The following is a 465,486-nucleotide window of genomic DNA, read 5'->3' on the forward strand; positions in this document are numbered from 1 at the left end:
GAGAAAGTATACGCAACCAAACAACTTTATTTTTTGTTTAGTAGCGTATATTTTCTCTTATATTAAATAATAGAAAAAAAAAACAAAATAACAACCGATTAGAGAACCTTCTTTTTTCTTTCCATTTGAAGTCGTTTAAATAATCACGTATGTATGCAGCCTTAACGTAAATTAGTCTAATAACTCGCTCTCTATAAATTTATAAACTCGAGTAATATCATGAAACGATTCATATGGATATCATTTTAATTTTAGCAATTTGGTTTCATATCATAATAAAATACAAAGGTAAATTGCTCGTCTATTACATATTTAAAGTTGTATTAATATGTTGATCGAAATTGTTAAATTTTAGGGTTCCGTAACCAAAGGTCACCTTTGGTACCATAATCAAAATCAAAATATTGTTTATTCAAGTTGTCTTATAAAAACACTTTCGTATCATGTTACACTGTTGAATGAAATGCAAAGTTATCACCGGTTCGGAAATTATATTCTACCGAGAAGGCCTGTCACGAGACATGAACTTTTTTATTGAATAAGGGGGGGGAATGGGCAAAAGGCTGATGGAAAGCGATGGAAACCAAGTTTTTTCCCGCCTCAACATAAAGACAAAATATAATTTCAAACTGTATAATAATATAAAATCTTTAGAACGTCTATCAATTTGATGTATATCTACGATTTGAGGAGGCGGATCGTGACCCCTATGACGCCCCCTCGGACACCTCCTATTTATAAAAACAAAATATTAATCAAATTTTATTGATTGAGGCAAAGATATTCGTATCTTATTTATTTGTAGCGTAAGCCGATTTTTGTCCCAGTCATTATAGGACTATAGCTGCCAATAAAAAATCAGTTATGGTCTCATTTCGAAGAGCTCCAGCCGTAGATGTGCAGAAAATTAAGGAGGATTATTGATTGAAATTTACTAAATTGTTACGATTTAACAAAGATTTAATTTTAGAGAGCGGATAAAAGGTACTGGCCGGTTAGAGACCAGTGCTACGGCTGTATAAGGAAAAAAATAAAACCTATCATAAGTTTCGAAATTCCTAAAAAATCTTTTGAGTAAACGCGAAGGTTTCCGTCTAAATTAATAGATAACTAACTAGTGGGTAGTTATCTATTAATACGGGAATTTCTGTAAAATCACAAGAAACAGAATATTATCCATCGAAACTTTTTACAACATTTCAACGAATTTAAAATTAATATCCCGATGACGAGCGAAGACGTCGCTGGTATTGAATTAATAATAGGATTCATAAGGTCAGTTGTGTGCTATCAGTTTGTTCGTCACTTTTAACATTATTAAAACTTATTTCACTGAACTAGCCCAGTGGTTAGAACGCGTGCATCTTAACCGATGATGTCGGGTCAAACCCAGGCAGGCACCACTGAATTTTCATGTGCTTAATTTGTGTTTATAATTCATCTCGTGCTCGGTGGTGAAGGAAAACATCGTGAGGAAACCTGCATGTGTCTAATTTCAACGAAATTCTGCCACATGTGTATTCCACCAACCCGCATTGGAGCAGCGTGGTGGAATATGCTCCATACCTTCTCCTCAACGGGAGAGGAGGCGTTAGCCCAGAAGTGGGAAATTTACAGGCTGATTATGACTTTAGAATCCACAGTCATATTAGTCATATCATTATTAATATCATAGCCGTCTCAAGCAATGCTGGGGCCCTTGGGCACCCATGAATTTGGGGCCCGTTTGGAAGATATTTACTACCATGTACAAATAATTTGCTTATAGCCAGGCCTTAAGTATAGATTCAAATAAACGGTGCGGTACTTTTCGTAAATTCGTAGGAATCTGGTTGGTTGTACAATCTTATGGCTATAGTATATCTCTTTCTATCAGGAAGAGCACGTCTATAGCTTTCAACTTTTAATATCGACTAGCCTTTTGATAAATATGTTAGTTATTTCTTACAAATATGACAATTTCGAAAATATAATGTATAGCAGTCAACGTGAAACAAACGTGTGAAACAAATTGTTGGTTCTTCGGGGCCCTCTAAGGATGGGGGCCCTGGGCACGTGCCCCGTGTGCCCTATGGTAAAGACGGTAATGATTAATATAATATGGTATTATAAACATAATACCAGCTATCCTCCCAGGTTCGCTCGAAAACAATAAGGGTCTACATAAATATTTTATATTGAAGATCAAAAAGAGTAATTTTGATATTATTTTGGTCCAGGACCTTCGTTGCAGAGACTCTCCATTTAACTGATTGAAATCAAAATAAAAACACACTTTATTCAAGTAGACTATTACAAGCACTTTTGAATCGTCATTTAACAAACTGTATTAAGTAAAGCTACCACCGGTTCGGAACGTTTATTCTACCGAGAAGAACCGGGAAGAACCGGTTTGTTGAAATTGGTCAATATTTCTCTTGCAATAGATTTAAGTACATAGTAGAAACTATTAATGTGTTCCTATTACATAATACCGTGACAATAGCAGGGCCGGATCTACCATATAGCTTTTTGGGCTTCTGCCCAGGGCCTCGTGGATTCAAGGGGGCCCCAACTAGGTCAAGTCAAAGTCAAAAATAGATGATAATGGGAAAGGATTCCTAACTTTATTAAATGAAACAGATCGTATTGTTGCAGCCCTGTGAGTCCTGCAATTGATCAAACCCATTCAATTAATTTAATACAAGTCTACGTTCAGATATGTCTTAGGTGGACCCCTAAGTAATGTTAGCCCAGGGCCCCCTAAAGTAACAGTCTAGCCCTGGACAATAGTAAATAACATTAATGACATTTAAGTTTTACAAAGCGTGTTAAAATTATATATAGTTTTTATCAACATTTAACAATCCTTACATCACCAATGCGCCATCCTTGGGAAGTACGATGTTATATCCCTCGTGCCTGTAGTTACACTGACTCACCCTTCAAACCGGAACACAACAATACTGAGTACTGCTGTTTCACGGAGATATGTATGGGTTGTACCACATGGTCTTTCACAAAGCCCCACGTCCCCCCCCCCACCTCCAATTGACTATTATTTGTACTGGAATGTTATATGTAATTAATTTTTTTTAAAATATATATTGTCACTGGCTTTTATTGAGGGAAATACAGTGTGTTATGGTTGTAACGTGTTACTAAATTACACGCTTGTCGGCGAAGAAAATCGCTAATTCCATTTTATCGATATCGATAAAATAATTTTATTCATATATTATGTTTATTAAGTAAACTTAAATATATTAAAATATATACGTATTAAGCAAATCGTTTTATTAGATATGTTAATATTATTATATTTTTTATTAATATCATTTGAATCTATACTATAATATACTCGTAAGTGATGTACACCTTAAATAAGGTTAGGCTGAATTGCTCTAAGCTTTGGTGGCCGTCAGTGAATACATTATAATCTGTGTTATTATTAATTTAAATAAATTTTCCTTAAATATATAGATGTATATCTTATCAGTAATCACTAGAAAACTGTAAGTACCACCTTTTTCTGATTACTTTGACGTAACAAGATATAAAAAATGGTACCAACATTCGTAACAAACTACAAATTAAGTCCTTATTTAATTTGCAATTGAAACACTTGGACTAATAATGCAAAATGACGAATGAATTTCTAAAAATATGTAATACTGGTTCAACAAGAAACCTTATCGCTCCATTGATAATTGATTGGTTAATTTTTCGGCCAGAAATCTAAATTTCGATTCAGTGGCTCAACGCTGCTCAAATCCTTGTTACCACGCAGTCGTACTTAGCACGGTAGCTATTTTTAATTATTATCCGTTTATACTTATTTAAATCTCCAATGTAAATATACGTTCAATATTTTAAATTTTACTTAACATATTTCAACACTTACACAAATACTGAACATATAAACACATATTTCATCGCGTAAGTAAGGATAATGCTTTTTCAATTTTAAAAAATAAATGATTTCGTTGTTGCGAATAAAATGTAAAAGTCAATTCTATGACATCAATGCATCAACAGTAAACTATACGGATATCTGGGAGGGGATACGTAATAGAATTCAAACATTAAAGTATAAACTGTTGAACTAGAACTAGAAGCTTTACACCTCGATATTTGGAAATCCCCAACAGCACGATTTTAAGGCATATTTTGCTTCGAGCAACCATTCTCTGGAACCAGCTCCCGACGGCGATTTTTGTATACCTACTCATTATTAAAGACCAGCACCTGCAAGCCTACGGAATTGCAGATGTCCATGGGCGGTGGTAGCCACGTTACATCAGGTGAGCCTCCTGCTAGTTTGCCCCCTGTGCCTAAAAGAAAAAAGAAATGAAGTGGCGCAATTAAAAAGTGACTTGTTTGTAATAAATAAGGTAAACACTTTAAGTTATTACTTATTAGGAACTTATTAGGAAGAAGTTGTCGCTCGCGGCTTCGTTTTAGGGGTTTGATTAATATTAGTATATTATGGAAGTATAGATTATGTACTATGACTTCAGTACATATGGACAGTTATTCATGTTATCTGGAGAGAATTAGAGTATACCGACTCTATCAATATATTTATTTATTATCCTTTGAGAATTCGATATGATTTCGCGTATCGTTCTAATCTTGACGATCGTGTTCTGTGGTGAGTTTCGAGTCTGTTCGTATTATTTAATATAGTCCTAATTCGGGAAGTTCACTACGACGTGTCTTTCTGTTTTTTATAAATTGTTAATTAATACACATACTACCTTTTGTTTAATAATCTGTGTTTAAGATCAAATTACTTGTAAATTTACCGAGAAGCACTCACAATAAACAAAACATATTTGAATCAATTGTTTTAGTATGAAAAACGTGATTCAATAAAATACTTTTTTATCATCTATGTTTGACTAAAGTTACCAAACATTTTTAATCTTTCATACGAGCGTCAAGTAACTCATCTATTTGGAATTTTGGCAGCCATCAATTATTTCCCCTCGTTTTCTTTCAGCTGCCAATACTACGACATTTTAATAATAATCAGCTACAACGTAAAGGAGCACTTTTTTTTATTAAACAGCTATCGACTTAACAAAGCAAAGTGTAGAATACCATAATGCCTAATACAATATAAAAAAAAAAACATAAAATTAAAAATTATTATAACCACATATGAAACATATTTAAAGTAGTACAAGTAGTTTTCAAGTAGTGTGTTTAATAAATAAAATCTATATATCACGAATAATGTTTACATTACAGAATAAAAATAAATTATAAAACAAAATGATCGCAAGTCGATATTTTCAGGCAGCATTACATCACTTCGTTGTCATTCAGCGGCCATCTTGGATAGTTATTTGAAAATCGAAAGCCGGCGGAAACGCGCGCGATTACAGCGCGGGAAATATTCAATAAAAATAAATACATTCCATACGTGAACGTTTGAACAATGACACGATGATGTTCTATTAAAGAGTTTAATGTGATTGTGATTTTTTTTTTTTATATTAATGGCTGTATAATTAATTCGGGTGAGTTTTCCGATTTCACGGTACGATTTCAACGTGATTTTAAATCTAAATTCGTGACGACACGTATGTATGTAGTTTATTTTTAAAACGTACACTATCGAACAGATGTTTTATTGAACACCAATATTATTGATGTGTGCTTATGTAAATAATATGTACTTATTCTTAATGAACAATAGAGGGGGAGTGTAAACATTGCATGAATTTTGATTTGCTTGTCAGTTTCACTATTGTAATGTATTTTAATGTGGTATTTAATTTATGTTGAGTGACAGCGTCCTTTGTTAATATTGGTATCGTGATTTATTTATTTATTTATTGGAAAAGTTACACCATTAACTTATCACTAAGCACTTAAAATTAATATCTGACTTGGGTAACATACAAAGTGATACGTATTTAAAGGTGTAAACAAAATTAAAAAAGGTACGCTTTTTTTATTACACTAGAAGCGTCCCGGCTTTGCACGGGTAGAATATCTACGTAAAATAAAATTAAATGAAAATTGATTAAGGTAATCTTAATTATTAAAAATTAACGTGTCTATGTATGTCCTCAGTGCGTTGTTAAACCTTAAATCGATTATGACAAAACTTTAGTTGAAGTTCTGTGCCCGTTCGTTAGGTTAGTTGTTTATATTGATAAACGTTTTATGTATTGTGTGAAACTGGGACGTATTAACTATATTTGAAATATTAAACAATTCGAATAAAAGTATGTTTATTATTAATGTTAACAATGCAATTTGTTTTGAATTATTGTTTTCTCGGTCACAATAAATATGTAAAGCGTGTAAACAATTAACATTCCAAGCGCCATTCATTCCGCAATGAAAAACTATGAATTATATGTATAACCTAGAACTTTTATAAGTACTAGTTCGCTCTGTGATCAAACCATCGAAATGTAGTCTTTGATAATTTAAGAGGATAGGTAATAACTCTTTTGTGTGATAATGTATACTCTTAACATCTTGATTTCAAGCCTCAGGTCGGGCCGACAAAAAGCCCCGGAGCTCAGGGGGGGCCTCTAACCTAAACTTTGAAAAGAGCTGGTCAGCCAAGTCACCAGCTCCTGAAGCTAGAAAACTTCGACCCAGTTCACAAGATTTTTTTTCCTATCCATAATTTTGAAGGACAATATAAGTTAAAGAAGGGTTGAGGGCCCGATTCTTTTCCTATGCACCGGGGCCTTTGCTCACGTAGCTACGCCATTGAGTAACAGTCCAAAGTCTGGAAAATGGAATTGTGTACAACGCCGTGTCTTGGTAACGTAAAGCCGTCGGTCATGTGCTTGAACTTTTGCCGGCTGTATCGGATTTGCCGTCCCACCGGATTAGGAGCGTGGGAACAGAGTGCTGTGTTTGCGCACACACTTTTTTATGGTATGGTTGGGGGGCGAGCATATGGGCCCATATTACAGGTAAGTGTTCACCACCGCCCATAGACAACGGTGCTGTAAGATGTAATAAGAACCATTCCTTACTTCACAAATGTGCCTCCAACCTTGGGAATTAAGATGTTATATCCCTGTAGTTACACTGGCCCACTCACCCTTCATACCGGAACACAACAATTCTGAGTACTGTTGTTTGGCGGTAGTATATCTGATGAGTGTGTGGTACCTACCCAGACGGGCTTGCACAAAGCCCTACCACCACTGTTTTTCGTAGTTAGTTCCTCCGTTGAGATTCGACTCCGTGACTGAAATCGGTCAGGAGCACATTGCGCTTTTCCAACAGGATCCCAAAACACGTTCAAAAATATTCAATTGGAAAATTTTAACGAATCGTTATAGAGCGTTTGTGTGCTGAGAGATATGAAATAATTCTTATAGTTTCGGAAAAAGTGGCTGAAACATACGGACGGACAGACAGACATGACGAATCTATAAGGGTTCCGTTTTTGCCTTTTGGCTACGGAACCCTAAAAACTAATGATTTTTTAAGTGATTGCACCACCTAACTTAGAAACCTACCTTAGAAATGTAACCATCGCATTCAGGTTATTTCAAATAAATAAAAAAGGAATATTGTTATTGTAATATATAATTGTTCAATTTAAAAAAAAAAAAAAAAAAATTAAAAAAAAGTTGTTATAGGAATTTTGGATTGGATCCTAAATTATCTAAACTTAAATATCAATTTGAGGAAATGAATATTCATTTCGATGCTGTTTTTTAAACTTAATACGTCAAACTCGTATACTCCGAATCGGTTGTAAGACTAAAAAAATGTACTGAACTGCTATGTTATTGCCTACTTTTATATACATGTTAAAACAATAGATAATTCATTTTGATTCACACGCAAGCATTTTATTACGTTTCTTTAAAGATTTTTTTTTAATCTCCACAGACTAATGTCTTGTCCTTGTTTTTTTTTATTGCCCACTATCATTTAAAAACATGATTCTAATATTATATCCGACCATAATAAAATTTTGAATACACGTTTTCAGGGGAATGAGCCGAGATGGCCCAGTCGTTAGAACGCGTGCATCTTAACCGATGATTTCGGGTTCAAACGCAGGCAGGCACCACTGAATTTTCATGTGCTTAATTTGTGTTTATAATTCATCTCGTGCTCGGCGGTGAAGGAAAACATCGTGAGGAAACTTGCATGTGTGTAATTTCAACGAAATTCTGCCACATGTGTATTCCACCAACCCGCATTGGAGCAGCGTGGTGGAATATGCTCCATACCTTCTCCTCAACGGGAGAGGAGGCCTTAGCCCAGCAGTGGGAAATTTACAGGCTATGTATTATGTTATGTATGTGCATATTCGCTCATATGCCGTGGGCTACCAGTACACGAAGATGGCAATATAGTCAACCGCCCGATGTCATTTACATCAGCATCATTCGCTATCGCATCTTGCAAATTAACATATTCTTCGGATCTTAATTTTGCTCGGTTGAAACGAATAAAATTAAGACGTTCTGTTTCTATTTTGGCATACATATCAACGATGTACTGATGACATAGTTTTCCACTCAAGATATAATTTTGTGCTTGTGGACGAACCATCAATCGATACGAACAAAAATTCATGGCACTAACGTTTTTTCTGTATATGTAGACCTGAAAATAAATGCAAAATGTGACTTTGGAAAATTATACAAATGAAAATGTCAACATACAGAAAATAGGTTAATTATTTACCGGTTTGTGGATCAGTCATTGGTATATTGATATGGTAGCCATCGTCACCTTTCCAATGCAATATTGGGTATTGGAATGCATCATGACTACGATGAAGTTCCGAAACACGTTGCAACTCCTCATTTCTGCGATGAAGTACAATATCACGGGATTGAAATTGATCACCAACAATTACAATTGCAACCTCATCAATTGTCGGTGCATTGAATCGCCTGGCATGCTCTCCAAAAGGTGTTCTATCAGCCCTTATTACGATTTTGTGATTATCAGATAGCATACGATCGAGAGCAATTTTAAACAATTGAACTATTGCGTTATGCTGATGGAAAAACCATTGTAGCTCTCGAATAATTTCTCGTCTTGTATTAGAAACAATTGTACAGCGTTGATCTAATTCATGATTTTCATCACCAATAAAATAAATTTGCAAAAATTGATGATCAGCGTCGGGGTACGGCAATAACGGACCAACTTGATGATAAATCTGGCCCTGAATCTGTAACATGTATACAATTTTAGGTTGTTGGATAAGAATTTTTAAAACTATCGAATACTTTATGATTAAGATTGATATAAATATGGGACAATCCAGTTGAAGTATTTACCTTACACGTCAGCGTGAAATTATCTCTATTAATTTTAGTAGCACCAAAAGAAGTCATTTGAAATGCCGAACTGTATTGTTGAATATGACTCAAAAAATGCTTCGATGTTTGAGATGTCCCAAATATTAATGAATATAATGGTTCGGGTGGAATTTCTAATGCTGGCAATCTAACTTTGCCATTAGCACAACACATGCCGGGCGTTTCACCTGAAAATTTTGCCGCATCACAATGTGGACATATTACGTCCATCATTCCAATGTATCCGTACATACTATAATCAATCTGACTTGTAATTAAAAGCAGCACACATCGTTTCAGTCAAAGTAGCACGACGTATTCGTGATCGCCGTGGAAGATTCAGTACAGGCACAGGGTCAGCAGATCTATTTCGTGCACTACGGTCACGCTGCGATGCATTAGCTCGTGTGCGTTCATCTGCAGTCTGTGATCGTCTTTGTGATGTCACAAAATTTGTATTACGCATTCACCGATCTATATATTTTGCTCGTCTGGCTCGTGGCATTGATCCTTCATCCTTCATATACAAAAGAAAAAATGAAATTGAAAACAAATTGCTCCATTAATAGTGGTGTATCAGTATTTATACACGTGTGTCTGGAAATATACGGGACGAAATATTGGTGGTTATTTTCCTGCAAGATATCGATTCAGTTTCGCGTAAAAATAAAAATACAAGAGGAGTAGGTATTGTCTACTAAATCAACAACAACCAACAAAATTTCACCCTGTACCTATATAACTGCATTCGTTGTCAATGTATAAAAAAATGTCAATAATCCATTACAAAATAATAAAATACACAGCAATATGTTTTTTTTTTCAAATTAAGAAACATACATACATGTTGTAATCACTTCAACAGTTCAAAACTTACCGTTTGTGTAAATGCGTTTGACAATTTAATTCAAATAAAACCTGCTGACTACATGAAACAACGACAGCGCACTAAATAACTGAGTAAAATTTAAAAATTGAAAGTACACGCTACTTTTAAATCGACAAACGTAAATAAATATTTATATGATTTTAGTTTTTAAATAGCTAGCAATTAAGTAGTATATTTTTTTAAGAAATGAATTGATGTCCTAACTGATTTTTGTATTATTTCTAATGACAGCTCAATCATTTTTAAAATAAGAAATTGTGTTACATGCCAGTATTTAATGCTATGCCATGGGTTATTTGGAAATAATAAATTGAATTAAGACGTATTACATATTGAAACTGGTGGATGAGTGTACTCATTTTTAATTGATACTTAACCAAAGGGAAAGTATATCTTCAATCACAAAACAATAATTTTCCAAATCAGTTCATAAATGATAGAGCTATAACAGACACAAACGCCGAAATTGTCCACTGCTTAGGGCGCTCCCAAACTTTCTCCTAAAAGGAGAAGACTTTAGCACAGCAGACCATAATAAAAAAAAAACAAAATCCAATCGAATTCCGAACGTCGTTTTTTTTAAATCGTTTTAAAAAAAGAAAGCCGTTTTTATTTCGACTTTTTAACCTGACATGAAGGGATGAGGTTTAATCGTCAAAGTCTATTGACTGTCGGTCTTGATTGACATATAACATGCATTACAGAACTCTACACACAAAGGCATGACATGAAATCTATCGAATAGTTCAAGAAACATAATTATCCTATCAAATACTATTAAATATAAACGTAATTTTTGATTTGCACCAGAGATTTACAACACGTCAAAGACTGGTAAATATTTTAGGAGTATATATATATATATACCCGTTTCATATGCCCTCAATCGCTGTTTCAATGGGGTCGGTTGAACCAAAATGTATATATCTTAAATTTCATTTATTTCTAAAAATAATAATCCGTCAACTATAACGATACAACCATATTGTATCTAAAAGTATACCTTTGAATTTCACGTTTCGTAATCGTCACTTGGTTAATAAATAACAGAATTATAAGCGATACAAGCTAAATTGTTTCAACCGTACCCGGTCTACCTACAGGAAAGTTTTATCATATAACCAATTTCAATCGAAGACGGAGTACAGATAAACAAACCATAGATTTAAATATTCCATGCGATTCGCTAATAGCTCCTCAATATAATTTACTACACAATGAGCCGACATAGCCCAGACAAGCACCACTGAATTATCATGTGCTTAATTTGTGTTTATAATTCATCTCGTGCTCGGCGGTAAGGAAAACGTCGTGAGGAAACCTGCATGTGTCTAATTTCAACGAAATTCTTCCACACGTGTATTCCACCAACCTGCACTGGAGCAGCGTGAATATGCTCCAAATCTTCTCCTCAGAGGGAGAGGAGGTTTTAGCCCAGCAGTGGGAAATTTACAGGTTGTTAATGTAATGTAATATTATTCACTACAAACAGTTCTTGATTAATATGTCTATCTGTATTTAGAATACAATACTATATTACGAAACCAATTAAATCCAGTTTAATTTTACTTCCAAAGTATCGATAACGACATCGCTGACATTCTAGGCGCCATTTTTTCGCGTCTCATAACTAATATCACAGACAATACGAGACCTCGACCAATGATATCGCGTCATTTCAAGGTCAAGTTGTTTATTTGTCTTTACTCTTGCGGTTGGATTCCTGAACCGATTTAGATGAAATTCGGTATAGAGATAGTTTGAGTTCCGTGGAAGGACAGAGACTACATTTTTAATACGCCCCTTAGCCGATTTAAGCGTGAATAGTTAAAAGGGTTACTTTCGCATTTATAATGTCAGCATAGAGTCTATTGACCAACAGTAACGCTTAATTCCATTTGATTTGTATCATTTTATGAAAACTGTCCGCCAATATCCGAACGTTTGGTAATTCTTCTTTTGAACTGTAAAGTACAAATTATAAAAATAGCTTGCTGCTAAATACCGACTGGAGACGGTGAGGTAAACAGTCCAACAATGATTTTCATATATCGTCAGCGTCTGTTTATTTCTTTAAAATGTCCCCCCGCGTGGTGGGGGTTAGGTGTTAGATACTAATATATTTTTCGTCCGTGGAAAATTTCATGAAGGCCTGTTGAGTTAAGACGGAAAAGCGTAGAATAAAATAAGTTCTTATAATAAATATAAATAAATAATAAATATTGGACAACATCACATACATTACTCAGACCCCAATGTAAGTAGCTAAAGCACTTGTGTTATGGAAAATCAGAAGTAACGACGGTACCACATACACCCAGACCCAAGACAACATAGAAAACTAATTAACTTTTTCTACATCGACTCGGCCGGGAATCGAACTCGAGACCTCGGAGTGGCGTACCCATGAAAACCGGTGTACACACTACTCGACCACGGAGGTCGTCGGTCGTCTTATATAAGTGTTTAACCTATCTGGCCAATAACTAATAAGCGTAGAAAGCTGTAATTTGTAATATAAGTTTAGTTTAAGGCAAGCATCCTCTAAGAAAGGATTTTTTAATATTATTATTATTTTTTATTTAAGGTTGGGTCTCTCTAGTGAGTATGATACATAGTCGTGACAGAGGGACTCGTCCATAACACCATATGTTATATAAGCAACTAAAGAATAAACAAACTTTTAATTAATATAAATATATAATAAAAATAGTGCATGCGTGTTTGTGTGAGGCGAGTGTGTGCGTGTGTGTGTGTATAAATCATTGATGTGCAGTGTGTTTTGGTTTATAAAATTTTAACTTTAAGGCCCTCCTTCCCTATGTATCCCTATGCATCCCTATGTACAATAGGCAAGGGAGGGATAATGGGGTTAAGCTTTGTATGAGTTTACATCGAATATTAGTTTATTCCAATCGAATAAGGAATAAAGATAAACCAATCTTACATTTACGTATGCCACGCGATTTGTTGTGATTGTGTTGATTTGATTCTTGATTAATATATCTTTATTTATAATACAACACTATTACACTTAACTACTTGTATACACTATAATTTAACAATTCCATATCCCAGACAAGCACCACTGAATTTTCATGCGCTTAATTTGTTTATAATTGCAGCAGTGGGAAATTTACAGGCTTTTATATAAATAAAATAAATTTGCCTACTGCCATAACACTTGTGATAGGGTTTTACTGCGAGCCCGTCTGGATAGATACTCCTTACTCATCACATATTCTACCGAGGAACAGCAATACTTATTTGTTGGGTTCGAAGTTCGAGCAAGCCAGTGTAACAAGATGTACATTGCGCGGCGAGCATAGCATTCTAATATCCGAGGTTGATATGGGATTTACAATGTAAGAGACCATTAATATTCCGTACAGTGGCAGTTCTATGGGAGATGGTGACCATTTGATGATCACCATAAAATTGGCAACTTGCCAGTTATCAACTTTAAGCCTACTTAAAAAAAAAAACTTATTGCTATATGTTTACTTAAACTGGCTCACGACTGGCAGACGCAAGAAACCAATTCGTTAATGCCAATGGAATAATATACATAAAAAAACAACACCACGTGATTATACACCTGTCCTGACATAAATATAAATTTATGGTAACCCTACACGTAACAGTTTAAGTAGAACCTTGCGTGACCAATCGGCTGTTAGATTAGGCTTCTGATTGGTTTTGTGTATAATCCGTTAGTTCACTTGCTCAGGTTACCATTAATATATTATGGTGTCCGTCTGTTTGTAGCAAAACTTATATCACTTAAAGAAATTACGAATTACTAAAATGTCTTAAGAGATGAATATGACGATGCTGATGAACTAAACAGATCACCAGGTAATTGAGTTACCTGATGGTAAGTGGTCGTCAATGTTCATTTACATCGGCACTAAAGGAAATTACCAGATCCCGGGGCAACAAAAGATTAGGGGCCCCGAATTATTTCCAAAAAAAATTAAAATAGTAGTATTTCTAGTCCATCGAATCAAATCAAATCAATTTTATTCAAGTAAACTTCACAATGAAGCGTTTTTGAATCGTCGATTTTAAAATACTACCACCGTTTCGGAAAGCAGCCTCCAGCGAGAAGAAACGGCAAGAAACTCGCATAGTTGCTCTCTTCAAATAAACAGATTTACAATGCTGTTTTTTACAATAATTAGTGTCCTGTGATGGAACCCGAGCCTAAATCCAGGCGTTTTTTTCTAAAAATTACTCTTTTAATGAATATTAAGATTTATTCATTAATTTAGTCTTAATAAACTTTTTAAATATAAATGTCCTATATAAAGCCTTATTCTCCACGTGCGAAGCCGGGACGCTTAATTAATATGAAATAAAAAAACACATAATCCGTTGGAAAGGCACCGTGACATGAAAGAGTTAAGGGCCTAACTGACGAGGCAATCACTATAAACATATACCAGCTACCCCCCCCGACTTCCCTTGAGTAAAATTAAAATTATATATTTCAAACAATGACATATAAACATACGCCTACCGCCTTTTTTTCACGCAGTTACCTTCGGAAAATGCTGGGAGGGAGGCACTGGGGGGAACCAGGGTATTTGGGATTTTTAACCACTGCGATGGCCGTCTTTGACACGGATCAGAGAGGCTGCGAAATTGTGTTGATATAACGCATCCTCCCTCGTGTTGTGCTGCACACGTGGCTCGGTGGAGCTCTCCTCAGGGGATACACTTAATATCATTCAGCCAGACACGTGAGATCCTCACCTCACACGTTCACGGCCCCAGGATCGCGCCCTATCTTTTAACACAACCTTTCTATTCCAACAATACCAATGTATCAAGACTGCTTGCGTCTTATATTCAAGGGTTTGTTTAAATATTTCGTTCTATACTTAAAGCGATTTTAATTTCGAATTACGAAGTGTAAAACGCATTATTAATTTGCAGAAAACATTTCTAACTACACGTTTTAATAAGAATTAATGCTTTGTGACAATTGAGTTAAGTTATAGCCGCCATTTGTTTTACCATTTATTTAAAAATAATAATAGTTGTTCTGAATCTATTTAAAAGATAAATCTGTATCACTATTCCGTAGCCATTATGGAGATCTACAAAACTCTACTATAAAGTATCTATGTATCGACCGTATTTGTTTTGGCAACGTTCGCTTAGAAAGCTCGACTCTCTCATCGATTACGTCGTTAGGAAAACATCAAATCAGTTTAACGAAAAAAATATGAAGAATTTAACAAAAAAAAAAACAGAGGTGTCGTTGGATACCCAGTTGGAACGAAGTTGCTTTCGTTTAATATTATGTATCGACACTAAATAAATTAGTAACATTCGAGACTAATTCAAGAATAAAAATGTTATTAAAAATTCCGTGTGAATTAAAACAATAACATGAAATAACTCCATAGTATATATGTATTACTCTGTTCCAACCAGAAGAGGATAAAAGCCAAATTTACAACATTTGACAGCAAATTGACGCGACATCATTGGTCGAGAGCTCGATTAATCTATGACATTCACTTTGGATTAGCGAAAAAATGGCGTGTTGACGAAATTGTTACGGAAATTTCGGAGGTAAAATTAAAGTGGAAATAAATAGTTAAGTGTAATAAATAAATACATATTAATCATAAACTCTTAGTAGTGCACAATATAGCTGAGTTATTAGCAAATCGCATGAAATACGTAAATCTAAGGTTTGTTTATCTTTATTCCTACTTCGATCGGAATAGGCTATACATAACGACGATCGACGTGGTCGAGTAGTGTGTGCACCGGTTTTCATGGGTACGATTCCCGGCCGAGTCGATGTAGAAAAAGTTAATTAGTTTTCCATGTTGTCTTGGGTCTGGCTGTTTGTGGTACCGTCGTTACTTCTGATTTTCCAAAGTGCTTTAGATACTTACGTTGGGATCAGAGTAATGTACGTGATGTTGTCCGATATTTATTTATTATTATTATTATAAATGAAACAAAAAGATTGGGAGACATTGTCTGGATCATTACACTTCTTATTGACGTGACGATTTCTGCCAGTTCACTCTACTGTAAGCCGCGATAGAACTCAAAAACGGGCAGCTAATGCATGACATACTATGCAACTTAAGGGCTTTATGCAAGCCCGTCTGAGTAGGCACCACCAGCTCATCATATTCTACCACCAAGCAGCACCATTATTGTGTTTCGGTTTGACATGTGATTGATCCAGCGTAAAGGCACAGGGGTCATATCATCTCAGTTCCCAAGGTTGGTGGCGCATTGGTTATCTAAGAAATTGTTAAACATTCATAAGGATATGATATAATGTCTTCAGGTAGTGGTGACCACTTACCACCAGATGGCTCATTTGCAAAACCGCCTACCAATGTATTAAGTACACGTGAAGTATGAAAGTTTGATTTCCGAAGAAACCGTGGACTAATTGTGTATTTATATGAATTGTTAATATTTCTTCGAGGTTCATTTAACAATAATTGTCTACAATCAAGCTCTACGTGGAATTCAACGATTATATTACTTTAGAGAAGGCTAGCATATCTACCCGTTACGTTCGTTCAAAGAAACTTGCAATACAACATAATTTTATAACAAATAACTGTTAATACTAGGTAGATAGGTTTTTGTGCAAACCCTTCTGGGTAGGCACCACTCACTTTTAATTCTGCCGACAGAGAACAAAGTTTTTATTTATGTGTTCCGGTTTAAATTGTCAGCCAATGTAACTACAGGCACAAGGGACATAACACCTTAGCTACTACACTTAGAGTCGCATTTTCGGTGTAAAAAAATAATATTACAGCTCCAATGTCCGTAATGACCATTTAGATTAGGTAGCCCATGTCCCCGTCAGTCAAAATCGAAATCATCAAAATCAAAATATACTTTATTCAAGTAGGATTTTACAAGCACTTATGAATCGTCATTTGTCAAACTATACTAAGCGTAGCGACCACCGGTTCGGAATGCGGATTCTACCCTGAAGAACCGGCAAGAAACTCAGTAGTTACTCTTTTCCACCATTTATTTTATTATAGACTTCTTCTTCTTCTTTATTGACTTTTATTACAGATTGTATCAATAAAGTACATTTAAATGTATTTATATCTATCCAGTCTAGAAATCAAAAAATAAGTCCACACTTTTGATCTTAACATCTTGTATTGAGTAATACGCATTTTTTATCGATGTTTTTATGACATGAACTTTAAATGTTTTCCTAGGTTTTTAAAAATAACTGCGGACATTTATAATAGATACAAATACTTTGACAAACTTCAAAAAATAATAACAGTATAGTTGTTATTTGTTTAACCTTACCTCCTCGAGTCTGTACAGTGATAGTCACGGTTTCTTTCAAAAACATCTATGTTATTGTATTTTATTTCTAGTGAATCACTACCAATTCTCACAGGTAGCCTCACCAGGTGATAGTACCTGGTGAGACTCCCTGTAAATAGTAGAATATTTGCCTAGATAATTTTGAAATGTATTTTTTTTTTTTTACTTTGACGTGATATTGTATCACTGTTGGTTGTGCTGTTGAAAGTAAAATGAAATAAAATAAAACTTACAGACACCAAGGTCCAACAGAAAATCTCGCGAGAAAACCGAATAGCTGTTAATGCATTAAACTTTATTATAGGACAGGGCTTCGGGACCACAATAACAGTGGTATGTCAGGATATATGACCTTATATAAAAGATTTTAAACTGTAAAACACAATGTAATTTTATATAAATGCTAAGAACGTCTATCAAAGAAAGAGCCACAGGACTATGATCGATACGACATCATTAATTCAGGCGCCCCGCGTGTATCCACGTTGCTATTTTCACACGGACACAATTTTATAAATATTTAAGTCAAGTTCCTTGGCGGTTCTTCTCGGTAGGACCTACTTTCCGAACCAGTGTTACCTTTACATCTAATACAATAGCGTAACATTACGATTCAAAAGTGCTTTTATGACCAAAATCAAAGTTAATTTTACAAGCACTTGTGAATCGTCATTTAACAAACTATAAGTAAAGCTACCGCCCCTTCGGAATGTAGATTCTACCGAGAAGTACCGGCAAGAGACTCAGTAGTTACTCTTTTTCAACATCTAAAAATACAGTCATGTTAGTTAAATACAATTATGTATATATTTATGTTATAAATCCTGCATGGAAGTCAACAAGCATTAACTCTTGCTTTAAAGCTTTTTTATCATCTATATAATCTTGTATCGAATAATATGCCTTCTTTACCGATGTATTTTTTAAAAATGATTCGAATTTATGAAACGGCAAAGTTAAAAATGTGACCCTACTTGAATAACAAATACTTCGATTATGATTTATTTTGATTTTATCAAAATCCTTGGTCCTGCTCTTAAAAAAATCCCAGTCAATGTCATTTTCCGTCCCATCGGATTATAAAACTGAGAGATTAGAGTTCCTAAATTTGCGCACACCCTTGTACGTTATAATATGCTGCGCACAGTTGGCTGGTATTTTTATGGTTCTACATCTCTAAATGAAAATGGAACCCTTCTGGTATCACTTCTTTGTCCGCCTGTCTCTCTTCTCTGTGTAAGATGACCGTTTATCTCAAACACGTACATTTATAAATTTGAAATTAAAATTAAATGTACAAAGTTTAAATTAAAGCTGCTGTCCGTTTAGTTTCTTACTTCTCTCCCATACATTCGCAAAATGAGTCAAAAACGTCAATCTATCGGTATTGCGTGATCAAATGGAACCCTCAGTGCGCGAGTCCGACTCCCACATGCCCTGATTTTTCGTGATCACCGTGGCCGAACCAGTCAGGAGGAGGACATCAATGTATTTGATACAAAGTAGGAATCATGATCATAATTAAGATTGTATGTATGGGCTTATAAATATCCAAAAAATAGTTCCATTTTATAGAAGATTTCTGATGATAAATACGAGAATGTATATATTATAATCAAGTAACAACCTGTAGCAGCCCCACTGCTGGACGAGGGACCGTTTGTGGATATACATGTGATAGATTATCATCCAAGACATGAAGGTGTCATCCTGATCAATGAGTTTTATAGTCCATAAAGCACGTGAAAATTCAGTGCACTTTGAACCATAATCATTGGTCATGATGGAAGTTGTTCTCACAACTGAGCCAGCTCATTATCACCGCTGATAACAAAGTTATATAATATATTTCACATCGATACAGAATTGGTCATAAATATTATGTAAACTTTTCACGCCATTCAGTAGCAAATTGTGGCATGTACCTACTACAGAAATTCAATCATTTTTATTAATAACTAAAGCGTTGCATTCGTTTATTGATTGTCAACATTTTATCACCAGTTCGGAAACACCTCAGACCTGTGGAGAACCGACGAAATAAGCTAAGAGAGATTGAAGAAGATGAGATCTCTTCTTTCCATGATCTGTAAACAAGTATTTGGTTTTGTAAAAGGCTTTCGAAAAATTGTAACATCATAATACAGTTCTGTAAAATGACGATTGAAAAGTTGTAAAAGCCTACTCGAGTAAAGTATATTTGGATTTGATTTGATTTGAACACAACATAACAAAACTACCCATAAAATACTACGTAGAGATTCGGTTTTAAGCACGCGCTGTAGTAAGTTCGTTTATAATAATAAATAAGGTATAATGTATGTATGTATGTATACATGACGACCTCCGTGGTCGAGTAATGTGTACACCGGTTTTCATGGGTACGCCACTCCGAGGTCCCGGCTTCGATTCCCGGCCGAGTCCATGTAGAAAAAGTTCATTAGTTTTCTATGTTGTCTTGGGTCTGGGTGTTTGTGGTACCGTCGTTACTTCTGATTTCCATAATACGAGTGCTTTAGCTACTTACATTGGAATCAGAGTAATGTATGTGATGTTGTTCAATATTTATATTTATTTATATTATAAATATTTATATTTATAATATTTATACGCTCAATGAATGTATGTATATTAAAAGCGAGAATCTTAGGCGACCTAGGCGAAAGTACGAGCTACTACGAGTAGATACTAGTGAAAACATATGATTCTGCAAAATAGATTCAAAACCGACTTTCAAATCATGAAATTTTGCATACATGGAAACAGAACAAAGCCTACCTAACACCTGATCCCCGTCACATCGAGCGGCGGAAACTGGTCAAATTTATTTTGATATCATTATGCAAGTCTGAGTTCTTATAAATGTGTCTTACGTGGTTATATTGAATTGGAGCCTTTGAGAATGAATCGCCTTAAGACTCGAATGAAAAAGACTCCTGCCGAGTTCTTATCGGCCGTCTTCGCCAGTCTGACGTGTTACATTACGATCTGATGGTAGATGTTTTATAAACAATATGCTAGTACAATTCTTATTGTATAAATATTTAAACTTTTTATTTAATATATTTAGAGACGGGCGAACCGAGCCGCAAACCTGATTCTATGTGGTCAACGACGTCCATAGAAATTACCAGTGTAGGAAATATTAACTTTTCCTTACATCGCTAATGCGCCACCAGCCTTAGGTGCTAAGATGTTATATGCCTGTGCCTGTAGTTACACTGGCTCACTCACCCTTCAAACCGGAACACAAATATACTGAGTATTGTAGTTCGGCAGTACAATATTTGATGAGGAGCCTATCTACCAACACGGTTGTAATATCATACAGTGATAATGTCATGTTATTTATTATTATTTGTTATACATAATGTATTTTATTAAACTTTTTTAAAAAACTGGACCAATTTTGATTAATTTTGTGTGTATAGAGTTAGGTTCGGATCGGACTCAGTAGGTGGTACTGTGATCGATCTCCAGGATAATTTTTAACAAATTTCATAATAGTAAAAATTATAACGTCTAAAAGACACCATAAGTCGTCAACATACCAAAAGTGAGATACGAAGTGAGTAATATCACTAGGTTTTCGATATAAGCGAGAACATGCTTATTCGTAGATTTAATGACATAGATATTGCTAGCTGTTCTAGCGTCGTACGGTATTGATTGGGCCATCGCGACATCGGTCAATATGCCCCAACCTGTCATTTCAAATGCCCTATTAATATTATACAATCCAATCCGCCCTACTACGCTTGAGATTATCACAATATTACAAATGCGTAAGTAACTGTCTGTTTGTCTTGGTCAAACTTTTATGTATTTCGGTATGAAGTTTGAACTCCAATGAAGGGCACATACTTTCTTTATGCCCAATACCTCGAACGCGAGTAAAGCCGCAGGTGACAACTAGGCTTTATATATACATTGAAGTGGCTTCCGGTTACGAGGCTCATGATGGGAAGTGACGACGTCCATGGACATCCCCAACATCAGAGGACTTGATGAATAGCTGTTTTATTATTATATAAAATATATATTTTAACTTCTAAAATAAGAGTGATAAAATTAAAAAATATATATGATGTACATTACCATGCAAACCTCCACCGAAAATTGGTTTGAACGAGATCTAGGAAGTAGATTTAAAAAAAAATACACTGTTATTAAAACATCGATCAAAGTTACAACGAACTACGAGAACTTTTATATTATTTCACTTGCTGCTACGTTAAAATCGTTTCGTAAGTAAGGCATTGTTTCTCGTAAAATGTAAAGGATAAAAATTGGTTATTGTGGGTTATCCCTAAGAGATATACTGTCGTGGACTCTTTTGAAGATCTCTTTAAGGTGTACTGTAGTACATTATTTTGATTTATCTCGTAGGATTGAGCCAGCATTTGGAATGTAAGCGCAAAAAATGTGTTTATTTGCGACATAACTTCAGAAATCTCTAAAATGATCAATGTTTCTCTACTATAATATGCAAGTATTACACATATGAAGCTTCCTCTTGAATCACTCTGTTTATTGATGATAAACCGCATTAAAATCCGTTGCGTAGTTTATAACCTTTTTAACTTTGCCGTTTCATAAATTCAAATCATTTGTAAAAAATACATTGGTAAAGAAGGCATATTATTCGATACAAGATTATACAGATGATACAAAAGCGTGGAGTTAATGCTTGTTGACTTCCAGGCAGGATGTATTACAACCATATATAATTGTATTTAACTAACATGACTTTGTATTTTTAAATATTGAAAAAGAGTAACTTTTGAGTTTTTTGCCGGTTCTACTCGGCAGAATCTTCACTTAATATACTTTGTTAAATGATGTTCTTATAAAAGCCTATATTTTGATTTGATTTGATTTGATAAGTAAAGGATCTAAACACACAGACGGCGGAAAGAGATACTAATAATGTTTCAAATCTGTCGTTCTGTTATGGTAATTTTTTTATAAACATATTTTTAAGTGTTGTGTTTTTTTAAAAATTCAGAATAACTTTAAAGTCATTTATGTACCGTAGAAAAAAGTAAAAATTCAACTATTCGTTGCAGAAAAGACGATGGACGATGGCCGAGAAATAAACGAAGAAATAACAGTCAAGAAAATTATATCAAAACTCAATCAGCGAGCACCAAAACAGTTCGATCTCTTAACCAGAAACCGTCATAAAATCGGACAAACAGCTGGCTCCGTGCCAACACGAAATCTTTTGGATCGAATTACGTTCGAAAGTGAAAATTTAAAAGGGAGTCACAGTGAAAACTCTTCTAGAAGGAACAGCGATGATGGTGGACGAGCTAAGAAGGAAAAGTGCATATATGACGGACTCCCAGGTATCATATTGTTTTAAAATTGCATTGCCGTTTGGTGGAATACATACATTCTACAAACTTTCTCCTGAAAGGGAGAAGAGGCCTTAGCCCAGCAGTAGGAAATTTACAGGCCGTTAATGTATGTGTGTACTGCCGTACTACATATATAATTCATCTCGTTTTGGGCGGTGAAGGAAAATTTCATGTATGGAAAAAATATCACATCTGCAAAAACTGAAAATTATCAAATCCAAACTCCACACGTAGAGCACGTTAAAGCCTTCACCCAACAGTGGGTTTGACAAATACTATATAATTTATCTCGTTTTGGGCGGTGAAGGAAAATTTCATGTATAGAAAAAAATATCACATCTGCAAAAACTGAAAATTATCAAGTCCAAACTCCACACGTAGAGCACGTTAAAGCCTTCACCCAACAGTGGGTTTGACAAATACTGCCAATTTATTATAATAATATATGATGACTTTAAAGGATATACATATTAAAAAAGAATATCACCGTGAGACAGTTGTTAAATGGTTTATATTGGCAAGTAATTAAATCAGTAGTTTAACTTAAGACATTTAAAACGCGTAAAATTCGCTTCAAATATTTCAATGAAATTTTATTTCATGAAAGTTAATCAATTAGTCAGTATTTAGTACATATTTAAAGATGTAAGATTTGATCAAGAAGATATATTTTGTTATTTTATATCGAAATAATAAAATCAAAAAATGCCTAGCTGAATACTAATTAGACCGGCCTAGGAAACGAGCATCTAATTAAGGATAATAACAATAACCTTGAAGGAGTCAAGGATGAACTGGCACTTAGCTATTAAATAATAACTTTAATACAGCATGGGAAAAAGTACATGCAGGCATTAAACTACTAAACTCAAACAAAATAATACCACACGCGTCACGTCTAGAGCCGAGATGGAGCCCAGCTAGAACGCGTGCATCTTAAATGATAATTTAAGTTCAAACACGGACGAATACCGCTGAATGTTCATGTGCTTAATTTGTTTTTATATTAAACAGATCTTGTGTTCAAGTTATATCTGGTGAAGGTAAACATCACGAGGAAACATCCACGTGTCTAAATTTAATGAAAATCTGCCACTTCAACCAATCTGCATTGGAACAGCTAGGTGGAATGAGCTCCGAAATCTCCTCAAAGGTAGAGAAGGCCTTAGGCCAGTAGTGGGACATTTAAAGGCTGTTACGTTACAATACGTCTATGGAGATTTGAAAGCTAAATTTAAATAAAAAATCCCTGCTAGTATTATTTTCTTCTTGTAATTTCAGATGGTACCAGCTCAGAGCCACCAACAGCTGGCATAGCTAACTACAACGCATGGAACGACGTAGCCAGTTCATCTTCAACTACTAGAACGGAGCTCAGTACGTCTGATGAAGCTGTTAACGATCACGTAAGCTTTGTCCTTGGAATTATTGCTTTAGAAAAATACAAAAGGTTATATCATGTAGATGTACGACCGACCAAAAAAGAAAATTTATTCAAATTTGTGATTCCAAAAAGGTAGGTGACAACTCATCATACTTTACCTATAGCAATGCTTAGTATTCCGGTTTGAAGGGTGAGGGTCAGTGTAAGGCAGAAGGGATACAGCATCATCAGTTCCCATGGTTAATAGCGCATTAGCGATGAAATTGTTGGTGCAAATCTTACGGTGTCAATGTTTATGGATAGTACCCACTGACTATGAGGTGGTCAATTTGTCCGTCTTTTTTTTATATTGTCTGGTATGACACATGACTCCACTCCACCTGATGGTAAGTGGAAGTGGAGTCCAAGCGCGAATACGACTAGTACAGTAAGCAAGAAAAAGCTGCACTAGTCACCCTCGCCGGCCGGCCCGCAAGATCACCTCTTCACGCCTCGTTTGAAGGCACCCAGGTCATATGAGGGGAACACGTGTGCTGAAAAAAAAGTAAAAAAAAAAAGTAGAAGACATCACATGGTTCATATAAGATGTACTTTATATTCCATACACCGTAAACACACTAATCATTCCAAATCACAAGACTCCTAAATATTTCAGAAAAGCAAAGTTACACTACAAGAACCATGTTAGGTATGAAGGTTAAAAATAAGCCAAGACTGTTAAGTACTGGAAGGAATTACGAACTACTAGGACAATACTGTTGAGTAATAACATGTTCTAGAAGAGTGAACACTTCTTACAGCATTAATGTGCTGATAATTCCACACCAACATCGAACTATCTGAGAATTTCTTGAACAAACGAATACTTAACAATTTTTACGAGCCTGACCTAGACATTTGAAACCAGGATATAATTACATAGCCACTAAACTTACGACGCAGTTCTATAATAATTATTCTCTTATAGTTTCTTGCATCATTCAGATTCTGCTGCTGGTCTGAGCTGACCATTAGGTGAATAGGAAGTCTTTACAGCCCAACCTACAATTCTCCTTTTCGTTTCGGGTGTAGATACGAACGCGTCGCCAAAGCCACGACTCCGCTCTACCCAGCACCCCAACCGACCGATCAGCTTGGAGATCTACAGATAGTCTCGCTCCAGATTCAGCTTTTGGAACATCTCTGGCAGATATAATGGAGAGTCCCGCTAACAAGGTATCAAATGTTTTACATTAGAAAGAAATATTTTGAGGTTAAATTAAGATTTCGATAAATTGTCATATTTTTTTGATAGCTGTTTTTACATTCATTCATCGAACGAGCTAATCAACATATCAACCCAATGTGAAAAATGTATTTGCTATGGGTTAGGTAGCTATTTTATTACAAAAAGTTTTAAGTCTCATATAGACTCAGATCAGATCTCGTTACGATATACGGGGGCGGAGTTACATTTCTCGCGGGTACCGTAAGGAAAAGAGAACTTATACTGTTCCTGAAACTTTTGCTAACGATATTTCAGTTATACATTTAGTTTATATATTATAAACCTTGGCATTTTGTAATCCGAAAAAAATTATGACCCGTCTATGACCTTTGATTTCAAAATTTCATATTTTACCACCTGGATGCCAATAAGTACTTTATCAGAGCGGCAAAGTTAAAATATTCCTATTGCGAAATGTTAATTCACAAGAACATTGTTAGGTTTTAGTTGATGGCTAAAAAAACATGTGCAAGCCATACCAGAGGATATGAACTGCCACTAAATAGATAAAAATGAATCAAAGGGAAAACACTCACTACGTAACTAGGTATCTTATTGGGATAAATCCGCTTTCGTACACTTCATATAGTTAATTTTATGGCTTGAGTCCGGCTCCAGTTGCCGTTTCCACAGAAGATTAGACGTTTGCACACGTCATAGTACAGGCGTTTGTGCGCAAACTAAACTTTACTCTGTACCTCACTCTCATAATCCAATGGGACGGGAAAGAGTTCCAATGATCTCTGTACTTTTCGAGGCATGGAACCGTAAAAGTATTTCAAACTCCGGGCTACTACTGAGAAATTCTCGACGGAAAAACGAAATAACTTTTTAATTTGGTCTGACTTCAATTTTTCAACCTAGGACTATATATAAAGAGGTTTATAACAACAAATAAATAATAATAATAATAATACGTATCGAAAACTCAATCGGACCAAAACATTTAACCTATTTATGGAATACTGATGGAGATGTTTTTTATACCTTTTATTACTATGTTCAGAATGTCCATTTAAAGAAGACCAATAATCAGGTTTTATATTTTAAAATCCTATTGCTGTTTTGTGATCGTTCTATAACCGAGATAGCCCAGTGGTTATAACGCGACAACAAGCGCCACTGAATTTTCATGTGCTTAATTTGTGCATTAACGACATTAACGACCATTAAAGTCGTATTCAGAAGATTCTACGTCACATACTCGTACATGCGACTTCGAACGTTTTTTCAGAGACATATCCGATGGTGCTCTCTAAACAAATTCCTCATCGTCCTTTAATTCACGTATAAACTGTTCTTCTTATTTGTTCCAATAGATACTTACCTTAAGTACTATTCGACTAAAGACCTTATTTTCCAATGATAAATATTAAATTTTTTTAATATTGTATTATGTTCTCATCATAGCACAAAACCACATTAAAATGTCAATTAACAACAAAAACTGAGTCAATATCATCAATTTTATTTGATCCTAATTAGGATTCGTCCGTTCGTAATCGGATTGATGATCTACAGATACATCTACGAGAAGACTTAAGATCTAGAGACAGTTCAGAAGAACGGAGAGCTAGAATGAGTTGGAGGTTAGTGAGAAACGTCACGTCTGCGGCTGGGGCTTTCAATAAACGAGAAACGCTCGCCTTACCTGGTACGCCGTTACCCAATTTTCAGGTAAGTAACGATTTAATTTAAGGTAAGCACCTTTTAAACACATTATGATAGTACTACCAGAGTTCAGGCTTGTAAATATTTCAAAAATAAATACAAAGTAGATTTTATACGTAAAAGTAATAAAAAAGCAAATTGCGCACTCATAGTTGCATGGGACGGCAATCCAACTCAATCGGAGATTGAACGCCAGCAAGATCAGCTCCCTAACTTGACCAGTACCTTCAGAGTACAGATTCTGTTGACCCGACCTCGAATTTAAATCTGTGTGGTCATAGAAACAGTGTCATAGGATCTGGTCACATTAATTTGACTAAAAAGATTTAGTAGCTCAATTTGGGAGCCGAGATGGCCCAGTGGTTAGAACGCGTGCATCTTATCCGATGATTTCGGGTTCAAACCCAGTCACGCACCACTGAATTTTCATGTGCTTAATTTGTATTTATAATTCATCTCGTGCTCAGCGGTGAAGGAAAACATCGTGAGGAAACCTGCATGTGTCTAATTTCAACGAAATTCTGCCACATATGTATTCTACCAAGCCGCATTGGAGCAGCGTGGTGGAATATACTCCAAAAATCTTCTCCTCAAAGGGAGAGGAGGCCTTAGCCCAGTGGTGGCAAATGTACAGGCTGTTAATGTATGCTCAATTTCGCATCACGTCAAATCCATCGTAAGAAAAAAGTAAGTTCTATTGCATGTAAATAATCTTTAAGCTACTTTTTCTTATTTACAGTCAACATCGAACAGTCAAAACTCAAATTACCCAGAAGAAAGAAAACCTTCTGTTCCAAACTCCGTACCGAATACTTCTGCGCACAACTCAACTGCGCACAGCTCTGCGCGTGATTCGTTTACCCAAAACCCTTCTGAACCAAATAATAATAATGAAAAGGATAATATCGGTGAAACGAGTGCAGAGGTAAATATTAACCGTATTTTCCATATTTATAATTTAAGCAAAAACTGATGCAATTTTGTTTTTGTTTTTTTTCAAAATAATGTAGGCAGGATGCCTGCATCCTGCCTACGTGTATATACAAATTGTCATATCGATTAGTATCGAAGTCTAATCATTTTCTATGTATGTAAGAATATTTACTAACAGTCAAAAATACACAGACGAACCTTTTGGCATAAGAATTCGTTATCAAAGCTGTTGACTTGGTGGACGGCTTAAGTGGAACTGTCACGGTAGCATGCGAAAGCGATCCCGTGGCGCCCGGCAAATTTCGGTGTACTAGTCATCTTGGGCACAGGCGAATCCCACACACTTCACGTGGAAGGAACGCGTAATGTGTTCTTCCAACGCAAAAAAGGGGCTTATTCTAGTTTGAATGGACACAATCAAGGGACATAACATCTTAGCTCCCAACATTGGTGGCGCTTTGACGATTTAAGGAATGGTTAATATTTCTTAAATCACCAATGTCTATTTGTAGTGGTGACCATTTACCATGATGTCCACCAATCATATTAAAAAAAGGTTAAGTACTTAATAATTTATTAGTTTCTTACTTAATTAATCGTCATCCTAATATTTGCTTCTATAATATAGGCCTCCCCATTATTCCCCCATCTATTTCTTTCCACTTCTCTCAGTCTGGTCTTCTCAGTCATCAGGCATTAGCTAGCTATCAATCAATATATTTTTTACATTCAAGGGCTTAGATCCCGATTCACTCATGTTCCGAGATGGTAGGCGTCGCATAGATATGGTTCTGGCGTACGAGGAAGAGGACTTCGGGGTGATGACCGAAGCAGAAGCCAAGAAGAGAGATCACAGGAGAACTTTTCAAGTACGTTAACGGAATAAAAAAACATTTTTAATAACTAAAATTTACTCAATTTAAGTAGGCTCTTACAAGATTTTGAATCTACATTTTACAAGATTATAGTATTATAATATTCTAGTGACCAGAAATGGCAAGAAGATCAGTCAGAATATTTTCCGTCATAATATATTTACGACTCCAAATTCAAAAGTGTAAAAAGGAGTTCTTTTGATCACAATATTTTTCCAGGAAAATTTAGTAAAGGAAGGGCTGGAATTAGAATTAGAAAACAAATGCCTATCCTTCGACGGGAAGACTTGGTTCCTTAAGATCCACATACCCTGGAAGACTGAAATGAGGCTGGCCGAAGTGATTGGAATGAAATTACCGACGAAGAGATTCATCACCATTTCGGTTAGAGCGTGGGTGAGTTTTGAAACATGAGATTTTAATTATGATGATAATATATGAATATGATTTATCTCTTATATTGAATGATAAGTTTGGTATCAATAAAATACATCTTTATCAAAGATTGACGTGTTCTATTCCATTCCTAGACCATTCCTGCTCATACATCTAGACAAAAAGTATTTTAAATATTAGTATTAATAAAAGCAGAAATCAAAATCAAAATTTACTTTATTCAAGTAGGCTTTTACAAGCACTTTTGAATCGTCGTTTAACAAACTATATTAAGTGAAGCTACCACCGGTTCGGAATGCAAATTCTACCGAGAAGAACCAGCAACAAACTCAGTAGTTACTCTTTTTCAACATTTCACAAAAATACAAAGTCATGTTAGCTAAATACAATTATATATTATAACAATAACAAGTTGCTACACAAGAAACAATTTGGATTTACAAGGGGTCGCTTGACAACTGACGCTGGTGTTGAGCTCGTTAAAAATATTTGGGCCTGATAAATATCAAGGCCTGGGAGGAGTCACAGGATGCCTTAGGAATATTTTGTGATTTATCTAAGGCCTTTGATTGTGTGCAACATGAAACTTTGGTCAGGAAGCTTTATGGAATTAGGGACACTGCACTCAGTCTTCTAATTTCGTATCTGAGCAATCGGATTCGGAAAAAGATCTCCCGGGTCTCCAGTTACTGTGGGGGTCCCTCAAGGATCAATTCTTGGACCATTTCTCTTCCTTGTTTATATAAATAACCTGCCACATCTCCTAGGTGATAAACTCGAGATAGTATTGTTTGCTGATGATACTTCTTTAATTTTTAAAATAAAAAGACGTCTTTCAATATATGACTATGTGAACAATGCTCTCTCTGAAATAGTAAATTGGTTTAGTGTTAATAATTTAATGTTAAATAGTAAAAAGACAAAATATATTAAATTCACTCCCAATGTAAGATGTGTCAAAACGAGTGTACTTTTAAACGGGGAAGCATTAGATGTTTTAGAATCAACAGAGTTCCTTGGTATGACAATAGACTCTAAGCAAATAAATTGACGAATAGACTCAGCTCTGCAGCCTATGCGGTAAAAAAAATAGACTTTTGACTGATGTGGATACGGCTCGCCTTGTGTACTTCAGTTATTTCCACAGTATAATGTCGTATGGCATCCTACTCTAGGGTAATGCAGCTGACATTAATACCATTTTTGTACTGCAGAAGAGGGCTATTCGTGCAATTTATAACCTGGGCCCAAAAGATTCGTTAAGAGGTAAATTTAAAGAAATTAAAATAATGACTGTCGCTTATCAATTTGTTTTTGATTATGTTATGTATGTACGCAAAAATATAGATGATTTTCCCAGAAATTGTGACGTACATTCTATTAACACTAGGAACAAGAATAAACTTGTTACTCCAAGTACCCGATTACACAGAGTTAGTAACTCTTTTTTGGGACAATGTATACGTTTTTACAACAGGATCCCAGAAAACGTTCAAAATTATTCAATTATAAAATTCAAAAGAATCGTTAAAGAGTGTTTGTGTGCTAAAGGATATTACAACACTAATGACTTTTTAGTTGACTGCACACTTTGGGAATGAAATGATCGCCTCCAGGCTGCTTCAAATAGCTAAAATATAATTATTATTGTACATGCAAAATGAAAAAATAATAATATATATCCCGCTGAGTTTCTTTCGCCGGTTCTTCTCAGGTCCGAGGTGTTAAATTCCGAACCGGTGGTAGATTTTTGACTATCAATAAGCAAGAGTAAACACTTCTATATTGAATAAAGATTTTTGACTTTGACTTTGATATGTATTTGGATAAATGTTGGTATTCTACTCCTCAGAGCGACGAAGCACAAGCCGAAAGAGACAAAACATGGTACACAAAATGGCGAAGAAAATGGAAGGACCTCTACGAATATGAGCACACGAGAATCGAACCGGAACCCTCGTTTTACACGTCCACTGAAAAGCAAGGTGTGAAGAGGGAAGAACAGTAAGTATACTTAAATGACCTTAGAAGTATCCATGCTTCCCCCATCCGGTAAATTTGATGGAATAAATTAGTTGATTTGAAATTTCTATTAACTTCGATGGTATTTTTCTTTGATATATTTTAGTAAATACAAGATACAGCGGATAATACAATATTATTAACATTTTAAAATAATTGTATGTAATTAATTATAAATACGTTAATTGTCTCACGTTATGTTATAAAAATTGTACTAAAAAAAAATCTTTCAGATTTTTAGTAAAAGACAGATACACGCAGTTCTCGCCCGCGCAACGCAGTTACCTCGTTATGCAAATACTCCTCAGAGTTCGTTACGACAACAATGAGATTAAGGTAGGTTAATTTTCAGGAAACAAACAATAAAAAAAAGGGCCTGGACCTTTCTTAAAGGCCGGCAACGCATCTGCAAGGTTGCAGATGTCCATGGGCGGTGGTAGTCACTTTCCATCAGGTGACCGTCCTGCCCGTTAGCGTAATAAAATAACACATAAACTAATCAAGTTCCCACCAATATTATGAAAATTTACCACTCTGTTACACTATTTTGTCATCTGGTAAGGTTTAAACTCGCTATGTATTATCAAATAACTTTTGTATTTATTTAATATAAATGATTAAATCTTTGTATATCTATTTTATGAGTTCATGAGTCCTATTAGTGCCTTCCAACCCGCATTGGAACAGCGTGGTGGAATATGCTCCATACCTTCTCCTCAAAGGGAGAGGAGGCCTTAGCCCAGCAGTGGGAAATTTACAGGCTGTTTATGTTATGTTATGTATTAGTGCCTTTAAACCGTTTTGATACTACCCACAATATCTTAATTTTCTTTTTCTTTAATATTTATCTATATTATATTTTTGTTATAATCATCGTTGATACTTTTGCTTGCTCAGTTTAAATCGTATAATTTTGTCTTTTTAGTAAAATACTGTAATTTGTTCGACAATAAACATTATTTGGCAAAAAGAAAGTTTTTGACGTTCATAATATTATTTTGATACAATCTTACAGATGGGTATCCGTAGGTTACTAAATGACGGAACCTACTTGGCTTGTTTTCCTCTACACGAAGGCAGATATGACTTGGATATGGAAGACAAGATGCAGACGGATCGAAGGGTGAGTTGATTTCTGACTACAATGACAAAACTTGACAAAGAAACGTTGTTTCACGGGAGCATCTGCTTCTATAGTATCAACACTCTAAATATTTTACTACTGGACAAATATATCATCTTAATTTGAGAATGGAGATACTCTATCCAACACGACCTTGTTCAGGCGCAGAATTCAATGTCAATTAGACATTAAAATGTTTTCCTTCACTAGCAAACACGATATGAACTCCGTTTGTATATATATTTATGCAGTTTGTAAATGTCTTCATCGCGTGCTCACTTCGTAGGGAAACCTGCGTGTGGCAATGTTCACAAAGAAAAAAATAATTGGGGAATAAGGTCCAAAGGAAAAACCAAAAAAAGGAGATTAGGCTTTAATCCATAAGTTGCAAAATCATGGGCTGTTAATTTTTAGGTGTCTGTTTAAGAGGTGCCCTGTTAAAAAACAGGATTATATGTACAAATTATACATAAAATATGTTAACGACAAACTGATAATACTAAAGTGTAGTGTGCACTTTTTAGATCGTTTTTAGAACTGTGTTTTATTATTTTCTCAGTTACTATACTTAGAGTGGGCACGTCCTTGCAAATGGTATAAAAAGCAACCGCTTTGGCTTATCAGACGATACTTCGGCGAGAAAATCGCGTTATATTTCTGTTGGCTCGGCTTTTATACGAAGATGTTGTACGCGCCGGCGATCGTCGGTACCTTGTGCTTTTTATACGGCCTGGCCAGCATGAACTCCAGCGATAACATTCCCAGGTAAGTTTCATTTGCGTACAATATAATTGACTCGCCTGTCTCCCTTTATTCAATTTCATATTAACAGTAAATGAAAGAATTAACCGTTAATTTAGATATTGACTTTCGTAACAGATCCGAAAACTTATTAGAAATATTATATTAAAATATCTGATATATATATTGGCAATTGAATTAGAATCATGAAGTATCACGTAAATCACGTAACTGGTAAATTATAAATATAAATATCGTAATGTGAAAAACACTCAGTAAAATAAAAAAAAAATAATTAAATAACATTTGACAAAAAATAATCAATGTTTAAAAGGTCACGCATCATTAGCAGAGAAAATCAATCTAGACTTGTTATCTATTAAACATGTTTGTTCAAAATTTTAAGCCCTCACAATCGCTAATCTCACGTCACGTCACTGAAACTTACCAAAGGTAAGGTAAAAGACAATTACGATTTAACTTTTAGCAAAGAAATATGTGATATAACCGGTCCAGGGAACACGACACTGTGCCCGCTCTGCGACAAGGCCTGCCAGTACCAAAGCCTCTCCGACTCTTGTCTCTTTGCCAAGCTGACGTACTTATTCGACAATCCAGCGACCGTGTTCTTTGCAATATTTATGTCGTTTTGGGGTAAGTATACATTAAATTGTTTTTAACGTAATTATTTTGTGGCGTACGTTACATATCAATAAAGTAGATTATGTCAAACTAAATATAGTATGTTTTTTTTGTCTTTAGTTTAATGTGCAGGACCGGATTTGGAACTCTGAAGGCCCTGGGCAACTGAAGAGTGGAGGCCCCTAATTATTATTTTACTATTCAATTAATGTGAACAATAATTTATTTAATCTTTGTATCAGCGTCTTTTAAAACAATAATATAGTATTTCATTTTAAGAAGTCTTTTTTTCATCTTGCCTTTTCTCCATCGTTATCTGTATTATATATTTAATCTATTTGTCCACATTTTGCAGCAACAACGTTTCTTGAACTTTGGAAAAGGAAACAATCGATTTTGCGATGGGAGTGGGATTTAGGGGGCGTTGATCAAGTGAGTATCATTCAGCATCGCTGAACTCCGACCGCTGAGATAACATATTTCTGTCATCTGTCAGTTGGTAATGGTTGTTAGACTACAGCAATAAACAGTTGACAATAAATAACACATTAAGAGCGCTGTGTGCATTTAAATTGATTTGCCTGTTTTTCCGAAAGTCATAGATCAATTCAAATACGCAGTTTTTAAAAAAAATCAATATGAAAAACAGTCGTGGTAAATATTTGTTTTCGAGTTTAGCTTTCATTTTTTGATTATGGTCTGGACTCTGATATCCCTGTACGCAAAGTCGTGGCGTAGTTTCAAAAAAGTCCCGCAGATTTTTTTTTCGCCGGTTTATATCAGGTGCGTGGTGTTTCTTTCCAAGAAAGTGGTAGATTTTTTTGGCCGTTAATAAGTAAGTGTAATGCTTCTATATTGAAGCACTTACCGATTTTCAACCACTAATCAAACAGCATAGTTACAACAGGGTAGTTTACAACCCCCGTAATCGTCGCCGAGACAAGGTAACCTCTCTGTGGCCTTTTTCCAACGAGATTAAAAAAGGGTAGTTTGAAGTTTGCATAAAACCATACCCAATTCCAATTACAAGGTCATTAAACAGAACTTACCTGTCAATTAAATAATAATAATAGAAGGTCATTGGTAATATAATTACAGGATGAAGATCCACGTCCAGAATTCGAGACTTCAGTGAAGACATTCCGAACTAACCCAGTCACCAGGGAAAAGGAACCCTACCTCCCCGCCTGGCAGAAGACCATGAGATATGTCGCGACAAGTTCAGCTGTTCTGTTTATGGTATTCTTCATTTATTAATCGATTAATTAATTATCTATACTCTGTTCAAATCATAAGAGGAGAAAAGCTAAATAAATAACATTTGACAGCAAATTGACGCGATATCATTGGTCGAGAGCTCGATTAGTCTATGATATTCGTTCGTTCGTTTCCTTTTGAACGTCGTCGAAACTGTTATCGGAATTTTGGAAGTAAAATTAAAGTGGAAATAAGGAGTTAAGCGTCATGGTGTTGCATTATAAATAAATACATATTAATCATAAACTCTTAATAGTGCACAATATAGCTGTGCAATTAGCAAATCGCATGAAATACGTAAATTTAAGGTTTGTTTATCTTTATTCCTACTTTCATTGGAATAAGCTATACAATATCTATGCAAAATATGTCTGTTTGTATGTTTGTTATTCAGTCAAGCAAAAATGGCTAGAGTAATAATGACTTAACACATACGCTGTACACCTGACCCTCCCATAACACGTGATCGAAGAATAGCAGTAGACGAGAGGGTACGCTGCAAAGAAAAAGCGAATACTTGAGGGCACAAAGTCCAAAATGCTAGAGCACTAAGATTTAAGACTATAGAAGGAATCTTCTAGTATTGAAAAAGAAACTAACATAATATGTTCTTAATAAACAAGTAAGGAGTAACGTCATGGTATATGCTCCTAATCCTTTCAGGAGAAAAGGAGGATTAAAAGGAGATCACGTAACGTAACAGCTTGTAAATGCTCTGATCTTTTCCTCTTGATAATAATGGATTCTTATCACCACGCTGATCCAATGGGGTGTCCAATCCGACACAGATTTCCTCACGATGTTTTCCTTTACCGCAAATAAGAAATAAAAAATAAGGTCCATGTTTCCTAACCACTAAGTCATCTCGGCTGTAACGCACTCGTATAACATAATAGTTTTCGCTAGCGGCTTTGTTTACCTTTTAGGGGTTGGTCTTTAAATGTAACCTATGTTCTTTCTAAGTGTTAAAGCTTGCTTAATAATAAAATTTCATCAAATTCGTTTCAATGGTTTTGCCCTGAAAGTGCAACAGACAGACAGAGTTACTTTCGCATTTATAATATTCAAATGCTTTTATAGATAACCATAGTGATGGGAGCGGTGCTGGGTACGATCATATATAGAATATCCATGGTATCAGTAATCTACGGTGGCAGCGGTTTCTTTTTAAAGAGGCACGCGAAAATATTCACCGCCATGACAGCGGCGCTGATCAACTTGATCATCATTATGATTCTCACTCGGGTAAGTTCAAATTTTATTCACATACGACAATATTTATTTCCTTGGTGGTAGGGCTTCGTGCAAGCCCGTCTGGGTAGGTACCATCCACTCATCAGATATTCTACCGCCAAACAGCAGTACTAAGTATTTTTGTGTTCCGGTTTGAAGGGTGAGTAAGCTAGTTTAACTACAGGCACTAGGGCCGTAACATCTTAATTCCTAAGGTTGATGGCTCATTGATGATCTAAGGTACAGTTAATATTTCTTACAGCACCAATGTCTATGAGCGGTGGTGTCTGCTTACCAAGGTAGATGGCCCATTTGCCAAATTAAACATGTCATTCTCGCTTGTCACTCCAAAAGGCTAATTTTAAAGTAAACGAAACTGAGAAACCGCTGCTCTTTATATAGTCATATTATATACTAAAACCGTCTCCGAAACGCCTTGTATCTCCTGCTTTAAGTTTTGTGTAAATTGGCTTAGTAGTTTTTTTTCAATTAGACGTGTATTTTATTATTACTTGCTAGTAGGGTTTTGAGTAAGCTCATCCGTTCAAAATCAAAATATACTTTATTCAAGTAGGTTTTTATAAGCACTTCGTCGTCGTCATTTTGCAAAACTATATTAAGTAAAGCTACCACCGGTTCGGAATGTAGATTCTACCGAAAAGAACCGCCAAGAAACTCAGTAGTTAATCATTTCCAACATTTAAAATACAACGTTATCTTGGGTAAATAGTTTTTTTTTTTTTTTTATAATATATCCTAGCTGAAGTCAACAAGTATTTCCTCCACGCTAGTATTCCACTAGTGAATTATTTTACTAACTAACCAATCAACTGCAAAACTTTGCAATACTCTGTTTGTGAGTTACTAAGTTACTGGAACAAGACATATACAATTATAGTCCTCATGCAAATTTACGTAACGTAGCCTGTTCTACGGGCCACTTAGTCTCAATAACATCGACCAGTCTGCCTTCCTGTTAGAAATTAATAACATTTATATTCAACTGACTGGTAAGTTTAATTTAATTAACAAATTATTGATATAAGTAAATTCATTTCAAAAATCAAAATATACTTTATTCAAGTAGGCTTTTACAAGCATTTTTGAATCGTCATTTAACAAACTATATTAGGTAAAGCTACCACCAAAGCCCATTGAGGGATTATCATATAGAGATTGTTTTTTTTTTCCAGATCTACTCTAAAGTAGCAGTTTATTTAACAAATGTGGAGAATCCGAGAACACAGACGGAGTACGAGGACTCGTACACGTTTAAAATATTCTTCTTCGAATTTATTAACTTCTATTCTTCCTTGATTTACATCGCCTTTTTTAAGGTAAGTAATAAACTGTTGATATCCCACTGCTGGACTGAAATCTTGTATTTTAAGCTTATTTTATAATACTGCACTAATGCGGGTTATGAAATATGACGCATACATTCATTCAAACATTCCTCACGGTGTTTCCAACGCCAAGCTCACATCACATCACAATCTAACTACAGGCACAAGGGACATAACATTTGACACCCAAGATTGGTGGTGCAATGGTGGTGTAGGGGATGGTTAATGTTTCTTAAAATGCCAATGTCGATGGGCGATGACCATCAGGTGGGCCAAGTACTTTAAAAATAACGAAAACTCACCTCCATTTTTGGTTCCGCAATCATCGTTTAAGTTTCTGGCTTAGTAATCTCATGACTCCTGTCTTCTTTAAATATTATCCATTATGGTAAATGAGCTGTAATGTTAAAATAATAAAAAAGACATGACAGACCTGTATATCGTTTGTTGAGGAGCTTCGCGAGTTATTTCACCACGCGGGTCCAATGCAATCGGAGATATCATCCATTTTCCACCACTGAGTACTAGACGAATAAACAGGAAGTAAGCACACGAAAATTCAAAGGTGCTTTGGTGTCGAACCTCCAATCCTCCGTTATACCAGCCATTTTTTAGCCAGCTTTTCAAGTATATGGAGTAAAAAATTAGGGAATGTGGATATAAATATGATTCCAGGGTCGCTTCTTCGACTATCCAGGTGATGATCAAGCGAGGAAGTCTGAGTTTTTCAAACTCAAGGGCGACATATGCGATCCAGCCGGATGTCTCTCTGAGCTCTGCATCCAACTCGCGATCATCATGATTGGGAAACAGTGTTTCAATAACTTCGTCGAACTGGGTTACCCGTACGTATAATGATATCAAAAAATCTTTGATTTACCAAATATGTATTGAAATTTATTGAACGAAGTTGTATTAAATAAAAGACACATTGAAAAAAGTTAACAACGACAATATTATGAAAATCCTTTGTGAATTAAAACGGTATCCATAAATAATCTTATATAAAGCCATATTAAATAGAAAGGGACAAGAGATAGACAGAGAAAAGTCGCGGGGAGGAGGCGTGACGCTTATTCCTCTCATGACGACATTTGGCAGTTCACACCACTGTGCCGCGTAAAAGTACCAAAATTCTTCGTTCCAAAAATGACAATTACAGTAGCGGACTAGTACAGTGTGACACACCATTAAATGCATATTGCAACAAAACAATTTATTATTGAATGACAAATTAATGAAGGTAGAAGAATAATAAGAGTTCAAATTCTATAATATCACATCTACGAATGTTGCTATTAAATTATGCGTCTCCAGGACATATTCTAGAATAAGCTAATAAGTTCTCGTGGTGTCCTCCGATCAGTCAGACCGGACAACACAGTTCTATGGTTCAGGCGTGTGTGACCGAATATAGTTGAACTCTCTCTTCACTCGTATAATCCGATGGGACGGCAATCCACCACAACCGGAAATGGTTTACGTGCAGGTCCTCCGGCCTTACGCGGTGAGACCGCCAACTACCAAGTTTTGGACTTTTTCGCAACTCGACATGCACAGTTTTAGTGGTTAGCCAATTGACGAGGCAATCAAATGATAGAAATACGAGTGTCGTAACGCGGACGGTAGTGTCTGCGGAGTAGCGTGGGTAGTGGGTACTGAGCGGTGTCGTGGCGTGCGCAGCAAGTTCCACAACTGGTGGCGGCGGCGCTCGCACCGCGCCGTGACGCGCGACCGCAGCAAGCCGCACATGGCGTGGGAGCAGGACTACCACCTGCAGGACCCCGGCCGCCTCGCGCTCTTCGACGAGTACCTCGAGATGAGTGAGTGCCTCCGACCTCCTCACTCCTCACTCCTCACCCTTACCCACCGACGTCGTCATTTGCAAGTCTTTGGGGCCCTATGGAAACTTTTTAATTGTAATATTACTGATATCTTGAATTATTTGAAGCTCCTCCCGCTTCAGAATGTAGATCTTACATTTAAAATTTGCCATTAAATAAAATTGAACTCGCGATAAAATAGTATTAATGAACGTTAAATAAAGCCTATATTATACAGAATATTTATATAGAAGAGCATATAAGTTAGTACTCATTAATGTTTATAGAAGATATATAAAATTAATTGTATAATATATTTATTATATGTAGTATATAGCTACTATACTATACGTAGTATGAAACTAAGTCTTTTCCCGCCATGTTCACTTAAATCTCTTGAACGGCTCAACGCATTTTAATGCAGTTTTCATCAATAAAGAGAGTGATCCAAGAGGAAGGTTTATTTGTATAATACATGTATTATTATTACTTATATATATATATATATATTATAGCTTCAAGTAAATAGGAACGTCAAATAATTAACAATATTTAATATAGTTTACAATATTTATTTTTCCAGTTTTTGTTACAATCATCCAGTATCTTCCGCTCTTCAACTCAGATTAACAATTCCCATGTCAAATTCAAAAATATTCTTCCTCTACTTTTATTACAAAAATGTCAACCAAAAAGTATTCATCGCATCTATATAATTCTGTGATTGAATATAACTCAATAGCTATAAGCTATACAACCTTAAATGATTATTTATAAATATTTTATATAAAATAATTTATAGGCTTACATTATTATATATATACATTTGGAAATGCAAATGAACCGAGAAGGCTGATTTTTGGATATGTTGTAGGAAGGGCTTAGAAAAGCTTAACTTGAATTTCTCGATCTCGATTTCCTGTGTGCGTTCGCCACCATCTTGAAAAAAAGATTTGATTTTTATTTTTTTGCGCTAACTTTGCAGTGCGTTGTGATACAAGAATTATGATAAGGTACATTTTGCTTCATTTACGTTCTACAATTTAGATCCTAAACATTTTTCATCCACCGTTCTCAATAACCATCAACGGTTCTTCTCGACAGAATCGATATTCCGAACCGGTGGTAGCTTCACTTAATATACTTTGGTATAAAAGCCTACTTAAATAAAGTATATATTGATTTTGAGAAGCCTTTGTCTAAAAATAAGTTAACCTCTTTTTTTCACAAAAGGAAACTGTATTGAATAAAATTTCAACTGCTTTTTATAATAGTCCAAAAAAGGATGACAATTTCCAAGTATTTCTTTTCTAATCTTCTAGTCCTGCAATACGGTTTCGTAACGCTATTCGTAGCTGCCTTCCCCCTCGCCCCACTCTTCGCGCTGTTAAACAACATCGCGGAGATCAGACTCGATGCCTACAAGATGGTCACTCAGGCGAGACGGCCTCTCGCGGAACGGGTCGAGGACATTGGCGCTTGGTAAGTGCCAATTTTTAATTTTATAGATTCGCTGACTGGCAAAGTGGCCGCTGCTCATATATGTTAAGCACTGTAAGAAATATTAACCATTCTTTACATCATCAAAAAGGTCACTGACATTGCCAACTAAAATGTTATGCCTCTTGTGTCCAGGGCCGGATTTAGGGGAGGGCAACTGTGGCATCCACAATAGAGATTCTGAGGAGTTTACAATTTAATGTAATATATTTATATCTAGATATAATCAAATTATAATTATGTTACTACTTACTATTTTAAAAGTAAATAAAATATAGATTACTAATTAAAATTAAAATATTCAAATTAATTCATAATATAATTATTAGAATCTCCACTCCTCTGTTGCTCTAGGGCCTCCAATCCTTTGTGGCCCCGGGGACTCCAGACCGTTAAATCCGACTCTGCTTGTGCCTGTAGTTACACTTGCTCACTCACACTTGAAACGGTACAATACTAAGTATCTCTGTGTGTAGGTAGAATATGTGGGTAGTACTTATTCAGAGCCTCCAATCCATCAAGCCTTCTCAGTACTATATCTATGCGATATTACGTCGAAAACATACTTCACCAGATATGTTATATTAAAAACGTTTTTATTGCTTTAATTTAATTGAAATCCCATTATATTCGAATCAATTTAGTGTTTGATCGATTAAAATTGACTCGTGTGGTGTTGATTCAGTTTTTTTTTTTTTTTTTCAGGTACGGAATCTTACGCGGTATAACGTACGCGGCTGTTGTTTCAAACGTGAGTTTTATTTCGTCTAAATTATTTTCAATGATGACTAACAAGGCGATCACTCCAATTATCAGAGATTTTTATTGTACAAGAAAGATTTATCCAATTCAAAAATGAACTATAAACAAACCTTAGATTAACATATTCCATATGATTTGCTAATGGCTCTGATATATTATGCACTACAAACAGTTCTTGATTAATATATCATTATTTATAATACAACACACAACTTTAATTTTACTTTCAAAGTACCGATAACAACATCGTAAACTTACTGAAATTAATTCACGAACATCACAAATAATTCAAGACGTCGACCAATGATGTCGCGTTATGAATATTATAGATTCTTCTCGACCAATGATATCGCGTCAATTCAAGGTCAAATTTGTTTATCTGTCTTTACAGCGATTTTTATTAATTTATTTGTATTTTTCAGGCTTTTGTGATAGCGTACACTAGCGATTTCATACCACGTATGGTATACAAGTACGTTTATTCCCCTGACAACACGTTGGCTGGTTACATTGACCATTCTTTGTCATGTAAGTAAAGACAATAACACTATTTTCAAGCACTTATCCCATTTCCCAAGCTGTCATTCAAACTATACGTGTCCGATGTATCGAAACCAATCTAAAATCGAATATCAGATGTCATCGATTTGATGTTGACGTGTAACTAAAAAAAAAAACTAAAAACTATGAACATCTTTTTGGTACGTCAAAGCATTCAAAGTACGATAACATTAAAAACATAAAATATTCGCCCTGTCTCTCTTTAACTTTACAGTAACCCATCTGTGAGAAAGAGATGAAGCGAATGTTAAACCGATTTCGATATCACATCCGTTTCATCTCTTTCTCATATAGCGTACAATGTTAAGTCGGCTGTCGAAAAGTTAAATTTTCTGACGGCGCGAATGTCCAAGGCAAATCCGAAAATAAAAACAATTTCCACAATTTTGGTATTATAGATATATTTTGTAAGCACAAACCCGATACTAGTCGCAGGACACATTCGTGAAACGTCAAGAATTGATATGCGATACTGACTATAATAATTATTATATTTAAAGGATCTAAAATCAAAATAGCTTATCACTGTAATTCGGTTTACAACATTTTTCGATTGACATGCGAAGCGACAATGACAGTTAATTATTGTTATTTTAACATAAATATGATGTGATTACAGTATTCAACACATCCGATTATCGTGAAGAGTGGGGCGCTGATGAGAACGAAGTTGACCCCCCCGTGTGCGCATACCGGGGCTACCGCAACCCCCCACACCACGCCGACCCCTACGGCCTCTCACCACACTACTGGCACGTATTCGCCGCGAGATTAGCTTTTGTAGTCGTCTTTGAGGTAAGTTTTCGATTCATTACGGGATGTGACCAATCACGAAACAGTTATTTCTATAATAAATTTAAATTCTCCAATCAGCACGTGGTATTCGGTCTGACGGGCTTGATGCAGCTGTTCATTCCTGACGTACCCACGGAACTGAAGATACAAATGCAAAGGGAGACCCTATTGGCCAAGGAAGCTAAATACGAGCACGGCAGGCGACGCCTATCCACCGAGTACAGACAGCTCATCAGCCAAAATAACGAAAATAACGGTAAGATAACGTTCAAATTATTATTCCATTCTAATGGCATCTCTCTCAAGCCCTGATGATCTTTTGAGTCTGTAGAATACCCAACATGTTCTTCCAAGAAGTTTCTAGAAAATAAAGTCACGGCACTATCCGAAACAGTGATACAACGATGTTAACCAATATGGCAAAGTGTCCTCTACACTTTGTGGTCATCATGTCCAAAATCACCTTGGGATTTCTTTAATCTCCCTGAATAACAGCTTGGTTTATCATCCAATTGAATGATTAGAAATAAACAAAATATGCTGTATTATGAACCTCAAATAGTTCCTGATTAACATATCTTTATTTATAATACAAAACTATTCCACTTTTTAAATTATATATTTATAAAGTTATTATATTTACAATTTTGCCGATTTTTCAAATGTTATTTTTCGTAAACGCATAACGAATACCATATTATGTTGCGTCAGTTAAATGTCATTTTTTTTTCTTGACTTATACTCTAGTTGAAATAGGCACGAATTTTTTTAAAAATCATAGAAAACAAACTCAATTTATTTATTATCTATGACATATAGTCATATTAAAAGGCATCTCTATTAGGATATGCCATTTGTTTATTCTTTTCTTAAGAAATTAGAAGTAACACATTATAAAAATTATGAGGAACAAAGGCGATTCGTCGCAGACGTGGTAGCGCTTGCAGTTGACTACCTTACAATAATGGCGGCGTTCAACATTCCCGCCAACCATCGATACGACGCTTCACCAGACCGACTAACTGTCAAATCTTGTTTCCTCGTAATTTAAAAGATGGCGCTAGCGATGCGCCGTCGCGATAATCGTCATATTTTTAAACTGATAATATATTGGCTCCACTAATAAACATACAATAAACATTCACATACGAAAGTAGAATATATACAATGTTTACTAGTAAGGGAAATTGGTTTTTAGGATGCTTACATATAATAATAAAACAACACTCACATACGTGTTCGCCCGCACACACAGTCACGCACGCATACATGCACATACACTATAAATATCAGAAAAATTTAAATTGGAATTTTCTTTAAGTAAATCGTACTTGGTGTAAAACTATATTGATGACGTCATAAATCTACAGCCAAGCATCAAAACTTATCGTTAATAATGTAGGGTTCTGGTTTGAAGGGTTGAATGAGCCAGTGTAACAGGCACAAGGGTCATAACATCTTAGCTCCCAAGCTCGGAGTCGATTTGGTGATATAAGAAATGGTTTAATTTTCTTAAGTCTATGAGCAGTGGTGACCACTTACCATCAGACGACAAATTTTCCGTCCGCCTACCAAGAAACATTTTAATTAAATTATATGTATAATAGCTTTTATTAACATAGACAATTTCAAATAAAGGAAACTATATTCACAATAGAATTTCACGATTGTTTAACCATATAGCAGCAGTGAGTATTTTTGGCACGTTTGGCAATTCCTTGGCATTTTTCTGGCATTTCAAGGTTAACAGTTGCTCCTCTTCCCAGCGGACTCGAGAGCTGGCAGCCTGCCACCTCGCTGGCATCGCCGCACTTCTCGCGCCTCTGACGCCCTTGATGCGCACGTACCTCTCACACCAACTACTTAAACATTTATAAATTATTTTGATTGATGTTAAATATAAGGAGACCGGGCTTAGAGATCTAAGAGCCCCTGGGGCAACAAAGGACTGTAGGCTCTTTTGATTTTGATTTTTATATATTTATTTAAAGATGGCCTTTTTTAATATATAATAATTGATAAACGTAAAAAATATTAAATTCTTTGCCAATAAAAACGCTGAAAATCTACACAAAAATAATATCATGAAAAAACTAACAGAATTATTTAGTTAAATTTTTCGATTTAATATAAAATAGGGTCCAATTTTTACTCTTAAGCTTGTATTCTCTACGTCCGTCTTATCAATAAAAACTTGTCACTCAAAACATAGTTTGAGAGAATAGGAAAGAAGATATCACTCAGACATATCTCAGATTATTGTATTTAAACAAAAATAAGTCTTAAGTGTTTATTAATATGGCGGTATTTTCTAGTCAATGTGAAATAGTTAATAAATTTTATAATATAAGTTGTAAATAAGATATAATAGAAATACTAATGTTAGATTCGACTATTTCATCAAACAGTCCGGCCGCTGAGAGAACGTGTTTATGTCATCGTCGACTGTCAGTTTATGACGGCTAAGGTATTGACCACAGATCTAGAATACGCTAGATACCGCAGGTTGTTTAGATAGAATGACAGCCGAGTGTATCATATTTTTAATGCCTCCGATGACGTCACCCCAGCCTTGAACATCATAAAATTATTAGTGCTATTTTAGCAACAAATTTACTAATCAATCGTAGCTAATACACTCATTGAATTTAGTACCCTAAAATATTATTCCAGTTTATAACAGCAAAAATAACACAAACTTAGTGCAGGCTTGCTCGGCTTGTGGTATCTAACCTACTTGAAATCTGTGGTAGCGTCACATAACAATAAATATTGCAACAGCGCGGCGTAAGTTTTAAAATATTATTTATTTTTAATAGTGTAATATCTTCTCGTTTTCCTGCAATATAGGAGTGATTTCGTTAAAAGGGACGGAAGTGTGTAACAGAAAGCGCGCTATTTATATTGGCATAAAACGCCCGTGGTTTTGGCCGTCAGATGGTACCAACCCATATTCCGAGAGTATATAAGGTTAATGTTCCTTATTACTAAGGTAAGATGTTAGATATTATACCTACTGTATGGCTCGCTCGTTTTATTTTTAATTAAAATTGTAATACATATTATAAGTTGACATAATAATAAAGTTTTTAATTATATAATTCTTTAGAGAGGCATTCTCTGTGTTAAATGACACTGTCGATTTCAAGAACGCATTCACTCAGCTTGCAGACTTCAATTAATTATTGTTAAATTAACTCTTATCGCTGCATGAACTCTCGTTAATCACCTTAAATCACAAAATATTATGTATGATTTTTTGAAGAACAAATATTAAATAATTTCATATTCATTAAAATAAATTTTAATATTATCATTAACTTAAAGAAAACATTCCATTCCGTTTCTGTTTTTTTAGTTCTGTATTTAGTTTTTTTTTTTTTTTAATATTATACCGCTCTGGATGCAAGTTCTTCTCAGCCTTTCAGTGGTACCAGTGTAGATATAATTTTAATAAGGAGCTAAATATGTATTTATATATCATAAATACAATTTCTAAACGTGAATTTAATTACTGTATTAACATTAATGATTAACCAAATTCACTCTGTTTCTGAAACTACCGGCGAGGTTTCCGGCGCAGGACTTTACGTGGCACGTGTTATAAATCTAGGACCTTAGGATCTTCAATATTATATCTTCGCCACTAAGCCAAGGAGACTGTTAAGAGAGATTAAATATTATGAATTGACGACATATATTGTTTTAATTGCAACATAAAATACATTTCCAAAAATTTGATCTCTCGTCACATGATTCGGAATTGAAATATTTAAGAGACCTGACTGGTGACACTTAGTGGTACAATCCCACCTTCACCACTAAATACCATTCACAAACAGTAATACTTTACATAGCAGTATACGTGAAGGACGAGTGAGCCACATCATTTAGTCAAGCTTTTAATATATGTTCCTTATATGATTTTATTTATTCCACTTACCAACTATAACTAATAGACCCACTTACTAAATGCCTGTTAGATAAAATTATGAAATATAGTAGAGTAAATATAACATAGAGCAATTCTGTGTATTTTTGAGAAATATTACAATGAATTTATGTCACTTAGTCATAGAAAATAATCCTAGTATAAATAATTGTAGTAAAAACTCCACCATGTCCGAACGGTTTACATATACACAAAAACTTTGAACGCGCATCACTCTGAAAACGCTGAATTTTAACATGATTTTGGTAACGATTTTGGTACAGCGTGTTTTAGAAAAGGTTTTACACAAATATAACAACACAATATAATTTAACTTATTGTCTTGTATTTGGGCGATAGAAAGGTGCAACTAAAAAAATTGATCGAATTTATTAATATCTAAATAAATTGTAATGTGTGCAATTTGCCTTAAACCGTATGCAGATGTTTATTGTGACAACGCTACACGAATATTCGCACAATAGTATAATTATGTTAGATAATACTATTTCGACATTCAAATCTCTACTCGATCGTAAATATTAAAAACCTTATGATACGCTATTCTGATACATGTATTCATTGAATATTATTATTATTGTAGTCATTATCCCATAATATTACATTCTGAATTTTCACGGCCGAATTCTACGTCGTCTGATAATTGTATAAGTATTAATGTCATCGCTAAATTAAAATAATCCTTAGTATAGTTTATTCAAGTGTATTTGTGTACAAGTATGATCTTGTTTTTCTTATTGTGATACTCGGATGTTATAATAAAATGTGTCGATTATAAAGGTGTTTAATTTGAAATTTACAAATATAAAGTTCCACTAACCTATAACGGCCACAGCGGCTGTTCTCAACGGACAGACTGCGAAGAAGACGTCCTGCTAAGCGATTTTGGATACAGCGACGATTCTCAAGAGTGGTTATTATTGACTATTGTATTGTTTGTTACCTAAATTATAAATAAATAAATGAATAATGCATAGTTGCGTTTCGTTGCACATGTGTGTGCGCAAATACAGGTACAGTATTTCCTCGCTCCAATAATATTATGAGACGGAAAATCCAATACTACATAAGAGTTCATTTCCAGGAACAATGACTTTGCGTGCTCTCCGAGTCAAGAGCGTGTAGACTCTGCAACCGTATAAAACTGTCTCAGTCAACCATGTTACCGTAATATCTATTTAAACATATCTAGAAAAACAGGGGATATACTTAATTTTTTTTTTGTTAATAAATTAAAAGGTACAAAAAGAAACATTAATACATTTTTTACAAATTTTTAAATAAGTACCAATAATTTAAAAGTAAAGTATTTCAGTTAGTGGCGTAGCTATCGTCATATCGCCAGGGCCTCGGAGCTCATAGGGCCCTCTAACCTATGCTTTGAAAGAGCGGGTCAGCCAACTCGTCAGGTCCTTAAGCTAGAAAACCTTAACCCTGCTCACAAGATTTTTTTTCATATCTAAAATTTTGAAGAGCAATATAAGTTAAAAAGGAAAAAGGGAGTGAAGGCCCGATTCTTTTCCTATGCACCAGGGCCCTTGCCCACCTAGCTACGCCACTGATATCAGTAAGAATATTTAAATGAGATGATAACAGGTACACGTCTGTTACTATATGCGTATCCTTATAGATGAAGGTTTTGTTTGTTTTAAGATGGTTTGAATGGTATCAGACTGGTATCATTCATACCATGAATCTAAAAAATATATTTGGTTAGGTACATAGAGACCAATTATTGAGCAAGGCAGAAATTATATTTATTTAAATTCACGCTACGACCCCAAGCACTTAATGAGTATAAAATCAGGCTAAGCAGCTTATATATTAATAAATTAGCTATTGAATAATACTAACATCACTTATTATATTAATTATTGAATAAGATTCATTCGTATTAATTATTTTACAACGATTTCATGTTTACCACGAAGGTTTTGTAACTTAACTATTTAATAAATTGTCTCATTAATATTATATGTGATATTCATATTATTCAATTATTTATTTATTAGCTGCATATATTGATAATAATTAAATGATTAAATAATATTTTGTCTATCGATAATTTTTAATAGACAAATAGCCGGAATCAAAGCCTAAAACATCTGTCAAAGTTCGAATCCGATTAAAAAATCAAAATGTCAAACCTAAATTATCTCGAACTCACAAACTTCATTAATTATTTTCATTTGATTATGTTTTACATATAACGAGAATAAGATATATTTGAGATACTATTAGAGCTGCTGAATTTAAGAAAACAGCAATAGAGTGAGTAATTACTTTTACGATAGTGTGAATTTTATAAATGGCGTAGTTTTATTGATGCGAGATGATTTCGCTGAGTAATTTCGATCTGGTCACTGTGTAGCTTTGTTCGTTGTTGTCACGCTGCCAAGTTTGTTTCGAGACGCAAGCCGGACTGCGTGACCCTCGAGCTAACTCTGAAATCTTCATACAACTAAGTATATTGCTATTAAACTACCTTACGTATGCCCACACATCTTCCATGCAATCCAGTTAGAATGCTCCAATTTATAGCAATGCATCACTTGTATATAACCTATTTCGTGTTTGTTATTGTTTTTAAGTAGGTATTTATTGTCAGTATCATTTGGCTGCTTATTAAAATATATGTAAATGTGTTCTGTCCCCTTTTCAGCAGAACAATCATCATGAGCTTCTTGTAGTCTATATATATTTGAAAACATATTAATTATCGACTATTTTTTGTTGTCTGGTAATATTTTAACTTATGTGAAATTATTCTTCTGTAAAATAATCTATTTACATATAAAATATTGTCAATTATGTTATGATAAAAATGAAAGCCTGTAACTTTTGTCTACTTAATGGTATTTCTTATATTAAATCAATGCTAACTCTAATATTATTTCATTTGTTTTTTTTCAATGAATTACAATTAAATATGTTAATAGATATCACATATTTAATTATTATACTATATAACCATTATAAAAAACCTTTTTATAAGCTGATCTTTAGGTATGCCAAGATTTTCATTCTTCATGCATATTTTAATTTTTATAATTTCAGGTACATGAAGTGTTCCCCAAATGATGTCTCTTAAGCCTAGGAATGTGGACTTTCAGGAGACTTGGGCCAACCTTAAGGAAACTGTTAGTAAAATAGCCTGAGAATACTATTTTGAGACAGTATTTATCCATATTTATGGGTTGGGGAGCGCAAGAGTTACTCCTATATCACTAGATCCTTTTTCTTTAACCCTGACAATGAGTATGCAAAATCATAATCGGGGAAATGCATGAGTTACAAACTTTTTTTTCAAATTTATAATATTAATTAGGATTTAATTACTCTTGTGAATCATTATTTTATAGGATTAACTTGATTTGATTAACATCGATTCTAGATAGTATATGTAGTCTATATTACTAGTACTATAGTGTTTTCTGCTTGATAGTCTTTTATACACAACCAATTCTTAAATCTTAAAAGAAATGACAACTAGGTTAAGAAAAAATACTGTAAACATTTCTGTGTGAGAGAACAATGATAAGGTTATTGTTGTTGTATAATATAATATAATATTATATATCTGTGTCAATTATTATATGTGAAAAAGTATAAATCACAAATTCATGTTTCTTATGGCATAAATATTAGAAATGTCACATTGGAACACCAATTATTTAGCGGACTGTTCGAGATTATTGTGTATTGTAGCCCATTATCAACTATCACACTATTAAAACAAATTGTTTAGTTCTCATCTCGTATTCTAATCTTGTGTAGTGCGTGATTACCAAATTAATGTTGTTAAATTAACTCACAAAGTTACTCAAAGAGATTTTCGCGAAATAATAAAATCTGACTTTCTATTTGTTCCAAACATTAACAATGTTCAATATCAATGAAGTTGGGACCACCTTTGAGCTATACCGGAGCCAAAAACATATCAAAATGTAAAGTTCTATCCATAAACAATTATCAATACTAGAACATACTTAGAGAAATATTTCTTTTTATATATCAGTATAAGATGTTAGTTAAAAAGAAATGAAAAATTCACTGGTTATTGTTAGAAATATTTTGTAAAGTTTAAGATGAGCTTTTACTTAGTTTCCTTTGAATTTTATAATTAATTTGTTCTTCCCTTAAGTGAGGGGTACTCAAGTATTAGGTACCCCATGTTTTCCGGTACTCTAGCAGACTAGCAATGTTTACTTCATGACAATCAGTTAATAAGTTCAGTCTCAAAACCAAAACAAACAAAATAACTATTGCATTTATAATATTAATAGCTGAACCTGCGGCTTTAGTCACACAAACTATCTCCCCCATTTTACCCCTAGAGCTGATATAAAAAAACTAGCCTATGTTCCCTAATCACTCACTCTCATTAATTAAAAAAATATCCAAATCGGTTCAGCAGTTTAAGCGTGAATTAACAGACAAAGTTAACTTTGTATTTATAACATTAGTATAGATTAGTATAGTTGTTGAAAGTCAAATCAACGATATGATTCCAGGTGGCGGGAGTAGTAGCTCTCCGTGCGGTCGAACGAGCAGTGTGGAACACTCGTTTTTCTGACGTCTATGCACTCTGCGTCGCTCACCCGGAGCCCCTTGCAGACCGACTGTACGATGAAACAAAGTAAAGTATTAAGCATTTCGTATATTTATAAAAAAAGTTTTCAGAACTATATTATTTATCTCAGTAGAGCAGATATAGCTCGGTGAATGTAAAACAGCTGATTCTAATTGCAAGAGTAAAGAATAACTTTGATCCTGAATTAAGAGGACATAACTTAGAGATCTTAATTATTAATCTGTGTTTGTCATGTAAAATTAAAGTGGATATCAATAGTTAAACGCTATAGTATTGTATTATGAAAGATATATTAATCAAGTGACTGTTCATAGTGTAATATCGCTGAGCGATTAGAAAATCGCATAGTATATGTTAATCTTAGATTTGTTTATCTCTGCCCCTTCAATTCGAGTAAGATGACCACGCCTTGCACTGCTTGGGATAGTGCCTTGACGTTATCCTTTTATTCTAGAAATTTCTTGGAGGAACATGTCGGTGGCCTTCTACAAAGAGTCAAAGGATCATCTGTGCTTGAGAGCAGTGATTACAATGATGGGCTTCTTACAAGGTGAGTTATTAACTTTCAATCAATGAAATATATTCATGTCTATCTGTCACGCAGCGATCATATGGAGTTAGTAGTTTCTCGTTAACAGAGATGGGTTTTTGTCCAGAAGTGAGACACCACTGGCACTGATAACTAGTTATAACTGGAATAATGTTCGGGTTTATAAGGAAGAATAACATGAAATATTAATTTGATGACTTGAAATTGGTTATGTAAATAATAGTTTAAATACTTCCATTACTCATAAATATGGTTGAGATATCATTACTTGTCGCTTTATAGTAAAATTGGTAATCCTGCTCGAAGGACCAATTTTTTTTGTAATAATTCTTTTATATTAAGGTATATTATAACATAACTTTCTAGATGGTTAAATAGTCTTTATATGTGACAAATTTGATTACTAGCGAAATGAGGAAGATTTCAACCCGTTTGTACACACGTAGTGCTAAAACAGTATACACCAATTACCTTTACCACTGATTCGTTAGCGTTGAGTTACATTAAAATAGATTGTGTCTATGGTATGATATATGTACTCAACTTTCAAGGTAAACAAAGTGATCCATTTCACGGTCTCAAAATGTATTAATCTTAAGATCCTACATATACGACGGCGATTATGATAGATCAGCGGCACGCCCGTCATCGGTAGGAGCTTCTGCTACAGGGTTCATGGCGTAGGTCTCAGGCGATTAACCACAACGATACAATATGACAATTCTTGTACTTTATGTAGGTAATCAGCAATCACAAATTATAAAGTAGGTATATTATAACTATCCGAGTTGTGTGAACCGACGGTCCCGTTTGGAAGGCCCGAACTGTATCGCTCTCTCTAATAATAATTAGCTTCCGACTCATCGCTCTCCAAAGAATTCCAAATGTGACAGTCCATTCAAACGATTCCGATCACGTGACTCGTTATGTCACGGCGTTCAAACCCCACAGATACAACGAAATCATCTAAGTTAATAATTATTCATAATCGACGACATATATATATATATGTATAATGTGTTTGTTGTCGCTCGCCTTTTAGGCTTTGGTCATAAAAGTTCCATGGCTAAAAAGGCCATGGGGTTCAAGTTTGCTTCTTAACAAATTCCAACAAAGGTGTGTCTTTGAAAGATTAACATACAGATAGACAGAGTTACTTTCGCATTTATTGTATTCTTGAAACCGTTCAATGTTTGCACAGATACGTGACGGCTTGGCACGAGTTCAGTCAGGGCGTGGCGTACCTCAACTCCCTCTACTCGTACCTCAACCTGCAGCATGTCAAGAGACAAAAGGTAATCTGTATTATATACACAGCCATACATAATATTTTTTTTTATGTTATAGGGGGCAAACGAGCAGGAGAATAATAACATATATAATTGTTATTTTTTATGATATAGGTAGGTGGACAAGCAAATAGGCCTGCCACCTGATGGTAAGTGGTCCCTACTGCCCGTAGACAGTGGTGCTGTAGGAAATATTAACCATTCCTTACATCGCCAATCCGTCACCAACCTTGGGAACTAAGACGTTATGTTCTTTGTGCCTGTTATTACACTAACTCACTCAACTTTCAAACACATAATCATATTCAGTATTCCTGGTTGGCGTTAGAATATCTGATAAATATCTAGTATCTACCTACCTAGGGCTTGTACCAAGCCTTACCACCAAAGAATGTATGTTATATATATTCTGAATTTATATTCTAAAAGAAACTCAGTAGTTACTCATTATCATCAATTAAAGGGGGTGTCCCCATAAAAATTGTCACAAATAAAATTTAATAAATGGTTGTTATGGGGTTTTGTTAGTTGAAAATGACCATATTAATAATAATACTAATAAATAAATATTGGACAACATCACATACATTACTCTGATCCCAATGTGAGTAGCTAAAGCACTTGTGTTATGGAAAATCAGAAGTAACGACGGTACCACAAACACCCAGACCCGAGACAACATAGAAAACTAATGAACTTTTTCTACATCGACTCGGCCGGGAATCGAACCCGAGACCTCGGAGTGGCGTACCCATGAAAACCGGTGTACACACTACTCGACCACGGAGGTCGTCATTTTAAAAATAATTCCCAGATTAAATTTAAATATGGGAATTATTTTTAAATCACAGATAAACATGTTGATTTTATTTATTTATATAGTCTATGAGCAGAAGTTACAATCATACAAACTCAATATATTTATAGGACTTAACTCATTGCACTGTTACCTTAAGACAGCCAATGCATGTTTGACTATTTAAAAGTATTAATTGATATATATTATATACAGCGCTATGTAAAAAGTCGCAGGATCGATCCTGACCCCTTGGGCTATTGTCATCCCCACTCCTGACACAAGTGATAAGCTTAAAGGGAGGGGTAAATAGGAATATTAGTAATTCCTTAATTCATTTAGGGTATAGCTACTATTATTTAAAAAAAATATATATAATTTTATTTATTCAGGTATCAGACGCAGAGATAATATATGGATCAGCCGCCACCGTCAGCTGTCCAGAACACGACACAAGACAGCTGGAGGTACGTTTTTAATGAGTGTCACTAGATGGCGTTGATTTATTTTATGGTGTTCCTTAAATGTCATGTCTAGACTTTTTAGTTTCAAGCATTTTTATATTTAGATTGTTGTAGAATATTATTAAAATCATAACATAGATCCATATGCAATGAACTAATGTAATGTCCGGTCTAGGTCGGCGAGCTGGGCCTGCTGACGTGGGAGCGCGTGCTGGTCCGGCCGCTGTCGGGTGCGCTCAGCTCGAGGCTGGTGGCGGCCCTCAGCGCGGCGCGGGACTCCGCACCCGACCCCGCCGCCGCCGACGCGCTACGCAGCGCCGTGCACAGCGCCGTGCACGTGCAGGTACTGGTACTCACATACGAGTAGGTAGTGACTCACACGTGCCAGTATTGACACACAGTGGGGCATTTAGCACACACACGTCACTATATATAATGACCATTGCTGTTTAAAATATGTTGATGTCATTGACTTCTGTGTTCTGTTTGCAGGCGTTTCGCGTGCGAGCTCCACTATCATTGTACCAGCAGCTGGTTCTGGAGCCGTTTCTGGCAGCGGCGACCACCTACCACTCGCGTCGAGCCGCGCGCCTGCTGGCCGAGGGGGACGTGTCGCACTTCATGAAGCACGTGCTCGATGGTACACATGATTGTGACGCTCGTGACAGCTTTTCTTCAGATATTAGACGGTTCACTGTCCCAACATCACTATTTTCAGAAATTAGCTATTGAAGCTTAATATTCGATAACGGCCCCACCGGCTCCCCCAGGGCTGGAGCGCGAGGTGTCGCTGGCGCAGCGCTTCCTGCACTCGTCGTCGCTGGAGAGCGTGCGCGCGTGCTACGAGCGCGCCTGCGTAGCGGCGCACCTGCCGGCGCTGCACGCCGACGTGGAGCGCCTGCTGCGCGAGGCCAGCGCGGGGGGGGGCGCGGCGCGGCGCGACGACCTGCGCCGCATGTACGCGCTGCTGCGCCCGCTGGGGGGGCCCGCGCTGCGCCCGCTCGTCGACGCCGCGCACCAGCAGGCCGTGCGCGACGGGCTGGCGCTGCTGGACGCCGAGCACCCGCGCGACGAGGTGCGGCCACCCCCGACCCGAGCGCGCACACCCGGAGCGCATTACCATTACATTCCCGCCCTGAGACGAGCCCTCCCGCCGGCAGGCGCACGCGCACTTCGTGCAAGCGATGCTGTCGCTGCACAGCAAGTACAGCGCGCTGTACGGCGACGTGTTCGGCGGCGCGCAGGCGTTCGTGGGCGCGCTGGACAAGGCGTGCAGCGCGGTGGTGAACCGGCGGCGCGCGGGGGAGGCGTGCGCGCGCGCGCCCGAGCTGGTGGCGCGCTACTGCGACGCGCTGCTGCGCCGCCGCGCCGCCGACGCCGACGCCGACGACAAGCTGGCCGCCGCCATCGTCGTCTTCAAGTACGTCGACGACAAGGACGTCTTCCAGAAGCACTACGCGCGCGCGCTGGCCCGCCGCCTCATCCACCAGCTCTCCGCCTCCATGGAACAGGTCCGCCACGTAATCCGCCGCGAGTTTGAACGTTGCATAAATTATATACTAACTACACGTGTCAAAGTAAATTAGCAAGTTGTCATTAAGTAAATGTCTGACATAACATTAGATGCCCAAACGCTCTGAGCGTATTCACGATGTGTGAAATGTTGATATTTCTCGAGCGTCTTCTACGATATACGGTGACCGATTACCATCAGGTGGTACCGTCAGGTGTTTTACTTGGTGGTAGGGCTTTGTGCAAGTCCGTCTGGGTAGGTACCACTTGCTCATCGGATATTCTACCGCTAAATAACAGTACTCTGTATTGTTGTGTTCCGGTTAGAAGGGTGAGTGAGCCAGTGTAACTGCAGGCACAAGGGACGTAACATCTTAGTTCCCAAGGTTGGTGGCGCATAGGTGATGTAAGGAATGGTTAATATTTCTTACAGCGCCTTTGTCTATGGGCGGTGGTGACCACTTACCATCAGGTGGCCCATAATCCCGTCCCCCTAGCTATTTTATAAAAAAGTAACCGATATTGAAATAAAGCTAATTACAGGAGGAGGCGATGATAAACCGCCTGAAAGCGGCCTGCGGGTACGAGTTCACGAACAAACTTCACCGGATGTTCACCGACGTGGCGGTCTCGGCTGACCTCAACGCAAAGTTTCAGCAGTACTTGCGAGATAATAATTTAAGTACAAACACAGGATTTTTCATCCAGGTAACACTTTAATGGCGTGTACCAATCACAGGACGAGTAAAGGCAAACAAACAACTTTGACCTTGAGATCTCGATTAATATAAGAAAATCATTATGGACGAATAAAGTAGATTTTTATCGAAAGTTGTAGTTAAAGTCGATATTGGTAGATTTACTTATATAGCTTTGTGCGAGTCCGTCTGGGTGGGTACCACCCACTCATCAGATATTCTACCGTCAAACAGCAATGCTTGTTGTGTTGCGGTTTAAAAGGTTAGTGAACCAGAACTACAGGCACAAGGGATATAACATTTTATCTCGAAAAGTTGGTGGCGTATGGCTAATGTCTGGCTCATGGCCCATTTGCTGGTCCATGTACCTATATTATATAAAAAGCACCCGAGTAGAATATTGTTATTATAAATGATGATATTATATTAATCAAGAACTGTTTGTAGTGAACAATACAATATGTAAATACAAACTTTGTTTATCTTTACTGGTTCTTTGATATGAATAGAGATTACAAATATTATATGATAGCAAAATGAGTGTGCTGATGAGATTGACGGAGATTAGCTAACTGTGCTGGATACAGTTTGAGAAATTTCTTGATTAAAAAACGTTGCTAGCACGACTTTAAACCGAGGCCAACGTGGTTTGATTTATTTATTAATAAATAAGTAATAATCAAATGAATATATATTATAACTTGGACAAAGTAGCGAGAGGTATGTTCGTTGAAGCGCTAGCGACCCGTCGGATCAGCGTGTCCCCTACGCGGTTGGACCGCCGTGTCGGTGGACGCGCACAGCCGACGCAGGTAGTCACCCCCGCCCCGCCGCAGGTGCTGCAGGCCGGCGCGTGGCCGCTGGGCGGCGCCATGGCCCCGCTGGCGCCGCCCGCGCAGCTGGAGCGGCCGGCGCGGCTGTTCGAGGCGTTCTACCGCGCGTCGTTCAGCGGGCGGCGGCTGGCGTGGCTGCACCACCTGTGCACGGGCGAGCTGCGCACGCGCTACACGGCGCGCGTGTACCACGTGAGCGCCAGCACGCCGCAGTGCGCGCTGCTGCTGCTGTTCGAGGAGGCGGACGAGCTCAGCGCGCGGGAGGCGCGCGACGCGCTGCAGCTGGCGGGCGAGGCCTGGGCGCGCCACGTGCGCCCGCTGCTGGACGCCGGCCTGCTCACCGGCGACGCCGACGGCACGCTGCGCCTCAACCTCGCCTTCTCCTGCAAGCGCACGCGCCTGCGCCTCACGTGCGCCGCCGCGCCGCCCGGGCAGGGTGCGTCTCGCTCCGCTGTCCGCTGTCGATGGCGAATCTGGGCCGATGTATAAATACTGTGCACTCGCTTGCAGGGGGCGGAAGCGGGTCGGGGTCGGCGTCGGGGGGCTCGGAGTCGACGCACTGTGACGACGACCGCAAAATGTACCTACAGGCGGCGCTCGTGCGCATCATGAAGCAGAGGAAGGTGAGCGAGCATAAACACAAACGTATAGTCGATTCCAATGGCAGGAGGAGTAACCATAAACAAACATTTTTCACTCTGAATTAACCGAAGTCTTAACAGTATGAAATAGTCACTATTTGATTTGCGAAATGAATTGTTATTGAACTTTGGAGATAAAATTGTTTCGCATAATATATCAGAGCTATTAGCAAATCGCACTTAATATGTTAATCTAAGGTTTGTTTATCTTTACTTGTCCCGCCATTGAAATGTACAATACGCTTACGTCACACGCAAAATGAAAACACGCGAACGAATGAGCACGCACCTACATACACATATATTGCGTTCGTACAAATCCATATAAATTACAATAGCACAAGAATCTATACTAATATTACAAATGAGAAAGTTGAATCTGTCTGTCTGTCTGCTACGCCTTAAGAGTTAAACGACAGATCCGAAATTAACCAAGCTTAATTCGATTCAAGCTTGAACCCCAAGCATTTTGATTCCTAACACCTACGACAGCATAGGTAAACCGAGGCAAGCGAAGCCGCGTGATACTAATTACTCACCTACAAGTAAAGCGTGTATAAAGTAAACCCTGTAAATGTGTATGTTGTTTTGTGAAACAGGTGCTACGTCACACGGAACTTATACAGGAGGTAGTATCTCAAGCGAGGGGTTCGTTCGCGCCCTCTGTAGCTATGATAAAAAAATGTATCGAAGCACTAATAGACAAGCAATACCTGGAGCGAGCTCCGGGCACCCTCGACACGTACTCGTACCTCGCGTAGGGCGCACGACCCGGCCCGTCTCGGCACGTCCCGGCACGACCCGGCACGTCTCGACACGTCCCGGCTCGTCTCGTCGCGTCTCGACGTCGCGTCACGATACTGGAAATATTTTTTTAAAAACATATTGTAAATAAATATTAAAAACAAATAATATAAAAACAATGTGCTTTATTATGATTTCGCTTCCATTTTAATATTGTCGAAGTATAAATGTCACGCTGTCGAAAATCGTTATACGATGTTAAGGATTACGAAATTTGAAATAAAACGAAAGATTAATAAAACGGTGTAGGTAATGATGGTGTTTTAAATAAATATCAGGAATCTTAAAGAGAATGGCTTCATCATAATATTTTAAAGTAGACTTAAGTTAGAGAGTTCTTATTTTCAATTTGAATACACACAAAGTATTGCCAGTTAAAATAATATTACGCGTGAAAATGAAATTTTTCGAATGTCTTTTTATAATAAAAAGGTGATGACTAATTTAATCGACTTCAAATAAATAAAGATATCAATGCGGTTATATTTTTTATGTTTGTTAAGAACTCCAGTCATTTATGGAACATTTGAAGAAATCTTGTTTTGATTTTTTTTTTTACAAATTCGACCGCGGTTAATCGATCTAAAACTAAAACAAATTTCTGAGCTTTAATATATTAGTATAGATTATGCAAAATGTTACCAATATGAAGAATTCAACGTTTATTTGTCGCAAAAATTAATTAGTACAACTACCGACCAACAGGAACGTAAAAAATGTAAACACCGTTTTTGTTAACAACTTTGAGTAGCTTAACTTTGTTGAGAGTGAAGATGAAACAACGAAAAATTACATATTCACGGCAGGTTCTGTTATATAAATACAAATCGAGCTCGTAAATCTTAATATTTCTACTTTTATTATAAAAAAAAAATGCCTTAACCATTTTTATTTTAAAAATTTATACCATCTGTGGTCTAAACTCTGTGACGTCACTTGTTTAAATAATTATTTCTAAGAATAACTAATTTGTAAAATCAATGAAAATTTGAGTAACGTATATCATATAAAGATTGTCACTATTCAAAATAGATTGAAAAGTGTTTCATTCAACATATATTTGAACACCTAGTTGGCAATATTGTAAAAAAACAAAATGTTGCCATAATATACCTCGATGTATTATCGTCACGGTAGATCAAGTCAGAGAGAAAGTATGAACACACATTTTCACTTTTCTTAAGAAATATTACATTGAGAAAAAATTATAAACATCAATATCTCTTTTTCTGGATAATATTGTTACTCACTAATATATGCTACACGAATTCCAAAAAACACCTGCCCCCCCCTTTTTTTTCTTAACGTGACGTCAACGTGTTAATACGAGGTATATAACGAGGTCTAGTCAATAAAAATGCTAACAATACTGAGCGTCCAAGCGAAGTTGCATTAGAGTCCTGTCAAATATGGCCCATTCCACTAGTAAAACTACTAGGGAAGTAAATACTCGCACCTCATTGGTAGATGCGTTTTGCTAGAGGTAAGCGAGACCAATCCGTAGACATGAAATGATTTAACAATTAAAAGTTAACCAATGAACTCACAAAGCCAATTTCCTTTAGCAGTTCGTAAACTTTATATAAATTCTGTACAGTAACGTCAGTAATACAAATTTTGAATTAAAAAAAAAAACTGAAATGGTTGTCGTTATTATTTATATATTTTCATCGTTGTCTAATTATTTTATAATTTATACTTCTTACTTTAGAAATGATCTACATATTCATCTCGTTTGATGCAACGAAAGCCCGCGCCATAACTTCGCTTGGTCGTATTGCCATTTTTATAAACACGTATAACGGTTTGGAATCGATTAAATAGTGAACTAAATAGAGTTTTGACTAAAATATATAAAGTAACACAAACTACAAGCAATAATTATACATAATTGATATTTATATCAATATTATAAGAAATTCCGCAGCACGCAGAATATTTTTATATGTTTTGTAACGATATCGTCACGCTCTCGAAAATAATTCAATTTTATAATATTTGTTCTGGTTTCTCTTTTCTTTTTAACTGTCATATTTAATTTCTTAATTGTTAAAGATTATACTCAATCATAATAAATTATATATATATATATATATATTGTATTTTATTTATTTCATTAAAAAAATATTAAATTTATGTAATTAAAAATAAAAACTTTGGTGTTCGTTCATTTGTGGTATTTACTTGATAAAATTAAAAAAACGATACGAGTGAAGTGCAATTGTTACACAGTTATTTTTTTTTATTTATCAATTTTCTTCAAATTCAGCACAAAAGCGAAGATCATATTATTTAAAAAATCTAACTGTCAAAATGACAGTACAATATGTTTCTTAAGTATTAATTTAATATATTAATATTCATTGTTCATTTTCGACATGACTTTATTTCGATTCTTAGTCATATTATATTTTTTTTAAATAAAAGGAAAATGCAGTGTTCTCAATTAAAGCTTTTCCAAGTTTAAATTGAAAAAAAAATGTTGTATATTTTAGGTTATAAGTAAAGTTAGTTGTAATTATTGTTACGTCATTGTCGATACACAATATTTTTAATAGTTGAATCTTAAATTAAAATATTTGTTTTGAATTGTGTTATTAAAAAAAAATAATTCATTAATGAAAGGTTTTGTTTTAGTTTACCTAATTTTTTTATCTGTGAATTGTTAATCGTGTGTCGTTAAGTGCGGTGAACGCTACGGTAACTTAAATGAATTATTATCAATAAACATTGTACGGATGCCGTTAATCGTTGTTTTATTTGAAATATTTATCCAAATCTCTAAAAATCATACAAATGTTGGTATCATTTTTGACGTGTGAAATATATCATTTGGTCTGTGAGAAATATTTAAGTATATATTATTTAATTATCATTTCTAAGCTCAATTAGCATTGGCTTCCTTCAAGTCTGAGTTTAAAATTTTACAGTAATGCATAATTTCTTTAACTTCACCTAAATAATAGTTAGTCACTGGTTCGCTCACTGAACGACGATTCATTCCAGCAATCATATCCAGCGCTGAAATGTCACTACCACCAATGGAATTATGTAAGTCGGCGCCAAACAGGTACAGTAACAGGTCAATAGTCAGCTTTCACGTGGCTATTATAGTGAAATGTATGACCTTTCCGACTTAACGATAATAACACTTGTCATTTACAAACTACAAATGTTACATCAATAGAAGATATAAGCTAAATATATAAAAATATGTATAATTTTTTTTTAAATATAATGAGTATTTTTGGTATTTTTCCATAAAAACATTTTAATTGATACTTAGGTAAATTTTAACATTTATATATACTAGTTTCAAATTCCATTCTAACACTACCATAATGCTTACACTTATTTCATTCCTCCCTTATTAAAAAAAAAAACAGATAACTAATCGTCATTCAGCTTTTGTCTGATATTTTAAATTAGACAATTTATGTGTTACAATATAAATTTAAAATATATGCGTTCACAAACATCGAATTACAAATATGAACTATATACAACTTAAAAGACTCATGCTATATAAAAAGAAAATAATAATGATACGCACGGAAGTAACCGGAAACACGGAAATAATATTTTTTAACAAATATAGTAGCTATTAGATGCAAAAAAGCTGCGTTGAATTTTTTTTTCAATTGGAATTACATGTCTTTATAGAATTACTTATAAGATTTGTTGAGCGCGTGTTTAGTCTAACACTGATTTCTCTTTCTGACATCATTGTTTTGACATTCGAGAGAAGGAGACAGATTTGTTTAACAAAACCTTTACATATATACATTAATATAACATTTCACATTAGAAACGGGTTTAGGCCAAAAACAAAATTTAAAATACATCAAATGTCACGTTGACTACAAAACGGGCATTAAAAAACAAAATTTCGTCGTCTTACATTCGTTCGTAAGGTAACCGTAGTAGCGCTTATTATTGTAACAGCTGGGTATCAAAATACCTAAAACTTATATGTACATAAAATATGAATCGAATACTAAGGATACTTTTTATAAGGCAAATGCAAACTTAGCAAACTTTAATTTAATATTTTTCATCTGTTATATAAATTATGTTTTTATTTGCTATAATAATTTGTATTGCTTACAGTTTAATCTTGTATACACATAATTAATTCAATTCAATTCAATTCTTAGTTTAATGGCTACACATAATTAAGTTTCCGAACAGAATTAATTTGACATCTGACAACTAAACTGATGTGACGTGTACGATGTAAATTTAAGTCGAAAGCTGTATTCATCGGCTCCTCATAATTTCCTAATATCATCAAAAAAGAAGCTCAAAATGAGCTCTTTTAAGCGCGATAAGAAAGAAGAAGAAGATACTGGCGGCAATCCATATTTGAATTTGGATAAGACAATCGTCTTGCAAGAGGCGCGGTACTTTAACGAAACACCAGTGAATCCGAGAAAATGTTCTCATATTTTATCGAAAATCCTCTTCTTGCTGAACCAGGGCGAGAAGTTATCAACACAGGAGGCTACGGACGCGTTTTTTGCTACTACCAAGCTATTTCAATCGAAGGATGTTATGTTACGTCGAATGGTTTATTTATGTATAAAAGAGTTGAGTAGTCTTGCTCAGGATGTAATTATCGTGACATCGTCGTTGACAAAAGATATGACCGGTAAGGAGGATATGTATCGGGCTGCAGCAATACGGGCTCTATGCAGCATCACGGACAGTACCATGATACAGGCTATAGAAAGATACATGAAACAGGCTATAGTGGATAAAAACCCAGCAGTCAGTTCAGCGGCATTGGTTTCCGCTCTGCACTTGTCATCAACAGCACCGGATTTGGTGAAGCGTTGGGCTAATGAAGCTCAGGTATGTAATATTGCTTATTACTGGTTATTTATTTAAAAATATTTTTCCTGTTGCATCAATGCATAGGTGGTATGTTCCTTTCTGTCCTTTTCTGTACCAATTACAATCTGTAAAATTCTATGATGATTGATTGGGTAGTAAAGATGTGAAGTGAATAAACAAACTCGGTTTCCTATTTATAATATTAGGATAGGTAGGCTAACAAGCTAAATAGCCTATCAAGCTATTTACTCATGAAGGTCCACCCTACCTTTAATTTTTTATTGGCTTGCATTTGTGCGTACTTACTGGATGTCTCAATGTGCTCGACCATTGCTAAGAGTAAAGGCTATAGAAAATATGTTAAATTATATTTATTGATTGATTTAGAAAGATGCTTGTTAGTGCTTGAAATTTGATGTAGAATGGTGTGAATCAATAAGACCTGATTATGCCATGGACAGACAGAACACATAAATACCATAAAATGATCTGTCAAATAAAACATGTCTGCCTGTCAAAAGTATTATAGGAATTCAGACATTTTTTTTTTTGTTTTTTATTACAATTTAAATTTCACCGACACTGAAAAAAGCTTCTTATTAATTATTTCAGCAGTCTGACTTAAACTTAGTGAATTTTTTAATTAACATAAATTAAAATATGTTGAAAAGTAGGCTTCAAGTAAAATAGATAATAATGAAAATCTTATCAATATATCAATTGATCGTATCTATAATAAAAGTGTTAATGTTTTTTACATATTTACAAATATAGATAGCAATTGATGTAATAGACAGACTTAATGCCAAGTAGGCAGTCTTTATACATCTATGTTTAGTGATTGTAAAAGAATTGTGAATCCACAGATAATTATTAAAAAAAATATTTGTACCCATAATTATTACATGTTGTAAAAGGTCTTGATAAAAGATTTGATGACATTGACCATAATAATTATTCAATTTATCGAATATGCATATCATATTGGCATATCACTGTAAGTAAGTTGTCCACGAATGAGATACTCAAGTGTATTTTTACAGAATCGTACTACTGGTACTCTGGTGCTGGCAACGCCTTTGTTTGGAAGACCTATCAAATGGTCCTATTTTTTTGCAATTTGACTTATGTTGTTATAGCTCAGAATTTATTATGTCTTAAAAATGATAATCAAATTACTCTCAAAATGAATTTTGTGACAAAATACATGTCTAAACAAAAAACTGATCGATCGGATACTAGGATTGGCCCTTAGATATACAACTAATTCAAATATAATTTTGATTTTTTATAACAGATATATTTTGTTTCCTTACAGGAAGCAATCAACTCTGATAATGCCATGGTTTCCTATCACGCCCTGGGCATCTTGGCGAGTACGCGTAAAAACGACAAACTTTCTACCGTAAAATTGGTGACTCGTTTGGCTAAGTCGCCTCTAAAATCGCCTTACGCGCTATGCCTCTTGATCCGTTTAGCCGCTCAGCTAGTCGAGAATGATGACTCAGATGCGTCTCAACCCTACATCGACTTCATAGAATGTTGCTTGCGTCATAAATCCGAAATGGTCATCTATGAAGCAGCCCATGCGATCGTCAATTTAAGAAAAACTGCAAGAGATTTGGCACCAGCTGTGTCAGTCTTACAGCTATTCTGCGGATCATCTAAAGCTGCTCTCAGATTGGCTGGAGCAAGGACGTTAGCTAGATTGACTACCAAGCACCCAACGGCCGTAGCAGCGTGTGCTGTTGATCTGGAAAACCTAATTTCCGATCCAAATAGGTCCGTAGCTACTTTAGCAGTAACCACGCTATTGGCTACTGGTGCCGAAAGTTCGATTGATAGATTAATGAAGCAGATATCGAGTTTCGTGTCTGAAATATCGGATGAGTTTAAGATTGTTGTTGTCAAAGCAATTCGACGCCTTTGCCAGAAATTCCCGAGAAAACATCAGTCATTGGCCGCTTTCTTAGCTGGGATGCTCCGAGATGAAGGTGGCCTTGAATACAAAGCAGCGATAGCTGATGCTATCATTACACTGGTCGAAGAAAACCCAGAAGCGAAAGAGACAGGGCTGGCACATTTATGCGAATTTATCGAAGATTGTGAACACACGACTCTGGCTGTCCGTATCTTACACTTGTTGGGTCGCGAAGGGCCCAAATCACGTCAACCATCGCGATACATACGCTTTATTTACAACAGGGTTATATTAGAATCTGGTCCGGTTAGAGCCGCTGCGGTTTCCGCCGTGGCACAATTTGGAGCTCAAAGACCAGAGTTACTCCCAAATATACGAGTTCTCCTTGCCAGATGCGAACTGGATGATGAAGATGAAGTTAGGGACCGTGCTATTTATTACAATGCTATTCTGGACTCAGGAGATCAACAATTGATCAACGATTTCATTATAGATGTGCCTAAACCAAATCCAGTATTATTGGAAAAAGCCCTGCGAGACCATATCGCTACAAATCCAGATGAGCCATTCGATATTATGACAGTTCCAATGGAAGAAGAAAAGAAGGAGGAGAAAGAAGACATTGCAGCGATAGAAGTGCGTAAACCGAAGCAGATGACTATCGAGGAAATTTATTCAGAGCAACTAGCACAAGTACCAGGCATCGAGAAACTGGGATCGATCTTCAAAACTAATATGCCGTTAGAACTAACGGAGGCTGAAACGGAATACAGGGTGCGTCTGCTGAAACATGTGTACGTCCGTCACATTGTATTACAATTCGAATGTATCAATACCTTAAATGATCAGATTTTGGAGGAAGTTCACGTGAGATTGGAATGTCCTCCCGAATACGAGATAAAGTCAATCGTACCGTGCCAAAAACTTCTATACAATCAGCCAGGCAGCGTTTTCGTAGTTCTCGAATACCCCTCTTCCTATTTAGACAGCTTAGGCACATTCGGGGCAACACTAGAGTTCGTAGTTCGTGATTGTGATCCTAATACAGGAAATCCTGACCCGGGAGAAGGTTATGCTGATACTTATCCCCTGGAAGAATTTTACATGGGTTGCTCAGATCAAATAAGGGCTAGAGGTATGGGTGAAGATTGGGAAACAACTTGGGATAGAGCTGCCAATGTACCAGAAATATCAGATACATACGCGCTTCCAGAACAAGATCCCGCTGCAGCTGCGAAGTCCGTATGCGAATATTTGGGTTTACCAAAAGCTACTATAGTTGGTGAGGCTGTGAAAGAAATCAGAGGGGGCGGTGTTTTCAGAGGTGGAGCTCCATTTTTGGTAAGAGCTAGAATAGCTTCAAGTAATGTAGGTGTGACTATGTTGATAGCTGCTCGGTCGCCACGCGAGGACGTCGCACAGCTCTTATTGGCTGCAGTTGGGTAAATCCCTTATTTGTTGCAATTTTCGTCGTAGTACCACTTTTTAAAATTATATTACGTAAAATCGATGTTTGATCTTTTTCAAATAGTAATATATTATAAAATTACGATATATAATTATATATAAATGACATTTAATGATTATCAAAATCAAAATATATATCAACGTAAATTTTAATATGTTTAGTGTCAACACGTCAAAGACTACACGAAGGTACACCGATTTTTGAAAAATGTTTATTGTCTTCAAAATAAATGTGACATTAAAACACCGATCAAAATCTTTTCGAAATAAAACTTCATTTGGAAACTTGAATAAATAAATTTAAACTCGTATTTAAGTGTAGCATTTCTTGTAATACTTCAAAATTAACGTTTCTATTCATATTGTTTCGTTGATTTTTTAATCAATCAATCAACGAAACAATATGAATTAAAAAACGAATGATTTTACTATTTTGTAGCATTTATTACAGTATAATCGATATTGTATGCCAAAACGTAAGAATCAATGTCTATAAAATAATAGTAATTCTCTATCTTATGAAAAACTGTAATTGAAGAAAATAAAGAACATTTAAAACAATACTTTTGTTTTGTTATTAATTTATCTGAATGAATGAGCTAAAAAATTAATTAATTAATCGCTAAACATTGATGTTTGTATGACGTTTGTTGATTAAAAAATTCGAACATTTTTAATCTATCTAACAAATAGTAGTTCATTGAAACTTGAAACTTCGTTGTATAGTTTTCGCGGGTGTATGCAAAACTTTGGAGTTTGAATAAACAAAAGCTTACATCGCTTATAACTACAACCAGAACGTCTTAAACAATTGGTAATCTAAATGACTTTTCTATAAACAAAACAAGCCTTGGCTCATGATACTCGTACTAACGAAATTTGGTTTTAAATGATGGAGCCAAATGCAAAAATTAATATTAATAAGAAAGCCAATAGCGATTGGATATTATGTCCGTCCAAAAATATACCAGGGAAATATTATTATTTTAATGTGCGGACCGGGGAAGCTCTTTGGAGTGTGACCGAAACTGAGGTATGTTAATATTATTTGAAGTACGATATCTTACTTAGAACCGTCATTAATAAGAGGAATACTTGTTCATATTTATATGAATTCTGATATATTTGAAATATAATGTTAAGGGTTAGGTACTAGCAAATTGCGCAGGACGTATAGTGCACTCGTCTGCACGCAAATACTCGGCACTCTAAACTCCAATAGGGCTCGAAAGAGTTTAAGCACTAGACTAATATTTACGAGACGTCTAGAGGAGTATAAACACGAGCCACTCAATTTTCCGGAGAGCTATTGAAAGTTTCTACATAGTATCAAGCTTATTTTTACAATGACATTCCATTGACTTGACTTAGGGATGAATCCAGGTCCATACTAAGTGCAACCTGATAAGTAGACTAACGAGATAGTTAAATTATTGATTGTGATTAAAGTTATATTAAGTAACATGTAAATAAATAATAATTAAATTAACTCATTTGTAATGTATAAAAATTTGAAAAAATGCATATTGATATGATATTAAAAAATGTTTGTAAAAAATATTTAAATTTGATTGTATGTTTAGTGTTTACATAAATCCTATAGATTTTGAAAATATTTATAAAATTTGATTGATACAACTTCAAAATTCAAACGAAGCTATTTAATAATATTAATGAAATTCTATTCAATAATATAATATTAACCTACTGTATTATGTATTATGCTAGTAATACATAATACAGAAGGTTAATATTGCTCGTGAGGAAACCTGCATGTGTCTAATTTCAACGAAATTCTGCCATATGTGTATTCCACCAACCCGCATTGGAGCAGTGTGGTGGAATATGCTCCATACCTTCTCCTCAACGGGAGAGGAGGCCTTAGCCCAGCAGTGGGAAATTTACAGGCTGATTATGTTGTTTTTTTATGTTTTATGTTTATTTTATATTATATTGATTTATTTACGGTTGCAACTGTTATTCATATATTATCCTCTAAGGCAGTCACTGAAAATCAGCGTTGAACTTTGAAGGTTTCAACATAAGTTGACCTTCGTTTTTGGGTATTCGGGTTGGTACACTGCTGTGCAGATATCTTATTACAATATAGTGTTACTTTTATATTTTTTAAAATATTTTTCTGTAGTGATGATGTCACATATAAAGTAATGCTATTATAAAATTTTATATACTGTTTTTAGACTAAAAATGCAAACAATTCTAAAGATATAAATAAGAATTATGACCCTCTAAAACCAGTTAGTCCACCTGAAGAAAAACAAACAATATCAAATATCTGTTTTCCTATAAATTGTCTTGTAAACGAATCACAGCAAATGCATTCATTCGGTCAAGCGATGTTCCCTAAATACATATCAAATGTACCAAATATCATTTGGACACCAATACAGCTGCCAATGTGTGTGGCCAATTTAACAGATATTAAGAAACAAACATTGGACCAAATTACCCAAACATCTGAACCGGATCGAGATATGTTTGTACAAACATGTGCAATGCCTTTGACCCAACGTTTCGCTCTATTTGATAACATTAAAACTAATTTGACCCTTAATTCTAATACAAATAAATACTACAATTGTGCGAACGATATGAGGTCTCGATGTTCGACGCCAAAGAAAAATTGGTGGAACATAGAAAAGATTAATTCAAATACTAGCATATGCAAATCACAAATTAAAAGAAAACACGATGACTTTAAATTCTTGTTAAAAGAACCACAATTGAAACGAATAAGAACATTATCGGGAAGTCATTTTAAACATCGATTTTCAAATAATCTTAATTCATCATTCGACTCCATTGAAAATGCGAACTTCGATACACAACATAAGGTTCAAAATTCAACGACGAATCCAGAAATTGACGGTGCTGTCAAAGAATTGGACCGAGGCGATTTGCGAATTTTGTTGCAAATGAAAAGACGAAGATCAATTGATGTCGGTACGATGTATAATTTAAATAAAAGGCAAGGTAAGTTTAATTTTTATATTTATTAAGTAACACCCTTTCACTGGTGGGTTAAGAACTCGTCTCACTTTGACAGCTCCATCTTCTATCACAGCTCCAATACGTGTGGCAGTTTTTCCTTGCAAATGCCAGACACAGGCAGGTTTCCTCACGATGTTTTCCACGTCCGAGCACCAGAACAATTTCTAACAAAAAAGCCCTTGAAAATTCAGTGATGCTTGTTTGGTTTCGATCGCAATCGTCGGTTAAGATGTACGCGTTCTACCCACTGGGCCATCTCAGCTCAGCAGGCTATTATATATGAACCATTAGTTGGTGTATTATTGTGTTATGGCTTAGTCCAAGACAATTTTTTTTATCTGGAATTTGTTTGTGACTGTACTTAGCTATGCTTAAAGAAATATTGTGTATCTAGTTTTGACGTTATAAGTTCTGTTCTGTTGTGGAGAATCTGGAGGGAGCCTTGCTTAAACTTGCATGTGTCTAATTTCAATTTCAAAACCTTCTCCTCAAAGGGAGAGGAGGCCTTAGTCCAGCAGAGGGAAATTTACAAGCTGTTAATGTTGTAATGTCTATTGATCACCATCAGGTGGCCCATTTGCGCGTCCGCCTATCTATATCATAAAATATATATATATATGTGCCCCAAATGCATGACGTGCCCAGGGTGCCTAGATGATTAAGGCCCACTCTTACATTTAAGTAGGAATGACTACACTTTATATGAGACGGAAAATTGGTCTCCTGATTATAACTGATGAAAGACATAGCCTTATACACTTGTAATAAATATCTCAATCTTTGTGCCATCAAAGCCTCCTCACGCTCCTACCACAGTATCTAAAATGTTATGTCCGCTGCGCCTGGCTGACTGGTTCGCAGTTTAAGCCAGAACGCAGCCAATCTTAGTATTACGATTAGGCAGAAGAGTAATTTTGTCAGAGAATAATATTTTTACAGAGTCGCCGAAGAAAAAAGTGACATTTAATCTTGACAATAATAACGACGACGATTCTTTAACTGATACTAATAAGGTAAGTTGAAAGTTTCTCTATAAATATTCTTATCATTATTTGTTTATAAATCAACATTCGTTTTCATTCTTCCATTCAATATGTGAGGGGGGAGGGTATTGGTGATTATGAACTCATTATCTAGCGTAGAAATGTTTTCAAAGTCAAATTTTATTAATTACCTTTATTTATTCTGTAAAATATACCACCGGTTAGGATATAAACGCCTCGGATCTGAGAAGAACCGGCGAATTAAACTCAGCGGTTTTTTTATAAGTAATTTTTAAAATGGGCAAATTCGTATTTTTTCGAAAGCAAAGTCTAAACTTTCAGTAACATAATCATTGGATTAGAAAGATTCTCGTAGCTAAATACTAGATAGCGAATTGACACGACGTTCCGCTAGAGAACCAATAACAGGGTACTCTTTAAATAGACGCGCTGATATATATATCCTTCACAATTTTTAATCAAAGAATTTAATATACTGTTTAAAATTGACAATTTGATATTATTTTCTTTATTTGATTTGTCCTGTCCGGCTCCAAGGACCAATTTTGAAGATAAGTGAAATATGCTCCAAACCTCCTCAAAAGGAGAGGAAGCCTTAGCCCAGCAGTGGGAAATTTTCAGGCTGCTAATGTTAATAAAAAAAAAAATGTATAAACTGTAAGACATATTTTAGGAGCAAAGCAGAACAGCAGTACCGATTGAATCATTAAAAGATTTGATCAAAGACAATGTTGAAGTATCGTATGTTGCCGTGGACGAAGATGTTTTGATAGATGACTTCAACTTTATAATGGATTATATAAATGGAGGTGAGTTCATTTAATGCCTTATTTATTTAACGCTAAGGAAATTACGATAGTTGTAATTAGAGCCATCTTATGCTATGCCGGGGCCCTCGGGCACACATGAATTTGGGGTTCCTTTGCTAGATATTTACTAAAATCAAATATCTAGCAAAATATTTAACGAAATAATAATTTATTTTTAATTTTAAAAATTCGTCTACCATGTAGAAATAATTTGCCTATAGCCAGGCATTAAGTTTAATTAATTCTTAGGAAGATGATTGGTGCTCCAAAAAATATTCATATCAGTCAAAGTGTGAGAAATTGTTGGTTCTTCAAGCCCCCTCAAGATGGGGGCCCTGAGCCCTATGTGTCCTTATGGTAAAGACGGTAATGGTTGCAACACGAAACACACGAAATAAAAAAATACACTTACAGCTTTTTTCAAGTGAATATTTAATTGAAAAACTGAGTTAAAATGGCTAATGATCTCGAAATGTTTTTTTTTTTCTAAAAAATAATCTGGATCTTTTTAGCCACGGTGTTCAAATTCAAAAGCCGATTGCGCTGTTAATTTTAAGATAATATTTAAACGAGCGAATATAGATTCAAATTAAAGGAGTCTAGCCAGGAGGAGTGACCGTGCAAAATATGTTAAAAATGGCGTCTTGAAAATACAAAGTCGTTTTATTTGTTTTGCAGAACGTTTATAACCTAACCTATCCAATATAATAATCTTTTTTTTAATGGTATCGGTAGGCGGACCGCCAAATGGGCCACTTAATGATAAGTGGTCATCACCGCCCATATACATTAACGATTTAAGAAATATAAAACATCTCTTATCTCTCCAACGCGCTGCCAACCTTGGGAGTTACGATATGACGCTTATAGAACACGAGCGAAACCGCGGCTGACTATTAATTTTCCCATAAATTCTATTTCAGATGACCACTGCAAGTTATTGATACCAGATTCTATGGTGAAATACATAGAGTCGTTAGGTAGAGGCGAGCATGGTGGTCGTGATCGTGTGATCGTTGCGCGGCAGGTCTATCGGCAACTTGTGACTTCGAGACAGGGTAAGAGTCGTTAACTTTAAATAAAATCGAGAGCAAACCGGAATAAATAATTCTTCTGGCATTTTTGACTTGATTGAGTATTTATTTGGTGACTGGTACTGGAGATTCTAATCGAGACGACCTCGTGGTTGGAACGCATACATCTAAACCGATGATTGTGAATTCAATCCCAGGCAAGCCACTATTTCCATGAGCTTAAATTTTGCCAAATATGTATCCACTAAATCTAATTGGAACAACGTGGAACAACGTGGAATTTTCTCTAACAGCGAAGAGGCTTTTGCCCAGCAGTGGGATATCTACAGGCTGTTATTACTATTGTAGTTTCTATCGACAAGAAATAAGAATGGCTCTTAAGAAAATAAAGATATTGGACTCGCTCGCACAAAGCCATACCACCAAGTTAACAAAACTCTTTGAAACAAAAACAATTTTATGTCAGAGACGAATATTTTCGCTTGTGTCTGCTTTTCTGATCTTAATACAGTTTACTTTAAATCTATTTTCGTCGTACAGTACAAATAGTTGAAGCAGAGGGCACGTCGCTTATGGATGACATAGTCAAATGCTGTTTGCAAGTTTTGGATGAAGATAAACATATTGTAAGTAATGGGGGGCGAAATCAAAACGCATATACTATTGCTAGCTGAACCTACGGCTTTACCTGCGCAAAAAATAATAAAACACAAACGTCCAACGCCCCCCCCCCTCCTTCCTTAATGGCACCCCACAAGGAACCTACCTGCCAAATTTCAGTTTGTATGTGGTACAGTTTCTGAGATCTCGAGATTAATCAGTGTGTGATATTTTTATGTATACAGATTATGTTCACAAGCATCAATGTTTAAGTTAACTCATTCGCAAGTAGGGTTACCAGGTCCGCAAGTTTAGTCGGACATATGTGTAGAAAGGTCGGACGTTCTCTATTTTTAAGGTTTTTTTTTGTCATAGTAGTCATATGTCAAACTTAAAAGTTATTTTAGCAAATGCTCAAATTAAATTCGACAATGAACATTTGAGATTTAATGTCTGATGAAATTTAGAAAGTCTATATGAATTCAGTAAATCATGTGGAAGCTGCTAAACGTATCAAATCAGATAAATTTTATTCAGGTAAACTTCACAATGAAGCGTTTTTGAATCGTCGATATTTAAATACTGTACTCTCGACAAACGATATGAGACTAACCAATCGATGCGGAATTGTCCGTAGATGGTTATTAATTTTTTGAGTTTCGTCAGCCCTTGCCCTCCCCCCTTTTAATACTCAGCGAAGAGGGCGCGTTGCAGCTAATGTTACTGTATAATATAAGTTATATTAATTTTACAGGTACTTATAACGGAAAATTTAGAATTGGAAAATGTAGCGAAAGTGTATGGAATCGATGTTTATTCGTTGGATTTTATCAAAAATTATATAAGTAATTCTAATACAAGAGATCCCACCGGAAATAATACCATAGATAATCTTTTTCTACAAAATATAAACGATTTTGATCCTTTTGTTTTGAGCAAGAGCGTTAATAATAAGAATACACCCAAAATTAAACAATTTAGCTATAATAAGTATATAAGTATTCATTTTGGCGACGAGACAGGGAGACGAGAAATAAATAACAATGCTAAGGATACTCGTAGACGTAGACACATATTTGATACAATAAATGATATAAATACAGAAAATAATTCGTCAGATGTTTGCAATCGTATTGAAAAATTAAAAATAAACGATGAAAATTTGAAAGACATTAGGAGAGTTATTAACAATTCTATATTTATAGATAATTCCGATAGAAAAGTGAGTTCCATAACAACGAAGAAACAGACGGACAGACAGAAAGTATGTGATGATATTAACAATGACCGAATCGGTCTGATAAATAATATGAACAGAGATAATGAACAGAAATTCAAAACTCAAATAGAAAGTGATCAAAGGAAACAAAATTACTTGACAAAATTCATCGTAAATCTTAAACAAGATGAGACACATACAGATCTACATCAGAATTCGGTTACCATAGACAATGGAACGAATTTAAACAAACACAACGGGTCAGCTGTATCAATAGACAATCATTTAGATGATGAACAAAGGTTGATTGTTGATGATGAAGATATCAAATATAATATCGTCGTCAGATTGGATGAATGGGTCTGTTGTTACGTTCAGATAATGGAGGAATTTATTCAGAATGTTTTGCAGGTTAGTACTTTGTATTCCGAGTCAGTTTTGGGGAAGAAGGGTTTTGGGTAAGTACCACCTACTCATCAGAGACCGCCAAACAGTTTATCGCTCTGATGACGAGTTGGACATGAGTGGCATGACGGGTGGCAGCCTCTCCGATCCCTAAAAGCATTGTCACCGCTATCCAAACACTCAAATAAAATAAAGACTTGGATATTTTTGTTACACAGTTCTTAGTACTGGTCCGAAACTTTGTAAGTACGTAAATCCTTTCGCCCTGCATCAGAACTCTTTTCGATCGAGTCGGATCGGATCGGACATCATCACCACGATGGGCAATCTCAAGAGAGACCAGCCAACTTGGGGCACATAGTGCATGTGTGCGGGCCTGGAATCTGACTCGACCGGAAAGAGATCAAGCGCAGGACCAACGATGAGAGCTTAAAACAATTAGTTTTTTTTTTACAGGGACATTTTAGCGAAGACAGTGATATGCCGTATTTTCTAAACGAAGGTTTGGAATTCTTGAAGGAAATATATGTTAGCAACAAAGCGATTACAGGAATCATTGATACGTTGTTAGCGCTTAGTCGACGTTTTACAACGAAAGGTAACGCCCCTTTTTGTGTTCTAGTGGAATAGTGTTGTATGATTGATAAAGATATATTAATCAAGAACTGTTTGTAGTGCGTAATATAGCTGAGCTATTAGCGAATCGCATGGAATATGTTAATCTAAGGTCTGTTTATTTTTACTCTTTGTTACATTGGTTACTGGTTGGATATACTGGTTTTTTATTTATTTGTTAACTTTTTATTGCACCCAAACTTAAACGTTTTTTAAACTACGTTTTTTAATGGGTATTCCGGTGTACTAAGACGCGCTAACCAACCCCCCCGCTCCACTTCTCGTGAAGGAAACTTGTGACGAGTTTTTCCAGCGAGATACTGGAATTATTAATATTTTGGGAGTGGAGATTATAATAATAATAATAATAAGCCCTTTCTATTTTCTTAACATACATAGAAAAGTAAAAACATAAGAGTATGTTTATTTAGTTTAATTTCACACAAACACCCACACGCACACACACAATCACATTTGAAGAATAACTATGGAATATAATATTGTATAATTTTTGTAAATCTTAATAATGTGTTCACGTGTTGTACACAATGATTAAGAAACACTCGAAGAAGGGAACGGGACTGTTACTCCTTATTGCAGACTATTTTATAACCTAGCGAGGTGTACAGTACTACAATTGATTGAAATGAGATTAATTTGTACAAACCAATTATAAAACTAAACTGCTCTGTTCGATCTCTTTTTTAATAAATCAAGATTTATTATTATAGTTATTCTGTTAAGGCCCCAGATGGTCATAGGTCCTCCTGGTATATCCCCCGACGGTATTCAGGTTTCCCTTATCTGCGTTCTGTTTGTTTTCTTCTCCAGCTATTTTTTTTTTAATTTCATCTACCGTTCCTTAGGTCCTCTGCTTCTCTTGTTACTTAAACCTGTCCAATTAGTGATTAATTCTACATACATCATACATTTATCACTTTGGTTTATCACATGTGAGGATGATATGACTATAATTATTCTACCGCCAAATAACAGTACTCTGTATTGTTGTGTTCCGGTTAGAAGGGTGAGTGAGCCAGTGTAACCACAGGCACAAGGGACATAACATCTTAGTTCCCAAGGTTGGTGGCGCATAGGTGATGTAAGGAATGGTTAATATTTCTTACAGCGCCTTTGTCTACGGGCCGTGGTGACCACTTACCATCAGGTGGCCCATATGCTCGTCCGCCAATCAATGCCATAAAAAAAATACATTTTCAAAAATAACAAAAAAGTCCAATGGAGTTCCTCAGGGTGCAACACTAAGACCGAAGTTACTTATATGATCTATGTATCGCGGTAGTGATATTCTAATGATTTCTAGTATTCGTTTTCAGATATAAATAAAATTTATATCGAACCGAATGATTACATGAAGATGTTAGAATGTGGATTCTTGTTGGTTGAAGCTTTCAAGGTGAGCGATGACTAAATATATTACTAAGTCCAAATTTAGACTTAAAGATATCTGCAATTAGAAAGAAATTTTCGATTTGTTAGTTAAATATGTATTTTGTTGCGAGTGAAACGTGAGGATGGGAAATAATAATGTTTTGTTTGTAAATACATTACGATATTTTGTATACAAGAATGAAGGCATTGAAATAATAATAAAAACAATCAAAAATCATACATTAATTCATACAGTCGTTCATAAATCTTAAATATAAGTAATGAGTTGTCGCCCGCAGCTTTGCCCAACATATCGTTAGGTAAACCATTCGTTACAATTGTCAATAAAAATTTTCTAGAGCGTGCTCACAGAAGATTTCTCAGAAACAGAAGATTCGTTAGTGAAATTGCTAGAAAGTATAGAAAATTCAATGCTTATCGAAGAATTTGAACAAATCGAAACGCCTCTACGAAGAAGCGATGAGGATATATGTCTGTTCAGGCGTAATTGTGAGTATCTTTTAATTGATTTAAAGGATAATAAACCTAATCATTTACGCTATAAGGTTCAATTACAATATTGGTTAAGAAATATTGGAATCATTTATCGATTAGGAATATTGTATTGATATCAACAGCCCACTACTGGGCTATGCCTCTTCTGTTCAAGGATGGTCTGTTACGTTTGGAGTTTATTCCACCACACTCCTAGGTACAGATGTAAGATCACTTATAATTTATTAGTCGTCAACACAGTATGATGGATCTTCGTTTAGGGGCAATATTTTAATGCTTGTTTGATTGATGACAATTTACCGTAGGTCCGTACTTAATTGAGCATGTTATCCTAAGTGTTTTTCTGAACCATATATCTTTGAATCAACATCATATATACGCATGGCCGCATTGGAGCAGCTTGGTGGAATAAGCTCTTAACGTTTCCTTCAAAATCGGTGAACGCCTTTGACCAGAATTTAAGAGCAGTAAAAATCACGCCATTTTAATTCCAGACGTCAAGAAACGAAGTGACATTATACGTTATCTGAAAAATCATTTCGTTGAATGGAAAAATTATAATGAAGTCGACGAAGACACTATACAGGTAAGTTTCTTTTAAATTGTCTATAAAGTTGTAGGTTGTGGAGGTTAGGAAGACCTCGGGTTGCTGTACGCGCTACTGAGGAGTAAGGAGACGGTTGTCAGAAAATCTCGCCTTACTGAAATATCTATTTATCAAAATCAGAATATTCTTTATTCAAGTAGGCTCATAAAAGCAATTTCGAATCGTTATGTTACAGTGTTAAATTAAATGTAAATATACTACCGGTTCGGAATGTAGATTCTACTGTAAAGGACCGGCAACAAACACAGTAGTTAATTTTGATTACAGAGTTGTTTATAGATAATTAAAAATACTTATCAGAAAAAGATGTAATTATAATTTAATGGCTGTTTATAGTTTCATTGTCTTATCACGGCATACATTTATAACATTTTTCAGGATGAAAACTTAAAACCAAATATGAAAATATTCCGGACATCCGGTAGAAATCTGAATACGTTCAAAATTGACAACCAGAAACGAATATCATTCGAAGACCCATTAAAAGATAAGAATTTGAAATCACACGATAACACTTTCGATAGAGTTAAAAATCGAAGCGATGGAGAACCAGAATTAAACATACCATTACTCCACGGGAACACGTTTACAGATGGTAATGAAAAAGATGGTCCGAAAGTGATAAGAAATATAAAAATAATAGATAAATTTGAAAGGAAAGTCAATAAAGCAACACAATTGAATCTAGACGCTCTGGATTATTCAGAAATAGTTGATTCTTTATCGTCGATCAGTGAAACTAAACATAACGAAACAAATGTTGAGACTGTTCCACTTTATGATTTTAACGACGATGTTTTTATTAAAGATTTTAATGATAGCCTTTCATTAATTAATGATGTAAACTGTAACGATGCAAGGAATGACTCAACTGTCGACAGTGGGTTCGAGAATGAAGTACACGCTTGTACATTGATAAGGAGCTTCTTGTCGGAGCTGAGTACTTCGTTTAAGTTGATTTATAGTTTTGTGTGAGTATCTTACATCTTGGTCTAGTAGCTAATAGGTGACGTAAGAAAACTGACTTTATTGGCTGCCTCGTTGGTCTAATGACTATGATATAAGGGCCTAGATCTGAACGTTATGGGTTCTCCCAAATTGGGGCATTAAAAGTTATTGAGTTTTCTGTCGAAAAATTCTCAGTAACAACCTGAAGTCTGGAAGTTAGAAGTGTATCTCGTACCCCGGAAAACACGTTAAGCTGTTGGTTCTACGCCTGAACTGTTTCCGGTTGGGTCAGTTTTGGTGTCTCACGCACTGTGAGAATTGGGGTATAGACAGTACATCTGTGTTTGCGCACAGCACAGTCTTGTGCATATATTTGTAAACATTTGTCCTGCGTAGTTGGCTGGTCTCCCTTGAGATTTTGAAAGCCGTGACCGAAATCAGACGAAATCATCATCATTCAGGATTTCAGAATTCTAGGATTTACCCAATGAGGTTGGGATCTTGGGTCGATAAAATATGCAGCGTGAGGAACTTGTTGCTTACACGTAAAGCCGTTGCTTCCCCTTTTTCTATCTGATTTCCTGTCATAGGAAATAGAGGATGTGCTTTTGTTTGAGCATTTTCCAGTATTATTATAAATTTGCAAAAATCTAAATTTTACGTCAGCTAGAGAAATACTGAATAAAACGCCCCCCTCCCCCAATATTATTATACTGTCCCAACATACTATGACAGTTAATTTTTATTCGTGCATACATTTTTACACTATTATGTTTCCTGGGCTGGCTGGTCTCTCTAGAGAACGGTCGCCGTTGTCGAAATCGGTCAGGACGACAGCCCTATTACAACATTCAATAATGTAACTATATTTACAGAGACAAATGCATTAAGGAGTTCCAAGAAGACGAATTGTCGGATGAGACGAAAAATCAACTTCTAAACAAAGCGAATCAGACGCACACACACATTGCTGACGTCATCGAGAAGTTGAAGAGGTTAGTTTATTTTATTATCATATGTTAAATGTATAGGTATCATTGACATGACCATTCTTGGTATTTGCGTTGTGGGGGGGGGGGGTCAAATACAACCTTCGCCCCGTGAAGCCACGGATGTGTTATATCGACACGATCCCACTTTCCGATCTGCGTCAAAGACTGCCATCGCAGTGGTTTTATTGGGTAGGAATCCCAAATAGCACGGGTATCACCATCAGGGGGATAAAAGGTTATAATAATCAGTATATATCGTAGATAGAAATTAAACAATACTAAGAACCCAACAGCGATGATTGTTCAAAATCAAAATATACTTTATTCAAGTATGCTTTTACAAGCACTTTTGAATCGTCATTTAACAAACTATTTAAAGTAAAGCTACCACCGTTTCGGAATGTAGATTCTACCGAGAAGAACCGGCATGAAACTCAGTAGTTACTCTTTTTCAACATCTAAAAATACAGTCATGTTAGTTGAATACAATTATATATGTATGTCATGTCTCCTGCCTGGTAGTCAAGCATTAACTCCACGCTTTTTTATCATCTATGTAATTTTTTTTGATGAATAATTTCTTTGTGTTCCAAAGAAGTTAAATTATTTATTACTAACACTTGGTATATTTCAGTCACAAAACACATTGTCAATACACGTAGAAGTATTTAATGGTTATTCGTGTCGGTTCATTAACTCTGTGCGTTAGTTTAAATGACTTAAACAAGGTGACCGACCGAACACTCGACGAAGTTTCTTTTAATAAGTCGACGTTAAGTCACCACATACAATTACATATTTATCAATTTTATATATATATTTAAGACTATCCTCCATAGTGGTCTCAAATAATTAAAAATCTCCCGATGGGGTACACGCATACTATAATGTGCTGTGGAAATTAAACGCAGGATAGTTCAACAGTACGTTCGATAGAGAGAGCCACTATATCTTTTCGAGATTTACAAACTATATCATTCCGTACTAATATAAATGAGCCGCCACGAATGTCATTCTCTCTTACGAATGTACTTGACAGTTTATAGTTTGGAATATTAAATATGTCAAAACTTTTTATCCAATGCTCTGTGAAACGAAATACATGAGTTTTATAACACTATGAAAATAATTCTATTTCATGATCCTTGCCACCTATGCCCTGTATGTTTTGATGTATAATATTTAAGAGGGCATAGATTTTGTCATTTTATTTAGTTTAAACTATGAACTTTAATATATTTACTTTTATCAGTGATAATATAAATTAAATTATTATTTTTATTATACATATGATCCTTGCTAACATTGGACATATAATAATTATTAATATTGTAAGCAATTAGGTTACCAAATTGTCTTCTGGATTTTATTGGTAGGTACATAGTACCCTCTGTCAACTTAAATCTATATATGAATTTGTTAATGTCAAATAACATAAAATCATTGCTACAGTGTCGGGTCGAATTGTATAAACATACATTTAAGTCATAAATATGTAAATTCTGTGCATCTGTCAAGGTAAGTGAATATGGAAATGTAATGTCGATGAATGTTTTCAGTATTATCGAGAGGGAGTCGGCGGATAGTACATTGAAAACTATGTTCATAAAGGCCGGAAATGACGTTACAGAGGACAAGAGAATGACTAGATACAGGTAAATTTTCTTTAGTGAAATAGAGGAGAGATCAAGTGGTGTTACAGCTCTGTGCGAGCTTGTCTGGGAGGGTGTCATCAACTCATGATATTCTACCGCCAAATAAATATTTAGTATTGTTGTGTTCCGGTCTGAAGGATGAGTGAGCCAGTGTAACTACAGGCACGCGACATTGACAAAGTAAGGAGGACTACTTACCGTAAGGTATTAGGCACACGGCAAACTAAGTCTGGGTAGGTATCACCCACTCATCATATAGTGCCCATGACTATAAGTGATCGTAACCCCTCATGATAAGGTGATTCATTTGGTACTAAGCCTACATATTTACAATTTAAAAAAATGTATGATTTCTTCATCATGTGTGACGCACTCGTTATAAACTTTTCAGACAAACGGTTACCAAATGTCTGGAACAGGCGCAAGTTCTAGAAAGTTCTCTCAAGATAATGCTGAATATTACAAGCAATGACTGCGATATCTCTTTAAGCAGTAGAAACGGTATAACTCATTTTAATATATTTGAATAAATATATATAAAATTGTAACAATAACATATTATATTATATTGTAGTAGAGCTACAAGTATTATTTATGTGATTTAAGTGTAATTGCTTGAAAATAATATATTTTAGATTAAAATTGGTCGATCTAAAATTTGATATTTAACAAGAGTTTTGATCTTACTTTCTAAATTCAATTGCATGTCCACCTATATGTCGTTTAAAAATGCCAGTGGAAGCAATGACGCAACAACATCCCCCCCTCCCCCCTTTTCCTTATATTTGAGACTGAAATAAGGTCGAAATGCATAATCATCTGCCTTATTAATTAAACAAATTAGATTTAGATTAAGTGATCGTTATTTGTTAAATGTTTTATTTTTTTGTTATTAGAAGAGTATATTTCTTTTTTTTTTTCTTAAATTGTTATTACTGTTAATGAAGTAATTGTTATCTTCAATTTGTTTAATTTTAATAAATATATTTGACGGACATCATTGTTTTATTTACTTAAAATAAAGGTACCTATGAAATATACTACTGCTAAACAGCAATAGTTAGTATTTATATGTTAGGATGTGAAGGGTGAGTGAGCCAGTGTAACAGGCACAAGGAACATCTTATAACAGTGTAACAGGCAGATGGAATATCTCTTAGATACCTGCTGCGTTTCTTTCGCTGTTTTTTCTCGGGTCAGTGTAATCCTTCTATATTGAATAAAAGCATTTAATTTGATTTGATTGACAAAGGTTGGCGCAATGATGATGGAATAATAAATGAAAGTTAAACAAATTTCTTAATGACTTTATTCCATTTAAAATAGAGTAGCTTAATAATAATATAAATGATAGGAACAATTCTTATTAATAATAAAAGTAAATAATGCACGTGCTATTGACAGGAAGGAAGCCATATTGTGTTATAACGTCAACATCAACTTCAAGAAAGTCTTTGAAATAGGAACTTTAAGGTTCACTTATATATTTTTTTTAATCGGTCTCAAACATTGAAGCTAGAAATATTCGTAGTAAACTTTATAAAATGTATAGGTATATCAATTATTTTACATAAATCTTGAAAACATCAGGATATTTATTTTTATTGTTGTACAGCGTGTAACACAATTTAAAAAACGGATTGACACTTAACACGGGTACAAGGTAAAGCTAGTGCCTGCAGTAATCAGCGAAAAATACATGCAAAAGTACGCAAATTAAATAATTACCAATTTGATTCAACATCAGCCTTTTATGTTGACGTTAAATTCATTATACTCGACATATTATGTGTAAATAAAATTTTTGAAGTTGCATTTTTGACTTATTTTGAAAAAATCTAAAAAACGTTATAATTCAAAAATGGTTTACTTTTGCATTATGCATATGGGGGTTAAAATTATCGCAAATAATCACGCATCTATATTAAGTTCCCGCCATTAAAAAACGGATACAAATGTCATAATTTAAATCTATACTAATTGAGACGTAACCTTCGTAATGTTTAAATGAAAAAACTATTAAAATAACCTACGTAAAAGTTGTATCAGAAGATGCAACGCGTTTCAAATAAGATTTTAGTGTATAATATTAACATGTACGTAGCTATTATTTCGAATATTGTGTAATTAAAAAGAATACCAGTTACAAATTTGTACGATAGATTTGGCACTAATGTCACGTAGGAAAAACAGATTACATCAAAATGACATCTGTTACTTAAATGTCAAACTTATATATAACATAATTATACAAGAAAATAATTTGTTCTAATTACATCTAATTAACGTCAAACATAAACCCTGCTCGATATTGAATTTATAAAATCCCCTAAAATACTTTTAAATTACTTCAACCCTTTTTTACTTAACCTATATATTTCTTTGATGTGATTTAAAATCAGTCTTAACTTAAAAATACCTTAATTATTACTTATTTATGTATATTTTATATGTTACATACTTTGATTATTTTTATATCTAGATAGACTGTTCAAGCTCAATAAAAATGGTGGCCCCTAAGTATACGCACATTTGGAATCGAGTGTAGCACCAAGATAATAAAGTTTTTTTTTTAAATTCGACACTAGTTTGATAAATAATTTAAGACTAAATACATCACTGATATATCGAATATTTTCGAAAATTTTACAACATATTTTCATTTACTACACATAATAATAATTTCACAATTTTGACGTTTAAATTTTTTGTAGCTCAGCCACGTAAATACATGCCAACTTATAAAAACGAAATTAACAACGTTAGTCTTGATTTAAAAAAAAAAAAAATTGTCCAGATAATTAACTACTGAAGTTTTAATTTCGGTTTCCTTGTAAAAAAAATATTTATTATAGACAAACATCGATAGACAATACGAATATTTGTTAACATTTAAGGCTCATATTGTTTAACACATTTTAAATATAATACAACAAAAATAAACCTTCAAAATATACTTCTTTTTTTTAAATGTATAAATCCTAATAAAATATATTGTTACAAAATATGTTGACGAAGTATGAATGATTACTATTATATTACTAGCCGTCAATGAAGAATTCACGTCATATATTTATTATACCCTGCTAATAACGGCAGACAAATAACCTGTGTGGCGGAACCTTAACTTTTAGTAACTCTACTTAAAAACGTTTCTTTTTCATAAGTCAACATTTTATTATTTTCCAAATTATCTATAATTGATTTATTATATTGAAAAATTGATGATAATGATTCTCTTTTGACCCTACGTCGATAAATTTGTTTTGCTATCAGGTACGTCCCTAAAATGAATGTCATTATGAATATGACAGTTGACAGCGGAGGTAGGATGACCAACATAAAGTACACCATGTACAGGACGTATGTAGGAAGGCCTTCCTGATTCTGAAAATAAGTTAAATATTTAAAAAGTTTAAATATGTATTAGGATCTGTAACAAATGTTTGATGACTCATGATTATAAATATATGCATACTTTGTTACTTAAGTTCTCGCCGTCTGTACGTTTAATCTCTTAAGTTACGCAAAAGAAGGGAAGGTTTATATGTACAATATTAGCATATTATAGTTGAGAAAAACCGAGATTTTCAATTGTCCTAGACGAAAAAATACAATATTTTTTCTTTAAATGTTTGATCTTCAATCTAAATTTGTATATAGATACATACTTATTGTATTCGTGTAAAGCCAGGACTGTAGCATATAATATATATAAATAATGTATTTGATATTTACGAACGATATTGGCCTAAATAAACACTATTTTAAATTTTATATAGAAATATGGCGATATAATATTCAGAGCAATTAATCTTGCTAAAATACAATAAAGTTCAAACAAAATTCTTAAAGCATTTAAAATTTAGGTATTCTGCTACTGATCAATGTGTTCCTAATTTGGTCCCATTAGAAAAACGTCGTAAGATAAAGGATCAAACATTTCTGCTGAAATTACTACATAATATTATTGACTCTCCATTTCTTCTTAATTGTCTTAACTTCAGATGTCCAAGACAATCTTCGCGAAATAAATCTTTATTTAACTTACATACTACACGTACTAATTATGCACAAAATGCCTTCATTTACCGTTCTTGTTTATTATACAACAAAGAATACTGTTCAATTGATTACTTTACAGGCTCCTTACAAAAGTTAATTGAACAAATTAAGAAAAATTCTTAGTAATTATTGTTATTCATATTAAGTTACATTTGCATTTTATTATTAATAAGATTATATTTTTGTAAATTCTACTATAATTATTAATTATTTTCTGTTTATATGATATTACTTTTTATTTAATGTATTAGATTTTTTTTTTTTTTTAATTGTAATTAACTTGCTCGCATTATTCTATGTATTATTTAATTGTGGAAACTTTATTGGTCAATGATTTATATTTTTTGTTTTTTTTTTTAATTATGTTAATTTGTACTGTTTGTTTCCCGAATAAAATAAAATAAAATAAAATAAATAAATAAAATAAACAATGCTTAAGAACTCGTACAGTTGAAATAAAATCATATAATAACTTACATACTCAATCCATCCAATCGGTAAAACGATATTGGAGAATTTATCGAGCTCTGGCGAATAGAAACTGGACAAATTGTTTATTCTTAAATTACACTGCATTCTGGCAACGGCCCTAAAGGGGATGCCAGTTACCTAAAAAAAAAAAAACAATTATTTACAGAAAATTGCTTAACAGTTATAACATAAATTTTAATGTTTGTTTGTAATTGCTTTTTTTTTTATTTTAATGTCAATTATTCAGATTAAATTTAGATATATGTTACACAAGACGTAACAGCGAACGTATACCTAACTTATTTGAATTAATATACATATATATATTTATATAATATGTAAAAGTTTACCGGTTCAACATAAACATAGGAATTGTGTTTTGCCGGATCCGGTTTCAATCCGGTGACATAAAGGTCCTTAGGGGGTGATCCGGTATAGAAGTGGGGGTAAGACGCCACCATTGGAAAATCTGAAAGATGAATCGCATTATGTTTTCGTTTAGTTGATCGTTTAATGATTAGGAATCGTGATATTGTTTTATTAATAATAGCTAGGAATATATTATATTAGTAATAGGCAGTGAAATTGTCTATGCCTAAATCTTATTGTCTTTGATTAGACATTTGACAGTACGCCAGAGAATGTTCGAGTGGACTTTGTATACATTGTAAATATTAAATAAACAAGATCAAGAACTCAATTGTGATAATTGTACAATAATATTAAATTCCCAAACATTGAGAAGAAACGTGTTATGTCCCTTTGTGTAGTCACACTGGCGTGATGATGACATCGTCCTGAACGATTTCGGTTAGGGGGAGATCGGACACAGCCGGAAAGATATTTAGGTTTGACGTGCTTTCTGAGGCACGGGAGTGCACACACTTCTAACTACAAGAATTCGAATTGTTTTAATAGAAAAACTCAATAAATTTTTATCGGATCGACCTAAAGTTTGAATCCAGGAACTCAGGATCTGCGGCCACATACCTAGTCACTAGACCAACGTACACGTCCTTCAAACCACAATTAAAGTAGAATATTTGATAAGTGGGTGTTACAAAGCCTTGCAAACGTGCAAATATATAATAGAAAAACGAGAATATTACCTGAAAAACACTTAGACGCATCACTGACCCCATCAGGTAGTGGAACATCGGAAGCGTAACAGTCCGTCCCATTCACTCGATCAAACACGTTCTCCGGTAGATTGTACCTGTAGACTTTAACCCCGTCCATTATTGCTTCCTCTGTAATGGAAGAAAAATATAATTATTCTTCAAAGCCAAATGCCATTGCCCTACTTTTAGTACTATTGATTAATTGATCATTATTTTAGTTTATGCGACTAGTTGGCGCTCGCGTCTGTAAGAGCCGAGATGGCCCAGTGGTTAGAACGCGTGGTTCGTTCAAACCAAGGCAGGCACCACTGAATTTTCATGTGCCTTATTTGTGTTTATAATTCATCTCGCACTCGGCGGTGAAGGAAAACATCGCGAGGAAACCTGCATGTGTCTAATTTCAATGAAATTCTGCCACATGTGTATTCCACCAACCCGCATTGGAGCAGCGTGGTGGAAATATAAAATATAAAATGACTAGTTGGCGCTCGCGGCTGCAAAAATCGTTCATTGGCTTGACCGTAAAAGAGAAACAGACAGACAAACTAAGTTACTTTCGTATTTATAATAATAGTAAAGATAAGTTATTGGTGGCAGGGTTTTGTGTAAGCCCGTCTGAGTAGGTACCACCCACTCATCAGACATTCCACAACCAATCAGAAATACTTAGTACTGTTGTGTTCCGGTTTGAAGGATGAGTGAGCCAGTGTAACAGGCGCAAGTGACATACCATATCTCAAGGTTGGTGATTGTGATCGCTTACCATCAGGTGACCCATTTATCCCTCCGCCTACATAAACATCTGTGGCTACTGCCTAGGATCTTGCGAATCCATGTTTGATATTAAGATGTCGATTTATTTTAAATTAGCGATCCGCCCCGGCTTCGCTCGGGTGCAATGCTGCTACTAAATATACTACAGAACGTCTTACAACGTTCACAGTTTTTCAGTCATTAGACAATACAAAACGGTTTTAAATCTGTAATATCTTCGAATATATTCATTTAAATTACATGCCGTAAAGCGCCATATTGATCTATATTAAATACGCAATGTATTTAAGGTACTTAATTGGGTAAATATTAATGCTGTATTGCTTAAAATCGCTTCGAAAATAAGCCATTATTTCTCGTAAAAAGTAAAGGATAAGAAATAGTTATTATGGGCAATCCCTAAGAGATAGATATATACCATTGCGGACTTTTTTGAAGACCTTTATAAGGTGTACAATACTGTAGTACATTATTTTGATCTATCTCGTAAGGTTCAGCCAGCGTTTGCAATGTAAACGCAAAAAATGTGTTTATTCACGACATCACTTTAGAAACCTCTAAAATTATCAGTGTTCCTCTACTATATTGTGCATGTTTTATACATATAAACCTTCCTCATGAATCAATCTATCTATTAAAAAAAACCGCATCAAAATCCGTTGTGTAATTTTAAAGATCTAAGCATACATAGCGACAGACAGCGGTAAGCGACTTTGTTTTATACTATGTAATGATCTAACAGTCGTTACAACTATTATAAAATACAATTTACTTTCAAAATATAAAGGCATGACTTTGCAGACAGTTTTCCTGAGGCAAATGAGAGCTTCATCTTTCGAGAGATGCTGGTGGTACAGCACGCCTTCCGTTGAACCTGATAGTGTGTCTGGACATTTCTGAAATGAAGCTTGACTTATTTTTTTTTAAAAGGCATTTGATTATGACACTTGCACACATTATTCAACCAAAAAAAAAATACTATGTACAAGATGTCGCCGACGGCATCGCTCGTATTTTAAGGGTTGTCAGTTTAGGTAGAAAAAGTATCCTTGTCCTTCCAAAATCAAATTCGGTTCAATAGTTTGAAAGAGCAACAGACAGACGTACATTTATATATTTCTTATATGACTTTTTCTTATACCGATAGTCCATAGCTTCAACGGTGCAGTCGACATTACAAGCTTAGTTTAAATTTAAAGGCATAGTTACGCATGTCAATTAAAGCACTACGTCAAAGTTTCCCGCGTTAAGTCAAAACAAAACGACTGTTGTAAAAATGTATTAGGAAGGTCCTACACGTAATTCTAAAACGCCATAACTTACATTAGGATCGTATCCAGTAATGTGCGGGAGTCCCCTAAGTTTATCGATTTGGAAGAAGTTCTCGTGTCCCCACTGTGGGCCAATTTTAACTGTCACCTCATCCGTAAAGTCTGCGTATATCTGTAACAATTAACAAAAATAAAGTGGCTTTCTATAGATTTTTTTAAGTCCTTATAATTGACTATTTAAGTTAATCTTCAATTTTTTAGTAACTTTTGTTTTGTCTGTATAATTTTTACAAAAATGTTTTAAGGTATTTATTGGGACCCTTTTTTCCAGGACGTTTTCGAAACTCAAATTTCAAAATCAAATGATAGAAAGCGATAATAAAAAAAAAAAAAATGAGCGCGAAATTTTACTTCTTCAGCGTAATTAAAATAAATTAATTTTAATTACATGCAAATAATTAATTACAATAAGATAATAATAATTATTATTATGATAGATGTCATTTCTTATTTTTAACCAACACTTATAACACAAATTTAATTTGTAATAAATAAAATATTGTGAAAAAAATTAAGGCGTGAAGTTGTCATTTCGACCGATTTGACATTTAATTGGCGGTATAGGGAGCAACTTCATTATTTCGTTTTAAAGTCAAATCACTGTCATATTTTTTTCATAACACACCAAAAGAAGTAAAACTTCAAAAATAAAACAATTTCTAATAGGTGTTAGGCCTTGTAAGACTTTTATTATGTTGTATGACTTTTGTATGTATTTTTGGTATGTGTTACATGTACCTGGTGTGGTACCTATAAATGTTCAACTGCTCCAAAGCTCTATTCTTCTTAAGATGAGCAGATTTCGAAAAGAAATTTGAGAATTTGGTAACGCTGCTAAATCGAGGTTGTTAGATAAATTTGTAGCAGAATTTTCATTAGGTTTAAACCCGATGTTTTCTTTCCACTGCCGCAAGACATTCACATAAATAAAATACACGAAAACTCGCTGGTAAGTAAGATACTTTTCCGGATTTCAACGCGATCCACTAAGATTTACGTGTCCTGTCCTTAGAGCTCTTAAAGCAAGTTGCGAAACGCCATCGTTGCAGAGGTGACTCGGTTATGAAATCATTAATTTTGACGTTCGTCAATTATTTTTTAGTCCGTATATTTTTACGCCAAGAGTATTTGTTAAAATTCTTAAAATAAACATTAACATTCGTCATAAATCAAGTATTCATTGAAAATACACATTATGTCTCGTCCCCTTCTGACGCACGGTTACCAGATCATAAGTCAGGGTTGCACTAATGTAATGTTTAACAAATCAAAGTAATATTATAAACATTTATTTTTGACGCAGGTAACACTATGAATGGTATGGTATATGGGATTTCGGGATGACTTACTTTACTCAGCATGCCCATGTTCGTCGAAGGCACGATGGCTGGGGCCAAATTTCTCGACGTTTCCAGGAGAGCGTCCCTGTAGTCCCAGAGATACTCATAAATAGTTCTCTTGAGAAATAATTCGCTGCCATGCGTGTTTACTAATAATTTGAAACCGGTGCGGACGAAATAGTTTGCGTCGTGAAGATAAGACGAAATACCCTGGAACAAAAATGTATTAATTTTAAATGTTTTTTTTAACAGATCCTGTTTGGAAATAATTGTTTTTGCTACTAGTACTGCCTGTGATAGTAAACTGTGCGTGTGTGACACAGGCAGTTGTTGTGTGTGTTGTTTTGTGTTGTGTGTAGCACGATGTTGTCAGTCTCCGCTGAGCACGAGATGGTAATTAAAAATTAAGTATACGAATTCAGGTGCTTGAAGGAGCCTGCAACCTTCGATTAGGATTCACGCCTAACCAGAGGAGAGATAAATCGTTTTATTGCAAGTAGTGTTGCATATCGATAGTCCACTAGATAGTCAAACTATCGATAGTTATGCAACACAGATTGGAAGACCTAAACTTCTACAGTGCTTTTATGTCAAAATAAAGTTATTCTTCATTAAAGTAAGCTCAGACTTAACTTTTCTTTGCATTATTTTTTTTCTAATTATACATTATTTTTCACTTGATATGTTAATCAGAGCCGAGATGGCCCAGTGGTTAGAATGCGTGGATCATAACCGATGACTTCTGGTTCAAACCCAGGCAAGCACCACTGAATTTTCATGTACTTAATTTGTGTTTATAATTCATCTCGTGCTCGGCGGTGAAGGAAAACATCGTGAGGAAACCTGCATGTGTCTAATTTCAACGAAATTCTGCCAAATGTGTATTCCACCAACCCACATTGTAGCAGGGTAGTGGAATATGCTCCAAAACCTTCTCCTCAAAGGGAGAGGAGGCCTTAGCCCAGCAGTGGGGGGTAATTTACAGGCTGTTAATGTAATGTTTATCTACAAAATGCATCCCTAGCATATCAATATGACCATCAATTTAAGGAGAAACCTTTTAGTTGGCCTTACTCTTGTTATATTATATAATCAACATTAATAAGATCATAACAATGTAAATTAAAAGCAAAAAAAGCTTTTATTTAAATGCTCTAAAAAGTAGAAAATAAAATATTCCTTTAAAATTTTAACTATCAACTTAAACACAATCTATATGATCATAAAAGCTATCATAGATCATAGAAACATAAAAAAAATTATCTGCGCCATCTAGCGACATCAATTAGAAACACATTTGAATTTTAACACTAATACGTACTTGGTAGTCGCTCATTTGATTATTACCTTAAACATCGTGATTACCTTGAATTCGCTTCTTTTGTGAACTATTTATCGTAACTACAACTTAAACATAAGTACTCTTAATGACACTATAGCCTTGACACTGTTTTTTTTTTTTTTTAATAGAATATCCGCAAAATGAAACGGATTTTGAAAATGTTATTAACCTTGGAGCGCCGTCCGACCAGCGATTACGGCGAACGAAAGGAAATTTTATAAAAGGAAACCGCATCATTTAGGAGGTTCTAATGTATTAATTATGTCATCGTAAAATTGTAAGGAACGTTCGAAAAATTGTGTTCGGAGCATTCAGGGGCGAATCTACTAATTTATAACGATTACGATATCTTAACGATTCTATTCCGATCCGATCTAAATTCGATCGAACGCAACTATATCTAGTTGTATTAGTAGAATTAAAATACTAAAACGGCAACGATCATCTTTCCATTTGATCACGATACAGTGATTTGTTAATAGAATTAACCTTCCGAATGATTTTATTTGTAATAAATAGTTAGAAATTACTAATATTGATCTTTATTTTTGTGTGATTAGGTGTGTGATTGGAGGCCCTCATATGCGGGCCAACCGCCAGGTCGTCACGCTAGCGCAAGGTTTACCGCTGGTTTTTTTGTGGATATTTCGGTGCATTCGGCGCCGGTGCGTCTCACATACCCCGTAAACTCATTTCTCCAGCGAATTAAAATGTAAGCTTAGTGTATTTATAATATACACTAAGCTTTCAACTCGGCGCCCGGGGTTTACTTATTAGAACAAAGATAAATGTGGTATCATTAAAATCCCAACGTCGATTTTTTTAATTGTCGTCGGGACAGCCCTATTTTTTATATTTTTATAATTTTTATCCTTACTTACCAGCAACGCCAAATTCGGAACGATCACTGTGTCGTTTAAATCGATCGTATTCTCATCTGGAAGGTAAATCAGATATCTCTCTGCCGTGTACGTCAATGTGCTGTTTTCGTTGAATTTCATATTGGAATGTTTAAGTTTTTCTCTGAAACAATGTAAATAATTATTTAATGAAGTTGACAGATTTTTTTTTAATGAAGTTAATTGTTTAATTATGAAATTTGATAAGACGTATACTACATAGAGTCAATTTCAACGGCAGGAGGACTAAAGATATGTAAACAACTTTGACCTTGAATTGACATGACATTGGTTGTGGTCTACATTATATATAATCTGTGATATTGAGGATACATCATTTTTTTCAAGGATGCCATTAGAAAAAAATATTTTAATTTTACACGTAAAGATGTCGCTAGTCATACTAATTATAAATGCGAAAGAAACTCTGTTTGTATGTTACGCTTTCACGGCTCAAACTCAAACTCAAACTCAAATTCCTTTATTCAACATAGAAGCATTACACTTTCTTATTGATGGTCAAATTAAACACTACCACCGGTTCGGAAAAAGGAACACCCTGACCTGAGAAGAACCGGCGAAAGAAACTCAGCGGGTCTTTTTTTTTTTTTGTCAAATTAATTACATACGTAATTGTATATGAATAGAAACAGCCAGGGAGCGATCGTTTCATTCCCAAGGTGTGCTATCAAACATAAACTCACTAATTGTATAGTAACCTTTAGCACACAAGCGTTCCTTAACAATTTTATTAAATTTGGCAACAGAAGCTTTTAAACGCTTTCTGGGACCCTGTTGTAGAAGCATATACGTTGTCCCACAAAAGAGTTACTGACTCTATGCAGTCGAGTAACAGGAGTAACAAGATTGTGTATGTTCCTTGTACCAATGGTATGAGAATCACATTTTCTCATAAAAACATTAATATTTTTCCGTACATACAAAACAATACAGAATATATATTGAGAAGCAACAGTTAATATCTTAATTTCTTTAAATTGATACCTTAATGATTCCTTGGCTCCTAGGTTATAGATTGCGCGAATAGCCCTCTTCTGCAGCACAAATATAGCATGTATAGCGGCTGCGTTACCCCAAAGCATAATAACGTAGGACATTATACTGTGAACTAAGCTACTGTGGCTAAGCTACTGAACCGATATTGATAAAATTTGGTACGGAATAAACATAGAAAGGATAGGCTACTTTGTTTTAATCCAACTCTCGAAGGGTTAAATTGGGGATAAAGTTATGTGTGCTATAAAGTTTTATAAATATCGCGTGGATAAAACCGCGGTTTATTGGTTTCAAAATGGCGCTCTCACAATCTTTAGCAATTTCTTGAGGTATCAATAATTACTAAATATTAATACAAACACTAATGGTGCTTTGAATTTGTCAAAAAGAGAGGATAATATACTCTTTTTTAAAATAAGAAAGTGATTTTATGTGTATATTTGATTGTTACGCTTTAACTTCTTAACTACGCAATCGATCATCATGACATTTTGCACACACGTTGTTAGGGGAACAGAAAAGGCTATACTGAAAACCTCTTAAGCCCAAGCACAAAAATATGCGGCCGAAACTGCAGACACAGATAAACTATAACAATAATGACTTGCTCTGTCTGAGCTAGCTAGCTAGGTTATTATTTTTTTGGATTAGACACCCGCATGAACGTAAATGGGCTCCAGTATGTATTACTATCATATTGTTTACCCATGTATGGGATTAATGGGGGGATTTGGGGATGAGGGGTTCTGCAATTTAAATGCATTAAGCCAACGAGTCGGATATATATATATTAAACAGATATCCTATATATTATTATGAAGGATTATTAAACAACTTTGTCATACTCACAAGTATACTATTGGACCGATTTCCTGAACATTCATCTTGGCATCCAACCCATTCATAAACCTCTCGTGATTTGTGATATTGAAAATGTGGGCCCTCATTTTCACCTCATCTGGGGGATCTGCCCACCATTCGAAAGGGGGGAAACCTGGAAAGAGAATTTATTTGAATAAAAAATACGATTGTTTTTTTTTTTTCGAACGAGTAGAATATTTTGGCTTTCAGCTGTTACCGAGTCGTAGAAGATTCTGCTGCATGGTAATTTAATTAAATGTTTAAGGACAGATATGGAAGAGCGCTATAGAAATTTCAAGACAAAAGGTTCAAAGCAGCTCTTAATTACGTGTGTATAAATCATGACGTGTTCAGTATATTAATCAAGGAGCGTTTGTGTTTATTTATTTATAAAGGATCTCCAAAAAACAATACCCACAATAACATTCTAAAATGTATGAGCTGTTCAATTACAGGAGACCACAGCGAACACATTATATATTGAATAAAGCGAATTAAAGTTTGTAGTGCATAATATCATAGAGATATTAGCACATCGCATGGAATATTCAAATCTACGGTTTCTTTATCTTAACTCTACCTGCCATTTGATTGCACTATTTATACGTCTGCTTAAATCTAACTAAAACAATTTATTCGAGTACTCTTGCAGCTTGATATGTCAGTATTATACATGGTGTCTTAATATTTATTGTATCAAATCTCCTAACCTCAACCCCTGTATCTAGGTTGGCCGGAAAATATTGCTGTTTCAGCAACTAAAAAGACGATTGTTTTGTATAATTTTTGACGTTAAACGTCTATTGGGGCACATTTGGGGGTAAAACCCATGATATGGCAATGGTATACGCATATATAATAAGATACCGGGAAATGTAATCAATTTACCATTTACGAAATTTAAAAAGTTTATTAAGACTAAATTAACAAATAAATCTTATTATTCATTAAAAGAGTACTTTTTAGAAAAAAAAACGCCTGGATTTAGGCTCGGGCTCCATCACGGGACACTAATTATTGTAAAAAAAACAGCATTGTGAATCAGTTTATTTGAAAACAGCAACTATGCGAGTTTCTTGCCGTTTCTTCTCGCTAGAGGCTGCTTTTTGCATATATATATTATATTTATGGTATTGATAGGCGGCCCTGATGGTGAGTGGTCACCACTTTAGACACAGATATTGGCGCTGTAAGAATAATTAACCATTAATTACATCGCTAATACACCACCGTGGGAACTAAGATGTTGTGTTCCTTGTGCCTGTAGTTACACTGGCTCACTCACCCTTCAAACCGGAACACAAAAATACTAAGTATAGTAAGACAGGTAGAATATCTGATGAGTGGCTAACGTAAGTGGCCTGACACGAAGCCCTACCACCAAACTGTTGTTTTAGTCTATTTACGTAGATATTTTACCTGGTCTCATGTTCAACTTTTCCCAGAGCATGACGTCCAGCGGTGGGAATATAAAACCACTTATAGAAATTATTATTAATATTATCGCCCACACCATTCGTCCTATTGTATCTGAAAGATAAATATACTGTTAGACAAGGACAGAAAACAAACAATAAATAAAGATACAGGCAGTCCTCGACTTAAGTCGTTTCGTTTTACGTCGAACATTGTTTTGACAGTATTCCTCGGGCATACGTCAATTGTTTTGATTTCCGGCATCGGAGCATCCACTTGTCGCGAGGTCAGTGTCACAGCAAGAAGAAAAAAAACGAAGCCATCTAATATGTCTCGACTTACGAGGACTGTATAAAATTTATCTTTATTTCTATACTAATATTATAAAGAGATGATATTTGTTTGTAGGTAATCTCGATAACTAATTATCCAATTAAAAAAACACTGAATTTATTATTATTATTTTATATATAATTCCAAAAAAGCCTAAGTTACTCCTTATTGCATCATCTGTCTGGCAGTGAAAGTCCCGTCAAAATCGGTCCAGCCGTTCCAGAGATTAGCCGTAACAAACAGACAGACAGACAAAAATTGTAATAAATGTTGTTTTGGTATATGCACCGTGTATACATACATATGCATTTAGTATAAAGCGGTTATTTCAATATTACAAACAGACACTCCAATTTTATTATATACGTAGATATACGTAGATTTCGAGTAGAGATCGAAAAAAAAAAAATGTATATTTACATTTTTTTACTTTAGTTGATTTATTGTACTCGAGCGAAATCGAGTTATCGTATAGTTTTATTAATAATATAATAAACTACGTATAATAATAATTTCTATTAAGTATATTTAATTTCGATTAGATACCTTCAATATCTATACGATTATTCAATTAAAAACTTAGTTTAACACCGTTTAGTTGTGCCAATAGGACACAGATTATTTGATCAACGTCACGTAGGGATTTACGGTAGCTAGTTTAAAACAAGACCCGAAATGACGCGTGCATCTTAACCGATGATTGCGGGTTCAAACCCAAGTAAAGCCGAATTTTCATGTGCTCAATTTGTGTTTATAATTCATCTCGTGCTCGGCGGTGAAGGAAAACATCGTGAGGAAACCTGCATGTGTCTAATTTCAACGAAATTGTGCCACGTGTATTCCACCAACCCGCATTGGAGAGCGAGGTGGACTTTGCTCCAAACCTTCTCCTCAAAGGGAGAGGAGGCCTTAGCCCAGCAGTGGGAAATTTACAGGCTGTTAATGTATGTTAATGTATTGTAATACAAAAAAAGGTTCTTGACCGTTGCATTTAAACACGTGCTTACGACAAACAAACGTGACTCACGGCGAGTGACGCCGCAATTCTTAAGCCATGTCTACAATGGGCCGGTACCATCGACAGACAGACAGCGCACTGCATCACAGCAATACTGTTTGCACGTTGGCGTATTGTCAATTCATTTGCCAATCGTTCGTCCAGTATGTTGATTTCCAGGCAGGATATATTATATACATATATAATTGTATGTAATGTATATAATTAACTAACATAGCTTTGTATTTTAAATGTTGTAAAAGAGTAACTACTGAGTTTCTTGCCAGTTCTTCTCGGTAGAATATACATTACTTTTAGCGTAGCTTCACTTAATATAGATTGTAAAATGACGATTCAAAAGTGCTTGTAAAAGCCTACTAGAATAATTAATACATTGGCCCAAATCTATGGATCTATTCACTTACAAAGACATCCCCCCCACGTTTAATAAAATAAACTTAACACGTATAATTTAATTTGTGTTTTGGTTGTCATTTCTCTTAAAAATATCACGCACACTAAGACACAGACTCTCACGCACTCTTGTTAACACGAGTGTCACTCAGTCACACTAATGCATGTGGACAAAAAGGTAACGTAGAGGGGGGCGCGTCTTCGTGGTTGAATAGATCTATACCCCAATTTAAAGGCTTGACATATGTCTAGAGTATATTATTACTCGCGTAATATTCTGTTATTATGTATAAGCCGCTGTAGATTTCACACGGTGAAGCAGATACCTTTCCTAATTATTAAATACATTTTAAAGACATCGATTGCTTCATTGGTCAAGAAATTAACATATAAAACCACAGACTTCGAGGTCCTTGACCAATCTACGGGCCAACGAAATGTTAATCTGTCATCGTAGTTCTAAGGGCCTTCGCCTTTCCTGGTGTCGATGTCAAGGTCAAGGACAACAGCAAACACTTCTTCAATCGACCACGTCCTGAGCCAAAGTACAACATCCTAAGAGACCTCCCTTGGAGTGCCTAACATTTGGCCTTTAGTTGATAGCTAAGTAACTGGCCGGTACAAGTCGTAAGGGTAGTAGAGGGGGCAAGTTCACGCATGCTCACTTTCAGCCAAATGACAAGCGAGTGTCGAATAGACGACAAACATAGACTGATGGGCCAATCGCGTCCAGCGCTTTGGTTCCTTCATTATCAAGGATGTACTACTGCGCAGGTCAAATTTGCACTCATGACTCGTGGTGCTACCTGGCTGGGCCGGTGGTAACAAATGCCCCAAGTTCGTGGAACTTCTATATCAATATATTTCAGGATTAATGCTGACGAATACGAATAAATTATGACTTAAAGTTTTATGATGTCACATCCGTACATTCGAGTAGATCGTTTTTAAGCTTTCGACCTTGTGCGATGTATTTTAGCTATACAGATATCTTAAATCGTTCATTTAAAGAACTACGATTATATCATACTACATTCGAATCAGGATAATTTTAAAGCTCGGCCTCATTTATAAACAATCAAATAATTATAGGTTATTTCAATGGAAGTAGTAAACCTTAGATTTACGTATTTCATGCGATTTGCTAATAATTCAGCTGTATTGTGCACTACTAAGAGTTTATGATTAATACATCTTTATTTATAATACAACACTGTTACACTTAATTAATTATTTCCACTTTAATTTTACTTCCAAAATTCCAATTACAGTTTCGTCGACATTCAAAACGCCATTTTTTTGCAAATCCTTATTGAATATCATAGATTAATCAAGCTCTCGACCAATGATATCGCGTGAATTTGCTGTCAAATGTTGTTTATTTGATTTCTTTTTCTTATGGTTGGAGTAGAGTATAGGCAGACTAGAAATTAGACCACTTGACTGGTCACCGCCTCCCATAGAGATTACAAATAGCTATCTTTAACTAGTAGTTTTAAATTTTTATTCTCAATAAGCAAATGTAATGCAGTTGAAACACTTGGATCTTGGAGAAGTACATCCCATTATTGCCTCCACTGGTCAAGGCAGGGCTGGCTAATTTTTTAGAGAGAAAGAGGATCAGAATTTCAAAATAAGAAAAAAGAAAAAAAAAAAGAAAATGATTCAACAGGGAAATGCCATCTAGAATGTCTTAATTTTTTCGTTAATTTGTATATAGTTAAGATCGTAAAGTGTAATATGCTTCTAAGCTGAATTAATCTTAATTATATAAAATTTTGTAGCAAATTACATTACCTAAAGTAAAATAAAATGCTGTTTGCTTTTTTAGTGTTTAATTTGCTAAAACCTATCCTCAGCGGGGTCAAGACCCTCCTAAACCCTCCTTAATAACACGCAAGCATAATCTTCTAATTGTGAGAACTAATTACAAACCAAACAGCCTTGTTTTATTACTTTCTACAATATGTAATTACTTATTTAACTAATTATCTATTAAATTACGCTATTATGATATACGCAACTTAGAAAATATAAATAAAAATTTGAAACGTCATATTTTTAACACACAGTATTCGTAACCATAACGAATAGGAAATACGTAGAGACGCCAGTAATATATTTACAGCCAAAGCACGCCCCATTGTAATCATGGTTTAAATATAAACTCGTTACAAATATTGCATGTAACAATAGTAATGGCTTCTATAAATGGTATGTAGTCTACTGTATTGTGTATGACTTACGTCTTTAATGCAGGTCAGTGTGTCAAACTCCTAAGTCAGATATGGAATTTATAAAGTAAATATCGGATGTGGCTTCAACCGATAAAAGGTCTTCCTGTCTGGCGTAAGTCAACGCGCCTCAAGGTTAACCTCACGCGTGTGTCATCTCAGGTATCATGGGCTAAGGTCAAGTTTTAGACTCCGCAAAGTCAATAAATCCTTCTTAGGACAAGATTCATCTTTATAATTAAATTCCGCAGATAATTTGAACTTTGCCGATTCATTCATAAATTCAAATCGTTTGTTAGAAAACATAAATAAATAGGGCGTGTTGCAATTGTTAATAAGCGCCAAAATATTTACTATAGTTTATAATATTTACTGAAAAAATACAAAGTATTAGAAGCTTGTACCAAAACATGCATCGTACTACGGAAGAATGTTGTATATTTTTTAAACATATATTTAGTTTCTATTATATATCAATAGATGTCGTGGTTTATTTTATTCGTGTTTCTGAATCACGCTATCCTTTGTCAAAGGAAATTATATGTCTATGTCTTGGAAGCGAGTAGTGTTTTATTCAATGTTTTAATACATTATCTTTATATAAGTATGTAAAAGTCATAGTTTCGTCCGCTTTAGTATGTAGTCTATACCAGCGTTGCAGAACTATCGATAGTTTGACTGTCGATAGTTGGCCTCGAAAACTATTCAGGATATCGATAGTATCGTATTGATCAATACTATCGATAGTGGCAATACTATCGATAGTATCGCTTACACCTTAACTATCGATAGTCTATCGATAGTCTATCGATAGATATGCAACACTAGTCTATACCAATCGAAGGAACAAAGACAAACAAACCTTAGATTTACGTATTTCATGCGATTCGCCAACAGCTCCTATATTGTACACTACTAAGAGGTTTTTTTTTAAATATATCTTTATTTATAATACAACAATATTACACAAAACTATATAAAATATCCAGTTTAATTTTACTGCCAAAGTTCCGACTTAATATATAACAGTTTCGCAGGAGTTCAAAATATATAGAATATTATGGATTGATCAAATTCTCGACCGATGATACCGCGTCAATTTTCTGTCAAAATATTGTTTATTTGGTTTCCGTACCCTCGTGGTAGGAATAGAGGTACTATTGACTGTTATTAAAAACTAGTTATATATTCTTTGTCTAAATCCCATTGTCTTTGAATAGTATTTAATATATTTGACATTTTTTTTTAATGATATTGGTAGGCGGACGAGCAAATTGGCCACCAAATGGTAAGTAGCACCGCCCATAGAAAAAGGCGCTTTAAAAAATATTAATAATTCCTTACATCACTAAGCGTAGCCAACCTTGGAAAATAAGATGTTATGTCCCTTGTACCTGTAGTTACACTGGCTCACTCACCTTTCAAATCGGAACATAACAATACTGAGTACTGTTGTTTGGCGATAGAATATCCGATGAATGCGTGATACCTACCCAGACGGGCTCGCAAAAAGCCCTATCAAGCAAAAAGTCCTGTCATGTTATAGAGTATCTATACAGAGGGTCAATGCCCCCCCCCCCCATTGACCCTCTGTATAGATACTCTCTGTAGTAATAATCAGTAAATATTATACATAGTAACTAAACAAGACCAACGGACGTGACAATCGGATTCCGTTTCGTAGCTTATCTGTGGTCGGTCCTTTTATGATGACTAACGAATTAGGCAGAGTTAATTAGTCACCTCAAAGCGTATTCGGTTCGTCCGTGGATTAGGGAGGTCAGATAGCAATCGTGAACTATTTGAATAATTAATTCATCATTCATGTCGTCAAATTTCTTTAAGATATGCTATTAGCTCAGTTATAGAGCAAAAATCTGTGCAAATACGAGTCAATATTTTGATGGTGTATAGAACATCCAAACTAAAATGACCGATGGTTGGAAAACGTGATTCTTAACCTAAGATTGTTGATTTTGATTTTAAACAAACCACCGATTTTCATGTTTCATTTTTATTTTCAGCTCTGTGTTGAAATATATCATAAGGAATGAATGTGTATTCAACTTCAAATCTTCCTTAATTGTAAATTAGGCCTCATTTCCATATAGTGGAAAGTTAGCAATACTTATTGCCATGGAACGTCTAATCATATTTAGAAGCATCAGGTGTTATATTGAGCCATCTTATCGTTTAAGTTTATAGTATTTGATGGCATAAAATGGTATCACCATGGCGGAACTAACTTGTGTATTTTCTAAATAGATACATTATGTTAAATAGTTTTACAATAATATATATTTAATACAATTATATAAAAAAAAATTACCTATAATATACATTTTCTAATCTCTAGTTTAGTTGCTTTATCTTGCAATTGTCATGGGAATAGTTTTAGTCTAATTTATTGAATGATGAGCCGAAATTTTGAGCTTTTCTAGATTATAAAATGCATGTTAATCTTCCCCTTGATTTATTGATGAAAAACGCCTCAAAATCCGTTGTGTAGTTTAAAAGATCTAAGCGCACAGCGATCTAAGCTAATAAATACACCAGTACACAGAATACTTATTTATTCTTTGTTTTATTTTATTTTATAGTCCTGAAGTTAAAAATCCAATTAAAAAAAATCTCCTATTCTCATTCCATGCGAGACTCTTTTATTGTTTTAATCATTTTGCGCGGGAAAACATCTTGTATTTTTTTTAAAGCCATACGAATGACGTTATGAAATCGATTACACTTTTATGAAATCGGACACAATAAAAAAATATGAGTTTATTAAATATATAATTACAATATAAATGTAACTACATAAATAAGTATTTCTAACATACTTAAGACGACAAAAGCATTTTAATAACATAAGAACATTGACATCGAATTGATGCCATATCAATGATATCGCTCTACAATGGGAGAGCTTGAATATAATATATGATATTCATAATAGTTTCGCGAAAAAATGGCGTTTCGAACGTCGGTCGTCATCGGAACTTTGGAAATAAAATATATTATAATCTATACATATAATAAAATTGGAGTGTCTGTTTGTAATATTAAAATAACCGCTTTATACTTAATATCTATGTACACACGGTTCATATACCTAACCTACCTACCTGTCTGTCTGTTCGTTCCGGCTAATCTCTGGAACGGCTGGACCGATTTTGATGGGTCTTTCACTGGCAGATAGCTGATGTAATAAGGAGTAACTTAGGCTACTTTTATTTTAGAATTATATATAGAATAAAAATAAAGTCACACTTTTTTATTAAATTCAAACGCGCACGAAGTCGCGGGCACAGCTAGTTATAAATAAAGATATATTAATCAAGAACTGTTATTAGACCACAAAATAGCCGAGCTATTAGAAAATCGCATCATTAATATTTCTTCAATTGGAATAGGCTATAGACACACTGTACAAAATAATTCCGTTCTGTTCTAAGTTAATGTTAAGCTATTTGAAATTGTTTGATATTAGTAAGATAAACATGCTTAATAAAATAAAAATGATGAAACGAACCCACGATTACGAGGTTAATTTATTTCGCGTTCGATCAATCACTAGTGAGGATAATCTGTCACAATTTGAATATAGAATGGACTTGATTTATGTGGAAAGGAAAATGATAACAATTTCGTAACACAATCAGTTTTGGTATAGACGTTGTATTTGAATATCAATTGCAATTGAATAATATTCATTGGAACGAAGATTTTTTACGTTAACAACTTCGAACTGGCTGCAATCGTCACTAGCGTTGCATATCGATAGTCCAATATCGATAGTTAAGGTGTTAGCTATAGTATCGATTGCTCCCCATTAGCAATACTATCGATAGTATTTCAATAACTATTAACCTAATCTATCGATACTATCGATAATAGTATTGATACTATTATCGATATCCTGAATAGTTTTCGAGTTCAACTATCGACAGTCAAACTGTCGATAGTTCTGCAACGCTGATCGTCACGTTAGGTAAAAGCGTTATCTCCAGGCGAACTTTCCCTCTCTTTTCCTTTCTCCCTGTCTCTTTCTAATGTATACGGTAACTCTATAGTTCATTATTTAAATTTATTTTTCGTTATAATTTTGTGATTGTCATTCGATTATTTTCAAAAGCAAATACGTCATCAGCTTCAAATGATATGTTAAAATTATTCATAATACTTTATGCAAGATTAAATATGTTATAAAAAACTTGGAGTTAATTTTAGTTAATTTATTTCTTGATGATTAATATACATTTGATTTTTGATATTTGACATTTTTGACATTGAACGTTTAGTTGACTTCTTGTGAGTTCAAAGTGACCTCTTCTAACTTTCTTTCGAACAAAAAATCTTTTATATATATATAATTCGAAGTATTCCCGTTAGGAGGTCATAGGGATGACTATTTGCGATAATTTTAATCCCCATATGCATGATACAAAAGTGAACCATTTTTGAGTGATCGCGTTTTTTTTTATCTTCTGATTATTAAAACGATTAAACATTGGTTATATTATATATTTTGGAGAGCTCAGAAAACGGTTATAATTTAAAATAATCTGCAGGACATGTTTCATAACGGTATTTTTTTGTTTTTAAGGCATTTTTGTGGAAAAAAAAAACAATAAAATATTGAAATGATATCGTTTTCTGTCTTGCATTTTTAAATTCGAACTGATAATTATTGTTTTACTATTGACAAATAGCCAGTGTTTAATCGTACTCAATAATGAGTTCCTTAACCCAGGCCTCAAAGGTTATCTTTGTCATTATTAGCATCAGGATCTCATATATTTTTAAAATATTTCATCAAGTACAGGGTAGCACTTGCTTTAGCTAGATTCCAAAACATTCCGTAATGGAATGGAAAAAGACAAAGGAACGTCAAATTTATTTATTTATTTATTTATTTATTTATTTATTTATTTATTTATTTATTTATTTATTTATTTATTTATTTATTTATTTATTTATTTATTTATTTATTTATTTATTTATTTATTTATTTATTTATTGGAAAAGTTACACCATCAACATATCACTAAGCACTTAAAATTAATATCTGTTGGGTAACATACAAAATGATACGTCATTAAAAGTGTAAACAATCAAGAGATGACCTAGTTTAAGATTGGAGAAGCTCGTGAAAGAGTTGAATAGAAGAAACTAGGGGTGGCCTTTGTCGAAAGATAACCTGATCAACAAACCGTTTGCTTTAGAATTTTACATATTTAACTAATCATCACCATCCTCCTGCCCTTATCCCAATTTTATTTGGGATCGGCGCAGCAAGTCTTCTTCCATACTTAACTATTTAAACGAAAAAAAAAAAAAAAAAACTTACTGAAATAAATCGATTTTCGTTTTTTCTGTCCATTCGTTTTATTATCTGTGCAAGACATAGAACACTCATTCCCAGTACAGTCGGTGACGGATATTTTCTGAGACCCGTCATCTATGAGACTGTGCAAAGAATCTGTTGGGCATTCTGTGTCGTGGACACAGGTCGTAGAATTGGTGCACGATGAAGTTTCGCTTGTCAATGTTGAACTCGGTGTACTAGTCGACATCATCTTTGGTATCTGAAAAAATTATATTCGTTAAATATTCTGTATTGACAAGCTAAATATTTTCATTTGATTTTATAATTATAGACTAAATAATTTAATTATTTATTCCAATTTGCTGTCGGAACACTTGGCCCTTGGAGTAGTGGTGCAAAAAGCTTCGTCAAAAGTATAACACCTCGCCTATTGCCTCCACTGGTGACAGGAGGGCTGGTTCGTTTTTAGCCCAGAGGATCGGAATTGCGATTCAACGGGGAAATGCTGCTAGCATTCTTGCCACCATTCCACGCGGTCAAGATTTATACAGTAACTATTTTTAATTCATATTTATATATATTTAAGCACTTAATTTTATTTAAAGTAATAACGTATGTAATCTACCACCGGTTCGTGAAGAAACACTTCATATACGAAAAGAGTCGGCGAAAAATCGAACCAAAATCATTTTTTTTTTGTATTTAAAACGGCCAGCAGTGTTATTCTGTTAGAGTTAACTTCGTAACTCACTCGTGAAATGCTGGCAACCGACTTACAGTGACATGCCATTATGATACGTGTATCCTATAAATTGTATAATTATTAGGTTTAGTCAATGTCTCATCAGTACCTATTATCTTCCTCTGACATTTCACGCTCTGCGTTCTGCGGTGTTTTTGCGCGGTGCGGTGAGTTTCGAGTTTCTCACAGAATATAATTACTGGAAATATTCTACCACCGAACAGCGAAACTTAGTATTGTTATGTTCCGGTTTTGAAGGGCAGCCATCTTAGTTCCCAACATAAGTGGCGCATTAACGATGTAGCAGATTATTAACATTTCTTTCGGTGCAATTTTGGTACACCCAGGTACCCACCATCAAGTGCCCCATTTGCCTACGAATTTGAACTTAAAAAAAAATGATTTCCCGATTTATTACTACACATTAACACGTAAAAACTTTGTGCTGCTTTTTGCCCCAACCAACAATAAATCTCCAATAATCTATTTCATCATAAGCGTATGAAAATAAATTTACTTATACTAATATAGTTTGTTTGTACGTAATCACCAGAAGAAATGATACGTTTCTAAAAAACAAAACACGGTACAAATCTTCATTATTCTTGAGTGAGTATAACTAATATTAATATCAAATCATTTACTTATTCATAAATTATACTCGTGCAAAGCCGGGCGGGTGGCTAGTGTAAAATAAACATCAGAGTTTACGCAAGATAATATGAAATAATATAACATCTAAAGTAGGTAACCATAATTACCGTAGTTCGTGCACATTTAAAGGTTATAAACATTAATGTTAATACACAAAATGGCCGCCAATAAATAATAAACGCCTCACGTTCTTTTAGGAAGATAAAAAACTTCTACTCGTACTTCAATCGCGCTCTGAAAAATATGAAACAAGGAAATATTTACATTTTTCAAATATACTATATAAAAATAATAAAACGGTTAATTTAATACCTTTATTTGTAAATTTATTCTATATTTAAAGTCATTGGAACCCTAAAATTGCACTAATATAATGAAACACTGTCGGAACAAAAGCGACCAAAGCGCAATAGTTTTAAAAAACAAAAAACGGCTTTCTTAGTTTAGTATTCTATCGAATTTTTACCAACAAATTCATTGAATTTTTACATGCAACTACACGCTAAAGTATTTATACATTGATAGTTAATATAACCAAAATTATTAATGAAAAAAATCGATTGATTCTACGCAGTATATTTTGGTTGGTACCATTTTAAACATTGATGAGCATGAGTTAGTATTCGGCTTAAATCAAAATAAAATTAACGCGTCTGTTGGGAATATGCAAAATAACTTTTCAAACCACCTAAATAAATACCACTCACTGATTAATCACGAAATCTCAGAAACTATAACAAACAAACTTGAAATGGGGTAAAACAGGGGTTGGAAGTTTGTGTCATATAAATTTCGCGCGGGTAAAACCGCGAGTTTATTTAGTATACATAAATAAATTAGATGGTTAATATAAAAGATGTAACATTGTCTATGCGTAAATCTTAATGTCTTTGATTCCTAAAAAATGTAACTACAGGCACAAAGGACATAACATCTTAGCTCCCAAGGTTGGTGGCGCACTGGCGATGTAAGACATTGGTAATATTTCTTACCGCGCTATTGTCTATGGGTGGAGGTGATCATTGACAGTCAGCTGACACATAGCTGACACGCTTACCAAAATCATAAAAAAAAATAATCTTTGACAGTATGCCAAAAGGTCATGCTGGAGAGATTTGTAACGATAGTCAGTATTGTTATTATTATAAAAACAAAACAATCAATAAAGTAACTATACAATTACCTAATAAATAATTTTAAAATTTATGATTTCAAATACGGACTATAATAATAACTTTAAAAAAAAAAAACATTTTTGTAAGCAACCCAAGGTGCGAAGTCAAAGAGAATGGGTTACAATCATAAACATCACTCGTGTTGGAAACATCTATAAAAAATAAATAAAATTGGTGTGTCTGTCTGTGTTCAGTATATTGATAGATAAGTTACCGAAATCAACGCAGTCATTACTTTTGCTTTTTTGTCTGTCAATATACGATTTTACCATAGTTTAAAGATATCCATTAAAACTAAAATTAAATTAAATTTAATTTGTAGAAAAAAATACCACCCTCAAGATTTTTTTATGAGTTCGAAGTTTATTTATAACTAGCTGAGCCCGCGACTTCGTGCGCATTTCAATTTAACAAAAAAAGTTATTTTTGTAGCCTAAGTTGCTCCTTATTACATCTATCTGCCAGTGAAAGTCCCGTCAAAATCGGTCCAGCCGTTCCAGAGATTAGCCGGAACAAACAGACAGGCAGACACATAAAAATTGTAAAAAAATGTTATTTTCGTATATGTACCGTATGCATTTAGTAAAAAGCGGTTATTTTAAAATTACAAACAGACACTCCAATTTTATTATATGTATAGTAGATTTAGTTTCTCAGATTATTATTTGAAGTCGATTTTTGTTTTGTTAAAATTTTATATTACTAATTTCCGCGCCGGCTCTCGCGTTATAGGCGTTGATTGTCGGCTCTTGAAAATAATAAAAAATAGCCTTGTCCATCTTGTTTCATACAAATATTCATTTAATTTCAGCTGTTTAGTCGTGTAAGCGTAGACAGACAGATCTACTTTCGCCATTGTGTATATAAGGTGGATTCGGGTAATTACGAAAGGAAATTTGAAGAGTTGGTGGGATATTTATATTTTAATTTATCATTCAACATTGCAGGCGTCAATGCTACTAATTTACGTTACCTTATTTACTTGAATATCTTGCCTTTAATTCTATTTTAACGACTTTTATAAATATCCTCGATATTTATAGATACATGTGTTTAAAAACCTGATTAGTTTTACTTTGTACGAGTCCAATTCCGAAGTATGTTCGGGTAATTCTGAATTACAGTTAAAAGTGGGTTTTCTTTAGTTTCAGCATAAGAAATATATTCATTTTTCGTTTAGATTTACCCTCAATTATTTTTTTCCGTGATTATGACCTCTCAGTTGGCTGAACATATATATGCGATATTTTTATTTCGGAATTACCCTACAATTTGTCTACGGTAGTCAAACTTATAGTAAGTAGGTACACAATTTAGTAGTATGAAATTAAAAATAAAATTCAAAATATTAAAGTGTAATCAAAAATGAGGTAAGTAGTAATAAATGGAATTATGAAGATTCAACATAAAAAAAATACAAAAATAACATACAATTCACGTAAGCGATAACATTAATTAGATTAAAAAATGCTCTCATTATAATTAAAAATTAAAATTAATATTTTTACCGTAGTTTGGTATTTAACATAAAATGTTCTCTAATAAAACAATCATTAATAATAATTAACAATAAATTTTATATCTAATCAGTACCATACGTATCCTTTTACCTATAAATTATGTAAAAATCTACCCATCAATCGAGCCGAGCATTAGTATTAGATAATATTGTACTTCACCTAAATTTTTATGGTTAGGTTTTTACTGCTGTACCTAAACTCTTTGATTTCAATCAAAATACACTTTGTTATTTTCATCTAACAAGTGAAATTCTCTGTCATTCCTGTTACTTTTTTTTAAATCTACTTTCTTTATTATTAGTAGTTCCGTTATTTCGTCACGATCTTTTCTTTTTGATTGGACAAATTTAAGAGTTGGCTTTTTAATTGTTTTTAAGAAATCAACTGTGTAATAGGTCTCATTGTTTTTTTGGAATATATTCTCAATAAATCCAATATAGTAGGTCCATTTCTTTTTGCTAAAGTACCTCACAAATACTGCATCTTTTAACAGGTATTCTTCTTTCTTTTCATCATTTTCTTTGATTACAACCTCATCCAAATTTGGCATACGTTTTAGGTTTTTGGTTGATTCTTCTTTTTTAGTCTTATCACTATTTTCAGTCTCATTATTATTTTCAGTTTCGTCATTATTTCTACAAACTTTGTCAGTCTTTACATATTCGTGAATGTCATTTTCTTTCCCTATCTTGGTCTTTTTGCCTGTACCTTTACCATTTTTTTTATTTTGTTTATTCAAATCCATAGTCAATATTTTTCGTTCTTCTGATATATTACAAATTATATCCTGATTTTTAGGGTTTTTGCATTCTACTTCATGTGGTTTGACTTCTATTTCTTCTATTTGTGTATCATCCCAGAATTCATCAATAAAACATTCATTGTCACTATAATCAAATCCTATTTCACTATATACACTCATTATATCCGATATACTAGTTGTAGAGCTGTTGGAATCTAGCTGTTCAAATTTAGTCTTTCTTCGTTTTTTATTTTTGGTCTTTTTAAATCTTGATGTCAAATTTGCAATAGGAGATTTATTTTTTTCTTTATCCTTTGACACACGTTTCTTTGTTTTTGGTATTTCGTTTTCTTCTGTATTTTTTTTAATTATGGATGCAGTGATGACTTCTGCACCTTTTGATATTCGTTTCTTTTTTATATATATATTGTCTTTTTTATCTTGGCGAATTTTATCAAGCAAAATTTCTTCAAAATTTACTTTTATGTCTGATATTATAGTTATTTTATGTTTAACTTTTTCCTTTGTTTGAGAATGAGTATTTTGCAGGCATTTTGGCAACATCGATGTTGATTTTGCAAGAAAAGGCTTAGTTTGTTCATTTGTTTTTGATAATGTACTTAGAAAACTCACACTATTTGTATTAAGACCTTGTTTATGAATTTGTATTTTTTTAGCAGTTTGAGGTATTTCGTTAAAGAAGTCAACGCACAATTCATTCAACGACCTCGGAGATTTAAGACTTGAATGCGCCTGTGTACGATAATGTTCAGATTCTTTGTATCTTTTGTAAGCAGCGGGATCGTATTTATCTTGTGGTATCACATGTGAATCAAATGGGTAAATGCCAGCTTTTTTAAAACCATTTCTGATTACATCCGGGCTGGTATCTTGCCAAGTTTCTGCTAAGGTTTGAGCAAAAACTTTTTTTGGCATCTTAATACCAACATTGTGACGCTGCCATTCAACTAATTTACGATCCCATTTGCTTTTGAACGATTTAAAAACCGCGACATCTAGGGGCTGTAATAAATGAGAAGTGTGAGGAGGCAATTTGAGAATGGTAACATCATTCTTTATGGCCAATTCTATTACTTTTGCATCCACATGTGTGGAATGTCCGTCGTAAATGATAAGCACAGGTCGTTCATCACCTAAAGCTGGAATCAAAACTTTTTCCATATAGTTGTAAAAAATGGCTGTCTCCATCCATCCTTTTGAACTAGCTGCATACGACAGTTCAAAATCAAAATTTTCGGTAGTGCCCATCCACTGGTCCCAGATATTCTTCCCTTTAAATACTATTAACGGTGATAACTTTTTGCCACTTGCACTTACAGTTGTCAAAATAGTTGTATTTTCTTTTCCAGTTCCACAAGTTGTTCTAGAACATGGTTTATTGATAGCACCAACAACTTTCGTCTTTGTTGGGTCAAGAGACAAAGATGTTTCATCCATATTCCAAATTAAATGAGGACTTTGAAAAAGGTTTAAAGCAGACAATGTATCCTCTAATAGTTTGAAATATTCAAAGATTACAAACGGGTCCGTCATTTTCTTTCGTACGTATTCAACGGGTTGTGGCTTTTTAATGGAAAGTCTGTGCCTTTTTCGAAAATTTATAAACCAGTCTTTGCCCGGTTTGTTGTTTGTAAATGGCGTGTGTAAGTTATTGCTTTTAACGAACTCTGCAACTAAATTTAGGACCTCCTCCCTTGAAAGGCCAAACCCCCACTTTTCCATAGTTTTGATTGCGTCGACCAATCGATTTTCTACTTCCAACGGAATAGCTAAAGGTCTACCTACAACATTTGTACTATAAGTTGCTTTAATCTTATCGTAAAGAGTAGTTGTGGGTATTCCGTACTTATGCGCTGCAGCATACATTGATAATTTACCATCATTTACTTCTTGAATTGCATTGGTTATATCATCTTGTGTGTACCTGGGTGTTTTCTTTTTTTTATATTTATTAGGCATGATTCTGAAACAATCAAAATATAGTACATTGAAAAGCTTAACTGAATAGAGACCAATTAAAAACAAATTAAAAGATTATAAACAACAAGAACTGAAAGATTGGGAACCACTGACCATTCCTTTGTAAAATCAGTATCGGACAATTCCGAAAGATTTATAGTTCAGAATTTCCCGAGTCGGCTAATTTCGAAAAAAACTAAAACCTTGAGTTAGGGCTTCCGAAGCTAATTCAATAGTACTTTAAAACGAAAATCTATCGAATTTAAAAAAAAACAATAAAAATTACTTACTAGATAATTAGTTATAGATCTTCGAGTAAATCCGATAACTCAAAAAACGCGAGAAATATCACTCGCTCATAAAAATGTCGTCACACCGTCACTTGCTGATAGCGCCTTGAGCCAACTGAGGCGCGGGTCGAATTAAATTAACGACTAGGCGAATATTGCTAGCGCAAAAAATATTGTCGCGATTTCCAGAAATTTGTAATTATTGGAATAACCCGATTTTCGGAGTTAGCCGAATGCACCTTATATATTGTTGGAATAAACATCTTAGCCGAGCGACATCTGCGCCATGGCAAACAAATACACTTTAAAAAAAAAAAAAAAGAGGCGGGAGTTGTTTTTTGGCGGCAGACAGATGGGATCGAAATTATCATATTGATGGTTATTTATCTTGTAGATTAAATGTTTTTTTTTTTCTTTTGTGGTATATTGATTGTTATTGTAAATTAAAGGTCATTGTTGTAAAGGTTAGCCTATTTGTTTATTTTTTTCTTTTAGTAATTCCTATTTCTGGTTCTAAAAATACATAAATATACAGATTTATGAACTAGTCGTTTTCTTGAAAGACGTGACTTTAAAAAAATATACATAATTTTTTTTTAGTTTTTGTTATATATTGTATATGATATAAATTACGACAAGTTTTTTTATTTAGGTACATACTCCATTCCAACCATAACAGGAAAAAAGTCAAATAAACAACATTTGACAGCAAATTGACGTTATAACATTGGTTGAGAGCTCGATTGATCTATGGAAATTCACTATGGATTTGCGAAAAAATGACGTTTTGAACGCCGACGAAACTGTTATCAGAATTTTGGAAGAAAAATTAACATGAAAATAAGTAGTTAAGTGCAATATTGTTGTATTATACATAAAGATATATTAATCATAAATTATTAGTGTTGCACAATATAGCTGAGTTATTAGCAATACGTAAATCTAAGGTTTGTTTATATTTTTTCCTACTACCATTGGAATAGGCTATCTATGCATTTGGACCGACATTTCAAAACCTTAACTACAATCCAGCGGGCCCTGCTCCGCGCTCGATCAGAGAGAGTACAGCTCGGCGACTCTGAGGTGGCGTTTGTGTATAGATGCAATTTTAATATTAGCATAGATTACATTAATTTATATTATTCCAAGGTACCATTTGTCTGTCTATATGCAGTCCATAAAACCACGGGGCACGGCTAGTCGATGCACGTTAAAATAATTTGATATGCACCGTTGTTTATTTCGCAATATTAATGCGCAATAATGCTAATTATGTTAATGAGAGTAACATGATCTTTATTACGAAAAGTTTTGCAACAGAATTAATTTATTCACTAAAAATTCACACTGGTCCTTTAAAAATAAAAGGCCAGTACGACCAGGATTTGACATCGATAAAATTATAAGTACTAAACGTCTCTATGTCATCTTCATCGACCAGAAAGCCAATTCGAGTAAGTAATGATAATTTCGATAATTCCAATTTCAACTATTCCTCTTAAAAAAAATACTGGACCACGGTTATGATACATTCCCGATCCAACTTCTACTGAACCGGATCATTGTTTACTTGGTGGTAGGGCTTTGTGCAAGCCCGTCTGGGTAGGTACCACCACTCAACATATACTCTACCGTCAAACAGCAGTACTCAGTATTGTTGTGTCCCGGTTTGAAGGGTGAGTGAGCCAGTGTAGCTACAGGCATAAGGGACATAACATCTTATTTCCCAAGGTTGGCGGCGCATTAGCGATGTAAGGAATTATTGATATTTCTTACAGCGCCATTGTCTATGGGCGTGGCACAGGTGGCCGTATAAAAAAGTCTTAGTACAATAATAAAAACGGCTAGAGGGCAACGATTACTATACGATTCGATTACGATATAGTCACAGTGTGTTCGTAGAATTGGTCCCCATAGCTGGAGATCTAGTGAACCCTTCGAGTAACGGTATTCCTGTCATCATCCTCCTGCCCTTTTCCCAATTTACTTGGGGTCGACGCAGCATGTCTTCGTCTTCCATACTTCCCTGTCTGACGTCATCTCACAAGTAACATTCTTTGCAGCCATATCATCTTTCACACAATCATTCCTAGCATTTGGACTACCAGTGCTCTAATTGCTAAAACGTCTTCGTAGGTTTTTCCGTCGCAGTTGCGGTATAAGCCAGAACATTAATTAAGTCCCATGCGTTCTTTCGAAAGCAATTTTGTTTTAGCAAGAATTTGTGTTCAGCAAGAAATCGCTCATAGAGAAAAATTAAGACCAAATTTGTGGTAAATTTAATTCTCAATATCTGGTAATGACAAGGCTTCGTGTAAAATTTGATATTAAAAATGGCGGGCGACGAAACCCGAAAACAAAAATGTGATTTGCAAACATATCTTTGTTTTCTGCTGGATAACACTACAATAGATATTTATTTATTATTCAATCCTAATTGCTTATTTCAATCGAAGGAATAAAGATAAACAAACGTTTGATTTACATAATCCGTTCAATTTATTATTGCTAAGTTCCTGATTAATATTTCCTTAATTATAACAAAACACTATTATATTTAGTGGTAAGTTACTTTTAAACTTTAATTTAATTTCCAAAGTTCCTAAAATCGTCGATATTTTTTCGCGAATCCATAATAATACATCCATAAAAATACCACAGATTATTAATGATCTCGAATAATGGTACCGTCAATTTAATGTCAAAATTCTTTATTAATCTGTACTGTATGTTTGCAATTGGCTCTATATTGACGACTGCATTTTTATATTCAATTCTTCATTTAGTTGTAATATTAAATGATTTTATGGGATCATTTATGTTCAATATAAAATCTCCATTGATAATGGCCGCCGATATTTATGTTTATCAATGAAATCAACTGTTTGATACCAGTTGTTCAATTTGTGTTCTTACGTTAATTTTCTGTTTTTAACTACAATTTGTATCCAACGAGCGTTGAAATTATAGATTTAAAAATTTAAAACGTTCTCTTTTGCCCTTCTAAAGCGCGCTCATTTTAGCCGCGCGTTTAGAAGGACCTGCCAATATTATATAATAGCTGTTCTCGCTTATTCTAGTAAAATTAGCATCCCGTGACATTTATAACCTATAAGTTTTCGCCCGTGGTGTTATAATTATGTGTATTTGTGTGTGTGGAGAATTTTGGCAGGACCAACGGCTTCACGTGCAAGGTTTTGTAAAATCAACATATAACCCGATAAATTATGAATGCCTGGAACCTCGAATCGATGGGGCGAAGATGTTCCACTCCAAGCTCTATCTTCAAGGTATCTTCAGAGCCGTCTGAAATAGGACACGTGAGGCCTCCCCCTCGCGCATCCACGACCTAAGCGCCCGGACCGAAATCTATGATAGTTTTTCCATTCAGGTCCTCAGATGGTTTATATTGGACCCAATAGATGGCTCTGCGATTGGGTTCCAGGATAATTATTTGACCAAAAAATATACGGGATGGACGTTAGTACTATAAAAATATATAAATGCCTTCCCTATATATAAATATATGCTTCCCTTCTCCGTAAGTCTAATCTCACTACGCCCAAGGTCGTCTGTTAAAGATCACTGTTATCGATAAGGCGTTCATCTCATGCAATTTTAGTCTGTATTATCCGTAAAACTTGATAGTTTAGTGCACTAGCGTTTTTATCTGTCTATCTATTTTGACCACTGACCTTAAACACTTATTACAGGCACATTATGCATTATAAGCAAAAGTAGAGGAATATTCATTTGTATTGGACATTGGTGCTGTAAGAAATATTAACCATTCCTTACATCGCCAATGTACTTGGGAGCTAAGATGTTAACATCGTGTCTGTAGTTATACTGGCTTAAGTATTGCATTAAGCGGTAGATTAGCTGATGAATGGGTACCTACCCAAATGCACCCATAACTACATACTAATAAAATCACTTGAATCGTCATATTACAGTATTGAGCTAAAAGTAAAGCTACTACGTCATTTTGTTTGTTATTTTTAAATGTAGAAGAAAAGTGGACAGTGATTTTCTTGTCAGTTCTTATTGATATGATCTTAATTTTAATAAAAAAATCACGAGTAATATACGAATTCCTACAGAATCGCACTGCTGATGCGGTGACATGTGATTTTGTTTCTCAACTGTGGTCTTTGTTCTAAAGCAGTCTTCGTCCATATTACATAAATAAAATTAAAAAAAAAAGGCAAATGTGAATCGGACTCGCGCACTGAGTTACTACACCAACACAAAAAATTAAAAGATTTACGGTTTTTTCTATGCTTGTGCTGCGAGATATATCTTCATGAAAAATTCCATGATTCTAGATCAATGGGAAGTACCCTGTAGGTTTTGATACCCTTCGCGCATGTATGTGAAATATGACATAAACCGCCATAGAGGTTCGGTTTCTTCACAGCCCCAAGGAACCGCAGACTTCAGTATTTGGTATTTAATTTCAACGTTACAACTCAGGGGTTCCCGAGAAAAATGTTTTCCACGGACAGACAGACAAATGGAAAACGAAGTGATCTTATACGGGTTCCTTTTTTCCTTAGAGATACATAACCCTAAAAAATGGCGTAAAGTCGAAGCAGGTCGGTAGTTATGTAAAACAAAAGAATACCTGTCTGTTTAATTACATACATAATAAAGACGACCTCAAAATATTTAATTATTCTTAATTATTGCTTATCTGTGCACATAAAGAGATGATTAATTCAGCTATGTCTATGAAAACATAGAATAATTGATTTATTTGTTAAAAAGAACATAAAATTTACGGTTGTCACTTCAATATTTAGTTTAAATTTAAAGCGGGTAAAACTAAGAGAACATCTATGTATACAATAATATAATATACTAGCTGTGCCCGCGACTTCGTGCGCGTTCTTTGAATTTAAGTTATTTGGATATTGTAGCGTGATTTTATTTTTATTCTGTATATAATTCTAAAATAAAAGTAGCCTAAGTTACTCCTTATTACATCTGGTTTCTGCCAGTGAAAGTCCCGTCGAAATCGGTTCAGCCGTTCCAGAGATTAGTCGGAACAAACAGACAGACAGACAGACAAAAAATTGTAAAAAATGTTATTTTGTTATATGTACCGTGTATACATACGTATGCATTTAGTAAAACGCGGTTATTTTAATATTACAAACAGACACTCCAATTTTATTATATGTATAGTTAAGCCTTCTTCTCAATGCGATGCCTCTAAGTTGTATATAGGTGGAGTAGATTTTTAGTTAGGCATTATTAAGTCGGCTCTTGGGCAGAGGAGTGATTAAAAAAAATGCGGGTATGCTTAAATATTTTTAAATAAATATTTAACTTAATTCTGAATTTCGGCAACTCACAATCTGTTATTCAATAATCCAAAATGTATTTTACGTATTGATTGTCAAATAATAGTCTACGACCGATTCGGAAATAAACACCTCAAACCTGAGAAGAACCGGCGAAAGAACCTCTGCGGGTCGTTTCTTTTCTAGCTACAATTGTATTTACAATGGAGGTCTGAACTTGATCGATTTATTCCAAAAGTGGTCTAAGAAGTCATAAGTTTAATAATATCCTGTAAAAACACAAACGTACCCGATTTTTTTTGAATTTCAATATTTTGGAACATTTTTTTTGGATTCTAAAATCGTATTAATTGCTCAACAAAATAAGTAACTTTCAATTTTGATATTATTTAGCATGGGGCCGACATATAGGCTGCCTATAAAGGCCCCTTAAAAATACTAGAATAAAAATAATAATAATAATAATTAATTTCGTTTAGTAGACTGGAAGAACACTCGTTAACAGTTATTCTTAAGAAAAACTACCATGCGGGTCGTTATTTTTTTTTTAATTTATGTATATGCTTAAGTCATATATTAAATATTCATACAAAAAAACATTCTCGCTAAACTTTTACGCTTAACGGTGAGACGCGTTTTGCAATTAAATTATATTAATTATATACTAAGTAATTAGTTTTACGTTTGTTTAAATGAGCCGAGATGGCCCAGTGGTTAGAACGCGTGCATCTTAACCGATGATTTCGGGTTCAAACCCAGACAGGCACCACTGAATTTTCATGTGCTTAATTTGTGTTTATAATTCATCTCGTGCTCGGCGGTGAAGGAAAACATCGTGAGGAAACCTGCATGTGTCTAATTTCAACGCAATTCTGCCACATGTGTATTCCGCTAACCCGCATTGGAGCAGCGTGGTGGAATATGCTCCATACCTTCTCCTCAAAAGGGAGAGGAGGCCTTAGCCCAGCAGTGGGAAAATTTACAGGCTGTTTATGTATATATGTTTATGTTAAATAAACATAAATAAATTATATATTATACAACACAAGATTATATAGATGATAAAAAACCTGGAGCTAATACTTGTTGACATTATATATTATCGTATTCAACTGACATAACTTTATATTTCAAATGTTGGAAAAGAATAACTACTGATTTTCTAGGCAGTTTTTCTCGGTAGAAAATTTCGTCTTTTCTGTAGAACATTCCGTACCGGTGTTAGTTTTACGTTTAATACAGTTGTAAAATGACGATTCAAAATTGCTCGTCAAAGCCTACTTGAATAAATTATATTTTGATTTTGACTTTTAACAACATAACTGTGCTCTATGAACATGTTTTCTGAGGACATGATTTCAATGTCGAGATACGTAGCCCTTAGCTTCTTTTTACAATTTTTTTTAAATTTTATTTCGGTTTAGGTTCAATACACCTATTTTATGAAATACTTTCAGTACCAGATATCTCATACTTCTTTTTTTCTCGGTTTTATTGTCATGAAAAAACGCCATTCGACACTTAAAATCAGTTTAGTATCAGCTTAATTCATGTTCCCATCAGATCCTTGCCAGGCAGTGAGAATAAAATATTTTACTACTAACTAGCGTTCATTTTAAACCACGTCTAGTAGAACTAGTGATTTCGCAAGATCGAGTTTGAACGTACGGCCTAAATACACAACATTTGGAGCGAAAAATTTTAGACCTACGTCCTTTCTAAGCAACGAGTTTAATTATATAAGCAATGAGGCTTGCTTCGATATAAAAACCGTTTGCAGTGCAGTGTTCTGGCGATCTCTCTCCCTCTGAAAAAATACCTGACCTTTTTATCATTAGGAAATCTTTATGTTTCGTAAAAACATTTGTTTTTAGCTAATTCAAATAGTCGTTCTACTGGTTTCACGGTTGGAAAAATTTGAAAGCAGAGAAACAAACTTAAGACAACTTCGTGAGGCTTCTGAGGTGCCTCCCCGATGATCCAACAATTACCCTTTGCACCCTGGATTAAGACCTGACGGCGTGTTTATTACTTACTAAAGGTCCGTGCTGTGGAAATGATTTTTCTAAAACCTAAAAACTAAAACTATGCACTAACTATATAATGAAGATGAATTTAGGAAAGTTTCCTCGCTGTTCACTGAGTAACTCATGGGGCTTCAGATCCCCAAAAGTTAAACGTCATCACTTTTTATCGGCCTTTGGGTCTGAAGACCCAGATACTCGGGATTTGGTACATCCTATGTAGCCACTAGACCAATAATTATTACCTAAATACAGAGAAGACCAATACAGTCTACCGAATGGTACCGATGGTAAAACTTATGGTTGGATGATTTATAAAAGTTTTCATCGAATAAGCGTCAATAGCGCAATGGTTTACGGGCCGCCTAGCGATGTAAAATGTCGCCGGATTGATCCTGACCCCTTGGGCTATTGTCGTCCCCACTCCTGAAACAAGTGATAAGCTTAAAAGGAGGGGTAAATAGGAATATTAGCAAGTCCTTATTTAATTTGGGGCATTGCTAGTATTCTTTAAAAAAAAAATAGAAAAATCTTCTGACATGATTTGATTGGGCACTATGCCTTCTTGGGTACGTAGAGTATCAAATTAAACTAGTAATTAATTCCGTCCGTTTAACGGCTTACATACAGATCGTCTGCTCACTTTATTACATTATATAATTTACTTATTTGTCCCTAATTTGAATTTGTGTGAATTACACAATGGAATGTACATATGGCATAATGCAATTGTATAAAAACCAATTCCTCTGCCCAAAGGTTGCCTGGAAGAGATCGCTGTTTTAGCGATAAGGTCGCCAATTGCATTCAGTCATAAAGTATAAATAAATAAATACTCACTATTTAGTACGTTTCGGCACAAATCACTTTTACCATTGAAGGTTGTTTTTTATATTTATAAAACTATTAAAAAAAAATGTCTCGACGACGAGCTAAAACTATTAAAGTTAAGGCCATGAAATTTGGTCAGTAGGATCGTTTTATTGAGAAGACACCCTAAGAAAGGAATTTTGGAATTTCTCCTCCTAAGTTGGAATTTCGTATACATAGGAAAGTCTGGAAGTCCGCTTCGCCAAGTCAGTTAATAAAGCACAACCTTTAAAATGACTGAAGAAGACCTAAGAGAAGACTGTTTTTCGTATGGACAGTTCCAAGTAGCCTGTTCGAGAAAGTCGAACCACAAATGTGGTATACAAAGAGGTCTTAAATCAAAGTAATATTTTAAAATCATCTGTAAATACTCAACTTCCACGCGAACAGAGCCGCGGGTAACAGCTAGTTTTAATTATACATTAAATATTCAAGTATTTTTTTGAGATTAATTTATTTCCACAGGTCCTTTAATAAGTAATAAACACACCGTCAGGTCTTAATCCAGGGTGCAAAGGGTAATTGTTGGATCATCGGGGAGGCACCTCAGAAGCCTCACGAAGTTGTCTTAAGTTTGTTTCTCTGATTTAAAATTTTTCCAACCGTGGAACCAGTAGAACGACTGTTTGAATTAGCTAAAAACGAAAAATGTTTTTACGAAACATAAAGATTTCCTAATGATGAAAAGGTCAGGTATTTTTATATACAATATATCGTTCTCAAAATCGAAATGTCCTAAGTCTACCAATATCTAGGTCTCAGGAGTACTTTAATATTCTATTGATCGGCAAATAATTATGACCTGAATTCTATATTGGCCTTAATACACCTAGCTCATGACCTAGTTTTTTAAACTATGGTCCAGTTAGCGTTTATGTGTTCTGATTTAGAACCTATATCTATAGCAATATGATTTTTTTTTGTTACACTTATTATTTGATAACTGCTGTGAGTTCAGTGACGAGCTTCAAAGGCTACCTAAGATCCTGGGTTAAAATCCAAGATCTCATTTTTTTGGAAGAAGCATGAGTTAGCGAGTAGCCCTAGCCTCCAATACGATGTTACGTCATAGGATGCCATAATTAATTTAATCACATTATTTCATATAATGTTTAAAATCGAAACTATTTATTTTACGTTATTATGTACTTATAAAATTATTGTTATAATTAGTTGTTTAATAATTTGATAAACTTTAATTGTTACTTTTTTATTTGGCACACTATTTAAGACTGGCACAAATGCATATACATACTTTTTTTTTTAAAAAGATTGATCTGTCACGAGAATTAATGAGACGATTGGAAGTGATTGAATATATTTGTTGGAGAATTATTATAAAACGTGATTTTATTTAGTCATCTTAAACTAATGAAATTACACATAGTTACATTTCCATGTCTCGGTTGACACGCAAGAGTCTGCGCTATTTCTGGTCGTGGTCGAATGTGAAATCGGACTTTAAAATTGAGGAACACAGTGAATGAAATCTTCTGTTTTCAAAAGAAATCAAATAAATTAAGCCCGTACAATGTAATACCAAATTTATAATGGTCATTACTAATTAAACTATGATTTGATCACGTTGAAGCTCTTAATACTGAACCAAAAGAAAAAATTATCAAATCATTAGAAATATTAAAAATTTCGCACGTCGCACGCGAATTTTCACGTTTATTCAACAGATTTTAACAAGCTTCGAAACCTATGACAGGTTTTGTTTTGATTTCGTTGTAAACTGACGACGTCTGTTCGCACGTTTAACATTTGTTTTTTTTTATACAGCCATAGCGCCGCTCTCTAAGCGTCCAGGAACTTTATTCCGCTCTCTAAAATTAATTCTTAGTTAAATCATAACAATTTAATAAATTGCAGTCAAGAATCCTTTTTAATTTCCTGCACATCTACGGCTGGAGCTCTTCAAAGTGAGACCATAACCGATTTTTTATGTGCAGCCATCGTCCCATAACCACTGGGACAAAAATCGGCTTACGCTATTAATATATAAGTTAATATTTTAGTCGACAACATATATCCGCAAAAATCGTATAATCGAGATATTTCGATATTAAATCCATTTTTAGATATTCAACGACATTAAGTCGAATGGGCGGCCATGTTTGTCGTTTACGGCTGTATAACATATGTTAATGTGGGTAATGAAGAGTTACGAGTTTATCGTGTTAATAAAACAATCAATTACAATTACTGACCACGCACATTATACGTATATTCTTACAGACTGTGAAAATAACTTTAAATAACAAATACAAATCAACAATAACATTAATTACCTACAATGAATAATAATTAAAAAACAAAAAGGTCAATTTTTTATGACTCGGAAGTAGTCCGAAGCATCCAAATTTCGCGCCAAAAATTCTTGTGTACATATGTCACTGAACACCTCTTTTGTCAATTTTGATGTTCTTTTGTGTGTATGTGTATTTAATTGGTATGGTTAGATTGAATGGCCCATCGATCGGCTCCAGGTATTGTTTTTACCAAAATTAATTAATTTAATTTAATTTTTATGTCACTCCAACGAAGTCGGGACCCTAATTATAAATATTTACGCAACAAAGTTACGTATAAGTTTATCACTTCAAGTAGTGCCAAGACCGATAGATAGATCTACTATGTTTGAAAAGTACTTCAAAATGTTGATTTTCCTAATAAAAAGGCTCCAAAAATATATTACAGCAAAATAACCATAAAATTAAATTAAATTTTAAACCTTTATTATTCCCGCAGAAACGCTGTCAGTCATTATGGTGACGTCAATTTGATAAAAGCAACAGTTGTGTATTTACGACCGGCACTCATTCAACGTTAACAGCTATAAATATTTGGTGTTTTTTGGGAAAATAATGAATTACAGTCGCTATCGCTGGAGTGTAATGTACAAATACTAGTGTGCCGTATATGCGCGTAGGTATTGGAGTAAACAATTGATAAAGCTCACATGTTCTATGACTAAAATGTTTCACATCTGTGTATCTCTTACTCTTTGATATCATGTATAAAAGTCATTAAAACATTGCATATATAAAACAGTGCGTCACAGTCCGTATAATTGTACCGTCTCGTTAATAAATCGTGAACCAGTTAGTGACTTTCATTATCCTCAACATCAGCCCAGCAATAATTGGTGACCCCGACGTTATTAATAATTAATATATAATAAAGCATTAAAACTCCAGAAAAGTTGTTTATCAAAGTGCCAGATGATATGAAATGACAGTTTTTGCCTATCTGACGTCACACCATGGCGGATGGAGTTTTAGATCACGTTATATACAGACTATAAATAACGACTTTTAATTTTAATATAATAAAATAATAATGAGTTTTTATGACTCAAAATCAAAATATTTCAGTATATTTCTACATTTATTTTAATTTTTATCAAATTTCATAATTTATTTTTAAGTGCCAAAAGTACTCTATTGCGATTCAACGGGGAAATGCTGTTCTTGTTACCATTCCACGCGGTCGTGATATGTTCAGTACTATATAACTATTTTTAATGTGTATAATACATATATATATATTCATATAGAAAATCGGTAAAAGCAAAACAGTTATTTTTTTTATGGGGGCAATAGACTATCTTTAGGATTAGTAAAAAAAAAAAAAAATTATAGAGTTTGAAAAATTATTGATATATGATAAAAATATTTTTTTTTTAAATTTCGACCCATTTCGAATTTCGAATACTATTATAACAATAATATTATAATACACATATTTTTTGAAACTATTGACGAGTTGTACTCTTATCAAAAAAAAAAAAAACCTAAAAGGAGTACAAAAAATAATTTAATTATTTAAATATACTACTTCATTGTTTACCTTCATGATTTGATGATTTTCGAATTCTATAAAAAAAAATAAACCCTATTTTGTATTAATTGCCACAACAAAACATTATCATGACCGAAATTGTCGGTCTGCGCGCTTGGCAGCACTCGAAAATAATGTCTATACTTCCCCAAACATTTTTTAGTAGACAATGATAAATCTCCACAGTAAACATTTTTGTAATCTTATATTAATTAATTTAATTAATTTAACAGCATTAATCGTTATCATAATTAAAAGCACGCAGGCCGTTTACCCTGACACATGTCAGGGTCCCAGTGTGCCTTAAGGCGTCATTTTATCCCCTTAATTATATTATCTTTTTATTAATAACAATACATTCAATAAACTTTCCATGTCAAGTTCACAGTGATGAAGTAAAGATTTATGTAGATATTAAAGTCTTTATGCTGCTGCCACACTGCAGTGACTTGATACTCAAAACATATCATGTATTGCACTTTATATCATTTAGTACCAGTTTTATCAATAGTTATGTCAGTAAGAAATATATAAGTGAATGAGGGCACAAACGCCCAAATAGTCTGCATCGAAATTGTACACCCCCCCCCCCTATTTACTGAGGAAGTGGTAATGAGATGTCGTGTTCGGCTAACCTAAGGGTATTTTATATTCAACCTACAGAAGCAACTTACGCAATAGCACTGCCTTAAATTAAATATATTTAGATAGTGTCGCCCTCCAAAGAACTAAAACAAACTAGTCGACATTCATTTAGTGTGCAAAGCTACGCTTGACTTTGAAACTCAATACTACCCTTGGCTACTATTTTTTTCGACGCGTTCTCTCTTTGACAGTCCATCTAGACGTATAAATAATCAAAGAGCACTGCTGATGTTTTTTATATCGGAAATCATTTAGACTCTTAGACTACTCACTAAAAACCAATGGTAACCATTTTTCAGGACACGTCACAGGATTGCTTCAGCATACTATAGTAGTGACGTGTAGTCCCGATAGTCGGCCTACCTGTGCAGGCATTCATTCCTTTAGAGGTTACCGCCATCTAGCGGTGAGTTGCAACAGAATAATATGAAAATCAGTCCCATAACAAATACATAAATACTAATAAAGACAATCTGGTGTTATCGTACGGGTGAAAGTACATTATTTACCCAACAGCAATTATTTATATATAGTGACAGGATTATAAATAAAACCAATAATTCTTATACATGACAACTGTTGAAAACATTGTAATTAACACAAGTATATATTAAATAAAACAATAAACAATAAACAATAAACAATATTATTATTATCTTTAAGTTCCCCTTTAAATAATATCAAAGCGTCGTTGACTGTGCAATGTCATAAGCTATCGTACTTATCTTAAATAGACTGGTTGTCGCCTGCGGCTTCAGTTTAATGAACATATTGTTGTTAATGAAAAGATAATAAAAATAAGGATATAAAATGACTCCTTGAGTGACACTTGGATATGTCAGTGTAATGGCTCATTTTTAGGTTTAAGTTGTCAGGTGTTAGGTATCAAAAAGTAGCCTGTGTCCTTCCTTGGACTTCAAGCTTACAACAACAACAGCCTGTAAATATCCCACTGCTAGGCTAAGGCCTCCTCTCCTTTTGAGGAGACGGTTTGGAGCACATTACACCACGCTGCGCCAATACGGGTTGGTGGATACACATGTGGCACAATTTCGTTGAAATTAGACACATTCAGGTTTCCTCACGATGTTTTCCTTCACCGCCGAGCACGAGATCAATTATAAATACAAATTAAGAACATGAAAATTCAATGGTGCTGGCCTGGGTTTGAACCCGTAATCATCGGTTAAGAGGCACGCGTTCTAACCAATATCATGTTTCAGTTCGAGGGATGAGTGGTTGTAACTACAGGCATAAGGGATATAAGGTCGGTAGCGCGTGACCTTCAGCTGGTTGCAACTCCGTTAACCAATAATAAATAGAAACCAAACATACTCCACTAAACCTAAAGGCCTCCACAGAGCTGCGATGCGACTCTTTGCGACATACTTTAAGTTGACTTTAAGCGACCTTGAACCTTGCTGGAGCTACCGTGAAAAATAAATTTGTTTTAAAGAATATATTATAATCATTAAGATGTTAGAAATAATTAATTTTATTTCTTTTTTGCAATAATGATTAATATAATATAATATTTATTTTATATAGTTTTTATATTAATAAATAGTTCTTTATTTTTTTGTTGTTTTTGTATAACATACTATGTTATAGAAGAGTTGGTCCCTCTGACATGAGTATGTATAATACTCGCTAGAGTGCCTAAAATTTTATTTTAATTAAATTAATATTCATTAATTTGCATAAAATTTGAATTCGTTTTAATATGAAATCATCTTAACCGATGATTTCGGGTTCAAGCCCAGGCAGGCACCACTGAATTTTCATGTGCTTAATTTGTGTTTATAATTCATCTCGAGCTCGGCGGTGAAGGAAAACATCGTAAGGAAATTCTGCCACATGTGTATTCCACCAACCCGCATTGGAGCAGCGTGGTGGAATATGCTACAAACCTTCTCCTCAAAGGGAGAGGAGGTCTTAGCCCAGCAGTGGGATATTTACAGGCTGCTAATGAATTCGTTTTATAGATTTAATTGTTGTATCTAATACATTTTCTGATTAAAAATAACTGGTGATGACCGGGCGATGGCCCGCGTCTTTGCTCGCGGTTAGGGGTTTGATCGTCATCCATAGAGGAATTGGGAATGAAGAGTTGAAAGTATTTTCCTCAATTTTAAAGATGAAAAGTATATAGTCTTATATATTTCCAGAAACACTGACCACTCCTGAGTATTGGAAAATTAAATAATAAATAAATAAAAATATTTATTATTCATAATCTTTTGACACGTTATACTCTGACATTACATAGTTCAATTCCTTTAATAATAATAATATAATATAATATGTAGGTGGTACAATGCTATACATTATTGAGTCAGAGTGAACGTCTGTGTCCGTGCTAGTATAAACTGTGTTACAGACACAAATTGAGGCCATAGTCCATCACGCTAGTCCAATGCTGGTTGAACGGAAGACATGACTGCGGAAAGTCAGAATGGCGAGCCATGGGACCAATATTTTGCGTTGTATTCCATCATTGTAATTAGTAAAAAGTATTTTTTTTTATATATATATATACATAGCAAACTAGCAGGAGTGAGCCTCCTGATAGAAAGTAACTACCACCAATAATATTTGCAACACTGAGCGGCTAGCAGGTGCGTTACCGGCCTTTAAGAAATGTGTACGCTCTTTTCTTGAAGATTCCCAAATCGTATCGGTTCTGAAAAACTTTTTCCACAGAGACTAACGAGAGCTTGAATCTATGGTGTTTGTTATGGTGGAATTGTCATTTAAATTATCGATAAAGTTATAGAAATTGAAAGTGAAATGTAACTGTATATAACTAATTATAAATGATCGCCTCCCTGCTGCTTCAAACAACTAAAATATAATTATCATTGTACATAATAATGGTTAAAAAAATATATGTATATATCCCGCTGAGTTTCTTTCGCCGATTCTTCTCAGGTCCGAGGTGCTAAATTCCGAACCGGTGGTAGATTTTTGACAATCAATAAGCAAGTGTAAACACTTCTATATTGAATAAAGATTTTTGACTTTGACTTTGACTTTGAGTTAATTCGAATATTGTGTTATAATATAGAGAGATATATTAATCAAGAACTGTTTATAGAACTCGGCTGCTTATTTTTATTTCCTCTTCAATTCTCCAAAAACAGTCGCGTTTTAAAAAAGAATGTCTACTTAATATCCATATTCCGTGTTTCTCGCTAATATTAAAATATACCTTATTCAATTTGACTCTTACTTGGTGGTAGGGCTTTTTGCAAGCCCGTCTGGGTAGGTACCACCCACTCATTATATATTTTGCCGCCAAACAGCAGTACTCACTATTGTTGTGTTGTCGTTTGAAAGGTGAGTCGGTGTAACTACAGGCACAAGGGACATAACATCTCAGTTCCTAGATCATTATATCATTTTGATGTGCAGAAAAATAAAGATAATTCTTGATTGTCTTTTACTAAATTGTTATCTAACAAATAATTGTTTAAAAACTTTTGAAAAAAAGTTACTGACCGCTCTAAAAAAAACAAATGAAAAAACGTACTATACTACGACATATATAAAATTAAAGTAAATTGTTATCAATAACCTGAAGTAATGTGTACTATTTGATATTAAAAAAAAAATAAACATTTAACCTTTCATCATTTTGGCGCCTAATGTAGATGAGTGACTTGCAGTTTACAATGAAATGAAATCAAAACAAAACCTGTCATAGGTCTGGAAATTCCTAAAAATTATTTTGATCTATCTCGTAGGGTTCAGCCAGCGTTTGCAATGTAAGCGAAAACAGATAATTTTAGAAACCTCTAAAATTATCAGCGTTCCTCTACTATATTGTGCATGTATTATATATATAAACCTTCCTCATGAATCAATCTATCTATTAAAAAAAACCGCATCAAAATCCGTTGTGTAATTTTAAATGACAATTTTATTTCTCGTCATTTATCTAGAATAAAATTCCGCAGATAATTTTAACTTTGCCGATTCATAATTTCAAGTTATTTGTAAAAAGTACAGTAATAACAAAAGCATATAATTCAATACAATATTATATAGATGATAAAAATGTGTCTCGGTAATACTAGTTGACTTCCAGGATATATTATATATGTATGTACATATATAATTGTATTTAACTAACACAACTTTGTATTTTAAATGTTGAAAAAGAGTAACTACTGAGTTTATTGATCGGTTCTTCTCGGTTGAATCTACATTCCGAACCAGTGGCAGCACTAATATACTTTGTAAAATGATGATTTAAAATTGCTTGTAAAAGCCTACTTGAATAAAGTATGTATATTTTGATTAATCCTGAAACGTAATCAACGTTTTTTTATTTCATGGTCTGTTATTTAATACGTGTTATATAGTGAAAGGAACTTCCTACCAACGACGCCTCTCTCTTAATAAAGTATTTCAATATAAGTTATGAGCGTGAGAACTACTATAAGCTATGGTTCCACGCATCAGGGCCGGATCTACCATACGGCTTTTTGGGCTTCAGTCCAGAGCCCTGTGGATTCAAGGGGCCCCAACGAAGTCAAGTCAAAGTCAAAAATAGACCAAAATGCGAAAGAATCCATCATTTTATTAAATTAAATATATCGTATGGTTTTCGAATCCTGCAATTAATCAAAACCATTCAATTAATTTCATTCAAGACTACGTTCAGGTGTGTCTTCAGTGGGGCCCCTGAGTATTATTAGCCCAGGGCTTTTTAACTCACGGTCCGGCCCTGCCACGCATTGGAAGAGCCTGGTTTAAAAAGCTCCAAAACATTGTCCAAAAGAAGAGAGATCTTTGTAGTGGAAAATTTACAGTCGGTTACTTATGTTAAAGTTCTTATATAGGTTATATTATTTACTAGCTACTAGACCCGGCATCACACGGGTAGAATAAGGATCTACATAAAACAATTCTATCATAATATAATAATATATATACCTCTCTATTGATCGGATTTTTTTTCCGACAACTTCCAAATGAATAACTCCGTCCAATAGTAAAAAACGCATTAAAATCCGTTTGGTAGTTTATGAGTTTGTCGAGTACACACGCGGAGGGACTTTAATATATAACTTGTAGTCATATTATACTTTTAATAATTGTAGCTCATCTTTACTAACAATTTAGTTGATATTGCTTAACCGTACAAAGAGAATAATCCGGTCACATTCGGTCAATCTTAAAGCTAAATTTATTAACCAACACGACCGTCCTTGGACATTCACTGAGATTAATATATATATATTTCGGTTAAAACGTCGTGAGTTCATTGAAATTTAATTTAACATAATAAGATTAGGGTTAGATTAGGGTTTAAGGGGTTAAGATTAGGTTTGCCAAATCATATTCTTGGCTATGCGGACAAATTAACAAGCGGGACCTACTTACAAAAAAAATTACAGAAAAACGATTGATAGACGATTTTTTTTTATCATTCGGTTTATTTGGGTATCTCTCGTCGCCATTATCAATTAACCAAATCCATTTAAGGTATACGTCACTCAACGTTAAATCTTACTAAATTTGAATAGGATCTCTAACTAGTTTGACCATAAAGCGGGACATTTCGCTGTACCGAAACATATATCGCGGTACATATAGTCATATTTAAATCACGGAGATGGGACGTCCCGCTTCATAGACGTTGTTTTATGCCTCTGCATTGCCGTTCTCTACTCCAGGGTGTTTGTTTGGTCATATATACTGGTCATATATACTACGTAGCGGTATATATATTATATATACTTAATATTATAAATATGAAAGTAACTCCGTCTGTCTGTCTGTCTGTTGTTCTTTTACTGCCAAACTAATGAACCGAATTTGGCGAAATTTGGTATGAAGCAAACTTGAACTCCAAGGAAGGACACAGGCTACTTTCTATTCCTACCACAGACAACCAACCCCCTAAAACGCGAGTGAAGCCGAGGGCGACAACTAATTAATAAAAAAATTAGGCGGTCGACCAATTGATCCACCTGATTCCGTGGTCAATACTGCCCAAAGCCATTAGTATTGTAAGAAAACAACCCCAATGAAAAAAATCCGCACATCTCCAATGCGCCACCAACTATGAGAACTAAGAAGATATGTCTCTAGTGCCTGAAGTTAAACTGGCCCACACAACCTTCAAACCGGAACAAAAACACTGAGTATTACCGCTGGGTGGTAAAATCTATGATACCTACCCAAAAGATCGCTACGCAAAGCCCAGTAAAATACTATATTAATAAGAAAATATTATTTTACGAACGCAACTTATATTTTATTTTATCTCATATTTGTTTATTGATTTTCATTTATTATAATTTATTTTATAACTATCAGTTTCGAAGTTTAATTGCTGGGCGTCCTGTGACAGCTCTTTTTTTTAATTCTAATCCGAGACGTTTCAAGCAAAGCCTGGTTTTTAAATTTTCAATTTGTTTATAATTCATCTCGTAAAGAAAAACCTGTATCAATAAAACTCTGCATCATGTATCCTTCCTTATCCCGCACTCGGTATTGGAATAGCGTGATAGAATAAACTCCATTTAAAAAGGAGAGGAGAGCGGGACGTTTATTGGTCGTATTTCTTTTTTCTTTGTAAATTACATTTGATTGAGTTGGATCAAACTCTGCCACGCGAGTACTCACCAACTCGCATTGGAGCAGATCTTTGCCAAACAATGGGTGATTTATTGGTTAATTTATTACTTTAGGTTTACACTGAGTATTCCTTTTTTGAAATTCGGAATACTTTTTTTCATAAACGATTATTTTTAAAAGCTATGAATTCGATATTATATAATTCATTATATTTGTTATGCCATGTTAAATAAGATGTGTATTATTTAAACTTGACATTATTCAAATTCTTAAATACCTATTGTGTTAAAAATGGTAAGCGAAAAAATAATAATATACGTTTGTCATTGTATAATTAATAAAAAAAAAACCGGAAGCAATTACTTTTTTGAATTATTCATTTAAACTGCTAACAATTTTCTAATTGATAGTTATTTAATTTAAATTAGTTTTACTTTTTTTACTGAAATGAATCTCAAAACACTCGAATTTGAAACAGTTATTTCAATTTTTTTTTAATTTTTATTTTGGTACAATTTTAATTAACACTCGATATTAAGGCAAACCACCGTATGAAGTGTCTACGTATTTCTCTTGAACTGGGGTCAAACATCTACGTTCACTATAAACCACTGGTCTCTTGCCAGTAATAGTTAAAATATTTTATAAATGTTACTATAAATCTAGTCTTTTGGCATTTAGCAGAAATCTAGGTTGTTTCTACCCTGACCTCAAAACAATTATTAAAAAATAAATAACGCTAAACCCAAACCATTAGTGATCAAATAATTATGTTAAATATTAAAAATAACAAATAATATTGGTCGATTTTTATCAATAAAAAAGTAAAAAGAAATAATAACTTAAAAATAATAATTAAACTTTTTTTTATCTTACCTTAAAATTATGTATGTCCAAATAAAAATAAAAACAAAACTGATTCTAAATTCAGATAAAATTAAAAATAATTATAAATCAATTTTAGCTATTTCATTTGCAATAAAACATAAATATTAAAAAATTGAACTGTCAAAACGCGCGCTTTACCGCGGTGTCTTCGTGCGGTGTTGCGAAACGATGTGATGTGACTACAGCCATTCATCTTGGCCTCGACTAATAACGATAATGCGTTATTACTATTACAATCATTAATAAGCATTTAACAATTAAAAACTATTTTGATGTCACACGAAAGTGAGATTATACTAATATTAGAAAGAGATGGATTGTTTTTTTTTTTTATTTATTTATTTGACACTAAAAAGGTCACTATTTTAGTGCTTAATAATTTTTTTTGTTTATTCATTAGGGTTTTTTTAAGATACATGAAAAAATACTAATCCTATTAATATACAACTTTCAGATTATAATAATTTTCAGGACGTACATAAGTTATGTATGTTATATAATATGTTAATGTGAAAAAAAATCCAGAATGATTGCAAGCAAAGGAAAATAGCAACTTTGAAGGATTATTGTATATTTAAATTATAATTTTTTTGTGATATAATTTATTATATCAACATATTAAAGATAATTTCGGTCAGTTAAGTGCATAGCCAGAGACTTCTGCTAACTACATATACAAACATTTATAATATATAACTATAAGATGCTTACAAAGAAATAATAATCCGTAATAATATAATTATATCTAATAAGATAAATCACAAACTATTTTAATATTAAAATAATTGGTAAAAATATTTAATTTGATTTATTTATAAGTCAATAATATTTTTTACAAATAATTAAAAATATATTTAATTTTAATTATTTTCTGTAAATATAAATTTGGGCTTTACACGTTGATATCTCGATCTAATTTATTGTCACAAAATGCACGGGTAGACACGATGTCAAATGTCAATTAACACTTCATGTTGTCCTTCTAACAGACCTTGGCAACTCTTTAGCCAACTTTGCAGAAGATATGCACCAGTGTGTGTACAACTAAACAATCCGATTTATTTAACACATACAAAACAAACACAAGCGAACGTGTTTGATAAAAGTTATGATGATTTTGATTTAATTAATCACTTTTATGAGACTATTTACACGCACTTAAAAAAAAAAATTGACGAGATCAAAATGAATTTAAAAGAATTGTTTAGTTAGGTATGTAGATTCTATCGAGAAGAACCGTCAAGTAGTTACACTTTTACACCAATTAAATTATATACAACCTATTTCAATCGAAGGAGTAATGATAAACAAACATTAATTAGATTTATATCCCAAGCAATTTACTTATAACTGCTATATCATGCACTACATTTTTTTATTATTAGATATTTAGATATAATACAATAATAACTTCACTTATATTCGCTTTAATTTAACTTCCAAAATTCCGATTACAACTTCGACGCCATTTTATTGCAAATCCATAAAATTCAAGATTTCGTTCAATGATCCCGCGTTTCAATGTCAAAGTTGTTTATTTTGATTACTCCTGTTAAAATAAATAAAAGTGGTTGTAATAATATAAACTTTAATATATCTGAACAAACTCATTTAATACAACTTTAACAACAACTAAATTAGGTAAATGGCGCAAGAGGGGACGCCATACTTGAGTGCGCGCGCGTCCCGAACTCGCCTCCTTAACACTCCCGATCACAGTAACGAACCGGCTATTGGCGCGCGCGACGCGGGCGACATCTTGAGTCGTTCAGAAATCCGTTCTCTATAAAAGTATATTAATTAAATGTGATTAAATTATTAAACTTTAGCTATGTATCATCTATGATTTCAATTGTTATATAGAAAAGTGTACATTATATAAAATATCCTTTTATTTTTAAATGTATTATTTTTATTATGCTGATAAGTATTGCACGCGCTCTAAAAAACTACTGTCTGAATTCGTTGCGTTAATGAGGAAGGTTATAGGCTGCATAATTTCACGCTATGATGCCATAAATGTTAACCGATATGGCAAACTGCTTTTAACGTGCGTGCGTAATATATTTTTAATGTGAAATATTTACGCCTCGAGGGTATGATCGACTCGTTACGAAGACGGCAAACGGCATAAAGCTCTCTGATGCTGTGATGTATCATATTTTTTTTTATGATGTAATTAGACGGTCTAGCATATGGGCTACCCTATGGTAAGTGGTCATCAACGCCCATAGACAATGACGCTGTAATATTAACCATTCTTTATATCATCAATGCGCCACTTAACTTCAGAACTAAGATGTTATGTTCCTTGTGCCTGTAGTTACACTGGCTCACTGACCCTTCAAACCGGAATACAACAATACTGTTTATTCCTGTTTAGCGGTAGAATATCTGATATGGAATATGAATATGGAAAGGTGGTACATACCCAGACGGACTAGCACAAAGTCCTACCACCAGGTAAAATCTCCTTCGCCGCGAGTCTCCACTGTCTTAATTTTTATGTGTAACTAAGGCGCGTAAACTAAATACTTCGTTGATATATATTATCATAATAATTAAATATACACATATATTCATTTAAATTATTAACTTTATATAAATTAAGTTTTTTTTTAAATTCATATTTCAGTAGATTTTACCAAGCCAGTCGAGCCTGTAAATTAAATATAAAGCCGCCAATTTTGATTACTTAGACCATCATTTCCGAATGCCGTATGCCTTGTCAATTAAAAAAAACGAAATGTCAAAAATGGCGGCAACATTACCAATCGCTTACTCAATAACATAATATATAATTGTGTTTGAATTTTTACGCATATTTATGTAAGAGTTATTTTATATGCGTAATTTTGACGTAATTAATCGTGAACATCGAGAATTTATTTACATACTTTTGTATTTAATTATTTCGTTTTTAAAGGCAGGCAGTTACCTGTAAATGTACCAAGAAATCAAAAATCAAAATCAATATATATATACTTTATTCAAGAAGGTTTTTACAACACTTTTGAATCGTCATTTTACAAACTATATTAAGTATATGTACCACTCAGTTACTCTTTTTCAACATTTCATTCACAGCCGATCAAAGCCTGAAACTGCTTCCTCAGTCAAAGGCCTTCCTTAAGGGAGGTTAGGGGTCGGTACGAGTACGTACACTTGTGACCAGGGGCGTATCTATGGACAGACTTGATGGTAGGTCTTTGTTCAAGCACCACCAATTCATCCATTATTAATCACATATTCTACTACCAAACAATAATACTTAAGATGTGTTCCGGTTTGACGACCGAGTGAGCCAGTGTAACTACACGCACATGGGACATAACATCTTAGTTCCCATATTGGTGACGCATAGCAATTTAGAAAACAGTGATTCTAACAGCGCAAATGTATTTGAAGTTACTTACCATCAGGTGGTCCATTTTCCCGTCCGCCTCCAATCCGAAGAGAAAAAAATTCGAGTAATAATTCTCCAGATTTTTTTTGTTTACCTTTCCTCTTCTCCCAATTAACATTATTAAAGTAGAAGTAGATCAATAAGTTCAATGCGGCTTACTATTCATTGCTTGCATTCTAAAGAAGAGCATACCATACCCAGCAATGGAACATTATTATTATTTGTGATGTATGTAGGTGGACGAGTAGATGGGCCACCTGGTTACCACCACCCATAGACAATGACGCTGAAAAAAATGATATACCTTTCCAACATCGTCAATGTGCCATCAAGCTTGGAAACTAAGGTGTTATGTCCCTCGTGCATATCTGTAATACTGAGTAATACTTCTGTACGGCGGTAGAATATCTGATGAGTAAGTGGTACATACCCAGGCCTACCACCAAGTGATTATTGAAGACATTATAGGATTCGCAAGCTTATTTACCAAGTTGAAAATATACTCGTATCAAATCATTACATATTAGAAAAAAGTTATATAAAAAAATATATTATTATGTATGTATTTATGTATATGTTTGTATGTTTAAATTATATTTTTGAGTTACACCTTGAAAATGTCAAGGTACGACAATTGTCGTGATTTGATAACGCGCCGCTAAGTGTAGGAAATAAACCGTTAATTATAATGACCCCTGTAACGAAAAGCGAATTTAAAAATATAACGCTTTATATGTATTTGCTCCTGTCATTTTGTAAGTTATTAATAGTTAGAAGGTTCAACCTGTAAAGTAACAATGTTGGGCTAAGGAGTTCTCTTTCTTTGAGGAGGAGTTTTGGAGATTTTTCTAACACACTGATCCAATGCTGCTTAGTAGATATAGGGTACAATATCATTGAAATTAGACACATGCAGGTTTTCTCACGATGTTAGCCTTCACCACCGATCACGAGGAATTGTGATACAAAAATAGCTTGACTGGACTTGTCCCGGAATCACAGATTAAGATGCATGCGTTCTAACCAATCTATATATCTATCTATCTATCATAATCCGATGGGAACTTCCAGGCTCCGGGCTGTTACTAAGAATTTTTCGACTTTTATTTACCTGAGTTGCGGTTAAACCCGACGGTTAAGTACGACGACCTCCGTGGCCGAGTAGTGTGTACACCGGTTTTCACTACGCCACTCCGAGGTCCCGGGTTCGATTCCCGGCCGAGTCGATGTAGAAAAAGTTCTTTATTTTTCTATGTTGTCTTGGGTCTGGACGTTTGAGGTACTGTGGGTCGTTACTTCTGATTTTCCATAACACAAGTGCTTTAGCTACTTACATTGGGATCAGAGTAATATACATATTATGTGATGTTGTCCAATATTTTTTTTTTTTAAATAAGTACATTTTATTTATATGTAGACCTTTTATCTAGCCACTAAACAAATGAGGCAATCAAAAATTATATACGTTTAATCATATAATGTCATCTGTTCATGAGCAATTCAGGCGCCAGTCTGTCTGGTTTCCCTTTCTGTTACGCACACGGCAGCGGCAGGCAATAATGTACATACACCTAATTCTAATGTACATAGGTACATATTTAACAATTGTAACTAAGAATAAAATATATTTTATAATCAATATTTTTTTTATTAATAAATAACTTTTCCTTACATTATCATATTAATTTACATAAAATCTACGTAATAATAGTTTATTACTTTCTCAAGTTAAACAATTTAAATGTTAAATAGTTCAACTTATATAAGTTATCACTTCTGTCGGGCGTCCCGAGAGGTCCCGTTTTTATTGCTAAAAACAATAATTGTAAAATGTGACTTTAAAAAAAATCCTGCCGAGTTTCTGGCGCCGATTCTTCTCAGGTCCAAGAGGTCGGAAATAAACACTATTTCCGAACCAGTGGTAGATTTTTGACAATAAATAAAGATTTTTGACTTAGACTTTGGCCGGTAAATAGCAATTGCAGAAGAAAAAGATAAACACCGCTGAGTTTCTTTCGCCGTTTCGTCTCAGATCTAAGTTGTTCCCAAGCCGGTGGTGTTGGTTTTTGACAATCCAGAAACAGACAATGCTTTTTTTTTATTCTGGCTTTTATTTGTGCCAAGAGGGCACAGATTATTTCGCCAATGTCACGTGCGATGGAGAAGACATCAAGACAAGATGGAGATTGAACAATACGGTCGAGATTACAGGCTTAATTCAATTTTGAAGGCATAATAGTAGGAGACTCTCTGTTAACCATAACCTAAAACAACACAATAAAGACAATGCTTCTGTATTGAATAAAGATTTTGACATTGACTTTAATTGTCAATACAGTACATTCTAATAGCTGGATTAAATTCGCTTTGCTAATAGTTCCGCTATAAAAACAGTTCTTGATGAATATATAAGTAGTTATTTATAAATAGTGGGTCGCCCGCGAAATATCGCGTTTATTCTAAGTGATTTTTAGGAAGATCGAAACCTATGACAGGTTTTGTTTTGATTTAATTTCATTGTAATCTTCAAGTTTACATTTGGCGCCAAAATGATGAAACTTCTTTTAAATTTAATTTTTAATAACAAATTAATTCGTTCAGTCAGAATTTTTACGTTTTTTTTTTCTTATACAGCATTAGTACGGCTCTCTAACCGAGCAGTAACTTTTTTTTAAATAGCAATAATTTGATAAATTGTAATCAAGAATCCTATTTAATTTCTGCACATCTACGACCCTTCAAAATGATACTATAACCGATTTTTTATATGCAGCCATCGTCCCATAATCACTGGGACGAAAATCGGCTTAGGCTATAAATATATATGATATACGTTAAACCATTTATACACACTTTAATTTTACTTCCAAAGTTCCGATAACAACTGCTAAATTAAAAACTAAAAACATTTTATCTCGATACGTGATGTCGATTCAATTTAAGGTGAAAGTTGCGCTATTTCGACAATCATACTCAATTGATCCTCATCTTTTTAAAATCATGACTTTATCAAGGCCTCGTCTCTCATATATGGTTTCCATCAAATTTATTTTCCTTTCATTGCCAAGTGATTTGTTAACATTGAGATGGCCCAGTGGTTAGAACGCGTACGTTCAAACCCAAGCGCCACTGAATTTTCATGTGTTTAATTAGTGTTTATAATTCATCTCGTGCTCGGCAGTGAAGGAAAACATCGTGAGGAAATCTGCATGTGTATAAATTCAACGAAATTCTGTCACATGAATCGACCAAGGCGCATTGGAACAGCGTGGTGGAATATATTATAGAAAAGTTGTTTATCAAAGTGCCGGATGATATTGAAATGACAGTTTTTGCCTATCTGTCTATCTGACGCCACACCATGGCGGCTAGTGTTTTAGGTCACGTGATCTATAGACTAAATATTACGACATTTAATTTCAATATAATAAATTAATAATGCGCTCAAAATATTTAAGTATATTTTAATTTCTATCAAATTAAATCATTTATTTTTCTCTACTGAAAATACCCTATTCTGCTAATATAACATTTTTTTAAAGTTACTTTCAAGTGTATTCAATAATAACTAATGTTTCTATTTCAACTGCCACTGTCATTTTTGAATGTCAAATTGATAAAGTTACTTCTTGATCTTGATAGATGGGATATGACTGTCAGAACTCAGAATTGTCACTTGTCAGTCAGAGATGATATCATAACCCGCAAAATGTTAACAGAAAATTAGAACATCAATATTACAACGAAAACGATAATTCTATTATGAAAACATGGCTGACAAGTTTCGCCATTTCGCACAAAGAGTGAAGGATAAAATTCATTTTCCACAGTTACAAGCCAGTAGTCGTGAAAAAGTCGATCAGCTTATCATCAAGTATGACCCGGCTTCGAAAGTTTCAGAAATAGCCGAGAAGTTCAAACATGGTAATATTACTAGTAAAGTCAAAGAACTAGTCTCGAGATATGAAAAATTCACGGGTATCGAAGAGATTATGGCGATACAGAACACCGTCATCGAAGCACAGGTTTGTTTCGAACATTGTTGTAGTTCAATGTCACCCTCGGCAGTCCAATAATAAATTGACAAAAGAATAGCTTAGAGCACAAATTTAATTTTAGAATATGAATATTCCTTTCCCGACTTCGCCTGTTTGAGGCACTCTGTATTCTTTCACCTACCCCTGACAATGTATATGATAATTTTCATAATTATCTATAGAGTAGTCGTCCACAACAGCGCAATTCTTAAGACATTTTCTGCCTCACACAACCACTCTGTGGAACCAACTTTCGCCGGCGGTTTTTCTGAACTGATACAACTTGGGTACCTTCAAGTAAAAAGCATACTCCTTCCTTAAAGGCCGGCAACATATGCAAGTCCCCCGGCTTTGCAGATGTTCATGGGCGGTGGTAATCACTTTTCATCAGATGAGCCTCCTGCACGTTTGCTATCTATCATATAAAAAAAAAAGTTCAGATGTATAAATGTAAAAAACAAACTCACATTTGCATTTAGAATATAAGTTAAGATTCATCGTCAAGGCATAAGCCTTGTTGATCATTTAATATAATAAATATTACAATCCGGTGTCCATCTGTACGCCCAGGAACTAAAGTTCATTTATAAACTACTTCTTACACAGAGAACATTTATTATATAATCAATTATTTATTAAATATCTTTATAACTACAATTTTCTCTAATTCCTGGTCCCTCTGAGCAGACCCCTATTTGCATAAACAATTTCTACTTCACCTATGATATAAATATACATGTCTTTATAAAGATAATAATTTATTAACATTAAGGCTTAAATATATAAAACTAAAAATTTTAAATAGCTACTGTACATATGATCTTGTGGAATGGGAACAAGATAGACTTTTCTAGCTTTCTGGCTGGGCTCAAATTTACCTCCTAAAACTATTACATTTTTGTCTTGTTGACTTTACTCTCCTAATATAGATTAAAAATACAAAAAGGTTCTTTATATTGAATAACTAATTATAATATAAAAAATATAAACCATTTATTACCAAGAATATATTTATTTTTATATCAAATTTTGATTGCTATAAAAATAAAATATGTCCGCTGATAGAAAAGCATTTCTTTTATAAATTGTTATTGTTAGAGAGATTATTTAAATTTATATAACTCTCATATTGTGCTAATTTAAAATTATAAATATTTTTAGTTAAATGATTGTTATAACTAAATTCTTGTGTGCGGCTTACAGTAGAGTGAACTGGGTAAAAATGGTCATAAAAGGAAAAAGGATTATGCAGGTTATCCAGGGGCATTTTCCCTCTCGTTCTCTCTATCTCTTTCCATTGCATAAGGTTCTATACTCTATTCCAACCATAACAGGAAAAAAGCCAAATAAACAACATTTGACAGCAAATTGACGCGATATCATTGGTCGAGAGCTTGATTAAACTATGATATTCACTATGGATTTGCAAAAAGATGGCGTTTTGAACGTCGACGAAACTGTTATCGGAATTTTGGAAGTAAAATTAAAGTGGAAATAAGTTGTTAAGCGCAATAGTGTTGTATTATAAATATATTAATCAATATAAATAATAATAAAAAAAAATCGTAAATCTATGGTTTGTTTATTTATTTTTCTTATTTCCATTGGAATAGGCTATACTATCCAAACTTATTTTTTTATTGTTGTAATTTACACAGATATGATAATAACAATTTTGTAATTATCTTTTAATTATTCTCAACATTGTCGATTTATTTCGTTGTTTTTTAATACATAATATATAGCAAAAGCAACATGCCGAGATGGCCCAGTGGTTAGAACGTGTGCATCTTAACCGAAGATTTTGCGTTCAAACCTACGCAAGCACCACTGAATTTCTATGTGCTTAATTTGTGTTTATGATTCATCTCGTGCTCGGCGGTGAAGGAAAACATCGTGAGGCATGCATGTGTCAAATTTCGACGAAATTCTGCCACATTTGTATTCCAACAACCCGCATTGGAACAGCGTGGTGGAATATGCTCCAAATCTTCTCCTCAAAGGGACCCTTAGGCCAGCAGTGGGAAATTTACAAGCTGCTAATGGAATGTTAATAGTAACTTCGTTCCAACCCGGTATCCCTCAACACCTCCCATTTTTTTTAATATAAACTAAGTCGTTATATTCTCTTTTTAAGGAACGTTTCGTAACTGCCCAAAACCACAGACGCGATCTGGGAAGAGAATTGGCAGCAATCGAGGCGAGATTGAAGGAACTTCACGCGGAAATGCAGAATACAATGAAGGGCGATGAAAAGTACCTCCAGCTCTGTACTGAAGAACACAAGGTAAGATATTAAGCATACCGACGACTAAATTGTTAAAACTTTACCTATAGTGTACAAACCGTCACCCTTACCCCCTCGAGCGGTAAATTATTAAAAGTAGCCTATGTCCCGGGACTCAAACTATCTCCTCATCGAACTTCATCTAAATCGGTTTAGCATTTTAAGCGTGAAGAGGTAAAGCAGTCCTCGAATTACGTCGTTACGTTTTACGTCGAACAATGTTTTGACAGTATTCCTCGACCATACGTCAATAGGCTATTTGACAATGCGAAAAATAAAGTGTCAATTATTGTAATCAGTATATACTTATTATTAGTTTATGAATGGTTATTTATTAGCGAAATTTGAAAATAATAATGAATTTATTCAAAAATCCATAAATAAAAATGTTTTTTTTTAAACGTTTGTCACGTGACACAAAACGATTGGTCGGGTTTATGTTGACGTCACGTGCTTGTTAACCTTGTTTGGCTACTGTATGTGGGTTATATGTGCCACAGATTACAATACAGGCAAGTGACCCGGAAAAACTTGCACAAAATGACTACGAAGTTATAAAAAACCGTGTTAAATTAATTTAAAAAAAAATCTATTCATTAATTCATATTAAATTTCTGACAGTTTATATTTAAAAGACTGGTTGTGTCCCGGGCCTTAGCTCGTGTTTTAGGGGGCGGTCGTAAGGTGTAATGTATCATTACCTTTATTAAGCCAACGAATTAATTTATTCGAAATATGTATTCTGCTTACAATAGATAAAAAATACTCTGATATTGATACAAGTGTTGCCATATCAAAAAATATATATATTTCTGACAGTTAATCATACAAGAGCGCGCGCTGAGGACGCTTTTCTCTGACGCGGAAAGAGAGGAGAGGGAGCTGTTCGCGACGATGTCGTCCGCCGTGAAGCTCGGCCACGAGAGGGAGCGCGCGCACGCGGAACGCAACAAGTATTGGTATATTGTCGCCTCTATATTTGGTAAGTTTCATTATTAACTTATTATTAAAATATATATATATGATTAATTCGTGTTTATAATTAATCACGACGGTGGAGGAAAATATCGTGTATAACCCAATCCATTGTTATATTTTCCAACATTTGAATATACAAAGTTATGTTAGTTAAATGCAATTATATATCCAGAAACGCTTAAATACGTATCTACTCATTTTTAATCAGTATCCCAAAAATTAATTTTAATGTTTTTAACTTATAAATGACTGACACCCATAAAAACTTTCAACCCTTATTTCACTCCCTTAGTGGTAGATTATCTAGAAACGCTTAAATACGTATCTAATTATTTTTTATCAGTATCCCAAAAATAAAGTTTCATGTTTCTATCTTAAAAAATGACGGACTTCTATACAATTTTTTTAACCCTTATTTCACCCTCGTAGGGGTAGAATATGCAGAAACACATTAAATAAGTATCTCCTCCTTTTTAATCAGTATTCTAAAAATAAAATTCATGTTTCTAACTTAAAAAATACGGATTTCCATACAAACGTTCAAACCCTATTTCACCCCTTTAGGGGTAGAATTTCCAAAATTCGCTCCTTAGTGGGTGTCATGATATGTTAGTTTATAAGTATACAGACTAAAATATAAGTTTTATGCTTCTAGTCCTAAAAATGATAATACTTTCAACAACTTACAACCTTTCATCCCCCTTTTCAACCCCTTACAGCACGTTTTCCAAATAAAAAGTAGCCTATGTCCTTTCTCAGGCTCTAGACTATTTGTGTACCTATGTAAATTTCATTTAAATCGGTCCAGTAGTTTTGACGTGAAAGCGAGACAGACAAACAGACAGACGTTACTTTCGCATTTATAATATTAGTATGGAAGTATGGATTAATAATGGTAATTTATACAAATAGATATAATAACATAATTATTAACAAAATAATAATATTTTATAATAAGCCCCCCTCCCTAATAAACTTATATATTATATGTATGTAAATACGTTTATCGACTACAGTTAAGCTTTGTACTTCAATTTGGGATGTCAAATTACGGATTAGAAAGAGACAACACGATGTATGTTTATTCACCGTTATTATTAGTAATATTTTATCATTAAATTCGACTGCCTCGATCCTGAATTTCTGGATTCAAACCTAACACTGCCAGTAAAAAAGTGTTAACTACGAGAGAGCACCTGTGTTTGTGCACACACACACCCGTGCATTATAATGTGGCCGAAATCGAACGTCATTGTTTGTTTTTTTTTTTTAAAAGAATATTGGCAACGCCCCAAATCGATAAAGGCGTTACTAATATTGTTTTATTTTTGTATTACCATTTGCTTAGAACATTATATAAATTTTTACTCATACTGTATATACAAGAATAGTAACAATGCTTCATTGTAAGGAATTACTAATATTCCTATTTACCCCTCCCTTTAAGCTTATCACTTGTGTCAGGAGTGGGGACGACAATAGCCCAAGGGGTCAGGATCGATCCTGCGACTTTTTACATCGCTAGGCGGCCCGTAAACCATTGCGCTATTAATGCTTATTAATTTTTATTAAATTTAATGTTGTATTACAGGCACAGTTCTCGGAATAGCTGGGTCAACTGTAAACAATCGTCTCAAAATGGCCGAGTTCAGAGACATGATGGAACAGCAGATGGCTCGGAGCGCCAGCGTCCTGTACACTGTAGCTGGGGGTGGTTCAGCTAGTCGAGCTGACATCGCTGATGCTATGAAGACTGAATTCGCTTATCAGGTATATATGAAATAAATTATTATTTATTAACACACATTAACATGCTAAGGCCTCCTCTCCCTTTGAGGAGAAGCCTTGGAGCATATCCCACCAAGCTGCTCCAATGCGGGTTGGTGGATTCGCGTGTGGCAGAATTTCGTTGAAATTAAACACACGCAGGTTTCCTCACGATGTTTTCCTTCACTATCGAGCACGAGATGAATTATAAACACAAATTAAGCACATGAAAATTCAGTGGGGCTTGTCTGGGTCTGAACCCGCAATCATCGGTTAAGATGTACGCGTTCTAATCACTGGGCCGTCTCGGCTCTTATTAATTAATTAATTAATATTAATGTGTTAGTGTTTGCTCAACGGTCCAAATTCGATATTAATCATTATAGAACATTTGTTTTGAAAATACCTCATGGTAAGTGATAATCACTGCTCATAGACATTATCTATGGTAGTCACTTTCCATCAGGTGAGCCTCCTGCTCGTTTGCCACATCTAACAAAAAAAAAAACTTTACATTGCAAAGGCACCACCAACCTCAGAAACTAAATTGTTATGTCCCTTGTGAAAAAATACAAATTAAATAATATTTGTCAAATTTCCTATATGACATAGATATATGTCCCACAATTTTGTATAACATATTGACACATTGCCATACTGTTATTGATAGAAGGTAGAAATTAATATATGTATGTTATTTGTATCAAACCAATGTAAATTTCTGTTGTAAATAGAACAGCAGTCGTGGCCGAGTGGTTAAGGCGTCTGACTCGAAATCAGATTCCCTCTGGGAGCGTAGGTTCGAATCCTACCGGCTGCGTATTATTTTTCTTATTATATTGTTAATAAATATAATAGAGTATAAGCTTTTATCACTTTTTCATAAAACCTTCATTGTTAGAAGAATAATTCTTTTTCTACACAATTTTTTTTGGGTATCACGTTAGACATTTTATATAATTATTTAAAATTAGTTTTATAAATATTTAGTTTGATACATTTTTTTTTTTAATATCTGTTGTACATGCTAAATTGTATTTAAATCTATGCAATACTTTGCTTACTAGTATGTAGTCAAATATACTTCTTTTTTTAAATGCACAAGTTGAGCTGTAGAACGAAGTTAAATATTAATTAATTATATTTACTAATTAGTAAGTAAAATTGTGGTGTCATCTACAGCGGTCTATCATAGAAATGCACACATTGCTCTGAGAATTATTATAATAATAATAATTGTATTATTGTTAATAAATTATAAATAAATATTGGACAACATCGCATACATTACTCTGATCCCTATGTGAGTAGCTAAAGCACTTGTGTTATGGAAAATCAGAAGTAACGACGGTACCACAAACACCCCGACCCAAGGCAACATAGAAAACTAATGAACTTTTTTCTACACCCGAGACCTCCGAGTGGCGTACCCATGAAAACCGATGTGCACACTACTCGACCACGGAGGTCGTCAATATGTTGACTCACATAGAAATGGTTATAGATTTTTTTTATTCTTAAGTGTGTTTTTATTTTAGGGTTTCTTAAAGGGATGATTGATTAGTAAAAAATTTACTAGAAATATGACCACTGCGAAGGCTCCAAAGTGGTTTCATTGTTACTTGTTCTAGATAAACACTAAAATAGTTGCATTACTCATATTAATTTAATTATTTATCTGTCCCTTAAAGGAGCAACTTGCAGCTAATTTGACCTCGATGCAGGAGAACATAAATAATCTAGTCACAAAACAGGCCTCTTTGATTGGTAAGATTTTTGAAGCTTCTTTTTTAATTCGGCACTTTATGTGCCGTGTAAGTGGAGTAAAGTTCTTATACCACCTAACCATAGACACTGGGACTATAAAAAGTATAAACCAATCTTTGTATTGTCAATGGAAAACCCTCATGAGATGTAATGTTATTTCCCTTGTGCCTGTTCTTAACCTTAATTAACTTCAAACCGATACAGTCTTGATGTATGGTGGTGGAAATATTGGTTTTTTTTTATGTTAGAGGTGGCAAACGAGCAGGAGGCTCATCTGATGGAAAGTGACTACCACCGCCCATGGACATCTGTAACACCGGGGGCTTGTAGGTGCGTTGCCGGCCTTTCAGGAAGGAATACACTCTTTTCTTGAAGGTTCCCAAGTCGTATCGGTTCGGAAAAACCGCCGGCGAAAGAGTGGTTGTGCGAGGCAGAAAATGTCTTAAAAATCGCACTGTTGTGGATTTTCGGACATCTAGGTAGTGCGGGGGATATTATGAATTTTGACGAGATGTCCGAAGGTGAAATTCAGCAGCCGTGATTAATCCGAACAATTCCTCGGAACATTCCCCGTGAAAATTTCTGTAGAAGATGTAGAGCGATCCAACATCTCTACGCAAAGCCAAAGGATCAAGCAGATCGGAAAGGGCTTGATCGTCGATAATTCGAGCCGCTGTACGTTGGATACAGTAAAATAGAAGGAGCTGTTACTGGGGAGCACCCGCCTAGAGGTGAGAGCAGTATTCCACGTGAGGCCGAATTTGCGCCTTGTATAGTCTTAGTCGATGGGCCTACGTGAAATACTGTCTTGCCTTGCTGAGCACACCGAGCTTTTTTGATGCCAATTTGGCTTTGCCTTCCAAATAACCGCGGAACTAAACCAGGCTCGAAATATCAACGCCAAGTATTCCGATACTAGCTGTGGCGGCTAATGGAATGTTCTCGAATCGTAGAGATACGACAAATGGTGTTTTTTAGCAGTTAACGCGCAAACTTGCGTCTTTTTGGGGTTGAAATGGACTAGGTTTAGCCGACCCCAGTTCGAGACTTTGTTTAACGAAGACTCGATTTCAGACACAAGTTTGTTCCGGTTTTCTTCGACGTTTTCCCGAGAAATATTAGCACGGCCGGTGTATGAGGTGTCTACGGTGCTGTCGTCTGCATAGCAGTGAATGTTACTGATTTGCAACAAGTCATTGATATGCAGAAGAAACAAAGTGGGTGATAGAACGCAGCCTTGTGGAACACCAGCATTGACGAATTTTAAGTCGGAGCATGCACCGTCGACAACGACTTTGATGCTCCGATCTGCCAAAAAACTGGTAATCCAATTGCATAATTTCCCGGGAAGCCCATAGGAAGGAAGCTTAGAAAGAAGCGCTTTGTGCCACACGCGATCGAATGCCTTCGCTATGTCCAGACTGGCTGCTAATGCCTCCCCCTTGCTCTCAACTGCTTCCGCCCATTTATGAGTCAGGTAAACTAGAAGATCACCGGCTGAGAGACCCCGACGGAAACTGTACTGGCGGTCGCTAATCAGCTGGTACTCCTCTAGGTACCGCAGGAGCTGGCAGTTTATAATGGACTCCATTACCTTGGAGAACAAGGAGGTGATGGCTATAGGCCTATAATTGGACGGGTCTGAGCGGTTACCCTTTTTAGGGATTGGATGCACCAAAGCAGTCTTCCAGGAGTTCGGAACGACGCCGAATGCATAGGATTGCTGGAAAAGACGCGTTAAGACCGTTAATTCTGCCAATGTACTCTGTCTTCGCCTTAGCAATCACGTTTTTGAAGGATCTAGAGGCAGAGTTATGTTCCTTTCTGAATGCGCTGGTATTTACATCACGAGACGCCGATACGTTAGCCCAGTCTTGGTAGCGTTCCCATTTTCGTCGTAAAGCCGTTTTGCAGAAACGACCAAACCAGGGCTGGGACTTGCCACCGATGGGGACCGCAGAATACGGAATGAACAGTTCCATACCCTGAAGTACCACATCGGCGACAGAGTCAGCAACAACACTCGAATCATCCGGCGAGAAACAAACCTGCCCCCATAGTCACAACGAGGTCGTGAGTACCGCGCAACCGGCACTGTACTCCGGACGAGACAGTGGTCCGACGAGCCCAGAGGGGGATCGACGATAACCAGGTAGCCATCCGGATGGGAAGTCAGCAGAAGGTCCAACAGGGAAGGTATATGATCCTCCACGTCTGTTATTCGCGTTGGCGAGGTAACCAGTTGTGTCAAATCATATGCTAAAGCGAAGTCGAGAACAGATCTACCCGCATGATCAGTAGTGCGTGATCCAAGCCATTCGGCATGGTGGGCATTAAAATCGCCAAGAATTACGATCTCTGCAGATGGGATCTGCTGCAGCACGGAATCTGTAGCCATTTGGACGTGCTCAACCAGTCGGTCGGTTTCGGCATTACCTATGCTATGGGACCTATAAAGGCACGCGTAGATTCGCGAATGGTCGTCGCAGTCTACACGCAGCCAGATAATCGATAGGTCCTGCCCTTCGTGGTACAAAGGAATGCTCCAATTTGTGCCCGGGGTAAGAAAGAAATGTCGTATCAGCAGGAGAGGATATCTGGGTCTCGGTAAGAAAGAGCAAGGCCGGCTTCGCCGTCTCAAAGTGAAAGTGAACGGCGTTTAAGTTGGAGTTGAGTCCCCTTATGTTGCAGAAATCCACAGTGTGGGTGGTAGGGGTTGCCTTATGATGCCTGCTCCACTTACCCCGAACAGTGGCGTGCGCAAAATTGTCACCCCTAGAATTCGGGGGGCAGCCTGGGCATCCCTGCTCAGGTGGTGGACGTCCTGAGCATGGATGCCCAGAGAGGGATTCTCCACCACAGTCGCTGATGGTACCCTCCTGGGGTAATGAAACCAAATTCTGCACAACCATTATGTTTTGGGGGGGAGGGGGATCGGGCCTCCGGGACTCTCACATACCGGACGAAACGGGATAACATAGCTACCACTTTACGCCGATTTTAAGTGAGAGAGTGGTACTCCCCCGGGCGTGCCGGCTCATTCGGATGCAATCCGAAGGTATGCAGTGTGGATGGGGGTGGCCCAGACGTGTCCTCACCAAGCCCTATGGATGTCGAATGAAATACTATTCATTGTATTTATAAATATAACTGTATTCTGTGGTGAAAGGAAATGGATGTTGTCCTTCAAATCCCATGAGCTTTTTATGAGTAATTTATATTTCTTCAGATTATTATTATCAAAATCAATATATTCTTTATTCAAATAGGAGATTCATAGAAGCACTTTTAGATTATCATGTCACAGTTTTGAATTAGATGTAAAGTTACCGGTTCGGAAAGTAGATTCTACCCAGAAGAACTGGCAATACAATGGATCAGGATTAACCCCCCCCCCCTGTCCCCTAACGTAAATGCAACCACAGGTGAAATGGAGTACGTCATAGTTAAGTTTATTATTTCCCAGACCACCTGAACCACCAAGACCACGTCATAGAGACCCAAATCCGGGAACTGAAGCGTTTGATAATAGTCGCCTCGAAAAATAGTGCCAAGTCAGAAGCGGAACTTGCAAAAGTACTATCGGCTGTCCATCAGGAAATTGAAGAGGAGAAGAGGGATGAACCAATCACACCAATGGTGGACGGTAATCAGATTCTGACAGGTCTTGGTATAGTGATGTGCGCTGTGGTAATATTGAGTAATATTTTCGGTAGGATCAGTTGATTTAAACGGCCATTAAACGTCACTATAAGTTTAATATTTTTAAATGTTACTACATATGCGTAGATTTTCGATTTTGTTTTATTCTTTATTTAAAGTGTTGCTCCACTAAAAAAATGTTTCGTTGTCAAGTGTGATATTGTATTTTAAAGTTTTATGTGACATTTTATTTGGTTTAACGTGTTCGTGTAGGGAAATCGTTTTACCGAATATTTTAACCAGTACAAAATTTGTCATGTGAAAACTTGGACGCAAATTTGCCAAATGGTTGGAACATTAGTGCAAAGTTATGATCAACCAAAGTTGGCGCAAATATTATTCGACTTAATTTTGGGTTCAATTAAAAACTGAAAAGTTGATAGACAGCCCTGTCTTAAGCACAATAAGCGTTCAAGTAGTATTTTGGCGATCTTAACAATCCTGCCCAAAAAAGGTTTTCAAATGACTTTCTAGGGCAGTTCACCCATAGTACAAGATTTGACACAACACCCGTTGCTTTGGATTCAAAAAACTTGCCATATGTGAAAAACAAAACGAAATAATAATAATATATTTTACCCTTAGTATGTAGGTAACACGCTTTTCCAAATGAAGTGTTGGCATAGCATAAAATATGTAATAAAAACTGTTGTACGACATATTTTGTATTCTATACTTTTACATACATTAAAAATATATATAAAAACGTTATTTTTTTTAATTTGTATTATTAGCACAAGATGAGGCCCAGGAAAATGCAAACGAGTTATTTTTCAATTTTTAATTTTTTTTTTTTATAAATTCTTGTCGCGGAGCAAGAAGAATTTCGGACATTGACCGTATTACCTACGCCAGGGACTTAATTTTTGTTTATCTTGATTAATATAAATGCTAAAGTGATATCGATTGTTACCCTTCACGCCTTAACTACACAACGGATCGTAATTAATTCGCATACACGTCAAGGATACAGAAATTGACATAGTGTACCGAACTTAACAACTCCCCCCACCCCTCCACACGTGGTCGAAACTATTTTACAGTAAAAAAGAAAGAGAGACCGTAGACTATATTTTCCAATAGACAACTAACGATTCCAATTTAATAACAATTAATTATAATATAGAAATAACAAAACGATCTTCAAAAACAATTTAGCAACGATTCCGAGCTTACCAATGGAATGGAATAGAGCCCGACTAGGAAAGGGTTAAAATCACATAACGGCGGTTACGCTTTTGTGAATGCAATGACAATATAGCCTATTCAAATGGATTTAGGAGAAAAGATAAACAAACCTTAGATTTACGTATTCCATTCGATTTGCTAATAACTCAGGTATTTCCAATTTATTCTTCTTATCCTTTAATTTGACTTCCAAAATAACGATAACAGTTTCGTCGAAATTTAAGACGCCACTTTTTCGCAAATCCATAGTGAATGTCATAGATTAGACAAGCTCTCAACCAATGATAAATTTACTGTCAGATGTGGTTTATTTAGCTTTTCTCCTGTTATGGTTGGAATAGAGTATATATATCTACGCGAGTGTCAGGGACAAATTATAACGAGTCAATCTACGATATTATTATTTCGTTATCGATACAAAAAACTTAGAAAATAAGACTATCGAGTTTGGCTTGTAAAGGAGTGATTCTCATTATAATAGAGTATCTAGGGAGGCGAACGGTAACGTCAATTTTCAAAGTAGTCACACGTCACATCCGTTTAATTACTCGATGGTATAGACGATGAACTGATTAAATCCTAATCAAGATCTAAAAGCCCTCCAAATACTAGAAGTGTTGTTAAAGCGGTCACTTGATAAACATTTCGCTCATTGGTGTTGCCAGGAGATAAAGGTGGATTGTAACCAAATAAAATGTACCTATAACCTACCCCTATCCCCGTCCAACTGACTACAAATACTGGATGGCGCTTGTCTGGAACAGCCACTTCTTGCAGATTGATATCTTGGTAGTTCCTTTTTTTAAAATCGATTTTGTCAAAAGCGTTTTTTTAATTAATTTGTTTTTTTTATTATTAAAAATGGCGACAGTGTGATGTTTTTTATGCCTGTATGCTGCTGGTCGGTTTTTTATGTACTATTATACAATTATTGTTGTCTTGTAATAAATTGTTTATCATTCAATTGTTGTTTTATTTTCTATTTACTGTAAATAAAATTGATCTTGTAGGAAACAGTAATAACTGAGAAACATATTTACATTTTATTTAGTTAAAATTATATAACAGATTAATAGAAATTATATTCATTAAAAATCATAATATAGTCTATTCTTCAGATAAATACATATATAATATATATATCTAATTTATTTCTAGTACTTGCTTCCTGCTGTTTTTCTTCTTTTAAAACAAATTAATTTTATTTAAGTAAACTTTACCATAAAGAATTTAAATCGTCAATTTTTCAACTATCACCGTTTCTCTCAAATAAACCAGATTTACAATGATTTTAGTGTGTTTTTGTTCTTAATCGGGGCGCCAATTATACTAACAAGTCTCTCCCCAACTTTTACGATTAAGCTGAGGCTGAGCTTAATTTTTTCGTATAGTAATAGTCAAAGTTGGATCGGAATCGAATCGGAAACGTATCATATGACTGTTAGTAGAATGTTTGTGGAATTTGTGCGTGTTAACCGCCATGCCTAATTAGCAAGAGGTGCTCAAAGGAGATGGTCTCTTTTTGCGAATGGGTAATGTCGCAGAAGGATTAATCAAAATAAATGTATTATATAATATTTGATAGTAACCCTCATGTCAGAGTAAGAATGCCGAAGGACTCTGTAGTATTAATCTATAAATAATTACCAAACAAGGCTAAAATCTCCATAGTGATAATTATACAACAATAATACTAAGTATTGCTATTTAGAGAGAATATTTGATAGGATTTAGACAAGAAAATAATTAACCTTTTATTCTATTACGGACAAAGAACAAAGGGCTACATATCACTACAATATGTTTGGCTTCCGAAAGCGGAGGAAAAAACAATTTATATACCTACTTATTAAAGGGGGGATAAGTTAATTCGTGGGAGTAAGTTGAAGAGAACTGATATATTTGCTTAAAAAATATAATCGTTGATCAATTCCTTTTGACTTAGGCGTTATAAATAATAAGGGCGAGCAGTCAACTAGGAAAAACAAATAATATAAAATGTCGGCCCGACCTGGGGCTTACACCCAGGAACTAAGGATCTCATATTTGTAACATATATGTGTAATGTACCACGATAACGATCCAATGCATATCAATAAAGTATAAGTTTTATCAAATTTCAAAGTTTTAAAAATGTTGCATTATGCAGTTTTCATGAATCGTTTATTTTTCTCCGAGAATGTATAAAATTATGGCAGAAAAACAAATGAACAAAATATAAAATCAAATAATGTGAGAGTAATACTTATATTGTCTTTAAAAAATAATAAGTTAAATAAATATCATAATACCTAGGAAATAATACGAAACAATATAATATGTGACAATATCTAATTAGGAAGTATCTTCATTAGGAAGATAGCAATAGTCAATATTAAGAATCGATTAATTTTATCAATCGATTTTATTAAAAGAATGCGTATTATACTCTGTGGCGTGTATTATCTACATAGAATAGGATCACTTCGTTTCTTTGACATTGACTAGACATAATATTAGACATTTACAAACAAAAAGTAAAATTATCAAAATATCAATCCTACATTTCTGATTAAAACCAAAAATTGAAGGAAAAATGCAAGAAGGTACGTTTGAAAATATTTTATAACAATTTGTGTTTTATTGGCATTTCATATTTGTTTATATTGTTAGATTTAGAGGTGACAGGGGTATCGCGTAGTGGCAGAGTCAGAAAGAAAAGTTCAAAATTAATGGATTTTGAGTCGCCTGACGACATTGAGACGAGATTCCGTCGTCAAACTCCATTGAAGACGTATTCAAATGTGAGACACGAAGAGCAGGTGGAATATCAGGAGCCAACTCCGCAGAGGCCCGTCGAAGAAGCTGGGACTGCGTCTGGAAGTGAATCTGATTATTATGAAAACAATGCAGACAATGGTGAAAGGTACGAATTAAATTTTAACCTTATTGAGTATTAAATATATAGTTGAACATTGAAGCTGTCGATTATAGCCCCGATGGTCTCAGAAATCATTAAATGTACTGGAAGCTTTATAATGTTCAAGTGTATATGGTAAAACAATACTAGCTGTCGCCTTCGGCTTTGCTCGCGTTATAGGCGTTGTTTGTCAGGAGTTAGGTATAAAAAAGACTATATCCTTTCTTGGGGTTCAAGTTTGCTTTATACCAAATATAATTTCAATTTTATACCAAAATTCAGTTCAATGGTTTGGTTGTAAAAGCAGACAGACAGACAGAGTTACTATATAATATTAGTACAGATATTATTTTTGAATTTTTTGAATATGTATACATTAGTATAAACTTGTACAGTCTATTTGCTCACTCTCCAGCCTAGAGATTTCAAGTACAGGAGCAAAGTCTTTATATAACATGGGTATGGAAGTGTGTAAACTCATTCTACTGAAAAGAACCGACAAGAAACTCTTTATTTACTGGTTTTCATCATAATTAGGTTTTCTATATGCCTCATATATTTTGACTACCACGTTGGTCTAGTGATGACAGAATATGAATGGATGGAGTGGCAGATCCTGGGTACAAACCCGAGGCTAAGCCTTCTTAACATCTGTATATCCTTGTATGGTACATAGCTTTTTAAATATGAGATTAAAACATACTTATTTACCAATGGTAGTTTAACTTAATATAGTTTGCTAAATGACATTTCAAAAGTGCATGTACAAGCCTTCTTGAATAAAGTATATTTTGATTTCGATTTTAAAATTAGGGTGTCTCATATCCTATCAGAACTTATATATATCTGATAGATCTTCTGCAAACACAACTATGATTCATTTAATCCTCAAATTGTGTGAAAGGTTAACACGGTTAACAGGTTAGTAGAATTTGTAAACATATATCCAAATTTTCTTTTTTAGCATGGAATCCGACAGCTCAGTCTCGGACGAGGGCTCCGCACGTACACCTGCGAATTCCTTGTACATGATGGAGAAGAGTAAGAAAAAGGTGATCGTCAAGGACGGTAGAGTCGTTGGGAGAGCTAAGGCTCAACGGAAAGATAAAGGCAAGTTTATCAGCTCTTATTTGTACGGTATAAAATACCTGTATCTTAACATATTATAGAATAGGAATATAGTTTAAATCATTTATCTCTTGCAACCCAAGATGAGTAAATTATGTGGTTAAGAAATGAAAATCAAAATATCATGATAGAGTGTTGAATTTAATGTATAGCATCCACCAGTTCGGAAAGTAGATTCTACAAAGAAGAACGGGCAAGAAATTCTCTGCTATTACCTAATTTTTATCTCATTGTATATAATATAAGTAGTTCTATATTTTATGTATCCATTTCAATTAGTGCGATTAAATTTTTTATTTAGATTTTTCAATTATAATTAATGTGATTATATGATTCTCTATTATTAGTAATGTCTATACTAGCTGTAGCCGCAGCTTCACCCGCGTTTTAGGTGTTTGTCGTCAGATATTAGGCTTAAAAAAGTAGCCCATGTCCTTGGAGTTCAGGCTTGCTTCACACAAAATTTCATCAAATTCGATTCAGTGGCTTGACCGTGAAAAAGCAACGGACAGACGGAGTTAATTTCGCATTTATAATATTAGTACAGGTTGTACATTACTATACATTGATAGGGGGGGGGGGATGTCACACTTCCATGTAACATTCCATGAGAAATATTTTTAATTTTCCTTATTATTAACTCTTAATGTTTGTGTTGTTCTATTTTAAGGTTCAAAATTATAAGTCTTCAAAATTTAATTGACTTTGTTATCTCAACCGTACCGATCAATATCTTTCGTGTCTACTCCATCCTACGTGACCTTGGCGAAATAATCTGTGCCCAGTCGGCGCAAATAAAAGCCATTAAACTAAGAATTGAATTGAGATTCAAGTACGAAAGAGCACATGATATGCTGTGTCCTGCTCTTTTATTTCATTACAGGCAGTACTAACTATACCTTTACCAATAATTGAAATGTTTCAGGCAAAACACGCATAACGGCGTACATGATGTGGGCTAAAGAAGCTCGCAATGATCTTCTAAGGAAGCACCCGGATTTGGACTTTTCAGCGATATCAAAACGTCTTGGAGAAATGTGGGCTAATGTAAGTGATTGTCTTCTTGATATAGTTTCCAGATTTTTCTCTATCTCATCGTAGTTCTTGATTAATATATATTTATTTATAATACAACACTGTTCCACTTCACTTATGTTAACTTTAATTTCACTTCCAAAGTTCTCTACGATTCCATAATGAATATCATAGATGATTCAAGATCTCGACCAATGATATCGCTTCGATTCAAGGTCAAAGTTGTTTATTGGTCTTTGCTTTTCTACTGTTTGGTATAATCATCTACAGACATCTATAGACACGCACTACGAAAGAATTAAACGAACTAACTTTATTATCTGTAACCAATTGCAATGGAAGAAGGTAAAAAGATTCACGTATTTCATGCGATTCGCTAATAACTCAGCTATATTGTGCACTACTAAGAGTTTATGATTAATATATCTTTGTTTATAATACAACACTGTTACACTTAAATACTTATAAATAATCAAAGATTGTTACTTATTCAGGTAAATTACAATGAAAGATATTTGTGGAAGAGAAAAGCAAAGCGGTTCGCTATGCAGAAGGAACAGAATCAACCGGTCGTTAACAAGATCATTTCTAATCCAAGTAAGTTTAAAGTATTTAAATATTCAAGCTTTGAATAGTCAGTGAGCGAGCTTAAACATCAAATGTTCATAAGTTTGGCAGGGGAACGATGGTGTATTTTTTACTGTCAATCCAAATAACTTAAAGCAAGTAATTACACTGTTTGGAGTAGTAATATAAGTGTACGTTACATTTAGAGAATATCTGAACTTCTGTGGAGAACGAATTAATAATATAACTTCCAATGAAATCATGACAAATTCTTAAAAGTACTGTAACAAGCAAAACTATTTTCCAGGTATTCGGCCTGCCCTCGGTCAGGGCCCCGGCAGGCCCCCCGCGGGCCGCGCGCCCCCTCGGCCGGCTCCCCCTACGCCTCCGCACCAGGCACTCGTGGTCCGTACCCCATATCTCTCCTCACCCCACGCTAGGCTCTTTGAGTTCCCTTCATCACTATATTGGGCGGTTAAAGTAACCCAGCAGTCTCCAGCTGATCTAATAAGCATCAAAATCTAATCAATATATATATGTGCAGGTATCCCTTCTCCGAAACCTGCAGAAACCATGGATTACATATAAATAAATACGAAGTGTCGTTCTCGTGGGCGCAGGCGGCGGGCGGCGCGGCGGGCGTGGGCGTGGGCGTGGGCGCGGCCGCCTACCGCGTGTCGGGCTGCGGCGCCGCCGAGGTCGCCGCGCACCTGCGCCTGCTCGGGGAGAGCCTCGCCATCATCGGGGAGAGGCTCAAGGAACACGAGGTGGGAGGCGGGCTCGCAGTTCATGTGTCGGTGTCCTCCTGGACATTCTCAACGGAGACTTGTCACTGCGCTGATGATGAGGGCGATGTACTATACAGTATGGAGGCGAGGGAATAGGGAGTGCACGCTACACTCTCTATTCCCTCGCCCTCACGATCCGACTGGATCAGGAGTTCAAACGCAGAACCGGTGTTGTGGCTTACACGATGCAGGGGACATTGGCGGCTTCTACACTCTGGACGGATACAAATAATTCCTAGACAATAAAACGCCTGGTCCAGAAACTTAAGATCTTATAGCACTAAACCTTTCTACTAGACTTCACTTGACAGCATGGCTTAGTGCAAGTCCCTCTGGGTGGGCCACTCATCAGATGTACCACCGCCAACGGCAATAGCCTCCGAGCACGTTGGAATATTGACGACGTAAGGCTTGGTTAATCCATCCGTCTAATAATAGAACCACTTACGATCTATACTACTATATAAATCTAGAGTCTGTCTGTACGCTTAATTTTTTTGTCGAATATTCGTTCTATGATATTATATTTTCAATAAATATATTCAAAATAAAAGAAGTATTGTTTTAACTAATTTTAAATAAATTTTAATACGTCTAGCGAAGCAGGCGGGTAACCGCTTTAGTAGACACGATAAGCTCAAGATCAAATTAACAAATTATGATTAAATATAAGCTATGTTTCTATGCAGGGTCAGATCGCGGTGTCGGGCTCGGTGTCGGTGCTGCTGGACACGCTGCTGTGCTCGCTGGCGCCGCTGCTGGCCGTCGCGCGGGCCATCCCCGCCATCGCGCCCCCCCCGGCGCTCATGCGGGACACCCTCCACAACATCGCCTACATCATGCCCGGCCTGTAAGTCGCACTGCAGAGAATTGTGTATCTAATAAACGATTAATATAATTCGAGTTTCATTTTTGCTTTTATAAATAATACAATTTCAATCTGACTGATGAAAAAATTACCTCACTGTCTGCGCACCCGTGTCGTCTGCGATGCGAACTCGCCTGCAAATCGCCAGTGTGATATCAGACATATTCAATCGAAGTAGGAATAAAGATAAACAAACTTTAGATTTTCGTATTTCATGTGATTTGCTAATAACTCGGATATATTGTGCACTACTAAGAGCTAATGACTATCCAACTAAGCAAGACATATTTAGTACATGTGTGTGCACAAATATTGGTGTGACTTGTGACTCATAATCCGATGTGACTGTAAATCCGACACGACCGGATACAGTTCACGCACAGGACCAACGCCTTTACGTGCTGTCAGAGGCACGGAAGTGTAAACAGTTCCAACCTCTAAACTCCGGGTTGATACTGAAATTTTTTCGATAGGAACACCCCATGATTTTTATCCCAGAACCTCGGGATCTGACCTCGGCCTTATATCTAGCTCCTAGACCCAAGAGGTCACTATAAGTATTCTTTATAAGGAAATGAATAAGCGGTTGGCAGTGCATTTAAGATGCATAGATTTATATTTCCCAATGAAGGTGGTGATCACTTACCACGATAGCTAATCTATACTAATATTATAAAGGTAACTCCTGTCTGTTACTCTTTCACGGCCAAACCAATGAACCAAATTCAATGTTATTTGGTATGAAGCAAGCTAGAACCCCGAGGAATATAGAAACTTAAAACGTGAAAAATTTATTTAAAAACAAAAAAAGATATGCTACCCAAAATTATAGTTAGATATCTTATTTAACTTAACATATATTGTATTGTGTAAAATGGGTTAAAATAATTAAAAAAAAACTATATTATTTAAATACATTTTATTATTTTACAATATTTACAGAACTTTGTATATTGGGACTTGACAGTCTACATAATTCCCAAACAACGCCTCGTATTAATTACAAACAAAAAAATAATAAAGATTGCCAAGTAAATGATTTCAATTCAAAACGTCGACTTTAAATTAAAAACTTTCTGTTAACGTTTTTTCATAACCATTTTTATTACTGATTATGATCAGAGCTGCAAGATGACTTAGTCTTTGGAATAATACAAGTATATAAATATATAATCATAATAATTAAGTTTACTTAAAACAAACATTTGTCAATTCGAATTGACGCTCGATAGTCTCATAAATTAAAATGGAGTTTTGAACGTCAACAGAACTGCTACCAGTACTTTGTAAGTAAATTAAAGTGGATTTAATTAGTTAAGTGGAAATAGTATCACAAATAAAGATATATTAAACGAAAACTGTTAGTGCACAATATAGCTGAGCTGTTAGCAAATCGCATGGAACGTACATCTAAGGTATGTTTATCTTTATTTCTCCTTCGATTGGAATTGACTATAGATCTATTGACATTGCACGTTAAATAATTATTTTTATAATATATATATAAATAATAAAATAAACTTGATAAATATATACTATTTTGTATTTTTTTTGCTGTCTCTACTCTTAGTCGACTTACGCACACCAAGACATCTTGTCAGTACGAGCGTCATGAACGCCGAAAATAATTTAACATGCGGCTAATTGAAAATATCTATAATATAAAGTTTTAATTATTATTTTTGACATCTCTCAGATCCCAATACATAAACATACTTAACAATAACATTCGATTGAAACTTTAATTACAAATATATTAAAATGGCAACACAGTACAGATAATTAAATTTAAATATCTAGTTTGAGAAAATCTTTATACAATGATAAATTCTTAATTTAATTACTGAACTGAATATAGGTATAATTTATCAGACAAGGTTTATAATGATCACTGACAAAATTAATACAATATAATTAAAATTGTGGAAAAGTAACTACTGATCTTTTCACCACTGAATTTTCAAGTTCTTAATTTGTGTTTGCTCATTTCGAGCTCAGTGATAAAGGAAAATATCTCGAGGAAACCTGAATGTGTCTAATTTCAAAGATATTCTGTCACATGTGTGTACACCGACATCCGTTTGAGCAGTATTGTGGAATACCTTCCAATTCAAAGGCAGATGAGGCTTTAGCATTGCAGTGGAATTAGTACAGGCTGTTACTTCTATATGAATATGCGTAAAATCTCTTATTAATAACGAATTCAAAAATAAACATAAAACATAGAAAATATTTGATCAAATTTATTACATTATAAATGATTTATAACATCATTTTTAAGTTAGCCAAACGACCGTATGAATTTGTCGTAAGTGGTCACTACAGGCCATAGACAATGGCGCTGTAAGAATCAATAATACTTTATAGCGTTAAATTTTCAAACACGGAATGTTATTTTACCTTTTTCCCGTTGATATCAACGGAATTCAAATAAATTCTATAATCATAAACATACGATTCCACTTCGATTGGCCATAGTTTAATAGCTACGTTCAGTAGTTTGCACGTGATTGACATACCACGAGTAGGTCACAGGCCCCAAAATACTACCATTTAAAAATGGCTGCTTATTATTGACACTATTTATGATTGATAAAAACCGGTAACTACTGAGTTCGTTCCGGTTCTCGGCAAACATCACACTCCACACCGATATATTTCACACGTTTTTTATAACTTAGAATGAATTTAGAATTATATAGACATACATCAGATCCTAATATTAATATTATTGCGTTACAATAAAAATTCTACAGTTTTATAACTATGTTTAAAAATATTATAATTATTGAAACCATTGAATACAATCTGAAACAATAAATTTAAATCAATTAAACATATATAAATTGATATTAACATATTTTTAGATTTAAAGAGGTAGTACCAAACTCAGTATTCCTGTGTTCTAGTTTGAAAGGTGAGCGAGCCAGTGTAACTACAGGCACAAGGGACATAAAATCTTAATACCCAAAGTTGGTGGTATCTCAAAGCGTAAATGTCTATGGCTAGTGGTGACCACTTACCATCAGGTAGGCCATTGCCCGTCCCCCACTTATATAATACAAACGGCGTAGTACTGGAGCGAGTTTATGCTTTAAGATTGGATATATAGTTTGAATCATCTTGGGCTCGATAAAGATTATTGTGAAGAATTATTTGAAAATAGATGTAAACATTAACAGTATCTCATCATGATCAGCCTGTGTCATTCCACTGCTGGACGTAGGCCTCCCCCGAGGCGCGCCACCGAGCCCGACCTTCGGCCCTTCTCACCCATGTTCTACTGGCCACCTTCCGTATATCGTCGCTCCGCAGGGCGTCCTACACTACGCTTGCCGATTCGCGGTCTCCACTCTAGAACCTTCTTGCCCCAACAGCTATCAGTTCTTCTACAGATGTGACCGGCCCACTGCCACTTCAGCTGGCTAATCCTCTGAGCTATGTCGACCACTTTCGCTTTCTGTCGGATCACCTCATTCCGGATTTTATCCTTCAGAGATACGCCAAGCATAGCTCTCTCCATAGCCCGCTGGGCGACTTGAAATTGGTGGACCAGCCGCACGGTGAGTGTCCACGTCTCGGCTGCGTTAGTCATCACGGGTAGGACGCACTGGTTGAAGACCTACGTCTTCAGGCAGGCAGGCAGGGAGTGCCAACAATAACTCAAGGGGTTTAAAATAAAGCCCACGACTTACATCGCATGACATTGAGGTATTTATTTTCATACGAACAAAACCCGTACTACTTTAAACTACTTATGTCGTATTGTAAGCTGTATTCGAACCAGCAACCTTTTACTCCAAGTTCCTGGTGGCGAATCTTTTGTACACAAAGTCTGTGCTCAATGAATTTGAAAACAATTGAAATGAACAATTACTGTCTGGGAATATTTAACAGCCAGATAGGTACCTTAAGTTACAGCAGTCTCCCCCTACAGTTGCTGGCTCCGCAGTGGCAGTAGAGTACCTTGCCGGGCACGGAGCCCACGTCGTAGTTGTAGTTCCAGGTGAGCTCCGTGCCGGCCCGGATGTGGCTCAGCGCGAAGAACGCCACCCACGGGAAGCGCGGGTCGTGGGTGTCCACGAACACGTTCTGCACGAATACGTTCGGCGAGCACGAGTGCTGAAAGTCATCATATTTTAAATTATATTAAGCTTTTATCAAAAACTTTTTACTAAAATAAAAAAAAAACTTACGTACACCAATATAACTAATAATATAAAACATGAACCTAAATAATAGATAGATAAACAAAAGCACGGGCAGAATATCTATAGAAAACAGTTTAACGAAAAAAAAAAAAAAATCAGATTTTTTTTGTCGCCAGTACCAAAAATGAAAGGATAATTTCGATGCAATCGCTCGTGTGGCGAAGACTGAATGACACTTTAAATTATCATTCATTGTCATCTTTGAGTTGTACCATTTTTACCGCTGTCAAGGGGCCAAACAAAGGGGGGAAACTTTATTATTATTGCGTGCATGTAAACTGCATGGAAAATATTTGATACGACCTATGTGTTCACCATTATCATTCCCATAACTGATAACGTTTACATTGGTAGGATGTTTAGCCGACCACTAAACAAGTATAAACAGGAATTCTAGCTACATTAACAGATATTCGTAGCGAAACTTTAATCGCTTGTAGGGCAAAATACACGCCCGTGAGGTTGCGTACCGCCCACTCATATTATACGGAAAAACAACAACACTTAGGATTATTGTAATCCGGTTTGAAGGGGGAGTGAGCCAGTGTAACTACAGGCACAAGAAATGTAAAACCTCAGTTCCGAAGTTTTAAAGGATGGTTAGATGGTTAACATTTTTTACAGTGCCACCACCAGTGGTGAACACTTACCATCAGGTGGCCCGTTGGTCAGTCTACCTTGTAATATTACATAAAACTACAACTCACATTAAGATATCTCCCGATGTTGCCCTGGACCTTCGCGTCCATGATGTAACACGCCTCGTCTTCTCCGAACAGCGTACGGACTGATCTGAAAACCAGTTGTTAGAAATTTAAAGATCACTCCTTCGTAGATGAGCCGAGTCACGTGGTTATATTAACCACCACGCTGCCCTAATACAGATTATATATGAAACGTGCAAGTTTCCTCACGATATCACCCTTGACCGATGAGCAAGAGATGGATAAAGAGAAGATTCAATTAATTTCTTGTAACGTCTTTGGACCAAACTCTTACTGGCCTGACCTGGAATTTTAGCCCATAACCTAGTCTATAAGCTAGCCAATAAATCAAAGAAGCAGTCATTCATTTAATAAAGCAGTCACCCTAAACACTTCCTGACACACATCCGTCGTATTAGTCATTTGTTAACACCCCCCCCCCCCCCCCATTAAAAGCTTCCAATCAGAGCTAAAAAGTAACACAAAAACCCGTACCTGTATTTAGATACAAATTCATTCGCACCCATACCAGCGGCCGCCGTGAAGCAAGACGGCTCTCTCACTGAAACAGAGTCAAAGTCTTTATTCAATACACATGACACTTATAGATTCAATTAAAAAAATCTACTATAAGTTCGAAAAGAAAAAACCTGCGACCTGCGAAGAACCGCTGGAAGAAACTTAGCGGAAATATATATATGTATTTAACAATGTTATTTTCCACATTTCTCTTTGAAACGACCTGGTGGTGAAAATTTCATTCCCAAGACGTGTTTTCGTCTAGGAAGTCATCAGTTAAACACCTAATATTCTTTAACTCACAACGGCTCCTTGATTTTTTTGAAATATCAGGGATTCTGTTGTAAAAGCCTAAACATGAATCACAAAAGAATTACTAAACCTGTGTGATTATAAATATATTCATAACAAAGTTCGTTCCACGAAATGAGCTCCCTAAGGAAATCGCGGTTAATACGCGTGACCTTCATAAGCGAAATTATGTCCTAGGATCGTTTATCTAGCTGCTCGCATCAACCAATGAGGTGAGAGTATTTTGTTTCATAGGAGTTCCACAGGTGGAATGGAATATAGTGTAAAATTTTATGACATCGCACCTTCTTCATCATCACTGATGGTAATGCACTCCTCATCTGGATTCGCTTCCTTTTCCTCCTTTATATCCTTTTTATCACCTTCCTTTTGATTCGCCTCCTCTTTTTCCTTCTCCTTCTCTTTCTTGGATTCCCTTTTTCGTAAACGTTTACTGAAATATATAAAATTAAATTTACTGCCTTAAAAGAATTGGAAAATCAATTATCAGTATGTTCTATTTATAATAGATAGGCGGACTGGCAGATGGGACATCTGATCAGTGTTCACCACCACACATTTATATTGGTGCTGGAAGAGAAATAAACATCCCTTCCATCACCAATGCGCCACCAACCTTGGGAACTGAGATGTTATGTCTCTTGTGCCTGTTACACTGACTCACTCATCCTTCAAACCGGAACACAACATTACTGAGTATTGCTGCTTGGAGGCAGAACATCTGTTGAGTGGGTGGTACCTACCAAGACTGTCTTTATGACTTATCCGATAACTATAATATTGGACATAAAGACACTGCTATAAAGGGCATAAAGTATATGAATATCATATCATATTCTTTATTAGTAAGCTGCACCCGAGTGAAGTCGGGCCTGATCGCTAGTAATCTATAAACTCACTTGAACTCAGCGAGGCCGAGACCAATATGTCCCGGCTCGAAGTCGTCGTCTTCTAGATCTGTCTTGTTGTTACTCATCTCTTCGTCTGAAGACTGTTCATCTTCCTCAGTTTCTTCCGAGGCCTTTGATTCTAGTTCCTTCTGTTTTACAATTAAAGTAAATACGTTCGTAACTTATCCAGGTGCGCCAACACATTGCCACCATTCACCACCATCACCGTCGTGTTGACTTTTAAGTCTTTTGTTGGAAATCTAATTTTCGGCGATGAAAGTTCCAAAAAATTGAACCGATGAGAACCGATTCCGGTTAAATTGTAACTTTAATTTACTACTGTGCTGATAGAGACTGACTAAGATAGTCATTGTCAGATCGTGATCGGTGGTGATCGGTGGTGATCGGTGGTGTTAGTACAGACAGCAACAGTGAGCCAGCAAGTGGTGAATGCTATTTGTTATTTGAATGTGGAGTAATTTTATGTGACAAGTAATAATAATATTTTTTATAACAAGTAATTATTCTAGCGGCAAGATACGATGGCCGTTTTGACACATTAAAAAAGTGATGTGAAATGTAAATTTATTATCGATATAATATATTCAAATCTTTGTTTTTTTGCAAGTAATTTAATTCAAGTTTTTGTTGCAAGTAGCATCTGATTAAAAAGGTTTAATAAAAAAAATAAAAAATTTAAGTAATATATTCGAACGAAATCAATTTAAATCAAAAATTGGAATTAGAATGAATAACTTTATAAACACATTACATAAAAAAAAACACAAATATAACACCGACTACGAGGTCGAGTGTGAGAGTGTGACGTACACGTTTACGCAAAAAAATAAATAAAAAAGTTATCTTCGCGGTACCCTAATATTTGTAGTTTAGAAATCACATTCGATAAATTTTATGACTAACTGCACGTCACTATTGACAATAAAGAACAACAATTTGCTCCTTTGATGTAATTATTTATTAAATACGAAACTTCATGAGCGGGCAAACGTCAAAACGGCCATCATAGCGTGCCGCTACTATAATTAAACCCATAGTTATACACAGACGAAATTAAAACATTTTATAGAAAATAAATTACATTAAAATTTTGATTACATTAAAGATTGCTTGGTCCGTGGTTTGCCTGAAGTGTTCATACTAACCTTATCGAGCTTCTTGATGCTCTCCGGTATATCTTCTTCGTAGCCCTCTTTCATCTGCTCCACGACCTCGATGTAGTCCAACTCGGCCAGATACTCGTCCCCCTCGTTCAGACCGTCCTACACAAATGGATGTATGTATTTTTCAAATTCATTTAAAGGCAATTAGACCTCATTGTACTGAGAAAATAAAACAATGGATTCGGTAAAGCATACATAAAACGCAAATTATTCAAACCGTGTATATAATAATAACAATAAATACTAGAACAAAGCTATGATGGCCCAGCAGTAAGAACGCCTGCATCTTAACCGATGATTGCGTGCTCTAATACTAGGCAAGCACCACTACAATTGATAAGTGTGCTTAAATCTATTTATAATTCATCTCGTGTTCGGTGGTAAATGAAACCATCGTGGGGACCTGCACGTGTCATTGTAAGAGCGTGGTGGAATAAGCTCCAAATCTTCTCCTCAAGGGGAGAGGTCTTTGCCCAACTGTGGGGACATTTATTGGCCGCTACTTTACTACCTTTGTTAAAACGTTTTTTTACTTTAAAAATAAAAAAAATTAAAACACTCAGGGTATAAGGATTCTGATGTACATCAAAATCTGTTCAGACGTTTAAAAGTTATGGTTGAACAAATAACAACAACAATATTAAAAAAAAAACAAGAAACAACAAGGGTTTTCATGAACCCTGAAAACATTACACTCCTTTTTGCACGGTTGTGTAAAAAGGCATTATATTTTTGCGATCTCGTCATAAAGACAATCATTTCCATATAAACTGTCACCTGTCAGTGTATCTTTTCACACAAAAAGACGAGTTTTAATGAAATAAACTTAACAAATATAATTTAATTTGTATTTTGTTGCTGTCTCTACCATCAGTAGTCTCACCCACACAAAAACATCTTGTACGTCCGAGCGTCACTCATTCGAGCGCCAATAATAATTTAACGTGGATATACTTTTTTTACGTTTAATTAAAAAAATAAAGTTTACCAAGTTCGCCGTCGCATCTGTGAGCAGATTTCCCGCGTACACACAAAGGAATGACCCCTTGGGCACGTCGTTAAGGGCCCTTATACCCCAGCCTCGGTTCAGAGTTTTGAATACCTAAAATAAGAATATTTGTTTAATAGATCCGATATACCCCACTCTCAAGTAAATATGTACATTTTTGAGTAATTACTTTAAGTAAACATTGTTTCTCATTTAAAATTATTTTTGAAGCCGAGACACCAGTCAAAATTCAGGCAAGAAAAGTTTACACGTGAGTTATTTGTGTTTATAATTAATTCCGTGCTCAACACATCTTGCAAGAACTTCTGGGTATCTCCAACTTTTCATTTATTCTATGTCCTTCATTAGGTTTGAGGGGTGAGTGAGCCAGTTCACAAGATTAGTGGCGTATTGGTTATCTAGGAATTGGTTAAAATTTCATACGGCCCCAATGTCTATGAGTAGTTGTGACCACATGCCATCAGTTGATTCATTTGGCCGGCCGCCTACCGACACAATAAAAATATACTCAAATTTTAAGTTTACTTACTTGTAACTTAAGCTGTAGCGGGTGCTGCGCGACGCGATTTAAACACGTGTGTTTACATTTACATCTGAAAAGTTATAATATATAACTTAGCAGCATACGGGCCACCTTGATATGTACAAGTTGCAGGTTCAACTTTGACCATATGAACATGGACCGTGGTAAATTGTTAAGATTTTAAAGATTTTATGAATATTTTTTTTGTGTAGATTTTTACTCCTTACATTAGAGTGAACTGGCAGATATCGCCACGAAAGAAAAACACGTAACGACCCCTCCCCCCCTCCAGGCGATCAATCCCTCTCTTTCTCTTTCTATTTTAAATAATAATAATAAATAATTTAGTTCAGACTATACGCCCATATTTGTTAATAACAATTTCCCTAGTCTAGTGTTAGTACTGCTGACGCCATTCCGTTTGAATTGCACAATAGTGACTGATGTTAATATTATTTGTCGTAATGTTTTAATTCACACGGATATTCAATAAAAAAAATATATTTCTTGTCATTTAAACATTCTCATATATATAAAAACGAAAACGTTCATTCCACCGAGTGTCCACCGACAACTCTTGTTTATGAAATTATTTTAAAATGATATTTATTAACAGTGTTACTGTTAATCAAGGTATGGTTTGCACTTTTAAACTTTAACAGCTTTTTCATTATTGTTTCTGTGGGTTGGAACTTTACTGCACTGACACAGTCTATTTGTCAGCCCCACCCCCAACACGAGATCTACCTTTTAATATCTACCCTAGAAAAGTATTATATTAGGAACGGTATTAGAAAAAGACACAAGAAAACACTAGACAACGTAAAGGAAGGAGAAAATTACTTTTAAAATTAAGAGCTAGCCCCTGAACAAAGGCAGTTGACCTTGAAATAATCATGACTAGTATTCTTACCTGGAGTTGCATTCATAAATGCCCGATGGCAAGGGCTCCGGCAGCCTCTTGTACACGTAGCCAACATTATCGCCTTCCAGACCGATCGTTCTAGCACCTTCTAGAGTCATCTTCCAGCAAGCGCACTTCGTTTTATCCTGAAATTAAGTCCATAGTTATTAGGTCCATAGCGATAATTGATAATTTTCTTCTGTTAAAGGAAAAACAATCCATTTCTCCTTTTTTTTATTTAAAATAAATATCGTCAATCATGAAGCCCGTTTGGGTAGGTACCAACCATTCACCAGATTACTGAACTGTACTGTTATGATCCATCTACAGACACCATCAAGGGGCACATTGGCAATGTAAGGAATGGTTAATATTTCTTACAGCGCCAATGTCTATGGCCGGTGGTGACCACTTATCATCAGGGGGCGTTTCCCGCGTTCCGGGTCAAATATCGCATGACAATATTTTGTTTTATTTAACTTTATTTTCTGTTTTATATGTATGGAAGTAACTTTTGTGTGTTACTAGCTCTGCGTCCCGGCTTCATATGGGTAGAATAAGGGTAAGGGTAACATACCGTCGATATAGAGCGACAATATTATTATTAAAAAAATAATTGAAGTGACAAAAATCAGGTGTAGGGCCGAAGGTTTCTCACCTCGCAGTCGTCGTCGCAGTCGCAGCCGCACAGGAAGTCGGGGTCGAGGTTGAGCGGCACGCCCGCCGTGGGGGTCCGCTCCGTGTTGTACGAGCAGAACTCCGGCAGGGACTCGTCGTAGTAGTTCACGCACGGGACCGGCACGTTCTCCTTGCCGTGCGACAGGTCCTACGTCACGGTTCGTAATTAACTTACATTCAACTCTAATCAGACGCAATAAGAGCTTAATTGATAAATTTCATCAAGGTGTGGTAATCTCCAAAATGTTCGGCACGCGCACGTCACGGAGCGGTACGCCATACGCCAGTACCATGACCGTGTCGCTGCACGATTAACTTTAATACACAAGTCAACGATCTAAGTTTGTTTTTACTTTTTTTAGTCTGTGCTCAAATAAACAAATCTTCACACAAAGGCTTCGCTTCGAGAAGCAATGTCAAATTTGCAACACTAAGATTTCTTCTTCGCAGAGTCGATACAAAGCAAATTAGACATCAATTTAATTGGTAGGGCACTCGTTTCTGAAGCTCCTGCCGGTTCTCTCCGGTAGAATCAACCAGAGTCAACTTTGAATTTATTTTATTCTTGTAAAACGTCAAATGAATATACAATAGCACTTGAAATATTCCAAAAAAAGCCTTGAATCAAATACTATAAACTAACATTTAGTTCTATCTCCACAAATATATTGGCAATTTTTATTTTAAACAATTAAACCAATATTAATATTAGAAACGATCAAAGTAGTTTTAGCCCGTCTGGGCAGGTACCACCCACTCATCAGATATTCTACCGCCAAACAGCAGTACTCAGTATTGTTGCGTTTGGACTTGAAGGGTGATTGAGCCAGTGTAACTGCAGGCACAAGGGACATAACATCTTAGTTCCCGAGGTTGGTGGCGCATTGGCGATGCGAGGAATGGTTAATATTTCTTACTGCGCCATTGTCTATGGGCGGTGGCGACCACTTACCACCAGGTGGCCCATATGCTCAATCAAATTACAGTAATTGCCATCAAGTTAAGTGGAAGTTAGAGACAATATGAATAATTTCTTTAAAAAAAAATACCTCGTATATCTGAAAGACATGAGGGAAGAGAAACGTATCAATAGTTCACGGATCCAACGGCTGAACACATGTCACGTGACGTGCACAGTGCACACGCACGTGGGCCGATACACCAGGCGATATTCAGTACACTATAATCTGTTCAACTTTTCGTACCTCTGGGGGGCTCGACAAGTACATTTTAAAATTGTCGAAGCGATTTTCAATAAAAAGCACGCGATAAACCTTCTGACCGAGAATTGACAATGGTTATCTGTAAGCCCACTGTTCCTGCCGTTTGGTGTTTGGTGGCCACAACGCTTTAAAGCCAGTCAAAATCACCAACAAAGAATAATAGAGACATCAGAGATCACACGACGGTCTCGAGTGCCGCCCACGGGGAGAGGCTCAGTGAGCGGCGGTACCGCGGGTCGGTGGTCACGTGCCGCTTGGTGTTTGGACGAGTTCCAAGTGTGAATATCGCCCGGCGCGCGGCCTCTGCGTGGGGGGGGGAGGCCGCACCTTCTTGCCGACGAAGCACTTGTTGAGCACGAACTCGGCCAGGCAGTGCGTGGCGGGCGAGAAGTCGAACAGGTCGACGGGCATGTCGGAGCGCACGGCGCGCAGGTAGGCGTGCAGCTCGCGCACGTCGCGCGTGCGCCGCCCGCACGGCGACACGTACAGCACGCAGCGCTGGCCCTTCCAGCGCACCACCTGCCTGCGGCCACACCGTACTCGTGGAGACATACAGGCATACGTACGTGGCAGCCTCATTCTAATGGCCACTTGAATAGAGTATACTATGATTTTGATGTATCAACTCATTAATCTTTAGTCCGTAGTTACTTTAATGTTCTAGTGATTTACCTTTCCCAGCCGCTCAGTAACGGTTTCGCCAAAGGGTTGTAGGTTCGGAGATCTTTGAGTGCCAGGACGTCTGTCCTCTTGCATTTCGGCGAGCATGTATGCGGTACCATTTTGTAAGGTTTCACCGCGTTCTTTGGCGTGTAATACTGTAAAAAAGGGGTTCGAACTCAACACTCAACAATTTTAAAAATATCACTTCCAAAGTATTAACGCATACTATATAAAAAAAATCAAAACAGATTTAAAATAACTCTTAGTATGACGAGCCGAGATGGCCCAGTGGTTAGAACGCGTGCATCTTAACCGATGATTTCGGGGTCAAACCCAGACAAGCACCACTGAATTTTCATGTGCTTAATTTGTGTTTATAATTCATCTCGTGCTCGGCGGTGAAGGAAAACATCGTGAGGAAACCTGCATGTGTCTAATTTCAACGAAATTCTGCCACATGTGTATTCCACCAACGCGTATTGGAGCAGCGTGGTGAAATATGCTCCAAACCTTCTCCTCAAAGGGAAAGGATGTCTTTAGCTCAGCAGTGGGAAATTTACAGGCTGCTAATGCTAAAAAAATAAAAATGACGTCACAGCAAATTGCGGTAGGCGCCTTGCGTCACGGTGTTAGACAAAACTTCGCAAGCCTACTATAATACGGCATCGTATCGTATGTACGTGTTTTAAACACATTTTCATTTAATTTCTCACTTCAATGAGAACTTCACTTCTCTCCAGAGAAGCTCGTTTTAAGCTTCGTTTCTTATAGTTTACTCGACGTCATACAAATGATCCAAGCCTTAAGATCTTACCACCACTCTGCTGGTGACGTTGTCGAGGTTGTCTGCGCTGGGCGGCAGCGGCGTCTGGACGGTGGTGGTCGACTTCTTCGCGACCGCACGCTGGCGACGCATCTCCTGCGAACGACATTGCATCTTATTGCTAAGGAGTTAAAGTACGGTTTAAAGTGTTAAAACCCAGACGAGACAGACCCGCATCATTGCGTGCTTAATTGCGTTTATAATTCAATTCGTGCTCGGCGGTAAATGAAAACATCCTGAGGAAACTTTTTTTTTGTCCGTAGAAATAATGTTACATGCGCCATGTCCCAAAATGTCAAAGCTTAGCCCGGCGATGGAAAATGTTACTGTTAGTATATAATAGTTAACTAAATCTGACGCGGACAGAATCGTGAGCGACTCCTAGAAACAACAGTATCATACAGTCCAAGCATCCCTACGGAGATGCATCTCACTGTTTGGGATGTCCTGAGCTAGAATCTGTTTGAGTAGGTCTTTACAACCCATTCTGCGCACGTGCGCACAGCCTCTCACACGTCACTTACGTGTCTGAGTTAAAAACAAGGGAGAGTGAATTCGGTTTTATTATAGTACACAAACGAACCTCATTCTGTTGCTGCGGCCGCTGCTGCTGCTGCTGCGGAGACTGCGGCTCGGCCTTGCTGGTTTGCTCATCCGATCGCGTGTACTCCACGTACGGCATGTTCGTCTGCAACAGACGGACAGGTATAGCGACGGCGGCGACGCGCGGGGGCCTCGGGGGCCTCGGGGGCCGCGGGGGCCCTGGCACTGACCCGGGGCTGCGGCTGCGCGCGCGGCACGGCGCGGGGGCGGTGGCGCTCGGCCGCCTGCAGCTCGAGGTAGAGCGGCGCCAGGCGGGTGGAGCCGCGGTAGATCCACTCGCGGCGGTCGCGGCGCAGGAACTGCACCTCCACCAGCGACGCGTCCACGCGCACCACGCGCGACGACCACCACTTGCCTGGCGACGCGACCGTTCGGTGACCACTCGGTGGGAGGGCATATTACGTCTACGGTGATGTACGGTGGCTCACCCCTCCACTCGGTCTTGAGGTTCTGCCCGGCGTGCAGGCGCACCATGGGTCGCTCGGGGTAGGCGAACAGGTACTGGCGCACGAACTCGCGCGAGTAGGGGTGCACCTCCTCCCACACGAAGCACGAGCACTCGCACACGAGGCGCGTCTGTGCGTGCTGTGCGTACTGCGCGTAGCCGTCGTCGAAGAAGATCAGGTAGCTGTGCGGGGTGGCGAGCGTGTTCAAGTGGACATAAGTAGTTAAGTAAAATACTGTTGCATTATAAATAAAGATATATTCAAGAATAATATTCAAGAACTGTTTGTCGTGCATACAATAGCAGTGCACGGCTGTTAGCGAATTGCATACGAGATGTAATTCTAAGATTAGTTTACCTTAACACATTCTTGAATTGGAATATGCTTTATATATTGGTAAACTATTTTTTTTTAAATAGTCGAAGCTGTGCACACGTCATTACAGGACATAGTTTTCCCAATTCGATAATAGGGTACGTTTAATAACAAATTTCAAATAAGTTAACTCGAATCGACCCTCTCGGCTACCACTTTTTACTTGGTGGTAGGGCTTTGTGCAAGCCCGTCTGGGAAGGTACCACCCACTCATCATATATTCTACCGCCAAATAACAGTACAGTGTTGTGTTCCGGTTAGAAGGGTGAGTGAGCCAGTGTAATCACAGGCACAAGGGACATAACATCTTAGTTCCCGAGGTTGGTGGCGCATAGGTGATGTAAGGAATGGTTAATATTTCTTACAGCGCCACTGTCTATGGGCAGTGGGGACCACTTACCATCAGGTGGCCCATATGGTAGTCCGCCAACCAATGCCATAAAAAAAATATCACGTTAAAGTTATGTAACGTGCGCGTCAATGTCGCTTTGAGCTACTTGGTCTCCACCACACATGTCTATCTGAAGCGCACAGATTCAACTGGCTTAGTACATCAGCATTGTGGACTACACGTCCAACTCAAAAACACAGATTACGAGCACGAGGTCTCTTCTTCCCCTTAGCTAACAGTACCCTACCACGCCTAGGAATAACAATGTTGGTTACATCAATGACACACGTATAACACCCATCTAGCAAACTTATTCTAGACATTACATACATTACATTAGCAGCCTGTAAATCTCCCACTGCTGGGCTAAAGGCCTCTTCTCCCTTTGAGGAGAAGGTTTGGAGCATATTCCATCACGCTGCTCCAATGCGGGTTGGTGGAATACACATGTGGCAGAATTTCGTTGAAATTAGACACATGCAGGTTTCCTCACGATGTTTTCCTTCACCGCCGAGCACGAGATGAATTATAAACACAAATTAAGCACGTGAAAATTCAGTGGTGCCTGCCTGGGTTTGAACCCGAAATAATCGGTTAAGATGCACGCGTTCTAACCGCTGGGCCATCTCGGCTCTTATTCTGGACGCGCTCCAACATTACAGCATTGTCGTACTGTGATCGTTGAACAACCTCAGTCCGGCGACTTAAAAATACTCACCGATAAGAATTAACCGGATTTGGTATTTCGGCTACGATTCCCGAGTAGTACGTCTCACGCTTATTCGTGTCCTTGAAAAGTGCTATAACACGACGACCTGAAACAAATATTACTAATATATATTTGATCTCATCAGCGGACGAGCTGATCAACACTTTAGAATTAGGGATGTATTTGGTACAACTACGGGACTATATATATAATTTTTGATATCGAGAAATCCAGCAGCAGCCAGGAGTCTGGAAGCTGGTGGATACACTCTTGGACCTTGGCTTACAGATAAGGTCGTTGGTCCCAAACTCCAGCCGTGTTTAAATAGCGATCACACTTGCAGGCACTATGTGTCACCCAGTGGTCAAAATGGATCAGGAAGATATGGTCACCCGTCTAGATAAAAATCATTATAATTTATTTATTTATTTATACTTTATTGCACCCAAACTTAAAACTAAAAATTACAATATTGAAACAAAAAGTTGCACGAGGTGCAACAGGCGGCCTTATCGCTCAGCAGCGATCTCTTCCAGGCAACCTTTGGGCAGAGGATCATAATATTTACATATATGGGAAGGGTACAGTAATTTAAGTCATAATAAAATACATACATAATATAAAAATCTTAACACAATACACAGATAACAATAAATATATATAATATAAATATATACTATAATATATATTTACATAAATAAATACATAAAATATATATAATAAAAATAAAGGAGATATAACTGAACAAAAAATTAACAACAATGACTGCTTAATGCAACAAGTAAAAGTCCTCAACCATACTTTTAAAAACGGCTAACGACTGTGCGCGTGAGTTTATAATAATTATGTATGATTTTTTTTTTTTTTATATTAGAGGTGGCAAACGAGCAGGAGGCTCACCTGATGGAAAGCGACTACCACCGCCCATGGACATCTGCAACACGGGGGGGCTTGCAGGTGCGTTGCCGGCCTTTCAGGAAAGAGTACGATCTTTTCTTGAAGGTTCCCAAGTCGTATCGGTTCGGAAAAAGCGTCGGCGAAAGCTGGTTCCACAGAGTGGTTGTGCGAGGCAGAAAGTGTCTTAAAAATCGCGTTGTTGTGGATTTTCGGACATCTAGGTGATAACTATGTACCTTATGATATATTTATATCGAAACGTGAACGATACAATCTGGGTTTTGTTCAAGTCGAATTGGAGACCAAAACATTTTCCCTTGATGATATCTTTCAGGAGAAGTCAAACTTTTTTTTACTAACCAATTGTCATTCGAACGTCAGGGGGCTCGTAGTACGCCAGGCATCTCGCCGGCAAGATCTTGTACAGGTTCTTCGTCACTTTGTGTTCAAATTTAACACGACACAGGGTGAACGTTGAATTCTGGAATAAGATTCAAATATATTATCTTACAATTATACAAAATTATATAGAAGTTAACCGAAGAATGAGCCGAGATGGCCCAGTGGTTAGAACGCGTGCATCTTAACCGATGATTTCGGGTTCAAACCCAGGCAGGCACCACTGAATTTTCGTGTGCTTAATTTGTGTTTATCATTCATCTCGTGCTCGGCGGTGAAGTAAAACATCGTGAGGAAACCAGCATGTGTCTAATTTCAACGAAATTCTGCCACATGTGTATTCCACCAACCCGCATTGGAGCAGCGTGGTGGAATATGCTCCATACCTTCTCCTCAAAGGGAGAGGAGGCCTTAGCCCAGCAGTGGGAAATTTACAGGCTGTTTATGTTATGTTATGTTATATATTTTGTGTAATTTAACCCCTAATGGTATTACTTTGTGAGCCTTTGTACGAGCCCGTTTGGGTAGGTTATGAGTGCATACTCATCTCCTGTTCAACAGTTTAGCATCAATAGTATCACTGTGTTTCGGTTTGAAAAATGAGTTAACTTTAAGTTTAACTAGAGCACAAGACCTAACATCTTAGTTCCCAAGGTTGATGGGGCATCGGTGATGTAAGGGTCATCAGGTGACATTGTCTAGTCTGTATTTTAAATAAATAATTTAATCAAAGGTAGGAACAACAATTGTAATCCTCAAATTATTGATGCTGCCTGATAACAAAAACGATATGACACATTCGAGATAAAAAAAATAATCAAATTAATACAGACATGTATCAAAGTCACGGACAACACTTCCGAAAAGAATCGTTTGACTAATTTTGAGTTTTATTAAAAAAAAAAAAACAATTGTAACTCCATTGCAGCGCCACCTACCGGAACAAATTTAAACCATTCACTCAAACACACACACAAACAAAATTTCATCGAAATCGGTCCAGCCGTTTAGTTCAGTGACATATGACACGTACTCAAGAATTATACGGCTCGCATTTAAGGGGTCGGCCGTCCAGATCTAAGCATAAAAAGTAGCCAATGACTTTTCTCGAAGTTCCAACTTGCTTCACAAAAAATCTCATCAAATTCGATTCGACCGTGAAAGAGCAACAGACAGACAGACGAACGTTTTCAAATTTACAATATTAGTATACATTGTATTAAACTCACAGCTGGCTTCGGTAATATGTCAACGATCTTCGCCTTGAGCCAGGAACCGAAGGCGTTCTTCATTGCGTACACCGTCGTGCCGGCCTTGAGGGGCGTCATCGTGACTTCCCCCGGCGGGGGCAGGTCCTTCGGCGCCGATTCCGCGGACAGCTTTACGACGGACACGTCCGTATTCTGAAAACAATTTATTTATCGAAGAGACGTTCTTTGTGATGCCTCAATGAACGAACGGACTAAATGTGTGTTACATTAAAACTTATCCCAGAAGGCACAGCGGCTTTCGGATAAGTTTTTAGTATATAATATTGTTACATAAGTTTCATCCGCTTTAAATATATACTATTGACAGTACAAGCGTTAATTTTTATTAATGTAATTATAACTTATACGAGGTATATAAAAACAGTTCTCATTCGAGATCGTTGTCGATGGTACCGTTCCAATCAGCAAATTAACTACCACCATTTGAATGGTGAGTGAACCAGAGTAACTACATACAAAGGGACATATATTTCTCACAGTGAATGTAGGCTGTGGTGACCGCTTACCATCAGGTGGTCTAACCACTTCAAACACCTTAAATTTAAGTATTAAGTTAGTTATACGTGGGAATGTTAGGTGTGTGAAGGGGAGGTACGATGTCAGAGCGAGAGTATACTGACAGGAGAGACAGAGACAGCATGACGGAGAACTATGTAGGTGTGAGCGAGAGGGAGATAAAGGAGACACGGTTGCGACACGACGTATATAAGTAAAGTACTCTTATTGTAAATTCAGTAATAAATTGCGGATATTTCGTGGTTTCTTTCAACCCACACGTGTCAGTCGCCCCGAGTCGATGACGTGCGCATCCTGCGCGGTCGCAGTGCGCAGGCTTCTCTAGACTCTAGAAGGACTGCTATATAGTCCGTACTCACATCGTCCTCTGCCTTTTCGCTCGCCACTGTTATATTCTTCGATTCCTAAAACAGAAGATAAACGTATATTCAATCTGTATTAAATAATTTTATAAAAAAGCATTCTCGGGTTGCAATACCGACTCGAGTAATGAAATTATTCGGACGTACTTTTTACTAATTTTTATCTATATATGTTGTTAAATTAAGAGCCGAGATGACCCAGTGGTTAGAACACGTGCATCTTAACCGATGATTTCGGGTTCGAACTCACGCAAGCACCGCTGAATTTTCACGTGCTTAATTTGTGTTTATAATTCATCTCGCGCTCGGCGGTGAAGGAAAACATCGTGACCAAACCGCGAATCCACCAACCCGCATTGGATCAGCGTGGTGAAATGCTCCTAACCTTCTCCTCAACGTGAGAGGAGACTTTAGCCCAGCAGTGGGATATTTACAGGCAGTACATGTTGTGTATGCTGTTGTTAAATGAATGTATACCTCGCTACTTTTTCCATCTAACGGCGCATACCCCAGCGGTATAGCGGGGCGCTTGGCCGGGACCTCTTTGGACGGGGAACGAGTTCGTTTCAGTGGGGTCGGCTGTAAATAAGAAAGAAAGAAAAAACATTTATTGACATACTCACATATAAAGAAAAAAAATAATTAAATATAATGAATATGACACTTGTGTGCAGTCAAAAGGAGACAGCTCAGGCTATGAGGGATTTTTATCCCTCTGCTGATTTTCAGCTGTCTCCCTTGTAGCCACGCAATGACAGTATCAACTTGAAAATAAACATTTGAGGGGCACGGGACGCAAGGCGCATAAGTCAAAGTCAAAGTCAAAAATCTTTATTCAATATAGAAGTGTTTACACTCGGAATTTAACACCTCGGACCTGAGAAGAACCGGCGAAAGAAACTCAGCGGGATATAAAAATAAATACACATTCACACAGCCGTAAACGTTGATCCGTCATAATCTATCTCTGTCACTCGCGTTTAAATATATTGCCATCGCATTCGCACACGTGCATTGGACGTCATCAGAGATCTTTAAACCTTTTGCCTTAAACAATAAGGTTTACATTGATGTGCACGTGATATCGGGTTAGTTTTCAAATTATTGTGTATACATCTTCTGATATTTAGTATTTAGTTAGAGCGTATGCACCTTAACCGATGATTGCGGGTTATAACTCAGACAAGCACCACTGAATTAATGAAAAATCATGATTGGAAGGATTGTAGGAAAACCTGCATGTGTCTAATTTTAATTAAAATTCTGCTACGTTTGTTTTGCATTGGAACAGCATAGAAGGGGGAGGAGAGGGGAGACCAAAGTCCAGCAGTGGGACATTTACAAATAATATATATATAAATATTGGACAACATCACATACATTACTCTGATCCCAATGTAAGTAGCTAAAGCACTCGTGTTATGGAAAATCAGACAACATAGAAAACTAATGAACTTTTTCTACATCGACTCGGCCGGGAATCGAACCCGGGACGTCGGAGTGGCGTACCCATGGAAACCGGTGGACACACTACTCGACCACGGAGGTCGTCATACTGTGAAGTAAAGATTTTTTAGTTTAAATTTAGTTAAAATAAATTGATTCCTTCATAATAGTTATAACAGGCGAGGATTTTGACAGTTTTTTAGGCACCAAAACAAAACGATTCGTACGTTCACGACGCGCGGCATTGGCGAAATAATCTATACCATCACGGCACAAAAAAGCCCAAAACCACTTATTATAAGATAACTTAAGAGGTTAATCCTCGACATTGTTCTACTGAGGTTTTGTTATGGAGACCTTCAAACCATCAAAGCATCAACACGAGATCAATTTATTTAAACAATAATATCACGTGAACACTTAGTGCATTTCTGGACTCACGATATTTTTATTTGTACGAAATTTCCCTACTATTGAGGCATCTGATGGTAAGTGACCACCACCACTATAGACATTGGCGCCGTAAGAAATATCACCTATTCCTAACATCGCAGCGCCACCAAATTTTGGAACCAAGTTACGTCCCTTGTGCCTGAACACTACCTGACTGACGCTTCAAACAAACCCGATAGAGCATACGAGTGGTACCTACTTAGCTGGGTTACCACAAAGTCCACTAACCAAATACTTATCTGGTAACTGAATCATCTTCATAAACACAATACGTACCTCTGTCGTTGGGGAGGGTTCCACGCATGAATACTGAAACAATATTAAATACATAATTTAATTTCCTGAACTTATATATAAATACATTGATATGACGACCTCCGTGGTCGAGTAGGGTGTACACCGGTATTCATGGGTACGCCACTCCGAGGTCCCGGGTTCGATTCCCGGTCGAGTCGATGTAGAAAAAGTTCAATAATTTTCTATATTGTCTTGCGTCTGGGTGTTTGTGGCACCGTCGTTACGTCTGATTCTCCACAACACAAGTGCTTTAGCTACTTACATTGGGATCAGAGTAGTGTATGCGATGTTGTCCAATATAAAAATTTAATACTAAATATATTCAAAAGTATTATTTTTTGGTAAAAGGTACTCGTGAGATACAGTAAGGAGAACATTCTAGAATGTTGATCGAATGCGATTTGGTGGATTTAGAAGAGAATTTGTTCAATGAAAGATCTTTGATATACAGATATTCTGTATGAAAAAAACTCGATACTCACCGCAGAGAACGAGCGTCAAATGTCAGAATATCATACGTCATTATCATCATATAAGTCAGTCGTCGACATTTCACCAGTGAGATACAGAGTTAATTTTAAGAGAATTACAATACTAAATCTCGAGCTTTAAAAGTTCCGTAAAATCTCACCGAAGCTATCAGCGAATAATATTTAAAAATAAAAGTTCCCAGAGTTATTTTCAATACAATAGGCTATTTGACTGGTTTTTAAAATCCATTTTATATTATTTAGTAAAGGTTGTTTTTTTAATTCTAGTACATATTTGCTGAAAAATATCAAAATAAAAATTCCATATTTAAATAGCGCGCGAAAACGCTACTTTGACAATATGGCGCTTCAATGGGGTCGGTGACGTCACTTGCCTGTATTGTAATCTGTGGCACATATAATCAACAAACAGTAGACAAACGAGGTTAACAAGCAAGTGACGTCACCATAAGCCCGACCAATCGGGAGCGTTTTGTGTCACGTGACAAACGTTTAAAAAAGATGCATTTTTATTTATGGATTTTTGAATAAATTAATTAATATTTTCAACTTTCGTTAATAAATAACCATTTTTAAACTCATAATATATACTGATTACAATAATTGACAGTTTATTTTTCGCATTGTCAAAGAGCCTATTGCTTAGATATATATTCTCTATACTCACCGAGCAGTTCGGCATATCGTATATGACAAAAGGCGGCAGTTCCCGGATATCCGGCTCGAAGGTCGCGTACAGCTCGTTCCGGAGCTGGTCCGTCGCTACCTGACATTCATTGAGGAGTTCGTCGATTTCCTCGCTCTCCTCTGTAAATAATTACATATTCCTAAGAAACCTTAAGCCCTAAAGTCCGTCTCGGTAGGTAACACCCACTCATCAGATTCTACCGCAAAACAACAAGGCTCGTTAATCTGCTGGGTTGCTTCAAGATCGCTGACCAGATGACCAAGAGCCAACCCTCGGATCTGGCCATAAAAAAAATTGTTTGAACCCGAAATCATCGGTTAAGATGCACACGTTCTAACCACTGGGCCGTCTCGGCTCTATGCGAGTCGGAGTCCGGAAATTGATAGTGATAACGTTATCAAAATTTACGTGCTTTCCAAGGTTACCGTACCATCGGATTATGAGTGAGGAAATACAGGGTCTCTTGAGAATAGCCGAGATAGATCAGGAAGATACCACACTCAAACGTTAAAAACTAATCAAATTAAACTCACGACCTCCGTGGTCGAGTAGTCCCGGGTTCGATTCCCGGTAGAGTCGATGTAGAAAAAGTTTATTAGTTTTCTATGTTGTCTTGGATCTGATTCTCCATAACACAAGTGCTTTAGCTACTTACACTGGGATCAGAGTAATGTATGTGATGTTGTCCAATATTTATTTATATTTATTTATTATATATTCGACATTGTTAAACAGACGTAGTCGTTCAAGTAACATCAAAGCACAGGTGATAAATGTTAAATAAATCATTGACAGAACTCACTTTGCAGTTTTTCCATTTCTTTCTGCAACGTGTTCTGCGTGTCCGTCAAACGTTCGTCCATTTTGAATTTCTCCCACGTCTCGTTTATCATTAAAGCGAGATTCTCCTCCGCTATCCTGTTGATAGAATCAATAAATTAGTAATATGTTATAATGAGATTACGTACAAACTTTTGCTTTGTTATTTCCTGTGTTTTCTTTCAATTACCAACAACATGCAACCTGTACAGCCCGTAAATGTCCCACTGCTGGGCTAAGGTCTCCTCTCTCTTCGAGGAGGAGGTTGGAAGCATATTCCACCACGCTACTCCAATGCGGGTTGGTGGAATACACATGTGGCAGAATTTCGTTGAAATAAGACACATGCAGGTTTCCTCACGATGTTTTCCTTCACCGCCGAGCGCGAGATGAATTATAAACACAAATAAGGCACATGAAAATTCAGTGGTGCCTGCCTGGGTTTTTGCCCGCAATCATCGGTTAAGATGTACTTGTTCTAACCACTGGGCCATCTCGGCAATCAGAGAATTACCGAATTACTAAAATATGTCTGAAATTAACCATAGATATACATACTACAAGATACGGCGATCCGAACACTCTGTTCGACTACGTTGGACTGCAGACCTGACACTAGCGTGGCTTTGCCGTTCATTCAAATTGATTTGAATTTTTTTACGATATAGGTACCTAGACGAGTAAATGGACCACCCGATGGTAAGTGGTCGGCCATAGACGATGGCGCTGTAAGAAATATTAACCATGTCCATCGCCAATGCGCCACCAACCTCGAGAAATAAGATGTCACGTCCCCTGTGCCTGCAGTTACTGCCTCACACCCTCCAAACCGGAACACAACGATACCAGTACTGCTGTTTGGCGGTAGAATATCTGATGTGTGTGTACAGACTATCGGAGCCGAGATGGCCCAGTGGTTAGAACGCGTGCATCTTAACCGATGATTTCGGGTTCAAACCCAGGCAGGCACCACTGAATTTTCACGTGCTTAATTTGTGTTTATAATTCATCTCGTGCTCGGCGGTGAAGGAAAACATCGTGAGGAAACCTGCATGTGTCTAATTTCAACGAAATTCTGCCACATGTGTATTCCACCGACCCGCATTGGAGCAGCGTGGTGGAATATGCTCCAAACCTTCTCCTCAACGGGAGAGGAGGCCTTAGCCCAGCAGTGGGAAATTCACAGGCTGTTTATGTTTATGTGTACAGACTTGCACAAAGTTAAATCCGGATCGAAGTAAGTGAAATAAATTGTTGCTCAAGTATTTTTACTAAAACACGACGCCGTACTAACATATCCGTCAAATCTATAGACTACTATACTGTTGCACAACGTTGAACGAAAAACGTAAGCGCCGTGAAATTCGCAGCGTTTATGACGTTTCGGTCGCAAACTATTCCCTATAAGTGATCTGTTAACTTTTAATGGTTCGATGACGTAGAGATCCATCGCTGCAGCAAACTTCAGTTCTATGTCCATATCGACGTTTCAATCAATCGCATAATATTTCAATGAAGGCGACCTACTTGGCGCCTTCTGCCCCGATGATCTGCACGTGATCCTGGTCGAGTTCGGGTTCATCCTCAGACTCCGAGTCTGATATCTCGACCAACTCCTCCCCGCTCCTGTTGATACCCAGTTCCAGGAGCGGAGTGAAATTCTTGATACCGTCTATGAGTTCCTGTGAGAATTAAAAATAAAATATTAGTAATTGGGTAGGTTCGTCACTGTTGCGTTTTAGTTTTTTTTTTTTTGAATGGTCAGTTGCTTTCTGCCAGAGTCACCGGGCGGGTGGCGGAGAGCCCACTGAAGGGCTCCTCCAGTGAGGCCGGACCTCGGCTTAGGACGCCGTCGACGTCTGGAGGGAGAACGTTGTGCGCTCAGAGACCCGTCACACGCCTCGGCGCGGAGGGTTAACAACAAACGAGGGCCCTCGACCCCGCCGGTGGGGTCGGTGTGTGTTCAGAGTGTATCCTATAGAGTCAGCGTAATTTGAAAAGTGAGTTAGCCAGTGTAAATAAAGGCACATGGAACGTAACGTCTTCATCATTTGGCAGCGCATTGGCAAATCAAATCAGCTTCTTTTATTCAATATAGAAGCATTACGCTTACTTATTCGTTGTCAAATTAAACACTACGACCGGCTCGGGAAAGAAAATACCCCGCCCCATAAGAACCGGCGTATTATTGTCAATATGTAATTATTTATATATATTTAATATCTTTGGAATTTTCGAAGTAAAATTAAAGTGGATATAAGTAGTTAAGCGTAACAGTGTTGTATTATAAACAAAGATATGTTAATTATAAACTCTTGGTAGATCACGATATCGCTGAGTTACAAGCAAATCGCATAAAATACTTAATCGAAGTTTGTTTAACATTATTCCTACTTCGATTGGAATACTATGTATAAGACTTCAAATGTCTCTCATCACCTGGTTGCGTTTCTCCACAGCATCAGAGCAGTTCCGGCACACGTAGCCGCGCTTCTTCTTGTCCGCGTCGAAGAAGTTAATCGCTTCGTTGTCAGCTATGTAGAATTCAACGCCAGCGTCGCCCGGGCATGACCTGTTGATGCATTTCAGTGTTTCGCCCTTCGTCTCTTCTGTGACATCCTGACTTTGTTCTGCTTGCGAACCCTCAGCAACTGTTGGATACAAAAATGAGATTAACTATTATGTTCCTTATACAGAAAAGGGCCTAAAATCTTCTGGGTTACCTTCTCGAGGTACAGTTTGTTCGTCTTCATCGGAATCGAGGCTGAAAACTTCTAAACCCATTGGAGCCTTCGGCTGGAAAAAAAATAATGTTACAAATTTCGTTGGTTTGTATGTAAGGGGAAAACTCAGGATGTTTACACTGGTAGAAAGCTATTTTATTCCAGAGTGCTTCGATAACATTTTGTTTATTAATAAATTGCACGCGTACGAAGCCGGGACGGGTCACTAGTGTCAAATAATTTGATTGGTTGATCGGTGTAGGGCTTAGCCCATATGACTGCACATCAAGAGCCTCGATTTGGTACTCGGCTCATCATTTACTGAGTTCCAATAATACCAGATTCAAGCTCATATATCATTGAGTCGACAGACTTACACACGTAAAAAAGTAACTATCCAAAAATATCCCACAGGTAGACTAAGCTCCTCCATTTTTCAGGAGACGGTTCAGAGTTCATTCCACAATTATTCTCTAATAAGAATATATGGATTATTTTTTATCCGAAACGTGCGTATATCCCACTCAAATAACATTCGTGACCGAATGAATGAACGAATTAACAATATTAACTATTAAAGTATTAAAACAATATTTAAAAAAAAAAAAATATATGTATTTATTACTATTAGTTACCTTGCTTTCTTGACTAACTACGGTTGGATCTCCATGGGGGGGTGTTTTCGATTCGTCTACTTTATCTGGTGTTACCTGATAACGGAAAAGTATATAAAAAAATTTTAGCGGAAAAAATGGTAGGTGAGTACTTAGCAGATATAAATACATTACAATAAAATAATAATATATTTAAAATAAACTAATATATAGTTGTATACACGTTTATTGTAGGTACTGTCCTTGTGAGTGTTAGACATAAGAATACTTACAGTTTTTGATGGTGACTTTTTCACTCCACCGTCAATAGTTTCGTCTTTAACTCCAACATTTGCGTCAACAGTTGTAATGCCGGACTCATCAGATTTAGTCGCGTCTACTTCTTCTTGTATAGCTGCAGTTTCTACCTTCATTTCTTTAACATCTTGAAAGAGACATCAAAATATGTAATTAATAAATCATATATAATATAATCAAACAATCACACGAGCCAAAACAAAAAAATACATATAAAATGACATACTCAAAAATAACTCTCGACTTGACTTTACTTATGATATGTATGTTGATAGATGGACGGACAAATGGGCAACCAGAAGGTAAGTGCTCAGAGCCATCAATAGCCATTGGTGCCGCAAGAATTATTAACCATTCTTTACATCGCCAATGCACAGCCAACCTTGGAAACTAAGACGTTATGTCCCTTGTGCCTGTAAGTACACTAATCCTTCAAACCGAAGCACAACACGAATCATAGCTGTTTGGTTGTACAATATCTGATGAGTAGGTTTAGTGGTGTGGGTTTAAGTGAGGGTCTGCAAAGATTAACAGAAAGCTACACCCCCTACTTGACTTCCCCCCACCAGGCCCTTAACTACGGCACTGATGTAACGCAAAAATCGACCACAGCTATATATATAAGGTAATATATTTGTTTAAGATGAAACTGTCACTTCGAGACAATTTCAATGAACGCCATACAAGTCGGCACATATCATTTGTTTTTAAATGGTTTTTTTTCTATTTTATTGAATTTGTTGCAACTCGCCGCAAGATGGCGCTGAAACTGAATCAGGACAAATTTTAACATTGCTCTACTGTGGATCTTTTTGAAAGAAACATTGTCAATCATTGTAAACTAACATCACCTAGTTTCCGACTTCACAAAGTCAATATATCCTTCTTGGGCACAGTATTTATATAATAGTATTCTACAGTTATTTTTAACTATCAGGAAATTTCAATCTCATGTCAAAAAATATTAATAAATCAGACAGACTCGATACAAGAGTATATTAATAATAAAAAGGGTAGAGTATTTGTTGATTTCCAGGCAGGATATATAAAAATTTCATTATACTTTACTGATATACTTTATAATTAAAATTTATGGATAATAAATAAATAAATATTGGACAACATCACATACATTACTCTGATCCCAATGTAAGTAGCTAAAGCACTTGTGTTATGGAGAATCAGAAGTAACGACGGTACCACAAACACCCAGACCCGAGACAACATAGAAAATTAATGAACTTTTTCTACATCGACTCGGCCGGGAATCGAACCCGGGACCTCGGGGTGACGTAACCGATGAAATGAAAACCGATGTACACACTACTCGACCACATTCTGTTAAAATCTTTATATTCAACTCAACACTGTTACATGAAGATTCAAAAGTGCTTCTATGACCCTACTTGGATAAATAATATTTTGATTTTATTACAAGCGTCAGTGAGCTGTTTCTATCAGAAGACCTTACCGTCCTCCGAGGAGCTCTCCTCAAGGTCAACAATACTCATAAACGTCTCCTGCTTTACTATTTCCAAATTTTTAGATTTGCTCGGAGATCTTTTCTCTTCTACAACATCTTCCGATAAAAGTGTATCTAAAATAATACACAAACTTTAAACTGGATATATGCTACATGATCCTAAAACCTTGTCCAATCGTAGTAAACATAAACAAACCTTAGATTTAGATATACCTTGGGATTTGCTAATAAACTCAATTGTACCACACTACAAACAGTTCTTGATTAACTAAATCTTAACTAATTATATCTACTTTAATGCTCCTATGAGAAATATCTCAAGATTCAAAAAACAATTTTTCCACAAATCCAAAACCCATTTTTTTACAAATCAATGGTACATGTTTGATTGATCCATGGTTATCTGATGGCACCCATACTGGTTAGTCTTGTATCGTGCCTATTTCGATTTACTCGAACATTGGACAATCATGAATACCACAGATTATTAATTGTTTGTTCGTCTTTATAAAAAGGTCACTGACCTCTTACGTCCATTTTTATTTTTATTTAAAATATACTAAAAGACTGGCAAATGGGCCCCCTATAATGGACAGTAGTGGTCACCACTGTTCATAGATTAACACTGTCAGAAATATGAACCATCCTTTAACTTTGAAACTAAGATGTTATATCCTTAGTATTTATTGACTTCTAGGCGGGTTAGATAAAAAAAATATTGCTGTTTATAGACATGGTCTGTACTTAAAATATTGGAAAAGAGCAACTACTGAGTTTCATCTCGGTTATTTTCAGTAGAATATACTTTCCTAACAAGCTTTAAATTTAATTCAACACTGTAACACGATGATCCAAAAGTGCTTTTATGAGCCTAATTGAATAAAGAATATTTTGATTTTGTTATTACATAACGTTCGTTTCGTTTTCGTTCGGCATCGGCATTCGTTTGGCAGTAGACTATATATGGCACCCAGACGGACTTGTACGAAGCCCTACCACCAATTATTGTTCATTATATCATAATAACCACATACCTGTTGTTTTTAACAATAATTTTTTTAGTATAGTAGTCTCTCCGTTCTCCGAATCGATTTCCACATCTGAAGTGTCTGACAGTTTCACCGTTTCGATGTCCATCTCTTGGTTTTGTTTTTTATCCTGTAATTAAAATACTATTAATATAAAATTTAATTATACATAAGCGTCAATGGCGCCACCTAGCGATATAAATGTCGATCGATCCTGACCCCTTGCACTATTGTCTTCCCCACTCCTGGCTCAAACTTAACGCCTGATTTGAGTTTTGAGTCGTAAACAGGTGTATTAGCAATTCCTTAAAATTTTAGGTGATTGATATTATGATTTTTTAATCAAATATATATTGTCATCTGGCAACATTTCTATATAAAATAAACTCTTTAAGAGACGTTTTACTGGAACTTTTATATAGGCATTTAATTGGTAAAGAAGCAGTGCTACAGCCGTTTCAAAATGTATCTAAACTGTAATCTACTATGCTTTTGTACAGAGTATAACAATTTACTTTTACTAATATCTTGGTGGTAGGGCTTTGCGCAGCCCTTCTGAGTATGTACCACTCACTCATTATAAGCTTATCATTTATATATCTCAATATTATCATTTATATTCCATTGGGAAGCAGCAATACTGAGTATTAATGTTTCAATTTAAAAAATGAGTGAGCCAGTTTTATTATAGGCATACAATACACCTTAGTTTCCCCGGCTGGTGGCACATTGGTCTGATGTAAGGAAAAGTTAATAATTCTTACAGTGTCAAAGTTTTTTGTGGAGGTGACCACTTACCCCCCCCCCCCTCCATCAATTATTATATACAATAACTTATGTTTGCCGTTGCCTTCTTCGGAAATGACCGTTGTCCTAAATTGGTCAGAACATGATTAGCACAGCTAAAGGAACTTGCGCAAAGTTCGCCAGTAAATTTCATATATAAAGCTTCTATCTTTTTTAAAAAGTTACGACTATTTCTATGTGTAGTGTAAATAATTAATTTTAATCTACCGGTTCGGAATGTAGAATTAAAATAAATAACATCTCAACAATTCTTGTAAGAGTACTTTCAAATTATATTTTGATTTTGACACATAGGTTACCCAACATCAGAAACCAACCCCGGGCCCCTTAAAGCCGTGAAAGAAACTTTTGACGGATTATTTGGATACTTACATCATTTTCTAACTGCAATTCAACATCATTTCCATTAGTTTCCTGCAAATCCGTAGTTTTAGTCTGGAAATTGAAAACAAATAATATTTTGAGACATTTTTAACATTGCCGTTTCATAAATTCAAATAATTTGTAAAAAATACATTAGTGAAGAAGGCATATTATTCGATACAAGATTATATAGACGATAAAAGGGCGTGGAGTTAATGCTCGTTGACTTCCAGGCAGGAGACGTAACATACATATATAATTGTATTTAACTAACATGACTATATCTTCAGATGTTGAAAAAGAGTAACTACTGAGTTTCTTGCCGGTTCTTCTCGGTAGAATTTACACTCCGAACCGGTGGTAGCTTCACTTAATATAGTTTGTTAAATGACGATTCAAAAGTGCTCGTAAAGGCGTACTTGAAGAAAGTATATTTTGATTTTGATTTTGATTTTTTCTTAACAATAAGTAACTGTATTCATATAGCTAATAATGTCCAGGACAAATTATAAAAGGAATGTCAGATTTATTAAAATATTCAGATCTCGATCTATCTGCTATAATTTTCGTGCATGTCTTAAAACAGTCAGGATTGATGATCACACGTGGCAGAATTTTATCCAACTCTCGCAAAGAAGTTATCGACTAAGTTTTATATTAATTGCCCTGTAAATTTAGGTACATTTGGGTGTTAGGCACCCTATTATGCTAGCGGACCCAGCCAGGCGTTGCTATGTCTACGTTATAATTTAAATTATATTGTATAATGTTTGTCTAAAAACCACCTTTGAAATACGCTGAGATTAATCGTACAAGTGGCGAGTTTGAAGAGTTAAGTTTGGAGTTCATAGAACACTCGAGGAAAGAAATTATTGTCTCCTTTATTTTAGGTACTTTCTTTACCGAAATCGTGGTAGATTTTATTTTGTATAAGATTTAAGTTTTCTCGGTACTGAAATACCTGGGCTCATATTAATGTATTTTAAAATTAATTCTACGGTCAAATTTGTCATTACTAAAACTATTATGAAGTTTAAAAAAAAAAACTACCATCCACCCTTCTCTAAACATATCCAGTAGTTTTTGCTTGATACTATAACAATATACAAATTTCGACTTTGTTTCATCTTGTGCTGAGATGATTGTCAAAACAAAGTATCTTTATTGTACACCAATAAAATAGACATAAATTACATCAAAGGAAGACGTTCAAGAGGCCCTATCGCTAAAACAGCGATCTCTTCGAGACCATATTTAGGTAAAACAATCTTACATCATCAATTGCCATATTATCAGTTTTCTCAACTTCCGAAATCATGTCAGCCGTTGTGAACTCAGTTTGCAAGTCTTTTTGCACTTCAGACTCCGAATGCTGAGCGTTTGAATCTTCTGAATGCTCTGCGGTCATTTGATTGCTGCTTTCTGAAATTAGAAGTTATCATTTTAAAATGGGGTTCGATATGTGAAATAATAACACTTTTAAGACGATTGCTTCTAAGACAATAAAAAAGTATTACTTAAAATTAATAGACCTTGAATTAGGTGTTATTTAAGTGGTAACTATAAGACTTTTTGATATTTAAGAAATGGTGATGTGTTCAGTGCTGATGCCCATCACAAATATCTTTCTCTATATTTGGTTTTCCCTCACTCACATACTTAGAAAGAATGGCAAGCCAAAACAACTTTAGGCAAAAAACCCAATAAATATTAATTGGCCCAACCTGGAGTTTAAACCCAGGACTTCGAGATCTGTATCATTTTGATCTAGCCACAACGTCAATGAGGTAGTCAAATTAAAAAAATATGAAAAGCATAACTTACCATCATCTTGGTCAAAATCATCTTCATCTTCCCCATCACCATCATCATCATATTCCTGCTCTTCATCTTCCTCCATCATTCTACATGACTCAGCCAAAAGTCCGAGACTGTCCGTCATTTCTGGTACATCTTTGGATGTATCTTGTACCATTGATGAGCCAAACATTGATGATTGTTCGGTTGTACCTTTTGATGTTTCAGAGCAAGCGAAAGATGTTGATGGTTGCGGTTCATTAACATCCATTGTGTGTGCTGGGATTACTTCAATTTGTGCATCTTCAATGATTTTCTCAGAAGTTTTTGACTTAAGTAGTTCAGGTTTATCTCCTTGTAAATCTAGATTAGGTTCCGATGTAAATGGACCTTCATTTGTTGATATTGTTGATTGTAAAAGATTGGGTACTTCATCTTTAGTAATTTGTTTTATATCTTCTGTGTGTGTTACTACCTCAGTATTTTCGTCCTCAATTTTATTTTTTTCCTCCAAATCAGTTTTCTCATCTAATATGCTTTTTTCTTCCTCTTTTGAATCTTCAATTGATGGGACAGTATCAGTCAAGCCTGTGTCTGGTTTTTTATTTCCATTAGTTGAATTAGACAGTGATGTTATTTGATCAGTTTCAGGTTCTACAGTTTCAGACACAATATCTGTTTCTGTTATAGATTTTTTTTCATTTGTGCTTGTTGTTTTATCTTTAATTACATTTGTGTCTAAATCTGTTTCTAGAATATTGGTGTCTTTTGTATTAATAGTTGAATCAATAGCTTCAGATTTAAAAGATGTTTTAATTTCTGAATCAGGAACACAATCCATAGCATCTAAAGAATCATCACTAGGTGCTAGCAATATATCCTCACACAAATCAGTTATATCTTCTTCCGTGCTTTGTGTATCTTCGTTTTGTAGTTCTGTTTCATTGGCTGTATTCTTAGCATCTGAATTACCTTGGATCTCAAGTGGTGCTTTTGTTTGGTCTTTATCTTTATTTAGATCTGATTCACTGTTTACACTGTTACCATCATCAATGATTTCTTCTTGGACTGTAGATTCTTCTAAAAGACAATCTTCTTGTATTATGTCATCTTTTAAAAGACAATCGTCTTCCATTGTGTCTTCTTTTAAGAGAAAATCTTCAGTCATATCTGTATTAGTGTCTGTGATAATATTTGATTCTGAATCCATAGCATTAAGCTCTTTAGTGAGAATGTCTGCTGCAAATTTAGCTTCATTTTCCAATGCCTTATAATCCATTGTTTCTTTTAATTCTTTATCAATTAATGGATTTTCTTCTGCTTCTTTTTGTACCTCACCACCCGCATGGATATCAACTTGTGTTGACTGCACTGGTACCTCAGTTGAATTAGACATTTCTTCATCACTTTCTAAGTCAGGAGACATTTCAAGATTATTAGTCAAATCCTCATCATCGTCACTAAATTCAATCAATTCATGACTCGGAATTTCTAACATCATATCAGGTTTGTTTAAATTGTGATCTATTTTGGGTGCAAATAAGCTCTCTGTTATAGAATCTGGGGGTGATTCTTTTGATTCATTATCGTTTTCTAAATTCAGAAGCTTCTCTTCTGCTTCAATGGTTTTAATGACTTCCTCTTGCAAAGATAAAGTATAAGGTTTAGGGCAATCTAACGAATTTTCTTCAAGCAAAGTCTCCTCATTCTTTATTTCATCTACATCGTCCAGGTCATCGTCATCCCACCTTAGCTCCATTTCATCATCGACATTGTCACTGTCTGGATTCTGGTTAGCATCAGCAAGCAACATTTCTTCGACGTTTTTATCAATCGAAGAACTGTTTTCATCGTCCTCTACAGATCCTCTGGAAAGCCCTTCGTCGTTTACAACATTCGTGTTTGCATTTTCTTCTAAATCAATCGACTTAATTGTATCTTTTACTATTAATTGTATAGAAGCCATTGCTTCCCCATCATCTTTATCACTAACAATTTCCGTATTTTTTGGTGAAGACATCTCTTGAATAGTTTCAAGCCTCAGTCTTCAAATTTATTTCAATTCAAACCTAAGTAATTTATGAAACATATATGATTACTGAGGTATATTCATATCTTATAAAATTGTGTACATATTTATTACAATAAAATAAAGAATACCATCAGTTTTGGTTATTACTTATAGTATTGTTTAGAAAAATACGAACAGACACCGACACTGACTTTGATATGATTTTTGTTTGACGTTTGATATTTGACATTTCCATACACATACAGATAAACTAATTTAATTACAGATCTCAAATAAACAAAAAAATATATTATGTGTAGATTCGTTGTTATCGACCGATATTTATAAAAAAGAAAAATTAAAAATATATCATAGCGTAATCGTCCTTCAAAGTCTACATTTGGTGTTACATACATGTTTCATTTTGAAACAGAATAAATCGTGTTAAAAATGAAAAAAAGCAAACTAATAAAATTTTACACTAAATTAATTGCTTATTTATCTTATCAATTTTAATAATTTTAATCAAAATATTTGACAATACTAGGATAATATTAGTTATTCCATTCTCTTTGAATACTACTTTGATTAACACTGACTTTGACAAATATCATTTATTATTTTGACATATTCATTGTGCATAATTTGTTCGTGCACATTTTGCAAAATATACATATTCCGCTGCATTTATTTTGCATTTTAATAGTCATTTCTTCACGCTTGCTACAAAAAAATCCTAACATTTCCGTACCGGTATAAAAATCGCGTATATTTTCAGAGAAAAACAATAACATACATGCACTCTGTGTGGAGAATAAGGAAATAAATATTTTGTTTTATCAAATATAATCGAATCCAATTTTATCTAATTGTTTTTAAAAACGGCATTGACACAAATTTGCGTTGAAAAGGAATTCTCGGAAATATAAATAAAATAAACATTAAAACGTAAAAATTGTATAATTAATTTTTGACGAGAAAATCGAAATTACAAAATGAATGTTAACAGTTATTTGTCGCCTCGTATGATGGTGGGAGCAGCTATCGTAGGCCTCGTTGGTGCTGCTGGAGTCTTTATATATGAACAAGTATATGCCGAAAAGCGACGAGCGATGCTTGGTGAGAAATTACATTTATTTATTACATAACTTTAATAACTGCCGACTATCGATTCAAATATAAATCCTGCAGAACATTATTATATGTTTATGAGCAAATTTAAACGTATGTTTATAAATTAGTCATAAATAAAGCTTTTTATCCCAACCAAGATTATATAGTTGATAAAATATCTCAAAAGTTAGTATATGTTGATTTTGAAACACATCATAAACATAATTGTATAAAATTATTATATTTATATGTTTGATGATAAACAGTAACTATTGAGTTTCTTGCTGGTACTCAGTAGAACTTAAATTGGTGGTAGCTTCAATTTTAAGTGTATCTTTGATGTTGAATAATTAAAACAGTAATTTATGTTGCCAGTGGGAACTCAACTCCAATCATAGTACCCCTGCTACTGATTAGCTCAATCGCTTATATGTGGTAAATCCTACTGAATCTGATTTTAGTACTTAAATCTCTTTTAGTTTTATCTTATATCATGTTAGCTTAAACCAGATCATACTATGTATGGTCTATAATGTGTGAGCTTCATTCATGATTACTCATGAAATATATTCCTAATATTATATGACTTTATTATATAAACAATAAGGGTATAGTTTTGTCCAATGCACAGCTACACCCTCTGCGTTACTTTCTGACGCATTAACTAACTGCAAAATGCTCAACGTTTCTGTTTAATAGAAGTGTGAATCAACAAATTTTAACACTCATAATGTCAGTAATAATGTTTAACTTTTGTTATTTAAGTAATAATCAACAGTGTTACTATTCGATAATGATGAGAAAATATTGAAGCAAAAGACAATAGGTATTATGATGCTTAAGTGAATTTGTTTTTTTTATTTAGTGTGATGTAATTAAATACAAAATTAAACAATGGCGAACTTAACAAGAAATATATAAATCCTCATTTTAAGCATATAGAATTGTGTTAAGAGATTTATCTCAATGTACATACATATTAAAGTACAGAATAAAAACAAAGAAAATACTTGAATAGGTTTTGTAAAGAAAAATTAAAGTTATTTTAAAAAGGGTTAAAATTGGGTGACACAATCTAGAGGTTACCCCTTACATACATACAGACAAATTTTACCCTTTTATAATATTAGAATATACTCTATTCCAACCAGACGAGACAGAAGCCAATAAACAAGTATAATACATGCATAATATAGTAGAGAAAAACTGGTAATTTTAAAGGTTTCATTGGAGCAGCGTGGTGGAATATGCTCTAAACCTTCTCCTCAAAGGGAGAGGAGGCCTTAGCCCAGCAGTGGGAAATTTACAGGCCACTAATGTAATGTGATGTCGTAAATAAACACATTTTTAACGCTTACATTGCAAACGCTCGCTGAACCCTACTAGATAGACCAAGTAATGTACTACAGCATATGTATATAAAAAGGTCAATAAAAAAGTCCGCGATAGTATATGTTTATCTCTTATGGACTCATATTAGACACTTTTTTATCGTTTAGTTTTTACGAGAAATAATTGCTTATTTATGAAATGATTTTACACAATACAGCATTAATCCTTATCCAATTAATTACCTTAAATACGGTCCTTTACAGTATGTAATTTAGATGAATATTTTCGAACATATTACGGATTTAAAATGCAGAGACATAGCGCTTTGTATTGTATATTCTGTAGTATATTAAGTGTCAGCATTGCACCCATGCGAAGCCGGGACGGGTCGCTATTTACATAAAAAAAAATACAGCATAGCCTTGTAATGTAACACTGGACCAACCTCGGTAACAAAGCTGTTGTCTCTGTGAGCCAGTAATAACACTGGTTCACTCAGCCTTCACGTATCGTTTAGTGGTGGAATAAGTAATGACCGGGTGTACGTACCCAGACAGACAACCGGTATCAAGCTATCTTCGTTACCTGCTAGTTACTTATTTGACGACCTCCTGTGGTCGAGTAGTGTGTACACCGGTTGTCAAGGGTACGCCACTCCGAGGTCCCGGGTTCGATTCCCGGCCGAGTCGATAAAGGTTTATTTGCATAATACATACACAATATAGTAGACAAACCCTGATTCTTTTAAAGGTTAAGCAATACAACATTAACCCATATCCAATTAAATACTTTAAATACATTGTGCATTTAATATAGATCAATATGGCTGTTTACAGCATGTAATTTAAATGAATATTTTCAAAGATATTATAGATTTAAAACGCAGGGACATAGCGGTTTGTATTGTCTAATGACTGAAAAACGTTGTAAGACATTCTGTAGTATATTTAGTATCAGCATTGCACCCATCCGAAGCCGGTTCGGGTCTCTAGTATGTATAATTATTTTTTTCTTTGTGCCTTAATCACTTGAAATCTCCTGGACGTATCGTAACAGAATCGTTCGGAGATGTATAGAGGCTGTTCTTTTTTGAATTTCGTTGATCTTTCCTCCCTTTTGTTCTTTAATGCTCAGCGAAGCGGTCGGTTAACAGCTACTGTATACTTAAATATGACGCACCGTACACGTCACAGTGCCGGGTAAATGTTGGAGGTTAAAGGTCAACCTAGTAACCAATGTGAGTTGGTGAATACATTGGTGTATTGGTTATCTCGTTGCAAAACCGAGTATGAGATGCGATTATAAATACAAATTACACGTAATGTAATATTGTATTAGTCATGTTTGCTTGATTTAACATTTCACTACATTATAAATGATATTGACATTATATTTAAAGTTAACGTAAGTTACTAGTCATCGACCGCGGCTTTTATCGCGTTTTACGGGGTGGTCGTTGTGGGAGGTTAGGGTGAAATAAAAGAGAGACTGCTTTCATTTGAATTTATTTCACCGAATCAATATATTTTAAGAGACTGTCGCAGACCTTTATTAAATTGACAAATCCACTGGAGTAAGTATTATTGGCTATTAGTAGGCAAGTATTTTTTAGTGAAATATGTATAGCCTATTCCAATGGGAGTAGGAAAAAAGATAAACAAACTTTATATATACGTATTTCATGCGATTTGCTAATAACTCAGCTATATTGTACACTACGAAGAGTTTATAACACTATTACACTTAACTACTTATTTCCACTTTAATTTAACTTCCAAAATTTCGATAACAGTTTCGTCGACGTTCAAAACGCAATTTTTTCGCAAATCCACAGTGAATATCATATATTAATCAAGCTCTCGAACAATTATATCAAATCAAATATTCTTCTGTATAAACATTATATTATCATAAATATATTGTGAAGCAGCCGTTAATACACCTATTTTTTTTAATTTTCGCGTAATGATGTCCTAGAGCTAATATTATAAATAGTTCGGATAGCTCTTTTCTGCAGAATAAATACGATTTCTATATCTGCTGCATTCAACTTTCCATATGACATAAGACTGTGAAAATTACTAAAATAAACTAGTCTAGCAGTACTTATGTCCGTGCGTTTTCTTATTGTCTTTATTGCATAAATGGCACGACTTAGTTTCCCTGCTAGGGCCCAAATGGGTACAAATGGGTGCCCCACTGAAGTTTGGAGTCAAGGGTTATCCCAAGAAAGGCCGTCGTCTCAACAAACTCAAGCCTTTCATTATTCAAAATGACGGCAGAAGAATTTGATTTGACATTTACACACAAAAACAAAATACATTTAGTCTTTTTGGCATTTTGTACCAAATTATTTATGTCAAACCAACCAAGAACCCGCGACAGAGCACTGCTAACAACGTCATAGTTGTTTATTTTTCTGTCGAGTTTAAAAATAAGGGATGTATCATCTGCAAACAGTACAATGTCGCAAGTCTTATTTACAAAATAAGGTAAATCACTTATATATGTTAAGAACAGGAGAGGTCCTAAAATTGAACCCTGTGGTACACCCATTTGCGCCAGAGCACCATTTGATTTTGCACCGTTAACAACCTTCAAAACTCTTTCATTAAGGTAGGAGGAAATAAATTTCAATGCAGGGCCCTTGATTCCATAATATTTAAGTTTTTCTAGAAGAATATCATGCCTAACGCAATCGAAAGCTTTTGATAAGTCACAAAAAACTCCAATAGTATGTTGTGACTTCTCCCACGCATCACAAATGTGCTCAACAAATGCTATACCCGCATCAGTAGTCGAGCGACCTTTAGTAAAACCGAACTGTTGAGAATGCAATAGCTTATTCGAGTTAAAGTATAACAACAATTGATTAAGCATGATTTTTTCAAAAATTTTACTTAATACTGGCAAAATAGAGATCGGTATATAATTGTTTGGGTCATTTTTATCACCGGACTTAAATAATGGGATTACTTTACTTAATTTTAATAGATCTGGAAAAATACCAGATTGTATACATTTATTAAAGATGATAGCTAAACAAGGAGCCAAGTCGACAATTTCGTTGTTAATAATTGTAACTGATAGATCCCATAGATCGCTGGTTTTTTTAAGATTTAATGTTTTAAATTTTTTTAATACATCGTACCGAGTTATACTCTTAAAAGAAAATTCTAACTCATTCTGGGGAACGTAACACTTAAGTAAGTCTAAGGCGTCATTGGGTGACGCATTAAGTCCTTTAGTAGTATTCAAAGGAATATTAGGGAAATATTCTTCGAATTGGTTGGCCACATCTGAATCATCAATTACAATATTCCCTTTTATATTAAGGTTTAATTGCCCTGCATCAAACTTCATTCTGCCTGTCTCCGAACTTATAATATCCCAAGTAGTTTTCATTTTATTTTTAGATTTTAAGATTCTACTTTTAATATGCAACGAACGAGCTGTTTGGCAAACTTGTTTAAATAACTTGGAATATTTTTTAACAAAATTGAGAAATTTAAAATTACGATTATATTTCTTAAGTTCATATAATTTATTTCGACTTATATAGATACCGGTAGTGGCCCAGTCTGAGAACTGTATTTGATCGTTTAGATAAAAAGATTTTAACTGAAATATTTTATTAAATTCGTTTTCAATTAATGTTAAAAGTAAATTATATAAAAAGTTGGGATCGTTTGAGATAAAATTTCGAAGGTTACATTGTTTAGCGTTATTGAAGGTAATTAAGCCTTTGAAAGTAATTGGCCTACAAGTGATTTTCCGTTTCTTTTGTTTTTCTTTTATACCTATTGACACCATTTGGCCACAGTGATCCGATGTTAGGTTTGACAAGATTTTCTTATTAACGGCCTCACAATTACAAAACACGTTGTCTATACAGGTTGCGGAAGTTGCCAATATTCTTGTAGGTTCAGAAAACATATTATTTAGATTGAACCTTGTACTTATGGAAAATTGCACTCAAATATCTATTTATTTTATTATAGATACGGATACCTCGCCCCGAGAAGGATTTATTGACATGTTAATAGAATTTAATTGAAATTACATACATGCTGGTTTCTTCATGATGGTTTCTCTTTACCACCGAGCACGAATTGAATTATAAACAAATTAAGCACATGGTAATTCTGTACACGTGTTCTGACCTCTAGGATATCCCGGTTGTGTGTGTATCACATACACATCCACAGCCTGTTAATTTCCCACTGCTGGGCTAAGGCCTCCTCTCCCTTTGAGGAGAAGGTTTCGAGCATATTCCACCACGCTTCTCAAAAGTTGGTGGATTCTCATGTGGCACAATTTAGTTGAAATTAGATACATGCAGGTTTCCTCACGATGTTTTCGTTCACAGCCGAGCACGAGATGAATTATAAACACAAATTAAGCACATGGAAATTCCACTGGGGCATCTCGGTTTCTCTCTGTGCGTGTATACCTGTCTTAAATGATTTAGCGCAATAGGGACCGAATGTCTTCGTATGTTTCAATCGTAACATTGTCTTGCAGTCAGCGAAGTTGCAAGGTTGGATCGGCAAGTGGCTTCAATGAGGACAGAGCTTGAAGCTCTTCGAGAGCTGCAGAAAGAGACGTGAGTATATCTATTTGTAAGCTTTGTGCAAACCCGTCTAAGTAGGTACCATCCACGCATACTTCTATTTTATTGTACTGCCAAACGGCAATTCTTGTATTGTTGTGTTTAAATTTGAAGGGTGATTGAGCCATTGTTACCACAGGCACACGGGACATAACATCTTTTGTTCGGTGATGTATGGAATGGTTAATGTTTCTTGTAAAATGTCTAAGGCAGTGACCATTCGCCGTAAGGTGGTACCTATTTTGACACGACCGAAAGGTGCAAGGTCAATGGATTTACGTAATTTGCCACGGGAGTGTCCATATCTATCTTGAGGCTGCAATTAAAATCGAAAAACCAACTAAATATAAACTAAGTCAAATAGTCCTCTATTCTGTTCACTCATCGACCACATAAGTTTTCTGTTTAATGTTTCTGTTTGGTGTGTTGTAGACATATGCGCCGCGCGCGTCCCAAGCCGCGAGTCAAGCGTGAAGTGGCTCCGGCGGGCGACGCCACAGACTCGGAATACTTCACGGATTGCCAATCCTTAATAGGTATACTGAAATACTTTTCAGCGATAATTAGTAATTAATTTAGAAAAAAATTGAAAGTACCTTTAAATGTTTCTCCGCGACACACATGAAAACTTTGGTTATGCTGGATTTTGTGATGGTTACTAATCTGTCTGGTGATGTAAACTCCTTTATTATTTGAGGACTAAGGTTTTTGCCAGTGTTGTTTTGAATAGGAGTCGGAATTCTGATCAGTTTTCCTCATTGACTCCACTCCTCGATTCTTTCTACCTGAGGCTGCTGTAACATCTACGATATTGGTGTATAATTTGCCTCGCCCATAGGTCTTAAAAGTCGATTTTTTTTTGTATTTAGTAGCAGAGAAGTACTAATTGCTGTCTGAAGAAATAAGCGAAGTTCGACACCCATCCGTTGTACTAGTTAAATAAAATCTGTATAAATGTTACCAGGTACAGATATCGACATGGACAGCGAAGAGTTCTACGACGTCCCGTCAGACGAAGAGGACACGCTCCGCGAGTCGCTGCGGAACGGACACGTCGCGAAAGTTGACAATGAGGTGCTGTACACGGTTTTTAAAGTATACTCTATTCAAAAATCTTGCAAATTATTTCAGAGCTGGCTGTGATTGAATTGCTATAGAACGTGAGTTTTGTTCACACGTTATGCTCGCACGTTCACTAGTTGCTCACGTTAGAGTGCAGCAACCGTTATACTTCTAGGCTTTAACAACCACTCATAATTAAAAAAAAAAAACTTTAAAGAATCTCTTTGTGTAATAATAATAATTAAATTGTTTTAAACATGTTTTTTTCACTTTCTATAATAATATGACAATTAATTGACTTTCTGGATCATTGAATGTTTTTATTCCATGATCCAGAATGTATTTATGAGCCGTACTATAATTTTATTGAATTAAAATTTCTAAAATTATATATATATTTGTAAATTGATTTCAGAATACAACAATAACTGACGACTCAAAATCTTCCAAGGACAGCACGTAGCTGAGAGAATAAAAATTATAGGTAGGTTATTATTTTATCGACGAGACAAATATTTTGATTTTGAGTTTTAAAAATACAATACAAAAATATAATATTTTCATTTTAATTTTAATATTTAATTCATTCAAACAATTCTTACAATTGTCTATAGTATAAGTTTAAATATTTCTGTAGCCTATTTCAAACCCATGAGGACTAAATACGAATAAATAAACTTTGCCATTTAATTGACGCGATGTCATTGGTCGGGAGAGGTCTTATAGAGAAGTAGCTGAACCTGTCGGATTTACCCGCGCGACATTTATAAAACAGAAACATACAACCCGTTTTACCCCTTTAGGGGTGGAGTTTCGTAAATCTCTTAGCGGGTGTCTATACTCTATAAAGTATCAGGCAAATTTCAAGTTTTTAAGTGTTATAGTATCTGATATTTCGTGATTAATCAGTGAGTTCCGTTTTTAAATATGTATGTATAGATAATTGTCTATGTTATTCTTTATGGAATTGCAAAAAATGACTTTTAAATCTTTACGTCAACTTCGATTGGACGCTATAAGAACATCACTTCTGGCGACCTAAAATGTGTCTTATGTAATAGTATTAGCGTCTTGGACACAAAAACAATTTGATGATAGTTTTTATATATTTTTTGTTTTTAAAGCTGCATATACTGATTATAATTTTAATTATTTCAATGTCCATGGTGGGACCAAAGCTCACATAGAGAGGGACTTTGAAAGGATTAATGAGTGTCTAGCCACTGAATATGTTTCTGAGATCGAATGGATTTAAATTTATAATGTCGAAGCGCTTACAATAAAAAAAAATCACAGCAATTAACTTAAATTAATCGTCGCCTCGGAATGAAAGATCGGAAACCTTCGTTATGACATTCTAAAATTAGTCTCAACTGTCATAAATTGACATTTGCCTAATGTCTACAGAATGTCAAAACAAAGGTACACTACTTTTACAAATGTTTAGTTTATTAGTTTTTCCGTAAACCACTAATACGATTGGGCTGACAAATGTTTTAACTTTGAGCTTAATCTAATTTTAAATTGAATAAAAAAAATATATATGTCGCGTATGACTAGTCGTGACCACCAGATGACTTGATGACACCTGATGAAAAGACAGCGACTCTTATTATTATGAATATTTTTTTATTTGGATTGGCAGGCGGACAGTCTTACGCCTGTAATCTCTATATATGTGAACTAAAATGTTACGTTTCTTGTGCCTGTAGTTACACTGGCTCACTCACCCAAACACATTAATATTAAGTATTGCTGTTTGGCGGTAAAATATCTGATGAGTGGGTGGTACCTACACAGACGGGTTTGCATGAAGCTCTACCACCAAACTTTTAACGGCAGTTCCTTTAAATATGTTTTCTTAGACATTTAAAGTATTGACATATTTTTTTCTGTTTACAGGTTTAATAGACAAGCATTAATATGGTGTTAGCCGGGAAGGGAATAGACGTAGAACTTTGGATCAAAACGATTACATTATTCGTGTTATGGATTTTATATCAAAGCATAATCTTCTCTCCATAATTTCAAGTTCAAATACCTTGTAGCTAATAGTGAATTCAGACGGTATGCAATAAATGAGCCCGAATAAACATGAATCTATGAAATATGAGCCAGAAGTTATGTCACTTCGATTGTGAGAAGTTGTTATTGTGAATTCGTTTATTTTTGTATGTTAATATGAAATCTCATTTGACTGAGTTTTTGGGCTATTGTTTACTGTGACGAAAGCGAAATGTATGTATGTATATGTATTTTAAGGGGGTAGGTATTGTGTCTCATGGTGCAAGTTTTAGGATTATATAATTGCATTTTTTTACATGACTTCGATCGGAATTATCGTCATGTTAGGTTAATTATACTAGCTAACTTCCATTTATGTGTGTGTGTATATGAGTTTCAAATCATACAAATATAGTATATTATATGTAATTGGCTAATGTAAGCGTCACAATGGCTCTTAAAAATTGATTGTGAGTTTCCATTAGGTACGCGAAGGTCCTTTTATTATGGATCGATGGTACTCGTACTTAACGTAACGTTTACTGTAGAAAATTTGAGCTCAATTAATGGACAGACAATGAAACATTGATTTATATATATATAAATATCTATATGAATATAATGAAGAGGTAAAATTTGTTTGTATGTAGGGGGTAATCTCCGGAATTAGATAGTTACATTATACCTGCGTGCTATACGGTAAAAATTATATTTATATGACATAATTTTATCTATTAACAAATTGCACGCGCGAGAAGCTGCCTTGGTTAGCTAGTGTGTAAACTGTGCGTGCTCAAAACTAGCTTCCCGCCGCGTCTTCACACGTGTACAACTTTCAGATGGAACAAGTATATAAAGAAAAAAAAATCTTGATATTTCCGGTCGTGAAAGTTGAGATACTCGGCTTTTTTCTAATATAATATGCATTTATTATACAAATAAACCTTCCTTGAATCACTCTGTTTATTGATGAAAACCGTTCAACATTAAAATCCGCCGCATAGCTTAAAAGATCTGAACGTACAGACGGGAAGCAACTTTGTTATATACTATGCTGGGATGTATATCTCTTTCTGTCTCCATAGATTTGACATTTAAAAGAAAAAGACAGCATTATTTAACGAATCACACCTCTAAACATTTGTAGGTAAATGTATGTTCAATAAAGATTTTTCAATCATTTTGTAATATATAAATTAGCTCCTATAAGCTAGCTCATATAAACGCGACGTAATGCAATTGATTAACTTCTTTATTCCAGTTTGATTATATTTATTACAATGATTAAATCTAAACTCATTGACATGTTGACTTAATAAAATGTCTTAAATAATATTGTAAATGCAAAATTGAGTTAAGCTTTCATGATTTCACTGCTCGACTGATCATCGTTAATTTGCACGATAGGCAGACGTAGAATGATACCTAGACCCCCCCCCCCCCCTCCCACACGAGCGACGACGCGGTGCCCGGTATGAATATATAACTGAAATTTAATATGCTTCTGAATTACCCACCAATATATAAGTCATTAGTTTTGTAGTTACAATGATATTAACATAAAATATGTAATATTATATTTTTTATATAAATTTTTTTCGTAGTCTTCAATTGTGTCGAAGCCATTTGATATTAAAGTCATTTATTTTTTGTTTAATTTTGTAATAGTAAATCATTGTTGTAAAGTGAAGACATAATGTTATGTGGAGTATAGGCTATGTTGATTTTTGACCTTGAATTGAAAATAAGACAGTAATTTGACTAATTCATAATTTGAATATTATCATTTATAATCTTGGTATATTTTCTTGACTCGAACGTATGTTTTTTGTATAAAAGTAATGTATAATATAGATTCAACTAATATTTTGTTCTTTTTATTTCTGTTTGTTTGTATATTTATGTATATATGTTATAATTGTTATTTATATGAATGATAATTGCGTCGTTAGTGTCATGGCTTCAGTAAATGTCCTTAATTTTAATCAGAAGCGACATTCGCGCAGTGGTTTAATGGCCGCTTAGGTTAGCTTACTTTAAAAAGTCGCTGGATCGATCTCGACCCCTTGGGCTTTTGTCGTGAACGCTCCTAACCCAAGCTTTAAGCTTAAACGGAAATGACTAAAACGGTATGACTAAAAATAAATTGTTCTAAACAATAAACAAATAAAAGGTAATAAGATTAAAAAAAATATCTCTCTGTTACATATTATGTTATGAAATGCCTTAATAATATCCACAACATTGTGTATAGCAGGCATGAGTCGTCATACATAGGTACTAGTGGGGGCAATTTTGCACATGCACACTTTCGGTCTACAGTCAAGTATCGAATGTCGGGCCAATCGCGTCAGCCTCGGCATTCAATCATCAAAAGAGACCTAGAAATGTACTTCTGCGTTGTCAAGGCTGTGCTCATGACTCATGCCACTTACTGTAGCTGGGCTACAGTTATTGTAAAAATGATTTATCTTTTAAAGGTTGGTACACAAACAGGTTCACAAATACCCCAATTATCAATAACAATGTGCCAAACTACAAACATATAACGGCTATGATACGTTCCTAATTCTGATCCAACTTCGACTATTCCTCACGAAAATTAACTTCAGCTTAATCGTTACTGAAGTCGAATTCATCTTATTCATATTGGTTATACTGTCCCGATTGTATTCTGATCAGCTGGATTGTTCAGTCGTTGAATAGGTAACCGACTGAACGACAATGATGATGTTTCGAGTCGATTGTGATAAACTGACGATTTGTTATTAAAATTGGCGCCCAAGCTGGGGTTGAAAGATTTGGTAATATTTACTCCACTTTCGTGTCTCAGTGCGCACACGCAAAATTTAATCCGCTGATATCACAACTTTGAAACATCACATGTGACCTCAAGCAGTGTTTCATAAGTTACAAGATCACTAACAGACGCACTGACAGAATTTTATGTATATATCAATATTGTAACGTTTTTTGTATCGTAGTTTTTTTTTCAATTCATATTTTTACGTAACAAGGTCGTATCTTCAACGAATACGGGGACATTTGCTCATTTATATATACATATATGTATATATAATTAAGTATATATATATATTTTTATTGCTAATACGCTGGCAATCAGTAATTACACATCGTGAAGTGTTTTCGTTTGGAGGTGCAAGTTTCAATCAAAGAATAAATAAAGATAAAAAAACCTTAGATTTACGTATGCCACGCGATTTTCTAATAGTTCAGCTACATTGTGCATACTAACAATTCTTGATTAATATATCGTTATTTATAAAATAACACTATTGAACTAAACTACTTATATCCATTTTAATTTTACTTCCAAAGTTTCATCGACGTTCAAAACGAAATTTATTCGTAAAATCCATGATGAATATCATGGATTAATCAAGCTCTCCAATAATATTACGACAATTCGATGTCAAATGTTGTTTATTTAGCTTTTGTCCTCTTGTGGCTGGAATAGACTACATTTATTATCAGGGGTTACCTTTTAAAAGGCACCTGGCACCTTCGGGGACATTGGCTTATGCATATTACGACTTCTGTATCGTATTAATCGTGCTCAGGGAGCTCCTTACGCTGACCAGCACCACCTACCTGGACTAATTACAGTAATATTTAAGCATAATTTAAGTTTCAACCCTCACCCCTTGTATGGTTTAATTAGTAAAGTCACAATTGTCATTTAAAAAAAGTATATATTCCAAAATGGGCTATAGTACATTATCCAAGTATTTTAAAATTCCATTGTAAAATTAATAAATGCCTTAATCGATCGAGTAGAATTTTGTATGGAATTTAGACGAGATAGTTGTAGAATAGAATTTGTATGTCCGAATAAATATTGAAGTAAAAAAATATTTAGTAATAAATAAAATGGGCATATACATATGCATTTATTATATTTTTTTAAGTTAATTAATTATGTTTTTGTTATTGTCATATATATTTGTCTCGCTCGAATTGTTATTTAAATATTGTATTAAATATGAATAAAGTTTCTGATAAATACTTCCAAACTAGTATTTTATTTATAATATATATCTGAATATCTTATGTAAAGTTAATTTACGAAAAATGATGCAAAAGTACTTTTAAAAGTCTACTTGAATTAAGTATATTTTGTAACTGAATTGATTTGGTAACGAATTGTCCTTGTGCTCATTGGTTAACGCACGTGACCTTCAAACGCCAAATCATTTGTTAGTATTGTCATGCACACCGGATTCGTGTTTGCTTATCTGTAACCGCGCGTCGACCAATGAGGTGAGACTTTCTCGTTCCCTCGGAGTTCGACTCGTGAAATAGACTTTAGTATTTTTACTACATTTTTTATGGTATGTGTGGAAAACGAACAGGAGCGAGCTCACCTGGTGAAAAGCGGCTATCACCGCCCATGAACATATACAAAATCGGGGGGCTTGCAGGTGCGATCCCGGCCTTTAAGTATAATGCTTCTATATTGAATAAAGGAATTTGAGTTTGAGTTTAAGGAATGTGTAAGTTCTTCTCTTGAAGGTTCCCAAGTCGTCGCGGTTCGAAGAAACCGCTAGCGAAAGCTGCTTCCAGAGAGTGGTTTTGTAAAGCAGAAATTGCCTAGAGGCGAGTATAACTTGTCTAACTTTCTATAAATATTTACTTGGTGGTAGGGCAAACCCGCCTGGGTAAGTCCACTCATTCATCGGATATTCTGCCGCCAAGCAGCAATACTTGGTATTGTTCTGTTCCGGCTTAAAGAGTGGGTGAGCCAGTGTAACTGCAGGCACAAGGGATATAACATCTAAGTTCCCAAGACAGACCTTATTAAATGCAAACAGAAATCATATAGCGTTATATTTCGATATAAAAATCTTAAATTATAAGTACTACAGATTTGACCTTACATACATCCTTAGGTCATCACAAAAATGTAACTTATTAGTGATTAGAACCATTTTTTTTCTGAAATGGCGATATTCTGTATGATAATGGAAAATCTTAGGCGAAAAGTATGTCTATTTTTGTAGATAATTTCATCATTTTAGTCTGCAACCTGAAGCTATATTTATCATAAAACTGTTTCGCTAAAAAACGCAAGCTTTGTATAGCATATTTGTAAACATAAGTATCATTATAATGGTATCCCTAATATAACCTTCAAGTAAATTTTGCTTCTTGGGATTTGTCAAGGGTGAATGTCTATTTTGAGCAGACTATAAATACAAGTCATATAACATCACTGAAAAGGGGTAATGATAAGGTCAGGTAAGGGGGTTGAAGGGGTTAAAATGAAAAACGAACATATATTATTTACATTTTTATTACGAACCCAATATTAAGAGATCTGTGATATAGAACGGCGTATAAAAAGTATAATATTTCATTTAAATAGCAAATATTTTTTCTATTTCAAAAACATTAAATATTTATATATAATTGATTCAAATATTTCCGTTTAACAATTTAAAATAGAATTTCTTCACAAAAAGTAATTGCTTTGTAAAAAAATATAATACTTATAGGTCGTAATTTTAGACCAATCATTTAAAATTACAATGTTTCTAACACTGTATCGTGTATAACGTATGACAAAAGATAAAAGTTATATAATATGTCATTTAATCTCGTGCTATTTCACTCGCACGCCATCTAGTACGGTCAGAAAAAAAAATGTTTCAGAAATACTCACGAAGATGTATTGACATAATTTTGTATTAACATTTCATTATTTAAAGCTTATAATTATATATTTATTTTAATTGTGTGGATTCTAGTACACTTCCTCACTGCAATTTCAACTACAAGTCCTCCACTTTCCTGTACAAGCGTTAAGACTGCCTTTTGTAAACATGGGTCTTGTTTGTCATTTTGTATTTTTGTGTGCTATAAAGCATATTTTTATTGTAAAATATGAAATAGGGAATCATTTTTAAAGTGATTTCTTCATGTTCATCTTAATACGAATACACTTAAAATCGAACGATAAGTTTTTTTTCTTTACTTGTAGTGTAATAAAGACGTTTCAATCTCTTAATTTTTTATTAAAACCTAATAAAATATATTACATTTTTTTTTTGCTGACCATACTGACAACAGTCCATTTCCTAATTCAAATCGTTTCTCTGTTGCCACGCGTTGTGCACTTCCAACAGCTTTATGTCAAATGCACTAAATAAAGTCACAAAACGAATAAATACAATGTTTATCTATATTACTAAACGACTACGACAATTATTTAAGGTACATTTTAATAGTTATTTGATGAATGTATATAATCATTATATATTTGAGGTACGGTGGGAAAAATCGCGTTATTATAATATTAAATAAAATTAGCTTTCAGCTAAGATTCGATTTATATATAATTCTTATATATCTACTTCAGGCCATTTAAAATAACAATCACATAACCACTAAAAAAATTTACAAGTATACACAGATATTTTTTCCAAAATAGTTGATATTAAATTATCAAAGTGTCGAGGGCGAGATTTTCTTATTCAATAGCGTCGACGGTTACTGTGATCTGCATGGAATCAAAACAGCGCCATCTAGTGACAGAAATCGGCACCACAAGTTTAACTACGCGAGGACGACACACCACTGGGTCAATTAGATCCTGATTCACTGAATGAAATTTACTTTGGTTTTTCATTTGACGCCCGGGCAAGGACCTCGAGAACCGGATAAACCAATAGACCATGCAGGAAGACCCCACTCTCTCTATCTACTGTCCTTAACGAGCATCGAACGTCGACTAGCATTCGAAATGAGAGTTCGTGATTAGTTAGTCGATGGTGAAGTTTTACGAGTAATTTTATAAAACTCTCACTAGACATACAGATTTTTATTAAAGCATCGCTTATTCTAATGTTATATAATACAAAAATATAATTATCAATGATTCCGATTAAAGCAATGGTCATGGACATGGATTCTTCGACGGAAACATATTCCGAAACTTATCTTATTATCGTTTCTCGATAAATAACAATACTTGATGTTCATTCAGTATTAGGATATAAAAAATACGTTACGTCTGGTCGCTGAGACAATGCGTCGTGTCTGTCAGTACGTCACGATTATTGATACACCAAACAGTTTACATAAGATTGGAACTGGAAATTTGTGTTTAAAAAATATTTTTTTTTATATAAAAATGTAGGCAGACGATATGAGCCGTGATGGTAAGTGGTCACCACCGCCCAAAGGTATTGGCGTCGAAATATTTTTTTATTGTTTACATTGGCTCACCCACCTTTCAAACCAAAACACAACAATACTAAGTTATTGCAATATTTTTCTTTGCAAAACATAACGATATAATAAAAACATATGTATTGACTCAATACACACACACACAACTTGCTGACACGGTCTGATCTAATTTTAATTTATATAATTACGCACTAAGCATCTTTAATCCATTATCTTTTAGTTTAAAAATAGTTTGTTTTTCGTACCAACTGATTTCATATTTGGGGTGTCGTTGAAGAACTCCTAGCACAAGTAAAATTTATAACTTGATATCCCCACCTGAATATATTGTAACTTAGGTCAAAGCCAACAATATATTTAAATTTAGAAGGTCCACAATGCCATTAATAAGTAATACTTAATTATCCATATTAGTTTTCATTATTAGTTTTATTTTAGTTTATTAATTTTTTATTCATGGTTTTGTTTTTTTTTGTTTTGTAACTTGAAATTTTGATTAGTCTTTTATTTGTTTTTTTTTTGTGCTTTAATGTATATGTTGCCTTACTGTTCATGCAGTTATCACCTGTAATTGAGGTACCACTTCTTTTATTTTTTTATTTTATGAACTGTGTGCTGTCATGTATCAGTGTGTACTTTGTTGGTGATCAAATAAATAAATAAATAAATAAATAAATAAATAAAGAAATATATATATATTTTTTAATCTGTTGTAATTTATATAAAACGCCATAATTAGTAATTACAAATAACTTTGGACAAGTGAATGACACTAATATCTTTATCATAAATTCTCGTCATCAAAGACCAGCCGGGCTCGCATTTGGTCAGCGACCAGACATTAATATATAAAAATCACTTAAACCACATTAAAGACATGCCTTTCCAATTCATCGTAACTAAAAAATATTTCCTTAAAAAATGACTTGTGTTTTTATACCGTTCACAAGTTCTATATAGCAACATTAAATCAATCATGAGAAAAATTGCCCTTTTATATACACTAGCATCCATCCGATCCGAAATTAGACAATAATAACTATTGAATATTTAAGAAAAACATATATGAACTAGCAACATTATTTTAATACTCTTATTTAAATTATTCATATTGGCAACACTAAATTTTGTCTGTATTCAAAATCATTCACTATTATTTTTTTATATAATTAAGTAATTTCATTAAAACGAAATCTATGAAATCAGTCAAAATAATAAAAAAAAAACTCTCCCAATATCTGTCCCTTTGTTTCCTACCTTATTTCTTCTCAAGAAGAAAGAGACAAACGATTCCATCGCACGCAAATGCATTTACTATCTTTGGTTTAGAGAGATTCATCAGTCACTGACCAGATCTAAAACTCCATAGATATTACCAACGGTATCTTTTTTATAGTATAGGTAGGCAGAAATGCAAATTGCCTGATCGTATGCGGTCACCACCGACATTAACCATAGACAATAAGAAATATTAAGCGCTCCTCACATTGCCAATGCGTCAACCTTGGGAGCTCAGATGTTACGTCCAGTGCCTGTAGTTACACTGGCTCATTCTCCTTCAAACTGTAACCTATCAATTCTAAGTATTACTGTTTAGCGGTAGAGTATCAGATGAGCTGGCAGTACCTACATAGACGAGCTTGCACACAGCCCTAACACCGAGTAATCAATTTGCAAAGGCAAATTTTACCTTTAAACATAAACGTCAAAACGTGATCTATCTATATATATTTGTACGAGCTGATCTCAGAAACTACATTTCGAAGGTCTCATAACTTTGCGCTAAAATTGTTTAAAAACATTCACTAAATACATATACTTAACACTATGTAGTCCAAAATAGAGGTTATTTAATAAAATACAGCTCGTGTTAGACTTTTCAGAGATGACGTCACTATATATAATATCAAAGACAATGTTATTCGTGCTTTTAAAATTTAACGACACATACCATCCATTTCAATAGAATGTGTATGTTTTCTAAAATATATACATAAGCGGTCGTATGAGGAGAAAACTTAACATATTAACAATATTAGCGGCTGAATCTAGTAATTATAATATTTTTATAGAGGGGTGGGAGGTATGGGGGGGGGGGTGTTGGGTAGACAAAGCGCACCGTTAAAGTAGCGCGAAGAATTTAATATGTCCCTACAGCCTTCAGCACTTCAAGCAATCCTTTCGTGCATTGTACACATTCTATTAATATGGTCCAATAACTAACTTTGGTCAACTTTAGTCGCGGAACAAGAAGAATTTCTGACATTGAACCTTTTGACTTAAAGACCGGTGTTAAATTTCTTTCTAATATGAATTAACTCTATCTGTCCACACTTAAACCGCTGAACCGGTTTAGATGGAATTCGGTATTGAGATAGATTGAGTCCCGGGGAAGGATATAGATGTAGATATTTTTCGTAATTCATCCCTCCATGGGGTAAAATGGGTTACAGTTTGCGTGCCATAGGTAAAGTTTTCAGCTAGTACAAAAATAAAGCTAGACTGTTATATTTTGAAACATTGCGATCAGTTTAGACTATAGTAAGCGAAGATATATTCCTATAACAGACAAAATCTCATGGACACGTTGGAACGAGGTTACTTCCGTTATATATTAATTAACAAAACACAATGAAACTAATTAATAAAATTGTTATGAAATCCACAGGAACAGGAACTAAGAGAGTTTTGTTTAAAAAATATTATATAAAAATTTACAAAATAGAAAAAGATAGAGGAAGAGATCTAAAGAGACGATTTCACGTTCAACGAGTGTGCGAATGCGATGGCATTACATTCGTACGCGTCTGAGAGAGACAGGCGATGACGGAACGAAATTCCTCTCATTCCGAGATCGAAGTACATCCTCTTACATTTAATATTGAAAAAATTGTGCGCTAGTCTGTTACATAAAATCTAAATACAATAAATATAAATTGACTTAGACTAACTAGATACTAATATAATAAGTAGAAATATATAAACACGTTTGTTTTTATTTATTGTAGCGTTTTTTTTTTTTTATTGCTGGCAACATTAAAATATCTGTTCTAGTTGCTTCAACTGTTTGTTCATAAATTTAGTACTTTTATCGACGTAATATAATAAATTAATTTAACTAGAATAGAATGGATTGTTGCAGGACTCGTTTGTTTCGCATACGAAGACGTTTGGCCGATTTCACGTTGTTTAATAGGTTATAAGTTCTGTGACCTTATGCTAACAAATTCAAAGTAACTTTTTGATTGAAAAGTCAATTGCAATTAATTTAAAGCTTATCAGTATTAATATCTACAATATAGCGCTAAACTTATATTATAAATGCGAAAGTAACTCTGTCTGTCTGTTGCTCTTTCACGGTCAAATCACTGAAGCGAATTTTATGGAATTTGGTATGGCAAGCTTAAACTGCCAGAGCGGAGATGGCCCAGTGGTCTAACCACGCGTGCATCTTAACCGATGATTACGGGTTCAAACCCAGGCACCACTGAATTTTCACGTGCTTAATTTGTGTTTATAATTCATCTCGCGCTCGGCGGTGAAGGAAAACATCGTGAGGAAACCTGCATGTGTCTAATTTCAACGAAATTCTGCCACATGTGTATTCTACCGACCGGCATTGGAGCAGCGTGGTAGGATATGCTCCAAACCTTCTCCTCAAAGGGAGAGGAGGCCTTAGCCCAGCAGTGGGAAGTTTACAGGCTGTTAATGTAATGTAAGCTTGAACTCTAATGACATAGGGTACTTTCTATGCCTCACACCTGACGACCGACCCATAAAAAGAACAATCCCGCGTTTGACAACTAGTTTTATATAAATGATCAAAAGTCAACTAGGCCACAGAATTATAAAAGTATAATTGTTTTTTTTCTACAGTCGAGTACAGTGATCTTCAATTTCTAGGTAGACTGATGATCTACCAGACTTGGCAACACATCCTGTAAATTAAAGATGATTTGAAATAAATTATACGTATGAGAATCGACAAGATTAATCTGTACTAATATTATAAATAGTAACTCTGTCTGTCGATCTGTCACGGTCGAACCACTGAACCGAATTTGATGAGATTTGTTATGAAGCAAGCTCGAACCCAAGGAAGGACACGGGCTACTTTTTTATGACTAAAACCTGACACAGGTGAACGGGTTTGAACCCAGGCAAGCATCACTGAATTTACATGTGCTTAATTTGAGTTTATAATTGATTTCGAGCTCGGCGGTGAATGTAAACATCGTGAGGAATCCTGTATGTGTCTAATTTCAATAAAATTCTGCCACACGTATATGGTGCAATTAGCTCAAAATCTTCTCCTTAAAAGGGAATTGATCTCGTGATTCACGCTGAGAAGAGTCATCGTGAGGGATCCTGCACGCGTTATATACACATGTGCCAGAAGGCTTAGAAGACGTAGGCTTTTAAATAGTCGTATACATGTTTTCTGTATCCTTTCATAAAATAAAAATTAGATAATAACTATTAATAAAATAAATATTAAACATTAGACTTTCGCGCAATACATTACATATATATTAAGAATATTAAATAATAATTAATACAATATATTAAATACTTACATTATTTTGCTAGGAGTCCTGACCTGAACAAAATACGGTCGGCTGGCGGGATCCTGGAAAAGTTTCGATATCAAATTAAACATTTTATTTAGAAGATTACCGGAAGTGAAAGTAACTTTTTTTTTAAATAATAGACTCATAACTAATTTATGTAATAACAAATAACAGTAAAAAATAACATTAATTACTTTAAATAAATAAAAATTAATAACAAAAACCAACTAAATCTTTCTATGACTCAGAAATACTATGGCCGAAGTACCCAAATTTCGCGCTAAAAATTAAAACCTCTAACAGGTTTGACAGGACGCGCTTTTTTTTTAAATGTATTACACTACAAGCTGTTATCATAAATAATAATTCTTATCAAGACCTCAATAGTTTTTTTGGATTAATTGAAATATTATTGAATATTTAACTTCTTATGGGAGGGTAAACCGCTTCGTTACGTAACGCGTTACGGCGCCAGTCTCTCTGACAACCCTTTCTCTTTCAATAATGTAATCCAGACATTAAATACAAAAAACAGGCCGAAAAACACAAAAGAACCGAGAAGGCTGATTTTTGAATATGTTGTAGGGGGGACTTAGAAAGATATGAATTTGAAAGGAAGAGGTAGACAGACCAAAGGTTGAATGGATTGTGCGTGTGTGTGTATTCACGTATATACGTGCGTAGGCTATGTAGTGGTGTACGCACCCGGAAAGCGCTGATCGAGGTCGTGCAGGTCGGGTCGGTCGGGGTCGGGGGGCGGCTGGCGCACACAGTCGTCTCCCGGCAGACAGGTCTCCACCATCGCCTCCAGGCAGTTCACGAACAGCTCGCTGCTCACAGCCGTGCACTGGTTCTAGGAGGTTAGGGGGTACTCAATCAATGCTTCTATATTGAAGAAGACTTTTCTACTTAAGGAGTGAAAACATTAATATTGTGTCTTTTAGTTCAGATATTTCTGCGTTATGTTTGGGGAGTTTAATAAGATTTTTTTTCAAGTACGATGAGTATTTTTTTTAAAGATTTTCAAGTAAGATATCTGTTTATTTTCAGAGTTAAATAATAATGATTTATCCCTTTTTCAGACATGACATTCATATTTTGTTAGTCTACCTTACTATCTATCATAAATATGTAACTGATAATTACCGAAAAACTTAAATAAGAGATCACATTTATTGTTTAAGTTTAAATATCAGGTACATACCTTAGTGAAGGGACCCGCAAACCTCCAAAGGCCCCCGAAGCCGCAACTCTGCATATAGTGCAGCTGCTGTTGACTCGCATCCTCTGACGCTATCATATTCTGAAAGTTGCATTAAAATTAAAATAAACTTGACTCAAGTAGACTCCTACACTTCTTCTTTTTTATGATAACGGACGAGCCATCTGGTGGTAGGTGGTCACCACGGTCCATAGATATTGGCGCTGTAAGAAATATAAAATATTCCTTACATCGTCAATGAGCCATAAGCACATCCGAGCTCGTCTGATGGTCCTGGGAACTGAGACGTTACTTCCCCTGTGCCTGTAGTTACACGGACTCATTCAGCTTTAAAATTGGAACAGAGGATACACATGTACTTAGTATATTGTTGCTTGTCAGTAGAATATCTGATTACCTGATTGATAAAAAGTTACCTGTATGATGCTCTGTACTGCGCTCAGTATGACTTGATCGTGGCAGTGCATCAGAACGTGGTTGATCTTCATGTCCAGTAGACTGTGGCTGTGGGAACAAAAAAAATATGACGTGTCACTCAATGTCATCTCATCAGCTATCCGTTTGAAAAGTACAAATTCTAAATTCAAATTTCTTTTTTGAAGAATCGCAGCTTGATCAAGTGGATTTTAGTCGAACAAATTCCAATCACAGTTTGTAGTTTACACTGATGGTAGGTACAAAAACTTCGACTGTCTCGTTTGTCTAAGTCTAGGCATTAATATACATAAGAATAATAAAATATATTTAGGTCCTGTTATTATATGCTAGTTTTTTAAGAAATATTGGGTAACAATCTTAAAAAAAATATATATCTAGACAGACTGTCACACGTCAAAGTATCTAAAAGAAACGAGCCAACTTTATGATCTTGGTGTGCGTGACAGATATGATTGATACGCAAAACGCCATACTACTTTACGAGTGTGCGTGCACTTAGTGGCCAAAGTTGATTACAATTTTTCAACGCGTTCTCAACTTTGTCAATCTAAGATAGAGTGTCATACTCCAAAAGGACTAAAACAAACGAGCCAACTTTTTTATCTTGGTGTGCGTGCCAGCTACCCTCGACCCTCCCCAAACGTACACACTACTTCACTAGTGTACGTGTACTTAGTACCAACTGTCGATAACTATTTTATTCGCGGTCTCGGCTTTGACAGTGTATCTAGACATACATAAATAATCAAAACATAATATTGTTTTTAAATAAGAGTAGTTTAAACTTAATTTTGAGGTTGCAACACTTTCAAATAGAAAACATATGTATTTTTTTCTATATAAGAATGTTAAATAAATACTTACATGACGGGAAATACTTTCGGGAACACCACGGAACCCTCCGCCAGGTACTGGTACAGTATCCTTATTTCATCTTCATCTATACACAAGATAATATAAATGGACACATTATATATAATAAAACGAATATATACGTTGTATAGCCGACGAATATATTCTTATCGATTCGTCTCTTTCTGTCATTACTAATTTGACATTCGAAAGAGAAGGACGCAATGTACCAAAAAATACTTTTCTTATAAATTATGAAAATCAGTAGTTAGTCTCTTATCCTCCAAACGAATCACATACAGCCTATTCCGATCGAAGTAGGAATAAAGATAAACAAACCTTAGATTTACGTATTTCATTCGATTTGCTAATAACTCGGCTATATTGTGCACTACTAAGAGCTTATGATTAATATATCTTTATTTATAATACAACACACGTAACTACTTATATCGACATTAATTTTACTTCCAAAATTCCTAAAACAGTTTCATCGACATTCAAAACGACATTTTTTCGCAAATCCATAGCGAATATCATAGATCAATCAAGCTCTCGGCCAATAATATCGCGTCAAATTGCCGTCAATGTCGTGTTGAGTAATATGCCTTATTTATTAATGACAAGAACATCGATGTCTCGCTTTTTATGTCAATAGTCTAAATTGAAAGCGTCTGACACTACGAGAATATACCAAAGCCTTCTCCGAAAAGCGCTACAATTCTGGTACAAGTTTTATGTATATTGGTTTACATAAAATAACATAAACATAATCAGCCTGTAAATTTCCCACTGCTGGGCTAAGGCCTCCTCTCCCGTTGAGGAGAAGGTATGGAGCATATTCCACCACGCTGCTCCAATGCGGGTTGGTGGATACACATGTGGCAGAATTTCGTTGAAATTGGACACATGCAGTTTTCCTCACGATGTTTTCCCTCACCGCCGAGCATGAGATGATTATAAAAACAAATTAAACATATGAAAATTCAGTGGTGCCTGCCTGGGTTTGAACCCGAAATCATCGGTTAAGATGCACGCGTTCTAACCACTGGGCCGTCTCGGCTCTCATATTGGTTTAGTAGTTTTATAATTGGGAATTGCAAAAGAATCTCATTGAATAGATAGATTTTGATTGGATGATTGGTTTACTAAACAGATTACATATCTTACCCGTGGTATATTTAACCAGCGTGGCGAGAACCGTCAAGACGAGCGCTTGCGTCGTGAAGTCGCAGAGCACGGACGGGTCCAGGAGCGAGTTGCATTCCGGACTGCTCGTTTCTTTGTCCTGAGATGATTGCTAGATAACACAAACGAAACAGCAATAAAATCGTCAGTCGTTTTGAAGTTAATCTTTTATCTGTCACCGAATTTGTTAAGGACACCCTGTATTTGGAAAATTACCAGCCTCGTTAGTCTAATGGGTATCTTATAAAGAAGGCCCCAGGTTAGGTCAGTCCTAAGTTACTGGTTATTTTCTGTAAAAAATCTTTGGTAGCTGCTTCAAGTTTGGAATTTGGTACAGTTCTAGGCCACCAGTTGATCCTGTACTAGAACTCCACCAGTGTCAAAAACCCGTCAGATCATGACTATAATCTAAATCAATCGTCACCTTCGTAGCGGGATCGGGGCAGTCGCTATCGCCAGACTTGGTGGAGGAAGGTCGCTCAGTCTCGTCCATGCTGCCGGGTGAACCGCGACCGTCATCATCCACCGGCTAGAAAAGATCGGTAAAAATATTTAATTTTAGTCGTTGCCTGTTGCTCCTCGCGTTTTAGGGTTTAGTCTTCAGGTCTTCGGTATAAACAATCAAACTAAATATACTAGATATAATCAAACACATAATTGTATAACGAGTTACAAGAATTGGGGATACCGGAAACGGCTTCTTTGGTCTAGTCTAGCTTATAGGCAAGGGCGATATCCGACTTTTGTAACATTGGTCGTATAACGGATTTCAGATGTCGCCGTCTCTGTTTAACTTAACATTGTACGATATGTGAGAAAGAGATGAAGCGAATGTGATATCGAAATGGCTTATCATTCGCTTCATCTCATTCTCACAGATGAGTTACTGTAAAGTTAAAGAGAGACAGGGCGAATGTTTCGTGATTTTAATATTATCGTATCGTACTCGAACGCTTTGATGTAACAGAACGATATTATTTTTTTGGATGCTGTAAAAACGGTTACCCGTCAACATCGAATCGATGACAGCTGATATTCCGACGACATCCGATTTCAGATGTGTTTCGATATATCGTACTCATCCCTACTAGCTTATAAGGATAAGTACTTTATAACAATTTACCTAAACAAGTAAAAACTCTAACAATTTTTTCTATGTTTAAATCTCGACTTTATAACCATATTCTGTGTAACGATTCTCTGTTAAAATAATTAATTGAAACTGTTATCTCATCTGCTTTGCTGATCCGAACGAATTGTTATATTTATAAGTTAGATATAAGTTCTCATGTAAATGACGTTGTCGTAATGAGAATAAAGTTCTTAAACTGAAGTACGTAAGCTATTTACAATGACAGAAGGAAAGAGTCGTGTCATGTGTGTAGAAGACTGGAGTTTATAAATTTGCTGTTCAAACTTCTCTTAAGAATAAGATTTCGCATTAGTTCAACGATAATGATCCAGTACGGGTTGAACACGTATGATATGATTTCATCCGACATAGTAATCATTCCGTCGAATGTCCAGTATATTTTGAATTGAACTGGCAAATTTCGGTTAAAAACCCAGTATTCTAACCACTTAGCCATTTCGGCAAAGTCACAATGTACACAATTCAAGTACTTTTGTAAGACTTTTGATGCGTCTTCACAGGAGTATATTAATGTCAAGCTAACACCGGTTCGGAATTTAGATACAACCGAGGAGAATGGGCAAGAACTAGAACCTAGTATTTTTTTAGCGAAAAGCGAAATGACAACGGGCCACCGGATGGTTAGTGGTCACCACTGCCCATAGACATTCACGCCATAACATTCCTTACATCGCCAATGAACCTTGGGATTTACACTGGCTAATTAATTCTTCAAACCGCAACACAACAACCCTAAGTACTGCTGTGTGGCAGTAGATTACATATGAGTAGTTGGTGCCATGCACGAAGCCCTACCATCAAGAAACAGAATAGATGTAGATTAAGTTACATGTATAAACTTAGTGCTCACGTCGAGTCCGCTGTCAATCTCCAGGTCCCTGGCGGCGTCCCCGGTGGCGCCGTGCTGCACGCTGTGAGCGCGACCTTCACTGTCCTGCGTTTTGTAAAGGTTATTGATCATCTGAACAAAACTGTCACTCGATACGAGTTAAAGTCAAAATGTCGTTACAACTTGGTTTAATATATAAGTTTGTAAATAGACTAATAATTGTTTTTGAAGGTATCGTCCATCCGATAGATCGGTCTCGTATGACATCATAAATAAATCATGTCGGAACAACAAAATAAACCCCCAAAGGTATAAATAATATACCCCAAAAAGTACGATTAAGGAAATACCATCAGCTGATAAATATCGTATTAAAATTAAGCAAGAATTAATATATTATTAAATCTTCTAGTAGTTAATCTATTATGGGTATATTTTTTTAAGATTAAGCAACTTCGATACCGTGTCACTGATTGCCTTCAAATTTGACACATGTATTTCTTTGTAACAGATTACTAGATAACGCTGCAGTTTAATAACTTCGACCAGGCATGTCTTAAACCAGGGTGCTAACCGACCTCAGGTTTGCCGATAATGGTTAAGTCACGGATCATTCATCAGCGAGGCTATTAGTGAGGCACCCCAAAGTCTCTCAAGAATCTTTTTTTGGGGGGAGGTGAGATCGTCAGACCATTTCTTGCACCCAGGCGCTTGTTTTGCTTAAGACGCGGCTGAATTCGACACCGTTCAACCAATCACCATGACCGTTTCGAAAATATAAACCAAATCGTTGACGAAATTTTGACTTAAACTGTGAGATATTTAAACGTGGATCCAAAATATTTACACTTAGTATTATTTACAGTGCTAAGAACGGGGTGTCTTGGAATTATTTTTAGCGTGTTGGTTTAAGCTCGGGATTTTCTTCACACAAGATTAAATGAATTAAGAACGTGCTTATTAATCTAGTCCACTTTAAGTTTTACTGACTTTCAGACAGGATATTGTATAAATTTCAAGTGACATAACTTCGTAACTTTGAAAAGAGTAACTACTTCGTTTCTTGACGGTTCTTCTCGATAGAATCTACATTTCGAACCGGTGGTAGATTTACGTTTAGTAAATTTCTGTAAAAGCCTACTGGAATAAAGTATATCTTGATTTCGATTTTAACAAAATATACTTATGTCAACAACACTAAGCCTTTAGACGATATATAATCTAACATAGAAATTAAAAAACTTTAACTGTTCAAGACTCTTCAAATGTTCAATATAACAATTCTGGTTCCACGCTTTGTAAATAAAACTAAAATATTCGCTAGGGGGTTAATATTGATAGGGTTATTTAAAACTATGGATTTTCTTGTTAGATATAAGCGAAATTCGTTAAGAGGAGCGAATGTCTTGTACTACAATTTTGTATTCAAAACAGCACCAACGTTATTTGTGAGGTAAACGAATGAAAATAATATTAAAACGCATCGAATAACGGTACAAATAACGACAACGATTATCGCTGATACCTTCTGATCTGTTATTAGACTTCGTGTGTATGACGACATCACAGAACGGGCCAGTAAAAGATTGAATTATTCCGACGACATTTTTTTGTCTACAGTACCGTGTCATACAAGACTTGCGGTGTCGGTATGTTGCCTGATTGAACTGTTATCGTATTGTTTTGTTTTTTATGTTGTAATTGTTTACAATTTTGCGTTTGGCGCAAGTCTGACTGCAACGTTATATACACGAAACCGTTAGTACTAAGGACACTAGGTTTGACGTTTGGCAAGGGACATAGCTTGCTTAGTAAAATTATTATTAATAATATGATTATCATTATATTTATCCTAAATAATAACGAAAATTATCAATTAAATATAATTCTTTGATTTAATTTCAATCTGCGTTTAGATATCACGTATAAATCTATGGTAAATATTTTAAAAACCATTAAAATTGACTCACGCATTTTTAAAAATCACTACAACGAAAAGATTACATTATAAAATTAGTTTTATATTTTCAATATAGAGGACGTTTTTAAATACAACTGTCAGTTACACCAAATACATATACTTATAAAATGTTGAATTAATATACACCCTGTTTAAAACGACAAAGATATACATATATGACTGAAAACATTTGATATCATATACTTTTCGGTCAATTATTTTTAAATTCTTACAATAATCAGTATATTCATAACGTTACCCTCGGTGGTCCAATTGTGTCTTTCGAAGTGGGCACGGAAAAAGAACGTTGAGTTTTAAAACGCATCCTAGCTGACGCCTACGTATAAAGCGATGCAAAGCGAAAACAATCATGCAGGCGTTATGAAGAAATAACGATCACGAAATAATCGTTATTAAATATAATATGTCATTTGTAACATTTCAAATAACGTTATGAAAATAACGTATTCGTAACGTTATAACGTGTCAAGGTATATGCGTTGTGTATTAGTGAGAGATACAAACATACGAACGCAACGACACAATCCATACAAGTTGCATGAAACGTGATAGAATGATTAGTTTCTGTACTGGAAATAGAAGATATATTTAGTTATATAATGACTTTTGGAAGACTTTATCAGCTTTAAGACTTGAGCAGTTCCTAAGTTAGTAGTGTTGGCTTACATAACCTAAATTAACCACATCTCACCCAGATTCGCCACCCTTGGCGGCACGTGGAGCTATGTGGAGTGCTTGGCACCAATTCACCAACCGAATTTTTGATTAATTTAATAAAAAATCCTTTAAATGTTTCATATCTCGGATGAGACCCTCCAATGCAATTAAACGTAATCTCCCAAAAAGGTATATTTATATTTATTTTAATTTATATTTCATTGCCGTCAAAATTATGATTTTTATTTTTATTTTATAATCTGCTAGTTAACACAAACTATTTAAGACACGCTATACAGGTGAATAACATTAAATATTGCCATATAAAAATACTTCTACGCCTTCTCTCACAAGTTTGATTAAATAGCTTTGATTCATCCTACAATATATTTATTTAAGTTTCTTACAAATATAACGTTAAATTTTTACGTCGTTAATTTTATAAAATACATTAAAGTATCTAGAAAAAACGATCGATATTTTTGAATAGTACTGCTCTTTAGTAATATTAATAAACATTGAGAATCTTCCAGAAACCATTCATATAGGAACTAAAGACACACAAGTAAGATACAATGTTAATTCTAGACGAACCGACGTACAACCAAATACAATTAAATACGCTCTTTGTTTAAAGATATTATGTGAGAACAAATTCGAGACTCAATACACGATCGTGAAATGTCCGAAGGCCATATGCGAGATCGAATATTATTATTAAAAAATTTCACGAAGGAAATACGAAATGTTTTAAACGCCTATGAGGTTGTGACTACTAATCATTAGGGAGTTCATTTGTCAGTCTGCCTACCAATTTTTTTATTAAAGAATAAAACGTTACGTCACACGATACTATCCATACGTCAAAATCACATTGTAAAAAAAAAAACAGTTTATGTTTTTCATAAAATAATTATGATATAAATTTCTCTGATAATTTGGCTGTACGCAGGCGCGATACAAGATGATAAAGATTTAATTAATGAATTAATCGAATGACAAAATCAATCACTGACAATATTTCAAACCAACTCGTACAATATGTCAACAAACATCAATGAATACTTTAAATTATAATGTTAAAATATAAGGGGTTAATTTAATCGTTAATTCACGATGATGTATTTTTTCTGCTGTCTTTACATACACGCACACATGGTGCATGGATGGGGGGGGGGGTCTGAACCTTGGATCCGCTGTCACGGCGCTTAATCGATTTAGAGTATCGAGCGGCCCAGAGCGCCACTTAGTGCTGCTCATACTATTTTTGAATACAAAAACTACGCGTGTTTTAACGGACGCCCTTTCTTGTAAATACGAGAGTCGGCGGCGAGAGCGGCGCGCCTTCGTGTATGAATAGATAGATAAGAAATATTGTAGGTTTTGTAACACAATATTCAGCTAATCTTAGTGTGTACAAAATTGTAATCAATAATTTTTAACTTAACTATCATTAAATGATGACATTCATCGTGTACCGTTGACATCAAAATGAAAAAAAAAACAAAAATGTTTAAGCAATCTGTTTACAAATTGTACAATTTCGTTTGAAAAATATTACCCAAGCTATAATTACTGTATATACGTATATATATCGCCAATCAAATAGCCTCTCTCGATATATAATTCCAAACTAAACATCAATAACAATTTAAATATATAATATATCGAATTATACCTGATGCGCTATATTCAGTAAGTGCGGGCTGTGACCGCCGCTCGACGGTTGGGGAGTCGGGGATTTCCCTGAAAAAAAAAAATGTTTGATCAAATACAAGTACCTAACAACATGTAAATATCAATAGGCGTTTGACTGGTTTTTAAAATCCATTTTATATTATTTAGTAGAGCTCTAGGAACCCAGTAAAATTTGTGTTTTTTAATTCTAGTACATATTTGCTGAAAATTATCAAATTAAAAATTCAATATTTAAATAGCGCGCGAAAACGCTACTTTGACAATATGGCGCTGCAATGGGGTCGGTGACGTCACTAGCCTGTATTGTAATCTGTGGCACATATAATCAACATACAGTAGGCAAACGAGGTTAACAAGCAAGTGACGTCATCATAAACCCGACCAATCAGGAGCGTTTTGTGTCGCGTGACAAACGTTTAAAAAAATGCATTTTTATTTATGGATTTTTGAATAAATTAATTAATATTTTCAACTTTCGTTAATAAATAACCATTTTTAAACTCATAATATATACTGATTACAATAATTGACAGTTTATTTTTCGCATTGTCAAACAGCCTATTGCCATTTCATTGCTGGGATAAGTCATTCTCTAATTTTAGGAGATAGCTTATGGTTAATATGCTACTTCAATGCAATTTGTATCCGATACGTGCAGACTACCTAACGGTTTCTTTCACCGCTAATCTATTAATAAGTATATATAATTAACAGTCCGTCCGGATAACATCCAGACCGACAAAGGAATTCGGAATCCAAACAAGACAAATAACACCTATTCAAGGACTCATCCCGTAATATGTGGAAATACAAATTTAAGATATTTTTATATATATAAATATATATAATTTAATTGAAATCACGTGTCACATGTCAGTCATACAGTTTTAATGTCGGTCTATTTTTCATAATTTAATTTGAAGCCTACAAGCTTATTCCGATCGAAAAACGATAAACGAAACTTAGAATTATATATTTTGGAAACAAGACAAAAATGTTTTAACCATTTATAATACATAAAGTTATATGTCATGAACCCTACCCCCGTGTATTGAAGATGTAGTCTGATCCAGCACGTCCCAAGACTTCTGCCTTCGACCGTGACACGACGAATGCGAAGACTGAGGCTGGATAAGCATTGACGACTGGAAATCATTTCATAAGTATAGATTATATAGATCTACGAGCTGAATTTAAGTTATTTGAATATTGTAGCGTGATTTTATTTTTATTCTATATATAATTAAAAGTAGCCTAAGTTACTCCTTATTACTTCCGCTATGTGACAGTGAAGTGAGTTTCGAAATCCCATCGAAATCGGTTCAGCCGTTCCAGAGATTAGCCGGAACAAACAGACAGACAGACAGACAGACAGACAAAAATTGTAAAAAATGTTATTTTGGTATATGTACCGTGTATACATACATACGTATTTAGTAAAAATGGGTTATTTTAATATTACAGACAGACACTCCAATTTTTTTATATGTATAGATAAGTATAGATATATAGGACATTGATTGAGGCCAAGGACAGAGAGCGGGTCCAGCACTGGACTGTGATTGGCTGAATAATGATAATGATGACAGAATACGATACAATACTCATACGACTAATATAACAATGCAAGCCACTCGTACCTGATGGTGTTCAACTGCGGGACAGTAGTGGTCGCAATTGTCTGGCAACCACTTCGGCAAGGAGTGTTTGACGTGACAGCGCGATCTGACCTCCTCGCTCACGCAAACCAACGCTGTAAAATATTAACAACGATGTAAGTTTGTATAAAATAATTTGACACAAATAACAGGCACGGAGTTGGTAAAGATTGAAATGTTCCTAGAAAGCGCAGGGCGGTACCCGTGAGGTAGGCGACGGTGCGCGTGGTGAGCTGGAACTTGTCGCGCGCCGGCCGCGCGGCGAGCGCCAGCAGCGCGCTCAGCACGCGGCACGCGCGGGACACGGTGCCGCCCGCCGGGTGCCGGAAGCCCTTGATGAGGTGCCCCACCAGCGCGAAGTGGAAGTTGGACCGGAAGCTGCCATGGTATTGAGCACATTTAAAAACGGTTAACGGTTAAATGTCTGCAATCATTATTAAATTACTTTCACAGAGGATGGAAAAGCGGATCCTACAGGGAGTCAGCCTCTGTATTAAAAACAACAGTCATGGGAATTCGTTGATCGGTACAAGAGGAGTTTTGCTACAGCGCCATCTAGTGGCGAGTTACAACTAAGTGGATCACAAGAGAACATTCTACACCACCAGGCCTACAATGCCTTATGCCAGCAGCAGCCGTTAACGGTGTGAAGATGCTTCTTCCTCGAGACCCATACTCTCAACTGACTTCAACAGTCAGGAAGTATCTTAGAGTCTTATTTAAGATATATATATTGACTGGTCAAACGGTGTCGAATTCATTTCACCCACGAAGTCGTACATCTGCATGCTAAACTAATCTAATTCGTTATTTTTTTGCTGTCTGTACTCCTAGTCGTTTCAAGTAACTTACACATTAACATTTATTTATTCATAGGTTCACAGACGGAATACAGTCAGAAGATACATTAAAAAATTAATGAGGTTTACATGTTATACCTAAGGTGAAAAATATATTTACCAAAGCAATAAACTTACCTCAGTCCGACAGCGTGGTCGAGAGGCTTGAAGTGCCATTCGAGAGGCTCCCGTGTTTCCATCAGTACGTGCTCCAGTGTCTATTGAAGAAATATGATTATATACGATGACGTCATGAACAAATTTCTCGAACGCAAAGAGTAGGTTCCACCCACTCAACAGATATTCTACCGTCAGTAATACTCAGTATTGTTGAGTTCCGGTTTGAAGGGTAAGTAAGCCAGTGTAACTACAGGCACAAGGGATATAACATCTCAGCTCCTACGCTATGCGCACTGGCGATGTAAGGAATGCTTAGAATTTCTCACAGTGCCACTTTTCATGGGTAATGGTGGCCACTTAACATCAGGTGGCTCACCGTTCCCCTACCTTTGTCATAAAAAAGAGATACGAATGATTTTCTAAATGGTTTTTATTAAATAATATTTTTAATGGAAACAAAAGTAATTTTGCAACTGCTGTTCTATTTAAATCAAAATGTGACGTCACACGAGATATTTATCCGTGGATTGGATTGTGATCATCATCATGGAAGGTATGAAAAAAAAACACACACACAAAACGACGTGTGACGTCACTAACGGATGACACCTCATAAATAAATAAATAAATATTGGACAACATCACATCCATTACTCTGATCCCAATGTAAGTAGCTAAAGCACTTGTGTTATGGAAATCAGAAGTAACGACGGTACCACAAATACCCAGACACAAGGCAACATAGAAAACTAATGAACTTTTTTCTACATCGACTCGGCCGGGTATCGAACCCGGGACCTCGGAGTGGCGTACCCATGAAAACCGGTGTACACGCTACTCGACCACGGAGGTCGTCTCATAGCAGTAATGATGGTGACTCAAACACATAAACGAGCATATCGGAGTAGACGTCAACGCAAATCAAGCCCGTCTATTGGACAAAAAAATATATACGTACTTTATTGTCAAACGCTCCTTGCGAGTCCAACGTGTGTAAATTTTGCTCCATCAGAGCGAGACCGGCGGCGTAAAGAGTCGGGTCGTCCAACTGTAGGACGGACAGCGCGACCCAGAACAACGCCTTGTGGATTGGGGATTCCTGGCGGGTAAAGATATTTATATATTTTTTTATTTATTTATTTTAAGTGATAATACATTTTATTTATATTGTACTGTATTAAAAACGATGTAACAAAAACCCTATCGGATTTATCCGTACATCGGTATTCGTTGTCAACTCTTATAGACTTAAAACTATACAATAATAACAAATTAAAATATAAAAGAAACAAAAAGCAGGTACATAGGAAATAAAAAATATATGACTACTTTAAAGTATAGAGCGGAGATTTCTCATGAACTTGCTGGAACTCGTTTTCACGTAAGATTACGGATTTACGCTTCGATCGGATGATATTCTGACACCCCACATTGGTAGAATAAGCTCCTCACTTGCCCTCAAGCTCTCCTAGCTTTCGCCCTGCATTGGGAAGTTTACTGACTGTTACCTATATATTAAGTACTAGTTGTCAACTGCGGCTTCGCTCGGGTTGGTCCTTCGGGTGTTAGGTACAAAAAGTTTCTTCGAGTTCAAGCTTGCTTTATACTAAATTTGTGTTAGGAGTGGGGATGACAATAGCCCAAGGGGTCAGGAACGATCCTGCGACTTTTCACATCGCTAGGCGGCCCGTAACCCAATGCGCTACTTATTAGAGCTGTCTTTATAAACACAATGTCATAAGGGAAATAATTATGAATTGGGTCTCACATAATGTTTGCTCTATAAATGCTTAAATATTGGGTCTTAAAGAATGTTCCTTAGCTGTATAGTTTTAAAAAAAAAGATTGACATCTCTCACTTGCTTCTGGAACGTTCTCGAATGTATTAACATACGGACTAAAAAATCTTTTCTCATCTTTTTGGTGTTTGCATTTCCGACATTAATCTATCACTACTGACGCTTAAATTCCATTGTAAATAAATACTCCTTTCAGTATCTATGAGCCAGTTGACCACTCACCAGCGCGACCTTGGCAGTTCTTCGCTCTACTTTTATAAGCAGCACGAAACACTTTTGTGGCTATACTATTAAGTTAATATTTTAATTTTCAATTTCATTAGTAAAATAATCCCTATACAGCTTACTGGGTGTAACAGCGGCTGGAGTCTGGTCAAACACATGATGATGGCTTCCAGCAGCGCTAGATCGTTGAAGGACTCCAAAGCCTTCACGAGTATGCGTAGTAGTTGCTTCATGTCGTCATCTGTTACATTTTTACCTGAAATATCGGACAGTATTGAAATCAGAAAACTCGCAAACACATTTAACATAACAGACTCTAAGTGTCCCATTTGGCCTCCTGTCAATTTGAGAAGGCTTGGTACTAATTCCAACGCGATGCTCCAATGGACACATGTGACAGGATATAATTTAAATTAGACACACGCAGGGTTTCCTCACCGTCTAGTAGAAGGTGAATTTTAAACACAAATGAAGCACATCGAAATACATAGGTGCGCCTGGGATTGAAACCGCGATCACTGTTTAAGATGCACGCGTTCCAACCACTGGCCCATATCGGAGTTTAAACACTTTTCATCACTTATTTTTGACTCTGATTTCGTATATGCCGATTCGTCTCATTTTTACTTGGTAGGTTGAGTAAGACAGTTTAACTACCACGGGATATCACATCTTAGCTCCCAAGGTAGGTGACGCTTTGATGGTGTAAAATATAGTTAATATTTCTTACAATACCAATGTCTATGGGCAGTGGTGGTGGTACTTACACACTACAGTCAACTCAATAACCACCTTGACAGCATTTACAAAAAAAAAAAAACAGTATTTGTTTATGTTTCTTATTATAACAATTTGTTAAATACTACAAAAGTCTTAAATAATTAAAAATCAATAGATTTCGGATCGATATTTTAAAAGATTAATTCGAATGTAAAGCTACCGAAGGTTCTCCTAATATTTAACTTACTGATACATCCGAACACGATCAGCGCACGCGGCTGCAGCGCCGGGTTGAAGCAAAACGCGAAACTCTTCACTAAAGATGTCCTGTGAACGAAAATGTTAATTAATATCATTGTTATTTAAAGAGTATTTGTTTCAGATAAAAAATACGTGGTCATCACGGGACGTCCGTGAAATCGATGGCCATTGAAAGGATTACAAACAAAAGAAATCCAATAAATAAATTAAGAAAAATAAATAAGAACACAGTATTATTAACGAAATATTTTTAATTTTCTTATAGTAATAACATATAACATAAGCAGCCTGTAAATTTCCCACTGCTGGGCTAAGGCCTCCTCTCCCTTTGAGGAGAAGGTATGGAGCATATTCCACCACGCTGCTCCAATGCGGGTTGGTGGAATACACATGTGGCAGAATTTCGTTGAAATTAGACACATGCAGGTTTCCTCACGATGTTTTCCTTCACCGCCGAGCACGAGATGAATTATAAACATAAATTAAGCACATGAAAATTCAGTGGTGCCTGCCTGGGTTCGAACCCGAAATCATCGGTTAAGATGCACGCGTTCTAACCACTGGGCCATCTCGGCTATAGTAATAATAATAATATATGGAAACGAAGCAAACGTGCCGCGCGCACACGAGGACGAAGAGAACGACGGAGTGGGAATGACGTCACAAGTTACGTCAAAAACGTCGGCACGGCTTGCGGTCAGGCATACGCACTAGGCGCGTCGATGTGTTAAATAGATATTTCACGTCAAAAAGAAATGAGGTTAAAACTCAAATACTTTATCAAATTGAGTAATGTCAACAATAATTTATTTTAAAGTGAATCCTAATGTAGTTGAAGAGTTACTGCTTACAAAAATATATAGATATTTTTCTCACCATGTGTTCAGCCAATCACAGTTCGGTATATCCTTCATGCACGTCTCCATGATCTCGAGCAGCGCATCCGCGATGATCTCCAATGATTGGAGAGGAAGACGTTCGCGGTCAGACTGCGAGCCCCCCGGCTGGGCTCCTGTGAGCGCCCCCACTAGACCCCCTGATGCTGAAGGCGCTCCACAACTCAACTCTGAGCACGTATACGAATGTTCTGAGTACCTGAGTTAGTATAAAAATATCGTCATCAATAACAGTTTATTTACGTCAATTACTATACACAAAAAACGATACGTTTTACTTACGGATGGTAGAATTGAGGCGTAAATCAGCAGCTTACGTGTTATTTACGCATCAGAAGATAGTAGGAGAACAAAATGAACGATCAACAAAATAGTGTAAACGAAAAGACAATTTCACTACCGTTGGCAAAACAAATCGTTTTTTGTTATAAACAAACTGGGTTCAAATGATTAAATACAAATTATCCTACTAAATAATAATTTATGTTCTTCTATATGTTAATTATTCTATGTAAAACTTTTGTCTAGAACCTTGTTCTGCTTATAAAAAAAACTGGCGCTAGTTAGTATAAAATAAAAGCTAGTAGCAACAAAGTATATAATATATCCGTCACAAGCACACGAGGTGTTCTTGCTCCTTGCCAGCCGTCGCTGCTAACAGAAGAGCAGCAGTTTATGGGGCATGACGTCACAGGCGCGCCTTATAACGTTTGTTGTCACGGCATCAGAAATAGTTTATAGATATTAGTTGATTGTTCACCAATCTCCTGTGTGCCTGTTGTATGGACTCCTGAATGCAGTCACAGCGGCCGACTTCACCTTAGATATACCGAACATCTGGTAGAATTTCGGTAAAGCGAACTCGTCCAGCGATAGCATCAGGACTCGCTGAGATTCCTCTGTAAAATAAGATCTCTTTTACGATCATGGCGTCCTACAAATTCGAAATCGTCGTTCAATAGTTGTTAGAGAAACGTTTGGGAGAGTTCGATGACCTTGGGATCTGTTTTGGCTTTTGGCAGCGATCTACGGCCAAATCTACAAGTTTGGCTTTTGTCATTATAGTATAATGTGTAAGGCGGCACCGACCCGAGAAGCTGGGCGAGTTGCAGGTGCAGAGCGAGTGTATGATGTTGATGACGAGCCCGTGCGTGGCGGCGCGCATGGACACCGTGCCCGAGCACACCAGGAACGTCACCGTGTGGAACAGGTACGGCAGGTGCCGCGCCACGTCCAGGCAGTTGTTGAACGACAGCATCAGCTGCGGACGGACGACGGATGCTTTATTGCATTTCGCGAGAACAGGTATTTTTAAGAAGTTTACGGTACATAGTGAACATTTTTCTTTATTTGGCAGCCATCGACGAGCATCGATACTATCGATAAAGAACAATGTCAACAGTAGTAAAAGGTTTTCAATCATTTCGAGATAGTGCTTTGTGCAAGCCCCCCTGGGTATGTACCACCCACTCATCATATATTCTAGTAACTTCTTAGTACCCAAAGCTGAGGGCGTGTTGACCTATTCAACATAATATATGCTACCGCCAAGCAGCAATACTTACGATTCCGTTTAGGTTTTAAGGATGAATGAGCAGCTATAAGGCACAAGGGAGATAACATCTTAGTCCCCAAAGTTAATAGAGCATTGGTATGATAAATGATTAATATTTCCAGACGAGATGGCCCAGTGGTTAGAACGCGTACATCTTAACCGATGATTTCGGGTTCAAACCCAGGCGAGCACCACTGAATTTTCATCTGCTTAATATGAGTTTATAATTCATCTCGTGCTCGACACTGAAGGAAACATCATGAGGAAACCTGCATGTGTCTAATTTCAACGAAATTCTGCCACATGTTTATTCCAACAAACCGCATCGAAGCAGCGTGGTTGAATATGCTCCAAACCTTCTCCTCAAATGGAGAGGAGATCATTTGCCAGTCCGACTAACTATAAACATAAATAATAATAACATAATCAGCCTGTAAATTTCCCACTGCTGGGCTAAGGCCTCCTCTCCCGTTGAGACTCCCGACTAACTATATGATATAAAAAATTAAAGCAGGTCTAGGACTTTATACGAAGGAAACTTACCAAGTATCTAGCAAGGATGGCGATATCATCCCACATCATGTGCTGTTCCAACATCGCCGTCGGCGAGTGGCATGTTTTGTCGACCACCTATTCAAACAAATGACTAAAATCTTTACATCTACAAAATAGATTCTTAAAATTATTGCGTCATAAATTTATAAAATATTAATATAATACAACAATTTTTAGTGCGATACACAAAACCTATCTGATTTATATGGATACTGAGTTGGATGTTACTGTTCGTTATAAGAGACAGAAATAATAAAATTGTAAGATAATAAAGAAAAAAAAATTATAAGAAAAAAAAAAACATAACTCACAGTGGCTGCGGTCACAGGACCAAGAATATTGTTAGGTAGTTTGGACAGAGCCTGCAGGATGATAGGTGTTCGTACATGTCATGTCCCCGAGACAGTCAAGTGTATAATCCGCGCGCCATCAGAATGGGATGCCTTATGGAACCTTACGGAACTGAGACACGTCCACCCGCCGACGTTGACGTCGGTAAAGAATATTATAATTATATAAGTAATTAGATTAATAGAGTGGGACGAATGCCCAACTTTGAAATTAATTCACGTAAAATTAGTTTGGTAGTTAAACAAACATACATACAAACATTCAAACGCATATAGACATACATAAATGTAATCCTCTAAAACCATACCCCCCATATTTGCCTTTGGCAGATTCAGATAATTTTTGTTCAAAATTTCTTTGCTAACGCTCCTTCGCTCGAGTACCGTCACCAACAATGTACTTCGATAAAGTTCCATTCCATTCTGACAGCGCGCGATTTGTAATCGTCAATGTTTACGTAATCGATGATTCAGATTCTTTTATTCAATAAAGAAAGTGACGTGATGTCAGAAAATACAATTCTCAATATACGAAAGCGGCACAGTTGTTTTGAAAGCTTTCGGGGTTGCTCTAGCTTAACCATCGCGCAGCAGAGTTACTGACTGAGTGCAGTCGAGCAACAGTTTATCACGTAATATATCTATAGACTATATATAAATGTCAGTCAGTGTCAGTGCCATCTAATGGATTTATCGCGAATTAGATCGTAAGAGTTCGATTATTGGACGAGGGCGAGTCAAGCTTGCTCTGGTGGAACGTTCGACGGGCGACGCCGCGAGATGCTTCAATCAATGTCAAATATTGTTATATATATATTTTTGTATAAACGATTTTTTTTACAACAAAACTCGCACGTCGGCCTTTTGAAGTTAGCCGATAGAAAATATTTTTTTACAACTAAACCATTGTTATATACAATAAAGTATAAAATAAATTTGGTAGCTTACTTTAACTCTGTAACGTGGCGATTCAAAAATGCCGTTATAAGTAGACTCATTGAATAGAGACTTTGATCTTCAAATGTTATAGTTACATTGATAAATGCTTCAATTAACTAGTAAACGAACACCGTTTACCAAAACCACATTAATATTAACAATTACAATATACCGTCTCGGGGAAACCGCGTGTTTAATTCCCTTATTAAAAAAAAAAACAACAAAAGAAAATTCCTACAACAATATAATCGCCAATAATGTTAACCAAAAAACTAAAACCTCAAATAATTAACTCAAAACAGTTACATAAAAAGAAAAATAATTGTAAAGATGAAAAAAAAAATGAGTATGTTCCGTTTTCAAATGAAATAACAACTCACCCGACACATCCTGCCGATAACTTTCTTGGAGACGAGCTGAACGTTCGCAGAGGCCAGGGCCACTGCCGTATCCGCCATTATCTCGACCATTGGGGATCCGAGGCCTTGAAACACATGTTTTCACTTTTATTTTACGAACAAGACAAACGATTCTAATACTCGAAGACAGAAGACACTCATCAGTGGTGACCACCTGCAAGCCCATTGAATATTCCAATAATTGAGAGGCGTCGGCAAGCGTCACCAGGACTAGGGTGGGTCTGTGTACTCAGAGGAGTCTCCTAGGTGTGGAGGCGTAGACGGGCTAATCGTCCAGGCTTCACGGTCGCATTCGAAAACGATCCCTGACAATTCCGAAAAGACGGAGTACCGCTGGTTGTTTTGTAAGTATTTCATTATTCGAAGCTAGTGATTCAAACACCCAAAAATTTGGGGAACTTTGCTTTACACCATTTGACTCAGCTTCATCCCACTCACCGGAGTTAACGCTTCGTTGTATGAAGCTGTCCAGCACCATATCAATCAGCTCGGGCACCTGGCCGATGGAGCCCCAGATCTTGGCCTGTACCGAGGGGTACATTTCTGTCTCCTCGATTGTGAGTGTGATCAATTTTTCTAATATCTGTCCAACTTGCTTCTGACGGCGTGACTCATCGGACGGCTTGCAGAATCTAAAAAACGAGAGATCCTTACAGTCGTCGCGCATCACGTATGACAAACGTCGTCTCGCCTTGGTAATAAAGAAAACTATACATTGGAAATTGGGTCGGGTTTTGACAGCTAACTCGAACACCGCACGCTCATTGGTCGAAAGAAATGGCGCCCGACCCGAAAGCTTCCTGTTACATACTTCCGGCCCATCCGTCACGGAATCAATCACACGTATTGCAGGAAACCGAGATGGAAGATGTTACAAATCAAATATAGTTATTTATTGAACTTGTTGTAATTTTTTTTATATTTTGCTTGCTCAAAAACTTTGTGTAATAACTGAGATGAAATATAAAATGAAATCTAATTTTCCTTTTCAATATATTCTCACTAAACTTTAATACACCTTCATACAGATACAGAATATCGCTGTCGTTGGTTGGAAAGTCGAAAGCTAGGTCAAGAGTGATCTATATTTCCACTCACCTCACCAAATTCGCCAACCACGGCGTCATATACTCTAAGCACAGATGTTTCAGCTCTATGGTAGATCCTCGGAAACCCTGAAAAAATATATTGTGGTGAAAAAAAATAGTTATTGTCTAAGTTATGTATTAGCTTACTTTAAAGACCCTATATTTTTATTAGTTGCTTCGATGAGTGCACTGTAGGTAAAGGACCTTGTGCAGACGTGTGGCCACAAACACAAGTCCACTCTAATAATCCGATGAGACGTCAAATTTGGCACGACTGCGGATACTGAAGCACAGTACTGCCAACCTTACGAGCGCACCGGACTACGGAATTTTATATCTGCCAGACTTCCACACACTTAAAACTTTCAACTGGCCTGATTTAGTGATTCTAACCGGAACAGAACCACAAGCTGCAGCTCTATAAGCTATCCACTAAACCAACGAGGCAATTAATAGAGATATCACATATACTGCCATGATGTTTACCTGTATACATTCCTCCAGGAATTCGAGGGTCAAGTGCGGTTCGTTATGAGCGAGTTTTTCACTCACTGACTTTATGAAGATCGTGTTATTTGAAGGAATGCAGAGTCCTGTTGAAATAATAATAAATATAATATAAATTATACATTATATATACCGTGGGTAGTGCAAGCTCGTCTGAGAAGGTTTCACATATTCTACGACAAAGCAGCAGAACTTAGGAAGATTGTGTTCCAGTCCCGGACATAAATTCTAAATTCCTGATGATTTTTGGTGCATGGACGACATAAGAGACGAGTAATATTCTTTACAGAGTCAGTCTATCGGCGATGGTGACCACTTTCTATTTACCAGTTGCAACAATGACTTACATTTTTAAAACGATCACCAGATTTGATGTACAATCCAATATGACGCATATAACCAGTGGTAAGGCCGTCAGTTGGTAATTTTACCATCAAAAATTAAACATTGAACTTTGCATTGCTTTCCGGTTCAAACGGTAAGCCAGTGAATTGCAGGCAAAACGGTGACGGTGGTAGAAGTGGTTGACATATACAGTGCCAGTGTATAAGTGCGGAAGGGAACACTTACCATCAGGTCCGTTTAAAATAAAGAAAACAATATAAAAATTTGTTATTAAGACAAAATTTTGCTAGTCACCTAATGTCAGCCCATTTCGGTATGTACGTACTCGTATTGCTGTATTTATGGGTAGACTTGGAAGTGAAGGATGTCTAAGATCGCGAGCTCACCCGAAGTCTCCAGCAGCTGCCCCTCGATCTTGAGGTGGAAGGTGGCGGTGAGCGCGCACAGCTGGTTGTAGGCGGCCGTGCGCAGCGTGGGGTCGCTGGAGCCAAGGTTCAGCAGCGCCATGTTCAGCAGCGTGCCCGGGACGTCCTTGGGACGGATCTTCTGGTGCACCGTCACCGAGTCCTGCCACACGAAGACGTAACTAGTCATTTACTATATTTTATTTTATGTATCACAACATAATATGTGAGAAAATTTAAATCACTTTTAAAATGGAACCTATTATGATATTGATCTGTCACATCTGATCTGTAAAACGTCTACTCAAAAATATACTTTTATTTCTTTTATTCGCAATAAATTTTCGATTTTCTGTATTTGATACGATCTGCTAACAGCTCTGCCGTATTATACACTAGACAGTTCTCGATGAATATATATTTCTTTATGATACAACACTATTTAACTTAACCAAAACGCCTTTTCAAAATAGGAATGCCATAAACTATTCAAAATGTCGACCAATGACAGCGCTTCAATTCAATGTCAAAGTTCTGTATCGGTAAAAATACGTCTGGATTAGACTACAGAAAATACTACTTGACAACTATAAAACCCTCACAGGCTGACTGAGCTCCCATCGGTTCCGGATGTGTATGATGGACTGCACGATGTTGTCACAGTCGTTGTGGATGAAGCTGAGAGGAGTCGACTCGTTGATGATGGACAGCGAGAACTGGTTGTCGTCGACCAGACACACCTGCAACGAATGGTGCATTATATAGTCTAGTTTCTAACGGTGGAGGAGTTCAATGCGAACATGTCTAGGACCAGCCTTGAAATAAAACAAAATGCAGGTGGCGCGGAACATTAAACTGCCAGTTGGAATGGAAATACTCACCTCGTCAATCTCTGAAGCGTAGTAAACATCATTCAAGAGAACTGGTAAACCCAATACTTTTGTCTTCTCCACTGATGTTATCTGAAGAGCCGTTGGTCCCACCTGTTGAAAAATTTTCATCCATCAACCAAATCCATCAAAAGTATACTTATGTATGTGTTGTGTGTCTTAGTATGTTATGTGTTACAAACACTAGTTAGATAATTAATTAGATATTTAGTCACTATTTTACTAATTTTAATATCATATATTTTTTGTAGTTTTAGTCGCTGTAAACAACACCCTTTTACATGAGAAGGCATTCTCCAAATAATTCAACCTTTTCACGTTTTGGTGATACAAATTATTAAATTTAGACTAAGTGTTTTAGACACATCAATATAAGAAAAAAATACTTGAGATGTCATGGGACACCCGGTTGGAACAAAGTTTGGCTATATATAATGTATTAAATGACAGACACAATAAAATAAATCAACATCAAACAACGTTTGAGAATAATTATATGAATTGTTTATCTCTAACTAATGTTAGAGAGAGAAAGAGAAGGAATGATCGCATGGAAGAGTATAACGCTTGCGTGACGACTTCTGCCTGTTCACTCTACTGTAAGCCGCGTAGAAATACCAATTCCAATAAACATTTTATGTCAACAGTTCTCATGAACATACCTTTATAGCAACTTTGGTGTCTTTGTGCGACAATTTCAAAGCATTGTTGAAAACTTTTAAATCTTCCTCCAAAGCCAACGTCGCTCCTGGGAGCTTCTGTTGTTCCGGATCAACGAAATCGCTGAGACGACTGTGGTTGTCTATGAATATGAGTTTTCTATTGCCCTGAAAGGAAAATACTTATTTAATTACAAATTGTTACTATGTCCAAGGTTTTGATAGATGGTCAGAACATACCCTGAGCGGAGCGAGGATGGACTCGTGGAACTTGGTGTACTCTCGCACCCAGCTGTTGCAGTTGTAGATGTAGCACGCGTGCGCGCTGGAGTACGCCACCTCGGGGAGCACACTGAACCACTTCTGCAGGAAGTCCGTCCTGTACACGGCAATGGACATTACTTCAAGAAACATATAAACACATACGAAGCACATGTATCGACCTTTTCTAACCTCTAATCTATGAAAATCTTCTAATTTTTTTTAAATTTAGCAACCGCCCCCCAAACCCCCCCTTTCGAACTACAGACTCTATAATCTACCAATAATCATGAGTCAAACGTGACCCACAAGACCTAAATGCTTAACAATATACAAACTCACCGGAACCTGTTATCAGAGTTCGTGTGTGTGAAGTCGACGATCAACTCGAACGGTTGCTGGCAGAAGGGCTTCAGAGTTATTATCACGTGGTATATAAGCAAGTCCGCGTTTATCTCACCAATTCTGTAAAAATGGTTATTTTTTTTAATATATACATCTTTATTTTTATAAAATAGCTATTCGAACTGACAAATGAGCCACCTGATGGCAAGTGGTCATCATTGCCCATAGACGTTAGGACTATACGGAATTTAAACCATTCCTTAGTAAGTAGTTACGTTCCTTGTACCTGTAGTTACACTGGCTTACTCACCCGGCTTGGCGGTAGAACATACGATTAAGATGAATTATTTATATATACGTACAAAGTTTATTTAGTGGTATATGACCTCTATGAAGATGGCATTTTCTTAAAATCAAAAGACGTAACAGAGGTCTTACTTGTATCTTCGAGATATGAAATAGAAAACCGGGTTCCCAATCTTGCTGGTACCGGCCTGGTAGAAGATATTTAAGCTCTTGATGCTTTTATATTCTTCTTTTTGGTGCATGTTATGCTTGACTATGAACTCCTCGAAGTTAGTTGAGGACATGTCAATGGAAGACCATCGGGCATACGACGAGAACAGGAGACTTGACGTGCTGCGAATAATATGATTATTAGAAAATGTTCCTTACAAGTGGTCAACTTAAGTTGTCACCATCGCCTAAGATTATTATGTCCCTTGTTCATGTAGTTACACTGGCTCACCCATTAATCCAGTAAACACCAGTAATAAGAATTTCTTTTTGGAGGTAGAATATTAGTAACTAGACGAGCTTCCACAAGCCCGAGTAAACCTATTTCCTGTTTCATTGTTCAGTTGAGTTGTGACTTATTAATAGTCGTTAATTTATTTACAATTAACTTACGATTCCACAGGCTTATGTTCAGGTGGTCCCAGATAGGCAAGTAGTGTGGCCATCTGAAAAAGAAATATACTCTTAAGTATTTCTTACATTTCGGAGATTTATTCTGAGAACTGGAGAAAGTTTAAATTGATGAATGATGGGTAGTTTTAATCGTCTAATTAGTAATAATTATACGTAATGCAGGCACACCAATGAAGATTGCACGTATGCGTTATATTATTACAGTTATAAGTCAGTCAGGAGTCATTAAAAATGACGGACGTCACCTAAGCAGCAGTCAGAACTACTATTATAGAAGATTACATTATTAAATCCTCTATTTACCACATTACACGTCCTCAAAGTTTACCTTGTCGAAGGGTCGCCTGCCGACAGCCTTGTGGTCTCTGCTGCAGGACAGGTAGTCCCCGATCTTCTCCTGATGGTTCCACAGCAGACGATGCAGCGCCACCACGTTAGCGTCGCTGATGAAGGACAGGTTGTGCGAAGTTTGGTCCACAGTCTCGCAGTCCGATGCTATTTCTATGAAGAACCTTAAAAAAAAATGGTTTTTTTTATTAGGTATTTAATTAGGTTTTATTAGGTAGGAAAGTAATTAGTATGTAAATTAATAAATTGTATCATCAAAATGTAACAACTGCTAGCAAACCTGATTAAATAAATTTTTGAATCATCATTATTTAAACTCTACCATTTCGGTAAGTAGCGTGACGAAACGACAAGAAACTCGCATAGTTGCTCTTTTCAAATAAACAGATCTACAATGCTGTTATTCACAATTTTATCATTTTATCTTTCAATGAAGACGTAATATCTTACTTGCGTCCAGCTTCGAAATGTTCTCTCAAGAAGTCGTTAAAGGGCAACATATGCTGCTCCTTGGAGAACTCCACGTGGTTCGCGATGTTCTGCAGAATCTTCGACATGAGCATGAGTCCTCTTTTGATGTGTGGTGGAATGGGTCGGTTCACTATTCCCATCTCCTGCGGGGACACTGGGGAGGCAAAGACTATTTTACATACCTTTGCTTATTTTTTTACATAAAATAGGCACCACTGACCTTGGGAACTTAGACATTAAATCCCTTATGCCTACAGTTAGACTGGTCCATTCATCCCTTAATAATATGTTAAAGTTAGTATACTTTATTGTATACCACAAACAAAAATACAGAAATCTTAGGATTAAGACAGATTAAAAAAAAATACCATAAGCCCTACAACCGAGTTGCTCATACACAGTAGAGTCAACATGACCACCGGTAAAACTAAAGGTATTATATTAAACTCACCTATCGCCGGATTTATGTACCGTAAGAATAAAACGGTACCAACTGCGCCCACACTTGTCTGCGGGAACTGGACGAACCTCTTGCTGAGCACCTAGAAATATATAGTTAATAAACATTAAAGAACCTTCCCCAAATATAATAAAACCATTAATTGACAAATTCTCTTCGTCTCCGACAAAATATCTACTCTACCGAGTTTCACCAACGCGTAACAGCATAAACTGCTTGTATATTTTTAGTATAAGGACACGCACGCAGTTGCGTAGCGAACACATGGCAAGGCGGACCGGTGCATCAGTTTAAGGGGTTATAGTGCTTTAATGACACCTCACTAGAATACGAGTATTTTGTTATTTTATCACAAAATCAAACACAAAACATAACTCTTTATTTTCAATTATCATTTGAAACTTTTTTAGTATCATTTGAAGTTATAACTAATATGTTTTTGTTTAAGGATCACCTAAAGTAGCGAATGAGGTATGAGTGAGGGATGAGTAGGATCTTTTTCTTTTATTTTTATTTTTTAAGTTTTGTTTTAGAGTTCAATACTTTATAAGTGCATGTTGTGTTCTCCTGTAATTGGAGGTACATTTAATATTTTATTGTCTAAACTTGTATTTTATGTATTACATATGTACCTGTGTTGGAGTTCCATATTAAATAAATAAATATATGAGTATATTATGATGTCAGATTATCGACGTGCGTCACTATTCCACCAGTATCCGCTGCGACGTATCGTGTACTCCACCTGTACTTAAGCAGCGATCATTGTTGTTTGGTAATAAATAGTTGAAGATAAACATCCAATAAACCATGTCCCATGTCGAGATCAAAGAAAAAGCTAGGTTAACCCTATAGCGACACGGCAGCATAGTCAAGTGATCCCCTCCTCTCCTCCCCACCTCCGATGGTTATTAGAGAAAGTTCTAGATTGCTGGGTCGCACCGGGCGAGCTCTGCACTGGCGAAGCCCAGACTCATACACGATGTAGGGAAACGCGTAAGGGTTTTTCCCGGGACAATAAATAGAAGTCACCCATACCTGGTACAAGCAATGGCACATACTCCGAAGCTGCGAAGGGAATTTATCAGCGGAACTGATGATCCTTTCGAACACCTCGCGTGTCAGGTCTCGGAGATTATTCCTGTTGATCTCTATGTCGTGAGTTGGGTCCAGCCTGCAATAGTTAAATCAAAATATTCTTTATTCGAGTAGAATCACAAAAGAACTTTTGAATCGTCACGTTAGCGTTGAATTAAACGTGAAAGCTACCACCGGTTCGGAAAGTAGATTCTACCGAGAAGAACCGGCAAGAAACTTGGTATATACTAATTTAAATAACATAGTACGTCAGTCAAGTACAAATATTTTTATATATATATCATGGCTAGAAAGTAATATGCTTTATGTATAAATGTTGTTTGTTAACAATAACAGTGGAATCTTATCGTAGAAACGAAATGAGTCTTTAATACATACATCATGTTGGATGTCATCGAAGAGGTCACATCAATGCCATTGGAATGGGCTATATGGTGCAATCACCCTGCATTATGGGTGTAGATAGAATGAAGCAGTTTTTTTTTTTTTAATATTTGTAATTAGTAGCGGACTGACGAATGGGTTCCTTGGTAGCAAGTGATCACCACTGCCCTTCGACTTTGACGGTGTAAAAAAAATATTAACCATCCCTGATGTCATTAATATACCATTGTTGTTTGGTGTAGACTAAATGATAGGTACCTTCCTAGGTTACCTGAGCCGAGATGACCCAGTGGTTAGAACACGCAGGCACCACTGAATTTCATGTGCTTAATTTGTGTTTATAATTCATCTCGTGCTCGGCGGTGAAGGAAAACATCGTGAGGAAACCTGCCTGTGTATAATTTCAACGAAATTCTGCCACATGTGTATTCCACCAACTTGCATTGGAGCAGCGTGGTGGAATATGCTCCAAACCTTCTCCTCAAAGGGAGAGGAGGCCTTAGCTCAGCAGTGGGAAATTTACAGGCTGCTAATGTAAACCTTCCTAGGTTGACTAGCACAAAGCTCTACAACCAAGTTTATATTTCTAACGGTTCCAATGTCTATAGGGCTAAGTGAAAATCTAATATCCGACTAACTCGTCGGCAATGAATTAAAGGAACAAAACACAAAATATTTTTCTTTCTATCTTTTATCGTGAATATCATTACCTGGCTGGATCGACTTCGAAGCTCAAACTAGCGTTGCAATCCGCCTGGTCGAGCAGGGCCGTTATCAGCGGCTCAAGCAAGCTCTGCAGGTAGCCGTAGCCGTATATTTTGAAACAGAAAGCCATAATCTTGCTGCCCAGCGAGTTCCCTCTGAATAGAGTTTGCATGCAGTCTGAGACCTGAAAATTTATATTTTCGATAAAAAAATTGTTGTTTGTTCAAATCATCATTTAACATTACCACGGGGTAATAGTTTAATATTATTGGCGTCAACCAGCGTACACGCTACGTCAATACACCACCAGATGATCCAAATAGATCCCAAGGAGGCCAGTTTATATGAGAAAGCATTACAAGAATTTATGGCCGACGGTGAATTGTCTATGAAGTGGTTAGGAGGACGGGCAAACGGGCCACTTTGTAGTATGTGGTAAAAGGCCACCATGAGAAATTCTAATCATTACTTACATCTCCAATACGCCTCCAACCTGTAGTTACACTGACTCACACACCCTGAAGGGTGAACCCAAAAACAACAACACGAAGTATAACTGCTCGGCAGCAGATTACTAAGATTCGCCAAAAGTTATCTACGAGCGACCTCCACAGCGCCGGGCAACTCACCGCACAGACCTCGACCTCCCGGTAGAAGATGTTCCAGAGCAGCGGCGCCAGCAGGTGCTTGGCGTCGAACAGCGACACCAGCACGCGCGCCAGCTCGTCCATCTGCGCCGACCCCACCACGCTCGCCAGCGCCATCGCGATCGGCAGCTCGCCCTGGGGAGACGCCGCGTTGTTCTTCGGACATTTTATGTTATTCATTTCTAAGTACAGGTTGTTTTTACAACATGTGTTTACTAATTTAAAAAAAAAAACTCAATTTCATTCTGATTAATTACCAGAATATTAGTGATCGTCTTAATTTGGACCAGATCGTTTATTAGCTGAGATAAGCCAGCTTCAGGGGTGGTATTAGCTCCAATCCTTCTCCTCAAAGGGAGAGAACTAATTTGGGATACACATATATCAGAATTTAATTGAAATTAGTCACATAAAGTTTTCCTTAGGATGTTCTCCTTCGCCGCCGAGCACGAGATGAATTATACACACATTTTACATTATTTTACATTAAGTTCTTTGGAATTGCCCCACCCACCTTATCCGATATCATGGTGACGAGCTGCACGAGCTGCTCGAAGCGGTCCGCCAGCACGGTCTCCGCGAGCGTGTCGAACTCCGTGCCCTGCTGCAGGATCTTCGTCAGAACCTCCATGAAGGCAGCTCGCGTTTGCAAATCGCGATGGTAGCCCAAATCTAATTAACACGAACAACTTTAACTATTACAACGTCTATTAACGAATCACATGTCCCCTTGGATTACTTGGAAGGGGAATTTATTTATTTATTCTTTATTGCACCCAAACTTAAAACTAAAAATTACAACATTGCTACACAAAGTTGCACGAGGTGCAACAGGCGGCCTCATCGCTCAGCAGCTATCTCTTTCAGGCAACCTTTGGGCAGAGGACCATAATATTTACATATATGGGAAGGGTACAGTAATTTAAGTCATAATAAAATACCTATTATTTTTTGGAAATTGTTAGTTTTATTTTAATTTCATTGTTTTAAGATATCGTTAAAACGCTATCACTGGCCGCGATATTTCTCTTTATCTTTAAACTAAAAAATCTCAACAGACTTGCTGTTCATCCCTTTATTTGTTACTAGTTTTCACCAGCAGCTTCATCGATGTATTTGGGGGCAGGACTTAAGTATTAAAAAATTAAAGGATTAAATGTAATGTAGACTATCGTCGCGGACTCCAGAGGAGGCCTTCACCTTCGAGACGAGGGGTTCTTCGTAGTTATACGTACAAGATTAAAAATTTAATTTTTGAAAAATAAACAAGATACTTAGACAATAAGAATATATTTAAGAATATATTGTTTTCGTTATAAATTTGTATAATTAAGCAAGAAATATAAGGATTATTACTTATTATTAATACCGTCGCGGAACGTAGATTCTACCGAGAAGAACCAGCAAGATACCAAACACCGAATTTGATGATTTTTTTTTTTTTTATGGTAGAGGTGGCAAACGAGCAGGAGGCTCACCTGATGGAAAGTGACTACCACCGCCCATGGACATCGGCAACACCGGGGGGCTTGCAGGTGCGTTGCCGGCCTTTCAGGAAAGAGTACGCTCTTTTCTTGAAGGAAAAGGTTCTGGGGTACATTCTCATTTATAATATCAGTATACTAGTGGCGGTGAAGGTGTCTGTGGCCTACACTAGATCTTCCCTAGTGTTGGGTGTTCTACTTGTCTTTCCTGTTTAAACTTACCAATGCTATGCATGAGACCCGAGTCGATGTTCGCCGATAGTAAGTTTGACATCGCCTGGATGGTTGCGTTCCTCAAGGTCTCCAGCCGTCCCGGACCTTCGGTCAGCTCGACCTCGTTGCAATCGTTCAGTAAGTTCATGAACAGGGTGAAATACCTGAAATTATATAATTTGGTCTGCAACTAAACTCAAAAGCCATATATACGTTCCATAAAGAATATTATTGGAAAGTAATAACGCAAGAACATTTACGGGAAGCCATTTAAAATATCTCACTTTAAGAACAGCTGACTCTTAGCCTCCATAAGGTCTCCACGGTCCGACTCCTCGGGCTGCAGCGGCAGACCCTTGAGCAGCGCCGCCACGGCCTCCATGCAGGCCTGATCCAGCTCCCTGGATATATAATACCTGATCACACTATTGGGGTAGACTTCTAAAGCGCCGGTGGTATACTGCCTTCAGATCGAATCATTGAAAAAATTAAAATAATAATGTATCTTTTGTGAATCAATGTAAACGTCATTATTATAACCACCCCCCCCCTCCCCCGATTCCATATATTACGTGAAACATAGAAGTTTTCTTATTTATAACATTTTATTACTACCTGGTAATGGAGGAAGCGTCTGCCCTCAGGGGCGGAGCGATCTGATGAGACGTCCCGAGAACCCAGTCCGTCACGTACTCAACCATTTTGTTGCGGAACTTCATCTCCTGGTTAAACGATTGACGATTTAATTAACAACAGCCATATTTAACGGTCACTGGTGACACGAGGGTACAGTCAGCTTCAAACATCCACTCATCATATTCGATCACTACACAGTTACACTTAGGATTGTCGAGTTCCTGTTTTAAGGTTACATTTTTTATATGAAACCAACCCTCAAGGTTGGTAAAGAGATTTTTAAGTGTCAGTCGGTGCTAGCGACCACTTACCATCATGTGGTCCGTTTGTCAGACTACCTTAGTATATATCAATCACAAACGACGACATTTGACATCAAATATTTTGACGACCTCCGTGGTCGAGTGTGTACACCGGTTTTCATGGGTACGCTACTCTGAGGTCCCGGGTTCGATTCCCGGCCGAGTCGATGTAGAAAAAGTTCATTAATTTTCTATGTTGTCTCGGGTCTGGGTGTTTGCGGTACCGTCGTTACTTCTGACTCTCCATAACGCAAGTGCTTTAGCTACTTACATTGGGATCAGAGTAATGTATGTGACGTTGTCCAATATTTATTTTAAAAAAATATTATTTATTTAAATTGACGCGATATCATTGACGAAGCTGTTTTGAGAACTTTGGAAGTAAAACGAAAACGTATATAAGTATTTAAGTGAAATAATATTGTAATATTAATAGAGACACATCGATCAAGAACTGTTTGTAGAGCAAAATATAGAAGAACTGAAAGAAGTTTAACCGTACCTGTCTGAAAGCTAAGTCATCTCTCCGTCTCATCATAGCGTCGACAACTTGACAGAGTTTCGTCTTGATATGTACAGACAGCACCGTCATGTCTAGGTGCCGGACGTATCTACAAAACGAATGTTTTTATTATTATACGGGAGATATAAATACATTATAGAAGGAATAATAAGTTATCATAAGATTAATGTAATCACTGCGCCCATTTTCACATAAAGTGGAGATGTTCCAAGTACACTGGAATACCCACTAAAAAACCAGCGGTACCCGCTCAGTCTTTTCGGGAGGCATCAAGGTATCGCTCGAGCATACTACCGCGCCGGCCCGACGGTTGGAATTCTGTGCGGGCCTCCATTCCTAGACAAGTTCTTGGACGCGGTGAACTCTCCAGTTCCGGTCACGCTTACGGCGGCGGGAGTATGAACGCATAACGCATAAAATGAAACTCAAGTTCCTTTATTTTACATAATCAGCCTGTAAATTTCCCACTGCTGGGCTAAGGCCTCCTCTCCCGTTGAAGAGAAGGTATGGAGCATATTCCACCACGCTGCTCCAATGCGGGTTGGCGGAATACACATGTGGCAGAATTTCGTTGAAATTAGACACATGCAGGTTTCCTCACGATGTTTTCCTTCACCGCCGAGCACGAGATGAATTATAAACAAATTAAGCACATGTAAATTCAGTGGTGCCTGCCTGGGTTTGAACCCGAAATCATCGGTTAAGATGCACGCGTTCTAACCACTGGGCCATCTTGGCTCTAATCAGATTCCTTTATTTTATATAGAAGAATTCCACTTACTTATTGATATTAAAATGAAACACTACCACTCACCGCTGAGAAGAACCGGCGAGAGAAACTCAGCGGGTCTTTTTTTGTCAATTGAATATGAATAGAAATAGCATCAACCACAATCTTGGTTTTAGACCTTAACCGTTAATAAGGTCTCGCGTCGTCGTTTAAAATGACTGGTCCACATTCGTTTCAAACGATACTACAAGAATTTGCAATTGTAGATTATGGACTAATGAAGATCACGACGATGCCATGCCAAGTACATTATAAATATATTCACCTAACGATGGCCAGCATCAGTCCTTCGATGGACGTCGTGCTGAGATGTTCGCAGGGCTGGTCGCTTTTCTTATTATCCAATATACTCTTCATTATAAATATAGTATGTTCAACGAATTGTGTATTTATATCTGTCAGCATAACCTGTAAACATCACTATGTTAACATTTTATATAACGTGTTAAGTATTAAAGATTAATAAACGGAATGGTATAAATTAAAAAAGTTTGACGATAATTAAATGGCGAGAAATACGATTGATATTAAAAAACTGCGTGTGAATTAAAACGATAACAAGAATAAAATTACACAATTTATATATGATTTTAGTAGAAAGAGAAAGTTGGAGGGGGGGGGGGGTAACTCTTTGTCTAGACGTGACGACGTCTGGCAGTTCACTCTACTGTAAGCATGCAAAGTAACTTCGTTCGAATACGTGTATCTTTTAACTGACGACTGTGTATTGTCGTGGATAACGCGGGGTCTTTATCACTATTTCGTAAAATAGGTAGGCGGACGAGCAAACGGGCCACCTGATGGTGAGTGATCACCAACCAAACATAGACAATGGCTCTGTCAGAAATATTAACCATTCCTAACCTTAGGAACTAAGATGTTATGTCCCTCGTGCCTGTAGTTACACTGGCTCACACAAAAATACTGCGTACGGATGTTTGGCGGTTGAACAAAATAAAATTATTTCTTACAAGACCGGCTCGTGCTCTGTTATGTCCCTTGTGTATATAGCTACACGGCTACACGGGGCCACGCACTTTTCAACGCCCAGCTATACATATTACGGGAGACCATCTTTTAAGCTGTACCAACTGAGATTTGGAATGAGACCTGGGTGGTCTTCCATTCACTTTTAATATGGCCGAAGAATTTCTTTATGGCATTAATTGTACACACCTGTTGTTGCTGATCGAAGAACTTGTCGACGATTGCTTTAATCTGATCGAATAGTATCGGGTACAGCGCTGGAGACATTTCATTGCCGACCAATTCCTTGACGTGACTCTGTATTTGAGCACCGAAGCGTTCGTTACTGCAGAGCAATAATCTTAATAGCTGACCGATGAATCTATAAAAAATGACATATTAAGAGAACAAAACAATATTATTAGGAAATATATACTACCACCACCCCTCACCGTAAGGAGGATCTCCTACCATCAACTACCAGCCCTCATTGCAGGGACGACCTCCTACCGTCAACTGCCATCCCTCATTGTAAGGAGGACCTCCTATCATCGACTACCCATTGCAAGAGGACATCATCAGCTAACACACTTCATTATAAAGAGGATCTCCTAACAGCAAGTACCAAACCTGGTTGAGGACCTAGTGTCATCGACTACCACACAAAACAAGGAATCCCGACTAGAACTTTCGTTCGTACTCAGTGTTGACCATAGAAGTACACAGTAGTTGAATTTAATGAGTTCATGTTTGATGTCAATAATTTGCTACTGATTAAATTAGTGATAAATAGATGGATTCTATGTTTAAATTTGTTTTTTTTTTCAACAAACTTCCAATTCTTTCGCTAAAAATACATTAATGATCTCAAACTTACTGAGTTACAGGGCAGTATTGGACTTCTTGAGATGTGTTCGCCAACACATTATACTTTCTTGTATCTGAAACAAAAATTTGACTCATACACTTGGATTTTATGTTCATTCCGAGTCCATCAATCGCGTTAGGCTATGATTTGACCAATACAGACTTTAGATTACTTTGATTTTTAACTTTGCCGTTTCATAGATTCAAGTCATTTGTAAAAAATACATTGGTAAAGAAGGCATATTATTCGATACAAGATTATATAGATGAGAAAAAGCGTGGAGTTAATGCTTGTTGACTTCCAGGCAGGAGACATAACATATATAATTGTATTTAACTAACATGACTGTATATTTAGATGTTGAAAAAGATTAACTACTGAGTTTCTTGCCGGTTCTTCTCGGTAGAATCTATATTCCGAACCGGTGGTAGCTTTACTTTAAATAGTTTGTTGAGTGACGATTCAAAAGTGCTTGTAAAAACGTACTTGAATAAAGTATATTTTGATTTGATTTGATTTTGACCTTGAATTGGTGCGATTTCATTGGTCGAAATCTTGTATAATCTATTACATAATGGATTAGAATTAAATTTGCAAATAGTGTCTGAAATATTTACTTTAATTTATGACAGTTAGTTTTATTATCGTAAAATTGTCTAGATTGAATTACTAGTCTTTTAAATGGCGCTGACTTATTGTATAAATCATACATAGAAATATAATTTCATGTCAATAAAGGTGTTCATGACCATGGAAGTTTAATCAATCCAGTGAGTGGTGTGATCCGTACAATAGTGCAGAGTCCACAATAGCGTTCAGCGAATGCTGTTGGAACTTTGAAAGTAAAATTGTGGATATAAAAAGAAAGATTTGTGTCGTATTAAGAATTAAATATAAATGACTCAATTAAGAACTGTGTGTAGAGTATAATATATAACTCTAAGGTTTGTTTAATTTTACGCCTTCTTTAATAAAAGTTAATGGCACAAAAGGCGGACTTAATGCCTGAAGGCATTCTCTGCCAGTCAACCTTTAGGTCAAACAGAAGAACCATGAAGGCGGTAATTAAAAATTAATTAACAATATATAACAATATATGCACATACTTATATAAAACTACACAAAAAAAACATATACATACATATCCATATAGTATCTACAAAATAAATATTGATATATACTGTCTATCGTAAAAACTTCTTGTATTGGAATAGGGTTTATATAGAGATAATTTGCTAAAATCATTGATCTTGTCAGAGAATAATGACTGTGCTAACGTAACCTTACCTGCTAAAGTTCCTTCGAGAAACAATTCTCGAGCGACTGCGTTTATCGATTTACCTCGTGAAGGTTCCTTTCCTTTAACTCGAGGATTATTATACATGAGACTAATAATAATTATAATACAACAAAGCGATAGAGAAATAAATAAAGTCACCGTGGGTATGTAGCTGAGACCACGCGGGGGCGGGCTTCCGTTGGAGACAGACACCCCCGAGAGCGCACAGGAACGAAGTGATGTTGGCCCACTCCTGGATTTGCATCTAAATAGTAAGACAAGGTTGTAATCTTTCATCCGATGGCGCGGTGCCCCCCCCCCCCCCCGCGGGCCGCACCTCGCAGTCGTGGTCGGCGCTGTGCGGCGCCACGCGGCGCTTGGCGGCGGCGCGGTGCGGCGGCTCGGGCGGCTCGTCGGCCGACACGCCCTTCGGGTACTTCTGCAGCAGCTTGCACACCGAGTCCCTGCCGCACGTGGCGCGTTAGTGAGACATGGGCCTTCTCGCGAAAAACTATCTGATAAAAGTACTGTACGGGGTAATACTCGCCGGCAGTAAAAATATAATGCATAATATATCTAAGCGATTAGCATATGCGTAGAATAAGTCAATCAAATGTTTGATTAACATGATCTGTTTCGTAACTCACAGCATACATTTCTTTTTACTTCAAGCAAAGTACCCATATCGATAAGGAACAAGAAGGAATAATTACGATAGTGTTGCCAACGGTACTCACAGTTGACATCACTCAAGGCTCGATTGCTAAAATTCTCATCTTGACATTTTAATAGACATAAAACTTGTTTCATGACACATCATTGAGGGGAACCGGTCTAATATTTAATTGAAAGGTTTTGGCTCATAATTTAATATAACGGCAGAACCGACAGCTTTATGTGCTATACGAAGCGTGGAAGTGTCAACATTGTCAATTTATCAGCCGGCTAGAGATTCAAGCCCAGGATTTCGGGATCTGCAGCCTTACAGACTAGTCCCTAAACCAAAGAGTACTCACCAACATCTAAAGGTCTCCTCCCAGACAGGCTGCACGCCGTTCACACAATGTTCTATCTTCCTCAGTAATGCCATTATACGTTTTTGAAGAGCTGCTGAACCTTAATTAATGTTACATTAGTATTTCGTATAGAACATTCCAGAATTAACTGTTAACTCTGTCATACAGCCGAGACATGGTGTAACAACAGATAAATAATAACATAACAATACTTACTATGAATATTTTTGTAAAAACATCCTCTGGCCATATCCTGACTAGCTGCTTGTAAAATGTTTTTTATTTATGACGCTGACCGTACCTAATGACATTCTACGTTTCGATATATAAGCAACGCCCAACAATTATTCAAAATTATTATTTGATTTATTTAAACAAACGACAATCAACAAGTGATCAGAATCGAATTTGTTGTCGTTTGATATTAAGTTTAGTCAATGGCGCGATCGAACTTAGTGAGGCGCGGAGGGGGGGGGGGGGGGAGCGCTCACCCGTGGTGAGCACGGTGGACGTGTGCGCGATCTCCTGGAACACGGCGTAGTTGGGCAGCAGCGTGTGCGCCGACACGTCGTCGGAGCCGCAGCGCGTGTCGGCCTCCTGGCACAGCAGCGCGAAGCACGACATGGCCACCAGCACGGCCTCCGTGTCGATGGACCACAGGCACATGAAGAACACCACCTGCGCCGAGCGGGGCCGAATCAATACCCCATCCGATACATGAGTTTTCTTCACTAATTATAGAACGTCGAAGCTGAATAGAGCTTATAAAGATTTGAAATCATCTACTTTCCGTCTACACCGTTATACATATGACGACCTCCGTGGTCGAGCAGTGTGTACACCCCGGGTTCGATTCCCGGTCGAGTCGATGTAAAAAAAGTTCATTAATTTTCTATGTTGTCTCGGGTCTGGGTGTTTGTGGTACCGTCGTTACGTCCCACAACGCAAGTGCTTTAGCTACTTACATTGGGATCAGAGTAATGTATGTGATGTTGTCCGATATTATACATTCTTTGAAATTGGATATTTATTCATTTATACATTCTTTGAAATTGGATATTTATTCATTTATACATTCTTTGAAATTGCGGTGACTTTTAATTTAAGAACCATGATCCAGTGGTTTGAACGCTTAATCGATAATTGCACGTTCATAATCAGGCAAGCACTACTGAATTTTCATGTGGTAATTTGAGTTTATAATTCATCTCGTGCAGTGAAACCTGCATGTGTCTAATTTCAATGAAATTCTGATACATGTGAATCCACCGACCCAACCAATCCAGCACTGGAGCAACATAGTGAAACAAGCTCCAAAGCCTTCTCCTCGAAGGGCGGGGAGGCCTTAGCCAAGCAGTGGAAAGATTAAATTTGTCGGATTTTAATATATCTCGACCTACCTCCAGCTTGATATGCGCTTGCTTGCATATCGGTATCTGCGAGCCGACGTTCGCGTACTCCTTGTGCTTGGCGAGGAACTCGTTCCTGCAGGTCAGCACGTCGCGCAGCCAGCGCAGCACCTCGCGGTAGTTGCCGATCTGTCGCTGGATCAGCTTCTGGCTTATGTTGTACAGGACTTGCGAGCTGGAGTGGAGGCATTACATTGGTTTAGTAGATCCAGTATGGGCCCGGACACGTCCCAACTTTGGGCAAAGGATTTTTTTTTTTAATGGTTTAGAGATCATGCTAAATTGGATTAACCTTGCAAAATTTTATTTCATTTATTCCAACCTTCGTCACGTTTTTGTGTTAAAAAAGGATCGGAGAAATCGGGCGAATATTCGATAAACGTATCTAGGTTGAAGGGTGAGTGAGCCAGTGTAACTACGGGCACAAGAGACGTAACATCTTAGTTCCCAAGGTTGGTGGTGCATTGGCGATGTAAGGAATGGTTAATATTTCTTACAGCGCCATTGTCTGTTGGCGATGGTGACCTCATACCATCAGGTGGCCCATTTGCTCGCCCGCCAACCGATAACATAAAAAAAAATTACACTGGCTCACTCCAAAATGCTATTGCTGCTGCTGGTGTATCGTCTTTCTAATTATCAAATATAGAAATACTAGGTATCCTTACCTGATATCCCAGAAAGTGTTGAGCGGCGCTTCAGGGTTCCACATGTGCACCCTGTCCGGTCTGTGCAGAGCAAGCAGCGCGTCCATCGCCTCCTGCGATATCTCCCCCATCCCGGTGTGATGAACAAGGGATACGAGACCGTTGATCAGCTCCGTGGTGGACGATTGGATCTCTACCCCAGTACGACCGGGATTCTATACGAATTAATGTGCTATGTGAAAGTTATGTACTTTAATGGTAAGTACAGAATATCATATGTATAAATAAATAAATAAATATAAATATCGGACAACAACACATACATTACTCTGATCCCAATGTAAGTAGCTAAAGCACTCGTGTTATGGAGAGTCAGAAGTAACGACGGTACCACAAACGCCCAGACCCGAGACAACATAGAAAACTAATGAACTTTTTCTACATCGACTCGGCCGGGAATCGAACCCGGAACCTCGGAGTGGCGTACCCATGAAAACCGGTGTACACACTACTCGACCACGGAGGTCGCCAAAGGTGTATGTCGTTATTAATAATAGATTATTTAATTATTGAACTGGCAGTACTGATATCATTGTTTTACTGACATCTGTCCAATAATTGCTTACCATAAAAGTCAAAACTAAGGCTGTATTGAAAGCTGAGCGTTTAAAAAATACATTGATTATTATCATTTGAAAGATCCCACATAGACGTATGACTCAATCTTCAAATACCAAGCTGTGCTCCCGTTGAACCTAATTGCACACAATCGTATACAGTGCGAACTCCTCTTATACAGGATGCTGTGTTTCGAATCATCATAAATACCATTAGCGAGTAACTTACACTCAACATGAGCATGGGATCAGCATGTATAAGTTTGACGAGCAGCAGGAGAAGGTTCCTGTACGCTGGCATTTCCTCTGATTTATTGAATTTCGACTGGACTTCTTTCGACTTCAGTGATAGGGATATCATCCGCAGCGGCGTGTGGACTATATAACCCTGGAAATAGAAAACAAAACTTTTATTGTGAGTTTAATGATCGTGGTGAGTTTTTTTTTATGATATCGGTAGGCGGACAAGCAAATAGGTCACTTGATGGTAAGTGGTGACTACCGCCCATAGACAATGTGCGCTGTAAGAAATATTAACCATTCCTTACATCACCAATGCGCCACCAACCTTGGTAACTAAGATGTTATGTCCCTTGTGCCTGCAGTTACACTGGCTCACTCACCCTTCAAACCGGAACACAAAAATACTAAGTACTGCTGTTTGGTGGCAGAATATCTGGGTACCTACCCAGACGGGCTTGCACAAAGCCCTACCACCAAGAAAGAAGAAAGAAAGAGTATGTGAGACCATATTAAAAAAGCTAACTTTATCTTTTTGAGGGTTAAACAGTCTACCTCGTACGTACAAAAATACAATATTCTACCGTCAAACAATAATATTAAATATTGCTACTTTCCGGTTTGTAGTGTGAGTGAGCCCAAGAGAAATCACATTTCAGTCCCCGAAATTTAGTATGAGAAATTAATATTTCATAAAGCGCCAATGTCCATGGACGGTGGTGATTTACCATCAGGTGGCTAAATTGTCTCTTTCCGTTTACCTACACCGAGAAAGATAAAATATACATATATATCTATTATTTTGACTTATCTCGTCTCATGTAGTATAAGTTCAAATCAATTGGATCAAATTGGTCTTCGAGAATTGGAATTCTCCTCAAAGGAAGTCTAGAAGAGAGACATTGACATTGAGTCTCTTCTTTTTCTTTCTTCTATGTATTTCTAAATACCTGCGTAGCTTTATTCAGTGTATCTGTAAACATTGCTCTCAGTTCTGCAGCTCTCGGGTAGAGCAGCTCTATCTGCGGCCACCAAGGCAGTCGAGGTTGTTTAATTATTCTGAAAAGATCATAAAAAACTCTTATTCCAAATACTTATACCGCAAATGGGCTAAAGACATGCCTTTACCACATTTGCGGTTTGACCTTGGAGTAGTAGTGCAAAAAAACACTATTTCACAGTTGAAAAAGAGTAAATATAGAGTTTATTTCCGGTTCTTCTCAGTAATCTACATATCGAACCGGTGGTAGATTCACTTAATATAGTTTGTAAAATGACGATTCAAAAGTGCTCGTAAAAGCCTACTTGAATAGAGTATATTTTGATTTGATGACAAGAAGGCTGGTTCATTTCTGCCCAGTGGATCGTAATTGCTATTCATTTAACTCCGTGTTATTCGTACCGGAAGTTGACGAAATCGAACTATAATTATAAAAAAAGTATATGTTTCGTAGTCAATGCACGGCCAAAAAAGGATTATCAGAAACTTCAGACATTTTATCATTTTTTCACGAAAAAAAAAAACCACTGTTGCCGACGTCGTTATGGAAATATTCGTGATTAACTTTTGACGTTTTAGTAGCGTTCTGTGAACTGCTGTTCAACTCAGTACTTCCACCATATTGGACACGTAAATGCAGCAACGCAGCACTTAACAATATCGTTAAATTAAAATATCAAATTGCGTATTAATTTGAAAAAAAGTCGAGATGGCCCAGTGGTTAGAACACGTGCATCTTAACCGATGATTTCGGGTTCAAACCCAGGCAGGCACCACTGAATTTTCATGTGCTTAATTTGTGTTTATAACTCATCTCGTGCTCGGCGGTGAAGGAAAACATCGTGAGGAAACCTGCATGTGTCTAATTTCAACGAAATTCTGCCACATGTGTATTCCACCAACCCGCATTGGAGCAGCGTGGTGGAATATGCTCCATACCTTCTCCTCAACGGGAGAGGAGGCCTTAGCCCAGCAGTGGGAAATTTACAGGCTGCTTATGTATTAATTTGATTAAAAATCTCAAATGATTAATCAAAGTGACATAATTTTTTCATCACAGATTATAAAATGCGAACAGAAACGACGTTCGCCACTGACATTTCTACATGAAAATTAACTTTAAAAAATAAATAGATGTACTCTGGATTTGACCTTACATACATCCTTAGTATTTCTTACAGTACCGTGTGACTACTTACTATCAAGTGGCTCGTTTTCCAGTCCAGCTACCTAAATGACTTAAAAACATATAAAAAAATCCAGAAACCGACTCCTCGACTGTATTTTAGACTACATTTAATGTGTGCACGGTTCTTGACCATACCACCGGTTCTTAACGTAGGTACTAAAAGAAAAGCAGGCAAGAAGTGGGCGCGTGAGTAGAACCAACCTGAGCAGCGAGTCCACGATGACGTAGTGATAGGAGATGTGCGTGGTGAGGTTGAGGCAGACCTTGAGCGTGTCGTTGGAGTGCGGCATGATGCGGAACAGCGACACGAAGCAGTCCGTCAGCAGGTCCAGCTCCGAGTACCCGGGGCACGGCGCGCCGCGCGCGTACGGCTTGTTCGGGTTGAACAGCAGCGACTGCGCACGCGCACTTCATATTGGCAATTCATATCGAAGACACTATACGACTAGCGGGATCAGACGAAATTATATGATAATGAACTACCGCCATTTCTAGTACCGAGATGGCCCAGTGGTTAGAACGCGTGCATCTTAACCGATGATTTCGGGTTCAAACCCAGGCAGGCACCACTGAATTTACATGTGCTTAATTTGTTTATAATTCATCTCGTGCTCGGCGGTGAAGGAAAACATCGTGAGGAAACCTGCATGTGTCTAATTTCAACGAAATTCTGCCACATGTGTATTCCACCAACCCGCATTGGAGCAGCGTGGTGGAATATGCTCCATACCTTCTCCTCAACGGGAGAGGAGGCCTTAGCCCAGCAGTGGGAAATTTACAGGCTGATTATGTATGTTATGTATTTCTAGTACACCTTACCTTGAGATCATTTATGACGGATTTCACGAGCACGAAGGTAACGTTGCCGGAGTCAGCGATGTTCAGGTATGTCGAGGCCTTGCAGAGTTTAACGCACGTCACTATCGCTGCTTCAGTCATCTGCTTCGAATTGTTTTGGGGGCCTGAATGTAAACATACCTTTGAGACGTCCCAGTTACAAATTCAAAACGTGCAACGTGCGAGTTATCAACGTATATGTCTTTCTCTTTCTGAACGCAAACACACTTCTCTGATTAAAGTTTTAATTATTATCATTGATTAGTACAACAAATGTTAGGAATATTTGAAATAAAATTAAATAAATTGTTAATGACATAAGTACTATATAGAAAAACATACAGCAAACAAATACAAAACAATTGATATTTTTTATGTAAAACATCCTCTCGCTGGGCGCGTTTATTTTTGAAAGCTAGTCTGCCAACCAATGCCAAAAAAAAAAAGAAAACGAATAGACTTTGGTATGATTTTTGTCGCTGATCCATCATTCTTGTATCACTAAGGTCGTTGAGTCCATCCCTTCCATAAAACTCTTACTATAGACATTTAGCCAAGAGATTACACCCTACATACAACCTATTTAGCGCGTAGTCGCTTGCGAGCCGAGTTACATTCAGATATTAAAAATACATATTAATAATGATATATATGTAAAAAAAACATGATTACGTCTATTCCAAAGTCTAGAAAATCGATAGATTTGAATAAACTTACTCAGACCACGCTTAACGGTATCTATGAAGTGCTTCTTCTTCGTGTGTCGCGGACTGCACGGCGCGCCGCTGTCAGCGTTCACTATTTCTTCGAGAACTTTCTAAAAATATTTAATAATAATAAGTAAACTTGAAACGCTAAAGTCTCCCCACAGTATTTTAGTAACTATAACAGCCGAAGAAGATCTCAAGGTCACCAAGGTCACCTTAAGCAATAGCAAAGCGTAGATACAACAATTACTACGACATTATATTGTGTAAACACAGACCACTACAACCGTCTCCCTCTACTTAACACGAGCGAACATAATCGTGTTGCAATGCTCTACTAAGTAATAATAATAAAATGTATTTAATACAAAAACAAATCGTAATCATGCTTTTATTTGATTCCTCGGTTACGGCGAAATTCCATCACAATCGGCTGTGTGGAATTGCTTTAAGATTTTACAAGATTTGTCCCAAATATACAAAAAAAAAAAGTTATTGAAAAATCAACCTTATTGCCGTACTTACAGGATTCAAAACCAATAACATAATCTGCAGCGGCCACATCGCCACTCTCGATTTCTTGTTGTCTGAGAAGCTGTCTTGTAAAATGTCGAACAGCGTGTCGCAACATTTGCTTAATTCGTCATTAGGCCGACATTGTACTTCTGCGAACTCCTGTAACATACAATAAGTTATATATCGCAGGCGTAGTGTTCAATTATAAGTTATCTATAGCCAACTATGTATAGTCTGTGGTAAATTTCGCGCCTTTTTCTTTTCTTCTTAGCATCTCTCTGCTCTGTGTGACACCATAAAGACTGTTATAATTAAAACTTTTATCATAATAGGCAAATCCACTAAGTACTTTAACACGTAGCTTAAGTAGCCATTCAAATAATAGCCTAGCCTTTTAACTAACCGAATGACATTCAGACCCTGCTAAACATGAGCTGCAAGTTTAATTAATAACATGTTATTTAATCAAATAATTATGTTCTACCATAGACAATGTAAATATTTTAATTTTCAGGAGTCATATAATAGGAGGATTGTTGAATGTCACCCAGGCCGCTGGTTGAAGGGTGCTGTGTTGTGAAATGGCTATTAATTAAAAGGCTATTATTTAAACTCGATGGATGCGACATATATACGACAAATCTGTCGTAAGAAAAAGGTCGTAACTATTAGAGCTGTCTTTATAAACACAATGTCATAAGGAAAATAATTATGAATTGGGTCTCACATAATGTTTACTCTATAAATGCTTAATTATCGGGTCTTAAAGAATGTTCCTTAGCTGTATAGTTTTAAAAATTGACATCTCTCACTCGCTTCTGGAACGTTCTCGAATGTGTTAACATACGGATTAAAAATCTTTTCTCATCTCTTTGGTGTTTGCATTTCCGACATTAATCTATCAGTAACGACTTGTAATTTCTTTAAATAGCCATTAAATGTTATGTTATGTAACAAAATAATAACCTGAGGGTAAGTGTCCATCCAATTCCAGACAGCTTTCTCCAGCGACACAACAAGTACTATATGCGCTGATTTTCTTAACAATTTAAACTTTTGAATTGATTCTGAAATAAAATTCTACATATGTAATATACATAACACAAGTCACCCGCGTCTGAAACGCTTTTAGGGGAACGGTTGTCAGGTGTTAGACATAAAAAGCTTATGTCCTTCTTGAAGTTCAATCTTGCTTCATAACAAATTTCGTCGTAATTCGATTCTTCAGTTTGCACGTGAAAGAGAAACATACAGACAGACAGAGTCAACTTCGTTGTAATAATATTAGTATGGATGTACTTTTCTGAAAATCGAGAAATGTGCCAATATTTTGTGTATCTTGTGATTATTTTGTCATATTTTTTTTTATAAGATGAGGGGAAAGTTTTCCATGTGATGGTAAGTGGTCACAGCCGCCCGTAGACATTGCGTAAAATGCGTTACCAGCCTTGGAAACTAAGATTGTTATGTCCCTTGTGCCTGTTTTTCAAACCGAAACACATAAGTGCTGTTTGGAGACAATATATCTCACGGGGATACCTACCCACCGAGTAGAAATTTGAGCATAAATTTGACAACTCACCTGTCAAAAGCCGTATAAGCCTTAGTATGTCAACATTGACATGTTGTATCAACTCTATATCAGTATAATCGGGGTTTTCTTCTGAGCTAGATGCTAGTTCCTAAAAAAAAAAGAAAAAAATCTATAATCTTTTACACCAATAACGTTTCAGCATAAAATCAAAATATACTTTATTCAAGTTATCAAAATATACTTTATCAAAGTTCAAGGCTCATAAAAGCACTTTTGAATCGACATGTTACAGTTTCGAATTAAATGTAATGCTACCATCGTTTCGGTGGTAGGTATGTCAATAAAATATAATTAAAATTATACATATCCTGCCTAGAAGTCAACAAATATCATCAAAGCTTTTTTTTATGCTATAGACGTACCAAAACATTTTTATCGTGACAGTACCATGTCACAAAGACATGTTATATAATTACGTAACATGTACGGTCACCAAAAAAAAAAAACACTTTAAATCTTGATATCTTTTATTAGTGTTTCTGTAGGATAAAACATTACTGCACAGCACGGCTCAACTAGTTCTAAGAAAAATAATAATCAATACGAACCTGTAATCGTGCGCTTATCCTATTAAAAACTGCATTGAAAAAATTGAGACTAAGGGCGAAGAGTACTTTACTTGCTAGTTGTCTCAGAAGCGTGTTATTGACATTGCTCTCATTTCGAAGATCTGAAAAGAATGTTAAAGTAATCATGTTTGATCGATTTGACTGATTCGATCACAATGTTGTATAGAACATGTCAGCAGGAAGATGATGATGTTATCCTTCTAACTATATATACATATATTGTAGTGCTCAGGTGCTCAGTGTGTACACAGACGTGAGCACTCTACGGATTGATGGCAATCTTTCACAGCCAGAGAGTTCATGCGCAGGGCCACCGGAACGCAGTTAGTTCTTCATGATAACGCCTCATTAAGTATTAAGGGAGTATTAATACTGTCAACGTCCTACTTCAGTCTGCTATCGATATTTTCGTGACAGATAACTCTATTAACTTTCGTATTGTCCTGTCCCAGAGTTCGAAGGTCGGGACTAGCAAATGGGAAGAGGACACCACGTAACTCTCGAAAAACAAGACTCGATTAATACACCAGGTTTGAAAGTCATAATTTTCGTTTAAGATTAACATGGCCTATCCAATTCGTGGGCATTGTATAATATTGGTCATATTTCTGAATGTAACTTACCAATAAACTGACAAACTTCTCTCAATAATATCTTAACATTCATCGCTTCTTCGTACTTAGCGGTGTCCTTGGGCTGAGAGCTGAGGCATATTTCCAGCGTATCTAAGACTATTACTAAACTATCGTGGTAGCCCTTCTCGAGTTCAGTTTGAGGCCGATTGACGCACGTGGTGATCGTTGGCTGGTACTGAAAAATGCAAAGTTCGAATAGTTTTTTCTGTGATATAGATGTTAATTCAAGTACGATTTTTATGTGAATCGTAATCGTCGCAACTGTAGCCGAAGTGGTAAAAAAAATTAAAGTTTATACACAATATTTAAAGTCCATATTCGCATACTAAATAATTTTCGTTCGTTAGTATGTGCGTTCCATACAAATATCGCCCCGAGTTAATTTCAGTTTCACAAAAATCCACATAAACTTGCATACAGCCCCTCATCTAAAGCTTTATCCCCTTGAAGGGTGAAAAAAGTAGCCTTTGTCCGTCTATCGAATACAATCTCACTTCGTAACAATTACATCAATATTGGTTCAGTGGTTAAACCATGACAGCGTAACAGCAGACAAATAGAATTACATTTTTATATGATAGTGGTATATAAGACTCTCTTTAAGACCAATTACTAGGAAAGTATGACAAGTAAACAAGTATGTATTTTTTCATAGCAATGGTTATTATTATATTATTCATTCAAGGGGGTTCGCATAAGAACATGTCACCCTTCGTGGGTGCTCTCAGTCAATTACTTAGTTTTATATAGATCGCGTAACTAGATCTAGTTTTAATAAGAAAAAGCTCCAACTTTTACGAAGTTTGGGTTTGGGCCATGACAATTGACAGCGAAGACCTGCTCATATAGGGACTATCATGTATTTGTATATACTACATGTGTTGTTCTATACCAGACAGGTTTAGTTAAAGAGCGCTCATTATAACAATCTCTCCAAAATTTGTAAAAATCTTTGTTTAGTAATATAATAATTCCGAATTAAATAGTAGTGAAAATTAATGCAATTTCTCGATGAAAGCTCTCAAAGAAAATTGTCCTTATGCGCTCATTGGGTAATAAGCGTGACCTTAATGGGCCAAATCATTTCTTAGGATTATCTTACGAGAGTTCGACTCGTAGAACATACTATAGCACGGTCTCCGAGTTAAGTTACAAGGGGAATATTTATTAAATTTTGCTTTAGATACTATTATCTAGTATACGAAAAAGTCGAATATTTTTTCATTAAAATAAAATCCTGTAAATGTTCCACTGTTGGACTAACACCTCCATTGAAGGTAACTAGACCACAGTGCTCAGATGCGGATTGGCTCCAACAAAAGCAGGTTTCCTCACGATGTTTACCTGCAGCGCCGAGCCCGAAATGAATTATAAATACAATCTAAGGACATGAAAATTCAATGTTCTAACAACTTATCCATCTCGGCTCGCTATCAAGGAAAATTGGGCTTGAAATGTTTTTTGAAATTCCCATCCTTTATTAAAAAAATCATCATGACATTATCGAACTAATTTAATAAATGTTTAGAGTAAAGATAAGTAAATAACTTTAACATTCAATTGAAGTCATATCCTTGGTAGGGATCTTGAATAAATAAGGTATGGTATAAATTACGCATTAGTGAAAATGGCGTTTTTTATGGCGGAAGTGACATTTAGTTTGTTATTTATTGATTCTCTGTAATTATAAAATGACTAAAAATATTGTTAATTCATATCTGCTGGACTTCTAAATAATTTTGTTCAGTAACCTCATAATCAAATATATTAAAACTTAATAAAGTCCTCGATTCGTTATTAAACATACAAAATAAAAAACTATTGTTCAATAGATTGGTCGCTTCATAAGCAACACCGGCCAACTTCTCAGTGTTTAACTATTGAATATTCTAAACAAGAAACAATGTATATTTGGACCATACTATACAATTAAATGTATTTTTCGTTTAACATAAAAAGGCACGTGGCGGTGCGGTCCTCCAGTGTGCGGCTGCACTCCATCGCAGTCAGTTATATGCCTATACAGTCACGACACAATCAATACAGCAAACGCCCACACGCTAGAGTAGACGGCTCCTAATATATATACCATATCGACTTCGATACCATTCAAGCGATTTTATATATACCACGACAGTTTCACGTACTTTTTTTTTGTTTCGTTTATTTTGCGCGATGGCCGAAAAGACGTGGTCGGTGTTCGTACAACATCAGCTAGATTGTAATGTTCTAACTGAGACGATACATTTTTGATCCTTCGAGCCGGATACGAACCAGCTATGGATATTGGCATATATACACAGAGGCAGAACGAGATCTATGTCTATGGATGAAATATAACCATTTATATTCATCAGGTAGAGAACGGAGAGATAGAAACGGCGTGGGTATACCGTTTTGCGAATGGATATCTTACTTATTGTCGTTATATATAATCATTAATAAAAAACGAAAAGACTTGTACTATGTATTTTTTTTTAATTATTATTATTATTATTTTATATATAAATGCACACATACACAAGCACTTTTGGATTATAAAAATCTATTTTTTTTTTTATAATATCGGTAGGCAAGAAATGTGTTGGTAATACGTCACCCTAGACCATGGACTTTGCCACTAAGAAATACCCTGATTAATTAATAAGCTTGGAAAACAACAATACTAAATAATGCTGTATGGCATTAGAGTTTACCGTGAGTGTTCCTACCCAAACAGGCTTGCACAAAGCCTTACCACAAAGTAAAATTTACTTAAAGCTTGGCTTGATTAATCTTTATTCACCAGAATATGCCATAAAGAAATATTCATCAAATTAAGCAGTGCCGTGAAGTATTCATTAAAACACAAAATTAATTAGTGGTAAATTATTATTCTAGTTCATCTTCAATATAGGAAAGAGAATTGATTTGAATGATTGAGATTCCATTCTTTTTATAATAAAATAAAATTTCTTATTTTATAAGTCTACAATTTTGTATTATTTTTGTCATATTTCTTTCATGCTGTCAATCAAGTAAAAAAATTACAACATAATAACTGTAGATACTAGTAGTATACCGGCTTCAGGGTTTTAGAGGCTGGTCATAGTTATAAAAAAGTAACCCATGCTTGGTGTTCAAGCTTGCTTCATACCAAATTTCAGCAAATTAGGTTTAGTTTAGCCGTGTCATGTCATGTGTCATGTGAATATAATGAGTTATGGAGGGACAAACAGAGTTACCTTCAGATTTATATTTTTCTTACGTCGCCAATACTCCACCAACCCTGGGAACTAGGATGTTATGTCCCATGTGCTTGTAGTTACATCGGCTCACTCAGCCTTCAAGGAGGAATACATAAATACTGAGTACTGCTGTTTAGAGGTAGAGTATATCATGACCGGTGGTACCTACCCAGACGGGCTTGCATAGAGCCCTACCACCAAGAAATTATTAGTATATATTACTTACTATCTCGTAATGAACCTGTATGACTGAACTCATTCCAATTCATATGTATTAAATTTAAAAATACATACATGAGCTGTTAGTCTATTAATGGTACACAGGTGTACTAACATACATTTTTAATTTAAGATTTAAGTTTATTTAGTTTCCACTTATAGAGAAAAAACTTTACACACTTCATTGTTTAAAAGGTTTATTGTTATAGATTCACTAACGTAGGTGACAGCTGGGTGTAACTTCATGTAGAATGAATTGATGTTTAATAAATCAAACTTAGCAAATATAATCCATTTGTATTGTTTTTTAGTTTTAAAAATTTATTTTCCATAAAATTTGTTTATACTTGTGGCAAATGCTGTTTATTACTTCAACAGCAAAGTGTCAAGATGTTTTTTTATTTTTAATGGCATAGGTGGCCTGGCAAATCTACCTGATAATAAGTGGTCCAAACTGGACATAGACTTTAGTGCTGGAAGAAATATTAATCATATCATCAATGTGCCACCCAGTATAATATAACCAAGTGTAAGCATTACCGTCTTTACCATAGGGCACATGGGGCACGTGCCCAGGGCCCCCATCCTGAGAGGGCCCCGAAGAACCAACAATTTCTTTCACACGTTTGTTCTCACATTGACTGCTATGTATATTTTCGAATGTGATATATTTGTCAGAAATAACTAACATATTTATCAAAAAAGGCTATAAAATAGCCATAAGATTGTACAACCAATCAGATAATAGAATATACGAAAATTACATCACCGTTTATTTGAAACTATACTTAAGGCCTGGCCCCAAGCCAATTATTTGTACATGGTAGTAAATATCTACCAAAAGGGCCACAAATTCATGGGTGCCCAAGGGCCCCAGCATAGCTTGAGACGGCTCTAAGTGTAAGATAAGTATAATATATAATTTAATTAATACATACCAGTTCATTGACTCTCTGCAATATTTTTGTTAAACCAGCGATCACCAGAGAGAAGCGATGCCGGCTTATCTGAACTAAACATGCTTTGCACTGTTCTTCGTTTATACGAGAATGGAGATTCTGAGCTCCAGTTTTGTATGGTAGCTGCAATTTTTTTTTCTTATTAATACAATTTAAAAAAAAAGTTTTCTTTTATAAAAATTGATACTGCCTCTCATTTTTTTTATATTATTTGCGAACTTTATTTTGCAAGAACGTAGTAATTGTTTTGATAAATTGAAGAATATTATTTGAACATAAAAGCAACATTTTAAATCATAGATAATTAGTTCTTAGAATTTTGGTAATGTTCAGAAATTTTGCGTAGGCGTAGAAGAATCGTATATAAATTAACGAAATTAAAATTATAAAAGCAATTGTACATTTAAAATACGTTCGTAGTGCAGATCAATAAAATACGCTAAAACATATTAGTAAAATTAAATTTGTACCGAAAATTGGGTGGGTCAAGATAAATAAATAAAAAAATGTAATATTTTTGTAGTTACTTGTTCTTCGAATCGCGCAATGAGCGAGTTAGCCCATTCTCCAGGTTTCTGCGTTCCCATTTTGTAAGTATTTAACGTATTTTCAATGTAAATAATTAATAAACAAGTATTTTGTGCGATCCATTTTTTGCTTCGATCGATCAATAAAAGTTTGGTGTGACCATACTCCAGTTCTAAAAATATCGTGTTTCCGTGGAGACCTTTTCGTCAATTGATCATTGATATTTGATGCAACAAAAAACTCCACTAAAATTTTCATTATTGATATTCGTTTTTAAAATATAATAATGATTCGTTGAACGTTAATTATAAAAAGTAAATAAAAACACATTTTCTTTTAGACTTAGAATATTTATTTTTTATTATAGTTAGATTCTGATATTTGACTATGAATATAACTACTAATAAAATATAAGCTAGCATATTTTGCTAATTAATAGAAGCAACATCATATAAATCCACGGGATTTAAATAATAATTAACTTATACTCAAGTGTCATTTTCTGTAATAGGGTTCTCTGTTTCACCAATTTGTAATAAATTTTCCTTCTTTTTTTTTAAGAACAACACTGACTTCGCTGTCAAATGCCATTAAAATTTAGACAATTTGATATGAGCATGACAAATGACAATTGAAAATTTGACGATTTGTTTTGTGATTTTCGTTAAGTGTCGCCGAATTATTTAAACAAATTAATAAATCATTCAATTGTGTTAATATCAACTCTAGAATAAATTTACCAATTCCTTCCTAATCCAATATGATGGTAAGCTGTGAAAGAATGTTTTATATATTATTTTTATTTATACCGGGGGGCGTATCCTACTAGAATCTAATAACATTCCTGTTCCATAAATCTCTCAGTGAGAATATTTTTTGAATAACTTTTTACATTGTGAACAGCAACGTTGTATATAATAATATAACAATATATTTGATGGCAAAAGAACTTAATATCGGCGATAGAAATTGTGACGTGGAATTTCTGTTTTTTTTTTTGTTTTGTCCTAACGAGAAAGTTACCGCTATCAGTTATTAACTCAAGGTGATAGACGATAATTAGGCGGTTCGTATTAGTCATGAATATTTATATTTAAACAACAACTAAAATAATTTTATAGGTACCAAATATTAAATGTAAAAAAAAAAAAAAACTTTTTGAATTGATAATTGTAACTCAATGGAATGTGTTAATTAAGAAGTAACAGTACATTCAATCATACATATACATTCACAATATGATATTTGTATTCATGAATTATGAATTTAAATCTTAATGTACAAATCAAATAAGAAATAACAGTTAAAGTAGTTGAGTTCAGTGAAATCGTGTCAGCAGCCTATTTCAATTTTATGTAATTTATAAAACCTTAATATTTGACAATGTAATATCTATATAAACTGCCTCAGATTATAAAATAGTTGTTAATCAGGCATAAAACAGGCAGTTAGAGCATGCCAAACATTATAGTTCAGCAAGAAAAGGGAAACCACCACTCGAGCTGAAGCACCTCTGAATTTTCATGTGCTTAATTTGTGTTTATAATTCATCTCGTGCTCGGCGGTGAAGAAAAACATGGTGAGGAAACCTGCATGTGTCTAATTTCAACGAAATTCTGCTACACGTGTATCCACCAACCCACATTGGAGCTGCGTGGTGGAATATGCACCAAACCTTCTCCTCCAAGGGAGAGGATGCCTTGGCTCAGCAGTGGGAAATTTACAGGCTGCTAATGTAAAAATGTAATGTAAAAGAAAAGGGAATAAAAAATCAAAAGCGTAAATTCTTTAACACTGATAATTCTGTAATATTTAATTATGTCATACTGTAACAGAAGTGTATGCAATAATTATCAATTTAAGTTAATAATTTGTTACTGAAGTAACAGCCCCTTTGAAGGTAATTACTGTTTTGCACATATTTGATTACACTAGTGTGTTAATTGTATACAATTACACATGATCTAAAGTTTTACTTTGAAATAAAATTGAAGTTGATGTTTGTCATTTTAAAACAACTGTCTATTCAATAGACTTGTTGTATTTGTATTACTATTACTATGCTTAAACTAAATTAAACTAAAATTTAATTGAGTCTGTTACCTCAACCGTACCGATCAATCTCTTTCGTGTCTTCTGCATCCTACGTGACATTGGCGAAATAATCTGTGCCCTGTCGGCACAACTAAAAGCCATAAAACTAAGAATTGAATTTAATTGAATTTGTATTACTGATGGGCTAAGCTCTCCTGTCCTTTTGAGACAGTGTGCTAATCAACTCTACTCCTAATCTGGTTCTTGGATATACATGAGGCAGAATTTCATTGAAATTATACATATTCAGGTTTTCTTTTAATGTTTTTTTTCATTACTAAACACATGATGAATTACAAACACAATAAAGCACATGCAAATTCAGTGTTGCATGCCGGGTTTGATCACAATAATCAATTAAGATGGACGCTTTGTAACCACTGAGCCACCACAGCTCATTTGATAAGTGAAAAATTCATTTACTAGTTGGTTTTAGTATTTCCATTATGTATTATTTCAAGGACTGTGTAGAAGAAAGCAACCACGATCCTCTGTCAGTGCCTGCTGTGTCGACGCCCTCCAGCGGTGACATCAAACCAGAGAAGAAGAAACCGAATGAGAATGTTTCGTTGGCTGATAACAGTTTACTGGTTAGTATGACACACTTACGTCTTCCAGACTTTGGGCTGTTACTTGGAATTTTTCGATAGGAAGTCACAATAACTTTTATTCGGCCCGACTCAGAACCTCGAGATTGTAACCATCATGGCCTTTTATCCAGTTATTAGACCGACGAGGAGTCATATACGTATACGTCTTGGTGCAACATAGTGGAAATTAACTCTGAACTCCAAACCCAAGAGAGAAAGTACATTCATGGTTACTTTTTATATACATATAACTGTATAATAGGAAATAAATGTCTGCCGCGTCTGTGCGTTAAAGTCAAAGTCAAAGTCAAAAATCTTTATTCAATATAGAAGTGTTTACACTTGCTTATTGATAGTCAAAAATATACCACCGGTTCGAAATTTAACATCGGACCTGAGAAGAACCGGCGAAAGAAACTCAGCGGGATTTTTTTTTTTTTTCTTTTCATTTTGCATGTACAATAATAATTATATTTTAGCTATTTGAAACAGCCTGGAGGCTGTACGATACGACTCATGATAAGGTTTAGGTGTATTATTCGTGAAGGTTTTGTCTTGATTGGCTTCAATTGATGATTGTCGTTGATGTTCTCGAAAACAATATGCCGACCAATAGATATTCCTAGCTGTTGCCCGCCGGTTTGCTCGCGTGGAAATTGAATATATTTAATTTAATTAATTTAAAACATCTTTGTGTACCACATTGATGTGTATTTCACCTTAGGTTATAATATCCAGAAACGCTTAAATCCGTATCTAGTTAATTTTAATCAGTATCCCAATAATAAAGTTTCATGTATCTAACTTAAAAGATGGCGGACTTCCGTACAAACTTTCAATTCCTATTTCACCCTCTTAGGCGTAGAATTTCCAAAAATCCTTCCTTAGTGGGTGTCTACTCAATGAAACGATCCTATTTACCAAATTTCATGGCCCTAACTTTAACATTTTACACTCGTCGATGATGAATCATTCAGTCAGGACATGTTATTTTATAAGTATAGATAGATAGATAAAATATAGATAAAAAATAATAAAATTCCGCAGACATTTTTAACTTTGCTGTTTCATAAATTCAAATCATCTGTAAAAAAGCGTGGAGTTAATGCTTGTAAACTTCCAGGCAGGATATATAACATACATATATAACATACATGTATTTATATATGTATGTTATATATCCTGAGTTTCTTGCCAGTTCTCGGTAGAATCTACATTCCGAACCGGTGGTAGCTTTACTTTAAATAGTTTGTTAAATGACGATTCAAAAGTGCTTGTAAAAGCCTACTTGAATAAAGTATATTTTGATTTTCATAGATAGATAGATGATGTGAGCTCTGTGTGAACTCTATGGTTGCTAGATAGAGAAGGAAAGACAATAAAGAGAGAGGTTCGATTTGAATTTATTTCTCCGAATAAAAATATTTTAAGAGACTGTCGCAGAAAATATTAAATGGTTTGCCCCGGCTTTTGCACGGGTGGAACGCTGATACTAAATATACTACAGAATGTTTTATGTATAAATTCATAGGTTTTTGTCATTAGACTGCATCTTGTCTTGACTTGTCCCTGCATTTTTAAATCTGTAATATCTTCAAAAAATAATCATTTAAATTGCATGCTGTTCAGGGCCATATCTATCAGATCTATATTAAATACTCAATCTATTTAGGGTACTTAATTGGATAAGGATTAATACTGTATTGCTCAAACCGCTTCGTAAATAAGCCATTATTTTTTGTATAAAGTAAAGGATAAAAAATAGTTACTGTGGGTTATGGATTATAATAATAGATAGAAATATACCATTCAGTACTTTTTTGTAGTACTTTTTAACGTAAACAATACTCTAGTACATTATTTTGATCTATCTCGTACGGTTCAGCCAGCGTTTGCAATGTAAGCGCAAAAAAATGTATTAATTACGACATCACTTTAGAAACCTTTATAATTATCGGTGTTTTTCTATTATATTAAGTATTTATTACACATGTAAACCTTTCTCTTGAATCACTCTGTCTATTAAAAAAAATCGCATCAAAATCCGTTGCGTGGTTTTAAAGATGTAAGCGTACAAAGGGACGGACAGACAGCGGGAAGCGACTTTGTTTTATACTATGTAGTGAAGATAAATAATAGATTAGGTTTTGTATTTAGAAATAATTTGATAATATAACAATATATATTTTTGTTTCCTCCAGGTTGACATTTCGGACGCTCTGAGCGAAAAGGAAAAGGTCAAGTTCACTGTTCACACGAAGACGACGCTGCCGGAGTTTCAGAAGGCGGAGTTCTTCGTGGTGAGACAGCACGAGGAGTTTGTCTGGCTCCACGATAGATACGAAGAGAATGAGGAGTATGCTGGTTATATTGTAAGTTATATTTATCAGTTGTTTTTACCCATCCAGTTTTTATCCATTGTGCTTGGTGGTAGAGCTTCGTGTAAGCCTCTCTGGGTAGCCCCAATACCCTAAGGCGTACGAGCTCAAAGTCCTAACATCCGGTTTTTATGATATTATTATTTATACAGATTGAACACTCTGATGTTAATAACAGATACCGCCGGCGCCGCCGAGACCAGATTTCGATGCGTCTCGTGAAAAGTTACAGCGTCTCGGTGAGGGCGAGGGAGCTCTGACCCGTGAGGAGTTCCTCAAGATGAAGGAGGAGCTTGAGGAGTGAGTGAAACCAAATAATAATCGTGTCTCCTTTCAATATTGTGTAAAATTGTCGTGAGGATCGAAAAACGTACTGCGACCCACCTAACTACTGGGTCGTCTCAGCTTTTGGTACCTTTTTTCAAATCAAAAGCAAAATATTCTTAATTCAAGTAGGCTCATATAAGCATTTTTGAATCGTCATGTTACACTGTTGAATTAAATTGTAAAGCTCACACCGGTTCGTTAAGTAGATTCTACCGAGAAGAACCGGCTAGAAATACATTAGTTACAGTTCCTATTTTCCACCGGTTTAATTCCAGAGCTAACGTCAGTAAAGTACATACTCAATATAATTGTTATTAATTTTATAATAATAATTATATTGAGACAAAAATGAAATATTAAATATAAAAATGTTTGACTCCACTCTGAACGTGGTAACAGAACTTCATCGGGACTGTAATCATTCTGACGCTCGAATTGCTGATCGACGTTTTTGTGTAACGCGGGTGAAACCGTTAAGTAACATGATGCTTTGTGGTATTTGTCCAGGGAGTATCTCGCGACGTTCAAGAAGACGGTGGCGATGCACGAGGTGTTCCTGCAGCGTTTAGCGGCTCACCCTGTGTTCAGGAGTGACGCACACTTGAGGGTTTTCCTCGAATACGAGCAGGACTTGTGTGCAAAGCCGCGAGGGAAAATGGACCTTATCGGTGGCCTCGTGAGTTCATTATTGTTTGACATAGTAACTGTCATAAAGCACCAGCATGTAAGTGTCTCACTGCTGAGCTAAGGCCTCCTCTCCCTTTGAGAAGGTCTGGTGCTTATTCCATCACTACGCCACTACGGGTTGGTTGGTTGGTTGGATACACATGTGTCAGAATTTCATTTAAATTAGACACATGCAGTTTCCTCGCAGTTTACCTTCACCGCCAAGTTCGAGAAGAATTTTAAACACAAATTACGCAATATCGCATCAATAGTGCCTAACGATGAAAAATGTCGCAGGATCGATTCTGACCCCTTGGGCTATTGTCGTCCCCAGTCATAACACAAGTTATAAGCTTAAAACGATGGGTAAATATGAATATTAGTAATTACTTAATTAATTTGGGCCATTGTTAACATTCTTTAATAAAATAAAAAAAAAGCAAAAGTTTTGTGCTTGTCTGGGTTTGTATCGCAGCTATATATTACATATATAAAACTTACTATACTTTATTCAAGGAAGTCTTTGAATGGTATCTTAAAAGAAATTTATTAAATATTAAGTTACTACCGGTTCGGAATGTAATGATTTTGCCGAGAGGAACCGGTTAGAATCTCACTAGTATTACTCATTACCAAAATTTCAAATACGAAGCTGTGTCAATCAGGTACAATAAAAATACTGCATGAAAATCAATTAGTATTAATTTCACGCCCTTTTAAAACACGATGACTCTGCCAAGGTCATCAGGGGCGAGAGCGCACATAACACTAAATAAAACTCATGAAAGTGAAACTGCTTTAATATATTGTACTCTTTCTCTTTCCCCCAACGCCGTATCTTCTCTCTCGTGTAACGTGACGTGCGTTTAAATTTTAATTCTCAACTCTTATCCACTTGCTATCGAAATGTCGCAATTCATCAACAGGTGCGGTCGATGACGACGACGACGGATGAGATTTATCTCGGTGCGACGGTGAGGGACGTGAACGACTTCTTCGAGCAGGAGACGGCGTTCCTGCAGGAATACTACTCGCACTTGAAGGAGGCCGTCGCTAAAGTCGACAGGATGACGTCCAAACATAAAGGTGAGCGTCAAAGTAACAACAATATTGTATAGAGACGAGAATTAAAATTAGACTTTGTACTTGGTAGGGCTCTGTGCAATCCCGTCTGGGTAGGTACCACCCACTCATCATATATTCAAACCCCAAGCAGTAATGCTTTGTGTTGTTGTGTTCCGGTTTGAAGGGTGATTAAGCCAGTGTAACTACAGGCACAAGGGATAAACATCTCAGTTGCCAAGGTCGCTGGTGCATTGGTTATAGAAATGGCTAAATTTCTTAAGATGCCAATTTCTATGGGGAGTGTCGTGGTAGCGTAACAAACAAACTCCCTTGCTCATTTATTATATTAGTATAAAAGTATTGTATTGTATGATAAACCTTATAATAGAGGTTTGGAGTGATAACTTCTTATGTGAGTGTAAACCGTTTCGTTACGTAACGCGTTACGGCGCCAGTCTGTCTGGCTTCCCTTTCTCTTACGCACACGGACAACGCAATTATACTAATAATGTACATACACGAAATTCTAATATACATATTCAAGAATTGTAACTAAGAATAAAATAATTTATTAATAAAGGCTTTCCTTACATTACCATTTTGATATACATAAGTTTAAGTAATAACTTAAGCTTTTCACGCGTTAAACAATTTCAATATTAAATAGTTCAATTTAGATTAGTTTAAGTTATCATTTCTGTCGGACTTCCCGAGACGCAATAAAGAAGATTTATATTGATTGATAGAAAAAGTTAAAAATCTATACGCCGATGTTGACAATTATCATAATGGTGTTTCAGACGTAGCGGACGCTCACATCAAGCTGTCATCCTGCATAACTCAGCTGGCGACGAGGGAGCAGCCCTCCACGGAGAGATTCCTCACGCGAGCGGCCGAGACATTTGACAAGTGCAGGGTACGTACATGGTGTCCTGTTGGGTTGGACTGGTGATAGGGTCACCTGGTGCTCTACGTGGAAACTTTAACCACTGAGTCAAGGAGTGACCCTAGACTCTTAGGCCAAACTTATGGACGCGAATTGTCGAATAGAAAATGCTCGGGTAATGAGTGAAACTCCCCGTAATGGCTACAAGAAAAGTCAAGAAGGACCCATTTTCATTTCCGTTATAGTATTGTACACGACCTCTGCGAACACAAAAATCAAATCGAAATATACTTCATTCAAGCAAGCTCTTGCAAGCACTAAGAATGTTAATTTTTCATGAATAAACTAAGTTAATGTTACCACCGGTTCAGAACTTTCTGAAGATTCTACCGAGAATAATCGGCAAGAAACTCAGCAGTTTCTCTTTTCCGACAATCAGTTACATGTATTATAACAATAAAATAATTGTCTTAATACTTGTCTGCTTTTTTTCATAATCAATCAAAAATTTACATAATCCGTTATCGAGTAAGACTTATTGATGGAAGTTAAATTGGAAAAATGGTTTAAATTGTACTGTGCACTACGAACAGTTATCGATTAATACATATTTATTTATAATACAACACTATAGTGCAACAATAATACTAATAAACTTTAATATATAAGTCGTTGAGGTGATTGATATCGAGCTTCCCGGTTTTCAGAAAATCGAGGGTCGAATGGCTTCGGACCAGGACCTGAAGCTGGCGGACACGCTGCGGTACTACATGCGGGACGCGCACGCCGCCAAGGCCGTGCTCGTGCGCCGCCTGCGGTAACCACACCACTCACCACTCGACCCCACGTTTTACTGAGAAAACGGACGGAATGTGTTTTAGTTAACATAACATAAACATAATCAGCCTGTGAATTTCCCACTGCTGGGCTAAGGCCTCCTCTCCCGTTGAGGAGAAGGTATGGAGCATATTCCACCATGCTGCTCCAATGCTGGTTGGTGGAATACACATGTGGCAGAATTTCGTTGAAATTAGACACATGCAGGTTTCCTCACGATGTTTTCCTTCACCGCCGAGCACGAGATGAATTATAAACACGAATTAAGCACATGAAAATTCAGTGGTGCCGGCCTGGGTTTGAACCCGAAGTCATCGGTTAAGATGCACGCGTTCTAACCACTGGGCCATCTCGGCTCATTTTAGTTAACTCTTTATTCAAATTCAAAACATTGTCAATTACGTTCGGTTTAATTTATATTATGTCCAGTATGAAAATTAACGTATTTACTTGATGGTACGGTTTCGTTAGTTCTGTCTGGGTCGGTACCCCACAATCATCAGATATTCTAATACCAAGCGGCGTTGCTTGGTATCGGTGAGTTTGGAATGTTTGGACGGTTTTAAGATTGAGTGAGCCGGTGTAAGTACAGAGACGAGGGACATAATAACTTAGCTTCCAAGGTTAGTGGCGATGTAAATAATAATTAATGTTTCTCACAGCGCCAAGGTCTATTGGCGATAGAGACCACCTACCATCAGGTGGTCAATCTGCACATCCGCTTACTCAACAATAAAAAAAAATTGAAACTCTTTTTTTATCATCTCTATATTGTTGTACTAGCTGTACCTGCTGCTTTTCCCGCACGTAATTTATATAACACAAACTTCCAACCACCGTTCTATCCTCTTAAGGATGGAGTTTCGTAAAATACGTTCCTAGCGGATGTCTACACCCACCTATAAGGAACCTGATAGATTAATGTCGGAAATGCAAACACCAAAGAGATGAGAAAAGATTTTTAATCCGTATGTTAACACATTCGAGAACGTTCCAGAAGCAAGTGAGAGATGTCAATTTTTAAAACTATACAGCTAAGGAACATTCTTTAAGACCCGATAATTAAGCATTTATAAAGCAAACATTATGTGAGACCCAATTCATAATTATTTTCCTTATGACATTGTGTTTATAAAGATAGCTCTAATAGAACCTACCTGGCTAATTTCAAGTATAGGTATATATATAGGTAGGTAGGTAGGTATGTATAAAGGTAGGTATAGTTTCTGAGATTTCGTAATTAATCATCGAGTGGTATTTTGCCTTTATATATATATAGATTGTGTCATAAGCTTTATTTATTAATACATTTGTAACATAATCTTTTCTTTTAGATGTCTAGCCGCCTACGAAGCAGCCAATAGGAATCTGGAAAGAGCAAGAGCCAAGAACAAAGACGTGCACGCCGTGAGTATAATGCAGATAAAAAATAACCACACTTCCCCCGTACACTTAAATACACAATACATAACAATAATATATCTGCACTATCACATGCGTAGAATACTTTTTATTTAACACAGGGATCAGGGTGCACGGATGTGCTATGACCTCGTTTGATGTTGATGTCTCAGTGGTGACATTTAGCTTATAAAAAAATATTAAAAGAAATATTTTTATTCTGTTGACCGTTGACGAGTTGGTTAGTCTGCAAACAAACCAAAACCAAGTTGGTTCAGTTTCGAGATGAGTTATACACCCATAACTCATTTCGAAACTGAACCAACTTGTAAATCAGATTTCTTTATTTAAAATAGAAGGATTAAAGTTACTTATTGATTGTCAAATTAAACATTACCACCGGTCCGAAAAGAATCTTCCTTTGATAAGAACCGGCGAAAGAAACTCCGCTAGTTTTTATTGTCAGGTTGTAATTGTTCGTGTATTAAAATATAACAGAAAAATAGCCAGGAGGCGATCGTTTCACTCCCAAGGCGTCCCATCAGTCAACTTTAGCACACAAAAGTTCCTTTAAATTATTGTAAAATCGGCAACAGAGGCATTTTAACGCTTCCTGGGATCCTGTTGTAAGACCGTATATATTGCTCCGTAAAATAATAACTGACTCAAAATTTCAACTCCGTAGTACAAGAGTTAGTGATTCCAACTCTACTTGCTAGATTTGACCGTAACTAATGATCGTTAAATTAAAGATGTAAGATTTGAATAAAATAATAGACGCTGATCGAAAACCACGACAATTAACATTTATAGTATTTCGTTCAGAAACTTTTTACGACCGTTTGACCATATATATGTTACTGTAGTATTGCAAAGACTGTTAGTTTATAGTTCTTGGAGTTCAAGCTTGATTCGTACTAAACTTTATCAAATGTGGTTTGGCCGTGAAAGAGCAACAGGCACACAGTTATTTTCACCTTAATAATATTAGTATCGATCTAGAAACAATTACTTACTTGGTGGTAGGGCTTTGTGCAAGCCCGGCTGGGTAGGTACCACCTACTCATCAAATATTCTACCGCTAAATAACAGTACTCTGTATTGTTGTGTTCCGGTTGGAAGGGTGAGTGAGCCAGTGTAATCACAGGCACAAGGGACATAACATCTTAGTTCCCAAGGTTGGTGGTGCATAGGTGATGTAAGGAATGGTAAAATTTTCTTACAGCGCCTTTGTCTATGGGCGGTGGTGACCACTTACCATCCGTTGGATGTGTATCATATGCTCGTCCGCCAACGATGCCAAAAATAAAAGTCTTTATAATTTAACTAAAATTGGCCCGTTGTAATAAAAAATATTCGACAGTATCCAATCTGTCTAGACATATAAACTAACGGTCCTTACAATTACACGGTGACGTCACTTCTGTGTAGGTATGACGTATGTCGGTTTTCGCTGGTAAAAATATATAATTGTAATTCGAAAACTATTCAATTAATTAATATCACATTCTTGTCCCACGCACACACAGCCGATGGAGGTCCAGGAGGTAACGCACGCTTTTAAACATCCGCATGAGGCTTGTATATGTAACTACGTTACTGTTAGTGCGAAAAGGTCGTATGTAACAATTGTTTCAATTTTTAAAATTGTCCAAGGTCGTATGTCAATGAATGTGTGTTGTGATTCACGATTCTATTGGTTTATAAGGTTTGTTATTTGGTGTTACCATGGAAACGACAAATTACTGAGCTTTAAAGTCAATATAGCTATACTATCTAAACCATAAGATATATATATATATATATATATATATATATATGTATATTGGCTATATTATATAGCTTACAACTTGAAACGTCTACAGTTGAGCCACAATATAAGCAATAACTTAGATGTAATGTTTGCACAAACTGACAGATCATATATTGAAATAATTAAACTATATCTATTGAAGCAAATAAAAAAAATAACAGTGCAAATGTATTGTTTCTAATTGAATGTTGATTCGAGATGGCACAATCGTATCTTATCCGATGAAGCGGTTCAAATCCACAGAATTATCGCATGAAAACATCCTGAGGAAACATGCATGTCTAATTTACACTGAATTACAATGGTGCGATTAGCTTCAAACCTCCTCAAAGAAGGCCTTAGACTAGCTGTGCGACATTTACAGCCTCTTATGTAGTCGACTGACTTTGAACTAATCTGTATGCTACATCCCCCCCCCCCTCTAGTAATAAATAAATAAGGTATTATGTTCAGTACAATTGTAAATTTTTACATACGTCCTTTTGCAATAACAGTGACGATTTTCGTGATTCTTCATCACGACCACTTTAAGTTTTGTTATAATTTTTAAGCTCATACGTGTGAAAGAGATGGCTATATTTTATCATATCATATTAGTGTAGAATGTATAACTGTACCGGTATCAATGTGTTTTGGTTCTATAGATTGACCGTTAAAGCGTCAAGAGCGCAATGGTTTTAAAGTCGCAGGTTCGATCCTGATGTCTTGTGTCCCCCCCCTCCGAGCACATGCTTTAGACTCAATTGGAGCAGTAAATAGGATTATTAGTAATTCCTTACAACGAGACATTGCTATGATTATTTAAAAAAAAAAACAATAGAAATTGTTTTGTCAACCATCTCGGTGGTGTAGTTATTAATTGTAGCAGTTTTAAATACTGAGCTGTTGGGGTGAAATTTTAAAGCGGGTTGATAAAAAGTTATTTTATGTTAAGAAAATGTAAGTGAACCTGGAGCCTTTCACTTTGTGGGAAGGCTTTGTGCAAGTCCGGCTGGCAAGGACGACAATATTCTGCAGTCTAATAGCAACAGTACTGAGTGTATCGTTGTATATTAAGGGCTAGCGAGTCGATGTAATCACCGGCACAAGGGATATAACATCTCAGTTTCCGAGGTCGGCGGCGCGTTGGCGACGTGAGGTACGTCTAATACTTCTCGCAGGCGGAGCGGGCGCAGTCGGACGCGTGCGCGCGCTTCGAGCAGCTGTCGGCGCGCGCGCGGGAGGAGCTGCTCGACTTCCGCGTGCGCCGCGTGGCCGCCTTCCGCAAGAGGTGCGCCGCCCCGCCGCCCGCCGCCCGCCGCTGTGCCTGCTGAGCGCCTTGGGGACGGACGGAAACCTTCGCTTTCTGATTTTAGACTAATATCCTCTGTTTACACTTTTATAATTGACTTTTTTGATTATTCTATGTGTTGTAAACAGCCCGTACGTGTTGGTCAAATTCCTCTTGTTGTCTTGAAGGTTTGGAGTTTTAAACCGTGGTGTTTCGATACGCATCGGAGGCGGAATATGATCCAACACGAAGGTTTCCTCGCGATGTTTAATCACACCACTTTTCATGAGCTTAATAATTAAAATAAATTAAGCGCTTCTATATTAAGCGCTTGCATAATTGGAGCAGTCTCAAAAACAGGAAAGGAAACTTTTGTCCAGTGGAATTAAAAGGCTGGTTCCAGATGATCGAGTTTTGTATATTTTTAAACAGCTTCTTAGTACAACGAAATAATAATTGACGTTAACTCCACAGTTTGATAGATTTGGCGGAACTCGAGATCAAACACGCGCGCGCGCAGCAGGAGCTGTTCAGGAAATCTCTGCAGGTGTTAAGGGAATGCCAGTGACGTGAGAGATGGCGTGCTCGATGAAATTATGTTGTTTATCTATTCGATTTATTGATATAATCTTATTTACTTTAAGTAAAATATGGAGGAGGCTCTCGGGAGTGACTTGATATTATTGAATTCAAAATGTTATTTATTCGAGTCGGCTCATAAAAGTACTTTTGAATCGTTGTTGTTAGTGTTGAATTAAAAGTAATTTTTAACATTCCAATTACAGAATATATCCTGCTTGGAAACTGAGTCCACGTTTTTTATCATTAAAATATTCTTTTATTGAGTAATATTTTTCAATGTTTTTTTGACACGAGCTTTAAATTATTTAGTAGGCCAAGTAAATATAACTTCAATTGTCGGATGTCGAGTATCTCCATTTCCAAATAGAAGTTCGGAACCGGTACTCGATCACCAAACCGTTTCGCTAAACGCGTCGCGTTTCCGAGAGCCTACGCTCATTGTTAGGTTCATATTATCCAGATGCCTTTTAATGTGAAAATGTCATCGAATCGAATAATTGCAAAACTGCATACAATATTTGTGTCGATTATTGTATAAGCATTCGATATCTCGATTGTGTTCTAGTACTGAATCGATGTTCGTATTGTATTCTGGGGTTAAAAATAAACGATTATCTCACGTTAGTTAGTTGCAGTTGATATGAAAAAATATTGAAATTTCCGAAAGCTACCACCGGTTCGGAATGTAGATCGTACAGAGAAGAACCGATAAGGAACTCATTAGTTACTCTTCTGTAAGTCGTCGTTTTATGATCGAGTCGCGTAAATAGTGTCAGTGGTCGGCCGTATCATCAAAATTAGTTTACTTTTGAAAACGAATCAAAGAAGTTTAAAGTTGTCATCACTGCGTATTTAATCGTATTTGATGTCATTATCACGTTACAAGAAATTTGTAAAGTTACGTTTGTAAGATATGTTTGAAAAATAATTAGTTTATTTTTAGAAATTTTAAGTATTTTTTTTTCCTATGTTTAATGCCAGTGAATGGCATCAGAACGGTGCCGCTTTGGCGAATTCCAATTGTGTATTTTAAACATATGTACTGATTAGTATGTGATGTATTTGAAATTGTTTTATGTACTTTTTATGGTTTAATATAAAAATCTTTATTCATTAAATTTGTACTCTTGACATTATTGAAACAGTGATTGCAACAATGTCGGCTACGAGCTCCCCGTCTCGAATTCTCGCAAATAGAATTAATATAATGATACGCCTCCCATTCCCCCCCTTATGTTCCCTACACTTCTTCGAGTATGCTTGCTTTATCAAAATCAATCTATTCTGTGTGACAAACGATTTTTATAATATACAGGATGAATAGTAATACCGCGATGACGTGTGTGCTCGTGATTGGTCGAAACTAATTTGATTGTGGGTGTCAAGTCACGCCCCCTATCCGTTAATTCTTTTAGAGGCAGTATCATTGAATTTAGTTTATTATTTTTTGAATAGTTCAAAATCGTTGTGGATTAGGTAGATGGGCCACTTTATGGTTACCACCACCAACAGACAAAGGCGCCGTAAGAAATTTTAACCATTTCTTACATCCCCAATGCGCCACCAACCTTGGGAGCTAAGTTGTGCCGTTACAATTGTAAAGAGCCTTAAATAAAGATTCGACTTAACAACACACACAATTGGATCTTATCACGAGGCGCACACGCGTTTAAAAACTCAGAAAAATACATATGTATAAAGATTTGTATAATTAAAACAATTAATAATCAATTTTAGTATGAATTCAAGTGTTTGATTTTTAAATTTAATTCACTTGATTGTAATTTTTGCAGTGAATGTAATTATTATATTTGACGTAAATAAATTAATAAAAAAAATTGTTTTGATAAAATTCAATTCGAAATTAATCAATTTTAAATTAATGATATTTAAAAACTGTATAGTAGATTGTTGATGCAGACCGCCATCTTGTTCCATCGACGTCATGATAGAGTACTAGACGAAATGGCATAAGTTGAAATTTGTTGATTTTTGAATATGATCGTTTTCATATATAATGAAATGAAATTTCCAGCGATATTGAAGTGTGATACTTATTTCGAACATATTGAACGTACAGACACGCTTGTAAAACAGTTTTACTGTAGTATAATTAACATTTCACGTAATCCATGTGTGACTCAAGTTAATTGTTTAATTTTTGTCTGTACTACATCTCGTGGTTAACAAAGGAAATGTGAGGTAACCGGTATGTGTCGGATAAACTTTCATATATTCAAAGAATGGCAGCAGTGTTATCTGAAATGGTTTACTCGACTTTACACAAAAACATAAAGGCCATACCTTCATAAAATCCAGTCCTATCTATAGAATAGGAAAAATCGGTTTAGAGATTTTTTATAATTTATGAGTTGTGGCATTTTGTTTTATACCCTATCATCATAACATCTATTTTTAATATAGACTTATACGGCCTTACTTATAAACGTTGTATGGTTATTTTTATCCGTTTTCTGTTTCGTTCTTTCATAATTGAATTGTCATTTGGTAAAATAAGACAGCATTGTTTATTTAGTCACGTCCTAAGCAGTGTTTATATGTAAAGCCGGTAGTTTTTAAGATATTTAAGGCGAAGTGTATATTATTACAAAACTGCGTATAGAGTGGAAAAGTCTATAAGATGTTTAAAGTAACTGTTATAATCACTTGTTTCGGCTCTGCAGGAGGATGACCAACGTTATGATGGTTTTGTAAATGATAAATGTATGTATTAAAGAATTTTTATTATTTTGAGTGTTTTTTTTTAATTCCAGCTCTTATGGGATATGCTTAGTATAATTCTATTCAAAAGCTAGCCGTCTCGAGATCGCACGAGTAAAATAACGGTTTACATAAAACCGTTATATTGGAGGTTTGTTTGTGATTTAAATTCGGCCTCAAATGGAGTACTTCTCTGAGCAGGAGCTGATATGGAGGTGACCGTATTCTACGTGATGGCCCAGTGGTTAGAACGCGTGCATCTTAACCGATGATTTCGGGTTCAAACCCAGGCAGGCACCACTGAATTTTCATGTGCTTAATTTGTGTTTATAATTCATCTCGTGCTCGGCGGTGAAGGAAAACATCGTGAGGAAACCTGCATGTGTCTAATTTCAACGAAATTCTGCCACATGTGTATTCCACCAACCCGCATTGGAGCAGCGTGGTGGAATATGCTCCATACCTTCTCCTCAACGGGAGAGGAGGCCTTAGCCCAGCAGTGGGAAATTTACAGGCTGATTATGTATTCTACGTAGAGCGGCTCGAATCATCGAAGATAAAGCCTCTTCCGACCTGATTGATCGTTAGGTTTTGCATCTCTCATTCTGCATCTTCTAATGCATTTTCACGGGGAATGGACTTTGGAACATTCAAGAAAAGAGCCTAAACATTTCTTAAAGACCGACACCTGCAAGCTCCACGGTGTTACGTAGGTATATCAATGGGCAGTGGTAGTCACTCTATCAGATGAGACGCACGTTTGCCACCTATATCATAACAGTACAGTACAGTACAGTACAGTACATCAGAATAAAAACGTATTAAATTTGACATCAGGAGAGAGAGAAAAAGCCGCTAGTCCTGTGTGTATCATGTATTAATTATCTTTAAACGTTTTTTTTTACGTTAAGTGGTCACCACCGCCCATAGACAATAACGCTGTAAGAAACACCTTCAAATCAAAAGTCGACAATACTGGGTACTCCTGTTTGGCGGTAGAATATCTGATGAGTGGTGGCACCTACCAAGATGGGCTTGCACAAAGCCCTACCACCAAATAAGTTAATATTATTATGGCAACTGGCAAAGCAATGCTATTCTGTAATAATTAAATTCGTATCTCACTCTTGAAATGTTGTCAACCGAGTTATGGTGATACGCCACTTTGATCCGTGTACTCTATAACTGCTAAAGTCAGTGTCGCATATTCTGATATGTCACGCTCATGTTCTGCGGTGAGTTTCGAGTTTTTTTTTACAGAATACAGTCCGTGATTCTAAGAGTGTTTTCACATTATCCGATCCGATGTCGGTGTCGGACGACGATAGCTAACAGCCGATAGCCGAAACCGTGTGATATTTTCATATATTTCTGACAAAATCGTTTCGATTCGGCCATTTGCTCCATAACTTCAACCCCATAACTTGCCCGCACGAAAAGGTCATCATAGTAGACTATAATATAAAACTTTATTTACTGTGTCTATTATATTTGAGACGCAAAAAAAAACAAGAAAGTAGTGCGCACTGTGCACACAGAGACAATTTAAATGCACGTATAGCGCACTAACAAACAATATACGGCTCACGGAAAGCCAATGGTGCCGCCAACACATCGGTGTCGGCTCCGATATCCGACATCGGATCGGACAATATGAAAGACAGATACCTACATATTTCATACATATTACTTCCCCCGATATCGGATCGGATAATGTGAAAACGCTCTAAGCATAGACCCTACTCCAGCGTTCTTTTATAGTCAAAGAGAATGGATGTCAAAAATCTTGATAAATCTTGTCATAGATAATAAAATGATTTCATAGACAATTGGTAACTAATTAGTCATATAACAAATTATGAACGCTTCAAAGAGGACGCGTTGTCATGGAAACCAAATTCACAACAAATAGGCCTTCAAAACAAGCTTACCTTTTAACATTTCACTCAAATATTAATAAAAATATTTCAAACAAAGACATTGATAAGAAATGATCAAAAATCGGTAAGTAATATACGTATATATACCTATTTATAAAATGTAGTTTTAATTATATAGTATATTATTGGAGCTATCTTAATATTATATTTTATTCAAGTATACTCTTACAAGCATTTTTAAATCATAATTTAATTCGTGTTTTAAATTTAAAGCACCACCATTTCGGAATGTATATTTTACCAAGAAGAACCGACAAGAAACTCTCTAATTAATGTTTTCCAATAATTAAAATAGATAAGTATATTTAGGTCATTTTACATGCAATTGCATCGCATTGAGTCATTTTACAAGAATATATTCAATATAGAATCGAAAACTATTTATTTGGCTGAATTTCATTAATCTTTGTCATCCTGATTTTGACACAATTTTAGAGCATACTTTCAGTTATAGTGCAACTAATTTTGATACTCGATACGATCCTGATAGTACTTTTTACTTTCGTATTGGCGCCATATATTTTTAATAAATAAAAAGGATCGTTTCTTCCCTTTCATTGTTCTGTATAAGTCAACGAAGGTACTGGTCTAAAAGCTTTTCTTTGTATCGTATATTTGCCCTTAATTATTATTTAAACTTCTAGAAAATGAATTATACTCACCATTTTTTTTTTTCAACAGAATCAAGATTCCCTAACAACATATTGTTAAATCAATATGGTCCCAACAACTTTAGGATTTCTGTTTATATCGGGCATGGCGCTCGGAGTTCAGGGAAAGTGGGTGGAGGGGAGGGTGAACACTAAAGAGGTTCGTACTATCCGACTTGACAGTTGACACAGATATAAGTAAAACAAGATATGTCATGGTAGAATTTGTTGGAACAAATTATATTAATAATCTCGTGTGAATTATTACAATAATAAAAAATAAGTTTGAATAAAACCGTAAAAATATAAGATATAGAGGGAATGGTTATATGGCGTTTTTTCCTTACGTGACGATTTCTGCCGGTTCAATCTACTGTAAGCCGCGTAAAAGAACTTCGTTCAAAAAAGAGAGGATATTTTAATAGGAATTCCATTAACAAATCCTTACTTTGTCGCAATCGAAACGTAAAAGTTTTCTTAAAATCCATCTAAGGAGATGGTGAACTGTCGAAAGATACCGAAACTATACCATACTTACAAGCTTATTATATAATGCATTATTAGGTAGATTATAACGTACCGAAGCTAATTAAAGTTAAATTATAAGAACTCTAATCTAACCTAACCGAAATGTCATAAATTATCGAAATTTTTGACGTTTTACTTTGAGTTAAATCACCGTTTAAATTACCGGCAGTTTACAATCTCGCGAGATAGATTACAATCTAACGATATTTACAATTCTACGGTGATATATATATATTAATATATATAATAAGAAAACACAACTGGATCAAACAACGATCTAGTTGTGTTCGGTTAGAGAGTTAGGTTCGGAATACAAATAAAAGTTTTAGTAACCGTCTTAAATTAGTAGAATTTGCACCCAATTACAATTTAACTGAGGTTAATTTGTCTGAGGAACGTATCGTTACCATTATAAGTAGTATGGGCCCGCTGATGATAAATTATTGATATAACTTGTGGAGGAAATTTTTATATTAATTAAATTTTGATATCATTCTAGAACTGGGCGTTTCTTGCGCGTTTTTGTTTCCTGTCTCTAGAGGGACAGTTCGAATACTTGATAGAGTTCGAACGGGACATTGGGACGTTGAACTTGTTGCTTTACTACGACGATGACAGCCAGTGGCCGTCTGTGTATCACAGTAGCAAGGTGAGTGGATTGTTAATTTCCATGTAGTAGTACATTTGATAGACGTCGTTCGAAACACACGTCGCAACATTGTATGTTTGAGAAAAATTGATATATATTTGTAAGTATGTGGTGATGCAGATCTACATTTTGTTATGACATAAATGGAAGGACTTCACCTGATTGTAAGTGGTCAAATCACCACCATCCATAGACATCGGCATTGGCCCATTTAACCTTACTAAATATGCCACAGAGTAATCTTCTAAATGTCCATAGGCACGTTTAAAGATTTCTCTATTAAAATATAACTCACAAAAAAAGTAACGGCTTTATGAATGATAATGTTTCTGTCGTTATTGAATGGGATGGCAACGACTGACACTACCAAAAAGACTGCAGCCAATGGCCAATGGCTTTATATGAGTTCCAGACGAGAGTGTAAACTTCCAACTGCCAGATTGTGAGCTTTTTAAGATTTACTAATTCATATTTTTAGACTTGCAAGGAACGTGAGGCTGTACTAAATAAAGGCGGACAAAATCAAATAATAAAACTATCGCACTGGTACCCAGACACAGAGTACTCGGGCTGTATACTTACTCAAGCGAATAGGGAGGTACCCCCCGGCAAAAGGTGTGTAGATGTAATATTAATTTGCAATAATGTATTTTTTTATTTAAACTTAATCATGACCTTAGACATTAAATTTAAATTAAATTGATAAGTAATTAAAAAAAAGTAATACTGAAAAATGGCTGTCAATAAAAAAATATATATGTTTAACACCAATAATATTGAGATGCGACTATCTTGGAGGTATACCGCTCCCAACGCTAATAAAAAATATATAAATCGTTTCATAAGTTTAATAATAAATATGTATATTTAAAAAAATGTAACACCAATTAAAATTTTGACAGTTGTCAATGTATACCAAAAATTTGTGTCTGGCACCCCCGTGTTACAAATCGATTTTTATATTTAAAATAATAAAAAATCTTTTTGCAGTTCAACGGCAGCTCCAATAACAACGACGCCAAAATTAAAGGATAAGAACTCAACTAAACACGATTTACCGGCCGATCCTTCGTATTACGACAAATTTTTAAAAACGACTACCGCAAAACCTAAATCTACTATAGTCGATACAAATTTCACAACATGGTACGAACTGTTACCAACCGATGAATTTAATTCTACCACAACTGGGTTGCCCCCCGACGATGAATTGTGGGAGAATATAGGGCCTGCGAATAATACGAGTCGATTGGAAAATTTGAAGGACGTCGAAATTATGTTTGAACATACTAGCAACACCGGAGTAAGTATACATAGTTAGATAGACCAATAGAAATCCTTTTATATAATAAAACAAATTTCATCATTAACAAAATAAAGACAAGTATTCTAAAATACTTTAAACTTGGTGAGGCTAGGTAGGCTAGGGTGAGATCTACCACCACGTTAGGGCTTATCAGACCAGTGCTTTGTGCTTTCGGTAGGCACCTCCCACTCATCAGATATTCTTGCGCCAAACAGCAATAGTTAGTATTGTGTTTAGGCACAAGGGACATAATATCTTAGTTCCCAAAACTATTGTTGATGTAAGGATTAGTTAATATTTCTTACAATGCCCATGTCTATGGGCGACGGTGATCACTTACCAGGCTGCCCATTTTGACGTCCGACGGCCGACCGATATCATAAAAAATTACATATATTTGGTTCTTTGGATATGTTGCATGTTCAAACTCAGGCAACCTGTGTATTTCCATGTGCCCAATTTGTCTATATGTTTCATCTCATGCGCGGTGTTGAAGAAAGAAAACATAAATCTGCCACATCTTTATTCACCAACCAGTAACGTAGCAGCGTGGTGGAATAATCTCCGAATCTCAAAAGGACTGCAGGCCTTAACCCAGCAGTGGGATATTAATAGGACTTTAATTTTTAATTATTTTTCAGCAAAAAATTAAACGTTCAACATTTGAACTATACGAACGATATCGTCGGCGTAGATTGTATTCGGAGTCCAATCAAAACGAGCTCAGCAGCTCGAACGGGAAGACGGTAAAATTTATCGTTAGCTGCCATAATTCTAGAAGATTCCGCTCGGCGAGGGAACGATGGTGGTTCATCGGTATCAGCAACTGTGACAATCCAAAGGTAGCGTTGATTTTTGTTCTAAAATGTAGATACGGTATCCGTAGGTTGTTTGGCAGAGAATGCCTGGATGGCGTTAAGTCCACCTTTTCAACCATACTTTTTTAATTTCTAATATCTAGTCTGACTAGCAAATTAGCTACTTGTTGATAAGTGGTGTTCGCCACTGATAGAAATTGGGGCTGTAGGAAATATTAACCATTTCTGACATGCCCAATTCGCCATCATTCTTGGAAATAAGGAGTTATGTAATACTTTAGCCAGTGTTGTGTATTTTTGAAATCAGTTTAATTTCCTTTTTTGAACTGTTATGTATGTAATTAACACATAGGTCACATTAATTTAGCTGTAGAGCTGTAATATTTAGACGAATTCGAATCAAATCAAACAATTCAGACGAAATAAAAAATGGTGAAATGTCAGAAGTTATTAAGTGATATTGACTATATACTAATGATTGAATAAAAAATACACGCCTAGCTAAAATAACTTATCACCGTAAGTTCGTTCGCAGCATTTTTTTTTTACAGAATATATATGTATATGCTTTGTTAGGAATATACTAACTTACTTTCGGTCACGACGGCCATCTCCAGCGACCAGCTAACTACGTAGGACATATTATCGTGCACAAGTTTGTGCATAAGCACAGGTGTACTCTCCATTTCCTCACTCTCATAATCCGATGGGATGGCGAATCTGACACGGCCGGAGAAAGTTCTGGCGCAGGCTTTACCTGCTTTCCGAGGCGCGTGAGTGTGCACATATAGCATTACCAGTAGCAGCAGAATATAAAATATCGGTAAGTGTTAGAACTCTTTTTAAGTAAGTGTTTTGTTCTCGTACCCTTATAACGTTTAAGGAAAATGTCATGATGATCAGTCGGGTAGTTATGTGAAAACGTAACAAACAAAGGAACTGTCGTATTTATAATATTTGTTTGAATAAATGAATGCATTGTTTATTTTATGTTTTAGGGATTGGATGTGCGTTACAAATTTTTGATGACGAATGGACCTAGCGGGGATTTTTGGCATGAACATTTTTCGGCGGATGAATTTTGTAAGCGTTTACAAATAAAGAGCATTATTTCAAATCAAATTAATTTTTTTTAAATTTAGAAGTATCTTACAGCACTTAGTGGTTATCAAATTAAAAATTACCATCGGTTCGGAAAAGAAAATACCCTGACCCGCGACGGACTGGCGAAAAAACTAAGTAGATGCCTTAGAGATTTTCTGTGACTCATCTAAAGCCTTTGATTGTGTTAAAAGTGATACCGTGGTCAGATTTTTTTTTCGCTATGGTTTCAGAGAATGTGACGTTAAAGGAAGAAGGTCTCCTGGGATCTCAGTTGGTATAGGGGATCCCTCAAGGATCAATTCTTGGACCTTTTCTATTTCACATATACATAAATAACTTGCCCTTTCTTGTCAAGAAATATATTATATAGTATTGTTTGCTCAGGTCAGGGAATTTTCTTTTCTTATCCGGTTGTGTTTAATTTGACAATCAATCAGTAATAGTAATGCTTCTTTATATATAGGAATTGTATTAGGTTAATCTGGGAATTCCTAGTTTTTAATTTCCTGTAATGAAGCTAGCGTTAAAGAGTTTTATAAAGATTGATGTATAGACTTGGGGGGATAAAATATTTACTACGAAGTCCTTGAACTATACGACTTTGTGTATTTTTCAGATGTGCTCCCCATCCTGTTATCTTATACATTCGCGTACGTCATAGTCATGGTGGCTGTGGTGATGTGCAGCGTTGAACTCAAGTGCCGTCACTTGCTGCACACCACCTACAAGCTGTTCCTGGTGTCCCTCGTCGCCCAGCACTGTGGAATCGCTCTGCAGACCTTGGCGAATATCCGATACGCCTACAATGGAATTGGCAGCGCTAGTGCTAAAATTACAGGTCAAAAACTTTTTATATCTTATTATATTTCTTTTTTCTACTCTATCTTGTCATGAGCGAGGGAATAGAGAGTGCGTTTGTGTTTTCGTACGTGTGGACTATAATGTTTTCTGCGCAGTTGACTTTGGCGAGTCCGTTCAAATGATTCAAAATTCGTATCAGAATTTACACAAACTTCCCATAAAATGCACATCCAATTAAATACAACCAATACTATAAAAGCGTAGCGTGTTAGCATATTATATAAACGTGGATCGTCATAATTTTTCAATCACAATACACTGTAAGCCTCTCCAGAGTGCGCCAACACTCACAGCTCCGCGTCCCATCACGTCCCGCCACTTTCATATTTCACCGTTTTTTCTCAATTCATTTGAGTAGGTAACGTATGATTTTTTAATGTTTGCTCAAATAAATCAATCCAGTTCAAATTGACGTGAGAATTATTTTTCTTTTCGAAGTTTGTGTCTTTTTTAATTCTGCAACTTTTGAGAACGGATCCAAAATGTCTTTTATTCGGAGAATGGTATTTTTAAACAAAATAGGGTATGCAAACTTCTTAATCATCCGTATTGTGTTGGAGAACTAATATATCGTAAATCATTGAAAAAATGCATAATGTCTGATAGATGGTAGCCCTTAAAGTCGGTTAAATCTTGACCAGTTTGCACACTGCACCGTCCACTTCACACAATTCTGTTATTCAAAATGAGTGTTCAATCAGTCCTGTGATGAATCACGAGCCTAAATCCAGGCTTTTTTTTCTAAAAAATATTTTATAATTTTAATGAATAATAAGATTATTTTAATTTAGTCTTAATAAACTTTTAAAATTTGATTGAAGATGATTGTTCAATTGACAGGTATTTTAAATTGTAGGTCAATTTCTCGGTGGAGTATCGGAGACGATGTTTCTACTGCTCCTGATATTGATGGCGAAAGGATATACCATTACGCGTGGTAGACTCAAGGTTGCTTTCACAATAAGACTGACGATATTCATGTGCTGCTATATACTGACGTATGTGGTGCTGTTTATTTATCAAGCAAAGGTCAGTATTTATGGCATGAAGTGAACGATCTTCTGTTCGTAAGTTAACCTAATCAGCGTATGCTTCATATGCAATTGATTGATGAATGAAATTCATACAAATTATACGTATTATATGCATTTCTGAATCGCGCTATAGTTTGGTTCGTCGCAATATGTATAGGGTCTGTATCGGCTTTGAAAATATAGTTTCGTTTTATTTCGCCACGTAGTAAAAAGTGTCATGTGTGTAGTTAAAGTTGGACTCCAAGCACGTCCTACATGACACCGTCGACAGACTCACTGCCGACAACTCTCTTTCGATAGGCAACACATATAACACACACCGATTCCGCCGGCGGGGTCGAGGTCCCTCTTACTTACCGACTCGTCGACGCCTGGTCGTACGATGATGAATGGACACGTCATTCCTCCCTCCCGTCGACGACGGCGTCCTAAGCCGATATCCGGCCTCATAGGAGGCAACCTTAGGACGCGCGTATTCCGAGCCCTTAATTAGGTTCCCAAAATCAAGGCTTGAGTAGTTTAGCTCGCCTACCGCGCCCGGTGACGTTGTAGAGGCCAATAGGGCCAACAGCAATACACAGTTCGAAAAAAGAAGCGCGTCTCTGGACGTCGACGGTCGTATGATATTATGATGTAAATCCTACATACATATATAAATATACCTCAAGATATTTACCTCGTTCAAATATTGCTAAAATAAGAAAGATATAAATACATTTTACAATTTTAGGCCTTCGATCCAGGAGAAGTACTCTATCTATACGAAAGTCCAGCGGGCTATGGGCTGATTGTCCTACGCGTGGCCGCTTGGTGCGCATTCGCCTATGCTACGTTCTTTACAGTCAAAAAGTGCCCTGAAAAGGTATGTTTTTTTATGATATCGGTAGGCGGACGAGCAAATGGGCCACCTGATGGTTAAATGGTCACCACCACCCATAGACAATGGCGCTGTAAGAAATATTAACCTTTCTTTACATCACCAATGCGCCACCTACCTCGAGAACTAAGATATTAAGGTCCTTGTGCCTGTAGTTACACTGGCTCGCTCACCCTTCAAACCGGAACACAACAATACTGAGTACTGCTGTTTGGCGGTAGGATATCTGATGAGTGGGTGGTATATATCCAGACGGGCTTGCACAAAGCCATTTCACCAAGTAAAGTGTTAGTGTAATGTAGTGTTATATCTCTGTAATCATAAGTAAGTATAATAAAACAGTCATGATGATTAGTATAGTTAGGAATGCCATATGAAGGTAAATATTAATTACTTTTCAATAACGATTTGTTGATAACTGATCCCCTGGAACAGTTCAAATGATTCTTAATCGAAGTGTGCGGTGTTGGGCCGGACAAGAAATATTTTCATGTGTTTTTTTTTTGTGTTAATAATTCGGGAAGGCGGTGAACGAAAACATCGCGAAGAAACTGTAAAGTAGGAGGTATAAAGCAAAATAAGCAACTTTGATATTGAACTGACGCAATATCATTGGATCGAATCTTGAATAATCAATGGATTCGTCAAATTGAATGTCGGGGATGTTGTTATCGGAACGTTGACAGTAAAATTAAATTGGATATAACTAGTGAATGGAACAGCAGCAGGAGCAGGAGGCTCATCTGATGGAAAGTGACTACCACCGCCCATGGACATCTGTAACAGCGGGGGCTTGCAGGTGCGTTGCCGGCCTTTCAGGAAAGAGTACGCTCTTTTCTTGGAGGTTCCCAAGTCGTATCGGTTCGGAAAAACCGCCGGCGAAAGCTGGTTCCACAGAGTGGTTGTGCGAGGCAGAAAATGTCTTAAAAATCGCGCTGTTGTGGATTTTCGGACATCTAGGTGGTGCGGGTGATATTTAGAATTTTGACGAGATGTCCGCATTATGTCTAAATGTATATAATTAATATCTTGATATTTGATTGGATATTATCTGATGACAATGGTCACGTAAATTAAGTTAATTGTACCAAATCTTGGAAACTTTTTCTTTCTTCTCTTTCAGAATATGTTCTATTGTCCGTTTTTCATATGTGGCACTCTATGGTTCTTCGCTGGACCGCTTTTTATATTAACGGCGAATTCTTATATTGGTAAGTGTATAATGTATAGATGTTTCTACACTAAACAGTTTTAATATTAAAATAAATTTAAGATTTGATATATCGGGTACGTATCGCCCCGCTGTAAGCGTCGCTGGAGGTATGGGGCTCTTGTACTCAGGGAACTCCTCTAGCTTATTGACCTGCAAAGGTGGGCCAACCGTCGGGGCATCACGGTTGCTTGCGCAAGGGGCATCCCCTGAAGAGTCGGATTGGATACCACTGGTTTTTTAGTGGGTATTCTGGTAAGCTGGGCTGCATCGGCGAGATACACATACCCCTCATTTCACGTGAGGATGCCAAAACCAATTCAAGTAAAAGGAGGCGTAAAGACGAATAAACAACTTTAGCATTGAGTTGACGTGATGTCATTGGTCGAGATCTTGAAAAATCTGTGGAATTGTTTTATAAAATATAAAAACTGTTTCTACTTAAATAAGGTATATTTTAATTTTGATTATAGATAAATGGGTACGTGAAAGCGTCGTCACGGCCGTCCTTCTGTTCATCACGTTCAGTGGTCACGTCATGTTCTTGGTCAGTCTGCAAAATTAAATCACTTCTAATATTAAATAATATTTAGCTAAAGTTATGTAAAAGATATGTAGTAATATATACCCTGATTACTTATCTTATTTAAACTAAAATATATATATATTGTACTAATTCCGTACGAAAATATTTCCAACTCAGTATAATTTAGGATATTTAAACACCGTACTTTAGAACAAGACAAATTTAATTAAAACTAAATTAACTATCTACTTTTCCGTGAACAAAACATCATCGCGATTTAACTCGATCCCAACGCCATCTAGTGGAGCCAATGTGCAACATGTTAAATATTTTGTGAAGGCATTGGAATCGAACAAATCCTGAACATATATATATATATATATATATAAAGGTACATTATTGTCTAAAAATTGTATTTTTCAGGAAATAATAATATAATGTTAGATATTATTTATTCGAATGTTATGTTTAAATAAGATCAAATATTTTTTCAGCTGTTAACTCTGCCTGTGTTCGCGAACAAGAATTTCCCGTATCACGTTCGAACCACGCAAATTGGAGTTATGGAGGTGAAATCATTTGAATTTGAATTTAAATTATTAAGATGTTTTTAATAATACCAACCATATGATTGCTTAAAATGAAAAATACAATGTTAAAAAATATATTTGCAGATATGAGAACATATTTTATAATATTGTTATTTTTATTAAGAGATTAAACCTTCTTTTGCAGTATCATTATTTATACGTCATATTTATCAACTGTCCTCTCAATAGTAAACAAATAATGACTTAATATATGAATGATCTTTCAGGTTACCCACAACTCCAATTTAGACAGGTTTGGCCCCACGGCTTATCATCCCAGCAGTGGCCCAGCCCAGACTGTTATTATACCGCTAACGAGGTAAAACGATTTGACGTTTTAACAAATCTTTAGAAGATCTCTTTTATTAATATGTTTTTAAAAATTAGTAGGGCCTTGTATGACCCGACCTACAGGGTACCACCTACTCATTACATATTCTAGCAGCCTACAGCAGTATTTCGTTATTTTGTGTTCCGATTTGAAGGTTAAGCAAGTTTAACTACAAGCACAAGGGACGTAACATCTCTGTTCCCAGGGTTAGTGTCGTATTGGCGATGTAAGGGATGACCAATGATTCTAACAATTTATGAGGTGATTATTTACTATCAGGTCGGTATAACAAAATATAATAGAATGTTTTTCCAGACGAACAGAAGAATTAATAGATAACATGTACAGTCAATATATGGCGACGGCGCCGCCATTATCATTGGAAAATTGTACGCCAAAAGTTAACGGAGTAAAGAAGATAGAAAATAATACGTCTAAAAACGGACTCACGCCTCTTGCGAGCACGGAGACAAACTCTTCAGACGACATAAATCCTTCTATAAATGATAGTGAGGTTTTCACTGTTGACAGTCAGATGTCCAAAATTGAGCAAAATGCGCGGGAAAACGAAATGTCAAATCAGTCAGTGTTGCCAAATAATGAGAATTTGACAAGCTTAGGGAACGGAGAGAACGATAAGGTAGATTTACCGTTGATTTTAAGGTCTAAAAGAAATATTTTAGCGCCCATACAAAGAGATGTTCCAATTTGGTCGTTGGCCAAAGGCCCTTGTGTTGTCGCCATGCAGTTGAAAACATCGACAAGTTTAACCGAAGAAGGTAATATTTTTTTTATTATTGGCTACTTTTAACTGTGGTTTCGTTTTTGTGATATTACCCGCAATGTCCAATGCTTGGAATGCTTGCTAGATGTTATATTCCTAACACTCATTAGAAATCCTACCGCCAAACAGCAGTACTCAGTATTGTTGTGTCTCTGTTTGAAGGGCGAGTGATCCAATGTAAATACAGGCAAAAAGGACATAACGGGGACATTCTGTCAGAACCGAATAGGTGCAAATTGTCGATTTTTTTTCTGGCAAAACTATATACCTAATTGTCAAAGCTTTAACCACGGTTTTTTCTTCTGGGAAAAGAAAATATCTAACATTTTATTGGAATAAATTTAAAAGCAAAAAGTAATGTGGGCTCTTAAAAAAGTAGATACAGTGATAACGGAATAAAACAATTTACTTTCTTTACCAACAAAACACTTAAAGAAAATTGTATTTTAAATAAACGGGTTGAACAAAATGTCATAACATCAACTTAATATATTACGTTGTACAGCGTCAGTGTCAATGGGCGGCGACCACTTACCATGCGATTGCTTATTTGCTTGATCATCCTGTATTATAAAATAATAATAATATTGTTTACAGATAATCAGCAAAATACATCAAACGGTAAAAGACCTTCGATTCGTAGTACACAATCGAATTCTGGAGATATGAGCACAATACACGAAGGCCGAGAAAAAAATTATGTTAAGACGCCGACGGATATTTTCACTGTACCCACTAGAGGATAGAATTAAGTGAATTTAGTTTTTAAGCATAGCAACATTATATGAGTTTATTTGTTAATACGCAATTTTTAGTGTCGTTTATTTTATTTTTTAATTCATTTATGTGATTGACAATTTAAATGTGAAATAATAGTTTTAACTTAATGAATGAATTTAGATTTTGTTATACATATATATACATTTTTAACCATTAATTAGATAATTGAAACTGGTCTGATTTTGGTGGTAAATTACTCGGTGGTAGGGCTTTGTGGAAGCCTGTCTGGGTAGGTACAACCCACTCATCAGATATTCTGCCGCCAAGCAGCAATACTTGGTATTGTTGTGTTCCGGTTTGAAGGGCGAGTGAGCCAGTGTAACTACAGGCACAAGGAATGTAATATCTTAGTTCCCAGAAACAATGTAAACAAAAGTTAACGAGTACTCAAGTCGCCCTCATATTGTTGCCAGTTTTAATATTCACTTACATTTTTTTTTTAAATTCATTTCAACTTATAAGTAAGGTATTTTAGATATGATAAAAATAGTTTGAAATATTGTTAGAATATTTTTTAAATTTTTGCAATCTTTAGCAATAATAGTATTGAGTGATATTTTCTAGTCAAATAAATGAATTTTCGATAAATGTTTTGTTTTATTATTGTAAACGAACTGAACTAATCCCAAGTCACGACTAAACTCGTATCGGCCAGGGTTAGTAGGAAACAGGGCATTGAGGTCAATCTATTTTATTTAAACATAAAATATTTTTGATATTAATGTGGTCACTATAAGATGTAGCTAGATTTATTTAGATTAGATAGTGAAACGAAAGACAATAGGGTATTTCTATCGTTTCGTGAAAAAAAATACTCATTACCATCAACTAAACTTGAAGTAAAAAAATATAAATATAAAAATATAACACATACATACATACATACATACATAGATACATAGATACATACATACATACATACATACATACATACATACATACATACATACATACATACATACATACATCATACATACATACATACATACATACATACAGACATACATACATACATACATACATACATACATAGATACATAGATACATAGATACTTAGATACATAGATACATAGATACATAGATACATAGATACATAGATACATAGATACATACATACATACATACATACATACATACATACATACATACATACATACATACATACATACATACATAGATACATAGATACATACATACATAGATACATACATACATACATACATACATACGTACATACATACATAGATACATAGATACATAGATACATACATACATCATACATACATACATACATACATACATACATACATACATACATACATACATACATACATACATACATACATACATACATACATAGATACATAGATACATAGATACATACATACATACATACATCATACATACATACATACATACATACATACATACATAGATACATAGATACATAGATACATAGATACATACATACATCATACATACTACATACATAGATACATACATACATACATACATACATACATACATACATAGATACATACATGCACACGCACACGCACACGCACACGCACACGCACACGCACACGCACACGCACACGCACACGCACACAGTTATGATGATGGTATTCATACGAAAACCATATAAGTCTTAAATTTGCATTAAGTATGTGCGCGACAAATGGGCGAATAACTCAATATCACGTCGACCAATTTTAATGATTCTTTTTTTTTATTGGAAAGCATGGATATGTTACAAATGTTATGGATGTTATTCGATGTAGTTAGTAAAAGAAATAAGGTGCTTTAATATGATTTCTTAAGTGTATTGATAGTTTATATTACACCGATGTTTAGTTCAAAAAATGGTCGTTTTTCTTAAATTCTTAAATTGCATTTGTTTATTGCAATTTGACATATTTTGTACATCATATATTTAATACATAAAAAGGTAATAAATAAGTATTTAAAAGATAAATTTAAGATTTGGAATTTGTTTAATTGACAAATCAGGTTTATTAAAAAAAAAAATATTTAAAAAAAACTGTGTTCACATGTTACATTCTTAAAACAATTATAATAATGAATACACTTTATTAACAGAACCAATCTCTTTAAAAGATTTTTTTTCTTGCTAATCTTCACGTACAGGATAATAATTCCTCCTCATAATATAGAAGTTCCACGAGGAATAAAAAACTCTTCGATGTCTAAATGCGGGCAAAGTCAAAAGTGTTCACTTATTATGTTTACTCAATTAGCAAGAAATGTATTTTATACAATTGATCCTTCCTGGACACAACTGCAAAAAAAACGATTTTTATTTTCATGTAACTTTATATTGTTAAAATCACATGTTATTTAAATACTTAAAGTAAATATTTTTCAAAAGGTGACTACGTTTTTCGATGTTTTCACTGTTCAAAACTTTTTTCATGTAAAGTCGCATTTTTGAAAGCCTATTTTTGCGCTCTTCGCGAGTCTCTTTTGAAATTATCCTCGACGTAGATTTTCTGTTGAAATAGGCGTTTCTCCCTGATTTCGATCGTTTCATTTAATCGGCGCTGTCTCATATGAGCAGCACGCTTAGTAGGTCTACCCATATTAAATATCAGAAAAAATAGTAAGTGTACTTCAGATTCACTAAAAATCAAATAATAAACAAACATTTTGACAAAAAAAAACCGACTTCAAAAGAAACAAATTAATATGCTCTAAAAAGTAAAAAAATAATTGCATATTATTCTACAACTTAATAATCAAGTTACTTATCAATATGTAGGTACGATCTTTGTGTTTCTACGCAAGAAGATAAGTATGTACCTACCCACTTTAAATCTAACTTAACACATACCTATGAATAACAACCAATGATCACAATATTTTTTAGATTTATCCTATGTAAAATGTAATTAAAAATATTTAACATATAACATAACATAATCAGCCTGTAAATTTCCCACTGCTGGGCTAAGGCCTCCTCTCCCGTTGAGGAGAAGGTATGGAGCATATCCCACCACGCTGCTCCAATGCGGGTTGGTGGAATACACATGTGGCAGAATTTCGTTGAAATTAGACACATGCAGGTTTCCTCACGATGTTTTCCTTCACCGCCGAGCACGAGATGAATTATATAAAAATATTTAGACTACTTAAAAGTCAACAAAGTTATTACGATAATATAATATAGTTACAATTATTGTTATTTTTGGAGTCGTAATGACTGAATGAATGAAATCGTTTATTTTATACGGTTATTACAGGAACTAAGTATATAAACATAGTGTTCCTAATAGACCCAATAAAATGAAAAATTATAATAAAATGATAAAAATTTACCAGTTTCAGATTTTTTCCTTTGTATTGGCCTAATTATCTACCTGCATGCCAAATTTGAACTTTCTAGGTCACCTGGAAGTAGGTTATAGTTTTGATCTATAGGTCAGTCAGTGATAAAAATGACGATTTTTAGACGTTAATATCGAAATAACCGTTTGAGATGCGTTTATGAAATTTGGAACACATATGTATCTCGCGAGTCTGAATATATGAGCCAAATTTGACACGTTTATATCAAATAGTTTTTGAGTTATGAGAAGGTCAAAAGTGGCTCCAAATGGTTCGTGTAATATTACACAGGGTGCTGCTCGCCAGTTCTGTTACTTGAACTTGGCTGACAAGCTACCGCGTGTCTAGATAGTTAATAAAACTAAAAACTATTTTTTACAAGCAATTTATTTATGTCTTAATATGTAACAACGAATAGACCCATTCTTAAAATACTTAGACATTACTATAAAAACATTTACCAATATTTTGGAAGGATGTTCATCAATATTTAAACTTACAAATTAAATCTCACGTAAAAATCACATATTTTAGACAAAATCTTCTTTGAAAATGATAATATTTTTTTTTTATTAAATTGGTATATTCCTTTCAAATCAAATCGAATATTTTACTGATCGTTGCCATAACTAAGAATTTAGAAAAAATATCTAAATAATTATGTACGAAACAACATAAAAAAAAAACATTATCATTTTCAAAATTAAAAAAGCAAAGCAATTAAAACATACGTAATAGAATTACTACTTCATTTTAATAAAGAGTGCTTATAATTTTACCTTTTAAAAAACCATTATCACAATATAATTATTATAAAAAAAAAAATATCCGTCAAAACTTTGATAGCAACCATTTAAAAAAAAAAAAAAAAACATACATTTCCTAATTTTTATAACAAATTATTGCTATAATTCCATTATATACAAAATAAAACCATATACATACGTTGTAACATGTATTATACAATATATAATACTCTATTATTATGCAATGTATAAAAAAGGGGAAGTAACTCGGTGTAGAAAAGGTGTCCCTCAAAATGTATAAAATTTAAATGGCGCTGCTCGAACTAGGGAAACCCAAGACTGAACTTAAACGGAATCAAAAAGGGAACTACTTTCAAGAGGTATTATCCCCTATTGTCCGGTTAATCTAGGATTATATAGATGTCCCGGTAGGATACGAAAGTGATCACGTGGCGTCCGCCAAAGAAACGGAAAGGGTACCGGTAGTTTTTTAGTGGGTATTCCGATGTACGAGTCCCACATACGGGGGGTATGTACCCCCCCAATTCACGTAGGGGAAACGGGTTATGCGATTTGAAGTCTAAATTCGTAATGTAACTGATTGTCGTAAAATAGTTACTGATCTTCTTGCTGGTTCTTCACGGTTGAATCTACATTTCGAACCGGTGGTAGTTTTAAATTTAATTTTATCATGTAAAAATCACTATTCAAATTTATCGTACATTTTGATTAGAATCATTCGTGTATATATATTATGTTCAGCTAAAGTATAGCCTCTAGCTAAAGTAACGCCATTTTAGGAATTAATTTAATATTTTTTCCATACATTTTGTTTAACACTTTTTCGGGTTCTTCAAAACTACAGTTCACACATATCAAGTGTGCCTTCAAATAACATTCACTTGACATTAAGTGATAACATCTGTTTGACATTGACATTGACGTTTCATTCAGTCGTATTTGACAGTAATGTCGGATACAAAAAAAAACGAAGTGCCCTGACATTGACGTTTCTTTCAGTCGTATTTGACAGTAATGTCGGATACAAAAAAAACCAAGTGCCCTGGAACACAAGGTCGGAACGAAGATGCTTTCGCTATTATAACAGTCACAATAAAATAAATCAACAATATTTAAAAATAATTAAAAATTACGTGTGACTTAAACCAATTGGAAAAAATAAATTCAAATAGTATTAAAAACAAAAAAACCGAAAGAGCAGTACTTCGTTGTTAGTTGCTCAATAATTAGTTAAATAACCTGTTTTAGAACGTTTGTGGACAAAGTTTGAGCTAAGAGATATTGTCAAAACATTTGCCAGTCTTCTCCTTTAGAGAGAAGGAATTAAAAGCGATTCTGGCCAATATTGCTTGTAACTGTGATTTTCACAACTGTTGGCAAATATTAATTTTCTTTAAATGTTTTAATTCTTTCGGTAAGACTTTATGCAAGCCCGCCTGGACAGGAACTCACCATATATTCTAACGCCAAGCAGAAATTCTTTGTTGTTATCTTCTAGTTTGAATGATAAGAAGTGAGCCAGTGTAACTACAGGCGCAAGCGACGTGACATCTTAGTTCTCTTAGTAGACTAAATATTTCTTACAATGCCAGATGGCCCATTAGACAGTAGTTATTTTAAATTAAAAAAAATAAAACGAATTAATCAATATAATTTGTTCATAAAAAAATCACCCCGAGTATCTAATTTGGAAATAATATATCGATATCTAAAATATATCACCATACATGGAACATTGGCAACATTATTTATTATCTATAGCGTGTTCCAATTGTACGAAAATTACAGATAAATAAACAACTTTAACATGGAATTAATGCGATGTCATTGGTCGAAATTTTAAATAATATAATCTATGATATTCACTATGGATTTGCGAAAATATTGCCGTTTTGATTATCAGCGCAGTTGTTGTCGAACTTTTTGTAGTGCATACTATAGCAGAGGTATTAGTATGCCATGGATTCTTAGAATGGAATAGGCTATATGCACGTTGCCAACAAAAATAGATTCTATTAACTATGAACAAAAAATGATGGAAGCATTTTGTAGTCGCCTCTTGGTGACTTTTTCGACAATTCCTTCAATTTAATGATAATCATCAATGAAACATACACAAACCTTTCATACAACGTCCGGCTTCCTTTTTAATTTGAAATTAATCTTATTTACTATAAAATAAAATACTGCAATAAAAAAAAAATTAAAACTAATTCCTATATATATAAAACAAATATGCTATTATTGACTATTAAGATATAAATTTAATTAAAAACAGTTTATTTAAATATTAAAAATTGTGACGTAAAATTTGATCCTACATTAAGAGCTATGATCAATTTCTGTAGCCTAATTCTAAAAGGGCCAATATGAATAACCTTTACTTTTGATATACAGATGTCGTATGTTGTAGATAACATACGCCTTTTTGTGTAATATTGATGTCATTAACAATTATAAGCTTTCTTAAATGATTTGGTTGGTGTGCATTTGACTCAAAAATTCACCTTGGCTGTACTAGCACCAGGTTACAAAATCCATTGAGTTCGTCATTGATGGCCGCGATTTACAGCATTAGTAAGGCCAAGAAAAACAATACCGAAAGTACGTAGTCTATAAATCGTATCCCTTAAATGGGCTCAAATAATCTTCAGCAATGATTTCATATCAATAACGTTAGGCTACAGCAGCCTCAAGGAAGAGAATGATTGCTCGGAACGTATTGCAAGTGTGTGCCACACAGGGGTGTACTGCCCATTCCCTTGCTTTCATATCCTCAATCCGATAGGACCGGTAAGAGTTCAGGCGCAGGACCAATAGCCAAGTTGTTTATCGAAGAAGGAAATTGTAAACTCTGCCCACTTCAAGACCCCGGATTCCTATTGTTAATTTCACAGAAAGACCATACTTTGGGGTCGGATTTCTTTTATGCCTCTATTTCAATAAGAGCCGCCGACCTTGAATTAGGGGCAAGAGGTGCTAGTGTAATGTCTCTAGAAATGTCAAATGACACTGAATGTTTAATATTTGACCAACGACGACAGCGATAGAAGCTTACTTGCTAGTGTTGCCAACTGGTGTCAACAGAATCGACAGCTAAACATTGACATCGGCTAGGTGGTTGGCAACAGCAGGTTTAGGATACCATGGATGCAGGCACGGATAACGACCATTAGGGGAACGATAGAACGACACAAACCACAGGAAATGAGAACAACAATAGAGCTCAGAGGTACCTCCTCACTACCTCTAGACCTATGAGGCCTTGACCTTCTAGGTCAAAACAAATTGACCAGATTGCTGATGCTACCTGTGAAGATATGCCCGAGTTAACCTTTTGGCCGTAGTCTGACCGGGTCAGCCAGGAAGATACGTTAACGTCATCCTAAAGATCAAAATATCACGTCACAAATTTTAATAAGATTGCAAAAATAATTAATAAATCTTACTGCAAAATTGTAATTAAAAAAGCAAATAAATTCCATTTAAAAAATAATGTAATACGTAATAAATTCTTAAAATAGGAATATTGTTTTGGTATAACGAATACCAATGATCAATTAAACACGTCGACTGACGAATCGTAGACGGAGAATTACGACCAATCAGAAAGCGTTATTATTTAAACACGTCGACTGATAAATCTAAATGAGATATTACGACCAATCAAAATCCGTTGTTATTTAGATGCAAACTTTGAGTCAAACGTGTCGCGTTTTCGAGTGTCATGCCTTTTATTAAACATACAAACATACTTAGTTCCGAGGTATTACTTAAATATATATCCCCATCAATAGACTTTTTTTGGAGTAAGGATGGACAACAGCCCAAGACCAATCAGGTTAAAATAGAACCTCCGACATTCACGTTATTAAAACAAAAATATTCTTTATTCAAATAGGCTCATAAGAGCACTTTTGTATCGTCATGCTACAGGGCTGAATTAAACGTAACGCTACCACCGGATGGAAAGTAGATTCTACCCAGAAGAACCGACAAGAATCTCTTTAATACACTCTTGTACTGTCTTATTTATCAAAATTTTTTTTGACAAGAGCTTTAAATTTATTAATAAGCAAAGGTCAAAATTAATGGGGAAGATTATTATAGAAACGAATATCTTGCCCCAGGAAGGATATATTAACTTTGCGAAGTTAGGAGCTAGGTGTTTTAGTTTACCTCTCCTCCTCGTGTCTATGCAATGATTGTCACCGTTATCAGAACGATGGTAGTCTACTACTAGTAGTTTTCGAGATTTTAAGCCCATCGTTGCAAGTATGCCCTTTCAAGGAACATTAGACTTAGAGACCGCCATATTTAAAAATTCTGCCATATTAAGTGTGTTTTCAGATTTGAAACAGGCCTTTTGAAGGTATTGGAAGGCTTTAAATTAAAATATTTTCCACGTAGCACTTACTTTAATATACAAGAGGTCCTTTTATTTATAACATCTCTTTCATGGCTGTGATTAATCATCGTTTGAGAATAATTAAATGTAAAAAAAAGTTATTATCAAAAAATAAGTTTAAATATTTGTATATTAAACCGTTTATAATAGAAAGATACGAAGATAAAATAGATAGAGAGGGAAAGGTCGGCTGGATCAAAACGCTTTGTCCTTACGTGACATTTGACATCACGAGTTTCTTGCCGTTTCTTCTCGCTGGAGGATGTTTTCCGAAACGGTGGTAGAATTTAAATATTGACGTTTCAAAAACGCTTCATTGTGAAGTTTACTTGAATAAAATTGATTTGATTTCTGCCAGTTCACTCCACTGTAAGCTGCGTTAAAGAACTTCGTTCCAAAAACAAAGCAAAAAAAGCCGGTAAATATCCCACTGCTGGGCTAATACCCTTTGAGAAGAAAGTTTGGAACTAATTCCACATGTTCATATATTTAGATTTTTCAACAGAAAAGTTATTTAAACAACAAAATGAGATGAAAACAAAAATTTTTCAACGAAGTACGGATGACCTGTTTACGTTTCCGAACGTATGTGACGTCACAATGTTTAAGGCTCTACGTGCATGACCGCTGATTCCGCTGTAAGATTTCACTCGAAAACCAACTCATGATATTATTTTGATGTCATATCTGTTCTATCATTTAAATATAACATGATTTTTGTCTATATTGCATATATTTTATCTGACATAAAACGTGCTATGTACAGGTATTACAAAGGAACTCAAATCTCACCCCAGAATATAAAATTTAAAAGATACACATATCAAAATGGCGTTGCACCGTAAATCGCTTGTCAACATTTCACGAGTGAGATACGAAGTGAGTTCTCACAGAATCATACTGCTAATGAGTTTCGATATTGTGCTTACAGAACATCTGTACAGATTTGGATTGCACCGTCTAAAGTCTTTTTAATCATCGACATATCATTTAAAAAATACCGAATTATTGTTTTTTTAAATTTGTTCAAATAGACTTTTTCGTATCTCGACCAGATACGTCAGTTTGTGCAAAAGTCACAAGCTTAATTACTTTTAATTCGGCTCACTTTGAAGAATGATAACATTATTACAGGACTTTATAAACATTGCATCCATAGACAAGAGAAGTTACGGACACAATTAACAATAAATTCTCATTTGTTCCGAATACGAAATTCGAATTAAATTTTTTTTCTATAAGAAATCTTTCAAAGTTTATACTTTAACATTTAGTGTTCGTGTCCCATAGTCAAAAGTACTGGCAACATTGCACCAATCGCCAATATTATAACTTCGCAGAGTTGCAACCCACCGAAACCTTTCTTAGTGGGGACGCCATCTTGGAGGGGTAACAGTGTATGGGTGTGTGAATGAGGATGCGTGAGTTCAGGCAACACGTGCACCGTTGCTACGTACAAAAACGTTCCCGCCGAAAACAGCATCGCTATACCTGAAATAAAAAGTTATTTATTAATATAGTCAGTGGGGCTTTGCTTTTAGGCATAAAAAATTAGCCCTTGTCCTTTCTTTGGGGGGAGGGGGTAATATTGCATATTTCATTAAAATCGGTTCATTGTTTCAGACAGACAGACGATATGAATACCCCTGAGTATTCAATGGGCCAAGATTCATTCACCTTATTATTATTCTAATCAACAGCGATGTTCTGAACTACTGTTTAGTTGGTTGGTTTTGTTATAATCTGTGGTAAATTAATAATTATAGTCTGTGAACGTCTAGCGCCACCTATAGTTAAAAGGTGAAAATCTCTCTCTGTCGTGGCCTTGGTACCGATGTAGTCGATATTTTGTAAGTCTGTATTAATTAAAGTATAAAACAATAATTTCGCATTATTTATTAACATCACCTATCGCTCCAATAAATCTAACAGGTTTAAATGGTGATTTTCACCATTCGCAATGGAAAACGGTCATCAATTGTGTGTGCTCAAACACCGGAGAGTTCAGGCGCAGAACCAACAGCTTTACGAGTTTTCAGAGGCAGGTTGTCAAGCACTAGCCTCTTAACCTACCCAATGGACTAAATAAGAGACATAGGTACAGCAAATCAGAACAGCCTCCCCCTTTTTTATTTCACGCATAGAACTAGCAAACGAGCCACCTGATGGTAAGTGATCACCACCGCCAATATAATTTATATATAAATTAATACTGAGAAATATTAATCACTTCATATAACACCAAAACACCAATAACCTCGGGAACTAAGATGTCTTCAAACCGGAATACAACAATTATAAGTATCGCTGTTTGGCTTTAGAATATATTTTGAGTGGGTTACTCAGACGGGCGTAAAGCCCCAACCCGTTGACCTCATAGGAAAAAGTTTGATTGTTTATGGTAATCACAATTCGTCATATTCGCTGGTTTTCAAACTTACCAGTCGCGTTGAAGTCACTCAGCGTCTGCTTGCTCTCGTTACCGATGCCGAAGTAAGTTAAGACTGCGAGCAATGGCGCGGCACACGAGAAGATCAGAAGGTGTTTTCTTATGCGGTTCCTGAACCAAACGGGAAATATACTCGAATTAAAAACAAATTTGTCTGGAAATTTGACTTGTGTTTGACAATCTATCTGTACTAATAATAGAGAATTTTTGAAATTATATCTTCTTATGGAAGGGTAAACCGCTTCGTTACGTAACGCGTTACGGCGCTAGTCAGTCTGGCTTCCCTTTCTCTTACGCATACGGCAGCGGTAGGCAAACTCCTCTCTCACTCTAACCCACAGCGCTAGCCGTATTTCTGTCGGACATCCCGAGACGCACACGTATTTAATTTTTTCTGCAACACCTGCCAGAAAATGTAACCACAACCCATACATCGGAGAAGGTTTAGGACAAAAAACTACGTAATAATATTATTAAATAGAAAAATTGTGTATGTTCGGAGCTAATGACCCAATTCGAAGACTGTTTTCACCGGTAGAAAGCTAATTTATTCCAGAGTGCACAGCGGTGAAACTGCACATTTTTCATCCGCTTTTAAACTAGACTATCGACGTGATAAGAGGAGACCCAACTGTGGGCCATTTACAGACTGTCTCTTCTAAAGTAGAAGATTTTATTTATATAAGGCGCAACCTATAGTTTCCTATAATGAAGGGAGCACATAGACGAATAACTTATTAAGATTTTATTGTAAGATTGTGACATGCGATCAATTTTTTTGTATAGTATAGGTGGACATGCAAATAGGCTACCTGATGGTATGTGGTCATCACCACCTAGACATTATCGCTGTAAGAAACATTAACCAGTCCTTACATTGATAATTCGCCTCTAACCTTGCGATGTAAAATGATCCTTATGCCTGCGGTTATAACGGCTCATTTACCACTTAACCGGAACACAACAGTACTGCGTATCACTGGGGGTAGAAAGTCTGATAGTGGGTGGTACCCATGCAGACAAGCTAGCAAGGCTTTGAAATCAAATCTACCCATCTAACTTACCTTTCCAAACCGGCGTGCAACAAAAACGTGACGAGACCGAAGGCGGCGGGCGCTTTGTGCAACATTATCGCTAGGAACACAATTAACTCGACGTCCGCGTGGGATGTCGTAGCGGCTGCGCCGAGGGCTACACCATCGGCTAAAAATAATAGACTTCTATTAGAAAAAGACATGCTTTTAATCTAGCTGATGATAAACAGAAAAATAGCATCTTGAATTTCAATGAAGTATTGGTCGGAAGTTCATAAGTAAAATTAATGTACTATATATATTTAAGTGGAACAGCGTTTTATTATAATATAGCAAAACTATAAGGAAATAGCACAGAAAGTACAAATTTAAGGTTTGTATATCGGTGCTCATCCTTCCATTGAAATGGATTTAAGTCCGTTTCAACGGTTTGAAGTGAAACTTTTGACGCGAAAGCAACATTTCAAAGCATGCCAAACATAGCTAATTAATAAATAAATCGTACAAAAAAACACTCACCAGCGGCGTGTACCACCAGACCAACGGTAGCGGTGATATTCTTCTCAGTGGGATTACTTGTCTCATTGTACTTCGAAGACATTTGATCGACTATTAACATGAAGACAAAACCTGAAATTAAAAGAAAAAAATGGCTTAAATCGAACCGATGCAATGAATTGTAAAGTTACATTTTAATACATTTCCTTTTCTTTGTACAAGGATTGCGTAACCTAATCTTTTGTCTGTTGCTTGCTTTTTCTTGAATATTGATAACCCCTATTCTTAAGATGCTATTCAGTTCTTTATATTCCTCTGTTCTGTTTTGGTCTGGATATGTGTCAGTATTACATTATATTAGTGAGTATTTTGTTGTAAATAACAAATAAATTATATATGTTTGTTTGTTCTGAATTATCATAAAAACATTCAAATAAGAATAGACACTTAGAACTTAATATGGAGCTTGGGTAGTAACCAAAATCAAAACAAATTTATCAACTGTCATGTTACAGAATTCATTGTATTTAAAGCTAGCACCGGTTCGGAATGTAGATCTGTTCTATACTTAACTTGGTGGAAGGCTCTGAGCAAGTCCGTCTGGGTAGGTACCACCCACTAATCAGATATTCGACCGCCAAACAACAGTACTCAGTATTGTTGTGTTCCGGTTTGAAGGGTGAGCTTGTAACCACAGGAACAATTGACATAATATCTTAGTTCCCAAGGTTGGTGGCGCATTGGCGATGTAGGATTGGTAAATATTTCTTATAGCGCCATTGTCTATGGCTAGGTGGTCCATATGTTTGTCCGCCAAAATATGCCATAAAAAAACCGACAGGAAACCGAAGTTGGTAGTGATTTGTGAAAGCCTTATTCATCATCACCAACCACTCATCGTATCGTCTACCGCCAATCAGCAATGCTTATATACATTGTTGAGTAATGTGTGTCGATTTATAATGGGAGTCAGCCAGTGTAACTACAGGCACAAGGTGTAACTTAGCATCATTGTTCCCATGAATTGATACGTCGCCTGTAAGGGGTTACCACTTGGTGGCACTTACCATCAAGAGGCCAATCAGTCAGTCTGTCTATCTATTTTAAACAAAAAATAAATAAAGAACAAACAAAAAAAAACAGTAGTTATTCTTTCTAGAAAATTGAATACTTGGCCGCTTTTGTCAGAACTCAAGACTTCAGAGTCTGCAGTTGTATAAATTAGCCATTGGGCTAACGGAGAAGTCATGATTATTACTTTTTTAGATAATAACATATATTATTACATTGGTAATGAAAACACAACACGTTTAGCGAAAACCAGATTGATAAGGAAAATTATACAATAAATGTATCGATTTTCCTGTTAATTTACATATTATACAACAGGGTCCAAAGTACGAACCGTGGACCGCATCTGGTCCACGCTCATGTTACGAATATTACCTCGAGATTATAACTTTAGGTTTAATACAATTCTGTAAAAGGTCTACTTGAATAAAGTATATTTTATTCAAGTAGGCGTTTACAAAGCAACCAATGAAGGACACTGATGAAGTAATTGTTGAATTTTTTAGCAGATTTTAAGGGATGATGTGTAACCTATTTCATCTCGTTTTCCTACAATCTGTAAGAGTTATATAGATGATAAATAAGCGTGGAGCTAATACTTGTTGACTTCCAGGCGGGATATTTATATACATACAGGGTGACTTAAAGATGGGTGCAAAGCTTCAAGGAGAAGCTAGTATAGGCAATTCAAAACTATTTAGGCCAAGGTTGTCATAGACAAAGTCTGCCTATTTTTTTTCTAGCAAGATTTGAAGTTTTTTTTTAAAAAGACCCAAAAATCTGCACTTTTTTTAAAATAGCTAGCTTAATATAAAAAAGTAGTCAAAGTTTGATTTTATTTTACTAAATTAATGTTCAACCAATCTTCGGAAAGCAATTATCAAGCATGTACGTCATAAGAAAAAAAAATACAGTCATTTTAAGTGCGTGAAATCTATCAAACAAAATTCTATTGAGTTGATTTCACATTAATTAATAAAAAAAGGAGATAATATTTTGTGGTTCAATACTTTCTAAAAATATGCTTGATTATCCCTCTTTCTTTTGAGGTATTGTACATAATTTTATTTAACTAACATAACTTTGTATTTTAAATGTTTTAAAATAGTAACTACTGAATTACTTTTTACTCCGAACCGGTGGTAGCTCACTTAATATAGTTTGTAAAATGACGATTCAAAAGTTCTTGTAAAAGCCTCCTTGAATGGATACTCTCTTAATTAATTTTGATATTCATTTCGATTTTGATTTTGTCTTAGAAAGGGACGGAAGTGTGTAACAGATCGTCGGCGAAGTGCGCGCTATTCGATTTGACCAATGAGCGCACGCTGCTTAAGTTAATTATGACATGGTCCCAAATCATTTTCCGAGACTATATAATTTTAATGTTGCTTATTAACAATGTAAAAAGTTAGATATTACTCGACGAACGGGACTTCTGTATAACTCGTTATTTAAAATTAACGCATCTTTATGTTTGTAGTATTTTTTATTGACCAGCGAAAGTCTCGACTTGTTTAGAACTTGTTTAGAGCTAGCTCAGAAGCACTATTTAAATTTTGATCCTTTCTAATTTGATGGAATGCAAACAGACACAACCGAATAATCAGAGGCAGGAACATCATCACGAAACTTCTCGACATGCTTTTTAGTACACCTTTTCACCTTTTTACCTGGACCTCGAGATCTGCAGCTGTATAAGCTAGCCTAACTTGACCACCTAGGCAGTTATATGAAGACCATTTTATGGCGTTTATAAAGCAAATTCAAAATTGAGTTGACTCAAGAGAATTTTACAAGTATTTTTATTTGTTTAAAATACGTAGGAAGGCTTGCAAATGGGATACCTAGTCGTAATTGGTCCCAGCTGTTTATAAACATTGGCGCTGTAAGAAATATGAACCAATATTTACATCGCCAATGCGCCACCAACCTTGGAAGCAAATGTTTTGTCTCTTGTACCTGCAGTTACAATGACTCGATCACTCTTGATATCGGAACACAACAATACTAAATATTGCTGTTTGGTGATAGAACTTACTTAGTGATTGGTACCTATCTTAAGGCTTGCGTAAAGACTATTCACATCAGCATACATACCCAACACTAGTGATATCCCAATAACAGAATGGAGGTCATCCTGCCGACTTGGTTCCGGTGTGTAATCTTTTGTAACGAGTACAGTACGCTCCGCGAACAGGGCTCGTACCCCCTCTGGAATTATCACGGCCAGCGCTGTACCGACGAGCAGACCAGCTCCGAATACTGTCACTTTGAGCAATTTATCCTGTAAAAAGAAGACATTAGTATGTATTTTTAGGAACCGACCCAGCAGTGACAGTTCTTAAGAGGAAAGGCATTCATTGCCCAGTATTGGAAAATTTACAGGATGTGTAGGTAGTTATTTGGTATTTATGTTCGTCTCTGTAACATGTTCCAAAAAGTTGTTTTACTCACTACCTAACTAGTTTTGTTCTATAATTAAAATAAAAGAAAATGGCGGAGGCCTTGAAAAAAATTGGCGGGAATTGTGTATGAATGATTATTATGACAATCGTTTCGTTTGGAAATAATTCAAAATTGTATGAATAGATGTATCAATCTGAACAACGTCATATGGGTAAATAAATTGTTTATTTATTCAACCTTGGAGTAAAATCTACTAACAAAATGTTATATCATCTTAATAGTATAGAAAGGTATTTGTTGCTCTTCAGCCCTTTAATTATACTACAAACGCAACGATCCAGCTGCAATATGGCCGATACAATACTAATAAGTAGAATTGCCCAGTCACAATGCAGCTGAGGTTTATTTCTCAGATCGTTATATTTAGTAGAATTGACCCCCCGGTGTTTTTATTGGTTTTCTTATGTCATATAGGTATGTGGACTGGCAAATGAGACACCGATAGTAACTGTGCACAACCATCAATAGATATAACAACCCTAGCTCGCATCGCCATGTGCCACCAACAAAATACAGTTGTGTTCTGGTTTGAAAGGTAAGTGACCCAGTGTAAGTACAGGCTCAAACGTCTTGACATTTTAGTTCCCAAGGTTAAATATGTTAAATTGACTCTAAATTTAATTTTTTCTTGACAGTTATAGTGCTGTTAGTATGTAAATTACTATCAGATAGCCAATATGAAAGTATGCAGATCTATTTAAAAAAAAAAAAATGGCAGCAATATAGTCAGGTTTCAAAGGCGATATCTATAAATTTTAGATTAAAATAAATTACAAATATCATATGAAGCAATAGGCTTTACAAATATATTGCATTGCTATGCAACAATTTCACAATAATTTATCATAGTAATTATTGTGTAAACTGTGCACAGACTAAAAATATTACAAAAGGTTTACCAGAGACAATCAGTTTTTTTCCTACACAATTAGAAAGCTTTTAAGCTGTCTATTTAAAGTCATTAGTGTTTACACTGCTATAAGTCTTAAACCCATTATCAATTGAAAAGTCTCAATACATCTATTAATCTATTTAAAAAAACGTCATCATCCTACGGGATTCAAATTAATTCTATAAGTAACTGACTTTGTCCATGCAAAATACATACAAAGTTGGCTCACCCATTTTCTCCACTTAAAGTTAAAATTATAAAAATCTCTCGAGGGGTTGCTTATGTTATAGAACATACAATGTTTCTAATTTCAGTGTTCTAGACTTGGTAAGTTTTGCTTTGTCAGGACCAACAATTTTATAGTTATAATTAATCTGTTAAAATTAACAGCCAATAAATGTCCCCCCCCCTACTAGGCCTTTGCCTAGTAGTAGGCCTTTACCTTTTGTCTTAAGGATGTACACTCTAGTAAGCTGCCTTACAGCTTTTTGGTGGCAGACTTTCACCTAACCAATATAGGTTGTATTCCTTCGCTGTTAAGTATGTGAAAAATTATATATGCATAAAATATATATACGCATTTGACATATGTTAACAACTCCCCATTTTTCAACAACAAATTAATGTCTTACTAGTTGTTGCATTTGGTTTTGCTTGAGTTTTAGGGTTGGTCATCAGATATTACACATAAAAGAGTAGCCTAAGTCCTTCCTTTGCAACAGACGGACAGATTTACTTTCCCAATTATAATATTAGTATAGATAATCAGTGTAGATTATAATGCCACAACAGGATGGAACTTAACAGGCCACATCCACAAGGTTGACTTCTCTTTAAACATTATACAATGTTAACTAACTACTAACAACTACGTAAATAATTATTTAAATATGTAATTATGTTATTCATAAAATAGTACAAACCATATGAACAAAAAATTTATATATGTGATGTTATAATAAATATGCATTTGCTTACAAAAATGTAAACATAGAAAACTATTAAACGTTTGGATTTGAATTAAAAGTAAAAAAACATTGAGATAATGATGTATTATTACGACCATCTGTTGATATTTTTATTATTGTTGTTATTCATTATAACGTACTTTTTTGTGCTTATTTTAATATGTAAAAGCTCACCTCTGACATGCTCACGTTGAGGGGTATACTCCCGGCAACATAAGACCCAACTAGCATCACTAAAGCTAGTAAGATCAGAACCCAAGTTCCATCCATGATTGAGTATTTTGTATTTTTTTAAATAAATGAAACAACACTAAAATATCTTCGTATGCGTAGAGCAATTAATAAACGCACGCTTTATGTACAGTTCATGATTTTTCAAAGGAATACTTGTTATTTTACATATATTTTAAGTTAAAAATATTGTATAGAAAGTCTACAACAAATTTGTTACAATTTTGACAACACGACACATCAAATGATTATGACAACTTGACAGTATACTTTTTAATTTCTTTCTATTTATGTAGGCAATGAGATCGACCGTGTCTACAGACAGATAATGGCAAAACGATTGCTACATAATATATAGATTATACAGAAAAAATATTTTGTTAATAATTTAACATTACTTACATAAATTACACATTAAAATCAATTTTAATAATATATTTCAGTCATATTTTATTAATTTGTGAAATATCGCAACTCATTGATTTATATTATCGCAGAAGTTTTTGACTGTTTAAGCTCTACAACTATTTTATCCAAAGCTCTCATATACATATCATACCGTCAAGGCAGCGTTTGTATGAAATGCATTCGCTGGACCGTTTTTTTATCGACTTATTTTGCAAAATTGGTTCTCTGAAAAACCTTTATATTGACTAAATTATTCGGATTTGATTTACGCCGTCAATGCTCTTCCTCGGAAAATAACTTGTTATGAATCTCGTGTCTTAGGTAATACTACCTCACTCTTCCCTCACAACGGAACGTAACATTATAAAGTATTGCTGTTTGGCGGAATTTGAATATATAAGTAGTGGGTAGTACCTACCAATCAAGATTACAAAAAGCCTCACCGCCAAATAAATATGTAAAAATCAAAAGACGCAACACAAGTGGATATATTACTATAAATGTGAAGGTGTGTTCATTAGTTGGTTTATATTGCTTGATAAGGTTTTATTAACTAAGTTCCAATTTTGAATGAAAAATATATGTAAAATTACACGATTCATGATGATAAGTGGTTAAGGGATAAAAACTTAACATAAAGATAAAGAAACTCCGTTCCGAATTAGTTCATTTAGGATTTGGTAAGCTACACCAGTATATAAACTGAAAAGCTTCCAAATGAAGGATGATCCAATTAATTCTAATTTCAGGTTTAATTTGTGTTTATTATGCACGTTCTCAGTGTATGTGCACGTCTCTAAGTGGTAGGGTTATGTACCACCCGTTCATTGCATATTCTACCGCCACACAGCAATACTTAGTATTGTTGTGTTTCGGTTTGAACTTCACTGACTTACTTACCAGTGAGACTACAGGTACAACATAACATTTTAGTTTTCAGTGTTGTTGGCGCAGTGGCGATGTAAGGAATGGTTAATATTTTTACAGCGCCAATGTCTGATGGTAAGTGGTGACCACTTCTTATCTGGTGCCCAACGATAAAGAAAAATAACGTGACAAAAGCGCCAAAATGCTATACTTGAATTGGAGCAGCATGGTGGAATTATGAAATCCCCTCAAGAAGAACTGCCTTAGCCAAGCATCGCAACATTTACTTATATTTTGGTGACAGGTTGGAAAGTGAGGTTACTTTACGTTGCTAACTATTTTTCCATTGAATTATATGGTTACTACTAGACGGCAGACGCGCTGTCCGGTACTAAGTTTTTGCGAACAACGTTACGGTCAATTGACCACAACTCATTTAGTTAAGTTAAAAAATTAATTTATTTTCACGAAATTCTTTTAAATAGTACTAATTTTATAAAAATGCCAAATTGCTTTTGTTACTGTAAAAAATATTCTCAGATAAATATCTCTTCTGACAGCATAAATTTTCTCATGTAAGTATTTGATAGACTTTTGTTTTTCTTCTTGGTTCTAACCAAAATTATTATAGCTTGTTATAATGATTATCTAATATTCTTAATACCATTACAAAAATGACCATTATCGAATCAAATAATTTCACTTCAAACTCTCAGAGACAAACCGAAAAAGTTGAAAAATTGTGATACATTGCGCGGTCGTCTCGCCTAACCTAACTTTCCCGCCGCTTTCTTTCCCTTTTCCGCCTCTGTGACACAATTTTAATTTTAAGCAGCTTGTCTAGTATGCAGTATACACTTCATTTTTTCCCGGAAAAACTGTAAGTTATCCCGTTGGTAATACAACCTTTGAAGACGTTGTGGTCTAGATAACACTATATTTATATTAATAAACATTTTCCTCGTGCCATATTCAATTTGTGAATAACTTAAGTAATATTCTATAGATTGCGTGTTTCACTCGTGAAATTGACAACCGACTTACAGTGATACGCCATTTTGATAAGTGTATTCGTTAAATGTTATATTTAGTAATATCAATAATCACATTCCGTAGTTTCGCAATTGTTTTTCATTGTGACTATGAGTTTGTCTTTAAATAGCTTTACTTCTAAGCGTAGTGCCATCAATTAATATATTTTAAAACGAACACCTCAGTTCTATTATTAAAAAAAATGCAATTTATCAGTGATTTTTGGATTATTTGTTTGGTATACTCTGTAATTCTATTCTATAATGGTAAGTTCATATATACTTTTAAAAAACACAAAAAAATATATACTTTTAATATATACATACGGGTTAATTTAAAAACATTTTTGAGAGTGACTGAAAATGCTCATCATTTCGAATGACAGAAAAATATTTAAACCTTAAAGTTTGTTTACCGAATGTTTAACCAAACAAAGTTTTGTAACGTTGTTTGTCACGAAAGATATTTTATATTTCGTGGACTTAATGTAAAAACTTAATGATTTCAAAAATCAAGCAATAACTGGTTTAGTACTGCGAATATATAATTAAGGTTTATTTTTCTTTATACCTTCAATTGGAATAGTCTATGTATGAACGGATTTTAAGTCTTGAGGCACTAAAAGGAGTGGAGGCACTTAATTCTTATTTTAAAAATGAATTCGATCACTTCCATTTCTGTCAGTAAGGTTTTAAAACAGTTGGTAATATCTTAATAACTAAACATATTATATTAAAATTGTTAACTAGCCGGATTTATGTGAATCTCTTGTGGACTCATGGAAGCCCCAGGGCAGTTGCCCCGGTTGCCCTCCTCTAAATCCGGCCCTGAAGCTATATTAATTTGTTTTAAGCGATTCATAGACTAGACTTTTCTTATTTTTAGGTCGTGTAAGAAGTAAATATCGTAAGGTATTTGGAAACCAGACAATTGAATACAATGGAAGTGACACCATGACTGTATTAATCACTCTGAGAAATACAACCAGTTACAAAAATGCGACCCTATTTTACTCAAGTAAGTATTTTTATTTAACTTGCAACATTTTACCGCTAAACAGCAACACTTAGTACTGTTATGTTCCGGTTTGAAAGGCGAGTGAGCCAGTGTGACTACAGGCACAATAGATGTAACATCTTAGTTCCAAAGTTTGGTGACTGTAAGAAATGTCTATGGGCATTGATGACCATTTACCAAAAGCTGGCTCAAATACCCATCCGCCGTCATACACAAAAAAAAGATCAGTTTATTCTGGTCAAATCTTGCCGCTGTAATATAATTACTTCCTATTACCTTCCTCTTCTTCCCGGCTATAGACAGGGTTTGCCTTCCAATTAAGCTCTGTACGGTCTTTAACGTCATCTTGTGTAAGTCCATTGGCTCTCGTGTCCTGTTTCACGACATCCGGCCATCACTTCTTTCAGTGCCATTAAGGCACTTTCTGCTGACATCGTTTTTAAATCGACGCTTGACTTGGACATACCATCTCAGACTGGACTTGGAGCTTATTCGCTACGTTACGGATCCCAATCCTACCTCGGATGAGCGAGTTGCGTGCATCCATCTTAACATTTTCATCTCCGTGACGTGAAGCTCCTAAATGTACCGAGATAGTGCTGGTCAGCACTCGCCTCCGTGTAGAAGGACCGGTCGGATAACGCTCTATCTTTTACCCTATCAAAATTAAATGTTGGTAAAATTCCGATGACAATGCTTTTTCAAAGTTAGCATGATAAGATCTACAATTTTAAATATCGGCATAATACAATACAATATAATACTCTTTTATTAATCACCATTGCCGACAATCATTTACATTCCTCTATTACTACCCGCTTAACGCCTTTGTATCAGTTAGACGCCATCTTGAGATTTGGTGTTTCGTACCGTTAGTCGTTTAGAGACTATAAATATTTAATCTGACAACCCAAAAATATACAAATAACTTTATTAATATTGTGTAATAAATAATTAAATATATATTCTTATCTTAGATGAAAATTATTTAACAAATTTCGACTTCACTCTTAATCTGCTGGCCGATTATGATGGAGTTGTTCTTTACGTAATAATATTCTTTGAAGATAACAGAAATGTAACAAAACCTGTTTTCGGATTGAAGCTTGCGCGTGGTCCCATAAATAGTAAGTATTTATTTAATTTACTTATTTAAATTTCTATAGATGGCGCTGTTGGAGCTAGAGGGTGAAAGTTTGGAGGAACGCGTTAATATATGGTTAATCGGTTTAGTAAAATGTTTTTGGTTGGTTTACACAAACTGATATGATGTACTTTTAGTTACCTCTACACTCCAGGGTAAACACTTTCATAATAAAAAATTAAATACCCTCCATTTTAAGCAAACATAGTAAAGTAACAGGCAGTTAATGTCCTACTTTTGGGCTAAAGCCTCCTCTCCCATTGAGGAGAAGGTTGGAGCTAAATCCACCACGGTGCTCCAATGTGGGCTACAATACCATTGAATTATACACATGCAGGTTTCCTAACGATGTTGTCGTAAACCGCTGAGCACGAGATACATAAGCACATGCAAATTCTAAAATACTTGCCTGGGCTTGAACCCTCAGTCATTTTTATTATAACAAGCAAAAGCATCGGCGAAAAATGTTTAACGTGTATTTCTATAATATACTAAAACTGTCTCCGAATCGTGCTTCATATTTTCGTAGTAGTTTTTACACAAAAACATCGTTTATTAATAGAGATTATCTACGATTATATTTCTCTTAAAAGATAAGTTTCCGATAAAACAGTATTTATGTAAATATTGACGAATATTTTAATAATTTGACCCAGAAATAATTTAAATTAACCAAATCGTGATATGTAAAGTCTATATTTTGTTAGTATATATCTTTGGTTCTAATTCAGATAGACATGTCTGCCTGCAGTCTTGCGAAATAATTATTGCGGTCCATAGGATTCAAGATGAAGAAGATGGAGGTATGTTTAAATTATTTAAATAAATAACATACGTACATAATTCTGAATTAAGTACTCAGATATTTAATGAATATTTCATATCGTTGTATAATAAGAAATTCTTGGTGGTAGGGTTTTGTCCGTCTGGATAGGTTACCCACCCTTACCCTAATTCATCATATATCGTATCATTTAACAGCAATATTGTGGTCCGGTTTTAGGGTGAGAGCACAACTACAGGCCCTAGGGACATAACATCTTAGTACCTAAGGTTCGTTGTACATTTAAGGTATAGTTTATTTTTCTGGTATTTAGATTATCAGGATTGGCTCAAGATAAACTCCTCAAAAGTCAACAGCCTGAACTAGAAATGCCGCCTTGTTTTTTTACCATTAATACATTTTTCAGATAAACGTAAGATGAATATGAGGAAACCATGTATAAACTCCTCATGTGGTCCAAATGCAGAGTGTAAAAGTATTGGCAGTGATGTCTCATGTTCCTGTCATTCGAACTTTACTGGAAAGCCTCCAAATTGTTACCGATTATCTGATCAATCAGAATGCAGTCCAAATAAAACGTGTGCTAGTGATCGTTGTATAAGTACTAAATGTCAAGATCCTGATAATATTACCGGTAAGGTTGAGAAGTGTTTATAGACAGAGGTTTATAACCTAGGTTAACCATATTGGGTCTCGGGTCCATCTTAATCCAGGCAGTGCCTCGCCGATGATCAAATCAATTTTGGAAAGAGGTCATCAGAACACTGCTTGCAATTAGACCCCTTACGCAATGCATCTCTTGGTCCTGACCCTTTTGTAACTTCCAAAAATACATTTATGCTACCCACAACGCAATTTTATTGTAATGGTTACTCGGCCCAGTTTATAACCACTGATAAACTAAGAATATTACTGATACTAATAATATTTATTATTTAGTTGCCTACGTTTTCCCTTAAAATAGTGTCAATTCTATTGAAAAAACTGAAGTTATTTGACCAGACTAAATATAGTACTCTCTTTCAGATCCAAAATATTTATTACTTATAAAAGTATCACTTTTATTATTTGTCAAAAATCTACTTCGTAATACGGACGTAAATTACGGCTAAGATTTGATAACTGTCAAAAGAAATACAAAGATTTTTTTTTCTTAAACATATAGTTATGAAGGGTAGCAAATTTTAAGTCCTGTCAAAACATTTTTGTTGTTATTATTTAAATATCAATAAGTAAATGTTAAAATTCCCACGTATAGCTAGTTAAAAAGTTGTTCTCTATGGTATCATCATAATGTCTTTGATTAGATAATAATACAGTGTATTAATAATTTTAATTTTCAGATAGTAAATCACATAAAATTGCTATATATTTGTCTGCAGGACTTATTGCAATAATTGTTTGTGGTTTTTTAATACATTTGGGTATCAAACGTTGGAAAAGCTCACAAAATATCTCAAAAGAAGAATACGTATACACTTATGTAAGTATTTGTAAATTGGACCAAAAGTTCGATCTTTGTGTACTGTAACTTAACGGAACGAAGAATGGGTTGCTGTCTATGGTCCACATAAAAAAAGCTTCAATCTAAGAGCAATAGAGATGTCTGTACTCGGAGTTTCCCGAGAATAAATCTTTAAATATTTATTTTTACGCTTATTTCGATTCGAGATGATGCAGCTGCTAGAATATGTGAATCGTAACCGAAGATTTCGGGTTCAAACCCGGTCAAGTACCAAGAATTTTCATGTGATAATTTGTGCTTATAAATCATCTCGTGCTCGGCGGCGATCGAAACCATCGTGAGCATAACATGTATGTGTGAGATGAAAATATTCCAGATGTGTATCCATCATTGGAATAGTGTGTTGGAGTAAGCCTACCCCTCAAAAATAAGAGTTATATTATTACGTTTTTTTTGACGCCTTTGTGTACTGGCTAGATATAAGGCTAAAAATACTGAGGTGCTGGTTTCAAACTCCGGGTAGTACCGATAATATGTCTGAAAATTGGAACTGTGTGCCTTGGAAAGCATTTAAAACCGTCCGTCCTGCGCCTGAACTCTTTCCAGTCAGGTCGTATTTGCCGTCACACCGATTATAATAGTGCGGGAATAGACAGTGCACCTGTGTTGACATAATTATTATAGTGCACAAAAGTGAGCAAAGGTTGGTCTTCCTCGAGTGTGACCGGTGTTTGCGCACAATAGGATATTCTACCATGTGTAAACATACAGATTTAGTAGGAAAATCAACATTTTGAAGTACTTTTTCAAACATAGTTGAATATCCTATTGTGAAGTATAAAATATGTCCTGCGTTATTTTGTCATTCGTAAGATTGGTCGCCGAGTCGGTCAGGATACATCATTATGTTTTTATTGTTACTTTTTTAAATGTTTATTCCTATTATTTACAACAAATTTTCTTTCTAGCCAATACAAAATCAAATGCTGTACGCAGACTTAGATGTGGGAACTTCAATATCAAATGACCTACCGACATTAAATCAAACAGGCTATACACGTATCATAGGTGTTCTAAAGCAAAAATAAATGGAAACACTTAAGAGATATATAATAAACTTTGTTTTATTGACATAATATGTACAACTTAAGCATATAAAAGCAGAGGGAGCGCTCGGAATTAAGTTCCGACCAGTGAAGCAAAGCGAATTGAATAACCTAGGTGTGCCCGCGGATTTATCCGCAGTTATTTCAGTTTTTAACTGTAAGAATCTTTTTGGAACTGAAATAAAATTTAATGTTATTAATGGATTATCTATTACAAACAAACAAATAAATCTTTATTGATAATATTATTATGTATGACTCGGTCCGCACGGTCCACGCTAAAATACTTTTATTGTTATAATAAAACATCCCTCGTAATGATACTAATTAGTTGTTTTCAATTATCGTTGTGCTTAGAAATTACCACCCCTGTTTTAGCCCCAAAAGGGCTTGGTTTCTAAAGATACATTATTAGTAAACCATCTATAAAGATAAATTTTAAATTTCAAGTCTCTTACTTCAAAAACATAACTTTCATACAAAATTCCAACCTCGTTTTACCCCCTTCTAAGCGGATGTCCACATCCTATAAGGAACTTATCTGCCAAATTTCAAGTTTGTAGATGGTGTAATTTATGAGATTTCGTGATTAATCAGTGTATTTCGTTTCTATATATATAGATTACATAATAAAACATAATCAGCCTGTAAATTTCCCACTGCTGGGCTAAGGCCTCCTTTCCCGTTGAGGAGAAGGTATGGAGCATATTCCACCACGCTGCTCCAATGCGGGTTGGTGGAATACACATGTGGCAGAATTTCTTTGAAATTAGACACATGCAGGTTTCCTCACGATGTTTTCCTTCACCGCCGAGCACGAGATGAATTATAAACAAATTAAGCACATGTAAATTCAGTGGTGCCTGCCTGGGTTTGAACCCGAAATCATCGGTTAAGATGCACGCGTTCTAACCACTGGGCCATCTCGGCTCTTTATATATATAGATTAAAGTAAAGTAATACCGGGACTATTAACTACCGGGAATATGTATTGGCTTCGTTGTTCACGGTATCAGTTTTTTGGTTTTAAGATTTAAACTTGTAAGGTACATATTTCGAAAAAAAAAGTTTAATAACAATATCTATAAAAGGTGCAAAACTATTTTTAAAAACTCAATATAATTTTACATTTGTTTATTAAATTTAAAACATTCGCTTAATGATTATGACGATTTTATTATCTTTATAGGTAAGTAAGCTCAAAAATCAAAATTAAAATTTAATTCTAACCAAGTAGGCATTAACAAGCGATTTTGAATCTTCGTTAAAATTAATGAGATGAATCAGTAAAATGTGTTTATTACATAAAATATATTTATAACAAATCATGCATGTATGCAACATATGTGTTAACTGTATGCGACAATTTTGCTTACCCTATTGTATCATTTATAAAAAAAAAAACTGTTTTCGAAAGCAGCAACACTAAATAAAGGAAATGTCAATGTCAATTGTCTATGATATCTCGTTTTGGCGCACGCGGAAGTGGCTCTAATCAATTTCCTTTTCCTAAAAATTTTCAAATAATATTTATGTTAACTTTATAAACAAGTTATCTGGCTGCATAATTGTTTTTTTTATCTTGTTATCATAGTTCATAACGATTGTAACGCTATTAGTATATGTATTAACAGCGAATCAGTAGGCGAAGCTAATTTTGTTTGTTGTCTAAAATGGAAGTTACAGATATTAATGATTTGTTAAATGTGCGAGCTATTAAGATGGAAAATAGTGAAAATGGCTTCACAGAGGATACGGAATGTGTTGAGACGTCTGATCCTCTATCAGTGATACCGCAATACGTCACAGAATCCGATCTAGGTGAGTGCTATAAACCTGATATTCGTAATGCAACAATAAAATTATATATTCTTGAATATTGTATCGATATTTAGTATTAATATTATACAAACTTAACTTAGAAATATAAATATTACTATCTTTATCTATAAAATTAAGTCTAATGTAAAATTAAATACGAAAACTTAGGAAATATGTACATTAAATTTATCACAATATGTCAAATTCAACAAGTATGGATTTTTAAGTTTTCTTTTAATATATATATTGTCTTATAAATAATTATCTTCCTTTTTAATTACTTAGATGAAAAGTGTAACAAACTTGTGCATTGAAAATATTTTTTTTTAATCTTAAATGTCGAATACATTCAAGAACATAATAGACTATTGTTGAACACATTGTTATATACACTGGTGTATTATATCAGTAGGATAAGTAGGAACATAGACAAATTTAGGGAACAATGTTTTTTTAATTTTGTTTGTCGCAGCAGAGTGTACGAACATAAAAAAAATATCTGAAATGGATTTCTAATATCTTGTAGAATTATTTCTTTTGTTTTCACTGTATATGTGAGGTGTTCAATAATTAAAAATACTAGAGATTCTGCCTTCAATCATTATTGGATTTGTTAAGATAGTCTTAAACTTGGGAAATTTGTGAAGTACAAAAAAAATATATACCAAGGAAATAAATTATAAAAACCATGCTAATCCCTCAAAAAATATTCCTTCCAGCACCTCAACAATCAGAATAAAATATTCGTTAAAAATTAGATTTATCCTCGGACTTTAAACAATGTTATGTTTATTTATAAAAACTTAAAGCTGTTTATTTTCCAAAGGTCATTATACTATTATTGAGTTCATGGATAATATATTGGTAATAAAACAAAAACCTCATGCCTGTTTCTTCAATATGACTAACTATATAATATCTCATTCGTTTAGAGGCTATATAAAAAGCCAAATATTGTGAGGTACTGGGTTCAAACCAGGTTAGACCGATGAAACTGATTGCTTTGTTTATAAAAAACTTATCAGAGGTAGTCTAAGTCTGGAAGTTGAAAATTTGTGTATTCCCACACGTCGGAAAGCAATTAAAGCCTTTTGATGATGATAGTGCACTTCAGTATGTCCTGGTTAGTTGGCTGGAATCCCTTGAGTGAGGTCAGGACTACATAATGAATAATTATATTATAATCTGTGAATTTAATACACTGACATCATAGAATTATAAAATTGAAATTAGGTTCATGGAACATCAGTAATGCTAGTTTCTAAGTTACAACTTCTCAATCAAATATACATACATGATTAATATATAAGTTTAACTAGCTATTGGTACTTTTTGTTTTTATTTTAAGTTGTCATAGTGAGTGTAAGTTAAGTGGAAACTTAATTGATTTTGGTTTTTTCATATATTTTTTTACCTTTAAAGTGTTGCCGAAATTGTTTGTTTCCCAAATAAATAAAATAATATTTACATATTGAACAGGCCTCATGCAAACCGGCACGGAAATTCTTGAAGGTCCATTGACTGTTTTCATGGACACACATGATGATGAAGACACGATGCAGAGCACAGATTCGAGTGGTATGCTGTTTTAATTATATTCAAACGGAATTATTTAAAGCAGGTGAAACAAACAGTTGTTTTTTTTATAATATTATATACTAAAACTTTTTCTGGGACGTGCTGCTCCTTCTAGTATAAGTTTTGTGAATATTGATTTAGTTTTTTTTAATGATTACGTTAGGCGGATGGGCAAATGAGCCATAATGTTAAGCCACCACAGCCCATAGACATAGGTGCTTTAAGAAATATTAACCATTCTTAACATCACCAATGTGTCACCAACCTTGGGAACTGAGATGAAATGTCCCTTGTGCCTGTAATTACACTGGCTCACTCACCCTTCAAACCAGAACATGATAATTTTAACTTTGAATATCAACAACTAAAGCTACATTTAATAAAGATTTTAAAATTGACGTTGTAAAATATTTCAGAGGAGCTGATAGAAGTAGTTCAACTAATGGACATAAGGACGAGGCTGTCCCGCTTGAAATCGATGCTGGAGAGACGCCTCAACACCGATCTATCCGACTACACATTCTGGCTGCAAGATGCTAAAATGGTATGAAAAAATTGCCTAAATATTGACTCATTATTACTAGACCAGCCTATAGTCCGAAATCCGGAATTTTAGCTCCAAAATTTGCCAGTGTACACAGTCCCAAGCCTCGGATACCACGTCGGGTGGTTGGTTCTTTGCCTGAATTCTTTTGAATCGTATCAGATAATCCACCTATTGATAGTCTTTTTTCCCATACCCATCTGCATCTCATTTCATGCTTAATTCCATAAATATTCCACTTTTTAACACATTAGTTATACTTCGCTGAAATTTTAAATCCCAATTTTTCATGAATATCATAGATTATTCCAGATCTCGACTAAATATAATGACGAATTTTCTTCAGTCTAGTGATCGCATAATATCTTCGCACCGAGTAAGTCTTTTACTTTAAATTAACGTCCTCAGCCTTGCCGACTTCGTGCGGTTATAGTTCATAAAACAAATATAATTCTTAGCGGATACTTATTTTTTAAAATAAACTTATCTGCCAAATTTCAGCTTTTTAGACTCGATAGTCAGACAGGACAAACGTATTTTTTTTTTTCAGTTAGAAAACCATAAGACTCTAGTCGAGCAATGTATACGTGGTTCTGGTGTCGTCCAAGTTAATATACAAATACGATCCTTCCAGAAGAAAATCAATATAATGGATGTGCTTAAACCTGATGAGGAGCTTTTGCAGCTCCCGCAAGACGAAGAGTGTAAGTTGACTTATGGTATCTGCCTGTAAATGTCACACTGATGAGCCAAGACTTCCTGTCCCTTTGAAGAAGGGTCGGAGCTTCCACCACGCTGCTCCAATGGGAATTGCTGGATACATATGTGGCAGGATTTCGTTGAAATTAGACACATGCAGGTTGCCTCACGATATTTTCCTTCAACGAGTACGAGATGAATTATAAATACGAATTAAGGATATGAAAATTCAGTGATGCTTGCCTGCCTTACCGCAATCATCGGTTAAGATGCACGTGTTCTAACCACTGGGTCATTTCGGCTAAGTAGACTTACCAAATACATAAAGAAAATATAAATCAAGAAAGAGTTGAGTAAACCAGAGCATATTAATATTACCATCTTCTCTGCCATTTACTACCCTCAATGATCCGTATGGTGGTCGAACATATCTACCAGCTATGCTAGCTATAAATGAGGATGATGAAGTGAAGACTCGTTACAGATATGGAAGAGCTGGTCCCTCAAGCTCCGGAGCCTCAGGCGGAAGTGGAACAGCCCCACGCAGCTGCTGTTAAATGGGTGGTAGACGCTAACTTCCGCACCGATCACAGCCGAGCCAGAATACCGGATGATCCGGCTGAGTGGTGAGCCAGAATAAATGTTTTCGATTTTGACTACTGTGTTATTGCTATTTTCAATAATTTTGACATTCGGTACTGCAAGACGACACAATAAGGCCCTCTTGACCGATTTCGGACACGACGGTTATTCTCAAAGAAGGTTAACTATTTGCGCAAGCCAGTATAAAGTTATCGGTATTACCAGTCGAAAAAATCCCAGTAATGACCTTTACGTTGGGTTTTTTTTTATGGTGTAGGTTTGCGGACGAGCATATAGGCCACCTGATGGTAAGTGGTCACCACTACCCATAGACAATGACGCTGTAATAAATATTAACCATTCCTTCCATCGCCAATACGCCACCAACATTAGGTACTAAGATGTTATGTCCGTTGTGCCTGTAGTTACACTGGCTCACTCATCCGTCAAACCGGAACACAACAATACTGAGTACTGTTGCGTGGCGGTAGAATATCTATATATGTGAAATTCTATTTAACTAACATAACATTGTAATCTAATTGTTTGAAAAGAGCAACTACTGTGTTTCTTGCCGGTTCTATTCAGTCGAGTCTACATTTCAAAGGTGTTTTTTTTATATTGAATACAATTTTGTAAAATGGCTCAGAAGTTCTTGTAAAAAGCCTACTTGAATAGTACTTACCTACATCCAGGTCTGTGCAACATGTGAAGCTTTGGATCCAGTGGGCGGTTCGTCAGTTCAATCTCCGAGGAGTACGCTTGTCTGATTGGGCGATTCCCGGCCCTGAACTTTGCAGTCTTTCGAACTTGCATTTCAAGTAAGTGTCTTTAAACACGACTGCCTTTGCATGATTGTAATTTTTTCAGGGTTCAAGTATGTATAGCCTATTCCAATTGATTGGGAAAAAAGATAAACAAACCTTAGATTTCATAGTATTGCATGTGATTTGCTCAGCCATATTGCTCAGCTCAGCTATATTGTGCACTAATACTAATAATATACCTTTATTTATAATATAACACTTAACTACTTATTTCCACTTTAATTTTACTTTCAAAATTAACCGATAACAGTTTCGTCGACGTTCATAACGCACTTTTTCGCAAATCCATAGTGAATATCATAGATTAATCAAGCTCTCGACCAATGATATCGCGTCAACCTGCTGACAAATGTTGTTTATTAGGCTTTTTTCATGTTTTGGTTGGAATAGAGTATATGTTGTTTATATAATATACAATAATTTAGAACTAGCTAACTGACTCAGCTTCGAACATTTGCAATTAATTAATAAAGATTTTTTTATGATATAAATATAATTTGTACCGTATAGCACTCAGGAATAATATAGTTTTCTACCAGTGAAATATTTTTGGAATTGGATCATTAGTACCTGAGATTACACCCTACAAACAAACAAACAAACAAACACATGTTACCTCTTTATAATATTAATATACATTTAATTACCAAATATTTTGATGTATAAAATATATTTAAAGATTATTTATCTTACAACAACATTATGTAAATATATCCAAAATAATTTAAATTTAATTCTTAAATATATACATCTCGGCTCATACGTTGAATTGAGTGTATTCAAATAAATGTTATTTTGGCTCACAGATTGAATAAAGATATTATTTAAAAAATACATTGTGGCTCATACTTTTTATACAGATGATTAATTTTCTTTTTAATTTATTTTGGCTCATACCATTTATACGTAATTTTGTTTGCAGAGAAAAAGTACCTTCTGACCCAGGGGACTTATTCTGGACACACTTCGAGTTGCTAAGGAAATGTAAATTTATAGGTAAGTTCGTTTTATTGGAATGTGATGGAATATACTATGTATTTAATATTAAAATGAAACTACAATTCCGTGTGACAGAAACATCATCTTAATTTTTAACCGACTTCAAAGTAGAAGAAGGTACTCAATTCGTTTAAAACATATGACGTCGTGACATTATATGAAACGACGGTTAATAATCGTTCATATAAAACAAATAGACGAATACTAAAAATAGTTCCATGCGGAAATTAAAACACCATTTGAAAATTGAGTTCAACAACCTGTAAAGACGGCCACGCCGCGCGACGCGACGTCCCGCACAAGGTTGACCCCTTTGACTCCAGCCGTTACTTTGGGTTCATAATTTTGGGAATTAATATTTCGATTTCGGAACGGTAACGTTTGATCTATCTTGGTCGTAAGTTAAAAAGGCCTGTGATTCATTTATGTATTTGATTGTTTTTTTTTTTTTTGTGTTTGGTCTTAAAAGGCTTATATTATTTAGGGTATCATTTAATACGTTGACGTCACAGGCACATTGTATATCTAAGTAGCGGATTTTTTTCGTCTGCTGTATGCGAAAAATTAAATGTATCAAATTCTACTTCTCTATACTGTTTTTGTAATGTATGTATTGTATTTTAATTAAATCACTACATATTCCATTCCAAGAGACTTCTTTCAAGCACTTTTGAATCGCCATTTTAACGCGATACAAATATTTTTATACAATATGCTGAATATATATTCTAATGAGAAGAACCGGCGAGAAACTCAGTAGTTAATCCTTCCCGACAGTTTAATTACATCTATATTAATATATTTAATAATGTATTTACAGCGGTTGTTCAGAACGACGAACAGACGTCGGTTAAGGATGTCCTAGAAATGCCACAGTCTGCTATCAAGAAAAAACCGAAACAGGTAATCTCATATATCTATATATAATTAATTCATGGTCATAGACAAAACAGTACTTCTTCACTTGGATTTTAGATCCAAAATTAAAATGCAATTTAAAAAAAAAATCATTCGTGAATATTTTATAATTTTGATTATTATTTTTGTTGTGTTTTTTTGCTATTTTTTTTGTCATTTGGAATCTTTGAAATATTTTGTGTTGTGCATATATGTTAGTGATGATATATTATCTGTGGTGACGTGTATTTATGACCTGTAGTGTGTTTGAGGATTAAGGAGGTTTGTTGGTGTGTCAAATCAAATAAATTAATATACTACGGAAGATGTCGGCCGATATGGCGCCAATTCGAGGTCGAATTTGTTTTTTTGTAATAAAAGGTGGTCACCACCGTCCATAGACATTAGAGCTGTAAGGAATATTAAGCATTCCTTCCATCGCCGATTCGCTACCAACCTTGGGAACTAAAATATTACGTCCTATGAGCCTTGTAGTTACACTTACTCACTCACCTTTCAAGCCGGAACCTAGTACTAAGTACTGGTGTTTGGCGCTAGAATACCCGATGCGTGGATGGTACCTACCCAGAAGGGCTTGCTCGAAGCACTACCAACAATTAAAAATTGTTTGTTTGTCTCCTGTGATTTGTATTATTTATGCTGTTAGGAAAAAACGATTAATTTATTTAATATATTATTGAGGCACAATGTTATTCTTTTATAAGTACAGACAACAAAACATATACTAAAATTATATTTGTTTTTACAACAGTACCAAATTGTTCATATAAAGTTTTCTGTTTATCAACAGTTAATAATTCGACCGTCAGACGAAGACGTATGCCCGTACGTCACGTCCAGGAACGGAAACAATGGTCAGATACAACTGTGGCAGTTCCTGCTGGAGTTGCTGACCAGCGCTGAATATTTCGACGTCATAAGATGGCACGGTGAGCCCTAATGTTAAGAAAAAGGATCAGCCTGTATATGTCTCTCTGTTTGTCTAAAGACCCCTTTTCTGGGGAGATGTTTAGAAGGATACCACGACAACACGCTGCTCCTATGTGGGTTGCTTTATATACATAAGCTGGATTAAAAGCTTGAACCATGTTACAGTGTTGACTTGAAACAGAGTTGAACCGGCAAGAAACTTAGTAGTCACTCTTCCACCATTTTAATTATAGAGCAAATAAATAATAAATAAATATTGGACAACATCACATACATGTACACAAACACATACACAACCCTGTACCTCAGGTTCAATAGCCTTATATCTAGCAAAGACCAACGAGACATTTTATATTGTATCAATCATTTAGAGTCACCATTGTATAAAATGCTCTGACCGAATTTAACAGATATTTAGGTTCAATACTTGAAGAGACAGATTGATCCTTATAGAATTATAAATATATAAATATTGGACAACATCGCATACATTACTCTGATCCCAATGTGAGTAGCTAAAGCACTTGTGTTATGGAGAATCAGACGTAACGACGGCACCAAAAATACCCAGACCCAAGACAACATAGAAAATTATGGAACATTTTCTACATCGACTCGGGACCTCGGAGTGGTGTACCCATGAAAACCGGTGGAGACACTACTCGACCACGGAGGTCGTCAAATATATATTATTCTGTTATTATTACGCGGTATTGTAATTCTGTTCGGTCGTATTGTATCAACTCTCTCCTACGTCAACTGTCGTACTGTGCTAACTGGATTACAAATAAATCTCAGTATACCAATTTTATTATTTAGTTATATTCGCCGGATCCCATCAATTTGTATAAATATACAGCTACGTCCTCCAAAAATTTTCACTTGGCCCGTTTAAAAAAATAATTCTCATATCAAATATTTTTTTTTAATAAATAAGACATATTACTCAATACAAGATTAAAAAGCGTGGACTTGGTATTCATTGATTTCTAGGCAGGATTAATCAAAAAAAAAAATTACTTCACGAATATACTCTTTTGACGACCTCCGAGGTCCCGGGTTCGATTCCCGGCCGAGTCGATGTAGAAAAAGTTCATTAGTTTTTTATGTTGTCTTGGGTCTGGGTGTTTTTGGTACCGTCGTTACGTCTGATTTTTTTTTTTGGGTTTATACTAGTTCTAACACAAATTATAATAAATATCAGGTACGGAAGGTGAATTCAAGTTGCTGGAACCGGAGCGGGTGGCGCGTCTCTGGGGCAAGAGGAAGCACAAGCCGGCGATGAACTATGAGAAGCTGTCGAGGGCGCTCCGGTATTACTACGACGGGGACATGATCGCCAAGGTCGCTGGGAAGAGGTATACTGTTTATAAATATGACTTCCCACAACCAGCAGCCCCTCCAAACCACATTCATAACCTGCATCCTGAACGCAGCGCCACCTAGTCCTATTTAAAATATCCAGGGATTAAAACACGCACAAAAAAAAAATACATCAAAATCGGTCCAGCCGTTCAATGAACGTACAGAAGATTTATATATATAGAGACTATCAATCCACCCCGGTTTCACATGTATAGCTGCAATTTAGTTGCGGAGTTTACCGCCTACATACAAACAAACAAATGTTACCTCCTAAGTGGACAGTATTAAGATGAGGAAAAATGGGAATTAAAGTTACTTCGAAATCCGGACGAGCTCATGAAGACACTTTCTTCTCGGGAGAGCTCCCTTGGTCTTCATACACTTGAAGTACACAAGCCAAGGGACGGGTGATGTTATTTGTATGAAAGGAGAAGGATACGTTCGTTACACTGGCTAACTTTTAAGCGCGGCGCACTCACGATACACACGTTGCCGCGGCAACACGAGAACGGAAGTTCGTCACACGTCAAATCATACCATGGACAATTATTAACGCGTTTCAATTTATGGATTATTCCTAAATACGCTACAATAGGCTATTTGACTGGTTTTTAAAATGCATTTTATATTATTTAGTAGAGGTTAAGGAACCCAGTAAAAGTTGTTTTTTTTTTTTTAATTCTAGTACATATTTGCTAAAATATCAAAATAAAAATTCCATATTTAAAAAGCGCGCGAAAACGCTACTTTGACAATATGGCGCTGCAACGGGGTCGGTGACGTCACTTGCCTGTATTTTAATTTGTGGCACATATAATCCACATACAGTAGGCAAACGAGGTTAATAAGCAAATGACGTCATCATAAGCCCGACCAATCGGGAGCATTTTGTGTCACGTGACAAACGTTTAAAAAAATGCATTTTTATTTATGGGTTTTTGAATAAATTAATTATGTATTATTTTCAACTTTCGTTAGTAAATAAACATTTTTAAACTCATAATATATGCTGATTACAATAATTGACAGTTTATTTTCCGCATTGTCAAATAACCTATTAGTCAATTTGATATTCCAGGTTCGTCTATAAGTTCGTGTGCGATCTACGGCAGCTGCTCGGCTACGGAGCGGGAGAGCTGGCTGAGCTGGTCAAAGAGGTGTACGACGCGAAGCTGACCGAAGATAATGTTGCCATGACATAATTAGTTGCATATAATGTACAAACTAGCTGAGAGCCAGTTGCGGGTTCAAATCCAGACGAGCAGTTAAATATAATGGTATTTAATTTATGTTTTGTCATCTTAAGCTTGAAGGAAAACATCGTGAGACGAGTTTGTCCAGAGCATCAGCTAATGGATTATGCTCAAAATGTTCTCGAATTGTGTGGACGTCTTTGCCCAGCTGTGGGAAATTTACTTTAAAATACTTTTACTTTTTCTGATATATATAATACGCGTATATCATTAGTAAAATTTAATCGACGTAGACGTGATGAGTTGGTTCGCATTTAAAACGATATTTAAAACGATATATTCGGGTCGAGGTGACGCTTTTGTAATGTCCTAACTGAGTATACTAAACCATTATGCATAAAACTTATACCATAAGAGTCGAAATGGCCCGGTGGTTAGAACGCGTGCATCTTAACCGATGATATCGGGTTCAAATCCAGTGTTTAAAATTCATCTCGTGCTCGGCGGTGAAGGAAAACATCGTGAGGAAACCTGCATGTGCCTAATTTCAACGATATACTGCCACATGTGTATTCCTTCAACCCGCATTGGAGCAGCGTGGTGGAATATGCTCCAAACCTTATTTTATCAATCATTTCGGCAAAATTGATTTTACCAATAAAATGATAGTGATTCTGATAACGATAGCAAATAACTTATAGGATTGTAAAAATTTTTTACGTATCTGCCCATTTTAATTAACAAAATTTGTTACAATATCCTCAGATAAGTTATAAATCAATATTGTATTTGGTCAAACAACTTCGCTTGCTTGATTGCTGTTTATTTAAATAGTATATTCCAAAGAAGGTATGTTATTATAAATACGTATTCCAGTTCTTGATTAATATATATTTATATTTATAATAAAACACTGTTCCACTAACTATAATTTTACACCCAAAGTTCCGATAACATCTTCATTCAAAACGTCATCTTTGTTTCAAATACCATAGATTATATAGATCTCGACCAATGATGTCGCTTCAATTCAAGGTCAAATTATTTACCTTGACTCATCATCATGCCATTGACGTCAGCTATAATTACACTGGCTTACTTATCCTGGAAATTGGAACAGCCACACAAACTATTGTCAGCGCTGATATAAGACTCAACTGATGGTACAGTTAGCAACAAACGCAATGAATTACAAGTTTTAAAAATAGATCTTAATTTTAGATGTAAGGTTAGAATAAAAATATATTATATTATGTTTATTTCAAAGACGATTTAATAGTTTTTTTTTTTTAATCTTTGTTCAGACATTAAATGTTGAAAGGCCGTATTATTTTTATTATAAGAAATTATGTACAAATAAAGTTTATTGATGTTTTTAACTGTTTTTTATTTGAATCAACCAATAAATCAAATTCAAGAAATATTTACAAGAGGCCTTAAACAACGACATTTTCTAAGCCATTAAGGTAGAGGAAATAAACAGAGGTTAAAAAGATAAGAGGGGGGGGGGGCGTATGTACATAACATACATAAACAATATATAAATACATTTATATTAAAATGTAATAGCATTACTATTTTTTTAAATTGGTTTGTGGACGAGCAACAGGATCATTTTTTGGTAATAGGAGTGCCCATAGACATCGGTGTTAGAAAATGATAACCAGTCCTTACCTTGCAAGAACACATACGACTTGGGAGCTAGGATGTTATGTCCCTTGTGTTACACTGACATTGAATTAAGATTGTTATTGTTCCCGTTTCACTTCATATAATATAATCTTATATAATATACGTGCAATTATACGTTTATAAATTGATTCCCTTTTTTAAGTTTATTCGCATTTTTATTTTTACGATAAATAACTAATTAGATACGTGATTCGTAATTAGAGCCGTACTATATAAATGCTGTTAGGAATATGTCTTATTACTTCTATCATATTTACGGAATTATCTTTGCCTACTCAGCCAAAAAAAAAAAACTGAACGCCAGAAGTTCGGGCCTATAGTCATATATTTTATTTTCGACCCAGAAAGCTAACGGCCGTTTTCAATAACCTGTCTAAGTTTACGGATAGATCGCTATCTCCGATTATCAGTAAGAACTCATCTACCTTTAATATGCTTTCCACAATCCTAATAATTAGATAAGTGTTATCCTTAACCAATGACAGATTATTTTTTTCCCTCTAACCTATCTGAATTCTGAACTTCGAACGTTTCGTTTTACTATAACTACAAAACCAATTTTATGCTCAAAACAAGTTTTACTTTTTTCTTTTTTTATTATATTATATTAATTAAGCAATAAATTATTTTAAATACAAATAAAGTATCAATGCATCAATTGGTTTGTTTCGTTTGATTTACTTTGATTTTTAAGAAAGTCAATGATGAATGACAAAACGTTTAGACAGTTTGAACTTTGTTTTTCGGCAGTTTCTTTTGCTATAGTATCTGATGAAGACCATGACTTCTGAAAAAAGTTGAAATATTGAATTTTGATATAAGTTACCTACATAAGTGTAAGGAAATTAGTATGACAAAACTTTTTAATTTGCTACACACAAATAGGATCGTATTACATTTTTAAATTAATTTTGAACGAAAGTCGTTCAGTCTAGCTCGATATGCGAATTCGGAATGATTTATTTTAGTCATAAAATTCGCAAGAGGCTTATACACTTTCTGTGACCGTGCGATATATCACTATCAATGTCTGTATCATAATCTAATATTCGCAATAATTCCACATCACTGTTTTTAATATTTCTGTATTTAATTATTTTGATGGATTTATTTCGTGTATATGAATGTTAATACAAAAAATATATCATGTCCAGGTAAATGAACCGTGGGCCCAGTACGACATTGATTATGCAAAATTTCGACATGAATAAAAAAAAATATGAGTATATTACATAGTAGAATATTTAATATATTTTTTTTAAATTATTTATATTTTTAAGAGATTTTTTTTCTTTCTCATCGTCCTAATATTGTCGCCCCTGTAACACGAACCCCGAGTGCCTCTAGTGTAAATTCAGCGCTGCGTGGGCCGTTAAAATGTAATTTGAGTCAGACATATTTTTTTTTTCGCAAAGAATCTGACATTTATCAACAAACATTATAAATATTTGTCACTCTTTTCAAAGCAACCTTACATGGACTTGTAAAAATTAACAAATCAAACGCTAATGAGTCGAATAAATTATTTAATTTTTAACAAACGATATTGGTCATGATGAATATTTGTGACCTTGGTGTGTTAAGAAATATAATTCATTGGGAAATAAAAAAAAAACGTATTGTTATTAAAATCTGTGTGTCAGCATATTTCAAGCAAATAAATTAAATGAATTTTGAAGCAAAATAATTATATACTGCACAACTGTCATTTTTTTTTTAATTTTAAAATTTGGCAACAGACTTGTCTCGTAAATCAATATTTTATAAACCGCATATGAAATAGACGTATTTCACGACATGTTTTTTTAAAAAGAAAAAACATACCACATACTTAAGCCAGCTGTAAACAAACTTCATTAATAGGAGCATTTTTTTTCTTTTTCCCTATATTAAGTATATTATTATAAAATTTGTTTATTTGATTAAATTTGTGATGTTGTGTACATTTTTAATTCATATACATATCGCTGAATGTTGCGAAGTCTTAAGTTTTTTTTTATGGAGTGTGAAATACGTATATTGTTAATGTATCTTTTAAATAAATAAACATATTTAAAACTAAAATAGAAAAGGACACTGGTTCGAATTTTTATTTTTTATTTATGTTATGTTTTTAAAATGTTGTCTTGTTTTATGGTGAAGGTAATGATCAATGATCAATCAGAAAATGCATATCTAAAATGTCAGATTAAATTCTGCCACAGTCATATGTATCAACCTGCAATAAAGGTGAAACAAATTCTATAAATCTTAACTTAAGAATTTACGTAAGTTAAATACACAATGCACTTACGCTTTCCAAATTTCTAATCAATTGATACATTTAATATGATACGTATTAAGAAATCGTTATATTAATTTAAATATTCAAAGTTCGACATAAAACTTTCAACACAATAAATTAAAAATAATTTAGTGTTGCCATACTTGTATTATTGAATGATTAATTTATTCATTAAATGTTACAAAATTATAAATATGTAATTAAAATTAACAGAAAATTGTCTGTATTTTTTTTTAATTTTTTTTTTTCAATTGTATTTATATTTAAATATTATAAATGGCTCGATCTATAATCTTTAATAATGCAGGAACATTTACTTAATATACTAACTTAATTTAATCTCATCAAGTCAGGGAAGAAAAATATTTAACAATGCTTAAATTTTTACGTTGTAATAATATTAATTTCGGCACTTACATGAAAAAGAAAATAGTTTTTTTTTTTAATTTATTGTTAGGCGGACGTGGAAATTCGCTCTGTAAGATATTGACTCGCCCTATAATAATAAATGCTGTTTAAATTTTAATTATTATTATAATTATTTGGTGGTAATATCCATATGTCAGTCCTCAGCATATAAAATAATAGGATCTAAGCAGATTTGTTCGAGAACTGGACAAATTTTGTAACTAAAATAATTATTTCCAAAAAAAATATTTCTACAACTAAAGACCACAAGCAAAGTCACAGACAAAACGATTAAAATCCAGATATACCTAAATTATACTATAAATATTTATGAATTAGTCCTATTAGCATTTTATAATTTTTTATATTTAAATATTGCTACACTTTGCGGTAGATCGTTCATGATTTGACAAAGAAAATCGATATATTTATTCAACTATTTATAAGGACTTCCACGACCACGACAATACTAAATACAGATTTACGTATTACATACGAATCGGTCAAGTTTTTGATTAATATATATTTATTTATAATACAACACTACTATGAGCCGAGATGGCCCAGTGGTTAGAACGCGTGCATCTTAACCGATGATTTCGGGTTTCAAACCCAGGCAGGCACCACTGAATTTACATGTGCTTAATTTGTTTATAATTCATCTCGTGCTCGGTGGTGAAGGAAAACATCGTGAGGAAACCTACATGTGTCTAATTTCAACGAAATTCTGCCACATGTGTATTCCACCAACCCGCATTGGAGCAGCGTGGTGGAATATGCTCCATACCTTCTCCTCAACGGGAGAGGAGGCCTTAGCCCAGCAGTGGGAAATTTACAGGCTGATTATGTTATGATTATGTACTACCATACCTAACTACTTACATCCAATTTAATTTTACTTTTAAAGTTCCAACAACAGTGTCGTCGACGTTCAAATCAATAATTCTGCTCTCGACCAATTCTATCGCGACAATTCGCTGTCAAATGTTGTTTATTTGGCTTTTGTCCTCCTGTGGTTTGAATAGTATATAAGCTTAAATATATGTATAGCTGTTAAGTCTAATATTTTAGTAACGTTCAAAGCATTCATCATGTAAAAAATCTTTATCACAGTGATGACATCAAATGGACGCCTGAATAAAAAGATCGTTATGGGCAAGTTGTTTTTCAAGCAGAGTCGGCCCAGTGTCAGGCCAACTCCTAAATGAAACGATACCCTTCCGATGTTGACTAGTTTGGCGCGAGACACATTATACGTGCTATATTGTAATAATTATGTATTTGATCCATTAAATACAATGATTACTGATGACAATGGATTCAGTTAAATAGAGCTATTCCATAACAAACTCGGATTTAATCGCGGGACACGATCGTGAAATAGCAGAAAATGATATGCGAGATATTTACAATTATAAATATTTACACATATTTATACACACGTACAGAAAATATATTTATCTACGCTGGATACGGGCATTATTGCCATCCTTACCCGAGGAGATCCTCAAAATTAGCCTCGTCTGCCGTATCAATTACTTTGACCTGTGGGGTCAGGGTCTAACTGGCCCAGTGGTGTCGTCGTATTCGGGTGATTGTCTAGTCCAGGTGGTTGTTGTCGTCTACTGCCTACAAAGGGACAGATGTCAGGCAACAGTAGGAGTACTTCATAAAGAGGACGCCTCTCAGGCGGTAGAGTATACAACGGTGCTGTGTCGTGGAGATGCCTGCACACATCATGCGTGCGAGGTGGTGGACGAACTCCTCCAAGGTCACGGTTAGAGTGAGTGACTGGGTGGGTTTCGATTGGTCTCAACAGGTGTTGCTGCGAAAGGTTTCAAGGATTTTTTTAACAATAATAATAATATTCTTATTTCACCTGTACGAAGGTGAGCCCATAGATCTATGTACAGTGGAACTAAAAGGACATAACATCCCAAAATTTCCGGCGTATTGGTGATATGAGTGAATAATTAGTATTTCCTACATTACTAATATATATGGGCAGTCGTGACTACTCACCATAAGGTGCCCATTTGTCAGTCCAATTAAATAGATGACAAAAAAACAATCACGCATCAAAACAGCGTATTGAACTATTAATTCAAGACGACGCGCCCCCCCGCGTTAAATATTCTACGTGCGATAAAGTGACGCCCGTGTCTACGAGATGTAGACATTTTTAACTTTGCCGTTTCATAAATTCAAATCATCTGTAAAAAATACATTGGTAAAGAAGGCATTTTATTCAAATACAAGATTATATAGATGGTAAAAAAGCGTGGAGTCAATACTTGTTGACTTCCAGGTAGGATATATTACATACATATATAATTGTATTTAACTAACATGACTGTATTTTTAAATGTTGTAAAAGAGTAACTACTGAGTTTCTTTCCGGTTCTTCTCGGTAGAATCTACATTCCGAAACGGTGGTAGCTTCACTTAATATAGTTTAAATGACGTTTCAAAAGTGCTTGTAAAAGCCTACTTGGATAAAGTATGTTTTGATTTTGAACGCGTGAGTTCGTTAATGTAGGAATAAGCACTTATTAAATTATTTAATCTATATTAATAATTCCGTGCAGGTCTACGAAAGACTAGATATACATCTGTAAAATTCGTATAATCGAGATATTTCGATATTAAATCGATGAAATTCAATGACGTTGACAGTTCAACGGGCGGCCATGTTTGACGTTTACGGGTGCGTTCAGAAAGTGTGTTCCACATAGTAATTTCATGCGGGGTACGGTAGTTAGTATATTTATATTTGTTTACTTTTATTTATTATACACCAGCAAAGCCGGATTTTCATCAGTGAACAGATATCTATCATAAAACAGTCGTCAATATTCACGAGTGACATACGATGTAATTTTTTACAGAATAGCTGATCTGAATATCTGAGATCATCTTTAAATTATAAACGTTTGCCCGTCACGTAATGTATTTCGTAAACTACTTAGCGTGAGGCTGGATTATTAACGCAATAACTGTTATAGTTTAGGAAGTCATCCTACCAATATTATGAATGAGAAAATCATTTAGTAGTTAGTTAGAGTTGAGTATATTTATACTCAACCTTATTACTTGGTAGGTCTTGTGCAACCCGTCTGGATAGGTACCCGCTCATTAGATATTCTACTACCAAACAGCAGTACTCAGTAGGTATTATTGTGTTCCGGTTTGAAGAGTGAGTCAGCGTAACTAGAGGCACAAGGGACATAACATCTTAGTTACCAAGGTTGGTGGCGCATTGGCGATGTAAGGAATGTGATGACCACTTACCATAAGGTGGCTCATCTACTAGTCCATAAATATACTATAAAAAATCTGTTTATTATGGAAGTTTCCATATATGCTATCAGGGGTTCAAAAAAGTATATAGGGTACTTAACACCTCTCTTGATTGGTAAATAATTTGAAGCCCTGCAGCACCCTCTAGTAACGAGTTGCAACCATGATTACGGAAACTATAAAAATAATCTCCATGAATAAAACAATTGAAAAGTACACAGCGTTTCGATATAATCACTGAATGTTGCAAATAGTCACGTCAATTTAGCAAAATTAAATTGAGTTAAGTTATTTTTTTAAAAGTTAAACGTGACAAAGCGTGAAGCATACATCCCAAAATGGAAAAAAAGCTTTTGTTCTAAATCGGTGTAAATGACAAAGTTCTGATATAACGAAAATAAAAAAAGAACAACCGATTTTATTCTCCTCACCTCCTTCTTTTATTTTATTCAACGGGGAAATGCTACTAATTCCTGCCACCATTCCCCGCGGTCAAGATTTATACAGTAACTATTTTTAATTCATATTTGTATATATTAAGTACTTAATGTTATCAATTCTCATGTTAATAACATTTTTTGACCTTTGATTGTTTATATGTTTAAATAGACTGTCAAAGTTGAGAAGGCGTCGAAAATAATAATGTCCAATAGTTGGTTACACGCACACTAGTAAAGTAATATGAGTGTCAAGTGTAGCTGTGACGCACACAGAGATAATAAAATTGGCTCGTTTGTTAGTTTTTTTTATAGTTTAATACTATCTAGATAATATAGTTAATTTTAGTTGCCATATTTAATTGTGATCGGTCGAACAAAAGTCACTGAGCTTTTATGACGACCTCCGTGGTCGAGTTGTGTGTACAGTTTTTATGAGTACGCTACTCCGAGGTCCCGGGTTCGATTCCCGGCCGAGAGGACGTAGAAAAAGTTCATTAGTTTTCTATGTTGTCTTTTGTCTGGATGTTTGTGGTACCGTCGTTATTTCTGATTCTCCATAACACAAGTGCTTTAGCTACTTACATTGGGATCAGAGTAATGTATGTGATGTTGTCCAATATTTATAGCCTTTATTATAAGATTTTCTTAACAGTAAAACTCAGTTACTTTTTGTTCTGCCTCCAATCGGGGCTTAAAACTGTAACGTATTGATTGTACCTTTGTTTAAAACCAGGACTGAACCAGCGAAGTACTAATTGAACCTAAATTTAAAGTAAAATATTCACATCCGGTGAAAACTACCTCCGAATTCTTACGCGAGTCGAGGCTCTTGATTATCTTTCATAAATAATCCTTCTAAAATTATAAATGCGAAAGTCTGTTACCTCTTCGCGCTTAAACTGCTGGACCGATTTAGATTAAATGTTGGACGTTGATAGTTTGAGTCCCAGGGAAGGACATAGGCTCCATTTTCCAGCTTCGAGCACGTGTGAATTAAATATGCTATGTCCTTTCCTGTAAACTTCACAACGTGAGTGAAAAATGTCAGGAAAATAGCTTCAGTAATTAGGATGTGAAATACACTTTTACATCTTAAATCCACCGCCATTCACTTTTTAGCATTAGCATTAGCAGCCTGTAAATTTCCCACTGCTGCGCTAAAGGCCTCCTCTCCCTTTGAGGAGAAGGTTTGGAGCATATTCCACCACGCTGCTCCAATGCGGGTTGGCGGAATACACATGTGGCTGAATTTCGTTGAAATTAGACACATGCAGGTTTCCTCACGATGTTTTCCTTCACCGCCGAGCACGAGATGAATTATAAACACAAATTAAGCACATGAAAATTCAGTGGTGCCTGCCTGGGTTTGAACCCGAAATCATCGGTTAAGATGCACGCGTTCTAACCACTGGGCCATATCGGCTCATGCCATTCACTTCCGCAATAATAATATTACTGGCTACGAGTTCATACGTTTACAATAAGCATTTATATAAAACTTAAAGATTGAAGAACGAACGTAAGAAGAAAAGTTCTTAATAATTTTTCCCGCTAGGAAAGTTGAAATTATCCGATTTTCTCTACTTTAATTAGACTGATTATTGACGTAAAACCTCATTAGAATCCGCGTTGTAGTTTAGAAGATCTAAGCGTACAGACGGCGGGAAGCGACTTTGTTCTAAACTACGTATATAGACAATTTAGGATTGCACCATTTGACCCGAAAATATTATATTCAAAAACAAAATAGACAAAAAATGACGTAAAAATATTAGGCAAATTAAACATTTAACCAAATAAGGAAATTTTCTAGTAACTATATTTGATAAATCATAAAAAAACGATAAATTATAGATCATATGAAACAGATCGTCTGTTTATAATAAATAATATATTGACACATTTTAAACTGAATTAAATAAAGATTTGTATTTATTTCGAAACACGCGGTTTTTTTTTTTTTTAAATAAATTATTTGCAAAGGTTGATCGATACAGTTTCTTTAATTGCTTAATATATTTGATGTTAAATGTCCTTTATAATTAATTATTAATTAAATTAAAAAGTCAATTAACTAGGCCTTAAAACAACTGAAAATAGAACATAAAATTTCATATCCATATACATAAAAATACGGCTGTTTTTTTAGGACGCGTATTATAGCCGCTGAATATTTTGACTCGTAGTTTGTACCATTATGTTCCAAGGCCAATTCAAATGTCACCAATGCGCAACCAACCTTGGCAATGAAAATATTATACCTCTTGTGCCTTAGTAGTGTAGTGTACCTAGTTTTTACTGCCTCAATCACCCTTCAAATCAGTTACGTATGGATATTAAACAACGATGCCAAATATTGCTGTTTGCCAGTAGAATAAGTATATTATATACAAGAATGGGGTTATCATAAGAAGAACCAGAGTTACTGACGTACCTTGAAAAATTAGCAGACTGAAGTATCAGTGGGCTGGTCACAGTTGATGGAGTAGACGGAATTTAGAGTGGATTCCAAAACAGAGTTCAGCCTATGTTGAGTCGTGGACTAGGATTGGCCGAATGAGGATAAATATTTTTTTAATTTTCTCATAGTAAATAAATAAAAATGTAGCTGTGACGCCTGGCAGACGTGAAACGGCTTGACCGAATTTATAATTAAATAAAACCCATAAATAAACATGGGGTTAAATAAATACATCTCTCCCTAGCGACCGATCTCAAAAGAGACGAGCCAACTACGCAGAACATATAATATGTGCGTGAACTCAGATGCACTCTCTATTTCTCCCTCAAATAATTCGAAGGAACGGCAGATCAACAGGACAGGAAAGAGTTCAGGAGCAGGATCAATGGCTTTACGTAACTTCCAGCCTCCGAGCTAATACTGAGAATTTTTTGACATAGCCCGATAACTTTTGATTGGTCCAACCTAGTGTATGTATCCAGGATAGTAGGATATATGGCCTTATATATATACACTGGACCAAGGGGCAGGCAACGAAATATTTATTATAACGAGCAAAAAGCGGTCGAAAATGGTCATAGTCATAACGCCTATCGCAGTCACTGCATACGAGTTTGCTTACCTCCAAAGCGCGTCAAGATAAAAATATAATAATTTGTTATGGACAGAAAAATGGCTTAATATTTGAGTTATTGCTGCCTAAATATTTATGCAAAATTGATGCAATTTCGTTTAATTTATTGCCATGATTATAAACGTGAATGACCTATTTATGTACGAAGTATTTATAAATATTGATGATCGGTGAGAGCCGATGCTTCGCGTTTTATAATATTACAAATATCTGAATTAATGGGTCCATTCTTTGAAATTAGATTTTTATAGGTTTCTTGGAATATAGAGATTGCCAATCAAGACATCCTAACTAATGTTATAAACGCGAATGTCAGTTTGTTTGTTTGTAATGCTTTCACGCCCTAACTACTCTATCGATCGACGTGTTTTTTTGCATATCCCTGTAATTAACACTGTCTGGTGGGTAGTGAACCAGTATTATTACACTCAGGGACATAACATCTTAGCTCCCAAGGTTGGTTGATATTTCATACTAATTTTTTAAAAGCAAAAGTAACTCTGTGTGTTACCTCTTCGTTTAAAGCGTTAATTGCTGAACTGATTTAGATGAAATTTGGTATGGATGCAGTTTGAGTCGCGGATATAACGAGGGGAAAATAAGTGATTACGGTTTGTCTGCTATAGGTAAAGTTTCATAAATTTCGCGCGGGTAAAACCGCAGGTTCAGCTAGTATTACAATAACGAATCAGGTTTATTGCATTGTATACACTAGCGACTCGCTTCGGCTTCGCACGAGTGCAGTTTATTTATGAAGAAAGATTAAATATCGTTGTTAAAGACTATATCACAGTGAACAATTGTGCGAACACAACTTGGAATCGGAGATATCTTCTAGAGATGTTCCGTTATAAGAGTTATTCCTTACCGATTTGTAAGACAAAAACTACGATATCTCGGCTACTGTGCATGACATAATTTATAATGTATAGCACTCAGAAATAATGTAGCTTTCAACCAGTGAAAATAGTTTTAAAATTGACGCATTCATTTCGGATATTATGCCCAATATACAAAAAAAAAACAAGCTATACCTCTTTATAATATTAATATAGATTACTAGCATCCTCGTTTTAACCCCAAAAGGGGGTGGATTTCTAAATATACTTTAGTAGACAACCACACCATCCATTGAGCATACATTTTAAATTTCAAGTCTCTTACTTCAAAAACATGGGACTTTTGTACAAACTTCCTAGTCCCGTTTCACCCCTTTAAGTTTCGTAAAATCCGGATATCTACACCATATAAGGAACCTACCTGCTAAATTTCAAGCTTGTTGATATTAAATTTTCTGATATTTTTCTTCGTGATTTATCAGTGAGTGGTTTTTCGCTTATATACATATATTTATATATATATATATGTGTGTGTTAAGCCTAATTGAACTACTAATTAATTAAAATAGCTAAGAAACTATCTGAAGCCTTTGTTTTACAATACGATGTTACATGGCGTCATTTGTGAATCAACACCAGATGATTGATATTTAAATGGCGAACGTTGAATTATTTGCCATTTAACTCTTGTCTATTGTTAAATACTTTTCAAATGAGTTTAGGAAACATTATTCCTTCCAACATACAATGTATGTTTGACATATGAAGACAATCATTAATTCCTGATCGATTCCAGCCGTGGGGAACATTTTCAAGATAGACTTATTGCGCGTCAAATATTATTTTTTTATTTTATTTTTACTTTATTAGGGAAACAAACAGTACAAGTCATTCTTAAAGCTAAAGCATAAAAATTAGCACATATACCAGTAAAGTTTCCACTTATAACTAAAAACATAATAAGAGCAGAACAAAATTAATTATAATATCTAATATAATAATAATAAGAAAAAACAAACCCATGAAAAAAGTGCAAATTTGAAAAAAAACAAACAAAGGATCTAGGCTTTATGGTTCTAGCACAAATTTCCTGAAGTTAGCAACTGATTCTGTAAATATATCAATACTGGAAAATTTAGTGTTATATTCATTACAGACTCTATATATAAAAGAATTTCGTGCATAATTTGACTTTAATAAGGGCAAACTAAACAAAGCCTTATTTCGAGTTCGTATATTAGGACACCTGAATCTTAAGCAATTTAGAAGGTAGGGTGAATTTATGTAATTCCTTATTAATTTAAACAAAAATTATTGATCTCTAAGTGTTCGACGATCAGCAAGTGGAGTAATTGTAAAAGTTTCATTTGTTGTACGACATTTAACATTTAACATTATATAGACAAAATATAAGGAATATAGGTATGGATGTAAACTCAAGTGCTTTCTCATTCTTTAACGCAGAATCAGGGCTGGAGTAAACCGATACAAGTTAATAAAATTATAGCTCACTGATTGAAATTAAGATATTCTAATTAATTCATAATATAATTTACTTGGTGGTAGGGCTTTGTGCAAGCCCGTCTGGGTAGGTACCACTCACTCGTCAGATATTCTACCGCCAAATAACAGTACTCTGTATTGTTGTGTTCCGGTTAGAAGGGTGAGTGAGCTAGTGTAATCACAGGCACAAGGGACATAACATCTTAGTTCCCAAGGTTGGTGGCGCATAGGTGATGTAAGGAATGGTCAATATTTCTTACAGCGCCTTTGTCTATGGGCGGAGGTGACCACTTACCATCAGGTGGCCCATATGCTCGACCGAAAACCAATGCCATAAAAAAAAAATTAAAAATAAAAGGGTCGCCACGCCTCTGTCGGTCTAGGGCCTCAATTCCTTTGTGCTCTGCTCAGAATGAAAACGAAATTGTAACGAGGAATATAACCGCAAAACAAATGGACCACCTACCATCATAAGGAGCATTTACCTATCATTTCATAACTAAAAAACGGCTAATTTCAACTACGATTAATTCGCGATTCTACCGAAAACTTTGTCGTATAATTTACATTCAATGTTTGGCGGAATGGAAATAAAAAAAAATTTTTTTTTTATAAAATAGGTGGCAAACGAGCAGGAGGCTCACCTGATGGAAAGTGACTACCACCGCCCATGGACATCTGCAACACCGGGGGGCTTGCAGGTGCGTTGCCGGCCTTTCAGGACTACTAAATATATCCATCTTTTATGGGATTAAATATTTCTCGTGCGTCCGTAACGAATGCGAAGGCTTCATCGAGATACGAAAATGTAACGTCATTGTTATAAATTATGATATTTGTTCTAATAACACGATTGCCTATGTTATTATTGTTACATAATAAAGGCGTACCTACACATTTAATGTCGTACACTGATGTCATGACATGAATAATCTCCTCAAGCGACTTCAGATATTGTAATTACTGAATTAATTTACTACTAGTCGTGTACCAGATGTTCTGATGAAAACACTGCTATGTTGACCTTTTGCTTGTAAACAGAAGCCTAATATAATATCAATTCCTATATTTCGAACGTTAAAAAACATGAAATTTGATACGAACTTTCATCCAAAATTTCATCCAAATTTTTTAATCGCTATATTTTAATCCTAAACTTAAATATCGATTTCCATATTTTTATCTTTCAAAACTTTCAGCCAAGTTTCATACCCTTCGGTGATGAATTTTCAAAAAATCTTCATCATCTGCTTTAACTCATCAATGTAAACCTAAATACTGTTTACCAAAAACATCAGTAATGACGAGTTTCCATACAAATTTTCATCCTCCATTTAAGAAGATGAGTTTTGAAAAATCCTCTGTTAATGCTCATATACATTCCATAAAGAGTTTATGTGCAACATTTCATCCTGTTAGACTTACGGGTTCAAGCTAATTGTATCTCAGTTTTGACATTTTAAAATTTCATTAAATAAATTGTACTGGAAAAAAATTTAGTATTACTGAGAACCTTATATAATCGTGATCAAATAAAAACAGCTACGCATAAAATACATTCAATACAGTTATTATAACAGAGGTTAAATAAATTTGAAGCCGGAAATTACTTACAAATTTTTAGATCCTGCAATGATTAGGCATATCTTAAATACGAGCGAAACCGTTATTTTACAACTGGCAACATGACTTGGCTGTTCGTAGTTTTCAGAAATAAAGTTCTTTTTCAAACGTATTATGATTTTGGCGACGCCGTGGTCGAGTAGTGTGTGCACCGGTTTTCATGGGTACGCCACTCCGAGGTCCCGAGTCGATGTAGAAAAAGTTCATTAGTTTTCTATGTTGTCTTGGGTCTGGGTATTTTTGGTACCGTCGTTACGTCTGATTTTCCATAGCACAAGTGCTTTAGCTACTTACATTGAGATTAGTAATGTATGTGATGTAGTTCAATATTTATTTATTTATGATGATGTTCTCCAGACTATGTAGTGTTCGAACCTTTGTTTTTAATTTAAGATAACTTGGCAGATTAGCAGGACCGGCGTTAACCATAGGCGGTCCGGGCTGTACGTACAATTGTCGCCCTTTTAATATTCGACCATGGTAACCACCAGGGACGTCTTTGACAGTAGAAATCGTCGACGTACTTTTTTTTTCGTGCACTGCAATCGAGTATCGACTTTAACGATATAAGTAAAAGATATATGACCACGGCGCCCGCCAAATATGTCGCGAAGGACGGTGGCTCCATTACTCGTACCCGGCACATGAGATTAGGAAATGGGTCACCTGATGGTAAGTGGTCACCACCGCCCATATATATTGGCATTGTAAAATTTTATAACTAGCCTTTGCGTTGTGAATACTTAAGTACTCTATTAATAATTGTTTTATAATATGATGTTTTTAACAATGAAATTACCCATTTTGGATACTGGTTGTTCTGAAGATGAACCTAACATTAACTTATAATAAATTTTTAGTACATATTTATTTTAAAAAAAATATTATTTTAATCTCAAAAATATTTTTTCTTTTATCTCCCCGCCGTAGGATTATCATTGGTATCTCAGGTGGATCTTATGCTCGTATAACTTTAACAATAAAAATAGCAAGCTATCTATCTATCTATCTATCCTACTTGACCTTGACAAGTAACCTGTGTCGTGTTGTAATTTAATTTAAATGAAAAAATGCCAAGAACACGAATTAAAACTCTATACAGGACAGTAGGAAAATATATATATATATATATATTTTTTATGATATCGGTAGGCGGACGCGCTAATGGGCCACCTGATGGTAAGTGTTCACCGCCCATAGACAATGGCGTTGTAAGAAATATTAACCATTCCTTACATCACCAATGCGCCACCAACCTTGGGAACTAAGATACGTTACGTCCCTTATGCCTGTAGTTACACTGGCTCACGAACCGGAACAGAACAATACTGTTTGGCGGTAGAATATCTGATGAGTGGATGGTACCTACCCAGACGGGCTTGCACAAAGCCCTACAACCAAGTGTCATATTTGTTAGGATTTTTGGAAATTTCAACATTGAATTAAATAGGGGGTATAACTTCAAGTAAAAGTCTTTGTAAGTTAGAAATACGAACATTTGAATCCTTATTTTGCTCGTACGACGTCGAAATGAGCAGCTACAATATTAAATAGAATATTATTAATCCGAAAGTGGCTGTTTGTTAGCGTGTTACGCTTACGTTCACAAGTCTTAACAAATTTTATAACCAACCAATTTTACAACGTTAACAAATCTTATGTAAACAGTCTTAACTACTCAACTGATCGTTATCAAATTTTACAGAAAAGTACACCGGCTAACTAATTTTACCTCCCCCCCCACACGCGGGCTTTTCTTACTTTTATAAATAATCTATTGATATTTTTGAGTCAATCAATTACGATGGGTGACCTCATCGCTGTCAGTCCGAACTGTCGATTTTACGACCAAAGATTAAAGACAAATTAATTATTGCGGAAATTAACTAACAAACGGATAACGCGAAAAGGCAAAAAAAACTTTTGGAAATGAATAATCTTTGTAAATATTTAGTTAGAATTTAATAAGTATTATGAATGGCGATTTTTTTTACCAGGAAGGTATATAATAAAACTGTCTGTTCTTGAGTCTTATATATTTTTGAAACCGTATTTTCCAAGTCGCTTAAACAATGGTATACAATATTTCGTTACGATCAGTGGTTTTTGTTTACGTTAACAGCCTGTAAATTTCCCACTGCTCGACTAAGGCATCCTCTCCCTTTGAGGAGAAGGTCTTGGAGCATATTCCACCACGCTGCTCTAATGCAGGTTGGTGGAATACACATGTGGCAGAATTTCGTTGAAATTAGACATATGCAGGTTTCCTCACGATGTTTTCCTTCACCGCTGAGCACGAGATGAATTATAAAAACAAATGAGTGGTTTAGTCGTGACATTTTACATTTACCAATAAATACATTTGAAGAAGAAGTATCACGTTTGAGAAACCTTTAAAATTTGGCTCCTTTGAGTAAAGTTTACATGTTTTATTACCCTGTAGGTACCTCTTGAAGGACTCGACGTGATCGTTTTGACATAAAGTTTTCTCCTTAGGGGAAGAGAGACATGCTAGCATGGGATGTAATATCTCTGGTAAGTCAGTCAGGTCCAAGTCAAAAATCTTTATTCAATATAGAAGTGTATATTGATAGTCAAAAATCTACCACCGTTTTGAAAATTAATAACTTCGACCTTAAAAGAACAGGCGAATGAAACAGCGAGATTTTTTTCAAATTTCCTATTAACAACTATTAATTTGATATACAATAACAATAAATATATTTTCGTTATAAACAGCCTGGAGGCGACCATCTCATTATTAAGTTACCCATTGTCAAACATCCATCCTTCTAAAAAAGTTTGAAGAAGAATCTCTTACATCAAAGCCACGTGCCACGTAATATCCCTTGGCTTTAAAACTAGCCCTATCACCCTTGAAGATACTCCATTAATACAAATTATAATTCTAATTGCTGTTTGACGGTAGCCAGACGGACTTACCACAACCAAGTAAAGCTCACATACTTTATTACTTAGACACAAGTGTGTGTTGTGTTTTTAAACATCAAAGCGAACGATATCTCCCAGTAGCTCGTAATATCAAAATCTGCGTCACGTTTTGACCGAAGCGAACGATATACGAAATGTTTTTGTATAAAAAATTGAAAGGGACGTCAGAGCAAATCCTTACCTTTCTTTAAAAGTTCAAGGTACCACACGCATCCTATATAATATAAGGATTGAGATCAGAGAATTTAAGGACGTTTTTACATTGGGATACGATTGCTGTCGACAATCTTTTTGATTTTATGTAATACTAGCCGAACCTGCGGCTTGACGGTACTGGACGTATATTGTCATCCCACTCTCACGCATTGGAGTAGAGCACCGGCGTCGGAGAGGGATAATGACGGCATTGAGTGTCATGCAATTTGACGTCACGACATTTAAACCGGTTTTGTCCCCGGTTAATTTATCACATCAATTTAGTTGGAGCACACGAGTCCTAGAGATCGTGGAATCACAAACGCAGTTTATAGTGGCACAGTTGATCTGAAGATGGTGGGAACCGACGCAATGTGGAAGGCGAAGAAACTTTGATCCACATTGAAGAGGCCTATCAAAATCAAAATATACTTAATTCAAGTAGGCTTTTACAAGCACTTTTGAATCGTCATTTAACAAACTATTTTAAATTAAGTTGGTAGAATCTCTTGAGATTTATTCGGAATGGAGAAGAACCGGCAAGAAACTAAGTAGTTACACCTTTTTCAACATCTAAAAATAAAGTCATGTTAGTTACATGCAATTATATCCTGTCTGGAAATCAACAAGCATTAACTCCACGCTTTTTTATCATCTATATAATCTTGTATCGAATAATATGTCTATAAATTTATTACAAATAATGATTGTCATATTCCATTTTATCCTGTTCTATCTTTTTTTTGGCGCTGTAAAACGCATTACGCGTTTCCTCTATTTAGAGTGGAGGGGTAATTAGGACTGGCCGGTGCCCAGGACGACTAGTACGCCGGAATACCCATTTAAAAACCAGCGGTACTCTCTCCGTCGTATCTTTTGCATGCTACCTTGCGACCTTTTCTATACTGGTCTATCATAATCTATCTTGTAGGATCCTATTCTCTAAGCAGGTTATGATGATTGCTTAATGATCATAAAGATAATTTAAATATATCGTATCGTAATGTAAAAATGATTTTATCGTGACCTCCAAAAGTCATTGAAGCGTTTTATAACACTTGGAAATATTAAGGTTAAAAATTTATAACAATTGTATTTTTTTTTATCTACTACAGTACAAATAGGTTTGTGTGTATTTCGTATCCGCGTTGGTTTAATAGCTAGCTTGTACGGCTGTAGATTATATGGTCCTGAATTCGAATTTCCGGTTTGACTTTTATTGGGTTAGGTTAGGTCAGCGAGTAGATATTCTTAGAGCGTCCAGTGACTGGTTTCTACAGTATATTCCGCAAGGTAGGTATTCTGCAGTTATGGACAAGGGCGAAGACAATAAATACTTCCTACGTTAAGGTATTCTTTTATATATATTAGTACAATTCCTTAGATATTCTTAACTATTGCGATAAGTCCATCTACCGATGATTCCGCGTTCATTGCTCATAACGATGCGTTTAGTAGTTACGTGATTGACGAAAAAAGATGAAGGCATTTTTATTATACTATAGTATTAAGGGGGTAAGGGGGGTATTATTGAAACAGTATGTGTGACTATCGGGAATTCGTGTCGTAGCAATAAACGTAATCCGTGATTTTGTTTCTGAACACTATATATATATAAATCAAAATATACTTTATTCAAGTAGGCTTTTACAAGCACTTTTGGATCGTCATTTAACAAACTATATTAAGCGAAGCTACCACCGGTTCGGAATGCAGATTCTACCGAGAAGAACCGGCAAGAATCTCAGTAGTTACTCTTTTTCAACATCTAAATATACAGTCATGTTAGTTGAATACAATTATATATGTATGTCATGTCTCCTGCCTGGAAGTCAACAAGCATTAACTCCACGCTTTTTTATCATCTATATAATCTTGTATCGAATAATACATTGAGTGTCTTCTTTCCCAATGTATTTTTTACAAATTATTTGAATTTATAAAACGGAAAAGTTAAAAATGTTTGCGGAATTTTATAATAAAAATAATATATATTTATTATATAGGTTGGGCAAACTCTCAAACTCCACTCTCTCACTCAAAATCGGCGTAAAGTGGTAGCGCGCTTCGTCCGGTAATGGGCTACCGCGTTTCGTCCGGTATGTGAGTGTCCCGGAGGCCCACTCCCCCTCCCCCCAAAAACATAATGGTTGGCGGTGGTAGTCACTTTCCATCAGGTGAGCCTCCTGCTCGTTTGCCACCGCTAACATAAAAAAAAACCCGATGGTAAGAGGACACCATTAGCGTTGTAAAAAAATATTAACCATTCCTTACATCACCAGCCAACAACCTTAAGAGCTAAGATGTTATGTCCCTTGTGCCTGTAGTAACACTGGCTCACTCACCCTTCAAACCGGAACACAACATTACTAGTACTCCTGTTTGGCGGAATAATATCTGATAAGCGGGAACCTATCCAGACGGGCTTGCACAAAGCACTACACCAAAAAATTGGCCATATATATGACGTATGATAAATTTCTTCAGAATATCAAGAAAATTTCACAATATAAAAATCATTAATAAAAACTTTGAATGAGAGTTGTTTGTTTTTTACTAAAATATTGTATTATTATTGAATATAAGTTCCACGAGCCGAGATGGCCCAGTGGTTAGGATTCAAACCCAGGCAAGCACCACTGAATTTTCATGTGCTTAATTTGTGTTTATAATTCATCAGTTTAAAATGAAATTAAATCAAAACTAAACCTGGTTTCGAAAAAAATCTGTTGAATAAACGAGAAGTTTCGCGGGCGACCCGCTAGTACGAGGTTACAGAATCTAAATTATAGGTGTGGAAACTCCGATGAACTCTGATTCACACAGGGATATCAATATTTGTCATTGTGTGTGCGTACGAAGTCTTCATATTGTGGAACTTATTTTTTTTTACATTACATTAACAGCCTGTAAATTTCCCACTGCTGGGCTAAGGCCTCCTCTCCCTTTGAGGAGAAGCATATTCCACCGCGCTGCTTCAATGCGGGTCGGTGGAATACACATGTGGCATAATTTCGTTGATATGATATGATAGACACAGGTTTCCTCACGATGTTTTCCTTCACCGCCGAGCACGAGATCATTACTTATACAAATATAAAACAAATAGTCTTGCAATTAGTTTAAATTCAAAGCGAGTAGAATTGCGAAACTCGGCTATTAATATTATAATATTAGTTTTCGTTCGCGTGTTACTGTCCTTCCTAAGGTTTCAAGCTTGCTTCATATTCCATCAAATTCTGTATTTAACTTTACCCACGAAAGCGTTACAGACAGGCTGACAAACAGTTACTTTCGAATTTATACTAAACCCTTCTTTAAAACTTGCTATATCTTCTGATATAAGTTTTATGATTTTTTTATTTCGTTATTAAGATTAGTTGCATCCTGACAGCCAAGGTTACCTGCCTAGCCTTTAATTACGGCTCTATTAAATATGTTATTTAAAAGTGTGTCCTGTTGTTTTTTTTGTTAAGACCATATATAACGTTAATTAATTGTTCCTCAAATGCCATCCCATTTGCTAATTTTTTAACCTAAATGGCCCATTTTCCAGTATCTACAAACTTTAAATTATGAAAGGATAAAAAACAGTACCAGCTTGTAAATGGCCCACTGTTGGGCTTAAGCCTCTTTTTACTTTGAGGAGAAGACTTTGGAGCTTATTCCCCAGATTGATCCAACGCTAGTTGCAGGATACACATGTGGCAAGATTTCAGTGAAATTAGACATATGCAGGCATGCAGGTTTTTTCACGATATTTTCCTTCACCGCCCAGTTCGAGAAGTATTATAAAAGCAAATGAATTTTTTCATTAACCAATTATCGTTCATGGCTTTAAACGCGTTATAATAACTGGGTCATTTCGTCCACAAAAAAACTCACATTTTATATAAACCTTCATTAGAAGTATAACACCTCGATTTATTGTCTCCACTGGTGACAGGACAGCTGGTTCATTTGCCCAGAAATGCTGCTAGCATTCTTGCCACCATTACACGCGGTCAAGATTTGTACAGTAACTATTTTTTTATATTTATATTATAAAGACCTTATTATTTATAAGGATTGACATATAACTTGGATAACTTCCAAGCGGAGTTACTAAAGGAAATTGTATAACATTGAATTGTAGCCAAAATCGATTTCCAAATCTTATGTCACTGTGTTTACGTCTTGATGTAGTTGAAAATAGAAAAAAAAAACATTTTTTTTTTATATTCCATTAATAATCTTGACCTTTATCTTATATAAATATATTTAAAGGATATAATGTAAAGTAAATATTACATATAATTTATATATAACCAGAATTTTATGCGTACAAACACACGTGCATTTCAATGGCGGCAGGAGTAACGACAACTCAACTAATTTGACCTTGAATTAACATGACGCCATTGGTCGAGATCTGAATTGTGGTATTCAATATGGATTCCTGTAAAAAGGGCATATATGTCATATAAATTTTATATGTCGAATTAGAAAATGAAAGCAAATATAAGTAGTTAACTGGAATAGTCTCTTATCAATACTATTATAAATGCGAAAGTAAGTCTGTCTGTTACGTCTCACGCTTAAATCGCTGAACCGATATAGATGGAATTTGGTGTGGAGTGGAGTGTTCCGGGGAGAGGCATGTACTACTTTTTTTAATGCATCCCTCGAGGCGGTAAATTTTCAGTGACGCTTTGTGTAAATAGGTAAAGTTTTCTAAAGGTCACGCGTGTAATGTCGCAGGTTCAGCTAGTTATAAATAAAATATTAGTTAGTATTTTTTTTTCTTCCCCCTTTTTATACAATATAGTAGAAAAAAGTTGTGTTACGTTAATAGATAAAACTGTCCTTTTCCGTGCCGTGATAACTTTTAATTGAAACAACACTAAGCTAAAAATGTAATTACCTTTATTTCTAAACTATAAATGTTGTATGTTTTGTAAGATGTCCTTAATAATAATAAAAAAAAAAGAAAAAAAAAATATATATATATATATATAAGTCAAGTCAAGACAATTGGCAATAATGCTTGAATTTGATTGATTGACTACTTGGAGTTCGAACCAGGTCGGCCGACGAAAGTTATTGAATTTTTATATCGAACAATTTTTAAATCTCAATCACGAGTACACGGAAAACACGTAAATCTTTTTGTCTAATCTGAAGATCTATGTTCCTATGTTCCTAATTACTTCATATTTATTATGTTCCAATTTACTTTAATCCATATTTTTCTAATGATTTTCTTAATTCATAATTTTTTCAAATAACCATCAATGTCGATCAACGTCATCTTACAACTGTTTCCCGCGACGGCGATTCTCTTCCATAGAATCTACATTCCAAACTTATCATAGTCCTTAAATACAAATATGAATTAAAAATAGTTACTGTCTAAAACACGTGGAATGGTGGCAAGAATGCTAGCAGTATTCCCTTTGAAACGCAATTCCGATCCTCTGGGCAAAAAACGAACCAGTCTTTTAATGTAGCTTTTTGCACTACTAATCCAAGGGCCAAGTGTTAAAGCTTAGTTCTTTTCAATATCAATTGCTCAAAAGATTTCTTTTTTTGTCTCAAAATTCCGCAAGAGGAAATGTACGTCCTCACAAAATGATCCTTAATCATCGATTACTTAAACGCTAAGCACATATTAACTCAAAATACTAAGTAAATCTCAAAACCATTATAGCACTTTCCCTCCTACTGACGAATATAGCCCCAGGAGGTATTGAGTCTGTGACGTTATTGTTATCACTAAATATCAACTAGAACGCAATTGGTGCCCTGTGGGCTTACCTTCGTCTAATTTAATTAACAATTCATAGAGACTATTGATATACTCTGTACAAGATAGCTTGATCTTTTTGACAGGTGTAAATTTTTCTGATCGACATAACTTTGCAATGACGAACATCATCATCATTAGCAGCCTGTAAATTTCCCACTGCTGGGCTAAGGCCTCCTCTCCCTTTGAGGAGAAGGTTTCGAGCATATTCCACGACGCTGCTCCAATGCGGGTTGGTCGAATACACATGTGGATGAATTTCGTTGAAATTAGACACATGCAGGTTTCCTCACGATGTTTTCCTTCACCGCCGAGCACGAGATGAATTATAAACACAAATTAAGCACATGAAAATTCAGTGGTGCCTGCCTGGCTGCCTAATTTGAATTACGCATTCCGTCGTTCCATCGACTGTTATATATGTTATATTTTCTGTTTCCCATCACTAGCCCGCCTGTCAAAAAGATCAAGCTAACTTGAACAGGGTATAACAGTACCAATGCTCTGTGGTGATAATAAGTGTTCACAAACCATCAGATGGCTTATTTGTAAATCCTATATCTGTATTAATATTATAAATGTAGTAATTCTGTCTGTCTGTTGCTCTTTCACAGCCAAACCACTGAATCGAATTTGACCTTGACCGCAAAGAAATGACATAGGCTACTTTTTATGTCTAATCCCTAAAACTAGAGCGAAGACGCGAGCGACAATATTTTATTTAATTCAAGTAAACTTGCCAATAAATAATTTTTGAAACGTGAATATTTCAACTCTACAGACGTTTCGGAAAGCATCCAGGGAGGAGATACCTCAAGAAACTCGCATAGTTTTTCTTTCAAAACAAAATAATTGACAATGAGATTTTTTTTCCACGATAACTGTTCTTGATCAGTCCTGTGTTAAGATACATTCTTGTCATTAGTAATAAGATATGCCAGTCAGCTTATTTGAATAAAAAAATGCCAAACAGTCTTTAATGCTGCTCGGATTTCAGTATTCCATCATGAACTGCCAGTTAACTCTCATTTGTGCAAAAAATCAATCATTGATATATTCTCCCAAGATGTAAGAAGACGCTCAAGCTTAGCTGTCTGGTCGCGACGAATTCAGGTCGACGTTAAAATAAATAAAATCAAAATGAAAACTTTACTCAAGTAGGCTTTTACAAGCACTGTTGAATCGTCAAACAAACTATATTAATTGAAGCTACCACCGGTTCGGAATGTAGATTCTATCGAGAAGAACCGGCAAGAAACTCATTAGTTACTCTTTTTCTTCTTTATGTTGGTTAAATACAATTACATATGTAAATAATATATCCTAAATGAAAATCAACAAGTATTAGCGCCACGGTTTTTTATTAGCAATATAATCTTGTATTCAATAGTGTGTTCTTTTTATTAATGTATTTTTTACAATAGAGATTATATATATTTTTTACAATAGACAATAGGATTGTGTGAAAGACGATATGGTTAGAAAGAATGTTACTTGTGAGATGACGTTCGACAGAGAAGTATGGAAGAAGAAGACATGCTGCGCCGACCCCAAGTAAAATTGGGATAAGGGCAGGAGGATGATGATGATTCGAATTTATGAATCGGCAAAGTTAGAAATATCTGCGGAATTATATTATAGGACCGAATATCTTGCTAATTAATATATTAAAATTTAGCCGTTAATATGTAAGGGGCCATGTGAAATTCGTTGATTGGATTATGGTGAAACGTTCGATTTCGCAATTTCAAGGATGTTCAGTTGTGTTTACTGCATATAATAAAATCGGAGTATCTGTTTGTAATATTAAAATAAACGCTTTTTACTAAATGCATATTATATGTACCTACACGGTACATATGTATACACAAGTACTTACAAGGCAGGAAAAATAACATTTTTTACAATTTTTGTCCGTCTGTTTGTTCCGGCTAATGTCTGGAAAGGCTGGACCGATTTTGATAGGACTTTCACTGGCAGATAGCTGATGTAATCAGGGGTAACTGAGGCTACTTTTATTTTAGAATTATATATGAAATAATAATAAAGTCAATGAAACAATAATTCAACTATCAATACGAAAACACAGGAAAGCAGAGAGACTAAAAGTACTAATTAAACAGATAGAGGAAACCGGCGGAATTAAAAAAGGTTTAAAGCAACTGAAAGAATACACGCAATGGATACCTAATATGAAAATGAAAAACAAGGAGAAAAATGATAAAGTAGCTACAAAGAGATTATCATTAGCTAAAGTAGCGACAGAATTCTATAAGAAACTATACACGGAGACAGAAGAAACAATAGCCACAGAAACAGAGAAGTATAATAATGAAGAAGCGCTGCCTTGTATACTAGAAGCTGAAGTTAAAATAGCTATAAAAACACAAAAATGCGGCAAAGCACCCGGAGGCGACAATATTTTGAACGGGTGAACTGGACTGGCCACTAATGTGGTCAGTCCAGTTCTCATAATTGAGAACAAACAAATATAAATGGACGAAAGACGTAATGGAATGGTATTCTAGGAATGAAAAAGACAAAAGGGGCGTCAAATCAAGAGATGGGAAGATGACCTACCAAAAGATTGGAGAAGACTTGCTCGTGACAGACACGAATGGAAGAAACTAGGGGAGGCCTATGTCGAAAGACAACCTGACCAACAGACTGGTTGCTCAAAAATTCTACATACCACCTAAATTAATTAAATTTATTATAAGTATTACTTAATATATAGTGTTATTCATAAGTATTTGGTCAGTGAATAGAGGCTTTTATTATTATAATTAAGCAATATTATTTTGGACGATTAAGAATTCGTCTTAGTCATAGTTTCCTAGCGTACTGTGTTGCTATTAAGAAGAAAAAAAACCCGGATGACTTGACAAAATCACAAAATAATTGAACCAGACGCCTTAATTGGCTTGTAGGAAATAATAAAATATAAATAAACGCACGGATAATATAAAAAAAAATGAATATCTTATATAAGTACTTTTGTACCTGCATGTGGATAATTTCGTTGAAATTAGCCACATGCAGGTTTGCTCACGATGTTTTCCTTCACCGCCGAGCACGAGATGAATTATAAACACAAATTAAGCACATGAAAATTCAGTGGTGCCTGCCTGGGTTTGAACCTGAAATCATCGGTTAAGATGCACGCGTTCTAACCGCTGGGCCATCTCGGCTCTATATCTGTCTCGGCTGTATGTCTCGTGCTATAAGAATGAAGGAATATAGATTGCCATTTGACACAGATAATTTAATACCTTTTGCGAAGTTGACTCGGAATTTAAAAGCTCAAGACGTCACGGTAGCTCGCGTAAGGGATCCCATGACGCTCTCGAAGAGACGGGTACCGCTGGTTTTTTGTTTTACTAGGACGCACTAGGCGTCTAAGACACTGACGTGTCCCACAAATCCCCCTCCCCACTTTTTATAGGTGAAATTGGTGTTGCCAGCGAGATAGAAAAAGGTTTTTTAAAGCTGTTCAGGAACAAACAACGTCATATAAACGATTTTACGATGTAGTTTTTTGAATTATATTATAATAACTAGCTGTGCCCGTGACTTCGTGCGCGTTGTTTGAATTTAAGTTATTTAGATATTGTAGCGTGATTTTATTTTTATTCTATAAATAAATCTAAAATAAAAGCAGCCTAAGTTACTCCTTATTACATCAGCTATCTGCCAGTGAAAGTCCCGTCTAAATCGGTCCAGCCGTTTCAGAGATTAGCCGGAACAGACAGACAGACAGACAAAAATTGTAAAAAATGTTACTTTGGTATATCTACCGTGTATACATACATATGCATTTAGTAAAAATGGGTTATTATAATATTACAAACAGACACTCCAATTTTATTATATGTATAGATAATACTATCAAAGTTGATATTTCTATTTTCTAGCTACAAATGTTTTTTTTTTTTATGTCAAACTTCTAAACGTCCTTTGGCATTGATATAGTATACAAATTTTAACGGTATTTTTTAATGAACACGTTTTTTCTCGTCTGTTATTTAAATCAAAAGAAATAAATGAATTAACATTAATTTAAAAATAGTTACTGTACAAATCATATCCATGGTGGCAAGATTGCTAGCATTTCGTTAAATTGCAATTCCGATCCTCTGGGCAAAGGATAAACTGTCACCAGTGTCATAAGACGAGCGAACACTTTTGCTTCAAAGACCATTTCGTATGAATGAATGGAGCTATGACTTGGTACGTTACAAAGATTTGTCGTAAGTTCTCCAAGCGACGGTGTTTTTCTTGGTTTAAAAACTTTTATTTCATCTATAATCTTGTGCAAGATAAAATCTGTTAATGGTTTTCAAGATGCAGCATCTCGAAGTATTAAATATTTTATAACTTAATCAATATATACCTAGAAATAAGTGACTAAAACGGACGACCTCTACGAGAGAGGTTATTTGAAATATATTTTCACCTCGCTATGATCTATGAATCATACAAACGAACAATAGTCAACTATTTAAATGTAATATAAATATATATATATGTATATATGTATATGTTGAAGGTCACAGATGAGTTTCCAAATGTATCTTCATTTATTTAGTCTCGGGTAAGTATATTATGTTTTAGATATGTTTAAGATAATGACAGTTTATCAAAACTATAAATAGGTATAATAACAATATAACTTTAATGATGTTGCTAACTGTACTATCAGGGGACTGTTGCCATCACAGTTAGCCCTGGATCTTTCCGAACCGGACTCTAAACTTTTCCTGACGTCATTTGAAAGTATATGTTTAATGAAATAGTCATTAAATTGTTTGTTTTTTTTTTCATGACATATTTTTAAAGGTCAATTAATATGCAATGTTAATTAACCGTTTTATTAATTAATGAATTAAATAAACTATTTGTTTATTTGTAAAAAAAATAACATAATTATTATCTTGGATTTTAATTGTCCTTAAAATATTCTACGAATATTTATTATTATTTTATTATATTACTAGCTTTTACCCGCGGCTTTGCTCGCGTAGAATATGAATATATTTACAAATTAACTTAAAACGTTACGTTAATGTAAGACCTCTTTGTATACCACATCGGTGTGTATTTCAGCCCTTAGGGTAGAATATCCAGAAACGCTTAAATGCGAATCAACTCATTTTTATTTTTCTAACTTCAAAATTACGGACTTCCAGACTAACCTGTATACGAAATGTCAAACTCTATTTCTCCCCTTAGGCGTAAAATATCCAGAAACGCTTAAATACGTATCAACTCATTTTTAATCAGTATCCCAAAAATAAAGTTTCATGTTTCTAACTTAAAAAAATCTATACGAACGTTCAACCCCTATTTCACCCATTTAGGGGTAGAATAGCCAAAATTCCCTCCTGAGTGGGTGTCATGATATGTTAGTTTATAAGTGTACAGCCTAAAATATAAGTTTTATGCTTCTAGTTCTAAAAATTCTAAACATGACAATACTTTCAACAACTTACAACCTTTCATCCCCCTTTTCAACCCTTTACAGCACTTTTTTCCAAATAAAAAGTAAGCCTTGACCTTTCTCAGTCTCTAGACTATTTGTGTACCAAATTTCATTTAAATCGGTCCAGTAGTTTTGGCGTGAAAACAAGACAGACAGACAGACAGATAGAGTTTCTTTTGTATTTATAATATTAGTATAGAAGTATGGATTGTTATTTCCCTCGCTAGAGAGCTCCGAAAATAACCGCGTCCGATCGCCGCTAAATTCAAAGTGCTACAGGGAGAAGGGAGAACCGCGGCCTCCGACGCGCCTATAGCACGCTCCCGCAGCCCCGGCCGGCCGGTAGCATCGCAAACGCTACGTTCCGCCATTTTTAAATCTGTAATATCTTCGAAAATATTCATTTAAATCATATGCTGTAAATGGCCATATAGATAAATATTAAATCAACAATGTATTTAAGGTATTTCATTGGATAAGGATTAATGCTGTATAGGTTAAAATAAATGACAAAAAATGTTATTGTGGGTTATCACTTACAGATAGACACATACCATCGCGGACTTTTTTGTAGACATTTTTGAGGTGTACAATTATGTAGTACCAGTAGTGGGAAATTTACAGGCTGCTCATGTAATATTGTAAATAAAAATATTTGTATACATATATATGTCTGTATGTGTTCGTGTGTCAGCATGTGTTAGTGTCACAGAAAATATTCGTCAACCGTACTGAGGTTAACTTAATGCTGATCTCGAGTCACGGACTCAGTCTGTTCTAGACTTGTGGGCAACGTATCCGCGTCGTAAATTCGCGGAAGAAGTTACAGCAATCACTCATTACGTGTCATTAAAATGACGAACGCAAAGACGGACACATAACAATAATAATTGAATTTCTTTGTACTAATAATAAGCTATTAAACTACAATTGTCGTAATTGACGAGTTTAACAATGGATGTTTGTATTTCACAACAATTAACTCGCAAACATTATAACTTTTTTACTTCGAGTGTCATAAAAAAAGTCGTTCTGTTTTTGTGATTAAGAGATTTGTGTAATATATATTTATTTTTATGTGCACAGGAGAAGTTAACATAACTACAGGAACAAGACATAACATCTTAGTTCCAAAGGCGCATTGGCGTTATAAGGAATTGTTAATATTTCTAACAGAACCAATGTCTATGGGCGTTCGTGACCACTTACCATCAGGTGGCTCACTTGGCCTACTATAGTATAAATAAATATATCAGTTAAAACTGCCAGTATTAGTTTTTGCAACAGGCGCAACCGCAAACCTATATAATAAAACAAACTTCTGATTAATTTAAATATTTAGGGCTTAAATTTTTTTATGCTATACTGGCAAACATGTATAAAATAGATTAGTCATAAATCATGGCTAATCCTGACAATAAATACTATTACTAATATTCGTATTTACCCCTATTTAAGCTTGGTTTTTGTTAGGAGTGGGGACGACAACAGCCCAAGGGATCGATTCTGCGACATTTTACATCAATATGCGGTTCTTAAACTTTTGCGCTGTTGACGTTAATGCTTGGAGTTTTTTAAGTGAATAAGAAATTACTTAAACAATATACATAAAACTTAAACGAGAAGATAAACCGCCTTCAGGGAAGGTTTTAGTAAATTTGAATGAGCCATCTGATGGTGAGTCACCAGACATTAACCTACCTACCTTGGGCCTTTTTTCCGTTATACTGGCTCACTTAACCTTCAAACCTGAACACAAAAATACTAAGTATTGCTGCTTAGCGGTAGAATATCTGATGGAAGAGTGGTACCTACACAGGGCTTGCACAAAGTCATGAAGTAAATATAATATTATTTATTATATAACGAGCTGTGCCTCGTAGTTTCACAGGTTTTAACTTCGCCTTATCGCCAGGAGGAGCTAGCATTCTTGCCACCATTCCACATGCTCATGATTTGTACAGTAACTATTTTTAATTTTTATTTGTATATAGTTAAGGCATTCGTGTTAAATAAATGTAATTATGATAAAATATAGTATATTAACGTCTGGGTAGGTACCACCCACTCATCATATATTCTACCGCCAAATAACAGTACTCTGTATTGTTGTGTTCCGGTTAGAAGCGTGAGTGAGCCAGTGTAATCACAGGCGCAAGGGATATACATCTTAGTTAGGTTGGTGGCGCATAGGTGATGTAAGGGATGGTTAATATTTCTTACAACGCCTTTGTCTATGGGCGGTGGTGACCACTTACCATCAAGTGGCCCATATGCTCGTCCGCCAACCAATGCAAGAAAGGAAAGAAAATAACTATGCTAATATTAAAAATGCGGGAGTAACTCTGTCTGTTAACTCTTCTGTAAACGGCTGAACCGATTTAGATGAAATTTTGTTATGGAGATAGTTTGAGTTCCTGGGAAGGATACGTAGCTTTTTAGAATCAACTCCTCGAGACGATAAAATGGGAATGACGGTTTGTGCGCTATAGGTTAGGTTTAATTCATTTCGCGCGGGTAAAATTGCAGGTTCAGTTCAATATATCAAATCAAATCAAAATATTTCAAGTTGGCTTTTACAAGCACTTTTAAATCGTCATTTAACAAACTATATTAAGTGAAGCTACCACCGGTTCGGAATTTAGATTCCACCGAGAAGAACCGGCAAGAAACTCAGTAGTTAATCTTTTTCAACATCTAAAAATACAGTCATGTTAGTTAAATACAATTATATATGTATGTTATATATCCTGCCTGGAAGTTAACGAGCATTAACTCCACGCTTTTTTATCATCTATATAATCTTGTATCGAATAATATGCCTTCTTTAGCAATGCATTTTTAAAAAATGATTTTAATTCATTTTGAATTCACATTGAACGAAACGGCAAAGTTAAAATTGTCTGTGAAAGATAATTTTCATATATTGCAAGACATAAATGAAAAAAAAGTTAAGCAGCGTGTGAAATGAAACGTCCGCTTCAATTAAAACGTCAATAAATTTAATGAGCTTAACAAAAGAAATAACAATTAATAGTTTTATGCGCAAATAAGTGCATTCAATTAATAGTCTATAAACATTATTTATATAAGTATCTCGGAAGATCGTCAAGATAATTAATTACCTTCAGACTAATCTATAGTAAACTTTGTGGTCAGAAATGGATTGTTTTAAGTGAATCACGCGTCTGAAGGTCGGTGAGAAGTGACATCGTATTACGGTGAGTCGACACTAGTGCCGGATTCAACCTTAGCGCCGTCTTAGGGCACTAAAAAATTTGCAGTGATTGGATATATATTCGATACATTAAATATTATTATATATGACAAATTATTAGCAACGATATAAATTGTTGCTTTATACTAATATAATGAAGGGGAGAGTAAGTCTGTCTGTCTGTTGCTCTTTCGCGGTTATACAACTGAACCGATTTTGATGAAATTATTATGACACATGCTATCAACATCAACTCGGCCGGGAATTGAGCCCGGGACCTCGGAGTGGCGTACCCATGAAAACCTGTGTACACACTACTCGACCACGGAGGTCGTCAAGATCATGCTCGATGTGAAGCATATTTGATCTCCAAGGAAGTACGTAGGCTACATTTTTATGCCTAACCTAGTGAATCCGGGGAAGTGGTCATTAATGTTTTGGAGAATGATGTGATATATTATTTTATGTAATAAGGCCGGGTAAATGGGCCACCATCACACTACCACGACCACCAACATCGGGAGCTAAGATGTTATGTCTCTTGTGCCTGTAGACTGCATCCTTCAACCTTCAAACCGGAACACAATAATAATAAGTATTCCTCTTTAGCGGTAGAATATCTGATCACTGGGTGGCACCAACCCAGACAGAACTTGTCGTTGAACTTAACTTTTTAGTTAAAACAAAATACCTATTTAATATATCAAATCAAATCAAATCAATTTTATTCAAGTAAACTTCACAATGAAGCGTTTTTGAATCGTCGATATTAAAATTCTACCACCGTTCCGGAAAGCAGCCTCCAGCGATAAGAAACGGCAAGAAACTCGCATAGTTGCTCTTTTCAAATAAACAGATTTACAATGCTGTTTTTTACAATAAATAGTGTCCCGTGATGGAACCCGAGCCTAAATCCAGGCGTTTTTTCTAAAAAGTACTAAACATAAAAAAGTACTAAACTAATACTAATACTAAAAAGTACTAAACGAATATTAAACACACTCACCCGGATTTGAACCCACTCATTGTTCTTGAGTTCAATTCAATCGAAGATCATTAAACATTACCGTAACAAAATATTAAGTTATTCATAGTTGATCGGGATTCCTCGTATTTTTGTGTCAGACGTACGATGTTCACTTTATGTTAACATTGTACGGTCTGTTTTGTGAAATTGTAACAAGGATGTACAGTCGGCAACCTAAGTTTAGTACTTTGAATGTTCCGCATTTTTTTTTAATTAAACATAATGAACATGACCGATTTCGGACTTGGCTCAAGGGAGACCAGACAATTACGCAGGACAAATTATGCTGCAAATGTGTGGGTGCAAACACAGGTAAAAAAGCCGAGATGGCCCAGTGGCTAGAACGCGTGCAACTTAACTGATGATTTCGGGTTCAAACCCAGGAAAGAACCACTGATTTTTCATGTGCTTAATTCATCTCGTGCTCGGCGGTGAAGGAAAACATCATGAGGAAACCCGCATGTGTCTAATTTCAACGAAATTCTGCCACATTTGTATTCCAGCAACGACCCGCATTGGAGCAGTGTGATGGAATATGCTCCAAACCTTCTTCTCAAAGGGAGAGGAACCCAGCAGTGGGAAATTTACAGGCTGTTTATGTAAAAATGTAATGTAAAACACAAGTTTACTCTTATGATCCGATGAGATCGGAAATAATTCAGGCGCAGGACCAACGGCTTGACTTGACTCCAGATTCCGGGGTTTCTTTTTGACAGAATCTCCGTAACTTAATGGCTCTACTGAGTAATTGACATCCAAATACATTTATAATATTGGAAAGCCCTAGAACTATTTTAAATAAATAAAGCAGAGGCAAAGTCTCCTAAACCTACGCAAATTTCTATACTCTATTCCGAGCATAACAGGATAAAAGCCAAATAAACAAGATTTGACAGGAAATTGACGCGATATAATTGGTCGAGAGCTTGATTAATCTATGATATTCTTTTGAATATGAATTAAAATGGAAATCAGTAGTTAAGTGTAATATTGTTGTATTATAAACAAAGATATATTAATCATAAACTCTTGGTAGTGCACAATATATCCGAGTTATTAGTAAATCGCATGAAATACTAAAATCTAAGGTTAGTTTACCTTTATTCCTACTTCGATTGGAGTAAGCTGTATGTCGTATTATATTAATAATATATATATTTTTTTTTAATATTTAATTTTAACTTAGCCTCGACAAGAACTCCTGCAAACAGCTTACAAAGATAATTTAGAGTACAGTCTAGTCATCCTAGCTAGATTGCAACTGTCTTTACTTGGTGTTGGGTCTTTTGTAGGTACCGCACACTCATCAGATATTCTAGCAGTATTCAGTATTATCGTGTTCCAGTTTGAGAAGTAAGTGAGCCAGTATAACTACAGACACAAGGGACGTAACGTCTTAGTTCCCAAGGTTGGTGGCGCATTGGCGATGTGAGGAGTGTTTACTGTTTCTAGTTCGTCCGCCTACCTATATAATAATTAAAAAAACATGTATTAAAGATCGCCAAGTATCTTTTGTATCATATTAAATAAATATGAGAAAAGTCAACAACGTATACAACAAGTTTAATCTTAATTAATACATTTAGATTTGACGACCTCCGTGGTCGAGTAGTGTGTACAACTGTTTTAATGGGTACGCCACTCCGAGGTTCAATTCCCGGCCGAGTCGATGTAGAAAAAGTTCATTAGTTTTCTATGTTGTCTTGGGTCTCGGTGCTTGAGGTACGTTCGTTACGTCTGATTTTCCATAACACAAGCTTTAGCTACTTACATTGGGATCAGAGTAATGTATGTGATGTTGTCCGATATTTATATATTTAATGATGTGTGAATCATGTATTCATATATAGGTACTTTGTATATATAAATGTACATTATTTTTTTGTGCATGACCGCATCAGAATGGGATTAAAATTTTTTAATGTCATACGTGACACTCGACAGGAAGCTTATTTGACGAAAGCGTCTGAAGTGGTTGACCGTTCAAGGATATTTGCAGCACCAGGGTTGCAGGTGTACTATGACCAATGACCAAACTTGGCGGACTCGTCCGTATATAGCAACATAGCTATATTTTTTTTAACACAAATTCCGTTGAGGCTTCCTGCTTTTTTAAATTAATGTCCACTAAAGCTAGTAACAGCTAGGATGTTTATTAATAACTAGTTGTCGCCCGCGGCTTCGTTCGCGTTTTAGGGGGTTGGTTGTCATGTGTTTGACAAAAAAAGTAGCCTTATGTCCTTCCTCGGAGTTCAAGATTGCTTCATACCAAATTACATCAAATTCGGTCCATTGATTTTGGCAGTGAAAGAACAACAGACAGACAGACAAAGTTACTTTAACATTTATAATATTAGTATTATATAGTATAAAATACTCGCGTTACTTATTAAGTTTTAAATTGTATTCATTGATAAACATGAGAAAGGATTTACTAAGGACAACACGAGTGGTCGTTTGTAAGCCAAAGATCCGCGTCCGTCAACCGGACGTCTATAAAGTACATATTTTCTCGTTAAACATTACAAACAAAACACACATACATATGTACTTGTTGTCAATAATATATTATTATATATATATACTTTATATTTATGTTATGTTAAATGTATATATACCTTCATATATTTTAATTCATCACTAAACATACATATATACTACTAAATGGGAAGACGTGTAACTGCAGTCACAAGGGATACGTCATTTTAGTTACAATGGTAGGTGAGGCGTTAGTGTTGTAAGGAATGGTGACCACATACCATTAGTCGGCCCAATTACACGTCCGCCTACGATTTTATATACAAAAATAAAATAGTTTTTGCCCGAAAAGTTACATCCAAACGACCACAAATACAACCCCCCCCCCTTTTAAATAATGTCCTGATGATGTATCTACACTACATTTATGAAACAAGAATAGTTAACCTTTAACGAGGTACTAATTAATTATTGAAAACAAAAAATGAACAATTTCAATAAGGTATTTAACAGAGCCGCTAGTAAACGCCGATGTCCTTGTCATTCAGGATGCAACTGATTATAATAACGAAATTATATAAACATATTTTTGTAATATATAACTGAAATATATATTTAAAAAAAATCAAATATAACTTATACCGGGATATGAGGCGCGTTTCGGAGTTTTTTCGTTTAGGACATGCAAGTTTTTTCGATAATTTTGATAGTATTTGTATTTATATCTATTACTAAATCATCTATATCTATCTATCTATATATCTATATCTCTGTAAAATATAATCAAAATATACTTTATTCAAATCGACTTTTAGAAGCACTTTTGATTAATTTAACAAACTATATTAAGTGAAGCTACCATCGTTTCGGAATGCAGATTCTACCGAGAAGAACCGGCAAGAACTTCAGTAGTTACTCTTTTTCAACATTTCACAAACATACAAAGTCATGTTAGTTAAATACAATTATATATGTGTGTAATATATCCTGCCTGGAAGTCAACAAGTATCTGCTCTATCTATATCTATATCTATTATCTATATCTATATCTATATTTAAATCTATCTCTCTATCTGTATCTGTATCTGTATCTTTATCTAAATCTATATCTATATCTATATCTACATCTATATCTATATCTATATTTAAATCTATCTATAATATATAATGTCTTGTATGAAAATCAATGGCAACCTCTACGCTTTAGTTAATAGCAGGTAGGTACTGTGTAACCATTGATCCGGCTTCCCTCGAGATAAATTTATTAATAAAGAAAATGATATAATAAAAATATACTTTATACCCCATAGCATACAGGTAAAATTTAAATTATTATTTTTTACATACAAACAAAAAATTTTTACTTATTCATAGCGTTGGTTCTAAGATTATCAGTGAAATTTTATATCTGCGTAATATGATTGTTGCACCGGGAAGGCTGTATGCCTATGACAAATATATTACACAATGGGGAACTCCAATGAGATCGTATTAACAAAATTATATTATATGTTTTGTAAATATAAAGTATACCTATGAATCAGCGAATCCTTGACCGTCATTCGCGGTAGGTAGCTACCGTGTTGAACATGAAATTTATTTGAGGTTAACCGAAATTAGTCGAAGACCGGATGTTGAATCGACTGAGTAAGTTATATTGGTTTTTACTTAAGGCTTTTAAGGAGTATCCTTTTTGAAATTCATTTAATACAATCTTTAAGTATTATTTATCGTTAACTGCTCGGTGGTCTTGTGGTTAAATATAATGGCGCAGAGTGGCTGGGTTCAAACTCCAGGTCGGGAAGTTAAAAACATACATATATTAGGGTTACATACTATTATATAATAGGGTCACATAAAACATACATATATAGGTTTTTCTATCGAAAAATTCTTGCTATATAGATCTGGACATTGGAAGTGTACACCTTTAAAACAAAATTATAAACAAAATTTTATTTAATATAAAATAAACAATAAAAAAAACACTGTTAACATTTATAATCCTTTTTAGATTGTTTGTTTAGATTTTATGAATATATATATTTTTTTATCTGTATTTGTGTATTGCTGTTGGCCCTACTGGCCTTTACAGCGTCACCGAACGCTGGGGCGAGTGCTAAGACTCTGCCTTAAGGTGAACCCTTTTGGGCTCGAGAGTGACGTTCGTCCTGAGGGTGTCTCCTATGAGATCGTACCTCGGCTCAGAACGTAGTCGGTGGGGAACTGAATATATATGTTAATTTGTCTTTTTTATACCAGCTATCGTCCCGGCTTCACGGGGAGACGTCATTTAACAAACTATGTCAAGTAAAGCTACATATAATTACAAAAAATACTTTTAAATAATGTTACATAAGACCGTATATAAAAGAAAAAGAGTAGGTCGCCGATTTCGATATAACATACATATATAATTGTATTTAACTAACGTGACTGTATTTTTAGATGTTGAAAAAGAGTACTGAGTTTCTTGCCGGATTTTCTCGGTAGAATCTACATTTCGAAGCTGTGGTAGCTTCACTTAATATAGTTTGTTAAATGACGTTTCGAAAGTGCTTGTAAAAGCCTACTTGAATAAAGTATATTTTGATTTTGATTTATATATATATAATGTTCAGAAATAAAATCACGGATTACGTTTATTGCTACGACACGAATTCCCGATAGTCACACATACTGTTTCAATAATACCCTCCTTAGCCCCTTAATACTATAGTATAATAAAAAATGCCTTCATTTTTTTTCGTCAATCACGTAACTACTAAACGCATCGTTATGAGCAATGAACGCGGAGTCATCGGTAGATGGACTTATCGCAATAGTTAAAAATATCTAAGGAATTGTACTAATATATACAAAAGAATACCTTAACGTAGGAAGTATTTATTGTCTTCGCCCTTGTCCATAACTGCAGAATACCTACCTTGCGGAATATACAGTAGAAACCAGTCCCTAGACGCTCTAAGAATATCTACTCCCTGACCTAACCTAACCCAATAATTATTTTGATTTGATTTGATTCTGCCAGTCCACTCTATTTACCGCGTTGAAGAAAGTTCTTTTACGCAAAGTAGATCAACGGTAGGTTAAAAATGTAGAGGACCTAAATTGTAGAGCGTAAATGAAGCAACAGAAAAGTATATCACTATAATTCTTTTATCAAAACGCACAGCCGAGTTATTGCAAAAAAACGAAATTCAACCCCTTTTCCAAGATGGCGGCGAACGGACTTAGGAAACCGAGGTCAATAATTTCAAGTTAAGCTTTTCTAAGCTCCTCCTGCAACATATCCAAATGTCTATTATATATTTTTTAATGTTATCGGTATGCGGACGATCAAATGGGTCACCTGATGGTAAGTGGTCACCACCGCCCATAGACGCTGTAAGAAACATTAACCATTCCTTACATTACCAATGCGCCACCAACCTTGGGAACTAAGATGTTTTGTCCCTAGTTACACTGGCTCACTCACCCTTCAAACCGGAACACAACAATACTGAGTACTGCTGTTTGGCGGTAGAATAATGACTGGACTATTATCAGTATAGACTATTTATAGTAAGTCGGAAGGATGCTGCAAAATCTCTTACAAATGTCATAAACATTGAAAGCGACTTTGACGAGATCGAAGTGTTTTATGGCTTAACATTAAATAAGTAAATTTATTCATATGCAACAAATCTTATCATTAAAGGTCGAGCCTTCACTTTTAATAATAAATATGTGCTTGTCATTTAATAGATAGATTAATAGACCCTCTTCGTGTACTAGGAAGGAATATTTGAACATACTAGTTAAAACACCCTGACTTCGTCTGTTCTTCGTCTCATTTGACTTTTGTGAGCAAATATTATATTGAGAACTGTCTGGAGATTTATTGGTACAAGGCTTGGTATTTGGAGAGGGGATTCAGGGGGTTTGGTTTAAGCTAATTTAAGATAACGTTACCCAAAGAAAATACCAAAACAAAGAATTTGTAAGGGGCACTAAATTGTTTACTGCAAGAAAAGTGAGCTGGGTGATATTTCTATAGAGTTATATCCCAAGGTTTTTACTGATGGACTTAGAAATTGAATGGATGAAGTATGATTTTTTATAAACTAGTTGTAAAATCTTGCTTCATAACAAATTTTACCTAATTTGGTTTAGCGGTATTGACGTGGAAGGACAACAGATAAACAGACACTGAGACAGAGAGAGTCACTATCGCATTTTTAATATTAGTTTAGATTATACTAGTGACCCGCCCTGGCTTCGCATGGTTGTAATTTAAACGGTACCCTATATAATGGTACTCGGAAATACTCTGAGGCACGGGACTGTAAACACTACCAATTTCCAGACTCCATGTTGCTAAAGAGAATTTGAAAAACCACTAACGGCACGACAATGGTTTGAACCAAGGACCTCGAGTAATCTACATACATATTTTTATGTAATAGGTAGGCGGACAAATGGACCTGATGGTAAGTGGTCACAATCGCCCATAGACATTGACGCTGTAAGAAATAATAACCATTCCTTACATCACACCCATACACCAACAAGCTTGGGTGCTAAGATTTTATGTTCCTTGAGCCTGTAAGTACACTGCCTCATTCACCCTTCAAACCGGAAACCGGAACACTACGTTTGGTGGTAGAATATCTGATGAGTGGATGGTACCTACCCAGACGGGCTTCCACAAAGCCCTACTACCAAGCATAGCAATTATCGTCATTAGACTGACTCGAGGGACTAAGATTATTATTACAATGTATCCGTATTAAACCAGTTTATAATGGTCGTAATACGCGTCCAATTTAAAAAGTATGCAGGATGAACGCGTAATCTTACATTTCTTTATTGCATTAAATTAACATATTTATAACCTGCTTGAAACAGTAACTGACTTTTTAAGGCGAAGTTGCTCCGGAGCTAAATTCTTAAGAACATGTCCACTTTAAGCGTCAACAGGCTTAAGGGTCGCCCAGCGATGTAAAAAGTCGCAGGATCGATCCTGACCCCTTGGGCTATTGTCGTCTCCACACCTAACACAAGTGATAAGCTTAAAAGGAGGGGTAAATAGGAATATTTGTAATTCCTTAATTTAATTGGGGCATTGTTACAATTTTAAAAACTTTTTAATTAAGTCAAGTTGCTTTTTCACGGTATAGGTGGGACGGATAAATGGCCCACTTGATGGTAAGTGGTCACCATCATCCTTACATCGACAATATGCAACCAACATGGGGAACTAAGATGTTATGTCCCTTGTGCCTGTTAAATCGGCTCATTCACACTCCAAAACGGAACATAACAGTAAGTATTGCTGTTTGGCGGTATATCTGATGAGTGGGTGGTACCCACCAAGAAGGGCTTGCACTAAGCCCTAACTCTAAGTAAGTTTTCGATACAAGATTATATAGATGTTAAAAAAGCGTGGAGTTAAAGCTTGTTGACTGCCAGGCAGGAGACATGACATACATATATAATTGTATTTAACTAACATGACTGTATTTTTAGATGAAAAATAGTAACTACTGAGTTTCTTGCCGGTTCTTCTCGGTAGAATCCACATTCCAAACCGGTGGTAGCTTTACTTTAAATAGTTTGTTAAATGGGGATTCAAAAGCCTACTTGAATAAAGTATATTTTGATTTTGTTTTTTTTTTTTTTGATTTACTTTACATAGTTTTATTCAAATATTCACATATAAATAAACAAAGGTTATTAGAAGTATTAAATCACATAGAATATGTAAATCAAATGTTTGTTTACCTTTAATCGATGTTATCGATTTGGAAAATGCTATAAAAAAAATGTCAATAAGTTCAAAAACATTATTTCGCCTTAAGTTTGAAGACCATGGATGTAACCCGGACTTACGGAAAGCGTGGGCGATACTGGCGTCGCACTTGGCCAAGGACAGACATTAAAACACCATTAAATATAAAATATTAATATATATATATCTAACTGAATAATCTTATATCCTTACTAATATAAGTATTGTTAAGTTTTGTTTTTTCTTTTTAAAATTTTCTAATTTGCTTTTATGTTCTTCAGTACAGTATTTTATCTTTGTAGTGTTAATTTAAATTATTATTTAGTTATTATAATTTGATTTCATATTTTATATAGGTTAGTTTGGTTTATATAAACTATATCAAAAATATTTTTGAAGGTGAATGTTGTTTACACCTTCAAAGACGTATTCCTTTGAATGTTACCCACATCGGATATTAAATTTTAAGTGCTCAGTGATAACTTGATGGTGTAACTATTTCGATAAAAAAATAATTATTATGAGTGGAAAGTACCTCTGTCTGTTTGTCTGTTGTTCTTTCAAGGCCCAAAACACTGAACCGAATTTGACTCATAGTAATTTAAACAATAAAAATAAAATTTCTTTAACTCATTATTTTAAGGGTAGATTTAGATATAAGGGTAAACATACAATAAAAAGCCCATTTAAGTCAGAAACTTTAACTTAAAAGCATAGAGCAATGAGTTACGGGCCGCTTAGTGATGTAAAAAGTAGCAGGTTCGATCCTGACACCGCAGGATATTATTAATTATTTAAAATGGGATATTGTTATTATCTATCACTAAGTTTTGACTAAGTTTTAACATCACAATCGAATTGCTTAGGACCGCATAGGGAACAAACGTAAAAACAGGCAATAAAGGTCCTTATGTACGCTTAACAACGCATGTAAAATTTCATGACGATCAGTTGAGTAGGTAAGTCGTACAAGCTTAACAAACAAACAAAATAATAAACCCTTTATAGTATTAGTTAGTTTTAAGAATGTATTAATTTATTTCCATTAAGTACAATGCTATGCTATCTTGTGGTCCGTTAACATTCTTGCTCTCCCCTCCCATTCTCCCCCCCCCCTTACTTTTACTCGAATTACCACTTAAATCCATATTTGGTTAAGATCTATTAAGAGAATTCCGATATGTTCAACCTTGAGGACTTTTTATTGCATATCTCTTAGCAACAATAGGAATATAAAGGCAGCCTCCACTAATTCATCGTGCTATGGAATGCCATATATTTTGTAGCTTTTATACTTAGCATGGCTAGGTGGAATCGGTCAGCTGAGTTTCTTTCGACGTTTCTTGTCTGAGGTGTATCTTTTCGAACTGATGATGGAATGTTGACAATCAAAAGGAAAGTGTTGGATTCTATGTTGTATAAAGATATTCGAAATTGAATTTGAAGGAAAGTAGGCACCACTGTCTGCAGTCATGGGTCCGTATGAAATTTTAACCATTTCTTACAAAATCAATACGCCATTAACCTTGGGAACTGAGATGCTATATCCCTTTATGGCTGTAGCTAGTTACACAGGCTGTCATTTGCTTAAAATAAAAGATATTTCTAATTGGTAACTCCCAGGATTTAAATTTATTGAACATAGTATTTTCAGCTATTTTTTTAAACCAAAATTCTACAAACCGACCACTAATGACTAGCTAATGGATACCTATCGCGTCGCATCATCGTGGAGGATCAGCTTGATACACATTTAAGTGGTTCTTTTATTTTTTTTTTACAATAACAGATACCAGATGATTATTTTGAAATATGGGACCTCTTTTGTCGTTTATGCTAGAAGTAATATCAATTTGGAAAACAAGTCCGGTGTTCGTATTGAGTATACCGGTTGCTATTTCTACGTTTGGCAATATATCAAGGTCAAGAGCTTCGTACAACGTTTCTGTGGTACGTTCGACTGCAACCTTTTTGACTTGAAATGGATTACTATCAGTCAGCTCAGAAGACATTTGATGAATTGTTTTTAGTTCTAAGTTTATCTTTATATAATGTAGGCTGGCAAATGGACCATCCTGTGGTCACTACTCCTATACATTAGCACTGTAAGAAAGGTTGACCATTCTTTACTAAGATGTAAATTCCTTGTGGGTTTAGTTACACTGGCTCACTCACCCTTCAAACCGAGAATCATCAATATTAAGCATTGCTGATGATTGGTTTTTGGCGGTAGAATACTTGATGAGTAGTTATAGCATCTTTAGCGCAGTAGATCAGCTGCCTAGTCTCCCTTAAGAATAGATTTGGAGACAATCAATCAGAAGAACTTTGTCATACTAAATACACCCTTACCAATATTATAGAGGCGAATGTGTGCATGGATGTTTGTTGCTCTTTCACGCAAAAACTACTGCATAATCAGCCTGTAAATTTCCCACTGCTGGGCTAAGGCCTCCTCTCCCGTTGAGGAGAAGGTATGGAGCATATTCCACCACGCTGCTCCAATGCGGGTTGGTGGAATACACATGTGGCAGAATTTCGTTGAAATTAGACACATGCAGGTTTCCTCACGATGTTTTCCTTCACCGGCGAGCACGAGATGAATTATAAACAAATTAAGCACATGTAAATTCAGTGTTGCCTGCCTGGGTTTGAACCCGAAATCATCGGTTAAGATGCACGCGTTCTAACCACTGGGCCATCTCGGCTCTCGACTGAGAGCCGAGATGGCCCAGTGGTTAGAAAAACTACTGAATGGATTTTAATGAAACTTTACAATAATATAGCTTATACATCAGAATAATACATAGATTAATTTATATACATATTGTATGAATAACACCAGATAAGCAACCCCAAAAATGCGAACGCCATGGGCAAAAACTAGTCTTGTTAAACACATATATTTTTTATTTTTATGATATAGGTTGGCGGACGACCAAATGGGCTACCTGATGGTAAGTGGTCATCACCGCTTATTGACATTGGTGCTGTATGAAATAATAACCATTCCTTATATCGCTAATAGGCCACCAACCTTGGGAACTAAGATGTTATGTCCCTTGTGCCTATAGTTACACTGGCTCACGCACCCTTCAAAACGGAACACAACAGTACAGAGTACTGTTATTTTGCGTGCGCGTCATAAATTGCTAGCTGTGCCCGCGACTTCGTGAGCGTTTGAATTTAACAAAAAAGTAATTGTTGTTGCCTAAGTTACTCCTTATTACATCAACTATCTGCCAGACAAACAAAAATTGTAAAAAATGTTATTTTGGTATATGTACCGTGTATACATACATATGCATTTAGTAAAAAGCGGTTATTTTAATATTACAAGCAGACACTTAAATTTTATTATATGTATATATATACAGGTTTATCGGTAATCTGACGTATTCCCGTTAGGAGGTGATAGGGGTGATTATTTGCGATAATTTGACCCCCATATGCATGATGCAACAGTGAACCATTTTTGAGTTGTCGCGTTTTTTAGATTTTTTCAAAATAAGTCAAAAATGCAACTTAAAAATTGTGTTTAAAAAAAATTATCAATTCAAATTTTTTTTTTTCTTCTGATTTTTAAAAACGAATAAACGCTGGTTATTTGTCAAGATTAAATCAATTATCGGTCCAAATTTAAAAATACGAGACGGAAAAAGATATTATTTCAATATCTTTTTGTTATTTTTTCCCACAAAAATGCCTTTAAAACAAAAAAAAATCGTTATGAAATTTATCCTGCAGATCCTGCGAATTCGGACTGAAGTTCGCTCTTTAAAATACAAACAAAATTAACAATTAAAAAATACCCAATGTAAATAAAACTAAAATACAAATTTAAAATAAAATTTAGAAACAGAAACAGTTCAATAGCCAAGTTAGAAGTAAGCCATTTTGTAATTCAGCCTAATTAAAGTTGTTGCTCGAAGTGACTTCCTCTTACGCTCGCAGTATTCTCCTAAGTTGTGACTCAACTACAGAATTAGCAATTATCCTAGACCCTCGCACGACTCTCTGTAACAGAGCACACACAGCATGGTCTAAAGCGCATAATCCTTACCATTTCACGAAGAGGTCCCTGAAAGCAGAGTTATTTTTTGTAGATTCGTGCCTGTCGCATTAAGCATTAATTTAGGAGTCGCGTCTTGTTTGAAAATTTGAATTCAAAATCGATCAAGATGTACCATAATGGTTGGAGTGAGAAAGTGCACATCTACGGCTGGAGCTCTTCAAAATGAGACCTTAACCGTTTTTTTATGTGCAGCTATCGTCCCAAAATCACTGGGACAAAAATCGGCTCACGCTATTAATATATAAGATATGACTGCCCGCCATTTTGATTTTCTTAAATTTTAATAAATATAGTCAAATCAAAACCATATTTATGTACAATATATCTTACTTATTTTTATATACCTTATAAAGCTAATTTAAATCGTTTAACAACAGCGTGTAAATATTCCACAGCTGGGTTAAGGCAACCCTATCAAGAAGATTTGGAGTTTATCAATACGCTGCCCCATGCGGGTAGATACACATTTGGTAGACTTTCATTCGCCACAGGTAGGTTTCCTTCACGGCCAAACATGAAAATTCAGTGGCGTGTCGGAATTCCTACTCGCAATCTTCGGCCATTTTTTTTTTTTGTTTCAAAGGAAATCTATTATATGTTTGAAAATAATGTTAACATATTTATTTTAATGTGATCATATTTTATTGTTTTTATGTATTCAATTATCAGTAGAAATAATTCGATTTAAATAATTGTTACTAATTTGTACTTGTGTTGTTACTAAACTAATTTGTATTTTAAAATAGATCAAAACCGGATGTTGCTACAGTGTAAGGAGGGGCGTGTAAACGTTTAATGCTAGGAGTAAGCCTATAAATTTGCATTCTTACTTTGATTGTCAATGGAAGGATCAAGCACACAATTAATTTTGTATCAGTATTGACTGTGAAACAATCTGGGATAAATAAACCATTGATTGTGAGGAGAGTTTTTGTTTTATTCCAACAGTAAGATACTAAATATATTAATGGATTTTTCTTCAGACATTTCTTAGATATACAAATCCCGAAACCTTGACATAAACAACTATGGCATACTACATAGGCTGTTATCTATAAGTTTTGAAACTCTAAACTAACTCGACGTAAAAGTTCAATGTCGTAAATCAATCCTATCTGTATATAAATTGACTACTTAACTGCCATGACTTTGCTCATGTCTCAGGGTTTGATCGTCAGCTGTTACGTATAAAAATAAACCTATAGCTCGGAGTTCAAGTTTGCTTCATAGCAAATTCAGTTAATTTGTTTGGTTGAAAAAGCAACAGACAGACAGAGTTAATATCGTATTTATAGTATGTTTAAGATTGATGGCGCTTTAACTTCTGTACGATTTAAGTGATCTTCACGACGGTCAGCATATAAATATAGGAACAACGCCAGCGTTTGCTAACGAGTAATGTCTGAGATTAATAGAGTTTGATACTGTTTGATCGATTTCGATTTTGATGAAACTTTTAAAGTTTAACAGCTCGGATGAAATGAGTTGTGTCGAATGACTGAACAAATAATGTTCATCATTTACTTGTTTTTTTATTAGCGTTGTGATTATCAAACATGTATATTTTGTATTTTGGCAGAAACTAAAACTAATCATTCTTTACGTAGCTTTCTGAACGATTTATCTTGATTATACGAATTTTGCGCATAAATGTTATCGACTAAAAATCATTGTTTTTTAACGGTCTATAATTGTGCACAGCTTCAGATCTGGTCTATCGTAGACCTAAACGAAATCAATATAAAATCATAAATATGTAAATGAAGCTCTTTTACTCTTCATTTAATTTAATAGATAATTACACTTGCTCATTACTTACTATAATTTATTATCTGTGGTGGCAGCACTTTTTACTCTGTATTCATTATATAATTTAATCTGTGGAAAAAGGCTCTCTGGTTTTTTGTACATTTTAAGTTAGAAGTTAAGATTTTTGATAAGGAATAACGATTGTTTAAAATAGAAATTGAAGCAATAGCTTTTAATGTTGTTTCTATTTACAGGTTAGTATATTTACTGTACTGTATATATTATTATATAATGTTAATTTGTACTAGGTATATAAGTAGTCGGGGTACATGTCAGTCACCTCCTCGTGGTGTACCCTGGGCAACGGGGCCGGCTTGAGCTTGCTCGTCGGCCGCGGCTAAGACTGGCGGGAGGGATGCCGCGGGGCCGCTCCTGGTACGTCCCTGATCGGCGTCAGGGCGGACCATGTGAGTGGCCTCGTTGGCTAGGAGGGAGTGGGAGGGCTCGCTACTCGAGCCTCCCAGGTGTTTTACACCGGCGGTCAGCGGCGGAGCCTACCATCTTATCCGCCGCAGGGCGTCAGCTTCGTTGACGCCCAGCCTCCAGTGGCGGACTCGGGGGAGTTCGCCACATTCCCACGTGGAGGATGAGGGGGAAGGCGCGCACTAGGCGCGCTTTCCATGAATATTCAGCCGCCTTACGGCGGCTGCCGCTGGTGGGGTCGCGGTTGCATGCCCTTGGCGATCCCGTTGCCTCACCACTCGGCGGCATGGTGGAAACCCGAGGATGGTTTTAGTGGGTAGGACAGGGCATTAGCACCAGCGTGCCCTGGCACGGGGCATTAGGCCCCGGTTGAGTCCCACATACCCGTCCCGGTCCCCCGACCGGGCGGCATGCGTAAATGCATTTCCTCCTCGTTAAACAAAAAAAAAAAAAGGTATATAAGTAGTCGTAAATTGTATTTGCAAATATAATATTCATTGTATCAAACTTTCAAAAATAAATTTCACTTTACAGAGCAACAACTACAGTTTTTGTTTCAATAAACAACATATTACAAACAACATATTACAAATATATAAAATCTTAATACCATTCACTGTAATAACGAAATCTCAGAAACTGTAACACCAACAAACTTGAAATTTAGCTGGTAGGTTCCTTATAAGGTGTAGACATCCGCTAAGAACGGATTTTACGAAACTCCACCCCTAAGGGGGTAAACCTGGGGTTGGAAGTTTGTGTTTTATAAAATTTCGTCTATACATATAATATAATTGGAGTGTCTGTTTGTAATATTAAAATAACCGCGTTTTACTAAATGTATATGTATGTATACACGGTACATATACCAGAATAACATTTTTTGCAATTTTTGTCTGTCTGTCTGTTTGTTCCGGCTAATCTCTGGAACGGCTGGACCGATTTTAACGGGACTTTCACTGGCAGATAGCTAATGTAATAAGGAGTAACTTAGGCTACTTTTATTTTAGAAATATATGTAAAATAATAATAAAGACACGCTTTTTTATTAAATTCAAACGCGCACGAAGTCGCGGGCACAACTAGTTAGTATATATAGATTAAAACATCAAAATGAAAATCAGAATTAAAGCTATAGGTATAGTTTTAGGTATTTATTAAAAAAAACATATCTATGTTCACATAAAATCACTTATGCATTTCATAATAATAAATTTCGAATAGAACCTTCGTGCTTTCGTTTGCGTCATCGAACATCGAATTGTATCAATATATTTATATCACAATTTCCGTTGATATTTTGATAGCTATTCGTTCAGAAACTAGTTTAAGCTTGCTTACAACATATCAAATGTTTTATGGTTTTAACGAACGAACACGACGAACACATTATTTTCTTAATTTAACGATTTTAATAAATTGTAAAAATATTTTTAAAAAAATACACATAACACAAAAGTTCCTAATGTTTCAAGCGTTATCCGAAAATTTTAAGACTTTCCATTGCTTCACAGTAAAATTTATATAGGAACACTGAAAATAATAGACGCTTGTACAATGTTACATCGGTCGGACGGTAGGGACGCGAATAACAGGCAGTAACTGTTACAAATATCGATTACAAAAAATCATTATTAAAGATCATTGTTAAGTTATTGTTACGAACGGAGGTCCTTTTGGTTGGGGTCTCTTTGGCTAGTGGTTGGGGTCTCTTTAGCTGATATAACTCTTTTTAGAAAAATAAGGTAAAAAAAAAAAAAATTGAATTCATGTCTAGTGCAATAAAGAATTTCACACATAATAAACCCCTCACCATCTCGTCACAGTTACAATAATTTTATGGACTACTAGATATTTTCTGTATCCCATCACTAGTCCGTCTGTCAAAAATATCAAGCTAACTTGTACAGGGTATATTCCTTACATCGCCAATGCTCAACCAACCGTGGGAGCTAAGATGTCATGTCCCTTGTGCCTGTAGTTGCACTGATCATCGCCCTTTAAACGGGAACACAGCAATACTGAGTACTGCTGTCTGACGGTAGAATATATGACCGGTAGACTATATGAATATATAAGCCCTAGCAACATATATAACTACATATACAGTTTATTACAAGCGATGAGGGAATAAAGATAAACAGACCGACGTAATACTATTACGTCAGCTATATTCAAACAGTCTTTGACTAATATAGTATGAATATATTTATACTTGTTGTCGCTCGCGGCTTCGCTCGCGTTTTGGGGGCTGGTTGTCACGTGTTAGGCAAAAAAGTAGCCTGTGTCTTCTTTCAACCAAAATCAGCAGAACTGAATTTGCAGAAATCGTTACATAAGTAAAAAGGCGACCTTTCCTTCTCTCTCACTTTTCGAATTGATAGCTTCTTATGAGGGGGTAAATCGTTTCGTTACGTAACGCGTTACGGCGCCAGTCTCTCTGGCTTCCCTTTCTCAGCGGCACCTACGGCAGCGGTAGGCAGGTTCATCCTCTCTCACTCTAGCCCACAGCGATAGCCGAAGTATTTCAAATAGTTTAAATTATCACTTCTCTCGGGCGCATCGAGACGCACGCGTATTTTTCGCTGTCTCTCCATTAAATACGTTTTTATACAACATTATTTAAACTTATTTTTTGTTTTAAATTCACGCGGGATTTTTAATAATATTTTCATTTCTTGTCATTTGGATTCTCAAATTACGGACATTTATTTCATTGTATCTGTTATTTAATACTGTACACGTTAATAATTTATATATTTCAACTTATGAATACTAGATGGCGTTATGTCAAATTGTAGACAATTCTAAATCGCGATGGCAAGATTCGCTAATTGTTTGTATATAACACTTTGGAAATTTTTGAGTAAACATGGTTACTATTGGCACCTAATAGTTTTATTAGTGAAACATTAGTGTTGTGGAGCATCCTTACTCGTCCTTAAAAAATACTTAAATATACACAGGCCAACTAAATTACTTATCTTGAGAAAGTAATACTATCGGAAATTGCTGGCTATCGATAGCACAAAACTATCGATATTATCGATAGTTTAGGTTAAAAGTAATGGTTTTTGCAAAACTATCGATAGTATCAATAGTATTGCTCATGGGAAGCTATCGATAGTATCGATATTATCGATAGTATCGATAGTATCGATAGTATCGATATTATCGATAGTATTGACACGTGACAATACCATCGATAGTCTATCGATAGTGGACTATCGATATGCAACACTAACCAAAACGAAAACACATGTTTTTAAAATTGAGAATTGAACAAAATAATGAATATTAAATATGTCTTAAACTAAAAGTATGGTGTTAGGAATATGTCTAACTAGATTTCTTTACCATTGTATTTGTAGGCGGACGGGTAATGCGCCACTTGACGGTAAGTGATAACGACCGCCCACAAACATCGGCAACGCGAGAGATTTTAAAGATTGCTTACATCGCCAATGTACCACCAATCTTGGGATTTAACATGTTGTCTCCCTCGTGCCTGTGGTTATATTGTCTCGTTCACTATTCAAATCAGAACTCAACGATATTAAATATTTCTGTTTGGTGGTAGAATGTCTGATGAATTCATGATACCAAATAAAAACGTAGTTGAAGTCTATGGGATCAAAATCAAAATCAAAGTATACTTTATTCGTAATAACTTTGCATGTACAAGCACATTTGTATCATTATTTAACAAACTATTTTAAGGAACTACCGGTTCGGAATGTAAATTATACCGAGAAGAACCGGGAAGAAACTCAGTAGTTACTCTTTTTCAACATCTAAAAATACAGTCATGTTAGTTGAATACAATTATATATGTATGTCATGTCTCCTGCCTGGAAGTCAACAAGCATTAACTCCACGCTTTTTTATCATCTATATAATCTTGTATCGAATAACATGCCTTCTTTACCAATGTATTTTTTACAAATGATTCGAGTTTATGAAACAGAAAAATTAAAAATGTTGTATATCTTAATGCCTTTGATTAGATATTTATAATATGTGGTAGGCCAGAAGATTATCGTATATCGTATGGCGTAACTATTAACGAGCTTTTAGCGTTACCAGTAAAAAATAATATAAATAAAAATAACAGCCTGTAACGGTCCACTGCTGGGCTAAGGCATCCTCTCCCTTAAAGGAGAAGGTTTTTGGAGCTAATTACACCACCCTGCTCGATGATGAAATCAGACACACATGGACTTTCAGTGGTGCTTGCTTGGGTTTGAACCCGCAATCGTTGATAAACATGCACGCGATCTAACCACTGGGCCGATAGAAATAAGAGTAAGACAATAAATCATCGAAACATGCAAGTTCATGTAAGTTTTTTTCAAATTTGAAGAAAAGTAGTTTAATATCTATACATAATATAGATCCCACTGCTGGGCTAAACCCTCCCCTCCCTTTGTGGGGAAGTTTAGCTAATTATACTGATATTAATACACATGCAGTTCCTCACGATGTTATCCTTCACCGTTGATCACGACGAATTATAAGTTAGAATTTAACCATTTGAAATTTCAGTGGTGCCTGCTCGGGTTTGAACCCGTTGTACTGTGTATATGTTCATATAAAATGCTTTCACATTGTATATTATAAAGACTAATGAATGAACCTTGGATGCCAATGTTTCATTCGTGCCAACATTGAATCGCAAATATCGGTTAAGTTATACGCATTTTAGCTGCTACGCCAACTCAGCTCGATTTAAATAAATCTATTTAAACATTAGCTTAAATAAAATTATGATTCATGAAAGCAGTATTGATAAAAGGCTTTAAATATTTGTAATAGCAGATTTAAAAATATATGTTGACTGTTGCCGTTGAAATTTGAAAAGGTCATAGACTCGGCTTGCAGCTGATTTTAAGACGGCACCTACACGAACTGCCAACACAAATTCCGAATTGCATGCTCAAAAATTCGTACATACTTAATAATAATAATAGATATAGAAAGTAAATATATTATTAATTAATTATTTTATATTTTTGAGTAAAGAGTATGCTTAATTTTTTTTTTTAGATATGCAAATAGTTATGTCAAGTAACTCCATTAACAGATATATAAGTACTTTTTTTTCGGCTGCATTTTTAAGGTTTACAGAGTAGTTAATATTTGTTACAGTGTCAGAATCGATTGAATAAAAAGTGCACCTGTGTTTACTCTGTTATTGGCGTTGGTTGTACTTCGTTGAGGAGCTGCCATGGCAGAAATCGGCGAGGGGAAATATATTTTTTTAGAAATTATTTATTAACTAGTTTGAAAATATTATTTTTTTTTTGTTATAAAAAAACCGGCTGTTTACAGAATACCTCCGACAAACTCGCGGTAACTGTATTAAAAAAAAAAGCAAGAGACTTTTAAATGCGTTCCATAAATACAATATCTATGACCGAGTAACATTTAACCTCTGTCAAGATCGAAGTTAAGATATTTAATCAAAATTACAATGGCACCTTAACACCTAAGGTCGCCGCCCACCACAAAGTTATCCCACCCACATACTAAACAGTTGAGTCGATATAAAACAGAGGTCTATTACAATTACAAGACTATTTAAATGTCATGTATAAACAAAACAATTCAATACTATGTCTAAAATAATATTAAAAAATGGCGGACGTGTATTGTCTAAATTTCTGGCTATCTATATAGTTTATGATCGAAAACAAATATTTATTGTTATAAAATGTAAGGCTGTGATAAATGTGACGTTTAGAAACACGGTGGTAACTTAGGTTGATTTTAATCCGATCAATTAATGTTTCGTTTATTAGATGTTAATTTGACTAAATCTTCAATAGCCAATCAGAGGCGTTGGCCAATCCCAGCGTATACTTTGTCATAGTCGAGTCTCAGTAAACGGCAGGCACTCTGGTTTGACACAATACAACTCATAAAGTGTAATAATATACTTCAATTAATACAAGATTTTAATTCGATTGACCTAATATATCTTTGATCGTATATTTACATAAAAAAAATAAAATAGTTACTGTATAAATCAGCGTTGCAGAACTATCAATAGTTTCGATACTATAGCTAACACCTGAACTATCGATAATCTAAATATGCAACACTAGTATAAATCATGACCACGTCGAATTCTGGCAATAACGCTAAGAGCATTCTACATTGAATCGCCATTTCGATCTACCAAGCCAAAAATGAACCAAGCCACCACCGGCGGAGGCAATAAGGCGAGGAGTTATACTTTTAATGAAGGTTTTTGCACTAGTCGGACAAGAAATAATTTTGAATAAGTGACAAATAAATATATAGTAATACAGTATGTAGTATGAACGTCACGCACACATGGAAGTAGAGAGATGGAGGGGGATATGACGTCATAAGAAAGTGTCATATCGTTTGCCGTAACGGTATATTCAATGAATCCCAAGGCACCAAATCCCATTAGATGATTCAGATCAAAAAGATGGTAAGTACACCGATGCTAAGAGAGAAGCAATAATATCCTTTATTAGTCATGTTCCTTTAGTGGATAACAAGTCTTTGGCTTGGTTTTATCAGATACGAAATCAAAGTGGAGAGTATGGGTAACCTTGAATTTATGGCTCCAAATGTTGATCGTAGATTACTTTTTGTATGAAAACTTTATGCGTCTCAATAGACTAGGTCGGTTAAAATAGACGAAATCTCAGAAACTATAAAACCTACAAACTTGAATTTTGGCAGGTACGTTCCTTATAAAGTGTAGACACTAAAACGGACTTTACGAAACTCCAACCCTAATGGGGTAAAACGGGTATTGGAAGTATGTGTTTTATAAATTTCGCGCGGATTAAGCCGCAGGTTTAGCTAGTATTCATATAAATTTTTCCCTTTGACAGGACTTCCTTCCACAATTTGATCCACTGATAAAAAATACATCTTGAATTACAATAGACAAGATCGATTAATAATATTACGAACATAATAATTCATATTCGATACGAACATGATTAACACGTTCCTTACAATGACAGTAGGGCGTGTCTGTTAGGTATCAAATAGGCATTCCTAAATCAACACGATCTATTGAATGAAACTAACCTTTTTATGGTTTTACACGGCCAAAAATTTAACATAAGATCAAGGATAAATAAATAATTGTTACAGGTTTATACGATCATAAATAAAATGAATGTTTGGCGTCTAAACCATTCACACATTCATTTGGGTACCCAGAGTCCGCTTTAAAGATCTGGAGGCCTTGGGGACACAAAGGAGTGAAGGTCTTAGACCGACAATGGCCTGGAGACCGTAAAAATTATATTATTGATTAGAATATTTCAATTTCATTACAATTTTTAACTTTTAAAACAGTAGCTAGTAACATTATTATAAACTAGCTGTTACCCGCGGCTTCGCTCGCGTAGAATATGAATATATTTACAAATTAACTTAAAATATTACGTTAATGTAAGACCTCTTTGTATACCACATTGATGTGTATTTCAGCCCTTAGGGTAGAATATCCAGAAACGCTTAAATGCGAATCAGCTCAGTTTTAATCGCTACCCCAAAAATATTGTTTCAAGACTTCCAGACTAACCTGTATACGAAATGTCAACAACTATTTTTCCCTTTAGGCGTAAAATATCAAGAACGCTTAAATACGTATCTACTAATTTTTAATCAGTAGCCCAAAAATAAAGTTTCCTGCTTCTAACTTCAAAAATAACGGTCTACCAAACTAACCTGTATACGGAATGTTAACCCAATTTCCCTCCTTAGGCATAAATATCCAGAAACGCTTGAATGCGAATCAAGACATTTTTAATCGGTAGCCCAAAAATAAAGTTTCATGTTTCTTTCTTAAAAAATTACGGACTTTCATACATACTTTCATCCCCTATTTCACCCCCCTTAGGAGTAGAATATGCAGAAACGTTTACATGTTTATATACTTATTTTTAATTAGTATTCTAAAAATAAAGTATTATATTTCCAACTTAAAAATGACGGACTTCCATACAATCGTTCAACCCAAATTTCACCCCTTTAGGGGTAGAATTTCCAAAATTCCCTCCTTAGTGGTCATGATATGTTAGTTTATAAGTGTCCAGCCTAAATATGAGTTTAATGCTTCTAGTTCTTAAAATGACAATAATTTCAACAACTTACAACCCCTTTTCAACCCTTTACAGCACTTTTTCCCAATTAAAAAGTATGTATGCCTATGTCCTTTCTCAGGCTCTAGACTATTTGTGTACCAAATTTCATTTAAATCGGTCCAGTGGTTTGGGCGTGAAAGCGAGACAGACAGACAGACAGACAGACAAACAGACGAGTCTGAATCGTGGACCGAGTTCTATGTACATATTTATAGGTATGTAAAAAGCTCATAGATCTACCAAAAGGGAACGATGCTTGAAGACATTTCCCTTTTTTCAAGTTTTTTAAATTTTCCAATGTAAGCAGAGCCCTGCTCATAAGCAAAATGTACGCAGTGTGGGATCAATTTATATTGGTTATTTTTAAAAACAAATAAAAAAAAAATCACGATTTTCAGTTTTTTTTTTTTTAGTTTATTGTGCTATAATAACTATCTTCATGCCAAATTTCTAGTTTCTAGGATTACGGATTTTCAATAAAAAACACAATTCCCGTTTATTCCCTATCCCTTGGGAATTCCGAAATATCCTAAAAATAGTTTTTAGTTTTTGTTATAATGTACTTGCATGCTAAATTTGAAACCCCTAATAATTATAGTTACGGAGATAGAGCTACTTTGGTTCGAAAATATAAATCCCATTTATTCCCTATCCCGTGGGAATTATGAAAAATCCTTTCTTAGTGCACGTCTAGGATACTCAAGGTATACGTGTGCCAAATTTCAAGTCCCTAGGTCCAGTGGTTTAGGCTGTGCGTTGTCTGTCAGTCACTCAGTCAATAAATCACTCAGTAACGGAAGAGTTTTATATATATTGATTGAATATATATAGATATTTGCTAACTTGTCAGAATGTCTGTTGTGGGGGGCTTTCATGTGGAGGCCTTAGGGCAGTTGCCCCGGTTGCCCTCCCTTAAATCTGATCTGAAAGTACCGGATAAATAAAAACATTGTGTCTTCGTCCTTCGGAGATTATTAATGGATTAATAAGTGTTTGTAATGAAAAAAAAAATCTTTATACGTTCCTTTTTAACAGTAATCATTTGAAATTCACGTGATCTAACATTAGGACATCCGGTCTCAGATAGTGAGTCATCAAGGCTTCGATTCCCGTTCGTTACATAAATATTTTTTTGTTTAGTTTTAGCGGGTTTTCCCATCGCACGCTTTAAAACAAAGGTTTAGTTTTTATAGGTAATAACATGTATAATATCTTTCGCAATATGATATACTCAACGTCCATTGTATATATATATAAGTATCTGAATACATTGAGAGGAAATCTTCATGTGTGTGTGTATTAATCAAGCCGCATTAAAGAAGCTCGGTGGAAGACCCACACCTCTTCAAAAAGGAGAGGAGATCTAAGCACAGCAGGGGGACTTTAACAGGCTTTAACTTTATCAGGTTTAAATCCGAGAATCTTTGAGTTGACTTTGTATTTTTAAATGTTGAAAAGGAGTAACTACTGAGTTTTTTGCCGGTTCTTCTCGGTAGAATCTACATTCCAAAGCAGTGGTAGCTTCACTTGATATAGTTTGTTAAATGACGATTCAAAAATGTTTGTAAAAGACTACTTGAATAAAGTATATTTTGATTTTGTTATGATGTTCTTAGTTTGAGTTTCACTGCGTTCATAAATATATAGACCATATATAGATTTTTACAGATTTAACATGGGTTTTAAATACGATTACTGGTAATCGTAAAATGGTTGGCGGCATTACATGCATTAACAGCCTGTAAATTTCCCACTGCTGGGCTAAGGTCTCCTCTCCTTTTTGAGGAGAAGGTTTGGAGCATATTCCACCACGCTGCTCCAATGCGGGTTGGTGGTTACACATTTCGTTGAAATTAGACACATGCAGGTTTCCTCACGATGTTTTCCTTCAGCACCGAGCACGAGATGAATTATAAACACAAATTAAGCACATTAAAATTCAGTGGTTTTGCCCTGGATTTGAACCTGCAATCGTCGATAAGATGCACGCGTTCTAACCACTGGGCCATCTCGGCTCTTTGTTCGTTTGCGGTTGACGGAATTTTATTAAATAATAGAATAGCCGGATACATCCGGTATTGACGTTTAGAAGTCGAAAACTTATTGTTATGAGTTGTGTCTATACGATTACATTATCTCACATTTACTTGGTAAAGCTTTGTGTAAACCCATATGGGTAGGTGCCACCCACTCATCAGATATTCAACCAAACGGCAGTACTAGGTATTGTTGTGTTCCAGTTTGAAGGGTGAGTGACCTCGTGTAACGGGCACAAGGGACATATCATCTTAGTTCCCAAGGTTGCTGGCGCATTGGTGATGTAAGGAATGGTTAATATTTCTTACAGCGCCATTGTCTATGGGCGGTGGTGACCACTTACCATCAGATGGCCCATTAGCTCGTCCGCCTACCGATATAAAAAAAATCACCTACTTATAATAACCACGAGGAAACGTACGTTATATTAAATGATAAAACTACTGAACCAATATACATAAAACTCATATCAGAAGTTGTAGCGCGTTTTAAAGAAGATTTTAGTATATAATCTATTCTAACAAACCCTAAGATAAATTAAATTAAAAAAATAACACGATTGGCTAACCTATAGTTATAGTTCTTTATATATTTATAATCGAATACAATTACCGTCAGTATATAACTTTAATCAGCTACACAAGAATATTGCAATACATAGAGAGTTAATAAGTATATAAATAATAATAATAATAATAAAGCTTTATTTAATTCCACATATTTACACTTATCCACTTATATACTTATTATTAAATAATAAGTATATAAGAATAGTAAATATCACGACCGATACGAACAGACTCGAACCTAATCGACCGACAGACAACCGAACATTAAACCCGTTATATTTTTATTTTTTTTGTATCTCGATTGAGTAGTGCTGTTGGCCCTACTGGCCTTTACAGCTTCACCGAACGTTGGGGCGAGTGTTAAAACTCTGCCTTAAGGTGAACCCTTTTGGGCTCGAGAGTGACGTTCGTCCTGTGGGTGTCTCCTATGAGATCGCACCTCGGCTCAGAACGTAGTCGGTGGGGTGTGAATTTAAGCACTGATAGAATTTACTGACGTCACGGCCGCCTCCGTGACGTCGCTAGTCTGGGTCCTCGTTTCCGCCGGCGGAAACGCTGTGAGTGTGAGTTGTGTAGTGTGGTGGTTTTCCCTACTAATGGCGCGTTTGCGATAGTGAAGCTAACGTCGTTGTCGTTCAGGACGTGCATAGGTCGCCTGAGTCTGTTAGGCCCGGTACTAAGCGCTCTTCCGTTTTTATGTGATCCCGCTCGGTCCAGGCTGAGGCTGAGTTCTTGTAAGACTGTATATATAACAGCGAAATACCAGTCAAATCTTAGAAACTATAAAACCTACAAACTTGGAATTTGGCAGGTATGCTCCTTATAGGGTGTAGACATCCGAAATAAGAATTTTACGAAACTCTACCCTTAAGGGGATAAAACGGTGGAAGATTGTGTTTTTTAAATTTCGAACGGGTAAAACCGCAATAATTACACCTCCCGGTTTCGATTTAAATGAAGACTATTAACACGATATATATATATATATTTAAAATATATAAAGGTTCTAGACAACGATATGAGCTAGTCCTATCGCGAATGGAATACGAATTGGATATAAATACCATTATATAGTATTATATATGTCATTGGGAATGTTAAATGATTCCACGTAAAGGCACTCGAATCGATGCTGTATATTAAATTGGCCGCCATTTTTTTTTTGCGTATAAAAATCACTAATATAAGGAATCACACTTACCAGCTACCGACGTAGTCAAACTCAAACGCTAATTCTTTTATTCAATATGGAAGCATTACACTTACTTATTGATGGTCAAATGAAACACAACCACCGGCTCGGAAAAGAAAATACCCCGACCTGAGAAGAACCGGCGAAAGAAACTCAGCGAGTCTTTTTTTTTGTTAAATATATTAAATACATAATATATTGAATATGAATAGAAATAGCCAGGAGACGATCGTTTCATTCCCAACAAGAAGTTTGTGTTTGTTCCTTGTACCAATGCTATGAGTATCACATTTTCTCATAAAATCATTAATATTTTTCCGTACATACAAAACATTACAGAATATATATTGAGAACTCTAGTCTATATATCGTAGGCGTGTTCAATATATCGTACTCTGAGCCCAAATGGCTTCTCAATAGGCTTGAGTATTGTAACTCGCTTCCCCGCCCGGTGACGCTGTAGGCCATTAGGGCCAACACTATACACAGTTCGAAAAAAATTGTAAAAGAGCGTACTCCTTCCTTAAAGGCCGACAACGCACCTGCAAGCCCCTCGATGCTGCATTTTCAACTGGCTATCCAGGAAAGTAGTCGTTTACAAAAATTTCGACTGCCCTGTTGGTCTAGTGGCTTTATATACAGATCACGAGGTTCTAGGTTCAATCACCAGGTCGGGCCTATAAAAAGTCATTAGGTATTTCTGTGGAAAAATTCTCACTAACAGCCCTGGAAACTTTGGAAGTTGGAAGTGTGAATCTTTTGGTCCTGCACCTGAACTCTTTCGTTCTCTTTCATCTGTCTATGAGAGTGAGACCTGTGTTTGTGCACACACTTGTAGTGCACAATAATATGTCCTGTGTTGTTTGATCACCCATGAGATTAGCCGTGACCGAAAGCGGCCGGACGACCATCAATATTGCGTCGTAGTCTTCATCTGAACGTGCATTTATTTCAATGTTATTTTCTTTATTTAAAATGTAATCTTTTGTATTTTTTATGTCTGTTTATTTATTTTGATTTGATTAACTATATTTAAATTTTAACATAAACATAATCAGCCTGTAAATTTCCCACTGCTGGGCTAAGGCCTCCTCTCCCGTTGAGGAGAAGGTATGGAGCATATTCCACCACGCTGCTCCAATGCGGGTTGGCGGAATACACATGTGGCAGAATTTCGTTGAAATTAGACACATGCAGGTTTCCTCACGATGTTTTACTTCACCGCCGAGCACGAGATGAATTATAAACACAAATTAAGCACATGAAAATTCAGTGGTGCCTGCCTGGGTTTGAACCCGAAATCATCGGTTAAGATGCACGCGTTCTAACCACTGGGCCATCTTGGCTCTATTTAAATTTTATTTTATTATTATTATAGCATGATAGTAGAGTTGAGTAGAATAAGTTGAGTAGAAATGGAAGTGGGCTGGTCGTGTCTCCAAATGCCTTGAACGCCGATGGAGACGAAACGTGTTATAGTGGAGACCAGGCCTAGTCAAACGTAGTGTAGTTCCTGTTGAGAGGTCGACGGAAGATTTAAAAAAGGTGCCAGGTAGGGGATGGAATCGCGCTCCCCAAGATCGGGATAGTTGGCGCTCCTTTGTCCAGCAGTGGAAGTCAAAAGTCTGAACAAAATATGATCTAGAGTAGTTGAAATTATGAGCTGTCAGTATTTTTGGGTGAGTCACGCATATTCTCATTGGTACCTTGCGGTTGCGAAAGACAATGTTATAAACAGATGCGAATGAAGTACACCTAGAACTAACTCTGAAATACAAATTAATATCTAACAAAAAATCATAGTCTATACTTGTAAATACACCCGATACTGTACTAGAATAGAAAGCACTAAATATACTACGACAGAACGACACAACAGAGACATTTCAAAAAACAGTCAAAAACTTACTAAATACACGGTACTCAAAGAAGTAGCACGTGTGTGGCACTAACAGCAGCAGTAAAAATAATACCAATTCTCTCAAACACTAGCATACTCGTAATAAGCAAACAAATTCCAAATCAAAAATCAAAATCAAAATATTCTTTATTCGGTAGGCTCATAAAAGCACTTTTGAATCATCATAATAAACTGTTGAATTAAATTTCAAGCTACCACCGGTTCGGAAAGTAGATTCTACCGAGAGTAATTCCTCTTTTCCAACACTTTAATAAACAACAATTTTTTTTTTATATATCCTGCCTGGAAGTAAGTAAATTCTATGTCCAAGTATTTTTATCTTTAATGCATCTTTAAAAGCTCTGAATCTTCCGAATCTTATTTTTGTAAATATACAGAAAGCTTGATACCGTACAAATACCAAATTTGAAGGGGAACGGGAAATGCTTCAAAGCTTTAAGTTTTTAAGTGTCTGCCCACTTGGCTTCAGCCCCTGAGAATGACGTAAATCCCGGCTCTAAGCAAAGTTTTTAAAAAAAAATTACAGTATTTTTTATATAATACTTAGATGGACCGGCAAATGGACCACCTGATTAACTGGTCACCACCGCCCATAGACATCGGTGCTGTTAGAAATAATTACCATCCCTTACTTCGCCAATACGCCACCAACCTTGGGAACTAAGATGTTGTGTCCCTTGTGCCTGTAGTTACACTGGCTCACTCACTCTTCAAACCGGAACACAACAATACCAAGTATTGCTGCTTAGCGGCAGAAAAGCTGATGAGTGGGTGGTACTTATCCAGGCGGGCTTGCACAAAGCCCTACCACCAAAACACAATAATGTTCAATTCCCAATAAGAGAAATAACGTAATTAAGAAGCGATTACATCTAAGGAAATGTACGTTCATATCATAGTCTAGAATCTGTGAAAAGTTAGTGTCTGAGTTGAGAATAAGAATACCTGTAATAGAAACCACCTGGAGGGCGATTCTACTAACATATAATGGCAATGATATATCCGATCCAACGTCGATCTGTTTACGGTTTAACAGAGGCTTTAAGTATTAGCTTTTAAAAAAAACTATTTAATAACACATAGAATTCAATATTTAATAACACATATAAATATTAAAAAAAATATGAATTAAAAATAGTTACTGTATAAATCCTGACCGCGTGGAATGGTGGCAAGAATGTCAGCAGCATTTCCCCGTTGAATCGCAATTCCGATCCTCTGGACTAAAAACGAACCAGCCCTCCTGTCACCAGTGGAGGCAATAGGCGAGGTGTTATACTTTTGATGAAGTTTTTTGTACATAGATTGATTTATTATACAATTGTAATAATTGATTTTAATTAATAAATAATTAGTATTTATGCTTTAGAATTAGTAAAATATTATAATATTAGAGAGCCGAGATGGACCAGTGGTTATAACGCGTACATTTTAACCGATGATTTCGGGTTCAAATTCAGGCAAGCACCACTGAATTTTCATGTCCTTAATTTGTGTTTATAATTCATCTCGTGCTCGGCGGTGAAGGAAAACATCGTGAGGAAACCTGCATGTGTCTAATTTTATCGAAATTCTGCCACATGTGTATTCCACCAAGCCGCATTGGAGCAGCGGGGTGGAACGTGCTACAAACCTTCTCCTCAAAGGGAGAGGAGGCCTTAGCTCAGCAGTGAGAAATTTACAGGCTCTTAATATGTGTATGTAAAATATTACTAATTTAGAACTTTGACTACCGACCCGTACCGAGATTGAAACTGATCTACCGTTTTCCTCACTACAGTTTAAGCTTATTTTAATAGTTTAAAAGATGATGGTAAGCTCTTGTACTTACATGAACAGGACATAACAGATCGAACCGCGACTGGATCATTGAGTTTATAGAAAGGGAATACTCCTGTACGCGATAAAGTTACAATTTGTTAGTAGAATTACCCTTTATTTTATTTTTTTTCTCGCTGGAAAAACGCGTTACGCGCTTCCCTCACGTGATGGAGGGTGGGGCAGTGTGTGGGATTCCCCGGAGCCCTGGACTACGAGTGCGCCCAGGTACACCGGGTTTACCTACTAAAAAACCAGCGGTACCCTCTCCGTCTTTCGGCGGGCGCCACGGGATCGCTTGCGCATGCTATCGTGACGCCCTGACGGTCGGCCCGCCTATGCGGGCCTCCAACACCTAGAGGTTCTCGGGGTACTGAGACCCCCCCTAGTCCCTGCGAAGCCTATTGAGGCGAGGGGAGAAGGTGCGCGTAGCGCTTCCTCCTCCTCCCCGGTCGTCTTCGGGGGAGCGGGTCTGCAGCGGCATCCAGTAGAATTACCCCTATCCCAATCCATCAGAAAACAAAAGCTTCAATATGATATATTACAGTTTTGGAAGATACTTATAAACGCTAAATGATTTTTTAATTGTGTCAAATAAAAGCTTCGTTGGCAAAGGAATGTAAACAAAAAAATAAAAAATTACGATTAAGTTTAAAAAAAAAGAATGTATGTTGGTCGGGTAACATAAATAAAATTGAGTCTTAATCATAAAACAATAAGGGCTGTAAAAGAATAACTCTTGTAGTGTAGATATCGGAATACGTCGAGGATATAACGTACGACAATGTTGCAATATAAAACGATTTTCCATGAAGAATTAATTCTAAGATTCAGGAAAATGCTCTTCATAATAGTATGACAAATAAAAAAAATATTCCTACGCTTAACGAATGACAAGACTGTCGCTTTAAAGCGCTTGACAGATTCAAAGGTCAATACGCGTTTCAAAACATTGCTATATAAGAATGGATTTTCATACACGGTCGGTTGTTTCCGATCCGACGCTCGTAAGTGGAGACGTAGCGTGACGTCACAGACACAGGGACGTTTTTGTGTTAACTGGTTTAGTGTTGTGTTAAGTGCGACTGCGTGTTAATGTGAGTTGGTCTTTTTTTTTTTATTAATTTTTTTTTGTTAATTTTTTTTTAGGTTCGTGCATATCTTTGCGTTTTTTTTTTTAATTTAATAAAATAAGTAAATAAAAAAAAGTATTTTTATAAATACTCATACAATTTATGTTAAAATAATTTTTAAATGTTATTCTTAAATGGAATTATGAAAATCAATTTGTTTCGATTCTTTTTTAAATTTATTATAAATAATGAGAACTTATTAAGTTTCGAAAGTTTCCTTTAATGGGGGACATTATTCAGTGTCACACAATGAATATAAATATGTTAAATATTAACACTTCATAAAAAAAAATTAAAAAAATGACTCCCATAGACACCCAAAATATTCCGCACCCGTTGAAGTCTTTTCAATAAAACCTTTTTTTGTACAAATCATTGTTCTAAGTATTAAACAACATTTTAATTACAATATGAAAACTTATTTATTTAAGTTAGTAACAAGTTGATTAAAAAAAAATAAACACAACAATTAATTAAAAATTAAAGACATTTTATAGAAATGAATATTTATACTTTAATGTAATATTCATTAATAAAACGATCATGTTATAATAAGCTTATTATTTTTAAAATTAACATACTATATCTAATACTATATTACAAAAACTATATTAAAATACATTTCTCAATTATATTTTTATTTAATAAAAAAAAACCTATATTATAAATCAATGCGATTAAATATATGTTTATTGTAAACATATATTACATAACGCTTACAACATATGATATTAGATTAATATATAGTCTGCTCTTGATGTTAATCTTACATATTTACTCTATTAAGATATTTTAATGAATGAATTTAACCTCCAACAATATTTAATATAATTGACATTAATATTAAAATATAATTTATTCAAAAGAATTATTAATATTAAGTCCTTAACTATATGCAAATATGAATTAAAAATAGTTACTGTGTAAATCTTGACCGCGTGGAATGGTGGCAAGAATGCTAGCAGCATTTCCCCGTCGAATAGCAATTCGGATCCTCTGGGCAAACACAAGGATCACCCCTCGTATCAGTGGAGGCAATAAGGCGAGATGTTAAACTTTTTTACAATCAAATATATTCTATTCAAATCTATGTAACTACAAAATCTACGCTGAGAACGGATTTTACAGTACTCCACCCCTAAGGCGGTAAAATGGGGGCTGGAAAACCGTGTTTTATAAATTTCGCGCAGGTAAAGTCGCAGGTCGCAGGCAGTCAGCTAGAATCGTTATATATATTTAATTAATAGTAGATCTAGTGCCGGCTAGAAACTCAGTAGTAGTTGCTGTAAGTTAATTCTTCTTTTCTTCTTTTAAATAAATAAAATATTACTAATATATTTAATTTAACGAATATGTTATACAGATAAACTTTTATCGACATCAATATTGTAAGATATAAATCTTTAAGAAATATTATACATAAATGTAGTTAAGATAGTATTATTGTATATATTAGTCATAATATGTAATGGCTATATAATAAATATTTGACCTCAGATGACACGGATATTATAGCTATAACAATCTTAATAGTTAAATATATTATACAAAAACTTATTTAAAAACTAATCAAAGTAGACCAATTTTCTCTTTGTGTTGGAAAATAATGATTACAATTAAAAAAAAAAAAGAGTTTGAAATATATTTATAACCTATTTGCGTAAAATTTCAACGAGAACTAATGCATTTAACTTTAGAACGCTCACAAAAAAACGATGAAAATCTTGATATATATATTTTTAAATAACATTTAATGTACCAAGACATTAATCTTGAATCAAATTAATTTATAACAAGAATTAATTGTAGACAACATAAAAATCGTCAATCTCATAATTAATTAATTTATAAATACCGTTGCTTTTAAATAAAAAAAACTCATAAATATGTTTAATGATTTTATTATCGTATGTGAAAGATTAAGAAATATTCTAATCATAATATATTGTAAAAATGTTTGATAAGCCTGATGATGACGAATATTTAAATTTATTATAATTAATATATTTGATGGTCGTTGTGGAAAATATTTAAAAAGAATAACTGTCAGGTTTTTTACCGGTTCTAAGTAGAATCTACATGAAAAACAAATAGCGCAAAGGTTTAACGGCTCAATACTACCTCTCGTCCTGTCTGTATCACGATCATCACAGCGCCTACTACCGGATACAGGATCCACACAAAGACACACAAAAAAAAACTAATTCTCTGAAATTTTCTTACAAACTTACAGAAGATTTACATATATATATATATAGATATATTATTTTTCGATCTGTCAATGATACATTCTATATTGTAATTTTGTTGAAGTGATAGTTTATAACGAGGAGGCTATAGATGGCGCTGTATACTGTATTCTCTCTGTATGACTCATATGTTCACAATGTTAGTTTAGCGAAAATAAATAAAAATGACATAATCTTTACTTGTATGTAGATGTCGTGACGCAATTTAACGATATCATTTTAAATAATATCATTCATAATGTCTCTCCTGCAATCTTTGGATTTCGTGAAAAGGGACGGAAGTTTGTAACATAAAGCGTGACCAATGAGCGCGCGGTGTTTTAAATGTCAGATGATAAATCGGCTACTGTAGGGTTCTTTTTTTATTATTATTATAATACAAAATGTCAATTATAAAACAATGTTTATCTCAAAATTATACCGTAAAATATTTATTAAAAGTACAGTAAAATTACAATGTTTTAATTATACTCATATCAATATAAATAATATTTATAAAATACAATAATAAATACGATCTATTAAATAAAATGTCATTTAAAAGTAAGTTAAAACAAATGTTTAAAAAAAAGTTTTGCTTAAATTTATATATTTAATCTTTAGATTAAAACATAGCGTTAAATAAAACATAATTTAATTTAAACAAGTAAGTAAACAGCACGAAGGTACGGACGTGCGAACATCTTTACATATACATAAATTCCTTTACGATTGTGACATAAGCCGGATACGAATTTCGTACTAAAATGCAAATAAGTTTAAGAATAAATTGGGAATTCCTACGAAATAATAGTTTTGTATAATACTTAAATTCAAATTTCGAGTTTTTACTAACGTACGGTTCTCTTTGTTTAAAAAAAATAGGTTTTTCTTTTAAATTTTATAAGTAAAGATTTCCCGCTACTGAAATAACAAGCGCTTGTTTTTTTTTTTATTTGTTATACATTCATTTAAATCAAGGTAATAGTTATAAGTTTCAGTATTGATCCTTTTATATTCTGAGCTTCTAAACGGCTGGACCGATTTTGATGCCTTTTTTTGTTTGTATTGTGTTAATGGCTTAGATTGGACTCAGTAAGTCACAGTATTTTTTTATAACAGTCAATAATTTTATTGTTATTCTCAATGTGAAATGTCACATAGTACATAGTTTCTAGAAAATTCGAATATCGACACAAACTTTTGTTGCAATGTTCGGACAGATTACCGGCTCCGTTAATTTTTCAAACATTTAAAGTAAAATTTAAGGCGTCTGGTCAATGGGCACACTAATGAGCCTTCTGTCGTATTATTCTTGCAGGTGCTGTTCGAATTATTTTAGTTTCCAAAAAAAAATCAACCATGATCTAGAAATAACTTAAAACAAACTGAATTTGAACCGACGATCCTTGATGCCTCTATCCATTCGTTTACAAGCGTGTAGGAAAACATATATACTTAAAAATCGTTTGTCTTGACAGTCTTTTATCGTACAGCCAAAGGCTAAGTCAAGAACTGTTACCTTCTTAAGTAAATTAAGTATAGTTGACAGATGACATTAGTAAATCGAAATTCAAATTTAGATTGGTTCAATAAAAAAGAGTAAATCGATTTTTGATGGTTTAAATAAAAAAGTAAAATTGTATTCTATTTTTGATCGATTAAATAAAAATAATACGATGTAATAGATTTAAGAAACCGTATTTAAACGCTCGATAGGTTCAGATGAGATTTAGAACATTGGTTAATTTTTTTAGATTACCAAACGGAGGCAAAGGAAACAGACAACCTGCTTAATATTATATATTAAATAAACGTTATTTTAAATTTCGAACACACAAATGTTAACCTTGAAAATTAGTAAAAAAAATGGGTAAACATAAACTTGATATATATTTGGATGACGAACGCAAATCAATGTACGGTTAGCAAAAAAAAAAACGTTAACATGGAAAATGCTAGTTGAGTTTTTTATCTTACTTCAGATTAATATAAAATTCCGATTACAATAGGAAGCTGGCTACGTCATTGTTATCACGAGATCTTTAGTACTTGACCTTACCGAGTAATTAAAATTTTGTTGTATAAGCCAGTACTAGTGGTTGTGCTATGATACACGTGAACTCACACATAAGCAGGACTTGAAATCATATGTCAAAATCATCCACGTGATATGTTTGCAATTGGAAGAAAGATTTTTCGTAACATATAACTTGGTAAAAAATCTCAAGAGATATAAATCTATTATACTACTAAATATAGCGCACAGCTGTTCAAAAGCACAAGTGCAATATATTCTATGACTCTCATAAACGGCATCTGATACGACCGGAACGAGTTCAGGCGCATCAAGAACTGCTACTGTACTTTCCAAGGCACGGACAACGCTCCCACCTTCCACGCAGCAGGATGCTATTGAGATTCGACGATGAAAAGTAACCTGGGGCAGGAACTAAACATATATATTATACAGCCTTATAAGACTACTAGATTATTAGTTATACTGTTAATGTCCCGTTGCTAGGCTAAGGCCTTCCCCCCCCTTTTGATTCTTCTCGGTAGAATCTACATTCCGAACCGATGGTAGCTTTACTTAAAATAGTTTGTTAAATGACGATTCAAAAGTGCTCGTAAAAGCCTTCTTGAATAAAGTATATTTTGATTTTGATTTTGATGTTTGGAGCTTATTCCAACACGCTGTTCCAATGCGGGTCGGTGGACACACAGGTGGCAGGATTTCATTGATATTAGACACACATTGGTTTTCTTTCACCGCGTGAATGAATAAGCACAAATTAAAATTCGCAATCATTGCTAAAGATGCCTCTAACCACTCGACCATCTCAGCTTATTACTAGATAAATAGTCCGCCAGAAATCATCAAATAAAAGTAACTTAAAAAAAAAACACACACACACAAATACCAAGACATACAAACGATCGATGCTAATAATATTTTATCCAAGATCACCATTTATTTATCTTACGTATCAACATACAAAACAACATAATGACTTCTATATGCTCAGTGATAAAGTTCACATGCCTTGCGCGTTACGTATGTCGCTTTCGTAACACGTTACGAAAGGACGGACGACCGCATTTGGTCGTATCGACGCGATAAATTATATTATACATAGTTTATAAATGAAATTTTGACACGTTGTTTAGTGTTTTGGGTAGTCCATACTTTTGTTTAACGTTAAAAACAATTGAATACGGTTTAATTTTGCTCGCTATTACGATTGATAAAGTCTTATTTAAATACATTTTATATAATTCATTATTTTGTAATATTATTATTTATATAAACAGGTAAAGGTACAGTTTTTATTTTCGTTCGCTTCTCTTCTGTTTGACATTTGTTTGGTTGCTATTGCAGAGCTTTTGTAGAATAAATAAAAAAAATCGAAACAGTAGTGCTTCATAAGTGTGTCCGAAACATACTATTTAGTATACGTTTGGAAATTTTCAATAGTGTTTTTTGTAGAATTTATTATTTAAAGCTGATCAAAGATCAGGAGGTCTATCTTAGTTTGTAGGGCTTTGGGACTAACGGGTCGGTCTCTTTTCATCATATGAGCTTTTTATCAGCTTTATGAACAACCGGATGTTGTAATCTTGGCAAAGCTTTTACTGCACTTGGCACCTCAATAAAAGCGCTATGTGTAGCAAAAGTGCTTAAAAATAAAAGCTAAAAATGAATACTACTAGAAAGCACCAGGCTTATAAGGTTCGTTTTAAATAATAGTAATTTTCTACTAAACTAAAAATTCACAAAGTATAATTTTACGACCGCCGTAGTCGATTAGTGTATACACCGGTTCTCATGGGTACGTTCATTTGTTGTTCGGTTAAAGTTGCATCGCAATATGTTCGAGATAATATCGTAACTTATAAGCTGAACCGTTTCAAATCGGAACACAACAATACAATGTTAGGAATATATAGGTAGGACCTTGGACAAAGCCCTACCACCAAGTAAGTGCATCTCAGCTTAAGTTATGACAAAAAAAAATTTCTCAACAAAATATAAACAAAGAAATGATTGAATAACATTTATCAGCAGTGCGATTATGTTTCCCGGCCGAGTCGATGTAGAAAAAGTTCATTAGTTTTCTATGTTGTCTTGGGTCTGGGTGCTTGTGGTACCGTCGTTACTTCTGATTTCCATAACACAAGTGCTTTAACTACTTACATTGGGATCAGAGTAATGTGATGTTGTCCAATACATATATTTGAAGCAACTTGTTTGTTACCGTGAAATATACTTAAAATATTGTGTGTATTTTTTAATAAATATCAACGGTCACACGACACAATTTCTAAGAATGTAACCTCAATCTTAAACCCTCACCTCCGACCTCTAAAAGTTTAATTATGAAAAAACCTTTTTGAATAATTAATCTAGAGAAATATACCGACCATTTCGTAAACAAATTAAAGATGATATTCTAAATAATTTCACAAGCAATCGACCTTGATCCGTTACAAATGTGTTTATTCAAATCGAAGAAAATGATCTAAATTTTAAATACATAACGAAATATGTTATAGAATGATGAAAATATAAAAATTTGCATATGTTTAAGGGGTCGCAAGGACGTATATGTTAATATTGAACAATATATGTATAATCTGAGATGAGTCAGTGGTTTGAACGCGAGCATCTTAACCGATGATTGCGGGTTCAAAACCATGGCACTAAATTTTCAAGTTGTGTGTCTCGATTTGTGTTTATAATGCATCTCGCTCTAGGCGGTGAAGGAAAACATCGTGAGAAGACCCCACGCGTGGTGCAATAAACTCCAAAGCTTCTCAAAGGGGGAGACTAGCCCAGAAGTGGGGCGTTAAAGGCTGTTACTGTAATAGATAATTACATTTAGACATTATTCGTCGTGTTTTTTCGTTTGTTTGTTTCGTTGCCCACGTATTCTATTATTGTGTAAAAATTGGGTCGCAACAAGTACACGTCCCATTGCTTAACGCAGGACTTTACGCCCCAATATCAGATCCCAGGGTCATTCTTAGTCCCGAAAGGCACCGAAATTCGCTTATACTGTATTTGTTTCTCTATTTTGATATATTTGGATTAGATAAGGATAATTTTTTCAAATATCTAGAGATACTTAGCGTTAATAATATCTGGTCAAGAGAGATTGTAGTGTATATCTCAAGTCAATCAAAGTATGCCCTACCCTCAGTGGCTTAAGGAGCTTTTTATAAAGGTAGGTAAGCTAACTTCATGACATTAATACATATATTTTTTGTGCCCCCGAAAGCATTATTTTCATAGTACTCTGTTGTCATCATCAACTTTTCAACTTAATCTGCGTATCATGATAACTTAACCTAATTCGAATAAATTATAATTAATGTATCATAAATCAGCAAAAAATCCTTAAATACAGTCTATCTTGTTTTTGAACGTTCACAATATTTTTGGGCAGTTTATAATGTGTCTAGAATCATTAAAAAAAATTAAAAAAAAATACTATGACGTATTATAAGTACTAATATTATAAATTTGTTTGTTTTTTGTATAATTCAAATTTTCTTTCATTGGTAGACTGCTACGATATTACTGAGTGCTGTACCGAAGGCATAAGTTATATTTCTATCATAAAATGTTCTTTATTAGTAAAATACATCCTTGCGAAGCTACCATATCTTACATTAGCAGCCTGTAAATTTCCCACTGCTGGGCTAAGGCCTCATCTCCCTTTGAGGAGAAGGTTTCGAGCATATTCCACCACGCTGCTCCAATGCCGGTTGATGGAATACACATGTGGCAGAATTTCGTTGAAATTAAACACATGCAGGTTTCCTCGCGATGTTTTCCTTCACCGTCGAGCACGAGATGAACTATAAACACAAATTGAGCACATGAAAATTCAGTGGTGCCTGCCTGGGTTTGAACCCGAAATCATCGATTAAAATGCACGCGTTCTAACCACTGGGCCATCTCGGCTCAATAGCATATCTTATTTTGTCCAGAAAAACGCTTAGGGTCTTTTCGTTTCTGGTGATATGTTAGTCGTCGTATATCAGGCGAACGCTGAGTCAATTCAACCTACAAAACATAATCAAAAAATATTATACTTACGTTAGACGACCTAGAAAATAAAAACTAGACCTGTCACTCGATTTCGTCACTAATATATTGGATTTTGAATGTCTCGACCTGGGGGTCGAATTCGTGATCTCTCACCGTCATACCTTTCAAAATAACTCATATATCCACGCCAAATAATAATGCTAAAAGATCGATAAGTTTACATCACTTATAATAAATTGTTAACGGGTTTTGTTTGTAAACTCATTATTGAAACTAGGTAGGCAGACTGCCTTAGACATTGGAACCAATAAATATTTACCGTCCCTTACTCATCCAAAGTACTACCAACTTAAGCAACTAAAATGTCAGCCCTTGTGGCTGTAGTTAGTTCATAAAACTTTCTATTTTGCTAGTATGGGTCAAGTTGGTCAACAGATTTGATTTAAAATTATCGCACGTTTAGCGCCGGTACCATATAATCATATATAATAAATATTTGTTAAAGTTTTCCTTAAGATTGTTTGTACAAAAATTTAATACCAGACGCATATAAATGCTTGAGACGGTTCGTCCATAACATTTTTGAAAATGGAACAATTTCCGCGCCAAGTATTCTGTCAATGTCACGAAAATGATACGTCAACGCTTCTTCTTTTTTTTCGTTACGTAAAATCTTATGAAGGGCAAAAGAAAAAATACAAATTCCACAAATACGAAATTAAAGTTATTAATGTCACATCAAAAGATATCAATATGAAAAATATATAATTTATACATCAGATTAGCATATCTTATATAATTTTTTTTTTTATTTTTCGCCATGTTGTAGGGTCATATAACTTTTAACCTATGGTCGTGGATTTCTTATATTTGTCATAACTATGCAATATACTGTACATAATTGCCGAATTGATGTTTCACAGAATTTCAAAATTTTATTTACGAAAATGATCGTCAATATTAATAATTATTTTAATAGAGGATTTTATAAATCTAATTGTTTATCTATAGTAAAAGTAAAACTATTAAGATATATTAATCTTACTATAGAGGCCTATCTTTAAATATGACACGTAAACTATGTTAAAGTATAAAAAAAAAATATTTGTAATCGATGAACTCTGAAACTACTGAACTATTTACGATTTTGTCAGTGCCGAATTTAAAAAAAAATACCTTCTATTTCCGAATCTAAGCCCTAGATTTCATTACAATAAGTGATATTATATTCATTATAAGCAAAAAATAATAACGTTCGTCTTTATAACATTAGTATAGATAAAAAATATTTTGAATGGATTTTAAAATGGCCGTTCACAAAACTTATTTTTTTTTTACGACAACGTTCGAAAATTAAATGGTTTAATATTTTCAATAACAAAACCGTTACTGAGCATCGAAGAATTGGGTTAATATTAATATTATTGTAATTGTCAAGGTTTGATATTATCTTCAAAAATCATGAATATTGTTTATCGCTCTCACATTCTATAACAACAGCTGTTGTTCCAGGAAAGGATAATAGTGATGTACCTTTAGGTAATATTTTAACTTACAGAAAACTATCGATAAATTAAATAAAAACATGAATTTAATAACATAATTATTTTTAAATTAATTTATTTCTATGAGAATAAACATAGCCGATGTTAAAATAATCTTGCGATTTTTTTTTTCTGTTTCTTGGTGTTATTCATGCACACTAGCTTACTCGTAATTCAAACCGGAACACAATAATACTAAGTATCGCCGCGTTTTAGTATATCCGATGAGTGGGCTACCAAAACGGCCTTACATTAAATAACACCACGCAGAACGTATTTTTCATGCAATTAAATAATACTTTAAATGTTGCGCCTTAATCATTTAACACGTTGCTTCCATCAAGTAATTCATTCTATAACAACCGTAAATGTGTTGCTCACAATTAGTTGAAAAAAAGTAATTTTTTGAGTTGTAAGTTAAATAACATTCTGCCATATGCCAAATAATTATAAATTATATTTTATCTGTGCTAAAATGACATTATCAATACCATCAATATTATGATAAAGTCTTATGTTGTAATAAAACAAAAAACATCGATTCTCTTATTTACTTGGTGGTACGGCTTTGTGCAAGCCCGTCAAGGTACCACCCACTCATCAGATATTCTACCGCCAAACAGCAATATTTACTATTGTTGTGTTGCGGATTGAAGGGCGACTGTGTCAGTGTAAGAACAGGCACAAGGGACCTAACATATTAGCTATCAACGGTTCGGAACGTGGATTCCATCTGAACCTGACGACCAACTCCTAAAACGCGAGCGTAGCCACGGGCGACAACTTATAATAATGAAAATGAGCAACAAATATCTTGATTCACTGTTACACAATATAATGTTTGAAATACTTATTTATGTAGTTACATTTATATTATAATTATATATTAAATAAACTCATATTTTTTTATTGTATCCGATTTCGTGAAAGTATAATCGATTTCATAACGTCATTCGTATGGCTTTAAAAAAATAATACAAGATGTTTTCCCGCGCAAAATAATGATTAAAAAAAACAAAAGTGAGCCACGCATGGAATGACAATTGGAGATTTTTTGTTAATTCGATTTTTAACTTCAGGACTATAATATTTATAAAATAAAACAAATAATAAATAAATATTCTGTGTACTGGTGAATTTATTAATAGTACATACATACTTCAAAGTAAGCCGTTACGTTACTAGTAGTTATTAATTGTTATGCACGAATTTAATAAAGACGTATAAATTCCTGAATGTTATAGGACATCGATTATGTTAATGTCATATTTCTTTATTATCTGCACCCGTGCGAAGTTTAGGTTGGTAGTACTGGATCAATTCATTCAAATTTGTAATGTGCACCCATCATGAAACTCAGAAGTCATATTCGTACATATACAATAAAATTTATATATCCTGTAAGAAATGCTAGCTCTTTTATTGTATATATGACGTAGTACATATATGAAATTAAAAGACATGCCTTAATTTACTCAATTTTAAAAATATTTCTTGGATGGTTTATTGCCGTAAGAATGATTGTTTCTAAAATGAACGAAATCTGGGGCAGAGCTAGAACATTAAACGTCTTGAAGCTCTGGGGGCAGTGGAGCAACAGAGGAGGCTAATTATTATTACTTTACAAATTAATTTAAACAATTTCTATTCCGCCAGTGTGGTTTGTTCTTTTTATCAGTAACTTTTAAAACAGTTATTAATAATATTATTATAATTTGACTATATCTAGATATCACATATATAACATTAAAATTGTTAACTCGTCCGAATTATGTGAATATGTTTTGTGGAGGCCCCAGGGTAATTAACTCTATAACATGTTATGATAGACCCCACCTCCTCTTATTTTTCATGTTTTCCTTTAGAATCATATCACATAAAATTATGTTTTTTTTAACAAATTCAACACCGTAAGTTATACATATACAGACAAGGTCATATCAAGTCCGCTTATATTGTAATTTGTAACCATTATGAATAAACTCGTCGGTAAATGTTTAAACAAAAGATTTTTCCCACATTACTCGGTAGTGATGCGGTATTTAAATATAAAACGATGCCGATAAGATATATATATATATATATATATATTATGATCCCATAAACATAACATCATTCTCCCTTACTAATATTATAAAGGTGAACGTATGTATGGATGTTTGTTACACTATTACGCAAAAACTACTGAATGGATTTTAAAGAAACTTTACATTAATACAGCTTATACATCAGAATAACACGTAGGCAATATTTTTTAAAGATATTTTGTGTTTAATACCTGACAACCAACCCCTAAAACGCGAGCGAGGCCGCGAGCGAAAATTAGTTTATATTTATAGAGATAAAATTTCCTATTTCTTTTCTAAGCTGATTTGAATAACTTATAACCTCTTTCTCTCAATTTATTTATTTTAAAAGAGCACCTACGCGAGTTTCTTGCAGTATATTCTTACTAGAGGCAGCTTTACGAAACGGCGTTAAATTTAATATGGACAATAATTCAAAAACGCTTTATACAAAGTTTACTTGACTTTAAATATATTTGATTTTATTTAAATACCTGTTAAATTAATCGTAATACATTAACAGAATCAATCGTCTTAGTATCAATAAACACCCTTAAATTTACAAATAATTACGAAACAGGCAGAATAAAGAGAGTATGACAGCGGTTAAAGCCCAAACATAAAACGATGTCTCATAAGATTTAGAACGACAGATAATTAAAACACATTTAAAAATAAATCTTTTCAAATACAATTAAAGTGACAAAATATTATCGATATCATATTCATCGATAGTGTCGCATCACAACGCTTGCGCCAAGGTTCGTTAAGAACTCGTCGCGCGTCAATGAAATACCGAATAAAATATGTAAAGAAAAGTTCCTATATTGAATACTAGTGACTCAACGCGGCGTTTCATGATTACAATTTATTAATAAAAAAAATCATATGATGTATAATTATTCTCTATCAGTTAGTCAGTTTAATTAGTTCCGTAGATTTTCCGTTACATAAAAACATAATTTTACCCCTTTATACTATTAGTGTAATTATAGATAGATTTCGAAGATATTTCGTTATGTAAATTCGTACATAAGGTCACACCTGACGACCAAGTATATAATATATCTTAACTGATGATTGCGTGTTCAAGCCCAAACAAATACCATTGATTTTTGACGTGTTTAATTAGTGTTAATAATCTCACGATCAGCGTTGAATAAACACATCTTGAGTAGTCCTACATGTGTAAAATTTCAATGAAATTCGGTCATATTTGTATCCACCCGAATTGGAGAATCATGGTGAAATACTATTCAAAACCTACTGATCGAAGCCTTAGTCCAGCAGTGAGAGATTGATATGTAACTAAGACACATCGGAACAGACTAAAGGAATGTCCTGTTGAGCGCCAAAACTTTCGCCCAACTCCAGCAGTTACTAACATATTGATATACGAACTAAAGCCGCGCGGCATTTATAAAACACAAATTTCCAACCCCCGTTTTAAGCTCTTAGAGGTGGAGTTTAATAAAATCCGTTCTTAGGGGATGTCTACACCCTACATGGAACTTATCTGACAAATTTCAAGTTTGTACGTGTTATAGTTTCTGAGATTTCGTGATTAATCAGTGAGCGGTATTTCACTTTTATATTTACATATGGAAGATGAGATGAAAACGAAATATATTACAAAAATATGATAAAAATCAATGATATGTTAAAATAACTTTAAGATCTCATGCAAATATCATATCTAGTGATAGCGTAGGCTCAAGGTTGTCCGTGTAAGGCTTTGAAAGTGTTCTTGGTGACGTAAACGCTGAACTATGGAGTGGGCGGCGTTGCTAACTGACTCAGCACATAAATGGTACGAGAAATTTGCTATTTTTCATCTCGTAAAAGGATTTTTGGATCACATGTTTTTTTATTTAATCTTCGTGCTGCGTAATTTAATTATCATTGATGTAATTTTATTGTGAAATGAAAAATTAAATCGCTGTTTTACAATTGATATGTTTTCCAAAAGATTAAGTATTTTCAATGTCTTAGTTGATTGTTTGTTACGTGTGCTAGGAGTGGAATGATTATTTGGACCAGCGACTTTAAATTAAAGACGTGCTGGGTAATTACACTAACAAATTGACAGTTTATCGCAATCGATTTGCTTGGTGGTAGGGCTTTGTGCGAGCCCGTCTGGGTACGTACATCAGTGTTTTTTTTAAGGCCCCTAGCGGGTATAGGCCTCCTCCATCAGCTTCCAGGTTTTCCTTACCTGTGCTTTCTTCATCCAGTCTATTCCAGCAATCTTTTAAATTTCATCTACCCATCTTTCTTTAGGGCGTCCTCTGGCTCTCTTGCCACTAGGACCGGACCAGTTTGTGACCAATTTTGTCCACCTTCCATCAGTTGATCTTGCCAAGTGACCAGCCCATTTCCACTTCAGCCGTAAAAATCGCTAGCAAACCTAATAAATAAATATGTAAATAAATAAATTAAAAGAGGATTATTGATTTCCCTGGTGGTTCTTCTCGGTAAAATTTAAATTGCAAACAGATGATAACGCTGACGATTGAAAAGTACTAAGAGCCTCCTATCCTTGAATGCGATCCAATATCTTGTTAAGGTAGGCGTTTTGAAGATCATATATATCCGTCATACCTTATATATTATATGGTTTTTATAAAAACATATATTATGTTAACTAAGTCGTGATTTTCGTCCTCAAACAGTGAGACATTCATCAATAAATATGGTTTGTTTGTTCGTTATTGAGGAATTTCGTATTAGTGAAGGCTGTTTCCTATCTACTTGTTAGAACGTATTGTCTTCCGGTCTGTATGGTGTGGTTGTTAGCTGCAGATTCTAAGGTCTTGGGTTCAAAGCAATCTAGCAAATATAAAAAAAACAATATCTTATTGTTTTTTTTTTAAGTGTAGCAATGTATTTTAGCATCTCAAAATCTAGAAATAGGTAGGTTTGATATTTCCGTAACTCGGATTGCTTCGGAAGGTGGTGTTAACTCTACTGTGTCACGAATAGCATTTAAGACGTTCTGCGGCTGAGCTCTTACGAGTTGTGTTGGATTTATCGTCAAATCGGATTAAAAGAATGCACTTGCAAATCAAATCAAAATATACTTTATTTAAGTAGGCTTCTACACTTTTGAATCGTCATTTTACAAAACTATATTAAGTGAAGCTACCACCGGTATGGAATGTCAATTCTACATAGAAAAACCGACACGAACCGAGTTTGTGCATTATATATGTATATGTATGTATTGTCGAGTTATATAGTATGTTGAGAATAGTTGACATGTCCAATTTTAATATTATCACATCGTCAGTGAATATGAAGAAGAGCTGAAGCGCCAAAATAGTGCCTTTGGGAAATGAGACTTAGAGTTTATAATTTAAATCCCATATTCGAAAAGTTTTAACTTTGCCGTTTCATAAATTCAAATAATTTGTACAAAATACATTGGTAAATAAGGCATATTATTCGATACAAGATTATATAAATGATTAAAAAAGCGTGGAGTTAATGCTTGTCGACTTCCAGGCAGGATATATAACATACATATATAATTATATTTAACTAACATGACTGTATTTTTAGATGTTGAAAAAGAGTAACTACCGAGTTTCTTGCCGGTTCTTCTCGATAGAATCTGCATTCCGAACCGGTGGTAGCTGCGCTTAATAGTCTGTTAAATGACGATTCAAAAGTACTTGTAAAAGCCTACTTGAATAAAGTATATTTTGATTTTGATTTTACAATGACGATTTTTTTTTTGAAGAGAACCTAATTAGATTCAATTCTATCGTGTAAATATTACGTTATATATTAACACGTTGAATTCCATGTCTATCTTGGAAACTTCGTGTAGTATATGACCGTGAATGTCCTTTTTACGTTCATAAGCCTTCAATTCATTGATTTACTATAAAAATCGAAAGCTCTGACTGAAAGTGTCGCGTATAGTGAAAGATTTGTGTTCGACGTGTGATGTTCGATTCGAAATTTAAGACATAGCTGAAGGAAAACATCGTGAGGAAACCTGCATGTGTCTAATTTCAACGAAATTCTGCCACATGTGTATTCCACCAAGCCATTGGAGCAGCGTGGTGTAATATGCTCCAAACCTTCTCCTCAAAGGGAGAGGAGGCCTTAGCCCAGCAGTGGAAAATTACAGGCTGCTAATGTAACTCATATTACAAATGCGAACGTAACTCTGTCTGTCTGTTGTTCTTTCACAGGACTGGTATAAAGCAAGATCGAATTCCAAGAAAAGACGTATGCTATGTAATGCGTGACTCATAACCGACCCCTAAAACAAACTTCAACTAGTACTTCATATTAGTAGTCCCTTCTAAACGAAATCTTTACTAAAATTAACATCACTACGTGTAAATTTTGATCACCAACATCTCGCTTTATATCGTTAATTTTTGTCACTCTGTCTGTAACGATCAAACAAAATATCCTTCAAACGAACTATAACATACAATTATGTTACATGACCATAAGTTTACGACCCACGATGAGCCATCCTTGTCCACCTGTCCTTATATAGACAGCTATACCTATAGCACACAAACGCAAATGGTGACGCCATTTTAACCTGTCGAGGGATGAATTAAAAGATCCTCTGTCCGTTTCCTTGGACTCAATCTATCTCCACGCCAAATATCGAAATGGGTTCAGCAGTTTAAGCGTGAAGAGGTGACAGAGTTCCTTTCGCATTTTTAATTTTAGTATGGATTACTTAACTAGTCTGTTTAAGTGAAAATGTTGCATCTAAATACCGATAGATGGCGCTTTAGCAAAAATAGTCCGCCTGGTCAAGTATCTATATATGTACATTTTATAGCCTTTTCGAAATAGAAGAAGGAATAAAGATTTAATATCTATGTACCGTAACCACCAATCATTAGATATTCTACCGCCAAACTACAATGCTCAGTAATTTTGTGTTCCGGTTTGAAGGGTGAATAAGCCAGTGTAACTGACACGACTTACATCTTAGTCGGTAAGGAATGTTTAATATTTCTCACAGTTCCAATGTCAATGGACGGTGACCACTTACCATCAGATCGCATATTCGCAAATCCACCTACCCGTATCATAAAAAAAATCTATTAATATTATTTAAGGGGATATTAGTAAAACAATGCTGTCTTCTTCTCTCGAATACCAAATCTATGATATAAGAAAGAGATACCAGTGTTCAACTAAACTCTCATTTAACGAACTACCCGTCCCTAAAGCACCTACGGGATCAAATCCAAACCGTCTCGGAACCCATACAAATATACGATCTCGAAATGATCATCGAAATGAATCCAACCGTTTAGGAGTTCAGTCACACACTTACAGAAGATTTATATACATATATAAATATATAATAAGTATATTTTTAATATATAATGTAATTTCTATTACATTCGAAATAAGGCAATCAATTAGTAATCAAAATTACACATCAACGTTGGGACCAAGGCCTCGTCACAAGTCGTATTATTTGTCAAAACTATTGATCTTACAGTCGTAAGAAAGTACACACAGACACGTTGATATCATATTTTTAAATCAATATAGATATTTCTCAAGTACGAATTTCACGAATTAATTTTTTTTTAACTGAAACCGATTTTTTTTATTATTATAAATTTATTTTTCCAATGTAATACTGAAACAATCAACAACAACATAAACAGCCTGTAAATTTCCCACTGCTGGGCTAAGGTCTCCTCTCCCTTTGAGGAGAAGGTTTTGAGCATATTCCACCACGTTGCTCCAATGCGGGTTGGTGGAATACACATGTGGCAGAATTTCGTTGAAATTAGACACATGCAGGTTTCCTCACGAGCACGAGATGAATTATTCTTTTTACCTTCTCCTCAAAGGGAGAGGAGGCCTTAGACCAGCAGTGGGAAATTTACAGGCTGTTAATGTATATACAAGTGTAATTTAAAAAAGGCTTTTAAAAATTGTAATAATCGCAATAACGAAACAAAAAATAGTTCCATCATTTCCGGTCTTCATCAATAGATAACGCCGCTAATATTTTGTCATTGACATCCGAATTGTATTTAGTTGCAAATTTTAAAAATTCAACGTTAGGATGTCAAATTCAACTTCCTAGATTGATTTACACGACTCTGTGAATTATATGACGATTTTAAATTAACATGGTTATTTTTACTACTGTAAGTATTTGAAACGGGATATTTATAATGTTTTTTTTATTTTTATTAGGTGGAGCTCGATATTTCGACATTATCTACGAATACTATAATATAAAATCGAACGAATTCTCGTGACGAAGACATTCGTAAATACTTATAGTCATATGACGAACATGTTGACCTACTGTTGACTAACTGCGCAGAACATTATAGGGTTCAAGTGTGCGAGCAAACACAGGCGCACTCTCTATTACAACTCTGATAATCCAACCAAATCAAGATGTACTTCATCAAGAAGTATCTTACAACTTTGAATCGTTATTTTACAGTATTAAATTAAAATAAAAGGTACCAACTGTTCGGAATGTGGATCAAGAAGAACCGACTAGGAATTCAGTAGTTACTCTTTTCCGAAGTTTAATTTACATAGATTAAATACAATTAAATTATTGTTTATCTCAAGTTCTCCCCCCTTAACCTCCTCTGTATTATCTATTATAGAATAATATACCTTTATAATCATTTAAATATATTAATTGCCAAAGCTAAAATTATTTGAAGACGCCGAAGTACGAATCGACTAGAGATACAGGCGCTAGATGATCGCTGAAAATCCCAACTTCAAAACTCAGACAATAATCCAAAAACTTTTCATTAACACGACTCCGGTTTTGAACCTACGACCTCGGAATCATCAGCCACATTAATCACAACGTCAACGAGTCATAATGACTTCAAGTCAAGCTAAAAGTATGATCATAATATTTTTAAGTTCAAACGTCGACAGTGAATTTTAATCATCTCCAATTTGATTTTAACCAGAGGTAAAATAGTATGTTTAAACTAGTAGACAGGCGAGCTGATTATACGTATAAATACAAATAAATATAAACTTTATTTATATAGAGATAAAGCTCAAGTCTTAATAATCATGACTCCGTATAAAAATGCCTTAAATATATATACATATTTTGTGTATTCTTTTCAAACAAATATTCGTAATATTTACATCAAAACAGCAAATGATTAAGAACTCTAACGCGATATTAATAAGGGATTTTATTCTATGTTATGGTGTTACGCGGTTTGTTAATTAGTATTAAAATAAACAACCTTGAACTATAGACGGATTTGATGTTCGAAGATTTTGTCAAGTTTAGTATGAATAGAAAAAAAGTAATGGCATCGAAAAGCGGTACGACTTTAAGTTAAATATCGTTTTCTATAAACTTTTATTGTAATATATATTGTTTTCAATTAATAGTTCAACCATGAAGTCGTGTAGTTTTCCGTGAATAGTTATTTAGTACTTAAAATCAAAGATCACCTATCAACAGGATAGGAAGCATTATTATTGAATTGTATGATTTAGACTTCATGGTAAGTCGGGCAAATGGGCTTCTTAATGGTATGTGGTCACCACCCATAAACATTAAGGCTGTAAAAATATTAAACATAGGACTATGATATGATATCTGTTGTGCCTGTAAGTACACTGGCTCACCCATCGTTCACAACAATACTAATATAACTATTTTTATTTCGAATAACATCTATCTGTTTGGAGGAAGAATATCTGATAAATGGGTCGTACCTATAGAGACGGGCAAAGCCCTACCACCAAGTATATTTGATGGGTGGTGTAATTATTTACATAACATAATAAAAACATAATCAGCCTGTAAATTTCCCACTGCTGGGCTAAGGCCTCCTCTCCCGTTGAGGAGAAGGTATGGAGCATATTCCACCACGCTGCTCCAATGCGGGTTGGTGGAATACACATGTGGCAGAATTTCGTTGAAATTAGACACATGCAGGTTTCCTCACGATGTTTTCCTTCACCGCCGAGCAAGAGATGAATTATAAACATAAATTAAGCACATGAAAATTCAGTGGTGCCTGCCTGGGTTTGAACCCGAAATCATCGGTTAAGATGCACGCGTTCTAACCACTGGGCCATCTCGGCTCTCATTAATTATTTATACCTACGTAATTTAAATATAGTTTACTTATGATATTTTTCATTGTTTCAGATATAATTATGAAGCCACTACTAAAGACAGTGGCGGCGATATGCCTCCTGCTGATCGTTCACGCACTCCCCGAAAACATAGAAGATGTTAAGGAACTACCCCAATCCAAAGAACCAATTGTCGAAGCTGAAGCATCCGAGCCCCAAGCGAGGGTTGAGCGCTGCACAACTTGTGCCTCTGGAAACTTCAAATCGCCTCAAGCGCTTCTCGCTGAACTTCAAGCCCTACCAGGCTCAGAAGTCCATACGCAACAGTCTTTTGAAGGATGTTCATCAGACAAGGGTTGTGCTGGTCTGAAGCTTAAAGACGGCAAAGTTATTGAAAGATACGGTAACGCAGATGCCTATAACGCGGCCGCCGCTGCGGATATTAACAATGAGTTCCACTTTCACTCGGGTTTTGGAAAAAACGTCTTTGAAGGTGGCTTACCAGGCAACGGTCCTTTCTGGTGGATGAACCAGGACTCGCCATTTAAAGCTGGCGCTGGTAGCAGCGGTAACTATGAGAAATACAGCAAATCATCCAGCTCTAGCTATTCAAGCAGCGGTTCAAACGGTGGTGCAAGCGGAATTGGTGCGGTTGGCGGACTTGACTTAGCAGGCAACCCATTCTTAAACGGTGATCTCGCAAGTTTGGGTGCAGGACAAAACATTGGAGGCATTAAGCCCTCTAACTTCCAGTCTTCGTCTTACGACTCCTCATCCTACAGCTCCTCCAACAAAGGAGAGGTTGATTTATCGAAAAATCCATTCCTGAACGGCGGTTTTAAAGCTGACCAAGCTGGATCTGGATTTGGATTTGGATCCAACGGAGCAGCCGGTTCAAACTTTGATGCAGCATCAAATTCTCAAAGCCAATATAACGCCAATAGTGCCAATTCTCAAAGCTTCGGCAGTTCCTACGGCGGAGGCTTCGCATCAGGAAACAAGGTTTCTACTGGTTACACCGGTTCTTCCCCTACACCATTCGCGACCCCTGTATCTAACATCAACCTGATTCAGAGTGACAAAACCAATGAATTCGACTACGAACAGCAACAGCAAACACAACAGAACTTCGACAATGTCTTCCAGAGTTCTGGAAGCGTTGGAATTGACACGTCCGGAGGTGATTTACAGCAGACCTGTGCAACTGAAGGTTACTCCTGTGTAATCAAATCCCAGTGCAGCAACGGTGTGGCATATCTTCGAATCAATCCTAGGGTGAGTGTTTTTGTTATATATTTTTCTTGATTTTTTATATCAAACATTAATATATTAACTTAGTTCGAAAGATAACTTTGAAGCTTTCAAAATAGAAAAAGAAACTAATCATATTGGCCAATAAATGCATGTCCGAAAGGTTAATAAGATTTCCGTATAAATACTTCTTATCTTATTTAAATAAAAATTTCATGGCATTTGAAAAGTATAAGATTTTATCATAGTCGTGATAGCCGTTGACCTTTTTTTATCGAGCCTTTGTTTTTTTTTCGTCATTCCAGTAGACAACGATCGAAATGAAACCTAACCGAAGCACAAAAAAATCAGCGATGTTTTTTTTTTTTTTTAAAAAATATATATAATGCAAAATTTTAAATATCTCTTGAGTACTGTTTTCTTGCAAATTTTCTTCTATTTTTACATAGACGTATGAACCAAACTGAATGAATGAGCAAATGATCTCTGTATTATGCGGTATATCACGCATTATTAATATTTTTAATAATTACTAAATGTATCCTTGCACTTTTGTACACTAACAATTTACGCATTTGTCTAATTGAGCAGATAAAAAAAAAACAAAATTGACACATGAAATGGCGGCAATTAAAAAAAATAACAATAACCAATTAAATGTTACAAACAATCCGACCTCACTTTATGGTGTAATACAAAAAAAAAACATATTTTTTTTAATGCAAAGGCGAAGTAAATTTGACTTGTAAATGTCAATTTCGAGAGGTCATAGCATTATTATAATAAAAGAAAACATCCGTATCGTTCCAACAGATAATAAAACCGAACCATATCCAAGATATGTTAGAAGCCGACTATTGTTGGGATACTATTTAAACGACTTTTTTGCTGACGATGATTATATATATATATATATATATATGTCTAAAACTAAGATACGCGGAATTTATGTTCTGGCAACACCTGTCATCTTTTTAATTTGAGCTTAAAATAATCCGTTTCGTAGCTAAAGAAACAAACGTGTACCCAATGATGTTCTAGTAAATCATTTATTAGAATATCATTGCGTGTACCCATCTAACCACACAGAAGCAATGTTATATAATCTCCAACGATTTTCCTTAAGAGTAGAAAAAAACTTTGCCAGTGGCGAAACATACACATATATATTTTATGAGACAAAATAAACTTTAAATCAAATAAGAGATGTACACACAAATGTACATTAAATGCGTTTCGTCGACATTACGCATCTTTTCTGTACAAAATACAAAATGGCGTCCAGTTAGTGTTGCGTTCAATTTATATTTCATAATGTTACTTCTATTAAAATTGGCTAATGGTTAAGTAACATTCTGCATCAAAGAAATTCCATATTTACTAAAGCAAATTATTTATATATACGCAATTTATTGTATGGATTTGAACAAGAAAATATTTAAGCTATTGATGGTATAAAATCATCCTTTAGCCGACTATTAGTGGCCATTGATATTATTGCGGTGACCTTATTTATGTTTACATCTGGGCTACGATTGACGGGGGAGTGAAAAAGGGGGTATCGTATATCACTTGAATAGTTAAGACGTAAAAACCTAACAAACAAATAAACTCACTTTTGCAAACATATAATATTTAAAAAAAAGGATTTCCTCTTCAAGTAATGTCAAAGTTTATTCGAAGAAATGTCACTAATGCACTTCGTAACGTTATGTTCGGATTGATATTTATTTAATTTTAATCTGTGGCTTAAAAATCTTTTGAAAGACCTAACGATTACAACTCAACAGCTAAAAAAAAATAATCCTAATTTTAAATTGATAAGCACGTACGCATTTAAAATTCACTTATTTTTTTTTTAAATATACGTTAGTATAGTTCACAAGCCGTGTGTACATACAGACAAATTTATATTATATAAATGTCAAGGTTACAACTAACCAGGATGCTTCATTGTCATTAAAAATATTTTTATTTATTCCTCGTTACTTTATATGCAAATGTCATTGCAATAGTCAGGCCGTTGCCATATTAAAAAAAAAATAGTACACTTATCGTTTTGGCGGGCTTTTGACAGTTGGAGGCGTAATTAATTTTTACATAAATGTGTATTTTTTACACGGGTATTAGAATATTATTTATAAATAAACGTTCTCAATCTTTAAAAAATACATATATCGTATATTATAATGGCGATAAGAGAAGCAGAACTGATTGTGAATATTTATAACGCGTCCTTGCATATTTCTCTATAATAACTATCAAAATGAATTAGACACTTACGCTAGTGTTGCTAGGATTGAAATCTCCATTCCATTAATAACTGTATTCGAAACAAATCCACTGGACCGTTCTGAGATCACGAAATATCTTTGGAAAATTTAAGTCAAATTGTTTATTAAATTTTTTGCCCTACAATAATAATTGTTTTATAAAAAAAAAAATAACAAAAACTTACAAAATCTGGGATTTAGTAATTTCTAGTTTTTATCGAGATTCAGGAAATGAATTCTCTTAACTTCTTCGTAATTAGTATATAATGTGAATAAAATTTTAAACTTACAAAGTGAGTTTTTGCTGTTAATATTTTTACAAAAACTAAATAGCGTTATTTAAAAATATAATGACGTTAAAAATAACGAACATTTTCGTTTCGAACCGTAAAACGCGTTAAATTAAAAAAAATAACGTTATTTTTGTATAAACAATTTGCTTTTTGATTTTTAACGTGATGGCGTAGAATTGGTTTTAAATTATGTTTATTTCTATTTTTATTATCCTAATATAAATCAACAATGATAAATACCATTCATTACCCCAACGTAGCATTTTTGTAGTGTTGCCTCCTTTCCACAGACGATATGAAAAAATATTTGTACCGTGATTGTGCAGACATGTACCAATGCACAAAAACAAAAACTATTAAGATTTCAAAGAGTTACACTGTTATTAAATAAAAATAATACAATGATTTGTCTTTTATATATATATTCTAATGTCTGTCTGTGACTTCTTCACGGCGAAATCACTAAACTGAATTTGGCAAAATTTGGAATGAAACAAGATTGAACTTCAAGAATGGACATAAGCTACCCAAATCGAGCGAAACATTATTACATGACTGTAAAAATTATTACACATATGTAATTAGAACAATTGTTTTAGTAATCTTCCAAACCACTGACTAGAATATTTTATGTATTTGAACTCGCGATCTTAATATTCAATCGTACTAACCACTGAGTCATTACATAGACACAATAATAAATATAATGAATACACGATAACAAAAATTTTAACTCTGTAGGTCGCCAAGTATGTTAATGTTTTGTTTGTACGAGTCATTCTTTACAAATATTACTATGAGGCGTCTTAATCCAAACATATATTATATACCTTCTATATATAAAACTATTTATCGCCCGCGGCTTCATTCGCGTGTTAGGGTAAACAAGGATGGATGGTTTTACTTATAAAAAACTGTGCTGATATTGAAGTACCTTGAGGTTCACGCTTCATAACAAACTTTATCAAATTCGGTTTAGCAGTTTAGTGCAATAACTATTTTTGACGAATAGACTTCGATAGCGTTGTCAAGTTTGATAAGTTAGGACTTTGGTTGATGTTTGTTTGGTCGATTCTTATAAAAAACTAAAATAAAAACGTACGATTTGACGAAACCCGGCTGAGTCGATGTAGAAAAAGTTCATCAGTTTTCTATGTCTAAACACCCAGAGTGTTTGCGGTACCGTCGTTACTTCTGATTCTCCTTAACACAAGCGCTTTAGCTACTTACATTGGGATCAGAGTATGTGATGTTATAATATTTATATTTATTTATTTATTATTATATTTATACAAAAAAGTTTATATCTCTTTATATACGTATAATCCTTAGATCAAACTACCCGTCCCGGATTCAAACGGGTACCATAAGGGTACCTGTCCTACAACCTTTAGATTGAAGAACAAACAAAACGGAGAAATCTTATTTTTTATCCGGATACTAAAGTTTAAATTCTCGGCTTTTCTCTGCTATAATACGGATTTATTACGGATAATTATACACATGTAAACCTTCCTCTTGAATCGCTTTGTTTATTGATGAAGACCGCACTAAAATCCGTTGCGTAGTTTAAAAGATCTAACAGATATAAAGCGACTTTGTTTTATACTATGTTGAGATAAAAGGTTAATATAAAAATATAATTGAATATTTTCTAATAGTTAGTGACTATTTAAATATCTTGTCATAATCTAAGTTTCAATTTCATATACAGTACAAAATTATTTGTTTTGTATTGTTTGTTTGCTGTAATCGCTTGATTCGAACCTGCTATCCCCAGAACATCCGGGAAAGTAACTTAATTGGGTACATAAGTAACTTAAGTCAACACTTAGGGATGAATAGCGCTGGTATGTTAATAACCGGTCAAGTCTAGACTTGTTGAGAAATCCCAAAGAAAACATTTACGTTCGTATAAAAGATGACTCGAACGGTCAGCAGAAAAAAAATTATTATAAATTTTAATTTTAATTACTTCACTCGAATGTTATGTAGAGAAATATAGTGTTAAAACGCAGCTTTATTATTTTGATGTAAATATGATTTAATAAATGAAAGTGGTATATTAAATATTTATGACTAAATTGAAATTAATTCGACTCTAACTTCGCATATGTGTAAAACGATACTTGTATTTGTTTTGTTGACGTTACACGTGACGTTGTTTACACTGTGTTACGCCACAGTCGACCTCAGTGTTACTTTTAAGAGGTATTCGTGTCGTCAAACACGTTATTGGCGGGTCACACGCATTGTTGAAAGCATTGTGCTAAAGAATAATAATATTATATTTCTGTTTAACATCCATATTTCTCTTAATTTACGAAACCGTTACATAATGAACAATCATATTGATCACCTCGAAGTTTTACTGATATAAGAGCCCGGATTCTGGGTTCAAATCCCAAGTCAATAGTGCATGTTTTAAATGTGCGTAATGAAAAAGTACTTACTAAATTTAGAGCTTGGATGGCCCAGTGATCAATCTTCACCGATCGCAGGTTCAAATCCACGTAAACTGAGACTTTCTCGTGTTCATAATAATAAAATAATATACATTAATAAAAAAGCATAGTATACAATATAAGATTACACAGATGATAAAAAGGCGTCGAGCTAATGCTTGTTGACTTCCAGGCAGGAGACATAACATACATATATAATTGTATTTAACTAACATGACTGTATTTTTAGATGTTGAAAAAGAGACAACTACTGTTCTTGCCGGTTCTTCTCGGTAGAATCCACATTCGGAACCGGCGACAGCTTCACTTAGTACAATTTGTATTACGATTTAAAAGTTCTTGTAAAAGTCTACTCGAATAAAGTATATTTTGATTTTGACTTGAAAAATTTTCCACCGAAATTATCTTTTAACGATGAGACTTGAACCCAGTACCTCGGGATCAATAGCCTTATATCTAGCAAAGACCAACGAGACATTTTATATTGTATCAATAATTTAGAGTTACCATTGTATAAAATGCTCTGACCGAATTTAACAGATATTTAGGTTCAATACTTGAAGAGACAGATTGATCCTTATAGAATTATAAATATATAAATATTGGACAACATCACATACATCACTCTGATCCCAATGTAAGTAGCTAAAGCACTTGTGTTATGGAAAATCAGAAGTAACGACGGTACCACAAACACCCAGACCCTAGACAACATAGAAAACTAATCATTTTTTCTACATCGACTCGGCCGGGAATCGAACCCAGGATCTCGGAGTGGCGTATGAAAGCCGGCGTACACACAACTCGACCACGGAGTTCGTCTTATCGAATTCGAGAATTAACTATTTAAATTTTTCCAAGACTTATGATGACTAATATACGAAACAAAGGACAAACTAAATTAATTTGCAAATAGTTTGCATATAAATAACTTATACATATAATTAAAAATATAAAACAATCTACAATGAATTCCCACGCTTTATAATCACTGTTTTTTTTACGGAATAATTTCCCTGAATCGTAAATGATATAGCGTACGAACTAGTGTAGCTAAAAGTACAGGGGACATGAGATCTTAGATTCTAAGTTTAGTCGTAAGGTAAGTAAAGGACTAATCCTTGGAGCTCAAGCTTCTTTCGTACAAAATTCCATCAAATTCGGTTGAGTGACTTAGCTGTTAAAGACGTAATTTCGCATTTATCAGTCTAGATATTTCTTTTTTCTAACAGAAAACTATTGAATATATTTATATTAAACTTACCAGAAGGTGCAGCGCGTTTCGGATAAGGTTTAAGTATGTAATATATATATAATTCTTCTGTACGTGTGTATATAACTAAACTCCCAAATGGTTAGAGATGTCGACGGTTTTGTTGTTGTGGTTAAAATTGGACCGTTAGATGGCGCCACGATCGGGAAGTAAATAAACTTCTTATTCCGCCCGGAAAAAGTCGGGACGTTGAGTTCGATGTTATAAAATTGTCTCTTTAATAAATATATATATACAGGCAAGACAACCGACTACCGGGCTGTGCTAATATATTTATATATATATTAAAGCCTAGGGTTTAAAAGTCAATTTGGTGTTAAACCAGTATCCAGTTAAAACTAGTTATATCTAGATGTATAGAAATAACAAATCAAGAAAAACCAGTAACTTATTTACCTACACACATGAGTCTGAATCGGTGGGTTTGTAATCACAAAATTACGAAACTGCTTTCTGAGATCACACTAATATGTTTGCAATGAGGGACAGACTTCATTCTTAATGGGTTGGGTACCCCTTGACACATAGTCTACCCCCAGACAATAAAACTTAGCATTGTTGTGTTGCGGTAACTACAGTCACAAGGTACATCTCAGATATCAAGGTTGGTGGTACATTGTCGATTTGAGGGATGACTAATTCTTTTAGCGCCAATGTCTATGAGCGATGGTGACCACTGATCAACTGGTGGTCCAATAGCCATTACAAAAAAAACCTCAAATCAAATGTATTTCATTCAAGTAAACTTCACAATGACGATTAAGAACGTCAATATTTAAACACTACCTGCGTTTCGGAAAGCAGCCTCCGTCGTGAAATTGCTCTTTTCAAATAAACAGATTTACAAAGCTGATATTCACAATAAGTGTTCAGTCAATCCTGTGATGGAACCCGAGCTTAAATCCAGGTTGTTTTTTTCTAAAAAGTTTTATTTTAATGAATAATAAGATTTACTAATAAAGTATTAGTATTTTTTTTATTTTTTAAATGGTAAATTGGTTACATTTCCCGGTATCTTATTATATATGCGTATACCATTGCCCAAAAACGTTCTCTGTTCCGTATGCAAACGGTAAGTAGGGGATACAAGTTTATTCTTATTTCTTGTATTAATAATCAGATTTTATGGAATATTTTTGTATATTCTTCTGTGTAAACATTATATTATCATAAATATATTGTAAAACAGCCGTCAATACAAGTTTTTTTTTTTATTTTCACGTTCAAATTCTTCAAATCTTCTGAAGTGGAGAGACTTCTTAACGAAGTGACATTTCCCCGTTGCTTATTCCACAACGCTCTGATGCTGGTTGGTGGGTAAACTTGTGGTCGAAATTAAATTAATGAACCAGTGGCACTCGGGTTGATCCCGCGTTGTGTTCCACTGGACCACAGCGACTCTCGTGACCAACGATAAGATGTACAGAAGTACTTTTTGTTTTTATTGTTAAATGTATTTTAATATATTCTATTCTATTGTGTTAGGGAATAAATAATTAGATGATATTTTTCTAATCATTCTAGGAAATGCAATAGATAACAATCACATCACAATAATCTTCGTCCGTCCGTGCGTTTAAACGATTGTATTTATTTTTTTTCTTACAACCATTAATTACGTTATTGTTGAAAACTTTTTATTGTGAAATCTTTTAATGGCTTATGTTACATTTATATCGTTTTACACGAACAGACTTACTGTTAATATAAATATTATTGATAACTAGCTATATAAATAATAATTATTTATGTATTGAATGAGGATTCATAGATATACGATGTGTTTACATTACAACAACGCGCACTCGTAAAACATTATGAGGTAGCCACGTTGTAAACTAATCACTACGATTATTGTTTTAACTAAATCTTGTACAAATAGATTCGGTAACTGAAACAGTTTTTAATATTACTTAATATTATAAAAACAAAAATATCTTTATTTACTAAAGTATTATTTACATTTAAGATTTAAATATATACAAATCAATATTAGAAATAGCTACTGTTCGAATCATTTAGTTGAATTACTTGACGTTAAGATTATTGCCGTCGAGTCGTAATACTCTCTGAAAAAAAAAAAAAAGAACTAACTCCATTGTCACCAATGGAGGCAGTACGACTCAAGTGTTCAAAGGCATTGATGGTCAATATTAGTAACATTCAGTTGTCAAATAGTTTCATAACATAATTTATATAAACATACAATAATAGATGTACTATGTCGTAGGACAAAATATGTCGTTTGAACGAAGTCGCTTTCGCAGTAAAGGTAAAGGGTAGTGTTCTTGATCGAAGGACATATTTTTGTTTCTTACGCGACGATATCCGCAGTTCATTCTACTGTAAGCCGCGTAAACGTTCTTCGTTTCAAAGACTAGTTTCTAATAGTGGCTTCTGCCGGGTGACGGAGATTTTAGATACTATATGACAGGTTTTGTACCACTGTCGAACTGTATACCAATTTTTATGATGATCCGTTGAATAGTTCAGAATTAAAAGCGTGACAAACAAACATACCTTCCTACTTACACCAGTTAAGACTATAGAAGTATTGAATAAAAAAATAATTGGACAACATCACATACATTACTCTGATCCCAATGTAAGTAGCTAAAGCACTTGTGTTATGGAAGATCAGACGTAACGACGGTACCACAAACGCCCAGACCCAAGACAACATAGAAAACTAATTAACTTTTTCTACATCGACTTGGCCGGGAATCGAACCCGGGACCTCGGACTGACGGAGTTCGTTAAAGTATTAAAGTGTATATAGTTTTAAATACATCATTATAATTGATTAAATTCAAATAAAATTGTACACAGACATACACGCAGACATTTATTTTAATATATGTTTTAAATCATGTCGTATCTACTCGTACTATTAACATATTACGAAAGGCATTACCAATTGAATATTCCCAAAAGAAGATTTGCAGACGAGTTTAGGTATATATTTTTTATATACATATAATTTTAAAGGAGGATATTTTTTTATTATATTGTGTATTACTTATCAAATCCAACGTAAACGATCCCATGTATATTCCAATAGAAGTAGGAAAAAAGATAAACAAACTTTAGATTCACGTATTTCATGCGATTCGCTAATAACTCAGCTATATTGTGCACTACTAAGAGTTTATGATTAATATATATTTATTTATAATACAACACTGTTACACTTAACTATTTATATCCACTTTAATTTTACTTACAAAGTTTCGTCGACGTTCAAGACGCCAATCGCAAATCCATAGTGAATATCATAGACTAATCGAGCTCTCGACCAATGATATCGCGTCAATTTGCTGTCAAATGTTGTTTAATTGGCTCTTCAGCTCTTATGGTTGTAACAATGTATACGTACATATTCCGCTATTGGGTACAGGTTTCCTTTCCTCCTTGATTTGGAGAAGGGTTTCTTAACTTGTAGCAATTATAATTGTAAACCTGAAATTTGGATTGTGTTTATGACACGCATCAAACTGAACTCTATAACTGTTATTAAAATTGATAGCCCAATGGTTTACGGGCCTAGCGATGTGAAAAAACGCAGGTTCGTTTATGACCTCTTGGGCTATCGTAGTTCACTAGTACAAACATTATGCTTAATTGTATATCAATATGATTATCAACAAAAATAAAACTAATATATTTATCTCATTATTATATATAGTACACAAATATCACGCATAAGAGAATGGAAAGTGGGGAAAGGGGGCACGACGTATAAGACAGCGTCATACCGTTTCCCGTTACGGCATTCGATTCCTTGAACTCCAGAGCATAATTAATTGTAATTTATTAAATAAACTCACATCTTGAATAATAAATAATAACATACATAACATAAACAGCCTGTAAATTTCCCACTGCTGGGCTAAGGCCTCCTCTCCCTTTGAGGAGAAGGTATGGAGCATATTCCACCACGCTGCTCCAATGCGGGTTGGTGGAATACACATGTGGCAGAATTTCGTTGAAATTAGACACATGCAGGTTTCCTCACGATGTTTTGCTTCACCGCCGAGCTCGAGATGAATTATAAACAAATTAAGTACATGTAAATTCAGTGGTGCCTGCCTGGGTTTGAACCCGAAATCATCGGTTAAGATGCACGCGTTCTAACCACTGGGCCACCTCGGCTCTTACTGGGCCATCTCGGCTCTCGTTAAGCGTACCTGCTTATTATCGAAAGTGCATTTAGTGTTTAAGTCCGTCGATTGCAATCGGTTAACGTCATTTTTGTTTGAAATTATAATCTTAATAAAATAAATTATATTAATAAAACGAGCAAAGCCTCGTAACGTTCTAGTGTTTGAAGTATTGTGATACATGACTACGCTAAAAATTTACATAACTAATATCGATATTTGTCACGAATCTCGTCTTAGTCGCGAAGATAAAATTTATAAGTATGAGTGTTTTTATTTCGAAGATCCGCATCGATTATAACATATTTGGTAGTTAGGAATGCACTTTTGATTTTAATAAGTTGACTGCCTGTTAAAGTCCCATCGGTGGTAAGTCCTTGTTAGAGGAGAATCGACTTCCAAACCAATGGTATCTTTGATCAAGTGCTTTTATCTATTCGAATAAAGATTATCTTGGTTTTGATTTTGGAGAAGGAAGGCAATATATCTCGCTTTCACTCGAGACAGGCAGGTCTCCTCACAACGTACACCTTAAGTATATGAAATTCCTAGGAATTTAAAACTGAAATCCTTGTTCGTATAGCGTTATTTATATATATTATTTTGAAAGACTTCGTATATCACTTTTGTTAAACTCCAAATGTTATATTTATAATGGTCCATATCCCATATCGCTTTGTGACAGTAGTATCTTTGCATTTAACTGTCACGTTGGTCTAGTGATCTCTCCGGTTGTGTTGGACATCGGATTATGATAGTGATGGAATAAAAACGCACCTGTGTTTGCGCACACAACGTGTCCTGTGTAGTTGGAGACCAGCCTTGAGGTTGGCGCGATCAAAATCGGTCAGGACGATACCAAATTTACATAAATTTAACTACCACGAAGCTAGGACGAAACTTTAATGCTTAATTTGCACAACAAGAAGCTAAAGCATTTTCAGGAGTTAGATCTTACACGAGCCGAGATGGTCCAGTGGTTAGAACGCGTGCATCTTAACCGATGATTTCGGGTTCAAACCCAGGCAGGCACCACTGAATTTTCATGTGCTTAATTTGTGTTTATAATTCATCTCGTGCTCGGCGGTGAAGGAAAACATCGTGAGGAAACCTGCATGTGTCTAATTTCAACGAAATTCTGCCACATGTGTATTCCACCAACCCGCATTGGAGCAGCGTGGTGGAATATACTCCATACCTTCTCCTCAACGGGAGAGGCCTTAGCCCAGAAGTAGGAAATTTACAGGCTGATTATGTTTATGTAGATCTTACACACTGTTCCAATAAACTAGCTTCCATCTAATCCTCAAGCGATAAAACATAAACTCAGTAGCTTCGACCCAACAAACATACCCAAATCCATTTCACACAATCCACAAGAAGATAATTCTAAAATTGACAGATACGACCAACGTAACATCAAAGATTTAAATGTCATTCGCACGCCGTCAACGATTTACAATAACGACGAACGGGTATTTAAACAAGCCAAAGTATCCTTGTCTCATTAAATCTCATTATTTACAACGATATGCTAATGTACATGTGACCATTATAATATGTTCAATTGATTTATAATTCGGTCCCTTTGAATTTGAACGTAAATCTCCGTTAATTTTAATTGATGGACATCTTGAATCGATTATCGTTGCGAAATTGTTTAATTTAATTGGATTATTATTAAGATTCGGTATTCGTTTCTATGAATAATTGCGCAGATATTTCTAACTTTGTTTCGTAAATTCTAATTGTAGGTGTTGAAAAAGAGTAACTTCTGTGTTTCTTGCCGGTTCATCTCGGTAGAATCTTCATTCCGAACCGGTGGTAGCGTTACTTTAAACAGTATGTTAAATGACGATTCAAAAGTGCTTGTAAAAGCCTACTTGAATGAAGTATATTTTGATTTGATTTCGTTTGATTAATCATTTGTAAAAAATACATTGGTAAAGAACGCATATATCAATACAAGATTACATAGACGATAAAAAAGCGTGGATCTAATACTTATTGACTTCCAGGCAGGATGTATTGTATACATACATAATTGAATTTAACTAACATAAATATGTATTTTTACATGTTGAAATAGAGTAACTACTGAGTTTCTTGCCGGTTCTTCTTGGAAGAATCTACGTTCCGATACGGAGTTAGCGTCACTTAATATAGTTTGTTAAATGATGATTCAAAAGCCTACTTGATAAAGTATATTTGGACTTTGATTTTATTTGTCTTAGATATTTAACATAAAAGGTAACTTAACCTGAGAGGTTATTTTATAAACGTAATGATAAACTTAGACTATTCGTCACAAACAATAACTGAGCTCTATCGTTACATATGTTTCGATACGATCCCGATGCTATTACGATCCGAATTCGAATGAATGCAACTGGATCGTTTTGTTACTAGAATAGGAAAATAACTGGATTTCGATAAAGTGACATTTTATTAAAAGATATGGGTAGGTACAAAATACAAAAAAGCACTTTTACATCGTCGCGTTACTGCGTTGAATAAAATCAAATCAAATCAAAATATACTTTATTCGAGTAGGCTTTTACAAGCACTTTTGAATTGTCATATAACAAATTATATTAAGTAACGCTACCACCGGTTCGGAATGTAAATTCTAACGAGAAGAACCGGCAGAAAAATGTAAAGCTACCAAGAATTACATTTGCTACATTCCACCATTCTATAAATAATCATTAAAGTATTCTACCACCAAATGCAGTACAACATACCATGCTAATATCTAAGATCGGCACTTACCATCAGCTATATTGTCAGTCCGCGTACCTATACGAAATTAAAAAAAAAAAACTTGAATAAATTTAAACATTATATCAGGATTAATTTAACTATATTTTATGTACATAATTATGTTATTTAATTGATGGAAATAAATAACTACTAAGTCCGTTTTGGTTATTCTAATAGAATCTACATTCCGAACCGGTCACAATCACAATTTAACTTAAACACATAAACATATATACGTACTATCTTAACACTATATCATAACAAAATAAACATATAATCATTTACAAAATGATCGTTCAATTAGTTATTCGAACAACGAAAACGTAAAACATATATTTAATTACTATGATAGATAACATATACATATCAAAACATATTAATAAAGATTTCATAACTGCATCGTCATTGACATATGTACTCGGCGGGTAATCAAACCCGCGACCCGCGTAACTGCATCATTTATAATATCGGGACATTACGTAGTGTACTGTCGTGGACAGATGTGTTGATTTTTTTTTTGTTTTTTTTTTGTTATCTGTTTCGGTTCATTTAATCTATTAAATACATAAGGGTCGTAAAATGTTAGTTTTCATGGTGCATATAATATTGTTAGCAGTGTTTGATATATCTTAATGTCAATCTGTGGTCAGTCTCTTGTATTATATAGCGTCTTTGTCAATTTCTGTTATAAAAAAAAAAAAATTATACGTATAATAATTGTAACGAATTTAAATATACATATAAATGGATACAGGCACAAGGGACGTAGCATCTTAGTTCCCAAGGTTGATGGCGCATTGGTGATGCAAGGAATGGTTGATATTTCTTACAACGCCATTGTCTATGGGCGGTGGTGACCACTTACCATCAGCTGGCCCATTTATTCGACTGCCTACCGATATCATTAAAAAAATGGATGATGTATTTATTTGAATTAAAACGTCAAATCGAAAAACAATATTTGCTATTGGACCGTTGAATAATTGATAAATCAAAACTCAAGATTTAATTTATTACCAGAGAACAAGTATTTTATTACATTCTAATCTAAAAAATACCTGCTTAATAACATTTGTCAGTAAACGCCTAGACGACGTTTAAGTCTGGCGTTAAAATTGTTGGTAATTATTGGTAAAATATTATTACATTTAAATAAATAAATATTACGTGAACTATTAAACATTTTGGTACTTTTGTTTAATGAATATATATTTATACATAATATATTACATATACAATAAAAAACAATTTAAATAAACGATTTTGAATGCGACTGTACCACAGTAAACAAGTACAACGTAAGAACGAAAATTCGTGTCATCGATTGACCTCTTGCACCTCTCAACCGAAAACAAACTCTAAACATATTGGAATAAAGTTCAAATTAAATCATATTTATCTCAATAGTCAATTGCAAAATAAGTCTACCCCTCAGGGCTTACCTTAATGAGATTTTAAGAAACAAATATATTAACACTGTCGGCTGTTTAGTGGAGTTCGATTACTAATTAAAATAAAAAAAAAAAATATCTAGACGGCTCCGGCTTTACACGCGCGACATTTAAGCTTTATAGTACATTAACCTTATCAGTCAAAATGCCCAAATATTATTTCATCTTCAACATAATCAGCCTGTATTAGTCCACTGCTGGACATAGGCCTCCCCCAAAGCGCGCCATTGAGCCTGATCTTTGGCCCTTCTCATCCACTTCCTACCAGCCACCTTCCGTACATAATCGCTCCACCGTGCCATATTATTTAAGTTAACGAAAAGTTTTATGTTGTTGCTTGCTTAAGAAATCATTGATTCCCCATACAAAATTCCACCTCCCTTTTCACACCCTTAAAGGAGGATTTCCGCGATAAAAACTAACCTATATCCTTCTCCGAGTATCAAACTACCTACATATACCAAATGCCATCTAAAGAGGTAAATAAATGTAATCTTAAGTTTTTCCGAAACGATACGACTTGGGAACCTTCAAGAGCGTACTGATTCCTTAAAGGGCGGCAACGCACCTGCAAACCCCCCGGTCTTGCAAATGTCCATGGACGGTTGTAGTCACTTTCCATAAGGTGCGACTCCTGCTCGTTTGCTACCTAACACATAACAAAAAAAATCTTTCGTGTTTATAATATTAATGGGGATAGAATGTTGTATTACAAAATAACTAAAACAAACAAGCCGACTGTATTATCTTGGTGTGTTTGACAGTTACGTTTGACACTAGCCAAACGCCATGCTGTTACTAGTGTACGTGTACGGAGTACCAACCGTTGGCCACTATTTTTTTCGACTCGGTCGTTTGACAGACTATACAGACATATAAATAATGAAAGATCTTATACTATAAAGTCTAGTTAACAGGTACACATATTTTAAACAAATTTTTCGTTTTTAGTAATAGTTATATAGATTCTTAATTTAAATTATTATTAATAATTAACTGGTAACCCCCAGTTTAAACTTAAAATAATTAAAAATTCATACGTGCTAACTTGAATAAAGCATATTTTGGTTAGATTTCTGCATGTTTTTGAAATAAATTGCAAGTAATTTTTCGTTTTTAGTAATAGTTATATAGATTCTTAATTTAAATTATTATTAATAATTAACTGGTAACCCCCAGTTTAAACTTAAAATAATTAAAAATTCATACGTGCTAACTTGAATAAATCATATTTTGGTTAGATTTCTGCATGTTTTTGAAATAAATAGCTTATAAAAGATTAATATAGATATTCAGTCTTTGCCCTAAAAATGATCTGTATTAAATAAAAAGGCTTATCCGTTCATTACTTTATGTAAATGAAGTTCCAAGCTCGGATTTTACGGACGTTTTTTACGGGGAAAAACATAAATAAAAACAGACAAAAATACACTATAATATAATTTATATTTATAATTATCAAAGCTATTTTACATTTAATTGCCGACAATTGCTCATCTCGTGCCGCCATTAATTTTTTGCATTTTTTTTCTATTGTTCTGTTTCCCGCGTTTTTCGTTCGAAATATAAACGTGTAATAAATACGCTTTGCCAGTACTTAAAAGTGTGCAATTATTATAAATAGTAAACATAATACATGATACTAATATCAGCTATATTTTCAAGCAATTAGATCATTTGAAATAATCGGAGAGACCGTATCTCTTGTTTGTCAAACGATGCAATTCAAATCTTAGTTTAATGACATTTAGTTTTCAAGTTGTCAAACGATATTTTTTTTTTGTCGTTTGGCGTTAGACGTGCTCCAGTGTTACTATAAAAAAATTGGAAATGGTAAAATAAAATATGAGTTATTTATTGGAAATTATCCGCAAAATTATAACGCTTATTATAATTGAACATAATGAAATAGTTTTTAATGACATTCATTAGTAGGGATGTAACTTCAAAGTAACAACGTCCATTCGAAAAAAAAAAATTTGGCGGGAACGCATTCTTTTAACGACCAGAGGACCAGATTCTCATACAATGATAGTCCATTGACAATATCATGGTTATTTAAATTTATATTATACAATTAAACCTTCTCTGAAACAGGCTGCATCTTCTTGTGCATTGGTTCTTGTGCTTAGCAAGCTATTATAGATAGGCATTACAAAAATAGACTCCTGAAATATTAGTTTATATATCACAACAGTTGACCCTAATAGTATTTAGAACGTAATAATTAAAATATATATTTTTTTACAGAAACAATTCTGCAACGTCCGCACTGAAATCTGCTGCAAGGTAGAAATATTCCAAGCTACTAACCAAGGAGCAATCGGAGTTGGATCAACGCTTAACCAGGGTTCATCTTACGCTGGTTCAACCTTCGGAGTTCAAGGACAATCAACTCAAACTGGACTTGGAAGCAGTGTTGGCTTGGGAACAACTGGCTCTTCATCTTATGGAGCCAAAGGCACTTATGGATCTCAGAGTGGTACTAGCCCATTTGGATCAAGCATTGGATCTATAAACAGAGGAACAGTCGGGTCTACAGGTTATGGTTCAACCATCGCGCCATCAACCCAAAAATTCGGAGCCACGAATGGTTTTAAAACGACTGGACAAACCAATTTCTTTGAACCTGACTCTTTATCAGCTGGTAGCATAAACGCAGGTGTATATCGTCCTGGTGCTATTGGATCCAACTTGAAACCTGGTATACCATATCTGCCCCCAGTAGACAACGCAAAGAGTGATACTAACATCATTAGCTCAACAGTCTACCCGACCCCCACCTTCGTAACTACTCCCAGACCTGTCAGACCTATCACTGCTAAGCCTACCTACCTACCCCCTCCTGTATCATCTACTTCTGCTCCTGGATACCTCCCTCCCATTGGAGAACCAACAATCAACAGGGAGACGATAGTTCCTCCTAACCCAACATACAACGAAGGGTCTCTGTACTTGGACCAAAACAGACAACCAGTAAGACCGACTCCCATCCCAAGTAAGTACCTTTAATCAGTCTTTCATAATTGTGGTACAGAAAATATATATTCTGCCAAGAGCCAACAATATTATTTATAATGAAATAACAATAATAAACTACATTTATTCAGTACAAAGGAAGGAACGTTCAAGCAGTTTTGGTTATTTTAAATCATATAAATTGCCCAAAATAATACTTTTGGAGCAATAGGTTAGGTTAGGTTGTAGGTTCACAAACTTTAAATAGTCCTGTTCAACAGTTCACAACAACACTTTTAAGTTTAAGTTTGAAGGGTAATGAAGTGTGTTAAAGGGCATAACATCTTAGTTCCCAAGATGAATGGTGGTAGGGCTTTGTGCAAGCCCGTCTGGGTAGGTACCACCCACTCATCATGTATTCTACCGCCAAATAACAGTACTCTGTATTGTTGTGTTCCGGTTAGAAGGGTGAGTGAGCCAGTGTAATCACAGGCACAAGGGACATAACATCTTAGTTAGGTTGGTGGCGCATAGGTGATGTAAGGAATGGTTAAAATTTCTTACAGCGCCTTTGTCTATGGGCGGTGGTGACCACTTATCATCAGGTGGCCCATATGCTCGTCCGCCAACCAATGCCATAAAAAAAAAAAACTAACCTCATGACGGAAATGAGATGACTACATTATTAAGCGCCTCGAAATCTTCGCTTAAGATACTTAAAATTAATGATAGTATTTTCGTTAACCAGGTGATATCCCAGTAGGCTGTGCTGCAGCGCTGAAATGTACTCCGATCGAATTCTGTACCGCTGAGGGCGTTATCTCCAACACATCTGTCATCTTGACGAGAGATCAAGATGCGTACAGAGTACCTCTTACTGTAAGTTTGACTTTTTTATTTTTTAGAATTTTGCTTTTTTATTTACGTAGGAATTATTAACATTAATAAAACATTTTTAAATAAAATTAAAAAATATATTATAAAAATTATTATAAAAAAAAACCAAGGATAATTTTTATGTTTGTCTGTCTGTCTGTGCATTCCGGAGTTATATTCAAAATATTCTCAAATGTTTACATTTTCTTTACGATTGTACACGAAATTAAATAAATGTTTAATTAAATTTGAATTCATAATCAATTACATACAAGTCATTTAAATTAGTTTACATATTTACGCATAAAAATACTATTAATTTTTAATTTGCTAATGTCATTGACTCCATCAAAGTCTGCAACGGATAAGTTGAATTAAAGAACTATCCGTTTTATAACAGTTAACGACCGTGGCTTTACGAACTAGTGAAAGAGATGTTAAGTACTCTATCTCTTTTCAAATAATCTCTCTTCCAAGTTTCCGTTCAGCCATTTTTTTCGCCGTCACATAAATTATGTTTGAAGGATAAACTTTATCGATAAAGCAGTTTAGCAATGAACGATCTTTTAAAATCTAATTCTGATATTAGTGCATTCAAACAAACTAACTTTAGGTTTATATCATAGTATAGATTTGATATAATTTTTGTTAATTTCAAGATTTGTAGAATTCTAAATCTTACAAATTAATTGAACTGAAATTCTACCGAGAAGAACCGGCAAGAAACTGAGTATTTATTCTTTGCTGTAGGGTATGTCATATTTATATGATGTCATTTTCTTTATTAATAATAATTGTATTCGAGCGAAGCCAGGCGGGTCGCTAGCTATAACCAACTTAAAAATTTAAAAATTTAAATTTACTTCTGCAAACTTGTATGGTACCGAACAGTATTCCAATCCCCTGTAAATTAAAACAATAACAAAAATAATTTTAATTAGTTTTATATTGAAAATAAAGAGAGGAAATGTTGCCAGGAAAGGTAAACTTTCCTTGCCTTACTTGACGATTTCCGCTAAGCTACATAAAATAACTTCGTTCCAAAAGTTACGATCATGGAGACGTCATCGCACATAGTTTTGTTTTAAATTAAATATTTTATTATTATTGTATATGTCGGACTACCGTAAAACTTCGTTCTAAAAACGACGACCACCTCCGTGGTCGAGTAGTGTGTACATCGATTTTCATGGGTACGCCACTCCGAGGTCTCGGGTTCGATTCCCGGCCGAGTCGATCTAGAAAAAGTTCATTAGTTTTCTATGTTGTCTTGGGTCTGAGTGTTTGTGGTACCGTCGTTCTCCTGATTCTCCATAACACAAGTGCTTTAGCTACTTACATTGGGATCAGAGTAATGTATGTGATGTAGTCCAATATTTATTTATATATTTAAAAATACAACCGAATTAACAACCTCCTTTTTATTTTGAAGTCGACTTCAAAGTTTAAAGTATATTTATTGAAACTCGCCGCTAGATGTCACTGGATTTATAACACGGTTCACCCGTCATTACAATTAGTACACTACACAGGCATAACGAAATCAAACTAGTTTTGCTAGTACTATTAAACTGAAACGACTTAAACGAGTTCAAATTTGAGAATTAAAAATCAGTAATCGAGTTTTACAACTACTAGTGTATGCAAATAAGATTAAAAACAAAGAAGCGTTCTATTTAACCAGTGATATCATCTCGACACGTGATCTGAACGCAGATTTTTATGTTTTTACTAATTCATACAATGGCTGACGTGACGCGACCGACCGCGTAATTCTGGGTTTTTCACTATGATAATCCGTATCAGCGGCTTATTATTCTGAAAGGTTTTTTGTTTGTGTTTTTAAACGAGAGTTAATATCGAAATTATTTATTTATCAACAACGTTACTAGCAAGTTATAAATATTTAAAAAAAGATTTTATAAAATCGTCTTTAATCAATTGAAATGTAATTAAAAAAAATAATTAAATCCAACTTAGACCGAAATGTTGTTACTGTTGTTAGCACAATGGGGACACGCTTAATTTCTTACGTACTTATAGTATATTCCAACTATAACAGGAAAAAAGCCAAATAAACAACATTTGACAGCAAATTGACGCGATATCATTGGTCGAGAGCTTGATTAATCTGTGATATTCACTATGGATTTGCGAATAAATGGCGTTTTGAACGTCGACGAAACTGTTATCGGAATTTTGGAAGTAAAATTAAAGTGGATATAAGTAGTTAAGTGTAACAGTGTTGTATTATAAATTAATATATATAATTCATAATATCTTAGCCGTGCACAATATAGCTGAGTTATTAGCAAATCGCATGAAATACGTAAATCTAAGGTATGTTTATCTTTATTCCTACTTCGATTGGAATAGGCTGGGTGATTGCAATAAAGTGAGAATTTGCAACAATTAAACTCCAGTTCAGTGTAACTTAACCGTCCCGTCACAATTTCTTTATCAACGTTAAGTTTTTATTTAAAGCATGCGTTTTTGAAGTACTTTTTTTATTAGCTTATGAATATGTTAATGAATAAAATAGTGTTAAAGATTTTTAATTAACTATTTCAGTTTATTTTTACCTTGTGGAAAAGTCTCGTGTGACGGGTTTTACCAAACATTTAAGCGCCTTAATTATGCTTTCAAAATCCATATCGAGTTTACAGAATCATCCAATTATAAAGTGTGTTGAAACTACTAAATTTTATTGACCTTCTGTTAATTACCTTTAAGATTATTGACCTTAAGCATATTCAATGGTCTTTAGATATAAACAGGTGACAATTCTATGTTCGTATCTTGAAAGAAAGTCATATACAGGCAATTATGTCAATATCTGTTGACTATTGTAGAAACGAGAATGTCACTAACTTGGTACAAATCAATTTGGTACAAAGTACATACATTATCTTAAAAGCTCAAATATTTAAACAATACTTAATCACGCTTTGTTTGAAAGCTATTTATATTTATTACTAAATAAAACCTCTTTTCCCAGGACTGCAAAGACATCGAAACTGGTCGTGTTGGCAAATGCTGTCGTGATCCCTACTACACCGACCCATGGCCGACCAACCAGCTCGGCAAGTGGGTGCCCGGCGTCTTCGGTGGTAACGATGGCAAATACGTTCCAGACAGTCGTGGTAGCTCGAACAACATCAGACCAACAGTCACCGCCAGACCTCCAGTCACTGGATCCGTTATCTTGAACAATTTCTTGTAAGTGTTACGTTTAACTGTGCTTAACTGACAAAAATTACACCGATATCGAAAGCCGAGATAGCTCAATGATTAGAATGCGTGCATCCTTAACCAACGATTGCGGGTACGAACGCAGGCAGGCGCCACTGATTATCATGTGCTTAATTTGTATTTATAATTTATCTCATGCTCAGCGATTAAGGAAAACATCGTGAGGAAACCTGCACGTGTCCAAATTTCAATGAAATTATGCCACATGTATATCCACCGACCTGCATTAGAGGAGCTTGGTGAAATTGATTCCAACTCTTCTCATCAAAAGAGGGAGGAGGCCTTAGCCCAACAGTGGGACATTCTGCTTACGCATTAATGAATTAAATTATATAACATTCTCCGATGCTCTGCTTATTTTACGTGAACATAGAAAAATCCATACTATCGTTGACATAGTTCTAATCAACATATTTCAATTTTTCCAATCAGATCAACAAAACCACCCGGTACACCATTCGGATCAAACCGAATTACCCCAGGCTACCCTTCATCCACCGCAACTCCCTTCGTCCAAAAGGGACAGTTCGGTCAAGGAGGACAGGGTCAATACAGCGTCGGAGGTCAAGTTCAATACAGTCAAGCAGGTCAGGGACAACGTGGCATTATTGGACAAGGTCAGTTTTTATATATATTTTAAATTATTTTGGTGGTAGACCTTTAAGCCAGCCCACCTGGGAAGGGACCAAGCACTCATCTAAAATTATATCGCCAAACAGCTTATTGAGTTACAGCAACTACAGGCACAAGAGACATAGCATCATACTTTCCAAGATTTCAAAACTTTTTTTCGAGGAAGACCTCATAGAACTTAAAAAACTAAAGAAATAAAGGGTGTCCAAAATTTCAATACTAGCGGTTTCCTTTTTTTTAAGAAGACTATGAGGAACGTGATCTTAACTAAGTTCTAATAAAACCTGAACGGTTCTCTAAGCTCAATTCGACTAGCCGACTTGTCATCCAATGCTCGGCGTTTCACGTTCGTTTTCCTAATAAGCAAAGGATGACAAACTATTTACGTCACTGTTTCCAAGGTTGGTAGTGCATTGACAGTGGAATGTGTATTGGATATTTCTAGCGGTGCCAATGTTCATAGTTACTTAAAAGCAATTTTAGCATTATGAACATCTAATTGTGCCTTTGTTGTTAGCGCTGTACAGCTGCTTAAAAAGTACTGAAATTATCTACATTAAGTATAATTTTAACAGGTCAAATCGGATCAGGCTCTCAAGTGAACACAGCTTTCTCTCAAGGACAATACGGCCAGAAAGGTCAAGGACAGATCATAACCCAGGGTAGAGGACAAGTGATCAAGCAAGGACAAGGTCAGTTCGTATCCCAAGGACAAGGACAATACTCTCAGGGAGCTAAAGGACAGTTCGGTGTTGTTGGACAGGTATATATCAATTATGTGCACAATTTATTAAAATACAACCTTAATTCTAAATGGCATATTTTTTCAAATAGCCTTAGGTTGATAAGTCATAGTTGAATTACATACAAAATATTATGTACTAGGAAAGGTACACATAATATTTGTTACATGGAGGATAACTCAAATCACGAAAATAATTATAAAAGTTCTTCTGACCCGACAACTTTGAACACGTTAACTCTAGCGTTCGTGAATGTTGTGGCGTCAGAAAAAACATGGTTTATGTTTCAGTGACTTCTCTTAGTGCTGAAAATATATACAGCAAAATTTTAACCAAAAGTATTTTCTTTTCTATTCACAAAAAAATTAACATCTCGCAGTAAATTAGTTTTAAGCAACGTTATTTGTGTGGGCATTTTGTTATTTATGTTTTTTTATTCATAGGGCGTGCAAACACAATTCGGAGTTGGCCAGAAAGGTATTCAAGGACAAGGCATCGGTGTGATCGAAGGTCAAGGAATCGCCATCAAAAAGGGTCAAGGGCAATACGCTTCTCAAGGACAGGGACAGATAATCACTCAGGGACAAGGAACAGCTGTATCCCAAGGTTTCGGTACTGGAATCCGTCAAGGACAAGGACAAATAGCCACTCAAGTCCAAGGAGCAGCTGTATCCCAAGGGTTCGGTACTGGAATCAGACAAGGACAGGGACAATACGCGTCTCAAGGCCAGGGTGCAATAGTTTCACAAGGATTTGGGGAAGGAGTACGTCAAGGCCAGGGCGCAATAGTTTCACAAGGATTTGGGGAAGGAGTACGTCAAGGACAGGGTGCAATCGTTTCACAAGGTTTTGGAGAAGGAGTACGTCAAGGACAGGGCGCAATCGTTTCACAAGGATTCGGAGAGGGTGTTCGTCAAGGGCAAGGCCAATACGTATCCCAAGGAGAAGGTCAATTAGTATCCCAAGGTCAGGGCCAATACCTGTCCCAAGGGCAGGGACAGCTCGTGACTAGAGGACAAGGACTCCTCGTATCACAAGGTTTTGGACAAAACATCCGTCAGGGTCAAGGTTTCTCTGTGTCCCAGGGAAGTGGAATCGGTGTTGAGAATGAGTACGGGGAATCCGTGCAGAGAGTATTCCTGCAACAATACAATGGCGGCGGAAAGTGCGGACTTTTGAACGTAAGTTTTTATTTTTTTCTATATTCACATTTCTAGCTAACGGTTAACCATGTTGACTTTCATGTGCTCGTTTTGGGTTAAAAATCCATATCTTGCTTGGTGTCCAAGCCGTGTCAAGATGTATCAAAAGAGTAGGATGTTTTAGCCCAGTTTTACATTGTATATGTGCAATAAGACCATAATATATTGATGGTATTATCCTCGATTTACTGGACATGATATCGATGGATTAGCTCATGGTGACTTTAAACTTTAATTACTAAAAACCGATTCTACTGTTTGTTAGCCTTATAACTAACGTAGTCACCATTAGAAAAAAAATTGTGAGGTGAAATCTCTGTCGTCTAGCAATGCGGACTGCAAGGAATGTATCTTATTTAGGTCTTTAACCAAAAAAAGTGTCTACCGAAATGTTTGGAATAACTGAAATCAAATCAAATGAAAATATACTTTATTCAAGTAAGCTTTTGCAGGCAAAGCTACCGTCGGTTTCGAATGTAGATTCTATCGAGAGAATAGTGTTTTATAAATTACCTTTTTATTTTACGGGATATTAACGAATACCTGCAAAAATATTCCTCTAGCTCCACGGTTAAATTTCATACATTTGAAGGTACACTTTATATACACAAACATACGTCTGACTTCTTCATTCCATAGTAAAAACCTATAACATACATACATAATCAGCCTGTAAATTTCCCACTGCTGGGCTAAGGCCTCCTCTCCCGTTGAGGAGAAAGTATGGAGCATATTCCACCACGCTGCTCCAATGCGGGTTGGTGGAATACACATATGGCAGAATTTCGAAAACCTATGAGACTTGCGTATTCATATGTACATATACGAAATACCAGTCATCAAGATATATTTGAAAATATATTTTGACTTGAAATTTAGCAGATACTCCTTTCACGACGTAAACTCACTTGGAAAGGATTTTAGGAAATTTCAACATCAATGAAAGGTTTATTTTTTTACGTATTCTATCCGTACGACGGGATGGGCAGCTAGTATTTTTTTCTATTTACTTAATAAAATCTACAGCCATAAAAACGTCAAAATGTATTCATTGGCAAAATCAAAGTATTCTTTATTCATGTAGACTTGTAAAAGCACTTTTGAATCGTCGTTACAGTGTTGAATTAAATGTTAAGCTGCTTTGCTTTATATTGGTGGTAGGGCTTTGTGCAAGCCCTTCTGGGTAGGTACCACCCACTCATCAGATAGTCTACCGCCAAACAGCAATGCTTAGTATTGTTGTGTTGCGGTTTGAAGGGTAAACAAGCCAGTGGAACTACAGGCACAAGGGACATAACATCTCAGCTCCCAAGGTTGGTGGCGCATTGGTGTAATGTAAACAGTGGTTTTTATATCTTACAGCGTCAGTGTCTGTTGCCGTCGGTGACCACTTACCATCAGGTGGCCAATTTGCCGCCAACCTGTTACATAAAAAAAAATACCTACGGAAAGTAGGAGGATATGACAATAATGTACCATTAAATTTATACAGTATATCCTATCTGGAAATCAACATATACTAAGTTTGTTTTTTATCATTAATAAGTATATATATTCTTCAAAAACATAAAAAAAAAAGTACCTTATTTATTAAGTATTTTTTTGACATGAAACATATAAAAATTACTGTTTTTAAAAGTAAAATAAAGTTCGTTATGCCAATACTTTTATTCCCTTCGTCATATCAAATCACATATGACGACTCACACTAATCTAATAATAAATAAAATAGTTGTTACTGTCATTAAAAACAAAAAGTTTTTATATGACCGGTGACTTATTAAACGTAGACTAGTGTTGTGTGATATTAGAGAAATATCGATATCAGAATTTATTTAAACTTAAGTAACTTAAGTTAATAACAAAAAATTTTGAAAAATCTCCCTTTACATTGTGTTAAAATTTCTTAAAATGTCTTAAATTTCTAATAAAATAATACAAAAGTGTCAGTAAGTCCTTCACGCAAGAATATTTCCATTCCATTAAGTTGACTATGACCTAATGGAATTTGAACCTCCGGTCAGTTACAAAGAAAATCCATAATTCTTTGTGACCTTGACATTCTCAAAGTTCGGTTTTGTTATTTTTTTTTCTAAACACCATTTATAACTAGTTACATTGAACACCTGAATGAGAAATTAGTATTCATATTAAGTCATCTCTTGTCACTAATTTGTTAGAAAAGAAACACATCAGTATAATTCATTCGACTGCATACGAATAAAATTTTAAATAATAATTCGACGTTAAATTTTTATCATTATTTAATAAATGCAACATTATCAGGAACTATTATCATTATAAAATGAATAAATCAAGGTTAAATTAACTCGGAATCACTATTTTGACCTTAACGGGTTACAGTTGGTCGTATGAGGTCAAAAGACATGTGTGAGGATCTCTAGAGAAAAGGATGTTATACATGTGACCACAATTTACTTGTATTTAAATACACAAGATAACTGTGTGTCGTGGAAACTCTGTTACGTTAGTATTTATCAGAAGAAACGCGAATCATCCTCATCCTCCTGCCCTTAACTCAATTTTACTTGGGGTCGGTGCAGCATGTCTTCCTCTTCCATACTTCTCTGTCGGACGTCATCTCACGAGTAAGATTCTTTCTAACCATATCGTCTTTCCCAAGAAGAAACACAAATATCGATTTTAATATTTCTAACTTCAGAAATGACGAATTCCCAAACAAACTTTCCTACTCCGTTTAACTTTTAAGAGTTTAATTCTGATTCCTCCATTGGTCTACCGACGTTACATAAGGATTTTTTATGCATATGCTGTCAGAGCCACTGGTTTAAACTGTGTGTGGTCTATCAGAAATTATAAAAAAAAAAAACGATGAATTTAAATGAAAAAAAAACTTAATAATATTTTAATTTATATAATTTTATTAAGTATATAATAGTTTTTATTACATATTTATCTTATTTTATGAAATAGTCTTTGAACAAGAAATTATGAAAAAAAAACTTTTTTATATAACTAATCCAACATAAATCAAGTTTTTTTTTGGGATTACCAAGTTAGTAACATAATAACAATAAAATAAATTATAGTATATTGTTTATAGAATACAAAAAATATATAGAAAGAACATTCTAAATACTGAACTCCAAAATCCAGATTTTTGGTCTGTTATATTTCCAAGGCATAGTGATATTATGTCTGTGGTTTCTTTTAAAACTTATTTAAAAAAAAAAAGTATACATTAGCCAGAGTTAATGTCACGGAACATTTACGTATAGAAATCACCACAATCGATTTGAAGTTGACACAACGATCCTGTTACTAAACTGACTGACATTCCCTTTAAACTAAAACACATATAAATATGTTAATTATATTATAAATTGGAAAGCATCCATTTATTTAACATATAACATTTGACCTTAGAATATTTGGTGTTAAGAATTTTAAAGTTACAACACTATTTCAACAGTTAATTCATCAGATGTCTTTTGAAATGTTGCAACGTATTGCTATATTCGTTTTAGAAGCGTTTTAGAAATGTTAATAAGTTTAAAACAGATTCAATTTAAATTTAATATGTAATCTCTTTTTAAATGACCTTCGTGTATGTGATGAATTCTAGTTAATCGATTACCTGTCAACACAGCTTGGTTGATTGGTGCGATTAAACTTGGCTTTTAATTTTCGTGTATTTGTAAATACTGAGCGTGGAGTTAATGTTTATTGACTTCCAGGAGAGACATAACATACATATATAATTGTATTTAACTAACATGACTGTATTTTTAGATGTTGAAAAAGAGTAACTACTGAATTTCTTGCCGGTTCTTCTCGGTAGAATCTACATACATTCCGAATCGGTGGTAGCTTTACTTTAAATAGTTTGTTAAATGTGTAAAACGATTCAAAAGTGCTCGTAAAAGCCTACTTGAATAAAGTATATTTTGATTTGATTTGTTAGGTTTAACTGTTATATTGGGTTATGAATATCTATGCTATATTTTTCTACATATCTGTACAAGCAAAACCATCGGTAATCGCTGTCTTGTTTGATGATGATATACTAAAACCTTCTCCGGATTGCGTCGCATCTGCTGGTTAAACTTTAGTAGTTTTTTCAGTTAGACTTTACAAATAAACGACTCCTATTTTTTAAGTTCAGGAGTAAGAGAGGAGGAAGTTTAAGGAGTTTATTAATGTGCTATTTCAATTTAAAAATTAAATTTAGTTCCAAATATAACTGCCAAGTTTCTTAACGGTTATCAATTAAAATTACCTGTTCTTTATTTGGTAGAACTGCTGGTACTTCTCAGTAAAATCTATATTCCGACCCGGTGGTAGCCTTATATTTAATAAAATCTTGCAAAATCACGTTTCAAATGTTCTTGTCATAGCCTAATTGAATGAAGTTTATTTTGATAGCTCCTATGAAGCTAAGAGTAGGTTTGAAGCTTGTAAAAGATTTGAAGCATGGTCGACCACGCACGCATTTGCCACCAAGCACGACACCGCAAAATACAAATTTAATACATCGAAATTTAGTAATGATTATTTGATTTCAAACCTGTAATGTTTGGTTGAGAATGACGTGTTCGAACCACTGGGTCATTTTGGATTTATCAACCAAATGTCAAAAATACATGATTGCCTTCTTCCTCAGGGTCAAAAGCCAAACGGCAACCGCAATAATCTGGAAGTAGACTTCGCGGAAATTCCTTGGCAAGCGATGGTGTTGCTCCAAACCAACAAGAGTCTTCTCTGCGGTGGTGTGATCACCAGACCTGATGTCGTTGTTACATCAGCGGCTTGTGTTGATGGGTATGATGTTTTTTTATCTCAATGTCTCGCGTTTAATATGAATCGTACCTACAGACTGTCATTGAGTAATTATTCGCTTCCTTAAATGAAAGTTTTGCAAACATTAACTTTGTCCTTATTCTTCTCCTGCTGTAGCTTGGACGCCAAGAACGTGCTGATCAAGGGCGGAGAATGGAAACTTGGAATCGACGACGAACCTCTTCCCTTCCAAATCGTCCAGGTTAAGACAATCTTGCGTCACCCCTTCTACAAAAGCGGAAGTGCCCACTACGATGCAGCAATCTTAGTACTCACTGAGAATTTACGATTCGCCAAGAATATCTACCCCATATGCTTACCTGGTGCTGATGAGACTTTAGACCAGTACTACAATGGGGCTGGACAGTGCATTGTTACTGGATGGGGCAAACAAGTGTTACAAGGTAAGATAGATATTTTTTTTTATGATTAAATAAATATTGCCTGAATACTTGTGTGGTTGGAATTTGTACAAAACCATCTGGGCAATTACCACCTACCCAAACAGCAATGACATTGATAGGTTACAACAGGCGCAAAGGACATCTTAGCTCTCTAGTTTGGTGGCGCATTGCTGATGTAAGGATTTGTGGATATTTTCTTCAGGGCCAATATCTATGGGCGTTGGTGACCACTTATTTATGGTGGTCCATCTGCCCGTCTACATATATCATAGAAAAAATTACTATTCAGATATTGGACATAATTCGTAGTAATTGAAGCGTATATATTAAACGTATGGCAATTAATTATAGATATACATATACATACATACATACATAAAGATAAAATATAAAAGATATAGAAATAACATATTACTACCTTAAAGATATCTACTAAAAAAAGATTTAAGAATTGACTTACTTGTATTTTTGAACTGTTTAGATAGCTTATCTTTGTTAATGTTACGTAACCCTTAAAGTAAATAGCCCACTAGTGGGCTGAAGCCGTGAGAATAATTGGAAGACATTTATTTTTGTCCAGTGATGGTGTTAATGTAACAATCATTGTAAGATTTATGAATTTTAATAGTTGTTATTTTCGTTGACGAACATCGTCTAACCTACTAATGTCAAAGGCGGTTGCTGTCCCCCCCATAAGAGTCCAAAGAATTGCTTGTCCTACCAACTACCATCAATCTGTTAACACTTTTACCGTGATCCGATTGCATTACGAGGCAAATATCGCGTCTCATTTCCACCACTACGTCATGTACGTTACCTCACGACGTCCTTCACCGCAGGGCATACAAGAAACATTTGCTTTGTTTACCCAAAATGTTAGCAATCGGTGAAACCGCGTGCTTTTAAAAATACAAATACATTTTATTACAAAGAATTCCATACAGATATAAATATCAGCAAGGTGTGAACAAAAACCTTTGTAATCCAGACAGATTTTATCCTTTTGAATGTACAGAAGTCCACATAAATGTTGTTAAGGTGAAACTGTCTTGTCTGAAAATCGTGATCGCGTCCGCCCCAGACTTACTTTTAATTGCGTTTTAAAAATAGCTGAAATACTTTTTTTATGATACAGAAAAATATTAACTGGAATCAGGATTTGATATAAGTTTTTAGGTATTAGTGAAATTGATCGAACTTTGTACGATCGAAAAATAAAAACTCATCAAATTTTCAGACTGACCATTTTAGGAATGATTTTAATTGTTGTAGCATACAGAATTATCTCTTCTCTCAAGATATATGTGTACGAGACACCATATTGATCATGATTCAATAGTTCAAATTAGTTTTTAGCTTATGGTATTTAATAATACAAAACGCTAGCGCGATTTAATAACCTACTAACGCCATCTATTATTTTAACAAGGAAATTATATCTGTACAGATTATTTAAATAATACAATGATCAATAAAAATAATTTAATCATATTAAGTATTATATTAAAATATCGAATATCAAATCAGGGCCTCTCATAAATAACGTTTATTATTTCGTTAATTAATACAAAAAAAAATTCAATAACATGTTTTTTCAACGCTTAAACACAGCATCGATATTTCTAAAAATTATCAACGGCAATGACAATGTAAATTTCACATACTATATCTATGTTAATATTGATCGAAAATTATACGACACGTGTATATTCGTTAATTTGTCTATACTGATATTATAAATGCGTAATTAACTCTGTATGTTGTTCTTTCACGATTTTGGAATAAATCAAGGGAGGACGTAGAGTTTTTTATACCTAACGAATAACACGCAAATCACAAAACCGCGGCCGACAACAAGTATCAAAAAAGCTGTAGTAAATATCTCTGAAATGACTAGTCGAATTACAGCATGTCATAGACAAATTTTGACGGAGGTTTTAGGGGTTGGCGCAATATAACGGTTGCATTTCGAGAGGTTGAAAATTATTTGCCCAGCCGTGGGACTATTAGTAAATTAAGCAAATATGCTTCATTTCAAATTAGCTCACCTACGCGATAGAAGTCCTGTCAAATATTCAATGAATATAAATATCCCAAAAAAAAATTCGTTTTTTCTGTATTTTCCAAATTTATGGACAACTTGAACAATTTATCTTTCTCCAATCTGCTTTGAACTATAACAATTTGTCATAGACAAATTTTGAGGAAGGTTCTAGGGATTAGTTGTCAGGTATTCTTTACAGAATATCTTTATAAATTATAACCTATGTGTTATTCTGATGTATAAGCTATATTATTGTAAAGTTTCATTGAAATCCATTCAGTAGTTTTTGCGTAAATAATATCAAACATCCATACATACAAACTTTCGCTTTTTTTAATATTAGTAAGGATAATACCTTAAAGATTCTTATTCAGTCACGTAATTTTGTATTTTCTATTCCAACCACAAGAGGTGTAAAGCCAAATAAACAACTTTGACATTAAATTGACGTGATATCATTGGTCGAGATCTTGTCTATGGTATTTATTATAGATTCGTAAAAAAAATGGCGTTTTGAATGTCAGCGAAGTTGTTATCGAAACTTTGGTATTATAATTAAAGTGCATATAAGCACTGAAATTGAAAAGTATTGTATTATATTTAACGATATATTAATCTAGAACTGTCTATAGTCCATAGCATAGTTTTAGCAAATCGCATATATGTAAATCTAAGGTATGTTTATATTTCGATTTGAATAGGTTATGTATGTATTAATAAATAAATACGAAATCATTGACACGCAAATCAATTTATAATTAAAAAAAAAATCTAGAAGTCCAAAGATCGCGAATATTAATCCTGAATATTATTACCATAAATATCATAAAATATTTAAATATATAATATAATATTGTAGATAAATAAAAATAAAAATTTTAACAATATCACAAACTTTCATATAAAACGGTTATTAATTTATTATCTGTTAAAGAAAAAAATTAAAAAAAAAACGATAATAAATGTTAAGTAAAATTATTCAAATCGTTTTTAGCTTTTATGTAAATTATGTCATGACTCATGAGGTAATCACAGATTATATTTCAATCGGGTTTTTTTTTAATATGTCTGTAAACATAGATGGTCAATGTTTGTTTCGTTTTCGTAATTCGTATAAATTAAAAAAAGAAAAAACAACATTCTTTATTCAAATAGTTTCTTATTCTTAAGGGTTCATATGAACAACTTTTAAATAAATGGGTTTTTTTTTTATATTACGTTAAAAGTTTTTTATATTACGTTAAAATTTATCATCTATATAACTAGATAGACTGTCAAAGCTGAGAACGCGTTTTTTGACATTACTTACGTTTTTTTTATTGAAATAATGAAAAGGTATCGTCCAGATCAGCCTTATTTTTAAGTAAATTTAATTAGACAAATTAATTACGTTTAAATTTCGACCAATGAGCGATTACTAAATAAATACACAAATGCCTCACGGTGTTTTGACGTGTAAATATTACACCCAATCAGGTAATTGCTAAATATTTTGAAGCCAATTAAATAAATATGTACAAATAATATGACATTCCAATTTTAACTAATTACGAAACATATTTGATTGGCCAAGTCAATGATAGAAGTAACCTTCAACTATATATATATAATTAAGAAAAATAACTAAGGTTTATTATGGCACAATATAATGTTAGCATTTCGAGCGAGTGAAAATTATTTGCCCAGCAGTGGGACTATTAGTAAATTAAGCAAAAATACTTACACCTACGCAATAGAAGCCCTGAAATATAAAGAAATATTCAATGAATATAAATAACCCCAAAAAATAAAGAAATATTCGTATTTTCTGTATTTTCCGAATTTATGGACAACTTTAACAATTTATCTTTCTCCGATCCGCTTTGAATTATAAGGATAATTTTAAAAATAATTATACAGTTGTTCTCAAGTGATTCACTTACCAATGAACAGCATTTAATTTAAGACTAGCAAATGGCCGACTTCATGGTAAGTCACTACTGCCCTTTGCACTGTAAGAAACCCTAACCATCCCTTACGTCTTGGGAATTAAGATCTGATGAAATCTTGTAGTTATTGCCTTGTTACCCTGACTCACTCAATTTCCAAAATTTAATATAATAATATTTTCTTACATATGTTTTGAATACAAAGTAAATATTTTTGCAGTCAATAATATCTTATTTTAAATGCAAACCGTGAACTAAACTTCGATTCAAGTGGGTTAAATACCTAATATATATAATATATACATTTAATGTCCTGTAGTTATAAAATCCAAGTGCATACTGCAATCCTTACGTGTAACTTTTCTGTACGTGTGTATCCGTAAACTGGTAAATGACTGGACCGATTTTGAAGTAATTTTTTAGTGTGTCCAACTCTGTATATAATTATGTATCTTATTCTAAAGCACATTGTTAGATATCTTAAATATATAAATAGCTAACCTTACTTATAGGTTAACTTAACTAGCATAGGTAAACTTAATTCAAAGGAATCAATACAAGATTGGTTTATCTATATTAAAAAAAAAATCTTCACCCGTGTGTTTGTATTAGCATAAACTTATTTTGCATTTAAATTAAACGATCATATTTTTAATTATTATTTATTATACTTTTCAATCAATTTCCAATGACAAATGAATAGCATAATTTATTGGCTTTATAACGTGTGACCTTCGACACGTTTATTTTTCTTTATTTATTATGTTAATCATTAAATTAGCATTGATAAGTATGAGTCTTTGTATCTATAATTTTTGGTTTTCCATTAGTTTAAAGCGACTTTTAAATCGTCTATTCTATGATTAATTATTCATCAAATTAGGCGGTATTTATTATCTATTACCAGTGGTCGCCCTTGTCGGAAAACGCAAACAAACTTAATTCTTTATTGATATTCATAAAGCTAGTCAATATCTACTTAAAAAAAAACAAGAAAATCGTTTGACAAACATCGAAGAAAATGATATTAAACTGAATTATTTTGTCTTTGCCTATTAAGACATAAAAAAAAAAGAAATAATTCCTTTAATTATACAATTATACATATAAAGTGAGATAGTTTTACGAAAAATAAACCAATGATCTTTATTATTTCCAAACGATAGAAAACGCGGTAACAATTTTGTTTTTTTTTTTTCAAATATCATTCTCATTAACACATCCTGTTTTTCTCGTTCAATTGAATGAGCTATACAATTTACCTAACCTTGTTTTTAAATTTGTTAACAAACAGACGCGAACGTTATAAAAAAATCGCAAAAGCAGATTTAAATAATTACTTTTGATATTTACCGGTCTTATAGATGTTGTTCGGTTAAACACAATCAGTGTATCTCTTTCTAACATAGTCTATTCGATATTAGAAAAAAGAAGACAGCATTGTTGAACTAATTGCCCCCTGAATGACATAAAGTACAGTCGGTAATGTATTAATACGAAACATGCGAGCTTAGAAGTTAATTCAAAAAAAAAAAGTGCCTCAACTTATCTTTTATCTGAATTTATATTTTTATTTGAACATTTATTTGAATGTATAGATTAGAATTTAAAAAAAAAGTAAATTTAAATTTGAATATATTAGTTGCCGCCGTTTTAGACGTTACTTGTCAGGTGTAAACATAAAGTAGCTTATGTCCTTTGGATTTCAAGCTTGCTTCATTGTTCATACCAAATGTCACCAAAATCTGTTCAGTAGCGAACAACACACAGACAGATAGTCGAACAATCATCCACTTGTACATTAGAGCAATGTGGCTGTCATCTCCAAACCTTATCATAAAAAAAGTGAAGACAATTCAATTCACTGATCAGAAATATTTAATTTAATTTATTGATACAAGTCGTGTACAAAAATTACAATTTCATTAGCAACATCCCTGGATTTGTTTTAGTAAGGTTATATTTTGATCAGCCAGTAATAAATTTACACATCTGTTTTGCTGTCAATAAAATACGCTAGTTTTTTTTTTTTTTAAATCTAGCATTCAAATAGGTGACCGTGAGCATAACTACAAAAGTTTAACAATAAAAAAAAAATAAAAAACAAGAAACTTCGTAAATATTACTAATGACATGAATTCTATTATACTTCTAACCGGTCAGATCAAATCAATTTGATAACCTCAAAACTTCAAAGTCATTTATAAATAAATATTTATTTAAACTAGTATTAGCTTGTGACTGATATTCGGCCATAATCAATATTTAAATTTTGAAAAAATGTATATGAGCAGTACGTTTCGTTTATTTAATTGGCTTTGTGGGTAATATTTAACGAACCATGTTCGGGTTTAAAGGGTGAGCGAGCCAGTGTAATCTCCAGGCTAGGGTTGCCAGTTATACAGACTTAAGAAACAGTTAAACAGTGTAGCTGTTAAGTACTGTGTTATATTTAATAAATTTATAAATTATTTTTTTGTATCCAATTACGATCTGGCAACCCTGCTGCTTTGTGCCTCAAACGACATAACACCAGTTCTCAAGGTTGGTGGCGCAATGGTTAGTAAATAATTCTTAGCTATTTCCATAGATAGTGGTGACGACCCACCATAGGTGGCTTATTCGCGGGTACTATTTTAAATTTAAAAAAAAAAACACATTTCTCGTAGGTAATATGATATTTTACGTCAAAATTTTTCTGTTATTGACCTTCACAAAAAGAAAGATGGCGTACAATGATGACATAGACTTGACAGTAACATTATACTTCTCTAAAACAGAGTTAAACATACATTAAAGTAATATATCAGATATTTAAATTATCCATTGATCAAGTCGTTTGTAATTTAAATATTCGAGAAGATTATCTTTTCCAACCAGAATATGCATCAATAAGGAGTTTATTTATGTATGAGATAAATACTTTTTGTTTAATCTTAAAAAAGATATATTTAAGCTGTGGCTAGTTTTTCTTGACACTGATTTACATATGTTGATTATTAAGGTCATAAACAATTGTAATAAAAAATAATTTTCGTTTCTGCGTTGTATTTTGTCTATTAGTTATAGTCTTCAGTTTCTGTGGGATGAAGGAACCCAAAGGACACTTAAGCGTTAAGCGTGCGGATACCTAAATATCCCAATGCGAGCCTGGTTCCCCTTTTAAGGAGGACGCGGTTTCAATACAGGTGGTGGATTTTCGTCTAAAAACTGCCCTGGTCTTCTCACGATTTTTTGAAATCCGCGTAAACTTAGTCTGAATATTATGTGTTCAGCGATGCTACGTCTTTGAACCCGTCATATTTGTTCCAAACCAAATCATAATTAAAAAGACTTATGTTATAGATCTATAAAAAAAAAAAGACCCGCTGAGTTTCTTTCGCCGGTTCTTCTCAGGTCAGGGTGTTCCTTTTTCCGAACCGGTGGTAGTGTTTAATTTGACCATCAATAAGAAAGTGTAATGCTTCTATGTTGAATAAAGGAATTTGAGTTTGAGTTTGAGTATAAATAATTGATACATTATAAATTGGAGTTCACTTCAAATCTGTATTAGGAACTTCCTTGCTTTAGATGAGCGATATATATTTTTCTCATCTTTATATTATAAATACCTACTAGAGTATTTGTTTATCTTCTAAACTATTATTATAGTCATGAAATTTTGTACAGATGTCGTCAGGATTACAGAGTAGGACATTTGTAGATATCTAGCAACACTATCTCTTGTATGTGGACGAAGCGCCGGGCGGAAGCGGGCTGTATATAACACTTGTTTTGTTTACGCAAACATTTTCTAACTATATTTATTTGTCATAACGTTCATTTTTAAAAGCAATCACGATGAACACTTAGGCCATTTTAAATTTATGGTATTTCGTAATTCTTTCAGCTCACCTCTCCGGCAGCATCATGCACAGCCTGAACGTGTCTCTGGTCACCCCTGGAGAATGCCAGGCTAAGCTGAGCTCGGACTACCCGCATCTCCTGGACCAGTATGATGAAGACAGCTGCGTTTGTGGACAACCCTCAAACCCATCGAATAACATCTGCAAGGTATACTACGAATTATTATGAAGACAATTTAAAATACTTATAAGGCTGTTGAACCCGAGATCTTGAGTTCAAGTCACGGGTCGGGTAGATAAAAAGTCATTAACAATTTCCGGAATGTAATTATTGTATATTGTAAAAGAATTTGACTTTGATTGTGAGTCAGTCAGTCAGTGAAATCGTGAACACAAGATACTTATAATTATATTGTACAATTATCAGGCCTTTGTCAAAGTATCATCCTTGACATTTGGAAATATTTGTCACCTACGGATGTAAGCTTCAACGATTCCCTTGAAATATTTATGTTATGTATTTATAATATTGATTTACATACAATAATAATGTAGAATTAGAGTAATGTTAGAAAAAATACGAAACTCACCGCAGAACTCGATCGTGAATCAGGATGTGATATGCTACATTGAGTATAATAAATAAATAAATAAATATTGGACAACATCACATACATTACTCTGATCCCAATGTAAGTAGCTAAAGCACTTGTGTTATGGAAATCAGAAGTAACGACGGTACCACAAACAACCAGACCCGAGACAACATAGAAAACTAATGAACTTTTTCTACATCGACTCGGCCGGGAAACATAATCGCACTGCTGATAAATGTTATTCAATCATTTCTTTGTTTATATTTTGTTGAGCAATATACTTTTGTCATAACTTAAGCTGAGATGCACTTACTTGGTGGTAGGGCTTTGTCCAAGGTCCTGCCTATATATTCCAAACATTGTGTTGTTGTGTTCCGATTTTTAAACGGTTCAACTTATAAGTTACGATATGATCTCGAACATATTGCGATGCAACTTTAACCGAACAACAACTGGATCGCTGGGTTTGAATACGTAGAATTGGCTCAGTGACTATTAAGCTGAGGTTTACTTTAATGAGAATTTCGATCTGAATCCCAGTCGTTTTGGATCTTTTAAATTAAAAAAAAAAAACTTTAATTTCCAGGTGGATATCGGCAGTGCGCTCGCATGTACGACCGGAGATGGACACTACGTGTTCAGAGGCGTTTACTCCTGGGACTCAGGTAACGTTGACGCATACATATATACGTATCTACTTGGTGGTAGAGCTTTGTGCAAGCCCGTCTGGGTAGGTACCAACCACTCATCAGATATTCTACCGCCAAACAGCACTACTCAGTATTGTTGTGTACCGGTTTGAATGGTGAGTGAGCCAGTGACTACAGGCACAAGGAACGTAACATCTTAGTTCCCAAGGTTGGTGGCGCATTGGTGATGTAAGGAATGGTTAATATTTCTTACAACGCCATTATCTATGAGCGGTGGTGACCACATACCATCAGGTGGCCCATTGCTCGTCCGCCTACCGATATCATAAAAAAAAAGTATGATTGGTCTATTGGCTAGCTAATAAGGTAATAACCCAAGGCCCCTGTTATTGCTAATTTACGAAATATAATGCTTCTATATTGAAAATGAATTAGGCTTTATCTTGACACAGTTCTTAAGACATTTTCTAAGAATAAATTGTGCTTAGAGATAGTAGTAGTCGAAGTATAATACAAAGTCTACTGCTAGAAGAAGCCTTATTCTGTGACAGAGAAGATAACGATCTGACGCACCACGCTTGCTTCATTGGCCAAAATATTCATGGGTCAGAATTTTTCATAGGCAATTTTTTCACAATGATACCCTCCAAAAATAATGAGATTCTAGAGATCCATTAAGTAATACCGTATTTTTCCGTATCAGTTAGGAACAGTTACAAATAGGCTTCAAATAGAAGCGAGCGTAATCTGGCAATATCTTGGAATATTAAAAAATAAATATTTGGCAAACAGATCTTTCCGATTTAAAACGATTACATTTTTGGGTTTCTAAAAAGTTACCGTTTTAAAGTATCCCACTGCTGGGCAAAAGTCCATCTCCTCTCAAGAGAGAGGCTAAATTAGATGTGATTTCAAAATTAACCTAACATAATTGTTTCAGGTTGTCAAACCGGTAACCAACTCGCAGCGTTCTACAGATTCGACCTTGAGTGGTACCAATGGGCTATTGGGCTGATTGAAAGTGTTAGATTCGCTCAATTTAGTACCGTAACCAAAGTGACATCGGGTCGATACTCTGGTGGTGTGAAAGGCTTCAACAGCGCGAAGGGCACCCAATACAGCGGTGTTAAGGGCTCAATTAACTCTGGAGACAGTGCTAATGGATTCGGCGTTGCCAAGGGTCAATTCGGATTCGGCCAAGGTTTAGTCAGTCAAGGTCAGTTCAAGCAAGTCAAACAGTTCTCGGAGAAAGTATCCTCGAGTGGTTCCCAAAGCGGTTTTGGATCCGGTTTTAATTTCGCTGAGATCAAGCCTATAACAAATGGCTTCAGCGCGACTTACTCAGAGAAGAAAGTATTCCAGAGCGAACCGAAGATAATAACGTACACAACTAAACCTGAAATCGTGACGTACACAACGAAACCGGAAATCGTGACGTACACAACGAAACCGGAAATCGTCACCTTTACGACGAAACCCGAAATATTCACTTACACGACGAAACCGAAAATCATAACATATACGACGAAACCGAAAATCGTAACGTATACGACGAAACCGCAAATAATAACTTACACGACAAAACCACAGATTATAAGCTACGAGACATCAGGAAGCCGCACCAACCCACAGTACATTGCCCCCGGTGTAACATTTAACCCCTCTTTCTCAGAATTAGTCGGTAAACACGAACACTCCGCCAAATGCAAGTGCTTAGAGGGCAAGAAGTAAGGTAACATTGGAATCACAATTTAAGTCTAAGTGCCATAACATTCTGTATTAAAAAAAAAACATTAAAAATAAATCATTTTGACAGTACAAAAAACAAACATCAGTTCCTAGAAAGAGTTACCCGAAAAGTTTTAAAAATCAAAATGGCGACCGACAATTATTTTATTTATAAATATAATGTACATAGGTAGGATATATTTAGTTTAATTTGTAATAAAATTTTATTATGTATTCAAAGTATATATATATATATATATATATTTACAGTCATTATTATTTGATTCTACCTAAAAAAATGTACATTTTATAATAATAATTATATTTTAATGTTTAATAATTAGATTTTTGACCATATTGGTTGAAAAAAAAATATATTACCAAAATGGTCGACTCTCTAATTTGAATTGGTCTTAGTTATAAAATTAAGTCTACATTTATAAAAACGTACACAAATTATGTAAAAGTAAGTATTTAGTCAATATTTTATATATTGATATCTATAATTGTAAAATTAGGATTAAATAAAAATGAGGTACTTTACTTATAATAACTTGTTTCATTTCAAACTAATCACAAGAATAGTCTTAATTCAAATCTGAATCTGCGTATCTGCTTCTTATTGTTAGGAATATAAAACTATTAATAAAAAGTAGCAAAATTGTATACGTCAAAATCTCCACCTTGTTTTTTAAAATCAAATCAAATCCCTTTATTCGATACGGAAGCATTGGACTTATTTATTGATTGTCTAATATCTACCACCGGTTCGGAAAGTAGCCGATCTGAGAAGCAACGTCGAAACTCAGCGGGTTTTTTTCTTATATTTCTCATGATACATAACATAAAATAATCAGCCTGTAAATTTCCCACTGCTGGGCTAAGGTCTCCTCTCCCTTTGAGGAGAAGGTTTGGAGC

The 465,486-nt window shown here is 35.1% G+C and overlaps 18 protein-coding genes and 1 non-coding gene across 24 annotated transcripts; 14 read left to right on the forward strand and 5 right to left on the reverse strand.

The window, feature by feature from the left end:
- Window positions 1-22,612: 22,612 nt before the first annotated feature.
- Window positions 22,613-45,106, forward strand: LOC113391706 (anoctamin-4). Of its 2 annotated transcripts, none has more exons than XM_064220018.1 (24): window positions 22,613-22,886; window positions 24,180-24,304; window positions 25,354-25,497; window positions 27,071-27,226; window positions 27,960-28,145; window positions 28,888-29,022; window positions 29,248-29,424; window positions 31,277-31,428; window positions 31,680-31,782; window positions 32,462-32,569; window positions 33,129-33,334; window positions 33,798-33,964; window positions 34,308-34,384; window positions 35,051-35,191; window positions 36,290-36,454; window positions 37,636-37,779; window positions 38,464-38,633; window positions 39,472-39,611; window positions 40,934-41,093; window positions 41,817-41,862; window positions 42,296-42,401; window positions 43,054-43,229; window positions 43,308-43,485; window positions 44,972-45,106. In XM_064220018.1, exons 1-24 carry the CDS (start codon window positions 22,613-22,615, stop codon window positions 44,974-44,976), a joined length of 3,441 nt encoding a protein of 1,146 aa, XP_064076088.1. In that variant the 3' UTR covers window positions 44,977-45,106. The 2 variants fall into 2 exon arrangements, with proteins under 2 accessions (XP_064076088.1, XP_064076087.1); XM_064220017.1 differs by having other exon boundaries at window positions 44,996-45,106.
- Window positions 45,107-49,305: 4,199 nt separating this feature from the next.
- Window positions 49,306-59,481, forward strand: LOC113391708 (cullin-2). Its single transcript, XM_064220010.1, has 14 exons — window positions 49,306-49,452; window positions 50,239-50,321; window positions 51,696-51,820; window positions 52,230-52,325; window positions 53,527-53,620; window positions 54,803-54,877; window positions 55,050-55,217; window positions 55,367-55,514; window positions 55,645-55,949; window positions 56,035-56,385; window positions 56,930-57,094; window positions 57,921-58,353; window positions 58,428-58,540; window positions 59,158-59,481. The coding sequence occupies exons 2-14, from the start codon at window positions 50,259-50,261 to the stop codon at window positions 59,317-59,319; spliced, it is 2,298 nt and encodes a 765-aa protein (XP_064076080.1). The 5' UTR covers window positions 49,306-49,452; window positions 50,239-50,258; the 3' UTR covers window positions 59,320-59,481.
- Window positions 59,482-63,575: 4,094 nt separating this feature from the next.
- LOC113391707 (coatomer subunit gamma-2-like) lies at window positions 63,576-67,875 on the forward strand. Its single transcript, XM_026627764.2, has 2 exons — window positions 63,576-64,216; window positions 65,517-67,875. Exons 1-2 carry the CDS (start codon window positions 63,671-63,673, stop codon window positions 67,563-67,565), a joined length of 2,595 nt encoding a protein of 864 aa, XP_026483549.1. The 5' UTR covers window positions 63,576-63,670; the 3' UTR covers window positions 67,566-67,875.
- Window positions 67,876-69,805: 1,930 nt separating this feature from the next.
- On the forward strand, window positions 69,806-76,299 carry LOC113391732 (uncharacterized). The gene is made up of 7 exons (XM_064219944.1): window positions 69,806-70,580; window positions 71,538-71,611; window positions 72,276-72,411; window positions 73,335-73,469; window positions 73,986-74,071; window positions 74,800-75,675; window positions 76,126-76,299. The coding sequence occupies exons 1-7, from the start codon at window positions 69,923-69,925 to the stop codon at window positions 76,297-76,299; spliced, it is 2,139 nt and encodes a 712-aa protein (XP_064076014.1). The 5' UTR covers window positions 69,806-69,922.
- A 1,310-nt stretch (window positions 76,300-77,609) lies between these two features.
- Window positions 77,610-82,968, forward strand: LOC113391733 (uncharacterized). Its single transcript, XM_026627793.2, has 7 exons — window positions 77,610-77,701; window positions 78,036-78,186; window positions 78,687-78,778; window positions 79,178-79,770; window positions 80,623-80,742; window positions 82,299-82,394; window positions 82,786-82,968. Exons 1-7 carry the CDS (start codon window positions 77,657-77,659, stop codon window positions 82,922-82,924), a joined length of 1,236 nt encoding a protein of 411 aa, XP_026483578.2. The 5' UTR covers window positions 77,610-77,656; the 3' UTR covers window positions 82,925-82,968.
- Window positions 82,969-85,372: 2,404 nt separating this feature from the next.
- Window positions 85,373-133,800, reverse strand: LOC113391656 (scavenger receptor class B member 1-like). Its single transcript, XM_026627691.2, has 12 exons — window positions 133,600-133,800; window positions 106,357-106,594; window positions 97,035-97,145; window positions 95,604-95,748; window positions 93,720-93,861; window positions 91,506-91,706; window positions 90,149-90,268; window positions 89,598-89,721; window positions 88,040-88,180; window positions 87,281-87,399; window positions 86,937-87,068; window positions 85,373-85,781 (listed from the first exon to the last, which is right to left on the reverse strand). The coding sequence occupies exons 2-12, from the start codon at window positions 106,583-106,585 to the stop codon at window positions 85,518-85,520; spliced, it is 1,728 nt and encodes a 575-aa protein (XP_026483476.2). The 5' UTR covers window positions 106,586-106,594; window positions 133,600-133,800; the 3' UTR covers window positions 85,373-85,517.
- A 6,899-nt stretch (window positions 133,801-140,699) lies between these two features.
- On the forward strand, window positions 140,700-153,707 carry LOC113391643 (mitochondrial potassium channel-like). Its single transcript, XM_026627675.2, has 6 exons — window positions 140,700-141,042; window positions 143,192-143,341; window positions 144,161-144,323; window positions 145,911-146,089; window positions 147,778-147,853; window positions 151,320-153,707. The coding sequence occupies exons 1-6, from the start codon at window positions 140,788-140,790 to the stop codon at window positions 151,577-151,579; spliced, it is 1,083 nt and encodes a 360-aa protein (XP_026483460.1). The 5' UTR covers window positions 140,700-140,787; the 3' UTR covers window positions 151,580-153,707.
- Window positions 146,825-146,906, forward strand: Trnas-cga (transfer RNA serine (anticodon CGA)). Its single transcript has one exon. It is a non-coding gene; the product is annotated as a tRNA-Ser (tRNA).
- A 1,490-nt stretch (window positions 153,708-155,197) lies between the features above and the next one.
- On the forward strand, window positions 155,198-160,058 carry LOC113391654 (HMG box-containing protein 4). 2 transcript variants are annotated; one of them, XM_026627688.2, is made up of 8 exons: window positions 155,198-155,328; window positions 155,396-155,648; window positions 156,607-156,752; window positions 157,696-157,817; window positions 158,300-158,402; window positions 158,680-158,777; window positions 158,993-159,139; window positions 159,850-160,058. In XM_026627688.2, exons 1-8 carry the CDS (start codon window positions 155,319-155,321, stop codon window positions 160,012-160,014), a joined length of 1,044 nt encoding a protein of 347 aa, XP_026483473.1. In that variant the 5' UTR covers window positions 155,198-155,318; the 3' UTR covers window positions 160,015-160,058. The 2 variants fall into 2 exon arrangements, with proteins under 2 accessions (XP_026483473.1, XP_026483474.1); XM_026627689.2 differs by having other exon boundaries at window positions 155,218-155,328; window positions 155,402-155,648.
- A 3,855-nt stretch (window positions 160,059-163,913) lies between these two features.
- Window positions 163,914-189,061, reverse strand: Egg (eggless). Its single transcript, XM_026627656.2, has 30 exons — window positions 188,940-189,061; window positions 187,444-187,595; window positions 187,193-187,267; window positions 186,558-186,630; window positions 186,274-186,485; window positions 185,362-185,516; window positions 183,818-183,933; window positions 182,995-183,134; window positions 181,816-181,848; window positions 180,118-180,219; window positions 179,638-179,682; window positions 178,721-178,894; window positions 177,453-177,573; window positions 176,205-176,301; window positions 174,703-174,902; window positions 174,445-174,629; window positions 174,255-174,359; window positions 173,663-173,767; window positions 172,858-173,003; window positions 172,513-172,708; window positions 170,943-171,110; window positions 170,294-170,430; window positions 169,387-169,450; window positions 168,837-168,950; window positions 167,831-167,947; window positions 166,674-166,813; window positions 166,059-166,207; window positions 165,439-165,505; window positions 164,947-165,031; window positions 163,914-164,150 (listed from the first exon to the last, which is right to left on the reverse strand). The coding sequence occupies exons 1-30, from the start codon at window positions 188,977-188,979 to the stop codon at window positions 163,944-163,946; spliced, it is 3,720 nt and encodes a 1,239-aa protein (XP_026483441.2). The 5' UTR covers window positions 188,980-189,061; the 3' UTR covers window positions 163,914-163,943.
- A 3,313-nt stretch (window positions 189,062-192,374) lies between these two features.
- LOC135194476 (kinesin-related protein 4-like) lies at window positions 192,375-195,160 on the reverse strand. The gene is made up of 2 exons (XM_064219945.1): window positions 192,974-195,160; window positions 192,375-192,571 (listed from the first exon to the last, which is right to left on the reverse strand). Exons 1-2 carry the CDS (start codon window positions 194,964-194,966, stop codon window positions 192,375-192,377), a joined length of 2,190 nt encoding a protein of 729 aa, XP_064076015.1. The 5' UTR covers window positions 194,967-195,160.
- A 417-nt stretch (window positions 195,161-195,577) lies between these two features.
- LOC113391652 (uncharacterized) lies at window positions 195,578-205,147 on the forward strand. The gene is made up of 6 exons (XM_026627686.2): window positions 195,578-196,076; window positions 201,927-202,008; window positions 202,447-202,550; window positions 202,979-203,088; window positions 203,492-203,560; window positions 204,979-205,147. Exons 1-5 carry the CDS (start codon window positions 195,953-195,955, stop codon window positions 203,537-203,539), a joined length of 468 nt encoding a protein of 155 aa, XP_026483471.1. The 5' UTR covers window positions 195,578-195,952; the 3' UTR covers window positions 203,540-203,560; window positions 204,979-205,147.
- Window positions 205,148-215,414: 10,267 nt separating this feature from the next.
- LOC113391638 (neurofibromin) lies at window positions 215,415-269,858 on the reverse strand. Its single transcript, XM_064220028.1, has 66 exons — window positions 269,729-269,858; window positions 269,181-269,324; window positions 264,785-264,971; window positions 264,141-264,262; window positions 263,581-263,680; window positions 262,965-263,065; window positions 262,008-262,157; window positions 261,493-261,592; window positions 260,758-260,900; window positions 260,140-260,333; window positions 258,700-258,808; window positions 257,739-257,897; window positions 256,914-257,107; window positions 256,237-256,420; window positions 255,328-255,514; window positions 254,837-254,936; window positions 254,158-254,284; window positions 253,980-254,085; window positions 252,551-252,614; window positions 251,884-252,055; window positions 250,973-251,115; window positions 249,897-250,005; window positions 249,072-249,178; window positions 248,741-248,857; window positions 248,466-248,620; window positions 247,274-247,431; window positions 246,742-246,894; window positions 246,118-246,296; window positions 244,964-245,099; window positions 243,917-244,007; window positions 243,445-243,619; window positions 242,975-243,158; window positions 242,626-242,678; window positions 242,155-242,355; window positions 241,714-241,836; window positions 241,351-241,489; window positions 241,114-241,278; window positions 240,443-240,544; window positions 240,164-240,301; window positions 239,544-239,724; window positions 238,792-238,898; window positions 238,316-238,392; window positions 237,656-237,849; window positions 237,179-237,282; window positions 235,821-235,871; window positions 235,498-235,584; window positions 234,489-234,660; window positions 234,160-234,298; window positions 233,380-233,598; window positions 232,490-232,569; window positions 231,645-231,778; window positions 230,457-230,597; window positions 229,517-229,596; window positions 228,742-228,917; window positions 228,522-228,634; window positions 227,924-228,026; window positions 226,862-226,929; window positions 222,567-222,650; window positions 220,988-221,092; window positions 220,546-220,675; window positions 219,388-219,463; window positions 218,502-218,589; window positions 218,068-218,166; window positions 217,569-217,716; window positions 216,870-216,922; window positions 215,415-216,230 (listed from the first exon to the last, which is right to left on the reverse strand). Exons 1-65 carry the CDS (start codon window positions 269,786-269,788, stop codon window positions 216,879-216,881), a joined length of 8,331 nt encoding a protein of 2,776 aa, XP_064076098.1. The 5' UTR covers window positions 269,789-269,858; the 3' UTR covers window positions 215,415-216,230; window positions 216,870-216,878.
- Window positions 269,859-270,353: 495 nt separating this feature from the next.
- Window positions 270,354-405,318, forward strand: LOC113391644 (sorting nexin-32). 2 transcript variants are annotated; one of them, XM_064219964.1, is made up of 13 exons: window positions 270,354-270,495; window positions 272,285-272,413; window positions 274,615-274,785; window positions 274,970-275,091; window positions 275,626-275,794; window positions 276,711-276,870; window positions 277,650-277,765; window positions 278,443-278,552; window positions 279,907-279,979; window positions 281,503-281,520; window positions 282,947-283,056; window positions 283,531-283,625; window positions 405,300-405,318. In XM_064219964.1, exons 1-12 carry the CDS (start codon window positions 270,490-270,492, stop codon window positions 283,622-283,624), a joined length of 1,278 nt encoding a protein of 425 aa, XP_064076034.1. In that variant the 5' UTR covers window positions 270,354-270,489; the 3' UTR covers window position 283,625; window positions 405,300-405,318. The 2 variants fall into 2 exon arrangements, with proteins under 2 accessions (XP_064076034.1, XP_026483461.1); XM_026627676.2 differs by lacking the exons at window positions 281,503-281,520; window positions 405,300-405,318 and having other exon boundaries at window positions 283,531-283,783.
- Window positions 289,017-300,363, forward strand: LOC113391737 (transmembrane protein 145-like). The gene is made up of 15 exons (XM_026627796.2): window positions 289,017-289,109; window positions 289,977-290,126; window positions 290,605-290,741; window positions 291,117-291,429; window positions 292,074-292,274; window positions 293,249-293,333; window positions 293,971-294,192; window positions 295,072-295,244; window positions 295,980-296,111; window positions 297,250-297,337; window positions 297,810-297,883; window positions 298,357-298,431; window positions 298,680-298,771; window positions 299,099-299,562; window positions 300,165-300,363. The coding sequence occupies exons 1-15, from the start codon at window positions 289,017-289,019 to the stop codon at window positions 300,311-300,313; spliced, it is 2,448 nt and encodes an 815-aa protein (XP_026483581.2). The 3' UTR covers window positions 300,314-300,363.
- On the reverse strand, window positions 309,775-318,764 carry LOC113391624 (zinc transporter ZIP9). The gene is made up of 6 exons (XM_026627650.2): window positions 318,423-318,764; window positions 316,020-316,206; window positions 312,870-312,980; window positions 312,381-312,519; window positions 311,309-311,427; window positions 309,775-310,358 (listed from the first exon to the last, which is right to left on the reverse strand). The coding sequence occupies exons 1-6, from the start codon at window positions 318,516-318,518 to the stop codon at window positions 310,138-310,140; spliced, it is 873 nt and encodes a 290-aa protein (XP_026483435.1). The 5' UTR covers window positions 318,519-318,764; the 3' UTR covers window positions 309,775-310,137.
- LOC113391626 (uncharacterized) lies at window positions 320,807-326,294 on the forward strand. Its single transcript, XM_064220014.1, has 7 exons — window positions 320,807-321,052; window positions 321,672-321,803; window positions 322,781-322,930; window positions 323,679-323,750; window positions 324,138-324,365; window positions 325,075-325,214; window positions 326,165-326,294. The coding sequence occupies exons 1-7, from the start codon at window positions 320,989-320,991 to the stop codon at window positions 326,282-326,284; spliced, it is 906 nt and encodes a 301-aa protein (XP_064076084.1). The 5' UTR covers window positions 320,807-320,988; the 3' UTR covers window positions 326,285-326,294.
- Window positions 327,737-338,151, forward strand: LOC113391623 (DNA-binding protein Ets97D). Its single transcript, XM_026627649.2, has 11 exons — window positions 327,737-328,123; window positions 329,603-329,701; window positions 330,118-330,245; window positions 330,796-330,949; window positions 331,429-331,570; window positions 332,222-332,347; window positions 333,276-333,349; window positions 334,173-334,255; window positions 335,061-335,199; window positions 336,405-336,558; window positions 337,644-338,151. The coding sequence occupies exons 1-11, from the start codon at window positions 327,976-327,978 to the stop codon at window positions 337,765-337,767; spliced, it is 1,371 nt and encodes a 456-aa protein (XP_026483434.1). The 5' UTR covers window positions 327,737-327,975; the 3' UTR covers window positions 337,768-338,151.
- On the forward strand, window positions 402,786-464,699 carry LOC113391550 (uncharacterized). 3 transcript variants are annotated; one of them, XM_064219955.1, is made up of 15 exons: window positions 402,786-402,933; window positions 423,033-424,234; window positions 441,139-441,886; window positions 442,595-442,725; window positions 445,721-445,941; window positions 446,407-446,591; window positions 447,183-447,370; window positions 447,794-448,070; window positions 448,119-448,178; window positions 448,275-448,531; window positions 453,198-453,355; window positions 453,491-453,777; window positions 461,639-461,802; window positions 462,777-462,855; window positions 463,781-464,699. In XM_064219955.1, the coding sequence occupies exons 2-15, from the start codon at window positions 423,041-423,043 to the stop codon at window positions 464,569-464,571; spliced, it is 4,740 nt and encodes a 1,579-aa protein (XP_064076025.1). In that variant the 5' UTR covers window positions 402,786-402,933; window positions 423,033-423,040; the 3' UTR covers window positions 464,572-464,699. The 3 variants fall into 3 exon arrangements, with proteins under 3 accessions (XP_064076025.1, XP_064076023.1, XP_064076024.1); XM_064219953.1 differs by having other exon boundaries at window positions 448,167-448,531; XM_064219954.1 differs by lacking the exon at window positions 448,119-448,178 and having other exon boundaries at window positions 448,215-448,531.
- The last annotated feature ends 787 nt before the right edge of the window (window positions 464,700-465,486 follow it).

Source organism: Vanessa tameamea, chromosome 30, assembly GCF_037043105.1.
Source record: "Vanessa tameamea isolate UH-Manoa-2023 chromosome 30, ilVanTame1 primary haplotype, whole genome shotgun sequence".
Classification (NCBI taxonomy): domain Eukaryota; kingdom Metazoa; phylum Arthropoda; class Insecta; order Lepidoptera; family Nymphalidae; genus Vanessa; species Vanessa tameamea.

Excerpts from the sequence above, each read along its gene's own strand:
- LOC113391708 (XM_064220010.1), top strand. The coding sequence starts at position 50,259 with ATGATGTCTCTTAAGCCTAGGAATGTGGACTTTCAGGAGACTTGGGCC. Across the intron at positions 51,821-52,229 it reads CGACTGTACGATGAAACAAA|AAATTTCTTGGAGGAACATG; the intron begins GTAAAGTATTAA and ends CTTTTATTCTAG. Across the intron at positions 54,878-55,049 it reads ACGACACAAGACAGCTGGAG|GTCGGCGAGCTGGGCCTGCT; the intron begins GTACGTTTTTAA and ends TGTCCGGTCTAG.
- LOC113391638 (XM_064220028.1), bottom strand. The coding sequence starts at position 269,788 with ATGGGAACGCAGAAACCTGGAGAATGGGCTAACTCGCTCATTGCGCGA. Across the intron at positions 254,937-255,327 it reads GTCCACCGTGCTCACCACGG|GTTCAGCAGCTCTTCAAAAA; the intron begins GTGAGCGCTCCC and ends ACATTAATTAAG. Across the intron at positions 254,285-254,836 it reads GAGGAGACCTTTAGATGTTG|GGACTCGGTGTGCAAGCTGC; the intron begins GTGAGTACTCTT and ends CACGTGCGGCAG.
- LOC113391656 (XM_026627691.2), bottom strand. The coding sequence starts at position 106,585 with ATGATGTCGACTAGTACACCGAGTTCAACATTGACAAGCGAAACTTCA. Across the intron at positions 89,722-90,148 it reads TTACTGGATACGATCCTAAT|AAATGTCCAGACACACTATC; the intron begins GTAAGTTATGGC and ends GCTTCATTTCAG. Across the intron at positions 87,069-87,280 it reads CCTATGTTTATGTTGAACCG|GTAACTGGCATCCCCTTTAG; the intron begins GTAAACTTTTAC and ends TTTTTTTTTTAG.
- LOC113391732 (XM_064219944.1), top strand. The coding sequence starts at position 69,923 with ATGCATTCATTCGGTCAAGCGATGTTCCCTAAATACATATCAAATGTA. Across the intron at positions 72,412-73,334 it reads AATGGATTATATAAATGGAG|ATGACCACTGCAAGTTATTG; the intron begins GTGAGTTCATTT and ends ATTCTATTTCAG. Across the intron at positions 73,470-73,985 it reads ACTTGTGACTTCGAGACAGG|TACAAATAGTTGAAGCAGAG; the intron begins GTAAGAGTCGTT and ends TTCGTCGTACAG.
- LOC135194476 (XM_064219945.1), bottom strand. The coding sequence starts at position 194,966 with ATGTCTTCACCAAAAAATACGGAAATTGTTAGTGATAAAGATGATGGG. Across the intron at positions 192,572-192,973 it reads TGATTTTGACCAAGATGATG|AAAGCAGCAATCAAATGACC; the intron begins GTAAGTTATGCT and ends TTCTAATTTCAG.
- LOC113391623 (XM_026627649.2), top strand. The coding sequence starts at position 327,976 with ATGGAAGTTACAGATATTAATGATTTGTTAAATGTGCGAGCTATTAAG. Across the intron at positions 329,702-330,117 it reads GCAGAGCACAGATTCGAGTG|AGGAGCTGATAGAAGTAGTT; the intron begins GTATGCTGTTTT and ends AAAATATTTCAG. Across the intron at positions 335,200-336,404 it reads CGACGTCATAAGATGGCACG|GTACGGAAGGTGAATTCAAG; the intron begins GTGAGCCCTAAT and ends AATAAATATCAG.
- LOC113391706 (XM_064220017.1), top strand. The coding sequence starts at position 22,613 with ATGGACGATGGCCGAGAAATAAACGAAGAAATAACAGTCAAGAAAATT. Across the intron at positions 24,305-25,353 it reads ATGAAGCTGTTAACGATCAC|ATACGAACGCGTCGCCAAAG; the intron begins GTAAGCTTTGTC and ends TTTCGGGTGTAG. Across the intron at positions 37,780-38,463 it reads TTTACATCGCCTTTTTTAAG|GGTCGCTTCTTCGACTATCC; the intron begins GTAAGTAATAAA and ends ATATGATTCCAG.
- LOC113391550 (XM_064219953.1), top strand. The coding sequence starts at position 423,041 with ATGAAGCCACTACTAAAGACAGTGGCGGCGATATGCCTCCTGCTGATC. Across the intron at positions 446,592-447,182 it reads ACGTGGCATTATTGGACAAG|GTCAAATCGGATCAGGCTCT; the intron begins GTCAGTTTTTAT and ends TAATTTTAACAG. Across the intron at positions 462,856-463,780 it reads CGTTTACTCCTGGGACTCAG|GTTGTCAAACCGGTAACCAA; the intron begins GTAACGTTGACG and ends TAATTGTTTCAG.
- LOC113391624 (XM_026627650.2), bottom strand. The coding sequence starts at position 318,518 with ATGGATGGAACTTGGGTTCTGATCTTACTAGCTTTAGTGATGCTAGTT. Across the intron at positions 312,981-316,019 it reads TGGGATATCACTAGTGTTGG|GTTTTGTCTTCATGTTAATA; the intron begins GTATGTATGCTG and ends TTTTAATTTCAG. Across the intron at positions 310,359-311,308 it reads GAGTGACTTCAACGCGACTG|GTATAGCGATGCTGTTTTCG; the intron begins GTAAGTTTGAAA and ends TTTTTATTTCAG.
- LOC113391652 (XM_026627686.2), top strand. The coding sequence starts at position 195,953 with ATGAATGTTAACAGTTATTTGTCGCCTCGTATGATGGTGGGAGCAGCT. Across the intron at positions 196,077-201,926 it reads AAAGCGACGAGCGATGCTTG|TCAGCGAAGTTGCAAGGTTG; the intron begins GTGAGAAATTAC and ends ATTGTCTTGCAG. Across the intron at positions 203,089-203,491 it reads TCGCGAAAGTTGACAATGAG|AATACAACAATAACTGACGA; the intron begins GTGCTGTACACG and ends AATTGATTTCAG.
- LOC113391643 (XM_026627675.2), top strand. The coding sequence starts at position 140,788 with ATGGCTGACAAGTTTCGCCATTTCGCACAAAGAGTGAAGGATAAAATT. Across the intron at positions 144,324-145,910 it reads TATTGTCGCCTCTATATTTG|GCACAGTTCTCGGAATAGCT; the intron begins GTAAGTTTCATT and ends GTTGTATTACAG. Across the intron at positions 147,854-151,319 it reads AAAACAGGCCTCTTTGATTG|ACCACCTGAACCACCAAGAC; the intron begins GTAAGATTTTTG and ends ATTATTTCCCAG.
- LOC113391654 (XM_026627688.2), top strand. Across the intron at positions 155,649-156,606 it reads AATGCAGACAATGGTGAAAG|CATGGAATCCGACAGCTCAG; the intron begins GTACGAATTAAA and ends TTTCTTTTTTAG. Across the intron at positions 159,140-159,849 it reads AGAGGCTCAAGGAACACGAG|GGTCAGATCGCGGTGTCGGG; the intron begins GTGGGAGGCGGG and ends GTTTCTATGCAG.
- LOC113391737 (XM_026627796.2), top strand. The coding sequence starts at position 289,017 with ATGGTCCCAACAACTTTAGGATTTCTGTTTATATCGGGCATGGCGCTC. Across the intron at positions 290,127-290,604 it reads CTGTGTATCACAGTAGCAAG|ACTTGCAAGGAACGTGAGGC; the intron begins GTGAGTGGATTG and ends TCATATTTTTAG. Across the intron at positions 294,193-295,071 it reads CGCTAGTGCTAAAATTACAG|GTCAATTTCTCGGTGGAGTA; the intron begins GTCAAAAACTTT and ends TTTAAATTGTAG.
- Egg (XM_026627656.2), bottom strand. The coding sequence starts at position 188,979 with ATGAGTATTGTTGACCTTGAGGAGAGCTCCTCGGAGGACG. Across the intron at positions 181,849-182,994 it reads ACGATATGCCGAACTGCTCG|TATTCATGCGTGGAACCCTC; the intron begins GTGAGTATAGAG and ends ATATTGTTTCAG. Across the intron at positions 178,895-179,637 it reads GCGAAAAGGCAGAGGACGAT|AATACGGACGTGTCCGTCGT; the intron begins GTGAGTACGGAC and ends AATTGTTTTCAG.
- LOC113391733 (XM_026627793.2), top strand. The coding sequence starts at position 77,657 with ATGAAGATGTTAGAATGTGGATTCTTGTTGGTTGAAGCTTTCAAG. Across the intron at positions 78,187-78,686 it reads ATGTCTGTTCAGGCGTAATT|ACGTCAAGAAACGAAGTGAC; the intron begins GTGAGTATCTTT and ends TTTTAATTCCAG. Across the intron at positions 82,395-82,785 it reads AAGAGAATGACTAGATACAG|ACAAACGGTTACCAAATGTC; the intron begins GTAAATTTTCTT and ends TAAACTTTTCAG.
- LOC113391707 (XM_026627764.2), top strand. The coding sequence starts at position 63,671 with ATGAGCTCTTTTAAGCGCGATAAGAAAGAAGAAGAAGATACTGGCGGC. Across the intron at positions 64,217-65,516 it reads GTTGGGCTAATGAAGCTCAG|GAAGCAATCAACTCTGATAA; the intron begins GTATGTAATATT and ends GTTTCCTTACAG.
- LOC113391626 (XM_064220014.1), top strand. The coding sequence starts at position 320,989 with ATGCAATTTATCAGTGATTTTTGGATTATTTGTTTGGTATACTCTGTA. Across the intron at positions 323,751-324,137 it reads TCAAGATGAAGAAGATGGAG|ATAAACGTAAGATGAATATG; the intron begins GTATGTTTAAAT and ends TACATTTTTCAG. Across the intron at positions 325,215-326,164 it reads AAGAATACGTATACACTTAT|CCAATACAAAATCAAATGCT; the intron begins GTAAGTATTTGT and ends TTTTCTTTCTAG.
- LOC113391644 (XM_064219964.1), top strand. Across the intron at positions 275,795-276,710 it reads TGGACCTTATCGGTGGCCTC|GTGCGGTCGATGACGACGAC; the intron begins GTGAGTTCATTA and ends ATTCATCAACAG. Across the intron at positions 276,871-277,649 it reads GATGACGTCCAAACATAAAG|ACGTAGCGGACGCTCACATC; the intron begins GTGAGCGTCAAA and ends ATGGTGTTTCAG.